Genomic DNA, 421477 nt, shown 5'->3' on the forward strand with positions numbered 1-421477 from the left:
TGTGGTCAAATTGCAGAACTGCAGCTATTCGGACCAAAGTGACCCGGACGCCTCATTCAACCGTGCCATGATGATGATCTTCTTCAGCATCCTGTGTTATACTCTGTTGAAGTAAAGTGACTGAATCATTGTTAAATTACATCATGTAGCATCAGGAACAGTTATGTAGCTGTGAATAAAAATGTCAGAGGGATACCTCTAAACAACAAGCAAATATTTCAATTTCAATTATAAAGTGAGTTTCCTTGATACTACCAACCAGGGCTGCATATATTAGGGGTTTTTTTTGCCATTAATTGATTCATTTTTAGGTCAACAATCGTCTACAGTTTTCACAATTGCTTATTTTGCCCCAAAGATTTTTTTAACAATCACAGTAATCAAAGAAGCGGTAGCAAATATTTTTGCATTTACATTTGAGAAGCTGGAACCAAAGAGTGTTTGTTATTTTTGTTTAAAAAAATGTCAATATTTCTTGATTATCAAAATGGTTGGAGATTCATTTTTATTCAACTGCTTGAGCTCTACTATATTTTTAGATTTTACACAATAAATGCTGCCAATCATATCTTATGCAGACAACAGCTGAGTTACATTGGATTTACCCTGCTCTTAATTAATGCATCATGTCTGTTTCTTCCTTCTCTCTTTCACAGTTTATTAATTTTTGACTATCTTTTACCACCTGGTAAGTATTTATCATGGGATGGTGATGATTTGAAATTAGAATTTACATTGTGCTATCAGATTACTTATTCTAAAAAAAAAAAAACTACTACTAAAATTTATTCAGTTGTCTGTCTTCTTCTCATCCTGCAGATATGAGTTCTGGGGGTTATTTCATTGCTGCACCACAGCAATTTGATCTCAGCAGGAACGGCTAGCTGCTAACTAGCGATGTTTGGTGAGGTCCTGTTTTATGCTGTTTAAACCTGGATTTGTATTTATTCCCTGCCACAAAGTTTTCTTAAACACACGTCAGAGGAGATAGTAACAGTACCACGGCAATGTGGCTGACATCAGTCACACAGATGTAGCCATCCAAGCTGCACAGGGAGTGTTTGATAACCCTGCAGTAGTAATGCAGGATATTGGAGGGGAAGGGGCTCGGGGTCTGTAGCGCTGAGAGATTGGCTTTGCACGGGCGCCTTGTGACTTAAAGATCCTATTTGGTCCACTGGCTTAAAATCTAAAAAATGGAAATCTTGGTACTAAGGTGCTTTTGACCAGATAAGTCAAGCAGGATGTGAATTTGTATTCTGAACCACAGGCTTGCAACATTTTTCACCCTCTCTAAACACCGAAGCGTCCTCTTTTACACCAGACACAACAGAAAAGAACACAATCAGGTTGAGAAGTGGCATCTACACAGATATCATAAATACACTTGTACAGTCTGATCCAGTCCAATACAACAGAACTGCAATGAATTTTACCTGTATACATGTATTCTTATTAAAACCGTGTCAAGCTGATTTTGATTTGAAAACATTTTACAGATGAATTGTTGAATTGGTTTCTATATTTTAACCCTTACATACTGACTCATAATTAGCCTTTATGCCAAACTTCTGAACCACAAATCTATTTTTCATTCATCAATAAATGGGCAGTTAATCCTTAATCAAGCTTTCAGAGAGCAGGGAGAGTGTAGTCTTTAGGTTTTACACTATTTATTCATGGAGGAAAAACATTCACAATCACACTATATGATGGTCCTATATTACCTAAAATAGAACATAACCATTATCATTTAAATGAATGTTACTGAATGTGAAGAATTTTAGATTTTTTTTGAATAAATAAGGGTCAAATTTAACACGGAACACCATCTACAGTATTTAAAAAAAGTTGGAATATTAACATTTTTGTATATTCTGGGTCACTTTAGGAAAAGTCATAAAAGAAAGACTAAAAGAAAGGTGTTTAGGTGCTTTTACTGCTCTCAAGTGTAAAAATGAGTCAAACGTGACCTGAACAGTATGTAAGAATTTAAGTGTTAATGTTATTCTGCCACTCCCTGTACAAAAATAGCGTGAGGCCTCAAAAATTCCCACACCTTTGTTACCTCAGCGAAAACTGAATATTTTAGGTATGTTTTAGTTCACATATAAGTTCAAAAGGTCGTGTTTATTGCAGAGTATTCTTATAGGATTGCATATGATTGTCAGAGAATCTCACCTAGTTTTCTTCTTTGTGTGTCCTGAAGCTGTTGCCGTTGTCGTCGCAATATTTGCGAAGAAGGCGACGAAGAAGAACACCGGTTCAGCACTGCAAAGGGAAGTGGAAGCGCAAACAATCTCAGCCGTCCAGCAGGTTTAATTAAACACTGTGTTACTGTAAATACAAGAGGGTTGTTCTGCCATGACAACAGGACTGGACTCTGGTGCTTTGCAATTAAATGACAGATAAGTGAGCTGGAGATGGATTGTAGCCAAAATTTGTTTACACTTTCATTGTAATATTATAAAATGTGTTTTTTACTGTAAAATATCAAATGATCCATTTGGGATTTTCCTCAGTAACTGACAGGCTCAGGCCTTTTTGTGGCTTTTACAAATGAGCAAATGGATGAAAGAATACTAAAATATTCTCTCTCCTCCACTCCATATTTTAATTTTCTAAAACATTTACAAAGATCCTCCAAAATTTGTGCTTATGTGATATATAGTAACAGTAAAATACACAAGTCAAATCATTACAGGATACAAACACACGTTTGTAAGTCCAAAGCTCAGAGCCAAAACATCCTCCAAATAAATGTAGTAAAATAATCCTTACATGAATGACCATGTAAGATATAAAAGTGAGAGGAAAAGAAACGGTACATCAGAGGAAAATAAATAAATCTTCAGACATTTTGTCATGAATGGCCACAGTTGGTTTGTATTTCTTATTCATTTAAAGTCAGTTATACGAGATATTGTTACTGTGTGTGGACATATTCATATCAAATTATACCCGTATAGGTCAATCACTCTTGCTGTAAATTGAACTACACTCAATATTTTAATTTGAAGTTTACATCTGCTTTTCACTTGTATGTCCTTGTCATCTTTTTTATCTAGATTTATACATCCTTCACTGTTCTGAAAGCACTTCTCAGTGTCATTAAAGTTAATTTTTTAAATAAATAAAGTGGACTTGAATCGAGCTGATGTTACACTGCTTCATATCGCCACACACACACACACACACACACATAGAGAAGAAAGAGACAGAGATGGAGGGAGAGAGAAAGAGACAGCGACCACATACAACACCATTCATTATTAACACACCAATATAGCTGGACTGGACACCTCTCTCTCTTCCACCCACCCGCCTGCCCCCTCCCTTCCTATTAACACACACACACATACACACACATGCACACGGACGAACGAATGAGAGCCCTCTAGGACCCTCCCCATGACCCTGCGACCTAGGCACCATGGCAACCCTCTGACCCATCCCGCTGTTGCTGTGGAAACAACCTTGGAGCATGTCTGACCACTGCCCCCCCCTCAACACACACACACATACACACACACACACTCCCTATAGCCCTACACCCGTCCCCCTCCTCCTGCTCCACGCCAAGCCGAGGCAAACCGATCGATATTCTATCACACAGAACAGTGGAGCGAGGGAGAGGAGGCCACGGGCCAGCCAGATTACTGGGAGGAGGGAGGAGTGAGGTGGGGGGGGGTTAGTGGTTGACAAAAAGAGAGCTTGTGTGTGTGTGTGTGTGTGTGTGTGTCAGAGTCAGAGGAAACGAAAAAGGGTTTTAGGGAAGGTAGGAGATGGAGAGGGTGTGTGTGTGTTGGGGAGGAGGTGTGCAAAAAGGGGTTTTAGCGTGCGGGTGTAATCGGGTAGGAGATTGAGAGATGGTGTGTGTGTGTGTGATTTGGAAGAAAGAAGTAGTAGGAGGGTGCTGAGAGTGTAAGTGGGTAGAAGATTGAGAGAAGGTGTGTGTGTGTGTGTGTGTCAGAGGAAAGGTGTTTTAGTGTGGTTGTTATGGTGGATAAGAAAGGGAGGTGTGTGTGTGTGTGTGTACCATAATGAGTCGAGTGGAGCTGCACCACTATAAGGCATCTTCTCTCTTTTTTTTATTCTTACATGCATGTATGTTTGTTAGTAGATTCCTCATTCTGTGTGTGTGTGTGTGTGTGTGTGACCACATGAATTTAATTGAATACTTTTATTTAAGTGTCAAACACCCGAGGGTGCCCACAACACACTACCTATATAGTGCTGCATACAGAGGCAGGCAAACAAAAAGCAAACACAATACAAGATTATGTGTCAAAAACCTCAGATTTGAACTAGAATTAAACATTAAACATAAACATATAACGTTTTCATAAGCTGATGGTAAGAATTTAACAAAAACTGAGTTAAAATGCCTTGTATGTAAACACTGATTTATATTTATCTGACATTTTCAGGACAAGCTTAAAGGCTGGCAATATTGTATATTTTTTCTTTTTGTCAACAAATCCCATAAAAAGAACAAAACCAACAATAAATTGATGCTAACTAATTTTGTAACTGTTGTTCCTTCATTACCACAAACACACACATTATATTCTATTTGGACACAATCCCACACACACCGTCCTGCTGCAACTGCAAATAGTTCCCAACAAGACAAGTTTATTTATACAGCACATTACATACAAAATGAAATTCAAAGTGCTTTGCATAATGTGAAAGAATATAAGAACAGGGATAAAAGCAATAAAAATAAAAAAAGAGGCAAGCAAAATGAATACTACATACATAAAATTAGACCAAAAAGGATTTTAAAAAAAGAAGTGCAGCTTAAATTTAACAACAAATGCACTATTTGTTCTTGCTTGAGTTCTGCTTGTTGAAAAGTGCCAAGCTGTTTTAGGAAATTACTGAGCCTTATTTTTTTTTATTTCCATATTTTAATATTAATATCTTCAGCAGGAATGAATGTGCTTGAGGTTGAGTGTCACAGAAAAGGTAGGAAAGTCAAAATATTGGGAGACGGACCAACATGTTGGTTTTAGTCTCTTCATGAAATCGATTGACAGCGAGAACAATATGAAGCAACGCCGTCTTTATACTTTAACTCAAAGATCATGATAGAATAGACGCTTGAATATAGAAGAGCATTTTGTTTTCAAGCTGATTCAAATCTCGTTCAGTGTCCAGAGGAAGTCAGCTGAGCTCACATACCTCTGTACTGTGGTCAGGTTCAGGTTGACACATTGCTATTGATGGTGAATGTGCTCAATAAAAAAAATATATTGTGCTTAATATTTCCTCATTTCCACCATTTTTTTCTTCATAATGTTAAAATAACTAACACAATACAACACACTTTATTATATATATATACTGTATATGTAAAGTTTGAAATATCCCTTACAGAGTTGAATAAAAGATGAATTTAGTAAGTCATGATTAATTTATGTGGACATGTTAATTAACCTATTAACCCAACTTAACCATACTGCAAGTTTTTCATATAGATGCTTGGATAACTTAGTAAATAAATAAAGTGTTCTACTATCTCATGGCCCATCTCACCCTGGGATTATAAGACAAAACCTAGATGTTTACCTGTGCATGTATAGTAACCTACATTATCACTGCACATATACTCTCCTCCAAGACTACTCCCTGATGAGCTTTTATTGGTTGCATCTCTTTTATTGTACATAGATAGATTTTTTTCGTTCATGTTTTTGTTTTAAACAATGCTTCATTCATAAGGACGTTTATGGTAATTGTTGCATTATTTGCAGTGAGGAGCAGCTACTATCCAGAGATAACAGCCTGTAGACCAAATTACAGTATTCATGACCTTGTGGTGGTTAAATATAAGAATAATGTGTCTGTGCATAGGAGACAAGTAGTTAACCGTAGTGAATGTAGAATACGAATAAATCATAATAGGCCGCATGAAACTCTAGAGAGAAAGAAACAGAAAACAACTCATAAAAAAGAGGTGACCTATATCCCTGGGTTAGAAGTGTGTGTGTGTGTGTGTGTGTGTGTGTGTGTGTCAAGTGGGCAGAAGCGCTCATTTGCTCTGTGAGCCTTGTAATAGTATTCATGAAACATGGACACCGTTGCACTCAGTCACTGCGTGTGTGCGCAGACACACACACTCATCCGTTCACCAGCGGCAGCATAAAACTATCCAACCCTGCGGATACTGCGGTTTTCAAAAAAGATCATTAATGCAATTAACGTACAAACTGATCTTATTTGAACAGGCTCAAGGTTAAAAAAAAAATCACTAATAAGCTATGTGATGACTTAACATTAATAAGTAAGACAATTGTTTTAATAACTATAATAGTGTAAACAATAAAAAGTGGTATATTTACCCATTGGGAATATGAATCCTGGACGACCAGTATACAAGTTTATTGTATTTGTAATACAGTAGACCACTAGCTTTGTTGTTCCACACTTTTAAAAAATGAATCCACATTTATAGTCTAAACTAAGCAGGTTTCACAACTGAACAGTTAAGTGTAAAAATATAAATATCTTGTCATTATTAAGTTAAACAAGAATGCTGGAAATAAACCCAGTGTGGTTATTTAGGTTCTATTATAATATTATTTTCTAATTTTTAGACAACGTACAGCTTAAGGTGGTGGAAGTGTGAGTGTTCTACTAATAAAGGCTAATTTTCTGGTATGACTTTAGAAGTGTAACTACTACCAGTGCAGCAATGAATGTGACGTTTCTGTCTGTTAGTGTCTGAACTGTAAATGAGCAAATGATTCAGTTTGTGGTGCTGATGTTGGCCAGAGACCTGCAGCATTTTCATTTGGTCTTTTTCTACTGCTTGTCACATGTGATAATAAATACGAGGATACTGATCCTTCTGCTGCTGCATGAGGCATTTTATTTTTCATATCTTGTAAAATAAAAAAGAATTTAAGATGATAAACTGAAGCACGATGCTTCTTGAAATCATTTGTTGTTACATGCTTGGTAGTAAGCTTATTTGTATTTTTTGAATGCATTTCATTATGATGTTTAGAGCTGGTTCAACTTTAACTTGATTTGGTATGTGATGGTTTAATATACTGTATATATTTCAGAACTACAGTTTGATAAAAAGCTACCTTCTTGAAGAATTTTTCAATTTAAATGGGTATTAAAATACAAAATGACAATATAACAGCAACAGTAGGTAAAGCAGATTCACTCTCCAGCCATGTTTGCTAGTTCAATTTTTTTCTTTTTATACTGTATTTATTGGTTGTGTGATCATTTTTACTTGTAGTAGTATCTATAATGCAGAGTGGTGCAACATTATGTCTGTGGTGCTTTATGATGATTACAGCCTGGTTTACATGGATACATCCTCTCTGTGTCTTACCAGTGTTGTGGTCACCCGACCTCATGATAAATGTTGTCCTGGTTCTTCTGTTTGTTCAAGTCGACATAAATCTTCTCCGGGAGGTTGTCGGGTTTAGTTTCACTTCAGATATTACACAAGCTTTGCCCGTAGATGACGCAAGTGTGTGCCAGAAGCTCTCAGGCCAACATAAATAAATAAGAGGAAGTACTTTCTATCATAAAGAGGAGAAAAGCAAACACATTAGCCCCGATCTACTGTTGATACTGAACATACTGTTGACAATAAGACAGTGAACAGTTCATAAATAAGTGTTAACCGGGGCAAAATGTAGTAAAAGCAAGGTTCAAATGGCTGAATGAAATGTCTCTAAAACATCTTCGCTACCAGAGTACAGTCAAGTAGCCAGCTAGTACTTTAACAAACTGCAATACTAATTACTGAGAATGAAAGTTTATTCTTGACTTTGGAAACACAACATCCGTTTAGTAGCTGTTCTGAAACTTTTGACTGCATGTTCTTCCTCAGCAGATGGAGTTGTTTCATTGTCATGGAATTTCCATTTTTCTTAATAATGTTGTGACTCGTCCACATTGGCTTAAAAATGTTGAAAGTTCATTCTTGGGGTTGGAAACCATGACAAAACAATGAAACCACAAGGTCCATTTAGAAGCTGTTCTGGAGCTTTTGATTGTATCACATGACTTTCATCAGCAGATTATTAATAAGAATATATTTTTGTGCCTACATGGTGAGAAAAAAGCTCATAAAAATGGAAATTTGAATTCCACGATAACTTCAAAATAAAGATTGCATGATATGATGAAAAACTCCAGAACAGCTACTAAACAGACCATGTGGTGAGACTGTTTTATCAACAACGATGCTAATGTTTCTGAAATTACTCATATGATACCTGTTAAATCTGTTGAAGTCCTCTTGAACTGCTGGACTCTGTGTCAAATTAACGAGCCTGTTGTCCATTATGAGCTGAAATGTTCCTCTAGAAGAAGGTTTCTTCAATCCTGTTTCGTTTCTTTCCACTGACTTTTCATAAACTCCAGACACAACATTATGTAAACTAAACAGCACATGTTCCATTTACACATGTATGTGTTAACGTTTCCTCTAACTTGGTGAGACTCTTTAGGTAAAAAAACACAGATGACTTGACACTACTGTCATAAGTAAGAGTTGGCCACAGCATTTATTTCCATTTTCTGACAAAACTCCACACAAAAACAAACTCGAGACCAAGCTGAAAAAAGAGAGATCCTTCTATTTTATTTCATTTTCTTTTTTTTTTTTTTTGCTGCTGTTTCGCAAGTTAAGGTACAGTGCCTTATTCCATATTTCCACCGATTTAAACAATGAAATTGGAGAGAAATCTCTTTTTCCGAGGACACAGAAAGATTGTATTTTTTTTTTTTAACAGGGGTGAGATTGGGTGGGTTGGGGGGGAGGTTGCGGGCCGGGCGAGGGTGGGAGGATAGGAGGAGGCAGGTAGTGAAAGTGGGTGTAAGATTTACGAGGACGGAAAGGTTTGCACGGTGTTCACAAACAGACAAACAAACAGGGACAGACAGACAGGCAGGGTGAGGAAGAGGGGGGAGGCAGGTAGGGGAGGGGGGGATAAGGAGGAGTGTGAGAGAGAAAGAGAGAGAGAGAGAGAGAGAGAGAGGAAGAGGAGGGAGAGACAGTGTGCTTTGTCATGTCCGAATGAAAACAAGCAGCTCTCAGACCCACTCCGAACGTAAAATAAAAAAAAGAAAATGTAAAACTTTTACGAACAATTTTGTTTTTTAAAAAACACCCAGTCGTCTATTAGAAAACAACAACAACACAAGCAGAAAAAAAACACGGGGGGAGAGGAGGAGGAGGAAGAGGAGGAGAGAGGCTGAGAAGAAGGGAAGGAGTCAGAGGAAGTTACCTTTTTATTTTTTTTAAACCCTATTGAGGGTGTGAGTGAGTGCTTCAGTTTTATGGTGAGACTGATTCTTTATTGACAGGGGAGGAGGAAGAAGAGGAGGAGGAGAAGGACGAGGAGAGAACATCAGTAGAAGATTGGCAGTGAATAAATAGAAAAAGAGAGAGAGAGAGAGAGAGAGAGAGAGAGAGAGAGAGAGAGAGAGAGAGAGAGAGAGAAGAGGAGGAGAGAAGTTGTAGAAGGCAAATGGCAAGAAATGGCAGTGATAAGGGAGCTGGAGCCAGGTGGCTTTTTTTTTTCTGGAAAAAATACAAAACAAGACAAACTCCCCAAAAAAATGACGCCACCCACCCGCTCAAATCGCCAGTTTGGGAATCTAGACGGGAGCTGCCGTGTTGTTGTTCTGCTTGGCGAGAGCAATCGCAAGTGGAACAGTCAGGTTTTTTTGTCTTTATTCTTATATTCTTTATTCGGTTCCACACAGCGATGTAGTTTGAGCACACATATGAAGAGCGGCTGCATCTAACAGTGTAGTAATAAGCGTCGGCACAACAGTGTTACTGGCAGACTAGTGCTGTATAGACTTTGGATAGAAAAAAAAAGGGGACAGAGGGACGGAGAGGACAGGGAAGATTTACAAACCCACCCCCCCTCCCCCATCCTCTCCTCCTCTGTCGTTGGTCCCCTCGTCGTCTTGGCGTTTGATTTTTAGTTTTTTTTTTCAGGAGATGAGGATGGGAGGATGGAAAGGAGGGGAGGGGAAGGGAGGGGAGGGGGTTAGAGGAGGAGTAAACATAGTCTTCTTGTACAGTTTGAGTATGTTGAGAGGAGAGGAGGGATGGATGGAGGGAAGGGAGGAGGGAAGGAGGAAAGAGAGAGAGAGGGAGATAGAGAAGAAGGGATGAGTTCAGGGGAAGGCGGGATGAGAAGTAAATGATGCTTTGATAATTTAATAGTATGTCTCTTTTTCCACCCAGCCTGCAGAGATGAAGAGAGAAAAAGAAGGAAACAAGACAAAAAGAGAAAGAGAAGTGTTACCTATTAAATCATTTCATTTACAGGTTGACAGTAATGCCAGATGTTGTTGAACACTATCACATCCTAGATATTACGCTGCACAATGTACACGTGTCCCTAAAAAGAAATAACCTCAGATGCACAGTGATGCAGCGCTACAGTACATATAAATGAATTAGTCTTATTTGCAATACATTCATAATTTCTTCTTCTTTTTCCCCTTTAAAGAATCATACTGTCATGTTATTAAAATCTGTGATATTACTCGCATATTTCGTGAATATTTAAAAGCGAGCAACTTAATTTTTATACCAGTAACAAACTGCAGATTCACACAAAAAATGTTTAAAGTTTGAAAAACATCAAATTCGTAGGTTGTTCTGTAGACCTATGAATGAAACTACAGTATACAGTATGTGTGTGTGTGTGTGTGTGTGTGTGTGTGTGATCTTACCGCCGGGGTTTCGGCGAAGGATGAGTTTTCGGATCTCATCGTAAACAAAGATGAGGAAACTGTACGGAAACGCACAGAACCACCAACTGGGCCTGAAAGAGAGTGTGAGGGACATACAGACAGAGTAAGAGCAGCACACAGTACTCATTTCCTTTCTTAAAATAAATATTCATTTTTTAAATAACTGTGAGATATTGGGCTGCACAAATAAACTTTGCAACTTGATTTCAAAACAAGATAGGTAGAAGAGACTGTCATGTTTGTGATGGGATAATATCCACATATTATTTTGTAATGTATTACTCCAGAAAGTAAACATGAAGATGAACATGAACATGTTGAAATGTTGCTTTGCTCTTTACTCTTTCTTTATATGAATGTGTGATGTTACTTACTTGAGTGGGTACATCCGTAGTGCCAGGTCCATACCGGGGCAGTAGGACAGGAAAGCAGCAAGAGCTGTTTCCTCAAACAGGCCAAAGATCAAAATCTTATTTCTGAAAGGAAATTACACATGGTAATTAGGGAGATGTAGACACGGAAATTCAAATATGTGAAGATAGTGAGGGAACCGAGGACTGCATCAGCTACTATCTACACTCTACTTTTGGATCATAAAATGGCTTCTAAGTGAACTTGCAGCAGGTTGAATCTGAGGACACATATAGCAACACCAGTATCTGTGTTTGTGTGCCTGTACTATAAATAATAAAAATATAATACTGCCTGTAGAAGAGAGCAGCACAGGGTGAGGACAACAACCAGACGAGATGGAGGGAAAAAGGGGAGCAAACAAACAGATGCCATAAATTAAAGGTGTTCCAGTAAAATCTGGCTCTTTAGTGACATCTAGTGGCTGCTCTGGGAAACTACAACAACAAAAATGAAAACAAATGCATGGTTTCCACACCACACTTGACTTTTTTTGAGCTTACACCTGTATTAATGCTCACTGTATCTATGATGTCTATGATAATGACATGTAAATTCTGTATCAGTATTGAAGTTTTACAGTCTGAATCTCCTTTCAGCCTTCAAATGCTGCTTGATTCTTCATTTGTTGTAGCATTATTCATAAATTAATAAGAAACTGACTTTTTTCCCCCACTTACCTCATGCCCTGCTGGAACACAGAGTTACGTCTGGTCTTGCAGATGATGACATCTGCCCACTGTACCACCACAATACTGACGAAGAAGGCTGTGTGGCAAGTGAACTCCACAATCTTGCGCTGCTCATAGGTCTGTACAGAGAGGAAGAAGAGAGAGAAACTGAATGTGTGACTTTCAGATCTTCTGTCTCTTTTATGTTGGATTTTGATGTAAGATGTACAACATCAAGTTTGGGGAAGAAGCTGCTGCTCTTTTTCTGTGGGATTCTGTGGGACTGACAGTCCGGCTTTGTCTGGAGTTACTATTGAATGTTATCAATCTTGCAGCAGACTGTGTAATATATACAGTAATGTAGTCATACCCATTGCTGCCCGTAGCTGTCTTCCAGGTCGTTGTTGGAGCGATCATCCCAGTTGAGCCGGATGCCGACAAGCACAGACGGCAGAAAACCATTTTCAGCCATGATGACAAAATAGGCAAAGAAGCCACCAAGAGCTTGGATCATACCTGCAGACACAGAAAGAGAGAGTTTGATCATCCACTGATTAGCTTTTCTCTAATAAAATACAATCCTATACACCCAAAAGCATAAATAATACTGATGATACACTGATGATGTGATGATTCACGCACACACGCACGCACACAGACACACACACAAAGTTCAATCTAACCTCTGTGTAATATTCCAGACCAATGATTGAAACCTTTTGTGCAATAACTGCTGTCTGTATAATAATTTACAATAGGCTTTAAATTCACTGATTCTGTCTTTTTATATATATATTTCTGAAAAATTAACAGAAAATTATATATTTTTTGTATTGTCTTTTTATATATATATATATATTTTACTGTTTTTACTGTAACGGAGCCTCTCAGCCAGAGTATTTCACACGATTGCACTTGTAAAACTGGAGTGACAAAAAACATGTTGAATCTTGAAACACTGTAGGAAAAACCACCAGACTTTGTGGAAAGAGAGAGAGGAAGGGAGCAGAGAATAAGTGAGACAAACAAATAAATGATGTGGGTTCACAGCACTTCCAGTCTCTGTATATTCCCACACAGATCCCAGATGGTGCTGTTGACTGCAGACGCATCATGCTGTTATCAAGCTGCAGGCAGTCATTTCTGGCTGCACACTTGGGATAACAGAACTATTTGACTATTTCACAATTCTTTTCCTAACAAAATTGGCTTTTGAATGATTATATTGTGGTTGTATCAGAGTTTTTTATGACCAGTGTGAGCCAGAAATAAAACCCACTGTGTGAGTGGGACAGATCTGGAGCCAGTAGAGACAGTCAGATCTCTGCGATGGTCTTCCATGTTGACAATAATCGCACCAGTATCTTAAGCAGTAACGATTTATTAGTGATAAAAATGCTACATGTGGCTCCTTTAATACCTTTTATACTACAGTCTGTACTGTATACTGAATAATATAAACATGACACCTACCAATCTGTCCATAGGCGATACTGATAAGTCTCTCATTGACCAGTTTGTCCCTCAGTGGGTTCCTGGGCTGGCGCTTCATGATGTCACTCTCTGCTGCCTCATAAGCGAGAGAGATGGCTGGTACCTGACAGAGGAGAGAACGAGAGAGAGAGGAAAACACATTATTGCTATGATGGAGATTTTCATTTGTGATTTCATGTTTATACTGTATCTGCAGCTGGAATTGGATACAGTGAGAGACTTTATTTCTGAATACATTTTGCTTTGGTTTATTTTATCATGCTGCACTTTTCAAGCATAACAAACTGCTGGCTATTAGATGTCAGAATCCCTGCTGTGGTGGAGCGTCAGACAGACTTGGTATATCATTGAAGATTACCGTTTCGCATTCCCAAAGGAAAATGCTAACAACTTTCACAGACCAGGAGAACTTATATCACATTTAATCAACTTTGCAGAACGAATAGCCAAACATCAACTAAAAGGGAGATTCGCTTTCTTTATCCACAACAAAGACTTTTTTATTTGTCCTTTCTTTCTAGGGTGTCATGGAGTAATGTTTGGCATGGTCATTTGGTGCTTTTAAATAACTCATAAGCTATGTTCTTTGCGCATTTTAATCCATTTATTGAATTCATTTACACTGAAGAAGGGAGGATGACAGGACCGCTTCCAGTCAGTGGTGGTCCCATACTGCCATCTTGTGTCTTCTTTATGTGACACATGGGGGGATTTAACTGGTGACAGAGGATTTGACAATGCAGGTGTTTTTATTCTCTTATAAACACACAGTCGATGCTTCTATGCACGCTGCAGGTGACTGTCTGGTAGATTTTTTGGTTATGTGGGGTGTAAGTGAGTGAGTGTTTGTCTAAAGCACATAGTTTTCAGCTACAGGCAACGATATTCATTAGCAACAAGGTATGACATAAAGTCTACTACTTGTCCTGCAGCATCACTAAACTAACAAAGTCAAAAGTCCTTTGTCTCTGGTAGACCTTGACTCATGCCGTTCTCTATCCCGCCTTGCTGCTTTGCACTTGAAAGGACTTGCTCTAACTCCCAACATTATCTCCTTAAAGTGATGTGATCCCCTCTAGGATGGGTCAGTATGGGATTAATCTTAAGTGTAATCCAATAGCTTATTAGTTGTGTGAGAAAGGCAGTTTGATTTGATAGGACAGGTAGAGATGTAGGATTGCTGAAAAATTTGTAATGATTTTGTTGGTTCAGTCCCGCCCTCTAAGGGCAGCATGAGCTCAGGATGTAGCAGTTTTATACCCATTTTTGGCCTCTTTAAAGTCTGAACTTAACTCTAAATAGTTTACTGGAAACATTTCCGCAGGGCTAAAACCAACAAACAATATGTTCATTTAGGATTGTCCAACGTCAGAGTAAGATATCAGAGCCAGCGTAATTTTGGTGTCTGAGCCCAAACAACCAGAAACCAGCAGAGTTTTCCATCATTACAGCTTGCTCTGTTGATCTTCACTGAGCCTAGCTCCAACAACTTTTTGAGTTTGTCATCAGGAAGTTATCTTTAATCATATTCTGTCTGACTCTTTCACTACAATCTTACTGAACCAAACCCTCCACAATTCCCTTTGATTCTTGCAAATATATTTAATGTTTATCACATATTTGATTCAGTGTCTTGTTCTTTGAGATTCATGTTCTATTGTTATTGTTATTTACATCTTACCTCACAGTCCTGAGCACCTGTGCGTATATCCCTGATGATAATTACTAACCACTACTGTGTATATTTTTCCAGCTGGGTACCAGTCTGACATGGATGTACACAGTTCATGTATTTGTGTGATGTTTAATGTGCATGCACGAGTGTTCAAAGATCAAATGCATGCAAGCATTTCAACAAGCTGTGACTGTGTGGGCACCAGAACATTGAGATCACACATATTGGCTTCTGTTTTTAAAGCCTGACAGGAGACAATAGAGCCGTACGCTATAGTATGTGACTGTGTCTGGTCTGTCATGGTGTCACTGCCTGGCTATGTGTGTGTGTATGTTTTTGTGTTTGTTTCCCTTACCATGTCAGTTCCCAGGTCAATGCAGAGGATGGTGATGGTGCCCAGAGGCAGTGGGATATTGACCAGGATGAAGAACAGGAAGGGGGTGATCTCTGGGATGTTGCTGGTCAGAGTGTAGGCGATGGACTTCTTCAGGTTGTCAAAGATCAGACGGCCTGTAAGGATGAAGGTGGGTAAAGTATGTCGTATAAATAGACTGCTGAACAGGTGAAACCTAAAGACGCAGGGAAGATCATTACTTGATGTGACATAGACCCCAAACCTAGAGTATGTAGTAGGTTTTAAAATACAGAAAACAATGTCATTAACTCATTAATGCAGCAGACATAAATGAGGAAAAGTAATTCCTTCTTGAGAGTCCTGCCTTTCTGTCTGTTCCATCTTTTTTTTTACAGTACCTCCTATTATTTTTGTTAAAAAAGACTAAGAGAAACTAAAAACCTGAGTTGCTCTTTCTAGCACAATTTTAAAATCTATTCCTCTTCTTACAGTCTCCATAAATAGAGTGAACTGTGTATCGTGTGCCACCCAGCTGATTTTCAACTGTAATCCTTATGCATGATGAGAGTGAAGGTTCATTCTTGTTCTTCTTTGGCATGATACTATTAAACACTGTAACTAAACTGACCCTTTCCTCGCATTCCCTCTTCATCCAAACATTCTTTCTATTTTTCTCTCTTCATAGTCCTCTTACTCCCTTCCTCTCCCCCACTTTCTCTTCTTTTGTTTATCCCTCACCTTCCTCTACTCCAGTGACGATGGAGGCAAAGTTGTCGTCCAGCAGGATCATGTCAGCGGCTTGTTTGGACACGTCTGAGCCAGAGATTCCCATGGCAACACCAATGTCAGCCTTCTTCAGGGCTGGAGAGTCATTTACACCATCACCTGTCACAGCCACGATGGCACCCTGACAGAAAAGGAGGCACCACAGTTCTTAAAAACGAGTACATTTACCTGTGTGTACCTTTATGTGAACGTGTGTGTATGTATAATTAATGTACCTGTCTTTGGCAGCCTTCTACAATGATGAGTTTCTGTTGTGGGGAGGTTCTGGCGAAGACGATCTCTGTGTGGTTCCTCAAAATATCGTCCATCTGCTCCTGAGAGAGGTCTTTCAGATCTGTACCATGGATTACGCAGGCCTTGGCATCCCTACACAACACAGACAATGCAAATCCATCAGTTTTGTGCACTAAATTATAGTGTAAACTGTCAAATGGCTGCACTGAGTATCTGCCATATAAAAACATTCTGAAGCACTGTGGCAATGCAAGTGACGCTACATGTATATGTGGTTTAATTTTTGTTTTTCAGTCTTACCTTGGGTTGACCTGGCTGACGGGGATGTTGAGGCGTGCAGCGATATCTTCCACTGTCTCATTGCCCTCGGAGATAATACCCACTCCCTTAGCAATGGCTTTGGCTGTGATTGGGTGATCACCAGTCACCATAATAACCTGGAATATGAGAGGAACCAGAAGATGTATGAGATGAATGCGAAGGAGAATGACACAAAATACCAGAACGTGTGAGAGGAGAGAAGGGCAACAGGTGGAAGAAGAATAGGAGGAATAGGATGAGCAAGAAGAAGTAGAAGGAAAGGAAGAGGAGAAATGGAGGCAGAAGATGAGGATAAAAAGGGGGGGGGAAGTAGAAGAAAAGAGAGTACCAGTAACATCCTATGAATTTATTAAAAATGTGCGTGACAGTCATTCACTACCCTCACAATCAGGTGGCTGCAATGTTTTGCTTTTGCAGTCCTTTAAATGTCAGATTTAAAAGGTGCCCACCTTGATGCCAGCGGAGCGGCATTTGCCCACGGCGTCAGGGACGGCAGCACGGGGAGGGTCAATCATGGACATGAGGCCCACAAAGCAAAGGTTGTCTGTCTGGAAGTTGACGTCATCTGTGTCAAAGGCAAAACCTTTGGGGTACTTGTCTTCTGGCATGAACAGGTGGCAGAAACCTGAGGAGAGAGGAATGGTAAAGATGTCAAAGATGAATTTCTTGAATTGTACATTCCAACTCACCTTTTGTTAAATTATACTATCTTCTATCATCCTTACCCAGTACTCTTTCTCCCAGTCCTCCCAGTTCCAGATAGGCGTTCTGGAAGGCCTCCTTCATCTCATCGTCCATGGGCTGCTCTTTGCCCTGTAGCATGATGGTGGAACAGCGGTCGAGGATCCTCTCCGGAGCTCCCTTCATGACCAGCAGGTAGCGGTTGTCATTTTCATCCTCACTTTCATGAATTGAGAGCTGATGAGAACAGATTTCAGCGTTAGTAAAATGCATGTCCATATAATAGGTATGCAGAGTTTTGTACGTATTAGCCCATTTACCACAAATCATCTGGTTTTAGTTCATGTTAGTATGAACTGGGGAGGTGTATTTGTGATCATATGCATCAGTAAGTGGAAAGCACAGACCTGGTACTTGTTTGTAGAGTTGAAGGGTATCTCAGCCACCTTCTTGTTCTTGTCCCTCATGGTCTTGACGGAACCACAGGACAGCTCAATACACTTCAGCAGGGCTGACTCTGAGGCATCGCCAGCCACATCACGCTTAAGGATGGGTAAAGATTCCTGACCAGCCTTGAACGCAGCACGGTTGCACAGGGCAGCAATGCGGGCCAAAGACACCCATGTTGTGGAGCTCTTGTCGAAGGAGGAGCCTAGAGTGATCAGAGAACAAGGAAAATTGATTGACAGTTTTCCCAGCCTATCACATTCACCGCAGGTGGGAGCTGCCTCACCCAGACACTCTGCTGTTTGCCAAAATTTCTTCTTCAGCTTTACTACAGTCTGTGGTTTCAAATCAGTCATCTGTTAGCTCAGTCATCCACTTACTGGACACATTGTAATGAATTAGGTTCCTACATTTCATGTAACTCAACATGAATTACAACAGAATTTAGTTACATTCCTTAACCATGCACTTAGCCTTACACTTGCAGTGTAATAAACAAGTTTTTTCTTTGATGTGATTGGTGGTCAGAGGGAGTGTATGGTGCATAGCAACGCCAGCCCTCCCATTCATTTGAACGGGGGTAGTGCATTCAGGCTGCAGAGGTTTTGGCCACAGAGATGCCGCACATGCCAACGGCGAGAAAGTTGATCCACAGCTGATAGTCATCGACCACTGAGCCTCTACCATCAAAACACTGTGATTTAAACCCCCCCCAAGTGAAATGCTGTAGATGCTTTCACTGAGCTGAAATAAAATGAGTGCACATAAATAAGGTAAATAACAATAAACAGTGTCTACTGCGTTTTGCTGTCATTTATGGTCGTGTTAAGTTTCTCTCCTCTCCTCTGTTTCGCCATGGGCGGGGCTGAGTGAATGAAGAGAGGGAGCGGTGATAGCGAGAAAGCTGGTGAATCAGATCAATAAAACGTTATTTTCTGATTGTTTCACAGCCGTTATGTTCAAGAGCACAAATAAACACATCCACACCTCCACTCAACCCTGTGGAGGTCATCTGATTTGGTCTGAACATGGCCTAAGACCAACAATTCAATACATCTACAACATATATTTACTAGTATTTGGTATGATGGATTTGGCAGATGTTCATTTTGGATGCTGGCCAGTAATGAATGCTGCCAAAGAGAAAAGAAGGTCAAATTATTCTTCACATCCTGCAGGAGGGCACTGTTTTAATGAAAACAGGACAGTGAAGGAGACATTTCCTGTACACATCTTTGATAAAACCTGTATTTAGCTATTGAAAATGAAATTGTGATAAAACGTATTTAGTGTTTCCAAAAGCTTAACATGGATAAATGTCTTAGATCAATGGTATCTCACCAGACTGGTCCTCAGTGGTGTCGGCCTCATGGATCTGGTTGTCGAACCACATGTGGGCCACGGTCATCCTGTTCTGGGTCAGGGTGCCTGTCTTGTCAGAGCAGATGGTGGAGGTGGAGCCCAGCGTCTCCACAGCCTCCAAATTCTTTACCAGGCAGTTCTTACGTGCCATTCGCTTAGCGGTCAGTGTCAGACACACCTGAGAGAGAGGAGTGATGGAAGAGAAACAAGCAAAGAAAGAAATGGGAGAGAGAGGACATAACAGCAAGGAGAGGAGGAGAGACAGGAGGAAAGGAGTGGTCGCAGTAGAGTATGACAAAAGGAGAGAATACGAACAAACAAATCAAAGGAGAGACACAATAAAAAATATATTAGTATCTGTGGGACTAAAACTAAAAGCACGGATTAACACCTCCAGGCACTGATTGAATTTAGTTCTGCCAATGAGCAGACACATCAGAACCAAACCACCCCAACACCTGGAGATGTTCATCCTGCACAACATAACAAATATGCATCTACAGCAAAATGCACTACAATCAAAAACCTCCTTTCGAAAATAAAGTGAAAAACACAGCAATGCAGAGAGAATATGAGGCAAGAACAAGTGAAGCAGTGAAGCAGAGCAGCGGTGCATTATGTCATCATGCCAACTAAGGCAAGACCCATGGGCCAAAAAAAACTAGCCAAGGCCAAGCAGAGGAGGCCGAATTCAGTTAATGGAGCTGATTAGTCATTAACCTAATGTCATTACATTAGCTAGTTGTTGTCATTGCAGACAGCACCGCGACTGGTCTGGAAAAGAGAGAGAGAGACATACGAAGAAGAAGATGGAGAGAAAGAAGGAGATACACAAACACACATATGGGTTGCCTTGGGAGAGAGAAGGAATGGTAAGAGAGATACACAAACAGAGACAATACACCACCTTCACTACAGGAACAGATACTGACACATAGAGAATGTTAAAGCACAGAAATACAAAGATACAGATGCACACAGATGTACAGCAAAATCACACAGCAGGGAAACAACACAAGCACAAAGAGAAGAAAGCAGAGACAAAAAAAAAAAAAGACGAGACATTTGCCGAAACACTGTACACGACACAAAATACGACGTCTTTACACAGACGCATGTAAGCACACAATGAGACATGGGTGAAGTAGCTGTTACATTCGACAGCTTGGGAAATCTGATTTGTTACTGTTATGTATTACTGTGTTATGTGTTAATGTAATATATTCAGTAATACAAGGTAATTAGAAAAAAATCTAAAGAGTGGCTTGTTTATGGGCTAAAACAAACCATAAATACTGTCTAGTTTTAATGTCAGTGATTGTTGGTTGGGTGATGTTGGGATAGAAAAAGAGACTTTAAGACACTAAAGACATTTTTGTTCATTCAGAGTCAAAAAAGAATGATTTTTTCAATGATTTTGTGTATGTCCTTGGATTTCTCTTCTACAATATTCAAAAGTGTATTTAAAAACACCCAAATCTTGCACAAAAACACCTAGAAACTGAGGGGGAAAAAACACACAAGGACTATACTGAGAAACAAAAACAACAAAAGAAGGAATCACACAACTGGACAACCTTGTACACACAGAGACACACACAACAATCAAATTATTATTAAATTCATTAACATCTGCCATGCCCCCACCTAACCATCTCACACACACACACGCACGCGCACACACATTCACCGGTTTCCTGTTTCTCTACTCACAGTGACTGTAGCCAGCAGTCCCTCAGGAACATTAGCTACAATGATACCGATGAGGAAGATAACAGCCTCCAGCCAGGAATAGCCCAGGATGATTGACAGGATGAAGAAGGTCACGCCGAGGAAAACAGCCACACCCGTGATGATGTGGATGAAGTGCTCGATCTCCTTGGCGATGGGTGTCTGAAGAATTAATATAAAAAAAATGAGCAATTTAATAACCGCACAATTGCATAAAATGTTCAATAAAAGTCTCATTATTCAGCTTGTTTATATTCAGCTGTTTTTAGTTAGTGACCTCCATTATGTGGCTGGTAAACAACACAAAAGAGATATATTATAAGTTACATAAATATAACAATATCTCTAGTGAAGATGGTTCAGTACCTTGCCAGTCTCCAGGCCTGAGGTGAGGGTGGCGATGCGACCCATCACTGTACGATCGCCAGTACATACAACAATACCACGCGCTGTTCCTGGAGACAGAGAGGAGAGGGAGCAGGTTTTGTAAAGTGATATACTTCTCTATTGATTCCAGAAAAGAGAAAGAAAGAGGAAAACAGAGATTGACAGATCCAGAAGAAAATGCTTAGACTGTGAGTTTAGATGAATGTGTGGATATACTTGACTGAACCAAGATGTTTGGAAGGATATCATAGGATCTAAAGCTCTTAATGTAATTTAACCATGTGGCCACAGGAGGGCACCATACGCTATTCTTTTCCCATCCTACCACAGTGAGAAGCATAGTGTAGCAAGTTGTATGGCCTCCCATCAAAACACAACTGGCTGAGCTCGAGTGGAAGAGGTATGACCTTAAATGGGATCACATTCTCAGTCACTAGGCTCCCCTTAATGACCAGTGATGTCATTGACCACTTCTTCTCAGACCCGACAATTTGACTGCAGCTTACAGTAAAAGCTAATGTGGAGTATCTTTGTTTGCAGGACTTTCTGAGCATTGAACCAGAACAATACAAACATATGCACGCATCCACCTGATTGCACACACACACACACAGCTGCACACACGTTTATTCGAGACTAAGAGTGATGGAGGGATGTTGACAGAAATTTACACAGCATAATATGTAAAGTATACGTGATAAATGTGATGGTGATAATTATGGTTATGGCACAGACATGGATAGAAGCGATGTTGACCCTTACCCTCGACACAGTTGGTGGAGAAGAAGGCAATGTTGCGGGTTTCCAGGGGGTTGTCATGGGTACAGTCAGGTGACCTGGTCTGGGGCTCTGATTCACCGGTCAGGGATGAATTGTCCACCTGGACAAAGCAGGGGAAAACCATTTGATTAGTGCGTGAGAGGGGTAGAGAGACAAAGAGGAAGAGAAAGATTTAAGAATGAGTAGCTGGTTATGATAAGACTACTTAGACAGATTTTGATTTTCTGTTTTCCTGCTTGCTGTCCCTCTTTTTGTTTTGCTGTGCATAGGTCTGATGTCACGCTCACTTTGTCCACTATTATTTACACCTTCACTGACTTCTGTGTTGCAACCAGACTTTATCTGTTGGCCATTGAAAGCTGTCAGCTTATGTGTTTACTTGCAACAAATTTAAATGACTATAAATCAATTTCTTTGTGCTGCACTTGGACACTTAATACTTGAGAAATATCCTGCTCAAGCTTTAAGATAGGTGTTATCTTCTTGGGTATGTATAGTGGCAAGAGTGGATTTCTGCCTGTAGCCCACCTTGCAGCCATGGGAGGAAATGATGCGGAGGTCAGCTGGGATCCTGTCTCCACCTTTCACCTCCACCAGGTCTCCTGCCACCACCTGTTCAGCATTGATCTGCATCTTCTCTCCCTCACGGATCACAAGGGCTTGCTGTGAACAGATAAAGAGAGAAAAGAGACAGTGAGAGTGGAGGAAAAGTTTTTTTCAGGCACATGACAGTTGAATAATTATCTTTCCTTTTGTTAAAAGAGAGTAACTGGAAAAATCACAGTCCTCTGATAAAAAGTTAAAGCTTCTAAATGATTAATATCAAAAACAACACCAAAACCTTCAAGATGCTATTTAGAGTAAGGTGAGAGATGAGGTCAAACTAAAGCCATTGAAAGCTACATCGCAGATAAGGAAGAAAGAAGAAGAATGATGTCTAGTTGATCAATACCTGCATAATATGTGAACCTAACATCATGCACTCATTATGACCCGACTTCTTTACAGAGGTTTAGTTTCTCCAGAGAGTAATGTGTGGATTCTTTTGCAACTTATTGCAACTATTCACAAAAAGGAGACATGTGACAATAAACTGACAATTATCACTAAATATCTCGACAATATCCTGGTTGAACTGTTGAGCGTCCAGTACCTGAGGGACCATGTTCTTAAAGGACTCCATGATCTTGGAGCTCTTAGCTTCTTGAAAGTAGGAGAAGCAGCCGGTGATGATGACGACAGCTGACAGCACGATACCCAGGTACAACTACAGAGGCAGAGAGGAAATAAAGATGTGACTTTCATATTTAATGCAGAAATGAATTAAGTGACTTCACCTTTATCTAAAAATGTATCACATAAAAGGAAAAAAGAAGGAAAAAATAGACCACTGTAGAGACATAGACGGAGAGACTAACTCGAAAAGTCATCAGTCAGACATTTTGACATCCCCGTTTAGAGGAGCGCAAGAGGAAAATAAGCTATTTCAGGATGTTGGGGCCTCTGTAAAATTTCAATTTTAGAAATAACACACATCAGCTGACAGCCTTTCATTTCAGTTTTTCACCCTGTGGCTGACAGCATAATGTGATTTCATTTGGACTCAGTGACTCGGAGGCTGTCCATCAGTTTGCTGTCTTCTCTGTTACAGTTTTTGTGATTACGCTACTGTATCTATCGTCTCTTTTCACAGTTTTAATGGATCATAATTAAAAGGTCTTTAATGTTCCCATAAAGCATCCCATCTATGTCTGGTACCAGCTGATGTAGCTGGTTATCAGAGTGTGATTTTATATTTTGGGAGTGTGATATAGTCTTGGTAGCACAGTTTCAGCCCTTCATTTTTTCTCGTCAATGTTGTTTTTTCACCATGGGTCTCCCCCTGTGGTCTGAACCAAGTATTTTGTCCGTTCATGCTGTGTGTCATAGCCATTTAGCCTCTGTACTCAGCTCTACTCTGTGCTCTGACCCGACATAAAACAGTGCTGACCCATGAATGCCCTTCTCTTACTCAGCTATTACCAATGCCAAGAGGAGTCCCACACTCCCTGTGGCCCAAATAGATACTGACAGGATGTTATCTGTCACTCTAAAGATGGGTCAGCTGGCATGATTCAGACAAATAGTTGACACGTTCTTTATCACTGACACAGCCGAATCCCTAAGGAGGATTTCCCTCCTGACTCAGCAAATCGCTTTGAGAGGCGATGTGCTGGATGAAAGGGAGCACACAGTCGTAACAACTCAGTCTTCTCTATATGCATACCACCTAAGATGTTATCTCACGGGTACTCATGGCTTTGAATTCATCCTATAATCCATTCATTTACCCTTCCAATCCTCCACTTACGTTATCCCCAGCAGGCTCATCCTCTGTGGCGGCCTGGATGGCGTAGGCCAGGAAACAGAGGATGGCACCGATCCACAGCAGGATGGAGAAGCCGCCGAACAGCTGGCGACAGAACTTGACCCACTCTGGGGTGGTGGGGGGTGGAGTCAGGGCGTTGAGGCCGTCTCTGGCCAGGTACTCTGCTGCCTTGGCATTGGTCAAACCCTGGAGGAGTAGAGGGAGCAGACAGGAAGACATCAATGATGGATCAAGGGAAAGGAAGATAGAGGAAGAGAGAGAAAAGGGGGGGGTGTAAATAGATGATAGAAACAACCATATGAAGTTGAATATAACACAGAAAAGTGTCATTTTTGAGTGAACAACGCACCTGGACGATATCAGTGTTGTATTTTCGGCAAACCTCCTCAACAGACATTTTGTGTTCCGTCTACAAAGAATACAGATGGAAATTAAATGTGAACAACTGAATTATCACTTATTATTAATAAAGTAAATAATTCATATTATCTAACGATACTATCCAATCACGTAACAATCATAAAATTTTACAGCAAACATGGTGTCATTAGTTGAAAGCAGGAATTAAATGCGAATCACCATTTGGGATCGTTACATACTGTATGTAGCTCCTTTGTTGATAAACATAAGTTTGAAAAAACACTTTTCTTCAGTTCAGATATTTGTTTATCTGACCCAGCTCATACAGTTTTATGTCAAGTGGATATCCTGTGGGTTTGGCATCTTGCCTCACGCAAGAGAAAAAATCTTTCCACAACAGGATTAAATTGTTCTGGCATTTGACCTCAAACCACATCACTACTGTACACCAGCTGCTATGAAATACTATGTCTCTGTTATCTCCTTTTCAAAAATGGAGATTAGATTACAGCTGAATCGTAGCTCTTGGAATGCTGGAGTGAGGCCAGGATGCTCTTTCTATGAAGTCCTCCCTTTCTCACTGCGGACTTCAAATGAAATTTTCGTGCAACCAATACAGATACTCCAAGTAGGTGAATAGATACAACAAATATTATATAAAACCACTATATTATTTGAACCAGCAGCATCTGGAGCAAGTTGTTCAGTTCCAGGAAATGGCAGTGAGGTCACAGGAAATAGGAGGCAGTATACGTACAATGGGAACTTCCTTCTTGAGGTCATCCAAGTCCTTGCCTCCCTTCTTTTTGGGGGATTCCTTCTCATCCTTGTCCTGCGTGGTGGCCACGCGGTAGCTGTCCGACCGTCCATACTGCAATGAGACAACCAGATTACTGAGTTTGGTCCTGTCACATTACATAAACGTTATGAAAATATCAGCAGTTGAGTTGACATTCTTATCCTCACTTTTATTGCAACAAAACCACTACATGCTACTATACATTAATACAATCCAAACCAAGATGCTCTGTTTAATGGAAACAAAACCACCACCTGAGAACAAAGGTAAGAAGGTCGAAGCAAAGACACCCAAAGACTAGAGGTTCAAGACAGGGCTGTTGTCTTTCTCTTACCCTCTTTGCTTTATATGCTGAACCTTTAGCACAAGCAATAATGCAGAGTGAAGACCTGCAGGGCATCAATGAAGGGGGGAAAAAAACATACCATTGGACTTATCGCAGACAATGTCATTATTTTTTCTTGAACAACCACATATGTTTCCCAAACCTAATGAACCTTCTTGAAACATACGGACACTACTCAGGGTATAAATTGAATGTAACAAAAACACAAATTCTTTCATTTAATTATTCTCCATCCCAGCAAATTGGAGATGCACATAATCTGAAATGGAATTCTACAACAATGAAGTATCTTGGTGTAACTATAACCAAAACAACTTTCAACGTGTTTGAAACCAATTAACCAAGTAACAAAATTGATGAACCCATACAAAAGGATGTTGAATGGTGGTCTACTCCCCCTTTAGACTGCAGTGTCAGAATACAAACGGTTAAAATGAATACCCTACCTAAGCTACTGGACTTATTCCAATCTCTCCAAATCATCGTTCCCCATAACAACTTCATAGCGTGGGATAAGATGATCTCTAGATTCATTTGAAACAGCAAAAAGCCAAGAATAAAACTTACAACACTTTAACTGCCTAAAAGTAAGAGGGGAATGGCTTTACCTAATCTTAGAGAGTATTTTTATGCAGCTCAACTCAGACCTCTGGCATGTTGGTGTAGACCTGAGTAAGTCTTGATTTAAAGAAATGGAAAGGGAGATACAGGGTTACCAGACCCAGATCTTGGTGGGACACATATTTTATAGGGGCTCTGAGACATGTCCTGGATCCAATAGTAGCATTTATGCTAGAAATATGGAATGTTATAATAGAAAAATTCAAATTAAAGAGAGGGGTTTGCACACTGATGTGGTCTGCATGTGACTCAAAGTTTAAGCCAGGGGTGTATGATCCAATATTCAAAGAATGGGCACAAAAAGGCATTACGGCAATGTGTACGGTTTCAGAAAATGGTGAATTTTGGAGCAGCTGAGATTGTTGAAGTGAGCCTGGTCGGGTTAGTCCAGGCTCACTTCATTGTTGCTAACTTTGGGGCTAACGCCCTTCACTTTAATCAGCAGGTGGCAAGCAAGACAAGGGAACTTGGCTTTGGTCTTGAGGAGTTGTAGTATTTATTCACTGACAAATTAAATGCACTGCTGTGTTCATGGCTATACTGCTAACTTCATACTCTACTCTGGTCGCCAGCTTCACCTTCACACACATGCTCTCTCTCTCTCTCTCTCAACCGCACACTCGCTACGCAGAGCAGCGGTGAGAAACTAGCGCGACCATAAATGTCAGCAAAACACAGTGGAGACTCTCACACTGAGCTGAAATGAAACTAGTGCACATAAATTAGGTAAATAACATAAATAAATATATTTTGTTTCTTTCAGGGGGTATGGGGGGGGTCCAGTTGAGGGAGCAGGCCGCCCCTCCAAGGCAATGGTAGGGGAAACACTGAAAAAAAACACACTCAAAGACAGCCATGACTCCTATTTGTAGTTTCTGCTCACCCATGTTGCAATACAGTAACTGCTGGTGTGTCTAAAACACTTTATTTCCCTCAGGTTTATCATTGATCAATAACACAGACGAAGTGTAAAATCATGCTTGGCTGCCGTACTCTCATTTTTCTTCCACATTTAGACTCAGTCAAAACATCTAGATTGAGATCCAAACTTAGATGTAATCCCCTGGTGTGAGAGGGGGGAATTTTACCCTTCATGATTAGAGCTGGCATCATTAGGCCTGTCTCAAGAGCTCCACTTAAACTGCAATTTACACCATTGCTATTTAGGTTACGGCTGTTCAGACCACTGACACCACTGCTGTGTCTGAGAGAGGAAAGTGAAAGGCCAGAGGGTAGACAGAGAGCATGAGAAAGAGAGAGACAGGACAATTCAGGAAAGAAGAAATCTGACAGTAAATGTCAGGTGGGTAACGTATTTTAGAGGCATTTTTTGTTATATTTTTGAAATTCTCTGTACACCCTGACAGCAATCAATAAATCAAACGCTCTGACATTAAAAAGAAAAAAATCCAGTATCCGTGTCTGGCGCAGGCCTGTAATAGTGCCTGTGCATTCATTGCCCATGACACAGAAGGTTTGGAGGCCAAGCGAGCAGGGGAATACCGACGGATAGGAGGAGACGGGACTGCATGAATTGCAGAAGGAGAGAAGAGAAAGACGGGAATATCAACAGAAAGCAGAATGAAAAGCAATGTGTGATCATTGGACTATTGTCTGTAGTGTGGGAGAAACTGGACAAATTCTGGCGTTTTTTCTTTTGCCTTTTCCAGAACACTACCTACCCCAGCTTTAATTGCCAGTGTCCTACATCAGAGCGTAAGGATATGTGTGTGTGTTTGTGTGTGTTTGAGCCCTTTCTACCTAATCATGAACATGGGTTAATTATGTATGTGTTAGATACATCCACTTATTTTCAATATAAGTCTGGCAAAACCTGCAACTTAATTTTTTTGCACATTTCCTAATCCATGTACTTAACGTTTTTGTAAATGACTTATTATTAGTTAAAGACAACGATGAATAAATAGTTATGTGAAAACCAACTTTTAAGATTAATGAAAATAATTTCATCGTTCTAGGTTGCAATGTTCTAAGTGTTTCTAAATGCTTCTTTTTCAGCTTCTGAAAATTAAATCTCAAAGGGAAAACATAAAATATTTGTGAGTGTTGACATAAAATAATCAAATTATGACTACAGACTTTTGGCAACTTCAGTTCAAAACATGCAAGAAACTGGGCTTTTGCACAAGTGTTGCACAAGGCAACAAGAAAATCACTGAACATGAATAGAAGCATTTCTACAAGGCTTCAAATCTCTAGAAATATCAGATTGCTGCAATACTTTTTTGCACTGAACATGACTGTGGGGTTTGCAAGTACAGAATAACGACATGGAAATGACTAAAACTCCGACCCACCTACGCCGAGTACTGTACACAAGCGGTAATTACAAAACAGTGATCAACTTCAACAATTCCTGAAATCACGTCTGACAGCTAAATCACTATAATTTCCATTCAACTGACTATTTTTACTTTCTTCAGACAGACAACAAGAAAGCTGTGAGGCAAAAAGAACAAGAAGACGTAGGCAATCAATTGTGTCCCCGCAGGGGAACAAATAGATCTGGCTCATAATTGTCCAGCCAATAAAAACCACTGATGGCCACAGATGGATGTGTTTAGTAGCGAAGACACAATGAGGCAATTTATTATATAGGAATTGGGTTTAGGAAACAGGGGAAATAAAATAAAGTGTAGGTAATTAAATGAATCCATTGCTAAGGGAAATCTCCTTTACTAATTTGAGAATTTAAATAGCTTCCTTAACCTTATGAAGCACAATTTTATTTTACTTTAAGCCTAAACTCAGCTTACATTTCCCGGGAGCGTTTTCATGGTGTGCAGTAAACTGTGTGACTACTCTCTACTAGGAATGCATTGTGACTTGACATTTGTTCATCAGGCAGATGTTCACTACCATCCAACCCTAATACAAATATGACATCATGTAATGTGAAAAAACACATATTGAGATCCAGATTCTGTTTAACCCCGCATGATGAGAGGGAAGAGCAGACTTATTTTGGGAAAGCTCTTATGTGGATTAGTTTAGGCTGAGAGGTTTCACACTGATTTGATGGCTGTTTTATGCTGTTTACCGTCAGTTTTTTCCCTCACTGGATGAAAAGCTGGCAGGATGATGACCTGTTGACAGCTAACCAACACTTTTTTTTTTACATTCTCTTACCTCTACACATCTGTCTATGTAGTTTTGTTTTACTTGTTGTTTTTTGATGAGTGCATTTTTCTTGTGAATGCATTATTTATGTATTATATTAGAAATAGACTCGCCAGTCATTTCATTTTCTTTGAGCAATAAATTCATTGAACTTTTCAGTTGAGTCTTTTTTCTTAATTAACTCTTAATTTGAAGGCGGGGCCTTTTTACCTTTGCCTTGGGAAGCTGCAAACAGTTCCGAATTAAATCAGACAATGTTGTAGTGAAGAGTTTTAAGGTCTGATGATTGTTTGAATGTGGTTTTACAGTACGGAAAAGTGCCATAACTGTCTGAGAGATGAGAGGGTATGTATTTGGGATAGCCTTTTCTGAGAAATATGATTGAAAGAATGCTTTGTAGCACAAGAACTTATAAGCTTTAAAATTACAAAACACCAGTATTGGCATTGACCTACAAAAATTCATATTGGTAGTTGTGTTAACTGTAGTATACAATCCTCTTGCGCATCCGTCCGTTTTTTAGTACTTTTATTCCATCTGTGCAGTTGTGCATATGTTTATATTCTGCTTGACTGCAAAAGTGAGCATTTTTCAGACTTGTGTTTTTTCCTGTGTGTACTGTATGGTTGTTTATGTGTGTGTATGTGTGTGTTGCCATCTGTCAGGGGGTGCAGTGTTCCCCTGCCAGTTGTGTCCAGCAGGCCATCAGATTACTGCTGTTTACTACACGGGCAGATTAACCCAGTGAACAATAATAATCCCTCTCAATCACTCTCTCTCTCTCTTTTTCTCTTGCATCTTTTCAGTCCCAGTCTCTCATTCATCCTTACTCATTCACTCATTTACAATGTTAAAAAATCTTTTGTTTTTTATAGCTTTAAGTTGTAGAATCTTTGGCTTGGATGCACTGAACAGACCTGAATTTGCTTAAATTAATTAGGGCGCTGAACCAGGCAAGGAAAATGATCTTTTTTTTCAATTTACAACAGGCCACAAACTCCCTTTTTGATCTCTTCTCTGCCTCCCGAACTTCTTCTTAACATCTTCATCTGATCTTTTACTCGGAGAGTAAAACCCAATTTCACTATTGAAAACTGTGAAAACACAAACTACAACAAAGACGCAACCATCAACACAATAATGAAGATGCATCAGAAATGCCTCCACAGTTATCTCAGTTTGCTGCAGTGTTGCTGCTCCAACATGAGCATCTCTTTTGTATTTTTAGACATTTGCTATTCCATTTCCTCTTCACCTCAGCACTCGTGCTCTTGTGTGCACATATCCATTCAGGATGATGACTGCTGAGGTGACAAGGCCATCTACTCAAGCACGTAACCCTTCAGTGCTGCAGCATCCTAGGATGTATGAAGTCAAAGAAGCATCTATGAAGCAGCCTAATAGAATTAGACAAACACAGTTAACAGTTACACCCATTTTGTACTTCTCCAGTAATATCTGTTCTTTTTATCGCTGGAAACTGGCAGCGGGCCTCACAGAAGATGCTATTTTACCCTCCCTGTCTTCAAACAGTCCATCCTCCACTTTAATGGCTTGTGTTGATCATCTTTCTGTGTGTGCGCCAACATATTCTACTGCTTCAGGCCACATACATGATTATATCAACCTCCAGAAAAAAAAAAAATCTCCTGGGCTCCATCGAATCACATACTGGCCCACGGGGACACATGCCACATTAACACATAAATATTTGACAACTCGATGAAAGGAATATGAGAAGGGTGACATGAAGAAAATGAACCCCTAATTATCAAGGGCAACATATTCCCCCACCAATTTACCTTTTACAGACATAGTATGACTTTCAAGGGCATCTCTAAACCAAACCAGGGCAAGAATACCACTGTCTAAGTTTCAGAACACACCATTTCATTTCAGCCCTACAATGTGCTGACGGTATACTGCTTTCAACATCACTCATGGTTAAACTGAATAAACAGAGGATATTTTCCTGCACATCGTTTCCTTTGCTCACTGTCTAGTTACAGGCTGTAAAACCTGAGGAGGTTTCAGCAGCATCCAGATGTTCTATACTGAGCTACAGGACAGATTGTAAGCTACATGCTGAACATTTGTAGTCCGCTCTATCTGCTTGTATACTGCATCCAGCCCGGCCTCCGGCTCAGGGCACCACAGGTCTGAGGAAGACTGGATAAGCCATTTTTTAATCTGCTGAAATCGCTGGTCAAATCTCAGACATCCCAGAAAGGGACATTTTGATCAGTGCATCCTAGATCGATGAATGAGTGAATAAATAAAAGGTTTCAAATGTAACCACAATATTAAATGAACCCAACATTAATTAAAATGTATAGATCAGGAAGCAGATAGAGATCTATGGACGTCTCATATCAACTGTTGGGAAGCACCTTCAAATGAGCGTGGATAAGGAAAAGGGGCATTAATTAGATATAGGGCATGATATAGATTTACTAATTAATTTTAGTATGTTATCAGGCACTTACACTAGAGCAGCAGATTGCTATATCTCTGCCTGTTTGCAGTGCTGTTATCTGCCCATTTTATAAGGTTAGGGTTGATTGCAAATGTAAACTCTACCAGAGGCTCCATACTGTAAGGCTTTGGTGAAACATCCACCAGCCAGCACTGAATCATCTGTTATTTAGAAATGCTTATTTTTCAACTAAATCTGATGACATTCTAGTCACCAAAATGTCACATTTGTAGTTCAGATTTTTGAATGGAAGATCTCACTGGTGTACGTTGCCTCTGGCAGGGCTCAGTACTATAGCTCTGGTGGTGCCACGGTTGATAATCGTATCTATACACACAAAGAAATGGATTATAACACAGATCAGCGGACTGGCCGACCTAGAAAATACTGATGGACTGGCAGACACACCCACACACACGCAGAGTAAGAGGGGTCCTCCATCATCTATCCCTCCCTTCACCCTCCCACTTTGTTTACATTCTCCTCCCTCCAGGCTGCCCATCTGTTTCTCTGCTCTCTTCTTCGCTGAACTACTCATCTGCACCAAGGTTTAATCAAGAGGAGACAGTCTGCTGTTGCAGACGGCATGATGACGATGATGATGTGTTTTAATATTGTACATGTGCATCCAGCAACAAACGCAGATAAAAGCCATAGTGGGATAAGAGATCAGTTTGATTTGATTCTGTAAAAATATTTGCACAGTGGAAGTCCTGATGGCTGTCAGAGTACATTTCTAATAAAGCACACCACAGATTTTGTGCTGTTACCCACCATTTAGCAGTGTGTCACCTCATGCTGTGCAGCGTGTCTGAGAGTGTGATAGAAAATGGCAGTTGTTGAGAGAATCAGATTGACAGCGTTTACTTCCAATGGGTTGATAGACGGGGGATGTGAAGTTTCCTAGCAACATCCAATCCACTGGGTCCATTTAAATAATTGAAGTCAGCTGTGGGGGATGATGGGACGGTATTGGAATTTTTTTAACAATGTGAAGGTATGTTATGTAATACTGCTGTAATGTTGATGAAGAGCAACTCTGCTCTGTAGTGTTTTGTTTAAATGTTGTATCTTTAATGTTTTGTGCCCGAGGACCCCCTTGAAAATGAGATGGTGCATCTCAAGGGGTTTATCCTCTTATTCAATATTGAAAGAAATAAATAGTGTTGCAGAAGGCATGGGAAACTACGAGCTACACTCGACACCTAAATCACCTCACTCAAGCGCTGCAAACAGGAAGTGATGTAAGTGACTTTACACTTCCACTTTCCAGGAAAGGCATGCGGTACTGAATTGCATACTGAAGCAGTGGTATTGGAAATCCGTGATCGGTGATTTGCAGTAGTATGGATCCATGCTATTTCACACACACTCACTCACAGATGGAAACTAGAGAGGGACAGGGGCGTTGAGAGTCAGTGCTGATGAAATATTGACAGACTGGAATAATTATGCAACAGACTCAATGACCAAAGAAACACATGTAGTGTAAACGTAATCATATACGTAATAATGAACTGTACGTCACTGTTATGTAGTTATATCGAACATAATATCTGAACATGAGTGATGGACTAAACTCTGTGAAACCACAATATAAGCATGCCGTTTTTCCAGTCTCTGAGGCTCAGCTTCGACCCCATAACAATCAGCCCTACCGCTAGAATCACAAAGCAATAAGATTGCCATGCATTCACCTGCTTTGTGCCTGCATGCATGCATTTAAAAGTTATCTTAATTCATACTTATGTGATACAGTGAAGTGCCTTTATATATAAAAGCTGCCTTACAATTATCTAAAGCTGCATATACATTAACTCTGGAGGATTAAGGGCACTGTGTACTCGAAGCCCCCAGTGATACCATGTTTTTTTTTGTTAGTTAGCTAAAATGTTGTACATAGACTAGAGCAATGGGATGTTTCGCTCTCTTACTGATGTTGTAAATTCAGTGGGCAGTAGAAGATCCCTTAAGTATGCAGAAGTTCACTGTTATGGAGCAAAATGATTGACTGGTCTGTTATGTACAAACTTGCCTCAAGTGCAACACGTAACTGATCTGGATATCACTTTGAATCTAGCTGTTTTAACAAACACTACAAATCATTTTATGTGATTAATGTGACTAATATTTCTCACCATAATTCATCCACGATTCAACAGTATTATTTGAATTCAACATCGGTATCTTCAGTCAAAATAAGGCCTTTACAAGCAACCGATGATGAAACAGATATAAAAAAGACTAGTATCGTTATATGACCTTGAATATGAATTTCCATTATGCATTGAATAAAGTGAAAGCTGACTCATCCCAATGCTGGTACTCTTTAATTTACCTCAGGAAATAAGCACAGCATAAACCCAATGAATGAAGCAACAAATGCTTTAACTAATGTAACTACTTCATGACATAAATCTCAACAATGCCCCTTTTCACAAGTAGAATGTTTCACTTAAAACTATAATATTATCAGTTTAAATCAGTAATGCATCCAGAAATATGTAATTTTCTCCTTTTCACTACCCTGGACAGTACCATGATTCCTTAAGAGATCAGATGAGATCAGACCCAGGGGGAAATTCACATCACAACTGTGCAAAAGAAGTCCAGTAGTGCAAATCCAGCAGCCAATGATGTGTGAGCTTGATGTCATTAGGCTAATGAATGGTTAATACATTTAACTGATAATATGCTGCGGATGGTGACAGCAGTTTGACATATTTTTCATAGGTCAATGTACATGCTGCAAGGCAACCACTCTCTGATGGATGAATTATAATTAAGAGTATTAAGTGTTTCATATTGTAGATGTCTTTATAGAGAAAAAAGGATCGTCTCTCATACTGGTGTATGATTATTTACACTTGTTTTAACAAGCTACAGTACAGGTAATTATTATTTGAAACAACACCACTGCAACGAAGAGATCTCATAATGTCAAAAGCTGCTGCATGAAAGATCAGCGTCATCATATATGGGTTAGACACCATGAATGAAAGTAGGTTTAATACAACGACCTGCCTCGTGCACACACACAGAGCCACATCACACGCCATCCATCCAGCAACTGGCTCTCCTCCTGAGGCTTCCACACCAAGTGCATTATGGGATAACAGCGGATGCATTCATCCTTGTATATCTCTTTTTCTCCTTGTGTATCTCCATGTTCATCTCTCCATTTGTCTCCTCAAGCTCCACCATCGCTCCCTCCTTCGTGTCATCACTGCACATGAGCAGCATCTCTTACTGCGTTCCTGCGCTTCTCCATTCCTTCCTCTTCTCAAGGTGACTCACCACAAAGGCATCTCTGTCTGTCTCTCTCTCTCTGTCTACCTCCCTAATTCTCTGTCAATCACAGGATCTTAGTCAGTTTTCCCCTAAACTCCCTTCCTGCGTGGCCCACAGCACCTGACCTTTGTTTCATCTCTGCCTTCCATCCATTCACAGACCAACCCGATCGTTGCCTTGCGCAGCAACAGCCGCTATCAATTGATTGACCCGGATCAAATGGCCCCAGCTGCCTTGTCAACTGAACCTCCCTCTGGTCTCCCCCCACCCCTATCTCCCATGTCACCCGAATCGCCTCTCTCTCCATCCCTCCTGATGGCAAATCGCAGCCTGAACATGGGAGTTTCCACTCCCCAGTATGCACACACGCCACTCTCCTCCTCCTCCTCCTCCTCCTCCTCTCCTCAACGCAGTCAGAGTTGTGCGCGGTTTTCCCCTTCGGCAATCTAGTGGACAGCATCACAAACCGTGACAGAGTGGCACTATTTCCACGACTTGGCCTGAATGCTCTCTCATCCCAACCCCCCCTAACCCGGATATGGAGTAGAGGAGAAACCACTGCACATCACATTTCATTACCGTTCATGGGCCATGACACCATGGACACCAAAGAAATACACCTACAGTTATAGTATAGTGCATGTCAGTATGATGCTATAGGCTCTACATATCACTGATAAACTTTAACTATCATGCAAATACTCTAAATGAGAATACAACATGATGCAGGAGATTATAAAATTCCACAAAGCAATATATCACTGAGTGTTGACACTCGATAAAGCTTTATCATAATACTACAGGAATGTAGTATTATTTCAGGAATATAACCTGACTTTTTTAGTGGGAATAACATCATGGAGGTCTGTGTCTACCCATATGGAGAGCACCTTCCTTTGGGACATAACCGTCGACATTTTTGGGAGGTTGGGGTGTGGGGTGTGGATGACAAGTTACTGGTGAGGAACCATTTTGACGCACTTGTCTGTGCCCATTTGGTACCCAGACCAGAGCCGCCTCTACATCCTCACCAAGCCCAGCACCGTCAATGACAGCAACACGACGCACCGTCGCATTATGTAATGTCTTAAAGAAAATTCACCAAATGGTCGGTGGAAGAGAAAAAAAGAAAGAAAAAAAAATCACCGCCTTCTTTGGGTTTGATTCCCAGCCCCCACCCTTCGTGGATCTTCTCTCCCTCATAATCCAAATAAAAATGATGAATTCACGACTTTCTGCATCGACACGGGCTCTCGTTTTTTTTAAGAATAACTGAAAAGACACACAGCTGCGGACATGTATGTGATGATGAAGAGTTACTGCAGTCAGACCTGGAGGAATAACATGATATTCCGCAGTCCGGGCTGCGGTTTTCACCACCAGCAGTTCACATATTTCTGTGCATAATTGAGCGTTTCACCTGTATGTCATTCAGAAACGATTTGATATGTGACAGGACTCGCCCGTGTCATTAAAACGGCCTGACTAATCGTTTATTTAGCAGTTGTGAATTTCCTCAATCGCCCACAGCGGCTCCAGAGGCAGGCGCCAGATGTTCGTCGGTGTAATCTCGTTTTTGGAACCTCTGGGCAAAACAGTGAATCTGTTCACCACTCCACACCTATGGCTATTAAAAACCTATTAATGGCTGATTTGTAGATAAAATAAATGGCATGGATCGGTATACCGGGCCCGTTTTCTGATTTGGTTCAACAACTCGTTACAGTGTTTTTGCGTTACAGCGACAAAATCGCCAGAATTACTTCTCTGACAGCTTAAAAATGAAGATAAACGAGAGTGTATTCTGTGAATGATCAGAAAACCAAACGGTGTATATATGTCAAAAGTTCCTTTCATCTGTTGAGATTAAAACTGAGGCTGTGAAAGTACCTCCACCCCATGAAAGTACACTCTACTGTTGCACATCTTCAAAGAAAAACGAATCCAAATTTTCAGGTGCAAAACAGCTGTTTTGATTAACTGATTTCGTGGTAATGTTCACTAACGGTGACAGCAATAGTGACCAGTTTGTTATTAGATCGGGAGCTGCAAAAAAAAAGACTAATGAGAAATACTAATCGAGGATCATGACTGTAACGCGTTACCACCCTGCACCGGTTCTGGCGCACCGGCTGGAGTCTGGATGCGGCGGATTGACTCATAAATCTGGCGCATGTTTTTTTTTTTTTTTTTTTTAAGAAAAAGGCACAGCATTCAGGCAACAAGCCCACCCTCTATTATCCGTTAATGTCAGTCGTTACTATAATTTGCAACACATTGATTTGGTGTGTTAAATGATGTGAGAAAGGGTACCAAATGTGTGACTTTCCGAGAACTATTGGAGCCGTTTGACTGAAAATTAAAATACATACAGCAGTGCGGTTTAAAACAGCTAAATAACGTTCAAAGTCACAGCTAGCTTAGACAAGTCATACATATCCCACCGTGTTCAATGTCATTCTAACATCATGACTGTGCCTCAATGCACTTTAACCCTTTCCTTAACGGACAAACTGACTAACCGTTAACGTTACCAGACTGTGTAACGTCAGCTAACTTTAACATTAACTATACTGACATTTTACTACACGTTTAGCTATGTTATTCACAAGAAACGTCGCTCTTACCCCCATTTCGGCGCAGTCAGTCGGGTCTCCTCAGAAGATGAATCGCTTTTGGGCTTGATATAACCAGAATAGCTGGCTTTAAGGCGGGGAGACGGGGCAGAAAACAGGTTCTCGTCTGGCAATGAGAGGAAAAAAATGTCTCCCTTCAGTTGATAGCTATTGCTCTAACGTTAATGGGGGAAAAAACAATTAACTAGCTAACAAAATATTCTAAAATATCATTTTCTTTAAGAGGAACGGGCATAAGGTAACTTGACAAGGCAACGTTTCATCGAACACCTCGGCAAAGCTGCACCCAGTTAAGATAGAAATCAAAGGGGCTTATTTTTTCGGCATAAAGTGTTAAAATGATACGCAGCCGTTGGTGATGCCTCACCAACCTTCTCTCTGTAAGGCGCAAATGATGCCGGTGGAAAGTAGACCCGGGCAGATGGCGCCTTCTTCGGATGCTGTCTCACTCCGCGGCTGCCGCAGCACTCAGGGTCCCCTTGTTGTCACTCCGCGGATGAAACAAGAACCGTATAAATCCTTAATAGACTGGTGATGCGTTGATATAACACAGGAAAGATTGAGTAAACAATCATAGTCAGCTTTCATAGGATAAATACAGCTTCGAAATAGGGACATAAAATCACATTTTCATATCATCTTAAAACAAGAGAGAAAAAAAGTAAGGAGGAACGTCAAATGCTTTTCATTAACTGAATCCCTAATCAAAAGAGTAAATAATACAATATGGCAGCAATTTAATTTGTAGTCCAAAATGGCTTTCAAGGCATCCATTATAAGCATGATTGGTTTAACCAGTTAATGGATCTGGGGGCGAAAAATTGCTGTTGGGCTTCTACTGACACCCCAACTAATGTGCTCTGTGCAATGTGCATCTATCCGGATGCATCCAAGTTCCCATTAAGTCCAGTGCAAACAGTACTGCAATGTTGAAATGATATTTAATTTGTGTTAGTTTGTGAACACAGTATAAACTAAAATGATAAAGCTCTTAAAACTAGATGTACAGGGCTACAAGACACAGCCACAACATTATGTAATAATATAAGACCTGCCTTAGTTGAAATTGTACTTAATTTGTGTAAATTCCCTAGAAAACTTTGCATATAATCAAATACAAAAACCACAGATACCGCAGTCGACTGCAGCTTTTCTGTTGCTTCAGAAAAACTAACACTTCATGGACAAAGTGCACATCTGCAACATCAGTGGTATCAGGGGAAATGCCTGTTGCATACTGACTATTCTCCAAACACAGCATCTAGCCTGCATTAGTATGGCAGCATATGCTAAACAGATGTGAGCTGCAGTACAGGAAACGCCTAAAACATGTATTTTTTTAAGATCATGCCTGCAATAATGAGTAGCAGACAGAGGAGAGAAGAGCTGAAGAGGAGATTAGACTATGGGGAAATACTCACAGAGAAAACATGGAAACTAAAGGACAAAAAAGAGTGAGGCATAAAAGACAAGGTAATTTACTGACAGACATCAGGCTTAAGCTCCTGCTCTCTCTGGCACCACCCTGGAATAAAAATGGCACACACAGTGCTAATATGGGGATGAAAATCGTGGCCAATGTACACAGTACAAGCAACATAAACTGAAAACAGAGATCACATGGAAACAATGTGATGTTCATGGTCGGTCAGAGCAAAGCTGCGGCTTCGCATGCTTTATTTCTGTATGCAACACCTGCTGTGGAAGATTAGACAATTATACTGCTGTTTTTAGAGCCTTCAAATGGAGCAAGAGGGCATGAATATTGTGCAGCTGCCATATATACACACACATCCATCCTGGCTGAGGTGATTCAACCACGAACGCTGCACAAATGAATGACGGGGAATAACACAAGCAAATGCGACAGTGATCATATGAGTGTGTGTAGCTACATGTCTGGTTGTCGCTGCATAGATATGTGTGTGATGCAATGCAAATATTTGTCTGTGAACGCCTGTGAGACTTTGTGCAGACTTGCCTTGCATGTGTGTGGGTGTATGTGTGTGTGTATGTGTGTGTGTCTGTGCTCTGAGGCAGCCACTGTGTCCAGATGGGATCAATACTCCCCTCTATCATAATTGAAATGTGGCCTGGTTTCTACACTGCTTTGTCATCCCTCCAGCATGCGCCATCAATTAAACCTTTTTTTTTTCCCAAGCAAATTCTAAAACTGAGCTAGAAAAATTGTGTCAATACCCAGATATTGTGCTTCAAAAAGTGATGTTGGACAGATGTGAGAAGTGTAATCTAGGCTACTAGTCACATGGGCCTCTTGTTTAATGGTATGAATTACAGTTAACCATGAAGCAAAAGACTCATATCAAAGCTTTAGTAAGTTCTAATTGAAAATAAACTTGCATACATATATCATACATCATATTTACTATCTTTATGCTGCCAGCTGATACTGTATGTATATTGCTTGCATAAGTTTGTTAAAGAGATTAAAGTATATGCCTAATACAAACAAGCCAGTCAGATTAATATTCAATATTTATTTTCATTTTATTTCATGTTTCCCCACAGCAGCCTTGGTGGGATAAAAGCTATATGATGCCTTCATATCCTGCTGGGAATTTTTCACTTACAAAATTGGATGTTGCATGCAAAAAGAAATGGAAGCTGCAAGGGAATAACTTTATTTACTTTTGATGTTTAACATGTAAGAATGAGAAGCCTTTTTTATGCTACTGGGATTAAATAAAAAAGAGAGCAAGCACATAAGGCGCTTAATTTATGTATCAAGTTAATAATTCAATAGCAGTTGTCAGTGAGGGACTAGGCATAGTTACATCCAGGTTTTATTGTATGTTTATTGTCAGCACAAGTTCCAGTACTCCCACAATGACTTTTTTTATTGAAATGCTCCTAACTAGGAAAGTTGGTGGTAATCGTATATCTTTACTTTCTGGCTAGTAATTTTGACTCTGTTGAGCCATTCTGTCTTGTAATTACAACACTGTATTCCTGACATCACCTCAAAGCAGCTATGTATAGTGTTAAGGGAGCCAAGTTTTTAAAAAAATATCAGTTTACATCACAACTCATGATCTCAGAACTAGCTTTCATCATACAAAGTCGTGAACCATGTCAGTGTGGCATTTAAATGGACTCTCTTTTTACAAACCTTGTAAACACGACTGAGCCTGAAGGCATCGTAAGTGTCCGGACGTAGGGTTGGAGGATGATAGTGTCTTTTGACTTCAACAAGGAGACTGGGGATTGTGTCTTGTCTGCTATACCAACAGCAAAGGTGGGTTTCCTTAAACCATGACGGTGATCTTTTTATCACCTTGAGGTCACATCAGTTCAGAGTTCAGATCTTTATTGTCTCACAAGGGGAAATTCCTTTGCAGCAAAGCAGCATAAAAACACAAAACCATGAAAACATAAACACAATTGAGAACAGAGCAAGACAATAAAAAAACATTAAAAGCTTCTGTGCTCTACATGTAATTCAGACAATAATGATGTTGTTAAAAATAGGGAAAACAGTAACAAGAATTGTAAAAAGCTGTATGAGGAATCAAGAGGCAGTTTATGATGTATTAGAATTAAAAGCGTTTACTGCACATGGGATATATGAGAACTTGAACCTGTTGCACATAGTTTTTGGAAATAATACATCAACTATATAGGCAGCAGTTTAGAAAACATAGTCAACAGTACTCTATGTTATTTCAGAATGCACAAACAAACAACTAATTTAGTTATTTAGGTGTTAAGACTTGTTTAGCTCCTTTGTTCTGGTGGTAAATTTCAGAAATTCTGTGTGAGAAAAATAGAAGAGATTTGTTAATTTCCTGCTTGAAAAACATTTGACACAAATCTTGGCAGTATCCAGGTTAAGAGGTCTTAGTATTCTCCTTTGGATTATTCTTTAGAAACTCATTGCAACATATTTTTTTTACAGAACCACCCACCATTCCCCTTCACCATCAGGCTGGTTGTTCTGGGCAGCTCCCAGATGTGTGTAGCTGAGTTTGAGCAGGATTCTGCAGAAATGCTCAGTACATCTTTTCATAAAGGTTAAACAACAAAGAGTGTATTTTAAGGTCGGAGAGAAAAGCAGAGATACCGGGGGAGAGAGGAAAGAAGAGAACAAAAACATTTTCAGAGACCTGGTCGCCATAGCAACAATGATCAGGTTACCCTGGCTCCCTAATCATCTAGCTGACACAAAACAAATTTAAGGAAATTGGAAACAGGATGAATGGGTGGAGGTGAGAAATGAAACCTAAAGTAAAAGAAATCTGACATTGAAGTAAAAAATAGTCACGTCATTTTGTGTTTTTTGTTAACCTGTGCTGATGTTGATGCTGATTATAGTTTAATTATCTGCAACAGAACGAATCAGACTAATGGATGTGAAAAACATCTTGTGATGGGAAATGCTTTGTCACTGTTCCTATTAGAGACAAATGGGAGCTGCATTTCATTTGTAATCACAGAGGACGTGAGGATTGATTTTTGTAGCAGAGCTGAGTCCAGTCCGTCACACAGCAGGAGACAGCTGCTGTCGAAGAGACACACACAATCACACAAATGAACACACACACACACACTTATCAAACTATCTGTAAGGTTTTCAAACCCTGACACTATGTGAAAAATGGATGTGATGAAGACAAAATTTCATATTTGTCATTTCAAGAGCCATTTTGACTTAGGAACAAAATTCTAGCCTAAACTATTTTTCCACATAAAACAGCACAGAAGGGAAAAAATCTATCATACCAGAAGCAGAGACACCAACAATTTAACCAACAGTAGTCTCAATACACAAAATGAAATGCAGTTACGAGACATGATGCATCACTTCATTTGAACTGAAAAAGTGCTAAAACTCAGTAAGCATCATACACTGCTATATAGGCTATGGATTATTCATTTGCAGCTGTCAGAATTGTGTATTTTTACAATTTGTTGTAACTTATATTCAACAAGCATGAACAGTTGATCAAAGAGTATCTCTTGCAAAATTGATATACAGTACTAGGCCTCCAAATGATGCATTTGTACATGAAAGAACAAGACTAAGAGTCTACAGCCATGCTAGTAACTCCATGAGGCTGAACTTACATAATATGGTGATGTTTTGCTGGTATAATCTACCAGCTTCACTATCTTAATATAGCGTGTTTTGACCTGACGATGGCGCTAAATTAAAAGTTTACTGATCACCAAAGTTAATACAATTCATCCTTAGGGACACATGAAAGTCTGTACCACATTTCATGGGAATCCATCCAACAGTTGTCGAGACATTTAACTCAAAACCACAAATGTTAACTTCATGGTGGCGCTAGAAGAATAGTCAGCGGATCACCAAAAATACATCATCTAGGAACCATGAATATCTCTTCAAAATCTTTTGCAAATCTATCTAGTATATGTTGAGATATTTCACAGGATAAATGACATTTTTGACCTGGTGGTGGCGCTAGATAAAAAGACAGGGGACCATGAATGTCTGCACCAAATTTCACGGGAATTCATCCAATATTTGTTGAGACATTTCAGTCAGAACAAGAGCGGTGGATCGACCAACATTGCCATCCATATAGCCACGCTGAGAGCTGATATATCTTTTCTTATTACAAATTCTATTTACTTAACACTATTTTCTCCCTTATTAACCACTACTTATTATAGTTATGATTTAAGGTTATGGAGTCCCAGACTCTTTCCCTGCACCATATAGTTGTTTCACATTTAGCTGAGCATTCAGATTAGGGAGTTTCTTGCTGGGGCCCAGTGGAGCAGTTCTACTGGAGCAGCTGCTCAGTAGTTAAGTGCCTTGCTCAGGGGATCTCTGCGGTATTCACTGATGCAGTCGAGGGTGTTACTTGCTCATTTCTCTTGCCAAGAATGGTCCATATGTCTTGGGATTCAGGTCACAAGCTGTAACCTTTAGCTCATACACTCTGCAAATGTCACAGTGTGAATTTCCTACTTATAGGTCTAATAGCACTGGTGTTGGATCATCAGTTGGCAATTTTAGTTTAATCATACTATAAGAATTCGATCACCAAGAGAGAAATGGTCCTTAATAAGTTCTCTACTCTTCCCTCTTTGACCCAACTGCAGACAACTGAAATTCTTCACTTGCAGATTTACCCTGACACCAGAAAAGATTTCCAGGACTTATAAAATACATATTTGTCTTTATATTGAATGAAAATAAATTGAGAGAATCCTCCTTTGTGAGGATGTAAATACACTCAAAAATTGCACTCAACAAGACCCACAAACTTTGAGATAAAACATAAATAACAAAACTAAAAAAATAGTATGTTTATTTTTAGGAGAATAATACAAAGATTATAGAGATTATACACAATTCATAACATTATGTTCTGTCCGTATCCATCACTATCACAGTGTCATGGCAAATAACAGGAGTGCTGTATGTGTGTGTGTTTGTTTGTGTGTGAGGAAGTACCTGGAAATGGGCAGGATGCCATCCGTGCTCTGATGAACATTATCAGTGCATCACCGAGCACAGACATGTCCTGCAGATATAAACATGGAGACACACACACACACACACACATCTGAGAGGTAAATGAGCGGACACACAATCATACCAACACGACAGGTGTTTGCATGGCTCATGTGTAATGACTGCACAGCCCGAGACCCACACAGCTACTGGCAGCAGCACACACAGAAACACAAACACGGAAACACACTCACAGATCCTCTGGTGTGTGATGTGTAGCTTGAGGGGCCCTTCTGATCCCCTCAAGCCTGAAGTGGCTGGTGAGTGTTACAATATACACACACACACATAAATACACAAATATCAGACACACATCAGACAACAGAGATAGTGACTCCCTGACATACAGGTTCACTTTGTTGTCAGTCAGTGAGGTAATTGTAATTATAAAGTGGTGTATAATCTGATCTCCACATGATGAAAATCTTAATGAAAACAAAAAGCAAAATGAGAAAAAGAAACAGCATATTTGTTTAGCTTTTATATAGCGATGTACGGTGACCCTGAGCTGTTGTTGTGTTCCTCTGTTTTCCTGTTGTTTCTGTGCAAAATAATTTCATGTTTCCTGAAATGTTGTTGTGTTTTGCACCTCAGGGCCACTGTAAAAATGTGAAGTCTTAATGTAATGTTATGAAAATATAACCATGTGCAGAAAACAAACCTCAAGTATAATAAAGTAAGTATAGTCATTAACTATAACTTTAATTTCAGCTTTATTATTATCCTGAAATGAATTTAGTCTGCAGCAGCAGCTTAAGCAGATCACAGAAATGTGACTCACGAGTCAGCGAACAGGATCTGAAACATACACAGCACAGATGAGACAACAGGTGTAGTAGATGACAAACACATTACTAAAGGCTACATCATTAATATCTTCTGTCCTTCCAGTGTATATATATGTATATATGTATATGTACATATGTATAATGGCATGCGTGCTGGACAGCTCCAGGTTCAGCACTCTGGACAGCGACCGTGACTCATCAGTATTAAAGGGGGTTAAACTATTCTCTCAACTTAATTAAAAAGAAGGCACTTGACTAGAGAAGATGTGTTTGTTTGCACATGTAAACAGATTAAACTTAAATGATAACTTATGATCAGATGTCCCAGAGACATTAAGTTATGACTGTTCTACTTCACTGGCCTCCTTCTCTCAGCTCTCTTTCCTTTCTGCCTTTCTTCTTCCCTGCTCCTGTATCTCATCTGCCTCCCAGCTGTTTAAACTCTCTCGTCACCTTCTCCGCTAATAATCGATCAACTGCGTTTAAACAGTCAGATATTTATAAAAACATTTCTCCCCATTTAGCTTTGGTTGTGTTACTCTTATTGCAGTGGTGTGATATTGTCTCATTTCCAGAGGTCAAACAATCAATACTGTCATCAGCCTCTCTCTCGTCCAATGACGTCACATACTGGACAGATCAGAGCCGCACAGCCAAAAGGAGGACAACATACTGAATATTGCCAGAGTACGTTTACAAATTTTTAACAGTAAATGCTAAAATGTTTTTCAGAAAAATTAGCTTCCATACATAATATTTTACAGCTTTATCATTTCAACATCTTCATGAAATGAGATTTTTGTTTTAATCCCTCAAAACTGGATCCAAACTAATATTTCAGAGAAATGTACCTTCAATTTGTCCTTTTTTCAACATCATTTCTCTTCAAGTTGGTTCCTTTTGTAATTTTCTTTCTCTCGCCCTCAGTCCCTCGCTCCTCATCTCCTGAGGGAGTATTTGGTACAACACTTTTTGGAAGTGCTACATTGCTGAATAAATAATTCACACTAACATATGGAAGTTTCTATTTGTGTATTTGTGTGTGTGTGTGCCACTAGCTCAGCGTCCTTACACTTTCAGTGCACTTTCTGCTCCAGTCATATCTTTGATCTTATAATAGAAACACTGGCTAAAGCTACAACTGGGTTTACAGCACACCAGATTTTTTTTTTTTTCCAGTGAGGATGAAACACATAACATCCACAAATAATTGATGATTGGCTATTTCTGCCACATTCTCTTAATTAAGATTTTTTTCTGTCGATGTAAAAATGAAGTACAAAAAGATATTCTACTTCAAAAGATGAGCAAAACAGACACAACAGAAATAATACAATCAAAAAGCTAAAGAACAAAGTAGCTTCTTGACTATTATGTTTGATTCGTTAGCTGTAACACCTTAAAGTAACCTAATAATTGCATAGTATCTTGCTAAGGAAGACTCCACATTAACCTCCCTTTTAAGTCAGTGTTTTTGCATTTTAGACTCTTTCAACTTCGGCTGCGGTTTTAGTTTATTCTTTTGTGTTTCAAATGCCTTTCAAGTAAGCATGGATCTACTATATCTGCCTGCTTTTCTTTTTTTGCCTTACCAGAGTTGATCTGGTTTTGTGAGCTTCCCCAGCGGCTTTTCTAGCAGTCTCATGGTGTTTGGTCTGCAGAATGAAATGACAGTTTGTCTCCCTAAAATCTGTCATGTATCATTTGAACCTCACTATTTCAGACGCTCCATGTAAAAAACAAAGTGTGCACCAAAATAGAACTGTTGAACTCCTTTAGTGTCCCTTCACAGACACAGACACAGTTTGAAAACCAAATAGAAATTTCCATAAATGCTATTGGGTGTAATTTCAAATGAACTATGTCAGCTGCGCTACACTCAAATTCATGATTTAAAAACACTACTCCATCTAGCTTACGCACCGGGAGTTGTATGTTACAGGGCTGTCGTATCTATAAATACACCATGGTTCAAAACAAGTGATCAATCGTTACTGAAGGGCAGGAAGTCATTCTGACCTTGTACTCTCTTTAGAGGCCCAAACAGAACAAAAATAGCATCCGATACCTGCTCTAATAGCTCACGATAAATATTTTAGGAGGGGTGGGGAAAAAAGGCATTTTGGGAAAATCCGTGAGCGTGAGGCAGGAGTTGTCAAACACAGTCATGCCTCCCCCCAGTCATGCTGTGGCAAAGATGGCTGCAGTCCTCGCCAAAAAAAAAAAAAAAAAAAAAAGAAAAGAAAGGAGCTACTCTGCTGTCTCTTTAAGGCCCGTCTCTGCTGTGACAGCCAATCACTGCCCAGAAAATGTGGCTAGACCGTCCTTGTCGATGACCTTGATGGAGGAGGAGTGAAGGAACGAGGAGAATGTGTGAGAGCGGAAGAGGGAGTGATGAAGGAGGGAGGAAGATGGAGGGAGAGCTTTATAAACAAGGAAAAGTCTTTCCTGCCTTTCTCTCTTTTAGTCTAATCTCTCCTCTTCCTCCATCCATCCAACCCCCCCCCCCCCCCTCAACATACACATAGATACACATAGCCCTCCCTTCACTCCTCGCTCCTGACAGCCCTGCAGAGTGTTGCATAATTCTCAGCGTGGGGGAGGGAGGATGAGATGGAGGGAGGGGGATGGAGGTGAGGAAGGGTGAGAGAGGCAGAAGGGAACATGACTCACGATGCAACATGCACCACAACGCCACACACAGCCGAAGAGCTGAAATAATATAAAAGCTGAACAGTTTATCACCAACAGGCATGAATCTTACACTAATGAACAACCTACTTTCACTAATGATGTCATTGTTTTTGCATTTAGGTGTTTGGATGAATTATTTAGCTTTTTTTTTTTTATTGTGCATCTTTATTTTAACGCAGAAAGACTTCAATTAGACTAATGCTGCTTTGTTCAGTTCTACAAGTGGTGCCAGTATTTCAAAGGAGTGCATGGCTGCTTGGTGAGAAGCATTAAGATGATAAGGAGTGAAAGATAATTTTTAAAAAGGGATAGTATGAACATGGATCATGAATAAGAGATGAGTTGTCTGCAGTCATTGCGGTATGAAATCACATTACCCTTACATTAGAGATATTGTACTTAAGATGACTGAATGAGTGCCCGTCATAACTCCATAGTGTGTAAATATTTCAAAGAAAAGTGAGATGCATGCTATAGTTGGTTTCCCCAATGACTGGATCAGATGACACAGATAGCTGTTCAGGCATTTTAATATGAACGTTTGGGTCATCAGTGTTCAGGCAAGGCTTACAAAGAGAACGACAAAGAAAGGAGTGGCGTGAGTCCATTTTATACAAGCTTCGAATCAACATCTGTTCTTCACTCAATTACTGCTTCAGGGTCCAAACACATATGGTTCCCGTAAACCATTTCAACACAATTGCAGACATTCTGGTGCCGATCCCATTAAAAAAATGAAAGATTCTAAGAAGTACTGTTTTCCACGCTGAGAAAGTCACAAACCTTGTGACCCTTGGGTCGTAACAGTCAACATCTGTGGCTAAGATATATGACAGCTAACATGCTATATCAGCATGTAAGTTCCAGGTGTATACAATACTGATATTATGATGTTAGACAATCATTTTAAATCCATATATTTTAAAATAATGGTTGTACATTGCAAAAAAAAATAAATTAAAATCCTTTTATATGATTCAGAACAAAATGTTAATGTGAAGCCACAGAACAAAAACTGAACCACATTCTTTAGTAGCTTGAATCTATTAGTTATGATTTTTGGAAAGTACCAGAATTTGTTTTCTTCGGGTCATTTCACATCTATCACTTTATAAGAAATGACACTGTTTTAAAGCTTGGTATTACAAGAAACAGTATTAAAAAGGTTAGAAAAAAATGTAATTGATTCCAGATTGTTGAATACAATTGTAAGTAATGTCTTTCCTTTTTTTTCCTTCGTTGATCCGTACCTCAGGTTCAGTTCCTGTGTTTATTTTGGACTATAGTCCCTCAGATCTGTCCAGCTACTCACTTGAGTAATGCAGCCAACTCAGACATCCATCTCTCTCTCCTGCTCCTTATCTTCCATAATGTTGATGTTTCATTTGGCCTGCAAACAAAAACCAGCTTTGTTTTCCTGACACACACTCACACACACACACATGTGCGCACACACACACAAATGTTTAAAGGTGTCAGGATGACCTTGTAGAGGAAATCACTGGCCATTCATCATGTTATGGCTCCAGTGGTGCGAGGAGCAGGAGATTTGATAAGACCTTGAGATAAAATCGCTCGATTTTCCGCTGCAGGGCCACTTGAGGCTTTGCAGGGCCAGGAGGAAACTGGAGACATTAAACAAGTTATAGTTCAGTATCTGTTACATGTTCACGTTCTTAAATATGTTAGTTGGTTTCCTGCATTTTTATTATGTTGGGGGTTATGTGCATTTTGCTTTTCACTGTTGCCATTTGATGTAGCACATGATGATACAAGAAGAGAATATTGATATATTGTGTCTTGCAGAACTGCCATGGAAATATATATTTATATTCACATACAGTAGACATAAAACTGCTGTCCTCTGTGACAGAAAGAGTTCCTAAGTATTACTGAACAATGTTATTATTGAATGGTAGCTTTCTGTAAGAGCATTAAGATTTTATAGTGTTGTGCATTAGGTTTTCGATGGCTTTACATGTGCTGAACCGGCCGGAGCTGAGGACTACATGACATTTATTATTAAATATCACTGAGGGCATACAGGGCTGTGCTTGGTATGACCTACTATATGTAACTTTGTGTTTTCACTTATAACTTGATTGAACACTGGGCGGCATTTTAGTTTTATTTCTATAAAACATACACAGCTTTTCAGGGTGAAACACGCTGAATATATAGTAGCTCTCACCACAGTGATTCTTGGATGGTCAGATATTAGTAAAATCCTACACACAACTGCAGTCTTGATGATTTGTGATTAATTTATGTCTTCAAGGACTCCTGAAACTGGCTGCTGATGGACACATGCTCAATTAGGGATAATAATTACTATGCATTGGTGTTTCTTGCACGTGTGCAGGCCGGAGGAATGACTTAACCTTGATTTAGCTGTTTGGCCCACATTGCAAAACTCACAAGAGCACACTCTGATGAGGTTACTGGACCTTTCCTCCGGAGTAATGGGGGTTAGCAGCACTGGGACGCATTCTGTAATGTCTGCACATTTGTTTTGTGTGACATGTTCTGTAAATATACAGGGAGTGGACACAAAAATGTAATACAGTGAAACAGCATCATAAACTGCTAATTGCTGGACCATTCAGGTGTTGTTATATTGTTTGTTTTAAGCGGTTGAACGGGCCTGACTTTGTCTTATCGTGACAGTGTCAGACTCGGTAAACAGAAAGAAAAGGACATAAAGAGACAACATGAGAAAAAAGCAAACAATGCAGCGTTGTCATTGAAACTCATTTTCATTCAGAAGTAATTTTCAAAATGAGAACGAGCGCTCTGACCCGGCGAAAAGCTTCTCTAATCGTCGTGGAATGAACTCAGCCGTGAATCAATACAAACGAGTCACGACTAAAATTTCTCACCACAAACCTGTGAAGAAAACAACACTTTTCACATGCTTAACAACAGAAAAAACATCTTTACACTACAGTTCATTCACTACAAATATACAAACTGTAGCTCCTCTAAACATCAGTATATTGATGTTAATTGAATGTTAGATACATATAGTATCTGCCTTTACGTGTATCTTTCTCTCCTTGTACATTGTTCTCCATACTATTCTTCTACACACCTATTACTCACTCTCTACTTCTGTGTCTACACATCTTTTATTCCACCCACCACCCCTGTCATCCTGTCATCCTGCAGATCCCATCCATCCATTACAAGGACAGCTGTGGTTACAGTATGATGGGCTCTCCATTTTAACACCAGCTCCTGCACAGCAACATCTAAAATGGTTTCTCTTCACAGGACTTGTGGGATGTGGAAACCGCAGGGTGATTTAACTTTGGGTGAAGGCAGCTGTGACAGGAGTGTTAATGGAGAAAGTCTATGATTTAGTAGTTTATGGTTTATGTTGTAGAGACTTTTGTTGATAGGCAGCAAATCTCTGCTGCTGTGCAACTTATAAATATGTGGATTAGAGTATAAATTACATTTAAATGCAAATGTGTACATATTTTTTATTGCAATGGGTGGACTTGAAGATGTGTCCTGATGATGTATATAATCTTTTATATTTGGATATAATATGAATTTACTGTATTGATTGGACAATGTCTCACAACTAGATCTTCTTGCTTCTTACTCCCACACTCCCACACTCCTTATGCATCCTTGTCATCATATCTCAACTTTCCCCTCGCTGCATCTATGAATGAATCTGCCAGAGAAAGAGAGCGAGCAAAGAAAAAAAAAGCAGAGAGAGAGAGGAAGAGAGCAAGCAAAGAAAAAGAGAGAGAGAGAGAGAGAGTGAGAGAGAGAGAGAGGGAGAGGGAGAGAGGGAGAGAAAGGGAGATGGCAAGTTTAATTTTAGACTCAACACGTAATTCCCCCTCATTTGCCACGGCTTCTATAAATAAACGTCGCTCTCTCTCAACCCCCCCACCACCCTACCCTACCCACCCACCCACGCAATCACTGCTTGATGGACTGAAAGAGGGAGGACGAGAGGGTGTTGCCTAGCAACCGTATCCTGACTTGGCAGTGTCATGTGATCGGGAGATGACTGGCACGGAATGTGGTAGTAACACACTTGTGCCCGGGAGCAGGGGCGACACACACATAGTGACACACACACGCTTGGATAATGAGAGAAACACACACACACACACACACACACAGGTTCATGCACACGTAATGGGAGTCACACATCCATAGGAACACACAATAAGTTTCTCTTTCATAAACACAAATGTACAAATATTTACAGCTTATTAATGTATTGACATTCATACATTTTTTAACTCATCAATAATTCAGTGAGACGCAGCAGCAGTAGCAGCAGCAGCTGAGTGACACATGACCGACAGAGAAAAATCTCCTGTGATGATGCCTGATGCTTTCAAAGCCCAGTTTAACTGCAGTGTTACGTAACACGGGGGGGGACTTAAGGCTTTTAGGAGGAGGGATAATGGGTGTGCTGTTTCCTTAATGGATGACTGAGGGGAACCGCCTGTACAACACCTGAGCCTCTTAACACATATATATTCGCTTAAGCTGACATTTAGAGGAATTCAGTTTGAAAGCAGATTATCCACCTTATCAAAAACATGAAATCTGAAACCAACCAGTGAAAGAATATATGACACCAACTTGTATAAATAATGTGGCGTTAGTAAAACTGGAATAACAGGAGACTTTCAAGTCACATCAATTTAAGTGATGGGTTGTCAGATTTAGATGCATTTCCTATTAAATGTCGATGTGATTTAAGGTTAGATATGTTTATTTATGGTATATAGCTAATTTTATATGCAGAGCCTTTGTTTTAAAGTACTCACAAAGTCAAATAATATTAAAAGACATTTAAAAAACAAAATAGAAGAAAAGAAAATGAATGGACAAAAATAGCCAGTAAAAGCTTTCACTCTAGATTTGGAGATAGCTATGTTATTTTCAGCCAGAGGATGAAATGTAGAGAATTTTCGCTCCTAAACCACTGAGCGACAGATGAAATGCAGTTTAAAATGGGTGCAGAGATCTTACAGTGTTTTCATGTTCACTAGTCCTTGATAAAGCTTATTCTGCTGTGAATAAAAGCATTTATGCGAAGCGCTGAAAAAAAGATTATTACACTGCAAATTTAATTCATATTTGACCAAACACTGACTTAGAATTGTCAACCAAAAGATGTGCTAAGTTACTGTTAAATGTCATGTTTAGCCACAAATCCTGCAATTGCTGCTATATTTCCATGAAGACAACTGGCTGAATTTTGTTGTTCTTGACTGTACACTAAGATTCAGATTTTCTGCTTTGAAAACCTCGTACCATCTTGATTTTAACTGTTTATTTAGTTGCAGAAAATTGGCACATATTAGTTATTAATTTGTGAAATTTGGTTAGATGCAAAAACTCTACAGGATTATAGTATTTTGGTGAAAGAGTAAAGTAAATTTGAGTGTTGGTTGTCTAGTTGTAGGAAGAAAGTTTACTATTTAGCAAAATGTGGAACTAAAGAAGCATGAAAAAGGTTGAACAAAAGATGTCAGAGAATTAAGCCTTGGTTAACTCCACTCCTTTATTTTGCCTGGATTCTCAGTTGCTGGTGTAAACAAGACTGTCTTGTAAATTGGACTTTTGAACCAGCACGGTACTCGATGGTTCAACTCAGCTCCACCTGTCTGGCAGTATTAACAGTCTCAGATGTAGCCTTGGTGCTGACACTCTTTGTATCCTGATTGGTTGTTCAGATTGATCATCTCTATCTACTGATTCCCAAATTGCGACTGATGGTTCATCTATATAATCCAACAGTAGTAGGGGCATGAGTGACAGCTAGTTGGACTCTGGACAAAGTCTTATGTTAATTAGTTGTCAGTTATGCATCTAACATTTCCCTAATTGGCTGCCTTTTGGCCTCTTTGTCTATCGATCCTTGAATTTCACTGTGTGAAATGACTAACTGTCTGCGTAGCTTTTGTTAACTCTGGACGTTTGTGCAAAGCTTTGACAGGTAGACTAGATTTGCTGATCTCTCAAGGAAAGTGCCAAGACAAGGATCAATATGGTGAAAGCACACATTAAAAAAAGAAAAGCAGGAGAGGGGAGTTCAGTTAATTGGAAATGTATTAGAGATAAGTAACAGAAGAAAGACTTTGGTGATTAGACTCTATTAATGTGAAGCCATCATGTAGGTGATGGACACTTCCAGTTGGCATCGGTCACAGTGGTGACGGGGGAGGTGGTGGGTTGTGCGATACCAATGTAGCTCTGAAAGACAGGATTGCAGTGATATTTAAAGAGCAGCATCCAGGGACTGACTAGCTCGATTAAAGCGTGTAGAAAGATCATTGGTCAGACGCGGTGATGTCAGAATTGTGAATGTAGGGACTTTGACAGCGTGGAAAAGTGGAAGTGATGGAGAAAATTAGAAAAAGAGGGAAACAGCCAGCAGTCACTTAACATATTCCTATAATTGATCTTCAAAAATTATGTATGCCCCCCTTTTTTTGATATAGTATTTTTCAGCCTCTCATCTGGAACAAATTGATGGGTTGAATTCTCTGTTCTTAAGTGGTTTGCTACATATCCAATTATGCAAGAATATAGCGTTGTGATAAACTGTAGCTGACAGTATCTGGCTGAACACCCAATGAAACTTTGGCAAATGTTTCCCTCATGTTCTGCCTGTACTCCTCTATGAGGATTTCATATACTGAAGTTAGTTTTTATCTGACAACGGATATGTACTTTGGAACAAAAAATGAGGGGGAGGAAGAGAGAATGAAGAGTTGTTTGAAATGGAAGTTCCTCAAGGCTCTCCCCATCATATTGTCTATAATTTTGTCATCCTGTTTTTTCATGCTCCCTGAGGTTTCTTCCATTTTTTCCCATTAAAGCTTTTTTTGGGGGAGTTTTTCCTTATTAGAATCAAGGGTCTAAGGACAGAGGATGTTGTAAAGCTGCCTGAGGCAAAGTTGTGATTTGTGATATTGGGTTTCAAAAATAAAAATGGACTTGACTTGATAGAAAAGGTTTGTGGGTTTTTACAAGTATAAAGCTACATTATGCAAACTGCATATTAGGAGCTGTATCCAAAGATGGGTCAGTGTTTGCTACATGTCCCATAATCCTTTGTAGAAGGCTTCCCTATTACTTGATCAGAGTCCCAGTTAGATTGAATGGGATTTATTGAAAATTTCAACAGCTCTAATTTTTTATCATCCATCTTGTTTACTGACAGCTGGTGTAACTTTTTTCCCACTACTCTAGAAACTTAATTGTTCAAAAATGACATCAATTTCCTCTCTCACTCTTATAACAGAGAGCTTCGGTTAACCTAAAAACTGTTCTTTAAATAAAAGAAAACCAATCTTTTTCTACATCTTGGCATCTTCTAAGATGTTGACATGCTCAGTCCAACCAGGAAGTAAGTGTTCCTGATCACGCCTCCCTGAGCATTCACCTTGACGGGCCCACAAACCCCCCCTGCACACACCCCCCCTGCCTCTACCATTGGATGAGAGACAGGGCCAGAGCAGGCTCTGATTGGTTGACAGGATCCAGCCTGTTGCTGGGCTGTTTCCATGGAGATCACTATCACAGTTTTCCCTCGCCTCATCCTCAGAGTGTGGGGGGAAAGAAACAGTAGAGAGAGAGAGAGAGAGAGAGAGAGAAGGATGGGAAGGAGAGACAAATGATGACAATGAAAAGAGAGAAAGATCGGTGAATGAGGGTGTCATTTGAGAGATGAGAGTGTGTGTAAGAATGAAGGAGACAGAATGAAGTCACTGAAGCTGTAAGGGGATGTGAAAAATGGAGTAGAGGAGGGGGACATTGAGCAATTATGTGGTGAGGAATTCTGGGATCACTGCAGTTAAGATGGCGCACTTTTCTGAGATGATGCTGCATCCTGCATCCTAATTTTCCCCTCACAGACTCCAGCACACCGAATTTGTACACAGGCAGCAACAGGCATGTTCGCACATATTCATTTTGTGTTTATTAATGCAGGAAATCTGACTACTTTTGCTCTTATGTGAGTAGCAGAACAGAGAGGACAAATTATTAGAACCCAGGAGCCCTGCAGATCTAATCATCTATTCAGAAATATTCTAGATCCTCTGTTGCCTTTTCTACCACCTGCAAGAAACAACACTAAATAGCTGCACAGTGTTAAATCAGGGTCTGTATTTTACCAGGGTGATGAGTTCAACTGTTATACTCACATATATATCAGATTAATAGGCGTCTAATATACTAGTATTAGACAATAGAGGAGCCAAACCCACATATCGATTTGCCAGAACATAAAAATGTCTTCATACAGAAAAATGGTGCCCTAAGAGTCTCTTTCAGTAAGAAATTGTGGGAATTAGAGCTTAAAATGAAGAAATTATAAAGAGTTATTACAGCGAGCATTTCAGTCTATTAAGCAACATCATAATTTGCTGTATTTATCCATCACCATCTTTCCTTTATGAGCACCATTTTCTCCGTGAGAGCTTTTTGCTGTGAGCTCATTAAGCTCCTGTATTGAGGCATTTCAATGGCTACACACGTCTGGTGTGATTCATTTGAACCCACACTGCAGTACAGCCTGAAGAAACCAGCAGCTGTTTTGGCAAGACAAGAACAATATCACATGCAATTATTTAGCCCATTGAAATGCCTGGTCAGGGAAATTTGAAGGATAAAAAGGAGAGGGAGCGATAGGGAGCGACACGGGGATAAATGCATGAGCAGAAGGCAGGAGGCAGTGATCGATGATACACTACGCAAAGGTGAGAGAGAGAGGTGTGACACAGAAGAGGAAGAGTTCCTATTCACTTACTGCCAACAGCAGAATGAAAGTCTCAGCTGAGGTATGATTTAATATCGCTAAAAGACAGACAAATGTACACTTAAGTGTTGTTTATGTGCTACACATATGGCACAAATAAATATGAATCATTTCATGTTGTCCTATTAAAGAGAATATTTGTATTATTTTGCCTGACAGCTTGAAACCTGCAGTTGAAGCATCCATCAGCCATTTGAGTATTGCTTTGTTAGAATAACTCCTGCAGAGCTTTGCACACAGAGGACTTTGTTGGTGATTCTCCTGGAAGATGAGAAGGTTGCTTATTCATTTTTCTCTACCTGGACTTCCCAGCTAATGTGGACATTTGTAACAGAGACAAGATCCAAAGGTCCACAGTGATACTGGTGGGAACGTAAGGCTGTAATGGTACTTGCATGCCAAAAATAGAAGATACAGGGTGAAACTTTGCAGAGATCATTACCACTAGTGGGGATAAAATATAAAGTCTGACTTCCAAAATGGAAGGGCACGTTGTTAATTATCATGCTAAGCTCTACATCACTTCAAAGGATAATTCAACCTTGCATATTTCCCATAAATGTGGCTGCATGGATCATGCTAACTTTGGATTTACCAGCTTCGTTAGAGATTCTGGTAATCGGGCCAAGCTCCATGTGCCTCCTACAGCTTTCCAAATAAAGATCATTTTTACATGAATGATTTTAAATACTTGTCTCTGAGTCAGAGTCAGTCAACTGCATAAGGTTCAACATCCTTTAAGTTGCTCTTTGTCGGCCTCGGTTATGCATAGACTCAACTTTACTTTGAGCTAAGAAGGCTACAGTTAGCATGCAAAACTGAGGCTGCCACCAAAAGTTAAACCAAGATTACTTCCTTTATCTTTGATCTTAAACCTGCAAAAACTGATTTTTTGGCTACATGGAGGCTGTGAACACAACACTGACATCACATTTTAAGTTGATCGAGTTTTTACATGTCCAGCAGACATAGAGCAGCATTAGCATTTATTGGAAGTTGTGATTCTAACCACATATATTCATATTAGCTCTGTTTTTGATCCACACGAACTCTGTCTCTTCCGGCTTTTTAGCTGCTAAATGCCCTACACACTTTTACCAGCTAGTCACACTTTGTCTGACTGCTGTTTGATGTAGCCTTCAGTAGGATTTTAGGGCTTTTTTGCTAAAAACATCTGCCTGCTGTGGCCAAGAACTGAGAGTTAAACAATCAGTTAATAGATGCTATAAAGCTCCATAGAGTTGAGGAGAACTGCAGAGCCACCCAGTTTCACAAGTAATCATGTGATCCATTCTTAATATAAAACACTGGCTATTTCACAACAGTTCAATTAGCAATGGACCTTTCCAAAGAGCCTTAATGGAGACATGGAGAAATGAGTAACTGGAGACAATTAAAGGGTCAACATTCCACTTTTTCAGAAGTATGCAGAGCTGTTATTTGTGATTGTCAATGCAATTATTCTTGTTCTCTAAATTATATATATCAATGATAAAAAAAAAGCGTCTTTAAAGATCAGTTGGAGACCACTGCATCAGAAATAATAAAATGCATCCCTATCAAAATCTTGTGTTATGACACTAAAATCAATTCATAGTTTCCCTCAGTGCACACAAGAGCATGAATTCCCAAATGTGCCATATGCTTGCAACAATGTGAGTTACATGTGTTGCATAATGTCTTACATCACAAGGTGGAGCCATCACTTTGCTGCTGTGCAGAAAGATGTCAGGCTGTAGGAGGGAATTTCACATTTCATGTATGTTAATATATGCTGTGGACGGCTGTAAAATGATGGGCAGTAATGAGAGAGAAGGGAGGACGAGCAGAATCCTCCTTGTCCTTCCTGTTTGCATGTGTCTGTGACCTTCAGCTGTACCTGGAGAGACATTTTCACTCACAGTGTGTGATGAGGCGTGAAGGAGCTCTCACTCATTTCCTCCCCTTCCTCCTGACCTTTATCCTCCACCTCCCCGGTCTCTCTCTCTCTGCCCTTTTCTCTGTGATACTCCCTCTCCATCTGTATCGTTCCTTCTGATTCTCTCTCTTGGCGCTGTCTCCAACTCTGATACAATCTTACTGTGCAGCTAACTGCTCTCTCTGCTGGATGACTGCTGAAACAACACCATGGACCTCTAGAATATGTACAAAGGGAGAAGAATCAAATGGATTTATTAAATATATTACTGGATTTTTTGTGGTTTCTGTTTCTCATTTTAACAGACCTTACTATTCAGTTTCCATACAGTGGTTATATGTTTCTTAGAGGGTAAGGCTGGCATTATCCAATATTTTCTTATTGTCAACAAAATCCATTAGTCCTTGTCTAAATTCTTTCTGACTTCCCTTCCCTGAATCCAAAACTATTCGTCTCTATCGAAGACATCACTCTTGAAAAACAAAACAGTCACAAATATACATATAGCTTCCATTTAGCTTCTGCAGGGCGCTGTATTCTTCAGCAAATTTTACTCAAACAGGAGTAAATGGTGCATTTGTTAAGGGACTCTTTTCAGCTGCGGATTAATACACATTTGGTGCTCTAGTGAGTATTTATAGTGGTAGCATGGCATGGTGAATGCAGGAAATAAATTGCAGTGGTGATGGAATTCTTGGTAATAAAAGAAACATGTCACCCAGTGCAACTGTTCACTGATGTGTTTTTTTTTTTTTATAGATTTTAGACAACAATGGAGCTCTATGGTGCAAAGGAATAAGATATATTAGGCTATGAATACACAGGCAAGACTTGTTGGTCTTTCCATGGAATTTGTTGACAATAATAGTATCATACTCATATATATTAAATACAAACATGAAGAATTAAAAAGTTGTGCAGTGCTATGAAACTTCACATTGAAATCTGACTTTTAACATTTTAAGAACTTCATCAGCCAAATAATATGAGTATAATGACGCCAGTAAACTGCTCGCTCATTCAGTTTCGTTTGCCCTGTTGTAAAGGTCTGGCAGCTGCATCAGGGCTTGATCGGTGCTCTCTTGCAGCAGGAGAATTGGACAAGATAAGTCTGAGACTGACTGATGATCGACAAACTACTGATGACACATCGATCTCACAACAAAATGGTGGTGCAGGTGAAATGTGGTGAGTTTGCTGACAGCAATTTGGTGATTTTGCCACTTCTTTAGAAATTAAACACTATTCTAAACGGAACTAAATCACCAACGGATTTGGTTTTTGCATTACTGCGATCAGCTAATACTGTTAACACCAACCAATCAGCTGCAGCGTGCATCAGTGTTGATCATCTCAGAGAGTGCAGAGCCAGACTCCATGATCACCAAACAAATTGTGCCTCCAGCAGTTGCTGGAATCAGCAAACCAGGACACATATAACTGAGGCAAACATGAGATATTTACAGTCACAAGAGAAATGGCTTGGTCTAACTGCAGGATATGCAGATGGGTGTATATTGAAATAAAAAATCACTGATGTTCAGTGTAGGGAGGCCTGTTAAAAATAGACAACACAACCAACTTTGTCAATGCATCAATATATTAAAGATCCCCTCCAGACATATTTTGGGAACAATAAATTATGTCTGACATGTTTTTCCCCCCCAAAAAGTTCAGCTACCTTGTCAAAAATCCTTAAAATTACATCTCCCTCATTGAAAAATCCATGAACTTTCATTCCCTCCTTTCATCTCCAGTAAAATTAGGTTTTAATTTTTTTTTTTTTTGTATTCTGGCCTTTATTACAAGCAGAGATGCAGACAGGAAATGGTAAAGGAGAGAAAAAGAGAAGTAAAACATGCAACAAAGGTCCTTAGCTGGAGTTGAACAGTGGATTTAGCAATCATAGTATAAGGAACGCACCTCGTTTTAAAATGAACGTAAATTACAGTGTGTGTCATGTCTTACTGTTGCTACTAAGAAACTTCATGAATGCATTATAGCTGCAATCTAAATGACTTTTTCACAATATGATAATTCCATTCAAGGCTGGATTAACCAATATAAATGTTCCTCTAACCTTGACATAGATTGTGAATTATTCCCTCCACAACTCCTTACCCAAGAGAGCCATTAAGGCAACTGTTTCAGGCAGAAAATCTATTTCATGAAATATACAGTCATTTTCTCTCTCATTTGAATACAGCTGACTGATTGGTTTACAGCTGAGTAACGGCTTAAGCAAGCAGAAAGAATGTGAATTACTGTTGCTATGTTAATGACTCAAACTTTGAGCTATGAAGAAGAAGCAGAGAGAGCAATTAACCCGGTGAAATTAGAAAATGTGGAGGCATCAAGACACTGCAATGGTTCTTGGATGGCAGAAATGACTGTGCATTAAAGCCTCGGAGATGCAACACCGATCAGACAACTCCAGCATTCACACCCCTGAGTGTGAGTGTGTGTGTGTGTGTATGAATGCCAGCTGTTTGATGTGCTCAAGCCAACACGCAGCAGCCAGCAAATAAAGAATTACTGTAAAGTTTAATGAGTGAAGTTAATGATGTGATGATAAGCTGTCAGTTATTTTGTTTTTAATGGTTGATGCAGATTTTCAGGAAACAGGATGAGAGCAGAAAAACATTTAGAAAATTCATCAGTGCTTTATTACGGTGGATTCGCATGCTGATGGATCTTCAACATCTGGGACTCAACAAATTTTTGATTCATTAACTTTGTTTTTTTTTTTAAAGTAAAGCCTCAGATTGCACCTGATTGCACACCTGTTATACGTTAAACTGACCAATAAATGTTTCAAGATGTTACTAAGGTAACAGAAGCAAATGGTTTTCCTCAAAGCAATAGATGATATGAGTATATTGTATATAATGTTATATGTGAATGTGTATTTATGATTTTAGGAACATCTCCGTATCCTTCTGCATCTTGTTGACATATGAAAAGATCAGATTGAGTATTAGCAGAGCTAGAGTTTGTCTGAAGAGAGGAATGATGCATATTTATCTTCTAAATCTGAAACTAGAGCTGCAGGTTGCAACAGTCTTAAGAGTCTTAAGAGTCTTAAGAGTGTAAGCATCAATCTTTTAGAGACATATGAAATGAGCTGAGATTTTAAAAGCTCACTAGTATTTGTGACACAGCATTTATGTATGAACTAATGCTGGAGGAACAAGCTTGTGTTTAAACATATTTCTCAACTTATCCTTTAATAAAATCTAATGCATACATTAAAATAAACCTCCAGTGGATGAGTGCACCTGCTGAAAGCCTTTTATATCACAATCCTTTAAGTTTTTTTGCATGATTTAATTCATTTAACACTAAATGCATGTTAAATGAATGGTAAAGTAGATATAATATAGAGATAGATCAACATTTTGTTCATCCTTAAAGCCCCCCTCCTCTCAAAAATGTGTTTTGCTTATTATTCCTTCAGTTGGATGTTTGCACAAACACCATTCTGCACAGTAAGCTCAGAGTTTGACACTGGAAGACTGTTTTCACATTTATCTGCTGAAAGTGGAATTTTTCTCCGTGCTCAACTTATATCTGAGTTTAAAGAATTTAATTAAGAGCATGATTTGTCACATCACAAACATTTTAGAGCCAATTATGGTCCAATATGCAGCTTACAATGGTGTGATGTGGAAGCTTAAAGCCTGCAATGCACAAACACTGAAAATGTACTTTTCAGTGAAGTAGAGGACATCTTATGTTCAGGAGTTCAACCTTTGAAATGAACAATATTTGCATATTCATAGCTTCTGGATTTTTCAATAAGGGAGATGGAGTAGATGTCATTTTAAGGATTTTAATAAGGCAAGTGAACTTGAACTGAAAAAAACAAATCAGACCAGTTATGTCTCAATGGAGAGTATATTTACATTAAAACATGTCTGGAGGAGATCTTTAAGAATGTCTTTGTGCATTAATTTAAACCTCCCACTCCTCAGACCTGGTTTGATCTTGAAAGTGAGTTATTTTGCTCTGGTCTTGGATGAAACGGTGGTCTTGACCCCATTTTGATCTGGTCCAGACTCAAGCCTTTACTTTCATTTTAAGAAAAAAGTTCTAGTATACTCTGCATTATATTGAAAGGTTAAAGCAAAAATTGTTTTTGACAGTCTATAACTCTGACAGTTGTTGCATGATCACAAACACTTAGCATCTTATTGCTGTTCACTGTTTTGATCTGGTTTGCTTCTCAGTCTCCTCATGCTGTTTTTTTTAATTTTTCACTGGAATGATTTATTATCGCCATTATCTTTAATCTCTCTTTTTGTTTTCATTATTGCTCCTAGTGTTTGGACTTTATGACACTTCAGTGTAATATAAACTTTAAACAAATTTGATTCGACAGCATAATTAGATGTGAAGCGCCTCAGGGAGGTGATTGCTCTCAATTGCACTTCTCCAAGTTTGACACCGGGGGGCAGTGTTACTGCAGATGATTGTAAAGGGGATTGTCTGGCAAGTGCACACATGTACACACACAGAAACATGAGCAGCCACATTGACACACACTCTCTCTCTACACAGACACACAGAGTCAATAATGTCTGCTGGGCTTGGGTGCATTATTTTGCCTGACAGCATGTCACCCCTGTCCTCCTTTCTTTGCTCAAATTGCTCCTGCAGGAGAAAAAAACATAACCAGTGGTGTTTATCAACTCTGGGATATGTGTATATTTGTAATGTGTGTGAAAGTGTGTGTGTGTGGGTGTTTTGTGTGAACATGGGACAGTTTCCACATTGTGAATAAGTGTGCTTTACTGTGAATGCGTGACTGCTATATGTGTGGGTAGGTGAAGTGTGCACTTCTGTGTGAGTACGTGCTGTTGAGAGAGTATGAGAGAGTGTGTTAACAACTGTGTGTGGGGGAGTGTGTGTATAAAAGTACGAGTTTCAACAAAATGATTTTAATGTGGGTGTGAAAAAGAATGATTTCTCGTGTGTGTCTGAATGTCAACATGGTGATTTGTATGTGTGTGTGTGTGTGTGTTTGTTATGGCATCTGCATAACAATTTCATGTAATGTTCCTGCTGAGACAGAAAGAACTTATCTACCTGGATCTCAGAGAGAAAAGAACAACAGCAGCAGCAACAGCAACAACACACACACACACACACACACACACACACACACACACACACACACATACACACACACACACACACTTTGAATGCTTGGCACCCATTGAATTAAATTGTAATTTGCAACAGGATGAAAATGTTTAGCACAAAATTCTCTCTCTCACACAGACACACGTAGCTAGTGTTAGTAGTTCTGTATCCAGACAACTGAAAGACAAAAGGCTGTCACACACCTGAGAGAGGAGAGAGGTAGAGACATCAGTACATGTCAGATGTGATGTTTGCTGTGTTCTGACATGTAGATTCACTTCACAAACCTTTGGGACTGACAGCTTTTCCCCTGACAAGAGACTAAACCCACGAATCATGACGAAGGCCACAATCCATCATCGATTTAACCTGTTAAGTCACAAAGGAGTGATGGAAAGACAGGAACAGACAGCTTAGAGGAGGACTTTTAAACTTTCAGTTAAAGACTGTGTCCTCCTTCGCCTGGGGACTTCTCTGATGCAGCCTGCAGCGATAGCATCTCTGCTGAGGAGCAGCTGTTGTTCTGAATCAATCAATCAATTAAATTTTATTTATATAGCACAAGTACATCATCAAATGCAACTCCAAGTGCTGAACATGAAAAGTGGAAGTAAGAGTAAGTTCAAAAGAACATGAGTTTAAATAAGAAAAACATGAAAAGGAATAAATAGAATATACTATAATAAAACTAATAATAAACTAAATAATAACAGTAAAAGAATGAGTCAAAATAAACACACACTAGATAAAAGCCAGGCTAAAAAGGTATGTTTTAAGTTTTTTTAAGATATACACACTTTCTGCCACCCTCAGGTCCTCTGGCTGGGGCCATAGTGGCTAAAAGTGGCCTCGCCGTGGGTCTTAGACCAGACCCTAGGAGCAACCATGAGACAACTATCAGAGGACCTGAGGGATCTACTCGGTACATATCTTAAAACTATGTCAGGCAAGTAGTCGGGAGCAAGACTATTTAGTGATTTGTAGACCAATAAAAGAATCTTAAAATTAATTCTAAAACCAACAGGTAGCCAGTGCAGCAATTTTAAAACAGATGCTCTCCTTCCACATGAGCAAGTGCTGAAGTTGAAGTTGATCTATGACATTTTTGGTAGACCTGAAGGGAGAGCATCACAATAGTCCAGCCTACTAGTGATAAAAGCGTGGACTAGTCTCTAAGTATTAGCCTGGGAGAGAAATGGATGCACTGTGGCAATATTTTTTAAGTGATAAGAGAATCGATGATGACACCTAGGTTTTTTAACATGGTGTCTGGGACTGAGTGACTTCAATTTAGAGGTCAGTTTCTCTCTCTGTGCCTCTGCTCCAATGACCTTTTTTTTTATCCTGGTTGAGCTGAAAGAAGTTCCAATCCAAGCATTAATGTCTAAAATACACTCATGGAGGGCACCAATAGGGCTTGTATTATCAGGAAACACAGCAATGTAGAGTTGAATATCATCAGCATAACTGTGAAAATTAATGCCATGTCACCTGATAACCCTGCCAAGGGGCAGCATATACAGACTGAAAAGGACTGGACCTAGGATCGAGCCTTGCGGTATGCCACAGTTGATGTCATAGTTCTTAGAGGAGTGTTTGTTGAGGGCAACAAAAAATTCTCTCCCCCATTTCTTGCTGACAGACAGACTCTTCCTGACTTTAATTTTATCCATAACAACAGTTAAACACATTTATATTTTACATCATTTATCGTCATTTCCATTCAGTCACTTGTGAACCTGAAAGTTCCTGATGGTTTGATATGAGTTACATAATTTCTATTTTCCCTGAAATATTTAGCCAAATACATATTTTCCAGTGTTCAAAAGACATCCTGATCATATTCTGGGTTATTAAATAATGAATTCATAATCATATTATCAAAATACAGATGCAAATAATCAATAAATAGTATAAACGCATTCTGCGAATAGAAATGGTTGCTGTGCATCTGAGCAGGACACACTACACAGTATAAATACAGAATGCACGTTTTTATTTAGGTGTTTGCAAAACAGGTAACAGGTTGCAGAGAGGAAACAGCTGCTGGCAGTGATAACTTTGCACCTTTATTAATATTATCACAGTGTACATGTGTACAGACACAAACTCCATCAGAAGTTTCTACAGATGTTAAAGCCAACTGACAGATGATCCAGCTGTGATCAGCCTCAGACACTTCAGAGGAAAGGACGTCTCATGTCTTTAAAAACAAATTTCCTCTGTCATCGCTTGGTTTCCTTGTGTCTCTCCATGCATCCACGGTGGGAGGGACTAATACGTGAGGAAAAGACGCAAGTGAGGGAAACGTGGATGCAATTTAAGAGACTTGGGATGCACCCTATGAGAGTATTGTGGTTGACTGCATCAAAAGCTGTGCTCAGGTCAAGGAGAACAAGGACTGAGAGTTTTTTTGTGTCCAAGTTGGTTCTAAGGTCGTTCATAACCTTTACCAAGGCTGTTTCTGTGCTGTGATGGGCCCGAAAACCTGACTGAAATTTATCAAAAATGCAATTCAAGGATCAAGGATCTTTATTATCCCCAAGGGGCAATTTGTTGTGCAGCCAGCAGTAACCACATAACCATCAGACAACAACAATAATAAATAGACAATAAGTACAATATAAAAATCACACTGACATTGGTTTGTTACACAGAACCAATACTTGGCAGGTGATTGGATGAACCATCTGTCTATCACCGTCTTACCTTGCAAGGCAGCTGGATTTGTGAAATCATGTGAGAATCTTCATAGGACGCTGATGGACCTGGACCACCGGTGGTTCAGACTCAAGTATCACTTGAAGCCTGACAAGATGGATTCTTGATCTTGATGATGTTTTGATCTCACGAATCCAGCTGCAAGGTAATCAAAGTCCTAACCTTGTACAGATGAAGAAGGTCATTCAAGGTTGTGCCTGCAATTTTACTACACACTTTGACGATACCCTGCAATCTGTCTCTATTTTTGAGGGTAAGTGACTTGTACCAGCTGACAAAGGAGAATGTGAAGACTTATTCAATAAAACAGGAATAAAACATTTTCATGAAGATATTGTCAACATTAAAACTTCAAAGCTTATGATAAAAGTACATGCGCTGATGGACTTTTCCACACACAGCATCCACGTGAGGCTTGAAGGTCAGCTTGTGATCAATGACAGTGCCAAGAAATTTGTACTGCTGCACAAACTTCACAGCCTGCTAATCGATAATCAGCACAGGAGAGATGACCGTAGAATTGTTCTGAAATCTATTGTCATCGCTTTGGTTTTCAACACATTGATGACCAAGTAGGACGACTTGCACAAATCAAATCAATCAGGGTCATCACTGCTGAGAAGGGACACGATGAGTTTGAGGTAAGAAAATCATTTAACTACTTAAAAACTAATTTCTCTAAAACTTTGCTTAAGAAAGGAAAATTAGAAATTGGTCTAAAAGTGAGCTGATGAGTCAAAGTTGGTTTTCTTCACCATAGCAGTCTTCAGTGTGGTTGGAAAAACACCTGTCTCTAAAGAAGAGTTAATAATAGCTTAGAAGTTGGTGGGGATATGATCAAGAGGGCAAGTGGAGGACTTAAACTATGATACGACCTTCATAGACATTTCACCATTAACCCGGGCAAAAGACTCAAGGGTTACCTAACATAGTGAGTATGGTATCACTCCTTAGCTGAGCAATACCAGACCTGATGGTGGTTATCTTATCCCTGAAGTATGCTGAAAACTCGTCACATCTGTATGTGGTGAACAGCTCATCAGAGTCTACGGGGACAGGGTTAATCAGACAGTCAATTGTTGAGAAGAGGATTTGAATGAATTGTTCTGATTATCACTGATCAGTTCGGAGAAATGAGCTTGTCTAGCATTTGTGATTGCCTTATTATACACACCAAGATGCTCCCGGAAAATGTCATGGTGGACATGTTATTTAGACTTTCTCCATTTTCGTCCTGCTACACGACAATTTCTCTTTAATTTAGTAATTTCGTCATTTTTCCAGGGGGATCTCTGTTAGTGTTGGCTTTTTTTTCGTTTGACAGGGGCAACAGTGTCGATGATTGTCCTTAATTTTTGTAATTAGGTGATTTATCAGATCATCACATGAGGAGGGTAGAATAACTGCTGGTTTACTTTCTAAACAGGTCATGAAATTTGCAGCAACCTCAGGGGTAAGACACCGTTTTTTTTAACAAGGCATTCTGTTTTTTTCTGTGCTGTGCAGGCCATAACTGACAAGAATACATAATAATGATACAATAATACATAGTCATATCGACAATGGAAGATACATCGACAGTAAGTCCATGTATTATCACCAGATCTAAGTTGTGGCTGTGGGTATGGGTGGGTCCAGTGATATGTTTAGTAAAATCCATATAATTCAGTATATTTATAAATTCCATGGCTCTGGAAAGATATGTCCCTGCCAAGAAAGAGCAGCTGAGACTATAGTTGTGGTCCAACCGCCCCTTTTTCCCTTGTCTACAGGAGTGGGAGGAACTATAGTTCGGGGGAGAAGCCTCAATGAGAGCAGCTGGTCCTTCAGTGCTGAGCCAGGTTTTGGTTAAAAGCATACAGTCCAGTTTGCGCTCTGTAATAAGGTCATTAATAAGAAATGTCTTATTAAAAAGTGCAATACTCAATGTCTCTGGGCTATTACATTGAATCGGTCTACTTTTCAGAGAGATTGATATTAAGTTGTTCCTATTAGATGTGATCTCCCTAGATGTGGTCTATTGCTGTCCATTGTATTATTACAGTAGCAGATAATATATTAAGTTTATTTAAACTTGAAAATCATTGAGGGCTGGCCTTCATTTACAATCATGTCAAGTATAATAAAAATAATAATAAAAGATACAAGATAAAAGAAAACGACCAATTAAAACAAGTGTAGGAACAGTTAAGAAAAGATAGAAGATATAAAAACAAATCAATTAAAACAAGCACAAACAGAAGTTATGTGGCTGGTGATCACAAATTTAAAATGTCCAAGAGTTACTAAAGTATCAATTTTAGGGAGAGTTCCAGGCGAGCATAAAAAGAGCATAAAAACAAAATGCAGATCTTTCAAACTCAGTGCAAACTCTTGGGACTTGTAGTAAAACCCAGTCATCCAGAGGAACAATCAAGCATAGTTGTGATATAAGATTGCAGCTTCCCAATAAGGGCCTTGTAGATAAATAAATACATATGCTTATCACGTATCTCAGACAGACAAGACCACCTAACTTTTTCGTACAGAATACAATGATGAGTGCTATAAACACCACCAGTAATAAACCTAAGGGCAGAATAATAAACAGAATCCAAGGGCTTAAGAGTAGAGGTAGAGACATGTCTACAAATCACATTACCATAATCCAAGACAGAGAGAAAAACAGCTTTTTTTTCCTCCAAAACATGGGGAAGTTAATTCGACTGCTATATAAAAAACATTTTTTTTGCTGTAATTTGTTGACAAGATTGTCTATATGAAATCTGAATGTGAATTTGTCATCTCTCCATATACCAAGCTATTTATATTCTGTAACTCTCTCAATAATGATGATGATCGTACCAATAGAATAAACAATAGGAGACAGTAATCCAGAGGAATAGTTTCCTACTGTATAAAAACATAAATGTCTGAGGCAGGTGTTTATGTTGTCTGAGAGCAGCTGGGCCCCCATCCTGTACGGGTGGAGACCATCTCGCTGAGAAGGGAAGGCCTTGCCCAGAACAGGTCAAAGTTGTTGACACAGGGGACCCCGATGGACTTACAGTAGCCCCAAGGAGTTTTCGATCAATGCAGCAATTCATATCTTCGTTGTTGAGAGAGAGAAAATGTAAGCCAGCAAGTGTGAACTTTCCAGCTGATACCATTTCTAATAGGTTATGAAGCCTGTGTGGGCAGAACTTGGCAATTAACTGTTTTTTTTAAGCCATAGAAACAACCTGCAGGGCTTTTAAAGCAGGGCCACGCTCACTTACAGTACAGATGCATCCTCTGCATGGTCAAGCCACATAAGAGCTGCAGCTCATGAATATTATAAACAACTCTAATGACTATTTTTTTGTATTAATCACTTCTTGAATTTAAAATTAAAAATGGGTCACAAATAGGACATATACTGAGAGCTAAACTAACACTATTGTCAAACTATTAAGCATTTCCATATTACAGATTTGAGTTTTAAAGACAAATCTGTGCTCAACATGGTGTTGTCTCTAAATCTTAACCAAACATAGCTGTGGCAGAGTCTGTGATACAAAACATTTGCTTTAAAATTGGGCAAATAAGTGAAGTTGTATCAGATGAGTAAACATGCTGAGTCACCACTGATGAAATCCTGCTGGTGATACAGGAGGAGGCTAAGGGGAGCTGGAGAGATGTGATGATGCTGGCAAATTTGACAGCAGGCAAGATATGGTGTTGTTTATGCCGTACTGTAGACTGTCAGTAATACTGTACTTGCTGCACAGAGGTTGAATGCAAAATTTAATAGTTTACGCTAGAGGGTCCATTTGGCTGTAAGAAATCTAACAATGACATGTACTGTGTTTACAGTTTTTAAAATGTACTTTCCATTACGCTGCCATGAGTCATCCCTCCTCATCTATGTGCGAAGAACAAAATAAAACAGAAAAGAACATGCACTAGCCAGCAAAGTGAAAAAAAAAGGTCAACATCTGTGTTCATTCACTTACATTAACTTCACATTTAACTATGGACTGCCACCTTTTCAAAATATGAAAATGAATGAGATCTAACACGTAATTTGTTTGTAGCCTAACTAAGGCAGCTGACATTGCACACATAACGTCTTAGATGTTCTGGTGTCATAATTATCTGTTAAGCATGGCTCGTTGATTTCACTCCACTTTGCATTAATGAAGAGAACAATTTATAGATAGGGTAACAGGGCATGCAAAAGATGTGATACAGATTTTTACAAACGCTCCCTGCTGGAGTTCAAGGTACAGCCTGTTGTGTTTATACGCCGAACTTTGACTTTGGACAGATCGTTGGTCTAATTTGTTTTTATTCCCATTGAAATGCTAGTTCATATTTCAGAGTTTTCAAACATTTCACCAGCAAACAACTGCCTATCCAGCTGTGAACTAGCAGAAATCCATTATATATGGTATTTAGAAATATTTGTACCTTTGGCACTCATACTTTTTCAAGTAATGAGTGACTCTGACTTGGGTGAGTTTGATCTGTCACCTGAGGCTGGCTCCTATGAAAAAGCATGTTTGGGCATTACAGAACTGCCTTGTGGTACACAGTATTTTTCATTTATGCTTTTGGAAATTTTGATTTTTTACTAGATATTGATAGTTGAATCATTTTAACCTTGAGTATTTCTGAGCTGAGGCAGATTAGTGCAACTGTGAATAATTGCAACAGTGGTTGCTAGATACGTGATCTTGTAAAAATCCCATCTTTTAGAAACATTTCAAAAATCATGCACACAAAACCTGAGCTTTTGAGAGCTCTACTGAATAAAAAGTCTTTCTCGGGTATGTATAATGACTCTCAGCAATTAGTTATTTTTAGCTACGGACTGGAAGTGTACTTTAAAGTCAGTTTCACACTTTTACTCTCTTGATAGTGTTTTTTTGGAATGAGTTTCTTTATAATCATCAGCTGTCAACTGTAATAACGCTTATTGCCTTCGGTGCATCCATCCGTCATATCTATCCAACTGTCTGTCTATCATCTTAACCACAATAATTAAGCTCCCACTGAGATTAAGTATTTATTGGTTGTAGATCTTAATAATTTCTCAAATAACACATGAAACTTCTATTACCTGATTATTTTTCCTGTATATCCCTGGGAGAATAACTGTCACCAAATTATCTTGAATCTGTACCTGTTCCAGATGATAAGCCAAAATAAAACAGGCTTTTTCAATCACTTGTGGAGTGCCTTGGATTCTCATTTTCTCTGGGGCCATTTTTCTCGACGGGGCTCCAACACAACAGGGGGCATTTTCCTCCTCCTACTCCATGCCATTTTTCTCTCTCATCACATCTCTCCCACTCGCTATCGACTAGCTCATTGATTCAGCGGCCTTCTCTCCCTCGGTCTATCTCACTCACTTAATCTCTGAGTCTACCTCTCTACCTGCTTACACTAATCCCTCTATCTTGCAATTTCTTTTCTCTCCCTTTCTCACATCTCTACTCTCAATCACAGACCCATTCCCCCACTCTTCATCTCAGTCATCACACCCCTTCTTCCACCTTCTCTTAAATATACTCCTTACTTATGGCTTTGGGAATCACAGTAATAAGTGATTTCATTAGTGTGAGTAATTGCTGGCTAATGATGGCAGCAAGTAGAGGTTGATTGCTACAAAATACAGGCTGCATTTAGTGCAAATGAATTCACATAAAAGCTGTCCCCATTGAAGTCTCATCACAATTGCAACTTGAATTTTTAAGTACAGCAACTCTATCATGCCAATTAGTTTTTCAAGTCTTTCTTAAAACAACAGTCAGGTGCCCCGTATGAATATTGACACAGGTTTTGCTCACTGAAATCATTCCTCCTGTTCATACTGGCCATTAAGAGATCTTTTCATAATAGGCTGTCAGTATAAGTGATGGGGGACAAAATCTTCAGTCCTCCTTTCTTACAAAAATGTATTTAAAAGTTTATTTGATGCTAATATGAGGCTTCAGCCATCCAAAGTAGTCAAATCAAGTCAATATCTTTCAAAGTTAGTCTTTTTAGTGCAAATTTCCTCTTTTTGTTATGATCCTCCCAGTGCAGCTGAATAAAAAAAAACACTGCCTGTCAAGACACAAAGAGGGAATAACTATGTGAAAAAAAAGTAATTAATTGGAAAGTACTATCTTAATTTCTAGATAGTGCACCATTAAACTTGAGCTGTTACCAACATAAACTTTAGATACCTACAATTGTAACTTGGATTGTTGGGTAAGAGAGAAGGTGTCTCTGTATTTACCTGCTTATTATCAGTGGTAGTTTCCCAACAATATACTATAATTTACCATATATTTATCGGGTAAATACTTAGTAATTAGGGGACTGTAAAAGGAAGGGTCACCAATTACATTTATTTGATCCTAAGAAAAGCAGCATTAAAAAAACTTTGCTCTCTAAGAACAGTTAGTCTACTTTTTAAAGGTTGGGACGGGCTGGGAAGATGGATCATCTTGCAAAGATTTGTCAAAATCAAACCTGAGATACCATCTGAGACTTCAGCTTTGACTGATGCCTGATGTCAGTGGATGGAGAACATACTGTAAATCAGGTAATGTGGAGCCTTTCTACAGTAGCCTATGGTTTCATCATCCACGCTGTTCAACATTTAATATGATCGTCCATCACATGACAGTGAGTGCCTCAGTGTGATTTGAATTAAACCACTCCTGATACCCGACCCGCTTCTCACTCACTTTATATCTTTGTCAAAAGCAAAACCCAGCAGGGACCAGGATGAACTTAACGATACGGTTAATTAGCCACAAAAGTGAACAAATGCTCGCTGACAATGAACGTGTCTCTTGTCATCTGATCTGACAGGACTCAGCTAAAGAGCAGAAGCTACAGTAAGGCTTAAAATAAAGAGCACACCTGGTACCACAGAGAACCAGACAACTAAAAAACTAAGATCTTAGTATTTTAAGACTTTTTATTGTAGAGGACACTTTTGAGTCTAAATAATAAACTAAAGTTGGAACAGAGAACAGGGATCTGACAGAAACCACAGAATCATGCTCAAAATAATCATTATTTTGGGGCTGACACAGTGCACTCAATGGCCCAAAAATCTCCTCCACACAATGATGAAAATATAAAAGTGGATGAGCACTCTGTCCAGATGAAACTGAACTCACCAATAACGGCTGAACCTCTGTACCAGACAGTTTGAACCACATGACATTGGATGATTCTGGGGGACTGTTGTCTGAATTCAAATATAGCTATATTCATGTAGACGCACATTAATTGAGGTTTTAAAAAGCTATGCATCAGCTAGTCATCTTGGGTTTTTTAGGCCCTGTGAGGTGTTTTGGACTGTGAAAGATGACACCATTGTATGTACAAAACCTAAGTTTATACATTATATAGTAAGCATAAGATACTTTTCAACAGCTTTTTATTCTGTCTCACTTTTGCAGAAAGTGCAGCAGACCTTGACCTTGGTCAATGCCAGACTGATTATGGGCAAATGAATTGGACGTGGATGTTCCCGTAAGGTATTGGAGATGTAGCTCATATTGTAAGCAGAAATAGATTAAACAGACTGATAGAAAATGGGCAGCCGTATGGTAAAAAACATTCCTTCAATCATACATACAGTATACCAGTATAACAAATCAAAGGTGCCTCAGTGTGAATGTTACTTTGACATGTTGAAAAACTGACTTGTACTGGTTCCTGCTGAATAGCTCAAAAAATTTGCTAGTTATAGTCTTTAGCTAGTTTACTACCAGAATTAAAATATTACCTTTTTAGATGGAAGATATTGTATTTTGGCATTAATTATGGCAGCAAGATTACAGAGTTATAGAATGTAAAAAACAACAATGTATGTTTTTAGAGGGAGCTACATGGTGTAATTACATGATGGATGACAGTTTATACATTTGACCAACATTTCTGTGCAGCGTATCCAGCTACAGCGATGGCTGCCTGGAAACTTGAAACAGTTTCAAAAGGTGAAGTGCTTTCAGACAGTGAGAATTTGCTGCTGTCTATATTAATGTATAACAATGTAAATGTACCTTGGTCAGAGCAGCAGCATCTTGGAGAGGCTCGCTGCCGCTGCTGTCAGATTTTATGATGGTTCAATTTTTTTCCATTTGCCGCTGAATCTTGCCGTGTGATTTGACATTGGCAACCACAGAAACCAGGGAAACGATACAGGAGCTGACTTTACTGGTATCTGAGTATCTTGATTTGTACAGCTTTTCACCAGCAGAAAACAGAGCAATCAATAAAGAGAAACAGTATTGGAGCAACATCAGTTTCAAAGTCTGAAGCTGATATTATACTGCTAACCATTTTATCTATTTACAGCCCGCTTTATTTAGCTGCGTGATGAGATTATAGTTGGCTCGGTGGGTAGCAGCAGCCTGTGGTGTAGTGTAAAGGCTGGTGGGAACGGAGGTAGCCGGGAGCTGCGGCGGCATTGTGCCCTGCTACTGCCAATGCAAAACACAGACGGAGGCAACTGTTGCTGTCTGAAAGCACCTTAACTCCTTCAAAATCCACAAAATTTGTTTGATTGTGTACAGATTGAACAAACAGGATACAATGATACAGGATACAAGAGCCAGACAAGCTGTGTCCCCCTGCTTCCAGTCTTTATGCTAAGCTAGGATAATCACCTCCTGGATCTAGCTCAATACTTAATGCACACACAAGACTAGTATCAATCTTCTCCTCTAACTCTCTGAAAGAAAGAGAATCCGCATATTTACCCAAATCCTGTCATTATGTGAAGCATAATGTTTACATGCTCTGATGTTTCAAAAGAGGAACTCGATGGCCACAATGGCATTGGTGTGAGCGTCTGCTGAAGTCTCAGTCTGCATTATCAATTAGTTTTGCTTGGCCTTTAAGACTATAACTTTTGATTTGGTTATCTCTGATTGTTATACTGTTAAATCAGTGTTTACAGACCTAATCTCTACAGCAAAAGGTAGCTTTGTGTGTTCATTATTGATCTGACTTGAAATCCTCTTGTCCTTTGCCATGGACCAAGCATCGGTTTCCAACCAAACCATCTGGGACGCCATACAGCAAGTAAAGTCTGATATGCTTTCCCAATTTGACTCAAAAATGGATTATATTCAAGTGAGGTTAAATACCATACACAGATTGCTGTCTACACTTGGAGAGCAAGTTTTGGAGCTTGAACAGAGAGTCAGCTCTAATGAGGACAACATATCAGATTTGGAAAATCTTGTCAAAACACTGGAGTAAGAAAACTCCTACCTGAAGTAAAAGGTTGAAGACGCCGAGAAACGAAGGCAGTCCTCTAATCTTCGCTTCTTACATGTCCCTGAACAAGCTGAGGGCCGGGAGATTCTGGGCTTCATGAAACAGTTGATCCCTCTTCTCCTCGGTAAAGAGAACTTTCCGCTAGTCATTTAGCGGGCTACTGTACGCCAACAGGATTATAAAGCTGGTCCAAGGTCAATCCTGATAAAATTCCTTAATTTCAAGGATAAAATGAGGATCCTTTGACTTGCCCAGGAGTAAAAGGAACTCATGTTCAAAGGTGTGAGTGTCCACATTTATCTGGATTTCAGTGCTGGGTTTCTTCAGGATCCCCCCCCCCCCAAAAAAAACCCCTCTGATATCCCCATGAAATCTCTATAACTCCACAGATGATGAATCCTCTCTCTTTCTCTCCGTCTATGTACTTGTGTCTATCATTAATTTGTTCTGATGGTACAGCATGCCTTTGAGTTGCTGGGACTTATAACTGACTTTTGACAAGAAACTTTGTTGCTACTGCATTGTTAAACCAATCAATACCTTTTTTTTGCCATAAACCATAACCATGTACTAAAATATTATTTCTATTTTCATTGTGGTTTTCCACACTATAGACCTATGATTGATCATAATCTTTGAATGTTGAATATTAGTTGCAACATAACATATAATTCCCAATTATTCAGGGTAATTAAAATTTAACAATGTAATCACACTATCCCCTGTTAAACTTGCAGACTGAGCTCCACTTTGTCTTTATGTTTTTGTTTAGCCAGTTTGTAATAATCTTTGTGTGTGTATGTGTGTTTGTATGAGAATATTTTGTTTCTTTATTGCTATCTCTGCATAATTAATACTGCTAAAGGTCTACACATTATTCATCTGAATATTAGGAGCTTACCTTCTAAAATTGATCTCTTAAGAGCCTTGCTTGTTTATAATAAATCTAGTGTAATTACACTTTCTGAGACATGGTTGAATAGTAATATCTCTGTTAATGAAATTAAACTTGACAACTATATTTTGTACAGAGCTATTGGCTAGATTGGCTAGATTGTTCATCTATCAATAATCGAAACCTATTTGACAGTATAAACCTAATTCAACTCATAAGTGAGACTACCAGAGTTCATTACAGGTCTAAATCCTTGTTAGATTGGATTCTTGTCAACTATCCTGATAGAATTATCAAATCTGGGGTATTATCTGACCATAACCATTCCATTATTTTTTGTGTTTGGAAGATCAAAGTAACTCATCTTCCACCAAGATGCATCAAGGTCAGACAGTGTAAAAATATTAATACTGAGCTTTTTTATTCAAGACTTAACTACCAAAAACTGGGACAGGTTTCAGTTAATACATTTTGTTGAAGACTTCTTTTACACTGAGTTTATTATTATACAAACATGCGCCCTGGATAACAATGAAGGTTAAATGTGGACATTTACCTTGGATTAATGGTGATCCTATAAGTCTCTTTAAACAGAGGGATACGGCCTGAGAAAAATATCACTTGACAAAGGATTCTGCTGACTGGAATGCATATAAAGTTTAAAGAATATTTGTACACCCAAAAACAAGAAATGCTAAATCTAATTATTGTAAAGACTGTTTGGCTAATGAGTTTAATAACCCTCGACAGTTTTGGAACAGAATCAACAGTACAATCAATAAATCCACCAAAAGCTCTACTACTCTTATTAGAGTTAATAATGAAGTTGTTAATGATCTCTCTATAATTGCTAATGCCTTGAGCTAGCATTTTCCCTCTGTCTACAGATCACAATTTTCTGATTTTCCCTGCTCTGACATTTCATTGAATAACTCTATTTATGGTAGCTCCTTCTCCTTTAGAAGAATTGGTCCAACTGATATTCAGCAGTGATCCAAGCTCAGTTAGTGGTGCTGGTTCAGATGGTTTGGAGATTAAGTTCATCAAACTTTCCTCTCATGTTCTGGCACATCCTCTGTGTGATTTATTCAATTTATCTTTATCTACATGTGAAATTCCATTCATTTGGAAATGTGCCAGAGCTACCCCATTGCATAAAGGTGGTGGCCCTCTTGATCTCAATAACTATCGGCTTATTTATATTATTGACAGTATAGCAAAAGTAATGGAAAAGTTCATTTTTAATAATGTATCCTTGTCATTGGACAACAACATGCTTATAGGCGCAGTATTTATAGATCTTACTAATGCTTTTGACGTGGTTGATCATTACCCCCTCCTTGACAAACTTTGCTATTGGTTTTTCAAAACATTCTTTACTCTGGTTCAATTCATATCTTCACCACAGACATCAGGGCAGTCTGTCAGATTTTATGGTTATGGACAAAGGTATACCTCAAGGTTCATCTCTAGGGCTATTGCAGTTCCCCATTTTTATGAATGATCTCCCACAAATCTGTTCGTATTGTGATATTCAATTATATGCAGATGATACTGTGATTTACTCTTCCAAACATGACACACAAATTCAATGTACATTACAGTCTGATTCTGATGCTGCTCAAAAATGTTTTTCTTTTAACACACCTCTACTGAGTAAGAAGAAGTCTTATAGTATGTTGTTTGGCACTAGGCCTAATTCTCTGCATTAAACCAATAATTGGTTGATTCATTACTTAGATGGGACACTGCTTGAGAGATTGGAGGAATTTAAATATTTGGGTCTCTAGCTTGATTCTCAACTTTCATTTAAGCCCCAGATTAACTCAGTGATAAAGAAAATAAATTGCAGCCTGAGAACTTTATATTGTTCTATCAACTGTTTCCCCCTCAGGTCAGAAAAGGATTATTTCAGAGTTGTTATTACCAATACTAGATTATGTAGATATTGTCTATTGGAATACCTCAGAAACAAATCTTTGTCCCCTAAATGTAGTTTATAATACTCTCTGTCTATCTACTCTGTAGATTTGTTTTGAGGTGTCCTTGTAGAACCCATCACTGTTTTATGTATGAGTCGTTAAATTGGTTAACACCTAAATCTAGAAGACATTTCACTTGGTTGCAATTTATTTTCAAATGCAGTTTCTTTAACTATCCTTCTTACGTAAAACAATTCTTAATTCCATACAGGTCATTGTATAGTCTACTATAGTCTACTTATCTTCTAACAACCTACTCTTGCTTCTAATTAAATTTGAGATATGGAAAACATTTCTATCTCTAACATGTAGGTGCATGTAGCCTGTATAGCTTTGTGTGGGTATATGTACATTTATAGTATGTATTTCGGCATTTTTGGGGGAATCAGTGGGTGTTTGTGTGTGGCTAGACCTGGGAGAGATTTTGTCTGTGTATGTGTGATTGTATTTGTGTTGTTTTGCTTTATATACTGTATTTTCTGTATTTTTTGTGTTAAGGACCCCCTTGAAAACGAGGTGGTTCATCTCAAGGGGTTTATACCTGTACTTCTAATAAATGTAGAACTTTTGTGTTGGCAGAGGTAAAGTAATGATCAACCAAGACATCCTGTGATTTGGTTGACATTTTATTTGACAAGACAATGATCTGTAAAACGTGTACAATAGGTTTCCCAAAAAGCATACAAAATGATAATCGATCTGTGATTAAAAAAAAAAAAACAACAATAAACAAAATGAAAGAAAATTGATAAAAACTCACAAAAATATGATTACATCTCCAGTGTGTTTTGTTTTTTAGCATTGCCATCATCAGTGTCAAACCTATCCTGTATTTGTGTGTTTCCCCCTTTCATCATCTGTTCTACTGTCAGACAAGAAATGTGAGAATTGAAAAGCTAAAAATAACATAAAGAAGGCACGTCTGGCTCTGTGATGAAAAGCGGTGATGACAATGGTTGAATGAGAGAGAGAAGGGAGAAGGGGAGAAAAAAAAGAAGGGTGGCAAATGAAGGAGAGGACCAGATTCAGCCCGAACAGCTTTATCGCTGACATTCACAGCTTGTGTTTCTGGCATCAAACCTGTAACAGGGGATACGAGGAGACGGAGGAAAGCACCTTGGCCGAAATGCAACGCTGCATCTCTCACAGAAGGGATGGACTCAGAGCCTTGATCTAACAGCCAGTCCATCTGAAATCACTGTAGTTCCTCCATCATCTTACAGCCTGTAAACTGGGCTTATATTTCAAATTTAGGAGGCAGCTTCATGACTATATTCCTGACAATGTCAAGATTTTAATTCAAGATACCACAGAAGCAGCTCTATTAAACACAAGGCTCTGGGTAAAACTGAATGATCCCTTAAATGAGACGGCAGAGCTGAAACTCAATACCGAATGCTTGCTGAGTCATTGGTCTCTGATATTGTATAATGGGTCCCAATGATTGTCTTTTTCCTTTTGCTCAAGCTATCAACAGCGGCTGCTGGCAAAGACATAAAACACATTACTCCACAGGAAACTAAATATTCATCCATTGTGGGAAATTAATTTACAGACAAAAGAGCAAAACCATCACATTTAATTCCCCTTTATGTTCTGTGGCAGGGCTATAAAATACATTGTACCTGATTGTCTGACACTGCACCATGTAAGTGAGTCCAAAAAGCCAAATACTTGTCATAGTGGTGCAACTCTTCTTGCAAAACAAGGAAATAGCTTTTTCCCCCATAGGTCCATGCATCATGCAGACATTCCCTTTAATAAAAAAAAAACATCTCAGAGACAAAAAGCGGACATACATAAGAAACTTTTACACTGGTAGCTACTATAGAAATCCCTTTTAATCCTGCATCTGTCCTGATTTTATAGTGCAGATTAATTATTCTGTGAACTTTGGATGAGAACCAAATATTACAACCATTAATAATAACTTGGTTATCTTATTTCAATTCTAATAAAGAGTTAAAACATAACTGTGATTTTAAAAATCCCCTTTTAGAGATGGAACAAAGTTGTAGCAGTATTTCAGTTAGCATGCAGCAAAAAGTGGGACTTCTATCATAACTACAACTATATGAACAACAATGAAAAAAAAACCTCTCCACCAAAGCCAGTGATGGTTAAATATTAATATATGATTGTCATACATCAGAAAAAACTAAAATATTGCATTTGGTGCTGACCTTGCAGAAAGCAAAGCTGTGATTATAGACTTATTTGTATTCTTACTGTATCTATTCTTTTAACTCTTGGATATTATTATGTTGTTATTATATCATTCTGGTTTTGTTTTTCCGTTTTTCTCCTCCTGTTTCAATCTCTATCTGCCAGTTAATCATCTTTTTACCTGTTAAACTGAATCTAAAGTATATCTACCACCTGCATATGTGCTTTTGTGGGTGCTATGTGCTTTGTGTAGGTAACTGGGGAAGATTTATGTGACTTAAGGTCTCAAGCAAGAACTCAAGATTAAGCGTGATGAGAGGAAAGATTGCATCTATGAGTATTGCACTCTGTGGCTGCGAGTGATGACTATTCCATGCTGACTGCATTTTCTGATCAGCGCCAAAGACAAAAACAGGCAGCCCACTGAGCTGAAAAGAAAAAAAAAAATCCTGCTCTCTCAACTTAAAATTGGACTTGTACTTGTGGTGTGCATAAATGTGACAGATGCTTTGAGACTGAGATAAAAAACAGCTCTCTTTTTTGACATTCAAAATGCTTTTACAAATGAAAAAGATTATTCCGCAAACAGCCTTGGGAAAGTGTTTCAACAAGCCACCGATCATGCCATGCAGAGTAATATGAACAAGGAGTAAAATCCACACCATTTCATTTTTTATATACTCAAAACATTTTAGTATTAAGTGACAACCTCGATGTACCCGTGAAAAGTAAAATAGTAATATACACTTTGTTTTTTTTTTTTTTGATCATTCAATTTGACACTTAACAAACTTCCATCCCCTGTACAGAGGCACTGATAACACCTACACTTGTTTATTTTTTATGTGTACACAATTCACCAACAATATATTATTCATCAATATTATCAATACTATTTACAGTTTGTTCATCATTTGGTACCATCTGACATCTATGAAAACCAATTTTTGATTCAGCCAGGCATAGTTGTTGTTCACCTGTTTTTCTGTCTTTTTTTTTGTTTTTTTGTTTGCATGGTTTGCTTGCGGACAACCGGCTAAAAAGCTAAATGCATATTTTCTCCATATGTGAAATGTTCTGCATATATTAGTATATGACCATTTTAATCTGTTAAAATGGCTGTAATGGCAGTATTTTTCCAATATATGCGGAACATGTTCATACTCAATACATACTTGTAATGTTTTCTTGATAGTGTTATTTATTAGAGGCCTGAATACAAGCATTGGTATGTGTGTGTGTGTGTGTGTGTGTGTGTGTGCAGATGTAAGAACCCTGCGGTGTGTGTGCTTTGCTGTAAACCGAATTTCACCTCCGCCACTATGCAGCCTTACCAACTCTTGCAATTAACAACAGCAAATATGAATCATGGAATCTTAATCATGTAATGTTGCCAGGTTACAGAGCTTCAAAATGATGTCATTTCCACTTCGTTAGTGCTAACGAGCAGCCAAGAACTCTAACAGATGCTGCGGCCCAGGGACAGATAAGGTCCTTTGACATAAGTGGAATGTTTCTTTTTTGGACCGTAGCCTCGGCTTCGCAAAAGTGGGAAAGGCTGGTCTCAGAGTTATTGTAGGAGTTGATAAATAACTGAAATACTTTCCAACATCTCTTGTGATTAATTGAAGCTGCCTGCAGAGCCAAATGATCAGGCTTTGGACTTCCTGGGACCAAATTCAGCTGTATGTCATTCAAACCAAACCAACCGTGGAAGAAGAATACTTTGAAAGGACTTCAAGGATAGTATTTTTACTTTTTCTGTGGTACGAGGCTGCTAGAGGAGCCTGATGTTTTATCTGTGCTCAGAGAGAGGAAAAAGATGTTTCAATCACTTTCCACGGCTGTAAACAGAAGACCCCAGGACTGGCAGACTCACGTGTAACAATAACTTTGTGATGGGGATGTTGTACTGTATGTTCATGGCACAAAATGTTGCATATAAGATTTCTTACTGAATCCATTGAAGAAGCTGTTTGTTGTCTTGCTGTTTTTTTTGGTGGATATTTAGATTTACAAGCATCACACACGCAGTGTGCTGTGTGTTATTTAAAGTTATTTAGTGTTAATTGTTCCAGTTCACCTACATTGCAACACCTCTCAACCATGTAATTAACACATTGTAAAAGCCCACCTCATCATACGCAATGCACATATGACTTCACTGGCTATCAGGCTTTGCAGATATCATAGGTGTGTGCATCTCAAACTTTGCTCTTAAAACTTTGATATTTTGTATTTTATTTTTGTTTTTCTTCACCAGATATTTGGAATGTAATGCTGATGATAAACAAAAGCTTGTCACCCTTATTAACATGCCTGCTCCTCAATAGTTCCACTTGAAAATTAAAACACCGCTAAAACAGTTTTCATTGGGATATGTGGAAACCTAAAACTCCTAAATGTGCCCGGTAAAGAAAAATAAAATCAAATGCAAAACATCATGGTGCGCAGCTTAAAACTGTTTAAATTTTTCAAAAAGATGAATGTACAATACAATGTTTTTCTCTAATGTGGCAACAAGTGTGCTCGCCTTTGCTTTTCATGCAAATTTAGGTGACCTGGAACTTGCCCATATGCCTGCGATGATCTGCGGTTGCTGTGGCTACACATACATGGCGGGAGATACAAAGCTCTCGCCGCGAGAGATGTTGGCAGCCGGTGGCTCGTGACTGGATGATTCCATGTCGTTGCCGTGGTGACCATCAGTGGCATGTTCTTTGAGCTCATTGATGTTGCCGTATTTGGCCGAGTCATCCAGGACTGGCTGGGCGCCGCCATTCAGGGCTCCAGTGGTCTCGTCATCCAGGTTCTGCGAGGGCGAAGAGGTGTGTTTAATATAGCGTGTCATGGCGAATACACATATTGCAATACATCTAATTAGACAAATCAGATCAGATGAAGACTGCTGAGGTTCTCTCCCCTCACATGCCAGCATCAAATCTGCTGTACATACCCAAGGGATTATAAGATATTACATTTTTTTAACAATAAGACAGTTTGACACATTTTTATAATTAAATACAGCTTAATATTAATAACATTTGATTGATTGGTACACAGTAAAAACACCATGACGTCTCTGCAACACAGTGTGTGGCTGTCCAAACAGATATGGAACCAGCTGTGACTGAATGTGGCTCATGTGTCAGTGAGCAAAACATGCTTATGTATGTATGTGTGTGTGTGTGTGTGTGTGTGTGGGTGTGTGATAGTTACCGTGACAGGCTCTCTCCCGGTGGGCTCGTAGTAAACCTCTCCTGGACTGAGAGGTGCTGTCTCTGTGGCTGTGGGAGGCTCTGATGGCTTGTTCAGCTACATGCACAGAAACCACATGAGCATAGAGAAAAGAATATAAAACAGGAAACAACACAATAAGAGCACAGTCAAGTGGAGGAGAGAAGTGAAGACCTTGGAATAATGTATAAAAGGAAGTTAATATTAACAAGATAATAGAGCTGCAGAGTTGAGACAGACTAAAAGCGAGTCTGTGTAACCTGAAATAACACACTCTTCAATTTATAAGCAATAAAACACACATTTCAATACTCTTTTAACACTACAGCCTTACTTTGTCTGGTATGACCAGTTGCTAGAGTGGTGACTAATGTAAGTAAATACTAGCAAACATAAGCTAACTGTGTAACTGACAATAATGAACTGCTCTTCTCTATTTACGCCTCTGTTACATTTCATTTTAACATGTCAGAAAAGCAGCTGACCAATCAGAATCTTGACAAATGAAGACGAATTCAACGTGCGATACCACTTGTGGCCTCGGTTGCCACAAGTGAGAAAGTGACACAGTCTCGCTTTGAACGAGACCTAGGGTTTAGTACTACTTATTTTCACAGCTCAGGTCATTGACTCTATCAGACATGATTACACTGTACTCATCAAAGTAATTGCTGACATGTGAGAATTTAATCACACCTCTAAAAATAGATCAGACGGGCCGAGAGAGAGGTTGGTGTGAGCGGTCAGACAATTAAACATGATGTAAACAAACTGCTTAGTTAGACAAATTTATTTCAAAGAGAAAACAAAGACAAACAGTGAAATGAATGCCCTTAACATCCTCAGTTCACAGGTTTTTTGTTTTTTTTACATATTCACATTCAAGTTTTTCCTCCAAATAAAGTGGTAGCTAATCTGACTAAATTGTCAGCTTATTTAAAAACAACAACAACAAACTTGAACTTGACTGCTGTGAGAAAATGACAGCAAAAACATTGTTTTGATCTAGTAAAACAACAAACAAATAAGATTTGTTTTCCATACTGCTTTAGTATATTCGATTATGAAGTCCAGGCATTGAAAGGACTTTAAAAGAAAAATGTTCAAATGCTTGTTCAAAGACTTGTGACTCGGCCTGGACTTGCCCTCACAGACTTGAGGTTTGGTTTGGATTTAAAAATAACACTACAGAGATAATTCTTTATTTCTGTCACATTGCTCTGACAGGGTTTTCAAAGACACACTGTCTAATAAACTTTCACTGTTGAACCCTGTGAACTTCCATTTCAGCCCTGGCATTTATAGCCATTTAGACATCTTTTATACATCTAATCAACATAAAATTGCAGAGTTTTAGTCTCATTACCTAATATGGTACAAGCACAACAAAATGTTATAGAATGATGGAATAAAATAAGTGAAGAGAGGAGGAGGAGGAAGAGGAGGACGACGAGAGGAGCACTCTAATGGAGCTCTTTACAAACCAAGCTAATTATTTCGACACACATAAGCCAACTCAGATCTCCAATCAATAGCCATTAGCTCCATTATGACTGCCCAAATGGACTGAGTGTGTGTATTTTGCGTGTGCGTGTGGAATATAATTGCAGTGACAATAAAGATTGATTTGAAGCCATGTCGACCACTCACCATCTCTGTCGAGCTGCCTGCCTTCACTGGGGGAGGGGGCTTGTGCTTGGGTGGGCCCCTGATTGGACGAAAGACAAGAGATAATGCGGTATTGATCGCTGCTATGTTAGGACGTCAGATTTCTTTGTATTAAATAGAAAAACAAGTCAGGCAACTGAGAGTGCACAGAATTAAAAATAAAGTCTTGAAATATTGGGCTCTCGAGATGTCCTATTGTGTTGTAATTCAATCCAGATTATATTCTACACATACAAGCATACAGCAATAAGGGAGATTTCTAAAATGCTGTTTACATTTGACTTCCAGTTGTCAAATGAAGGTGGAGTAGGTCTTCACCAGTTCCTCATTATCTGTTTCATAGCTGCAATTCTAAGTTTCATGTATAGGTATCTGTTTATTTCTAATGTGAGATCAGATGGTGATGTACCTACAATAATACACTTTGGTTCAAGTGCTTGTTTAATTTGGAAAATGTTCATGATAGAAGTTATAAATAGTTGCCAGAACGTTATTAGTAATGGGCAGAAAAAGAACACATGCAAGTGATTTGCATTTTTTTCGCCACAGCTTCTCCAACAGTCTGGTTTAATGGATATTGTAAATTTCGATTGTATTTTTGGCCTGATGAAGAATCTTGTGTATATTTTCCACGAGTACTCCCTCTAATACGTAGAATTTGTTGTTTTATGTATTGCTTCATACATGTTTTTCCAGTCTTCCTGATTGTATCTTGTGTTTCAATATTATCCAATATATTAAGAGTATTATTGGTGTCCATATTTTAGTTTTTAAAAAAATCATAAATCTTGTTGAGGGGTGCTGCTCTTGGTTGCCTTCTCATTTTTGAAAATTGTTGATATAGTTTTTAAGTTGTAAATGTTTATAAAAAATTGACTGGGCTAAATCGAATCAAATCTATTTGATATAGCTTTGAAAGAATTAAAAGCATTCTTGATTAGTATTTGGAATATATTTGCAGTTCTTTTGTTGACCAATCTTTTAACACATTATCCATTTTGTTTGGTTTAAAATGAGATTTGTTGTTTATTTCATGTTTTTGACAATTTGTTTCCAATTATATATAGTGTTATTGGTCCATTTGTTTTGCCCTTTCAATTGTGCAATAATCCTTCTTATCTATAAAGGGTAATGTCTTTATTAAAAGTGGAGCCTGATCTGTTTCTATCATAAACCACTTAGCTTTTTACTGTCAGTAGTCCATTTCATTATGATACTTATTTGAAAATAATAAGTCTGGGAGTGATAATCCATGTTGTTTAGATTTTATTGATGTTTTCCTTTTGTCATTCCAGATAAAATTAATTATCATTTCATTCCATCTGTTAAAACTTTGTGGAGGAATTTTTTAATTGAAATAGGAAGAGGAACTGTATCCACTCTACTAAAAATAAAATCAGGTATTGTTTTCCACCTGGTTAGATCTTGTTTAATTTTTTTCTCTAGATTCTGATAATTAACCTCATAGATTTTGCTTAAATCATTATAAATTATTATTCCTTGTAGTTTGGTTCCACTTAAATCTGAGGTTTTCTTTAGAGTCATCTGTAAGTTGTTTACTTACACATAGACTCACATTTACTGTCATTAACATTAGAAGTGAGAGTTCAGGAGAGGTAAAATATAGAATGACATCGTCTGCATATAATGCTAATTTATTACATTCCTGGCCTATAGTTCGCCTCTTTATTTTATCTTGCTGTCGCTTCAGCATACACAGAGCGAAGATCAGTGCAGACGGTAGGTCCCCTTGTCTGGTCCCCTTATATATATCAAAGTGTCTTGATAGAGTACCATTGACTCTCACTTGAGCGACTGGCTTTTTACACATTCATTTTAACCATGAAACAAATGTAGGGTGAAAAACAAATGCTTTTACTATTGTGAAAATATATGGCCACAAGACTCCTCTCCTGTGAACTTGAACTTACTGTCCACTGAGTTTTACTGAAAAAAACTTTTACTATTCATTTTACTGTTCAGTTTTACTAAAGTTTAAACAGTATTGCAAATTTTCCATGCAGTTAATCTGTCCCGAAGAGTTAGAACAAAACATGTTATAGACAAAGATGTGCAATATAATCATAAACATAAAGTCAACAGTATACTTGGCTTCCTGCTATGCTACCTTAGCATAGTTGATTTTTTTTATCCATGCATATCTTATTGAATGGGTAGTCTGTGTTGATCAGGACAAAAGACATAGAGACACAGATGGACTACCTTGAAAGTAAGTTCAGACAAAATAATATCCACATGTGCAACATCCCAGAGAAAACAGAGGGTAACTACATGATAAGCTAGAATTGACGGAGGATTTTAATATTCTCTGGACACACCGTACCTACAGAGAAAATACAGAACAAACCAGAACTGAACTATGATAAGAAGAAAAGAAAATACCACAGACGGCATGGGCAAAGAAAGTGACTCTGAATGGAATGAGGATCTTGTTCAATCATGACTTTACAACAAAAGTGAAACAACAGAGAGTCATGTACAAACCGACGAGAGACCAGCTGAGGAAGAAAAAATATTAAATCATATGTCATCACCCCAGCAAAGCTGAAAATCTTTTATGGCGATAGATCTTCAAAAACGTATGACAACCCAGAGACAGCATCTAAGGCTCTAAAAGAACTGGATATCACATGCGACAGATCGAGTCATCAAACAAGTCCACAAAAGGAGGATGGATGGAATATACAACGTGGACAGAGGAGAGGGGGAGCAGAGTGCATGCAGGCCCAGGTGACACAGAGAAAAGACTGAATGTAGAGATACGTGAACGACACATTTATTTAGAATGGACTGAAACATGAACAGTATACAGCTGTACAGATAATGGGATAACCTAGTCCACATTGGGTAAATGGAAAAATAACCTCTCTCTGCTTTTTGTTGATGTTGTAGTTGTTTGTTGTTTTTTTTGTCCGTTTGTTTTATTTATTCTAAATTAACTAACCCCTGTGGAAGCCTTTTAGTTTTGCTTATGCTCATATAAAGATTAGGATGATGGTGGAGCAAATATAATTTAGAGGGACAGTGAAAGTTTATAGGAAAGGGAAGAAAGGAGTTTGCTTTCTAAAGGAGTTTCTCTTTATTTTAATTTTTTTTTCTAAAGACTACGTGTTCGCATGTCTAACAAAGATCAGCTGGATTTTTGAGAACTAGACTTTAATTACATTAAAAAAAAAACAATTTCTGGCTTCTACAGGGCAGGAAAGCCTCAATAAAACTTGACATCTCATGAAGTTTTTATGATTAACATCTTAGCGAACAACTCTCACATCAAGCAGATCTGATGCATTATTAGCATTCATCTGAAGTTTCTGACTATGCACCTGATGAATGTAAGGTCTTCTTTCAGCTCTGGTTTGGTCTGCACCACTCTTAAGAAAAATCTCTCTTATTTAGCTGCTATGTGTTTGACTCCACCAGCTACGGTGGGTTTATTCGAGCTTGTTTGCTGGAAATGTTGATGCCCACATGGGGTTGAGAGAACAGTTCAGGCAATGTTTGCAATACAGTAACATGAGGCTGTAAAACCAAAACAAGCCCAAAAAGGGTTAAAAAATTCAGTAGAGCTGCTGAATTGGATGTTCTCTGAGTCAGCTGATTCAATGTTAATAACAAAAATATTGATTACTGCTGGTTTAAGATCTGTCAGCTTACCTTTAAACTACAATCATTTCAAGACAAGTCTGTAAATTCATTTATTTAAGCCCATTTTTAGACAAGACATTTACGATTTATTTTTTCAATCATATAAAGTTTATGCACGTATTTCTCATATCTCATATTTGCCGGCATCTCACCGCCTTGAAAATCTCTTTCAGCCCGATGATTTTTCCCCTCACTGCTCAGTTTTGTGCTTAGAAAGATCCCTAATATCTCTCTCACTGTAGCTCATACAATATAAAGTACTGTATCCTGGGTGTGAATCCTACAACGTGGGCTTCAATTGGAACCAGTTGTGCTGGAAACAAATCATGGATTGAGGCTTTAAGGAATGTAATTTTCCAGTAATTTGAGTTCAAAACAGAGCTCTGCGGTCATGCTTATTTTTATGAAATTTTATGAGACTGGCTCACTAATCGTTCTATTGCAACAGATACAGTTCATATATCTCATGACCCTGACCTTTGCAATCCTTATTTCTGGCTGCTTGTACTGTATTTTGGCAATCTTCATAAATTCCACATCAACCTACTTTAGTGACTGCATAAAAGAGTGTCAGCAACATAAACGGGTCTAATTAACCTCTCTGACTCAGCAAGTAGTTGCAAGACTTGGCTAAACTTCCCCACCGCAGGAAACAATGAATGTACTGTATATTTATTAAATTGTATACCCCGTTGTTCTACAGGAAGCCTCAGTGGGGAAAATCACCTCTTAAAACTGGTATTAAAAGCAGGGAAGGTTTTAATAAATTCCTATGTACAGAAACAACACAGATGAGGAATTGCATGCAGTGAATGGGGAGCAGAGGACTGGGAGTAAAATCTCCAGTCGGCCTCACACTATAAACTTCAGGTCAGGATTTGTCTCCGAGCTATCTCTGGTGGGTCCCCTCATCACAAGTCATATGTTTTAATGAGCCTTAGTTCCAGAGGGGGGAGATTCATTTTGCTCAGGAGGTTAAACACACAACGAGATAGATGCAGAATTGCTAATGAAGACTTACTCTCCGTCCTCCTGGCGTTTGCGGATGAAGAAGATGATGCCGATGATGATGCCGATAAAGGCGAGGGCACCGAGAATACCGCCGATAACAGCACCGGTTGGTGGGCCTGGGGTGATCTGTTGCCTCTCTTCTTTAGTGGGAGACACAGAGAAGCAGAAGAGAGAGCAAGGGAGAGAAAAGAGAGACGAGTTTATTATCAATTAATTTAAATGACATGTGACTGCCTCTGGCACTTTAATGTTGCTCATTTGCAGTATTTGTATTTTTTATGTGTTTTGCTGCTGAGGTCTATGTGAGAGAATAGTCTGTGGTTGTGTGAGTCAGCAGTATTTCATTATTAACTGTAGCTGAGAGAAAAACAGTTTGATTTTAATGATTTTAACATAAAATGAACCATCACAAGAGGACATGTCATGAGTTGGCAAGTCGAGTTTCTATTCATTGTCAACACTGTACACATTATTGTGGTGTGACATTGAGGTCGCAGCCACCTAAATACAAAGAAATTCAATATGATTTCTTTTAAAATGAAAGCAGCTCAGAGCTTTTACGTCATATGCTAACACTCATTGATGCCATAAATCTTTGCAATGCAGCTTCACATCAGCTGAGTCTTACACTGACCTCGACATCTCCCTTCAATTAAGAGCCTGTTTATGATTTCCGGAGGCCGGCAGGGCATCTAAATTGACAGTAAAAGCCTCTCATTACAGTAGGGCTTTTATTTAAAAGAAAAAAAAAAGGCTGACAGCAGCTTCACACTGTACACAACAACCGCTGTAGATGCACCATCATTGACAATAACAGAGACTTTGGTAGAAACAACAAAGAGAGAGTTGAATGGTTTTCACATGTTGTATTGTCCTTTCATATTTAATCTGTGCCACTGAAGTAAGAGCACTCCACTTCATTGACACAGAGATGATAAAAGGATAATTACCCCTATGATTTCCACTCATTTAGCCTCACTACATACATTTAGCTGATGTTTGTATGAGTATTTACCTTAAAATGAAGCCAGTTTTGCTGCTGCTGCAAGAAAAAAAACTGTACTGCAATGGCTCTACAGTAGTTTATATCCTACCTTAAATTACAGCCCTTGAGACATGTTGAAATGCTATTGTACTCGTTTAAAGACATATTTGTGCCAATAAAAAATGTACTTTCTTTTCTTCACTCTCTAAAAGAAGTCTGCATTCTTTACTCTCTGCTCTCAGGCCAAGGATCCATTAGCCTTTAATGGCAATAAGAGCAAACACCTCAGTGTTGAAAAGCCAAATGCAGGTGGTGAAAAATAAATCTCCAGATTCACTATGACAACTATAAAGAGAGACTTTGCATATATAATTTGGAACTGAGAAATGCAAGGCGGTCCTTCTTCTCTGACATCATTGCCAAAAACAATAATAATGCATGGGCCTTGTTTGCTACTGTTGACAGGCTAACTAACCCTCCTTTGTCAGTAGCCTCTGAACCTCTATCCACCAAGGCCTGCAATGAATTTGCCTCCTTCTTCACAGACAAAATTCAAGAAAACTAGACAAGCAGTCAGTGCTTCCATATTAGGAACAGTATATGTTACCCATGTATCCACTTAAAATCAATTCAAATACCATGACACAATTTTATCTGATCAACCACAAAAACCTGGAGGACATTATACAACATCTGAAATCGTCCTCCTGCTGCCTTGATATTCTGCCAACAGGCTTTTCCAAAAATGTTTCAAATTGCATGGCCTCAGATCTTCTACAAATTGTAAACATGTCTCTTCTCTCAGGTGTCTACCCACAGGCCCTGAAAACTGCCATCACTGTCATCAAGCCACTCTTAGAGAATAAGAATCTAGACACATCACTAATGGACAGTTATAGGCCCATATCAAACCTCCCGTTTCTAAGTAAAACCATTGAAAAAGCTGTTTTTCAACAGCTGAACAACTCTGTGGCACTAAACAACTGTTCTGATGTCTTCCAGTCAGGATTTTGACCACACCACAGCACTAAGACAGCTATTGTTAAGGTCTTCAATGACATCCACTTTAACACAGACAGAAGCAGAATTTCAGTCTTAGTATTACTGGATCTCAGCGCTGGATTTGACACAGTTGACCACTACATATTACTACACAGACCGGAAAACTGGGTGGGACTTTCTGGCACAGTACTGAACTGGTTTGAATCCTACGTAAAGGACAGGGACTACTTTGTGTCTATAGGTAATTACAAATCTGAGTGGAAAAAAATGACCTGTGGAGTTCCCCAAGGCTCCATTCTGGGGCCTCTTCTGTTCAACATCTACATGTTTCCATTGGCTCAGATTGTGGAAAACTACAAAATATGTTACCATATTTATGCAAATTCTGCAGCCAGAAATCTTGGTGTAGTCATGGACTCAGACCTGAATTTCAACAGCCACATTAAGACAATTACAAAGTCAGCCTACTATCACCTTAAGAATATATCAAGGATTAAAGGACTTATGTCTCAGCAGAATTTGGAAAAACTTCTCCATGCATTTATCTTCAGTAGACTCAACTACTGTAATGGCGTCTTCATAGGTCTCCCTAAAAAAATCTATCAGATAGCTGCAGCTGATTCAGAACGTTGCTGCTCGAGTCCTCATTAAGACCAAGAAAGTGGATCATATCACTCCAGTTCACAGATCTTTACACTGGCTTCCTGTCTGTCAAAGAATTGGCTTTAAAATACTGCTGTGGGTTTATAAAGTACTACATTGTTTAAGGCCAAAATACATTTCTGATCTGCTACGCTATGAGCCATCCAGACCTCTCAGGTCATCTGGGCAGATCTGCTTTCTGTCCCCAGAGTCAAAACTAAACATGGAGCAGCAGCGTTCAGTTTTTATGCTCCATATATCTGGAACAAACTCCCAGAAAACTGCAGGTCTGATGCAACTCTCAGTTCTTTTAAATCAAGGCTGAAGACTTTTCTGTTTGCAGCTGCCTTTTATTAAATTAAATAATTATTTATTTCTTACACCACACGGTAACTCTTATTCTTGTATTGTATACCTGTCTTATTCTATTTTAGCTTGTTTTCTATTCTCTTGGCTCTTTAATGACTGTTTCTGGTTGTATTTGGGCTTGTGGTGTGTTTCTTTTGCACTTCGTCTCAATGCTTTTAATGTTTCATGTAAAGCACTTTGAATTGCCTTGTTGCTGAAGTGTGCTATATAAATAAACTTGCCTTGCCCTCACTTTTTCAAAACTGTTCACACAGCTCTCTTTACCAAAATGCAGCTCTGCACAACAGTTAATCTTACATCCAAAACACACTATTGCAACCAAAAAACTTCATCAATATTTCAGGATCATCTCTTGTACCAGAACACTGACAATGTTTGACTCCCAACAAGAAAACTTTGTCAGTCATCACAGAATTACCTAAAAAGCACAAACTACATTATGATATGTATCACTCTTGTCTTTGAAGTACCTTATTTATTTATTTTACATAAACCAGGATTCCATAACACCACCACCAACAAAAGAATGACACTTCTTTATTGCATTTCTATTTATTTTTAGATGTAGATGTAGCAGGATGCTGCAAATTGCAGCCTAATTTGCAGTAATTTTATGTTACATGACAATAGTATGTAAACATATGCAAAATGGACTGTTTGAGTTATGAGTTTTGTTAAACAAACAAACATCCATTGCATTGGTGGTAGCATAAGTTCCAGAGGCCAATATCTCAAGAGTCGGGCAAATAAAAATGAAACTATGTGCATGGATGATACCACTAGGGATAAGTGAGAACAATTTTGTGATTATGTGAGCTGACCCTTTAAAAAGAAACCTCCTGATAAGCAAGAAGGAGAGAAATTTATGATAGATCCATAAGTGTAAAATTGAGTCAGATCACATTAAGACTAGATGCAGTTACTCCTGCTCGCCAGCAGGTGGCATTCTGTTCCAAGCTTACTTGGGATAGATAGATAGATAGATAGATAGATAGTTAGATAGATAGATAGATAGATAGATAGATAGATAGATAGATAGATAGATAGAGGTCAGCTTTGCATATTCATGTCTGGGTAAATCCACTGGTAAAGGACTGGCTGCTCTGTGTGTGTGTGTGTGTGTGTGTGTGTGTGTGAGAGAGAGAGAGAGAGAGTTTAGTTACCATGTCTGCCACAACGGTCACAGACAGAAGAGGGAGCAAGTCTCAATTATGCATGATCACAAACACACACAGCGGCGAGGAGGGTGGGAGAGAATGAAGAGTGAAAGGGTGAAAACAAAGGAGAGACAGAGGGGAAAGAAAAAGAAAAAAAAAACAAAGGATGGAGTTGGGAAGAGAGGTTGGAGAGAAGGATGAGGCGGGGAAGAGAGAGGGAAGGAGGTGAGATGAAGGTTAGGAGGTGTGGAGAGAAGACAGGAGGAATACACAATGATGGCAAGAGAGAGACAGATGGAGGGAGAGAGGCAGAGAATGACACCAGCCTTTCCTCACAGCTGGAAATGCACACACACACACACACACACACACACACACACACACACACACACACACAAAGGAAGTGTATTATAGCAATCCCTTCCTCTCTCTTCGTATGTGTGTGTTGAAAGCTCATTAGATGCGTGCCACGCTGTTATCAAAGTTTACACTGGCAATGTTTGGCATTGATATTCGTGGTCGTTAACAAACTGCCTTTTTAATAAACAATGAGTCGTGGTGCTGCATGAAAAATGCCACACAGGCGACCTAGGAAGGGTTGCGGGGAGGAGGAGGAGGAGGAGGGCAGAATTTGGGGCAGGAACAAGTATCTGATTGGTCAGAGAATGGAGGTGAAATGTAGGGTGAGAAGGGAAGAGGAAGAAGTAAGATCCTCTGACTGTAGATGTAAAAATGTTTTTTAATAATCTCTCTGAGAGCACACTGACACCTCTCTCATTACATCTATGAACAGATAGAAAGCATCAGACACAATCTTGCTCAAACACAGCTGTTCTTCCAACTGCAGGCAAACCAAAGGTGTTCAATAGCACATTGCAACAGTGTGTTTCCATCCACCTGTTTGAATTTAGGCTGGAAAACATCACAATAGAAACACCAGAAATTTGAAAAAACAAGTAATAGTAAAAAAAATGCAATATGTGAAAAGAATAATTCAAAAAAATGAATAAATAATATATCACAGGGCCAGTAGCTACTTTTTTTGTTTAATTTTTGACAGCCATCCACCCTCACATGGCTTCCCTACGTGAGGGTGGATGGCCCAAGAAATAATAAAGAATTAAAGGCAGACTGAATTCCAGACGCTACATATGGACAGAAGAGAGCGATCCATTTACATAAATAAGTAAGATTATTAATAAGAAAACTATCGAAGGCAAACAAGCCCGAGCTGTTATCAGTCTACAAACACAGGGTCAGAATATAAAGAGCAGAACGACTTTGAAATCTGCTTTCAGGATTTCATCTGGTTGTTTTGTTGGATTTAAAAAGGGCTCAAGAATTTGAGAGGGCTCTTATCAACAGATTCTGGTTAACAGGTTTCAACAGGCCACAGCCTTATGGGACACACTGGAATATAGCCCCTGATGGTACTTAAAAGGCGGGATTTAACAGGATGAAGCCTCACTTTCAAGTCAAATCCAATAGAGTTTACTCTTTTTTCAGTTGCAGTTTGTATGGGAGGGGTACAAAATCTGCTTAAATGTGTGTGCAAGTCAGGTTGATCTCTCATACGGGAATATAGAAACATTTTTGTCACTTTATCAAGAAACTGATGATGGCCATGATCGCTTGATCTCAACTTATTCTAGACTTCCACACAAATCTATTAAATCTATCTACATATCATCCTTTTGCTATTTTCTGTCATGCATATACTGTTATAATGTCGGATGTCTATTTTAAACATAGTCACAGTTCCAAAACTTGAGGTGAACATATGTAAAAATGCCTCCTTCAGGTCAAAAGTCGGGGCTTCAGCCTGCTCTGAATGTTCTGTTTGTAATTTTACCTCTATTTCCCAATCTAACTGACATCAGATAGTTTTTGCATGCCTACAAACAGCCGTCTGTCCGTGGTCTTTGTTGCTCAGGTTGTTCACGTCGTCAACTCGCATATTTTGGATCAAAATCAGGCTCCAGCAAGCACATATGTATTTGAGAAGTTTAGATTTTGAGTAAAGAACAAGAACAAGAAGCGAAATCTGACCACTACTGTTTGTTTACGTAGCCTCCAGAGGTGGCGGAAGTCTGCAGCATAAAGGACCGGTATAATATAAATCAGGAGTTTTTTGAACTGTAAATCATGCAAAAATATTCCAGTGGAGCCCCAGAAGGAAAGCTGTTGAATCTTAACTCACTGACTAATTATTGCTAAAATCTGCTGCATCCCTTTAGTGGTTTTGCCATTAATGAACTTCAATACAACAATGTCATGCCAGGTGGGAAGCTTTGATGAAATGTTGTTACCAATGTTAACCTAATCTTACAAAACTAGACCAGAATCCCAGGAATTACATCTGTATTTAATGATTCTGCACCAATGGCAACATTCTTCGGCAATGCAGGAAGTAGTGTGTGCTTTATGTCCACAGGTAGATGGCCACGTAGGGAATCTGATTTTCATGCTGGAGTCCTGCAGTTGATGTTTGTCTTGTCATTAACTGTAACAAAGATCTTTCCCTGAGCTTAACCATATCGTAATTGCCATGTGCAGATGTTGTAGCGAGAATATAAAAAGCGTAGCATCGGATGCTTTGAAAATCATCCAAAACTGACACTCTTGTTTGGCGATGAGATTGTCCAGAAGGCTGTGGTGCTCTTTTAGTTATGTTCTCTTGATATGCTCTTTAGAATTTATTTGCAGAGCTGTAGTTGATTGAAATCCACAAACTTTCCCACTTTTGCTAATGTTTTGGAGATTTGCTTAGAAGTTCTGCCACATCTGGATGGAAAATACCTTGAATGACATACTGTAGCTTCTAGCCTCAGCTCAGACTCTGGTTTAAGTGCCATGGGAGAGGAAGCAGAACAACCAAGAATCATCTATCCATGAGCTGCAGTAGTGACCAGTTGATCCCTGTTTGTTGCAACAAAATCTTCCATGTTGCAGGTTGCATTAGTGATGAGTCAACACACGTGCTGACACTTCCTGTCTGTCCGACACATCTGCTCGATGCATCCTCACCTCTCTCATTCACACATGCAGGTATAACTGCCATACACATCTTCACCTCTGAGAGCTACATTTTTCACTTTCGTTCATGCTCCATCTATTAAATTCCATCTTTATCTAACATGCAGCTCGATTTCCTTGTCAGCAAGTCTGTGCTGGTTCCTGCTGGAGTTGTAGAATATTTATATGAATTATCAAACATTTATACTGTTAAATCAATAGCCTGGGCTTCGTACTGTAGCACTGCTTTTTAGATCCAAAAAATGAGTGGTTGGGAATTTGCAGGCGTACACAGGCGCACTACAGCAGACCTTCACTCCTGCTTAGCTTGATCCATTTCTGTCCATTTCTCACTCTATCACCTGGTAGAAAAACACCCAAATCTGCAGATATAACGCTATTATCTAAGTGACACTGAAGTGGTGAGAAATTGCTACTGTATCGCATGCAATTTAAATGAAATTGAAACAACAATTCATGTCTAAAGCGCTCCATTGGTCTCTCATATCAAATGCTCCAGTGTGTGGGCTGTGTTAGCCATCACAGAAACACACTGTGCCCAAGGCCTGCACTTAACTATCTCCCCCTGATACACAACATGGATAAAAACACACATTTGGTAAAAAAAAAATAAATAAATAAAAGAAGAAAAAAAACTACCGCTCACAGACACCGATACTCAGATTCATGCACCGGAACAAAACAAGTACTAAAAAATCTCTGATGTTCAGGAATTCAAGCTCGATGTTATTACTCCCATGTCGATCGTTATAATTTCACATCACATGACATGGATTGGGAAGCATTAACCTTGAAGAATTGGAAGAACAGACGACACACATGAGACCAAACACGGCAATCTAAATGGATGTTCTTCGTGATTTATGTGACTCGTTTGTCTTCGTTTTACTAGAATAAGGAGACAGATGTGTGACACTCATTTCCTGTATTTGAATGATGCGGCTTTTCGTTTTGGATCATATGAACTCTATGAAAAAGGTGGATTTGTTTGATGGGTATCATGCACTTAGAGGCACCAGGCAGTAGACCAGCATCTGGGAAGATTAATGGCAGATATCTATAGATTCCAGTTGTTACATCCAGAGATAATTATATAACCACTTTACAGTATGATCTACTGTAAATTGATACCTAAAGTATCAATATTACCAGCAATAACTCTTGTTTTGAGTAGTGATACTAGCGTTAATAAGAATGAAACAAAAACATTTACCAGTTTCATTAGATTATGTTTCAGGCACATAAACACTCTTCTTAAAGATAGGTTCATAATCTCTCAAGTCTGTCTGAAAACAACAGTCAGGAGTCCAAATGAACATTGACACATGTTTTTCATGCTGTAATCATTCCCCCTTCTCATACTGGACATGATGAGATCCCCTCATAATGAGATTTTCCTTGCAAAAAATGTATTCAAAAGTTTATTTGAAGTTAATATGAGACTTCAGTAAATCAAGTCTTTCAAAGTTACTGTCTTTTTAGTGCAAAATTCCCTCTTTTTGTTACGATCCTTCCACTGCAGCTGAAAAGGAAAACACTGTCTGTCGAGACACAAAGAGGGAATTTTTTACTAAAAAGACTGTAACTCTGGAAGATATCCATATATTTGACTAACTCAGATGACTGAAGCTTCATATTATCTTCAGATAAACTTTTAAACATGCACTTTGTCTTCTACTACCATCTACTACTGGTCAGTATGAACAAGAGGAATGATTACAGCGAGGAAAACCTGTGTCAACGTTCATAGAAGCACCTGACTTAAAACTGTGAACATATCCTTTGATGCGTGTGTTCTCTGCTCTACTTCTCTGCTGCTGTCGAGTGCAGCAATCACCTTCAGTTCAAAGAACTGACACAATAAACATTTAATAAACATTTTTCATTAAAAAACGGACTCGTGTTTTAACATGCGAGTGGTTAAATCATTCACAGAGAACGGTAAAAATTCGACACTATTTGCCAAATCACTCAGTGGTAAAATGTATTCAGAAAAAGCCTCTATTAATGATGCACTCCGTTCAAATCATAACACACTGCTCTCCCCCCACATAATAATACATTAGCTGCTTGTAATGATCAAAAGTAGCTGTATCAACATCAGTGATTCTGGCCCTGGTATTACTTGGTGTCAGATCTAAACCTAATTTTGCGGTATTATTTACAGCTAATCGTCTGCCATGTGAAAAGGGTAAATGTCTCGCACCTTTAATAAGCACTATGTTTTCTATGCTTACAACAAATCTACACACATCTGTTAAAGGAATCTCAACTCCACTTTTTTAATACTTTAAACTCATACTTTTGTAGATCTCCAGTTTGTGAATCTCACAAGAATGTAGAGAACCAGATAAATCATTTAGAAAATGGCAAGGACACAGTGGACCGATGAAATATCAATGCAAGAACTAAAGACTGAGCCTGGTGCTGTTGTTCACTTAATCAATCAATCAACGAGTTGAGTGCCATTTGAGAGGAAGGAAAAACTCACAGCTGACTGAACGGCTGCCTCTGACTTTTTTTTCTCTGAAACTCCGTGAGCTTAAGTAGAAGAAGCTTTTGCTAGAATACCTGAAATGTAACATGACATGAGACTACGAGGCAATACGGCAGGATATGAATGAATGTTGCCATCAGATCCAGCAACTGAAATTTGCTGGTACACACACACACACACACAAAACACTACCTCAGCTTGAGGCTGAAGCCAATACCTTTAAGTGCAATGCCACCGATGGCCACTAGATGCTGACTCAAGTAAAACTCTGGCTCCAATTGACTCCCATTCAAAAAAGCATCAACTTCTCTTTAGAAATACTGAGTCAGTCATTTTTTTCTATAAGGTCTATAACGTCTTAATCGGTAAATTCAGGCCTTCTAATAAGTTTGCTGGTGGTCATTTTGGAAATTGAAAGCATTAAAGGCACTCTTTATTTGGAAGGTCCTGGCTTAACCAATTGGTGATGTCACACCTCGCTACGTCCGCCTTTATATAAGGTCTGCCATTCTGCCTAAGTTCTCCTCTGGAAACGCCATAGTCACGTACAGTTAGTCAATTCATCAATAGCCACTTCAGTGTTGGAAGGAAGGTAGGAAGCAGGAGGGAAGACAAGAGGAGCTGAGAGTCAGTGGGAATGGAAACAAAAGAAAAATAAAGGGATGAGAGGAAAAAAGGAAGGAAGGCAGGTGATTTAAGAGAGCGACGGAGCAGGTTTGAGAATGTATGGATAAGGAGAGATAATAGAGTGAAGGTGGCAGGGATGGAGGAATAAGGAGGAGAGGGTGATAGGAGTGTTAGTGGCCTGCGGAAAGGAGGAGGAGATTTTAAAGGTCTAAACAGTCCCGAGGGGGACCATGAGTGACACTGGAACAACAACCGCCTCTCTTCCTCTTGCTCACAATCCTTCTTTCACCTCCTCTCTTTCTCTTTCCTGATGTGTTTTTTTTTAAACTTCCATTATTCTCCTTCGCTGTGTTTTAACCGCTTCCTCTCTCTTTTCCCTCAGCCTCGTCCCTCAGTCCGTCATCAGACTGCTTCATCCGTACTTCTATAGCCTCCATTTAAGCCACTCTCCCTCAATCACTTCGTCCCATCCCCCCCGAGCGACATTAGTGTGCCCTCTCGCATTTACAGACTCTGAAATTACTGCAATCTGTGAGCAATTATGATGAATAAAAAAAAAGGAATGATTATAATCTTAGAGGCTAAAAGCTTCTTTATTCCTTTCAGCAAGGCACTTCAGAAAAGAGGTAGGGAAGAGAAAGAGAAAAGGTGAGTGGGAGAAAAACCAGAATGAGAGAGCTCTATGAAGATCAGTGTAATTGAATAGTGTGTCACACACTAAAGCTGATTTTATGTAAAATTACATCTGTTTTACATTGCAAAACCTCTCCATTGTGAAGAAATCGTGCCCCCCTGCAGTGCAAATCTTAGTTTCAAAGGTTAAAGATGCAATCTACGCTACAGTCTCAGTCAACAAACACGATGAATTGACCAAAATTGTCGAGCATTTTGTCAGAGGCCCTATTATTTATTTTTTCAATCCATTTTAGAGGATGTATTTTCACTTTTTTAAAAGTCTTAAAGTCAACAATTGCTGATTTCCGTGCCAGCAAATGCAGCTGTCTCTTTCCATACGCCCCTTCACTTACATCACAAAAAAATTTGGCTGTGGAGGTTGTACATTTGGCACCGAAAAAAGAAAATAGAAATTAGTCGTTTTGGTTCCTGCCAAAAAATACGGCTCGATTCGACAGGCGTTGTTGGTTGTGATTCAAAATTATATGTATTTGGGTTTAAAAAGCAATTTAATATTCCCTGAAAATTTTATTTTTGCTGATCTCCAGTGCTTTAACTTCTCACTTAGCTACAGTTCTTTACAGGTGAACTCTCAGGTGTGACACCGTGACATCACTGTTGGGTGTGGTTACAGGTGCAACAGAGCGACAGATAGTTGCACTAATTTCGAGCATGAAAGGCAACACCCCTCTTGAAACAAGGGAATCGGCAACAAGTGCTATTAACACCCTGCTGGCAGCTGGTTTTTTAGAAACAAAAGAAAGGCTGAAAATAAGAAATAAAGGCTCCAAAAGAGAACAATGTAACCTTTTGTTCTGTTAATTGAAATCCTGTAGCTTCAGAGTTTTTTTTTTTCTCTCTCTCTCTATCCCTCGTGATGTGTTCGACATGATCTTTTAAAGAAAATATCCACCGTAAACCGCTTTATCACAGTGTGGAACAGCTACAGGGTGGCTTGAGGGTCCAATTTTTTGTTTGGTGCTGAACTTTTTCCTCTTTCTGTGGAGAAAAGGCGAAATGTGGAGGACGTGAAGTTGCATCGAGCACAGCCACAAAGGGGTTTTATAACAGAAACAGTTTTAATGATCTAAAAACATCAATGGTAAATGTCAGGAATTTGGTATCAGTCCCTTAGTAAAGCTGCATTGATCGACCAGCAGACAAACTCTCCAGGGCTGATTGAGGATACTCTGTGTAACTGTGTACGAGTACTTGCAAGAGAGGGTTGGATTTTCCTTCTATTGTTTGAGGAGCAATTTTAAAACAAAAGAAAATGATGGCGAAGGAAGGATGACGATCAGAAATGATTTGCCAATTGAGGACGCATTGGATGATGACTTGGCTGACGAGAACAATTGGGACAGCAGAAGAATCATAAATAATTTCGAGGCAGCTCCATCACTGTGCACTCAGTGTAATTAGCTTTCCGAGACTAGACAAGAGCCATCCAACCCACACGGCTTTTCAGTTACAGTACATGACGGTTTCGGCAGCCTGCGGAGAAACAAAAGCACACGCAAAAAAAAAAAAAACACACACGTGTGCCTACATGAGTCCCCTAATAAGGAGGCAGGTCAGATGGGATCTTTAAAATCTCATTGCACAGCGCACAGCTCACACACATACATACACAGAAGCCGCACAGTGTGACCTTTTTGAATAAATCTGCCTATCAGTGCTGTCTGTGTTTGTGTGACAGATATCTTTGGATACGCAACACTTCACAACCTTATCTGAATCCAGAGATCCCCTTTCATTTTCTGACAGCTCTCTGTGTGAGCGTTTTTCTGTCCTTTCTGCCCATATGCCTCTGCCCACTTAACAGATTACAGGACACACATATGCACACTAACACACACACACACACACACACACACACACACACACACACTCTTATACACATGCAGACACATTCTGTTGCTTGCTTCCTCAAATAACATTGAGGGTAGAGGGAGTGGGTGGGTGGAGGGAGGGTGGGTGGAGGGGGGGGGGTGGCATTGCTCTCTAAATGATCCAGAGCAAATGAGTTTATCTCAGAGACAGACAGCCCCCAAACCATTCAGGATCAAACTAGGTCATACTCAGAGAGAGAGAGAGAGAGAGAGAGAGAGAAAGAGAGAGACAGATTGAAGGGGAAAAGAGGGAGAAAACAAAACTAGGAGAAAGAAAATGCTGATGCAGAGAAGAAGAAGAAGAAGAAGAAGAAGAAGAGAAAAGGACTCCGGCTGAATTTATCTCCTCTTTTCAATCTCCTTTCCTCCTCCGTCCCCCCTGCCTTCCTTCTCTTCTCTTTGTGTAAACATACTGAAGCTGACATTTTGAGTTGTCCCCTCTCTTAAAAGAGCTGTCACCCAGCTAGTCAAATGACATAAAATCACTAAGAGGACGGGAGGAGAAGAGTAAAGCAAGGTGCATCAAAGGAGGTATTTTCAGCAGGACGCGAGACGTGAGGATGTGCTCAGTCTGGAGTGGAAAATCTGCTGTTTAAACCAACAACAGAGTGAATTGTTTCTTTGTGGTGGCACTTTAGTAGGTTAATGGGATTAGGCCACAGTGTGAGAACACTACAGTATCAAAACTTTGCTGTGCGTGTGTTGGGAATAACAGATTTAAAGTCTTACTGTAAGTGCATATGACTTACAGTGTAGAGTCTTGCAAGGGAGTCCCAAGGCAACAGTGAGCCATGGGCCCCTTGTGCTCCTCCAATCCCAGTGCACTTAGAATAAACATGGCATCTTAATTAGATTTTATCAAGAGACCAACCAGTACCCCTCTGGTGCAATACTACCTGGCCCAGGTTTGCGGTATGTTAATTAAAAGCAGAATCGTTTGGGAATATGTACAGTGTCAAGTAAAATAATAAAGGTCTGACTAGAATTGTTACACAGCTGTACTTTAGTCGCTCTGCAAAGAAAGGCTTCAAAGATTAATGTCAAGATCTTTTTGAGTGTAGAAAGTGTTCGGTTTTTGTGCACAAGTTGTAGGGAAAGACTGTGATCCCAAGAGAAATGACAGCATCAGTCATTTCAGCAAACGTCCCAAATGACATGTTTACATTCAAATAAAAAAAAAGACCTCTGGCAGCTGAAGGAATTATGACAAAGGAAGAAATATTTTGACAAGGGAGACTGCTATACGCTACCTGTTTCCTCCTGACAGTCAACATTTATTTGAACCATGACAATGGATTGTTCCCAAACCTTAACTAAGTGGTTATCTAACCCCAAACTGTAATCTTTCCTTGACCCAAATCAAAGTTTTTATGTGCCTAAACCAAACCAAACAGATCAGAAAACGGTTTCATTTTTGCAACTGTGATAAATGTTTTTGGACGACACTGACAAATGATGTTGCACTGCTGATAGGAGCTTGTTGGGTTCTTATCATTTCAATTTCTTTTGTTTTGAAGCGTAACATATTCCCAAACAAATTTGCAATTAATCAAATTGTCACAAACCAAATGACACAATGATTGTGGCTTTTATTTAAGGCCCCTCAGAGTCTCAGGCCCTGGGCCAGTTCTGACATGTTTTAACTAAATTCCCATCAGTCCAATAGATCCCATTTCATAGTACACTGTCTAGAATTGCACCTTCCTGCTTATGTTGGTAATGTGCGGTGTAACATATCAAAGCAAGGTAGCAAAAAAACAAACCAATAATCTTTGCAAAAATGTTTTTTCAGCTATAGTCTGTTTGCTATAATTGCTCATTTGGCATCAGAAGAAGGAAGAAGCACCACTGCAGCTGACAGTTGTTTCTTTGTTTGATCCTCATGTTTTAGTTGAGTGTGACATTTTTGTGTATATTTGGTTACTTTTGTAATTCAATTAACTTCAAAGTATCCCTGTGGGTCTGACATTCGGTATGAAACATATTAAAGATGACTCCATTCTATCCAAAGTCCCTTTCTCTATATTTTATCCACGATTCCTGCATCATACCCTTCTCCTTACTTATTTTTTAATCTGTAAATAAGTTGAAAGAGCTGCAGTAGCTTATGTCAATAACACCCTAAAGTAAGTTTTAATAGACTGTAGAAGAGAGATGGGCAGTATTGATGGAAAGTTACAAAGGTAACAAGCTGCATGTATTTAAAGAAATGAGATTTAGAGATATTGAATTTCAATCTTAGCTGTTGAAAAGATGCATGATTATTATTATCATCATCAACCGACTCGTCCACGCTCGGCCAGGTATTGAATGATTAATCTATTGCAGAGGGTTTAAACGTGTTAAAAGTTACTTATTTTCACTCCTCAATAAAACTGGTCAACATTTTCAATTTTATTATGGATTCCTATGACTTGTACCCACTTTGTTCATGTTCAGAAGCAGGTTTTTCACAGACAGCACCTATTGTGCCTCGGGCTGTCTGATGAGGGGAGTTCTAGCCTCTGACTTTTCATCCTTTTCTCTCCCTGATGTCCCAAGGATGTTTTTACTTTGTTTTTTACTTTGAGCTCAGACGGAGTCCGGCACTCTTGCTGTTCTGAGCCTGTAAAACCCACTGAGACGCTGTATCTGATACTGGGCTTATAAACTTGAAAAACAGAGTAAAAATCAGATTTTTTTAAAAATGAATAATACAAAAAGACTTTAAAAATACGATTTAAAGTGCAAACTCTTCTTGTTTAATTACTTTATTTTGGATGACCTTACTTTATATAATCCAGAAGCACTTTTTTAAAAAATAAAATGTGCTGAAAACATCTTCTTGTAGCAGGACACCAAACAAATCTGGGGATTTTTCAATGTAAATCAGTACAACCTGCAAACAAAGTAGTAGCTTTTGTATTCTCAGGAGCCCAGATGGAATAATTTCTTTTCCATGTCAAGTTGATAATGAAGAGATCACACCGGAGTCACACTGAATATCTGACTATGCATTTGCCAGCTCCTCATTCATCCACTCCTCTTTAGCTTTTCACCCTGGCAGGAGTGAGAAAGAACTCCGGAGTCAATTTGGCGCTCAATACCAGCTGGCTGAATAGCACAGTTTAGAGGTTAAGCTACTGGGGTAAAACCTGCACAAAAATGTAGGAGAATGCAAAAGTGGATTCTAATATTTGAAGGACTTGGGGAGCACTCAATTTCAGCCTCCACCACAAACTTGGAATGGCCTCAAGAGTGGAGGGGAGATCAGTTATATCAAGCACTCCTGGGGTTATTTCAAGCGTTTGGAATAAATTCAAGTGTTATTTTACCCAGGTCTGGAGCCGAGGGAGCACTTTTAATATTCAACCTACTTCACCGCTCAGTTCACTCACTCCTGCACACACACACACACACACACACACACACACCACATGTCACTTCAAGCCACTTCAAACACACTTCACGCTACAACTTCAAGTCCCTTAGGCCCAAATTGGGGTCATGTTCTTCTGACAGCCAATCAACACACCCCTGAGTGTGAGGATGCAACTGTGTGTGTGTGTGTGTGTGTGACTCCCTATCACTGGGATTTAGATCATGTTTATATGCATCTGTATGTCAGTGTGTGTGCGTGAAAGAGAGAGAGAGCAAAAAAAAAAAGTGAGCCAATCATCAACAGCCAATCATCTGTCATTCAGACAGCTATTTGGACACCTTGGTCCCCTGGCAACACCATGGCAACAGCAGCTGTCTGTTACCAGGTAACTGTGCATAGCGATGAGAGATCAGGTGTAGGCAAGAGCAGAAAGGCATTGTGGGAGAAGCAGAGGTCAAGAAATGCGCACACGCACTAAAACACAGGAGAGGGTGGAAGGTCAAACATGCAGACAGGTGGCAGGTGGAGGTCTGAAGATTCAGAGAGGAGGCTCACAAACACACATTTTTAGTTCATCAACCTAAAAGCTCACAAAAACACACACACATTAATGCAGAAGCCCGGGGATAAATGAAGACAAAACACACACAATGAGCAGGAGAGACACACACGAACTTTGAAAATTATGCAAACAAAACAAAGCATAAAACAAAACCAAAACAATGCCATAAAAAATAAAAATAATCACAAGTACACACAGCTGAGTTGACACACTAAATATACTGTATATACGACCATATGGTGCGCACACACACACACACACACACACACACACACACACACTGACTAATCTCCTCACCCTTTTAGATGGTCTGTTGCATTTAGACTCTCTGGGGACTGGGTATTATACTGATGGCTACAACATAGAGTGTGTTTGTGTGTGTTTGTGTGAACGATACAGTGAGAGAGTGAGTGAGAGTGAGCGAAAGAGAAAGCGTAAGTCAGAAAACTCAGACTTTATTAGCGGGGAAATTATTTTTACGTTGCTGAAGAAATCAAGCTATTAAAGGGGACGTAAGATGCACATTTCCAGGTCTATATTTATATTCTGGGGCTCAACTGGAATATCTTTGCATGATTTACAGTTAAAAAAAAACTCATTTATTTTATACTGGCCCCTTTATGCAGCTCCTCAGTTCAGTCTTTGGCTGAAACAGGCTGTTTTAACCCCCATCTCTTTAAAGCTGCCCTTCAGCGGACTTCTACAGCAAAGGCTACCAACGGTTTGTGGGTATGCACGAACAATTTGATGTCATCACAAAGAGGAAGTTGAGGTAACTTTGCGAACAGAGCGTTTAGAGCAGGTTGAAGCCCTGGCATTTGACTTTCAGGCATTTTTACATACATTCACCTCAAGTTTTGGGCCTTTGACCATGTTTAACATAGACATCCAACATCATAACAGTATATAAATAACAGAAAATCACAAAAAGCATAACATGTTCCCTTTAACACTTAACATGCATGCTAGTATTCCAGGTATGTTAAGTTCTTTATGGAGCATCCTGATTATGTTTTGCACATGTAACCACTGTATTCTAGTCTCAGAAACCTCATTTCCCATCACTGAACATTAAAATGAGAAGCTAAATCCAGCACAGCGCTAAATGCAGCAGATTCCAAGTAGCCAAGAACACACACAGTGTTTTCATCCTTAGCTGTTGAGGTAATTCTGTTCTGTATCTGTATATGACGGATGTGGAGGAGTCAAACCTGCACTCGCTGAGATTATCAGGAACCTGGATAATATAAGACTTATGTAAACAAGGATACAAATAACCAGGATGTGTTCTGTATGATCATGTGATCAAAACCAAGATAAAACTCATTACATGTATGTAAACACTCATTAATGAAAGTTATCACATTGCATATATGTATAGGGTGATAAGAAATGTAATGAGGTAAAACAAACCAGCAATAAAACACATTTACAGTCAAATTAAGGCTTTGCACATGTTTCTTGTACTGTATGTCTGCTTGGTATTGATCAGTGTTTTCTCTCCGAGCATCACATGGCTGGAACACACTTCAATCGCCTTGAAAGACTTAATCGATTTGACCATTTATGTCTTTTGCATCATCCAATCCAATCATGTAATGATTAAGGGCCTGCAGCTGTAAGATGCTGGGTTGAGTGAATCATATCAGGGTTAAGACTTTATATCACACTGAAGGAGGCTGGAGGGTGAATCATTTGAGCTGTCCTTAGCCCGCCCTTGCTAAGTTGAAATGTTTACTGAGTGCTGACCTTTTCTGCTATTTTTGAGACAATTGGTTTTTTTTTGTTGCAGTGCAACTCCTTCTGCCCAGTGTCAAATAAACTCAAAGTGAAAACTCTCCTAGGGCTACGTAAATGATGTGTTCCTACAGTTTGTGTTAATACGTGTTGACAGTGTTTTATTTCTGTGTGTTAATTTATCATATTACTGTGTTAAATGAGCGTTGATATGCATGTGAAAGAAAAATGGCAAGTTTGTTTGTATGACAGACAGGCTGGTGTAAGGTAGGTGTGTTTTTGTTTTGTGTGTCTTTACTTGTGAATGAATGTTTGAGTAATGGTTCACACCTCCGTGTGCATAGGTTAACCTGTGTGTGTGTGTGTTTGAGGCCTTTTCTGTCTGTATGAGTAAAATTTGTGTGTATTTGTGCCTGTGTGTGTGTGTCAGTTTTTAAGCAAGTGTGTTAGCTCCAGTCCCTGTGACACTGTTCTTTGCTTGCGGGGAACCGTATGCTTCCTGCCATCCGCTGCCACACTGAATATCACTCACTCTCACTCTCTCTCTCTCTTACACACACACACGCACACACACACACACATACACAGCCCAAGGGCCCTGTGGCCTCCCTGTCCTTGGAGACCTATCGGTCATCTGTCCCCTCACTGCTGACCTACACGCACAGACACACACACACAAAACAAATTCACAAATGCGTACCGCAACAAGAAGAATGAACACACAGCCACAATCCCAGAAATAGTACAAATCATAATATCATGCACGCACACACACACACACACACAAATGCACACAGAAGGGCACAGAGATAAACAGAAGTATGAAAAGAGACAGAAGCAATGTGTGCACAAACATCAACACACAGGGGAGGCAACATGTGCAGATAAACACACAACAGCCTGTCGTATTGCAGCTTTAAGCCCTACTGTATAATACAAATACAAACTCTGTAAGGTGCTTAATATTAATGAGCCTGATAGTATTAATATACAAGTAACTATCAGGAGCACATTTCCAGTAAGCAGACACACACAAAGTCATCCAGGTATAATATGCAGAGGAAGACTGTCAAAGTTTTGATGACTAAGAGACAGTTTATAGGATGAAGGGCTGAAGGATAAAACCAACTGTATGTCATTTATTAATATAATTATTTATTTATTCATTTAAATTTAGAACATATGCCCCTTTGGATATGTGGCTGAGTACAAGATGTTTGATTTCTCTTGAAACCTTTTCTAGTCTCTGATGTGATGCTGCTCTTTTTTTTTTTTTTTTTTTTTTTAAAGAATAACAGGCGCAGCATACAATCTCTACAGTGGCAGAGTTCATGCTATTGCTCATGCTGAAATAAATATAGTGCCTGTTAAACCTCTATAAAGGCACAGTGAAGCCAAAAGTGGTTCCCTATGAAAAGGCAAGCGCTCCATGCTGTTCTGAAAGACAGGGTTTTACTGTGAAACAGTAAAACATCATTGGTGATGCCTGGTTTGGTTACTAGACAGCTGCAGAGAGCAACAGATTTTAAAGAGACAGTTAAAATAAAAAAATTAAAAAATTAACTGTAAATAACTGGCATAAACAACAAGCACAGACACATTTTTTATTACTATTATAGTATATCATATGAAATACTTGTTACAGACTGGGTGTCCACTTAAATCACAAACAAGACATATCAGCCAAAGTTCTGGTCAACACTTTAACCACTGGTCTAAATCTGTGCAGAAATAAAGTTAACCATGACAACAGTACATTTGCTTCCTGCTGCGCTGCTGGTTAAACGTTTTATTTCTCAGTAAGGTACTTTCCATAATGTTGTCAGACACTTATAATTACAATCTGAGCCTGTCAGTGGCAAAAACAAACACTTTTAGTGGACGTACACTGACGGGGTGCTATCGCCCCGATGGATAACATTGCGACTGCTGGCTGAAGTGCTATCGCTCAATACTGGACCAATTTCAAAAACTGGTGTCCTCATTAGTCATTTAGGCACAAAAAGATGGGAAAATAGGATCCTCCTCCTCCTTTTTCAGGGCTGGAAATATTTATTGCGGGAATCAAGTTGCTATCTGTACTTTCAATTCCATATTTTTCAGGGGCTAAGCACGCTTTTAGTCGTACGATGAGGTAAGCCGTGTTAGAGGGACCTATCCATGAGTCAAGCTGAAGAAAAACATACTTTCAGCAGTGGTTCCCAACTTTTTTGGCTAGACCGCAACAACGAAGCCAGCCCCATAAACATGAATGTCTGTGACTGAAGCTGCGTTCTGTTCCAGTGTACATAAACAGTCCTCCCTGCTTCCTGCTCCCTGTTCAGGGAATGTTGGTTAAGGGAACTTCCCTCAACATTTGGAAAACCCTGCAATGTCACCAACGCAGACACCACTTCCTCCATGTGTTATCCTGGTAAAGTAAACACCTAGGATGCCTGTTGCTGCAACTGTGGAAGTTTTACAATACCGAAATAAAATATTGAATTTTTATTAGAACAAACACTGATACTTATTCTATTGGAATGTATGTAACTTGTGAATAAACGTGATTTGATTAATTTACAAGAAGAACGGTGTCATTCTTGAAGACATGAATATTATGCAGATTATTTACAGATTATTATATAATATTATATATCAATTATTTACAGATTATTATTATGTAATATTAATGTTATCGTCCTTGATCATTATGAATGGTGCATGAAATTAATGCGGGGTCTTGCAAGAGCCTCAACTCCTTCTCATTGCTTTTAGCTTAGCATATCTCTTTATATTACACCAACAGTAAACTTCCCTTTGAGTTGAGCGTTTTTTTGCTTCCTATGATTTGGACTCTTACTTTACATGTCTGAATACTCTGTTCAGTCCACTTCACAGGGAGCTACTAGGTGATCGTAACGCACCCTGAGTGACTCACTGACTGAGTGATGAAGTTACACCATTGGTCAGCTTAATGCCGCCACTTCCTTTATCCATTTTAAAAGTGTTTCATACACAGTCCAGCCATATATTTTAGGTTTTGACCTTGTCTTGTTTGGCTTGTGGCCCTGAAAATTATGCATGACTCATTGTCACTGATTAAACATATTGGAGTGTGAACACACGAAAAAAAAACCTGACTGAAGGAAAATCTGAAAATATAAACATGATTCAGTGCAGCAAAAATATATTTTTTTTAGGATTTTCTATATTTTTCTCATTGTCAACAACTCTCCAGCCAAACCAACAATGAATTGATTCTACTTACAAGTACTGTGTGTGTATCCAGAGCCTGATACCTTATTCCTCTGTGCTGTAGACCTCTGCTGTTGTCCAAAAACTAAACTTTGTACTGAAGTTCTTTGAGAAATTTACAATGTAGTACAAAATAAAGAGGTTGTCATATGCAACGCAACAAGCTAGTGAAGCACTGTAAACAGAAGCACGTTCCCACACATGCTCAGTGGCATCTGCCTTACACAGAACTACTCTCCGGGGATTAAAAACCTGATTGTTGTTATTAGTCTTTGGAGCCATTTCTAAACAAACTACCATGACCATTGACTTCATGGTGAACATGTCCCCCAGTGTGACGGTGTGGCTTTTTAATAGGTTTTGGACAACAACGAGGTCTACAGCACAGAGGAATATGATACATCAGGCTTCGGACACACATACAACCCTTTAGATTTGTCTTGTGACCTCTTGTGGGAGTTTAACCACTGCTTTAAAACATTAATGATGATTGAAACACAGCTGTGTAAAGTAGCACCATAACATTATGAGGAGTACATAGAAAATTAGCTGCTGTAACACAACTCCACTTTCTGGTGTGGAGTTATTTGTTGTGGGCACTAATCTTTCCCTGCAGATTCAACCTTGTCTATTAGTTCTGTATGTAGGGACACCTCACTGTGTATTATTGCTTACATAAAACCTGCCACATGTCCGTGTGTGTTTCATGCCATAGATACCAGGGCTGCAGGTGTTAGAAGTCATGCTGTTTACAATTTGGTTAATGGATTGGATGTTTGTGTGCAGATAATGTTGGCATTTTGGAATTTAAACCTTTTAGGCTCATTGTCAGTCAGTACGGATCAGAGCATCAACAAAAACACACATATGAGTGTTTGTACCTTGTGTTTGTGTTAACTGCATGCTTTAGATTCCACAGCTTGTTACTACCTGACAGATATGCAGGTATTTGCACCCTAAAACAAAATCACACTCTTGCTGTCCTGGGAGATGAGGTTTGGTGGGTGTTGCATGTTTATGTGTTTGTCTGGAAGTGATTTGTTGCAGGCCCAACAGCTAGCAATGAACTTTTTTACCTCAGACAATATCCTCCTTTGACTCAATGCTCCTGGGTGCACACACACACGCACACGCACACATACACATACACACATAGACACACACACACACACACACAGCAGGGCTAACAGCTGATTTTTCTTTTATGGCTTTCTGCTCCAAAGCAACCATTTTCTCATTTTGTACACTTCCTACACACTCATCCATCACCTCACACCTCTGTTAAAGACTCCTCATCTTAAGTCTTTTTCTCCTCCCTCACTCTACCTGACCTAATTTCCTCCCTTGATCCCTTCTTCTCCCCCTCTCCCTCATCTACACCTTCTCTCTTTCCTCTACTTCTTCATGTGCATTTATACTCTGTCTCCTTCTAGCCTCTCCCTCCTTCTTCTCCGCTATTCTTTCCATCCTCTACCTCCTCCTTTCTCTCTCTCCTCGCTCTACTTAACTTCTTCCTCCCCCCTCTGTGTTTCCTCCAACCCCAAAGACCCTCCACTTCATCATCACCCATCTCCAACCTTCTCCATGTGAAACATTTTTATTGTTGATGAAGAAATTATACACTGAACACTGATGAGCGGTAATTTGTTCAATAAATTATAATGCTGGCTTAACATTGTTGGCCTAATGAACGGCTCAGTGTCAGTTGCAGATTGTCTCTGGATGCTGTGAAATGTCATTAGTAAAATAAATGTCCATCACTACCTCTCAGAAATGTCTCCACTTTCAGCCTTACTGTTTTTCAGTGCCAAGCACATTTATTTGTTTTTCTGTTTGATAAAAGCATGAAATATAGCCAACATTAGCCGACATTAAGGAACAATAACAACATGAATACTACTAATCTTCTTGAAAGGGTTCCAGTTTCAAGTGGAAGTGGTTCCTAATTTAAGGTTTGCAAACAGACATTTGCTTGCCAGCAAGCATGGAAACACAGACACTCACCGCAGCTTCTAAAAGAAACACTAATTCCACCGAAAAAGGGAGAGAAGAAGATATAGATAGATAGAAGAAAGAGTTGGAGAAGAATAAAGCAGACGGAGATTACCAAAGAGGGATCAAGAGACAAGACAGAGGAAGAGCAAAGCCTGCACTCTTCAGTACTTGAAAGAAAGTAAAGTATTAAGTGTTAGCTGTAGCAGAAGGAAAGGAAGAGAAGGGGGAATAGAAACAAGTGAACAAGAGAGAGAGAGAGAGAGGAAAAGAAAGAAAGAAAAGAGAGGAGCAGAGGGAGATGAACTCTTCCCTTCGAGCTCTTAAGCTCTGTGTTGTGTACTGTGATGAGCGATAGTGTTTGCAGGGTTAACAGCCCAAAGCCTTGGATGGAAGGAATACACAACACCACAAACACACAAACCTAAAGGGAGGGGGACAAGGGCAGAGTGATTGTACACACACAAAAACAGAGGGATGAGGGCAGCAGATCCCAGAGGATACGACTGAAGACCGGCTAATAGGAGGGAGAGAGAGAGGTGTGCTGTGGGAAAATGGGAAGAGAGTAAGGGAAAAGACAAGGAGAGGGAAGGATGAGAGACAGTATGAGAGAGAACTGGTGACCATGTCTGAAGCCAAGTTACTCAGCCAAGCCTGGTCAGACCAGCGCTTATAAACAACGTCATTTCAGTCTAATTGCTGCCATTAGTGGATTCACACCTGGAAACACAGAAAATCTGCGCAGAGCTTTCATATATCAACTTTGGTAAATGTTGACACCCAAATTGGCGCCACTGACCGACCGCAAACCATCTTGACAGCGCTGACCTTTGAGGGTAAAGAAAGCTGAAAAGTCATATCTGTGTTCCACCGTCCAATTATACTGTATATACAGACTACATCCCTGCTCTGTGAGTTTAAACTGCTCCACATAAGAGCACGCAGCATGGTTGTTAGTCGGTCATGATGGAGAAGTTGAATAAGTGCATGTTTTACAATGGCAATCAATATTTTCATAGTCACACTGGATCACTTTATTACTCATTTAATATTTGGTGATGAACCCACAATTATCACCCAACTTGGCAGTTATTATTGCAGTTTTTGCAGGTTTAAATGATCTGCTAGCAAACAAGCCAGCTAGCCTACTGTTTGGCAGTTAGAAAGCCAGGTGGGCTGTTGTGGGCTTTACTTTAATTTAATTTATTTGACACTATGAGAAGAGGGACATTAAATCAATCACAGCTACTAAATGTCAAAGATGTCATTAAAGCCCATTCGATTCCTTGGTGTAACCAAAGGTTAGCTCACCAGTTAGATCTGACCTTCCATGACCACTTAGTTTTGATTTTCTGTGCCAACACTTACCCTAAATTAAACCAACATCTACTAACTTTTAACCCTCCTCCCCACCCCCCAAAAGTATTATGAACAGAACAAAATGTTCTAATTTTCCAAATATTTTCTCCCTCTCAAAGTTTAAAACTCCTGGTCCTCACAAAGATAGATTTACAAGATGACACACACAGCCGGAGGCCATTTACTTTTTTCCTGCCTATATAATGGATTCCAATATTTTTAAAACATTGACTACATCACTCATGTTGAATTCATGCCAAGAAATCAGAAGAAATTGAAACAGACGAAGCAGTGTGTGTGTGTGTGTGTGTGTGTGTGTGCTTACAGGACTGTGACAGAAAAGCCAACTTTAATTAAACAAAAGCTTTAAAAAGACACACGACTTAGCTGTGAAATGTGTTGAAAGACACATTCACTGAACATGAAAACAAACAAGGAAATTGATTTCAATGAATTGCATGTTCTCAGTCTGTGAGTGCACGGGGGGTGCAGTTATAACCAGAATGACAAACACACTGATGCAAATCCAAAATCAATCCTGAGGCTGAAAACGCTGGCAAGGAAGATCCATTAAGTGCAGCGTCTGATGTTGCTGATCAGAGAATGAAACAGGGAAAAGGAGAAAAGAAAAACAAACAAGAAAATAGCTCACTAGCCATTTTGTTTCTTCCAAAGCCACTTTAAAGTCATGTTGAGTGTTTAATTTGAACTGCAATGAGGCTTGTCTGTAAAAAGCCCTACTTACTTTGAGATTCAGCAAATTCCACCACTGTCTTTAACTGTGTAAAACCATGTTCTCCTTGCAGTAATTGTTTACGTGCAGCAGCCGTGGAATACTAACAACCTGACTGTGTGGAAAGACAGGGTCATAGGCAGGGATGTTATTTACTCATCTTGCAGGGTTTGGCTTTGAGCTCCCGTTTTCTACCATTTTAAGATAATTGACAAGAAAACACGGAAACCAAGAACAGAGACCAAAACACACAATAAACATAAAAGAGGAGAGAGAGAAAGATTGGCAGCGCGTTTTCTTGGCAAAAATATGTTTGCACATACGAGGGATTCATCTCGGTGGTTTTCTTCCCTGTAGGTTTCCACTCCAAAGAAATCAATACAAAATTACACACAACAGCTGGAACCTCAGTAAATGCACTAGTGGGACACTATCAAAGAAAGGAACGGAGAAAATGAGACTGTCCACCCAAGAAAAACAACAGAACAGGAACAGTTGTTCCAATAAGTGCCCCCAAACAACATTACATTACAGTGACAAAGGCCTCTAGCGGCCGTAGTAATTATGACTCTTGTCTGTCAGGAGAAAGGTTGGAGGGTTAGGTGATGTTTTAAGAGTGAAAATGTCTGCATGATGGAGGAAGTCGAGAGGACCAAACTTTGGCTACGGCGTTGTCACTTTGTTTTGGTGAGCACAGACAGATGTCATCTTTTGCCGAAAGGGGCGGCAGATCAGAAAATACTCCTACAGCATGAATCATTCTAAAAGCACAGCAGTAAGATGGAAGTATTGTGTCATTTAACTTGGAGGACTTGTTGGAGAAAATTCATAACACTATGAGCAAGACAGCTGCAAAAACAATGACTAAGAGCAAATTGAATTGAAGAATAAAACAGTAAATGTATTTGTAGGGTCGGCAAAGTATCTAACCATGAACCAAGATATTTTTTTTTGGCATTTTTGCCTTTATTGGATGGTGAGTGGTGAAGAGGCAGACAGGACACAAAGGGAGAAAGAGATGACATGCAACAAGGGTCCCTGGCTAGAATCAAACCGGGGATGTAGTGGTTATGCGGTATTTGCAGTAACCACTCAGCTAGCAGGACACTCCGATATTGCTTTGATTTGAATGGCCACAGAGTTGAATACTGAGAGCTGAGATCCTGGTACTTTACAGGAGATCTATTCAATTTTTATAGAATACTTGTAGGATTTTTAGCATGTGTGTGCTCGTGTGTTCGCCTTCTGAAGATAACTGTGTGTATTGAAGCAATGTTGTCTTCTCCAAATCTTATTAACTCTACTGCACGACTACGGTAGCTAAATACCAAAAAGTCTGACCTTCAAATGCTATTATTACAATTGTATACCTGATTTTATTTTTTTCCAGCAGCAGTGGGTTCTTCCACTTACTTTTCATGCTAAAATGGCAGCTCACAGTTTTAGATGTTTGACAAGATATTTTTCAGAAGTTAGAACAAAGCAGTATGCAAAATCTGTAACAAAAACTCTACAGGCGGTTCAACAAGTGGCTTAAGAAGACCTCACTGCAATGGTAGGAGGAATTGTTCTACTAAAAATATTACCAGTATATCTTATGTACAGTATATGGAAGAATGACATCAGAAAATTGGAATAAACACCATTTTATACATAATTATTAACAGTTCTGTGGTTTTATTTATGGTGAGAAATCCTAGCTTTCCGAGGAAAAGAGTGATGTACAATTCCCGGGTAATGATATCTTTAAAATCACTAGTAGACACTAGCAAAAGAGTCCTTCAGTCCAGGCTATTAAAACAGGATAAAATAGAAGTTTGAGGGTGTGTGTGGTGTGATTTTAAGAGCAGGTGAGATTAAAAACAGCCCTAAGTTACATGATGTTCTTGATATTAACACACACATTTACATACTGTACATAACAAAATTAATAATTGCATTACTAATCCAAACACCTACATCCTTCTTGCATGCACCCAGTGAACCAAACATCACACACACACACACACACACAGACACACACAAAAGAAATGTCTTTAAAATAGAAACTCAACAAAGGCTACACTAATCACTTCCCTGGGGAAAAACATAGAAAGGACTAAACATGTTTCCTCTCTCTTATACACACACACACACATACATACACACACACACATACATACACACAGCTGCATGCAGTCACGTACGCTAACTTATTGACACAACAATGAGCACCCAAACACAACCCCAATCCCAGGCTAATAAACATGTTTCCAAGGAGGAATGCATGAGGAACTGCTAATGAATACCCAAAGAAAAATAAATTTAACGGTTGCCGGGGCCCAGCAAAAAAAAAAAAAAAACTGAAACGTTGGGACTCCGGAAAAATTAACTTTTGTGTAATAGAGATTAAAAATGCTCCATTTTCTCAATTGATGACCATGTAATTATCGCGTTACGACATATTAGCGATGGCTTGGTTTGGTCACGGAACATTTTATCCACATGGGAAATAATTTCGCTTGTTAATTACAGCGAAAAGGAGGTGAAATGAAAAGCTTGAGATACAGCACAGAGTCTCTGCACTGAATTCACAATATATATAAATATATCGACATATATCAACATAAAGAAATGCACTATTATGTTACCTTGTGCAGCAAGGTTTCGGTATGATCCCGGTGCAGATTTCTTGACCTTTTCTCTTAATCTCTGCTGTTTGGAAGCCACTTTGACAAAAGAACACATCCTTTACTTGGTGCTTTGCTGTGTGTTTAACATTGAACTAATGAACATTTATTTAAGACCATCACCTGCCTCGTCCTGTATATAGGCTAATTTCTGAAGCCTTTCAATATCAGCATATCAGCATATTGTAAAGTGATACAGCGACTAATATTTTCCCACAAAATCCAGCAGAACCACTCTGAATGTAACCTTAGAAATGGAGCCTCCATAGCTACGCCACAGTTACAATGTTCCTCCATTAAAATATCACTAAACCTCAAGGTTATAGCAGCTATGGAGATATTGAACAGTAATCTCCTTTTCAGTAACACTAGACATAGGATCATCTGGCAAAGCAGTTCCCACTGCAGACTTTCTCCTTGCCACGATCGTTGCCGACTGTCACAAATAAATAAATGTATTGTAAACACAACTAATTACAGTAGTATTTTAGCCTCACTTACTCAGAAGTGAGACTTCGCAAACTGATCTCTTGTTGCACTATATCATGTAGGAAATGAAAGAATATAAACACAATTATGTTAAATTAAGTTGCCATGGTGATGACAAATTCTTGACCAGACCACTTCCAGTGCAACAATTCAAACATCTTCCTGCATCTTTTTGCAAGAAAGTACAGCATAAAAATAGAACCGATGAGTCCTTAGGTTGTTTTTTCTCGTCATTCCAAATTGACACCACCAAATGTTTGGGTGATCTGACGCCCCCTGTTGGCTGGACAAAGACACAGCGGGAGTACTTTTTTTTTAGGCTAAGCAATTTGGGCAGCAGATGTCACAGCACTAACATATCGTGTTAGCAAACAGTTGTTTTACATATCAAGCAGATACGGAGCGATGATAGCATTTATACAGTATGAAAGTCCAACGTTCACTCTCCTTTTAGCTCTGTTTTGTTCTCCACTCACTCCCGAGGGAAATATCTGGCTGTTTAGTTGCTACTGTAAATGTTTCGCTAGCTGGTGGACAGCTAGTGGTTGTTGCTGGGCAGGTCGTGTACAGTTGAGTTTTTTTTTTAAAGCTCTTTCCCTGAAAGCAGCTGCCTGCCGTGGTTAAAAACTACAGTTCGCTATGCAAGCTTTCCCTCTATAAACAATAGCCCACAGGTTTATACTTAATACGAATCCATCACTGTCTAATTTCCTCTCCAAAATGTTCTCTTTCAAAAAGAAATTCATCACAAAGACATAATGGTATAATTTCATGGGACTTCATGGAAGAAACCGACCATGCGTGCTGGTAAGAGGTAGGATGTGAACCGTGAGCATATTATGAGCCCATCCATCTACTTCCTTCCTGACTTTAAGCAGCATTATAAGAATGTCAGGCTACTCAACGTAAACATGCTGTCATTGTTCGTGAGAGATCAGGAGAGGACCCTTAAGAGGTCCCCTGTCAAGAAAACGTGAACATGGGTCACTTTAGGCTGCAGTGCTGCCGTTTCTCTGGCGATCTGACAATCTCACAGAACACAAGAAGTGCATTTCCACATCAATTCTCAGTCTGGCTCTTGTTCTCTCATTTTCTATCTCTGCATCACAGGCCTATTACCTTTTATCTTCTCTTATCCCCCCCCCTCCGCTCTCTCTCTCTGACTCTAACTAACTATTTATCATGCAGAGAACACAAGCAGAGCTGTTTGGTAATATCTGCATTCCTCCACCTCTGTTTTTCATATCTATTACTCTCTGTCTTTCTCTGCATCACGCTCCCTGCTACTAAGATGCCAGAAGTGGCGCTCACTAATGTCTGTAAATGAGAGGGAGCAACAGGCTTTATTATAGCTGAATGAAAAGCAGCACAGTGGAGCTAAGTGGGCTGCACACACACACACTCTCATATATATAGAACCACACATACACACACACACACACACACACGCTTGTACATACAGAGCGACATGCCTCACGTCTCTCTCTCTCTCTCTCACACACACACACACACGGTGTTTAAAGGTAAACAGAAGCAGTCCATTAGTCATACCCAGAGCACATTAGGAGGAATATTGTAATCAGCTGGGAAGCAGGAACATATACGGACCACACATCTGAAATATTACACAGTGGGACTGAGATCTGTGAGAGGAATATATAGCTGGAATGGGAAACACTGATTATTTGACTGGAAAACAAGACAATACAATGAGGAATACAGTAATACTGAATTGGAATAAGACACTGATTTATGATGTTTTGCCTTAGGGATGCTTCGGGATACTTTTATGGACCGCTAATACGATAAGTTACAACACGAACATGAAACATACAGTATGTGTTAATAGATTAGACTCTTGGCAGACAGCACAACGGACAATTAAAATTAAATATAATGGCTTCCAATTACAGAGCAGTCAGGCACTCGTCCAACAGTGTAACAAATCCATAAAAACTTTAAATTCATCTGCAGTGTCTAACAATCACAAATAGTCCATTTGTATTAACTTAGCAGGACAGCCCCAACAGAAGGGTGAGTGTTAAATAGTCAAAGAGGGGCTGTTGTAGTGAGATTTGGAGAGGATTTAGCAGTTAGGCGATATTTAAAGATCCCCTCCAGACATGTTTTAAGATGTATAAAAATACTCTGCCTGGAATAATAATTTGTGTCTGATATGGTTCGATTTCCATGTTTCCTGAGAAATGATAATAAAGAAATCTATTACTTCTGCTGAAAAGTCCTGAATCTATCAACATGCAAATATTGTTGATTTCAAAAGTTTGACTACTAGACTGAAGATGTCACCTACTGTTGCGTACAGGAACACAATTGACCCTGAACTAGGTGTGATGTCACAAGTCATGCTTGTAGCCTTAAACTGAGATTTTCAGTTAACACAGGGAAACTTTCCACGTTTAACAGATGATGAACATCCTTTTATTCTGCACTTGCATCATTCAGCACAGTGAAGCTCAAACATCGAAGTGAAGTATCAGGAAGAAAAACACATTTTTGAGTGTAAGGGGACGTTAAGTATTCCTACTCGTCACTGTTTTGCCAAAGTTTTGATGTGATAAGACTTGACCATTGTGAACTTCCCAGTTGTGATATTGCAGACAAAAAAGTGGAGAGGTGGGACTATCAGTGCTGCTAGCCAATCACAGTAGTCGTTAAAACCTCTCATGTGTGGGGCTTTAATAATGTTCTCTGTACTGTGGGAGCAGATGGTCTGAATATATGTCTTTTAATAGTATGTGTGTCTGGGGGGTAGTGTTTTTTTTTTTTTTTTTTTTTTTTTTTTTAAACTGGATGTTTGTTCTGTTTCGGTTTCTGTCTTTGTCTTTGTTCAATGTTTGAAATAAAGACAGTTGAAAGTCTGCTGCCAGTGCCTCCGCTTCCTCCTTCATTTTCTTTTCCCTTTCCTCTCTGGAGAATAGTTTAGAGTATACAGTTTGAAATACTGAGCTTCCTAAATCTTCTGAACAGTAAAATAAAGTATATGACGACAGTGACTGCAAGAGGCTTAAAGCTGTTGTTTTTGCGGTTATATCGCATTGAAGATGACAACAATAAACTCAGCCGCTGAGGGTTTGGAGTAAACTAGAGGTGTTACTACTGGGAAACAGGTGTAAATTTATTCTGTGAACTAGAGATCAGGGATTGTGTTTATTTACAAAGCAAAGTGCTAATGAATTCAGAAATGCAACGACCCTGAACAATTCGCTCTGGGATCAAAAAAATATATAAAATAGTTCAACGGGAAACTTGCAGAGAAGACACTGAAAAAGGACTAAAACTGGATGTGAAAGAGCATAAACTGAAAACACCTGGAATACAAAATGGAAAGTGAGCGCAGCGGCACATTTTGCACAACCTGCAGCTCAGCATTACAACACAATACGAGTGGAACCACAGGGAAGGCAAGACAAATGGAGAACTGGACTCTCTCCCAAAACACATTGCCAAAATCCCTCTAAAGCATTTTAACACCCATGAGAAGCTCCTTTTACTTGCTTAGGTAACATCACACAGAGACGGTTCGCCACAGCAGAAGGAGAGCAGGTCCTGCCTCGAGCCCTTGGCAGCTCAAATCTCATGTTGCAGGAGGCAGACAGTAATTAGCTCTTCAACTTCAGAAGACAAACACTTAGCCAGCCAGACGGCCTTAGCCTGCTTAAGAAGCGGAAAAGAGCGGTGCACTGACACGATTTAGATACATTCAGACAACAGGACACAAACACACAAGTACACACACACACAGCTACACAGATTACACACAATGTGCAGGTACTGATGCAGCTGCAAAAACTAGAGAGAGGCTTTAGGGAAATCAAGCTGTGCAGTATGTGTGTGTGTGTGTTCTCTACATGCAGCAGCTTGTTTGATGTTTTTTTTTTTGACCACTTGCATTGCACCAAAGTTGTTATTAATGAGGGGCTTGATGAGCCCTTACCAGCTCAGTCCACAGTGTGTGTGTGTGCGTGTGGGTGTCATCAAGGCCTGTATGATGTTAATGGGAGGTAATGATACGGACTATAATTGTTATGGTGGCTAACCTAGCATGAAGGGAGGCGTCTTTTCTGAAATATACACCCACACAAACACACAAACACACACTGATGAATCCCATACACTGTACACACACACACACACACACACTCAAATCACCCATGCAACCACACTGTCTAGACCCACTGAAGTATTTACAGACTGTGCTCTCTACACTCTCATCCTTGCAGTCATGCTGATTTTTCTTTTTTGTTCCCCTCGGATTCAGTTTGCTGCCATAGAATGATCTAAGTTTCTATCCTGATCCTTATTATATAAAAATATTTATTTGAAAATGAAATCGGTGCACTTAGAATTCAAATTTAATATTAAAATAAAATCATGCATATGAGCAGCAAGATGTTTACTGGCAAGAATCAAACATGGTTTAAACATCTGCAGTAATGCTTGTTTCCAGTTGCAAAGGCTGTGAACCAATCATCAACAATGTGCTACGTACAGTATCAGTTTTTCCAGTGAATGCACGCTATGCAATGCCAATAATATACGGATTCTGTCCTTGCCGTAGAACAGTGGACCAGCTCTTCAGGGGTCATGGGAGTTCGCACATCCAGTCTACATGTGCTTTGTGGACTTCGGTCCCTCGGGGCACCTTGTGGGCGGTGCTGTGGGAGTATGGGGTACCGGGGCTGTTGCTGCGAGCCGCTCGGTCCTTATATAACCGCAGTGAGAGCCGTGTTCGCATTCTCCGCAGTAAGTCAGGCTTGTTCTCAAAGGGTGCTGGGCTCCATTAGGGTGGCCTCTCACACCAATTCTGTCTGTGATTTTCATGGACAGAATCTTAAGGCGCAGCCGGGGGGGAGAGGAACGTCCGGTTTGACCTCAGGATTTTGTTGTTTTCTTCAGAGAAATTAAATAAATGCTGAGACATAAGTAAGAAAAAAAAAGATCACTAAGATAAAACAAAAATATGAGTTGATAATGTTTTCCACAATGTGTAATTTCAAGTTTCCTTTTTTTTTGGTGCCCCACACAGGTAGTATCCAATAACACACTGCGGTAGACAGCCTGCATGCCACATCCCCTTCACTACCCATCTGATTCTGGGAGGTGAAAGGGCTGAAAGCAACAAACTGCACAATCTATCACTGATTTTCTCTTGTTTTTCCTGCAATTTAGGCCATCAGAAGACGGTAGGAGCTTGAAGGATTTTTTAAAATCAGGAATATTTGTAATTCAGAACATTTTCAGTAAGGTTAGGTGTTTCTGAATCGCTGATAAGTGGAAAAATTCAAACTCTTCAGTGGGTGTCTATGCACATAATTTACATTTGTGGTCAAATTACACACTGGGGCAATGAAGCAGCAGCTTTAATGCATCTGCTTCAACCAGCCCTCATTAGACCTGTTAGTGCTTTTAAATGTAGCATTTTAACATCAATAAATCGTTACCTCTTTCACTGAGACATTAGTGTTATTACGATATATATAACCAGCGGCCTCCTTGACTGTGTTTCCCGGCCATATGGAGCCTGTGGCAAAGGGATTTATAGAAAATGTGAGCACAGATAATAGCAGTGCTGAGATAGAGGCGACCAATTTTCTCTGTTGCTGTCTCTTTCATTTTAAATAATTAAACGGAGATATAACAACTAATTTAAAGCTTCTATATGTAAGAATCAGAAACTCCTTCTCATTAGTGACATCGGTGGCTGTTAGATGAGTTGCTTCCTGTTGCTTGCGCTCGCGAGCAGCGGCGCAAGACTGTTGCAGTCTTTTTTCTCACTTACACCTACTCATAATAACATAAAAGATGTCTGACGTTGTGTTTTGCACCATGCTTCAGCAAAGCATCTCTCACTCCCAGTGAGTCAGCACGCTCACACATGAAAACACACACTGTGGCCACTGGCTAGTAGTGATGAGTAGGTCAGGGTTTTTAATACCAGCACGCACGCCACTCGTTATGAGAGCCAATCCACACCGTCCAACCAGCCAGAATATGCATTAATCAACAACCAGAACCTGACCCGCAAACTGACAACTAAACACCGGTAGGCACAGCGAGCAACACACTGTGGTTTTGTTGTGAAATATGTGGTGGTCGACAGAGGCTGCTAGCTGTCTCAACCCCACAAAAACAAAGGTACTGTAGCCAGAAAAGGTGACAGCTGGCATGGTTAGGTGGCTAGCCGCCAGCCAACCTGGTGGGTAACAGAGCTGGAGAGCTAATATCTGCAGGGTGTTTCTAATCGGATAAGTTAGCACACTTTCATGTCATTTGTTGACGTTGGTGGGAGAGAGGCAAGGCACTCGGGAGCGTGCAAAAATGCCACATCCTTTGGTTTTTAGAGGAACTGGCCTGAATCCTTCACATAGAAATCAGTCCACAGGCTGATATAGGCAACTGAGAAAATTGGGGAAGGTCTCATTTTTTAAGTTAGGCTACAACATGTTCACTTATTGGCAATAAAAAAAATTATTAATACATGTAAATTGTTTCACAATTCTCACATATAGCACCATTAACAAGGATATATTGATGTTTGAAATGCTGCATTGAGCACCTTTAATGTGAAGTGGTGAACAGCTGCAGGGGTTAATCGAACCAGGTTTATGTACACATGCATGAAAAAAAAACATGCTCTGCAGATTATGAGCATAATGCAAATAGGATCATGGAGGTTTTAATACTAACAACACAACCGTGAATCTGAGTGGAAGCATACAGAAGTGCGTCTATATGAAAATCAGCAGGTCTGCATTAGCGGAGAGTTTCAGTTGACACAGAAGGACACACAGACGTATACGCTATCCTGCCATGCTAATCAGATGGTCCATTAACATAATAAAAGGGTGTGGTGTCAATTGGACTAATGTATGCTGACTTATCCTCTGGTCACCTTGTCACCTTGCTGACAGAAGGCGTCCGGTAAGGTTGGGGGGGGTCTGTATGTGTGTGTGTGTGTGTGTGTGTGAAGGTGTGTGTGTGTGTGTGAAGGTGTGGTTCAGTGTGAGGAAGATAGAGAAGAATGAATAAGAATTAAAAGAAAGACAATGTCAACCAAATGGTAATTTTTGCCGACTTAACGGCTTGAGGTGTTTTTTAATGGGAGAAAAAGACAAATAGAAACAAGAAAAACAGATACAGAGCCTGGGCACTACTCTGGGCTCAGGTGTTTTCCTTTCCTTTCATTCTTGTAACATTTACTTCCCAGCTGGTGTTTGTGTGCAGTGGTTGGAGCAGATGTGTGTGTGTGTATGTGTGTGTGTGTGTGTGTGTGTGTGCGTTAGTATGCAGGCGTGTGGGCGCAAGTTTTTCCTAGAATTACCCTTAGGGTGAAAGCTGATCAAACTGCCAGCTTGTATAGGCTGTAATCAAAACTCTCAACCTGCGTGAAACATACAGAAAACACACATTTATGATACACACACACACACACATAGCAGGAGATGTCTATATACAGTCATACATACATACTGACACACACAGACAGAAAAGAGGGCACACAAACACAAATGCAGAAGCAAACAGCAAATATGTACAGACTAAATATGCCCACACACACACACACACACACACACACACACACACACACACACACACACACTAATGTGAAGGAATTAGAGGTGCAACGTTGACAAGCCCCTGAGAGTTGCCTGTTTTCTGAAAAGCCTGTCAAACTGTCTTTACCTGTGGTCTCTGCAGGCACAGGGCGTGATAACACAATGTGACACACACACGCACACATGCACGCACGCAGACACGCGCACACGCACGCACACACTACATCCAAAGTCGAGCAGTTTTCCCTCTGACTGGTATAAAAAATGTGAAGCTGAGCGACACACACAAACACACACAAACAGATGGGGACCTCAGGCTTCACAGGTAGCAGCTGCATTTTAAGCAGGTAATGCCGCCACTGACCATCGCAAATAGCAGAGGAGAGGAAAACACAAAATCAGACCACGACTTAAAGTGTCCCACGTTCACGCTATACATCACACGTGATCCTCAGACTCCTCCTCGATTTTTCTTTCCGTTTTACGTTTCCCCCCCTCGCAGAGCTCACACAGTGCCACAGGTGCATTGCATACTCTCAACATACACATGTAAACACAGGCGCACGCACCGCTCACAATTACATCAGGTACATAAACACAACCATCTGTCATATTTACTCTCACGCAGACAAAATTTCAAAACATGCGGTCTCATTTTCCTGGTGGCAAAAGGTTTGATTCATGAGCATAGACGTTTCAGATCCTCCTCTGATTTTTAAAGATGCTGCTCGCGACATCAATAAATCATTATAGCACAAATACTTATATAATTACTGTCAAACAACAAGACTGTCACCAGAAATGATCAGCAGCATCTGTCCGCCCATACAGTTATAGTTTCTATTATTTTGGCATTTTCTGCTTCAAGAAGAACATAACGTGACTCCACTTCCTATTATTTCCTGCTGTTTGACCTTCGCATTAGCTTATCTCATCACAACTCTCTTCTCCGGTACAGTTATCATTTATCATCACTAATTACTCCATTGCTTATTATTATCTGATCTTCTGTCTCCTTTGTCATGATTGTATACGTACTGTAAGATATCTGGGATTTACTGACATATAGCTTAAAGAAATAGTCTGACTTTTTGGGAAATATGCTCATTAATCTCCTGCCGAGTTAGATGAGAAGATCGATACCACTCTCTAGAGATACAGTGGTGTCAATCTTCTCATCTAACGCTTGGTGAGAAAACGAATAAGTGTATAATCTCCCAAAATGTTGAACTGTTTCTTTAAAAGGAAATGATTTTTCCTGGGAGGTCTATCAATACTGGTTAAAAATCATAATTACAATATAATTCATCTGTAATTTAATCACTTCCTGCTTAAATGCGTATTTATCTCTCATCTTTGATGATGACTTCATTATTGTTGACCCAATCTGTGCTTTGTTCATTCATTCACTGACTCTGGGATTTAAACAGAAGCCTATCCCAGCATAAATCAGTCTGAATGTGGCAGAGCATCTTTACAAGTCAATCAAAGCACATTTCGTGCTTAATTTGTGACCTAATAACAAATAAAATGCATCAGCTGAGGTGTTGTGTGCATGAACTGCACCTCCATTGGATAGTGCTCTGATTTTTTCTGAAGTTAACTGCAAACGCCTCGCTTACCGTCACACCGTGCTCAGCATTTAAATTCGGCTTGAGTTTTCTACACGGCAGATGGTCGGTGTGTTATGTGTGCAGCATATGAACTGTTGATTGCAACATTTGCATGAATTATTTGACTTCCCGTTCTGCCTGAAAAAGTGCATTTTTTTTGCAAGACACAATCTGCCGGAGTATAATTCTTCTTGGCAATCGTAATAAAGAAAAAGAAGCATCAGAAAACATCCAAAACCAACTCTGGTACTTTTTCTTTTTTTCAAAGTGGCATAGAAATCAGTATATAGACCGATGCGCCGCTGAACTGAAGGAGGTGCATCTTTCTATCTCAATCAATGCTTCTGTAGCTCGTTACTTCACAAGTCATTTCTCTTAGTTCATTGTGAAAGGGCAAGCTCTTTCAGCAGGATGAAAACACTGCAAGCTCTGTGTGTGTTTTTACAGGCATGCATCTCCGTGTACAGGTTTGTATGTGGGAGTTAGCTCATTGCTATGTGTGTGTGTGTGTGTGTGTTTGCGTGGGTTTCTTTGCCTGTGTGATCACAGTAAGAAGGACTGAAAAAATTTCAGAAGCTTAGTACCTGGATGGTACAAAATGTCAAATACCCACAAAAGAAGGGATGAAATTGAGTGGGAGGTGAGTGGCCCTGCTGAATAGCTAACTATGATTGAAATTCAAGGCTATGTTTAGTTTAGCTAGTGAGCAGTATGTTTGTGCGCGTTCATGTGCATGTGCCCTGGCATATTGCTTAGTGTGTATGTTGAAGCAGAAGAGGTTAAAGGTGAGCAGAAAATGCATACCTGGAATTTTGCGTTGTTTTGAAGTGGCACACACACACACACACACACACACACACACACACACACACAGATACCCAACACTCACTCTCTTTGGATTCACAGCAGGAGGGGTTGCCAGAAGAGCAGTGACGGCCTTAGAAGAGAGAAGAGAAGAAGAGAGTGGAGGTGAGGAGAAGAAAAGAGAAGCGTGAGATGAAGAAAGGTTATAAAGTTTGAGTAGATGAGAGAGGAAGAGAGCAAAGGAGATAAAAGAAGAGAGAAGGGGGAAGGAACAGACGAGGAGAAGAGAGTTGAAAGAGGAAGAGAGGTGATGAACTAAAAGCCGATGAGAGAGGGAAAGGAAAGCAGATGAAAGAAGAGAGCTGAAATAAGAACAGAGAAGAAGAGTGGAGGAGATGAAATGAATAGTAATTACGGTTTTATCACTGCCAAGGTTAGGTCTTCCATCCCCACTCTGGCTGCCTGTGCTAACAATGTACACAGCCCTTGTCCTGTAAAGTGGATAAATGCCTCCACCAAAAACTTAACAAGTCGCAGAAGTGTTAAGATACACAATAAAGAGACGCAGCCCCGACTGTCCTCCCCGACGAATATCTTGTTCATCTCTATCGTATAATGCAGATAAAACAACACAGTGCCGTGACAGCAGGCTGCGGTGATGTCTCTGTGGATGACGGATGTCCTTCTCATACAGTTTCCTTTCTAGGCCACCGTCTTTCAACCTGTTCAATCCTGCTGTTTCACAGTTTCTCCCAACACACCTGTCTGTCCTCTGTTCTTACTCTTAACTCCATAAACTCTCCACAAACAAGAGCTAGATAAAGTTTAGACCCACACAAATATTTTTTATAACCTCAGAATGGATTTCTCAGGCTGGTATCAAAACTGATATGACAAAGCAGTAAAAAGCTGACTTCAGGGGAGCAGCTTTATAACATACAGACATATTTAATCAAAATCCAGTGGGTCGTTCTAGAGAGCAGATACAAACAACCTATGTGGTTGTTTAATTTGGAGGGTTTGTTGGAAAAAAATGCTGCAATGCAAAGCAAAATAAACCAAGGTAAGCTGTGCTCAAATAAAAATTTAATTTTAAAAGTTTGTCAGTTTAAGGCTGCATTCAGACCAAATCAGGCGGCGCGGCGCGGCCCACCGCTGCAGGGTCGAGCGGAGGTGTGCGGGGGTGTGGGTGTGTTTATTTGTGCTCTAGAACTTAACAGCTGTGAAACAATCTGAAAATATACGTTTTATTGATCTGATTCACCGGCTTTCTCGCTACCAGCGCTCCCTCTCTTCATTCATTGTCCAGCTCGCTCGACCACAGCTGATCTCTCTCTCTCTCTCTGACTTAACTTTTAACGTTATCAAACGAAGAGAAATGTCCTCTCCCCTCGTCCTAGTAACACATTTGTTTTCCGTCATGGCAGAGTTTACAAGTCTGATCAGTCTGATCTCTGGCTGTGATTGGTCACCGCAGCCTTCAGCCGCAGTGACGTCGGGTTGCGTTTCTCCAAAAGTTGACTCTGGCCCGTTTAATGCATGGTTAGGTTAGTTTCAGTGGGATATTATCTGGCAACACAGCATCTTGCATAAAGTGTTGTTGCTGCGGTTACCCACAGTTTAAAGCTGCACTTATCAATATTTTTATATCAACAATGAATCAAATTAATATGGCTAATGTAAAAGGAGTCACATGTAGTGATGAACCCAGAGGACATTATCACCTGAGACTGCAGTTCCCCTCAGCTCTACTGAGCATTTTACCATCTTTCAGCTTATTGTTTTGGTTTTTGTGGCCTACAACTGTATTGATTCATTCTCACCGCTCTCATCAACCTCATTTCCAGCAGCAGGAGACAGCTGCTTTCAGGGGAAATACTCTGATAAACCCACCATTTATCAGATGGGCAAAGCTAGCAGCTAGCTTGTGAATGTAATGGAGTATTTTGGTATTTTTCTCTGTGTGGAGTTGGTGTAGACCAAAAAAAAAAGAACTAAAAGGAGAGATTATTTATTATTGTACGTTTACATCTAAATTCTTCATTTACTTTACAACACAAGCAGGGATCTAGTCAGGAGACAACAACACGAGTAAGTGCCATAAAGCTTAAGTTTGGGCCCGATAGGATGTAGATGCCAACAGGCAGTGCAACAAGGCAATGATTAGAGTGCATAGAGTGCATAGAAGCATGTTTTTTGTTTTTCTCTCCCTACAGTTCATCAAGTGCAGATGTGTTCGCTTGGAGGAGTTGCAGTAGTCGATGTGTGATATTACGAGAGCCTGAACCAGGAGTTGTGCTGCATGCTCAGACAGATAGGGTCTGATCTTCCAGATGTTGTACAGGGCGAATCGTCACGATCGAGCGACTGAGGCCACGTGAACCTTAAAGGTTAGTTGGTCATCAATCATGACACCCAAATTTTGGGCAGACTTTGTGGGCATGAGTTGGGTTGATTCGAGCTGGATGCTGATGTTTTGTTGTATGGAAGGACCGGCTGGCATGACAGGGAGCTCGGTCTTTTCTCGGTCTCTCGGTTATTGTGCACTGTCTCTGCTGGATGTGTTTATAGGCAACTGTTTCCAAACACACAACTTTATAGTAAGTGATAATATGTCAGTGTTGTGGTTACAGTTTGTTCCTCTTCTGCCAAATGACCAAAAATCTATTATTGCAGCTCTAATTTACCATGTGCATTAACGTGCCATGTGGGTATTGATCATTGTTTGGGGAGTCCTGTTAATGGTTTTAATGGACACCTACTGACAGAAATTAGTATTTTCTGTGGCCATGGTGCAATACTTTCTCAACACATAAATTTGACCAGCACTCCCATCAGGCCAGCTAGCATTACGTTTTTAACACTACAGCACCAAAATGTATCTACTAACTTTGTTTAGTCATGTCTGGATCTGTGGTAAGATCTCTTTCTTATGCAGAGTTATGGATAAAATGGTGAAAATGGATTCAGTATCCGTAAAGCAACGACTGAAACAGGCGTTTATCACTGAGTGCAGACGGAAGGTTTATACCATGTTTGTCTTTCGGTTCTTGTGGAGTTCCTGTTTCGTATAATTTTCCCGCACTCTGCAGAGAGATGAGTGCAAACCTGCTACTGCTGTGGTAGGAAGATGTGATTTTCAGCAACAGTGACTTGTTTTCCTCTGTGTTCCCTCATTAACATGTAGCATGTATGCGTGTCAGCAGTGAGCTTTATAAATGAATGATGCTTCTTGGGATGCTCTGACGCAGCCAGATTTATGTCCACACATAACTGAGAAGGGATGGGGATTGCGTTTGAGGCATTCTCAATTAATTCCGCAGTTTGACTTCAAATCTCAACATGGCCAATATCTGACTATAAAGATAACTGTCACTTTACCACAGAACCCTGAGCTATTGCCCTACGGTATTAATACCTAGGCTATTGTTCTCTTTGATAATGTAAAATGGAGGAAATTAGCAACCTGTGCTGAACAAATAATCATAATATTATTGTTATTTTTGTTATATATATGTTATATTATAGTATTATTTTTGGTTCTACACCATTTGAGGCAACTTTATTGATAAAGGAAAAGCTGATTTGTTGAGCAAATGGCTTGAAACAACAAATCAAAGGAGTTTATCATCCACAGCGGAGGTCAACTAAGACTACATCTGTATTAAGCCGGTTAAATTGAAAACTTTTCATGCAAATATCGACGTCCACATTAAAACAAGCAAGCCATAGAAAACCAGCGAAGAAGAAACAGTATACTGTTTCCAATTCTGCGACGGTTTGCAAGCAAATTACAGCAATTCAGCAAGAGAAAGGTGGTACAGAAGATAGTTATGATTAACTTTAAACAAGTATGAAGCCGTCCACCGTTGTTATTATTGTTTTTGTGTTTCTTATTCCTCTTCTGGGTTTAGTTCAAGTAAACAATGAAACGCTGCACTACTGGCGGCATCTGTTTTGTCATCGATATGACAGCGTTTCTCTAAAGCTGCGTTTTCCCCGTCAACACAACAATGCCCAGCCGGCATTTTCACATTTACACACTCTGGAGGCTGTTTTGGAAAATCTCCGTTTTCAGGGAGAAAACAGTTGTTCTAGTCTGGATGTTTCAGTCTTAGCTAGCCAAGGGTGAACATGGTCCAAGTTACATGATAATGAATAAGGGGCTGATCCCCATTCATTCACACTTAATTTTCTGAAAGCAGGTGCTCTAGGTTAAAGACTGACACATGCATAGACTGAATTTTAACAAAGAAAACTCTCAAAACAATCAATAAAAACTGGCCCACATACCACCGTGATGAATGAAGCATTCAGGTACTTTTGGCGACCTGTACTTCACACTTTCTCCTATAACCAAATGTGACTCAATGTGGACTTTGATGTCTTGGGAAAGTGGGTAAGACACCATCACCTTGTGGACCCTTGAGTGTCCTGAAGAGCTGAACTGCCTCTGTGTTCCTCACCTCCATCTGGCTCCATCTGCTTTTCTCCTCTCTTCCTCCTCTACCTCGCTGTTCTCTTGCTCATCTACACCATCTGCCATATATACCCTATGTATGTGTGTTTGTCACTCCTCGTTATTATTTATACAGGGTTTGCATGTATTTTGCATTATTAGCATGAATCCGCTGTGTGTTTGCGCCTTTAGGCACGTATGCATGCCATAGGACCACAAATGAAGTGTGTTTGAAATGAAATGTGTTTTGCCCTCATTCTGTCATTTCCTCTCTCCCTCTCTCATATACACATTACTTTTAATGCATAGTCAAGCAACATAACACACAACGTGGGCCTGACTGGGCAGTAATTTGAATGGGAATAGCCGCAGAATGGCACACTCTCTTTAAAAAAAAAATTATAGTTTCTTTATGGTGCCATAGCAAAAAACACACACCTACCTGTATGTGTACACACACACACACACACACACACACACACACACACACACACACACACACCTACCTCATAAGGAATGCAGATCATCAGACTAGGCATAACTCTACAGAGGCATCCTGATTACAGAACAGGAGAGAGGGAGAGAGGGGGATTCATAAAGCGCTCCATAACTTTTTGTTATTTCATACGCAGCCTTGGGTGAATGGATTATTCATGGGTGGGGAAAGAGGGAGCAGGAGATAGAGAGAGAAAAAAAAGGTGGAGAGTTAATGAGAAAGAAAGACAGAGAGAAAGAAAGAAAGAAAGAAAGAGAAAGAAAGAGAGAAAGACAGAAGGGAAGAAAGAAACTAAAGGGGAGAGTAAGGACAAAAAAAAGGAGAAAATGACTGAGTGGAGAAGCTATAATCATTACGCCCTTGATGATTACGCTGCTTCAGCTCTCAATCAATCTCACAAATACACACCTGAATAAACATGATCTACTTTATATTGGATAGATCCATCAAACACACAGGTGCAACTGCATATACATGACACTGCTAAACACACACACACACACACACACACACACACATTTAACTTGAATTAACTAACACTCATTAGTATTCAGCAGATTATATGGATGTTCAGTTTTTTTTTTTTAGTTGAGCACACCGTGGTTGAAGTGTGTGTTGTGTACACACTGATGAATGTTACGCTGATAAGCAAATGCCAAGTGCACACACACACACAAACACACACACACATACACATACACACACACTCTTTCTCACACAAACACACACAACTCCAGTTAGCTTGGACACCGACAGCTCTGCTCCCCGACTGTATAATTCTCACACAGGCTGTAAAATACAGTACATATACACTCATATCTAAACACACACATACCTAAATCAACACACACACACACACACACACACACACACACATAAACGAGGAGAGTTGAGGCAGAGATCGAGGCATAAACCAGTGACATAAACATAAAATGGTGTAAATAATAAATAAAATAAAACTATACCACAATATCTCTTCACACTGCTGCTCATCCTAAAAAGCCTTTCCTCAAGCTCAAGATCTGAATCTGAGTCCGTAAGCATATATACACACACACACAAACACATGCACACACACACACACACACACACACACAGACCAGACAGATTGAAGTAAATAACACAGGGCAGCAACAGTAATAATCTCAGTGTCGCTAGGAGTGCGAGGCCCGGGCAGAATGCCAATGACCTGAAGGTATACGGCTAGAGTGAGACGAGATGGATACAGACAGAAACACACCCACACACACACACACACACACACACACACACACACCCACAAAAATACATCCATGGACACACATGAACATATAAATACAGTACATCCATGAATGCACACACGTATATGGACAAACCCACACAGAAATGAAACAACAGAGAGACACACATATGCTGACAATAGTACGCACACACACACACTTTTGCACTCATACTCTCACACACACAAACACACACACATACACACAAACACAGAAAGGTCAATGGTGTAATTCTTTGCTGACAGAGTCAGTACGACTGTTATGATCGCTGTAGACAGAGGCGAGCTGACCACTTGTAATTTGTAGTGACCTTTACAGCGCCGGATAACCCAATGAAGAGCCTGTAGGCTGGCATCTGCTCTCACTAATGTGTATGTGTGTGTGTGTGTGTGTGTGTGTGTATTGAATGTATGAGGTCTCAACAGCCTATAAGCTGGTGGCAACAAACAATACAACATTTTTGCAAAGTTGCAAAAGTTCCAACACCAAACTGCACAGAGAGCCGAGCAGCATCGACTGATTGAGTCACACTCCAGTTCATTCTCTGGTGCAGATCGATGAGAGGAGCAAGGCACCAGCACTTCTGTGGTTGGAGGTTTCATTTCCACTCGGGTCAGTCATGACTGAAGATGAGTTTGCTCATGATACAGCAAGGCAATGTGGGTAAAAAAAAAAGTCTATATTGAGGCCTATATTTCCTATAGCTCATGTCTGTTTGTTGCTCTTTGGATGACAGTGTAGATCTATTTCAGGATGTCAATATGAAGCGACTGTGATGTCAGAAAAGACATGCATGAGCAGAGAAACAACAACAGGAGATGACATCTTTTTGTTTTTGTGGGGGGGCACTGTCTCCCATGCGACTTGTTGTTCCCATGTTTTAATTAAAAGTGTTCAAGATTACAATGTGTGGAATTTACATGTACTCAGCCATCTGAGCATGATTACAACAAAGCCGATAAGAGGAAGAAAGAGAGGGAAAAAACAACAAACCAAACAAACAATAACAACAACAACAAAAATGCAACTAGGGAAGCAACCAATTTCCCTCCCAATCCTGCAGAGGATGTACATGTTACATTGATTGGATGCGTTTGACAGATAGTCAAACACATCTTTAACCCCAGTTAGTCCTGACTTCCAGGGCTGTTTTGGAAAAACATAGTCTATATTTACTGGCTTTTTTAGTGACGTACAGTATATGTGAGTGAACATGCCACAATTTCTGTGATAAAAGGTTTGATGATCTGGAAGTAGCAGAGCTGTCTATTGGAGTAAGTCCAAGTTAAGTCATAAGTCTACATAAGAAAACTCCAAGTCAATATGCAAGACTTTCATATCTCTGAATGCTGACAAAGTTTAGTGTTTTCTACATAATTAATACAAAGTCCTTTCAGTGCACAAGCCTAATAATTAAACATGTAAGACAGGCTATGCAAGGACAGCCTGGTCTTTTCTTGTTGCATGATTTTTAAAGGTTTAAAACTTCAGATGTTTTTGCTTTCAAGTCCAAGTCAAGTCTTATTTTGTCATTTTTGTGACTTACTGAAAGTTGGACTCAAGTGCAAGAAGTAAAAATTAGCTGAGGAGGAATCACTGAAGGACGTAGGAAGATTGGGCTGACTGTTTGGTACAGATGAGTAGGATATGAGGGGATAAAAGAACCCCTCTGGATGGGGGCTGGAGGAGGATTGGTGGATGATAAGATTGAAAAAATATGCAGAAGGTTGGGAAAGAGGATGGATGAAGAGGTATGAATAATGGAGAGAGGAGAAAGGGTTGTGGAAGCTGAGGGTGAGGATGAGGAATAGGGTGATTAGAAGTGTGGTTGAGGTGTGGGGCCTTACTAAAGAACCTATTAAATTAGCTTTTTCACTCTGGAGTAGTTTCCCCAAACAATCATTGAAATAAAATTATGGCAAAAGGTGTCAAGAGAATTACATTATTTAATAATCTTTTCCATTGCAGTTTAAATGGAAACAATTTCTATTCACACTTTTATAGTTTACTGAGTGTTTTTTTGCTTCTTCATTGATTGAATCCAATTTCAGTTCATTTAATTCATCTTTTTTTCTGACAGTGTAAGCAAAATTCCACCACCACAATCTTTTGTACTATCTTTTTTCATCTTGTTATGTGTGCAAATATATTTGGGGCGACTGTAGCTCATTATAGAGTTGTTGGTTTGATCTCCTGCCCTCCCTGTCTGCATGTAGAAGTTTCCTTGAGCAAGACACTGTAGCGCAAATTGTTCCTGATGAGGATGTGAGATGTGGGGAGAAAATACAGTTTCCTCTTTGCTAAAGCATTTGCAAAATGAATGTAACGCAGTATTAATTACTTAGGTTCACTTATTATCATGACAACACTCTCATTGTCAAGTCTAATTTAAGAAAAAAATGAATTATTATTGCATTATTGTGGAAAGTTTCAGCTGTTAATATTGAAGAGAACACATATGATCTTTGCAACATGTGAGGGGAAAAGCATCAGAAGAAGTCCTCTCCCAGCTCAGTGCACAACTGAGACAGCAGCAAAAATATCACTGCTGAAAGCTCATTAGAGAAATAAAACACATCTGATTGACTAAGTGCCAGTTTGAAAATTAGCATGCAAATTGAGCATCTCCTCCTCTCACAAAAACATCTGATTGGGCTCAGGGTCATTGGTAAAGTGCTTTTAACCGCTTCTATGAGAATTTTTCATGCGAGGGCTTGGCTCAGACGTGGATTGTGCGGTTCAAAATTTAATTGGCATGAATTCTTCATGTAGCTTTTCATGAGCAATTAAAGCCAAAACACTATGTCCATTTTGTGAAATTGTGCTACCAGAAATGTAATATTTGAAAAACAGAGACAATTGTACGCCCAAGGTTATCACCATTTAGTAAACAGAGATTTTTGTAAAGACTCGGAGCCTTAAAAGCGGCCAACGTGATTTATATTCATACCATCAATCACTTTTTAGATGGGGTCATCTCCTTTCAAATGCTCAGTGTCACTCCTGAATGAAAAGGTCTTTGCATGACTCACAGCTTTAAAAACATAACCATGAGAGTCCCTCTCCCCCATGCCACCAATAACTATCTAATAGCAAGAGACATATTCTTTTTAAAGTTGGAGATATCTCATTTAGAATTTAGAAGCTCTGGAGAAAACTCTTCGCTTTAAAAGTCAGAGTGGGTCTTTCTTCTGTGTGTGTTTTCCACTCCGCAGCAGAAAAAAACATAACGCTACTGACAGAATCCAAGCATGTCTCCTACAAAATATCTTTAAATACTACAAATTTGCTTTGCCAAACATGTTTTGGAGGAGACTAAATTGCTGCCTGGCCATTTTTTTTTTCTTGAAGTGTGACATTCTTGTACTGCAGAGAAGTCATAAAAAGAACACAATTTTACACCAGAGTTTCTGTTATGTGTCTCCGGCTTCTAAAACTTTTGGTTAAGGTAAAGGAAAAGCTCATGCGGCTGCACTTATCAATATAATATATCAACTTTGGATAAAATAAGGATGTGTAATGTCTGAAGTATTGGTCGTACTGATGAACCCGCAGAGAATTATCTCCAATCTCTTCAGTTCCCCTCAGCTCTACGGAGCTTTTTAGTGTCTTTTAGCTCATGTTTTGGTTTTACGGCCCGCAACGGTGTTCTTACTAACTTTATTTCCAACCACAGCTGCCAGAACTACTAAATTACAGACAAAGTGAGCAAGTGGCTGGTGAACATGGTGGACATTTAGAAGCTAAAGAGCCAGATATGTCCCTTAAGAGTCGGTGGAGACCAAAACAGAGCTAAAAGAAGAGTGAATATTAGACTAAAATGTGTTGGTTGGATACGAACATGACTCCAAATGAATGCTAATGTTTTCTCTGTGTCTACTGAATGTGTAAATAGTCAATTGACGACAGATTTGCCTTAAAATTGAAACACAATGTTTATCAAACACTAACAAAGTGCTTTCAGTTGATTAAACACAACCGTATCATGCATTATACTCTTTACTCTTATCCAGGCAGCTGACATTTTTCAGACATAACAAATATGGGCTAACAAATACTGATATGACCTTGTGTAAAAATACCACGAGGAACCATCAAAATTTTACAAAATCCATCTGTATTTGTCAGTAGAAGATTTCTATCTAAATAATTTATCTGAATTTTATGGAAAGCTATATTTGTTTGGAGACACGCAAGCTATTTCACAAGCATTGAAAACACAGACGGTGAACGTTGCAGATACCTTCAATATAAACATTTCCTAATGCAAATCTGTGGATTTGAACAGATATTTTTTGAGTTGATTGAAACACACACATTCTCAAGCATGAAGCAGAAAAAAAAAATCCTCCACAGAGGATACGGCCTCAAACATGTACACACACAAAGCTGTGATTTGGTCATTTTCTGTGTGTGTGTGTGTGTGTGTGTGTGTGTAAACGTGTCTCCAATCTATACACAGAGGTGATTTCCCCACAGTCTGCTCTGATTGGATTTGGTTTAATTCAAATAAACTGAGGCCTTGATTTAAATGGAAAGCACTATAGCCTATTATGCGGCACAGTGGAGGACAGTCTCACTATATCAACCCTGAATTGCATTAAAGCTCTCCCTCACGCTCTCTCTCTCTCTCTCTCTCTCCTTCTCTCTGTCTCTCTCTCTCCGTCTTGCTCTCTCTCTCTCAAGGTCGCTGTCTGACTGACAGGCTCGCGTTAACAGGAGAGACTTTTCCAGCATGCAACATACCGTATACCTGTGTGTGAACACACGTACAATGAAATAAGCGCCGGGGCTATGATAGGCTATGATAACGTACACTATTGAGATTGGGAAGGTGACAGAGTAATATAAGAGTTTTATTGCAGGTTGGGGACCTCTGTGTGTGTGTGTGTGTGTCTATGTGTGTGATAGGGAGATCACAACAGGTGGGTAATTGTAGAACAGTACACTGAAATTTGCTGTGCAGCTTCTATAAAGATTCATTTAACATTTCATGCATGTACACACATATAATCACACACATACATACCACACCTGCTCATACAGACAAATAATAATAATAAAAAGATAAATAAAGAAGTAGTAAAAGAGAAGTGGCATATCAGAAGCTACTATTGTATATTGTACCAAATGTTATTGCACCACAGATATATACAGATGTTATTGCATGTTTCCTCATTGAGTGGATCTCTTCCAAGTGTTAGTCCTGTGGTGTGGAGTGTTATGATGATGTTGTGGGAGGGAGGTGGTAGCAGGTGGACAGTGTTTCATGGAGTTCAGTTCAGTGATGGCTCTGGGGTAAAAGCTGTTTTTGAGCCTGGAAGTGCGGGTCTTAAAAGCCCTGTAGCGCCTTTCAGATGGCAGCAGAGAGAAGCGATGATGATAGGGGGTGAGTTGCATCCTTCAGAGTGCTGCTGGCTCTGCGGAGACAGCGTGATATGAAGGTGTCTTCCAGTGAAAGACAGGGGGAGTCCAGTTATTTTCCAGGCTGTGTTTATGACTCTCTGAAGAGCTCTTCTATCTGCTGCTGAACACTTGGAATACCACACTGTAATACAGTATGTTGATACACTCTCTATAGAGCAGCGGTAGAAGGACGCGGGCAGCTTCACAGACAGGTTGGTTTTCCTAAGTGTCCTTAGAAAGTAGAGCCGCTCTTGAGCCTTTTTGACCAGAGCTTTGGAGTTGATTGTCCATGTGAGGTCCTCTGTGATGTGGATTCCTAGAAACTTGAAGCTGGAAACCCTCTTCACTTTTTCTCCTTTGATGTTTAGAGGAGAAAGGTCCTTGCGGTTTCTCCTAAAGTCTAAGATGAGCTCCAGTGTCTTTGATGTTCAGGGATAGATTTCTTTCTGTGCACCATCCTGCCAGTTTGCAGAATTTGTCTCTGTAGGCTGTCTCGTCCCCCCGTTTGAGATCAGTCCCACCACTGTTGTGTCATCTGCAAATGAGTGGTATGTGGGGATGCAGTTGTATGTAGGGGATAGAGGAGGGTCAGGCTTGAGGAGAGGTGGGGACCAGGTCTGACTGTCTGTGGTTGGTTGGATAGGAAGTCAAGGTCAAAGTCAGGTCAAGCAGTTTGGTGACCAGTCTGCTGGAGACTGCTGGTGTCTTCTGTGGATCTATTTGCTCTGTAGGCATACTAGTGTTGATCCAGGGTGGGAGTGATGAGGGTGGATTTGATGTGCTTTAAAACCAATCTTTCAAAGCTCTTTGCTATGATAGGTGTGAGTGCCACTGGTCTATAGTCATTCAGACAGCTGGTGTTGGTCAGTTTGAGCACTGATATGATTATGGCAGATTTCAGGCAGGCATGTGCAGTAGCCTGGGACAGGGACAGGTTGATGATCTCAGCAAACACCTCTGTAAACTGACGGGTGCAGTCTCTAAGCACTCTTCCTGGAATCTCATCAGGCGTCGCAGCCTTCTTTACATTCACAGTGCTGAGAATTCGCCTCACCTCCAGTGTGTGTACAGTAAGTGCGTGATTGGTGGTAGCCGGTGGGGTTGTAGCTACATTGTCTAATCCTTTTGTCTCAAAGCGGGCAAAGAAGTTAAGTTCCTCTGCCAGCAGTAACAGTTAAGTTCCTCTGCCAGCGAGGCATTGTTGCCTGTAAGTGGGTCTTTGTTGCTCCTGTAGTTGGTGATGTGCTGGATGTCCTGCCACAGACGTGTTGGATCCCTGTTAGCGAAATGTTCCTCAATCTTTTTTTTGTGTGCGGCCTTTCTTCAGGTTGTGTCTGGCAGCGCTGTACTGTTCTTTGTCACCAGATCTTAGAACTCTGTCAAAACGAAAAATAGCTCCCTTCGAACTACTTGCTGATATAGTGTGTGTGTGTGTGTGTGTGTGTGTGTGTGTGTGTGTGTGTGTGTGAGTGTGAGTGAATGAGAGACAGAGAGAGAGTGAGAGAGAGAAACAGGAAGAGAGAGGGAATATTAAAGGCGACATATCATGCTTTTTGTGATTTTCTGTTCTGCTCTCTTATACTAATAATGTTGGATATCTACATTAGATATGGTCAAAGTTCCAAAATTTGAAGTGAGCATATGTAAAAATATTCCCTGCAAGTCAAAAGCCAGTTTGCAATCTCTACTTCCTCCTCACATTGGTTGTGCATGCCAACAAATGGCCGTCCACTCTGTAGCCTTTGTTGCTAAGGTTGTTCATGTTGTCAACTTGCATATTTTGGATCGGATTTTGGCTGGAACATGTACAGATGTATTTTAGAAGCTGCTATTTTGAATAAAGAATGAGAAGAAGTGGAATCTGACTACTATTGTTTGATTACATAGCCTCCAGAACCTGTAGAAGTTTCCAGGAGCTCATCGGGAGGGGGGCCTTAAAGGAGCTAAAACGGCCTGTTTCTGACAGAGGCTGAACTGAGGGTCTGTATAAAGGACGAGTATAAGATAAATAAGGAGTTATGAATTGTAAATCATGCAAATATATTCCAGTGGAGCTCCAGGATAAAAATATAGACCTGGAAATGTGCATGATACATCCCCTTTAAATTATGTGAGGCTTAGACGAAAGAGAGGGGGACTAGAAAGCCCAAAGTGAGGGAACAGAGTGAGAGTGAAAGAGAGAGAGAGAGAGAGAGAGAGAGGGGCAAAGTCAGAGTGAATGAAGAGGCCATGAAAGAGAGTTGTTTGATCATCTACACCAGGATCACATTACTGTTGCTCCTAATGGACTGGGATTATCACACACACGTACACACACACACACACACACACACACACACACACACACAGTCATGTTTCCATAACTTCAGAGGACATTACATTGACTTACATTCATTTCGTGGAGACCTATCCTAACATTAACCATAACCCTCACCCTAACCCTAACCTTAACATAACCCTACACTTACCTTAACTTAAACCAAGTCTTCACCCTACAATTAATGATTTACATTAAGGGGCCTTGCTTTTGTCCCCATAAGGGAGTTGAGTCCCCACAATAAGACTGTGTAAATGGATTTACATCCCCACACCATGAGGAATACCTGCACCACACACACATACACATACACGCACACATGCGCACGCACATGCACGCACAGTTTCTCTTCTCTCTAATGGAGTTGGACCCCTGAGAATGACAACCAGGCCGCTACGCATCAGTGGCCATTACCCACAAGGCAGTGCGTCAGGGCCGTAGGGCCGGCCGGCCGCCTACTCTCTTCGCCTTTCACCCCACATCCGTCAAAAACAGGTACACGCTGCTCCCTGTGTTCCTCCACTATCTCTCTCTCTATATATATATCTTTTGTCTCTCCCTCTTCTTTTTCTGCAGGGAAGAAAGTCAAATTTATGACTTTTTTTAAGACCTTGTTAAAGCTACCCAGTCAGGTAAGGAAGTACATTTTCTTCCAGAGGACATTTTTTACCCTCTCAATCTGATTTTAAAGGAACTCGCTCCTCTCTCGGGGGACTTTTGTTGACCTATGAATTAATCGGCTTGTGTATTGGCAAGTAAACACTCTATTTGTAGTCTGTCACTGACATTTGTTTTATTTGAAATCACCATATACCATCGCATAAACAGAGATATGTTCCCCTGCTCGGGGCTGCAAACACAGTTTGTTTTCTACTCAGAAACGATTTCATTTTCACACCCGGAGCGTGCTGGAAAGAATCACCCAGTCATAAGTTATCATGAATCATCTACGGTGGCCCACAGGGGACAGTGGCAGCATTCAGGAGAAAAGGGCAGATTTTAAAAAAAGGATTTCCCTGCATTTTTGTCCTCCTTGTTTTTTAGTCACAATACACTGTGTGAAATTTCAAAGAAACAGAATAATTAAAGGTTTCAAAGCAGCCTTTTTTCTCATCTGATAACAGCTGATTAAAGTCTTGAAACATAATAAGAACTGCAAAAGAACACAAACAGGAAATTAATTGTTAAGGGATGTGAAGTCCAAATGTGTTCCATCGAACAAACTTAATGAAAATGTAAAAATAATAAGTACAATAGAGGGCGAAATATCAGGAGTAATCACACAATATAATGCACTTTCATGTAACAAAACCACAAACCCTTAATGTCTGAGACCAAACCGACTGTACATACTGAGTCAGTTTATTATGTGTTTTTAGAGTTAGTCACTCTAAAATTGTTATGAAGAAGCCCAGCAAAAGCCACAGAAATTTCTGATGGATTCTGTAATATGTTTTTTCTGCCATGGAGGAAATAATTTCCTGACAAAACGAAAACAAGTTGAAAGCCCTCATCTTGTCCTTGAGCTTCAGAGAATTACTGGTATCACAAAACGTTATGATGAAGAGCACAAAAAGATAAACGCTAACAGCCGGAGAAAACGATTCTGACCGCTTCCAAAGACGCGTTGTTACATTACTCCTAATCTGAAGTATTTTACGTTTCACTCTTACGAGAGAAAATGCTTTATTTGTTAGGAAAGGATGAGTCGTCTTACAATCAGGGTCCTTTTATATTCAGGTCAGTTATGTACTTGCATCTGTGGTCAAAAGAAACCAACGTTGACAGATGTGAACTGTGTCTTCTTTTTTGTCACCCATCCATCCCACTCAACCTCTTTTTTGTACCAACCTCAGTCATCATTAAAGGTATTTGAGCTACGCTTGTGTTTTTCTGGTGAGGATAGTCTATAATGCAATATTTTGTAATCCTATTTTTGTCTAACTTTAAGCCTGACAGGTGACCCTTAGTTGCCGTTTTACGGTCAAAATTTTGACAACCATATGTACTTCTTTATGACACATTTCTCTTCCTTTCTCTCTTTCTACCCCTATTTGAACCTCTCCGTTTCTTTTATCACCTTTCTTTTTCTGTTTGTTGCCTCTCTCTGTTTTAAATGCCTTTCAGTCATTCACCAAAGTATCTACCCTGTCTCTCTCTTCCTTCTCCCCCTCTTTCATCGTCTCTCTCTTTTTTCTCTTCTCCTCGCTGTCTCTCCTCGTCATTTCCACTTGTCAGGCTAAAGGGAGCAGACAAATGGATGGACAGATGAATACCCAGATCTGCAGAGGGGCAGAGAGAATGATGGAGCGATGAAATAAAGGAGTGACAGTGCGTGACAGCGCTCAGCTGAGCCCGGTTCAGGGCCTGGGAGGGGATGGAGGAAACAGAGAGGAAGACAAATGCAGGCAAAAAGGAGAAAAATGAAGAAGGAGACAATGAAGGAGGGCGGACCTTAAGTAGATATCTATATATAGATATATGTATTGTACCATATTGAGCAGTAACAGGCAATAATTCATAAAATAATTATGTAAATGAATGTCACTTTTTAGATTGCTGCCTTTCTGTTTTAAGTGGAAACACTTGATAATGATTCATCCCTTTGCCATAAAAGCTCTTACTGTACATCTGCAGTTATAAACACCCACAAATCCTAAGTTAAACATAGGCGACCTGGTAAAATGGAAATATGTTTTCTGTTATGGGGCCTTCACAATGTGCAATTTTGGGCTGCCCAAAATAAAAGTTGACAATCGTGAGAGAAATGTGATTAAATCTTTGGTCGTCGATCCAAAACGTTGGTCCTAGACGGCTCTGAGACTCATCCACCGACGATCAAGGTGCAGCTTTGGCGACAAAAGGTTGCTGTTACGACCCACGTCTACACACCAATTAATTAGAGTACAACATGAAATGACAGAACGCACTGCCTGGTGTCACATTTCATAAGTTTCAGTCGATGTTGTTGCACAGTCTGAAGGTGCCTTTAGACTGGAATCAACAACAGAACTGGACAGCGAGGTTTGGCAGTGAAGAGTAACACCAACACAAAAAATTACCAACAAAATTTGTGTATTTGCATAACCTGCCTGTTTGTGTTTTTGTAGCAACTGAGACACAGATTTGTTTTTTCCTCCTAATAAGTTTCTGTATTCTTTATATCTTTGTATGTTCATGAATAAAAGTCAGACAACTTCAGGGGAAATGTACATTTTGTATGTGTGTTCCCTTCGGTTTGTGCTTTCTCCATTATCTTGGTACCCTTTTAGCACCTTTTACTTAATGGATATGTCATGACAGTTGGTCATATTAGTGGGTGAGTGTGTGTACCCACTCTTACATGGGATTAACTGGACAAGGAAAAGGTTTAACAGTATTCAACACTCAGTCAACAGTCAAATATACAAACAGTCAAGGATACAAGTACAAAACAACCACAAATATCACTGAAAATTGGTGTAAAACTGCTTTAAATTTATCAAGAGAGACCAGAAGTTCTCCTTTAACAGTATTTTTTTTCCTCAATGCCAATATCAGAATTTATGTGTGGAGTATTTAAAACCTTGTGCTGTGATCAGTAATCCCTCATGGTATGGTAATCCCATAATTACTGGATTTAGATACAGAGGTAGCTTCAAAAGCAGAGACTTGTAGCTAGATATGACGCTGTGCATTTCCTTTTCTCATTTAAGGAGTAATGAAACGAGTTGTAGTCTCATGAGGGGTGGGCCACATATGTAACACGGTACAAAGAAATTCCTGGAAAAACAAGCGCATTCGTAATTTATCATGTAAGGCACAAGAGATATAACAGTGATACCCAGGAGAATTATTTACTGGGATTACAGGTAGAAGACTGACACCAAAATGCCCATAATCACAGTAAATAAATTCCTTTAGGGGATTATATAACCATTTGTTCACTGTCTTAAAGGGTTTCCCTAAAGAACTGAACATAAATAAGAACTAAATCTGGGATCAAACAAGAAAGCAACTGTGAGGTTGCTTGGTTGAGACTGCGGTGCAGTCTTTATGGACTGTGACACATTTTTTTGTTGCGTTGGCTGTTTGGCTCTGTACTCCAGCACACTGGATTTGAAATGAAACAATGATTGAGAGCAGCCTTTTCCTAAATACCATCCAAAATTTTAGAGATCATAAAGTAAAAAATCTACATAAACACATATAAAGTCTGAAGCCTACGACCCACAGACATCAGCAGACAGTTTGACTATAAAAACATGAAGCTATAAAAACCTTGTCTGCATGTTCAAGATTTCTTATTTTTCCCTTTAGGTTCATTTGTAAAGACAAAAATAAGAAAACTGTCTGATTCATGAAATGTTTGCAGACCTCTTATTTGTTCTTATCCAAATCCAAACTACAGTAGGATTGTTCTTAAACTGAATTTGTTTTCCAGGCAATCAGTCTTATATAAGGCAGTAATCCTTAAAAGGGATGTATCATGCACATTTCCAGACCTATATTTATATTTTGGGATTTTACTGGTATATCTTTGCATGATTTACAGTTTAAATTCTGAAGAGCCCACTATGTTCTGATTGGCCAGCGTCTGGAAGCTTCCCCTTGGCAGACCTCCAGAGGCTCTAGAGGCTACATAAATAAACACTAGTTGTAGGATTTCACTACTTTTTCTCTTTCTTTACTTGAAATGGAAACTTCTCAAATACATCCCTGTATTTTTGAGCCCAAACCTGATCCGAAATATGAGAGTGGACAATGTGAACACATGGAACAACCTTAGCAACAAAGGTTACGGAACGGATGGCCGTTTGTGGGCATGCACGGACAATCTGATGGACCTTCAGGGAGCATTTTTACATATGTTACATGTGTTTTGACCATATTTAACATGGACAGCCGACATTTTAACAGTATAAAAATAACAGAAAACCATTAAAAGCATATGTCCCCTTTAATGCTGTGTAAAAATCACATAAGTCAATATGTGGAACATTTTTAAATTTTGTTCTAACCTACAAAACATTTTTGAAATAAGAGAAACATGATGAATCACACAAAAGATCTTAGGCTCAAGTTAAGATCAAATCTGTGAATATGAACATTTCATAAATGAGACCTCCTATCTGTGGCATTCTTCTGGAATTGAGAGCACAGTTTTTGAAAATAGCTACACTGTGCTCCCAGTATGCCTGTAAAAGTAAAAAACCCTTAAAGCTGACGTTCAGCACATTCACCTGGTAATTGCTTCAATTCAAATCGTCTGTGCTGGAGCACAGAACCAAAATGAATAGATCACTACCCAAATATCAGCAGACTGCACTCTGCTGCATAATGCTAAATAGTTTGCACATGTCAGAGGTTCTCAGTGAGTTAGTCAAGAGTGAAAAGACCCAGTGATTCACTGTTCATTAAAATTCATGTGGAAGTGACAAAGTTTTAAAAAGCACCACTTTTTTAATGTAATATATTGACACATCAGGTTCTAACTGGTGTAAATCACAAATTTCAGCTACTATACTGGTATAAATCCTCTAGTGTGATAACTACTTCCAGACAGGATAGATATAAACTCAGTTTTGACTTGTGAATGGCTCTAAAAATGTACAACCTAAACTTGTAATGTACATAATAAACAGTTGGATCAAACAATGAAAGTCATACAGGAATATATTTTCATACATATATACATACATCATTGTGCTGCTGTAAATTTTCACCAGTGTTCATAAATCCACAGCTAAAAGTAGTCCCCAACAAATGCACAATTTACTCCTGTGTCAGTTTGCTGAAAACCACAGTGCCCAGCTGTTCTAGGAAATTACTGAAACTATACATTTGTGACTCGTTTTTAAAGATTTTGGCAATGACGGAGAAACCGTTGTAACAAGGATTGTAAATAACTTCCCAACATGTTTATCCTGCTCAGTAAAGAGGAAGCAAGAAAACAGAAGAGCAGCATACAAAGAGGAAGCAAAAGGACTGACGCCTAGGAGAACAGGCGTTACCACCGGTGGTTCGGACCAATCAGCATCCTGTGAGGATTCTCGTGTGATCTTGTGATTTTTGCAAATCCAGCTGCCTCGCAAGGTAAGACGGTGATAGACAGATGATTCATCCAATCACCTGCCAAGTATTTTTTTTGATTTTTTTTTTTTGCCTGCCCTTTTCCAAACACTTGCCAAGGACGACTTCTCAGATGATTTTGTGTAACAAACCATCTGGCACATCAAGTTAGATCAGGTGTACAGCAAGGGTCTGTACAGAGGTCAATGTTGTTTCCAGTAATTGCAATGCTACAAAATCCCTTTTACGGTATGAAGGCCAAACAGCAAACACTAAATCAAAAAATCATTTGCCAGTTTGAGATGGGAAATATGAAGTTAAACATTTCATGTTCCAGGTTCTTTTCTGCATAAATCAATTCTCCTGTTGTTTTATTCTTTTTCATGTGTTAAAATGACCAAAACTAACTTTTTAAGCGTGTTTAAAGCCTTTGTAGTGTTATTGTTTATCAGAAAATATCATCTAATTATGATCACATATGTATACTGTTAACCAGAGCATTACTGAGATACAATCCATAAGGAAAATAACTTTGCATCCACATGTCTGTGTGTTAATGTGATTATCGGTGAATCCATCTGTTCACGTATATCCGTGACTTCACCATGGAAGAATGAGTTGAGTAAAGCGTGAGAGAACAAAGTGAAGTAAAAAAAAAAAAAAAAAAACAGAGTGAAAAATAGACAGATTCCGAGTGTGAAACGTGAAGATAAGCTGCCATTATAGCACATTCTTGTCTTGCGTGCGGAGATGGATGGATAAGAGGCTCAACATATCGGATAGATGGCGGTACGGATGGGTGGATGGATGGATGGATGGACAGGAAATGAAACTTATAACCTGAGTGAAGACGTCTCCCTGCCTGACACAACCAGATATATAATCGAGTCTGCCAGGTGGAGATGGATGAACGGAGACAGAAAGAGTGAGAGAGCAAGTAATATAAAGGAAGACATGACAGCATCCCTGAAGCCAAGATTCTTTAAAATGAAAAGTGTGTGATCGTGCCAAACAGAACAAGGTAGAAAAGAGGGTGCAGGAGTGGGTGTTTACTTTTTTTTTTTTTTTAATGTACTGTAAGTGCATGTGTGTGTGTGTGTGTGTGTATTAGCGTTTGAGCCTGTGTGTGCATGTGAAGTCGTCCAGGTTAAACCGACAGATGGAGACTGATGAAAAGAAGATGATGTGGAGAGTGATAGGTGAAGAGTGGAGAAGAGAGAAGTGATGAGAGAGATGTGGAAAAAAAAGAAGGATAGTTTACTCTTTGTTGGCTTCTCTCTTTTGTCATCCTTTCTTCCCCCCAGTGTGTCTCTCCCTTTTTTCTTTCCTCTAATGAGAACTGATGAATGGGTTGAGTAAACAAACCAGAAGCTGTTTGGTTGCTTGGAAAATGTTTTAAATACCACACACGTATCAAAGACGGCCTATCGATTTCTGAGCAAATGCACACATACCAATGAATTTCTTCAGCCTGCTGCTCAGTGAACAAGGAGGAAAATGATTAAGAAACTCACATCCAATAAAGCTGCAAATACATGTATAGATGTAAACACACACACACACACACACACACACTTTAATTAGCTATTGACAGATAGAATATTTGCTGTCTCTATAGGAACTAGATAATAATAATAATTTTTATGACACAGTACAGACTATAAGTTTATATAGAAATACAAGAGGAGCATATCTGAGATTAATGTCTAAAGATATAAACCTCTGAGATATATTTGGAGTTTTAGGCAACATCAAAAAATCTGACTTGGCTAATATTAAAAAAGACAGCACTCAATAAGATGATTTTCAATATTTTACCAAAACCCACGGTCTTCCCCTTAACATAACCAAGTTTTTCAGTAGCCTAAAGTTCAATCCAGGATTTTTTAAAGTCTGCAATTAGGCTTATAGAGCAGATACGGTTAAAATATACAAATTTATTATTCAACATGTTTTCGTCAGATGCATTTAATATGTGTCAAGACGTCTTCCTGAGGCAAAGTTTGACCTGTAATTGGTCGAAACGTTGCAAAAAAAAAAAATTAAAGGGAGCTTAAAATGAGAGTGTGTGTGTGCTCCTTGTATAGCAGTTGAGTTTTGTATCCAACTGAGGTTTTGTGGATGTCCACATGACTATGTTTTATTTCAAGACAAGATTTTTTTTTAATGTTTTAAGTCTTTTTTTTTTCCTGGCATGCTTGGTCTCCTTCAAATCAGACAAATCTCCTACCACTAAATTGGACTGGTAGGAGATTAGTAACCTGCTTGTTAAAAACGCATACCAGATTAACGCTACCTTTGTGGTTTGATTCCGGCTGCAGACCTTTGTTGCATGTCATATTGCTTTTTCTACCACTGGTTTCCTGTCTCTCTGCACCTCCTGCTATCGAATAAAGGCAAAAATACCCAAAAAACAATCTTAAAAAACCTCCAGGTAACTGTGAGCATCTCTGTTTTGAGTATGGCCATACAGTATAAGGTTTCTGTAGGTGGAATCAATAAATAACAACCTGTTTTCTCCATGTATATTTATTATGTTGCCTTCTACTAAACTATTTTGACAGTGATGGAGATCTCAGGATCGTACTGTGTATGTGCTGCAGACTCAAAACCAGGTCTCCAACCATCTACACAAACCCCCTCCTTACAACCTCCGTGCTGGAGACGGGGTTCAAATACACGCAGATGCACCGCACAGGTATATACGATGTATAAAGTATGCATTCAACTGCAACACAAACACACATATACAAGCGAGAACACAAGCCCGTATCGGTACTATGAAGTACAGTTTAAAGTAAAACTTCACAGCAATAAAAAGGTACAGATACACTACTGTACATTACATTCTAACAAAAACAAGTGTACATGCACACACAAACACACACAAACACACACACACACACAATCATCTTCCAGTCCACCCACGCTCTCCCTGGATCACGCTATTCATTTCATCTTTGATTCCCTTTGCGGAGATGATGAGTTGGAAACATGAAAGGAATCCAGTGAACTGAGGAGAGACCCATTCTATCACTCCGTCTCTCCCTCTGTCCTTCTGTCTCTCTCTCTCTGCTCATTTGTTTGTCTCCCTTTCTTTCCTCGCAACTAAATCGCACTCTCTTGTTCTTCATGTATCAGTGATTATCTCATTTTCCACCTCTCTTTACCTCTTTTACATCCTATGTTCTCTCTTCATCTCAACTATCCTCTCTTGTCCCTTTGTTAATCTTTTTCTCCTCTTCCCCGCTCTCTCTCTCTCGTTCCCCCCCTCTCTCTTTCTTTCTTGTTTTCTCCACCCCTTTCCCTTGGGGTTCTGGTGGATAGTGGATATTGCCACTTGGGAATGATGAGGGCGGCGAAGCGGTGGATTAAACACTGAGTGATCGACGGAGAAACACACACACACACACACACACACACACACACACACACACCACAACATACACCGTCACGTCACAGTTGCCTCTGTCTCCAGGATCTATTCTTAGAAACAAGAATATCCTCTTTCCCTTCCTACTATCTCTCTCTCTCTCTCTCTAACACACACACACACACACACACACACACAGAAAAAGCCAATAACCTGAGAGAACGACCCATAAACCCTCTTCAACATTTGACCCACCACACTTTTTTTCCTCTTCACCCTCGCTCTCTATTTCCCTCCCTTCATCAATCTTCTCTGCTCTTGTCGGAAAACTTCATTAAGGAGCTCCAATTAGGGCCGGCTAGATTGGTGGCAGCCATGGCAATGATACAGCTCATATTATGGTCTGGCCGGGAGAGGAGAGGAGGGAGAAAGGAAAGCTGGACAAATAGAGAAAAGGAGGAAGCGAGTGGAAGCAAGGAAGATGATGAGAGGAAGTCTCCAATTTGGAACCCTCTCTAATTTTTTAAATTCAAATAATTATTATAAATGTTAATGATTATGTACCAAGGGACTGTACACAAATTATTGGAGGGAGAGAGTTTTGTTTTCGGTTGTTGTTGCTGAAGGGAGGGTAGTCTGACTGAAAGAATGGTCTTTTTATTCTCCAAACACCCCAATTTTATATTTCAGTTATATAATAATGAAAAAAGGAATCAAATAGTCACAAATGTTGGCTTTAGTTTAGGTAAAGGTACTATTCACTGTATGCAGAGGACAACAGACCTTTAGTATTTATTTTTCCCATCATATTAAATGTTATCTCTACCATCGTTCACTCCTTCAGTTTCTTCTGCATCACAAATAACAGTTAAAAACAAGTTAAATGTGTCATATATATCAATTGGCCAATATTATAATTAATGTTCAGATTTGGTTATGTTTGCCTTAAATTTGGAAGTTGCTAAAATTCCACTTAAAATTGGTAAAAATTTGTGAGAAAGCCTCTTCCACATCCCAATAGTCCCTCAGTATTCTACGATACATGCTTCATATCAAATACTCTGAAATAATAACTGTTGCTGATATTTATTAACATATGTATTGTCCTTTTTCTTATTTTATCTTTTTCTATACATTTTTATTCTTGTATCGTATTTTTCTCTGTCTGTATTTTGGTAAATTCACATTTTACTGCTTATCATTATTCATGAGAACATATTGAAGCAAACATGTAAGAATGTGAGTCTTGTTGATTGTTTACTTTTCCATTTTACATCACTGTTCACATAAGGGACAAACAGATCTGTAAAAACACAATCACTTCAAGTCCGATACCTTCCCATGAACATCCATATTCTTCCCTTTATCATACATTGTCTGCATTTATTTCACATCTTTCCTCCACCTGGGAGGGCTGGATGTGGCTCTCAGCAGCAGGAGAGATAACTAAAATAGCGGCCGTAAAAGTCGTAGGAGCTAATTTCGGCTGAGCAACGGTGCCTGAACAAATGGAGACTCTCATATCTCTAAAAGGGAGAGATGACATCATTTCAAGAGGACACATAATGATTTTGAGGCGCATGAGGGATATAATTTAAAAAATGTGAGTTAAGAATATGTGATTGAATTGCTAATTTAAATCAATAAATGTATTATTATATTCAACTATGCTTGATCTGATGCAGTTGCTGGATAAAAAATGATTGAATCAGTTCTGTTCTATCAGTCAACCTGTTCAGTGGCCTGTGAGTCAGTAACTCCGACACTTCAGGTTTCTGATTTGACCTTCGGCTGTTCTCCCCGAGGCCCATGCCTTTAAGTCAGACTTGGAGGTTTGAGCCCTTTTGAACTCCAGTTGGCACTCACACAGTGACTTAAGACTTTTTATGTATGTTTATTGAATTTGGAAAAATAAAGCAAATATTTGAATCAAGGGACAATCTTATGTATAAAGTATATATAGATATTACGCAAATACTTAATTCAACATTAATTGCTACTTCAATCTCGTAAGATATAATCATGAGATTGTTAGACGATACCTACAAGACGAGTTATCGTTCTTCGCCGTCTCTTCTCTCTTTCCATCTTTTGTTAAAACGTCTCATTAAAGACAAAAGTTTGCTATGAGAGATAATTAGTTGTCAAACTTGCAAAGTTACTCAATGTTGGGAATATGGCTATTTTAAAATAACACATGGAAAGTATGTCTTATGTTTCAAAGCACAGTAGCATTTTGTTTAGAACAACACAAATAAAAAAATATATATACACATTTTAATTTGACATTCACAGCCTGAATGATTTGGTATCTTAATGAAGAGGACTTAACTTTACCCTTCCACCCAGACTATTTTTGACACAAACATTTCACTTAACCTTTCAAACACGATATAACTGGTTATCTTAAATATTAAAATGTTTGGTGGTATTTCATTAAATATAACCTTTCAGGCAGCTTTGTGAGATGCGTACATATGTAAATACAAATCCTCACTCAGATTTGGTTCATCAGTGAGCTGAGAACACCAAAGTTAGGTTGGAAACCAACAAAGATGATGATTGTATACCCGGAAGGCTTGTTTGTCAACCTTCACTCAGCATTCATTTGTACATGAGGACACACAAGAGAGAAAACTTCTGAAGTGACTATAAAACAAAGCTGTGTGTGAACTTCTCGCTTGTCTGTCACGAAGACAAAATCCACCTTGAAACACATTATTTAAAACAGGAAATTGAGACTCTTTTCTTGAGTTGCCATTTTGTCCCATGTTTCAGCAACCAAGCAAGTAGAAATCTATTATACACAAGAAAAGTCTCAACACCAGTAACCCCATTAAACCCAAATGCAATGCAGTCACAGCTTTCATCTTTATAGATCTGATGTCATAGTGGGTGAAATGCATTGCCCTGTTCGACAGCTTTTATTACAAGCTGACGCCTGGAATGCACTGAGGCTCAGAACTGATGATATCTAATAGCATATCTGAGGGTGGATTTTTTTTTTCTCCTTTAAAAATCACACTTACACTTTGCAGGCATTTCAATCAAGCTATTTCCCATTTTTGCTACAGTGAGCCTCCGCTTGCCTCGAGCAACTCAGAAGCAGCGCTGTGTGGAAACTTGTTCAACTAATGCAGCAACATGCTGATCTGTGGCTCAATCTGCCTTCCCACTGCGCCCTGCAATTTATTTGCCTCTATCTGCTCTGAGGGGAGATGAATCACAGGAAAAAGGGTGCTATCCCACTTTCCGCCTCCCACCCAATCCTGACACACAAAGATGCATACACACATTTAAAGGGGACCTATTATGCTCATTTCCAGCTTTATATTTATTTTTGGACTCCACTAGAGTAGCTTTGCATGATTCACAGTTCAAAAAACTCCTTATTTGTCTTATACTGGCCCTTTATGCAACCCCTCAGTTCAGCCTCTGTCTTTTAACAGGCAGTCTTAACTCCTATTTCTTTACAGCCCCCCGGTCAACGTGCCCACTCTATTCTGATTGGAGTCATGTTAAGTTACCGCTGATGCAAACCCAAGATTTCCTGTTTACTGCTTCAAATCAAAAGCTTTTAAATGACTAAATAATGGGAGAGTTTTATTTTGAAGAATTTACAAGAAATTAAACATGTTCCTCACCAAATAAGCAGACCTCGGTTAGCGGAGCTAAAAACCAGTTGACACAAGAAGATATGGAAATATTCAGAGCTATTTGTTCAGCGGATCAATTAGACATAATTCAGGGAGGAATAGCAAAAGCAGTGATGATGATGTTTGATGAAGAGCTGCAGACAACCAGCACACCTCCAACAGGTAAACAACTTATTTTACTTTGCTCTGCTGTGTAATGGAAAAATATTCAGTGTGCCAGTTCGACTTGAGTTATGGCTCAGCATGACTACCCCTAAAACAATGTGTTAGTATGATTTTTATCTGACCCTATGTACTTCATTGATTTTGGGTGTTGGACATGTGACATAAACATTTCAGAGTCTGCATGTCACCTTAGGTAATATGGTATGGCCCTTCGGGGGGACCTTAGAGATACAAACAATGGATCCATGGTCAAGTTTGGAACTGTTCCAGATGTGGTATGTTGTGACACATAATATGTTGTGAGGCAGCTGTCAATTGCATGATGGATGACTCCCAACTGACCTAGTGCCCATGGAAAACCTATGTTATTCATGTGGTAAGATACAGATGTGTAACCCCATATAAGCTATGCACCGACAGTGGTACGTTGCCCAGACCATCTTTGTACATGGAATGGACCCGATGGCCATCGTCTAATAAACGTCTACAAAATAAGAACTTCGTCAGCTCTTCCTTTGAACGATATCATCACACATCCTTCCTTTCACAGTGGAAAAATGCCGTAATGTTAGTGGAGCGGAGCAGTGACCTATATAAAGAAATCCGTCATGAGCTGACGTCGGCTCGAGCTGAAAGTAGAAAAAACCGTTGGAAACCAAGCGTTCAGGGCAGTCTTAAGCAGGTGCTTTTTGCTCACAGGGATTACTGTTACATATGTACCTCATTATATAACACTTTGTCCACGTTTAATATGAACATCTGACATTTTAACATTATATATATATGACTGAAAATAAGGATAATAGGTCCCCTTTACGTACAGCGGTGGAAGAAGCGTTCAAATCCTTTACTTACAGTAAATAAAAATATCAATCCAAAAATACTTCATTATAATTCATGTCTTCAAATCTTTACTAATGAAGCCTCAACTTTTAATTTTCTGACCACAAAAAATGTGAAGTATATTCGCAGGTGTAATTGTTATTTTATGCCTTTCGGCTGATTATATCTGCAAATGCACTGTAGGCTTGTTTTACTCCTGTGTTTAGATGTAATATTAACAAAAACAAACACACAAGCATCGGAAAACTTTTACTTAGATCTAGTGTTGTCAAGTGTTAATCAGTTTATTGTATGATATTATAGTTTATCTATATTGAATTGTACTTTTCTTGTTATTTGTCTAATATTGTCACTTTTGTCCCAGCTAAGGGTTTATCTGTTTGTGTGGCTCTTCTCACATGTTGGAGAGGTTTTAAGCCCTTGTGATTTTGAGCTCTATAAATACAATTGACATGACCTGACAATTAAGACACCTGCCAATCAATTTGAAATTGATGCAACACACTGATTTTACAGGCCATAACATGACATGTTGGTACACAATTTATAAAATTAACTACATTTTATGAGCTGATCATATTTATTTTAGATGTAAAACCTCATTAATTCTGCAAATCTAAAGTAACTATTTACTGTAATAAATAGTTACTTATTTTCCTCTGAAATATTTTCCTCTGAAATGAAGTGATATGGAGACACAAAGTAGCATAAAATGGAGACACTTTAAGGCACTGTAAATTATGTTAATCATAATTAATCATGTTAATCAAAGGTGTTACTCTGTGAGATAAATGTGCACATCATATCAAAGTTATTGCAATTATGAGACTTATAAATAGTGTTCATGCCAACTTGCAAGCCGTATTTACAACCAGGAAACTCAGACTTGGCAACTCATAATACAGAAATACTTGAAAATGTAGCAAATAGGGACGTCTCACATCAGCCAAAGTCAATTCACAGTCATTAAACCCATATTTAACAGATGTCGTGTTATGTTGTCAGTGCACAGTATTTTCAACCATCACTTGACCAACTCTGTAATCAAACATCCATCTTGAGTTGTCTGATGATGTGAAAGCTCACGAGTCATAATCACAAGAAGCTTTCCCATCTTTACCATCGATCGCATATGACATGAGCACGGTAAAACCCACAGACAGTTATCGCCAAACTCTGCAGTTCCCCTGAGCATTTTCAGTTCATTTATTTTGCTTTTATGGCTCTCTGTTTTGGTTCACTTATCAGAATCTTTTCCAGATGCAGCAGGCAGCTGTTCAGGAAGAAAAACTTCTGATAAACCTACTATACCCCACCTGCCCAGGACCAAACAGCAGACAGATAAAGTTAACGTAGTGGAGCATTTAGCAACTATAAGACGGATATTTTCCAAAGGAGAGCAAAGGAGACCAAAACAACACTAGAAGAGTCAACAATTCATCAAGTGGCCAAACAGCTGCAGATGAATTCTAATGTTGTGTCTCCTCTTTTACCATATCAACTTAAAAGTTGATAATATGTCAGTGTTGTGTTTACAGCTTGTTTCCGCTGCTCCCAAGTGGCCAAAAAAACAGTTAATGCACTTTAAGTATAATAGAAGATAATCAGAATTGCACTAATTGCATAAAGTATTTATTTATCTTTTTTTAAAATTTATTTTCTGCCACTGCTCACAACCATTTTTACACACACTGAAACACAACCTTACATTTCCCCACACACCTCCCACCACACTCGCACTCCAGCTCATGCACAAATTGCCATCCCCAGACTGTAATCCACTATAGCTTAGTGGTGAGTTATAGCCCATTATTCCCCTGCTATACAACAGGCTTCAGACTATGGAGGTGGGAGATAGCGCTCCTCAGGCGCTTAGCACTCACACAAAGCTTATTCTACCTTGTGTATGAGAGGCAGCCAGGGAGGACCTGGGCTGCTTATCAGTATATATACTGGGGCACAAATGGAGGAGTGTTATATGTGTGCATGGAGGAGGCATGTGTGTGTGTGAGAGAGAGCATCCATCCCAGAGGTGTCAGAGTTATCTCCTAAGGCCAGAAAGAAAGAGGAGAGAGCGAGACAGAGATGGATAGAGAGGGGGAGGGAAAAAGAGAGAGAGGAAGGGTGATAGACATAGGAGGTAAAGAGGAAAAAAAGGAAGACAGCGAGAGAGATATGTAGAAAAAGACAGAAAGACAAAGGAAGTGCTGTCAGCGATGTGCAGGGAGGCGTGTAAGACATGGTCAGCGTGTCAGTGGCCCGATCTATCCCGCACTTACATGTGAGCTTGACACACACACGCACATTTGAGGATCCAGCTGATACTCCCCATCACACACCATCTTTCCATGTAATCTCCAGTCAGTTCCCCAGTTCGACTCATGTGAGAACAGTTCAAGTGAACTCACTCGCTGCTAATTGACCGCTGAGGACGGACAGAAAGTGATGTCAGATGAACTAAATGACAGACATGTAGAGTCCTTCACAAACCTTCACTGAGGCTCTTGACAGCTGTGCAGGCTGATCTACAAAGGAGAGTTTCGAACTGTACTACAAGTTTCCCATTAAAGTTAGTTTCAGTACTATTTCGGTTTCAACAAGTCCTCCAAATTAAACGATGAAATGCAGTGTTGGCCCATGCACTCCAGAACGACACAAGCAAGCGTTTTCTGATCTGATGCCCCTATCGGCAGTAATCAGCAGGATGACATCATTTTTCAGTGTCCACAACATTGTAGTCAAGGCCTTGTTAGGTTTAGGCAAAAAAAACAGATTGGTTAGGTTTAGGAAAAGATCATGGTTTGGGTTAAAATAAGTACTTTGTTAAGGTTTAGGAAACATCGTTGTTTGGGTTAAGATGTTACTTCCTGAAGGTTAGGAGATCTATCACATGGTTAAGGTGATGACTCATAGTTGTAAATAAGAACAAACAGCAACTTCCTGTGTTAAAGTCTGATGTTTTGTTGACCCATCCATCCATCCTGACGTCCTGCCTACATGGACTCTGACTTTGCTCCCGTCATAATTACTACATCTGCTACAGGGCTCCTGTCACTTGAATGTAAATATATGTTGGGGGGAACTTGCATAGACAACTTATACTGTCATTCTTCTAGTCTCAGTCTTGTTGGTTATATAGTTGCAGGATACTCAACCCAACAAATACACTACTGTCTGATCAACAAAGTTAGATCAGGAGGTTTCAACAGCTAACAGACCAGATTATTGAAATGACACAACTATGCTGGTTAGCTCTTTTTCCCTGATGTCTGTTACAGATATGTCATTTCATATGAATTGATACAGTTTAGTACAATTTATACAATTTATAAGTTGACCATCAAACTCTATTTACAGTGGGCACAGCACAGATTTGCAAAGATGCTATATCAGCTATTTTGTCTACTTGTTATTAATTTCAGATATGGTATGTTGTTTTTATAGCTTCCTATTACTTCCTATTCTTATCCAAATCCTATTATAACTTAATCTATTTTTTGTTGTTAAGTCATGTTGCTGATGTGTAGTTCATAATGTCTGTCTGTTCATGGACAGTAAAGTTTCTTTGCTCATCTTAAATTACTTTTATTGAGCCCCCAAAGACTCTGAAGATAATATTTCTATTTTGTGTGCACAAATGATTATGGTGCACAATGATTATGGTGTATAATATATAATATATGATCAAGATAATATGTGCACTGAAGATAATAATTTGTATGCACAGTTTATTATGAAAAAACACCCACATCTTTTAGGACTTTGTGGGCTTTTTTCTCTTATCAAGCTGCAGTTTTTTCAAACAAAAAATTCTTCTAACACAGTAACTGTAATTTAGACTGTAGATATGTTTTTCATAATATTTTCTCTATTTTTTATATACTGGAGTGCAGATTGGGGGGGAACTAAAGTAATGTATTCAAATGTTCCAGTTTATAATAATATAAGGATATTTTAGAGAAAAAACCCACTAAGACACACTAATTATGATTGATTTGAGTAGTAATGACAAGGTGAACTGGCGAAGAAGTGTGCCCTTTGCAGACAAATTTTCCTGGCAAGATTCTTTATCTACAAAAAACATGCTTTCCAATTTTAGCACCAATGGTCAGAGGCAGCCGGATATTTCACTGCCCACATCAGGACACTCACACATACACAACTACACAAACACAGGTGCACGCACACTCGCGTGCGCACACATGGGGCTGGCTAGCAGACTTGAGCGGACACCTGCTCCCACGTCTGGAGTTGTTGTGAACCGGTGAGGAAAAGCTCAACCGCTGTGACAAGCTAGCACACAACAACACTATTCCTCAGGGAGAGATAGAGAGAAGAAAGAGAGAAGGGGGAGAAAGAAAAGAAGAAGAGATAGTGGTGGGAGGGAGGGTGGGAGGAGAAGTGAGACGCCAGCTGGGATGCAGGTGGGTTCAGACTCTGTGTATTCTGCCTGATAATGATGGTAGGAGGGGAGTGAGAGAGGGAGACAATGAGAGTCGATAGAGGAAGCAAGGGGAAAAAAAAAGTGAGAGGAGAAACAGATAGGCACACACCCACACACACACACACACACACACAGACTGAATGTGTGTGTATTGCAGTGGAGACAAGACACTGCAGGTTAGAAATTAAAAGGTGAATCCTGGTGGGAATAGAAAAGATTGACACTGGGTTGAGTCCATCTGTGTCAACCTCTGCAGTCTAAACTGACTGAGTGACCTCATGATTGAGTGACTGGCTGGCAGGAATTATTTTCTGATTAGTGACAGACTATTGGCCGACTCACTGACAGACTGGCTGGTTGGTTTTATAAATCACTCAACTCTTTGGCTGTTGGTGTCACAGATCACCTGATTGGATTTACAATGAGTGATTACTGCTACCTGTTGACTGGTGGCAATCAATGAACAAAATGGCTTTTAGGATGATTATATTGGCAACAATGCAGAATTTTCACAATACAGTATGGTCAAAAGTGTGTGGAGGTTTCCATTTAGTAGTCATCTATCATCACGTATGCTCTGATGAAGGTCTGATAGACTGAAAGCTCAAAAATACAGTGAATACCGCAGAGATCTAAGTGTGTGGAAATATCTTTCAATGGGTCACGAGACAAAAACAGTTGAGAACTCCTGAGTTAGATAATAGTGTGCTTCTAGCTTTGTGGCGACAGTTTCTTGTTTCAACATAACAATACCCCCACGCACAAAGCCAGGTCCATAGTCATGGTTTTCCCTGTTTGGTGTGGGAGAACATGACTCACCTGCACAGAGTCGTGTCTAGATGATAACCCTAGATATGCAAAACTCTTGTGAGATTTGTAAGGAAGTAGCAACTTTAACCCAAACCATGATCTTCCTCTGACCCTAACCAAGTGTTTTTTTTTCTCCACATCATAAAACATCGAGACAAGAATATTTTGAAGCAGCTCGCAAGAGTTTTGCAAATCTAAGGTTACCATCTAGACCAAGCGGCAACCTCTGGGGCTGAAAAATGAAGCCAATGCGCAAGTGCCAAAAACCGCAGTTCCTTGGACGGCCACTTGAGGCTCCAAAAGCGTGTCAATTCCCATAGACCACCATGTTAAAATACCCAACTTTACAGCAGAAATAAACGTGTTTACAGCCTGGAACAAAAAATGGTTTTGGTCTCTATAGTTAATTTCCCCTTTCATGACAACTGTACGGGGGGTGAATTTTTTTTTATAACTCACCCGTTTAAATTTTATTAAGCCGTAAAGTTATGCATAATGAAGGACATGGTGGGTTGTTTCAGATATTCGGCCCGCCTCTTTGCCCATTTTTTTTTGGCTGGGAGTTAGGCAGAGTCACGTACTGCCAAGATGGAGACAACAGGTGACGTCATGGTAACTACGTCCATATTTTTATAGGGTCTATGATCTAGACACGACCCCTGCACAGAGCCCTGATCTCAACCCATCCGACACCTTTGAAAATGAACTTGAACGCCAGCTGTGAGCCAGGACAACATCGGTCTCCAACCACACTAACATTCTTATGGCTGAATGGGAGCAAATACCTGCAGCCAGGTTCCAAAATCTGATGTAAAACCTTCCCAGAAAAGTGGAGGCTTTTATAGCAGCTCATCAATGCCCACAGTTCTAAAATAAGATGTTAAGTATGTGCTTTTATGTTACATATGTTTTGTGCTGCTGCTGTTTTTTCCACTTGGAAACTCTGAGTGAGGCACTTAAGTTATTATAAGTACTAATGGGCTAGTTATTGATTTAAACCGCTGCATGAAGAACTGAATTATTTTGATTTTATTGGTTTTTGGCAGTTTCTTGACGTGCTATTCTCAGATTTCAAACAGTTACATGAACTTCTAATTTCTTCTTATTTTATTGGATCACACAATAGATAAAAACAGGGCACAACAATAGATGTGAGGTGCTAAAAATGAGGTAAAAGTCAAAAACACATACAGGTATCATACTGTTAATCCTGGTGTGAAAATTACTTAATTGATCAAGTGTTTCAACCGCATTGTCAAGAAATACTAAATAAAAACAGAGGGGGTATATCTGGGTTAGGGAACAGGTGTTAACAATAACAAAGGGAAGAATTATTCAGTCATTTTTTAACAAATTACACATGAAAAATTGGGCTTTTCTGTCAGAATCACTGCATGAATTATGAACAATATTGTTTGTTTTTAGGTCAAAAATTGAAAATGTTCTCCCTTAATGGCTTATTTCTCCAACAGACTCACCTTAACTGTCACCAGCTCTGCCAACACTGCATCACTACGGCAGCTGTTTGACTTTGACATGCTTTGCATGTATGATTAGCTCACTGACACTGCTTGTTGTTGTTCTGACTGTACTAAGTGTGAAGTCCTGTTACAGTGATGTACCTTGTAATGCATCACTGCCAATTAACCGAGTCAAATTCTGCTTGCACTCGTTGTAGTTGGCACATCAAGACGATACCGCTTCTAATTGTGTTTTTTTTGAAAAAGCGGAGCTGAAAGCGCTTGCATCCGGACTTCTCCTCTCTGATCCTTTTTCAAATGTAAACAAATCTATTAGGCTTCAATCCAGCGTTTCTGGGAGTAGGTGTTCAAAGTGTATAAGTGTCCAAGTTAGAGGAAGTGCTCTGGCAGACGTCCGGACCACCTGCTTCACTGGTCGGCTGGCCGATTGCTACAGTGGATGTGGATGAACAGTTTTTCCCTCTCTTGATTAATCCTGCATTTATCCTCCAATCGTAAACTGTACAGCAAAGCTGTCTCAACTGTCTCTTTTCCAACTCCATACAAGGTCCCTCTCGTAAATGTTTAGTATGAACAAAACAGAGCTCGGAAGTTGTGTTGGCCTCTTTCCAGACAAAAACTGAAATTATTAAAAAAACAGACTAGATGTCTGTGTAGACCTGATACGACGCTGTCAAATGGAGACGCCAACAGCTAAACAAATAAAATAATATTGTGTAATGGCCTTTTCATTTCACTTCATCAATCCTTTAAGTTCCCCATAGACTTATACATTGACCTCTGATAATAAAGTTGGGGAAATTCAGGCTTAAAAGGGCCATTCAATCGATATTACACATCACACAAATTCACTTTACTCATCATTACCAAAGTCCTATACCTCAAATAACCCTGATGATGTCATAGTGATGTCATCAGGGCCATCTTGACCGGCTTGGAGACAATAACAGAAACTCAACATCATCACAAACACGAGATGTGTAGTTTGAAAAACATGGATGTTTACCTGACAGTGAGGGTCTAATTCAAGACACAAGTTGCATTATGGGAAGTGTATTTTTGGATACCGACCTGAGAGTCAAGATATCTCGGCCTCTGATGAATCATTCTTTTATAAATATGTCTCTTATAAGTCTCCAAACTTCGCAGGAGTGTAGCTATAACTTGCTGAAGTTTTCACTCTTTAATACAAGGCTGTTGTGGTTTGTTGTGTGTCTCAAGGAAAAATGCAACAATCTTAAAGTGTCAAACAGGTGGACTGAATCTCATAAGGCCTCAAGAGGATTGCAATGACATTGCACCATTACAAATATAACTGTTAAAATGGCAGGTCACATAGGACCCGGCAAATCTGGAAAAAAAACCAAAAATGTTTGCTAAGGTGCCGTGTTTTGCATTTTTTTCTTCTTTTTTTTGTAATTCTCAGAGAATCTAAAATGCTGAACACATGGTTTCAAAACCAAAAGCCTCATCAAGGCCACCTTCACAAGTTTCTCAGTTTCCTTGAAATATGTGACATTTTTCCACAGACGTTACTTTACGAGGCAGCTGGATTCACGGGATCACACGAGAATCCATCTCATCAGTCTTCCAGTTATGCGTTGTGTTAAAACAAAGCCATCAAACAAAACTTCTGGCTTCACCCTGACCTCTCAGGAAGCTCTTCATTTTCACACCATTTCAGTTTTTAGTTTCATCTTTGCTATTTTTTTCCCCTCACACAGAATGACAAGCACATTTATATGCAGTTTGGTATTAATGAAGGGTGTTTCATTAACTATTTATGGCTAATTGTTGGAGTTAACAAGGTGGGATGCGAGGTGCTCATGTTAAAATTACAACTTGATTGGAGCTGACAAGTGGAAACTTGTGTGATTAAAGTGGTTTTATCAGGTTATGTCTTCTACGTTGCTCGTATTTCCTCTTTTATACTTTTCCTCTTTCCACTTTTTACTGAGGAACACTTGAACATTTCTATATATTTGGCATCTGATCACTCTTGTCTGGCGTATGACATCATTTGTCAAGACGCTTCCTCTGAGACAAAGCAGAGCGATTGCAGCTAAAAATGACTACAGACGCAATATCTGTAGCCGGCTGTTGAGATTTTCAAGAGCATGCGAGGTGACAGAGAATAAGGTATACCAGGAGCTGTCCACACACACACACACACACACACACACACACACACACACACACACACACACACACACCCTGAGGCAATGTGCTCTGTGGTCCATTAAATCAGGGCAAATGTAGCTATCAGGAGAATGTCAATAAGATTAAGAGCAGATCAAAGAGATCACTGAGATCATAATATCAGAGTGGAGACTGACCGACAGGCTAGTCTATCTTCTGCAGCCTGACAGTCAGATCTCATGATTATACAAGACAGATAAACAGACAAACAAACAAACAGGTAGTGATGATGTCCATCAGACAGTCACAGCACAGAATCTTAAAGTTCCACAAATAAAATATCAAAAAAAAGTTTTAGTAGATCACTAATGTAAAAGCCACCTTCACATTATGTGTAAAAGCTGTCCAAAGTGGTCTGAAGATGTTAAAAGCATGAAAAGGAAGGGAGGGTGATTTGGGGGGTGGGGGTGGGGGTTACCTGTGCACCCAATGAAGACAGCTGAAGTGCTTTTTACATGACATAAGCTTTTTACATGACAGTTTAAATGAAAATTTCCCCTCTGGGGTGAGATGCACCTCATCTTTTGAAGTGCAGTGAAAGTCGTTTCTGCTCCGGCTTGATGTGGCCGAGGTGCCCGTCTGAGCTGCCTGTGCCAAAAACAAATTGCTGCCATTGCAGCTTGATGAGGAGGAAGGGTGAGGCCGCAGTTATCGCACCTTTTCATTACTCAACATTTTTGACAGCTTATACCCTGAGTAAAAAAAAAAAAAAAAAAAAAAAAAAATCCTCCCTTCCTTCAAAAGGCTTGAGAGGCTGAGTCAGGGGGGTTTAAAAGTGACAGAGAGAAAGTATGAGAGAGATAAAAAAAGAAGGTGATACAGAGAAAGGTATAGGCAGTAAATGAGACAGGAAGCGAGGAAGAAAGTGCCCATTTAGACTTACTGTGGTCTAAAATTAAGGATCTTTAATGTACATAATAATGAATAATTGGTATTGGGGATTCTGGCCCTGATATTACTTGGTAATTTTGTGGTATTGCCCATCCCTTGTTAATTTTACCTTGTGACTGTCTGAGTAAAATTATTGTGGCCACGATAATTTCCCAGAGTTGTAAAATCCTAAAAACCATTACTCAAACTTAACATCTTGGATTGCATTTCATTCATTTCATTAAAAAAAAAAAATGGAGAAGGGGGTTTAATGTGATAAGAAGGGAGAGAGTGAGGCAGGGAAACTCAGGGTAAAATGTAATTTATTTCTAGATATATCATCTGGATAAGGAAAAGCTCAGGTTATTGCAATGTGGAAAAGGCACACAGGAGAAACTGCCATTGAAAAAAAAAAAAAAAAAATGGTCAGAGCTGCCAGACTGGTCCCCCTGTAGGTGATCACGCCTCAGCAGGTCAGCCGGGCTACACTCAGGGTGTTTGCATTTGTGGGAAAATGTCCCCGAGGGTAAAGAAACATCCGCAGTACTAATAAAAACCATCATAACCGAGTCATCACCTTCGCTACTAAGCAAAGAAGTGGAGAGGACAAGGCCCCTAGAGGTAAAAGCAAAGTAAATCCAGGCTGCACATAGATACCTGCCAAGTTAGTCAATTCCTAAATAGTGGCCAATGCTTCCATTAGAAACTGGTCCATTTCCAGTATCACCTACTTCATAAATACATGGTCTCTAATAAGCTTTATTTTCTATCATCTTCTCTCCTAAATGTTTTTTCCCCTATTTTGCCTTCAAATAAAGCAAGACATAATAAAGCATAGTATACTGGAGAAGGGTTCTGTGACTAGATTGATATTCTACAGTACATATATATGATTGTATTTTATCTACTCAAAGGCGGAGTGAAAAACGAGCTGTCATACAGAGGGAGCACACAAGACATCATTTAAATAACAGGAATAACAGCCCATATCTATAGACAATTATAGTGTGCATGCAGCTTTTCAGGTTAAAAATGACTGAAATGGTCACATCAGGGATGTAAACGGAGAGCCAGAAAGACAAGTTAAAACCCTGACAACTTTCTCACCTTTGCAAAGCTGGTAAATCACCTCTTGAAGTGGTTGTGACTGTCAGATTATCTGTTTCAGAAAGTTACAGATCTACACCATGGATGTATTATAAGAGCTGGATACCAGACTAAAAATGGCGCCCATTCAGTCCTATAGGTATTGCTCACCTGGCGCATACGCCAAAAAAAAGTTTCTAGCTTCCGGGTTTGCTTCCGCGTTGTGCGGCCCACTGAATATGCGCAGTAGTGTTTCCCCCGCTGGCCCCGCCCGCGAGTTCCCGCTTGACCCATAGACTTTACATTGCGATGACGTCACAGATTTTTAAATCGCTTTTCTCGGCTCGAGGAAGGTTTTACAAATATAAAACCTCCATGAATCAAAAGTTCATAATAGAAAGAGTCATAATTGACATTGTTTGCAGTTCGAGGCGTCCTGTCAACAGTTTTACAGGCGTCTCTTTTACAATGGTGGTCTATGGGGAAAATCCTTTTTGGGCTGCAGGGGGATTTTTCGCTGCAATACTGCGAGTGGCCACTGGGGAAAACTGGCTGCAAGGTTGAGCAGTGGCGCCCTATCCAGCTATTATTATACATCCATGCCCTACACAGCCTCCACCCCCTAATCTGACCATGGAAGGATGTCGGGGGAGGGGGTTTCCGCAGCTATTTGACCATCTGACAAGGACATCCGATGGAGCATCCTGACCCCTAAAGTGTTTTCTGATCTGACGCCTCCCTCTCGACAGGACGACATTGTTTGTCAGTGCCTTCCAAAAGTGCTTACCATTTCAAAAATAAAGCTGTTTCCTGATCATACACAGCTATCTTTAAGGTTTAGTTAGTTTTAGCCACAAAAACAACTTGTTTAGGGTTTGGGAAAGATCATGGTTTGGGTTAAAATGACTACTTTGTTAAGGTTAGGTGACCTCAGTCATTGTAACAACCACTTGGTTAAGGGTTGGCAACAACCACAGTCATGGTTAAAAGACACCACACCGCATTGACTAGTGGTGGCAAACAGGAAATGAACTGCACTCTCCCACGTTTATGTCTGACATCCATCCACCACGAACCCCACACTACCACCTCTACCTGTAGAGGGTTTTAGCTCTTGAATGTAAACATATCTTGTTTTTGCTGAAATGACTCTCGTTTTTAATCAGGACAATAGTCTCTTAATGTGCTGTTGTTTCCTGTTAATGTGAACTCAACACTTAATCCATCTGCTTCACATTAAAAAGACTTTCAGTAATTCAGGAGGTGAACTCTCCTCCAATCTCCCTTGAAGCGTTCTGCTGTGAAACACATACAGGAAGTGTTGAGTTTCATTAACAGCCACGCAACACCAAGAAACAAATAGCATAATGAAAGCAGCCTGAATTTAACAGTGAGGGAGGACAAACTAATTCAGAGCAACAGACTGGCGAGTGTAGCATGATAAATGGCGTGCTGATGTAAATAATTCTGTGGAAATGGAGTTAAGTGGGTACAGTCCATGAATATAGTAAGGGGATTTTTCTCACTTTTATCCTCATCCCCAGTGTTGATTTCAGACTGGCTTTTATTTAGTCATACAGACCAGACTGCTGCCTATTATTTGAGCCCCTCGTGAATATCAGATCTTATTTGAGAATTTATAGTATTGTAAAAAAAAACAAGGCAATCTGAGGACAAAGCGCAGAAAATTACATACTGTAAATGCCAAGTGAAAATGAGGTAAGGCAGTGGAAAAGGTAAGCAGTAGAGCCAAAACAGGACAAGACAGGTGGCAAGGTGGAAAACCCATAAGTCAGTGGTGTATCCAGGACATTTTGACTGGGGTAGTAGTAGTAGGGTGGCCATGGCATAGCGAACATTAATGAATGGAAGGTGATCAAAATCCGTCAATACAGATGTTCATTGCATCACATTGCTTCAACCTATGCACAGATAAACTCATGTTAACATCGATTGTAATGTTTATACTCGAACCCAGGTTGATGTTTTTACATTTTATAATACATCATTAATCTAAAAGTACCATGCTGACCAACCACAACAACTAAATTTAATACAACAACCTAGAACAGCACTTACATGCAGCTATTCAGTTCTCTAATCCATTTACATTATATTTTCCATTTCCACTTATCACAGTCTCTGGGTGGCCGTGGTTATTTAAAAATGTCTATTTTCAATCAGTAATTATGTTCAGGATAGGCTTCACATTTTATAACAGCTGTTTCCCTGCAGTGGAGTAAATATGTTATATGTTTTACAGGTTCAGAATGAAGCTCTCGGTCCAAACTGGTGCAACACATTTATTCACAGGGGTTACCTGTGCAAAACATAATGAAAACAGTTGTCAGCAATGTTACTCATATCATCGTGGCTTTAACTATCTCTGAACCATGACCTTCACTGTAATAACTTCAGCTTACAGTTCTCAATGGACTTCACTTACTTTAAACATCCCGTAGACAATGTTACAACTGAACCTGAACATTTCTACACAATAAAGAAACAATATGGAGTATACACAATCATAAACATATTTTCTCACCTGCATGAGACTGCTCTTACTCAATTGAAAAACATCACATTACGTCTTTAACTGTGTTTAATGAATGACCTAGACAGTCTAACAATGTCTGGGAAATACAATAAAACTTGCTTTCTAGCCTTCATCTCTACACACTCACAGGTTTAACTTGGCTGGTTAACTGCCTGTATTCTAGCAATAATCTCATTCTTATACACTCTGAACCTCTGATCCTAACCATTTCATGTGTTTGTCTTGCCTTATTGTGTTGATTAACTTCACCACTGACATATTAGTGACCATAGTGGTGGCCAATGAGATTTCAGGGGTGGTCTAACATCACCATCGCCACAATCCCTTAACAACCCACGACCTATTAACACACCCATATGAAAGAAACCAAACTCCTGCATCCCATCTCTTTGTAATGAGCTCTGGATCAGATAAATGCCTTGAATACAATATAAATGTGTCCACAGAGAGGGAGACCAGATAGAGACACAAACATGTAAAGACTGTGCTTATATAAAATCCTCACAGTGAATTCGGCACTTCACCCTGAAGTTAAAGTTACATGGCAGAGAGCTTCACACTCCTTTCTATCACAGCGGTGAGTGGGTTCAGAGAAAAAAAAAATCCAAATTTCATTTTCTCTCAACCTTGCTGAACCTCTCTTCATTCAGTCAGCGGCTCAGAAGGTGATGCAGCTTGTATGAAAAGTTAATACATACAGGCTGATACACAAACATTAATTTACACACATGCCCTACGCTGAGCTAGCTAGCTAGCTGAGTATAAAGGCAACTGCAAAAGGACCCAACACACTCTATCACTACTCTGAAGCCTCCTATTGTCATTTTAACTTCAGTGTCTCCATGAAAACCAATTCAGACTGGATGAGGATGCAGCTGAGTAAAATGAGCAGAACAATAAATTTACCCTTGAGTGAAAGCCTCAGAGGAAGGCAGTCTAAAAAGCTCTCATGGGTTTAGTCATTTCTCATGCAGATTCTTCCTTTGTTTGTTTTCTCCTATGACTGTAATTGGCCTTTTATTGTACGTGCTGAACTAAAATAAAACTGACAACGGCACAGTTTTGCAAGGGGGGGGGATTGGACTTGTGGCTGGAGACCTTGAGTAACCTCTTCTTTAATTTACGCTACTGCTGTCGGGTAAAAGGAGGGCTTCTGCAATTTTTATATTCCAGGCTGGAAGAAAAGATTGCTTATATTGTATTTTGTTTGTGTTGCCTATTTATTAATTAAATCACAAAGGAGGATTTTAATGAGGGCCGCGGAACTCTGCTAAGTTAAATTTCAGTGTAGATGAAAAAAATAATCAAAACTGCTGTCGAAACATTTTTTATTTTCTTATCCTGTATGTTAAATTAAGAAAGAGCAGCAGCTGTTACGTTTCTCCTCAAATTAAATATCCAACATTTTGATAAGCAAGTGAGTAGTGACGTCAACTCAAAGTGATTGAAAGCACAAAATTAAAACATATCATTGCACATTTTTCATGTGACAGCAGGAATCATTTCTGGATTTAAAATCATTTTATTTCCTTTTTTTTTTTTTTTTTTTTTTTAGAATCGATGCCTACGCACTTTCTAAATGATTGACAGTAGAAAATTAAAACTAATTACTGTGCTTTACATAGTACTTATATTAGCATGTAATTTAGGTCCTCACTTTAAAAAAGAAATTAATGGATCCTCAAATATTAAATAAATATGAACTTCAAGTCTGTTTTTGTGGGTGGAAGTGGAGGTGAGTGAAAATAAGTGTTTTACCTCTATGGTCATCTTATCACAGGCTTGTAATCTTATCATTTACTTTTACACATCAAAGACATGAATTTATTCTAAAATACCATTACCAGTGAATGTAGTGGATGATACAGTACAAAGGGGAATGGTACCCAGTATTTCCTGTGGATTAGGACAGTTATGTTTAGCATTTGTGAAGTAGAGGCACTCTTTTCCAGGGAGAGAAATCAGAGAAAAGTGCTTCAATTAGTGATGTGATGAGGATAAAAACATCTGCCGCTCTACTGCTTTAATGAAAGTTGTTTTTAATGTGACTTTCCAGATTCACAGGGTGTTACTGCGAGCTCTGTAGTCACACCAAATGTTTAAACCATGTCTCAGAGAAATACACGCAATACAAGTGCACATCGGAGTCAAGTGTGTGGTTAGGTTTAGGAAACAAAAACACTTAAGTGAAGGTAGGAAAGATAATAACTTTTGTTTAATGCTAACAAAGAGTTGACTTTTTCAGAATTTAACCATTAACATGATCTTTCCCAAACTGTAACATCAGCTCTGAGAGCCTAATCATAACTGTAAAGACTGTTAATTTTGCTTTAGTGGATACTGTATTGTAACAGCAGATATTGTAAACAAATGAAAACATGTTATGAGTGACTATTTTACTGATTTCTTCAGTATCAACATTTTGTGACATTGCAGAAAAATTCTTTAAAAGTTTCCCTATTATGTCATAATTCAGGAAGCATTACATTTGTCTCGTAACCTATTTGCTGTTGCAAACTGCAGGAGTAGTAAACATAATTTCTAGCAGGATGGATTGAACTTAAGGAACTGTAGTAGGTATACAGTTGAAGATTTTAAATCACAGATTGAAAAGGCAGTGTGTTGCTTTAAGAAAAGCCTTTGCATGTTCAAAAGTATTGACCGTACGTTGGCTTCAATCTCTAGTTTTCTGAAAACCCGTCTGTCCCTTCCCAACATGCTGCTGACCTTCCTCCATGCACTTTTTGCTGCAGCTGAAGACAGAACTGGAAAACTGAGCGCGGCATTCACACCTTCAATATCGCTAACGGCAACGTTCAGATTAAAGATTTGCAGGGTTTGAAATAACTATTTCTGTTCGCAAGGCTAATTTAAAACGCATGTAATTAACTTTGTGTGTTGCATCAGTGACTGTTTGAAACCAAGCAACTACACCAGTAGGACTCTAACATAGTTTATGGTGGACTGAGACAAAACAAGGAAAGGTTTCAGGATATGCAGGGACCAGTTTTTGCTCACATTTGGACATGAAATGAGTTTTGAAAGCCACAAATTTGCTGGTCACATTTGTTCAACAGGACAGTGATCATGTAGTAACAAAGATCTAAACAGCTACACAAGCTGACCTGAAAACAATATCTTTATTTCCTCTTTTAAATATGCAAAAAAAAAACAACAAAAAGTCTAAAAAATAAAACATGACCCAAATCAAGAAATTGAGCAGAAAACAATGTGTGTTAATCATTTTATGCTTGCAGTGATTACTCTGTTTATATCATTATTTTTATTACATAATTATCATTATAAGATTACATTACACTAATTAAGATAATGATTAAACTGTGTTTACTTGATTGGAGCCTCTATAGAAAGATTAGTGAGTCTCTATAGTAAAGATTATTAGTGTGCATGTAAATGTGCCCATTAACTCTATGAGGGTGTTTGCCAGTATGAACTAATATGACTTTCTAGTGTGATTAACCCAAATAACCTGTTGTCATCAGGGCTCTATTTTTTTTTAAGTTTTCAGAAATCCAATCAACTATGTTGCCATGGTAATAAAGTATTACACTTTAAATCTTGTTAGAGCGGTTAAAATAATAAGTCAAACCACACTTACAGCAGTTAATAAGCAGACCTCTCAACACCCACAGCATTTCAGTGAACCGTCCAGATAACCCTCTTTGTCTTTATTTTGTGAAAAACTGACACCTATTGAGTAGCATATGTGTGTGTGGGGGAGTGAATTAAGGGTTTATTCCTGATAAAATCCTTGAAAACAATGAGTGAAATGTTTATCGGTTCTGTCCTGACAAAAACAACAGTTTACAGCACCTTTAATTAACTCAAGAGATCAAATCTTAAACTCTAAACACCTGCAGAGAGACACCAAGAAAACCGCAAATCTCAATCTGCTTTTAAAAGACCAGAACACAAGAGTGGACTGATGCTGACTATTTGACTATTTTCCTCTTTTGCTCCTCATTGGTATTCACACCTGAGAAGAAGAGTACAAACAAGTCATGTTTACTTGCAACAAAAATTTTAGGATATGAGTTTTATAAGAAGGAATAAGCAAGCAGCCGGAGACTCCATGTGCCTTTACAAACTCTTGTAAACTGCTCGAACAGTGTGAATCTAAATATATAATGTTGTTACACTGCGGTTCGCACCACAGAAGACAACCTAAATGTTCTGCCTGAACACCGACAACCTCCTCACTCACGCCAGAATAAATAACAGTTGCTTTCAAACCACAGCAACAGTATTAAATTAAACATTGAGCCCCTGCTGTAAGATGGAGTGAAATTAATCTTCATCTCTACTTCTATGTTGCTTAGATATTTACTTCTCGGATAATTCCTGCGCTAACGTCTCCACTGTCTGCGTGTCAGTCTGTCTTGGCTTGGAGTGTCCACCCACACACATCAATTATGCTTTCTTTGGTCTCTGAGTTTTTCTCAGGTGACGTTGTCATTGCTCATTAATTTCGGTGAGAAAACACAGACACACATATTGAAGTTGTGCTCCTCCTTCTGCGACATTTTTTTGTTTGTTATTCTGTCTCTGTGACACATTGAGGTTATATTAGTTTGATAAGTTTGCTACTGTAATACCAGTGATATTAAAATATATTCTTCTGCATATATAACGTTATTGAAGTTAACTGTGTGTCTGATTTTTCTTTGCTTGCAGTACCTGAATACACTTTAAGATAACAAACATGATATTGATCCTTAAAAGGGAAGTTAATGGAAGCTGGAAGGTATGGCGGTGTTACTGAAAACAGAAAGAAAGTGAAAGGAATCTTAAAAGCACCGACAGACCAATGAATGCAAAAAAAAAAAAAAAAACAGCATCCCATTGTTTGAAAAGATGTCTACAATTCCTTGAAAAAGACATCTTTATCTTCACAAGTTAATGCATATAATCAGAGAAGAAAACACAAGGTGAAGCAAAGTGCAGCTTTAAAGCAAAGGACGGCTTTTAACCGCATGAAAGACAGAAAGTGAGATAAGGCCTTCAAAAAGGTTTTTAAGATAACGACTGCTACTGTAGTTTTAGCAGCGTATGAAGGGACTGTTTTTTGGGTGTAGACAAAACTAACATGCACAACAAAATATGTCAAGACAACAATTGAAAGGATTAAAACTCAAGTGGAAGCTGTATTGAAATAATTTTTCTAAAACTGCAAACAGCACCGAGGATTTCGGCGTACCCTCTGGTGTTTGTCAAGTGTGTATACATTTGGGGAAAAGAGCCAACAGCTTTCATATGTCAAAGCCACGGATGCATCAAAAATCACAGCAGCAACAACATGATCTAAATTGTTAAAATGCCGAGAGAAAATAAAATCCCACAGCACTAAAATAAAATTGAGTAAGAAGGGAAGATCATAGGAAATATTTGGCCGCGTTAACAGTGAGGAATAGAGAGAGATTAGAGGATTATACCTTCCTGGATGTTACTGATAGATCAAAGATGTACACAAAGGTAAGCCTTTCAGAAATGAAGAATGCTTATTATTCCCCACTGATGCACATATATTCATTTTATGGGATTTATGGGGTTTCTACAGCCAACGAGACAGGAAACAGAGTCAGTGCACTGTGTATAGAAGAGAAACCTGCACTACAGCAAAAACTGCAGGTGTGTGGGTCTCAGGAGATCAGGGTGTAATGGATCAGTCAGTTTAGGCTTACAGTGAACATAAACTTCAAGTTGAAGCATTTAGAAAACACTATGTGATATTAATAAACCATTTCTATAATTTCGTTGTCTTGAGCAATGACAATAAAGCCGATTCTGATAAGTTGTGATTCTTGTAGCATTAACACATATAAAACATATACCACAAATGATCAAATAGCATTACAAACTCATGCTGTAAAGCCAAACACTCTCAAAGTTTCCAAAAATACAAATATACAAGCAGAATTTTGGTAGCCTGGTTCTTGACCTCAGGATCGTGGTCAACATCTCAGATTTTTTTTTTTTTTCCAGAGATTCAAATAAGCCTGTTGCTGTGGTCACTAACCAGAGTTTTTTTATTGGGTGGAAAAACAACCAAGCCAATCAGAGCTGGGAGAGTTTTTCCTAAAAATACATTATTGTTGTTTGGAAGGTATTACCAGAATCCTCATCTAACCAGCTGGATGAAAAAAATGAAAAGAAACAAATATTTGATTGTACAAAATGAGCAAAGAGGAGATGTCATTTTCATCTCTCTTTGTATTAGGAGGCACAACATCAGTTAAAAATTTTTTGTATTTGTAGATTTGTTTTTCATCCGGATGGTTAAAATAGTCTTTGAGGATTCTGGAAACACCTTTAAATAAATGAAACAGAAGTAAGTGTTGTAAAACAACCAGGATTTTTTCATATGTCGCCAGACATTTTCAGTAAAATCAGACACCTCGCTCTGTGACTGGAATGTAACGATAATAACATGAGAGGCACAAATTGGGGTTGGTTGTAAATTGACTGAGAGAAATAACAACTCGTAAATCTGCATATTTCTTCAACCGACATTGTTAACTACTCTGAGCAATCGCTACCGTGTCTACTGCAGGAATGATTTCAGACTTAATAATAATGAAATAAAGTGAACGACTGAATAATGAAGTGAAAGGTGAAAATGTCAATTCAGACTAGAATTTGGGGTGAATGTGTATAAAATGAGACACAAGACATTAAGAATAATTCCATTTGATTAAATGGTGCAGCAGTAAAATCATGGAGTTTTTTAATATTTCATCCTTTAGTGACCAGCTGGAACAAGCTGACAAAAAATATATACATAACACTGCCAGATATGTGGAATGAGATGATTTTTCCAACTCTAAAGCAACTCAAAGGAAGTAAAAACTGAAGGTGAAGGGGTTAACCTCATTTCAGATGGACATCGAATCTTCTGGATTACAAGTACAATGAATCCACCGAACAAGAAACACTCCAGGAAGAGAGGATGTAAAGTCTCCGCTGCTTATATTTAGTTATAAATTTTAGTCTTTCCTTCTCTGAAACTACTCTGCTGTTTCCCACCATGCATCAAATCCCCTGGTGTCTTATTTTAAAATCCAATTTCCTATTGTTTACCATCGCATCAGTGCCACTCACACCATCAAAGTCCGTACTATAAACTCAGAACCAATTTCTTTATAAATCCATCCCACTTTCATAATGCCCAAAAAACAAAAATAATGTGACTGGGGCAAAGCGGAAAGATATGAAATCAAGAAAAAAAAAAAAAAAAACACAGTAGAAAAAAGGAAACAGTGGAATCACACACCTCTGCAGTAACTATAATGATTGATAGATGCAGAAAACATTAGTTTTAGCTGTACAGGTGGCAACAGCAGTCGTGGAGGCGTTTGTGGTACCTTGTAAATTTGAATATTTATGTTTACCTGGGTGCATTGCAGGCAGTTATAGCTCATAGAGGCAGGGGCGCCGAGAAGTGCGGGGGCCAAAAAGTGTGTGTGTGTAGCAGTAGATGGACTGGAGACTCTTGCTAAACTTTTGTGGAGTAACTATAGCACAAACCAGCTAACTAGTGATTGTGGGCTTAGATACAAGCTTTTTTTGTTCAGTTACCCAAAACTATAAATTAACAGGAAAGTAACACTTCTACGGCTGAGTAACAGCAACCATACGGTGTCGCCTGTGTTCATGTCGACCACAATTTGGGGGATGCTGATGCTGCCGAATCCCGGAGGACTGTTTACTGCTGTGAGGAGTACCTATTACATGCTCATCAGCAGATGCAGAGTGGGTTGGTTAAACCTGCGAGTCAGCTCAGAGGATGTTGACTACCTCAAAAAACTGGCTCTTGTAGTTGTCCTCTGGATTTTCCCACTGATGAGGTGCATCCCCATCATCTTAATGGCGTGGAGCATGCCGCCTTGGAGGTAAAGCCGGTGCCAGAACCAGGTCGTTAATGGCCGCTGTTTGGGCATCTTCAAAGATGTTGTGGAATACCTCAGTGGACCTCAGGTTTGTGTAGTGTGTCTGTGGACTGAGCCACCTCTTCCGCAGAAGAGAGACACTTTCAATCCAAGAAAAACACTAAATTGTGTCATTAGAGCCTGTAGCGCTGGTGATCTTTTGCATGCTTTTGTGTTTCCCCCATTCTGATTATTTCATCCAAAGTGTCACTGCAATTATCCAGCAAGAGTTTTATTGCACTGGTTCTGGCTGTTCAGCAAGAGGAGCAGAGGTGTTTGAGGCCACTGGGTGTGACAGGAGAGGCCGCACTGATGGTGTTAAAGATGGCAAGTTGTTTTGGTGAGTTATTGATTATTTCATGTATGTTGTGAACTAAACTGAAGGCACCACGTACAATGTTGCACTTTGAAGCAGCTTCTTGAGGTATTAGATTTAAACTGTGATTGGTGCAATGCATTGAGACTGCTTTTGGATTAATGTCTTTTAATACATTTAGCCACACCTGACATTTGTCCCTGCAGAACGGGGGTTTGCCCTCTCGTGTCACCAATGTCAAGGCTGCATTCGAGTAATATGTCTTTGATCATAAGGGTTATTGATTCTGCGTCAGTATTAGGTAAGTCATACATTACTTACCCATCAGACCCCCAGTACTTTCTATATATGTTTGTTGAATGTCTCGAGTGTGATGTGTATTTCCCGGGGAGCATAAAGCTTTTCAGAGTGTGGTTTTTCTCAACTATGAGTTCGACTAGCTTTCGAAAATTGCTTTCTTTATCAGTATGCCCCCTGATCATGAGCCCCTGTTGGATTAATGCACTTTTGTTTGACGAGCTGAATGCTGACTGGTGTTTGACTGAAGTAAGGACATACTCTTTGTGAAAGTGAGACTTTTCATTCAGGCTTGGTCACTTTTTCCAGTTATTAATTCCAGACTTTACAGAGCCGTCATCTCCACATTAAGAGAAAGTTACAAGCTGTTTGACTGCAGCAAATCTGCATATTTCACTGAGGGCTAGTTTACTGGTTTTGCAAAGAATTAACCACTCTCTATTTTTGTACTATTCTGCATAGAAGTACCTTTCTCTTTGGCCAAACAATCAAGCGGTCTGCTTTTTGTCTATAATTAGTTGTGCAGCTTTACCCGTCTCTATGTCCTGACAACAACCCTCCATGCAGTCAGAGCCAGTGTTAGCCTGTTTCAGTTCAATGCCGGCGGTTTCGACAGTCTCAGCGGGCACAGAGCTGCTGCTGCTTTGAGGGGTTCTTCTGGCTGTGCTACTTCTAGAGTTGAAGGGCCAGGCTTCTTGCATAGAAGTCATTTCACCCTAAACTGAGTCAATTACCCAACAAACATCTTTGATTAAGAGTGAGTTGTTGCTTTGGTTATACAGTATTCACAGTCGGACTCCATCAGAAGTTCCAGGGAAGATCAGACATAGAAAATGACTCAAGTTGGGGATGATTGGGATGATTGTCAGGTCTGCAGGGGCTTCTCTTAATATATTTCACCTAGACCTCTTCAAATGGTTCATATTAAAGCTCCATTAGTTGATTTGTTTTTGATTCTGTACAGAGTTATGACTCTTCATAAGGTGAAATGGTTACTAAGAATGTCTTTTATGTCAAGATTTGACACCCCAGCTTGCTACTTTCAGCTTATTGTTTTGGTTATCAGGTACACTGAGTCCCTCTGGTTCTCATAAGTCTACCTGACACAAAATGACACTTTAGTGTTATCAGTCGTAATATAATTATAACTACAATCAACTAATGTTTAAGCCTTAAACAAGAGATCAAAACAGGGTCAAAACATGAGCAAAAGATTGAAAGAAAGATGGGATGTCCTGTTTCCAACAGTTAAGAAAGCAGTTATTTGCTAATATATCATATGTTAATATATGTATTTATAATAAATTGCTTAATGCAGACTAAAAGTTAGTCTTTATAATCTTACTGTGTGTTCAGACAGATGACAAAGTGAATTTTAGATGTGACGCCATTGCATACAAAGTCAATGGAAATGCACCTTTAGATGTCACCAGGGGTAGTGCAAATTGATGTGAAGATGCATCTGTGCGTTGAGTTGAAAATGTTTCAACTTGACTGAAAAATTTGCCTGTATCCCAGAGCTTTATGAATCTACTTCATAAATGTACAGAGACAGAGAGGGAAAAAGGACAGCCTGGAGGGAAATAACAGCAAGAACTGGAGTCTTTGCTGAGATCTGAGTCAGAGGCTGAGCTGGAGACAAACACACAAGCACACTCTGATAGACAGTCTTGCTAGTGGGCTTACAGCTAATGTACAGCTGATATTTTGGCAGTTTGGGGAAAATAAACACAAATGGCCCAGCTGTCAAATATGCACAAACATTGGCTTCACGTTCTGTCTGAATGAAGAAAGAGAATATTATTTCTTAAAGTTGCATTCATAAGCAATATAACGTACTAGACAGTTCAGACACTGCAGTCTTACTTGCTCAGATATGATTAACAGTTAATATTAAGTAAATTGGCTTCCTTATCTTATGTTAGCTAACCACAGCTACTGCAGATATTGCTGAATAAATCATGTCAGTTCACTTCTTGTACTTCCTGCCTACATTTTAGCAAGTCATCGCCTACATTTCATAGATACATTTCAATCATTTTACCATGAGTAGGAGCTAAAACAAAAAGGTAAGAAAATGCAGCAGACTTTCTCTCTAAAGTGCGACTGACATACAAGAAATGGCAAGCAGGAAATTAAGAACAAAAAAAAAAACTGGAGAGAAGGTGTGAAATGAACAGTGATTACCCTTTGGGGCAGGAAATGTAAATCAGTGCACTCACATATTCCAGACAGTTAAATACAGTTGCAGTTTGTGAGAGCAAGTCCATTTTATCTTTAATGGTCTTGTTTTTCTTCACAAGAGAAAGAGAATGCCTCTTATTGGAAAAACAAATCCAAATTGTGGTTTTTTACCAGTATAATGAATTCTTTACAGGTACTGTATTAACAACATGGGAGGACAAATCATGTCATAAAGTACAAAGACATGCTCAGGTTAGATTTGTTTTGATTTTGTTTTGAAGTGCTTACGATGGTACTGCTGTGGATGCTACCAATATCATCTTTTCTCTTACAATCGTACCTCTCGGATGACAACCTCACCTTCACAATCTCTAATAAGATGAACTGTCACTTACCCTACCCACTTTATGTAGAACTGACTTCTTCTTTTCTGTTGTATCGTCAGATTAAAACTCATTATTTGCAGGTCCAAAGTTGTGTAACTTTGCTGAAAACACCAGTCAAGGGAAGAGGGGACAGTAGTTACAACACTGTCTGCAGTGTCCCTACCTGCACCTGCAGATGTCCAGAGCAGGTGGACCATGTGACTATTTATTCATAAAATATGAAGGAGTAAAGTGGGAATAGGATGATTTTAAGGCTTTATTTGGTTGGATTAAGAAACAACCCTACTACTGACTTTAAAATAACCACAACTCATACACACCTAGTGGTCAACGCACATAATAATTGTCGAACACGTCTGCCATTTATTTCTCTCTTCTGATACCATCTTGCTACAGCAGTTCCACAAGATAGCAGCTGTCTGACCGCTTCTTAGGAAATATTTTCTTTTTTGAACCCAAAATCAAAAAGGATCTTTAAACCCCTGCAGACAGAGACCAGAGCTTCCTTTCATCTGTAAAACAGATGGAGAGAGGGAACAAGTGATAAAAAAAAACTAAGAGAAGAAGAAAGAAAGCGATTGCTCAGGAATCTTGTTCTTGTTAATGCGAGAGAGGAGGTGTGGTGGGTGGGATAAAAGATAACGAGTTCTGGTTTGTGTGTTTGAAAGCGAGGGAGAGAGAGAGGTATGAAAGACGGAATAATGAGGAGGGGAGAGACAGTAAGAGGTGGCTTGAGAGAGACAAGCAGAGGAGACGGAGGAGAAACATCTTTAATGCAGATTGCGATGCAGAGCTCAGCTTTGAGGTGTGAACCTGTGTGATGATAAGGAGAGCATCTCACAGCACGGCCCCCTTTAACCTGGAGTGCCCTAAAATAAGAAGTTTAATGCATCCGTGAATACAACGCAGCAAGGTCAAACTATATCTCAAGCATTTTGTATTGACATCCCTGGAGGATGAAGCTTATACTGACTTTGATGATCCACAGACTTAAACCGGCTACAGTTGATATTTTTTTATAATAACAATATATCAAATGTCAATGTGTAATGTGAGAGAATTATCACCCGACTCTGCAGCTCCCCTTGACTTTACGGAGCTTTACAGAGAGTTTCAGCTCATTGTTCAGCTGTTTACATGAATTGTTTCATAAGTTTGTTTGAGTCTGAATGAAAGTAAAGACAAGAACTAGCTTCATACATCCACGCTCTACACAGCTTGCTCCGACTGTAGCGCTCTTCACGGCGATTTTATATTTCGCCGCCTATTGAAGAGTTACAGCAATTATTTCAGCTATGCACTGGTATGACGATTAATATGAAAAATTCATATCGTATGGGTAATTAAAACCAGTATGCTGCCCAGCACTATCTCATTACATTGTCTTCAGCCACAGAAGGCCACCCTCCCCTTCCAAGCGTGTAGGAGAACCTACGGTGGCCGTGAAAATCGCAAAAAACGCGGAAGGCCCTTTCTAAAGCCAGTGTTTGTTTGTCCATTCTGGGCTACTGTGGAAACATGGCGGTGCAACATGGCTGCCTCCATGGAAGGGGACCCACTCCCTCTGTAGATATAAAGGGCTAATTTTAAGCTAACGAAAACACAATGATTCATATTTTCATGGGATTACACACCAATGAAAACATACTTATGAATATTATATTCTATATCTGCCAAGTCCGTTCCGCCAGATGCCACTAAATTCTACATCAGTTTAAAAAATTCTGTTTAATTTTTCTATTTATGACCATTATTGGTTCCAAGTATTAATTTGTGACTGAAAACTACTGATATTCCCATCAGCCTAAGCTATACTTTCTGTTTAGTGCTAATTAGCAATTGTTAGCATGCTAACACGCTAAATTAAGCTGGTGAACATAGTCAAAACTGCTGCTAAATATCAGTCTGTTAGCAGTGTTAATGTGAGCCCGTTTATGTGCCAATTTTAACATTTAGCTCAAAGCACCGCTGTCACTAAGTACAGCCTCATAAGCCTGCATTTCTGTGATTGACACACAAAGTGAAATGGGCTGATGCAGTAATTCACATCCTTATAGCATGCCAACCAATTCCAAAAGAGGGTTATATATGTCTGACTATATTATATAGGGTTATATGCAAAGATTAAGAGAGGACAATGCCAGGTTCTATTTCCAGAGGAGCAGCAGTGCTCTGTTTATTTTTGCCAGTCTGTTTACATGGAACATCTTCATGTGTTAAACACCAAATAAACCCACCTGAAGAGATATTTTGCTGCCTGAAATTTATTAGTCAATATTTCCAAAGAGAAGATTAGTCTCTCCACACGAACATTTTTAAGGTGACTCATAACTTCAGTATAATATTCTTCCCTTGCATGCCATCAATCATTCTGTCAGAGAGGGCATCATTATTTTTCTATAATAATTTAACTTCCATGATCATTGTAAGTATATTTGCTTTCTCTTCTTTCTTTCTTGTATTTTTCAAGGTGAGGATTTTGTTTGAACTGAATCTCTTCTGCAAAGAATAAAAGGTGAATACGCTTCAGCAAGGATTCAGCAGTAATGAGTGGGGGTCAAAGGCATTATGGTTGTGTAGAAGTGCAAAATATTAGAAATATAAACACAGATAACCTCAATACAGAGGGGGAGAGAGTGACTGTTTTTGGCAGTAGATAAGAGAATATGTGAGTGAGTAGGAGAGGGTAACAAGGTTGTTTTTTGAGATAAGTTTTGAGCCTTTTGTAGATGAAAATGACTCAGCTTTTCTGACTGAAGTAAAAAAAGTCAGCGTGTCCAGAGAGAGAAGAGTCAACACCTGGCGGGACAGAAGAATTCAAACGACTCACCTCTGAACATTTACTGATAGGATGATGTGTGGGCTGCTGCTGCTGCTGCTGGTTGCACCAGATGTTCTTAAAGTTCAAAAATTAATGTAGTTATGTAACTTAAAAGTTTCAACATGGCATGGCTGAAATCACACTGCAATTATAATGTTAGACTAAATGGTTTAATTCATTTCCAAATATGAGTGGGCACCTGCACATACATTATCGCAGGTGCTGGGTAACAAAAGAGTACCCACAGTGGTCGAAATGGTGTCATGTCCATGTGGAATTAAAGATGACTCTTGTTCTTTTCCAATTTATTGCCACCAATACAATTAGAAAAATGTTCAGTTTCTTGTTATAATGTGGACGTTTTCTTATTATAATGAAATCCATTTTTACAAGAAACCTTTGATATAACAAAATAAAGTGATATTTTGTTATATCAAAGAAAAACTTTTCACACAAGAAGCATTTTTCTTTAGAAACAACACACTGACTTAACATGGCAAACAATAAGAATAAGTGTGTTGTTGCTACTTCACCAGCCAAAAAGGTGCTTAAGTAACAAAAGATCAAATGTGACAAAGGCCCTGAGACACTGTTGCCTGGAGCGATCATATAACATGATTGATCTAGACATTCTGCAAAACTGAGCAAGTAATTTTTGTCACGGCGGCAGAAACACGATGCCATACCAATAAGCTTCATCACGTTGTGCGATTAGATAATTCCCTCTCACTCTGAACTGTATGAATTCATTCTATTCTGAATCATATTTCCCCATGCATGCATACATTTTTTTATTGTTGCTAGGCAACCATTGAATCACCTGTCCTTAGCCTAACCGTTATTTTTGCTGTGAAGTATAAACTCACTCCAGGCCTGTGGTTTTCTGTTCAGATCATGGTAACTACGGCTGGTAAAGTCATATAGCTCCGGGTGTCCAGCAACAGCCACCACTAGTTTGTCCCGGACGGGTCGGGTTATCGCCACTTGTTGTTATCACCATCACAGAAGGCCTGCCTCTCAGTTCATCTGATTTGACAATGGGAAAAAAAACTCAAAATGGCATTGGGCGCTGTTCCACTCTGAGGCATTCAGGGTGCTCCTGTAAAAACGCAAGCTGCAAAAACACAGCTATAGCGGAAAAAAAAAAAAACACAAAGCACTCAGCAACACAAAAGCAGCGAGCAAAAAGCTTCACTCTCATTGAAAACAAACAAAAAGCCGCTCCCTGGCTGCTAAAAAGCACCCTGTCTGATCAAGGGCTTAATAGGTGATTTTGGGGGGATTGCAGAGAGGAAACAACACAGCACTGATGTTTCAGAAAAACATCATAAAATTAGTATCTCATGGGTTACCACTGTATAAATAATCTCATGTTAGTAATTGTTTGGTGAGCAGCTCTGGATTTGTCTGTGTAGACTTCACCAAGAGACCTTCAGCATCCCCCCCCCCCCCCCCCCCCCCCGAGGGACTTGATCATGTTGGCAAATTAAAACTGTGTGAGAATATGACTAACATAATGAATTAAGGGAATAGGTCTTATAGAGGGTATTATTCCTCCGAGAACTTTCACCAAGACAAATTTCTGTACATTTATTGTACTTGGTGAACAAAGTGCCTGTGATTCTGATTGTAATTACTCAATCAGCAGCAATTACACTATATGTCATGCTGCTAGAATACACAAAGATCTTGAATGCAGAATGGACAGAGCAAAGTAAAGACCCTTGTCAATATAATTGTCCATTTTCCTTCATCATAATACAATTGTGATGAATCTGTATATCATCAAAGTTTTACCACTGACTCATCCAAACATTATCTGGTCTTTACAGTAGCTCAGCTTTATTCCCTCAACTCCGGGAGTGATGTCCAAATAAGGAAATGTGCGTCATGTAGCGGGTGGATGTGACTCCCCTCGTTGAGACCTGCTGATTAACGTAATAGCGGGGCAGAGGAGAGACACTGAGATGGCGATGTAACTGACCTGCGCTCTGGTATTTAACAAATAATTTAAAAAATATTTGTACGAAATAAATGTTTGTGCACTATTTGTGCTTCGCCAAATAACGGATTTTTATTCAGGCCCACCCCAACATACACATAGTGCATGCATGCAAATATTCCTCCTCCCTTATATGTGGAGTAAAAATAATAAATAAATACATACATAAATAAAGTAAAGCACTAATAAGCAATTAAATCAGTCGATTCATTCAGACTCAAGTTGTTAAACTGTAGGTATAAATGATGAATATACTAATATCAGAAACTGATATCACCATAATGAAGATATGCAAACACAGTCAACTCCCTTCAGACCAGGGAGGCAAAACACTTGATTTAGTTAGAAAGATGAAAAAAAATAGAGGCAATGAAAGAAGTAGGACAGACCTTCTCACACAGTAACCACCAGGAGAGGAGTTGATGAAATGTAAAATGGTGGCAGTTATGTTTAATGTATATCATCTTTTTTCCCTTCTGTTCCTTCATTTCCCTTTGTTTTTTTTCTTCCCTTTCTCTTAACGGAGCCGAACAGAATACAGGAGGGACCTGCGAAGAATGAAACAGCTGGCAGTGAAATAAAAAAGTGCAATTTGAGCCGATGGATTCAGCAGAGGCGCAGAATGTGTAACCATGAGACGGCAATGAAGGCCTCGGCTGCAGGATCGGGGGTGCATTTATTAATTGAAAACTTTTTCAATTATCTGTAAGCGCTTGCTTCAGTCTGGCTGGAGAGAAGGAGAGACATGGCCGAGGGCTTTAGAGCAATCCACTTGGCTTCATCATTCTTCAGAGCAACACGATGCATCAAAAGCAGGAAATAATTGAATCCATTCTAAATAGCAAAACTGACCCTCGTCTCAAAATGTGTTACTTTTGTTGTGGTGGTTGCATCTAACTGTGTGCGTATGAAGTTAGCAGTATTGCTCTAAACATAGCAGTGCAATGTGTGTACAGTTTAGGCTATTAGTCAGTGAATAAACGCTACAACTCCTAAAGACCCGAGCCAAGTTCTTATGTCTTGCTTGCCACCCAGTTGAAGTGAAGGGGGTTAGCCCTGAAGTTAGCGACATCTTCGGCCCAGGCTCACTTAAGGTGGACCGCCCATTAAGGTGATCCAGCTATTCTCATTTTAGTTACAACGTAAGCTGCTCCTCCGAGTTTTGCTCAGCAACCTTCACCTTCACCGTTATCATCCCGACTAAATCCAAAATCCTCCCAAACAGGGGCAGAGGCATATGTCTTTTTTATTAGTCCTGTAACGTTATCCCCACTACTCGCAGTCCCTATCTTTCTACGCTCAGCTGCCTGTTCCACCAGTAGAGACCATTATACATCACCTCAATACAGTATCTCTGTATCAGTTTAATAAAAAGAGGAGCGTCTGTATTTTTAACGGGATTGAAAATCATATCTTCAGGATTTCTAAATACTCTCGTGTACTGTAATACCTTGATCCTGCCCAGGTGTGTTGGCTGGACTGTTAACTACCCGGGGCTGAACCCATCAAGACACTTTTAAAAAGATAAAATATAAAACTTTTTGGCTATCTAACACAAGACTGGGCTAGTTTGGTGTCACTAGCCAAGGGATTGCACAACTAAGCTATCATTGCTAACAGCTTAGCTGGATACAGTCCAATGCAAAGTATGTTAGCTGTATATATCTTATGCTCTGCTCATATCATGTTCATGTAACTTGGAACTCATACAGACATTTAACCACCTTGTTTTGCTGGCTAAGCATGAGAGGATGTTTGTGCCAGTGCTTCAGCTTCAACCCCTTTACTTGTGTATCCATTTTTTCCTCACACTGACTGACTGTGTGAGCTAGCCTTTTTCATAGTAATCCCATCAATTGAAGAACTGACATAGACAGACAGCCAATAAGACACAAGTATTTACACATATTTTCCGGTAAACCCTCTCTGATTGGTCTTGCCTTCATGCCGTTCACTGAAGATGCAAAATTACAACACTGCTGTCTTCTTTAGTGACAAACCACTTCTGGTGGAGAATTATTTGGGGCTAAAAAAATTTTTTTTGACACTACAGCCCCGAATGCCCCAGCCAGGAAACACCCATGATATCGCCCCGGCCTAGTCGGAGTGTAAAATATTTATTACTGCTTTAAAGTGCTTTCTCTTAGTATGTACTACATGTGGATTCTTTATTTTTCAAGCGGACTTTACCCTTAAAGCTGCACTTAAAAGTATAAAAGCTGCTAACCATAATTGTGTTTAGTATTCCAAGAATTGTCCCCATTTAACTGCATCCACGACAAAGTACACACAGTACACTTTATCTTATTTTGTCTCTATCAGTGAGTCTGATGACGAGTCTTCTGGTGAGCTTGCAAATTATTTTTAAAGCTGTAGTCTGTGGTCGGTTTACAGAGCCTGAGCTTCCCGGCAGTTTCCAGTGTCTCCAGTCTAAAGTGAACATAAAACATCATGAGGTGATAGAAGCTGTTAGAGGATACAAACCCAAAGTGCAGAGCTTGGCCTTCTTAAATTATTTCTATCATTGCAATTATTTAACTTTAATTGTTCCTTACAAAGTAAACAGCAGCCTGTAAAAGACAGAAATGTATAAATCGCACTTTTACGATATAAGTACAGTAAGCTTGCTAACATGTCTAGTAAACATGCTGCATTCATAACTTATAATAAATTGTAATTTGCAATTTTTTCTATGTTCATTCTGTTAATGTTATTTTTATTAGTTGATATTTTTTTCTTGCAAATGTTTGCTGATTTATTTTATGTTTGTATGTTGAACTCGTTAGAAAGCGAAGCCATCCTATATTTCAAAATGTGAAAGACATAAAAGTGAAGCAATTACAGCATCAGAACTATTGATCGATAACTCCTGTAGATATGTTATACTCCTATTGATGTACAGCTCTTTAGCAATTCTCAAATAACTAAACTTAAAAAGGAGGAGAGATTAAAAGACAAGAACCAAATATCCTCTTCTTTTTGGCCACAGGCAGAAAAAAAAAACAAGATCTGAATGGAATTCAAAAATCCTGAAAAATAACAGCACTATTCTGATCTTTAACTGCATCTTGAAGAAGATCAACATTGACAGATAAGAGCCACGTAAAGAAATCTGAGCCAGTGAGAAAAAGTGGCTGCATCCTGCAGCAAATTTTTGTGTGTGTGTGAATGTGTGAATTTGTGTTTATTTGTAGCGTTTCCCTCTCTAGTCGTCTGTCTTCGACTCCTTTTAAATTGTCATGGGGTCACGGTACATAAAATTACTGGAGGAGTGATGATACAGATACAAATCATGATATATATGTGCATGAAATTATGCTAATTGTCGCCGCATAATGTCATCGCTAATGCTCTGAGAAGTGACGTGTGGGCCTGAGGTGTAAATACACACAAGCGTATACACGACTGACACATAATATACACAATAAAAACTCACTCAGCTGTCAAGTTTGTTCCCTAAAGTAAAGTATATACGTTTGTGTGCTTATACGAAACAAACACACAACTCAAATCTCCTCAGCTGTCAAACCTGTGCCCTGCAGTTAAGTTGTAGACAAGTTTGCATTTTCATACAAAACACACACTGTCTCTCACAAACAATTACACTAACATAAATATGGGCAGGACAGATATTCTTATAAAACTCTCTCACTCACACTCACACAGCCATCGGGAACTGTAGAGTAAGCTTTTCTAATCCTGCAGTAGAGAACAGTGAAGTCAATTTTACCTCCTAAACTTGGGAGTTAATTAACGCCTCTAACTTCCTGAAGATTTCACACAAACACAGAACACACACTAAAGACAACTTGAAGCAGGGGTCACAAACCTGTCTGTCTTTGTATCCTGATAGATTGCAAAACATTTTTAAGACTCTGTCTATCGAAAGGAGTAATTTTGTTAATTTTCAGCGATTACAATTAGTTCAACATTTTAGGAAATACAGTTATTTGCTTGTTTGCCTTGTGTTAAGATTGATGCCACTCATATCCACTATATATAGAAACAGCTAGCCTGGCTTTGTACGAAGGTAAAGTCCATCTAACTCTTCCATATTTCCCCAAAAGGTCAAACTATTCCTTAAAATGTTAAATATATTTTGTTGATGGAACCAATCAAGATATGCTAGCTTTCCTGCTAGCCTTGTGTTGGCATGGCAACAGCATGATTAGCTAGTAAACTGGGATGAAAGAGAATTTAAGAAAAAAAAATGGGAACATGATGTTTTGTTCATCAAGCATCAAGCATTTGCAGTGTCACTGCACCAAAAAACGCCTCAAAATTCAAAGAGGACTACACTTCACAGTTTAGTTGAAGTTTGCATTAAAGGCTCAACATCCTTATAAGCCTCACAGCTTATGGACTTAACTCAGTAACTCAAAAAAAAAACATATTTTCTCCCTCTGGACAAACAGTTTAGCTAAACACAACCTCCGTCCGTCTCACTTTTCCCCGGGAGGAAAATACCACGGCAACCAAATATCTGGCCGGTCATCGGCGCTGACCTGACAGATGGGACTGGAGGTTTCTCGCTGCGATATGTACACTTCTGATAAGGAGAGAGAAAACATGAGCAAAAAAAAAAAAGTGACACCTACATAAGGATTCAGCTTATCTGAGGGGGGGACAGGAAATGAATGTCAGGTAGTACTTTGGGAGTTTCAGCCCAAAATGACATAGCTATCATTACACATGATTTCCTAGGAAACTTTCTTATAATATATACATATGTATAAAAGAAATAGCAGGTAATTTAGGTGTTGGCCATGAAAAATGATATCATATGCTGCAGTTTATAGGCACTGAAGTACAATTTTCTGTTCTTTTCCACAAAAAAACTAAAATTTAAAATGACACAGAGCCTGAACACTGACTCGCAATTTATTGAAAACAATTTCAAAGACTTGAGCTTTTGGATTGGTTATTTTGTTGTTAATTTCAGTCAAGCATGAAGCATCAAGTGAGGTGGGCATATTCTCTGATGTTGTCATGCAGCAGCTTGGGGAATTAATCCTTCATTTTACCCCCTTGATCAATATGAATCTTTTTGAATCAACACTTGACATCTTCTTCTATCTTCTGTCAAAGAGGTAGGGGGATTCTTTGACAGATCTCAGTATCACATCCGTCACACGGCGAGCTTTCACTTCTTCTCTTGAGGTTTTCAGTCTCGAAAGAAGCAAAGATGGAAGCTCGGCTGCTATCCAACAAGACGGGGCCTTACACAATAATAAAAAAAAAAAAACATCTGTGTTTATAAGTTCTGTAATGTTGTATTCAGTCACAAAGCTTGATTTGGATTGGAAGAAGAGAGAAAAACAAACTTATTTCCATTCAGTTTCACTTTGTTTAAAGAATTTTCAATTTCCCTGAAATAAGTCACAGTCTGTCAAAACCAGGCAAATCATCCATCTTGTTTCACCACAATGCTGATTGATGAGACATCTGTAAAATATGTTGTTTGGCAGCCCACTGAATATGTTGTTTGGCTGAGAAAAAAAGTAATCATCGAAATCATTAACATTTAAGAGCTTTCTACCTATTTTAAGAAAAACAAGATTTAATAGCAAAAACAAGACTACATGCCTGGTGGATGCCAAGATAAATGTTCCTCTAGTCTCAAGTCTCATAATGGTCAAAGTGTGAACATCAAGAACATATTAACATTGTTAATATTGTGTATCTTGATCTTCCATCATATTTAAGAACTACTATAGGACATTTCAAGGACTCAAAAATTTCAAGCCGTATGGATAAAACATGATATTCTGCACTAAATTAGACATTATAGAGGCTCCAGTATTTACTCCTGTGCAGAAACACCGGTGAAATCATCGTAAACCTCTGATATATGAAAACAAATCTATATCACAGCGTTCTTCCAGGTCTGGCTGTTGATCGCAGACTGACGTCTGAAAGGAGCTGAGGCATCTTCTTGGACTGGGCTGATATATTTTATTTATTATAAACTAGATATATCGCCTCACGGTTGTATGCCTCTGCCAACCAGTCTAGTTGCGGTTTACATCCATGTCTGTCCAGACTCATAATATTTGTAATGGAGACTTTAAAGGAATTTAATAAAAGGTAGTAAGTGTATTTTCTGGCAAAATAGAAGTTATCACTAGACTGACATATGATTCCAGTGAGAAACATGCTGTCTTTACTTAGTTACGGCAAAAAAAACGTGTTTTGTGAGGTCACAGTGACCTTGACCTTTGACCATCTAATTCTAATCGGCTCATCCTTGAGTCCAAGATTATTGGACTCAATATATTGAATATTTTTTTCAAATCCAGATACTTTAAAGGATTTTCAAGGCCAGTGAGTAAGTGTAAGTTTGCATACTTTGATTTCACTTTCTACATCTCTTCAACGTGACTGTTGCAAGGTGAGAAGTTAAACAACTGGAGGCTGCAAGGGAGTGTTAAGTTTGTTGAACAATTGTGCATTTCTAGTATTTTTGGTAGACTTAAGGCTTGACTTGGACTTGCCCTTAAAGACTTAGGACTTTAGTTGGACTTGATCCAAAAGACTGAACAGCAGCTGTGCAATTTTGACAAACAAAAGCAACAGAAAATAGAGAAAGTAGGGAGGAATTTACCACCAAACCAGGATAATCAAACAAGTTAAGCTGAAGCTCCCACTATTGAGACATAGTTTTACCCTCATTGTAGACAAAAGGAAGCTGTAAGCTGTATTCACAAATGCAACACCTTCTCTCTTTGTTTTTCTTCAGCATCACAGACTGATTGAGCTGATAAACGTGTGTGTGTGCTTTGTTCAGTTTGATCAAATCACATGATTTTGTAGATGTTGTGGTTAAATGTCTTCAAAGTTACTTTGCTCTGCCTTGTGCAGTAGACAACATGCAAAGTTGTCTCCTGTAGCTTTAAAAAAAACACTGACTGGGCCACTCAAGGTCTCGTCCTTTAGTGTTCATTTAACATTTAGGATTAATTAGATATCAACATTGCTCCTAGAACCAGTAAAGTGATGCAGTTTCCTCTGCTGGCAACACGTAAAACATAACTGTTTACTGACTTTTGATTTAGATGGGCATCTAGGCAGGAGGAAATAAGCCTCAATGACTTTTCCCAAAAAGCAGACCGGTTAAAATTGAATTTATTGGAGAAATGAGCAAAACAGGCATACATAAGTGCCTTTGTCTGAACATCAATGTTAAGGTTACCATCAAAGATGAGGTCTAGCGTCTCCGGCTGGCAGCATTAAATCAGCTGATACAGTGCCACATTCATTTACTCAGCAGACACAACAGCATTTTGATATTGAGAACTCTTTAGATGCAGTTCATTAAAGAAATGTTCCAGTATTTGTAAGCGACTTGAAATTTCTGTTTTAGTTTGAAATAAGTGAGTAGAAGATGACTCTATAAGCTGATAAGAGGAAGGAAAGCTGAGCACCACTCACACTGGAGAGCTTTGTACACACAAGAGGCCTGGAAATTACAGCAGGATGAAACAAGGATGAATAATAGATAAAATCCAGTTTCATTGACAGAGGAAGTTAGAAGTACTGAAACTGAAATTCCTCTTTAAAAAAAACCCAAAACTTTATTTAGTAAATACACAAACAGAAAGAGACTAAAGAAAAGTGTAAAACACTTTTCCGTTGCTAGGAGTCCATGTCAATCTGCTAAATTCTTACCTCTCAGCTGTTTTCAACAAAATAGTCCCAAAATGGACAGTTAGCTAATAGAGCTGGTGAATATTGGAGAACAGTGGAGCACTTAGCAGCTAAAGAATCAGTGGAGACCATGATCAGATGTAAAAAGGAGAGTGAATATTGGACTTTCGTTCACCAGGAGGACAGACACATGAAATAAATGCTGATGTAACTTCATGTCTGCTGGATGAGTTAACAGGCAACTGTTTACTAACAACTTGAAGAACTCACTTGAAAGATGATAATATGTCAACATTAGGTTCACAAATTTGTTTTGTTATTGTAGATTTGAATTACTTCTGCAGTTGTCAGGTGGTACATGGAAAGATTTCAAGATTTAAAGTTATAATTTGAACAAAACACAAAAACTTTATCAACATACGGTGCGAGTCAAAAGTACTTTCTTACTCAAGAGAATGGGAGGACGTGTCCAAACTTTTGACTGGTACTGTAATCTGTGTTTAAGTGGAAAATAAGCAAACAAATTGGCCGAGCAATTGGTATGAGACTATTTTTTTTCCCTTTCAGATTATTTTTGTGGCATGTTCCTTTAATTTGACAGATGACAGTGTAGAGAGAGACAGGAAACATGATGATAAATAGACGACTGTGACAAACCATTGACGTTGCAGTTATGTAGCATGCGCTTTAACAATTAGGCTTGGGGCGCTCTGTAAGGGTAATCTTAAGCATTTATTTGCACAATAACCAATAAACTACCAGATAAAACAGACTGGCTCCAAAGAACACGCCTCCAACTGACCTGAGTCATCATGAAAACTGGTTATCAATCAATCTATTTATCTATTACCACTTGTAATAGATAGATAGATTGACAGAAATGTGGTTCAAACTTCAAGCTTTCACCACATGTAGAGATTTCCAGGATCACTGTCTTGTATGAAAATGCAGAAACATGTTGGGTGGTGTCGATGAAGGGGCGCTTGAGCTCAGCTGGTGGAGCTGTGGGGGTCAAATAAGGTTGGGAACCACAGGGGTACAGCTAGGACTGCGAAAAATCTGAAAAAGAACAGAATTAACCTCAAACTGTTTGTTTTTCCTCCATCCTGAACCTTCTCACCATCAAAAAAACAAAATAAAAAAACCCCAAACAAAACAGCTGGGACTGGCTCCAGCCCTCCATGACCCTCTAAAGGATAAGTGGGTATAGCTAATGGGTGGATGGAAAAAAAAAAAAAAAAGCAGACATTTGAAACGAACGGGCATTCATATGGACATGCATACCCAAAACCTGAAATAACCTGGACCAAAACAAACACAAAAAAAAACAGCCATGACGAATTACATCCCTATATATAGCACAGAACATTGCAAGAGCAGCACAGTGGGAGACGTGGAAGGTATCCTGAAAAGCAGGAAAGCAGGACAGCGCTGCGTTATGTAAATTGGTTACAGACTACAATGAGAGCTCTTCTAACCAGCGTTGGAAGAAGGAAACTTCAGCCACATCTGCTGGAGTCTCAGCTGGCCTGGCAGAGGCTCGGCTTTAACTGGATTAACAACAAAAGCCGAGCTCAATAACTAATAGGCCGCTTCTTCCTCCTCTCTGTTCCTCCTCTCTCTTCACTCTCCGTTCCCCTCTATCCCCCTTTCTCTCTCTCTCCCTCTCTCTTTCTCTATCTCGCCGTCAACCTCCTCCTTCAGAGTGAAGCAGAGAGATAATGCGGAACACTTTCATGCCTTCTGCTGAATTAAACATGGAGGGAACAGCTTGTACTGGGTGCTAAAGCTGAAGCAAAGAGAGAGGGAATTTGAAAAAAAGGAGGATATATACAATTCCGCCCCTGCACAGGGGTCCCTGGAGTACTGCTGAACATTTCTTTACAATTAAAAAGATCTGTCGCTGATAGGCTGCGCCGAGGAAAGCTAAACAGGACAGTCTTTTTTTTCACTAATTGGCTGGGTTGAAAAGGACTGTCAATTGTTGTTTGGTAGAAGCGGCCAATCGCCGAGCAGAGATGTGGCACAGCAATCAAAAAAAATACTCCTCTGAGGCTTCCTTCTTCCCACCTCCAGCTTTCATTGTCGGAGCTGTAAATCCCATCTTGCCAATCTCTTATTCCTTTCACATACTCTCTGTCATCTTTACGCTGGAGCCAACCAATTGGACCCACAAGTAACAAATCTGCCCATCTCTAACTCCAGACTCGATGGTGAATAATTGACAGTGTTTCAAATGTTCTAGGTCTCAGGTGGTTTACAAAAGAACAAAAAAAAAAAAAAAAAAAAAAAAAAAAACCCTCGGTGATGTCTTCTCAACTTCTCGGCGGGAGCTTGAGGTTTCAGTTTTTCTGTTCTACCTCTCTTCTTCGTTAACTCCAGATTTCTGAGATCTAAGAAGAAAAAGTCCCCCTCTCCCTCTCTCTCTCCCTCTCCCTCTCTCTCTCTCTCTATCTCTCTCTCTCCCCCGGCCTATTTGATATTCCCCAGATGGAGCATCAAGCTACCACCCTCGTCCTCGGTCCTCCTCCCCCTCCCTCTGTTCCACTCTCTTTCCCCTCTGACAGAACCAAGTGACCTGTTACAGTGTCCTCTGCTTAGCATGGGCGCTACACTCACAGCAGCAAGGACAAGACTTTTACAGGGGTTGCTTACAGGATTGCAATCTCCCAGAGCGTACGACATGTGAGGCAGGCCGGCGGGCTAAAGATCAGAGAGGGACATTTGTAACTAGCATAACCCTGTTTTTGACTCACCGGACAGGCTACTGGGACAGTCACTGCAGAACAGCTCTATTCAAGAGAGTGATATCTTATTTTTCATATTTTTGTTATAACTCTGTTGAGCATTTGAATATCATTAGATTTGTTTCAAGGTTGCATTTTAACCTTCGTCTTTAGTTCCTAGACACAAACAAGCATTCATGACTTATTTGGAGGTTTTAAGATCTCTCTGTAGGCCTTTTTTTTATCCTTTATTTATCCAGGGAAGTTTAACTGGGAGGCAGCCTGTCTTTCAAAGCTCTAATAAGATATGAACTCCAAAAATGGAGCTAAATAAAAAGATCAAAAAAATTCTGAAGTTTCATTGCTGATGTTACATCTTTACTAGCTTTAAGATTCAGAGTGTGTGGCCTGATTTTTATCATTTTTGCTGACTCCATTCACAGATTTTTTTATCTGACATTACATTTCTCACGATTACAGAACTTTTGACTTGTTTATCGAAGTCAATTTTTTGCGAGTGAACTCTTCAATGGTACTGCACAGTGGGCAAAAGTGTTCTGTAGCTTCCAGGTGTGATTGTGTGCAATAAACGCGAAGCAGGTTGTTGATGTGAAAAAGTGAGTGCACTTCTTTCCTAAGTTAGCAAAACTTAAAAACACTTCCTGCAGCAGATCTGTGTAATATCCCAGAGCAGGTGAATTATACTGTGTTGTGCTGTAAAATGTGCTGAGGAGAGAATGAGATGTGGGTGTCTGATATTTATAGGCTGATAACATGGCTGAGCTTAATTAATTACAAGTTTTTCCACAGAGAATAGTTTCAGAATTTTTTTTTTTTTTATTGAAAATGGGTTGTGCAAAACAAAAGTTATGACTGATGATGAGTTTTCTCACTAAGAGTACATGCATGCTACAAGACTCTGGAACTAATTAGGTGCCAAAGTTGCAATCACAGTAGACTGTTAAGAATTATGGCACTGCAAAAAAAAAAAAAACCCCTGGAGAAAAGATGTGCTGAGGCATTCAGTGGCCAAATGGAGGGTAAATGTGCTGGAGAGGGATGAAAGTCAGGGATTTTATGTTTTTTTGGGTGAAAATCATTAACATTTAAAGCTCCAATAAGAAAATGAACTATTTTTCATTTGGAGAAATAAAGGATCCAGTATTTCTAACATAAAAAATTACTGTAAACAAAATCAAAGTTTCAATTTCTAGATTGGACACCTTAAACCAGAGGTCGGCAACCTTTTTTAATGTTTTTAAAAAAAAAAAAAAAAAATCACAGACCCGAGTGCCAGTCCATTTTCATAATGAGCATTTGTCTATTTATTTATTGTTGCTTGTGTCCGTGTCTAGATTCTGCATGCCAAACGACCTGCGCTCTACACACACACACACACACACACAAACACATAAACTTTATAGCTGCCCTCTGTAGCTTGGTTTTTGGCGGCACACAGAGTTGTAAACACATTGCTTTGCTTCCCGTAGTGGGCCACTACCCTCTTGATTAATTCAGCTTTATCAGCCGTAACTTTGATATTTTTCTTGTGCCTTTTTGTTTCAACATTATGTTTTACACTTGAAATTCCACACACAACATTTTCACAACAGAGTGCACGCAGCTCGGTCCTTTTGTGAAAAAAATCCAAAGAAAGCTAGCTAGCTATCGTATGTTTTCACTACCGCTGTGATGCTCTGCTCATCTGCAGGTCAGTCGGGCTATGATAGTATTATTATGACAGTATTATTTTAAATCAAACTGTTCATTTAGTTCACCATTGGGCTATATTTTTTATTTAAAATGTTATTTTAATTTAAAAAATGTATATTAGAGAAATACTTTTTATTGAATTGCATTGAGTTAATGGCCTTGTGTGTCACCGGGGGCGTGCGTGTCGTAGGTTGCCGACCCCCGCCTTAAAGCTGGAGTGCGGGACTTTTACATATAAATGAGCGTCTGTTACATTCAAGCCCTTGACAAAGAGTTCACACAACGCTGATTATGCCGCCAGATAAATCTCTTTGTATTTCACAGTATACTGGAGTTTTAAAATCTGGTGTCTGTGGTGACTTTCCCTCACTGGCGCACCACTGGTGATGTGTTTTACATCAACCAGCAGTGATCGGTTGGCGACTGTTGACCAGGGTGGACTGTCCTCGGTGCCCCCCCAACTACATCGCGTTGCCAGGGCAGGGATTGGCTCACATAAAAAGCGTGAGGGGTCTACGGCGATGATGTCGACAGTGTTTTTGTAATTACTCTCACTGCCAGAAGGGGGAGACAAAAGTGCCGCACTGCAGGTTTAAACCATATATTTCAGTCTAAATGGGTCCTTTTTTTGTTCATTTGTGAGTTTTAAAAGTCTGAATCGTGGAGCATGCATGAACCCTATGGAATAAATACACTTTGATACTTAAATCCAAACTGTACTGTAGTGATACAATAAACAAGTCCTACTACATGTGACACGTGTGGCAACAGAAGTTACATTATGGCTGTTTCTCAGTCGTTTTGAGATTAATTGGCAACCTGTCCAAACGCACTGTGAGTTATGAAATGTCTCCACTGAAATGCATTGGTAACATAGCAGATATAACTGTCTCTTTTACAGAATAACAGATTGCACAGTGTATAATGTTCAACAACAATCAACAACAAGGGATCTGCTCAGGACTCAAGGGGGGGGGACGAAGAGCTGGAACCGGACTCTTTAGCACACACACACACACACACACACAAAGAAAAATAAAAAATCAACTGACTGAGCTTTCAATTTATGGACAAGTATGCGTTCAGACCTTCAACCCACAGAACACAAGTTACAGTAAATGTTGGGTAATAATATTTCGATTATTATCACAATACAACGACACATGAGTCAATGAAATGGGACTTATAATGTGAAAGCGTTTTCTGCAAACATCCTGACCTTTCCGGTGCCAAAGATGATATAATCCATAAAGATTCCCTTAACAGATCCTTTCTCATAAATATTAGTTGTGTAGACATTTACAACACCCCCAAAATAATGTATGTAATTATGCAAATTATGCTAAACTGTTAATATCACACGGTTTTATTTGACTCAAAGTACTCTTGACTTCAAAATGACTCCAGCTACCGACGTTAAACACACATCACACAATTGAACACAGTTTGTCTACTTAGTAAGTAAGTCTGTGGTTGTAATGTGATAATAGTGAGCTCTAAAGCAGAGGATGTGCTCAGTTCAGCCGCTGAAGCATGTAGCACCGGTCTTCTTTTATTTCTCTTCAAGTGTGGCCTTGCTCATCATGTCTTTTGTTCTAGCTTTGGCCGGCTATCTCTTCATCTACAAGGAGGTTTGAGATTTCACTGCCAAAAGCCTCCCTCTGTCACCTCACAGCCACACTGACATAAAAAAAGACAATTCAACACTTAAAAGACTAGTGCGTAGGATTTAGGAGGATCTACTGGGCTCAGATGGAATGTAATATTTCGATTTATGTTTTCATTATTGGATAATCTCCTGAAAATAAGAATCGTTGTTTTTTTGTTACCTCAGAATGAGCCCTTTATATCTACATAGGGAGCTGGTCCTCTACCATGGAGCCTGCCATGTTGCACTGCCATGTTTCTACAGTAGCCCAGAACGGACAAACTAAACACTGGCTCTAGAGAGGGCCTTTCGCAGCCACTGTAGGTTCTCCTACATGCTTGGAAGGGGAGGGGAAGGGGCTATCAGTTGGTTGCAATTTGCAACCTCACCGCTAGATGCCGCTAAATCCTTCACACTGGTCCTTTAATTTAAAAAATTGCCCGTTTGTTGCTAAAGAAAGAAATGAAGGGTAGGAAAAAACCTGAAAAAAATCAGTAAGGCAAATGTGTAGATTTTTAAAAGTCAACTTTTGAATCAATGAAGTCTTTGTGAATGTGACATTATTTTAATGTTTAGAAAGAGATCTCATTAAATACAAGTGAAACTATCCAACCCACTCTGCAGATGCCTCACTTATTTAAAAAAAAAAGTGTAGTATGACTTGTAGTTCTGCAGTGTACAAGGAACAATGGTTTGGGATTTCATTTAGACCCTTTTCACATCCTCTCTTGAAATGTGGCTTGGACCGTGTTCTTTCTGTCCAATCAGCATACAGAACACGGAATAATCCGGCACATAGCCTAAGAACATTCTGCGGGACATGGAAAATGAATACATGAAATACAGCGGCCTCAAACAAAGCCGGTGAATATTTTGCCTCGTTGAATGCGACCCAGATAAGAATATAAATACGAGTTATCCTCTTCTCCCTGCACACAGTCATCGCAGCACTCGTCTAAGCCGCCCATTATGTAAATAAAGAAAGAGCAGAATGAGAAAGAGATGTAATGTGTGTGGGACAGAGTGGCAGCAAAGCATAGAAATAGTGCAGGATGCACGTGGTACAGAAAGAAATGAGACAGAAAGAGAGAGAAAGGAAGTGAGGAGAGACTTGAAGAAGAAAGGATAAAAAAAAAAAATAGAGTTGGAAACAAAGAAAAGCACATCTTTTTTTTTTTTTTTACCCATTATATGAGTCATTACCGACCCAATGCGGAACTGTGTGAAACCCCCAAGGCTCCCGGTGCATCTTTTCCTTTGCGAGATCAACACTATTACACAACAGTAACAACAACAACAACATCTACAATAACAACAATAACAACAACTGTGCTATAGTGAGACGGCGCCCAATATATAGATGATGCACATCATTAACACCACAGTCAGCCACATATTAGCACACACTGTTAAGTCTGTTATGTTACGCAGTTTAGTGGCCCTCGCTTCAGCAGCACCCATCAGGAAACCAGTTGGTGTCACAGGATGGGGTGGGAACCCCCACCCCCCCCCGAGTGACTGTAAGCCCAAAAAAAAAATCACTGTGATGAACAGAAACTCCATCATCAACATCCATCATCACGATGAAGAGTTTGGCCTTTTTCAAGTTTTAAAACGATCTGGGTGAAGTGTCAGGCATGTCAGAGGAGCTAAAGTCTGCAGCACAACATCCACAGAAGCTGTTTGGACAGTTTTATGTAGAGTTGATGTTGAAGTATTTTCTTTTTTTTTTTTTTATTATTATTTCGACACAGGAAGGCAATTTTTGTGTAGTGGTGGTTTTTTGGAATAGTGGTTACGGTGCTTCCGGCTTTGCAGATTATGTTTTTTTCATAAGATATATAAAATACAAACAATGTAGTCACTCAGCACATAATAACACACTTGCAAAGCTGAAGAAACAAGAACGTAGCAATAAGCAGCGCCGCATCAAAGTTGCCGTGGTTTTTGTTCTCTTTGCAAAAAAAATCCCCCCCCCCCCTCCTCCCAGTTTCTTCATGTTCGGCTGACACTGAGGATAACCTGTTTCCATTATACAGTTAAACACAGTCACATATTCAGCCACAGTTTACTACTGCCACAGGTTTCCCTTCATGAGCTTCAAACCAAACCTTTGTTCTGGCTTTCCTCTCCGTTCTTTTTCTTTTAATCCTCTTTTTATTAAATTATACAGTCAGTGTCAAGCAGAGAGGATATAATAGATGGCATCTCTTCAATCAGGTTGAATGTTAAGCAGGTAGGTGTTTAGCTGATGGACGCGATGTTGATTTATTTGGTGGTGAAAGGGGTAGGCTCGGACTCCCCTCTTCCACCACTGCATCTCCTTTCACTATTATCAACCCTTCGCCTTTTCTTTTCCTGATCTCCCTACTCAGACGTAGATGGCAGTCCGGGAAATAACCGAGCCGTCTCTCTGAGACTCCATGTCGTCGTCGAGGTACACGTCCATTTCTTCCTCGTCGCCATGGCCTCTGCGGACGTGATACGTTGGTGGTAGCACGTCCCCGCCTCCCCCGACGCCTCCGAACCTATCATACCGCTCTTCGTCTTCCTCCATGCTGTCATCCAGGTCGAACTTCCTCCTCTCACCCTCGTCGATCTCGCCGCTAAGGAGGATATCGTGCGCAGAGGGGGCGTTGACGGTTGAGGTGTGGTGGAGGTGATGATGGTGGTAGTCGTTGGCCTTTTCCGTTAGAGTCCCCGCGGTGTCGCATCCCTCCCGATACGTGTACATTGGCCCGTTGTTGTTTGCGCCGGTCCCGTTCTTGCTGTTGTTGCCGGAGCCGCTGAAGAGCAGGCGGGCTTTGTTACCATAGTCTGTGCCATTGCTGCCGCCGCTTCCCGTCGCTATGGAGTCCCCGCTGCTCGGGTAGCCACGCCTCTGTTGCCGGCGGCTGCGGGTCAGGAGAACGGCAATGAGCGCAACAACCAATAGCAGGGCCAGAAGGGAGCCGATCACGGCGCCCGCCACAACGCCGGCACTGGACGGGTCCTCCAAGGCTTCTGCAGAGGGGATGGAGGGGTTGGAAGGAGGGATGGAAAAATGGGTGGAGGAAAAGAAAAAGGAAGGAATTGATGGCTGTTTTTAAGGAAGTCTTGCTCAGTTTTGGAGGAGGCAGAGGTATTCACAGTTCTTCTTGTAGTGTAAGTGTGCTGTGGTGATAGTCTTCTTCTATATGTGTTACAATCCTCTTACAAGTGTGTAGTAATGTTCTTCTCAGTGTAATCCCTTGGTAAGGGTGCAGTCAGTCATTGCTGGGATCAGGCTGAATGGGACTCATTCACTCTCCCCAAATGGCTCGATGCGCTGCATTTTGCAGACATTTTGCTCTATACACATGTCTGTCCAGCTGCTGGCACTTCAGTTTTTGTCACCCTGCCCCCCTTTGACAGCTGGGTGAAAGCCTTTACTACTGTAATGATCCTTTGTTCTATACTTCATGTTGGTGTGAGCCAAGTTTGCCTCGCCACTCTTGTTTCAGTCGAAGATTGAAACAAAAAAAAGAAGAGTCGGGTTTACAGCAAAGAGCAAAAAAGCTGTTTGTCTTGTGCCTCGTGCTTTCTTTGCCATGGGTTATAGGTATCAGCCCAGCAGAGACACACAGACAGACACACACACACACACACAGACGTACAGGACAGACAGTTAGAGAGGTTATTTGAAGAGGGTCAGTGGAAACTAGCACACAGTCGCGTCTGGAAAGTGCCACAATGTTCAGCATCCCTCAAGCCCTCCCATTTTTACCCTTCTGCTTCTTTCCCAACCTCCTAATTACTCACTCCTCATCCCTTCTCATCCTCCCATCCTCTGCTTCCACTGCTTCCTCCCCATGCCTCTCTTATCGGTCAGCTAGTCAAGCCACAGGGCAAAGTGATCGCCTGCTGTCAACTCAGGACCGAGTCCAGATCTCACTGATCAGAAGTGCACAAAGATAAAAGGTTCACACTGCGGAGCAAGACTCATGCCAGGACATTTTTAAGAGGATTCTCTGCAGGAATATGAGAGAGAAAAGAATCCTGGCTCAGATAGTGTAGGATTTGTACAAGTGGATTCACGCTGGGCTAAAAAGAGGAGAAAAGAAAGTGTCAAACCAGGCAAGGAGAAGTGTTGAGCCTATAGTGCAGAACTTCACAAAGCCAGCTAATGTTTTTTTTTTTTTTTTTTCCTGTGAATTGGAAGCTGATTTTTCTTTGGGGTGCAGCAAGGGCAGCGGAACGCAGAACAGCAGGGAAATCTGAACCCTTCCTGTTTTATGCAAATAACAGCGAGGATCTGCCAGCACTCCTGGCAAACACAGCAGTGAATGCCAATCAAACAATCTGAGCCTGGCTGAAATGAACACTTTGTGGGGGTTACGTGCCAGGGCAATATCAGTGAGGGAATGACATTTTTTTTCCTCAGTGAAATCACATTGGACATCAAATAATGATCTGTATGGCGCTGACAAGTTATGCTAACAAAACCAGTGGGGGGATGTCGCTATAAGTAAGCCTGGATTGAGAGTCTCTGATTCATACAAATAGTTCATTCTGAGGGTGTAGGAAGAAGAAAAAGAGAGGAGATGAAAGAGGATGAGAATTGACCAAGAGGAGAGAAAATGAGGAAGGGTTTTTTTTGGTAGAGAGAGGAGAGCAGCGGAGTCAAAGAGAGGCGAGTGAAGAGGAGAGGTCTCGGTTTGATTTCAAACACTCGCTTGCTCTGGTTTCACATGGGGATGCAGGAGGGTTATGCCAGGGTGAGACAGACGGATTGGGGGAATGAGGCGGGGCTCTTGGGACAGGATATGATGTCTAAATTAGAGGACAGTGTCTGGTGATATCTAACTGAAGTGACAGAAGGCATTAAGGATGATGAATCCAACTTTCCATGTCCTAGTTTTCACTCTCTGCAAACTTACAGACATGGAAACACATCGTGTGGGCCAGAATGTTATTTATATTTATTGTGTCATTTATATTTTAAGCATTAGTGGCATTTATCAAGTGCCTGAGTGAGAGACAGCTGGATAATGGCGTTTTATGGAAGGTCTTTGGTGGCTGTCGTCCTGTTAATCAAGTGCTTAAAAATCTATTATTCTGTATAGGCTATAAAGAACAATGCTCTTACAATGGCCCATTAGAGCTGGCATGGCCATTTTTCAATAAGTCTTCAGTCACATGCAGGAGCAGCCTGATTTTCCTCTCCAATTTGCCCTCAAAGTGCAAAGCTGAGTGATGATGACTGACATTTAAGAAGAAATTATCTTGCGTAAGGAACTTTGTTGCCTGTGTGGCGACAGGAAGGCAACAGCCTCCTCTTTGTGTTAGTGAATGGGGTCAATGTGATAAATGAAGCTAGAATTGGCTGCTGACCATTAAACGTGGACACTGGATGTCCTGGTGACTCATTTGGCAAAGGTCTATGTTATGTAACCATTTTTTTTTTTTTACCAAACCCAACCACTCCCCACAACATTTTTTTGTCTTTCTCCAAAGTTAACTCTCAAATGAAAGCCTAGTTAGCTGCCACCTGTTCAATAAGTAGCGGCTAACAATTAACTATTTCAGATTCAGAAACACTTAATTGTCAATCACAAAGCAGTACACTTCAAAATTCATGGCAATCCATCCAATAGTTGTCGAGACATCTCATACAAAACCATAAATGTCAACCTCATGATGGCAGAAGTATGTTATCACTTTATCTATAATTTTGTCATGCTGGTTTTTGACATCTGTAATTTTGCTATCTTGGTTTATTCTGTACATGTATTACAAATCTGTCCGTCCTGGAAGACGGATCCCTCCTCTGTTAATCTTCCTGAGGTTTCTTTCATTTTTTTCCCCTGTTAAAAGGTTTATTGGGGGGAGCTTCTATGCTTGAATGCTGTACAGATTGTAAAGCCTCCTGAGGCAAATTTGTGATTTGTGATATTGGGTTGTATAAATAAAAATTGACTTGACTTGGCTAGAGGAAAAGTCAGGGGATCGCAAAAGTCAATAGCATTCATCCTCAAGGGACCATGAATGACTGAACAAAATGCTATGGCAATTCATCAAACAGTTGTTGAGATATTTCAGTCTGGACCAAAGTGGTGGACCGACTAACTGGCATTGCCATCTGTAGGGCTAACCTGTCCAGATACAGCAATACAACAAAACATCCATGTAACCTTAAAGGTAGAGTCAGTGATTCTGGAGAAAGATTGTTTTATACACTTTTTGTCAAATTCAGTTCATATCTCACCCGGGTCTGTTAGCTGTCTGTTCTGTGTGTGTGCTGAAAAAAAATCTGGTGTTCATACACAACCCTGGCTCCGTAAACGGGAAACAAACGAAGTGGCTTGGACTGAGCCACACGACACTTCACCAGCCAATCACCAGGGAGAACTCATCAGAGCAGCTGTCTGTATGAGGACATGACAGTGTCCTGTCTCCGGCACCCATTTTGGTGGGGGAGGGCCAATTCACACTGAAAGTGTTCTCTCATGGAACAGATACACTTACATTTTATTAAATGTATCAATCCACACTGAATCTGAGACAGTCTCATGGAGACCCCCCGCGTGTTTTTACGCTCCAAATCTATTTCTTTCGCATTTAGTGAAGCATAATCTTAGAAAGCACCTGTTTAAATCACACAAATATCCCCCTGGATGTGTGTTTTGAACTTATTAACCGTATCACTGAATCAATAAACACTGTCAATTTCTTCCCGTGGAGCTGGCATGCAAACAATTTTGGTTCAGTAAATTTCTGCTGTCAGTCAGCCTGGTGATGACAGTTTGGCCGGCCGCTGTCCTCTCAGCTACCCAGGAGCTGCAGCTGACAGACAGCCAGTGGTGGAAATTAACAAAGTACATTTACTCAAGTACTGTATTTAAGTACAGTTTTGAATTACTTGTACTTTACTTGAGTATTTCCATGTGATGCTACTTTATATTTCAACTCCACTACATTTCAGAGGGGAATATTGTACTTTCTACTCCACTACATTTATTTGACAGCTTTAGTTACTTTTCAGATGAAGATTTGACACAATGGTAATATAACAAGCTTTTAAAATACAACACATTGTTAAAGATGAAACCAGTGGTTTCCAACCTTTTGACGTCTTACAAAAAGCAGTGTGTAGTAGGGGTCACATTTCAGATGTCTATGAGTTGTTAACAGCTCCACCAAATAGTGATTTTTCCCCCTAAACTTCTCACATGGTTTCATTTCAATAAATGTTCAAATGATCCTCTCCCATTAATCATCTCACGACCCCCCAGATTTATCTGGTGACCCTTTGGAGGGGCCCCGACCCCTAGGTTGGGAACCACTGGACTAAACTAGCTAACTGTATATAAAGTAGTTGAAACTAGCTCCACCTCCAGCAGCTACAACAGTAACATGCTGCTCTAACACTGATGCTTCACTATTAATGATCTAATGATGTCATATATAATAATATATCAGTCAGAGGGACCAAACCACTACTTTTACTGCAACACTTTAACTACATCAAGCTCATAATACTTACATACTTTTGCTTTTACTTGTAATGGAGTATGTTTACATTGCTGTTTTGGTACTTTTACTGAAGTAAAGGATCTGAGTACTTCTTCCACCACTGCAGATGGCTGATTCTGTGAACAGAGACGCTGAATGCAGGTCGAGTGAGAACTGGGGAGGCTGTAGAGCGGCGAAGAGTGTGGATGGACTGTTGTGGTCACGAGATGGAAATTTTTTCCGCTGATGATAATGTGTGAGAGGAGCAGACTCTACAGCTGAAGGATTCCGCCATATTTCTCTTTTGGTCGTTGCCTTGGCAACGCACATCCACTAATTTGCGGGGTGGAGCTTCTGAAATAGCACAAAGGGAGGGGTGTATTTGTTTGGATGTTCAGGTCAAATATCAACAATCTTTCTCCAGAATGACTGATTCTACCTTTAACCAAGGAGCACCCTGTAATGGGGTTTGTATTTGGCAGGATGTTAAGTGAGATGGACCCTAAGCCTTGGCGGAGACAGTCGGGGTTAAGTTAAAACCCTGGGTGGGAATATCCATCAGCCTGAGAGAAGAGGCGGTGGATGCGCTTCCTCAATCAGAGCCAATTTAAAGCATGACAATGTCTTGAGTGGCAAGTTAAAGGTAGGTCAAGTTTTAATATGATGTCAGACCAAAACTAACTTTGACACAGATTTCATTTTTTATTACAGTCCTCATTCGAAATAAGCATATTATATAGAGTATAGTTAAGCCCCCATGTAGATCAATGGGCTCGGCATGTCATGGCACATATACTCATCATGACACCACATGATGTTTAGTGCCTTTTCAGTGAAAATCTAAAAAGGCATCTATGTATAAAAAATAGAATTTTTGAAGGTTTCTGCAGGCGCTCTCTGACATTATTCATTACAATCTAAAGTGATAATGGATCCTAGATGAGCTGTGACAAAAATGTGCCAAATGTATGATCAATGTCAGTGTCAAAACCTTGTCAAATGCCCTATGAGATGCTTTAGTAAACACTCTTCTGTGAACATATTTTGCCAAAAAAGTAAAAAAAAAAAAAAAAAATGAAGAAAAAAGCAGAGAGACTATCGTTAGCAAGAAAATAGGCCATGCTTGTCATCCTTATTTCTCATCAACAGCAGCAGCCTGCCTGCATTAAGAAGCACGGTGATAAATGTCATAGAGAGAGGCAGGGGAGCTTATATCAGTCTCTGTATTAGTGTCATGTACATGGAGGAGATTAGGGGGGAGAGAGAGAGAGATAGAGATAGAGAGAGAGAGAGAAGCAGTAGAGACACATGGAAACTATCCATTTCTACTCCGTTACATTCACTGCGGTAGGGATAATCTAAATGAGAAGATTTGGGATGTGGGGAGGCAAGGTAGAAAAAAAAAAAAGAGTTAGAAGGGGTGAAGTAAGATAGAAAAACAGAGTGAGGAAAAGAGGGGGGGTAGAAAATAGTGGAATCTAAATAATCTCTAGTTGATCTCCTTGGTCACTTTTCTCATTCCTTTTTCATTGCTTCTCAGAACCGAAATCAGGCCCGAAAACACAGCGAGCTGCTTCTAAAGTCATATAATAAGCCAGAGGCAGTGGCTGCAAAAGATCCAATAGGAATTCTCATTAAAAGCAGCTTTTGGTCACGGACAAGACGTTAAAAAAAAAAACATACCCATGAATATATTCTAAACATCAAAACGCCTGAGTTGAAGACAAAATACAAAAAGGACCAGACGTTTCCATGACAAAGACCACCCACTTAGACAGATGAGCTGACTCCTAACACAAAAGTATTAATAAAATATGCCTTCATTCTTTTTATTGTATTGGATTTCACTTAGCTAAGCACCTGTGACAGGGGGTGTATAAACTGTTTTTTATGTGTTATTGAACAACATTTCAACACTGAGCTTCTGGATCCCCATTGCTGAGTGCATAAAATGTCAGGAAAGTTGCTTGAATAATCCAGTAAATACTACGGATTACACACAAATATCAGAAATAGCATTTTAAATTTTGTTTTCAGTCGCTCACTAACCTGTAGAGCAAAGTGTTTCTAGGAAATCCAACTCCTACACGTAACAAAATCAATTTTACAAGTTGAGCAGGATTCTCAAAACGCAAGTAACTGTAATATTAAGGTAAAGGTCAGCAAGAAGCTGGACGATCTTCTAGTAGAAGAAAAATGGCAACAGCAGCAAGTTTTCTTCCAGTAAGGTTACACTGAAGCTTGGTAATAAAAACATATATGGATATCTGTATGGATATGGTGCTGCTGAAAACTGAAAAATCAAATCCAGCAGTACAAAAAGTTAAATTAAGCTTAATAAAGTTAGCCAAGTTCCATTTTACCAACTAGCTATTGAGGTTATAGCGAGCTTTATTTAGCGAGGCTGCTGACCTTCCAGGAGAATGAACACCATGATCATGAAGAGTGAAGAACAGACAGAAAATAGCTCGCACTCAGAAACTCAATAAATACTTTTTTTCTCCATCTGGCAAACGACACGCAGCTAGGAGTGCCCCATCGCCATTACCCCATCATCGATGCTAAAAGAGCTTTTTATGTTTTCGAGTGCAAGCTTCTCTATCCTTAATGCCAGTTTTGTTACCTTCAAACCAGTGCCAATGTCACAGATGTGGAATCTCCATAGCTTTTACACAAACTAATTAAGAGTGATTGCCTTTTATTATTATGCTGTTTTGCTTATTTGTGCTTTGAACCCTTGGTCTGCACCCATTTTCACAAAGCTCTGTATCCATGATACAGTGTAAATTTCAATTCTGCTCTTTGGATATAAATGACATAATATAAGCTTCAAACTGTGTTGGTGTTATGTTTTGTAATAGAAAGCCATAAACAAACTACCGTTAAAAAAAGAATGAAGTCATGATTTACCCAAAATGTACAAAGCTGTGTTTTCTGTGAGGAACAGGCTCATAATCATATGTAGCAGATGTGAGCGGAGGTGGGGGGAGGTGAGGATGAGGCTAAATAATATCATGGTGGGTTAATGGGACCCGGAGGCAACACATGCTGGAAATCACAGATGTACAGTAGGAAGAGGAGCTGAGGGTAACATCTTCACTGACACAGCAAGCCAAAGCTGAATATTTTACTATAGATTTTTGACAAGGTGCATTTTTAAGGAACTTGGATATGATTTTAAGAAATAAATGTGCTTTTTCCCTGAGCAGGCAGCTGGAAACAGAGAGTCAGCAAGATTAAAAAAAGACCCACGAGGTCCAACGGAAGGACATGCATCAATATGGCCAGTAATGAGTTACAATTTTACAGTTGTTGATAACACACAGGAAAGGTGCTTGTAGCATCTAGCACAGGGTACTACTTATGCAGCATCTGACTGGATCCAATTAGCATTTATTCATGAATGGCGAAGCACACTGTGCCGTTTTCCAGGAACACGTAGTCTTCTTCTAAATCAGACTATGGCAAAGTACATTAAGGCCATTACAGGTATTTATACACCTAACTCAATAGGTGCACTCTGAGTAAAAGCCCTTTACACACAGAAGGAGCAATTGAAACACATAAACAGGGTTACATGTACAATTTCCATCCTTGTTACTACATGAGGCAAAGAACCATAGTAGTACAGGTCCGGTTAATAATAAAAATAATTACCTGGAACAGGTTATGATTGTCATTTTTAACCCCTTTTTCTCCTTCCAGTTACCTGCAGATTTAGTTGGACACACCCTTGCATTTATATATACACAACACTGAATATGAAAAGTAGTTCTTATATTAAAATACACAACCATATCCTTTCTGTTTCACTCCTTAAACATACTTGTATCACTGAAATTGGCTTTTTTACATATTTTTTTTAAAGACCTCACAAAACGGACACCCTCACTTCCTGGAAATCATTTTCTGGAAGAAAATGCTATAATGTTGGATGTCTATATCAAACATGGTCAAAGTTCCAAAACTTGAGCCAATCTAAAGTTTGGACACACTTTCTCATTTAAAGAATTGGGAAGGTGTGTCCAAATTTTTGACTGGAGCTGTATGTAAAAATGCTGCACCCAGCCTGCTCTGAACGCTTCGTTCGCTATGTGACCTCTACTTCCTCCTCGCGATAACGTCAGATTTTTCGTGCATGTGGGTGACTGGCTGTGGTGATTTCTGTTGCACTTGTAACCACACCCCACAAGGGATGTCACATTGTTCTGACACACCCTGGAGTACACTACTGCATCACAGAAGACAGGAAACAACATTTTCAGGTGTCAATGGTAAATTTACTTTTAACTCCCGTGCATGTAGTAGAACTTTGTGCTCTTGCATTTATAACTTGTGCATGAACTAATACATGGTCCCCTAAAGTAAATCATTACTGTGCATTAATTTACAGCACATAACAGTAAACAATGCCGTTATCATTTTAATTTACATTTAAAGGTTGATTTCGAAGGAGAAATTAGATGTATTACACTAAAACTCTGGCTGCCGGAGTGGCCACAACCACCTGTAACTTTAATTTCACATGATTTACAGTAACTTCACATTGATTTGATAGTTTGATAGTTATTTTTGTGAACAAGAACAAATTACCCAGCATGCACTGGCTCCATATATTGATTTACAGCTGAATTCAAACATTACTGTGCATGACGGAAGTAATGACGCTACAATTAATGGGGCTTTAAGTTAGCTTTTATGTCACTGTTTGTGCAATAATTATTGCACTAATAAGAAAGTTGATTCAGTATGCAAGTTCTATTTATATCTCCCCCAACACTCACAGAAACCGCTGCAGACACACACACACACACACACACACCCCCATGCATCCAAACATCATCAGTCACACTCACATTACACGCACACACACTCGACACACAAACAGTTACGCATACACACACACACGCGCGTACTGTATAAATGATTAATGCTCTTCATTTCTCTCCATTCACACACATTCACACAGATAAGCAGTTTTGCACGTGCACACACACACGTGCACACACACACATGCACACACACACACGCACGCGCAAACCTCAAAAAACATCTGTTAGCCACTAGACACTAAAAGCCTTCAGTGTGTATCTGTGTCACATCTCTACCCCCGTCACAGTGTTGTTAATCACACACATACACACACTCTGCTTAATTACCCTTGATGATACACACACACACACACACACACACACACACACACACACACACACGCACACCAAGAGCCACACTGTCTATTCAGTTACCTCTGATTATCCCTGACCTTCAGACGCACACACTTCATTCACCCCACAACCAAAATCTTACACAACCTCCCCCACCCCCCCTTTGGATCCAACCACCGGTGTTTCCATGACGATCTCAATCATTTCCTCATGCATCCCCTCGATGCCACAGTAAGGGAGGAAATTTCCTGCCTAAATCATCTTCAATTCTGTCTCTTCATCACTGATTCTAGCTGGTGCTTTTCATCTCCAGCTCTCTCCCCTCACTTTTCATCAGCGAGGACATAATCAGAGGGTGGGGTAAAGCAAAAAAAAAAAAGAGAAAGAAAATGGAAAGAAAAAGGAAAGAAAAGAAAGAAAAAACTTGACTGTAAACCACACAAAAAGAAACAGAGAAATGGAGGGGAGGGGGGGGCGGGGGGGTTAAGCATCTTTAAGCATCTTGTTTTTGGTGTTTCTCTTGGCCCATTGAGCCTCGCTGTGCTCTCTCCTCTGGGACTCTCAGGATTTTAAATGGATGCTTTCTGACACAGAGCAAGCAGATGGGATGAAAACTAAAGAGCACTGACAGACGGGAAGGAGACGGAGAGAGAGAGAGAGAGAGGGTGGATGTAGGGGGTGTGCATAAAGGAATGGATGCATAGATGATGGATAGACGGATGGATGGAAGTGCAGATAAATGGGTGGATTCATCTCTTCTGAGCTCATTACCCCCCTTTTCACCTTGAAAGCTCATCAGTGTTGCTTTTTTTTTCTGCTGAAAACACACATTCAAACTTACAAAAGGCACACGTGGGAGTCGCATCTGCATGCGTGAGCGCACACACACTTCGATGCAATCTTTATACACACACACATGCACATACTCGGTCTTTCCCGTTCTGCGGCCCCCCTGCAGGGGTTATGAACTTCAGGAGGTTCCCCAAGTGACTCCCCACCTTCCTCTTCGAGCTCTACACGTATTTCGCATCCAGCTGTTACACACACACACACAGTCACTCATACAAACATTCAACAAATGACTCAAACACACACATGCACACACACACCGCAGACGATTTCCCCCCACTCCTGGCTCCATTCAGCTTAATAACTACCCTCAGTCTAAATGCACAAAAAAATTACAGCCACACACACACATTTGCGCAAGTCCGTACTCATGTAGGCTCACAAAACACCCGAGGGTGTACGAACATACAAAAGCACCTTAACTCATATTTGACAGACTTGTAGCGGCATTAAATGTGTATTAGCACACGGCAAGAGCATTGGTCACTGTCTCTCTTTTTCTTACGAGCACACACACACACACACACACACACATCCCACTCTGACACAACACCACAGGAATGTAAGGCTTCGGAGGGACTAAACTCCTGCCAGGAGTTTCACTGAGTGCAGATTAACTGTATAGTTGTAAAACGCAGCCATAAAAACACACTGCGAAGCAACAAAAAACAGGAGCAACCGGGCTGGGTATTGATTTGGAGTACATGTACATCCACTAACTCCAGTTAAGATGAGTCCGATATTAGCCACCTGCTGGGTATATTGTAGAAACAGCACTTTAGCTGTGCAGTGATGGGTTCGTGATAAAAAACTAGGAATTTATTTCAGAGATAAGCAAGGTCAGTCCAAGATTTTCAATCAGCTCGTATAATATCTATCTTAACAAGCCAGGAGAGGAATTTAGTCCTTAACTACAGTAGCAGGGTCTTCCTATTTCGCTACTGTCTTTCAATGATTACAATGTGAAATAAAAACTGCACTTCTGACTATTTTTCCTCCTTCCATCAAACGTAGCTTCTTGTATTGAAAAGGGTTTCAAGACCTTTGAGCCTTGAAACCAATTATGAAGTTTATACACGAGGGTCCGTCAGGAAATAACATTTTAACTTTAAATTTAGAACCTACTTTCACAGACGCATGGTTTTCATCTGACACGAGCGCCATGGTTACAACCCCCCTGAGCACACACACACACACAAACACACACACACACACACACATATCTCAAGGTGTAATGGAAACGTCTTCTCAGCCTGCAGATCTGAACATTTTTCTACCTTTTCTTGCACGATTACAGAGACTCGTGCGACATCCTCGAGCAGTGGATAATTAGGTACACCTTGGAAACGTGTGTGTCTCCTGTAAGAAGAGGGCTGTGACCTTAAAAAGAGGTCGAGAGCCTCTGGATCACCGAATGTCTCGTAACATCGTCACGCTCGCCGGAACTGTCTGCAAGGCACATTTCTACAATTAGCCTTTAAATCTTATTACAGGTAGAAGACTGTACTCAAGTGGTGCATGCTTTTTTTTTTTTTTTTAAGTAAGATTTAATCAAACCCAGATTGCTACTTGCAAAATGAGCACTTACTACCCACTGGGCCAGCAGGGTTGCCTGTGATTACAGAGACAAACCCGTAATATAAAGATGGCAGGTTTGATACCGGATTTCTGCCGAAGGATGCAATAATACCCACAGTTTGTTTTCTTGAGTTTGAGCCGAGTTTACTTTGTTACAGTTTATTTATATGGTTCATTTATTTTCTCACTGCCTGATTACAGGAGAACCACAGCTTGTAAACAAAATTCATAAGGCTCAACTAGCTTGTTTACTGGACAGTTCTGGGAAGCTATCATCCTGCCAGGTTAGAGAATTACTGGAAGAAAAAAGTGATTTCTTTTTTTGCATACAAGTATTCTTGTTGTTCGTTAAAGGTGAGGGCACATGACGGAACGGCGGAGTAGCAGTCAAGGCTGCAGTTTCCCATGGGTTCAATTTGTTAATGCTCAGCTTTCCAGAGATGGGAAACTGCCGGGTATCAGGTATCAACATCAGTGTATAAATAACACATACAACCTTGAAGTCCTGAAATTGGATTACACTATGTTCTCTTAACAAGCTGCACCACATGGTTCTTGGAAGAAGAGCGAGACTCTTATGTTTTTTTAGGGGTTTGGATTGCCAACGGAGTTTTAATGGCGCTGTCTTCACCCATGTAGCCAAAGCAACTGAACTAACAGAGTAAACATGCTACGGTTCAGATGAAAAGCCGACCCGTGTGTGGTGCAAGTGTTTATATCTCTGTAGTCAAATTACCTTGTGCTAACTTAAACAACCCTGACACGTAATGTAAGTTATTTGACTTATGCCAAGTCGTGTCTGAGATGATGTTTTATATCTTTTGCTGCTTGAAACTTTGAACCAGCAAAAGATAATAAAAAAATAGCTTTTGTCAGCCAGCTGTGTCCATAGAAAGAAGCATTTAATGTAAATTTGCAGCGATCCATCATCCATCCGTGGTGCTTACTCACTGCTTGTGCGGACACGTCGCTTTCACACATATACGCGCGCGCGCTCGCTCACCACACACTCGTACGCGGAGCCGTCGACTCGAGTGGGTTCAGTAGTTTAATGAACATTATTGATGGCGAGGCTACGGCACTGCTGGTGTAATTAGTGTGATGTCTCACACCTACATGTCTGTGGCTTCATTAATTCAGTGCAGATTCTAGCTAATATGCACGGGCATGTGCATGAACAGGCACACGCGTGTGTGTGTACGAGCACAAGCACACTCATGTGTCATAATCCAAAACCCTGGTAAGTGCTCCAGCTTCTACACCCTGCCTGTGCTGAAATATGCACTGAATTTGCATTGCTGTTGCTGTGTGTGTGTGTGTGTGTGTGTGTGTATGACTGTGTGTGTGTGTGTGCTCTGATAATGTATTGCTGTATGTGTGTGAGTGCACGCCAGTGTTGTGCACTGTCAAATATATTTTTAGTCTTATTCTGCTTGGCTGAATGCAGGGAGCTGACTGGATCCAGACCTTGGCTGTTGATACTGATCAACAAAACCAGCTGAGTGAAAAACAGCCATCAGCCTCCCGCTCCCCTTTTGCTCTCCATCCCTCTCGCCCACTCTCACTCAATCCATCTCCCTCTCTAAGTCACCCTCCGCCCCTCCATCTCCCTCCCCCTCCCTCCCCACTGCTTCCTCCATCCTCTTAAAATGGGGCGGTTTGTGGTTGGGTGACTCATTTCGAAGCAAATCTGGACCATGGAAGAGAGAAGAGAGAGAAAGGAAAAGAAGGGAGAGAGGGGAGTGGGGGGGGGGGGGGGGGGGGGGGGTTAAAGGGGCCCGAGAGAGTAGAAAGAAATAGGGGGGAAAGGAGAAGAGAGGGGGTACAGACAGAGAGGGAGGGAAATGAAAATGTGCTTGCATGCCTGCTCATTTCAGATGGATCACTTGCATCCTTTCAAAACAGTAAAAAAAGAGAGAGAGAGGGGGAGGAAGAGGGAGGAAGAGGGAGGGAGGGAGGGGAAAAAACAGCAAACCCAGTGTGGACAGGATTAAGGCCGCTCTCCAAAGCCACTGCTCTTTTTGCTCCTTTATCCACCTCTCACTCCCCCCTTCCCCTCTCCTCTTGCCCTGTTCATGAATATGATCAAGAAAATGAAAAGCGAACATAAAGAAAACAATAATGTCCTCCGCACTAGATTTGCCTTATTGCTTATATCATGTGTTGTTAAGGGGGAACTGTTGATGTTTCTGCACAATGACACCAAGACAAAGTCCTGCATGTTCAATACTTTAGGAATATGGTGCTGGATATGGCCTTGTGGTAATGTAGTATTCAGTCTTGGTGCTCTGCTGTATGATAGGTTTATAGTATATTCTCTCCAGGGCAGAGGTTTTCAAACTGTGAGACATGCCTCCCCGAGGGGGTTCAGCAGAGTCGAAGGGGGACGAGAGCCGGGAGAGACGTGATTTGAAGTCACTGCATGAAGTGACAGGGACAGGTGCACGCGGGTGCTCTGAAAACAACGGGAGGTCATACGTCGTCGTTTGGCTCGCTCACCAACGCGGTCAGCAGTTCCAGCGGCGGCGGCAGAGGCTGTGACACACAGCTCGTTGAAGCAATTAAGGTACTTTAAAAAACTCTCACTGCACAATTGCTGCAATTTGCATCAAAAATCTTTCTTCTCAGAGTAATAACCCAGTCAAATCTGAGCTCACAGACGTACTACATACATTTTTAGATTCAGTATGATTTAGACTTTCTAAAGATGATATTATCTCTGATGTGAATGAAAATCCAAAAAAAAAAGACGCTTCTTTCAACTCCAGAACCTGCCTGAGAATCATCACATTTTTAAGTTTTCCTTTGTATCAAAGCAATCTAGTGATAACTGTCTGTACATCCATCATTATATTGCAAACAGGGACTGCTAACAGCTAATTCAGCCTACTTTTAATGGTGCCAATTTGCCAGTAAACTGATCGCAGAAAACTAAATTAACAAATCACAAAACAACTACGATAAAAAGAGTAGAAGTAAGAGTAAGAGGAGGGTAGTCTTGAGGAGTATATAACAGATGCCAATATGAAACCAACTGCTGACGCCCATAAACTAACTGCTACCTCCAGTTTATCAGAGATCTCAATTTACTACTCACTATAGAGGAGTGTTTATCATGTAGGGGGTCGTGAATTAAACATTGAATGAAGGAGCGATTACATTCACAGCATGCAAGACATTTTTATAATTTATATAAATACAAGACCATCACTGAGAAATTCCTTTAGAAATCTACTGAATTACTTTACACAACCAGGAAGTGCTCTATCGAAGAAAACAGAGTGATGGTTGAAAATGTTACTGGATGTTACTGACAGTGTTACTGACAGGGATTCCAGTAGAGGACATGAGAAAACTAAACTTTTGGATTTGCATGATGTAAACAAACATGGCGACACTGGAGGAGGTTAATATTTTGTTAATTCTTCTTTTTCTGAGGTCATGGCAGAAAAAGCGACAGTGGTGTCACCGTTGATGGTATGTAAGCAAATGGCGAGTAGGAGACACGAGGATACACGAGAGCAGCCTTCACTGAAGTCTTTTACCAGCTGACACGCCCCCTTATTGGATATCAGTTGATTGATTGGACGCCGCAGCTGATCGGACTGCTCTGATACATCACAACATCACGACAGTTTCATACCGAAGCGGAGACAGATTACAGATTAAACTCGAGTGTATCACTCCCAAGCTTCATATGTTATTTGTTTTCAGACCAATCATCTAATTAAAAATCTGTTAATTGTCAGTCTGATCAACAAAAGAACCGTAAACAGCTTTTTTTTCATTTATTAGAGAGATTTTTCTTTTCATGATCTGTTATTTCTCCCTTTTAACTGTTATTACAGACAGAAAAGAACACAGTTTAAACACATTTATATTTTACATAATTTGTCGTCATTTCCATTCAGTCACATGTGAGGCTGAAAATTCCCGAGCGTCGGGTTTGATATGAGATACATCATTTCAATTTTCCCTGAAATATTTAGCCAAGTAAACAATTTCCAGTGTTCAAAACACACTCTAATCATATTCTGAGTTATTAATGAATTCACAATCAGAATATCAATTAATACAGACTCAAATAATTAATAATTAATGTAAACACATTCTGCCAGTAGAAATGGTTCCTGTGCCTCTGAGCAGGACACAGCACACAGTATGAATACAGAATGCAGGTTTTTATTCATGTGCAGGTGTTTGTTGAACAGGTAACAAGCTGAAAGAGAAAACACTGCTGCTCTGGCAGTGATAACTGTGCACCTTAATTAGTATCAGCACAGCGCACGTGTGTGGAGACACAAACTCTATCAAAAGTCTCTACAGCTGTTAAAGCCGACCGACAGCTGATCCAGCTGTGATCAGCTGCCGCCAACGGACGTTGCTTCACGTGACGTTACTTTACGAGATGTTTCAGAGGAAAGGACGTCTCATGTCTCTAAAAACAAATTTCCTCATTTTCCTCTCTCCTCATTTGGTTTCCTTGTGTCTCTCCATGCATCCATGGTGGGAGGGACTACGGCAGGGAAAGACACAAGTGAGGGACACGTGGAGGCAATTTAAGAGACTTGGTATGTATCCACAGTGTTCATTTCTAAAGACATGCACAACCAACGCTCCAAACAGATGCAGGATACACAAGGCAGCCATCATGTATGAGTATATCTCCAGCCTTAGTATGGAGAGGTGTTGTCAAAGACTTCTGTGACCCAGGCTCATGGAACAGCCTGGCAGCCCGCCCCTTCTAACCAATCAGTGAAGGCCAAAGTCAGGGGTTGGAGCACATGGCTGTCAATCAATGTGTGAACAAACGCCTGTACTACTCCTCTCGTACTGAGGCTCCAAGCTATCATTAGCCGCTGGAAGATGTCGTTATGGCTTACTCACTGGCTAGCAAGCTCCCAATACCTGTAATCTAAGAGCTCCGTTACTTCTAGTCCCCGGGGAGAAATCAATACGTTGGGGTGCACATGATCACTAGAATGCAGGTGAAGGGCTGAGCAGAATACAACAGGGAGACAGGGAGAGTGTAGTGCTTCACTTCTGAGTCTCATGCTAGCGCTAGCGTGATTCCCAGAACTTGCATATTGTAGCTTTAAAGGCAAAATAAGTTATTTCTCTCTGCATCATTTGTATCCATGCTTGTTGCTATTTTCTTGACACTACTTCTCATGGCTGTAGTGAGGTAGGTAGCTAACTATGCAGGGAGATGACATTGACATTTAATTGGTCAACTGTTCCTCCCACCGGTGGAAACAGAAGTCAATGGACACAACGCAGACCTTTATAAATCGTTGAACAAATCTGAGACGTGATCAGCATCTCTTTCTTTCTGTCTCCTAACCTTACATACCTACAGGTCTTTATGCATCTAACCGCTCCCCTCTTCCTCCGTCAAACATCTAACCTTCCACCCCTCCACCCCTCCTCCTCCTCCTCCTCCTCCCCCTCTGCCTCTTTCTCCTCATTGATCAGTCCGTAGTGGATTAGCTGCAGATTGTGATAGCAGTCTGACCCCGGCTGGCCCCGAACAAGCCCTGCTGGCTAATTGAAAGATGGCACACTGGTCTGCAGGATTAGAGACTCTGCTCTGCCTGGCTCATTATTACACACATGCACACAGACAAATAACAAACAGACACACATACAGAGCAAGATGGGCGGTTTATCAAGGTTTTTGGATGTGTCAGGCCAGAAGGGAATAGCCTGCAGTTACAACACTGAAAGAAATGAGAAATATGACTAAGCCCTTCACACAAATTGTATATTCTTTGTGTGTGTGTGTGTGCATGTATGCATGTGTGTATGTCTCTAGAGTTCAAATCTATGTGTCTATGCACATGCACTGTATCTGCAAGTACTTGCATGAGTGAGCGTGTGTGTGTGTATATTTGCACTCGTGTGCGGGAATGAACTGCATTAAAGAAAAAGCAAAAGAGAGACTGAGCAGTGGCCCAGGGTCTTTAACATTGAAATGGAAAGTAGTAGCAGAAGCGCGGAGGTAATCATGGACCGCTCCCTCGCCTAGCTTCGGCTGCAGGTAACACAACTAACATCTGACCCTGCGAGTCCAGTGAAGAATGAGCCTGTGCATGGGCCAATACCGAATGGGCTTATAACAGAATAAATCTGTGTGCAGAAGCGAATATGAGACATAAGTACGGTGTGTGTTTGTGCATGTAAATTGCTAAATGACTATATATGCGACGGTACCACGCATTGAATGCATTTGCACATGAGACAAACCATATTATATCATATATATGTTTCTGTATATGTGTAGTGAACTATTACATGTAATTCTGCCTGCAGCCAGACAGCTGAAGAACTTGAGCAGCAGATTCAGACTTGGATAGCGGATTCAGAAAACCGCAACTACTGAAAAGAGAGAAATGAAGAACTGGAAAGAAGCCCAGGGGAGGTTGATGCAGAATATGACGGGTCCGCGTGTAAGCACGTGCACGTTCATACATTCACGGGTCACCCACACGCTGCTTCTCCCTGATTGAAACCAGCAGTGCCTTGGCTCAGCTCAAGCTCCATCAATGAGCTCACCCTTTTCTTTTGACTGGAGCAGTGAAAAGGGGAAAGTCTTGAAATCTTGACTGCATCAACCCACACCAGCCCCAGACGTAAAATATTTAGGTAAGGAACGTAGAAAAACAAGTACCTCTCTTTAAAATATTTAGACAATATACCACGCAACGCTCAACCTCTTCTACCCCTCTGCTCCTATTCCCAACTCTGCTGGTAGCGTATCAATAATGCACGCTGTTTCGACAGGATGGATACATTTCAAAGTAGAGGCCAGGTTTGGTTGATGGGAAGTTGAATATGCAACAAACCACTTTGGGAAGTTTTAGGTGGGAATTCCCAGCGGGTGAACCTTCGGTGTGTCCTCTACATGCCACTACATATGAGGTTGGACACAGGGGATGAGGACATTTTACTAATCATTTCCAGACTGAAAATGCACATATTTTAACCGACAAAGGCCTCCCTGCGGTCAATTCAGTGCTCAGATTGAAATAACGGCAAGAAAACTCTTATCAGTATCTCACCCTGACCTTCAAAACTGTCCATTAACTGCCAGCAGAATCAAGTAATATCAATTTAATCAAACAAAAGAATATAAAAAAAACTCCAGAAACAAGAGACGGTAATTTGAGATAATGCAGACATCTTGCATCAGACAAATCTTTCATATCTCTTGTGCAACACATGAAATTAATTATGTCACCAGAACAGGGTTATTTATGTGTCTTATTATGAGACAGATGTTTAGATTAATCTTTACTAACTTAGTAGGATGGCTGTTTGTCTTTATCTGATCTAGATCTTTACTTGATAATCACCCGGTGGATGAACAAAAAACGAGTGTCACCAGTAAACACTTCAAGAGAAGAGGTGTTGTGTCTTTGTCTTTGTAATAATAATAAAAAAAGCCTTCTGTTCTTGAGGGTTCACTACATTTTTGTTTAATTCTTTGTCTCTGGTGCTGCGACTGTCTTGAAGGACAAAAAAGGGACCGCCGGCGGCTGAGAATGTAACACCAACTTTTGGCTCATTTCCCAGAAAATAATCTAGCATTGAGACTTTATAGAAATAACCAAGACTTTATTCTGCACAGCCAGCACCCTCCCCATTCCTCCATTTTCACCTCTTGAACCCTATTTTTGTTCATTTTCTGTTAATCAAAGGCCTAATCCCCTCTGTTAATTCTGCTAATTTGTTCATGTACCACACAGCCACTTTTCTAAATTCAGAGCTATTATGCTCTATGGAGGTATTTTGTATTTTAAGCTAATTATGGGCCTAATCCTAATTAGGTGTCATTTATGTACCTACCACATAGAATAGAAAATTTCACCAAATATCCACCTACTTCACTCTACTTCAATTTCCTTTAATTATAGTCTGACTCCAATGGCAGCGTTCTTTAGATCCGAATCAGCCCCTCAAACATTTGGAAGCGGTCGCCATTTGTGTTGCACGTGGACAAAACTGGCAGCATCCGTATTAGTGGCGTGAATCTCGGGTACATTTGAGCAACTTATACCAAGCTGTTCATTTTAATTTAACGGCTAAAAGGAAAAAAAAAACAAACCAGCAGTGAATCTTATATGTAAAAAAAACTATGAGGGTGTTTTCACCCTTTAGCGCTGACAACAGAAATACTGAGGTAGTGGAGATGCAGCGTCTTGGACAGGCCACACTGCTGCTGGTACACTCACTGACGCTGGGACTGAACCGCTGACCTTTCAATAATGAGACTTCTCACCATGCCACCTTGCTCTTCCACACACACATATTATACTATACTTCCCCTGCTGGTGTCTTGCGTTGCATATTGAAGATACTGAACAACATACTGTGCATCATCTAATGTTAAAGAAATGTCAAACACACAGTATTACACAGAGGGTTTACTCTTTAAGGTGTTCTGCACTGATACAGTTACACCTTTAAAATGTATTATCAATCTCTTTAAAGCAATCTGTCGCTATTTTGTGATTAACGCATGACAAAAAAGAGTTATATATTTTCAGAAAAACCACACAGCTCTAACGTAGTGTCCTCATCACGGTTCAAAACTTCTTATTCACATCTGGAAGGCGACGACTTTCAGCTGCTACTTGTGTGTAGCTTCGCCTTGTTGGAACAGTTAAGTAATGTTTATTCACATTTTGATTAAAATAAACAAAAAGGTTTACATCTAAAGACCATACTGCCCCCAAAATTAGAATAAACACTTATATTTTAAGAGCTGGCACACGTGGGACAACGCACTCCCACCTATTTGTATAAAAAGCAACACTCCGCTGAGCCAAAGCGGCTTCTGCTTTGCATTAGGGGAGTAATTAGTTTCTGTATTACATGGTATTTTTTGGTAACTGCAAGGGAGAAGAAACTGTATATTTAAGTGTTATGATTTACCACCTTGGATTTTTTTCAATAGCCCACAGACACAAGGCATTCATTCGTTGCATTCAGCACGAGGTTCTACTGTAAGTATTTACTACAAGTGCACATTAGGGAAATTAACTTAACGTTCCTTCATTGGTCATTGTGAAGCTCGTTAACAATCAAACATAAACAGAAGGATACTAGTTGCTTTTCTCTGCTGCCTTCCTGTTTTCTGTTTTGTTTGTCTCTATTGATCCTTTGCTATTCTTTTCCTTTTTTAACTTTAGTATGTATTGTTTCTAACCACTCTGTATTGTGTTGTGACTAGGGGTGAACCCGAATACAAATACATTATTCGGCAAAGCACAAATAGTGGGTTATATATGAGTATTTGTTTCATACAAATATTTAAAAAACTATTTGTTGAGGGTGTTCACCAGAGATAGCAAAGTGCTTACAAGGGACTCTCCATAACCTGTTTTCCCCTGCTCCTTTCCACAAAGTTAGGTTGTAAAAAATAGGCAATAAATGAAAAGTGCAAAGCAATAATTGCCTTTGAAGTTCCTCCCTGCACATTACACGGTGTGCTGTCTCTGTGTTATGGGTGTATAAATAGGTAGAGGTCCGCCTGCGTGAGGTGAAGAGTAAAGTTTTAACTCAGTAATCAGCGCAGTCGTCTATGATCTGGGAGACTGCGGTTCAAGACCCGACGTGAGGATCTCCTTTATAATATTCATGAACACTTATTGTAACACTTTAATTTTCTAAAATTAAAAGTGTCATAAAAACAAAAACAGGATTTTTAAGCCTCTTTCCACTTTTATTCAAATACAGATACAAATACAAATATTGGGATCTCTGCACATCCCTAGTTGTGACATTGGCCCCTTTTATAAAGCCTGTTTAAGGCGGGAATGTTGCACCATTATTCTGCCTCGCCGCTCTGCATAAAACGTACAAACATGGAACGGGCGGGGCCGTTAAGCCAGGAGCGGAGGTAGTCAAAGAGCCGAATCGACATGTGTGTAAAAGGGAGAGCTGGCATGGTGGGACAGGGGTGTGACGATTTGATGACGTGTTATGTATGTGATTCACCACCGGAGGGTTTAACAATCTCTGAAGAAACAGTTAGCAGCTAACCTGTGCAGCAACTTTGTGTTTGAAGAGTGATATAAATGTGCACGGCTAGCAAAGCACCTCAACAACCTGCCATTATTGTTTAGAAAACAATGTCACTGCCTGACACGTATGTTATATGTCACACTAGACGCTGACGCTGTTGTGTTACACGTCATGCCTCTGGAATATCTGCATGCTATCTGAAATCACACACTTGGGCAGCAACATGCCGGCTTTGTTTGGTTCATTGTAAAAAAAGCAAAGCCGGCGTAATGAGGGGTATTGCTGGATCTCTGTTTAAAACGAGCTATTGTTTGATTGCTACATGTGTTAGTCTGTGAGTATTAATTATGGTGTGTGATGTGAATGTTATAAGATGTGTAATTTTAATATAATTAATATATAATTTCTGTTTCCCAGCTTTTCTGGTAATTAGTGAGCATTGTCCCTGTCGAATAAACACAAAAATAAAATGAAAAAAGTTAAATTAAGAGCAAGAGAGTGACTATGTGAATATGAACATGAGAAAAAGCAATAGCTGCCCAGTATTCAAAACACAACACATCCTGTGGTTATACTGCATTAATGTCTAGCTAAGCTACTATTAGTGAAGAACAATTGGTGATCTGTGGGTTTTCTATTACAGATGACCTCTGTATGTTTATCAAATGTTGCACAGAAACATAGCCGGTCTATAATTCTGAGCAACTGACACCAGCTGATGATGCTGTGGTTGAAAACTGATCGTTTGGTCAGTTATTAATACTGTTTATGTACAGATATGTCTCGATGGTAGTTTGTGTTCAGACATTAAAACAACAGTCAGGTACCCAAATGAACACTGAAACAGGTTTTCCTTGCTGTAATCTTTCCTGCTGTTCATACTGACCATTAGAAGATTCTCTCCAAATGTACTTACGATGAAGCACTAGTTTTGAAAACTTGAAAATGTATTTAAAAGTTTATCTGATGATAATACAAGGCTTCAGCTGTCTGAGTTAGTCAAATGAAGTGGATATCTTCCACAGTTACAGTCTTTTTAGTAAAAAAAAAAAACTCTTTGTGTCTCGACAGACAGAGTTTTCCTGATAAGCTGCAGTGGAAGGATCATAACAAAAAGAAGGAATTCGGCACTAAAAAGATAATAACTTTGAAAGATATTGACTTGATTTGACTAATTTGGACAGCTGAAGCGTCATATCAGCTTCAAATAAACTTTTTTAATACTTTTTTGCGTGGAACAAAGGCTACCCCCACCACTTACACTGTACGTGCATAATGAAGGGATCTCTTAATGACTTGTATGGACACAAGGAATGATTATAGCAAGAAAAAAGTGTCATTTGGGCTCCTGACTATTGTTTTAAGACACACTTGAAAAATGATGAACCTGTCCTTTAAGGTCCTTTAAGGAAAATAATCAAGACTGCCTGACAAGCTGCCTGAAAAAGTTGCTGAGATGACAAAACATGCCTGATATTTTACCCATAATGCCACTAGAGCGGACAGCTGGTGAGTACTGAGCTCATCTCTACAGCATGAAGCTGCGTCTCGAGTCATCGAGTGGGGAAAAAAAAAAAAAAAAAAAATCACACGACTGGAGATGGTGGCGATTATTTTCTACCGCTGCTCGATTAATACAAACACCACAGAGCGCGTTTCCTATGATTGCTCCGGGTCAGTCCCTTTCTGAGACACTGAACGAGCTCTAATCATAAACTACAAATACACGCCAGTGGAAATGTCACATACAGGGAAGCTTTCTTTCTTTCTCTCTGAACCCCACACTGGTGGCGGTAATCTGTTGACTGGAAGGTCATCCTGCTGTGAGACAGATAGAGAAATAGACTGAAGTTACTGCTGCCGGGCACCTGGTGATACTGACGTGAGATATAAGCCTCCCCCCACCTCAAATCTCTCTTCGTGGAAGGCTTCACATCCCCCCCACCCACCCACCCCATGTGTGTATATGTGTGTTTGTGTATTCCCTCCAGGTCTGTGTGTGTGATAAGCCGTAGCCTGGAGGCTCTCTCCTCAGCTCTTATCTCCCTGACAGACGTTACCCCTGCGTGGTCGCTGCCCCGACAGTCACACCGAGGGGGCAACAGCGGAGCTCTTTCTAGAAGTTTCCATCAGATTCCCTCCGCTTTGTTTCTGACTGTACGTTTTTTTTTTCCTACACAGATAGAGCGCCCCCCCCCCCACCCCCTCCTTCTTGATTCTCATTTTTGGGGGATAAACTTCACTGGGAAATCACCTCACTGTGGAAATGAAACTTATCTGTATGAAATGATTGTCTGTCGCTGCTTCTGCCAAGATTCACCACAGCTGTCACCACGGAGTAACGCAGCTGATAGGAGATCAGTAATTATGCAGACTGAAAGTCACAATGAAATTAAAAAGGATTTCCACACCATGGAAATTACATTTGTTATTATTAAAAGTATTTAACATTCAGCCCAGCAGTTGATCTTTACTTTCTCCTGTTTCTCTGTTAAAATAGGTTGTTTTTTTCACCTCATAGTGTACAAGTAGACAGATATAAAGTCATAATTGACGATTAATTGATCTGCTCCTCAACCCCTCCTATCATGTGACAAAATAACAGAAAGTATGATGGTTTGTTCACCTATAAAAACACTGGTTCTTCTCCTACACACCCTGTGCTGTACCCTGCTGGTTTTGATATATGTATTTTGAAGAATCAGTCACAGTTTAAGATTATTCATAAAGCATTTGACACTTTTGAGCTGCCTTTCCCTCTCTCTGTGTGTGTGTCATCCCATCACAACATCCCATTTTAGCAAAAAAAAAATTGTGAAAACAAGACACCACTGAAAACCCATTTCCAGGACGCCCCGATGGCCTAATGGTTCAAGCATATACCACATAACCGCGACGTCACGCTTGGATTCCTACCCGGGGGGGACCTATGTTGCATGTCATACCCTCGTCTCTCGTCGTGTTTCCTGTCTCCTTAAACTTACTTTCAAATAAAAAGTAAAAAAAAAGAATCTTAATAAAAAAAAACATTTCCTCATGACTTGTGAAGTCTAATATCATTTTCAGCCGTTCTTGTATGGAACAACACGTTTGTTAATAACCACATACGGATACAACACGCTGTGCTGCAGTGGAGTTCAGACAACACTGTTTGTTACAGCAGCTTTGGAGGAACCAATGAAAGCCAAACAGCTTTGATAAATCACAGCTGTATGAGTGCTGCCGGTGGAAACACTGGTGGAAATAATAATAAGGTAACAACAAAGAAACAGCACGGCTTCCAAATTTTGCCAAAGTATTTGAATAAACAAATATTATAGCACTGTGGAGGAAATCCCTCTGCACAGTATTCTCTATCCAAAATATTTGTTATAATTCAATTAAGGCATACCAGAACAGTTAGTCATCTTGTGGATTTCAATATTTGTGTTAATAAACAGAGTTATTTTAGTTAGACATCTGCTCTTTTGCATTTTTTTTTTGGCAGCGTGAAGATATTAATATCCAAATAAAAAGAACCATCAAACTGATCCCAGATTTAACACAAAGAATAAACCAGAAACGCCCACATCTCCCACATATACAACATGAAATATTCAGCATGTTTTTTTTCTACGTTTTTGCGCAATCAGATGCTACAGTTCTGTAGCCCGGGGCCCAAACTAGAGGAAAACTAAATTGGCTCCATCAAGACGTGAAAATCAGATGAGATCTGAGCGGTAGTCTAAACAGGCGTCCGTTTCCTGTCTGTTAGCGTAGCAACACATCATATATACACAGAAAGCCCCGAAAAACTGCAGCTGCGTGGTAGTTAGCTATCGGTTTATATGTGTGTGTGTGTGTATGAAGGAGAGTCAGTAGGTGAAACAGACAGGGAGAGTTAATGAGTGTGGATGTCACAACCTTTATGTACTCACAGAATTTGGCAGGTTTCCATAACAGGAAGCTAGATAACAGCCATGTAAACCAGGGAATTAAACAAATTCTGTTTTTTTGATTATTTTGGATGTTTGCGGTCTGGAAGTATGCGTACTAAAGGATGGAAAAACACTGATAAAGGACGTTTCTATCAACATTTTTCTGTGTACACATACTGTACATCACATGATAACACATGTATGTATGTAGAAGGTATCCTGATATACAAATATAACAGACGTGGAGGAGCCAAAGAAAACGAGAAGTACAGGAAAAGACATTCTGCTTTGCATCATTGTGCCTTACATTCATTATATTGTACAGGACACATCAGAGTGGGTTTATGTCGGGGTCTCTGACCAAAGGATGTGTCACAATACATGTATTTTTTAGTTTTTAAATGATTATTTGCAAAATCAGCGACTTATATTCTAAAAGAAAAACCTCTACTTTTTCTCACCTTTTATCAAGATATTTTACATTGTATTTATTTTTCAATTATAATACACTGTTACAACTCTTCCGCTACTCTTCATCCCTGTCTGTGTGTATCTGCATACTGTATTTGTGTTTCATTAAGCCTGTAGAGAGGTTCGCCTGAGGTTTATGTCCGAGGGACTCAGTGCCAGCGTGTTCCCCCATGGCTAGATCATCTGATTATTTTATGCACAGAGCTACATGGTCCAATTTGTCTGTGTGTGCATGTGTGAAATGTTGTATGTGTGTATGTGTGTGTGTGTGTGTGTGTGTGTGTGTGTCTACAAAGTGAGTATGAGTCTTTCCAGTGGACAGCTATCTCGCTTGCCGCAGGCAATCCAGGAAATGCTTCTCCACTGGTCCCCTCAGATGTGACTTTGTGTATGAGTGAGTGTGTGTGTGTGTGTGTGTGTGTGTGTGTGTGTGTGTTTGAACGGCAACAACAGCCCCCAGCCCAGTGCCAGCTGGACTCCCCATGAAAGGACTGGATGTATGGGAAGGGGGTGGAGTGATGGGCAGAGGGGTAGAGGACAGAGGGGGTCACAGCCTTCTGCCAGCTCGGTCTTTCAAATGGGACTCGAAGTCATCAGACTTTTTAGAGGACTTTCCTGTCGCTCTCCCCCCGCTGTTACCGCTGTTTGTGCCTCTCCATCGCTCTCAGATTTTTTTTTCGCCCTCTCTCCATCCCCGATGCTCTCTTTTATCTCGGTTTTCAGTCCTTCTGCAATCTCTTTGCGGTCTTTTTTTTTTTCCCGCTGCCCACCCCACCTCATATCCACTCCCATCCTCCACTCCAATCATTTTTTTTCTGCCAACATCCTCTCCCTCCATCTCTGTGTGTGTGTGTGCACGGTGCGCTGGGCAGATCCAGCTGGCGCCGTGGCAACCAAGCAAGCCATGCATAGTTGGCATCATGTGCGTGTTAACGGATGGGGTTTTCAGGGTGGGGTTGCGGAGATGTGTGTATGTGTGTTTTATGCGGTGATGTTTCGTTTAAAAAGTTTCACTCTCGTCAGCAAAACGCTTAAGAAAAAAAAAAAATCTCTGGCTGTCTTAAAGTAGAGTTTACTCCGGAGAGATTGAGGTGCATCAGAAAAAGATAGACCCCGTGTATGTGTGTGTGTGCGCTTATTAGGTGAAAGTGCAGAAAGTGCCATCCTAGCTCATCTGTCTCCAACTCTTCCTCATCCTCCTTCACTACTTCCTTCCTCTCCTCATCCTCCTCTTCTTTCTTCCTCTTCCCCATTAAGCCTCTTTTTCCTCCTCGTCCTGCCTCACGCCTCTCTTCCTCAATCTCTTTCTCTGCAACCACGCACCTCCTCCTCCTCCTCCTCCTCCTCCTCCTCCTCCACCTCCATCTCCTCTAAGTCATAGCCCCGGTGGAGGCTGGGGCGAGGGGAGGGAAGGTGAGGGGAGGGGGGGAAACACGACACGTGACGGGGCTGCTTGACGGCAGCAGAAAAGCCAGACAGCACGGTGCTTTCATCTACCATTTAACAGAACAGAGAAGAGCTGTTAACAGTTCTCAGCAGGGAAATTAGCGGGGTGTGTTGGGCCTGTGTACACAAAGTGCCGGGGTATTAACTGTTACATTATTGAGAGCCAGGGCCTTTCGCGCTTGACAGTTTAGATCTCACGCTGAGAGGAACTGGCTTCTATCACTACAGTTAGTGGCAAGTGGTTTACTCATAATGGTTTTTTCTTCAGGACACACAAATGTTTTCTGCACAAAAGCCAGATCACTCCAATTCAAAGAAATGATATATTTTGGTTTTACTGAAAAGGCACCGCGTTACGGTAAGACAGAAAGCCTTTTCTGAGTAAGTGAAAAACCCTGAGAGGAGGGCTCTCAATGATGATGACTTCCATGCTAGCTGCACCCTAAAATAAGCCATAATCAACTACACTTAAGCTGCAAATTGAGAGAGAAGAAGAGATAGCACCTTTGGGGAAATCTGCCAGTACTAAAAACGTTCTACTGTCGATTGCTGGGATGCTTTTATTGTGAGCTGGTGGCTGCAAAAAGCCATGCATATATATCACCAAGTTTGGCAGTGTTTAGTTGAGTAAAATTGGGATATACCACAAAGATATTACGTTTTAAGTTCAGCATTGACTGGATCAGTTTTAAAAGTTGCAGGGAGGGATGGTAGAAGAAGAGAGAACATGCACCTATTGTCATGTGTGTAAACCAGCACACCTCCAACACATCATGACGGTAAACTTGTAGCGTGCAGTGCTGTCCTATGAAAAACCATTCAAGCATTGCAAGCATCAGAAGTTCCAGTTGCATGACTCAGCACGGGTTTCCTAGCTGTATGGAAAAATACCATAAGCCATCTATTGCATGGTACAAAATGTCACATACCAGATCTGAGCTGAGTTGTAATATAATTAAAAAGGCTTGGTTTGATACATACATGTTTCACTCAGTGTAAACAGTCTTTTAAAAGTCTATTCAGCTATTTGATTACTAGTGTTTAGGTTGGCAGCTTGTTTCCTGAATTGACTGTTTTGACTGATAGAACTGTTTAAACTGGGGAGGTGGTATCATGTTTTAGCACAGAGGGTACATGACAAATTCTTCCTGTGTGTTCAGTGGTTTAACTGCTGGTGTGTGTGCTTTAATTTGTAACTAACCTACTGTATCAGACCGAATGAGTTCAGCCATGTATGTGATCACTTCCACAAAAGTGTTGTGATTCACTACCAACAGCAGACTGGCCATCTGGAGTACGGAGAGTTTTCCCAGTACGCCGCTTCAGTATCAGAACGATGCAAAATAAAAAAAGAATCTAAATAGCGGCCCAGTGGAGCGAGTTCATGGCCCAGTTAGTGTTGCAGGAGGCTATCGTTGTAGGTCACGATTCACCTGCTTTCACTACAGTAAGGTGTTTATTTAAAAAATGTTGGGCCATTCCCATTCTCTCTATCTCATATTTTGTTAATAGTTATGTTTTGCTGTGTTAGTATAGTAGGCTGAAGTTTGTTATGCTGAAGAGACTCGTGCCAGCTAGCATAGCATTTATACTTATGTAGAGCTGCAAAGATCAGCAACTATTTAGATAATCGGAGAGTCGTTTAAGTCATTTTGTTTAAGCAAAAATGCAAAAGATTGGATGGTTCCAAGTTAAATGTGAGAATTTGCTGCTTTTCTTGGTCTAAATTATATCTACTTGAATGGGTTTGTTTGTTTTTGAATGCATGTTGAACATAATAAGATATAAGGACATCACCTTGTGCGCTAGAATATTGTGACAGACATTTCTCACTGTTTTGTGATGTCTTAGAGACTTGAGAAAAAAAACAATCAATAGTTGCAGCCCTGGTAAGATGAATGTCGGCTTAATGTTGACTCTGTGGCTTTTGTTAAATAAAATAGATATAATTTATATATTCCTCTTCCTGTTTTCTTTCACGGTGTGTATCTGTTCACAATCGTCCAACAGCCTTCAAGGAGAGCTGGCCTTCGCACGTTGACACCAACTTGAATGACACTTGTAAAATGAATAATTGAATACCTGGTCGGTCAAAGCTCGGATTCTGTACAGCTGATATTGTGTAGAATAATCTGAAATGATACAATTAGATGTAGTGAGGATATTTTTGTGAGATATAACAAGGTGGCGCATGTACAGCCAGAGTCACTTGACTTCCTTGAGCAATACATCACTCACTCCCTTATCTGCTCATAGGAAGTCGCTTTGGATGAGTGTGTCGGTTAAAATGCCAAACAAAACAGTAGAAACATCTGCCACCATCTTTGTTCACTGAGCAAAGTGCTCTGTCAACCCACACCTCGCCTTACTTTATACCCAACTAGTCACTTTACCGAGATGGAACACAAGCGAACCATCAAACGCCAAGGACACATTTAACACAGAGGAAGATGAATCACAAAGTCTGGGCTTGATCTCAGGTACTTGGAAAGATAAAACGTGTGTGTATATGCGTGTGTGTGTGTGTCCTCAAAGTGCTTGTATGTGTGTGTGTGTGTGAGTGTGTGAGCCATGTGAGGACGTTGAGGGATTTTACATGTGTCTGTAAGGGATTTCAGTGTGTTAAGCTTACAGTATGCGTGTGTTTGTGTGTGCTAGAAGGGGGGAAAGAGTACCCTCCCTGATACTTTGAGTCAGTCACAATGCTATGCTTCCAACAAGAACAGTAGCAGCTTAGCCTCTTCTGAACCTCCCACACATCCCTCCCAACACACCGCCTGGCTACAAAGCATCTTTGTTCTCAGAGGAGACAATTCAAATCTCCAGCTCTGATTTCCCACGGATCTTCTAAATGTAGCTTTTTCACTGTCTTTTGGCAAAAGAATAGAATTTTTTTTGTTGTTGTTGTGTTTTTTTTTGTTTTTGTGAAGCTCAACACGGTGATTATTCAAACTAATTCATCACAAAAAAAAAGAATTGTAGAAGAAGGAAGGGAAGCATTTTGACCAGTCAAGCAGGCAGTGTGGAGTTCAACACTGCGGGAACACACACTGATTGATAAAAAAAAAAAAAAAAAAAAAGACACAGGTTTCAAGGCCTGCCTGCTGATGCGTAGTGAAGCATTTCAGCAAGCGGACACGTTCTTGGGTTTGTGTGTGTGTGTGTGTGTGTGTGTGTGTGCTTGAGTGTAGAGGTATGTGTGTGTCGGATCAATGTGTGAAAGTGTCAGAGGGCAGAGGATAGGAAAAAAAACCACCCCGACTGAACACCGTGGTAACAGCAGCTGAATCACCGGACTAGCAAACGTCATAAATCAAGACCCAGCAGAAAGATCAAGAGTGCATGCAGACATAACCGTCATAATCTTACCAGACAGAAGGAGGAAATCAAAAGATAAAAGAAAAAGAAGAGAGATAGAGCACTTACGCTTAAGGATGTGTTAGTTCATGTTAAAGAATATTGGGTACAAAATAAAAGAATTGGTATTAAAAAAGGAAAGAAAGAAAACAAATCTGGGCAAACTGGCTCACACCAACCCCATGGAAGAATTTAGAAACCCTCAAACAATACCAACACTGTCGCGTTCACTGCAGGGCCAAAACACTCTAACGAGGGCCTACTCCCAGACTCATAAACCACTATTCACATTTAATTTACGTCCAGCAGGGCTACAGTTTCCTGCTCGCAGTCCGGCCGTATAGACTCCGGTTTCAAGAGAGTGGTTTCGATCTGAAGTTATAAACATTCGGAGTTGGCCCTTGTCCTGCAATTTGGCCCTGCTGTGGTGAAAGGGTCAATCAAAAGCCTCCGCCGCGCCTCACTGAAAGCCGGCCAGCAAGGAGGAAAACATGAAAAATAAAATCCAATGTGGAGATTGAGAGAAACCAGAATCCCTGCAGCTCTTAGATCAGCCCTGATCCCAGCATGTGTGTGTGTGTGTGTGTGAGTGCGAGAGATTTGTGTTTCTGTGCATGCATGTGTGCAAGTGCATGTTTGAGGAGAGATGGTGGACTGTATTGTGCATGCAAATGGCTGCGTGTGTGTCTGAGTGTGTCCAGGTACACACAACACGCTGTACATTTGCACCGTACACCTGTTCACGGGATAATGTGTGGAGTAAAATGAGCTAACTACCATCGCTAACAGTGTGTGTGTGTGTATGCAGGCGGTAATTACATGCTGTTTGAGAAAATGATCCTGTTGTGTTTGATGGGATGTTGTATCACCTGTGTGTGATCATCATGTTTGCGAGTAAATATACATGTATCTCTATGTTGTGCGCATCTGTGCACGCTTCCGCACGTGTGCAGCATCTACGCGTGTGGGTGTGTGTCGCCTGCGGGGTCGACGGACTCACCGTTGACGATGGTGGTGATCTGGTGCTTGCTGGTCCCGTGCTTGTTCTCGACCTCGCAGATGAAGGTGGTGTTGACGGCGTCGTCCACCTTCCTCACCGTCAGCTTGTTGCCGTCCACCACCACTGTGTCTGGCAAAGGACCGGACACCCTGGAGAGAAGAAAGAAGGAGGAGAAAGGAATAAAAAAGGTGGGAAGGAAAGAGGAAAGGAATAAAGAGGGAGTGAGGTGGTGAAGAGGGTATCAGGTAGGGTGGAGGGAGGAAAAGAGAACATAGGATGCAGGAGAAAAGGACAGAGGAAATGAGGGATATCAGAAGAAAAAAGAAGAATGAGGAAAGAGTAAGGGAGAAAAGTAAAGAAGAGTGAGGAGAGCATATGTTTTGAGGTATAGGATTAAATAAGATGAAGCAAAACAAATTAAAAAAAGACAAATCAGTGGGAGAGGGGGAGAGAAAAGATGAAAGAGAGAAAGATTGGAAGAGATATATAGGAAGAAAAAAAAGCAAAAGAGAGAAAGAATTTGTGACTGTGATATTCAAAGACGGCATTAATGTGAGGAAAATCACAGACATGTGAACAGCCGTTCTGTTTCCCTGCTCAATATTCATCAAGAAAACCACACACACACACACACACAGCACAGCACGCCATCTGTCTATCAGGACGAGATGTTAAGAGCATTTGTTTTTATCAAAAAATTACTAAGAAATGATCATTAAAGAGGAGCGATTGTTGTGCGCACTTATGTTGTGATTATAGCAATAATTAGAGAATCTGTCACTCTCTCTGAGGGAGGCGAGGCGAGACGGTTCGACTGCACAGATGGACGGATTCTTACGCGGTCCAGGTGACGGTGGTGGGCGCGGGGTTGGCGTTGGCCGTGCAGAGGAGCACGGCGTCGGAGCGGCCGACGTACCAGTTGTGGTCGTATCCCTCTATGGTCACAGATGGGGGGTCTGAAAGTGAGAAAGAGAGAGACAGTTGATACAGGATGTGGGTTTTTTTTATTTCATATCATGTCAGGAAAATAAAGACAGGAAAGAGGTAATGGAATTGAGGTTCATAAAGACAGTTTAACATTTCCATGCACTGTCTTGTGTGGTGGCTCTGGGGATTCTGAGAAAACCAGATTATGTCATTGTCCGGTCTTGCCAATCCAGAAAGAATGGCGGCCTATGCTTCTGTAGCTAGCGACTGTAGCTAATTATAGGGTTGTAAAGTAGGAGTAGGACTGTACATTCCCTAGTGTTCCTCAACATACTGCATGAACTCAGGAGTCTCTAGGATAATATAATGATTTATGGTTTAGGTTTATGTTGTGGCAATCAATTTTAATAACTTCTTTGGGAAATTATATTTTTTTGAGCCTTAGGTTAGGCTATTGCCATCAAGGAGAAGCCTGTCAGTGGAGCAAGTCAGAGCTGTAAATGCTTCATTGCTGCAGTTGGGAACAAAACACAAAGTTGCCAAATGAATCCAAAATTGACCTCGAATCTAAAAGTGAATTTCACCTCCTTCTTTCACCTTCAATAGTAACACACACACACAACAGAATTTTAAGCAAAGGTTCTTTAGTAATCGTACTTTTCTCTGCTTACATTTTTATATATTCAGACTTGTACCTTTGACTTTTTAAATCAAAGAACCGGATTTTTTAATTTTTCTGCAGTTGCCCTTTTGTACTGATGATTCGCATACTTTAAAACTCTATAGTGCGCCCTTGTGAGCGAGCTAACAAGCTGTGCTAGATCCTCTCTCTCTTTTCACCTGGAATATGTGGTTCATGACATCTGTAAACTGAGGGAGGCTAACGTATGGAACGACTTGATAGAAAGCAGGTCACAGTCTGGTCACAGGCAACATGCGTATTTTAGTAACATGAGGGAGATGTGTGACAGTATGTTGGATGACAAACTGTCTATAAAAATCTTGGCCGTTCGAAGATGTTTTACTAATCTGTCTCAGCATGTTGCAAAACCTCAACGTGTCTGGTAGGCCCTGCGTGTACGTGTTTAAGCTCAGCTCTACCTTAAAGAGCTTTTCCTCCCAAAAATCAAGCCACGTTTATACAAGGAGGAAGAGAAAATCAGTTATTGTTACTCTCCTAAGAGCCTTATGTTCAAGTAAAGTCAAACCAAAGCGACGTGTGGGAAGCTAAAACCGGTAGAACAGAAAAGCTTAGTGGCTCTCTTTCCCTTCACCCTTTTCATGTGGAAAAAAAAAATCAAAAGACAGAGAGAGATTGAGAAGGAAACGGGGAGAGAGAAACAGAGAGAGGAGTGTGAGGACCGTGTGTCAAAGCAAAAGCAGGGAGAGAAAGATGAAGCAGGACAGGAGGGTAAGTGTATGATACTTGTATGTGTCTGTGTGTGTGTGTGTGTGTGTGTGTGTGTGTATATATGTGTGTGTGTGTTCCTCCCAGAGAGCGTTGACCTATAAAAGCTGATCTGAGTTATACAGCTGACAGGAGACATGATCCCTCACACCATCACTAAACTAACACATACACAGTGAGGAGTCACAGTGAGCGTGTGTTTGTATATGTGCGTGTTATGGTACTTCTATCATTTTGAGGATCAATTTGAGTTACACCTTAAACGATACGGCTGCTCATTTTCTATATTTTTCTTATTTTGAACAAATCTCATGTGCAGAGCTGAATTGATCTATTTACAAGTATTGTTATTGCGTATCTAAAAGCTGATATATCTTATTCCTCTGTCCCGTAGACCTCCCTTGTTGTCCAAAAACTATTAAAAACACATCACTGAGCCACACTGTTGCACTGGATGACATGTTCTCCTTTGCCCCAAAGAGTTTGGGCACATTAGTTTGTTCAGAAACAGCTCCAAAGATCACATTTTCAGTCTCTGGAGAGTAGTTCCTTGTAACAGAGCTTATTAGCTTGTTGTGCTACATATCACAACCTTTATACTATATTCTACATTTTAAATAACTAGTTTAAAGTCAAGACATAATGATATGTGGTGTTTTTAATAGATTTTGGACAACAAAGGATGTCTAAGGCACAAAGGAGCATGATATACCAGGCTTTGGATACCCAGACAATACTCGTAAGTAGAGTGAGTTCATTGTTGGTTTGGCTCTGCACATGAGATTTTTTGACAATGAGAAAAATATAGAAAATCGCTAGTCATATCTTTTAAGAGTGAAGACATTTTGGACCATCTTAACTGCAATCAAGGGTGATTGGTTTTAGGGTAAACAGGTCCAAAGACTAATACAAGCGATCACATTTTCAGTCTCTGGAGAGTAGTTCCTTGTAACAGAGCTTATTAGCTTGTTGTGCTAGATATCACAACCTTTACACTATATTCTACATTTTAAATAACTAGTTTAAAGTCAAGACATTATGACGTGGTGTTTTTAATATATTTTGGACAACAAAGGATGTCTAAGGCACAAAGGAGCATGATATACCAGGCTTTGGATGCCCACGCAATACTCGTAAGTAGAATGAGTTCATTGTTAGTTGCACATGAGATTTTTTGAGAGTGAAGACATTTTGGACCATCTTAACTTCAATCAAGGGTAATTGGTTTTAGGGTAATTAGGTTACAATTAGGTTTAAGTTAAGGGTTAAGAAATGCATTGTGTCAGTGGGTGTTGTCACAAGTTCACAGGTACAAACAAGTCTGTGCTTGTGTGTTTGTATGTGTCATACAAGCCACACCAGACACCTGACAGCTTGACAGGTGAGAATTCTCAGGTTTGTTTGTTTTCACATGTGAGTGCATGTGTGGTTGTCTGCCTGTACGTAATGTACATTCATGTGCATATACGCTCCCACACACATATACATACATATAGATAGTACATGTTGTTTATGTTGATACAAAGATGCACACTTTGTGGATGATAATTGGGCAGCTTGATGGACAGCCATGGAGGTGTGTATGTTAATGTGTGTGTGTGTAGCTAGGGGTCTTGTCTTCAGGAAGTTTTAGGAATTTCCTATCTATATTCCACTTTATTTCTCATAACAGCTTGACAGGCAGTTTGATTGTAAATTTATGTGTGTGTGAGTATGCCGTGTAAAAATTGCAGATTTAAAAAAAAGAGGCTGAACAAAGACAATCTGTTCCATCTTTGCGGTAAACGGCGGCGAGGTCACACAGTTAAGACGATGCTGTCAGCATCCCTAAATCTCTGTAAAGCTACCCTGAACCTGTGTAATATTTTAATCCCATGTAAATTAGAATGGAATTTAATGGATTAAATGAATGCGTATGTGTGTGTGTGTGCACATTTGTGTGTAAACTTGTGTCGTCTTCTTTTTCTATACTAATGAGGGCCAAAAGTCCTAAAAGTACAGAAAGGTGAAAGTGCCATCATTTTATTCTCTTTACTTTTTGAGGGCTGTTCTTGAAGATTGGGAGTTACCACAGTCATCAGTCATTATCTTGGATATAATTTAAGAATTCTGGATGGATGCATTTGTTACAATCTGCTACGAAATTAACAATTTAGGAGAAAAGGTGACAAACACAGCGATCTTGAATCAATTAATGCATCGCCCTGCCGTTATATGGCGACTCAGCAAAGGATCACAATAAGAGTGATCCTTTGCTGACTGTACTGCAAGTTTGCATTATCATATTGGTTATAATGTATTGGTAAAACAAATGGATACCATGGATAATGCGGGCAACATATCTTAGTTGATAAAAGGTTTACGAGAACAGCACTTCAGCCGAGGCAGAGGTGGTTTAAGCTCTCGTTCCCTCAAACAATTCACCTAGAAGGAAGTCTCATCGGCTGATTGCATAATGACAGACTCCACACTGAATCAGACGCTAAGTATATAAAGACTGTGTCCTGAATTTTCATGTAGTGTGCATTCACTTGGCAACCTGTCACTCAGCTCTCATTGTTTACATCGTGATCCCAAATTTGTTAAAAGCCTGTCACAAATCTGCTTCTTATACTTCTATACTGTAAGCCATTCATAATAGAAACTTATGCAATAAAAGAAGAATAGGTTTTATTTGTATTCATGTGTTACACCCACAATTTTGAAACAATGCAGAAGTGAAAATGTGTTTTCAGATGTTAAAGCAAGTAGACCAGATGTTGTTTTTATTATTTAGGTCATTAGAGAAGCGGATTAGAAGTGATTTGGGAGGAGAGTGTGTGGAGGAGGTGTTCCACACTACAGTTTTAAAAGTATCAGTTTGTCATCATCGTGTTTCCACAGCTTGAGATATAAATATGGACTGTTCTAACTTATAATTAGCAATCTGTGAAACGTCCATCAATAAGCAGTGAGGGGGCTTGAGATGATAGAGAGTATCCTGAAGTACTGGCGTTATGTGGATATAAATAAAAGTGTGTGTGTTTGTGTGTGTGTGTGTGTGTGTGTCTTCCTTACACTCCACAGAGAGCTTGACAGGGTGGACCCACGGCCGGTCCTGTGTCCTCTGCTCCACCATGCATGTCACTTCCCTGCCGTTGTCCGCCGGTGTGGGAACCAACCGATACTCACTGCGTACCGTTACTGTGCCGTCCGGCCCGTTCGTGGTGCTGGTCGAGTGGTTTCCCCCGACCGACGCCAGCCACTTGATGGTGGCTGCCGGTTTGCCGTCCGCCGCCTCGCACTGGGCCACCACCACTGACTTGGTGCCGGCCTGGACGGTCACCACGTTGGCTGAGTTCTTGGGTTTGGCTGTGGTGGGGAGGGAGGGGGGTAAGTGGGAGGAACAGAGAGGGACATTATAGGGAGAGGGTGGGAGGGAGGAGATGATAGGAATCGAGACACAAGGGGTGAAGAGGAGAAGAGAGAAAAAAATTAAAAATGGCAGAGGAGGGAGAGAGATGAAAAATAAGTGTGGCAAAAGTAAGACATCAAACGTGAGGCAGAGGAGGAGAAGAGGGAGGAGGGTGAGGAGAGAGCAGAGGAAGAGGAGGTTCAATCAGTTTGTTGTGTATATATCCTACTGTGGCTGTAATGAAACTCGGGGAGGAGGGGAAGGCCCTCTGGTGTGACCCTAGGCCACTCAACATCAGAAGAGACAGAAAGAAAAAGTACAGATAGTTCCTTTAAAAGTCTTACAAACTAAATTCAGTTTTTAGAAGTTTTTTTTTTGTCTTTTTAATCATTTAAGGACAGCCTGTATGCTTTTTGTAGAATCTACAACAGCGCTTGTTCCTTCCATACTTGTAAAAACCTTGCATTTCCTAAACTATCAACTACCTGGAGGGAAAAGTAACAAAAAAACAGTCACCAACAGACACCAACTAATTGGCTTTGACGGAGTTATATCACCAGGAGCAGGTAATCTCTCCACTGAAGTGAAACATCAAACACACACAACATTTCAGGAGAGCTTTGACATTGCAGCAGCGATATGCAAAACATTGTTTTCGCTCCCCCCCCCCCCCGTCACATTAGCTTTGTGAAATCAAACTGGACTTGTTCTATAAAGTGGCAATGTTCCATGAAAATGTCCTTCCCTTCTTAAAAGAAAAACCCAACCTCGACACACTATCAATCAATCTCTAAATGTCAGTGAATTCCATTATTTTGTGTTGTCAAGTGTTGCCGTTTACTTTGTTTTGTTGTACCAAGTCTTTTTTAAAGCCTGCGCCATCTTGTACTGTAGGATGTGATTTAGTAAATTCCCCCTAAATGCCTTTCAATCTGTCATATCCGTTGTATCAGAATTGAAAGATTTTACTTATCAACAAAAAGTCAGGCAATTATTGAAAACAAATTTCCTGTCGGAGCTTTGCCTGCTGCTTTATTGAGGCTACTGTCAGTGGAAAAAATTGCTCTCTGTGTGTTCTTTGGTGGATTTCTTTCCACTACATGAGTCAAAGAAGAAGTCCTTGCTTTTTGTATTTAAGGGACTGACACCAAAATCTATATTGATCTTTAAATATGGTCACATTAATTCAAATAATAAAAAATACATATCACCAACGATTTAAATAGACACATAAATGATAGGTATATTAGTCTTTTCAATAATGTTAAATGCTTTCAATGAATTCTTTAATAAAGCACAGAAATAACTGTAATATATGCATTAAAGGTCATATTTGTAACCTATAATATGAAGTGCCAAACGCATAAATCAGAGGTTGAGATCATTACAGTACCTTGCTACAATGGCTTTGTGGCAAGAGTCATGCATCAGTCGCATGCTAGCTCTTGATTCATCATGCAATGGTATGCCTCTTAGTCTTCTGAGGTTCTTATGTGATAGAAATTAGGACAGGGTCCATTGGATCTGTTTCATTGGACTTAATTTCCTTTCTTTTAATTTCCTATCATTGTTTCTTTTGCTATTTGTGGATGGCAGATGATTTTGCCAGCTTTGTCACCTTGATTGTCTTCAAAGTTGGTCTTAAATCCAAATCCAAGCAGCAGTACAAAAGGTCTTAAAAAGTCTTACATATTGTCTTCTAAAAACCTAAAGATATCCTTGGATGGGAGATGAAACAAAGAGCGGGAACAAGCATCGAGAGCTGAGACGAAACGAGAGAGAAGTGAGCTCAGACATGAAGGAGAGAAGCAAAAGAGCATAGACGAGATGCAGACAGAGGGGATGACAGAGGAGATGAAACAGACATAAACAGACAGAGACTGACCATGCAGGGAGTAAAGCAGAGTGGTGGAAAGGGGTTTGGATTGATCTGGGGGCTTTAACAAGTGGGGAGTATCCGTCCCTGATGTGTTTCGTGACACTGCATCCAATTGAGCCTGCTGCTACTCCTCACATCCGTCTGAGGCATTCTGAGTACAGAGTAATTAGAAGGCAAATGGGAAGCCATGCCAAAGGAACTGAATAAACATTGCGCCAACCCCCCCCCCCCCCCTCCCCAAACCCTCACCCCTGTGTAAATATCAACAGGCTAAATGCCAGAGACTGACGGGGAGACAGGAAAAATGCATTACAGTAATGTTTTCAAACACAATAACTACATGAGGTATGTTTGCTTTAGGAAGCCATGCACTTAGAAAGCTTAAAAGTTATATTCACCACATGCTTTTGTTTTGAGTATTCAGATCACATTTTGATGAGTGTTTACCCAAAGATTGTGGTTTTTATAACAGAGGTACTGCAGTAAAAACTTTTCCAAACTCCCAACTCGCATTTGTAGGTTACAATATGGAGATACAATGTGCAGTCTAGAAATAATTAGACTTCAAAGTTCTAAATTTCCATTACAGGCAATCTGCTGTAGGGGAAATTTGCCCATTTGCTTTCATTCCTTTAAAGATACATTTGCTGTAAAGTGTCCTTGTATTTGGTGGAGACCTTTAAAGCAAGGAAGATGCTTGCCCTAAGTTGAAACTAAAAGTCTCTAAGACTCTTATAACCTTGGCAGTACAGAACAAGGCCGGTACCTGGAAGTAGAGCCCGACCGAACACTGGATTTTTGGGGCCGATACCAAATATTATAAAAAAATTCAGATGAATATATTGGCTGATATTCCTTATAAATATAAAATATATAACTTTATAACTTTAAGAAATAAAAAAATATCAGCAGATATCATACAACATATAAGCTGATACTGATATGATACCGATATATCTGCGATAGGCCAATATTGGCCGATTAAAATTGGCTGGGCTCTGTCTGGAAGATTGCCAGTTTGAATCCAAAACAAGGTGGGAATATCTGCCAAGCGCAATGATTTCTTACTGAGTGTGAAGCTGGCTGGAGACGAGCCATTTTTAGACCAAAACCCCACTCGCTGTTGTCATTACTGACCCATTTATTGCCTAAACTCAACCAAATTTGACAGAATCATCAGCTATCTGGCTTGCATTCCCATCAAGTTCAGCTGTACTTTGTGTTTATAGCTATTTATTAGCAAATTTTAGCATGCTAACAGATAAACTAAGATGATGAACATGGTAAACACCAAGTTATACCTGCTATTATTGTTATTGTGAGCATGTTAGCATGTTGATGTTAGTATTTAGCTCAAAGTACCACTGTAGAGTTGCTGTAGACTCTTGGTCTTCTTCTTTGATTAATCAAAAGTCCAACTTTTGAGTGATCAACATGCTACTTATTGACAAATCTGTTAGGATTTGTCACGCTCTCAAGCACCACCGCTATTACCGCAGTGGCAGAGTGGAACTGAATACATTTACACTGACAATGAAAGCAGAGTTTGGGTTAATCATGGAGTTGGCAGTCGCTCCCTCTGGCATTAAGGTAGTCGGTGTGAGAGTGGAAGTTATTCAGTCTCTATCAAATAGTCAGAAATGAATTATGACGCAGACTCTGAGAAAAAATAACATTGACAAATCGCTTCTGTCTAACCTCCACAGTCTGGATGTTAAAAGTTCTGTGTGGAGTAGCTTACTTTCAGCAACTGCTTTTACTGGACACCATATTTCTTGGCAAAAACGTCCAAACATTGAGATACTTTTATATAAATTACAGTGTTATATGCCGGTTTACAAGTGAGGTGCCACCACAGTAACGCCGACTGGGCTACTTCCATCTGCAGCCAAGATTTGTCTATTGACATTTTCATACATTGCCCCCATCCGTCAGTGTCATCCATCAACAAACCTCCCTGCAGTTTTGAATTCATCTCCAGCAAGCTTTCCTATTAAAAAAGGGTCAAACAACGAGATGAGAATAGCAAATTTCTGACAACCTTAATGTGAACCCTAGAGCCATTGAGCCTGCGTTTTAACTCCACTGAATCAAGTGCATAATGGAAACAAACTGCATCCTCCATATCGCATCAATTACAGTATGTCAGAAGTGATGAGCTGGGTTTTTAACATGATGTAGGATCACCAAACAATGTCTGGTAACACTGAAACAGAGCTTTGAAGAGCAGGCAGATTTGGATTTAGCAGCATTGGCTGGTGGCACATATCAATGTTACCTCCTTCTCTCCCTCTCTAAACATAGATTTATTCACTGCTGTACCCTGAAGAAGGCAGCCAAGTGATGTATTTTTTTTTTTTTTATTTTCTACTTTGCAGCATACATTCGCCAAAAAATCAATAAAGGCTTCTGGATCTTGTTAAATTCTTTGGAATCCATGTCTCACCAGCTGCCCAGGTTTGTAAACATCTTCTCTCAGCTTGACACACTGCTGCTGAATATTTCCAGACATTGTTGGGAAAAACATCTGTTTGGCTCTCTACATCTCCTCAACTGTTAACATTACATGAGTATTCAAGGAACACGGGAATAGTTTATACTGCAATTATTCTGCTGTTTGTGTGTGGTTTTGACAACTCATTATTGGCTGCTAGAAATGGTGACAAAATGCATTAATTAAAGTTTGAGACTAATTTAGTTAATTTAAGCTTGAGAGCACTAGCTAAGAGCTTAAAATGTAAAAAAAAAAGAAGAAGAAGAAGAAGAAAAAGAAGAAGAAGACAGAAATAATTCCCAATGTTACTGCTCTTATGCAAAAACTAAAAATTGTGCACACATCATTTTGATTTCTAAACCCAGCTCAGCTTTTCCTCTGAACACAAATACAAAAAGTGCCTTGAGGCCGTGTATTTGAAGACCCTTTGTGCTGCTGCATTTACCTGCATTTTGACTGATTCAGTGCTCCTATTTGAGGGCAAATGTACACTCACAGGCATTTTTCTCTTTTTTTACCTTCCCATGTCTGTTATCAACAACTCAGCAATATAAAAAGGATGGTGGATGCTGTTCCAATTCACAAAGGATGTCGGTACACAGCACAATTTATTATTGTAGTTTTGGTGTATCCGCTGACTGACAGATTTTCAGTGCATGGAAACTAGCTTGTTTTGTGCAGGTTATCTTCATCTGCCATAAAGGTTCTCCTTTGCCAAGGTTGTCAAAAACTCTGGAAGTCAAGGTATTTCTATTCAATTAATATTTGGTTTTAGAAAACACACCAATATCTATACTGAACTGAAGCACTGGCTGTGGTTTGTTATCAGGGCTGGAACCTAAAATGCACCGAGTGCTATCCTGGTAGGCCAAACGGATTACTTCTAAAATTTCTGTTTAACCTTTCTTCACCTGTAGAAGATTCACTTCGCACTTTTCTTCAGGGCAAGACCCAATTTCTTGCACATTTTCTAACCTGGGAGCTGCCCGGTAGGACCACATTCTTCTTCTGCTGCCCACTGAGCAGCTGACTGGAGCTGTTAAGGTCACAATGCTGTACTAAAGAATGCCTGAACAACAGATGTTGAGGAAGAGATGGACATTTATTCCTGTGTTTGGTGGCTGGAATCAATGGACCACCACTGCATAAGTAAATATTGAAGTATTAGTCATCATTTCTGAGAAACAGAGCTGCCCTGGAGGTATAAAAAGTTTCATCAGCTGAGTTAGACTCCAGTAAAAGCCTTGAAAACCAAAATCAAATAGAAAATCAAGTTATGTTTATTTATTAAGACAATTAGATAATTAATCTAAAAGGTTCACTTTGCTAACAATACATTTATGGGCTGCAGTGTGTCCTAATTCCATACTTGCATTATTCCACATGATATACACTATGCAGGGCTGCAACTAATGGTTATTTTCATTATTGATGAATCTGTTGATTAGATTGCAAGTTTTGTCTGACCAACAGTCCAAAACCCAGAAATATTACATTTAAATAGCTGAAACCAGCCAATGTCTGGTATTCTTTTGTAAATAAATCACTTTAATGATTTGTTGATCATTAAAATTGTTGCTTTTCTGTAAATTTTCAGGGTAAGTATCGGGGGAACGGTTGCAACACAGAAGTCAGGGACATGCTGTGAAGTCTACATGAGGTACACCTCACCCTTCAGTCAACATCCGCAAATCAGCCCGATCCAATCAGTTTTGCCAGAGTTAAAATTCACTTGGTAAGTAAAAAATACTATACGGAAATATTTATTTGTTGATGATTGTAAATTTATATCATCTATTGATGTTTCCCTTTTCTTATTTCCATTACCATTTTCAATTTCATCTCAATTTAAACGTTCAGTTTGAGCATTTCCACTTAAGCTTTTTTATTTTAAATTTCACTTTACATTTTTAAATGATCATTTTACATTTTAAATTTGCTTTTTCAATTTACTTTTTCTTTTTAAATTTAATTATAGCCTGATTATTCCTAGCAGTGTAGTAAAATAATAATTGTTATAATTTTATCTCTTCTAATTTTCTATTCTGACTTTTAATTTCAATTATGACCAAAAATATCCTCCATATGTGTCTATACAACTGACATAAATAGGTTAATGGTAAAAAAAAAAAAGTTAACTTGCCTTGAGTGAAGCCTTACTGGTCCATTTATTTAATTGATTATCTTTGCTTCAACTGTCCTTGCTGTTTATGAAACAGAGAGGAACACGATGATGATTTGGAGATGGATTGCACATGATGGGGAAGGACTTGTGATGGTTTCAACATTTTAAATTCCAACCCAATGATATTCATAAGAGAAAATGGTGATTATTCATTAAGGAGTTTTAGAGACGCATTGGACCAATTTCATACAATTGCAACATTTCACAGGATAAATTGGTTTAAAGAGTTATTTTCTTGGAGGACAAAGTGAAACATTAAGGAGCATTATTTGCCAGAAATATTAAGTACCTACTTGTTTTGAGGTTGTTTTATCCAACTTTTGTCCCGCACCTATGTTTCTTTCGTCTCAACAGAGCAGTGAAAGTAACAATGTGCAACGTCAATTTCAGGCCTGATTGTGTCCAACACATTTATCCCAAACTTTTAAAAAATGGTTGGTAATGGTAGAGGACATGTGTATGTTGCTCACATTAAATTATGGTTACTCTAAATAAATGCATCTCTCTGCAAAGAGGGAAAGTTATACAGTACTTTCTAACCAGCTCTTTCCAACCTACTGATCTACTACAGTCTCCCTCACCGGTAATTGTATTTATGTCCTGCTGGCCACACTATATTCAAGTATAATTGGCCACCATTGATTTTGTATGGTCCCCATCCAAGACAATATGATATCATTCACTGACAAGTGAGTGATTCTTTATTCACACCCCAATATTGGCTGGCAGTGGTGCTGTATCCAATAAGTTATAATACGATTGGCTGTCAGGATTATGCATTCATACTTAAATAAAATGTGATAAGATTGGGGTGCTGGTGGTTCTATATTAAATAAGATGTAATATGATTGGCTGCCAGCAGTCGTGGATTCAATAAGATCTAATGTGATTGGCTAATATGGCTTCTATATAAAATAAGGTAAAATATGAGTTTTCAATTGACTTTGGGACACTTGGTTCTTCAAGTGCATTTACATGAACCAGAGTCTGTCCCAGAGAGCTTGGCACTGTTGTAACTCCAGACAAAAGGCAAGCCAGTGAGCTTTCCAGCAGGTATTTCCCAGTCTACCTCTGCTTTGTGCCAACAGCAGCAGTTTAGGAGGCTTAGCCCACATCGATCTGCAAGCCCACCAGAATATCTCCCCGTGTTTTTCTCGGCAAGATAGCCAAGTTTCTGCATCTTCTATGTGCTCTGGTCTCTGTGAGAGAAGCTTCCAGCGTGGATTCTGAATTGTTTTGTGAAGATTCACTTTGAAAAACTACTGGGGAAAATATTACTGGCCCAGCTGGGGGAACACATGAAAGGAATTTGAAAACATTTTACTGGCTGAAACAACTGGGTATACTGTAATGAATTTATTTTAATTATTGCATTTTAAAAATTGTTTATCGTACAGTGTCTCCACAGTGCGGAGTCTATGTGTACTATTTTAGAGAAGCAGATAAGGAATCCCCAGACCCACATTTCAAGCACCAACAAATTAACTACAATTTCTTTCAGAAATGCAGCTTTCTTTCAGTTATTACTTTGATTGTATTGTACTGTGACAAAAATAAATGAAATGTTGTGAAGTTGCACCCAATTTGTGCAAGGTAAAGAAAAAAAAGAAAGGGCTAAAACATCCTCCATATCTCACACTGACAAACAAAAACAATTATGATTAAAAAAAGTAAAAAGTACCAGGCCTAAACCGCACAGAATATGAATTCAGTAAATGCAGCGTTTCAGTTCAAAGGCATCTTCCCAGGACATCCCTTGAGCCTGCCATTATGATAGGAGTGCATAATGTGCGAGCTCTTAAACACAGAAGCACTGATGCTAGGGGCCACGTACTGTAAGCACATCACTTCCATATAACAAGCAAGGGAACTGGTGTTATTCACATGGAAGCATGAAGACTCCTCAGTGTTGTTAACTGCTGAAAAAAGACACCAGGCATCGGATTCCTTTGTAAGCAGAGTGCAAACGGGAGGACATGTGGGTGGATGAATAACACCAGCTGTCTCCGATTACAAACAGGATGCGTCCCCTGCTAACAACAACTTAACATCCACTCAGTTTCAAAAATCAAGACGTTTAGGTAAGTTTAAGCATTTCTCCAGATTTCACATTGTGGGCTGTGCTCTGCTAAATGTTTGCGGTTGTGCAGCCTTTTTCATAGGTGGTTATTAAACTGTGCAGAGAATAAAAGCAATCAGGTGCATCAAGGAGGTTTAGTATCTTATCTTGGCAATATAGCTGCCATTACATAACTACAATTGTTTCCATGTATGACCTGTTTTCTTGCTTATTACATATCACACTACTTTAATGCAACTTTTCTTAGTGTATAACGTATACAATTAAATATCTACTTCTTTCGGCTGTTCCCATTAGGAGTCGCCACAAGTGTTTCCATCTCTTCCTGTCCTCCTGTCAACCAACTGCATGTCTTCCCTCACCATATCCATGGCCTTCCTGTTTTCCTCTTGCCTGGCAGCTCCATCGTCAACATCCTTCTCCCAACATAACCAGCATCTCTCCTCCACACGTGTCTGAACCATCTCACTTTGTCTCCGAACCGCCCAACATGAGCTGTCCCTCTGATATACTCATTCCTAATCCTGTCTATCCTCGTCACTCCCAACGAAAATCTTAGCATCTTCAACTCTGCCACCTCCAGCTTCTTATCTTTTCGAATACACATGTATTCCATCTTGCTCCTACTGGCTTTCATTCCCTTTTCTCTCCAGCGCATACCTCCATCTCTCCAGGTTCTCCTCAATCTGCTCCCAACTCTCACTGGAGATCACAAAGTCATCCATGAACATAATCTTGTCTGTCAATCTGTCCGTCTTCATTGCAAACAAGAAAGGGCTCAGAGCTGATCCATAATATAATCCCACCTCTTGAACCCGTCTGTCACTCAAACCGCACACCTCACCACTGTCACACTGCCCTCATACATATCCTGCACCGCTCTTACATACTTCGCCGCCAATACTGATTTCCTCATACAATACCACACCTCCTCTCACAATGCAACTCCTTCTGACCCTCTCTATACTTCTCCATCAACATTCTCAAAGCAAACATTGCATCTGTAGTGCTCTTTCCTGGCATGAAACCATACTGCTGCTAACTAATCATCACATCTCCTCTCAACCTAGCTTCCACTACTCTTTCCCATGACTTCATGCTGTGGCTGATCAACTTTATACCTCTGTAGTGACTACAGCTCTGTACATCACCCTTATTCTTGAAAATCCAGTTAAGAACTCCACTGCCATCTCTCCTGAACATCTCCATGCCTTAACAAGTATGTCATCTGGACCAACCACCACCATCTGTCCTTCCACATTCCCCTTCCTTGATACCAAACCTGCCCATCACCTCCTTCATCACCTCTGTTCCCTTCGCCAACATGCCCATTGAAGTCTGCTCCAATCACCACTCTCTCCTCCTTGGGTACACTGTCCACCACTCCAGAGTTCTTTTTTCTCTTCCATCTCACATCCAACCCGCAGGGCATATGTGCTGACAACATTCATCATCACACCTTCAGTTTCCAGCTTCATACTCATCACTCTGTCTGACACTCTCTTCACCTTCAATACGCTCTTGACATACTCCTTCAGGATTACCCCCCTACCCCATTTCTCTTCCCATTCACACCATGGTAGAACAGTTTGGCCTTACTTCCCCTTCTACCTGGCCTCTTGCACAAACAGTATATCTGCCTTCCTTTTCTCCATCATATCAGCCAATTCTCTCCCTTTATCAGTCATGGTGCTGACATTCAAAGTTGGAAGTCTCACCTCCACACTCCTACCCTTCATCCTCTTCCACTATCTCCTGACATGCCTTCCCCCTCACCTTCACCAAACAGTAGCATAGTTTCCACCGGCACCCTGCTGGTCAACAGTGCCTGTGGCGGCAATTGGTAATTTAAGCATATAAACGCACACACATATAGGTGACAAAGGAAAAACCAACATAAAGTGTCATAGTAAGGTGTTGGTCCACCATGTGCAGCCAGAACAGTTTCAGTGTGCCTTAGCATTGGTTCCACAAGTCTCTGAACTGTACTAGAGGGATGAACATCATTCTTCCAAAAGATATTCCCTCATTTGGTGTTTTGTTGATGGTGGTGGAGAGCGCTGTCTAACACATCGGTCCAAAATCTCCCATAGGTGTTCAGTTGGGTTGAGATCTGGTGACTGCCAAGGCCATAGCATATGATTCACATCATTTTCATACTTATCAAACTAGTCAGTGACCCCTTGGGCCCTGTGGATGGGGACACTGTCATCCTGGAAGAGACCACTCCCATCAGGATAGAAATATATCATCATAGGATAATGACTCAGCACAACTTTGTATTGATTTGCAGTGACCCTTCCCTCTAAGGGGACAAGTGGACCCAAACCATGCCAGCAAAATGCCTCCCAAAGCATAACAGAGCCACCAGATCCCCTTACTCCAGGGGTCAAACAGTCAGACCTACCTGTTTTTCCTTTAATTTGTCACCAGTCTGTATGTTATTTATTTAAATTTCCTCTTTTTGTGATCCAGACATGCAGTGGTAGTCTGTGTTGGCATCTCTGTTAGTATAATTAGACAGCTGTATTTGATATGATGCAAGATTTTACAGCTGTGTGCTCCCTGTGCTGTTTGTCTTTAAAACATAATTTGTAACATAAGATGTGATATCTTACTAAAGTCAAAAGCTGAATTCCTGAGAGAGAAATGTTTGTGAATGTTTGCCACTGCTAGATACATGTATATACAAGAATAGTCTGATGTTTGGAATATAAGGCTGTGGTGGGATAACTGCCTTGTTATGATTAATTTATCACAATAAGAGTCATCAACGAGTAATGTAATCACTCATTTGACCAAAACATGTTTAAACCTAATTAAACTGAAATGTAGAAGTGTTCAAATATGTCAACAAGGTCACAGGAAGTTGACCCTGATGATGTGTTTATGTGAAAAAAAAAGACAACATGATGACAAATGATTGTAGAGCATCTGTAGAGCATCTACCAGACTCTTTGCAGGCTGATATACTTAGCAGGATGATACCCTACATCCAATGCTCTGTGAGCAAGTCAAAAAAAACAACAAAAAGACAAAACAGCAAAAGAGATGCTCATTTATTAGCTCTTGATCACATTGTTCTGAACTAACTATCAAATAAACCCACCCAACCTCCAGTTATTGTTGGAAAATACAATAATGTCAGCCATTTAAATGACCTTAATCTGCTTTTTCATTAATACTAGAGTACTTTACGCTATACATCCGTTACCTAAATATGTATGACTCAACACAGAAGTTACAGTCACACCCACAAAATAAACAACAACACTGCCTAAAAGATTACCTGCTACTCAAATCACATTTAAATTAACAGTGTGTCTATACGTAAAAGGCTGACAGTATATAAGTAGTGCCATGTCTGAATCTTTCAGACCCATATTTCTTGTTTTTCATTCTGCATCTAACAGGATATACCCTGAGAATTCTCGTCAAATGCTTTAAATTGCTTCTTCTTAGGCTTTGTTCCAAAGGGAACGTCTTTTATAGAAAGCAGTGATAAGCAGATGGCTGGGGAGGCACTTGTCAAGGGTGATGTAGCAGAACAGCTTTTGAAAGCCTGCTTGAAGCACAGTCCTCTTTTGCTGAAAAGTTGAAATACTTTTGACCTTTTGATGCTCTAATCCTTAAGTGTCCTTGTTACATAAAAAAAAAAACACACAAAAGTCTCAGCTATGTCTGCAATAGAAAGCAACTTTTCTTTTTACATTCGGTGTAGCAAGGGTTACATAATGTTATATGGATACATTGCATCTTACTACTCACCAAGCATGATAAGGGTGGTGGTCCCTTGTTCATTTCCAGAAGGGTAGGTGGCATACTCGCAAGTATAGCGGCCGGCATCAGACATTCTGAGGTCAGAAATCCTAATGGACGGGTTCTCCAGGGTGTTGTGGAGGAAGACAACTCGGTCTTTGAAGGACAAGTTGGGGAAACTCTGTCCATAGACGGGGTGGAATACAGCGATGTTGTCCCTCTGACCATCAATGGGTTCCCATATCCAAGACACCTGGAAAGAATAGAGTTTGTAAAGGAAATCAGTGATTGTTTTTCAGGGGTTTCTGAATTACAATTTTATGCCAAAAATAATTTCAATCATTCATGTGTTCTCTGAAAGCTCTCCAACACTCAAAACAAAACATTCAAACCCAGACTAAAAACATCTCTGAACAGTAAGCAGCTCATTATCTACTGCATCTATTTAATAACTGTATGAATAAACAAGAACATCCAATAATTATCTACAACAACTCAAAAAAAGCCTGTGTTCATGTTTAAATTTCAGCAACGGTATATTTAACTGCATGACTATTAAAATCCGCACTATTCTTTCTACTTTGAAACTTGGAATAATTTCATTTACGGTAGGAAAATGTCAAACTCAATTAAAGCTGTCTGAGTAAAGGAGCCAAGAGAATCTATTACAAGATTAAATTGAAGGTCTCTTAGACTTGCAAACACTCTCTCAAGGACCCCCGATGCCTTTTTAAAGAAAGTCATCTAACGCACCTTTCTGTCTTTAGATTTCTGATGTGAGAGAGATATTGATATCTGTTATGGCTATATGAGACTCCACCGCCAGGGAAAATACTGTGATGTTATACCAAATTGATTTTCTTTTCTCTGCAGTTTTCAAAGTGACAGTTTCAAATACAAATTGCTGTCTAGTGGTGGACCAGGAAGTAGAGGGAATAAAGTTCATCAATACACATTTAGCAAACATCTATTAAATTTACAACATCTAGAGGTATGCCAGAGACGGTTGAAGGGTGCGAGGAGGAAGACGGATCGTAACCCAGATGTCAGCACAAATTAGTGGATGAGACTTCCCTCCTTTGCTTTGGATTGTAAAGAAAATATAACATAGGGCAATTTCGCCTGTCTGCAATTTCGTTTTTTTGTATATGAACAAATTGCCTATTGATTCCATCCACAACTCTGAGAGGGACAGATCACACCAGGAGCAAATTGAACTAGTAAACAGCTCATAACGCTTTTGCTTTAGTCTACTTGGAGCATCAGTTCAGGTGGTGTCAGATAAGTTGTCATCTGGGATTTGATAAAATAAATTGACTTTCAGATAGTCCAGAGGTTCCCATTCTGGTGTAGTGTTTGCTCGGCCCTTCCCATTGGATAAGATCCAGTTAAAATGGAACGAGCTGTGAGTGATAATTGCTCTAGAAATGAAAGGAAACAGTAACAACATATTTACATACTGGTCAGAAAGACTTTTAAGATGATTTTAATTGCATATTTCCTTAAGTAATGTAATCCCCATGACTACATATTGATTGCTGTGGACACACTGCTGATGACTGTAACAGGCAGGAGAGCTAATTATTATTTTATTATCAATTAATCTGTCAGTTATCGATTTGTCTATAAATTCAGGAAATTGGGAAAAATTAATCAACAGTCAATATATATTTCTGTGTCGTATATATCATATACGACACAGAAATGCTTCAAATCATCACGTTTGAGAAGCTGCAAACAGCTAATGTTTGGCGTTTTCGCTTTAGAAATGATTAAAACGATTAGTCTATTACCAAAATAGTTGTGGATGAATGTTCTGTCACTATGTAGGCTGTGTGTAAACTGCCTCAGATGAGAAGTTTATGCCAATTTCATAAGCAAACATAGTGGCTCAGGATGTGTTTAGTTTACTTTAGAACAAACATCGGAGGAGGAGAAAACAGCAAGCCGGCACTTTAAGAGAAAAAAAAATATGCCTTCCAGCAGTTCCAAAATATTGTTGTTCACATGCTGAATTTTTTTTTTGGTTTGCTAGACTGCTGCAAATACCTCCAGGAAACTAATAGGTTTTCTTCAGACTTGCAAAGGTGTGTGAGATGGCAGTGTCACCATGAGTGCAAGACTTACTTGTTTGCCACCAAGTCCAGCTGTTGTCAGTGAGAGAATAACTCAAACATGTACAATGACTGTTTGTTAAACCGCAGTGCATGATTTTCTCTGACTGCATGTGATAAATACACACGTGTACACGTTTACAACATGTAAATAAGACAACCTACAGCTGTTTCCACGTACATCAAGCTCTCTTTTTCCCCCCATTCTTTAAACAACTACGTCTATTTTTTGCGCATTCGAACAAATGAAGACTTTCCTTCAAATGGAGACTGTCCAAAAGCGTGTGCCGTTATCCCCATTTGAAGGATTATCACGTCAGTAACAGCTATAAACACTTTTCCCTCTAGACGTGTTCAAACAACCCGTCAGATAAACTAGTTCATTTTAAGCATACTCTGGTCTTAACTGTTTGCTTTTGTGCTAAGCTAAAGCCAAACATTTCCTGGAGCTGCCTCCGCTGCGTGCCATCACCGAGCAAAGATACTGCTGGTCAGTAAATAAATCTAATATGTACATTAACTGCCTGTAAAGCCATGCTAAAATAAGCATACAGAGCGTGAATAAGAGCCTTAGTTTGGACCTAGTGGAGCTGTTTTGCTGTGCTTCAAACGTTCAGTATTCCTTTCACAAAGCAGAATTTTGTATCATGAATTTCTTTGCTGGCGTGTCTGTTTTTTTTCTGCACGAGGGACTGGACTCATGGGAGGGAGATTTACCTTTTTGCCCTCCAGATAAACCTCCTCAAATCTCTTTCAATGAATTCACTCCATTAGGCATAAACACCAAGTCAGTCTAAGACATTCTGAGCTTCAGTGCTTCTGCTAAAAACACAGTGTTGTCTTTTCATCTGCCTTACCTGTGTGAGTTTGGTCCGGCCTCCTCCGTCGATGAATTGGCAGCGGAGCTCAACTGACTCTGTAGGATACGCCTCCAGCTCCTCCTCGACTCGCACTTTCTGAGCTCTGTTACCTGGAGGCAGGAGACAAAAAAGGAGACAAAGAGGGAGATTAGTCAGTCATCCACAAACCCAATATTATTTGAATAATTAAACATTTGTTTGTTTATACCGAAATCGAACCAGAAAGTTGAACAAACAGAGACTAAAAGGCAGAGGATGGAAAGAGGGAGAGCGGTAACAGTGGAGTATTTAGAAGTATTTCATTATGAATCTGGTGAGGATGAAATCGCAGTGATTGATGTTTTTCCCTCCCACTTGTTTTGTTTTTTTGTCAGGAGGGAGGATCGAGCCCCTTGAAGTGTTCTCGATGAGGTTACGGAGAAGCATGATGGGAACAGAGAGAGAAAGACAATGAGGGGGGAATTAAGAAGGAGCCAGACAGAGAAAACCGAGACAAGTTCATTAAAGCGACGAGAAAAAAAAAAAAAAAAAAAAAAAAACGGAATCATGAGGCTTTGATAACAAGCCTCAGGCGGAGTCTTAGCCAACTTCCTTCAGCTAAGGCCTTCCTCATTACAGTAAATCTCATCTACCAGGAGGCATCGCTAGGGGGCGAGCCTCTAGGAACACCACAGCAGCCGGGGTAGCGTTTCTCTAATCTGTTTGAAATTCAGTGGAAGACACCTGTAACTTCCTCGCTCGAGCGTGCACAGAGTGAGCAGAGCCAGTCATCCAGGCCGGCTCAGTGTCACGGAAACAAGCCAGGAGAGCTGCCCTGTTCATTCAAACTTTAACTGAGATGAAAGCGGGTTGGTTGGAGCCAAGCAGTGTCTCAACAACACCCGTGCAGTATCCTCTAACCTGCAGGCTGTTTCACAATCCTGAGCTTAAATTGGATGAGCGGAATGAGTTTTCTTAACATTCGCCCCCTTATTCTGTGATCGACTGACTACACTAGGCTGAAGCGGTCTGCTGCTGAGGCCCAAATCATGTGCTGCAAGACTTCTTTTTTTAAAACCTGTGCTTTCTCCTTTTTTACCTTTTGTGGAAAAAATGTCACCGTATTCCGAACAAGAATCGGTATTACTGATTCTGTCAGGTCTCCGCGTTCAAAGGCACTCCACAGGAGAGCCTGGCTTCTGCTGAATTTTAGATGGATTTGACAAATAAAACTTATAAAGCAGAAAATACATTTGAGGCAAAAAAAAAAAAAAAACTTCAAATAGTTTGCATGCTAAAGCAGCAGGAAAACCTGTGCAGGGCAAATTCTACTAAACAACAGGATCTTAAAAGTACTCCTTGATACAGTCTGGTTTTCAAATGCATATAAGTCTTGTTGTGTGAGGAACGTGTTGATTAAAAGCACTTCAGCGCCTTATATGAACCGTCCCTGCCTCTTAGCGATAGGCCCTTTTTATTTGGATTAGTCCTCTGCAAGAAGCTCTCGACTAGCGAGACAAATCGCCGCAGTTGTGCCTCTTAAAAATTATATATACACACATAACCAACAAATTGCATTTTGCAGTATTACATTTCTGGAAATTAATGAACTTTAATGAACTTGTAATCCTTGTAATCATGGGGGGGGGGGGGGGGGGGGGCAGAAAATGACTCAAAGAAAATAAGAAAGAAAAACAAAAAGAGAAGGATCAAAGAGAGCAACTTGTAATCCTCCATTAATACAATCTAGTCCGAGTCCAGCAGCTCAATGTGTTTGGCAGCTACCAAATACAAATCATACGAGGCTTCAAGTGACATTTTTAAAGAGTCTTTGAGTGAGTCAGTGAGCCTCATCATCAAACCCCCTGATGCCCACTTTAGTTACTGTAACACATAATGACGCTTTCTTTTTTCCCCTTTTCTTCCTGCACTCGTTCTGTTCCTTTAACCGTTCTCCGCCTGGCACTCATGCAATGATCCAGACCCCTGCCACGAACACCCCCCCCCCCCCGGATCAAATCCTACCAAGGTCTTTTCTCCTCCACCTCCCCTTGCCTCCTGCCCTCTCAGTCAGTCCCTGCGCCTGTAAAGATAAAATTCTTGCGGGGAGCCGGCCTCTCACTCTCTCTTCACAAAAAAAAGGGGATAAGCACTCGATAACCGCTGGCCAGCCCCGGGTGGTTCCGCAGAAAAAAGCCTCTTAGTGTGTGAGGGATTGATTAGGACAATATGTTAGCATGGAGGTGAATGGACTGGCTGGGGTATAGCCTGCAAAATCAGCTGTAAAACAGTCACACTAACAATGAGTGTGAAAAGTGTGTGTGTGTGCTGCAGGGGGTGTTGCATCCACGTGTCCGCCCATGTGTGCGGGGAGGAATTCTGTGTGTAAAGGCATATGCTTGATGGTGTGTGTGTGTGTGTGTGTGTGATTACAGTACATCTGAGTGTGTGTGTGTGTGTGTGTGCATAAATCAGAGCATCTCGTCGTAATGTGAGCGCATACGCGACTGACTCAGTCATTGAACCACAGTCTCTACCCTGAGGGAGACAATGGGCTGTCAAACCAGTTATCCATTACCGTTTTAAGACAGTCATACGCACACACACACACACACACACACACACACACATAAACACACATATGCGAAAGCCATAAATGCAAACTACTTGCTGTCAGATGAGTTTTTTCCACGGCACAAATAAACAAAAAAATAGCAGCAATGAACCGAGAGTTCAACTCTTGGCTCCGTTGTGTTTCTCCTTCCATCACATTCCTCTGCTCTCTTTCCTTTCTTTATTCTCTTATGCACAAGCACGCAGATTAGTTTCCCCTAATTAAACACATCAACCCACAATTCCCTCTATTCATAAAGAATCTGTAAAATTCCACTTCACACCAGATAATCCATGAATCACATAAACTTTCCGGTTATACGTAGCGGTCAACGAAATCTCTTCTGTGACGCAGGGAAGTTAATCATATTTTTTATTATTATTATTGTTTTTTATATTTATATTCTTTCTCTCTCAACCTAACCAGTCAAGGCAGATGGTCGCCCACCCAGCGCCCGGTTCTGTTCAAGGTTTCTTCCCATTAAAAGAGGAGTTTTTTCCTTGCCGCTGTAGCCAAGTGCTTGCTCACGGGGGAATAGTTGGGTCTCTGTAAATTAAAGAGTACAGTCTAAACTCGCTCTATGTGAAAAGTGCCCTGAGATAATTTCTGTTGTGATTTGGCGTAACATAAATAAAATTGACTTGACTTGATTTGACTTAACAGACTGAAAGAGCTAAATACTAAAAGAGAAAAAGTCAGAGAGGGTGTGAAAGGAGTCGGAGAAAAAAAAATCATGAGGACGGATTCATGTAGCTGAATGAAATAGTAACAGAAAAGAAATAGTGAATTGACTAAAGGAACGACTGCAGAGAGAGAGTAAAGGTGATGGAGCTGCAGGGGGAGACAGCAGGAGAAAATAAAGAAGAATGACTAAAAAAACCAGAAAGAAGAATAAGAAGCCACAGAGGGAGAAACTTTGAAGATGAGGAGAAAAGTAAAACATTGAAAGAGTGAGAGGAACAGAGAGCAGAGAGCACGAGATCGCATCACAAATGATTCATTTCCCTCAGAGGTTTGACTCCAAAAAGCCCTGCGGAGAGCGAGCAGACAGGCTCAGAGAGAGAGACGAGACGAGCTCCAGGATGAAGAAAGTTTCTCTTTCTACGGTGCGTACATGACGACCTCGCTCTCACAAAAGTGACCACTTGTAGGCGTTTCGCTGGGCGGTTTCTGGGTGTCACATATCGCTGTTGCTAACATGTTTTAAACTTTGGCACCTGGATCATCTGATTTTGCACAAATGTTTTAACATTTTGCATGTCTAGAAAGAAATATCCTTGATTTTATATTTTACTTGAGCTGAGGGAGTTTGCTACTTATCCCTCTTTCGCTAGTTGGCCAGCAAACTAGCACGACTTTTGTCTATGATAGCTAAAGGCAGCAGCTAAAATACTTGTAAGACCATGACTTATTGAAACTTGGCCAATTGGTCTATCAGAGAGGTGAGAGGTCCAAACTGTATGTTGTAAACCATCACATACCAACTTCCTGGTTCAACTTTGTCCTACTGTACTTACAGCACATTCATGGTTTTCCTAGCAACATTACAGGTACACTCACTTTCCCCTCAATAAAGTGGTGACTAATCTGGCTTGTTGTTAATGATGGCTTGTTGGAAACCTGTCTGACTGCTCATGTTTCTTACACCGCCCTGATCCTTGGATTTGATCCTCTACAGACACGTATTAAGACATCTAAAATTACTCTGCTTGGAATAGTAATGTGTGTTTGATATGGTTTTTCAACAAAATAAGTATAATTACCACATTAAAATACTTGAAATGGCATCTACTCCATCTCCCTCATTAAAAAAAATCCAGAATCTATGAATATGTAAATATCGTTCCTTTCAAAAGTTTAACTAGAGGACACAAGATGTCTCTGACTTCACCCCTGAAATCCATCCTCAGTGTTTGTGCACCGGAGGCGTCAGGCTGCCACGTAACACTTGGTGTAAGTTGAACATTGGACCACTTCCAAACTAGTTGTGATGTCACTACTCATACTCATAGATGCATAAAGTCAGATTTTCAGCAGAAAGTGTCAAACTTTTGCACCATGAAGTTCAAATATCCAACTTTAGGAACAAGAAGAAAAACTTTTTTTAAGCATAAGAGGAACTTTCCAATATAAGCCTTAAAATATATCATTTAAGTTAAACAATTTCTACTTAGATTTCCAATTTGCTCTATAGGTATAGTTTCCATGTATTAAAAAGTTTCCTTGAATAAGAGGACACTGCTCAACAGCTCAGAATCACCTTTTCATTAGAACTTTAAAGAGATAAATGGGAGAAGGTGCAAAATAACTGCCTTTTTATGCTTCGTATAAGCCAGATATTTTACTTTATGTGCATACTGAGATCAGAGATACAATGTAGTATTGTCTGAAATACTGGGCAGAGGCCATAGCATTGATCTACAACGACCCCACCCATCCTCTGCCATCAGGCTGCAGACTGAAACTTCCAAATAACCAGGAAGATGACAAGAAATCCTTTATTCCATCGGCTGTGACCATCCTCAATAAGAGCCTGTTTAAAAAGGCCCATTGGAACTCGTCTGCCCCCCTTCAACCCCTCCACCCTCCACCCACACACTCATACACTCCTGTATTTCATTATTATTATTATAATAATAAGGCTGATCTTTAGGACATTCTACAACTACCACCATAACTTTGTTTTAATGTGCATTTACCTATTTATTGTTAAGTACTGCTGTGTAATATGCATTGCTGTGATGGTGGAAAAATCCACTCATCATGTTTATTGCTGCCACTTAGTCACTTTAAGACTTTATCCTACCTTTAATGTATAAATATTGTTTATTGTTGTGTATGACGTGCATTGTCTGTGCTAAACAGGAATTTCCATTTCATGTAGATGTTATGGACAATAAAGTAGTCTGAATCTGAATCTTCCATTCAGAGATCATGAAAAAACAACATAAGTTCAATGACAACAATTGTTTAATACCTGGAATTTTTGCACTGCTTGTTGATCAACAGCTAAGTCCAATTATATATTTCCCCCATAACTTTAACTGAAGCACACACTTTCTCAATTGTTATAGACAATTATTGGAGACACGCTTTGTGCCCTGTGAAATCACATGTAATTGCTGAGTATGGTTATGCTCTTTTATTTTTTTCCCTGCGAGCGCATGACACATACGCCTGTCCTACTATGAGGAAAATTGGTGTCAATACACAGCTATGACCCCAATCTTTTCAACCCTTTCCATTATTTGCTCGCAACCACAATGATCCCACAATTTGCTGCTTATTCTAATGTTGCTCTCAGTGGAAGTCACTGTGGATCGGAGCGACGGCTAAACGTAAATGGAAAGTCAAGCAGGGGAGGCGGTTAAATGAATGGCCACACTCTGCTTCCCTCCCAATGCACCAGAGAGATGAATCACAGTTAATTGACATTTAGAGGCTTGTGGCATTTGCCTGTTTATGTGGAGCTTCCCGACGTAGACAGGCACGCAGGGTTAAGCGTGAGGAATATGCTGATGGGGGTGCACACTCATCCATATTAACATCCAAATCACATACTTATAGAAGGCAGTGAACCACATCTGTTTTGTTTTGGGGGTTTTCATCAGCCTGTCATGATGTCAGTTATGTCAGCTTTTATCTGGGTGATTGCCAACAGCCGTCAAACCCTAAAATGGAAAGAATTAACGCATTTGAAAAGCTGCTGCATGTATATTTTTTATGATAAAACAAATTCTTTTCTCCCTTGTTCGCCGTATCAGTATCAATCATTAAATTATTTCAGACACTCTAATTAATGTGAACAAACGAGACTATTAGATGATTAAGACAGGTAGCCTCTGTCTCATGACAGTGTTATTATTAGTGCTTCTGTTTGTCAATGGTAAAGCCCTTAATTGGATATAATTCTTGTTGAACAAGATAACAGATAATAGAGAGGTTATTTACATCCAATGGGTTGTCATGAGCTATTCATTAATGAAAGACAGTTTTCCAGAAAGGTAAAATTAGATTTGTCTCTCTTAAACTTAATTACAGTGCGGTCACTCTTCATACTCTCTCGAAAGAAATAAGCGACGGAAACAAGCGTTGAGGGCCAGACTGTTTCTTTTGAATTGTGGGATTTTGACACAAAAAATGATGGTTTCTTTAATTGTGACCAAAGAACCAAACAAAATATAGGAAGTCTGACCAAACTGACCAACACAGGTAGGTTTCATACACATTATAGATAGTTGTAATGCTGATCGGAGCTCTGGCTTTTCTGCACTTCACTTCCTTGGAAGTTCTCTCCGCTAACGAGTTGGGAAAAAAAATGGGAACATGATGTCAGGTTACGACGACCCGCCTATTTATAGACTTGAGTTTAACAATGTCCAAATCAAGACACACTAAGTGTTCACACTCCGGAGCCTTGAAATACAAAACTCTCTTCTTACATTATTCATCCATGTAGATATAAAATTTGACATTTAACTTTCTATTCATTTCTGTGCTCATCCATGAGTGAAGCAACATCTGTCTTAGCACAACCTGCAGTTACACGGGGTTAACTGTGTCATCATTCCACTTAATAATTTCTCTGTCCTCAAGCTTTTGCCATCTTTTGTCAAGAGACAGCTGTTGAGAGTGTTGGGCAACCAAGCATAAATTAAGCTTAAGGCCGCCGATATAACGGTGCTGCTAACAAGGGAATGGAAGAGATTTTGAAAGATTCATGCGGTAAAACTAATTTTTAATCACTGTTACTTGGGACTTTGTACCTTGTGGCGATGTTGTAATTTTTATGTGAAGCATTTTAATATGAGGATAAATACTTTTTCACATGAAACAGGAAGGAAGAGAAGGATGGATGGGAGGAGACTGGTGACAGATATCAGTCTAATGAAAGATGTCAGAAAACAGATATGTGATCAAAATTTCGATATGCAGCCAAGCGTCTATCTACAAAATCCATGTTGTTTCTTCCTGTTTCTTCCTTTCTGTGTCTGTGGCTGATTTTAAGTGCATTTCCAAGATCACCTGTAAAACAGTGTCAGCAGTCCTGAGATGTCTTGCATATTTTTTTGGCCACTTGGGGCTATATTATCACCTTTAAGTTGATATGGTGAACTTGTTAGCAAACAAACAGTTGCCTATTTACACATCCAGCAGATTTGGAGCCACATTAGCATTGATTTGAAGTTTCTGGCAACCTGTCCAACATCCAGCCTCTGTGTAGCTCTGTTTTTGGTTTCCACCAATTTCTTAAAAATATATTTGTTTCTTTAGCTGGTATATGCTCTGCTGTGTCTGGTGCTGGGCAGTTAGTGTACATATTTTTTATGAGCTTTTTTTTTTATTAACTGAAAACAACTGTCTTCTGTGGCTGAAAATGAAGCTGATAAGACCGGTAAGAGTAAACCAAAACCATAAAGTTGTGGGCTGCAAAACCAAAACAATGAGCTGAAAAACACTAAAAATGCTCCATACACCAGTGGGGAACTGCAGAATTGGGTGACATTTCTCTCTGGGTTTATCACTACAAGCAAATCCTTTCAAATACAAGTAGTCATGTGATCTATTGTTAATATAAAAATATAGATTTTAGCTCCTTTAAGCTTATGGAGGTGGCGCTCTTGTTTGGCCATTCATTGTTATTCCTTGTGTTTAATACTTCATGAGTAATTAACTGCTACCGAATGTGATATCAATCACCATAGGCTTTGATAGATTTCACGCACAGCATAGGTCAACACCTATCAAAATCTGATGGCTCATAACATTCACACGTGAAAAAAAAATAAAAAAAGCCCAGATATAATTCCTCAAATGTGACATGAAAGAAAGCGAAGAGGCAGAGGAGGGCTGGCAATGAGTGACTGTCTCATCCACCATACACTGGGAAGCTGAATTACCGGTAATTGGCATTTGACAGCTCATAATCATGGCATTTTGTGTTGGCTTTTTAGCAACAGGACACTGATCAACAATGCAGTAGAGGGAAAGGAAAGAGGAGATTAGTTGTCATGAGGACAGCTTTGGTCTCACACACGCAGTTACTGTTAGCTGGCAGTCAAAAGCTCCTGGCATCCGTGTGTGCACGAGGGTTTTTTTTTAAACCAGAAAGGTGCTAATACAACTGAAATTAATTCCAATATGAAATATCCACCATTCAAAAAAATTCAAAACCAATCAACAGAGATTGATGAAAAGCACAAAATTGCAGAATAATTCTCATTCATTCAGTTCCAAAAACACCTATTATTTCCCATCTCTTGATATATTGGATCTCAATTCATCAATTCATCATCCATATTTTCTGTCACAAAATAATGCAAGCTAATTATGTTCATAGTTGAGGAATAGATAATCCTTTAGTTGTGTCTGCTCTGTTATATTAAAAGATTTTGAATGATGAGTTTAAGCAGAGAAAGAAAGTGGTTTTACCCAATAAATGTAAGCTAAATAAAAACAGTAATAAGATGTGATTAAAGAGCAGAGCTGGCATTTAAGTTTGATCTGTACTGAAATGTTCACCATCAGAGTAAAAAAAATGGCTTATCCTGTACAAAAAAATGACTGTTGGGATCAAATTAAAGCAAAATAATATTTAAACAGATTAGAAAGTTTAGTTATTCTCTTTTGAAAAGTTTAAAGACTGGATCATCCATATGTATGAGATATTGAGCTAAATCAAAATAACATAGTAACCGTGTTACCACACATCAGTGACTTGAATCAACTCTAATTGTCACTGAAAGCTCATGGTCTTCACCTGATTAGATATAGCTCTTACAGTATATGTGTTGAAAGTGTACGGTGTCATTTAGAGAGATTTAAATGGAAAATTGGAAAAGGTTGTCACAGTCGGAAGCATCCTCAACAATCTCGGCAAATGTGTCACCGTTGCTTTGTTGATAAATGATCTGTGTGATTAGCTCCCTGATGTGATTTCAAAAACACTTTTTTTCTCCGCTACCTTCGCCTTTCACGAGCAGAAAGAGTTTTCAGAAATGTTACGACGATGACAAGATAAAAACACACCATCTTAAAACATCCCAAGTGATAATGAATGATCTGAGAAATCTATTCGTGAACACAAAAGTGACATCTTGACTCTCATAGTAAGATGCTTTGTGAAAACATTACAGTGTTGTAGAGAGGGAGAGTGTTTTCCCTCCCTTAGAGTGTTTTATTTCCTGAGGTGGGACAAAACAGCAAGGGATTACTCCGAAATGTAAACTAATGGGATATGAGTTCGCAAGACAAAGTCAGTTTAATGTGAACAGAATAAAGCTTTTTCCCTACAATCTATAATGGTTTTACAGTTACTTACTAGAGAAAAATGAAGCCACCAGCATAGATTTTCCAATGTCAAATAATAATTTCTAATTCCCAGTAAAGTAAATGTAATAACATTTAAATAATTTTCAACCAGAACTCATTATTTGTCAGATAGGTGTGTGGTGTGATAGACTAAAAAAGTAACTTTTAATTTCAGTTTAACATTAATGGGCAGCTGACAGCACAGATAATTGGCATGTTTACACTGTGGGTGGCTTTTCAGAATGTAACAATGTCAGCTGACAACCCATTAACTCCAGTTATGGTGATTTCATGTTTTTTTTTTTTTTTTAACTGGAATTGAAGGGCTGCATAATCCTCTGTGGGCTGAGAAAATGATATGGCCTGTGGGCTTAAGAAACCCTTTTCAGAATCCTTCTGCATTATTTCCAAAATGCACAGTGGATTATCTCACAAGGAGTCTGCTCTTATTTATTTTCTGAAAAGTTGGCCATTTGCAGAAGCAAGGCTTTCACTCACCCGCTTGATTAGGGCATTAATACAATTCTACGATTGCGATGTGTGACGGTTTCACGTGTGTGTGTGTGTGTGAGTGAGAGACACTTATAAAGAGCTCGAGAGCTGACTCATCAGTAATTGGTATTTGACAGTAAATGACTTCTACTGTATATACTCATCTTTATAATCACGTTTCCATTGTCCTCTTTATGATAGATGTAGCAGGGATTTCCTATCCACACCTGCTCTTTGCACCGTCAAGAGGCTGATAATGTTCATGATACCGTAACACAAAAGCCTGCGTTATCATAATGTACAAGTGCTAGATATGCAATTTAGTTACACTGTACAAATTGTAGTGGTCAACTCCCATCTTTTTATACATGATATCCATGCATCTCCGATAAAAATGATCACCTGCAGTAGAGCTGCAACAATTAGTTGACTGATCAATTAGTTGATCAACAGAAAAATTGCTAACTATTTTGATAGTCCAAGTTCTCTGATTCCAGTGTCTTTAATGGGAATATTTTTTTTGGTTTCTTTAGTCTTCTATGACACTAAATTTAGTATCTTGGGTTGTGGACTGTTGGTCGGGACAAAAGAAGACATTTGAGGACATCACCTTGGGCTTTGGGAAAACAGTGATCGACATTTTTCACCATTTTACAGACCAAACAATTAATCGATTAATCGAGAAAACAACAAATTAATTGATAATGATCATTAGCTCTAGCCCTAACAGACAGGTGGCCGTCTAAATGTCAGATCTGCAGCGTGCATAAGCTCAGCAGTGGCATAAAGGTCAGTGTCCACATGCATCTACTTAACAGGCCACCACAGTTCACACTATTGTTCTATTTACAGCAATGTGTTTTCACAGGAAAAAATGAACTGTTGGGTCTGTGGTACAACAGAGGCCCTACATCAATATTTTTTTTATATTTGTCTGCCACTTATCCATTATCGAAGAGAAGTCCTATTCTATAAATATCCCAATATGTTACGATTACTAAATTTGAAAAGCTCTGAAGTCTCTTTATCATTTTGACTTCCCGTATTTTTCTACTACTGATTGCTATTACCATCTCCATACAGTATACACAGATTAGCAGTAAAGTCTTTTGAGGCATAGTTTGTAGGCACTAAAACTGAATTTCGCAAGCAATAAAACAATCTCTGCACGCTGACATCATTGTATTTTCAGTGCTGTGTGTTTTATACAGTAGCGGGGCAAAAAATCAGAGAAAATCTGAATAACAGAAGCCAACACCGGCTGCTTCCTACTGAGGTTAGGCAACTCACATGACACATGACGTTCTATGAAATTTTCTGATGTCTTTTGGCCTTAAAGTCAACAGAATGGAGGACAGAGGAGTGAGCTTCTGACTGAATGTTTTTCTGATTTGACTCCAGGGGCCTTTTTCACAAAGCAGGATTACCGAGTTAACTGGATATCTTTGATGAGTCAAACCTGGAACCTTCTTCAAAGCTGGAACATGGCAAAAAGTAGAAAGAGCTGTTCTGGATGTTACATGGTGTCAAAATAACATTGCAAACCTGCTCTGTGAGAAAGATCCCTGCACAGACTGGAAAAGTCTGGGGAAAGTTAATAGGAAATGTTCTTTCTCAGTATATACTGTGGAAGTGCGCTTGAGCAAGGTGTTCAACCCTTAAAGCTGCTCAGTGGACACTGGTTTAAGACTGTTGTTCCCAAGAGTGAATGTATGGGACTATAAATGTGGATGCATAATGGTGCTGAGAAAGAATATTCAAGCTCCGCATAACCAAAATTAAAGACAAAAGTTCAGTTCTGTGTGTTTACATAGGTTTTCTCAAGTGTTCTTCCAGTGTAATGCACCAAGAGACATGCCTTAGTGTATAATCTACAAATGAAAAACCTTCCCCCTGCAGGCTACGTTTACACATTAAATAATAAGAGCACCAACAGCGGTGTTCAGGTAGAGAACAGCAGGTTCAATAACTCCGGTCTCTATTTTCAAAAGCCCACCTTTGCCACTCAGGCTCTGAGCACCTTCTGTGCAGCATACAAACAAAAACAAAGACAAGAACTTTTGAAAAGCTCCCAGTATCAACAGGATGGGAGATAAACATATTTATGAGCAAATGAATTGAGCAATCATACAATGAGTTCACTTAAGGAAGATTGACTTCAGGGAGTACAAAGGGGTTGAAGATGCCGAACGTGACGCTGCCCATATGTCTTAAATGATACATCTCTGTCATATCTTTATAAAAACAAAGGATTCACAGCGCTCATGTCAATGGCTTTTGTTCCATGCTTCGTTTCATGTGCAGGCATTCCTTTTCATGCCCCTGCCTTGTTGTTCAAGGCTTCACGGCTCTCCTCAGAGTTTCTATCTGATGTGCTTCCACTGCTCAATACACTTGCATTCTGCTGCACAGATCAAAGGCCAGCGAGGAATTCATCAAAAGGAATTATTCAAAAAAGAAAGAGGGGAAGATATAAGAGATGTAGTTCTGAACAAATTAGATGGTTATCCAATATTGGTAGAAAGGACGAGCAAAGGCAAAAGGGGCACAACGAGCGTAAAATTGGGAGAGAATATTCAGAATTCAAAAAAAGCAATTGGTATAATATGCATCTTATTTCATTTGTGATTGTTTGTTGAAACAAGGAGTAGCGGTGACGTTATGGGATAGTGTTGTATATATTACATGGTGCCATATGATATCTACAGACTGACCCAAAAACCCCTGAAACTACCATCTTGCTTCCCACAAAGCATAACATGTTCTACGCTTGTGCAATCTTGGAAATTAAGGTAATTGAGGGATTGAAGTAAATTGACAGCAACAACAACAACCATCATCTTGAGGCTGGAGCAGATTGACATTGCAAACCAAAAGCTAAATTATAGCCCAGATTGAAAGATATTGTGGATGACAATCAAATCCACTTGTATTCTTTTGGAATTTATTATTAAGAAAAGCATAGAAAAGTATTCTACTTTCCTGTCCTCATATTATCAACTGACCCTTTACTGAACCCTGCCGCCCCCTAATTACTGTTGCCGGTCAAGCTTTTCCTTCGAGCACAGCATTTATTTTACAATTATAACAGTGGAAGCTAAAACTTCTTGGCACTGTCAATTTAGACGGCTAAAAGTTGAGGTGATGCATAAACACATCTGACAGACTCATTTTAAGAACAAAAACCCTGTAACAGGCTTTTAAATATGCACTTGATGCTAAAAGACAGAGGCTGAAGTTACACGTCCCCAGCATTCTCACCAGTTGATGGCCTATTTAATATGGAAATCAAGGAGCAGCACAACACCACACTGGATATTCCAGTCCTCAATGAGGCTTTTCTAATGTAACGTTTAACCCCACAAAAATAATAGCTAGTAGTTAGCTAATGAAATGCTCCTTAGCTTTAGAAGTAACACTGGGTGACTGCTGTACAGTAAGTAGGTCAGACTCGTTAAGCTAGTTAGCTAGGCATGCTAACATTTTAAACTTATGTTAAAGGACTAATGTGTAAGATTTAGTGGCATCTAGCAATGAGGTTGCAGATTGAAACCAAATGAATACCCCTCCCCTTTCAAGCTTGTAGGAGAACCTACAGTGGCTCCGAAAAACAAAAGACTCTTCTCTAGCCAGTGTTTGGTTTGTCTGTTCTGGGCTTTTGTAGGAACCTGGCGGTGCAACATGACAGGCTCTGAGGAAGAGAACCTGCTCCTTATGTAGATATAAAGGGCTCATTCTAGGGTAACGAAAACATAACAATTCTTGCTTTCAGGTGATTATACACTAATTAAAATATACTTATAAATATCATATTCCATTCCTGCCAAGTCTGTTCCACTAGATTCCACTAAATTCTACACACTACACCTTTAAAAGTAGACAAACAAACTGTTCAATCCATTCACTACACTTTTACACTTCTGTTTTTGATGTTCTGTTCTTTGGAAAGACAAAAAAAAAAAAACAATCACACAACCAAGAATAGCTTTTACTACAACCCCATGCACACCTCTGTGCTAGGTTATGGCTGCTAAGCTGATTGGACAAATGCTCGAGGGGGTTAATTAAGGCACACTTTTATTCATTAAGCTTATTCTACTTGGCTTATTACTACTATTATGTCGAAACTTCTCCCCAGCCACCTCCTGCTCCTGGCGCAGGGCCCTCATACTTCTACCAGCAATCACCAGGATATTTTCTGGTCCCTATTTTTGGTCAGGCCTCTAATCGGCTTCTTGCCCAGCTCTGCCTGCGAGAATGCTTTCCAACTATGAACGGTGCCAGTCTCTATGCTGTTATGTCCACCTACACCACAATCAGGTGTGTTAAGCAGCCCTGTTAGAAGCCCATTAGAAGCCATTACTTACATGCAAGGGCCTCCTCTCCTGCTTTTTAATTCTCACCGGGCACACTTAAAGGGTTTATTACACACAATATACATACTCGTGGGTGTGTATATGATACATGATCATATTCTCTCGACCTAAGAGAGTACATGCCCAAGTCGGGAACTGTTTAATTATGTTATGTGGAGTTTTCAAACCCTTTCCATATCATAAAAGGTCCTCTGGTCAAACTGGCCAGTGTGTAATCCACCAACTAACATGTATCTCCATAAAAAATTCAGACCTCCAGGAGGTAACATTAAAGTGGATTACTCTCAGCGTTTTTAGTTTGAAAATGAAACCATGTGACTGCCAACTGAGGCCATAAATATGCATTATGTTTAACAGCAAAGGAAATTTTAATGATCAATTAAAGGAGGAAGCCAAAGAGCTGAGAACATTTAACATTTCACAAGAAAAACAAATGTATCACAAAGTCTGAAGCATATTTTATCTGGTTGTGCATATTAGATTTTGGGGGGTTTTTCTCTACTAAAATCAACTTGTGACTCATCACTCTTGGGATGGCTGAGACAGTGAATCACTGACGGGAGGAATCCAACAATGGGGGTGGATTTAGCTCATTTCATTTCAAAGCGACACGAGTCCATTTTAACAAGCGCTCTTCAGTAAAACACTAAGACGAGAGAAATGTGGCCAGCCAAGCACTGAGCCCTAATTACTGATATTTTCTGCCAGAACAAGAAGCAAGTGGCAAATAACCAGATTACAAAGCTGAACACAAATTAATAAGGCAAGATCAGGAGATGAACACCAAATATTAACACTTTTGTTTTCTGAGAACGACAGGGATCTGGGATGGGATGGGATAGGGGGATTGGGATTTTATGTGTACCAAAAAACAACCAGCAAGACATCAACAGAAATTATATTAGTGCTTCTAAAATAGGGTTCAGAGATCACCAGATGCTCTTGGAGGTGTTCCAGTGAATCCCCAGCTATGTGAGAATGTTTGAGAATGACTAACTCCAATAGTTTCTGTCACTTGAACACCTGTAGAGACATAATACAATTTTAAATCAGCAGCAAAGTCCCATATTGGAACCAAATTGGACTCCATGTGTTAATGTGTGAACCGCACTTTCACTGGTAAAGACCTAAAAGTTAGATGATTTAAAATTATGTTTCTATTACTTAGATTATTGGGAGTTTTCATCAAAAAAAAGGGAACTTTTGCCTCTAGGCTTGTTCAATAATTAATCTAGTACTAAAAGGTAAAAAACCATTTGTAGTTAAAATCATCGTTCTGTGAAGGCACACCAAAAGATCATCACTCAGAGGCGGGAATCCTGTTGAGTTGGAACGCACGCTAATCACTAATAAAGCAGGCGATTCTGCTGAATATAGCATATGTATGCACCCACCTCTTCGCTGTGAGTCCTCATTACACCTTCAGTCAGTTGTCATAACACTCAAACACAAAGCGTTCAATTCATACACTACAGGGAAAGAGCCTCCAGCTCTCTGAAGCCGTGCCCAGGTATTGAAACAATTAGCTGACAAATATTATCAACTAACATATTCATTACTCTTACATCCACTCTCAAAAGTAAGTCTCCTCACAAATATAACATTAAGCTCTCTGATCACCAGACATGACACTAAATATTGTTCCACATCTGTAAAATCAAGCCCGGTGTCTCTGACAATTATGTTCATGTTGGGGACTATTCCACAGCACATGATTTACAGTACTGTGAAGGAGGTTTAGGCTCCCGCAGAGTCCCTGATCTCAACTTCACTGAGTCAGTCTGGGATTACATGTGGAAACAGAAGCCATTGAGACAGACTAAATCCACGGGAGGACTGTGGCAAGTTCTCCAAGATGTTTGGCACAACCCACCTGCCAAGCATCTTGAAAAACTGTATACCGAAGCAAAGCAATGGTCACACCAAATATTGATTTGTTTCTTCTATTTACTGCACTTTGTATGAAGTTAATTGATTCATGGGATTATTTTTGAAAGCATCCTCACTTTACTTTTATCGCCTAAAACTTTTGCACAGTAATATACGTACAATGGCGAGGTTTGGTAGTCAGCAAAACACAACACTGAGTACTAAACCGCTCTTTCAAAGGGAAAACTTAATTGCTGATCTATTACTTTATGATAGAAAATTAGATTCTGGCGTTACATGTATCGCAAATGCAAACAAAATGTCTTTTCACAAAATTTGTGATGCAATATTCCACAAGCTGATGATCCAGCGCTAGGCTAGGCGGCCCTTGGGACACATTAAGTGACCTCAAAACAAAAGAGCAGCACAGACAGAAACACTTGCGGAGGGAGATAAAAGCTACTGTGTGCCGAACAAAACAGAAACAACAAGAACAGAGTGTAAAGTACAGCGGCGGCGAGCAGAACACAGAGCTGAATAAAACAGAAGCGCGAGAAAGAACAGGATGGGAAAAAAAATACCTCTGCACAAGACAACAAAACGGCAATACAGGCACCAAAACAGAAGAAGAGAGCAAAACAGTAGAACAGAGAAGTGTGAGAGGAGGGGAGTGTTGGAAATGCAAACGAGAGAGAGACACACAGACAGCGAGTCGGGGGGGGGGGGGGGCGGGCGGAGGGGGGCAGTTGGTGCTCTTTGTGTTCTGAAATGAAGAGAAATGAGAAGAAATGGATGCAGGCCTAGAGGGAGAGAGGGCAGAACACTGTGTACCAGGACATTATAGTCTGAAATTACATAGGACACAATCTCTTCTCGCTCCCTGCTACAATTCAATTCATACCCTGGATTCCTATTTGTCTCTCGCTCGCCCCGCTACAACTGAATTCATATCCAAGAACCTATTTTCTCTTTCTCTCTCTCTCTCTTTCTCTCTCTTGGTGCAGTGATGACAGCTCTACCATATTAAGAGTGTGAGAACTGCTGTGACTGGGCATCTGCAGGTGGTGTGTGTGTGTGTGTGTGTGTGTGTGTGTGTGTGTGTGTGTGTGTGACCTCTCCGAATCTATTATCTCTGCAGGTATCGAGATCACATCCAACAGTCGTGCAGGCTGACCAATCACTGCCAACACAGCCTGGTTTATGTGTGTGTGTGTGTGTGTGTGTGCGCTTGTATGTGGGTGTGTCTTTGATCTCTGGCTGTCCTTGCCATGCCCCCCCCCCCCCCATCTCTCCCTCTCTCTCTCTCTCTCTCTCTCTCTCCCATGTAAACACATATACACCACACCACACACACACAGGGCGGCCTGTGTTGGCAGTAACACACACACACACACGCAGTGAGAGCCTCCAGCTGTTTTCAGTCTCTCTCCTGTCGAACTGACAGACACTAAGCAGACTGATCTCCTCAACTTGAGACGTCAGCCTCTCCTCCCTCCTGCCCTCTGACTGACTCCCTCCCCCTCTCTCTCTCTCTCTCTCTCTCTCTCTCTCGCTTTCTCTCTCACTCTCTCTTTACTTCTTTCCGCGTATTGCTTTCTTGTCGTCCTCTGCCCTCCTGTTCTCCTGTTTTGTGTCTTTCTCACCCTCTCCATCTTCCTCCCCCTCCCCTCTCAGAGTCCACATGTCTCTTCTCGCCTCCCCCAGACCATCTGACACTCTCTCAATTATGTCTTTGGCTCAGTTTGTGATCAAGTGTACATAACAAAAGCATGCAGTTATTTACAATAGACGTAATATGGCTTGAACATTGAGGATTCCCAGTCGCATCTTGAGACTACAGATATGTCAGGTGACTCGCTGCATAATAAATATTTATGCAAGTAAAACCTACTAGAGCTAAACAAAAAAGTTACAGTAACTTAGTGACGTGGGAGGGTGTAGCTGCTGGTCTAATTAGTAATATTTTAACTCTGGTTGTCATCATACATGTCCTAGCCAAATATAGGTGGGCCTCTCCAGAAATCCATTAATGTCAGATGTCCAGGGAGATGAGAACTATGTTAATGGGATATTCTGAGCCTTAGTAATCTCAAACAATAATATTGATAGTGCAACACTTAAAAAGTGGAGGGTGGGGATGGGAGGGGGTGTGAGGCATGTGTGAGTTCCTTAGTGGCATCCCCTGGCCAGAGAAAAAATATTATTAATAAATGACGACATTTAAACAAACCAGAAGTCATATTTAAATAAACCTTTCTGTGTTTATCTTGGTTTATTTTCACATGAAGACAGCAGCTAACAACAGCCCCAAAAACAACAAAAAAATCCTCTTTGTATTTCGGAGCAGAGCTGCAGACAGGTTGAGTAACAATGGTGCTCCGTTTACACTAGGATTTAACATTTTAAAACAAGATTTTACCAGCTGCTAACTGAAGGAACAGACAGCCAGAGAGTTAAAGAGCTACAGGACAAAATGCAAAGAGGATTTCTGTTGTTTTTTTGTGGCTGCCAGCAGCATTTCCTCCCAGTCACAGATGGAGAGATTTCCCCCAGCAGGTCAGTGCTGCTCCTGAAGCTAAAACTATCTCAATCAGCATATATATATGAAAATGAGCACAGGCGGTTTCACAGACTCTCACTCAAGGGTGCGGACTGGGGGGGAGGTGGGTGTTCACATTCTACCATTTATATAAATTTCATGATGTAGAGAGCATCGGCCACGCCTTTTCAGGGCTTATTTTAAACAGCAGATGACATCTTGAGCCATTTTCAATGCATAAAGTGCAGGTTTTTAATAAACTTGGCATTAATGTCAATATTAACACCAGCGTTGATGTGTTGCATCACAGTACAGTCATATAATATAGTTTAGGTGTGTTTAAGTGTGCAGTACCTCTTAAATTTTTAATTAACTACACACTGTGTTTGGTACATTCCTAAACTCTACCAGAACCTTTTTAAATCTCTGTTGAAGGCTAAATATCATTGAGGTGCTACATTCTAACAAGAAATGTGGGCGGAAAGTAATGAAAGGAAGAATCTTTCAGATTTTAAATTGACATGTAACAAACATGGACCAGCCGGTGTATCCGAGAGTTTCTGGTCAAGTCCCCACCTCCAGCTGTAACACTGCTTCTACTTTACTTTGGCCCTTTGCTTGCATAATGCATCATGCCTCTTATTATCTGTCTACTGGCCTCTTGACTTCAGCAATATGTCGCCACATTCTGCTTCGAGTTTGACATTCTTATCAGCCTCGGGGTAGACAAGCTAAACTGATGTAGTGGGCGGTGAAGCTTTTGTCCTATTTATGTTTTTGTACGGAATGAAATAAGAATCCACATAAAAAAAATGTGCAATAAGTGCAATGCCCGGAAGGATAATGGGAAGAAGAAAAGGGCAGATCCTTTAAATACTCCTGGACAAATCTTTGTTCATCCACTTAAGGGATCAGTTCACCTTTGAGATTTCTGCCTCCACACCAATACGATGAAGGTGAGAGGAATACTGTTTTGTGGTGCCGGAAGCATTGAAAAATTAGAAAACTGTTTTATTTGGACTATTTCTTTGGTAGAAAGTAGTTCCAATGAAAACATGTTCATGGTGAGGTCTGTGGATTATCCAGACTGACTCTGTAACACCTTGTTTCCTTTTCTTTTTCTTTGAGTAAGAACATGCTTTTACCTGAAGACATTAGAGGAATGATTTGGTAACTGTAAGTAAGTGGCTATTGGACTTCGCCATACATAACCCAATCCTTGATGGGTTAGACAGAGACAGATGTCCACATTACATAAGCAATTGTTCAAAGTTACAGCATCCCTAACATGGTACAGTGGTGGCTAGCTGAACACTTGTAGCCAGATACAGTTAAATCATATTCTAGACTACACCTTAAGCACCTTAAGAAGTATGTGGACACTCCCGACCTCATACTTTTGTGTACTGGAGCTTGGTCCCTTAGTTTTAATAAATGGAATTCTTTGGCTATGCATAGACTGTATATAAAAATGGATGTAGCGAGGTGTGACGTCACCCATTGGTTTGCCATAAAGCTGGTTTGAAGTCGCAGCTTATGGTGAGCACTATATTTTCCATTATTTTATTTTTACTATTATTTTTCAAGCTAGGACCTTCCAAACGAGGAGTGCCTCAGAGCAAAACGAATGCTAGCTTACTAGGAACACCAAGTGCTGATCACTTGGGCTAACATTAGCTACTTTAGCTAAATTGTGCTAACAGGGCAGGTATCATAAACAAGTAACATTAAAGTTACTGAAATATTGTGACAAAAGTCCGACTCAGTGCGAGTCCCGGAGCCAGGGAGACCAGCAGGTGAGTGAACTGTCATTCACAGCTGTCAATCAACGCCCACTCCGCAGACATCAAAGCTACTATAAGTCTTCAAATCTTAACATAATGACTCGTTGAAAAAAATGACTGGGTGCTACAGCATACAGGGGTATTTTAGTGTGCTCTGTGGCAACAGTTTGAGGAAGGCCCTCTCCAGTTTCAACAATGCCCCTGTGCACAAAGCCATGTCCATAAAGAAACGATTTTCCCAGTTTGATGAAGAACATCTTGAATGGGCTGCAACAAAGCCCTGACATCAACCCCTCTCTTAACACCTTTGGGATGAAGTGGAACACCGAGTGAGAGCCAGACCCTATCGCTCATCTTCACTGGTTGACCTCACTAGTGGCTCTTGTGGCTGCAATGGGAGCAAATCCCTGCAGCAGATTAATGCCCATAGTTTTTGGAAACACATTATGGGTGTAATGTCATCCATGTGGTCTGGACTTTCAAAGTGTCAAAAGCTCATTTTAGATGAATACAAAATCAATATTTACTTATTTGAACTTAAAACTTTACTTTAAAAAAGACAATCAAACAAATACAGTAGTAACCCCTGGACAAAAACTGATGATATGCATTTAATCAAACTCTCTCTCTCTCTCTCTCTCTCTCTCTACATTTCTCCTGTTTATAAGACTGTTGTTCACCCTCACCTTCCCTCAGGCTCATCCGACTCTCTAGACTCTACTGTCCCTGTCCTCCTTTCTTCTGTACCCATCCACTGTCCATGTTTCTCTCTCCTTCTTCTCCCTTTGTCTCTGTTGTCCCCTCCCTCAACCACATTTTCTCAAGGTCAGACTCATGCTCTCCCCCGTCTCTACTGTCCCTCTATCCCTCTCTTTTCTCCCCCTTTCTCTTTCATCTCCATAATTTTGTGTGCTCCTCTTTATCTCTCGCCCTCCATGCCACTTTTCTCTGCTTTCATCTGCTCCTGGCCTTGAGTCTGTCCGTCCAGTGGCCTATTACATATCTCAATTTTCCTCAAAGCTCTGCTCCTTGTATCTCCTTGTCTCTTTCAGTCTGTATTCTTCTTTCTTTCAGTGTCTATTCTTCTATCTCCCTCTTCCAATACTCTTTGCTTTTTACAACAAAAAAAAAATTCCAGAAAAGCATGCTTTTATGTTGCTAAGAGACAGTACAATCTTCATTAGGTCCTTCAAGAAAGGTACTTATCTAAAGAGCTTGAGGGTCATGACCTGCGTAGGCTAGCTCATGGCCCAGAAATGTATTGTGATTCAAGTCCATATGTTTTTCCAGTGCTGTTACTTTATCTTCACTGTCTGCAGACTTTCTATGTTACTCTAGTTTCACCTTGCACTTCCTCCAAATAACAGTATTTTTCATTCAGATATCAATGTGGTTACATAAATGTGTTATGTAAATGTGTGGGGAATTTAAAATGTCAATATCATTTCGGAATAAACTTCTGAGGTACTTTTACATACAAGTCATACATACAAAGTAACATTTTTGTAACATGGTGCAAGCCTGAATAAAATGCCGTCAGATTGACATAAAAGCAGCAGCAGTACAAGGTTAAATAGACAGAGAAGGTATCTTATTCCACCTAAATGTTGTAAAGTAAAATATCACAATTATTTACACTGTAAATAAGCCCATTTGAAGTTAAGGATATTCTCAGATCAGTCTTTAAAGTGGATATATTCAATAAAGTCTAAGTATCTCGAATAAAGTCTCAACTAACAAGCTAACATGCTGATGTTTAGCAGGTATAATGCTTACCATATTCACAAACTTAGTTAGCATGCTAACATTTGGTAATTGGTCTGATAATGGCACTAGACAAAAAGTCAGACAGATCATCAAAGTCAGAAGGATCATCCCCTGGAAACCATGAATATCTGTACCAAATTTCATGGCAGTCCATCCAATAGTTGTTGAGATATTTCAGTCTGGACCAAAGTGGTGGACCAACCAACTAACATTGCCATCCATAGAGCCACGATGCTACCATGGCTAAAAATCTATATTTCTATATCACAATGGATCACAAGACTACTTCTAAGTGACACCGATTGTTCATAGTGAAGAACTCACAAAAAATTATCACCCAACTGTTTTTTCTCTCAGATCTATGGAGCTTTGTAGCATCTTTCAGCTCAGTGTTTTATGTTTTATGGCTAGGGGTGTGCCCGAAAACAAATACATTATTCGGCAAAGCACAAATAGTGGGTTTTATACGAATATTTGTTTCATACAAATATAATAAAAGCTGAGCTACTGACACAAGCAAAGTAAAAAGACTCTCCATAAACTGTTGTTCCCCTTCTCCTTTCCACAAAGTTAGGTTGTAAAAAATAGTCAATAAATGAAAAGTGCAAAGCAATAATTGCCTTTGAAGTTCCTCCCTACATGTTACATGGTGTGCTGTCTCTGTGTTATGGGTGTATAAATATGTAGAGGTCTGGCTGCAATGAGGCAATGAGTAAAGTTTTAGCTGAGTAATCATAATAATTTTCTAAAATTAAAAGTGTAATAAAAACAAAAACAGGATTTTTAAGCCTCTTTCCACTTTTATTCAAATTCAAATACAGATACAAATAATTTTGCTGCCTCAACAAATACAGATACAAATACTGGGATCTCTGCACATCCCTATTTATGGCCCACAACTTCACTGTTTTGGTTCACTCTTATTGCTTTCATAGTATTGTTTTTTGGCCTCAGCAGGCAGCTGTTCTCAGTGAACAATCTCACTATGCACTTATCTGTCCAGCACCAAACAGAAGACTGATAAAGTTAGCAACTAGCTGGTGAAAAAACATCCAGCAGCTACTGGAACAAGATATTTCCCTTAAAAAAAAACAGAGCTAAAAGGAGAGTGAACATATTCATCAGGGGGACACAAACACTGCTCTGTCTCTGCTGGATGCGTAAACATACTTTTTTGCTAACAAGTTTGCTATATCAACTGTATGTCAGTATAGCCCAAACAATGTGTTGCAGGTTTTAAAATGATTTTTCTCCACACAGTGAAATGTGCCTGTACAGTTTACCTTTGTGTTCCTGTTAGGAACTAAGTCATACATTCAGAAGTTATCAGACAAGTAATCAGAGGTTCTAAGGTTACAGCAAAGCCCAATTTAGAATATCATCAATATTAACCATAGCATTTACTTATAATCAACTGAGGTATTGCTATGCCAGACCTTTAGAAATGTTGTCAAGCTTTAGGAAAACATTTAACAAGCAACATCATTGTTAACACAAAAAAAAAACTAGTTTGACCTTTTCAGTTTTTCCGCCAAACAGTCCAGCGGTGGCTTCATCAGGCTATCACCAGCAAGTTTAAGATACTGCATAAAGCAGTTTACTGGAACGAGTTAAAACAAGTTGCTGACTTTCAAAGAGGAAAAGTAAAAACTTTGGAGTTAATGGGCTCGAACATGCAAATGCATGATGGTGGTCCTGAAAGTGAAAAGTTATTATCGGTGTTTTATCAGTTATGCTTCTGTGGTTAGATATTTAGTTATATATTTAAATATGGTTGTTCTTCCATCATCCACGGCTCTTTCACCACGTTACTGTCTGCTCTTTTATAATCTGTCTCTGTTAAAGCTTTTTAACTATTTCTGTCTCTTTTCCAGTTTCTCTTTAATTCTTTCTGATACACTACTGTCGCTCTCATTTTTCCCCCTCTGTCATTCTACATCCTTGCCAGTTTTATTTTTTTATTATTATCCATCTGTCCATAAGTCTCTTTGAATCCTTTCTTTCAACAGCTATCACTTTCTTTTCCTCTTTGATGCTCATGTTTTTTTTTTTTTGCAGTTTCTCACTGTCTTTCAGTCCTTTTTATCGTGTCATTCTCTCTCTCCCTCTGTCTCTCCTTGTTGGTTTGTCGCTGTCTGGCTCTCTCTTTCCCCGATTTATTATCTCTCCCTTTATGCCACTTCATTCCCATCATTTGTCTCCTTTGAGGCCTGCACCACTGGTGTGTGTGTGTGTGTGTGTGTGTGTGTGTGTGTGTGTGTGTATCTGCGTGCGCATGTGATTGGTTGTGAGCATCAGCTATATAAGAGCAGCATACTGAGAAAATTAAAAAGAGATTTAACGGTTTTTGTGTGACAGATGGAAAATGAAGTGTATGTTGGTGTGTAAAAACAAACTCTGAGTATTATTTGTGTGTATTATGTGTTTGTGTGTCAGTAGCAGAGACCAGCGGTGGAATATCCAGGTCATGTTGACTGGGGTGGCCGAGACGGGACGCAGAGCCAGTGTAGGGTGGCCATGGCATAGTGAACATTTATGAATGGCAGGTAATCAAAACGTGTAAATAGAGATGTTCAATGCATCAAACTGCTTCAACAAACTGCTTGAGTACAGTTTGTACTCAAGGCCAGGTTGATGTTTTACATTATATAATATAGTATTAATCTAAAGGTGCCATGCTGACCAACTACAACAGCTAAATTTAATATTACAACCTAGAACAGCTGCTATCATTCTATTAATTTTTCTATGCCATGTACATTACATTTTCAATTTCCTGGGAAGCCGTGGTTATTTAAACATGTCTATTTTCAACCAGTAATTATGTTCAGGATAGGCTTCACATTTTCTAAGAGCCGTTTCCCTGTAGTGGAGTAAATATGTTATATGTTACAGGTTCAGAATGAAGCTCTCGGTCTAAACTGGTGCAACACATTTATTCACAGGGGTTACCTGAGCAAAACATATTGAAAACAGTTGTCAGTGATGTTATTCATATCACTGTGGTATTAACTCAGCTTGCATCAGCTCTACTATCCCTGAACTGTGAACTTCACTGTAATAACTTAAGCTTACAGCCCTGCTTTAAAGTTCTCAATGGATTTCACTTACTTTAAACATCCCATAGACAATGTGGAGCATACACAATCATAAACATATTTTTTTTTATCTGCATGAATAAAACTCTTTTAGTTCCATAGACTGCTCTCACTCAGTTTAACTAATTGAAAACATCACATTACACCTTTAACTGTGTTTAATGAATGACCTAGACAGTCTAACAACGGCTGGGAAATACAATAAACTTTGCTTTCCAGCTCACAGGTTTAACTTGGCTGGTTAACTGCCTGTATTCTGGCAATGATCTCATTCTTATACACTCTGAACACAAACAACATTACCTACATGACACAGTGAAATGCTATTAAACAAAACTGTGGTGGTTTTACATAAACTAAACATTTTATGGGCTTTGTTGTATCAAAATTGCTGTTAATGCTATCTATTAACACAAGTTAGACTGTGAATTAGATATGCTAATCGCTAATGCTAATGCTTCAAGCACATACACACATCCCGGCCCCACTTGTAGATTGAAATTCTCATTGAACGCGACCCCAAACCGATGTCCACAACACTTACAGGAGTCGACTCTATTTTGTAACCTTACATTACCTGTGCAAAACATATTTAAAACAGTTGTCAGCAATGTTATTCATATCACTGTGGCGTTAGCTCAGCTTGTGGTCACTGTGACCGGAGTCAGGAGTCCTGACAGCCGGCACGTACTCCTGACTCCAGACCTGCTTTTTTCTGACTCACGGTCAAAAGTACACTGACTAGAGATCAGCTCTCACGGCCAGAAAGGGCAAACTATATCAGCTGATCAGCATCATCATTGATTGACCAGCATTTGCCCCACCTTATTGTTTTGATGAACTTAACCAATCAGATCTGAGGTGGCTACAGGGGCTGCCAATGAGATTTCAGGAGTGGCCGTGACCACCCCAGGCCACCCCCCTAAAATCCCCATTGGAGACCAGTAGCATGGGCGAGAGAGCAATACATTGACCATGACAAAGAGAGAGAGAGTACTATCATGTAGGGATTTGAGCATGATAGAGTGTAAAGCACTTACGCCGACCTGCGTGAGTGCAGGCATGCATGCATGTATTAGAGTGACATACATGTGTGCTTGCATGTAGGTTACTGTATAATATGCATCTGTGCCTGGGTGTATGTGTATGTATATATATGTATGTATGTATGCATGTTGTGTATCATGTGATTTGACAGTTGTCATGCTGAGTTAGCCCACCACCCCCCACCGCCATACAACCACACACATACAGCCACACAGAAGCCCTCAAAGCCTGTTGGAGAGGAACATTAGTGTCTGAGAGTGTAAAGACTCTTCAGCGACTATCTCTCACAACCTCTTACCACAGTGCTTCTCTCCCACAACAACGCATGCTGGGAAAAAACTGCAATATATAGTATAGATAATTTCAATAATCTCTCTGGTTTTTTGAATTTCATGCCATTTCAATTGGCTTTTCACACAACACTGCAAATTCTCCAATAAAAGTATTCAAATACTGCCCAGTTGCAAACAATGGCTGGGTATAAAAAGAGGCAAATTACCCGTATCTTGATGGCTCACACGGTTAATTCAGCTTAATGTATATTTCCACGACGTAAATTCCATCAGAGCGACGGCAAAGTCGTGCCACACACTCGCCACTTTGCCTGTGCGTTGAATTTCCCTTTTTAATTGAAATATTGTGAATACTTTAAAGCGAAACGCATGACAATAGCTCAACGTCGAACAAAAGAGCGGCAAAGTAGACGCAGCAGCTGCAATTAATCAGTGAGTGAAAGCAGTATTTCTGTTAAAGAGAGAAACTCAGAGCAGCGGACCGGTGAGTTTGACGTGCACTGATGGAATTATTGCTGTGGAAATGTTTTACTAAAATAGAGTAATATATATTATTAAAAACGGGTAACTATCTTGTCTCTAATATCAGTCAGTTCATGGAGAGAATTTACAATACCTTGGGTTAACGTTTTGTTTTTTTTGAAGTATTCCTCTGAGGCAGGGGGATTACCTACCGTCCTGCTCAAGGACATTTTAACATCTACAGCGGTTGTTGTGTCCGTTTCTCATGGTCGTCTAATCACCGGGCCAGCCAGGAAATGCAGCTTCACTTTGAGAAAGTGAGTGTAATAATAGCACCCGATCTTTAAACCTTCACCCGCTGATTACAGCAATATTCAGAGCTCTCAGATAACAGCGAACACATCAAAAGAATGGAGAGCAGGTTTCACACTCTCTGGGCAATTTGTCCACATTTAACAAGACAGGTAAAATCACTGTATTCCTTTCAAGTTCTTCACCAAATATAGAATTAACATCTTTGATGCATGTGATAAATTATCTAGGCAAGAGCAAAGAATGCCCGCCTCCCCCACCTCCCCCGTCTTCCAGCTACCTCTACATTCAACTTGTCAAGTCTCCCGGAGCACTAAAACCTAACACTAATTAGCTTCCACAACAAAGTCCCAAGACCTCAAAGGTAAAGCGAACAAGCTAACACTTCCTTGAGCATGATGGCATTTAATTCTCAGCAGCTCATGGTAGACAGCATGTTAAATTTTACGTCTTTGTCTTAGGAGACGGCGTGTACATTCATCATCGCTGACAGCTTAAATCTTCAGAGGTTGTCATCGAAAAACGGCTGAGCCGCACCCCCAAAATGTCCAATTAATAACTCTGGATTGTTAAATTTTGGACCAAAGCAACCAACAGCAAACGCTTCAAAGGCGAGCCAGTCGTTGGGGCTAACTAGGCAGCGATCTGTTATGCAGCGCTGCATCGTGTTGACTCCGAGAGCACGAGCCCGCCTTGCTTTCAAAAGGTGAGGAACTAATAAGTCATTTTTTTCCCCCCACCCGAACTGCAGCACTGACATTCTGCATCACCTCTGAGAAATCCTACAGATGCATCCAATTAAAATTCACAGCGAGGCAGGGTGTGTGTGCGGTCATGCAAGATGTGAACGAGTTGCCGGACAAATTTCTTTGTTGTGTCTGGGAGAATTGTCAAGCTATGATGCATAATCAATCACTGCACTCCAAAGGAAAAGGAAAAAGATCTGGAGGGTTTTTAAAAAGGCTTCAGTTGCTGCACTAGTGAGAAGTTGGAGCAGAGAAATAATCTGTCAGCTTACTTATGATCATGGAAGTGTCATAATTAGAACTACAAACCAATACTCCAACCAAAATGACAAGTAATATCACTAATACGGATGTGCACATGTTCAATATCACCGTTTTCCTGCACACGGTTACAATGATTTGCAGTGTAGAAGTAAATCTCTGCACAGACTGTTTACATGTGCTGCTCTCACCTACAGCACACAATTAAATACATAAATAAGTAAACACCTTACATCCATTTCGGTAACCATAAACAACATCCATCTGCCCGACTGAGCTCTGTCTAACCCACTAAGGCCTCCTCCAGCTCTTTCAGCACAGCTCCGTGATGGATGCTGCACCTTTCATTGAGATGTATGTAGCCACTGGCCTCGAGTGCAGGAACTCACACACACACACACACACACACGCACACTCCCACGCTTCTGCCACAGTAAGCAAAGAGAAAGAGACAAACACGCAACGCTACACACACAGACGCGCTAACTTAGAAGCCACGGGCTTCTGAGTTAGCGCGGCTTAGGAGGCTGCATGTTCACACATCAACATTAATAACCAATGTTACACCTACAGTCACTTAAACTCTGTGGCGACAAATAAAACTGCATAAAGCTCCGTGTCTCAGCTCTTGAGGAGGTGCACGACAAAACAGCCTAGTCTCACATAAAAAGGCACAAAGATGACCATACACTACACACAGTGGTACACACACACACACACATCCACACACTCAAGACAAGACAAATGAAGACTGCATCTCGTTTACTAGGCGGTGCAGACAGGCCCTTATAAAACATGCATGGCATGTATTCCCCCAGCTATCTACCTACACATACACACTCGCACACTCAAAACAATCCAAACACAGGCTAGGAGAAAGTACCGATTTGTGCTTGGCTGGCATGCTCCATCATCTTTTGACAGGCAATTATTTTATCACGCTTCACACACACACACAAACAGCAGTGGCCAAAAACATACACACAGGCTAATGGACAATCACATCTGATGAGAACGGAGGTGTGCGCGCCGAAACGTACAGTTCACGCGGACGCGCGGGTTAATAATTCAAAGCCCTGGTTAAGAGGGGAGCGCTCTCTCCTTATTAAATTATTGACAAGCAACATCTAGACTCTCTGCAGCTGACCTGAGGGACGGCCGGCAGGGAGGGAGGAGAGACGGGAGAGAGGAAGGAGGAGGACAAGAAGCATATGCAAGGAAAAGGGGGAAGGAGGTGGAAGAGGACGGTCGTGGCAGGAGGAAGGCAGAAATGAATGTTAAGCAAGAGACAATGGGTTCATGATATAATAGAGAGCAGGAGAACAGAAGTGAACCCTAAATAAATCCAGAAAGCCTTTAAATTGGAATTTAAATCGAATTGGAGACAGAGAGACAGAGAGATGGAGTGAGGTAAAAGCTGCTGCAGCTCTGTACAGTATTTCTGTTTTATTTACCAGCCTGCCTGCCTGCCTGCCTGCCTGCCTGCCTCTTTGTTGCTATGGGCTGCAGAGCTGCTGGTTCACACAGTATTCATTTCAGAGCAATTACTGCTTGTTGCTGCCCTGGTTCCCTGTCTGGATGTACCGAATTGCAGCCTGTCACCTTACCTGCATATCTGTCACTCCAGAACATAGACGTGAAAAAAAAAAGATACTAAGAAACAAGCTACAAACTTCCTTTTTTAGTCAAGTCCCAGAAAACCCTGTTCATAATGTGTAGATACAAGTACTTATATCACTATGTTTGATTTAAATGTATATGTACAGTTCACAGATTTTATAGACTACTGTAATTCAACACGACAAAAATGAGCAGTATTCATGAATGTTTAAATTCAACATTTTTCACATAACTTTAATGTTCATGCTCTCAGCATGAGCAACATATCACATATAATATACATGACATGGCGTTCAAAAACAAACATACAACCGTTTTAAACGTTTCAGAAAGTTTATTTATGCTTGATGCAACCAAAATGTTCTTTCATTCCTTGTACTGACATACTGGAGATGATTTAGAGAGCAGACTGCATCCATCTCACCACAGATGAACGATAAAATAAATATCCTTACCAGTCATTATCAGGACTGAAACAAGCATAACACATCACATTACAACTTGTTAATACTAATACTGTACATACATAGTGTGATTTTTTAAAGAGAAGACTGTTGTGTGAAGTTTCATATGATAAACATACTATTTTAGCAGCACAGAGTATTAACAAGTAATTTTGCAAAGTCAGCAGAGTTTCACCTCATATATACCCACACATACACATCTTCTGAGTACCTGAAAAGTGCTGCTGCAGTTGTTTTATTGATCCCCTTTACTTCACACGTTTCCTGTGAAGCCATTAAGCCGATCTGTGACGACGTCATTCTCCACAACTGGATTATTCTGGCGTTTTTCCACTATTCCCCCCCCCCCCCCTACTGTCCCTGTCCCACACTGACCATGCTCCGATACTTCTGCAGATGCTGCATTTACATTCTCCCCAGAGACCTTTCACTCGCAGTTAGCCGATGTTTACATCAAAGTCAGGGGAAATGCTTCAAAATAGATGACTTATGGTTTCAGGCCACCGCTGCTTAAGGACTGGATTTGAATGTTTCCTACCACACTGTGCTGAAATTATGCATTTCTGAGCAGTTTTTGATTTTTGCTTCTGGCTTGACACAGTTACAAACACACTACTCATGACACTCTAAAAAGGGATAGCAGGCAGCTTGAGTGCTAGGTTGTCAAATTAACACTTTCAACAGGACGGATCCTAAATAATCTTTTTAAATATGTCATGCACCGATGCAACCTGTTTAGATTAGATTTACTGTGAGTCCCTAAATTTGACAGCACGGGTCTAACTCAGTTGGAAAACTGAAGGTGAAGGAAACTCAATCTATTCCAAGCTTGGTTTATTTTATCTCACTTAGGTGTCAGGCACATGTTCAGACAATTACTGTACAGGACAGCATTTGAAATTCTGTTTAGTTTACTTGTCTATTTTGTGACAGTGCTGTAATGATGATGTAGTAGACCCCAGCTATCTGGCACTGACAATATTTGCAAGCTCGAATGAACACAGATCTGCAAAAGCAAGAAAGCGATCTTTGATTAAGCATGAACTAAACTTTGAAGGTGAAATTATTCAATATCTCTTTCAATATCTGAAGCGAAAAACTAAAATTATACACCCGCCACAGTGAAATAACAGACCACTCCACCAAGCCTTTCAAGATCTTTCTGGGCCATCTGGCAAAAGACAGCCTTCACACCTCCCTGCAACAAGTCTAACAAGAGAAGAGAACATCCAGGCAGATGAGAAGGATGTCAGAAAGCAAGAGAGAGATAGATTATCATGTAGAGATTTGTTGTGTTACAAAGCAGGAAAAAAAAAGGGGTTGGAAAGCAAAATAGAGCAAGACAGGAATTGTAGAAGGAGAGAAAGAAACCTAGTTTTTTCCCCCCATTTCCACATGTCAGCGCCACAACCAGCCGCCACACCACCACAATTACAATCCAGCATCCACAGAGCCTCCCATTGTAGTGGATACAACACATGTAGCCCAGCAGAGAAACATTCCCTCACATAAACACACACACACAAACACAGCGGCTACAGAGCTGCGACCGCAGACCAATTAGAGCCTGTCCTCCCGAGAAAAATGGCCCTCTAAGACGTAAATTCAGTCGCCAAAAAAATGACCTACAGTTACGTTTCAGTGACAGACGCCATCTAGTGGCCGTAGTGATTATGACCCGGTGAAGTGACGCAGTTCAGATGACATCAACATATAGTGACGTAGGTTGGGTGGATGACTAGATAGTTAGTTAGACAACAAAAAGCCGACTTAGCTGCAGGAGACCAGTTTGCTCCCCATTTTAACCGCTGTTCACTTCACGTTTCCAACCGCGAGTGTCACATCAGGATATTTTTTAAAAAACGTAATGTGGTGTTTACTGTTGCCAAGACGATGAAAGTTGCCTAACTTTAATGAAGTAGTAACCACGTTTCAAGTGATCCTTTTAACCCAAACCCATGATCTGTCCCTAACTCTAACCATATGGTTTTTGTACCTAAACGTTACCAGATCTTAACCACCGCGTTGTCACATCATAAAAGATACTTATTTTTTAAGAGTGATTTGTAACAGTTTTGGAAAGTGGTATATTACTTGTTCCAATCAATGGGTCGCTCTGGAGTGAAGACACAAACGACCTGTGTGGTCATTTAATTTGGATGACTTGCTGGGTGATGATTCACAGGTTTCTTCATAAGTTGTATTTAATTCATGTCCTAACCTTTACAGCTAAACTTCCACATCATAGCCAAAAATACAAACTGTTCTCATAATATGAATTGCACTGATGAGGTCATTTCAAAATAGATTATGATTGAAGTTTTTTTATGGCTGTGAATAAAAAAAAAACTTGAAAATTGGATAAAAGTGTAATTTTGTTCCTAAAAATCATAGATAACGACGATCAATCATGAGAAGCGCTGGTTTAATTTATAACCATGCAACTCAAAGTGAAACCCACACGAAATTAAACTGCTTTTGGTGACAAAATAATGAGAGAAAAAGAAGTGTTGGAATAAGACAAATATTTGATTGAATTCCCACCAGATGATGCAGAAGAACACAATGTCGTCTAGAAAATGTTCATGTTTAACTTGTTAGCCTGAACTACATTCAAAAATCATAGTGTGAAATTATTCTTTGTAATCCTGAAACTGATGGGTTCATGATGGTTTCCTGCTGTGCTGATGCACCTCCACAAGCTCATAGATGAGATGAGATGTACAGTTCTTTGCAACATTCACAACCTGGAACTAAACTCTGCCTCGGAGGACAGCTAGAGGGATGCAAAGTCCCAAATACAAGAACATTCAGTATCTGCAAGTAAGTTGGATTGTTGACAATGGTTGGCCTGAGCATAATAGTGATTTTGTTATGCGGAAATGGTGGTGTTTGGAATAATTTAAAAGAAATCTTCTTTTTTTTCCTATCCAACAAGTCTTCTAAATTAAACAACAAAACTCATCAGTGGTTTATGCTCAACAGAACGATACAGAACCATTTTCTGATCTAATGCTCCTATTGATTGGATGCTATTTGTTCCTTCCAAAAGCAAACCACAGTTAAGAAATTAAAGTATTTTAGGATGTGACAATGCTTTAGTTAGGTTAAAGCACAAAAACAGCGTTAGGTAGGGAAGGAAAGGTCATGGTTTGGTTTTAAATGACTACTTCATCATCAGGGAGGACCTAAGGTTAAGGGACAATCATGGTCTCGCAGTTGGAAACAGGAAACGATCAATGGTCTTTGTTAAAGTCTGATGATTTGTTGACCCATCAGTCCACCCCAACCTCTTTTATACTCAGACTTTGTCTCTCTATAACAACATCACCTGATTTCCTTCTCTGCTCACATCAGAATTACTACAGCCACTAACAGACTTTGTCACTTGAATGTAATCACAGTATTTTAGGGGCACTTCCTGAAACGACTGATTTGTTGTTGCCGGACAGTCTCTCTTTTTTTTTTTTTGTGGAATCATTGCAGAGTTTCGGGCAGAACTGCAAACTCTCACAAATATTTCCTGGATTTGGTGAGTTTGCTTCATTTCTCATGATCACCAGATGGCAGATTCCTGGAAGGACAAAGCTGAAGAATAAATCCTGCAGTTCACCACCACTTAGAGGTTGATGAAAAAAATGAAATGTTCCCATTTCACAGGTCGCATTATCATCGCGTCTTTCATGACCTCGTATGACACTGATTTCACAAAACTTCCTGAAAATAACACTTAAACCCAAAGAAAGCATTGTTTAGCATGACCATCTAGCTCTACTGACTGTTGGCTGTTTAATAATGTGCTCAGAATAAATAGCTCCGACACTCCTCTGTCCACCACCACACTCTGATGTAGATCAACTAGATTCCAAACCCCACGATTCCCCGCTGAGCTCCACACAACACAACCCATAATTACAGAAAGGACACACTAAGTCAGATCACCAAATCCCTGTGTGGATTTCGAAAAACATTCGGGATAGGCATGAAAGCCTGTGTTTCCGCTAATCCTATGTTTTTACATCCACCGTGGGAGGTTTAGAGAGTTGTATGTATACTGTGGACCACAAAGAGCGCGCCACTTCAGGGGACAAGATGAGCAGAGAACAGGGCAGAGAGCCAGACATCCCAAAAACTCATTTTCGCACAGTCCCCTCTAGCAGAACATTACTTTTGTGAATGGCTTGTTTGTGTACTTGTTTGTGAATTTTATGTGTGTGTGTGTTTGTTAAAGTCACTGACTATCCTTATTATTTATGTATGTGTACATATGTACTATATGCATGTGTTTCCAATCTCGGCTTTCCCGTACAGCCAGGTTGTCATGTGCCACAGCTGAAGAGAGCAAAGCAGGGTAAGAGAGAGTCTGACAGAGAGAGAGAGAGAGAGAGAGAGAGAGACATAAATCTTATGTGCAGAGGATTAATGTCGCGGTCTTAGCAAAGGCTATTTTCCCTTTCCTGAATCAGGAGGTTAATCGTATTACCTATGAAAGCAATGGGTAATAGCGCACAACGGTACCTCCGAAAAACAGGACAAGACACAAATACAACAGGAGGGGTGGAGGGGGGTAGGGGGGGTTGAAGGCAGACAGGGGGGAGAATAAGAGAGAAACACTGAAGGGCGGGACGTGAATGTTCTGGACTGACATGCACCCTTGGGCGCTGGCATGTACATGTAGGTCAAAACAATAAAAAATTTTTAAAAAAAACAATAAAAAAAAAAAAGTTTGCATGGATGTCTGTGGGCTGTCCGTTCCCTTATCTGTGACTATGACACACTAGAAGTTGGTCCAGGGTGGGCTGACCCGTTGTGGGCAGTTACGCATAATTTAACAACAAAATTATTTAGCCCTCTGTACACATATTATAGCCTGCAATTTGCAATTTACTATTGAGCAACAATTTGTGAATCCCAGTTGGCTTCTTTTTCACACTGCAAGCGTTTATGGGAACCTGCTACAGAAACTATTATTCGAGACTCGAAAAACCTTTGGGAACAGGATAGATTGTGGGAGCTGTAGTGTTTAATATTTTTTGCAGAATATTTGTCTGAATTCTTTCTTTGTGGCTGCTGAGACTGTAGACAACCATATGGCAAAAAACGCCAGATCTGCTCCATTAATCAATTGGAAGAGTATATAATCCCTCAATGGCTTCCCACCAATAAATACAAGATTACATCACCCTCTGTTCATATTTTGTAGTATGACACAAAAACACCTGCTATTTGTCAGTTTGTAAATCACAGTTGACCTCACTGTCACACTGAAAACATTTTTAAGGGAATCTTTAACTGAAATTATTAATACAGAATCAAAAACCTTTGCTAAGATGATAAACTTTGAAAGAGGGCATGTGCAGAGCTGTAGGTGAATTGAGTACTCATAACTTTGGTTTTTCTACACTGAACTCCTGAGATCAACAGTCAGAAAGTGTGGGCCGTGCTTCGAAGCCTTTTAACTTTTCTTTTGATTCAGGTGGTAAAAAAAAGTTATTTTCTACTACAAAATGAGAGTAAATTTGTCTTTGACCAGGTTCAGAAATAAGTACAAACACACAAATGTTGACATTTCTGCAGGTGATGTCTTTTTGTTCATGTGTTCAACCTTGGAAGCTGTTGCTACTAATGTTGTATTCATTGAACTACAGTCACAGCTCAAAAACCTTTATCTCTTCTTCTATTCCAGACAAATAGCTCAATCTGATGCCAGAAAATAACATGAATCACTTCCTTAGCTCAGGAAATTTCTCAATCTTTCCGGAAAAGACCTTCAACATACCAGATGTTTAGTTTGGATTTTTAAAAGATACAGTCATTTAAAAGATACAGTCATTTAAAAGACACAGTCATTTAAAAGATACAGTCATTTAAAAGACACAGTCATTTATTTCTTTGTCTTAAACCGAGGACCAACGCTGAACCTGCCACATGAAGAAATGACCTGATTTCACAAAAAATCCTCAGTCTGACTGTTCTCAGGAGGAAAAGAGAAGTTACTATGATTCACATATCCATAAAAAATACATGAAGAAGAAGAGAGAGATGTTGGATTCTCTTACATTTAGCATTAACATAAGAGTTGGATTCCAGAGGATTGTGCCTAGACCTGATTTACTCAATCGTGGCAGGCATCTTGAGTTTTTCTCTTCCCTCTTGCCAAAACATCCTAAAATAACCGTCACACTCTTTATCTACTTATTACTTTGTCCGCTGATATCTTGACAATCTATTTTTGATCAGTATGTCACTACTTGGTTGACACCTGGTTGTTGCGTGCACGCTGTGGTTTGATTTTGTATTTCTGCTCAAATAACTACAAATGTTTCGATTGTGATCAAACATACATCTGTCCACCTTTGGATGACAGAAGTTCAGTGCATTCTGCATACATTTACGCATGGATTTATGCTTCTTTGTGCTGCCTCATTACAATCCATCCATCCAGGATGCATGTTAATGTAACATGAGAGAGAGAGAGAGAGAGGGAGGGAGGGTCATTGACAGAAACAATAGATAAAAGGAAGCGAAGACAGACGGAGACGGCGGAAATGACAGAAAAAATGAGATAAAGAAGCAGATAGCAACAGCACAGGGGAGAGACCGATTTAATTTTCTTGAGCACCTCTTTCCTTTTTTTTCCCAATCTCTACTTTAAACACTGTTTGACAAGGTGTGGTGTGGTGCTATGTCATTATGAGTATAGCCTGATACTGGTCGTTGGGGATTCACAGTGTAATTAGCTAGCGTGGCGGCTGAGACACTATCATGAAGCCTGATCTGCATTTGAGACACTGTAGGGAGGGTTTAAAGGGCCCGGCTTCCCGCTTCAATTACCTGCTCTGCCGCTGCCTGGAACGCAGTCAGCTGAAAGAAATGACATTATCTGCTCCAAAGTAGTATTATTTCATGCCGTTTCTTTATGTCAGTGTCATCTTTTATCTCTTTGAGGCCGGACCCTTCTTTGTAAATATTAGACAGAGGTTAAGGGCTGATGAACGGATAGATAGATAGAGAGAAAGAGACACAATAGGTACTCAGAGTGCCGGGAGCATGGTTGAGAGAGCACTGGAAATCCATCAGTTCATTGGCTGGATGGGAGCTCAAATACATTCCAGTATCATGCGTACATGAATGAAATGCCTGAGTTCTGGCATTTCATATAAATGTGCTTATCGGCAAACATTCACACGTAACATTACTTTAAGTTGCTGCACTGTGGACCACTTTATCTACCATCTACTTCGCATGGAAGAAAAAGTTGTCGTTTTTCACCAAGGAAAAGACGGGAACACCAGATTTACCAAATCAACGTTTGGGCAACGACAACTCTTCCTTCTTGTCTACTCCTCATCAAAGATTTTCATTTAAATAAATGTCTGTTAAGTCGCTATCTATCGCTGAATGAGGTAACACAATGGCGATTGAGCCTATGGTCCACTGGTGAAATTCCTTGCATTTGCATTGTTATGAACTGGGTGTCGGTGGCGACGTTCCCGGGATAAAATCACAAGCGGCGCACAGTTAGTGACACATATTCCATCACCCAGCAGTGGTTGATCCACCAGAGAGGGTATGTAGAGCTAATGCAACAGATATGCTCTTCCACTACCAACTGACTGACATCATACAGGCAACACAGTTTGGATCTCTGGGAAGTGAGGTCCAAAAACACACCTGCAATTACCACCTATCGCCACAGTTGCCACCAGAGAGCATGAAACAGAAGATCTTCAAGATTGTTACTTTAACAGTTTCATTCTGGTGTTTCTAATGTCTAATCCTATTTACTATATTAAGTTTGAGCTCTGTCAGTGTGCAGGTGAAACATGTTGCACTGTGGTGAGTTCAAGTACCATGGAAACCACTAGCGTACATCAAATTCACATCATCATTTTCATGACATCTGTGTTTATTTACTGTTTGCTTTCCTGCTTTGATTTTCTGACATACAGCAGCTCATGGGTGAAATTATGTTCGACAGTAGACGCTGACATTTTTGTCAGAGTAGCATATCATGAAACAGAGAAACACAGAAGCTTTTTTTTTTAAATTCCCTGACTAAACATGATCATGGCTCATCAGAGCATGGTCCTGAATCCAAGTATGACATATTGGTTCAGTTAAATTGTTTTACCGTGTAACTTGATATTAGTCAACTGCAAACATTGTTCTTGTGTTTTTATTACAGGGAACAAAATGCACAAAAATATCCAATGTTGATGAGTCCAACTTTTTGGATTTTCTCTGTATTTTTGTGGGTAGAGATGTTTTCCAACAAGCAACCATGCTTGACACCAGAATTACATTTGGGAAAATAGGATGACTCCCTTCCTGCATCATTTCGCAGTGGTCTGACAAGACAGTTCGATTCTTCCATTAAAATGTTATCTGCAGAGTGCAGCTTTAAGATTTTCCTGAATCACTAGGGTCAACCACTGTATTCAGCACACATGTAGTATGATAAAAACGTCATCTTCTAAAGCCAAGTCACCCTGCTTGCTGCCTCTAAGAGTCTTTACAGACAGCTGTAAATACGACAGGCAAAGCTAAATTTATGGAAATCAATGCTGCTTATTAAATCTCTTTTTGCTAAACTCAACAGTTGACACAAACAATTCAGAAAATTGCCTTGTTGTCTGTGGGGCATCCTTATTTGCTGATATGCAAGATTACACTTAATTGTCAACATTACGATGGAGTTTGATGTGGAAAATAAACAGAAAAACATGAAAAGTGATGAGGTGATTATACATATATTTTCTTCATCATTAATGAGAAATTAAGAGTGATGAGTTATCATTACACATTTGAGGTTAGTTAGGAACAACATATGTAAAGGTTTTGAAATTAATCTGTTAATAGACATTTTATTAAACTTAATTAATCAGATGAGGAATGCAGAAATGCAGAAATGGACTGTGCAGTAGATGTGAGAGGCACGGAGAGCAGCACAACAGCGGAACAAAGACAGCGTTTCCAAAAGGGCTTGACCGCCAAATTGACCTCAAACACAGCAGATGGTTTTCATCACTGCTGCTGATTTTATGTTACAGTGAAGCCAGTGAAAAAGCACAGATAGCCAACTGCTCTGAAGATTACATAATGCCAGCTTTCTGTCTTTAAAAAACACACACGGGGCCAAGGTTGCAAACAGTCTGTTTACAGTATGTATGTGTTGTGTGGGTGGGAGCACCCTGCGTGTGTGTGCGTGTACCTGTTTGTACATGATGTGCGTGCGTGTGTGTGTGTGCACGCGAGTATGTCGGAGATGAGTCAGACAGCAGGTGAATCACTCTTCAAGTCCACACAAACACATACTCACACACACACACACACACACACACACGTGCTCATGCACAGCAGGGTGTCAAGGCTAGCCTGCAGAGAAGATAGCACATAACTCCTCCACCCGATTTAGTCCAGTTAACCCTCCACTGACACACACAGACTAACACACACACACACACACACTCATCCAAATACAAGTCTGCTAAGTACTCGCTAACTTGGGCCCTAAGAAATAGTCAAGTTTAACTTTCTGTGTGATCAGAGGAGTGGCGAACCTCTGGCATAATTGACTGTATATAAAGATGGACGTCATGACAGTTCCCCAAAAGTGAAGCCTAAACATCTCGATCGCCCCCTGGTGGTTGGCTGCATTATAAGTCATAAATCCCTCATGTTAGCGGCCGGGACACTAGCCAAACAAAAAAATCAAAGTAGATATCAAATACATTTTTTCCAAAGATGGTTTCTGTCATTTTCAGGTAGTTCTTATCACGTTAATGTTTGTCCAAGTGCTCATTTTTCTGATGATTACAGCCTATTGAAGGAAGGCTTACCAGAATGGATATGAGTGTGTTAGTTGGTGCATTTGTATGTGTGTGTATGTGAGTGTATGTGTGTGTGTGTGTGTGTGTGTGTGTGTGTGTGTATGTTTTATGCAGATTATAGGTCAGCCATGTGTCAGCGTCTGTGTGTGTCCGTGAGTGTCCTGAGTTTGTTCAAATGCCATAAAAGGTCAGCTGTAGCCCAGGCTCAAGTTTGTGCTCAGACAGCAAACCATGACATGCATACACACACACACACACACACACACATATACACACACATTGTAAGTGTATGATATGCAGACTACACACAGACAGCAGACTTCTGATTTGCATACATATATGCGCGACAAAGACATCAATATGCCAGAATTATTCGATATCAGTGACATCACACTTGTCACTCGAGCACCAAGGACACACTGCTCTCCGCTTGCTTATGACACGCTGATAAACTGAAGCACAATGAAGAACTGATGGAAGTATAGTAAATACCACAAGGAACATGCAACCTTAAAGCTTCGTCCAGGATGTCTTCGGATGAAGGAATATTGCTAAAGGCTGCAGAAAAGTTGGGAGCTTAAGTGGAAAATATTCTCACATCAGTGCAGAGTTTAGCACAGAGTGTCAGCTTGATTCCTTAAATCAAGTGCACGCTTTTTTATATGGTGACAGCCTGTGAAAATATAGTGGTTTTGTTCTTTTATTTTTATGTTTGAACCGCGGTCGCAAGATTACACTATGCTTACATTATATTTTTCTGTGTTTTCCCTCTTTTCTTAAGCCTCAGAGTTGTCAGTTCCACTCACATTCCAGTCCTTGCAGCTGTGACGCCCACCGTTGAGCCCGGGGAGGCTGTAAACAGCAACGTGCCACCTCTAAAACACAGCTTTACTGGAAGGGTTAAACACACAGAGGTTCATACTTTCTCCACCAGAAGCACCTCTCTGCTCGACCAATCAGTTGTTAATGGATCCAATAGAGCATGATCCCTCAACTGCTTCCCACTCACTGCTATTTGTATTAAATAGCTATTAAGATTTAGTGCACATGTACATTTGAGGCCGCAATTGTTTTGTTTACAGCAGTAATGCCCTCAAATATCGGCGCTGAAAATAATTTTACTGTTTGTAAGTTGCAAAAGGCATCCATCAATGGAACATGAAATTGCATACATACATGTATACAAATAGCTATTTATATTAAATAGCTATTTGCCGTTATATTTTTATTAAAAAGCTATTTGTATAAATTCTATTTCATGTTCCATTGATGGTTGCTTACTCCAATTTACAAACAGTACTTTTTTTTTTTTTTTTGCACCAATATTTGAGGGCATTACTGATGTAAACATACCAGTTACGACCTCAGATGTAAATGTGTACTCAATCTTAAGTTTCTCTGTCATAAGCATTCAATCCTGTAATGCCCCAAGGGCTCCCTCAATCATTCGGAAAGTGAATAAAATGTTTTCAACAAAATAAATCAGAGCACAGCTGCCAGTGGGGCGACAGTGTTTCAGCATGCAGGCGCCTCGGTGCAATTATGGTGTAGACCTTTGACTGAGGACCTTGTCTGGAAGAATAATGTAACAACGCTGAATGAGAGAAAGATGGAGAGACAGATACCGCAGGGTGTGGTCACGGCAGAGCGATCCGGGATGGGAAGGGAAGGTGATATTCACATTATGCAGGGAGACAAGAGATTAAAAGCAGAGTAAGGTGCACGTAGAGCTGTTTTGGATATAAAATATTCAAGATACGCCTAAATGATTGAGCGATGGGAAGAGGACTTCGCATTACCACCTGATCATCTGTATTCCCCTTCAGTGTCCAAGGATAAGATTGTGAGACGGATGGGCGAGACGGACAAAGAGGTGGGGGGGGGGGGTCAAATTTTAACTCCTCGTCATTCTGCATCTAACTGACACTACATGTGAAGGGTCCTTCTCAACAAGCCTCCTTTGAACTGATTCCATGCTGCCATGATTGGACGCCCTCTCCGACCAGAAGAGTGTTACACAGCTGAATAGTCACATAGTTGAGGAGGTAATAATAACAGTATATATAAAAATGCAGTAGGGGTCCTTTAAACTGGAATTGAATCGCTGTCGGGAAGAAAATCTCAGCGTAAAATCTTTCCGATGACAATCAGCGCGCCGGTTTACCAACAAGTGCACGATTTGACTTACATTAAGATAATTTCAGCAGTTCAACATCCTCAGCTGCCCGATTCTCGCTTTTATCAACTGCCAGGAATAAAATTCTACTTTTAATCTTCCGTATCAGATAATTGCACTGGTCTCCTGAATTTATTTTAATCTGTAACTGTTGCCTCTGCAGTAGCGCCGCTTGAAAACTCTGCACAGCGATATTAGGTGCGGGCTTATCCAATTCATTGTTTCTGTAACAACGCTGATTGAAAAGAATCAAATTTAATGCAATCAATCCCCTTGAGAAATCAGTAGGAACAAACTGTGAATTTTAAGTGTGATGAGAGAGCCCGGTCGAGGTACAGGAGAGGATAATTTGGGAAAGCGGCGGAGATGAGGAGAGGTATGGGGCACTTTGTGGATGAGCTCAGCGAAGTGACTGCCAAAATACTCATGGTGGATCTTATTCATAAAGAGCTTTTAAACGAAAAAAAGGTTTATCATAAAGTGCTTTAGAAAGAAACAGTAGACATGAATACATAATGACAGATGAAATATCAGCGACAAAAAAAACAAAGAAAGATGTGAGAAGTGTGTGTTGTTGATTAATGATACTTATCACCAACTGTCTCTCGGTCTCTGCACTGTTACAATAAACTGCTTTAGACAAAAATCAAACATGCAAACAAACATCTTACAAAGAGCGGGGAGTGGGAGTTTACAGCTGGGAGTCCTAACCGTGTTGTGAGGCAGCGATGTGTAATGTGCAACAAACTCAGGGGACACAAAATATGCATGCAGGCACATCCCGACCCATAGACAAAGAGACAAACAGGCACACACACAGGGGGACAGAGTGAAATCAGAGTGGAATCACAGCCAACCTGAGCCTACAGGCTTATCTTCACCATGTGTCGGTAAGTCACAGACACACACACACACACACCGACACACACACACACACCGACACACACACACACACACGCACAGATTTGCCGGCTGGTGAAATCAAGCTGGCTTTGTGACTATAAGTCCTGAAAATTAGATAGCTTGCCGCTATTGCGCCCTATTGAGGGATCACACACAAAAACACATTTTTACACACACACACACACACACACACATCATCATCATTATCTTTCACTCTGTGTCTCTTTCTCTTGTCCCTGGCTCACCACACTCCTGGCATGTGCTACTGCAGACTTGATTACATTCATATGGCTCTCTCTCTCTCTCTGTGTGTGTGTGTGTGTGTGTGTGTGTGTGTGTGTGTGTGTGTGTGTGTGTGTGTGTGTGTATGTGTGTGGCCTGATCCTCCGGATTTCCAGAATCACCGTTGCAATCTGTTGCATGGATGGATGGATGGAGGAAAGGAGGGAGGGAGGGAGGGATGGAAAACATACCACAGGAAAAACTAATTACAGAACAGAAGGTCCCTGGGCTAAGAAACACACACACACACACTCTCTCTCTCTCTCACACACACACACACAAACTAACTCTGCCACTGTCTCTGTTTCTTCCCCTCTCTCTCTCTCTCTCAGACAGACACTCACACTCGTTATTGCACACATGCAATGAAGGATGGGTTACCCCTGTCCTCCGCAACCTCTCTCCCTCCATAAAAAACAACCGCTGTGCGATCGGAGGATCATCACGATGCAGTCACCTCTACTGTCGTTAAGGTGAAATACAATCGGTCACTTCATAAAAACCAAGGATTCTCCCTGAAAACCAGACAACAGGCGATCTGGAGATCCAGAATATACGCACTCACGCACCCGAGATAGAAACACACAGTAGTCTGTGCAGACTACAACTGTCCAATAAATCTGATTTGATCTAATTTGACCTTATCTTTTTACTGCAGAGACGTTTTGTGCCACAGACATTTCCTGGGGGCTTTTTTTTTTCCCAGTTATAACAAAGAGAGACAGAAGGTTGGTGGCAAATAAACAGTACAATAAACAAGACAGCCTGACACTCCCTCTGAATTTACATCTCGGTCGGATTCATCATCAGCCGGGCACGGCAAGTTGACTCCCTAGATAGTTCCAGGCTGTAAAGCAATATTAATAAGATGCCTTTTGTTTTATGTGTTTGTCAAACGTGTATCTTCGCCATGTGATAACCACGGGCAGCGATCAGATCTGTACAAGGCAACATGAAATAATAATGTGAAAATACCTACATCATGGAGATGTGTTGCAGTCCCCATGACTCCTAAATAGGCGTCGGCTACAGTTCCAGGGTTTAAGCAAGCCAAACAAATTCATCCACCCATGAATTCCAAATAATGAAAATAAGTGTGATTTAGAACAGATGGTGATGAGCAGTCTGATACCTATTAGGAACAAGAGATGTGTTTTGTTTTTTTGTTTTTTTTTTTTTTAGTCGTGAGAAATCAAACTAATTACATAATGCATATCGGTGTTTCGAGGCAGCAGCTAGAGGCTTAAATGGGACTCGGTTTCCTCCAGACAAAACAAAACAGAATTTAATTATGAGAAAGGCAAATTAAATGTGTCAAGACAGTTTACGCTATGCTGTCAGTAAATTATGGTTTTTGCACACATCTGATTAGTATTTTACACACAAGGTGGTACAGTATGTAGACGGTGAGCTATAAGTGGCTTACAGTTTGGCTGTAACTGTGGAGAAGGGTGTGATAAAGTGTGTGTATTGCATTAAAGAACTATAATTCAGTAAAAAAAAGTCAAGGTCAACATGTCCTGCTTCACTCCAGAAAATAGTGAGAAATGCCCTTAAAAAAAAAGATGGAGAGCCTGAGATCTTCAAATGAAAGTCTTCACATTTTAGAAGCTCTAATCAGAGAATGTTTGGTATTATTTGCTTGATGAATGACTGAATGACAATTAATCAGATATCTAAATTGTAAGTGATTGATTGTCATTTAATCGCCTGACTTGGTAGAACAACTTAGCAGAGCGTGATGCTGAACTTTCACTGTGTTAGCAGCAAAGTTTCAGGCTTATAGTATAAAATATATAACTGTATGATGCAGAATACAGTGCAGGTACAGTTAAACATTCCCATTTGTCTCTTTGTTTTTGAAGGTCATTTTCCATTTCATCTTTTAAGTCCCTTTGCATTCTGTGTTTCATGTTTGTGTTTCACCTTGTATTAAAGGTGCCATGTAAATAAAGTTGAATTACAGATGTATAACAGATGCTTGCTGTAGCGGTTGCCAAATGCATGTCAGGTGTGTGTCTAGACTGTGGCCTTCCCTGTGTGTAAAAGCAAAAATTCCTAAAGAGGACTGGTGTGAAACTCCTCCTGGCTGCTTCAGATGCATCTAACTTGCATCTTTCTAAAGCTGGGAGTGTATATTTTGACATCCACAGATACAGACAGGAAAGGATTGGAATCCAATTTCACTTAATACTCCACCTTTAGGAGTAGTCCTGGGAAATCAGCTTTTAATCCCTTCTGGTTGTGTGTTATGGCTTAGAGCCCCACAAAGTCCAGATCTAATCTGGAGTTTGTCTGTGTGTTTGCTCTGGAGCTTTCACACCCAGTGTAACCGGAGCCTTCAGGACACAAAACCATCACCTATTTCCAAATATGACGTGATATTCTACTATCAGAAGCGTACTGTATATGTTGACATCACAGCATCCTCATTAGTTGTCAGATTTTATTTATTATCAGCCTCTCAGAGTTGAGGATTTGTTGCTCTTTTCTGTTTGATTTAATTGTAAATTAAACATCTTTTGGTTTTACTGTTGGTTGGACAAAGTCAGCAAAGCAAAGACATCCCTGACACTTTAAAGTGTAACCGACGTTGAACTGGGATAATTTACATATTAATTAGCGATGAGAATAATCCTTAGTTGCAGCTTTAATCTGACAGCTCTAAAGACAAACCTCTCCTGTTTATGTACATTCGGTAATTTGCTGTGCTCTCTCTCTCCCTCGGATGCTTGATTTACAGGGTTGGAGTGTTCCTGTATCCCTGTTGAGAATACGTGATGTGCTGTGCTGTGTGTTTCTCTTGTTCTCTTTCTTCAGCGCCTCCTCTATCCCCCCCCTATCTCAATTTGCCTAAACCTGGCCTATCACAGACACACCTTGTAGAAGAATGCATTACCTTCCAATCACAACAATATGTACCCAATCTGCCTGTTGTGAGTGTTTGAGTGTGTCTGTGTGTGTGTGTGTGTGTGTGTGTTCTAGCGTTTTGCTTCCAGGTGCATCACTGAGGTGTGTGTTTGCTCGTGAGCACAAAAGTGAGTGTTTGTATTGCCGTTTCCCAGCATGCCTTCAGCATTGTGTGAACAATCGTTGCGGGGCACGCTCCCCCTCTTTGTGTGTGTGAGTTCTGTGATGCATGTTGGGGAGATGGGACACCGTTCAATCACAACATCATTGTGCTGATCTGCTGGGCAGCAGCAGCATGTCCCGAGGAATTAAACTGAACCGCAGACAATCGCACACACACACACACGCCACGTTCATACCGTCTCATTCTGACCTCTTTCTTTATTTTTTGCTCTGCTCTTCTGTTTTCTTTGTTTCTCTTTCTCTGGGTGCATATTATTTCTGTATTTCCTCAGTCTGCATCATCTTGTGTGTCTGAGCCAGTACATCAGCCAATCATTCAGTCAGTAAAGTAAGTCTGCCGCCCTCGCCACTATGTCCATTATTTCATTTCTTCCTCTTTCTCTCTCTCTCTCTCTCACGACGCTGCTGCTGCCTTCCCCTCCATCCATTTATAATACTTCCAATTTCACACTTTCACTGTCAGAACGTGCACTTAATTACAACGCCGGAAAGTGCACACACACACACACACGCACGCAACACACGACATGACCAGCATTTATAATCCCAGCACTCGCCAATCAAATCAAACAGGCTCCCCGAGGAACCGACATGCGGAGGCGGGACTCGAAACCAAAATTGAACCTAGCTAGAATTTTTTTTCCCCCGAATGTAAAACGTATGTTTCGCGAAAGTTCTGGTCACCGAGGCAACAACATGGGTGTCGTTGCAACAAGATAGGCAGCTGTAGAGCTGAGTAACAGCTGTTCATTTGCAGCCACATCTGGCGGTAGCTCATCTCAGTCCACACACATGCATACAGCACAGAAAGGGTCTCGGGAGAAGGGAAGGGTGTTGGAGTGTGTGTGTGTGTGTTCTTTCATGTGAGGAAGCATGGGACATGAGTCACATGGCACCATATGTGTAGTTATTCGCCCTCCTGGAAAACTTGATGTCACATTTACTGTACGGGGAGCATCGGAAATATATCTCCTGTTTTATTGTTTTACCCTGCTTCCACCTAAATGAAAAGAACAATATGTAAAAAAAAAATCCATTTACACAAAAAAAAGTTTGTTAATAAGATAACGGGAGTTCAGCATCACATGACTTTTTGTTGCAGAAAGCCGGAGAAACGATGAGGAGATGTTTGCATTGGGAGAGCAGCAGCTGAGAGATAAGTGTGTCTGTGCAAACCAACTCTAGTCAAACACTGTGCACAAGGACCTGCTGCCAAACTTAAGCACTAGAATCAATAGTCCACAGCTGCAAGGTGCACTGCGATACAAAAACACACCCCGTAATATCTCGAGGCAGAGAGAACACCTGCTTGCCGGACAGGCCTATACTCTTTATGTAAACAACGTGTTGATTCTCATCTTCACTCGGGATTACTTTTTCACATCTACTTGTATCCTCATCGTAGATCTTTTCTATCTTTTTTATTTACTTACTCCGGCCAACTGTTTTAATTTCCTCATTTTCCCTCTAATTTACTTCACCTAATGTCCTCCCTCTTATCTCTCATCCCTCCCGTTTTCATCCGGCTTCTTTATCCTCGTCTTCATTTTCTCATCCTCTCTCTCACAACTCCTCCTAATCGCACCCTAACAAGTTTTTCAAGTCTTGTTAATTTTTCTCATCCTTAACAACTTTTTATCTATAGCACAATTAACCACACGCTAAACCCCGCCGACGCACTTCCTGTTGCTGCACCTGCAAAAACACTCAACCCCGTCTCCTAGGATCATATACGACTAAATCGCAACAGATAGAAATCAAATGCTGGCAGACTTTTCTCTCGACATAATGAGAAAATGTTGTTGGTTTACTTGTTTAAATTCTTAAGTGATATTTCACACAACGGCTCCTTGTTTTCAGGCAGAGGCGGACGAAAGCAGGCCGCTCATTTCAAGCCAGCTGTAGATGGCTATCTAATTAAGATAGTTAGCTCCATGCTAATGATTACAGCTAACATTAGAGCAGACAAACACACTGACTGATCCGTCTCTTATACTTTCGCTCTTGCTTATATTATTGAACTTAAATATTTTCATTTCCTCTCTGATTTTGCATCATGTCACTTCCCTGTCCTCCTACATCTCTTACCTTTCTCATATTTAGATTATCTCATCCTTCCATTTTTTTCATTATCTATTTAATTCCTATACGTCTATCTATAATTCCCATTTTTTTTCATCATCTCATAACATCTAATCCTCACCGATCTATCGCTCGCTGCACATGTTTTCATCATTTCTCACTCACAGGCTTCTCAATCTGTCATGTTTTCATGTCATTCCATCATTTCTGAATTTTCATCCCATCTCCTATTTCCCCACTATCATCATCATCATCATCTTCTCTCTCACACATCCCCCCCCCCCCCCCCCATCCTGGTTTCCTTCCCTCTCTCTCTCATCTTTCTGTCATCTCCACCTTCTCTCCTGTCCCTCCGCCATCTTTCACTTCCTCCCTTCTGTTCGTCAACCTCATCATCTCCCGCTGCTTCAGTCTCTCATTTTTTTTGGTCTTTCATCTCCCTTTCCCTCTCCTCAGTACGTCACTCTACTCCTCCAAGACAAAAGAGTGAAAGATGATCTGAGCATGTGTGTGTGTGTGTGTGTGTGTGTGTGTGTGTGTGTCCATTTCCATATCACTCATCTTCATTCAAGTTTTTTTTCAAAAGCGAGAATTAAAAGAAGTGTTTCCAAAAATGGGATATTCGCCTCTTTTCAAGTGCCTACCCTCAAAACATGATGAATAGTGCAAAAAATGGAGCAAATTAAATGTGTTTTCAGGATAGTAGGTCATGTGAGTTCTTTAGCTCATCACTTTATGACAGTGTTTAAGTCTACATGCTTTGTACTGAATGATAATGGGATTTTTTTTCCCTCTTCAGTATTGGTTTAACTAAATGATGTGCATGTTTATGTGTGTGTGTGGGAGTCATGTGATAGCACCTCTAGGTGTCAACCAAAAGGTTGTGTGCAGTAAAGTAATGATGGAGTCAAACGACTACATTGTTAGATATTTGTAATAAGTTCTATATATTATATAACGGTTGCCTGAGGGGGTGGTGCATAACATCAGCTTAAATTGTCAAACATTATTATCTAAAGACACGCTGAGAAGCTGACAACCAAACACACATACACGCATTTGAAAAACACTGCATGAATTGGAAGACTTCCAAATTGAACTACAAGGTCACAGCCACGGCCAACAAATATCAAGCCGACCCACTCGCTCGAATATCAAGAGCTGAGGGGATTTTTGTTATAAAGCTCAGGATGTTTAGTAGATTGGGTGCATACCATACACTCAGTCCTACTCATGACATTTGCTCCCTTCATGTAAAAATGTTTCATGTCAGTCTTAAAAGGAAAAAAATCTATGATGGTATGAGAGAGAGAGAGAGAGAGAGAGAGAGAGAGAGAGAGGAAAAACAGCATTTGATGATGTTGCGCTGCACTTGTGGATCAATTTTGTTGTCTCTTCGCACGGATAAACGGCACAACGCACACAATGCGAACCAGATCATGAAGCCTAATGGGAGGATTTTTTCGCTTATCTTCAACATCGGCGGTAAACATCAGGTCTCGGTCTCAGCCCCTCTAAAGCCAAGAGCAAGCACTCTATTCTCGTAGCTGGCTGTTAGTACAAGCAATCAACAACTACACAGAAAGAGAAATCCATCACAAGAAGAGGGAAAGATACCAATTTCTCTACTGACAGCGGCCTCGATAGACCAGAAGGCAATCCAGGAAGAAATTGTGATATGTTTTAAGTGATGGAAACAACTCTTTTTTGCTATTTGAACTCTCTTACTACTTGATTTATTCTTGAAAAAGACTGCTATTATGAGAAGGTTTCTGGCACGTTCTCAAAAGTAATTCCAGGAAATGTAGGTAGTCGATAATTACAGTACATGAGGTAGGCGGAGGGAAAGAGAGTACAAGTAAATCTCTGTACTTGATCATTACAGTTTTATGAAACATAAGAGCATAAACCCCTTCCGAGCTGAAATCTTCTACAAACTGTGCTACATAATGATGCAGAAGGGGCTAAAAATAAGAAAAGAGCTTACTTGCTGGAACCACATCACATCCTACACTTGGCTGGTGTGCCGTTGGCTGCTGGCAGGTTGTGGTTTGTGTCAAAGGGAAACCTGATTAAGATTTTAACAGCTTCCTCTTTTTACCCTGGAACTGTCAGAATCTGTGGTCAGCGTTCCTAACGGCAAAACGATGAAGAGGACGAAAAGGAACGATTACGGAAGTCATTTTTGCGGTTGTGAAGTCTAGACCTGTGCTGTGGTTTCCCATAAAACAAATGGTTTTACTTTTAACATTTCTCCTGTGTTACAACAGCGTAAAATGACAGTGGCACTTCCCAGTATCCCTGTTAGTATTCATGCATACCAGTGGTTTCCAACATGAGGGTCAGAACCTCCCCAAGCGGTCGCAACACTAATCTGAGGATTAACAGGAGAGGAAAGCAGAAAAAAAACATTTCTGCTACAAAAAAATACCTATATATGTCTCCTATGTGTCTCTTTGCTTTTTCTCTAGTGAATTATTGGAACATTTCACATCTACAGCTCCCTAAAATGTGCTCAAACAATCTGAACTTGCTGTGAACCATAGACATACAGTATGCAACCTGTGAAAATGTTGACCTGCCGGTGATACTAGATGAAATGTCAGCGGTTTATCAAACTCATTAAGAAACATCCTTTGGGCAACACGCATAATCATATCAAATTCCATGGCGACACATCCAACGGTTATTGAGATATTTCAGTATGGGGGGAAAAAGTAGAGCACCGACCTATTGACCGATCAACAGTGTGCACCTGAGCCTATTCCCAAGTGTGCACAGATGTCCGCATAGTCGTGTATGTGTGCATGTATATATGTGTTTGTGTGTGTTGTTCACCACCACCTTCATCAATCCCGTCTCCTAGAGAATTACATTTATATTTGTTTTCCCAATTACATCGGGTTGGCAAGAGTAATCACTGCACAGGCAACATTTTTATTAACAACTTGAGCGTTACATTTATATATATGGCGCTGAAGTCAGAGGGAGGAGTTCGGGGTGGATGGTAGGCGTACAAGATGCAGGACTCACCAGAAACCAGGGTTCACATTCTTGGTCCTGCGTGTGGTTAAGTTTAGGCAACAAAAGCACTTTGGTTAAAGTTAGTAAAAGATTGTGCACTTAAATGTGTTTCTCAAGTCATTGCAGACATTTTTCTGTATTTAACCGAGACGATTATCTTTTCCTAATCTTAACAAAGTGCTGCCAGTGTTTAAACATAATTATAAGTTTAATATTGCAGTAGTTACCAGCTCACAAAGAAGTTTTTGTGTGTGAGAGTGTGTGTGTGTGTGTGTGTGTTTGTATCTTTGCCTGGTTTGTCTCACACAAATTGGTCCTGACCTGCTGCAGAGTGTGTATGTTTTTGCACATATACAGGTCTGACATGTAAGTCCGGTACAATTTAAAAGCTGCCACCACTGAGCCGAACAGCTCTCCTCTTCTCCCCTCCGTCACCCCCCCTTTAAATACCATCAGCCGAAGACTAACCAATCGGCTGTGGCGTGTGATTCTATCAGGGTGTGTGTTTGTTTAATGCCCCACTTTAGCTCCTGTCCAGTGGAAACAACCGAGGTCATCCATCCTGGATACAACATGATTTCCTTTTACACATTTGCACACACACACACACACACACACACACACACACACACACACACACACACAGCTGTAGTGCAGGAGCATGAGAGAGAAACATTCACACACATTTAATGTCCCACACCCACTCCAAGTGATGTCATCCGTATCATATTAAACAGAATTTGAAGAGGAAGGTCACGTCTTCACGTACAGTAAATGTTTATGAGGATGATTGTTTCTCAGTTAACAGGAGTTTCAAACCGGTTGGTCAAAGCTATCAACCCTCCATAGGTCTGGTTTATTAGTTGCTATGCCAACTCTTTAGGAAACCAAGGAGACAGCTACGTTTATTGTTTTCTCCTTTAGTGCTGTTCATCTCGAACCCGTAACCACGGAGAAGAATTCACCCATTATATTTTATTCAATCTCAAATAATATAGCCCACCTTTACACAAATTCTGACTGTTGCATATTTGCAGGGTGAGATTTGCCGGGGGCACTGTCAGCACTCATGTGACAATAGTGATGACAGTGCGTCTAGGCTACGTGATAACTCGGTAAACGGACCAGGGGTTTCCTCCTTCCTTGCTCAGAGAGTTGGGTAAAAGAGGGGGCGACACGCTACGGATGACCCCTCCACAGGAAAGCATAAGAAGAAGACGAGCCCGTCAGTTTTCTTAATCTAACAAGTAGGAATATACTGTAGCCTATTTATTTTTATGATGACAGCACATTGTGATATTGCATGATGTGATTATTTTCTATTCAGTACTGAAGTTTGCTGCGTGCTGCACATAGAACTGAATTAAACAGCGATTTACACAAACGACATTAGATTAGATTAGATTCAACTTTATTGTCATTGCACGGAGTACAAGCACTGAGACGACAAAACACAGTTTAGCATCTAACCAGAAGTGCAAAACAAGCAGTAAGTGCAGTGTAATGTACATACAGGCACTAACAGTAAAGTGAGAATGCTTACAAAAATATTGCTATAAATTTATCAATTTACTTCTTACAAAGTTGAGTAAACAGCAGAAACCTAAATGAAATCAATATTTACTGTGAGCAGCTTCGCCCTTAAAACAGCAGCAGTTCTCCTCGGTTCACCTGCTCACAGTTTTCCAGCTACTCGGCAGGTCGGTTGTTCCTGCATCTTGGAGAAGTTGCCACAGTTCTTCTGAGGATTCAGGCATCTCACCTGCTTCTGTCTCTTCATGTAAACCCCAGACTGACTCAATGATGTTGAGATGAGATCGGATCAGATCGGGGCCAAACCGTCTGTTGCAGGACTCGTTTTTCTTGTTGTCGCTAAAAATAGTTCTTTATGACTCTGGCTGTATATTCGGGGTCATTGTCATGCCGCAGAATAAGTTTGGGACTGATCAGACGCCTCCCTGATGGTACTGCATTATAGACAAGAATCTTAACATCTAGAGTGCCTAAAACTTTTGCACAGTACTGTATGTATAATATATAATATAATATATATAGGTATGAAGACGCTAAGATATATACAATGTGAACACTAGTAACAGTATGAGCTGTATGAAATGTAAACACTAGGAAATGCAGAGTAAACAGCTTGAGGTATCATAAGAATACAATGTACACACTATAGATCAGATATAAACACTATAGACAGTAGTATAACATGAATACACTATAGGTCAGTTATAAGCAGAATGAATATGAATAAATATGAATACAGGGTCAATATGGGGTCAGATACAAGCAGTATAGACAGTAGTATAAATATGAATAGTAATAGTAAATAGTGGTAAGTAGTAGATAGTTGCATTAGATACATTAAGTGTATTGAGACATCTGGCCGAGTGGAGCTATCCACAGTGCTGAAAGGAGCGTTGGGGGATTTAATTCTGCCATGTTAAATGAGCATTTTATCTCTTGCTTTGTTATATATGATCACATCTATGTGTCCGCATGAGGAAACAACAAAGCATGAACTTGACATCACATCGCTGAGAGTGAAAGTATATCGCGCTACCTGATGAATTAACTTTTTAAAAATGGACTCAAACGTTCCTGCAAATGCAGCGGTCAAGTTCAAGTTCCGTAATTGTTTTTTTAAAGTTCTATTAAAAACATCACAAACAACCCACCCCCGCACCCCCCCTCCCCACCCCATACCCTCTGATTTTTTCACAAATTGCAGCCTGCATATTTGATTTTCAAATAGCTCGACTGTCAATCCAGCAGCAGTGCACAGACTTTTAAATCATCTGGAGTGACTTTTGGCCAAATAGAGTGCGACTGAGGCTGGAGCCCATCCGTTTTCAGCGGCACAAGATTAAAGATCGGCATGGATACGGCGTGATTCATGTCTCGCTGATGAGGGGTTAGGGATGAGGCCTTGCGTGTTGTGCTCTGACTGATAAGGAAAGTAGGGAAGTTTGGTGATTTGAGTCCCGTCCCTCCCGTTGTTAGATCAAAGCCGTAAATCCACTGGAACACCAGTAACATTTTGTCTTTTGTGTGTGGAGTTCTTTTCTTTAACATGGATGGTTTCTTAACAATTGACATCTTGGCTTGATCACGCAACGCTTGATCAAGCAACAGACGCTTTACATATTCAGAAAATGTATTTTAATCCAGAACCCAACTGCTGACACATCCTCCCCCCTCACAGCTCTGACAGCATCCCTCCATCTTCGTCTATCTAGCCTGAACGTCATTCAGTCAGGTTTTTCACTCATTAGTCTCATGCACATGTAACTGAGCAGATAACCTTTGTTTTAGTAAATGACCTCTAAATAAAAAAATGCAATTTATCTATCAATACACACAGTGAAATGTGCCGAGATCAGGGTGAGTGTTCTTACGGAAGCCCGGTTCTATTGTGGTATTTTCACCATTCATTAGGTCCCACAGTGGATATCAGCCTGTGGCTTCATAAATGTATCAAGTTCTGCCCAGCGACAATATCTCAAACCCTGACCTTGCACATCTATTTTGCTTAGAAACAGCTCCAAAGACTAATAACAGCGATCACGTTTTCAGCCGCGTTCCATGCACATGTTCAGCGGTAACTGCCTTGAATAGAACTACTCTCCAGAGACTGAAAATTTGATAGTTTTTGGAGACATTTCTAAACAAACTACCATGACTGTAATCTTTGTGGTGAAGGAACATGTCGACCAGTGCAGCAGTGTGGCTCAGTGATGTGTTTTTAATAGTTTTGGACAATAACGGAGGTCTAACTGCAGAGGAATAAGATATATCAGGGTTTTGGTTACACACACAATACTTTTATGTAAATCCATTCATCGTTGGTTTGGCTCTGCACATGAGATTTGTTGATAATAGGAAGAAAAATTGAAAATCTCCAGCCATGTCATTTAATCTGCTTAGGTTACACTACACTGGCTAGCCCCCATTGGCTTGAACGCTAAGGGTTTCCAGATTAGTTCAAGAACACAGTCTAAGTTTGTGTTGCAGAGAGCACACATCTCCTTCAAATTAAACTCGTCGTGTTTTTTGGACAAATGTGCACTGTCCAGGTTTAACACGCCTGATATTTTACACTGCATTACATCAATATGAAAAATAGCTGCGAGCAATGTTTCCCAGGAGTTTTCCCCAACATCATCTGATGTAATGCTCTTTGCACCCTTTGAGTTTTTCCTCTATGTTGCTCACACATTTTGGCTTTGCATTCGAGTAAGAGAGAAACACATTCCCTGTGATCCCAGCCTATGATGTGTTGAGTTCTGGGTTATATTTTAGTTGCAGAACACAGTGGCCTGGGCATGAAACAGCCCCCCAGGCCACATCTGGACAGAGAGCCGATTCTATCTGGCCGACAAGGTCAAAACAAATCAAAACCAAATTTCAGCACTGATTATCTTTACAGTCAGCACACCAAAAAAGTCTTCAGAAATTCTCAAATACCTGCTTGTGTTGAAATCAAATCTGACTTTTTTTCTGAGAGTGGAGCAAATATTAAGCAGTTTGATGCTGAATATATAGGACATTTAACAACTGACTTGTTCTTTTCTGCTTTAAAAGAAAAAACAAACAATAAAAAAGACAATTTCTTCACTTGAAACTGGCTTCTTAATTTCCGTGGAACATCTTTCTGTTATTTACAAAAGAATGTAGTTCTATTACAGAGAAGTCAAGATAAAGTAACCTAAATTAACCCAGAACAGAAATGTTTTCGCTTTGTATTAGTCATATGAGGTGATTTGTCTGTGCTGAAAATTAAATTACCCATGTGGTTGATATTATGAAAGTAAATTTCATTAGAGGAGGGGGAGAGCAGTGTTGCATTATTAAAGGACGACGATGCTGAACATGCAGGCCTGGCTCATCGCGCTGCTACAAAGAATCAGGGAGGTGAAAAACTAAATTGAAGAGTTTTTGCGAGATGAAAGGAGAGAGCATCCCTGAACTAAGCAATGTCGACTTGAGCATTTGTTGATACTCATGAATGAACTCAGCTGTACATTACAAACTCAGGGCCTCTTTTTTTTTTTTACATGCAGCCCAGAAAGCTGCAGCCTCTCTGTTGAGAGAAACGGTCAGACATCTCCTAATGCAGCAAACAGATAAACATCCATGCTGCAGGCCTCACATGGGAAATTTTCCATGCTGAATTGAGGATTTTAAAACCCCCGGAAACTAACATGTTTTTGGATCTTATTTCCTTTTACTTGTGATACGGCAAGGCTCAGAGTGATGTGCAACTTGAACTTATTGATTGGCAATTTGATACACTGCTGGCAGAGTGCATTAGATCTGTATCTCCCCTGAAATTCTATTAATATTCTTCCAGTGTAAGAACCGTCCACATTTGAAGAGGAAGGCGCTCAGAGGACGCTTCACTGAAGCTGTCTTCTAATTCATATTATACACTCATAGGCATGTAGGCATGGTGAAGACGATCTGCTGAAGTTCAAACCAAGCATCAGAATGAGGAAGAAAGGTGATTAAAGTGACTTTTAATGTGGGATGGTTGTCGGTGCCAGACGGTTTTGAGCTGATAGAAAGGCAACAGTAACTCAAATAACCACTCGTTACAACTGAGGTATGCAGAAGAGCATCTCTGAACATACAACATGTTGAAACTTGAAGCAGATGGGCTACAGCAGCAGAAGACCACACCGGGTGCTACTACTCACAGCTAAGAACAGGAAACTGAGGCAAACTGAGCCAAAATTGGACAATGGAAGATTGAAAAATAGTTGCCTGGTCTGATGAGTCTCAATTTCCGCTGTGACATTCAGATGGTAGGGTCAGAATTCAGTGTGAGCAACATGAAAGAGCATCATGGATGTGCAGCAGACTAATCTGCAGCAACTGCGTGATGCTATCATGTCAATATGGACCAAAATCTCTGTCTGAATGTTTCCAGCACCTTGTTGAATCTATGCCACAAAGAATTAAGGCAGTTCTGAAGGCAAAACAGGGTTCACCCTGGTGCTAGCAAGGTGTACTTAATAAAGTGGTCAGTGAGTGTATATATATATATATATATATATATAAGATGACAGCTTTGGTGAAGAAGGCATGACTGCGGCTCAAGAGGTGGAGCAGGTCGTCCACCAATCAGAAGGTCCGTGGTTTGAGTCTGCATGGCAAAAGGTCATTGTGTGAGTGTGTGTGTGTGTGTGAGAACAGGTGAATGTTGACATGTATTGCAAAGCGCTTTGAGTGGTTGATAAGACTAGAAAAGTGTTATATAGGTGCGGTCCATTTACCATTGAAGAGGATGTTTTTCAGATAAACATCTGTCAGCGGTGCATATAGACACATCAGCAATTACATCCGACCTGAGTGCACTTTTACGTTTAATTTCTCCTTTAAAGTAAGAAAGACCAATCTGTTTACAGCTTGTAGTATCATGAAAAGTCTTTGTAATTTATGCATCTCTTCTGAAGTGCTGACTTGTATACGTTCGAGCCCAATAACTAAAAACTGTAAGCGCCTAATTGAAAGCCTACAGCTGAATACAGAATTCATTTCCTCCCATGCATGAGTTGACAAAACATGGATTCGTCTAAACACAAAGAGTAATTGCATTATATGAGCCTGTCACCTTAAGTTGTGAAGCAATAAACTGAGTAAACAGATCTGAAGTGACATGTTTTTTTAAGGAGGTGCAATATTGTATAGCATGTAAATCCTGTAACAGTTTCTAGAGCAGAATTAAGATACATTTACCCTATTTTTTAAAAAAGGTGCAAATGAAGGTGTTACTTGGCATGTTGACTACTACTCAGCCTGTGAAAACAGTTATATCTTCTGCAGGAAGCTTTATAACATCCGTAAAAGACAAACCTCGTGATGTCATCAAGGTTTTGTCAGCTTGGGGACTTTCATTTTTTTTCCAGAAATCATGTGCTACAAACTGGCAGCATGGAGATCGAAAGATTTAGGTTTTTACCAGAAAGGGAGGGTCTAAAAAAAATAAGCAGGACATTTAGGGGGTTTTGGGGCATGACTCATACTAGGTACTAATTGTCAGAATATCTCAACGACTGCTACTATTGTTCTGACTGCTCTTTTTTCAAATATGTCTCTCACAAGACACCCCCAGCTTTCAGGAAGTGCAATCTAGAACAGCTGGAGTTCCCCTTTAAGCATTAAGTAGGTCTAGTTCACAGTTATTCCACACAACCTATATATTTACAGGTTACAAAACAATCTCACCACAAGCTCCATTAAGTAGCCGGTCTGCAGCTATTGATCGTATCACATGGTTTTCTCTGAAGATGGGAGTTTACCCAGCTGTCATGAAATTGTAGATGTTCAAAGATCCATTTTTTCCGAGCACTTTACAAGACTTCTAGTCCACGTCGGCTATAAAAAAATTTTAAAAAAGAGCTTGAAAGTTCATTCTTGACCTTGCAGCAGCTGACAAAGACAATCTCACCGCAATATATATTCATAGATAATATGTGAATACATCTCACAACTTTTCAACATCACTCTAATGGGAGCACACAGCCCAGGAATGATCCATCCAATTGATTTCAATCAGTTAATAACGGAGGAGTTGTTCTCAAACGTTTTCTTTATTTATATTTTTTTTTTTTTGAGGGGTTTCATTGAAAAAACACACGCTTGAATTGGATCGTTGGAATTGAGTGAGAAAACAATCCCAAAACCCTGTGCAGCTCACTCAGGCTGACTTCATCAGAGACCTCCCCAAACAATACAATCCCAATATTGTATCACAATGCTTTAGCTGACAAACAATAATGGTGCATATTTTCTGTTTGAGCGAGTTCAGTGGCTCGATATCACCGACTTTACTCCACGTTTCTTCTGATTATATCAGGACGGTTAAAAGCTGAGGCAATATCTCTTCAACGCAGGGATCAATCATGCATATAAATAAAACTAATCTTCAAGGTTTTTCAGAGAGTACATTTTTAAGGGATCTTTCTAGATCATGTTTTTGAGCTGATGGATTGAGTCATCATGCTTGCTGTTGCCCGGTTAGCCAAAATCTTGAAGAAACTTTTACAGAAGAACACAGCTGGAGCAGAGATGAACGGGGAAATAAAAATCAATATATAAGAGTCAATCAAAATCCAATCCTTGTGTAGGGTCAAGGTCCAATCGGTGATTTCTGATCGTCCCCGCTGCCTCAAAAAGCAACATGGTCACTCTCGCTCTCATACTTCCTGTATACGCCGAGCCTGTGAGACACAGTGGGGTGCTTTGTAGAGCGAGGTAAAAGCCGGCAAGCTGACAGCATAATAACTACTTTTACTGTACGACTGCTGACAAGAAAGTGAAACCTATTAGGCTATATTATTGAAATTGATGCTATTAGCTGTCGTCGGGCCTTTTTTTTTTTTTTTTTTGCTGCAGAAATAGCCGCCACGTTTTCAAGGACACACACATCCACCTGTATTCAAGAAATATTTAGCGACGAATATAAAAGATATGATTTCAGTGCACAAATTGAGAGCTAATAATGTGAATGAGATCTGACATGTTACTGTACTCTTTGCTCCTACAGCAGGAAACCACAAACGGTAACTGCTGAATTTTTATTGTCGTCTTTTTCCTTCCTTCCTTCCTGCCTCCACCCGCCAGTGAACACATTCACATGCACACAAACCTGGGAATCTCTAACCTCATCAAAAAGCCCCTCCACCTTCCACCATCTTTTTTTTTTTCTTCTTCTTCTCCTCGTTTAATCCTCAGCTTCTTGAGTCTTTTCTCTCGCATCCCTTCAGCTTTCTCTCTCTCTCTCTATGGAATTTCATCACTTTGGCTCATTAAGAGACATTGTTGACACCTCTCCCATAACTTTCTCTCTCTTTTCTTCTCTCGCCACCCCCTACCGCCCGCCACCCGCCGCCACCGCCGCCGCCCGCCCCTCTCGTTATCGCCATCAACGACTGACCTCCTAACCAGACTCCCTCTGTTTATCCATTCTCTTCCTATAATAAGGCGACAGCGCATGCATCCACTTTGTTACATCCTGCCTCTCTTCCTCTCTCTTTATTCTTTATTCCATCCACCTCGTCTCTCCACTTGTCAAAGCTTCTTTCTCTTTCTTACCTGCACTCACTCACTATATTTTTTCCCCCCCTCTACACCTCAGCGATGGGCTCGGTTTTCTTTAAGTCGCTCTGAAATGTCATTTCAACAATGTTTGACTTGCAGGTTTGACATACTGTATTCGCTATTTCACTATTTTTTTGGGCGAGACAGACTTTACAGAGTTCAGAAATAGTTTGCATATTATCCTGAGCTAGAATTTTATGGAATCTATGTCATCTGAGTCCTTTCAAATCCCTCACCGAATCTACCACAGAACCACGGGATAAGAAAAGTGATTGGTTCCCACATAATTGGGTTCAACTCCCAGCACTCTGCCCTTGTATATATGACTGAACTGAACTGAACACTCTGAAGAAGGCTCTGTGCCGAAACAAGCGTTTTTATATTATGACGTGAGCCAAATAAACAAGGCCTCCTTGACTTGGAAATTGGAGATGTGCAACCATTTCATACTTTTGGAACATGCTAACTAGATCTTGGGTTTAACACTCCGTTAAGAATCCCATCGTTAAACCTCCTTCTCCAATCCCCTTATTAAATCTATTCAGACTCAGCTTTGTGCATTTAGAAGAAATGGAAGTTTAACTAAAACTGGAAGGTCCAACTTGTTGTTGGCGCTACAGTTTTTAGCAGTAGCTTGATTAACGTTCACAACCTCAAATCCTACTCGAGTAATTATAAGTTCCGTATCCTTTTTAATTACAGCTGACAGAAAGCAAAGAGGATATCTTGGGAGAATTTTCCAAAATATTATATTAAATATGAGGTCCCTTTATCCACACATTCTGGTTTGTCATTAAGCAGTCAGTAAAAATCAGCGGTCCGTGGTATTTCATTACAAGCAAGGCATGTATTATTAGAGGGTGTACACTGTGACACGGAGAACTGGCTAACAAGGTGAAAAGGACAGTCATTTTTCATTTCATTGAGACTCCAGCATGCCTCTCTTCCTCTTTCTGTCACTTCACGTCTCTCTCATTTTGTCTCCGCGGGCTACACAGATTCCCCTCATTCCTCAACATCCTCACACTTTCCCCACACACCGACCCCGTTTGCCTTCTCTTTCTCTCCCTCCCTCCCTCCCTCCCTCCGTCCGTCTCGGCGACAGCTCGTCTCTTTCGTTAAAGAGTGAACTCTACTGAATCTTCTCTTCGGCTGCTGTAACCTTCAGCTCCATGGATTTATTTCTCCGTGACTCTCCCGTCCCGTTAATCTCTCGGTTTCGGTTCATGTTTTAAGTTGCTGCTTTGCTGGCATGATACTTCATACTTCCTGCTTGGTTGGTAGCGTCTACAGAGTTCATTGTGTATAGCGTTCTGCCAGTGGTCAAATATTCTGCTGCTGGCGACTTTAAGGTCCAATCAAGTCCGATCAAGTCTTGTTCAACTTGGTAGTCTCAGAAAACGTCAAACGATGGAGTCAAATCCTCCATCTATCACAGTAAAAGTGAGTGTTTTTATATCAGCGCTGCTGCGTGTTACTCTCTGCTTAGTGTCAGTCACATGACAACCACAGTAAAAAAGAAATAAATCACTTCCCCCCTAGGATAATCTCCAAAAACACCCCACCTGAAAAACCCCTCACATCCACTTCTCTTTATTCAGAGCGTTCCTGTTAGCTGACACGGCGGTAAACGTCGTAAAATCTGTACTTTCAAAGCACAGATTGAATGAAATATCTGATTGCATACGTCACCCGCTGTAAAATGAGTAGAGGGATAAAAAAAAAAATTGGCTGTGGGGAAGCAAGTAAATTGGCTGCAACTCTAAATCACGTCAAAATTCTCCTGTAAAGTCTGCTGTTTGAAACCTCGGCGGTGATATCTGAGACAAATCTCTGCTTTGATGATCAAGTAGTTGCGCTGCCATGTGATGAAACCCTCCTATCCTTGGCTGACCTTGTAAAAAAAGTGATTCATGCCTTTGTAGCATCTTGTTTAGCATGTTATTCTCTTTATGTCTCAGTCAGTCAGATTCATCTTTCTTGTCAGCGGCGGCGGCGGCGTGACGATGCTGCACAAAGAGTCTTAACCAAAAGTAAAAGAGATATTGCAATGATTCTGGCTTCAGTGCTCTGGTTGTTTGTGTATTTTGAAGATGCCCAATCTGTGTTTCCAATTATACATAATGTTTTATTGAAATTTCTGAGGGAGAATGTCACATTACTGGATGAGCATGCAGTGACCAAGGCTCCTGAGATGGTATTCATCACCTTCACCTTGTTTAGCAGCTACATCACAGCCATTTAGAGTCATGAGCAGTCGTTTCTAAAAAAAATCCATGCAGAACGGTGACGAGTCCTCTCAGGAGGAAGACAAACATTATTGACCCAGCTGCTTAATGAGATCAAGCTTCTTCACTTCAGTCTTTTAAAATCAGTCCTAAAGTAAGAACCTCGCGAGGGCTCGATTTAAGTATCGGATTGAAATTTTGATATTCACATCCAGGCCAGCTCACAGGCTTGATCAAATCTTTCTCTCTCTTGGCGTTATTAGGGATTGTACTAATAAGGTTGGACTGGATTGTTCTTGCAATTCTAAATAAAAATGGATAATGCCTGAAATCTACCCTGCAATGCCCAAAGGTCCCCTTACTAGCTCCTCAAAAAAAGATTAAACCACATCTCTTCAGCAGACGGCGCTGGCTCAGGTGTCAGCACATGACATAGAGCGTGATATGAAGCGGTCGTGTACGATTGTAACCCCTGTCTCGGTCCGAGGATTGAACGTGGATGTTTTTTCCTTGAACTTAGATGGTTATAAAGGTCAATCCTCACTGGCTATGAACTATATTCTTACTAAGTTTCAACATTTCTTTGACAGTATGTCTTACAGGGTCCAGTCCTGAACTCTGACCTCTCACTCCTGTCTAAAACAGGAAACTTGTGATGTTTTGGGATGGTGAAAAGAAAAAAAACACAGATTTGATAACTTGAGAAAAAATGGCAATGCATTTTCAAGTATTAACTGCATGTTTGGTTGCAGGGTTGAGTTACTAATGTAGCTTGAAATCCACTAAAAAATGTGTTTTTCATATCGTTACCTGTGATATTTGAATGATGCACGTGCAGAGTTCGACACTAGAAGACGGTTTTCTCTGTGCTCACTCTGGTGTGTATCTACAAGCGTGATTTCAAATCGTGGTCCAGTATTACACAGTGTGATGTAGAAACTTGTCTTGCCTCCGGTGCACATACACTGAGAACTGACTTTTCAGTGAAGTAGGAGCAGGTAAGAAGCAGTTAAAACTTTTGAAACTAAAAATATTTTAATGAGGAAGAAGGTGTCAAGGTAATTGTAAGAGAATTTTAGCTAGGTAAAAAAAAAAAAACATATCAGACACCAATTATTACTTCAGGCAGAGTACTTTTATAGTTATCTTAAAACATGTCAAGAGGGGATCTTTAGATAACAGGATTGATGTGTCTTGGTGTAACAGGAAGCAGCACGACAACTGTTCAGTCTTGGCAGCGCTCTTCAACTGTGTTGGTCTCCATTTGGAATCTGTTTAAGTTGACTCTCCATCTCTGTCCATGTCTTCGTGTGGGTCTGTCTTTATATCTCTTTCAATAAATAGAATTCAATTCATTTAAAAAAGCTTGAAATAAAGAATAAGCACACACACACCAGCAGCTGATCAGAGCTTTTATACAATCTGACAATAATGAAGTCCTGGAAAGTTAAGATTCAGTATTTAGAGCAGTGGACTAAGCAATGAATAATTAATTCTGACCCGGCTGTCGCACCATTTAAAATGCAACAAAGAAGCTGTGAGGACATTCAGCAGCTGTCTTATACCTTCATAGTTTTACTGCAATGTCTGTTAATGACTCCGGTATTGATTTCTTAATGTTAAAATGGAAATAACCCCCCCCCCCCCCCCCCCCTTGAGAGAGACGATCCAATAAACCATCATGTTCAAACAAATAAAAGTGATGATAACTACTAGTGGTGGTTTAACAAACAATAGTTTTGATCACAGCAAAAAAAATAAAGTTGGTTAATTTTAGCTCATAAACATGATGCTTACTGCCCCAACCCTCCCTCCAAGGAAAAAAAAAAACACTCACACCTCATTAGAATAAGCACCTGAGTGTCATTATCACAGCTGAAACCAAGTGACAGGCATCTTTAAACAGTTCGAGCATCAGCCAAACATGATCACAATCACCATCATTGCCTACACGCAGCACGTGTGTGTGTGTGTTTCTGTGTGTGTGTGTGTGTTTCTGTGTGTGTGTGTGTGTGTGAGACAGAAAGACAGAGTGTCAATGTGAAACAAAGATCTCTTTTCCAGCCCAGGCATCTTGTTCTGATTGCTAATTAGCTACTTGTCACAGTCATTCCTGTGTGCTCTCCTGTTACTGCTGCGGCACACAAACACAGTCGCAGGATTTGACACACATATTTCCGCGTCCGCATGCGTACGCACGAAGGAGCGGGCGCTCAGTACAGGTGTAAACACGCACGCACGGAGGAAAAACTGCTGCGACTGCTCGTTATTTTCATCATCGATAAATCGGCTGATTATATTTTGGCTTTTTCGGATTAATGGATTCATGTTTTAGCCTATATCATATAAGAAAATCCTGAAAATATAAATTATATCTTGTCAGTGCCCAAGGTAACATCTTCAAACTGCATATGTTATTTGACCAAAAGTCTCAAACCTACAGATATCTGATTTAAAATGATATAAAACAGAAAATCCTCACATTAGATAAAGTTGGAATCAGCAAATATGTGGCATATTTGCATGATGCATGACTAATATGATTAATCAATTGTCAGAATTACTGTCAATCTCCTCTTGATCAACTAATTGATTAATCTACAAATTATTTCAGCAAATTGGAAAAAAAAACCACACAGACATCCATCTTTCTCTCACTCTTATATAGCCATGCTTATTCTCATTTCCCAGATTCTCATTTTCTTTTCCTCTCTCACTCACACACACACACACACACACACTCACACACACACACACACACACACACACACACACACACACACACACTCACACACTCACACACACACACACACACACACACTCACACACACACACACACTCACACAGCAGCCTCCAGTCGGCACGTACAGTGTGTCTAATGAGGTGCGGTATAGTCACCAGGCCTAATAGAACAGTCACAGTGTGTTATTCCTCTGCCGTCTGAGGTCTGCTGGAGCTTCCTCACTCACTAAACACTTTGCTCTGCTGTCAACTGCAGGGCGTCAAATCACCCAGCAGACATTGCACACGTGCTGATGTATTTTCACCGCAGCTGCCTGCGCTTCATTGCATTTAAAACAAAAAGATTCCCAGCTGGTATGTCGGAATTATTATACTGGTCCAGCTTGGAAAAAAAAATCAACAAGGGAACATAGTCGGCCAAAAGACTTAAAAGTCTTTAACTTTACATATTAAATCTTACACCTACTGCAATATGTTTCTCCTGATATCAGTAGACAACCTGCATTCAACCCTTACAGAAGGTTGTACTGGCTTTCGGGATGCTGCCATTCAAGGATTTATTGGAATATTCTCTACTTCTTTAGGGGATTTAGAAATAACTAACCCCAAAGTTCAATAAGTCCTCGTACCTAAACAACGATGAAAAATGCCATTCGTCAGGGTCCAAAACCACTTGTTAACTGCTGCAAAATGGTTCAGTAACATTTTCTGATGTGCCTCTCCAATCGTTAGGGTATAGTTAACTTAATGTTAAAGGAAAAGTTAGGGAAAATCCACTTGGCAGCTAGCAGTAGGAGATGGGACGCATACAATGGTCATGTCTAAAGTTACATGCCTTTTACACCCAGTCACCCACCAAATGACCAATGTCATTTATTCTGAGGATGATATTTCAAAAAAATCCATATATTTTGTAAGGTTGCTCCTAGCATGTTTGGTTCTAAGCGTGCTCATAACTCTGTAGATGACTTCTAACCCTTACAGGCTATATTTTTTTATGTCTAAAGAGAGTTTTATTTCCATTTCCAATATCCGACCGGACTGATGAAACGGTGAAGAAAGTTGGGGGAATTTAATTTGGCATCTACCTGCAAAAACTGTAATTTTACATGCTCTGAGCTTCGAGCGAATCCCACTGAGTGTCTGCCTCCCACTCACATTTGCTGCTGTCATGCTCACCGGAACGGAAAAATACCAGCGTGCAAATAGACTGACCATTCTTTGAATGTAAAAAAGGTAAAGAAAGGTAAACTAACACCTTCAGCCAGGTAAAAAAAAAAATGTAGCCGTCTACACGCTTCTCTCTGGCAGCTAATTAACCATCACTTGCCATCACTTCAAACTTCAGATGTTCCACCTCTGTGGATGGTGGATTAAGTTAAATTAAAGCACCTGAGGGGCCTGTGCCCCATTTAAATAACTCCTGTGGTTTTGTTGTAACTTCATTTTTACGGCATCTTTGCTTTACCCAATGGTGGACCATAAAGACTCGCACTTAAAATGTCACAAAGGTTCAGGTCTCAATAATATTCAGCCAAAGGGGTCAGGTCTCTAGACAGGTACTGAGTTGTAATGCAGTACTTCAAGTCTGGTCGAGTCACCAGCGGAAAGCAAATCAATACTTGTAAAATCCTGCTGCTAAATTATTAGCAGTAAAACGCTTTCATTTTTTTATTTTTTAACTTGTCCTCCTCAGTAGAACTGAATAAATGAAGGGCACACCTGCATAATGCCGCCCATTTGAAAATCATTGAAATGGAACAAAATATTCAAATTGAATTTATATTTCAATTTTCTTCACCTGAATTTATACCGAACTGAAATTTACGAGTCAGTGCTCTTTAAAAAACGGACACATGTGTTTCTATTTTGTCAAAGTATAGGTTATTCACCGGTTTAAAAGTAGCTGATGACTCATTTTGTAATGAAACTCTACAAATGAAACAGAGCATTCCTACTTTTCAATGGTGATTTAATGAAATACTTCTGTGGAAAAAGCTTTAAATATCTCACTTGATACTCAGAACAACTGACATGATACTTAAACCTGATAAACACGGTGTTAACTTAAGATACAACATGACCTAAGACACCTGAAAACAGCTTGGTAGTGGGTACAGAACATATTGTTTAGGTCTTTATAGATGCACCCTTTCATCCTTTATTATTGCTGGATACAGATGTCCTTGAGTATAACACAGCTGAAGCAAAGTGGTTGAATCTAAGGCAGCAGACATCTGAATGTCTCTAAACCAGACAGTTTTTCAGTCCATTTCTTTTTCTTTTTGATGGATGAAAACTGAGAAAACATTGATTCTTCAAAACTATCTATGGAATACAAAGGCACCAAGCATCAGTTTTGTCAAATTCTTTACCTTTTATTGAACATATTATTTGCAGGCCTCTTTAACTTCTTTAGGAAAGTGATCACAATAACAAAAAATACTGGAAACTTGAAAAAAATGATAATTTCTCTCATCCTGCCCAGTCGACTTTTACCGCAGTTAGTTAATTCCAACATTTTTCATAAATGAGAGAATTTGAATTTGAGCCTCGGCTGTAGCAGAGTTACAGTTCATTCACATTCACTCCAAATCGCTGAATATCTTTTAAATGGTAAATGGACCGTACTTGTATAGCGCCTTTCTAGTCTTCCGACCACTCAAAGCGCTTTATACACTACGAATCACATTCACCCATTCACACACATTCATACGTTGAATGGTACAGGGTCCCAACCTGCCCATCAGAGGAAAATCTAATCATTCATACACTGGTGGCAGCCACCAGGAGCAATTCAGGGTTAAGTGTCTTGCCCAAGGACACATCGACATGTGGACTGGAGGAGCTGGGAATCAAACCGCTGATCTTCCGACCCGCTCTACCTCCTGAGCCACAGCTTTCTAACTTCATTATGGCTGTTGAAAATATGTTTTGATGTCACTTCCTCTATGGTTTTGCTTTTATAGGAATCTGTGGAGGTTGGATCAATTATTATTATTACTATTAATTAAATAAATGTATTTTTTTTGCATCTGTAGTTGGGTAAACATGCTGAGAATCAGTGCCTTATAAAAACACAGATTTCTATATGTATTAATCAGCTGCTGCTATTAAAAATAAAAGAGAAAATTTGTGAAAAAGATTATTCTACTATGTGGAAATGAGAAAAATCTACCCTAACACAAAATGGAATCATAAATCTAGGATTTTTTCCGCCTGTCAAAGGAAAATTACAGTTTATTATGATGTGGGTCTTATTTCCATAGTTTTTTCCACCATTTCTGGGTGAAATGAAACCACAATTCCCCTTTAAATTCTGAATAAACCTACAAATATCTACCCAGTATGAGGAGTCTGACTGGTCCCGAGGCCACCGATGTTAAAAATGCATACATCCCAGCCACACAAAGCCTCCACCGCATTGGCATATGGTACAATGAGGGCAGTTTAAACATTTAAATATGCTTCCTACTTTCTTGTGTCAAACAGTACATGACTTCAGTTCAGTTTGTTTAGAAACCCCAACAGAACCTGTGAAGCATAAAGTCTGGATATAACCCTCCACTTGGCTGGATGATACAATCAGCAGGAACAAGCCTCGGTTTGTGTGCGTTTGTCACTAGTGTGCGAGTGTGTAGAAGCACCAATGAGTGTCAGAGTCATTGGCGGCGGTGTCACTGGAGTGCAGTGTGTGGTGAGATGACACATTTAGACCACATTTGTTCATGTCGGAGCTCTTTCAGTCAAACAGACCAAACAATTGTCCTGTAGTCCGCAGCCAGAGACTCTTACTTACAAGTTCACGAGGGGTATTGTGAGGGTCATGGCAAATTTAAAATCAAGAGTCTCGATAAAAACGTGTGATGTCTGGCGTTTAGAAAGCCAACTAACGCTTGCAAAACGCTCTAACTGAAGAGGCGAAAGCAGTAAAATGAAGGGGTACTGGCACGGAAAGTTAAGATCTTCTGCTTAAGAGAAAGAAGTTACATGTTCAAGTTTGAATCCAGCACTTATTATCATTCACATACTGTTCGAGGCAGATACTTGCCAGGTAGGAGAGTAAAGATTAACCAAACAATCCTCTAGCTCACGGATCACATACCTCCTTCAGGGCATTTACAACATTCCCCACACAAAAAAGAAATATCAGACCGCCATACCACTGCATGAAAGCTTTACATAACATTTGCAGCCTTCAGAACACACAGCGGTATGATAAAATATGCCAGTGGTACATTTAAAAAAAGACCACATGTTATGCTGACAGTAGAAGTTAGAGGGACAAGCTAGCGTTAGCAGCTAATGCTACTTCCAGAGCATACTGGGCCCAAACTCCTCCAGGTTGAAGGCAAAACTGTAACTAAACTTCTGTTTACAGTATTTTAAAAAAGGACATGTCCTCAGCTGAAAATACTACACTCAAAAAAGTAGGACACCGGTTCAGGAACAGCAGCGTTTTAGTAAATAATTAATCCTCCTTTGGGACTGGCCAGAAACTTTTCCAGTATATCACTGCTTGTATTTACTATTGCTGCTCTGGTAGAAGACTTCATTCTCTTGGGCATTTTTATTAAGTATTTGAAATTAAGTAAATACTTGATTTATTTTAATCACACTTTTATTATTAAAAGTAAAAATTGCGAATCTTCATCATAGCTGCATTGAATCATATGGTTACAAATGTATCTGTATTGCATTTTGTATGAGATTATAAACTGTGTATCTAGATACAAATGTACATAAAGTTAAAAATGAATGGTTATTTTCAGGGAGGTTCAGAGCTAAACTTTAATGAATGAATCATCACCTTTGAGGAAGTCATTATTCATTCATTAGTTAACCAGCAGCACATGGAAAAATGTACTCATCCAAGTCAGAGAAGTACAAAGAAATGGTTAAAGCGCGCCCACCTTTTAGTCCTAAAAGGTTTTACTCTTGAGCTTGAATACCAACAAGCAAGACCTCGAGCTTCGAGTCAGTGTTTATAGCTTTATACCTACCCGCTCTCTGACCCGCTTTCTGTAAAATGCATGGATCATTGCAGAATAAAAGCTTCCGTGTCTGCTATTTATTCAGAACGTCACTCGAGAGGATTAATGATCAATGTAGAGGAAAGGACGCAGACAAATTCCCAGAAATTATATTTGAGGAAAGGTTCAGCGGTGAGTAAGCCTGAGCTCACCCTGTTTAGCTCTATGACCATGAAAGGATAATAACCTGTAACTGAGATAAAACTGAGCTGTGTGTTTCTGTTTCTGTTAACACACACACACACACACACACACACACACACACACACACACTGGATAGTCAACAGAGGACCAGTATGGGCTTAAATTAGATTAAGCATTGTTTTTCAGTTTTCAGAAAGCTGCGACTAATGATCATCATCATTACAGAATAATCTATATTTTGCATTTTGTCTAATTAATTGATGGTTCTGTAGTTAATAAACAACCAGAAAATAATCCAATAATAATAATAATCCAAAATCAAACAGTATTCAATTTACAATCATATAAAGAAAAGCAGAAAATCCTCAAATTTGAGACGGTAGATTCAGCAAATGTTTGACATTTTTGCTTGATAAACGACTTCAAAGATTAATCAGAATTGCTGTTGATTATTGTCTGTCGACTAATCGTTTCAACACTATTCTTCAGATCCCCCATGAAGAAAGAAAAGTTTCTGGGAAGTTTTTTATATTTCTATTTGTATGTGTGCAACAGAACCAAAATTTAAAAAAAAAAAAAAAAGAAGACTTTTTCTCAATTTAATGGAGAGCAAACCGAAAGAAAAACAAAACAATCCCTGAGCCAGGCATGCAGATTTTATCATTTGTGATCTGGGTTTCTGTGGGCCCTGAGGGGAAAAAAATGTTTGGAGCCACTGGTTTAGTGTTATCTTTAAGCCCTCCAGCCAGCTCACAAACAATTTGAGCATTTCGAGACGAGCCTCGCATGCAAAAATATTTGTAGCGGTATAACATGCAAGGTTGTACGCTCTCGGTTAACTGAATCAGGAGAGGTGGAGATAATCAGACATCACTTTTTACAAATGGACACTTTTGAGTGAAGCTTTGAAATATTAATGGGGTGATGAGGCCGCTGGAGGCAGCCTTTAATCCGTGCCAATGCAAATGGACCCCAAGGTCACTAACATAACATTGCAGAAGCCTCTGGCCATGATAGATTGACTAGGAAAAAGCCTGTGAAATGGGGTCTTTCATAGTCTGGCAGAGTACAGGGCACACTGTATAATACAATGGCCTCGAGCCCACGGCAGGTTCAGGGGGGAATTAGCTGGAGCCTAGGACACATCAAAGTGTTTGGAGCACAATGTGTGTTTTTTAAAACCATCACCCCACTGACCCACCATTTTCTCTGGCAATAGGATTCACAAAATAACCACAGGAATGTTGTTACAGCGGACAAGAGCGATAATGAGTGCGGGCTGTGTGTTTAGGAACTCCTCTTTACAAACGCTGCCTCTATTTTCCTTCCTTCCTGTTTTTTTTCGAAGGACGTGATGAGGACGGCCTTCACAGCTAAGCTTTTTAAGGCTTTAAGTGGAAGAAGTTAAAACAAATTTTAACTTTAACTAAAAGAGCCCTGCACTTCAAACAAGAACAGTTGCATAGCAACAGCAGTCACCTACATTTCGTAGGTGATGCAAGCGGAGCGGTCCATCGGACACAAGAGCTCCTCAGTGCTAATAATTAAGCTCTGGTTGGCCCTGCAATGGAGCCCAGACAATTAGTGGGACTGAAATGGTTTGCTACATCTCAGCTGGAGTACTCTGCCAATGCAACAATGCCAAATGATTACTGCCATGGCCTGCCACATAATTTGAATAACACACTCAAAGGAAAAGCATTTGAGTTGAAAGTTCTGAAACGCCTTTTGAATTTCCTGACAAGAACAAATCCACTTTAACCAGAGCAGCCTCCGACTCGGTGCCGCACCCTCCTCCCTGCAGTCTACAAATCTAAAGAGACTGAGAGAAATGCACACTACTCTCAAAACACCAGAGGGTCTTTCCATCACATCTGTTGCAGAATCGAAAGCAACCATCAGAACTCAAAGTTTGGTTTCATTTCCACAGAGAGCCTGATATTTGCTACTCAAAGTGCTCTTGTAGCTCAAAAAGAACTAAAATCTGCAGAGGCGAGCTTTGTACTTTCAGATAAAAAAAAAAGATCATTGGTCAGGGTGGGTGGGGTTTTTTTTTTAAACACTTTTTACAAATTTTTTTACTCTGCCGTGCAGTCTTATGGTTGCAGCTGGAGTTCGTCACAATTTTAAGTTCAGGTAATGGTTTTGCTCCCAGTTAGTAGCAGGTTATGAAAAAAAAAAAAGCACTAATTGTACACAGCAGACTTCCATTATCCTCTACGGTTTTTGTTTCACTCCCTCTCCCTGAACATTTTCCTGCTGAGGTGGCCTCTCACTGCTGAATGAACACAATCCTTGCATAGTGCTCTATAGCTAATACCTACAATAATCTGTTTAACTCTTTGTAGTCCTGGGGTTGAGAGTGCGCTGACTGTTCCAATCATTAATGGCATGACAGAACTGTTCGCCTTCATCGCCTTCAGAAAGCATCTCCCTCTCTGCCAATCTGCCAAATCACTCTCTCTCTCTCTCTCATCTCATGAACTCACTCCCATCATCTGTCATTCTTTCAAACCTTCCTCTTCTCTATTTAACTAACTGGCTCCATTTTTAACACTGTCTCACTGTCTTATGCTTTCACTATTTGAATCTGCAGCTCCCCAATTAGTGGAAATGGGATGCTCCTCTCTGTCATGGCCCCAATTTGGGATTTAGACTGATAAGCAGAATGCTTCTTTACATAAAAACCCTGGTGCAGCGTTAATGAATTACCCTCCAACCTCTGTGTTTCATTAAACATGCTCACGCAGGATAATGAAATGCACTGAAATCACAGGTGCCCCAGATACTGTACAGTTGTGTGAGGTTAAGGTTTTACATCGCTAACTACTAATGTGCTGCAGGAAGCTCTGTAGTTTGATAACTACATAATTCAATCTCCTCGTGTTCTGAGATTTTGCTCTGATCTAGCAGCTCGACTGGAAGTCTGCACCTTAAACGCATTCAAAACCGTTCTGGTAGGACGAAAGAGGTCACATACGAGGGGGGACCCAAAAATACCAGATTGCACGGGAGTAGGGTGTAATTATCGGATTTGCAGCTAGTTAGCGTAAAGCTTGGTGAAACTAAAATTGGGATTCGCCACCATGGAAGAAATCCAGGAAGGAGACTCTGGACAACAGTGACAAAAGATGACAACAGGATGTGTTTCCAGGAACGGGAGAAGTGCTGGGACAAGTGTATCGCATCTCAAGGAGAGCGGAGAGAGGATTAGAAAGATTTATAATTACAGTTTTTTTTAACAATTCTGGGAATCATAACAAGAAGTTCTGACTTCATAAAACTTCTGTAGGAAACTCAGTTTCATAAAAAAGGCAGATTCATATGCATCAATCCCACTTTTTCTCTCCCAATATCATTTCCAAAACCTCCTCTCATGCTCTTGTTTTCCTTTTTCCAATTAAATATTCATATCCCTCACCGGAACCGAACCGAACCGGTACTGGTGATCAAATTTAGGTTTGTGCACTTTTTTTAAAATTGTATTTCCCTAGAAGGTTATAAAATAGCATCAGTATACCTTTGTGTCGGTCACATCTGGACAAACCACAATCTGTTTAATAAGGTCAGTATCTGCACCAATCTGACCCAGAGTATCTGACAGATGCATCTTTGAATTCATACAAATCCAAAGCAATTACAACAATTTGTATAAATTACCACATAATGAGTCAAATATAGGGTATAACTCATTTACCTCCTGCTTGATTTCTGTCTGCAGGTAACTTATGAACACAACACAGAAAAATATGTTGAATCAAATGTGTAATCATGCTTTATCAAGTATCTCATACATATTTGATTCAACATATTTGAGATGGAAACCCCTGCTTAAAAAAAATCTTATTCCAGAAAAGTGTACTGTTAAAATGACTATGATTTGGGAGGGGAGACAATCTTGCACCATTACAGTAAATGCATATAAGCAGCCATAAAAGTCAACCAACCAACAAAAGTCATGCATCACCTAAACAGTCTACAACACCATGAAATGACAAACCTACTCTATACTGTGCACGCTCTGTACTTCTATAGTGGGTGATTTTTGTTCACTCTGGCAAAAATAAATGAGAAAACTACCTCAAACTAATCAGAAAAGTACTGCTGAGAGTTTTATATGCTGCTATTTTTAACATATTAAATTAACTACTTCTGGTGTGCTAGTCCATGACCTTAAAAAAAAAATACCTTGACATTTTGGGAACTGGACTATTTCTTGGCCAGGATGTAGTGACTTACTGGATTTATTTGACCTTTTTCTTTGTCTTTTACCTTTCTTTATGCTAGGCTAAGCTACCTGTATCATTGCTTTATATTTAATGGATAGATATGAGAGTGGTATTGATCTTCTCATCCAGCCTTTAGTAAGAAAGTGAAGAAGGGTATTTTCCAAAATGTCAAACCAATCCTTTACCTTTTCTTTCAGTACTGTTGGTTATATTCCAGAAATTGGACAGATAAAACATCTTCTACAGTCAGTGTGAGGTATAACTGACCGCACAGTGGACAACAGAGGCCTACTTTGTGGAGCTCAGCAGTGCTGCTGCTTGGTCACAGATGAAAACTACCAATCCTCTTTCAGCAGGCGACAAGGCATATTGACAGAAACTCAATTTTTAGTCCTTTTAAGACTATTTTCCCTCCCCTTATCCTCTTATTTGTTTTACTTTCGGACCTCCTCCTCCTGCTTGACCCTTCTCTGGTTTTCTATCTCATCCACTCTCCTTCCTTGTATGCCCATCTGAATAAATAAATGCAGAGATGGGCACAGGAAGAAAGGACAAGAGAGAGAGAGAGAGAGAGAGAGGAGAGAGTAGAAACTAGGGCACTCCAACCTGGATGCATCATCCAAAGCAATTTGCTCAGATGGAGAGCGAGGGAGAGAGGAGGAGGAAAACAAGGAGCTTAAGAGCATCTCTGCTAAAGAGGGGATGGCTTAGAAAAAAAAAAAACAAGCAAAATGGACTGACAAACCGAGCCACTGAGAGAGATGGAGAGAGGCGAGGAAAGAGAGAAAGTGTTGGTAAAATGACAAAATGGACAGGGCAAGCTGGGAGCGAGAGAGAGAGGCAGCGGTGGAAGATTGGACTAGCGTGAGAAAGAGAGAGAGAGAGAGAGAGAGAGAGAGAGAGAGACCACAACCTCTAATTTACCTCTTTACTGAAAAAGTAAATTATGGTTTAACAGAGAAGTACTCACAGTAAATCAAGGACAAATACCTTTTTTGGACACTAGAATTGATGCTTTCACTCACTTGTTATTTCACAGAGTTTTGCATTCTAATATCTCTGTCCTCTGGTTTACTTACTGATAGACGAGATAAATAAACGACAAAGAAGAAAAGAAGGACTGAAATAATTAGATGTTTGAAAGAAAAAGAATCAAATAAACATTTAAATAACTCATCGAGCTAAAATGCTAAATGTTTGACGGCTCCGGCTTCTCGATTGTGAGGTTTTTTCCTTCCTTTTCTCTGATTCACATCCTTGTAAATTGAATATCTGTTTTGGATTGGCTTTTGGATTGTTGGTAAGACAAAGCAAGCAATTTGACAACATCACCTGGGGCTCCGAGATATTGTGAAATCATTTTACACGTTTTCTAAAATGTTATCGACTTAAAGGACCAGTGTGTAGGATTTAGTGGCATCTATCTAGCAGTGAGGTTGCAGATTGAAACCAACTGAATACCCACCTCTCCTCCCCCCTCTGGGAGAACCTACGCTGGCCGCCAAACTCCTGAAAAATGCAGAAGGCCCTCTCCAGAGTCAGCTATGAACACAATCTGGCAGTCGGTTTTTTAACCAACATGAGATGACTAATACCATGATCAGATTACACAATATTTATGTCCTTTGAGACGACCTCTGATCATGGTGATGAGCGACCAGTCACACTATTCACTGAACCCCTGACCAATGACGGCTCGCAGTCTTTCACAACCTGCAGCCAATTTTGGGTTGATATTATGTAGTCTGATCACATCATGACACAGCTCTGTGGAGGCCATACTGACCACTAATATAATATGTTAAAAAGAACATTGTTGAGGATCACAATAACAGACAAACTGCAATGTCAAAGAGAAAGAAGGGGTCATAAGTTGAAACTACCTGACAAGGACTTGACAAACACTAAAGGCCAATCCAAACTGAAAGCATTTTTGACTCTGAGACACACACACGTCACCCAAGCAGCAACTACCACGGCTTTAGGCTGAAGCAGAAGTAGCTTAAAGTGCAACGCCACCGACAACCTCTTAATGCTGGCTTCCATTCAAGAAGCATTAACTTCTCTCTAGAAATACTCTAAAAAAATCATCTCAATCTCTAAATCCAGGTCCTCTAATCAATGTGCTGGTGGTCGTTTTGGAAACTACTGCTCCGTTAATAAGATTTGAAGACTTATAGTAGCTTTGATGTCTGCTGCGTGGGCGTTGATTGACAGCTGTGATTGACAGCTAGCTCACCTGCTGCTCTCCCCGGTCCAACTCTCACACTGAGTTGGACTATTGTCACAATATTTTGATAAGTTTGATGTTACTTGATTGTGATACCTGCCCCAATTTAGCTAAATTAGCTATGCCTCGCTACGTCCATCTGATCTCCACAGACAACTGTTTAAAAAAAAAAAATCCCTCGTTCTTTACACTATATGTTGTGAACTGCTGGTTTCTGCTGCAGACAGACAGCTGGTTCTGAGGGCAGCGACTTCAACGGTGCTCATGTGCCGCTAACGTCTCACTTTCAATGTGGATTCCTAGTAACGGTCTAGTATGTCGAAAGACTCTGCTAACTGGCTTCCAACCTAATTATGACTTATGTGTCAGCTCACCAGTGCTTTAGCAGCATCAAGGTTAAAATGGTTTTCATTAACAATTAATTAACATGGCTTCCAAGAGCGCTATAACGGCTGTATACCAACACAAAGGAGAGAGAGAGAGGGAGGTAAACAGAGGAGCATTGAGAGGAAAAGAAGTCTCCTATTACAAAAAGAGGTTGAAAAATGGAGGGAGGGGGGTTTAGGGGAGAATCAGTGGACACGCCCATATCACCCGCAGATGGTGCCATGAGGCGGCGGCGGATAAAGAGTGATGCCACTATAAGCTCGGTTTCAAAATGTCAACTGGTTTGAACCTGGATTTGCAGCTTGAACCTTACAGGCCGACCGTATTGATTTCTTAAAGGTACTTTATTTAACTAGAGTTTCCTCCAAATCCATTAGGAATGTGACAGATGAACAAACGCACAAAAGGAGGACCAAAATGTAGTCCGGCGACAATGAAATGAGGGGTGAAGGGGGGAGGTATAAAGAAGAAGTGGAGGATAAAAGAGAGAGAGAGAGAGAGAATAAGGAGCCGGGGAGGAAGATGAGATGGAAGCAGGTATTGAAAAGATGATATGAAGAGAAAAGATAAAAAAAGATGAACTAAGGCTGCGATGAACTCAAGTCGGAGAAGATGAGGACGAGATGGGGAAGTAAGAGATTGAAAAGAGGGGAATAAGTGAAAAACAGATGAACGCAGGAGGCAGCGGAGATTGAGATGAGGGGATGGAGTGTAAAAAGGCAAAAAAAATGAACTTGGGAGAGACGGCAGTAGAAAGTGAGACAATGAGAGGAGGAGATGAGATGGATGAAAACACACAGTGGAGGGAAGAGAATTAAGTGCGGAGGAAGAGGAAAAAGGGAGCACGGTGACATGAGGAGAAAGAGGAGGACGAAGGGGAGGAGGGGGAGGGGGGGGGGGTGGTGGCTCCTCAGAGATAGGTCATTAATAATCCATGGAGCTTTAAGTACTCCTATTGAGGGAGAAAATCGCTCCTGTGAGTCTGAAAGCAGCCACCATGCTCATCTGCTCATCCCTCCCTCCTCTCTCTCTCTCTTCTTCCTCTTTCCAACCCTCGTTCTCTCAGCGTATCTTAAATGCAACGTTCTTTGTTTGATGTGTATCGTGGCATCATGAGTTTTTATCCTCTCTCTCTCTCTCTCTCTCTCAAGGCCTCCTTGACGACGAGATAACAGCAAACTTGCAAGTTCGTCGTCGCATGTCACACTTCGCCTGATTGGTCTAATAAAATCTTTGGCACAATTCGTGTCAATTTTGAGTCGCGTCACACGGAACACAACACTCGAGCACAAACGTGTCGTCAAGTCACGTCATCCGTCTCCTTTTTTTGAAGATGCAGCAAAGCACAAAGAGCTTCGGCAAATATTACGGGTACTTCTATGTCCCACAAGGTTTTTTTTTTCTTCCTCTTTTTATTCTGCCTCCTTTGAGCACTTTCTCATATTGTATTCCACTTGACAAAAAAAAGAAAATCTCACCACAAGGTCGATTATAAGCTGTTCTGGAGTCATGTTGGCTTAAAAAGTTTATTTATGAGTTCTTGATCTTGGAATCAGCAGTCGGCGAAACAACCTCCCGACTGTGAATAGCTTTTTTCGGAGCTACTGTGTTTTTTTCATAGATGTGGGTCATAGCAGCCGTCACATTGAGCTGAAGACGGAGCTTTAAATCAGACATCGTCAGGAGACGTGTGAGACTGATCTGGGACCACCGTTCTGGACAAACAACCAAAGATTTTCATCCTCAACTTCCATCTAGGACTCCCAAAACTTTCTCTCGCCTCCCTCTTCTTCTTCTTCTTCTCTTTTTTTCCTGCCCTCCCCTCCCTCTCTTCTTTCTTTATGTATCAGTGTTCCTGCCCCTGCTCCTCCTCCTCCTCCTCCTCCTCCCGTCCTTCCTCCTCAGGCAACGTCTATTTAAATGTGCATTAAAATCAAGGGACGAGTCAGAGCTCGAGCCACGTGTCGCACCTCGCGTTTCATTCCAATTTGTGCCGCTTGTTTTCTCTCTCTCTCTCTCAAATTTAGCCCATATCTCTCTCTCTCTCTTTTCCTTCCTCTCTTCCTCACCCTCTGACGAGCTCTCTCTGACTCTCCCTTTCTTTTTTTTTCCCCCATTCCTCTCACGCTGTGGTCTCTCGCTCATTGTCTCCGTCTATTAATGTTTTCCTCCCTACTCTGTTTCATCACACAGACAGACAGAGAAAACAGAGGGAGGTGGCGAAGAAAGAACAATAGATACAGAAGAAGATAAATGAGTGAAACAAATACTGAAAATAGGTGTGAGAGAGGAAGAGATGGATAGAGGGAGGGGAAGACAATAAATCTGAGGGGTATTAAGAGGCACAGGACTATTTTCCCCCCCTTCCAGGTGACAAGTAAATATTAAGAAACCTTTCAAAATGTTCCCAAAAAAATGCAAATTAGACGCATCAATTTCCTGGATGCCAGAAAATAGACTTGAGCAGTGTCAGACTAGTTGTTATTGTTCTTTAATGTCAGCCATATTTCATGCTTTCACCTAGAGATGAAAAAAATATCCGCTCGGCAACGTCGCAATGCCTAAACAGAGGCGGATTATGAATGTAATGACATTTCTGAGAGGTTAAGGTGGATGTTTCGGATATGCAAAGCCATTTTTGAGTTGTCGTACGCGCCCATAAGTCTGTAGGTATCCGGGGAATGACACGTTTCAGGTTTGTTTGGAATAAAGAAACTTGTCGGCATGATCATCACAGACATGAACAAAGAAAAAGAGCTCCGCCCACAGAAACTTCAACAACAAAACAAAATCTGGAGGATTAAGACGCCACGGTAACCCGCCCACAGTTTGACTGACAGGTGAAGTGCTGTGCAGGAATATCTGGTGTCTTGATTTCGTCATATTTCACATAAAGGCCGAGAGATAAAAGAAAAGACAGAGAAAACGGAAGAGAGATTCATGTTAAGTCACCGCTCTTTAAGTCTCTCACCGGTGACGATGATGAATTAATGAAATCACTGACGAACCGCAGCAACGGTGAGCCGGCATGAGCAGAGGCCGAGACAGACAGAGACAGAGGAGAGAGAGAGAAAGTTAGACGGGGGGGGGAGAGAGACTAAAAAAGATGAGAAAATTAATGAGTGAGATGACAGGAGGAGGGAGGGTGAGGGACAGAATGAGAATAAGGTAGAGGAAGAAAGAGAGGAGGGGTGAAAATGAAAAGAAAGTATGTGAATGAAGGGGAGGAGGAAGGAAGAAAGGGACACATGGAGATAAAACAGAAGGGATGGGAAAATTAATGAGGGGAATCAAAAAAAAAAAAAAAGGAGAGAGACTCAGAATAAGGTGGATTAAGAGAGTGAATCGGTGAATGAAAAAAGGGAGAAAAGGAAGGTAAACGGGGTCAAAAGGTAGACAGAGACTACAAGAAAGTGAGATAGAGATGGAGGGGGAGGAAAAGACAAAGCGGATGTGACAGGTGGAAAGGAAAAAAAAAAGAAAACCAGCATATAAAATGAGGAAGAACAGAGTCGGGGGGCCTAAGCCAGTCAGGCGTTGCCCGGGGCGATGCCATCATCTGTGTGAGTGCATATGTAATAATAATAAAAAATAATAATACATTTAATTTGTGGCACACTTTTCATTCATAGCGAAACTCAAAGGACTACAGTATTAATAATAACATAAAACACACATCATAGAGAAAATAGTGATGGGAGTTGTGTATGTATATGTGTGTGTACGTGGTGTGTTTAAGCTCAGGGGGAAAAAGTATGTGCGGTGCCAGAAAATGTAGTCGGTGGATGGATGCCCGGAGTTATCCCCCCCCTCCCTCCCTTTGCTTCCATCCCTCTGTCAGTCTGCCCCTCGACGCCTCGCCTCCCTCTTTATTATGACATCTACGTTCGGTAAGTGTAATCCTGTTTAGGTAAGCTGACTACAAAGCATGTTGAAACGCCATCTAAGAAGAGGAGACGTCTCTTTACGTTCAACAGCGACGTCTCTGATTTACTGGAGAATTTTAAACACATCTAGTCTGCGAGTTTTTTCTCGTTTAGTGGATGCTTTTATAGAGATCTATGTATCTTTACTGTGCATAGAGTTTTAGTGAGGAAATGAAAATCCAGCAATGTTATGGTGCGTTCAAGTGCTGACAAATGTACTGAATATAAGATTTACACTTAAATGTCCATCCAAAATAGCCACTTTTGGATTTGAAATGGTTTTACGGCTGCAATTATTGCCATCGATCATTTTTGTTTGGTTCATAAAATGTCTAAAAAATAGTGAAAAATGTTGATCACTGTTTGCCAAAACCCAAGGTGACATCCTCAAATGTCTGGTTTTGTCTCACCCAACAGTCCACAACTCAAAAATATTCAATTTACTGTCATAGAGGACTAAAGAAACCAGAAAATTTCACATTTGAGAAGCTGGAATCAGAGAATTTGTACATTTTCTTCTTTAAAAAATGACTCAAAAAGATTAATCAGTTATTAAAATAGTTGGTGATTTATTTAATAGTGGGCGACTGAATGATTTATCATGTTGTGGCATCTGGTCTTTATGAGCAAAATGATTTTTTTCCGTTTTCCTTCCAAAGCTGTTAATAATGTTCTTTTACATAAAAAACAAAACCAAGGTTTGTATTAAAGGACTTCATTCTTTCAAGTCTTATCTTTTATTGTTTCAGGATTTTACCAGGACAAAACTCTCAAAATCTCACTGCAGTCAAGTCCGTGTCAAACACTCGTGATGTACGACTGAGTCAAGTGTTCAGTTCTGGTAATTGTTGCCATGGTCGACACGGTTGACAGGATGCAGTAGTAACCAAGACAACTGTTTGCAGAAACATTATTACTTTAAGTGTTTGCTTTCCACCATGTTTTCTTTCCTGTAGTTGTACATTGCTTTCATTATTGCTTTAGTTTCTGACCTGGAGAAAAGCAAACTAAACACGCACATAAATTCAACATTACTCTTCTACTTCTTCCCCCAGTGGGCAGAGTACATATGTTCCCAAACCGCACCAATCATCGCCGGGTTTTTCTAATCTCCCTCATTCTGCATCAACTATTGGCCGAGTTGTGAGTCGTCAGTTGCTTTAAGTCGGGAACAAAGTGGAAACTAACCAACTGTGAAATGACTTATCACATATTTTAAACCACTTTTTGTAGATTGCGGTCTCCTCCGATCATATTTTTTTACTCTTAGTCATGCAGCTCGAAGTAGCAGATCACACTTAAGACATGTTTGATATCATTGTTAACCATCTCAAACACTACATTATAATGTATGCAATGTTTTAATTGGCTTTTATACTGTGTCTGTTCCCAATTTTAGCCAACATGGCTGCTAATATGCAGTTTAGCAGCCTAAATATCCATACGCACTAAACTAAACTGTAATAACATATCAAGCTTGGTCTCTTCATGGGGTTGCTTCAAATAGAAACAGGAGATCTCTAACTGATAGATGATATTTGTTTTGGTTTTTAAGTAGTAAGAAACGTATCAGAATATCAAGTGTATAATCCAGATCCTAAATCTCAATACTCTAGTGTGCCTGAGTACTTTCAGAGAGCTCATTAAGGGCATGATTAATATTAGTTGCATATGCTTTAGCAGTTTTGCTCTTGAATAATACATTGATGTTTCAATTAATACTTAAATCTGATGTATCTGATGTATATTTTTGAGATGTTTTATCTATATCCATGTATGTTGTGAGAATTTAGGGATGTGAGGACAGAATAACAGAGGAGAGGAAGTTGGTAAACAGCTTTTTTTTTTCTCCACTGTATGTGTTCCCTGAAAACTTGATGCTTCATCACTTTCCAATAAAGCACATGAATGTCAAGTCGGGCGTCCAATTTCACAGTCCGGAGAGACGTACAGTACATCCAATGAGCGCTCGAATGTCACGTTTCCACCTAGCTGCCTTCACTCAGCCGTTCACATGAAATAAAACCTCAAATCCTGGCAGCGAATCGCCCGCTGAGCGTCAAACTTCCATGTTCACGGTAAGAATTACAAATCCCAAAACGGCCACACGGTTTATGAAATAACACTAATCTGCTAATGCTATCATACCGTGTTGCCAATACTTGTAATACTATTGTTGCCTGTGGCCTGAGCATTGTGGTACACACTGTGTCCTGAGGTCTTTCTTCTACCCAGCTTCCCTCCCCCCCCCCCCCCCCCCCTCCCCTTGCAGCTTCCAAAAAAAGAAAAACAACACTGGCACGCGTTGCTGCCAAGCTCACATCCAGCCATGACAAACACAGCTAGCTGCAATACACGGCATGCCAGGCGGGCATACAGACAGACAAGAGAGAGAGAGAGAGGGGAGGAGAGAGGCAACTGTGGGAAAATAAAAATGGAGGAGTGGAGCCTGTGGGCTGTTGGTAAATGGAGGGGTTCAGAGGGAGGAGGGGAGGGTCTCTCTCTCTCTCTCTCTTTCCTCCCCACCATCACTACTCCCCTCTGTCGTCTCTAAAAACACGCACCGATGCTCCCCACGCACGGCAGCAATGTGCAGCCGCACGATAAACCGGCCGGGGCAGGGACGAACAAGCTGCACACACAAAAAGCCACACTCGCACACATTCACTGATACATATCTGTGTATCTTTTCCACGCTATTTCCATTCTGCTTCTTCTCTCCATCCATCCATCCTTCTACTCCTTCTACTCCTTTCCCCCCCCCTCTCGGTCTGCTCTGACTGAGCTGCTATTTCTGAGTTTTCCTCCGCTGTGCGTCAGAGCTGTAGAGATTCTCAAACATGCTCCGAGTGAACTCACGGGCATGATCGGTGAGTCCCGGTTGAGCTCTCGGCACGCCGAGCCGCCTGTGATATCATTGCGGGTTCGAATGCGGGTCACGACCCGTGGCGCCCCTCATCCATTTCCTCTCCCCATCTCTCTATCGCTCTCTCTTTTTCTTTTTTTTTTTTATCTGTCACCGCTGCTGAATTTTTTTTTCCACCTTCGATTTAAGCAAAAAAAAAATGTGCATAAAAAATACATCAGCTCCTTTTCACATATGCCTACAAGCTCACACAGTCACACACAAATTACCCCTGCGCCCACACACACACACATACACACACACTCTTTAATCCACTTCACACACACGCCTGACCCATTTTTGACCTGCCCTGACCCCTATTTGTTTTATATCGTTGCCTCCCTGTTTTAAATCTTCCAGACCGACTCCGAACAGCAGACCCCCCTCCCATAAATCCTCTTCGAAAAGGACCAAATGTCAATGAAGCTCCACTTGAAAGTGTATTAAAAGGGCACCGGCACCGAATCCCTCACCTAAATAGCGACAGAGAAACCGAACTCCATCACAGCCCTCGACCGACACTACTGATGAACTGCGAGTTACGTCGTACCCGTCCGACGCCGCCGAGGTGAGGCCGGCAGATAAAGCGGCAGGAAAATGGCAGCGGAAGAACAGGGTATGAAGTGTGTGTTAGCGTCTGACGGCATTTTTCACACAAGTGACACACAAGCTCAACACGGGCAGCCGAGAAAAAATTCTCCCACTTTGATATAGTGCACCCACCACAGCCTCACACACACACACACACACACACACACACACACGCTACTCGGCGGTCGATGGGTTCATCTATCATTCCTTAAAACAGTGAAAAACACCATGGTGGAGCAGCCTGAGGTGCCACAGTCGCAGCCAGGTAACATTTTTCAAGTACCAGTTGGTGGACTCGGATGACAGAAACTGTCATTTCATATCTACCGTTGTAACAGCTACATTTTTTTGCAAATACTCAAAATCTGTATTCACTAAAAATGCCAGATTCCACCTTCTTGTCAGGACACATGCTGCATTCTTGAAAAGCCGACGCGGAGGTCACATCTTTCCACATGTGACGGCACGCCGACTGCATGTCTCATTATCATCTCCCCGGAAATGTCACAGCAGGCTGTGTGATCACAACTGTGAATATATATATATATATATATATATATATATATATATATATATATATGGAGCTAATGGCCAAGCAACACATTAAGTTCACTATGAGGAGGAAGAAAAACAAAAAGTGCTGTAGGGGATTAAAGATTGGCTTTAAAAGAATGAACCTCATGTAAATATTGACCTTCATAGTATTGATAACGCACTAGAGTGGTTATTGTTCAAACAGCAATCGAAGAACCAAATATGTTTGGTCAGTGAAAGCTGCAGGAGGGAATTTCACACAATGACTGAGCCCAAAATCACTCATGTGAATAAACACATTTTCTTCCTAAAAGATAGGTAAGGATAAAGGTGTTTCCTCAGTTTTTTATTAAGAATGATTTTTAATCTATTTCTGTTGGCATTTCTTTCATTTTAGTAGGTAAGAACATGAACCAAACAGCAAGTGACGAAGCGAACAAATGAGTAACTAATTAAATCTCGACAAGGGGAAAAAAAAACATGACTACAAGTGCTCCGATTGGTTAAATACCAACCATTGTTCATTCGCCTTGGAGGCTGATTCTTTTCCCTCTTAGTATCTTGATGTGCCACCGGTTCCTCTATAAAGATTAAGGTTATGACTCATAATCATATTTGTCCTTCATTGTGGCACTGGCAGGAAAAAAATCCTGTTTACTACGCAAGCAGATTCTATTCAGTGTTTATAATAAGCTATCTGGAGGAAAAAGGTCAGGAAATCTACAGCTACCCCCCCCCCCAAAAAAAAACAAAATGTAAAGCAAAAGAAAAAGAAAAAACTAAAGAGATTCCTTTCTTGTTTCTTTGTCGTCACAAAGCCGCTGAAAGAGAAAGAGAGAGAGAGTGTGCGTGTGCTCTCCTGGGAATCTTGCTGTTTAGCCTTGACTACTGTACAACCATCGGCAAAGCATCGCCATCATTACCTTATTTTCATTCATTACCGAGGCATTTTAAATATGTTGTTACACTTATCTCCCCTCACTCCCTGTCCTTTTTTTTTTTCTCTCTCCTGACTGTTATCTGGTGATTTTCTCTTTCTCTGCTCCCCAGTGAACACACAGAGAAAAAAGTAGTTCAGCTTCTTGGCCGAGAGGACTAGCCTTGGCCTGAACAATGAACTGTTGTAGTGGCAAAGTAGGAGGAATCATAATTTCCCTGTTATATGATGCGGCCTTATCTACGCTAACACTACAAAGCACCAATAATAGCGCACAAGCAGGACTAGGGGCTGTTGTTTGTGTGTGTGTGTGTGCAAACTTCTTTATGTACTATATTAAGTTCTCCTATTGACAGCATTGTGTAGAAATGTCCCTCACACTAAAGTGAGACAACACAAGCAGGCTTTTTAGCTGTCAGACTGTGTGTGTGTGTGTGTGTGTGTGTGTGTGTGTGTGTGTGTGTCTTCCAGTGTTTGCAGTGACTCACACTGCCTATTTCTGGTTAAAGCTTTTTCACCCTCTGCTGCCGTTCCCCTCTCCTTATTGTGTCCGACGTCTTTCTTTACCTCCCGACGTTGTTATCTTCCCTCAGCAAACATCTCCTCTGCCTCTCATTTTTATCTCTACACCTCCATCTCCCTTTCGTTCCGTCCCTTCCCGGCGCGGCATCTTTCTTTCTTTCCCCCCATTACTCCTCTCTCTCTCTCTCATCATAGCTCGTGATGAATGGCTCTTCTGTGACCTGTCGCCACCTCCTCGCAGCCGCCGAGTGTGCGTCCATATCTCTCTCTCTGTGTGTGTGTGTGTGTGTGTCTGTTTTGCACCAGTTGCATGTGCAGGTTTCTGCGCTCACATGCGTCTCCGCGCCGACCTCATCGACCCACATGACCATCCGCTATCTCAATTGGAGCCGACTCCGGGTTCCAGGCGACAATTAAATCTCCGCCCCAGAGGGCAGTCATCTGGCAGGAAAACAAACGCACCTGCGACAGCCGGGGCGCTGCGGAGGAATGACATATGCGCCCACCTGTCAGACGGGTCTGGCGGGTTTTTGATAGCCTGGGTTGCATTGCTGCGCCACCTGTCCATTATGTCCTGGCACGCCTTGTACTTCTTAGCTACAGTGAGTTTTGGCTTCTCTTCCAGGTTTTAACAGGCAGGGGGATTTGCTCAAATGAAGAGTAAATCAACGTCTCAATTATGTATCTTTAATTATTTATCTTTTATCACTCCAGTAAAGACCTGAGCTGCATCTTTTGTCCAAGTTTTCTTAATGTAACCTAATGCAAACATCCCATTCAGACCTGGAAGCTGCCCATACAGCTTCCTTTCACCCCGCTCCAGAGGGTTGAGTACTTTGCTAAAAAGGTAATTTGATGGTAAGTGTGCAGGGCAGACTTTTGTCAAAGTGCCAGTGCCTTTTAAACATTCGAGTCAATTAAGAGTGGCCACGAGGCGGACGGCGAGCCCCCGGCTTTAGCCAGACAAAGAGCCGGGAGCTTTTTAATGCAAGGAAAAGCACTTCTGACAAGCAGACTTGACAACAGTTGAACTTTTTTTTTTTTTTTTTTTACACCACACAGTTGTCAGCTGTCTTTTATTGTAGGATGACCAGTCATAACAAGTCAGAGGGAGTGTTTCAGGCTTTATAGACAGCTGACATATTACGTCAAAAAAAACCACAATGAAAAACGGAGCCAGCAGGGAGTTAGTGATAGCTGTTAATACATCGTCATAAGCCAGTTAAAGGGTCAGTTTGCCAAATTACAACAACATTTTTTACCAGTAAAGTAAGATTTTGTGCACATTTACCCCAAAACAGTCAGGCTGAATATCATTTTGTTTAAAACATTGACAGAGACATGTCTTTCAGAATCAATACCTCCTATTACTCTGGATAATCCACAAAACATCATCACGCTCGTAGGGACTGTTCACGTTAGGGGGACATTATTCCTGGCGAGATAAATTGCTGTTGATTGTTTTTAATGTCATTTTTCACCGCTGTGGCCGCACAAATCTCAGAGGTGAATTTCTCATATCTCCGGTTATGATGCAGGACTTTCTGGTCACAAGTAGTCCGTTGTTTTAGAATAACACGCCTGTCACATGTACTGTTGTTCATAGTCTAAGCATTTTAAAATAAATCATTCATGTCCGGTGACAAGCACGCCTTTCCAACCTTTAGGCTGTGAGCAGCAGCATTGTCCATTATGTTCTGATACACTACATGACAATCATGTGATATTTCTGTTTCACATTGACTACTAGTGAAGCTGGGTAATGTAATGTACACATTTTTAGCTCGTGACGCCCCTTAAAACAAATGAATGTCTACTTGTGAGTGTTTTTTTCCTGAATGAGGCCTGAATTCTCCAATAATTTACAATACAAATACCAAAAATAAGGGGAATGTCTGATAAAATGTGGGTAATATGGTAAGTTTGGGTCAACACTGGGATCTGGATGAGCTATAAACAACAAATGTGACAATTCTTTATGTTCTAAGTCCTGCGATTTTCCAATTCATTCATACTGGGAACAGTTGATACCAGTAATTACAATGATGCTATCACTGCGTATGAGCAGCTTGCAGGTGTGAAGGTGTTAAATGTGTTTTCAGCGTCGGTGAAAACCACACATGTTCAATCACCTTTTGCTGAATAAATAAAAGGTCAGAATGGATTTTATATGATAATTTGTCCATTTAAAAGCCCCACCACTTAATTACCACACAGCACCTTCAGAGCCGCTACGATTCGCTCTTTAAAGGATGGCAGCTTTAAAATTTCGCTCATGCTCTCGTATGAACAAACAAGCATTTGTGTGACATTTTCCCAGCATTCGATAATTAGGTTTATTGTGATATTTTGGGCTCGTATAGGCACGCTGCTGCATTCAAAGTAATGAGAATCTCTGCCTTAACACACAACCTTCGCTGCACTTAGAGCTCCGGCGGCCCTGTCTCGCCTCTATGGAAATCAATTGAGCATGGCCTGATACTATTTAGAAAAAGCAGATGGCATGTCTAAATGCTAAGCAGGAACTAATTTGTTCATTTCATACCAACAATGTCAACAGCATATTACCCTTAATGTCATTCATATTCACACAGCCGCTGCACACAGGCGTACGGGCGAACATTGTCTGCCCATCCCTGAGCTATGCACATGAGTAATTATACCTGTTTTAGGAAGAAAGACTAATTGAAACGTGGGTAACAAGCTGAGGTATAAAGATGAATGGTATGTTGAAGAATATTAGAGACGGTGCTTGCTCTGGTGGTCAAAGTAGAAGACGTGTGACCATTTCCAGTAAGCAATGGCTTGTTGATTATGGGCTAAAAAAAAAAAACGTGTTGAATTCTGGGTGAAAACCAGGTTTTATTTGGTTGAAAAGTGATTTATGTGAAATTTAGACAACCAAGTGTTTACTTAAGAGCAAATTAACTTACCTGAGGCCACATCCACACTAATCTGTTTTCATTTTAAAACAGTGCTTTAAAACAAAAACCGTCCAACATGAGTGTTTTAGCACCACACCATCCATACCAACATGACTGAAAACATATATCACATGACCGTTCACTGGACACGTGCATGCCAGTTGATTTTTTGCATCTTCATGGGATGCGAGCGCCGCCCTCGCTAACATTCAGCAGGGATAACTTATGAAGTGACCAGTGTTCGCACCTCACCTGGGGAGCGAACGGTTCCATGTTTGGCTTCAGGAACTGGACTCAGTTTGAAGGTAAACAGCTTCTCACACCGGCTGACAGTCACTGAACACCCCCTCCTGTCAGCGTCTTGTTCACAGATGCTTGGGTGTCTCAAACTAAATCGGGGTCAGCGGCCTTATCAAAAGTCTCAGTTTTTTGGGGGGGTTCTGAAAAGGCCGTGTGGTCGTGTGGACTCTCGGAGTAAACGTAGCTAAAAAAAGTTATGTTAGTTTTAAAAATGAAAATGTATTACTGCGGATGTGGCGTGAGAGACTCTCGAGAGCTTTTCATCTATAAATTACCAAAACCCTGCTCACTGAGCTGTGAAATCCAGGACCGGCTGCTGCAGAGACGGTGAAACAGTAATGATCTCTTTTCTCTCAAAAGCTAACATCAAGGTTCCATTTGCCACCGTTAACAACTTGATGCATTTGTCACTATTTTGTACCTTTTTTTTTTTTTTCTTTTTAAATGTCTTTGCTGTTAAAGCGTTGGGTATGCCTGACATTTGCATTACTTTGTTTGTCTAATCTGGAAAAAAAGGTTTTAGTGATCACAGCTTCACAAACGGTGAAGAGTAGTTCTAAATGAGGAGCAGTCACCCTGGTAAAGAGCACTATAGCGTGCTGGAGGTGTTGCTCTGGACAAGTCTATTTAACGGTGAAAAAAACTGCTCCTGGACAGTTTGTAAAGATCTGAAAACTAATGAACCTTACAAAGACTAAATACCCCAAAAAGAACACAACTGATTTCCACCAACACAGACAGAAGACACATACTAAAAGCCAAAAGGTAAGACTTTGATTAGAGGTGTGTTTCCAGGCAAAACCTTAAATTTCTCCCAACAATACCAAGCCTCATGTGGCCCGGGTCAAATTTGATTCGCCTTGCTTATTCATGCTACAATTTGCATGTAAAAAAGGCAAAGAAAGGGTTGAAAATGCTTACATCTGATGAAACAGTGGACAAAAAAGGACAATGAAGGACTATAAACTGTGAATAAAGACGTGGCTTTGAGTGAACTTGTTAAAGAGAGACAGATGTGTCTTCATGCTGAAATCTTGATAAAACTGAATTATGAAACAGGACTCTCACAGCACACAGCACACCGCTCTTCTATTTATTCACCATTTTTCAGATTTTCCACTCACAGCTGCGACGACCGCGGTCCGGATTCCTGTTGGGAAAAATCATGTTTGAAATCATCTAAATGGGAAGAAGGAGCAGTGACGAGACCTAGAGACGAATGACTCCCCTGACCAAAACAGACTTGGTCCAACTTAGTGCTTGTATGCAAAGTCATAACTATAATCACATCATAATCAGCCCAACAACCATAATGTGCCCATTAAGTGGTCACTCTTCTCTGAATGGATAACAGCTAAATGCTAACAGAGCCAGCACTGCTAGCCTGATCTGGATACAGCTTCCATCCTTCTTTTTCTGTCTCTGGTTGATCTATGATTAAAGCCTTTCAGTGGAACAAACCAAACATGTTCTTGTTGTAGATTTGAATGATTCACAAGCACGGTATTTAAATATAGAACAAACAAACGTTACTTTCATTTACAACACATGCCGACCTGAACTCCTATAGCACTGGAATTAACTCAGAAGAGTCGGTAGAAGATTTAATAACTTTGATGCGTTTCAGTAGTGCTGACTACGGACAACTGTGATGAAACAGAATCAGCAACTATGAATGTGTAACCGTACAGACAAGCTTATTATTGCAGCTCAAAAGTTGGCTCCCGCGGCGTTGAAGGAGTGACACGCGACGCTGCGGAACATCGGCATAACTTTAGAAGTAAGTAAAACTTCCCCTTTCTCGGAGCGAGTTTTTCTGTTTTTGATCACTGATTCCGTTTCTTTGGACTTTGGTCTTCTTCTTAAGCCGACATGAAGAAGAACAATGGCGGGTCTTTTTCTTGTGCAGAATGCTAGCGTGTGATGTATGTATGAGCCTGTGGATGCATTCGACCCACAGAAACTGAATACATCATCATACAAGTTTTTCTTTTTTTTTTTACATTGGTCCATTAAATTAAAGTGAACAGTTAAGTGATAAAAAATCACCCTGGTAGATCATTTGCTGATGTAAAAATAATAAGACTGACCTTTCAGAGAATGGAGTCTCAAAATGACACTTAACTGTACTGATTTAACTCGCCGAGCCTTTTTGTAAAGTGCAAAGTTAACGATGAGCAACGTTACAAGAGATGTAATTGGCTTTACATTTGGATCTGTTACCACACATCCATCCACCACGCAGCGAGTTTCAGCTCTTAACAACCTACCACCACCTACCACCCTCCTCGCTCTCTCTCAGAACAGAGAACATTCTTATTTCTGTATCATATTTAATGTAAACTATGGCTGCAATGATATAATATGACATAAAATAGGGCTGTTATAAATTCTGTCCAGACATTAATGACGTCTTCAAATGTCTTGATTTGTTAGATCAACAGTCAAAAATTTAAAGATATTCAGTGTATGACAAAGAAAATCTTCAAATCCCCACATTTGAGAAGCTGCAACCTGCACATTTATCGAGCTATATTGAGCTTTATCAGTGTCCTGTTGATCAACTCGTCGATTAATCGACTAATCGTTGCGGTTCTAATGTAAACTTTGCCAATCTCCAACACAATAGAGACCCAGATGGTCACATACATGTAAATCACATATACAGTTAAGCTTTAAAGCTGCTCTGAGCTTACTTGCTCACTTCAGGTAATCCTGGTGTCCTACTATCAATTAACATAGTGAGTTCACCAACAGACCAATCTTCAGAAAATTTGTATTTTTACAAACGTGTGCTAAAGAAAAGCTAAATTACAATGTATCTACTTTGTCAAAAAAGCAGATTTGGTGTGTGCGTGTAATTTTGCGTGAAAATGAACAGCGATACCTGAGAATTATAAAAGGTGCGGTTAATGTTTCAGCCTAAAAAATAACAGTTATTATCTTGTTTTGTTAATTAGACACTGCGCTAAAATAAAAACAAATGAAATAGAGAAATTGGTTGTTAACTGGGATCAAGTGTCTCAGTCTCTCCTTTGACTTAGACTTTGCCTCTCGATGATGAAAACCGCTCGTTATCCATTCAGTGTTTGTACAGATGAAGCAAACCGCAAACACATGCTTTATTTTGCCAACCAACGATTCAAAAGAATACCGTTTTCATTCTGTACCATCTCTTGTAGTCTCTTTGTTCCATGTATAGTGGCGAATCTAATCATTGGGGTGAAAAACTCCTTATCTGCTAATGAGGAACACACACACAAACACGCAAATACATACGTGGTGTTTGACAGTGTGTACCGAAGGCTCGGAGATGGCAGCAGCAGGGGTTGGTGACTAAGCTGCTGCTGTTTTCTTCATAAATCATCATACAACACTGTAATTAGTACACGCTGCGTTGGCCCTGATTGATAGCAGACAGGAAGAACACACACATACACACACACACACACACACACAAGAGCATATAGATACAGATATAGATGGAGGGGAAGAAAACGTGGTCCTTTATTTCAAATTTTCACCAATAACAAATGTGTGCGTGTCCTGGGGTGAAGTCTCCTAATTGAAAAACTAAGAAAACAAACAAAAACAGGCGCTTGCTTAACAGACGAGCCTGATTAAAACAAATGGGAGGTTCTGCTCGTCTACGAAACATGTTTGTGATTAGCATGACAACAAACCTGGCGAGCAGGGACACGCGTAACGGCTTGTAACCGAGTTATTGACACACGAACACACACACATACACACACACTCAGCAGGTTATTGATCACAGCCAGAACTGAACTACAGAGAGAGAGAGAGGAGGTCAGGGGAGATACATTATCTTAATGTACTCCTCTCTCTTAATGGCAAACGCATCACACACACACCAACACACACAGGGATATATTGGCATGCAGTTACACACATACAGATGCCAGCATGGGAGCGAGTGAATACACTGCATGTTAATATACAGTATGTGCTCTAATAGTGCTGTTCACAGACATTTTCAACTACGATCAGAGCATATTACTCACAGGTTTTGTTAACATATATGTGGGTTTTTTTTATAAATATGTGTAAATTTGGTGAAAGATGTGAATAAAATCTGATTTTAAAAACAGCATTTCCAGCACAGATGTTCTGCAGTTTGCTGTTACTGTGAGTGACTTTGGTGGAACAACCATTTCACCCTTTACTTCCCATTACCAGCAGCATTGAGGTGATGGAAGTAAGCATTAAAACTATAATCAGTATCATCTAAGAATTAGAAATAAGAAAAAAAGAAAGAAAAGAAAATGTCTTTTGGATATAGGAAATAAAATCCAGAACATTTTGGGGAATCCGCTTTACAGCCAGCAGCCAATTAGCTTAGCTTAGCATAAAGACTGAAAACGAGGGGGAACAGCTAGCCTGGCTCTGTCCGAAGGTAACAAATCCACCTGCCAATGCTTTTAAAGTTGACAATTCAATCACTAAATGTATGTTCACACACAAACAACATGTCAATAGACATCCACTATATTACTGATCTTTACCTCACAGAAACACACACATTTCAGGCACCTGTGTATATGCACAACTCATCTAAAAACAGTAACAAGATACAGCACTAAAGAAATTCACATGCTCACAACTGACATCAAGTTTTGCACAACTGAGAAACACACACACACACACACACACACACACACACACACACACACACACACACACACAGCGGTGCACATTCACAGTTTGCTGAAACATCATGTACAGAGAAACAGAAACATCACAGATTGAGGGATGCCCTCAGGGTGGGAAAAAAAATAAAACGAAAAGGAAGGAGAGAGAGAATGCAAAAATCCAAAATTAGAAGTGGGAGAACCTACAGGTGCCTTCAGCTGGGTGCTGACATGTCTGCTCCCACCCGGCTGGCACCCAGATGAGGAGGAGGAGGAGGAGGAGAGAGGAGGGGGGGGGGTGGGGGGGGTATACCTCGTCAGTGTGATAGATTATACGTCAGCCTGTATGACAGATCGGCGGGAGAAACGGCAGCAAGAGATTCGCCAGGGAACGGCATCTCATCTCAGATTCAACAATAATATTTACATAGCCGGCCTGAAATGAGGGCATCAGCGGGGCTGACAGGATGGTAAATCGAACCAAATTGAGTGAGCGAGCAAGAAAGAGAGCGAGAAAGAGAGAGAGAGAGAGAGAGAGAGAGAGAGAGAGAGAGAAAATGAGGCGAGGAAACAGATTGTCAAGCTATTCTCCTCTGTGCGTGTCTATCTGTGTGCAAATGTTATTGGTTGTCTGTTTTTCTGTGTTTGGTTATGTTTCCGCTTTCTCACTGCAGTTATGTTTACGTTTCCCACTTTGTGTGCACGTGTGGCAAAAATGTGACAGTTCATGTCTGAGTTTTTCTTTTTTTTTTTTAACCCGACTATTTCTTTGTCTGTGTGTGTGCGTATGTACGTGCGGTTGAGCGGGTTCGTGTGTGTGTGTGAAGTCGCGGCTCGATGACTGAGGAGAATAAAAGAGAAGCTGATAGAGGAGCAGACTTACAAAGCAAAGCAGGAGACGGTGAGCGAGGAACAGAGATGAAATCAGAGAGACTTCAGGAGAAATGAGAGCGAGAGAACGGGAACTTAATCAAGCTAACGGAGAGGGAGAGAGGGAGAGAGAGGGAGAGAGTTCAGACCGAGAGATGATAAGTGAGAAGGAGAGAGGCGGAAGAGAAGGTAAAATAAGTGATAGGGGAAGCTTTGGTTTGTGATGTTCTCTAATGAAACACATCACGTCACAGTTTGCACATCAAAATACAGGAAAATGTGACTGAAAACCATCTTAACTACTTCCAAAGACACACACACAGAACAATGTAAAGCTGTAAAGCCAAACTCAGGACAAATGTTGAAAATAAGCAGTGCAAACATTCATCCAACTTGACCCCCCCCCCCAAACCTAAATTTGATCCTTTTTAAAGCTACTCAGAACTAAATTAAAAATGCTTCTAATCAACAAAACCCATGAACTGCTATCTGAACTCGCACTATGACAGCTCTGAAACCGTTTATTAAGAAAAATGCCAAACATTTCTTCTCTCTGTTTTTTATCACTGTGAACTGAGTATCTTTTGGTCGCGGACCGTCGAGCCATAACAATCGCTTTGAAGACCTCACCTTGGACTGGAGGACGTTTTACTGACTAAACAATAAATGGACTACTCAGAAATTAAACAGACGATTAAAAAGAGACTGAAAAGGAAGGACAGCTGAGAATAGACCGTTAGAAGTACAAATTCAACTTTGTTTGATTACACGGACGAAAAGAATAGCACGTTCAGCATATCGTCCTGATCCTGCACCACAGAATTCATCACTATAGGGTTGTTGTATGTGGAAAGTAAGGACCAGGAGCTACAACAGGGAAGCAGCTACAGTGTCTGAGGCTTCTTCTTCAGGTGCTGAGAAATAATCTGTAATTTTCCTTCATGCATTATTCCATTTTTAGGTATCCACATGGGCAGACAGAGATGAGTTATATAATGTGGGAAAGTGAAAACCTGACATCTTCAGCCAAAAAAAGAAGTGAGGACCATGTCATGCTGTCTAAAAATTTACACGTCGACCTTGAATGCAACCTTTTCCCCTAATGATGCAATGACGCCTTAGATCTTTTTAGAAACAGTCTTGATATTACAATCTGATCACTCAGAGAGAGAAAGACTGGAGATTAACCAGAACCAGGAGCTGCATGAGTGTCAAGCTAAAGGAGAAAGAGAGAAAAAGAGGGGAGGGGAGGACGTCTGTAACAAAAATCAGCAGTGAGAGACCAGCAACCGTATCAGACACATAAGTAGAAGGAGAAAATGGAATGAAGAGAGACAGGTGTGAGGTAAACAGTGAAAGGTCTCAGCTACAGACAACCGCCGAAATAGACATGACCCAACCCGCCCCGCGCCGCAGGAGGAGTAAGGTCAGCTGGAGACGGGGCTGAGTTCACAGAGAAACGATGAAAAGAAAACAGGATACAAAATAGAGAGCAGGGGTAAAGATGGAAGAGAGAAAAGAGAGGGATCCAGAGCGTGGCGAAGGATTAGTCTCAGGGAGAGGTTGAAGTGTGAGAGGGACGGCGAGAGAGAGAGTGAAAGAGAGGAAATGAAACAGGGAGAAAGGAAAGAGAGCAAGAGAGGGGAAAAAAAAGGCTGATGATGTCATCGGGATTATATCTTCCCTCTAGACTTGAAATTTTTAACAGAAAGCATGTGTTACGAACTGGAGGTGTGGGGGTTTGTGGGCACTTAACAGGCTGGGGGGGGGGGGGGGGGGGGGGGGGGGGTGTTTTTGAGTTCACACTGCTGCTTCATTTCAGCTCATTGTGTTATTTTTATCCGTCTCTTGTGAGTCTCAACTCTAAATCGCTGGAATCACCCCCTTTGAACTGACGATTGATTTTCGATTAATATGCAGATTAATTTCTCAATTGATTGATTAATTGTTTGGTCTATAAATCATCAGAGAACAATGAAAAATGCTCATCACAATATGCGAGAGACCAAGGTGAGGTCATTAAATGTGCTGTTTTCTCTGAAACCCAAAAAAATTACATTTACTACAATGGAATAAGAATAAGAAAAACGGCAAATTTTCACATTTTAGAGCCTTGAACCATCACCTGTATGGCATTTGTGCTGATAAATTACTTATACAATTAATCAAATTAATTCTCTGTCAATCGACTAATCAATTAAGCAACTGACATTAAATATTTTCCTGTTTTTGCATCTTCAGCGCGGCTCATAACTGCTACAGTACCAGTTAAGCTGGCGAACAGTAACTCCCGCACTGCTGTGCACTGAGACAGCAATCAAATCAAAATTTTTACAGTTACAAACTCGTCTGACTGATTACACATAAATACAGGTGTGTGTGTGTGGTGATGTGTGATTAGCTATGCTGTCATTTAAAATGAGTGGCAACAGAAAGTCGCCCCTGACAGAGCTTACATCACCACAAACACAACGCCAACGCCAACCAACACTTCCTGATTTCTCTACTCTGAAAACCTGAAAAGTAAGAGGAGACGAAGACGTGTTCGATGTGTATTCGGCCTAGTGTGGACATACTCTGAGGGGGAAACGAGGAAATAAGAACTAAAAGAGCAAAAAGAGTGGCGAGAGGCCAACCAGAGGAAGAGAGCGACAGAATAGAAAGTGAAAGAGGAAAAGAGGATGAAGAGATAAAGACAGAGTAAAAGAGAGGAGGTGAAACAGAGAGGCAGAGTGATGGAGAGAGGTAGATTGAGACAATGGAGGAGAGAGAGAGAGAAGCGACAGGAGAAAAGAGGACTGAGTATGAAAACCGGATCAACAGAAAGACAAGAAAGGGCAGATTGCCAATTTGGCTTTCACCGGTAATCATTCCTACTAAGCCTTTCTAGCAGCAGAGCAGGAGAAACATTCTCCCTCCATTTATATCGCTCTTATTTTTCCTCTAACTTCTTTCGGCCTGGGTCATTCTCGCCATGTTTCGCAGCCAGCCTGCCATCCCCCCCCCCCATCCCCCCACCTCCCCGCCAATAAGCTACAGCGACTATATCGAGGCTGCTGGTGTGGTGTTGAATATCAACAACGCCACCGATCAATGGCGTCCAAACCCCTGCAGAGTAACAAGTGTGTGTGTGTCTCTATGTGTCTAAACAGGTGGACGTTTAATCCATGTTGGTAAATTAAAAACAAGAAAACGATTCACAATCTGAAAAGAAATGAAGAGATATGAGGAGTTTTATATATTAAAACCCCACTTCGGTCAAAAATGTGTTTCCCGTCCTTCAGTTGGATGTTTGAGCTTCAAATCAGCAGAGTTTGACACCAGAAGGCTGTTTTTTAACATTTATCTGCAGAAAGAGCAAAAGTTTCTCTGAACTCACCTTATATCTGAGTTCAAGGTCTGTACCTTTGAGTGTGATTTGTGCTATCACGACTAGTCTGGAGCCATTCAAGGGCCAGTGAACAACTTACATAAGTGTGATGTGGAAAATTGAAGTCTCCGGTGCACAAAACCGAGTACTGGACTGAAGAGACATCTCGTATCCAGCAGTGAAACTCTTGAAATGAAACATATTTGCATATTCATAGATTTCTGGATTTATGGGAGAAGGGAGTGATTATCATTATTTTTAGGATTTTTTTAACAAGGTAACTGAACATTTCTGTGGAAAAAAGAATATTTTTACATCCTAAAATCTTGTCAGGAGGAGATCTTAAGGTGTTAGCGATGACCGTGCATGTAACAACTTCCCAGAAAACTTATTTGTGACCTCATATTGCGCTAGTAAACATACATCCAGTATAATATTCAACATATACAGCCTTCACAGACGTTTAAAAAGTAACTGCACCCAGTCTAATAAACCTGCTCACCACGCCAACGACAGGATGAAAGCATACGACGCCTTTTTCCCGCAACCTCTGCAGCTGCGGCGTGGCGAGATAGCACGACGCAACATCACAGATGTGTGCGGTCGCAAGTACAACAGAAGACACCTGACCGGACCCAGCTGTGATGTCGGCTGTGATCAGAGGTTCAAGAGACGTATACCTTTCAACCCGCGGCGGCCGGTGGAGCTGTATTTCGTCCTTGGAAAGTCTAGTACTCCGTGTGTGATCCTTTAGTATCACATCGAATCAGCCTTTCACTCCTTAGCTGATATTCCACTGACAGGTGTTCACCTCAGACGCATCCCCAACATCCGCTCTAAATAGTTCAGTAGTAAGTGCATCATATTACGAGGGATGCTCCCGATTCAACTTTTTCCTCTCCTGATACCTCCCTGCATGGAACTAATTGGAATCATTTTTATTTAAGGTAACATGAGGCCAGGGATTGGCTTCATGTTGGCAGCCTTGACTTATTTGTTGTGGGAGATTTTAGAGCAAAGACAAGTGTATCAAAGGACTCAGAGGGGAGGATGGATGTGTAAAGTTCGAGTGAGAGCGGTAAGGAAAGCCGATATGATGAATTGATTGAACAGAAGGAGGAGGAAGCGGAGTCGGACAGGAAGGGGAAGGACATGAATGTCAGTGCGAGTGAGGAGAAGTGGGATGACAGGAGGAGGAAGAAGAAAGAGAGTGATTGGCGAAGAGGGGAGGAGAATATCAGGAAGAGGAGAGAAGAGCACATGAATGGCAAATAAAAGGAGAGGAGGGCAATGATGAGGAGAAAAGGTGAGAGGAAAGGAGAAGAATAACAAAGAGGAAGGGGAGAGAAGAGATGCATGCCAAGTGGGAGAGAAGAGAAGAGAAGAAGAAGAGGAGAGAAGAGAGGAGTGGAGAAGAATGGCATATTGAGTGAAGGGGGACGATGATGAGGAGCTAAGGTGAGGGAGAAAAAGAGAGAAGTGATATGAGGAGGAGGAGGACAGAAATAACAAATGGCATATAAAATGAGGGGGGAAAAAAAGAGCAAGGAAAAAAAAAAGAGGAATTGAAATGACAAAACGACAAGGAGAGGAGAGCAGAGGGCGAGTCGGAGAGGAGAGCAGGGAAGAGTTTACAAGGAGAGGAATGACGGAGAGGGGTGATTACACTAAACAAGCCTGCGGCCTGACAGTAATTTGCGTCGTGCTCTGCTGCCCGTATATGGTGATGGAATGTGTGAACGCAGCTACTGTGGTAACCTGCATTGATCTGAGATCAGAACACTGCAGTTGGCAGACAAACAACACACACACACACACACACACACACACACAAAAAAAACACACACACACACAAATAAGCCTCTGCAGTGTCTGAGACCCGGACAGAAAGACACAGAAAGCCGTGGTAAAAAAAGAAAATCAAGGACGGGAAAGAGAATAAAATAAGCAAATGAGCACACGCGGTGAAATCAAGGACGGAGATGCACAAACAATCAAACAAAAAAATGCAACACAATGAGGCGTGGAGCGACTTAGTTGAGAGGCTAGATATATATATATATATATATATATATATATATATATATATATATATATATATTTTATTCAGAGCTTTTCAATCAAACTGCAGAAAAAACACAAAGTGAAGCCGTCACATTCACACCGACTCATCCACAACCCCATCTACTATAAGAGAAGAAAAACATGCAAAAAGTAAAGCTACTGTAAATATAAAATATTAATGTAAAGCCAACCAGGAAACATTTCAAATCTCAGGTGGCGAGCAGATTACCTCCCGTCGACAGAGCCAGAGATGACCCACTTTCACACACACACACACACACACACACACACACACACCACAGGAAACAACAGTCATAGATATTACACTCATGCATAAACATACAGGGGAATCTTCTCTGTATTTAAAATAAAACACAAGCCAGGTAGTGAATTTGTGCTTGTGTGTGTGTGTGTGTGTGTGTGTGTGTGTGTGTGGCATGTATATACACTTGTCTGTCCAAGTGTTCACATCTGTTCCTGTGTATGTTTCGCAGAGACAGACTTGATTAATAACGCCTCTCATTAATCAAAACTGACTCGTTGGCGGCTCTGACTTTAATCTCACTGCTGGTGTGAGCTTTTTTTTTTTTTTTTTTTTTAATAACATACAATCATTTATTGGATTAACTACCAGCCCGCTGTCTGTCCCATTCTTGTTAAATTCTTCCTCTTTGTCCCGCCTTGTTCCAAATATGGCACCGCGCTAATTAATTCTGAATGCAAATTCCATTCCCAGCGTTACCTCTTTTTCATTTCCTCCGACCTGTTTAGTGTCGCTCCCGGGCAAACTGTGGCTCCTTCTCCTCTGCCTCTGCGCGTGTGTGTGCGTGTGTGTGTGCGTGTGTCTCGCATGAAACAGATGGAGCTTAAATCATTTTTGATCAATACAATTTTGCCATGCCAGTCCAGTTTGTATCATGATTGGCAGAGCAGTCTCCCGGAGGTCACGCGATTTTTGTTGCCAAAAATTAGAAAAGCTGACATGTACAATTTCATCTCACTTAATTAGCAATCTGTGGTGACAAATGTGAGCAGCTATCACTTATGTGTGTGTGTGTGTGTGAAATCTGGACAGCAGCGCGTCCTCACTTGTCTGTATTATGTCGGGTGATAACAGACTGATTAAAGCTCATAATTAATCCATCTGTGACTGTATATTAGAAAATGATACCCTTCCTCCTCGGGTGTGTTAAACTAAAGCAGATGATACCAGAGGTGGGGAGAGAGGCTGCCACATCTGTGCCACAATCATCTTTTCCGATGGTGGTAGTTGTGCTAATCTAATAACCAGCCGTCAAGCTGCCTGAGACAAAGAGGAGGAAGAGGAGGAGGAGGACTCTATGACATCATGCACCCCAACTGTTTTGCCCGACAACAAGTCAGCTGTGGCTGTGTTTTTGCAGTTTAATGGACAATATACAGCAGAAAAGAGAGAGACAGGAAAGGGCTATAGAGACATCACAGTTCTCACTTTACCAACCAGTAGCCACAACCCATGATACTTGTGTGTGTGTGTGTATGTGTGTGTGCATGTGTTTGAGGTTTTAAATCTTAACACCTCAAGTGTCAAACAAAATGTTCCACTAGCACCGAGCGCCAGACGTTCTCACTCACCACAAGAGTTCAGTCTTGTTTGCTTTTTCACCGATGAGATATTTAGTGATTTAATTTGTCACTTTTTGCAATTTTTAGACCAAACTTTAGTGAGACGACGTTCTTGTACAGCCGCTCGTGTTAAAACCCATGAAAATCTTGAATACTGTGTAAGGAAACACATTGTCTAAGACAAACACAGTTATAGTTAGCAATGCATCCTTAGTTATTATACTTTATGAACTCATAACTGACTAAATGCTTTATAGGGATTGTGTGGGTGTGTTTTGATCAGATTTGATTTGACATTAGCAAACAGCCCCACAGCTCTCATATTTTGATTCAAATGTTCTGATTGGTGCTTGTTTTTTTGGTTAGGTGAAAGGTTCTTGTGGAAAAATGGGGGTATCATATCGGTACCAGCATTGGAAGTAGTTAGAATAGTGTAGGCCTATATTTGTGTGGACAATAATCGTGCATCCAGCTATTTTGGCTTACTACTGCAGCTCACGACTTCAGCAAGCACACAGACAATAGTTCAGTCAGTAGTCGTCTACGTCGCTCCGTCTCACTCTATTATACACACGTCTGCACAAACGCGAAGTGATGATCCCCCGCACGCATGCAAACACGTATAGTGACATACACACATTCACACTGACACTGAGACACATACATCCTGCCGACGCCCACACCTCACTGCCAGCAGAGAGAGAGAGAGAGAGAGAGGGAGGGAGAAAAAAAGACAGGAGCTGAGAGAGAGATGACATGGGAAAAGACTTTAAGAAACAGCTTTTATCTGTTTTCTGCAAGAAGAGACAGTGACTGGATAGCTGTCAGGGGGGCCGCCATTGAGTGGTTCCACCAGGCTGAGAGTGACTGTGTGTGTGTGTGTGTGTCTGTGCGTGTGTGTGTATAGCAATTACTTCATGCGGGTGGAGTTAGAAATCAGTGTGTGGGGGGGGGCAGCACAGGGAAGTGTGCACTTGAATGTGTGCAAGCGTGTGTGTGTAGGAAAATCCACATGTATGACCGTCTTCCATCAGTCACTCTAAGCGCTCCGGCGGTCACGGTCTGGGAATAAAACATGAGCGCAAAAGCGAAGAAGAAGAGCGAGAATAAGGAGGAGAGGAGGAGAGCACAGGGTGGAGAAGAAGAAGGTTAGGACCCTCACAGTCCTCTCTTCAACACGTTCAAAATCCCCCCCCTCCCTGTCCTCGCTCCTTTTCATCATTTCAGGAAGAAAAGGGGCCAAAGCACTGACACTCAACAGAGAGTTTGAGAGTTGTCAGAGCGCACTAACCTCAGCATCCCGGTGAAATAGAAAGAAAAAAAGAAGAAGTAGGGATAGCAGCAGCAAGATGACGGCTCAGCCAGACCTGTCAAATCAAACAAAGAGTGAACCCAGAGCCCTGAACTGTTTCAGGTTAGCAAATAGTTCTCCATCGTCTGGATGCGCCGCCGGGGCTGCATCCAGACCCACACACACACACACACGCACATACTGTGCTAATTGGCATTTAACCCATCATGCCCATCGCTTATTTAGTTCTAACAAGCAATTACATAATGCTCACTATCATTTCAAACCGACTGAGTTGTAATGGAGCAATGATAAGCTGTGCTGTGATTGCCTTCTGCGCAATCCGGTTCAACCGCACTGTGGGATCAACTGGAAAGTTCAAAGCCAATGCATTTTAATTTCCAGAGAAAAAAAAAAAAATTCAGAATAAAAATTCATGGTGATAGTAGTTAGTTCATGACTACATGGCGAGTCTCTAAAATGTTCATCCATGACTGCAAATGAATCACAGTTTATGTTCATAGTTACTTTTTAAGACTCAGGAACTAGTTCCTATAGATAGATAGATAGATAGATAGCTAAATCTACCTGGAAGGACACAAAGACAATCTGACTGCTACAGTTCTGGAGCAGAATCCAGGACTGGAGCCACGGTACACAATCCTGTGTCAAACACATCTCTCATGGAACCTGATGGGAACTGTGCCAGGACCGCCAACTATACAAACAATAACTGAAGATTCTAAAAAGAACAATACCTGTGGTTAAGCATGTTGTACCTTATGTTATGTGAAGGTATTTTGTGGTTTTCTATCTTATAAAGGAGTCATTTACTTTCCATTCATGTTAGTTTAGTATAAAATGATTTCAGACTTGAAACTTGCAGGAGATAATTAACCTCCAAATTCTTTGAGTTGGCTGCAGAAAGCACTGGATTCACAAGCTGTCCCAAAAATCTAATCCAGATAAACAAACAAACAAGATGCTGTGAAAATGATAGTTTAGATGTTTTTTTAGCGTCCTGCGATAGAAAAGTTGCAGCGAAATCTCAAATCTCAGAAACAAGGAAAATAACTTCCAAGCGGGTGACTGGTACAAAAATAATGTTGAATGTGGTGCCACAGTTATCTCTGGCCAGTTTCACGCTTCTGCACGTTGATTTTTTTATACTGTGCCAAAATTAAAAGAAATTAACGGCTCTCTGGAAGATAGAAAATCGATTAAAAAAAACTTTAAAAAGTCCATAAAACATACAAAACCACCAGTATGTTCCTTTAAAGTCATTACTTGATTGGGCCTCAGTCCACTAAGAATATTTGCACACATCGACTTCAATGAGGTTCAACTGTCTGATCATGTGTCTCATATGATATCAAAACACCAGTGTTGTTAATTATGATATGTTGTAAGACATTATGTATGTACTGTATACAGTATGAACTTCACATGAACCTTAAAACATCATGAAAGGTAAAATGAGATGATGGCGTTTTTGTTTGAGGTGGTGTGAAAGAAGACATTTGGAGAGACATCTGGAGATTAATTAGACTACTGGTGTCATCAATCAATTCGGCCGTTTGTTGATTTTGTTTATTTAAGCATCATTTTTCTCTTCCTTTCCCTCGTTCCATCCTCCGTCCCTTTGGCCAGAGATTAGTGACTGTGTTGACGACTGCGTGGACGAACCGGCTCATTAACACGCTCCCCTTCACACCGCCTGTCATTCCCGAAAAAACGCCTGATTCGATTCCAAAACCTCTTTAACTTTTCAGTTCAGACGCGGTCACTTTGTACATTAGCAGTCAGAAACCTAGATGCTTATAGCTTAAGACACCCACAGAGTCAAGAGAAACAGCATGCTGGGATGAGGAGAGAGACACACATGAAAGTATACGGCGCACATCTCATTAGCACCCTTTTCTCTCCATCCAACCAGCTAACCGGGCGTCCGGGCTGCCACCCGTCAGGAGGCTCACGCGGTGTGAAACGAGAACAGTCGAAGTATTTCCAGCTTCCATCCTCACATGCATCCCTGGAGGATTAAGAAATCATCCTCACATTTCGAAAAACCTAACGCCTGGAAATAGACTCTAGGATGGGGGGGCGGGGGGGCGGATAGGTCAGAGGACCGGGCGCACAAGTGATTTTCTATTTTCCAATCCTAACTCCTTAGTTAATGGAGTTTTTTTTGAGGTAAGCACAAACACTGAGGGAGGGAGGGAGGGAGGGGGAGGGGGGGGGGCAAGCTGCTGGCTCAGTGTAATTCTTAGCTGTGAACTTTGGGGCCAAATGACATGCAGCGGTAATACACACTTTACATAACATTACATTTTAACAATTTAAATTCCTGCAGTACAAACTTGTATTAATTAGCAAACTAAGTAAAGTTAGCAAACAGCCCAAAACAAAACTCATGATTGGTCAGAGGGTCACAAGTTCAGCCTCTTCACCATTTTATTGAAATGCTTCTCTGTTTGAGTAAAATTCACACTTTTAAATTCAATTATTTGGTAGACAAATGATATGTAAACTCAAGATGAGGAAGTTAAGAGCACACTGATGCAAATGCTGTGGATTTAGCCGTCCCTTGTTTTAAAAAAAAAAGGTACCCTGAGGACTGCTGGTAGCGCGAGGAGAAATGTTTTTTTAAGTGGGTCCCTGTTTGGTTTACATTGTGCATCCACACACACAGACGACATGATTAACATCCCGCCGCCACTGACTGCCAGGCGGTGGAGATAACCTGCAAAGAAACATAACAAGGCAACTCCAAAGCCAACGAAGAAGACGGCAAACATGGAGGTAAACACTGCACTATGTAAAACATTAGACTGGCTTTGTTAATGTTTTATGAGAAAGGAAATTACACACTATTGGTTTTGGTGACAAACACAATGTAAAGGAACCTTTAATCAACATATAGTCAGGCACATGTTTAACCTCTGTTTTGAGTTTTATACAGCACTGAAAAAGTACAAAAGATAAAACATTGTATGCCTGCAATTTGGAAATACTGCTGCTTTTTTCATTTTTAAACTTTATATTCCAATTTCAAGCCCTTTGATAGACACAGCATGCACCCCGGGGACCTGTTTTAGGTTGCGCGCTGCCTCTCGCAGCTCGGTGCTTTGCTAGGATAGGCTCCAGCCCCCCCGCAGCCCTGAACAGGATAAGCGGTTTAAAAAATGGGATGGATGGATGGATATTCCAATTTCAATGTGGCAAGCAGATTAGCAGATTATTGCCATAATTGACGAGCTCATAACAGCATAGTTACTCCCTTTGTTAGCCGGCTAAACTTTCCTTCATTGTTTCCAAGCTAATTTAATATTATTTGTCAACCATAGGATTGCTTTTGGATTCTGTTCTTCAGTTTAAGCCCTTTAGTTCGTTAGTGTTCTTTTTCTATAATAACGACTTGACAAAGTGAAGTAGGGTTTCCGCACCGGTGAATGTGATTAAGTCCTCGATCAGGTTGGAGGAAACGCTGAGGTAGTGAAACCACGCCGTTCCTTGTCATTTTAAAACTGGGAAAGCCTGTAAAATATCATCTTTTCAAACATTTTCTCTTCAGGATTTATGGTGGTATGATGGTTATCATCTGTAAATGAATTTTTGAGCCACTGAAGAGAACTTTGTGTCATTAATGATTCCTTGGGGTTTTGACATGTGAGCTGTTTAATCCCTGTGCCATTTGGCTTTGATCCATTTCCAATATTTCAGTGTGTGAAGAGGAGAGGAGAGGAAGAGGAGAGGAGAGGAAGAGGAGAGAGGAGAGGAGAGGAGACTTAAAGGGAATAGATGTCACAGAGATGGTTCGGTGTGTGTGTGCATGTGCACTGACAAGCTCCCTCTGTTAGTGACAAAGCCACGATGGACTGTGTGATGGGGGAGGATATGAGTCACTGTGACAGACAGAAACAGATCTACACACACACACACACACACACACACACACACACACACACACAGTCCAACTGAATGCTGATCAGTACTACTTTTTTTCCAGTAAAATGCTGCAATCTGGACCTCCTTATTATTCAGAAATTAATCATAATTACACTACTGAGGCTCATTCCGAGAAATGTGAATCATTTTAATCACCATACACAAAACACAATAAATACAGGTCTTTTGTTTTGGGAAATCTGACCACACATTTACCCTGAACCACACGGTGCAGACAATGACACACAGCAGTTACAAGGATGACAGATGTTCAGCTGTAGATATTTACAAGCAGAAGCCTCGCTAATCTGTTTCGCACATTCACTGGGTCTGACTGAGGAGGACTTGGACTCAATTCTCTTGTATATAAAAAAAAAAAAAAAAAAGGGAAACCAAGCCAAAGATACTTCTGGATGACTGACAGGTAAGTGTTCGCATCAAAAGCAGCAGGGAGGAGAAATAATGAAATGAGCGGAGCAGTGAGAAGAAAGCCCACAGGGCCTATAGAAAAGCACCAGGCAATATCTCAAGTCATTTGACAATGATATACTATTAAAAAGGAAGAAAATAGAAAATCCCGCGTTTAGAAAGAATTATGTATTTCTATCATGCAAATGAAAACGTCCGTCGCCGTTTGCCAAAAGACCAGGTGTCTGCATCTGTCTGGCATAATGAATAGTTTAATGTCAAAAAGAACATCAACCTTTTGTGTCTGAAAAACTCAATTTCGGATTCACGAGAGAAAATCCACTCCACGCGTCGCATGAGTAAAGAGGTGACCCCTCGCTTTAGATTAGAGACGGGAGAGTCAGGAGTTAAAGAGAAGGGGGTGTTTTTCGGGGGGGGTGAAGAGCGGTGGTTGCGGTGCGGTGTCGAGATAGAGAAGAAAGAGATAAAAGACAAAAGCATTGTGCTGCAGATGTCGCGGTGAATCACTAAATCAACAGCTGAATTAGCGAGGGATACGAAAGCAATTAATCAGGTTTAGCGGCGGTCGGCGGGATGAGGTGAGGGATGGGGGGGGGGGGGGGGGCAACCTGTCTGTACATCTGTGTCTGTGTACGGTTCGGATGTGTGCTGACTTTGTGGTTAAACTATGAGTAAATGAAGACAGAATGAGTCACTTGACGACTAGAGTATTTCCATGTGAGGTTGTAGGCACTTGGGGACATCTTGGGTTTGAGTAGCCTGGCATAACCCTGGTCTAAGCAACATAACACCGCTTTATTCCAGGGCAACTTACATTTTTACATTCATGTCCAAGTCCAGTAATGTACAACCAGCCTGGTGTACATCAGCTACTGTCCAGTAGGTAGAAGAACAGGTGTTGACATCAACTTTATGCAGCCCCATAGTTCAGCCTCTGTCTGAAAAAGGCTGTTTTAGCTTCTGTCTCTTTAAGACCACCCCCTCCCCGATGTGAACAAACAAACAAACAAATAAACAAACAATAGCTGTAGAATTCTTCTTCTTGTTCTTTACCTGAAATATAAACTTCTCAAATACGTCAGTACATGTTCAAGCACAAATCTGCTCTGAAATATGAGAGTGGACAAAGCAAACAATGGCTGAAACCCTGGCTTTTGTCTTGCAGGCATTTTTATATACATTCACTTCAAGTTTTGGAACTTTGACCATGTTTGACATGGACACCAAGCGTCATAATGGTATATAAACAACAGACATAGTACGTCCCCTGTAAGGCTAGTTACCATTAGAGGTATGCGCACAAAACGTCTAAGCTTAATTTTTAAAAGATAAAATTGTTTTTCTTTATATTAGAGAATATATTTCTGTAAATGCATATTATTAGGGGTGTAATGGTACACAAAATTCATGGTTCGGTATGAACCTCGGTTTTGGGGTCATGGTTTGGTACAATTTCAGTACATCAAGGACAAAAATAAAGGTAGAAAATAATATTTTAGTCTTTTACTTTGAAAAATGTGAACATTCAACAATAACTCACTGCCCAAAACTGTTACTGAAACTGTTCAGTTGTATAACAGTGGAGGCTGTTACTGAAACTGTTCAGTTATGCCGAACTGGAAACTGTTACTGAAACTGTTGAGTTGTCCTGCAGTGGAAAAGGAAAACAAGCTTTCTGTTTATAGCAAGGAGTCAGGACACCTGCTGACAGCTGTTTTATGCTGATTTACAGTCTAACTGTATATAAAGTAGCTCAATACTAGCTCCACCACCAGCAGCTACAACAGTAACATGCTACTTACACACTTATGCTTCAGTGTTAATGATCTAATGATGTCATATATAATAATATATCAGTCAGAGGTAGTGTAGTAGTGGTGCAGACTGCAGGTAGACCCCTCTCCATGCTACAGCTGAGTGGTGCGCCGCCAAAACATCTGAGGTACAACTCTATATATTGTTAGGGTTACAGAGCGTATTCTTCGTGCTGCATGCACCGGTTTGGGATGAGGGTACATGTACCATTACACCTCTATATATTATATATCCTCTTATTAAAAAAATGTTGTCTAAATTCAGAAATACAGTGTGGAAAGATTAAGAGACTTTTTTTTTAGAAAATCAGGGCTAAAACATCAAGAAGTTCGGTTTGTGCCATAGGCCTGTGTTGTTCTTTTCTATTTCCTGTCTATGTTGGTGCCTGCAAACACAATCCTGTATTTGCTTCCATTCATTCTTCTCCATTTTCAAAAGCTATTTAATAGCTTCCTGTGTCAAAGTTTGTCTGTTTTATTTGTGAATTGTTTAAATCTCTCAGAATGGACAGTTTTCATATCAGTGCACTCATTCAGTGACTTCTCACTGAACTTTCAGTTCCTTTAAATGAAGGCCGACAGGAACCATTGTTACTATAATAGTGGACAATTTTTTTTTTTTGGTTCTTTTTTTACAAATCTCTTTTCTGTCAGTCACGACAGGAAATAATCCCTGAAAACACGCGGTCTGACAAACTTGATTGTGACATCCATGTCTTTTTTTACATTTGGCTGCTTTGTTTGCCAGGACAGCCGTTCATTTCAAGACAGGTTTGAAATAACCACAGCTTGTATATTGAAAATGACAAAAAATGATCTAATTACATATGGCATGCATTCCTGAATGATTGGGGGGAAACGTACACTAGACGGAGGCGGTAGTAAATGGGCTGTAACTCTAAATGACACCGGTATTCTCTTTTTAATGTGCATGTGACTTGCATAGAAATGTGCTGCTGTGTGAACAGTAGTCACTTGTGAACAGGGTGAGGGGGGGGAGAGATGTTAGCTTGCGTTATGCAAATGAGAAACAACACTGTCAAAGCGAACACAGTCGATCAAGACGCTTGCCATCGACACACACACACGTGCACGGAGAGGCGATGCAGTCAATTTCGGTGATATTGAAGCAGCCAAGGATGCTAACGGAGGTGAGAGAAGAGCCAGACTGTTAGCTGCACACAAATCCTAATCTTTAGGCCTGTTTCGTTTTAACTCCCTCTCTGTGAGCCGGCTATATGCTGACCTCCACAACTTGTTGCTAACAGTCTCCAGGCTACACAGAGCAGGACGGTTATTTATGGACGGGGGAAGCAGAGATAAATCAATGCTCTCTCTCTATTCTTTCCCAATTTCATTTGCATTACTACAGTGAGGTGTTGAGTTTCTTCATTCATTCCAAAAAAAAAAAACATTAAGATTCTCCACTTTCCATGCTTTGTTTCTTTGAGTGTTTTGAATTTCACATAATGTAGAGCAGGTTCGCATTTTGCAGCAGAATATTAGAAAGCGTAATAGTTCTTGGGAGTCAAAGATGAAGGCCAAAAAGCTGTCAGAACAGGAGGGGGTTATAGAAGTTATACTATAAATAACTTATTTCCTGGCATGATTATTAATATCTGTTACGAAAGGTTTGTAAAGAAAGGGGTTCTGGGAATAGTCCCAGGCACATTTGAAAACAATTGACAATGGCCTGGCCTTTCAAGTGTTAGCACTTGAACCAGGGCAGGAAATTGACTTTTTTATCTTATTGGCCTTCAGTGACTTGTACATCCCCAGGAATGAAAAAGCCTTCACTATTCAACCAATCACCCAGAACAGAACAGGATATGACCAATTCAAACTGACAAAAAGCCACCGAAACGATGGCAGTTGATGATACTTAGCAGTGGGTTTAAAAACGTACAGTGTCTCCTACCTGACGTTTGTGTGTGTGTGTGTGTGTGTGTGTGTGTGTGGGGCCAATAGCATACATATAAACTTGTGCAGGGATTTTCCAGGCTCAAACTGAGGTAAATCTGCTGCCTCAAACCTACTGAACCTTGGTTTATTTCGCTAAATGGGAAAAACACATGTAAACATGTTTGTGTAGATGCGTGAAGTGGCCCCATCTGAGTACTCTGCCTACACAAAGCACCGACAATGACTCTTATGACGCTTTCATCTCATCTGTTACACAAATTCAACGAAAAAAACGACATCCTTTTGACAGAATGGTACTTCAAAATGTTTTTTTCAAATACAGGAAAAAAAAAATCAACACCTCTACAGTCTAATGCAATCCAATACAACAGCACTGCATTAAATGCTACTTGCTCAGGTTGAGACTGTGCCAGATAAGTGTTAATTGCCATTCTGGAGGATGTACCTGATTATGATGTGGTACTAGATTGTATTAAACTGAATATTTTCTCCATTTTTGTCAACAAAAACATGAACTCAAAAAGAATCTGTTGCAATCGGATGGATGAAGTAGTCCTAAATGGACCTGGCTGTATTGTTAACAGTATATAAATCAAGTAGCCATAAGAGCCTAAAATGAAAATTGGCACTTAGGGTCTGCATCTTATTAGCAATGCCAATGACACTTTTTATTGGCAGTACCTTGCATCCTGCTCTCATGTCTTTGGGAACCTGCTATAGTTAGCATTGATGTATTTCACACTTTTTTAAAAGAATTTCTGCCAAGCATGGTCAGGTTTCAGTAAATGCAGCACATAATTTGAGCAAGGCTGTCAACTTCAATTCTCTCTGTAGGAATAAAAACCCTGCCTAAAGGCTCCATAATGATACAAGCGAAGCAAACAATGTTACTGCGGTTATTAATTGCCCACATGGGTACCACGGGAAATGTCACCAAGTCACATCACAGCCTGACCTATCCCTGCACTCCCACACACAAGACAGTAAAAGCAATTTTCATTTTCCTACCTCACCGACCTGCTGCTCCGCCACCACATTCCTTCCCGCAGCCTCCGCTCCTCTGATGCCAACCTCATGTCTCCACCGCTCGGGGTAAGGTAACTAATGTTTTTAGTGTGTATAATGTTTAGGAGGGGAGGATGGACACCACTGGCTATGGTCAGTGGCACAGGAATGAGTGGGGGGACATCCGGCTTTGGTTGACGTATAAGCTAGTGAACTTTTTCACATCGACTTCCTTTCAATCTCAGCCTAGCCGACCGTTTTTGTGCATCTAAAATATGGTAAGAAATGCATTCCCTCTTCTCATCAGGGTACTTACAGATCAAAATGGTAGCAGCTTTTTTTAGCGCAGTGGGCTGCCAATGAGTGACTAAAAATGTTTGACTCAAGGGAGCATCCTGGCTCCTGTTGATACAGACCCTTATGTGTTTCACTCTGAGAATAACCTATCAACCAAGGACACTGTAGGCTTAGCCGATGGCTCATTCACTTTGTTAGCTAGCTAGCCTAGCCTGGTACCTCCGTAACGTACAGTAAGCCAGCAAAGACAGCAGTTGGGACGTGCAGTTAGGCAAACAAACACACACAATTCATAATCAGATTTTATTGGATGTCAGATCACTTTGATTTCATTTGAATTACACAACGGTTGATTTTGATTGGATTTAAAAGGTCCAACATGTTAGAGAAGGCTTAGACATCATCACTATGACTGTAATACCCATGGCTACCACTTTATTACCATAACACCTGAAAGAAGGGGGACAAAAAGTCTCATGTGGCTGTGGTCTGTGGGACGGGTGAGCTCAGGACAGACTAGGAGACATAGCAGGGTTGGTTGTCTAAACATTTTCACACTTTTGAATTTCCCCCCTCTCTCCCTTTTACCCCCCTCTCCCTCCCTCTCTTTTCTAAACAATGAGGCCTAGATGAACTCAGAGCAGCAGAGTGGACGGAGAGAGGAGGGAGAAGGGAGGGACACAGGGGAGGAGGGAGGGGGGGATGTACTGGCACCCTTTTTAATTCCACCAAAAGCTGTTTCAACAAAAGGGCCCCCACTTGGGAGCCGCCACAAAACGGCAGCCAGCCAGGGCGGCTGAAAATAGGGTCGTGAGCAAAAGAATGACAGCGAAAGAGAGTGCGGAAGAATAAGACTGAGCAAGAAAGAAAAGGGGTGAATAAAAGAATGGGGGAAAATGAGAAATGGAGCCGGGCATGAAAGGCTGGCTGGAAGTTTTCTTTACTCTGCATGGTGGTAAAAGTCAAACCAGGGAGGGTGGCCACATTGACAGTGTTTGTATGTTTGAGATAGAGTGCTCAGGCGTGAATTTAAGAGCGATCTGCAAAGCCATTCATGACACAGTGAAAGCTGAATGGACCCTGAAAGCTGAAAGTTAAAAAAAAAACCTTCCTCTGACCATCCTTGGATCAGCTTCATTGTGATTCATGGCCCCGTTCCTGTTGCTACTCTCAGTAATCCCTCTTCCCACTGACACCTGTTTGCTAAAGAATCACTAAGGAATGCCAAGGTGTTATCCATGATACGGTTTATTCCTAGAAATGTGATCTGGAATTTGCTTAGTAACCCATTTCTTTAGGAGTGGAATGAAAAGAAAAAAAACGCTGACCAAGTGCAGACACATGCTTGCTGGCTCTTGGCAGACAGAGTGATGAATTAAAACCTGCTTCCTGGACACTCAGCAAGCCGGACTGATGGAGCTTATTACAGCAACCCGGAGTCCAACCTCTTCCCCCTAATTAAAGCTAGCTTCTTTAAAAAAAAAAAAAAAAAAAGGTCCACACAAAGAAATACACACACCGCACATGGTTGCACAACAAAGGGATGTGAAATTGTCTCATCCACAAAAGCAGTATCCATGACAACCAGTTCAAAATCTCTGAAACTGCCCTACCAACCCAACCTCTACCTCTGGCCGCAAGGGCTGAAGTGGAGATTTTAGAAATAAGAGCATTAAGAATCTATTTTGATTGTAAAGAAACAAGCAAACAGCATTATGCAAGACCCTGCAATATAAAAGTTAGCAGTCCATCGCTCATCGGCCCTCAAAGAATTGTGGGAAGTCATTAACATTTTATTCCATGATCAATAAAAAAAACCCCACGGGCGAAAATAAAAAAAAAAAGACAAACTTAAATTTAATGCAGGCAAACAAATCACAGTGCACAATGTGATGCAACAACATGAGCGAGTTGGTCAATTAATCGGAGAAAAGGCTGTAATTAAGAGGAAAAGCTATTCTCTCAGCAGCAGCAGGGCTTGATAGCGGGCTTTTCTGGGTGAGAGTCACCAAAAATCGCCGCTCTCGAGAGAGAGAGACACACGACAACCCAAACAATGAAAAACAGATTGGCTCCGACACTAGCAGTAGCCAAGCATTACTATGCAGTTTGTGTTGGTGTGAGTCATTAATAAGCTCTCAATAAGCATCAGCGGGCCTGCTCTCGAGGGGATGATTATCACCCCATGTCTCACCAGGAAGAGTCATTGACATTTGAGTCTGGGGCCAAAGCGCCTTTAACTGCCGTTCAGAACCCAAAACAGCTTATTTTTGGTTCACACAGCAGCTTGGTGTTTTTTTGTTGTTTTTTTTTTAATGTGGTGGCTCTTGGATTAAGAGGCGAAATCATTATTTCATGATGCCATTGAATAAACATCATTATATTCAGCATGGATGACTTGGACCCTTGCTTTTTCATATTTTATTGCATTTTTTGTTGTGATTATAGTACTGTGTTTCCAAGATATTTTGTGTCTTCAAGAGGGGTCATATCATGTTTTTTGGTGATTTTCTGTCATTTCATTACTGTTATAATGTCAGATGTCTATGTTAAACATAGTCAAAGTTCCAAAACATATGTAAAAACCCTACATGAAAGACAAAAGCCAGGACTTCAGCCTGTTCTGCTTCTATTTTCCCATTTAACTGACATCAGATCGTATGTGCATGCCCACGTATGGCTGCAGTCTTTGATGCAAAGGTTAACTTCATGGGTTATTTATGTTGTTCGCTTATATATTCCGGATTGGATTTCCGCTCAAACCTGTATAGATGTACTTGAGGAGTTGACATTTTGAGCAAAGAATGAGAAAAAGAAATCCTACTACTATATCATCAGGAGGAGAGTCTTAAAGAGACAGGAGCTAAAACAACCTGTTTCACACAGAGGGTCTGCATAAAGGACCGGTATATGATAAATAAGAGTTTTCAAACTGTAAATCATGCAAAGATATACCAGTAAAGCCCCAGAAATATGCATATGTCCCCTCTAAAACACTCAAACCTTTCAGGAAAGTGCAATTTAAAAGCAGTTTGCAAAAGTTTCTTATAAACAAGCCTTCAAAAAAAGACACTATATACACTAAAACATATCATTAAGCCCCTACAAATAGATTCTTGCAAGCATCCAGCTGCTTCACACTGTCATTGACATTTCAATTCAATGATGATACCTATGATCAACTCTCAAGGCAACAATGACAACCACTCCTCCTGCAACCCTCTCCACACACACACACACACACATACACACAAAGATCACTTCTCCAGAGACACACTCCTTGACATTTAGTCTATCTGCCATCAGCCACAATGGGGGCTGGAACATCTGTGCCACAGACTGGTTTTTAAAGGTGGCGGAGGCTCCAAATCATTTCCAACCTCGGGGTTCAGGTAGACTGTGTGGGGGTTGAAATAGGATTTATGCAAAATGAAAAAAATCCGTTAGTTAAACTGAGAAAATGACTGGCATTTTTATTTAAACTGCCCTTTGCTTTTGAAATAATGGTCGATTTTCAGCCTCTAGGCTTGTTCCAATAATTAATCAACTAAAACATTCTGCACAGAGAAAAATTAAAATAATTGTGCTCCAGCCCAAAGGCCAAAAAGCACACAACTGGCTTTACCGGGCAGCTCACGGATGAATGTGTTGAATTCTATGCTAGTTTAAAAGTTATTTATGCTTCATAATTACAACAGTAAAACTGATATTTTAAATTAAGCAGATACTACACCAGTGTATATTTTATTAATATAAAATGTGCCTGCTTCCCCCCTCATGGAAGGCTAAAGCAGTTAGTTATTTGGGGTTTAAAAAGATACTAACTCAGGTTAATTATTGCTTCCAAGGCTTCTTCATCATCACAGCCTTCTCAAGTGGTTTCCTAAATGGGAAGAAACCAAACACTAATCTATACCAGAGCCACTGCACTGGCTACCCAAATATGCAAACAACAAAACAGCAATATGGCGTAATGCAAGGGCAGAAAATGAGTCATTAATAAAAGCTCTCGATAATCAGGCTGCGCTGCTCTCAGGATGATAATCATTGGCCACCTGCTCTCCAAGTGATAAGCTAATCAGCCCTTCGTCTCCACCAAGCCGTCAAGAGGAGCTCATCATCACTGACATTTCAGCACAGGGTCGGGCCTCGGATGCACCAGTCCGAAACTGATATCAGATATCGGTCCGATACCGACTCAAATAGCTGGATTGGGTATAATTGGCTTTAATTCAATTCTATGTTTACGTCTACGTGTGCGTACTACGTCATAAGAAGGAGGGAGCTAACAACAAAGTGTCCGCTGTTTGCAGGTATTTCACGCTTGCTACGCAAATGAGTTCACGGCTACTTGCAATATCTGCAAAGCTAATGTGTCAAGGGTTGGCGGCGGCACTGCAAAATATAACACAACCAACTTAATTACGTTTAAAAAGAATTTGGATTCCTGTTTCTTTTGGATGTTTTGTTTTTACAAAGTTGCTTGTGTGTACTAATTGTGTGAATCTGCACTAGTTTGTGACTTAATTGTGGTTTGATATTTACATTTTGTTCTCATTTGCTGCAGCTGTATCGTTTTTATACTGGAATTTTAATTTCCTGACCAATTTGTAGCTGCATTTAAAAAGGTTCACCCTTGAATTGTAATTCCTGTTAATTATGAATATCTTTTACCAAATCGCTGGTTGCTTCTTATTTTAATCACAAATAACATTTCAGGAAATTTATATCTATGTATTTATTTGTTCCGTTTTGTTTTACAAAGTTAGAGAAGTAATGTTTAAGTCAAGCCTGATGTTGCCTTACACATAAAAGAATGATCCTCTTCCTCTTCCACACAGTGAGGCATACAGCTTATTAATTAAACGCTGGTATCGGATTAATACTCGGTATCGGCCGATGCCCAAAGCCCAGGTATCAGTATCAGTATCAAGACTAAAATAGTGGAGTCGGTGCATCTCTAGAGACGAGCACTGGGAGGGGGGAGGACACTTGAAGTGACTTATTATCATAGCTGCACATTGATATTAGCTTGGTTGTTTATACATCATGGTTAAAGTTTCACCACTGCAGTTGACTCTTTTGTTCATGAACACTCATTTATTAAAAAAAAAAAAAAATCAGAGCTCATCAATCTTCTCACACACACACACACAACCCCGCCTTCAACCGTTCCCTGAAAAGTGTTATACATGCCAGGACGATCTTGTATGATCAAGCACATTTTACCTTTCGGTGCCAGGAAATCACCGTTTAAGTAGCTGAAATGTGACTGTGGAAGGTTTTTCCTCTGACAAGACAGTTGTGTTGCTGCGTGTTCAAATTAATTCATAACCTGTGGGGATACTGTCATGACAATCTGACAGCTTTTCAACAATACAGGCCTAATGTAGCAGAGTCTCAGCTGAGTATCTGTCATCCTCACGCCAACCTGTGCTATATGCCTTACAGCGCCGGGGTCTCCAGCACCGTGCTCTTCATTTCTGTGTTATTACACTGGAGTTTTCCTGTTCTCTTGGCTTACATTGCTCGGTTAATTCATGGACATAAAGAATGTCATTACAAAGCGAATTCCAATCAAGATTAAATCTTCCCCTCGCCTTGTACAGTCAGTAAAAATAACAGTTCACATTGTCGCCTACTGTATTATGCAACAGATGCTACGGCAAAATGCAACGGAGGGCTCTGCGGCTCATGGCCTTGAAATAACTTGCCCTCCCATTTGCTTTGATCTCTCAGGCATGTCTCCAAGGCGTGTCAACACACAAGACGACGACATATCTCCCGGCTCCATAATGACCCATCTTCTTATTCCTTGGTGACAATTTTGGGGACAGCTCTGACAGATGATACTAGTTACACTCAGGTGAAAACAACAGGCTGACAGATTCATGCTGACAGAGCAGGCTCATAGATTTTTATGCCGATCACTGTTGCCTGACTGCTCGCTGTTATGAATTTTGTAGTTGGTCCCAGTTGAAAGGGGGGGGGGGGGGAATTCAGAAAATTGTTTCTGTTGGGAGTTGAAGCACGTCTGCGTTACTCAGCAGTGCATTTTAGTGATGTTATCATAGCTTGTGGTTATGATTATCTCCCTATCTATCACTCTAATGTTCTTATTAAGGACGTAAAGTGTTGCTATGGTAATCACTAGCAAGTTTATTTATATCTTTTCGTTTGTCATCTCTGTAATATTTCCTCAATATCGCCCTTAAGAGTCTGCGTCACTTAATCATGAGTTCACAGTAACCTTATCTATGGCATTTATGGTCATTTACTGCACAATGGTGCTTATCTGTCACCATTTAAACTTTATGATGTATTACAATCCCCACCTAAACTACTAGGCTAGACTGCTGCAACAGGGTTTTGGGTACATTTTGCATTCTGTGTTGCTCAAAAAAAAGCAAGTAACTGACATAAACGTAGGTGCTTTCATCTCCTAAGCTATTACCATATATATTCATACGGAGTCTTGCATTTTAATTGCATCATTTGACAGCAACTTTACCTTAAAGCTCGACTGGAATATCATCAGGACGATAACATCAGCCAATATTGGCTTATCACAGATCTATCTGTGTCTGCGTATACTGGCAGATATGCAAATAGAAATGGTTATAAGTTGTTTTTGAACCTTCTTTTGCTTAATTCAAGTTTTAAATGTTTGTTTAATTCTTATCTACAATGCGTAAATGTCAACAAGTCATCTAAAATGTTAATGTTACCAAAAAAAGGAGGGGGAGTGGTATGATGTTGGCCCAATATCATTTTTGATTCTAAAATTCAGATATCAGTCTTGCTCTGTAACCTTGATCATTTATGGTATTTGTGTGTATGTATGTATATATATATATATATGTATGTATGTATATGTATGTGTGTGTGTGTGTGTATGTGTGTGTGTGTGTGTGTGTGTGTGTGTATGTGTGTGTGTATTGAAAGAACAGATGTTAAATTGTCTCCTCCAGTAGGGATTTATTATTCCCTACTGAGTATAAGTACTGCCATATTTCCCTGCATTTTATTATAGGATTACTGTGCATATTCATCAAGGGCTTTTGATAAGGGCCACCTGAAGAGTAGGGGTCGAGCAATTCACAATTTCCTGCCGACAACGTGTTTCCACTTTAAAATCAAGGATATGGTCTTAACTGTCAAGATATACAGACAATAAGCGACGTACGACAGTTTCCCCATCACCACCCTGTTGCACTGGAGAATGAGGAGCAATTTCTGCCATTATACTGATGGTTAGTAATCAGACCTGCGGTTGTGATTGCGCCCCCCCCATTTCCCTACGTTACACTTTTCCAACAGGTAAACACAGATTACAGGTCAACTGTGTTGGAAGGGTTTGTAGAGGCTCAGAGAGGATTAGGTTCCCTGCGCAGTCACCTGCCGTCTGAAGCTGCGAGGAATTAGGACAAAAACCACAAACCAGGAGAGCCACACCTTGCGTGTCATGGCGTACTGAAACTCCAAACACAGTTCTGGAAGAGTGCTTCGATAATAAACTTTTACAACAGGTCTGACTGTCCACCGACCACCAGCCAGAGAGAGAGGAGGGGACGTGACACAGTGAAACAAGCAGCGCTCCCAGGACGCCAGCGACGCGGCTTGGAAGTGTCCCCCGATCAGGGCGCGCGAGGGGCGGTAAACTGAACAAGCTTCAGAGGTTATCAAACACAGCTCGAGTCGTTTAGTCTTACCTTGAGCCGCGAGGAGGATCGCTGCCGCCACCAGCCAAGTGTTTCTCACCGGAGAGACCGGGCAGCGCGCTGCGTAATCTCTCGCCATTCTTCTAAACAGGAGAGAAAGGTGGACGTAAATATCCACAACAGCGCTATGTGGGGTAACCGGGCTCCAAATTATTCCTTCTCCCGATCAGCCGAGAAACTTCCGAGTTCAGTTCACGCGAGCCGGGTTGAAACGAGCCAAGTTGCGGCTTTTCTTTCCCCCTTCTGTGTCTGCGTGTTTGTCCCTCTCTTCAGTCTGGACAGTTTCTCTCAGTCCTCCTCTGAACGTGTTAATGACTGGAAGAGTCAAACCCCTCCCAGTGTGGGCCGGCCGCAGTGCGCACAGGTAGCCCGCAGCTGGCTTCTGTGTGTGTGATGGTGCGTGTTGGTCAAGACGAGCGGAGCTACAGGGAAACAAAGTGTGGACGGAGAGTGTGTGTGTGTGTGAGAGGGAGAGAGAGAGAGAGAGAGTCGGCGGAGCTCCGTGTGTCTGATGCGAGGAGCTGAGTGGGGAATATCAGTGATGTCAGCAGAGCGTCACCAAGAGGACTTGAGCCGTAATACTGAGCCCTCTCAGCTACAGCTATACAGTCCGAGTGTGGCACAGTTCAACATGCGAAGTACTGTAGAAACACACCTGCATACCTGCGCTGAAGTCTCAGGGTGTGTTCAGTTGACACCTGCCGCTCGTGTCGTGTATATTCATGTGTGTGTGCGTGTGGGTAAGGGTGTGATCGGATGAGTAAAGCACAAAACTGGACAGACAGGAGAAGGACCACATGCCAATCAGAGTCTATAACCTTTAGTCTACACTACAGCTACATCATTGGATTCATTGGAAATTGTTGGAATCAGAAGAAGAAAAGCTAAAGTAATGTCTTAAAATGACTTTTTTTTTTTGACTGACCAGCAGACAAAAAAAACTTCTTGATGTTATTGATAAAAATCAGAAACATGCTGTGGCAGCAAATGGTTTCTCCACTGAACAGAAACTATTCATCATTTATCAAAATAATAAATTGATTTCTAGCAAACGACTAAGCGATGAATCAAGTGACTATGTCAGCACTCTTCTTATTTGAAATAACAACAAAAGTGCAAGACGTGGAAACCTGTTATTACAGATTCTCTGTGTGCATGTGTGTGCGCGTGTGTGTGCCTGTGTGTGTGTGTGTGTGTGTGTGTGTGTGTTTGGGGAGGGTGGGGGGGTTAATCACACACGTCACATGCAATGTCTCAATGGAGCTTTACAGGCACATAACATAACCGTTCCCTAGCCTAGCCTAAGCTCTCTCTCTAAGAAAACAAAGAAAAAGCTCCTTGAAAAGACATTTAACACATTAGGGGAAGAAATTAAAAAAAAAAAACCTTGGGAGAGGCAATTCAAAGAGTTCTGCACTTGCAAAGAGACAATTAGCCTACTAAAAATGAATATGTTTTACAGTTAGTAAGAATTCAAAAGGCAAGTATAATTCAGCAGTGAGGTTATTATAAGAGCAAGAAATCTAATAAAAGAAGTCCAATAAATAACTCCAAGAATAAGCATGAGATGGCAAATGTTTAGAAGAACTTAATCCCTACTGTTAAATTAGATAATCTATAATCCTATTGTACACTTCAAAAGGATACTGTGCATATATTTCAAGAGAAGTAGGAGTCCCTGTAGGAGTGTTGTTGAGACAGAGAGATAAAGTCTAATCAAAGTCATCATAAACACAAATGAATAGTTTATCTGTTATTTTACAGAAGTTCTTTCTTGGAAATTCATAGTATTGTTCACAGTACGTTATGTAAAATACATGAATATGGTATTAAGTTGACGAGACACGCCTGCTTCAGACCCCCTAAATGATAAATAAGCGGTGCAATCTGTGTATTTTCTGTAAGATTTTAAAATATCTTTTCACCCACAGTACTGACTTAAAAATCGTTTTCATTCTCAGGTCCATGTGATGATGTATTTCATCTATTACACCAAAAAACAAAAGTACAAGAGAGAAAAAAAGTACACAAGAAATTGCACACATAAATTGAGGTTTGCAGCATACAAGAAAAAGCCTTTAGGGACCGGGGGGGGGGGGGGGGGGGGCAATGGAAAGGGGTTTAAAGTTTCTCAGATGGATGCTGTCATTTACTTTGTTCCACAGAAACAGTGATGCTGAGAGGTTGTTTTTTTTTAAAAAAAAAAAAAAGGCAGAGAAATTTCAAACATGGATAAGTTGGAGGGAAATAAACAGACCCCCGTCTCCTATCCCGCACAGAGGACGTTCTTCGGTCTGTTTAGGACGATAAGAGAGCATCTTTGAAGTTGACTGCGGCGGAAGTCGAACGGAGGAAGATTGACTAAGAAAACACTTAATTTTTTTCACACCGACACGTTGTAAAGCCAAGGCTCAATTAATGGTGTGACTGAGCCATCGTTTCGGGACTGTAACCGTAATTAACAGTGTGGGAGATATTGACCCTCAGTCTACAGTAATATGTCAATAATTATGTTATTGTCCTGCAGCTACCTAACATGAACCACCATCTCAAATATTATTTATCCTCAAATTAAATGAGATGTGCGCAGGAGGTGGGATATCTAATTGGTAGTTTGCTTTGGATTAGACTTTATTAAAGGGTACATTTACAAAAATTACAAAAAACAACTTACCTTTGTTTGTGTCGAAGCAGCCATCATATCATTCTGGTTTGTGTATTTTTTAAATGTCCATGTGATCTACTTTTATGTTGGCCGGACAAAATGCAATCTAAAAGCTCAAATTTGTTAACATAATGATCCGACCCGTAGGACTCGTGATGATGAGACGTCTCCTGTTGCCAGACATTTCAGTGCTTACAATCATAAAGTTAATGACCTTTGCTTTTATGGGCACTGAGGTTGTTTAACTTCCCTGTCAGGGGGGGGCAGGAGGGGGTGATCAGGAAAAGAAGTTATTACAAAGACAGTTTTTGGATTCATTATCTGGCTAATGTTGTCTTGAATAAAGATTTCTCATCGTCCTGCCTTTTGTAATATCATTTTTTGTAATAGGATTCATGTTTTGTTTTGCTGTTGCGAGCACCGTCTCGGTATGAGTGTTGTTTGGAATACAAGTCCTCCTATTGGCCACGTTGTTGCATTTGATTATGTTATACAGCTCACTTGTGTTTAGTTATAACACTGGTGCCAGGTTGTATTCTGAGGAAGGGCAGCTGCCCGAAACATCTGCGCAATGCATGAACAAACAATTTAATTTAGGTTTTTGATTTTTGCCTTTAAGGATTCAGCACCCATCTATACAAACTCGGTTTGAGCGCTTTGTTTCAGTATCTATTTTTCAGATATCCATCTCTGATTTCTGTGCCAACACACAGTTGAGGCAAGTCTGTAGTAAAGATGGTGGGTAAACATTTCCTTACCTCAGCCGCTCTATCGCTGGCCCATAAAAGGCCATGCTGGATGGAAGGATGGATCCATCAGTCTCTGTCTCAAAAACTGATCTATAATCAAACTCAGTCTATAAGATTTAAGATAAAACTAACTGACAAACTCACTGATGTGGAATCACTAAGTTTAAACATTTCTTTAAACTTATTATTGAATCATTTGTTTTCACTGCTGTTTGAATGATGTAAACAACCTTTAAGCAGCATAAGATAACCATAAATGAATGTAGTTGTTGTGCAGTGTTAATCTCTTTATAGCTCTTTATAGAACAGTCGTTTTATAGCAGGCTTCAATCTTCTGTTTTGAATTTAGTTTTGATGATTTTTTGCTTTGAGGCAAACCCAAACAACCACCTATTTTATTGTGGGGATCGATGTAAGCGGCCCCACACCTCCCTCCACCGTTTCAATTCAAAACATTTCACTGAGAAATAGCACACGGCTGCCCTCTGGAAAGCCTGCCTGCCTGCCTGCCTGCGTGCCTCTGAAACCTTCCCATGATGCTTACACCATTTTTTTTGCTGGGTGGCGGACCCAGCCGCCCACCTCTCCATTATCACCTCATTAGTGGGCTGCAAACTGGCCCACCCTCCATTTTGGCTCCAGCCTCAATCAGCACATTAATCACAGAAGAGCAGAGAAACCTTCTGTCCTCTGAAGGCTCTCGATGTATTCTGCTAGCCCCTGCTGTGTGTTTCTGTGTGTGTTTGATTGTGTGTGTGTGTGTGTGTTTCTGTGTGTGTGTGTGTACAGGCATGTGCTGCATACAAATGATCCAGCTACAGCCTGCCATCTGTTGACTGCTGAATGTAACTGCCTCTACACTGACACTAGGTCATGATGCTGCCTGTCTGACTGATCTTCATCTGTATCCAGGAGTATAATTATATAATTCAAGGTTTGTCTCGGTAATAAGAACAGATGGAGCTAAGGGAGCAATCACCGCAACATATTCTCATAATTAAAAAAACAAAGGAGGTTGCCGGTGCATTCAAAGATCAACTCATATGGTTTTTTTCTAAGGTTGGGGAACGATCAGTATGATGGTCTAAAGAGACTTCCTATGTCGGTAGTCGGAGTCAAGACACTGTGTACGGCAATCTGTTCGCTCTGACCTCTTCTCTATGATGATTTGTAGCTGGGTAACGATGTTGCGCTACCTGTAAACAAAAGTCTTCTGTCCAATTGTCTGTTTTTCTGGAGGGTACATTCACACGGCCTCCAGAGGTTGCTGGTCAGGAAACATAAACGTGGGTCATTTCAAGGTGATGGAAGTTGTGGGGGGTTTTTGTTGTTTTTTCTGATGAGGAAACTTTCAGTCACACTCACAGTTTGTTGTCTTCGGTCCAAAATATTTCATCTGTGTTAAGATTATGTTGACACCGGCCGATTACAGATCAACTGGCACTTGTAAACAAAAACAGTCAGACAATGCTGATAACCAGGGGTTCAAAAGTCTAAAAATTGTACTGGTTTTGCCATGTATACAACAAAAAAACTTGCTTGCTTGCATTTAATTTGTCAAACATACACTTGTTATGACATTGTGGGTGTGTGTGATGTCCTATTGTGTGTAACTTTGTATTATGTGTGTTTTTTTATTATGTTTAGGGCTGTTCTGTTACCGTGAATATGTTTTAATTGTGACTTGCCGGGGGAATGCAGATGAAAATTAGCTTTAAGCTAACTCTGGCACATGTTTAATATTGTACATGGTCCCTTACAAATAAATAGATAAATATAATTTTAAAAAAAACAAATCTGATTCCAGTCCCCTTTCATTTCGCTATAATTTACTTTCTGTGTTAATATCAATAAATGTAGTGTGATCATTATTCAGTGAGTGACTTGCCTTATTATGCTCAGCTGTCAAGCATGACAAACTGCTGGTTATTGGCTATCAATATCTTTCCCTTACATGTTTAAAGCCTTGCATCTAAATGGTTTGTGTCACCGGCTGACATTATATTCTCATACGGTACCTAACAGTATCACAGTGTGAGACTTGAGACTATTCATCAGTCACACTAGTCCAATAAGGATTACCTGGAATTGCTCAGCGTCACCGATAGCTCAGGCCTTTCTTGTAAAAATGGTTAATTTTCCCAGTGGCTGATATGCTTTTTTCACATTTTGTAATTTTCTGTGGTTTGGTTCAGTCAGATATTCATAGAACATCACAGACCAGCTATGCAGTTGATACATGAGAATTTGACTCCTGCTCCGTCCTGACATTTTTATTATACATACTGAACCCTTTTATAAAAAAAAATAAATAAAAAAATTGCTCTTTATATATTTGAAACCATCACACAGCTGGCAGATAATCTATTTTGGCAGTGAAATGCAAAAAGGCCACATAAATGCAATTTGAGAGGAATTTGTGTGACATAAATAATGAGTAAGCCCTGGCTCCGGGCCTGTTTGGCCCAGAAGAGGAAACTGAGTAAATTAATTCCTCGTGTTGTAATGATGTTGTAAACAAAATCAGAATCACTTTATATCACTTCATATGTGAAGTACTGTGTATGTAAAGGACATTATCCTGGTTACATCAGTGCAGAGATTCACACTGTGAACATAATTACAGCAGATATGCAGTCTACTTACATACTTTAGCACAAGGACAATTGGTTATTTCCAACACAAAACAAACATAATGAGTCCATAATAGACTCACTATACTAGTTTTATCTATCTACTTAGAGGAAACCAGGCGGAATAAAATGTTATTTTCCTTTACATTTCCCTTAAAATCTCAAGTCATCAGGCTTTGGAAAGGCTCTGAATAATTCAAGCGATGATTCATGTCTTACCACTTTATGCTTCCTCGCTCCCGGGGGCCGCTGGAGTTTAAACCAGTGGTTCACAACCTGGGAGACCCCCTCAAGATCAATCTGAGAGGTTGCAGAATGATTACCGAGATAGAAAGGATGAAAAAACATGTTTCAATAAACACAAAATGATAACTTTTTTTTTTAAAAAAAGCCTTTTCTTTTAATCTTTCTTTCTTCTGAAATAGGTCAGTTTCACCTCATGAGGCCTTTAAAATGTATTTAAATGAATCAGTCACTGAAGGGGAAATTCACCGGTTAAACTGCTCACATCTCAAAGAAGAGGGGTTACAAGTGCACATTCCTTTTTAAGTAAATGCTCATAAGCTAAAATAGTTGCCAACTACTGGTGTAAATATAAGATAAGTGGGCACCTGACTGGAAAAATTACTCTTTTGAGAATCTGGAAAGGGGAAGTAAAGAAGTCAAAGTTTCTTATCTGCCATAAATTAGAAGAGTGGTGAACCCCCTAATCATAATATACTGCAGCTGCACTGCAGGTGTGAGTGTGTTTAACTTCTTGTCTGTCAAGGAAGACTTTCTGTCAGCTGTCTACAAGTTGGTTTACTGAGTCGCTTCCTTCCCGTCAAACACACACAAATCTTCCGATCATCCATCTCTCGATATTCGTGCTTTTGCCTCGTGTACAGATTGGGCTGAGCCGTCCGTCTGGCCTTGGCTCTTCAATCACCTCTTCTTTCCTCCTGCCTTCACCTCTCCCCTCCAACCCTCCATCTACCCATTCTTTGATCTCTCCCTCCATCCCTCTTGCCTCTCCGTCCCTCCCTCTGTCATTCCAGAGAGCAATATAAATCAACTCGTACCTCGGTGACAGCCGGCCAGCCTGAACACCTACTGAGTTATTTACCTCAGCGTGCCTCTGATCTACCGTTGGAGCCAAATGAACCTGCATTAGCGCTAACACTCTCGACTCTAAATGCCCACACACATGTCTCCACAGAACACTTATGAGCAAACGCACAAGCATGCAATCTGTTTAGCTGCATTAGAAGAGCTGGAAGCAAGTCTGTGAGAGCTTTCTCCCTTATTATTTTCTTCACAACCAGCCAATGAATTTTATATGCAGCACTTCCATTGCTCTCTTATCCTCACGCATTCTTGAAGCAATAAGCCAACAAGGACATGCACACACACACACACACACACACACCATATGTACACATGTGGCTGCGCGCACACACAGTTGTGGTATGTTTGATTTGTGTTGATATAGATTGGTATGTTTTTATAGTGGATGAGAAGTTGGTGGGGGAGGGGATGGATGGATAGGGCATGGTCCTCTGAAATGACAGAGCGGGGGGGGAAGGGGAGGGGGGGCTGCCGCTTGCTAGATAATCTGTCAGTCTCTAAACAGAGGTGCAAGAGGTGCCTGTCAATCACTGTATGGAGTCCCCACTGAGATAACCTAGGTTATATGTTTGTTGAAGGAAGGGGGGGTTGTTACACGAAGGGGTCAACGGAGACCAACACACTGAGGGAGGCCTTCTCTCTCAGGGGAATAGCTTACCCCTAAATGAAAATTTAGCCAATAACTTCTTACCCCACCAGTGATGTGCACTCAATCGTTTTAGGGGCAGGGGCCCAAAAAGAAAAAGGGGGCACCTGTACCACGCACAGGGTTAGGGATATATTTAGGGTTCATTTTTGCTTTAAGATTACAACAAAGAGGCACTTCTCAATTGCTCATTTGGTGTGACTGTAAAATAAAATAACATAGATATATTCTGGTTTCAAATAAACAAATGTCGCTTTAACACTACAAGGCCATAGCTAGAAAAAATTGTCTGAATAATGTCTAAAAATAGTATCAAAGTCTTTGTATCATTTGGATTTTTAGCCATGCTAGCTGCAGTAATGTCAGTGGATCCACCACTTTAATCCAGACTGAAATATCTCTAACACTTCTGGATGGGTTGGCATGAAATTTGGTGCAGATATTTGTGATGCTCAGAGGAAGAATCCTACTGACTTTGGAGATCCCCTGACTTGACCTGTCAAGATGTTCTTTTAAGTAAAATACCCCACCTACTACTGGGTAGATTGCCACGAAATCTGTTGCAGGCATTCATGTCTCCCTCAAGATGAATTCTATTAACTTCGGTAAACTCTTAACTTTTCATGTAGCACCATCATAATTTCAATTTGACTAATATGTTAGTTTTTGACAAAATACCCGAAAAACATGCTAAACTAATAGTAGAGCGTGTTGGCGTGTAAACTTCCCCAAAGGTTGCAAAATCCCCCATCAATCCCGGAATAAATACAGACGATATAACCTCAGCCTCCTCCATGGTAGTTTCAGCACCGCTTCCCTCCACCATGCACATCCCTGTAACACACTCGAAGCCAAGCTGAATAACCTTTGTGCGAAACCCAAACACAGCGTGACTTGGGCCCTGTAGTTGCATCTCAGCTATTTTTCAAACTAGCCATCTTTCTGCAGCTCCAAAAAGGACAAGTCTGAACACATCCAACACAGCTCTCCAAACAGCTTGTACAGCATGTTTCCACTGTTTTATAGCAATGTAGCACGCAGATTGACTGACTTCCACCAGTGAAATATGGAGCGATTTAATGGATATTTTCTGTGTTGTTTAGAGCTGTATGAAGCCAAAAGCCAACTCCACTGTGTTCAATGATCCTTCAAAATTCAGGGGTTGTTTTAATTAACACACAAGGGTGGACAGTGACTCTATTTTTATTTCAAGGAAAAAGAATTTCTCATTTTTGAGGTGTCTCAGTTTGACTATGCAGATCAGCAGAGGAGACCGTGGTTTAGCATATGACAAATGGTATATTTAAAATCCACAGCCCTGAGTAAGAGAAATGTGCTGCGCCAAGTTTTTGTGGTAGTTTTTGTAGTGTTTTTTTTTTTTTCAGAGTTGATCTCTTTCATGTTGCCTGGTTTAATGCTGCCTTCAAGTCATCCTGGTAAGCTCCCAGTTGAGACTTCTGAAGTGGTAAATACGACGTGTCACGCATTCAAGTGCATTTAGTGGGAAGGACAGCTTCCCAAGCAACAGTCATAAATTGGAGACTAGGAGTCTCTTATCAACAGCAAGAGGGTGACATCAATGCCCCAAAAATAGTAAGTAAAGTGAAATCTAAATATATCAATACAAAATATTTAGTGAAATTCTGAATACTAACTAAAAAGAATGAAATGTATAAACAGGATACCGCTCTGAAAAGCATCTCTGTAGAGAAGATAATAAATGCTATTTGCAAATAAGTCTTTTGGTTCATTTTAAACTGGTTTGAGTGATGGCTGACATTTTCCACAAAGCGTCGCAGTGTCAGGAGAGCTTCTACTCTGTTGCCCAAAATTAGAGAGACTTGTCAACTTGTTACACTCTGTTTCCATCTTCAGTCTGGCGTTGCTTCCACCCTTACCTAACGTCATTTTAAGCTGACACTGATGCGTAACGATGCCAACGTACTGTTTTTACAGGGGTTTTAAGAGTGGAACGGAGCGAAGAAAAAACAAACCACGATGTTGGGCAATATTGTGAAGACATGCCGTCTGCGTAAAATAAATGTGTTAATCAAGGAGGTCATATCAAATTCAGGAATATTGTGCAGCAGCCCAAACACAAAAGAGAGGATGTCGGGGTAATTCTCCCGTATAGACCTGGTGTCTATTCTGGGAAGTATCACTATTTGCCTCTTCTGACCCATTTCCTCTTGCCTGATATCAGACAGAATTGTCCTCCGTTTCAGTCTCCAGTCTGACATTGCCTCCACTCTTACCAATTTCCGTGGCGGAGGAGGATATGATTCGATCATCACTAAATGCATTGGCTGTTGGTGACGTGATGGGTGATGTACTGGGAGTTAGGCAGTGCTTGGTTTTGGCTCATCCATTTTCAACATGGTGGCCGGGTCATAATGTTCCTTATATTACAGCTAAACGGTGCATTAAATATGTTTCTGAACACATTTGAGGTGAGAAATAAGCAATGAAGTAACAGAATCTTGATTCATATTTGATCAGCACTGCCTCGTTTTACTCCTCCTTGGTTCCGACGCACAGCTTGACAACTCTTGACAACAGTTTGATTATGGCCTTAATCCCACCCGTGGTGCTGATTGACTGATTGTTAGTCGTTGGATTGATCATTTTTTCAACCGAGAAACCACTGTTTCATGTCATGATGCGAGACCAACAGTCAACTCGACTCAGTGGATTCAATGATTTGGACCCAGGCAACATTTCCTCAAGTACCAGAGGGGCAAGTTGGTAGACTCTTCCCAAATCCAGTGGGGAGAATCAACATCTCCCCTTTGAATAAATGCCCTCAAAGCAGCGGACTTCAAAGTAATTGGTTTTAATTAATTTAAAACAGCCTCAATAGCAGTGTCTATCTTGTCTATAGTGGTCACCATTGTTGTTATTACTCCTCCTTGGTTCCGACACACAGCTTGACAAAGCTTGACAACAACTTGACAATGGCGTTAGTCCCGCCCATGGCGCTGACGGGCTAATCATTAGTCCCTCTGTGGCACTCGCTGGATAATCGTTTTATCAACCAAGAAACCGTCGTTTCATGTCATAACGCCAGACCAGAATAAGTCAATTCCGTGGAGTGGGTGGATTCAAAGGTCTGGATCCAGGCAAGCAATAGCCAAGGGATACAATAATGGACTTTCAAATACCTTCCTGCAGTGGCCACATCCTTTTGTTTGTGTTAATGAATAGAATTCCTGTCAACCATGTCGCTCAGTTGAAGAGGTTGAGCAGGGAGGGAGAGGGGTTTTTTTTTCTCTTGGTAATGATTAAGAAGAAGAAAGAGAAACAAATGGGAGAAAGGAAAGATAGAAATGCAGAGGGGAAGCACGATAATCCGTGAGAAATGTGGAAACTCTCAATTCTCTAAAGGAGAGTGGGCTCGGCTATGTGGTGAGGAGAAACCTTTCAGGCAGTATTTGAAAAAGTTTTAGAGTGGAATGTCTCACTTTAAAAACTTTTTCCCTTCCCAAAAAAAGAGAAAGTTTCATCTGAAATGGGCAAGTGCTTACCTTCCCTGCAGGATTTTTCTGTTACTAAAAGCTGTACCTTCGCAGCAGCTGGTTGAGCACGAACCCTTCATTCACTCAGGGAACGATACTATACAAGGAAACTCAACATCAGAGAGAGAGAGAATATACTGCACAGGCCTGCAAACAAGCAAATAAAAGCAACATGTTTGTTTGTGCTGGTGTGGGGCGTCATTAAGATCTAGAATAACTGATAAAGCCTACTGTACATATTGTTCAAGTAAGCCTAAAAGACACTAAAGAAAGATCCCAGTCATGCAGAAGATATCTTCGTCCTCAGAGCGAAACCGCATCAGAGTGAACACAATGACGACTGCGGTTGCCATCAGTCAAACTCAACCAAGGGTGAAGTGCAGGGCCATTCTTATCAGAGGCCCGGCATCTTGCCCGGTGGGATGAGGGTTAAAAGGAAACTCGTTCTAAAATTATGTTTTACCTCAGCCTTGGGGTAGGGTCAAGCTGCTTAGATTAAGGTGAATGTGTGTAGCTCATGTGTGTGAAGGAGGGGAGAGGATAGTGGGTCCTTTGGCGAGCAAATGAGTGAGTAAGGCACCAGAAACAAGTGATTACCTACCTCCAGGCCCTGTTGTAAAATGTCATCCCTCTGAGAAATGGGTCTGTGTAAGGTGACCTGTAAACTCTGACATCATATGCTGTTCTGGTGGTTGGGCAATGTTTATTTTTTTTTCTCTAAAATGAGAAAATCTCTATTTCCCTCTTTAGTTTTTTTTCTCCCCCATTCTCTAAACCCTCCTGTGTCTCGAAAATGGGGGGGGGGGGGGGAATAAAGCTTATGTGCTTAACTGCAGCCTCACTCTTACACTATCACCTACATATTCTCAACATTTCAGATTTACAGTTTAGAAAATTTGGGTAATAAGAATTTAACTGTAATCCAAAGGGCCTCTTTTTTGAGTGCAAGTCTGCATTCCTAAATCACTAACATTGCTATCAATGAATAATGTACTTACCATACCCGTGAAATGAAAACATAAAATGGGAAAAGTGCTAAAATATAAGACATGAAAGAAAGGAACATAGAAAAGTAAGACTGAGGGAAATTTCTACAGAGATGTGGCTACAAGCAGGGACATTTTGGTCTCAAAAAAATGAAAAATATTCTTTCTTCCTTTTGTTTTGTTTTGTTTTTTTCGAGAAGCATGAGCTTACGTCCCCAGTGTACCGCCTCAAACACACTCAAAAGAATAGTTTTTGTCCCTAAAGTCTGCCACAGTCACAAAGTCTTCGGGTCGTCACAGGTTAGTCGTATCTTGTTCAAATGGGATCAAGTTGAATTATTTGAAAAGACATATTGGCAGGGCCTGGTTGCTACAGGAAGTCAGTCCTCTCAGTTTAAGAGAGCTACAGTCACCTGTTGCATATTAAACAGCTAAGATTAAGGTGTAAATAACATTCAGGAAATTGGATATGATTAAAGTCTCCTTGTCAGCATGAGCCACTACGTTGAGTTTAACTGTCCTTTAGGTGTCAAATGTCTAAAAGTAAAGAATCCATTGGTCAAAAGTATTAATTTACCTGCTTTAAATTGCTACTAATCAGTGATGATGGATTTCACAACAATGAAAAAGTAAAATGGGAAGGTGTTAGGTAAGGAGGCAAAGTTTGTTCATGTTTTTTACTGATGTTTTGAAGAATAAATCAAGTGCAAGTAGAGAAATTCTAGGAAAGATGTGTCTATTGGGACATTTTGGACTCTAAATTTAAAAATATCCTTCCTTCCTTGTATTTTGTTCTTCTGTTCGGAGAAGCACACTTCCCCAGAGCTTGATGTTTCAGTCTCTAAATTCTGTCACAGCCATCAGCTCTTCAGGTGGGAGATGACATCAAGTCGAATTACAATACAAATGTTGGAAGGGCCTCGATGCCACCCTGCAGTGAGAAGGTGGAGCCCACCCCTGCTGTTCCTGAGTGCTGCAACCACATCTTGAGAAAATCTCATCTGTGCCCAAACGTGCTTGAAAATCTGCGACGCGTTGCCAATGTACAAATTCGACACAGTCGGCGCGGCATTGGGAATAAATGGGATCCGGGTTTAACCTCTCTTTAGGTGTCGCGCGTCTAAAAGTAACGGTGGTCAAAAGCATACAAAAATTAAAGTAACTGTCAGAAAAACATAACAAGAGTAGGAGTTCATTGTTTCCTGACCCCTACTCCAGGCTTTCAAAGATAAATATAGACCTCCTGATATGAAAATTATGTCCCTTGATAATTTCCTAATCAAGCCAAAGTAATTAGAATAATATCTGACTGATTTTGAAGAGGTAATAATCACCTTTGTAAATATAGACCAAGCCTCATGCACATAAACAGTTTTTGATTGACCAACTCAGAAGCGCTGCTTGATTTTTAATCCACTGAGGAAACATCTAATGTTGCTGCCCTCTGTGAGTAATTGGTGATTAAAGTGATACGAACACACATTTACATGGTTAAACCCCGGGGTCAGAATCATTCTCTGATCTCAATGTGAAAAAGGCTACAAATCACCTTTTTTTTTTTCGCTTCTCCAAACCAATACCACAAAGATGTCTGCTTCCTCTGATCTCCCCAAACTTCAGCTTTTGACTTTTTGGCCTGAGCTCCACATACACATGATGTATTTTGTCCCTTTGACACTACACACAAAATCAACTCATCCTAAAACTTTCTCTAGCCTTTTGTCTCTTCCTCAGGATGCAGCTTTAGTCTGTCAAAGCTTAAGTCTGTCTCGCTGCAGGTAAGGTAGAGAGTCTACCATGAATTTAAACTACTCTTCTTCTCTTCAAGCTGAGATGGCTCCCCAGTATGCAAGGTTACTATATTCTAGGAGCTTCTGCTTGAATTCTGGTCACCATCATCCCAGTCTAAACACTCCATTTGTTTAGATGGAGATTTACCATCTTTGCTTTTGAAAACCTGAAGGAACTGCCAGTTTTAAGTGTGTCTCACTGAAGGCTTTGAAATACTGCAGCTTTTTATATTTTGCGCTAATGGGAGAAGTTGCCTCAGGCCGTCTTTTAAAGGGTAGCGGTGTTATGCCCGGTGCATTATTTCATGTGTAACCTGCGCTATCTTATAGATGACCTGGAACACCTTCAGCAGTTAACAGCTGATGGCTGGCTTCAGCTGGAAATCCTTTTAAACCCCTCTAACACCCACTCACACATTCTCCATCTTTTTTGCAGCAGCTGCGTTCTCAGCTTCCGCCAGCTTTTCCTTTATCTCACCTCCTGTATTTCTGTTATGATAGAAAATTTAATTCAGTTACACATTGTTTATGTGCTATATCCCTCTAACCTTGGTTGCAACACCTCCACATCCTTACATCTCCCCGAGCAAACATTTTGATGGTGAACAGGTGTTGCTATTTAAATATAGCACCAGAATTCAAGTTTAGACAACGTGCGAACAGAGCCGCTACCTACATCGTTTAGTGTAATTAGGAACTAAAAGTCTTCCAATCAAGGTGTTTTCTAAAGCTTAATGTCAGTATGATATTTAAACTCATATTGCCTGAGTTTTCTGTTTTTGCTATGTTGTTTTCTTAAACCTGCACATCAATAAAAACCTAAAATATATATATATGTGTGTTGTTTTCTGTCTCATCTTGATTCTCACAATGTAAAACTTTCAAACCTGATGTAAGCAGCCTGATGCAACTTTGGAAAATAACTTTGCAACTTTGCAAAAACAACACTAGAGTGTCAGATTTGCTTTTTCTAATAAGTTAGACATCTAGAAATCTAGTTAGTTGCATAACAATCACAGGAGGTAAATGTCCCTCTTTGTTGTAACTGCTCACATCTCATAATGCACATTTACATCCACCTGTTTTTAGTCACATTTACAGTTTGCAAGAAATTAGCAAAAACCTGGAATATTGCAAAATGTTTACAATCAGCTGAGGTGGAAAAAGTTCAGTGGCATATTGAAAAAGAGAGGATTTTCCATATACACCTTAATGCTGCGATACCTGTTTCTTCTTCTTCTACTGTAGACAAAACATTCATGTCATGCTGCTATTGTTATATGCCTCCATCAGAAAAGCAAAAAAACTAGGGATGTGTCCCAAATCACTACCTTTGGTGAACATATGTAAAAATCCTCCTCGAGCTGATGTCACATTGTTCACACATGCCCACAATCGGCCATCTGTTCCATAGCCTTTTATCCTAAGGTTGTTCCATGGGTTGTTCAAGTTGTCCACTCATACATTTCTGATCAGATTTCGGCTAAAAACATACAGATGTATTTGAGAAGCTGAAAGAACAAAACAAAGAGGTGAAATCCTACTACTACTGTTTGTTTACGTAGCCTCCAGATCTAGCAGAAGCTTCAGGAAGCTGGCCAATCAGGACACAGTGGGCTCATTGGGAAGGGGGCCTTTAAGAGACAGGAGCTAAAATGGCCTGTTCCAGACAGAGGATGAGCTGAGGGACTGAATAAAGGACCAGTGCAAGATAATTAGGAAGTTTTGTAACTGTTAATTATGCAATATTATAGTACAGTTGAGCCCCAGAATAAAAATATAAACCTGCAGGATAGGGCCACTTCAAAAAACACAAATGCCATCATAGTAAGCTGAGGTGGGGCAGGTGAGCAGTTTTAAGTTCCTGGGTATCAGTATCACAGAGAACCTGTCATGGACATCACACATCTCCACCCTAGTAAGAAAAAAGCCCATCTCAAGTTCTTGTTAACTTTTACAGAGGAGTAATAGAGAGCGTCTTGACTGGAAATATAACAAACTGGTGTGGGATGTGCACGGCCCAAGACAGGAAGGCTCTGCAGAGGGTGATTAAAACCGCCCAGAACATCATCACTACCCATCTACCGAGCATCAGTGATATTGGTGAGGTGTGGAGCCTGCATAGAGCCCAAAGGATGTTAACAATGAGAATACCCACCCCAACCATAGCCTGTTGACCCCGCCGCCATACAGCAGGGTGCCATACAGAAGTATCCGCTGTCGAACCACTAGACTACAGAGCAGCTTCTCTCCTCAGGCTGTGAGACTCCTCGATTCATCCCCTGCACTACAACATAAAAAATAGTTTTCGTGACTTGTTGTTTGTTGGTTCATTTCTGAAGTTTTGGTTTTTGTGTGTGGCATTGGGAAGCTACAGAATATATTTCATTGTGCAACCTTGTGTTGTAAAATGATAATAAAAAAGATCTTGAATCTTGAAAAAACAAAACAACAAATATACATATATATATATATATATATATATATATATATATATATCTCAGTGGCGGCTAGTGACTCAAAAAATTGGGGAGGACAGGAGGAAAACCAACATGGAATCTTACAACAAACCACATCAAACTATATCATTGTCCCCAACCTGATGAAATTGGAAAATTTTATATGCCAATAAAACAATTTGCTTGAGTGGTGAAAAGGCTGCTTCTTTAAAGGCATTTAGCATATACATAATGTCTCTAAACAAAGAAGTGCTCATTTTAGCCATGGAGTGGATCAAATGTGTCATTTTACCAACAAAGTGAAATTCAAATTTATAGTACTGTTCTATTGTGACAACAGATTTATGTTCTCATCAAAAACAGACAACATATCACATGATTTACATGTGTTTCCTATATATTTTCTTAGGATACAGAAATATATAAACTAGCACAAAGCTTATAATGTGATACAAGTTCAGATCAGTGCTGAATACTAGAAAGATTGAACACTAAAAACATTCACAGATCTAAAAGTGTAGGTTCATATCAGAAAGTATTAATGCATGTATCAAATACATGACTTACACATTCTGATCTATATGCACAACATACAAAAAATAGTCTACAAAGCTGACATGTTAACACTAGGGGTGTTAACATGAACACAAAACTCATGGTTCGGATCATATCACGGATTTGAGTCACGGATCAGATCATTATTAGAATCAGCGGGAAAAAAAGGGGGGAGACACATAAAACTTACAGCACTTACAGCCAGAAACAGCAAGGAACTTTTGCCCATGGTCTTAAATGAAAACATTTAAGATGTCCAATGTTTAAATAAAATAAAAAATATATAAAATATTCAATGCTCAGTTATTCCAATATGAGGCATGAAGCCTTCCTCTTTTAAACAGTGAATGAAACAGCCTCTGTCCACATCATCAAAACTTGATGATAACTAACATTCACCGCTAACGTCAGTTAGCAGCTAGATGCTAATTAGCTGCTCAGCTGCAGCACATTAAACAGCAGGTAAACATAACTCAAATGTCATATCGGACCCTTTAGATGCTGGTTTGATCGTTGATCTTCAAAATGCCTGTTCTGTCCATGACTTGTACTTACAGCAGTTTGTTTACTTTGTCTTAAATGAGACATTAAATTTTGCAATTAATCTGCAGTTCATATACCTGCCGAACCGTGGGGGGCGATCCCTACGGATCACGGATCAACTACAATCTGTTACACCGCTAGTTAACACTTGTTATTCTAGTTACTTTAAGCTTATTACTCAATATACAACTCAGCTTAAAAACGAACTAAAGAAACTGTCAGGAGCAAGCAGCCAGACCTCCTGCACTCATTCACTAATCACACATCAACAGGTGACTGAACAATCACTCAATTAAAAACGAATGAATGAGTCCAGACAGCTTACTGTGATTTTAACAAGCAAACTAACGTTACCCACAACACATTATCTCTGCTGCATTCTTGTTAAGGAGATAAAAAAACACAAAAAAAGTCACACAGACACATTTAACCATCAGAGATGAAATTAGCGACCAAAGAGACAGAGAGAGAGAAGCTGTATCTGACTCCCGTTATCTGACGTCTTCTTCTTTCTATCATAGAGATGCAGTATTCATGTCATAACGTCCATTTGTGACCGTTGGTCATCTTGTATGTTAGTTAACAGAACTTTATGGCTGCTGCTTAACCAGTCTGATATCATTAGCAACAATGACAAACAAGCTAACTCTCCTGGTTGTTTCTCTGGTTGCTTCTCTCTCCAGCCTCCCCGGCAGCGTCCTGCTGCTGCTGCGCTGCACAATCCAGATAATTTCTCCCATTATCTTAACAACAGTCCTTAACAGTCCTTCCATGAATGTATTAAGAGTCCTTCAGGCTGCTACAACAAGCTAACTGTCGCGTTGGCTAACGCAAGGAGCTATCAACTGCTGCTACTCTGCCTTACAGTGGAGAGAACTGAAGATGAAATCTGGAAAATATCATTGGACCAACTCGATGTCAATATTGCATTCTGGTTGTTGATTGGTTAGAGAGGACGTCCTCCCTTGGAGCGTCATTTTACATGTCATAGCCAATCACAGATTAGCATGAAAAAAAATGAAATGCATTGAGTTTAATGTAAGAGATCCCGCCCTGCGGAGGTCAGCAGGCACCCGTCCTCCTCTGTCCCCCACTCCACCTCCACCAATTGCCCCCCCCCAAACCACTTCACACACTGCTCTTTCTCCTCCCGCCTTGTAGGTGTCACTGTTGAAGCATTTAAAACAGAATTTCAGTAATGAATTTTTCCAAAGAAGAGAGAAAAAATACTTTATAAATAATACTTAGATTTGGTAATTGTTTATTTCAACCAAATATTCTTTTTTATATTTTGATCTCCCTTTTGCCTCTCAAAAAAAAGAGAAGAATCAATCTCCTCTGCCTCTATGGACCAGCCTCCACTGATATATAAATATATATATATATATATATATATATATACACAACAGTAACTGATGGGAACACACACTATTCTGTGTTCTATTATTGTCACACTTCAGAAATTTGTAACTTGTGCAGCAATTCAATGGAAACAGCTACAGACAAACGCCACCTCTGACAAATCTGAGGGGACACTGCTTCGTCCTTACTTGTCACAAACAAACACTCCACACACGCTGTCCCTCTTTTCCAGCCCAATGCCCAAGCTACAGTTGCCATGCCTCCCCCTCTCTGTTGCAGGGCCATGTGAGAGACCGTCCCTGTGGCCAGGGACCGGGGAAGTCAGACTGATTAAACAAGCTGGCGGCATAATGTGATCATGTATCAGTCAGCCCACACGTTTAGCTCCATAATTCTTTCTCCACGGCAGCCTGTCTCCTCTCCAGCTTTGGCCTTTTGAAGTTGAGATCTCACAAATCCCCTCCCCTCCCTCCCCTCCCTCCCCTCCCTCCTCATCCGTCCGCCCATTCTTCCGGCTCCATCATCCTCATCCCATGTGTCCCTCTGTCCATCCCGGCCCCCAGCGCTCCTTCACCCTTAATAACTCCTCTTGCGCTGTCTGTCCTGACCTCCAGTGTTCCTTCACCCTCAATAACTCACCCCATCTGTCCATCCCTCTCACACTGCTTCTTCCCATGATTAGGGGTTTTACCGCGCTCCCTTCCCCTCCTCTATTAGCAGGCTATGTAGCTGAGTGTTGCTTTGCTAATGGCACTCCAAGGGAGTGCGGAGATAATACTGTTGGCTTTAATTAAAGACATTAAAGGGCTGGAAAGACACAGAGCCCCTGGGATGATGTGTTCTCTTCTCACACCTCCCGAAATACCTCTTTCTCATCTCTTCCCTCTTCATCACTTTTCCTTCTCTTCCTCTTCCCTGCTGCTCATTTCATTCCTTTCTTCTTGCCTCCTCCTCCTCCTCCTCTCTCTCTCTCTCTCTCCCCATACGCCTACTCTCACTCTCACTTCCTTCCTGTTTTCCTGTTTCCTCTGATGTATATTTTTTTTCTCTTATCCTCCCCTCCCTGTAGTTTTTTTTTTTTATTTCTCTTCCATTACCTCTTTTTTTCCTTCTCCATCTTTACCTCCCTCTCTCCCTGCATCTCTTTCTTCCCCTCTCTACCCCAGAACATGTTGGCACCCGACGACTTGTGAACATCTTCATTAGTTTTGATGCCTGGAACTTAGTTTACCATTAATTAATGTTTTCCTTGTGAGTTTGATTTACATCACAGACCGTTGCTGATTTGCAGAAGCTTGCATGGAGTCTGTGTTTTCTTTGCTGGCAGACGGCGAGCAGTGATAATTTAAATTTAGATACTGTAGGTAGATAGGTGCACAGATTTCAACACTGATTATGTATGAGCGTGTGTGCATTTCCACTATCTACTAATGAGCCAAATAAAATGCCACCTGTGAAAGTTATTTCAGTGTGTGTAGCCAGTAATATACTACAAAAAGAGCTTTTAGTTAAGTTAGGGTATTTTAGAGGCTAGTCCACAGTTTGTTTACATATGGAACAGTTGACGCAGGTGCTACATATTTTGACAAAACATGTACAAGTGACAATCAGAATCAGAGGTAACAAACTGAGGAAGATGAGAGAAACAGCATGATGTAATGTTAGGAAGGAGTAAGTGAGCTAGGGTTAAGATTGTTAAACAGCAGTCTTTTTTAATTTATGTTTTTTATTTAATTAATTTTCACCCATGGCTCGCGGGTCTGATGGACCCATAACATTATTGAGTTTTTAAAAACAATACAGCCATAACAATTTATGAACAAATACTTACCAGATGTTGATTTTATCTCAAATACAAGCAATATAGTGACATACATGGTTAATATTTGCCATTTACCTCAGCTAGATCACATTTGTCAATAAAAGCGTATTCATTTTTTGTGATAAAATGTGATTTTTGTAAAAAAAAAAAAAAAAAATCAATTATAATCAAGATATTGGTGGAATAAATTGCGTTTATCTTGAGCAAATATAAATGAAACAAGGTTTTCATCACTATTGATGTTTATTGCTTTGAACTGAACAAATTGGAAAGAAAGTTTACATAGTGCAGTATTTCATGGAAATGATAAATGAGCCCCGTTGAACACGTATTCATGCCAGTCTACACAACACACGAGGGACAGAGTTTTACTGTGTGTGTGTTGCAAATGTATTTCTTGCATTTGATGCATGTATACTGTGTCTTCCTGTCCTTGTTGGGTCCCCAAAAACTCCCAACTACTCTGAACTACCTCTTTAACCAAATCACACACATTTAGGTTATTCTACATGATATCCTTTTGATAACTAATGTAATAGGTAAAGTGATATTTCTTCACTTCCATTCACTGAACCACCCTGAAACTGTCCCACCCACCTGCCACTATGAAAACTTCTGTTGTTTAGAACATCTTGAAATAACATTGTGCAGGTTCCTGCAAGACATTTTGTGGTTTCACACACTACAGAGAGTAAAGCAAACAGGTTCTTGGTGCTTGAAATGTAACAATGTTGTAACCTTGCCTGTGTGAGTGTGTGTGTTCACACCTTAGAGAGTGTGCGGAGATAGCGGGAGTGGAAAGGGTCTTGGTGCTATGATGAAATCTTGTATGTATGTGTGTGTGTGCATGGTGTCCACAGAGAAACTGGGAGGTGATTTCTGATTGTGATAAGAAAATAAATAAGGATCCTGATGGACTGGGAGTGTGTGTGTGTGTGTGTGTGTGTGTGTGTGTGTGTGTGTGTGTGTTTGTGGGAGGTTGGGGATGATGGGACTAAGCTTAGGACATTTGGCAATAATGCTTATAAAATGGTGCAGAGAGTCGTGTTCAATCTATGAAACATGCTGCAAATCTTAAGTAGGCCCCCCACACATACACACACACACACACACACACACACACACACACACACACACACACTGAAGGTTTCACAGCAGGCCCAGGTAGGAGTAAGACAAAGTGAAGGTGCACAACAAACCTTTTTCTTTCATTTTTACCATGTTTACTTGTTTTCATCTATAATTCCCAGACTTTTATTACCCTCGGGTTCAATGGACCCAAATACCACATACAGTATGTAAATGAATGGGGGGGGGGGGTGCACAGCGCGCACTCAATGAAAATGTTTTTTTACATGTTCCTCACAGAAAATGAGCCAAGGCCAATGAGTCTCAGGTTGAAAAAAATAATTCATGCTTTTAGTAAATATTGAAAACTGGTCCCACAGACCCGAACACCACACAAGGGTTAAGAACTAGAAAATGCAATTTTCGGAAGAAATTGCGTGTGATTGCTGAAAGATGAAATTGATTGCGTTACAGAGATCTTCTCTATTGAACTTACGCTAAAGCATCATTTCAATAAGGCGAGATCAATTGAAAGTGAATAACAATGTTTATTGTGATAGGCATCACAGAGATTTTGGCGATTAGACTCAGTCGATGAGAGGCATCTTTCTGAGCCCGTATGAAGATAGAAGATAGGACAGGATCCCCCAAAATAAATGAAAGCATTCTCACCACGCAGAGAATGATTCCAGTCTGAGAGGAGATAAGGAGAATATCATGAAACAACATACCAGACGATTACTCAGTAAACATAATTAGCGATAGGAGTGATTCACCTATGTGAACAACTGCTAGGAATTAAGATATGGGAAAAAAGGGGAGAGATGGAAATTCTGTGAAGGAGGCTAAAGGCTGTCGGAGGCCAGACATGGATGAGGAATAAATTAATGTTATGAAATTGCAAATGAGCAACCACCACCAGCTGTATGCACGACTTACCCCATGAGTCACAGGGCTTGAGGGATTTTTTTTTGAGCCGAGAGGATGAAGTCAGAGTCAGGTAGAAAGTATGTGGAATATGCTGAAGATGACCAGCGGTCCGTTTGCTGGAGAGGAGAGGATGAAATTCCCTGCATGACCAGGGAAAGTAGCAGTGCCTATACTGAGGGAGTGGTCTGTGTACTGCAGAGGGCTTAGACCACATTTAAGAAGCACTCGCCTTAAGTTATAAATAAACCAGGATTTAGTCATGGGATAACTATCATGCGTTAAAAAGAGAGCAGATGGGTCAGAATTTTCTGAACTTTGAAAAATGTTAACATGGAAATATAAGGACAGAAAGGGGAGTCAGTGTGGAGTAATAATACGGGAACAAGCACTCTCTGTTTGGAATGCTTAAGAAATAAACGGCAGAATTTGGGATGAAAGGTAAAATCAGATTAGATTAGAGTCAGTGACATCACCACACTGTAGAAACCCATAACGGCCAACAAAAATACTGTTGAGAAGCTACGTAGGTAGTGAAAAGCCATGGCAGAGAATAGAAAGCACTCTGTGGAGAATGATGAGTGTAATAGGCTGACGACTACAGAGACTGAAGGGGAGACTTTAGCTACGCCAAACCTTGTGATTGATATTACTCATTGAAAGTATTTATAACAGTGAATAAACAACCATTTGGCTAAAAATGTTAAGACAAACTTCAACGTGTTTCTTCCAAACCATGTCTCACTTTATGAACATTTTAAATGAAGATGCTAAACATTAGAAAGTAATAGAAAAAACAAAGCACGGAGCTCATTCCAACATTATAAAAATATTAACATGCTCCTCTAATACCAGGTGTAACCAGACTGTCCAAGTTAAGTGAGTCAGTCAGTCAGTCAATGAATGACCAAGAATAACTCAATGAGTAACTGAAAAATGTGGCTGAGAGACTGATTGTGTGGGTGAGAGGGTTCACTAATGTTATCTTTTCCTGGGAGACTTTCTCCTGTGACAAGACTCCATGTCCCATCTTGCAGGGAGTGTGAAAAAATGTCTTATTTTTTAAGATGATAATAAGAATAATAATAAGAAGAAGAATAAAAAGAAGAAGAAGACTTAATTTATATAGCACATCCATTCCTCAGTATTGCATCCATCCAGGGATTGTTTTTGCAGGCTTAATAGCTAATATCTATGATTGGCTGCTTCAATCATATTGTGCTGGACTGGAGCTGCTGAGCCATCAAGTCTGCAAAATAAGAGGAAGAGACCTAAGGGAAACAGGATGGGAAAACTGTGTGAAAAATAATAGACTGTTGCATTCCTGCTCTTTAGTCTTGTGTTGCTAAGCAGAGAGCTCCACTAAATTAACTATCTGGCGCTTCTCCTCAACTTTAGTATGTATGTTTGACACAAAACAAGGACTGTGAAGTTTGTCCTCTAATCCGGGGAGACCCTGCACATAAAGATAGCAAAGCAGGCGCTTCTCACATACTCGGCGGACACAAACACACCAGCTAAAATGTCAGCGGATCACCTCCGGCAGCCGCAACATAGCTAGAACGCGACTCCAGATGCTGTGGACATACATACATATTGGCATGGAAGTGTTGTTTCAAGACAGACAAGAAAAAGTACAAGTCTGTCCTTTAAGTGTGGGGAGCACAGATAAGCGTAGTGAGTGACTTGCAACCTTGCCTCTGGAACTATCCTCATAATTTCATTGTTTGTATTTTGCAGCAGGAAGCCAGATATGGCTGACAGTCCTGTTGCTCTCCTCACTGTGGTCACTGACAACACTACTCGTACGGTCCACTTCAGCCTTGAGAGCATCTCTATTGTAGTCAAAGATGAAATAGTTGTGAACGGTCTCCCCAGGTTGGCTGATGCGTTTGTACTGTTTGTTTGGCTTCATGTATTCATTGCATTTAGACTATCCTAAGAAAATCATTCACATTATCACCTTTATCCCAAAAATACTGATGTGTCTTTATAATAGTAATAATAGTAAACCACAATGCGCACATGTACTATAACGGTACATATATACATCTGCAGTCTGTTAGTAATTAAGTTCTTTTCTTGACTAAGACACATTACAATAATTTAAAGGAATACTCTGCAGTATGTTTTGTTATTTAAGACCTTGTAAGCTTGAAAGGTAGCTTGGAAATGTTTGTAACTTGCTTCTACATAATGGATTTTTCCATCACAACAGATGCCAGTGGTTGTCCAATTTCCAGAGAAACTTCGAAAAACATGACCCACCTCTGAATCGTCCATCCAAACATCCACCATGTTTCCTACAAGCTCACAGTGGGTGAATAATATTCAAAACAGGTTTTTATTGAGCATTCCCTTTTATATTGTTTCACTGTCTCATTTACCTCATCTAACAATTTGCACTGTTTGTGATTGTTTCATTTAAACACATTATGATCAGGGATTTTTATGTACTTTTGATTCCTTAAACTTTTCTTTTGTGTCTTTATTTTTTACTTATTGATTTTTTTCTTGTATTTATTGAAAGTAATTATGCTGCTAATGGAGTTATGTGGTTACTTTTTCCATAAACACACAGTGCTGGTGGTAAGAGGCGAGTAATAAGTGTTGTTGTTCAGCTTTATGGGCGTAGCTGTTTACTAGAGTTTTTAGTGTCCGGGGTTCTTTGATAATTGTTTCCTCTAAAATAAATCAGGCCAATCCATTTTAGTTTTCATTTCTCATTTTAGTAGCACTACTCATGTGAGATTAGGGCTGCAACTAACACTTGTTTTTAGTATTGATTAATCTGCAGATTATTTTCTCTGATTAATCAATTAATTATTTTATCTATAAAACTGTCCCAAAGAGAGTGGAGCAGGTGGGCCCAAATGCAAAGACCAGAAGCAAGGACGAAGAAAACTTTCTTTATTTCTGTGACTGGCAAGCAAATAAACAAAAGCTGGCTGAGCTGAACAGGACTGAATACAAGGAACGACTTAACAGGCCGAGTGAAACTGAGCAAACACAACACAACTTAAATACAAACTGAACTAATCAGACAACAAGGAACAGGTGGCACAACACAAGGGCAGGCTGGGAGCTGATAGGCTGGGAAAGACACTCGGAGCAGAGCTAACGAGGGTAATGTAGGGCAGGTGAGAGGAAGAGCACATGAACACAGGAAGAGTGAAGGAACACAAGAGGGAAACACAACACTCAAACTACAACCCAGCATAAATCAAACTGCTTAAACTAACTAATAATCTAATACAGTCTTTCAAAGATACATTTCAAATAACATGAATGAGGAAAATGACCAAAAAGAATGGACAACAGAAGTGTAACACCATGTTAGAAAGTCTCTCGGAAAATCCAACTTAAAACAAGCCTCACACAGTCCAATCTTCACAAAACAGAAAAGGTTAGAGGGCATCTGGGGGACAACTAAGGAATACAGAGACAGAACCATAACAAAATGTCAGAATTGCAAGTGCCCCTTTGGATCTAAAAGAGGTAACATCTTTAACCACTGGACTACTTAGATATATTATTACCTGAAGCCAAAAGATGATGCGATTTTAATGTGTATTAATCTATTTTCATTATGGCTTGCATTGTTTTAATGTTGATCAGGGAGAAAACCAGCTGACTCCTCTGAGACACATTTTCCAGACCTATGGTTTACTGGACAATTTTACCTCACTGCAATGCATGCTGGGAGGTTTATTCAAATAAGCTAACACAGCAAACAACTTAATTTGAAAAGATGAGGAAACAAGGTGATGAGGAAGTGTATGTGTGTGTTTGTTACCTCTGGGACCTTGTCAGGACCAGTACTCCCCATGAGGACCAAAGCCCAGTCCTAATGAGGACAAACATCATTTCTGAGGGGTTAAGGTATGTATTGAGGTTAAGTTAAGGTTAGGCTGTCCACAGTGACAATGAATGGAAGTCAATGCAATGTCCTAACAAGGATATCTGCACAAACTTGTGTGTGTGACTGAAGCACTTTTGAATGGTGAGTGAAACCCAAAGCCACTGAGGGTTTGAATGTATTAACAGTCAAAGGGAGAGATAGAGATACTGTAGGTCTTAATCAACTCATTTCAGTCTTGCCGAGAGCAGGGATTGAACCTACAACCTTGTAATCTTATAGCGCTGATGACCATGAGACCAGTGCTTAAACCACTGAGCCAGCAATGACACAATATCAAAGAGTGAGAGAAGAACAAAGAATTAGTCGTATCTGCTGACAGGATAAATGTAGCCACTCGGGGGGGGGGGGGGGCTGAGGCTCAGGAGGTAGAGCGAGTCGTCGTCCACTAATCGGAAAAGATCGGCGGTTTGATCCCCACCGGCTCCTCCAGTCAGCATGTCGAAGTATCCTTAGCGTCCTTGTCCTTAGATACCCCCAGATTACTCCCGATAGCTGTGCCATCAGTGTGTGAATGTGTTAGATTCTCCTCCTGATGGGCGCTTTGCATGGTAGGCCATCAGTGTATGAATGTGTGTGTGTGTGAATGGGTGAATGCAGTGTAAAGTGCCATGTAAGTGCCGTCCATTCCTTCCAGGGTCAGTTTATGGGAAGGTGGAATAACAGAGATTCACTGTGACTGGCTATTATTTAGTTTTTAAGTATTTTTTTGCATTGCATTATTATTTTAAATCCTGTATTCTCTCCTTTAGGCCCCATGTCAGGGAAAGGAGGGAGGGTGTGACAAAACATCGGTGTTCCAATTAAAATGTGTGTGTTTGCCTTCTTTCATGAATTCAAGCTAAATCATAAGTTCAATCATTGAAAAAAAAATAATCATTTTCTGTTGCAACAGACATGAAATAACTTTCACAAGTAGTGGACAAGTAATTCAGCTTTATCTTTGTAAGGAAAAAGCCTTGAAACTAGATATTCCCACTTTTGATGTTTACTTGGATGTTCACTATGAATCCACATGAGCGAGATTTAATAGACCGACCGACTGTGAGAAAACGGCACAGGACAGATAAGTACTGTATGGCCAATTAGTGCATCGTGACTTTAAGTGTTGATACATTCTGAAGGACTGTACTCACTATAATGATGATAATTGTGCTTTTTTTTTGCATTTTGCCTTTATTAGAGATCATACAGTAGAGTCGCAGATGGAAATAGAGAGAGAGAGAGAGAGAGAGAGAGAGAGAGAGAGAGAGAGAGAGAGAGAGAGAGGTCCGAGCTGATGAAACAGTCTGGCTGACGATCTGAGAGCAGCTGAGAGTGAAATTTAAAACCCTCCTCTACAGCCTGGCTCCTGATTAGAATGTATTATGGACATTGTTTATTTAATATAATCATTTAATTTGATTGTAGTCATGTTTTAAAACGTTTTGTTCCCTTTTATCTATTTGATTTGTCATTGTCTTTTATCTGTTCTGTCTAGTTTTTATTTGCATTTTTTAAAATTTCCATCTATTTTATTAGTTATATTATAACACTTTCATCATTGTTATTTCCCGTGTGCATTAGTCTCATTGTTTCACTGTTTACATTTGTGCTTTCTTATCCTCGGCTTGTCAGTCATGTGTAAAGCACCTTGAATCGCACTAATCTGTGCGAAAGGCGCTGTGCAAATAAAGCTCGAGTGATTGAAAGAGAGAGAGTGTAAAAACATGCAGCAATGATCCTCGGCTGGAGTCGAACCGAAGACATAGCAGCTATCTGGTAAACAAATTAAACCGTCAGGCCGCCATGACACACCCATGTGTCTTTGCTTACTGGCAACAATGATAATAGGAAGGGAAATGTGTTGACCACTTGTTTTGAGGGTGTAATCCAAGTTCCACAAAGCAATCAAAGCTAAATGTATTTCCTTTTTGGTTGCAAAATGTGCCATTTTTTGTGGGAACACAGCAGATTTGATTTGATTTTGAGTGTATCGCCAGCTTTAGTGCATGTAAATGGACCAAATAATGGAGCCCCACAGAAGTTAAGTATATTTGTGTGTGTGTGTCTGTTCAGCAGTGCACCGGATTTGTGTACCGCACTGTCACAAACTCTTTTGCCAGGAAAGTTGTGTACTTCAAGGCGTTGATTATACTGGCTGGTGGTGCTTCCCTGCATCTCCATTTAGTCATTATTGAAAGCACATCTGCTCTCTATGAGCTGGCTCCTGTTTATATCGCCCCAGCATCCACAATGCAAGTACACACACACACATACTGACACACACACACACACACACACACGGGGCTACACAAACACCTTGACAAGCCTGAAAGCAAGCACGTACGCAGGTCCGCACACGGAGACAAGCAACCTCTTACATGCCGACATCCACAAAGAGACACATGCACACATACATGCGCTTGCACACACCTCAAGGAGAATCACAATGTGAGCGAGGCACTTTCCGATCATCTCACATCAGCTCAACACCCCTCCATAAATAGAAAAACCGGCTCAGCACCGCAGGGAAGGAAACAACATTTGGAGAGCAGATTAAAGTGGGGGGTTCTGAGGCAGAGGTGTGTGTGTTTATGTGTGTGTGTGTGTGTGTGGTATTGTCTCTGCGTTATGAATGTTCATCAAGGAGGTTCTTGGGTCAAAGAGAGATGAAACAGCGAGTCACTTTCATTTCCTAACACACTACATACTGTGTGCGGGTCTGCAAAGGCATGTCCGGATGTGTCAAACTACTTGTATCAGTGCAATCTCCAGTATGTGTGTGTGCATGTGTATGTGTGTGTGTGTGCTCATGTGCATGCGTGAAGGAATGAGGAAGACTGAGTCACCCTCTGGCTAGCCATCCTTATCCCTGGCACCCCGTTCCATGTTTAGCCCCGCAGCAGTGACGATGAGAAGTCCTCTCGATTCAATCAGACGACATGAAGGGAAAACATAAAAAAAAAAAAACACAGAAAACAATTAACTTTGACAGAGAAAGGAGCAGCGGGGGGAGGAACCGGAGAGTTTAGGTGGAATTGGAGAGGGGACTGAGGGAGTAAATAAGACAAAAAGGGAGAGAGAGAGAGAGAGAGGGGGAGATAAAGGAGATGAATTGAGAGGGGAAATGAGACAATATAAGCAGGACCGATATATCTTATAAAGACAATAACCCCTTTTTTTCAAGAACTTTTTGTTCTATGAGAGATGATGATGTGGTTTTTGTGTTTTACATCTACTGAGGAAGAAGGTTTTTGTAACTACATTAATCATACTTATCCTACACTGAGATTTACCAAGAGAAAATTCACTTCCTGGATTTATCGATATCTGTGAATGAGAGTGGAGAACTTGATATCTATATTTCAAAGAGATACTGACAGAAACATTATCTTACAGGCCCAAAATCACTATCCTGAGGAAATGTTAGCCAACATCCCCTATGTTTTAGTTAAGGCTACAACATATATGTAATAAAAAGAGGGATTTTGATGTCAAAGCAAGATAAATGAAGGCAACATGTTATGGGTCTGTTGCCCTAAATAGAAAACCATTATTTTTCTCATCTCATAGACCGAAAGACAACAAGAGTTTCTTTTGTGTCTGAAGTCTGAATACAATACTATCTCTGGAAGGGTTAAGAATATTAACAACATTGGGGTTTCCTAAAATGTGACCCTTCTTTGCAGCATATTTCTGCCTCTATGCCAAGGTTTTGTTATAAAAGGGGTAAGAAAATATGGGACTTTAATGTGACATCTATGTATAGAGAACCAATTAAAACTAACTGTCTCTCTAAGGAAGTTAGAAAAAAAGTTTTGCCATCCTCACACAGGTGAAAAGTATAAAATTGGAGAGTTCATTAATTGTACAGTATGTCTACACATGTCATCTATATGCTGAAGTGTCCGTGTAGCTTTATATATGTAGACCTAATCGTAGTTTGGCCTTCATATATAAGTAAAGAAACCAATTCAGGGATTGAGAGAGTCACTACTAACCGTAGAAGTGGCGATATCATAAATCAGTTATTGAAAAGGGAAACATATTTGATATATACTCTCAGCTCCTTGGAGCCACATGGGTTGAATGAAGCATTAGACTTGAGTCCATGTTTGTAACTTGTGCTTGTATGTTTAACCTACATTGTTCCTTTGTGCCTACAGGTGACCTCATATGTGGGTAAAGTTGAGCCACTAAACTCCTCCTGGAACAAACCCCTTTCCCTCCCTTATTAAGACAGGTTGATTTAATATCTACTCTGTAATAGTGTTCACCTCCTCCAACTTTTGTAATGTACCATGGTGGAATGTATTATGTATTTTGTATAGCAAATCTTTTGAATCTATGTATGTTGTTATAAGGAAATGCATGTAGTACTAGAGATGGAATAGCCAGACTGTGTATTTTGTACTCTCATTATCTTATGGAGATGTAATATTTATATCTAATTTTGTACAGTAGAATTACATTTGCTATCGCCAGTTGTTGTTGACTTTTTGTTCTGCTAATTAGCGCCTGATTATTTAAAGACACACCTGGTGGCAATCAAGCACAGAGCAAATCTGATGAAGCGACATGCGAAACACATATTTCACTCCTTGTCAATCCTCGTATCCTGGTGTGTGATGAAATATAGATTTTTTCTTGGTATCCTGTAATGATATTCAAAAATTTCTTTGGTAATGTAAACCAAAAGCAAAGGTAATTTATCCTGATTAGCTGGTTACGGTATATGTTAGGAATAAGGTGCTCATGGGGAAAAAGTGAAGAAATTACTAAAATCATTTAAATGATTTGTATGTAAACACAAGTTTTCCTCTGAGCCTCGTTTTATAAAGAACACCTGCAACTCTTTAAATGGCGTCTATTTTCATTTGTGTCTGTATGCAGAATGCACGTCAGAGGTAACATGATGAAGTGCAGTTTCTTTTTTACCTTTTTTTTTTTGCATTTTGCATTTTTATTCATTTTTTATTCACTTTTACATTTTTCTTCAATGTATTATACAGGTTGTTCATATCAAGCATATCTGCAAATCGTACACTGTTAGTTTTCCAGATCCACAGCTCCAAACCACAGATGGGAGACTCTGATTTTATACTATTTTACTTTACTTTAGCCCGGCTCTTGGGTGGTAACTAGCCTTTAACAGTCCGAACCATCTCTGCTGTGAAGAATGGCAGCGAGGCACTGCAGTAACATTTCTCTCCTGTGGCAGAGTACTATTATGAAATCACTATTATGCTGCACCCTGAGCTTATCTTGACACTTTATGGCTGACTACAGTAACTTAACCACCCCTAACAGCATGTACTTTTCTGTAGCTGTGGCTACGTGCTGGTATACTTCTCACACCCACCAGAGAGACTCACAACAAAGCCAGAGAGACCACGTCACACACACACAGGTTACCCCTCAAGGTTACGTTCCTAAAAAAGGGACCAACAACTGCCAATATGAGTGTGTGGCCACCAGAGGCAGGAAGACACTGAAACCACTTAGTTTATGTTAGGGAAAGATTTTAGTCATTGCAAAATGAGCATAAACAAAATGTTAGTGCTGACTGCTAATAATGTATGAACCAGGTTGCTAAACATTTACATGTCTATCTATCACCCTGACTTTGTTTTTTCCTTCATTATATGAACATCAGCTGGAATATCACACTACTAAGCTTTGTTAATAAACCTGATTTCCTTATTTGAAATAGTTGTATATAAAGTCAGAGGACATATGTCTATATCCCATATGCCTTACATCAGTGTGATTCAACTCTGAATGACATATAACATAATTTTGTCAAGGTTTAAAAGACAGATTCACAATTTTTATGTCTTAAAAAAATAGGACAAAATCCAAAGACCCTGTTTTGAGTAAAAATGTATTTAAAAGTTTATCTGAAGCCGTCTGTTAGTCAAATAAAGGATATATCTTCCACAGTTATGGTCTTTTAACTAAAACTTTTGCTCTTCGAGTCTCGCTAGACAGTGTTTTCCTGCCGTATAGTATAATATAGTAAGTATAGTAACAAAAAAAGGGAATTTGGCACTAAAAAGATTGTAACTTTGAAAGATATTGACTTGATTTGACTACTTTGCCTTATATTAGCTTCAAAAAAACTTTTTTCACACACTTATGCACGGAAGGAAAGCTGTGGATCACTTACATTGAAAGTGCATTGAGAAGGAATCTCTTCATGGTGAGTGTGAACAGAAGGAATGATTACAGCAAGAAAAACAAGTGTCAGTGTTCAATATGGGCACCAGACTGTTGTTTTAAGACAGACTTGAAAAATCATGAACTTATCCTTTACGTTTAAAACGGAACTGAAGCACTCCTTGTATTAGTAAAACCAACATTTTGCCAATGCATGCTGATCATTTCAGTCATTAATTCAGACAATGAAATTATTTTCTGGGGGGGTTGATGTAATCAACAGACCTGCCACAGGTAAAAACAATCTCTCCTCAAGTGGTCCCTTCCCCCCGAGGCTTCTCCCTGATTTTAAATGCACAAATAACATGCAAATATAAATGCACCTTATTTGTTTAAATTATTTTATGTTATCAATTTCCCTCTTTTACCCGTGAAATTGTTTGTCTCTTGCCGCAGCAATAACATAATTCCCCTGCAGGGATCTTGAGTGATGCTGGGCTTCCCTGCCCCCCCCCCCCCCCCCCCACTGTATTGTGCCACATAGCTTTTTATGATTGAAATGTCAGAAACTGTGTGACACATCGGATGCAGATCAGGGCAGGATCGTTCTCTCTCCTGAGCTTCAAAGTAGAAGTAAATTCAACAGACATTTGCCAGCATGTTAGAGGGGGAAAGTCGCTGATATCTTCATTCTGCAGTAGATCAAAATTCCTGAGGTAAAAAATAAAAAAAGACCAAATCACCAGACCTCTTCTGGTAATGCTAATGCTGTCCTGAGAGGGATTAAAAGAAAAATGCAGGGCGGGAAAGACAGAAGATGGAGGAGGGACGACAAGCTGAAGGTGCCTAATTTAACACAAGAAGCTGCATACAATATTCATAAGTGATTGTTTTTCTGTATGTTGGGGTGTAGGCGAATATTTATTTCATACAAATATTTTCATTCAGGAAGGAAAAAAAAAGAAACATGTTGGGACTCGTAACGTAACAAGGTTACATCGCTGTCTCCGTCTCTTCCCTCCGCTCCACTCTGCTGTCTGTCTCTGTGTCACAGATGTATAAATAGCTGCAGGTCTGTGTGTCTGGCAGAGCCGAGCCCTTTGGCTGAGTGGTCAGCGCAGTCATCCGTGATCTGAGAGACTGTGTGGGAACCTTCCCTCGCCACAATAGTTTATTGAAGAACACATATTTTAACAGTTTAATATCCTAAAATTAGAAGCAAGAAGAAAACCAGGATTGCTGTGCCTGTTTCCACTTTTTATTAAAATACAAATACAAATAATTTCGCTGCCTCAACAAATACAGAGACAAATACAAATACTGAGTTCTTTGCACATCCCTATCTGAATGCTGCTATTAGTTTGACAGCAATTTATCTACACCGACAAGGACAAGTAGGTATTCCTTTACAGTCTTTCAAGGCGATGTCACCTGTCGCTGTATTCGGTTATACTGAGTGATTCAGAGCTTTTTATCTGCAGCAAATTACCATCCGAGTGTGACCAAGTCATTTTTAAGAACAGCGGTTACATGTTGCTCGAGTACAGCGTGTCAGAAGGACCTTTTCAAAGATCATCTCCACAAGACAGCTTAATTATTTCCAGTCATCAAAACACTTTAACAACAGTGTCATTTCTTGAGAATAACATTCAGAATCTTGTGTGCCGTGTCCATACGTGCACAGGAAGATGTCTGGGTAGCAGTGGTATATATCTTGCCACAGTGTGCTGTCACAAGATTCGAGAGCAACAGGACTTACGGTGCAAAGAAAGGTGAACACCTCGCTACTGAAAACTTCACAAAGGAACGCGGAGGACGGCGAGAGTTCATTTACGGTACAATTGTTTTCCCCTTTGGAAGTTACAGCCAAAGTTATAATACAAAGAGACTCTTAAGGCAGTGCTTCAGTGGCACCTCAGCCCCAGCTCTTTCATCTTTGAACATTCAGCTGCCTACTGACACAACCTAAGAGGAATATACAGTATAAAAAAGAGTGTTGATGAGGTTCAGGTTGCTGTTTGTTGTCTCATTAGGCTGCTTTTTAGGTGTTTCTGTCTCCCAACCAGAGCTATGCTTTGGCACAACAGACTCTACCTCTCAGTCTACATCATACAACATCCAAGATCTGTGATATGTGTGCCTTAATGATTAAATTGTGCTTTTTTTCGCTTTCTTATCAGAGTCATAAGCATCCTTTTTAATGCCTTATAGACTGTAATATCACTGCAGGGTGTTGCTGTGATTGTTGATCATTATCAATGACTTAATTCATTGCATGCTGGCATTTCTCACTTCCAAAGCTCACTGTCCACATCAAACTGTACTCAAGAATAGAAATCTATCAAATCTGATGAATTCGTAACCCAAACCAGTAGATTTTTGCCAAACTGGGCCCTGACTGATCAGGATAAGACAACATTAATTGTTTATACACAACAAATCTTTATCTTTAGGTTACGTTTCCATGAACCTGTTTCTATGCACATTTTTAATCTGTGCATTATAAACATTCAAGGAGAAACACCCAAACAAGTTTCAACAATGCACATGTGTTTTTATGCTTGGCTGAGGTGCAAAATTGGTTTATTATAAAAGAAAAAGAGGCTGATGGAAACAGATTTTTCTTCTTGACTTTATGGAGCCGGTTTCTTCTTCTACTATAGACAAAGCAATCATGTCTTCTCTCCATTACACGGCTTTACTCCGTCAGAAAGCTCAAAAAATAAAGAAGTACAAGATTCAAGTCGAGACATACTGTATAGTGGCTCTTGTTCCATGTCAGCCCCTTCTGTATCACCATAGCAGCTGATAAAAACACCACGGGGTACGTGTGGATTAAAAGGAGAAAAAAGAATTCATTAAAAACACAAATGCTATCTTAGGGAAGCAGCCGAGGGTTACTTTTGCTTGAATAATGATTTAATCTTGTCACATCCTCTACGTATTTGCATAAAGATTGCTGATGGAAACACAAAATTTCAGCATTTGCTCAGAAATATTGATGGAAACATAACTACAGAGTACAGTGAGTCAGTAATCCATTACACATGGTTTTATAATATGTTAAGTGCTCGGGTTAAAAAAAAAATTAATCTGTTCCTTTATGTTGTGGTTTCAATTCAAGGCTCAGCAGAACAAAGATGAATTTGGTCTGAGGACGTTTCTCTGAAGCCCCTCCCTGCTATTACGAGCTTTTATGATGAACATTGATTATGAGGCATGATGCTTCCTCTCTGCTTACCGTAACAATTTCAAAAGACGGTTAACGACTTACAGTATCTGCACTCTACCAATACCACACACTGCAACCCATAATTACCAATCTTTCAAGTAAGCAGATCTACACTGTGCTTCATAATCAGCTCTGCACTGTAAAGATCTGTGATAATATGTGGATGGCAGTGCGACGGAGGAATTTCACAGGAGCCGGGGTATTGATTTCATTTATCTCCGCCAGTGCTGGGACTTGTAAACAGGTGTCTGCTGATTCTGTTGTAGAGTAATTCCACGCTTTGCTGGTAATGCAGAGGAAGAGTAATGCAAGGAGACATATCAAGGTCATCCTCTCCCTCACGAGCTAACACAGAGGTGCATCTTAACCGCCTCACTGTCCCAGCGGCCAGCCGTGCAGAGCCGGTTGTATAGGCCAGGTGTGAATGAAAGTGACGTTGCCGTATGAATGTGAAACAGGCCGTGGCTGATAAAGAGAATTTGTGCCTTGAAAAACTTCCCCCGGTGAATAAAATGTTAAAGGTGCATTTTAAACATCAATATATCATTGTCAAGGTAATTATGAACACTCGGTGTAATTACCATCAACAAATGAGACCACAATGGAGACAACTGCCTGCAGCGGACTGCCAGCAGTGGTTTTGCTGATGCTGGTGTTGAGGGGGAAAAAAAAGACATTTAATCAGATTTGTCAATTATCTTTATAATTGATCAATTTATTGTTCAGAAAAGATTGAAACACATCACATCACAGCTTCCCAGAGCTCAAGAAGACATCTTTAAATTTCTTGTTTAGTCCAAAGTTCACAATGATATAAAACAAAGAAAAGCAGTAAAACATCAAATTGGAAAAAAAAAACAAAAAAACCCGGAAACAGCAAATGTTATGAATTTGGCATTCGATAATTCCATGGTTTGATAAATATTGTTTTAGCACAAATTTTAAAGCGGTCAGACACATTAAAGGTGATTTTTCTTCAGCTCATAAGCTTTTTGCTCTTTTCAAATACCAAACTTTCTTACAGTAAATGATACGATAAAGTAAAATGTTGCACCTGCCAGCCTTGTCCATTTAATTATATATGAATCATCTATCAAAGTTTGTTTATTAAATTGATTATTGTAAAATTTGAATGTCAAAAAAAATGAATGATGTCAGATTATACTGCTGCAATGTTTATGCATCTTATCCTGAATGTCAATTCATTTTACTATGTGTAATTCATGCGTGTTTGTTCCATTGTGTTGCTATTTGTCTTGTTTTGATATTCAGTGCAGATTTGTCCTCTTATTCACCTGCTCATATATTTTTATCTCCTCCTTCCATGCCTCCTCATATTTATATGAATGAACTCTGCAGAAGTGGAGAACAATAGAAGACTGCAGGCACAGAACTATGTACTGTAGTATATGAAACCAGTATCCATAATTAATATTACCTGAAGAAAGCAGTGCAGCCATGCATTTCATAATCTGTTCTACATTGTTAAGTCGAGAGTTAATAAAGACTAGTGAATGGCGCTGCTGCAAAGAAACTGCAAAAAAAACCAAGGTATTGATTTCACTTCATCACCGGCTGATATGAGTCATAAACAGGTGTCGAATAAAAATGTTGCTTCTTTATTAGGCCTCCTTTGTTGTCAGCGCCAGGGAAGAAAAATAGGAGGTGACACATTAGTGTCATTGACTGTCATCTCCAACTGAGTCATAAACAAAAACATATTTTGATATTCTTTAATTTGGTAACACAGGATCTGGAGCAGGAGCCTGTGAGTCAATCATACTTACGCAAATTCTGGGCAAAAATAGTCTTTCATCATTAGTGGAAACAAAAGTAATGGTCAACAAATAAAAAAGAGACTTTTTTCTGATAAAAAATGTCCTGTTGTTATGAATAATAAGACATCCAACCCAGTATGTGGCATGTAACTATACCTGAGAGACTACAAAAGCAGAAGTTACTGTCAGAGCGATTTGCATTCTTGTGTTCTCAACCATATGTGATGTTACAAAACAGAGGGCTGATGAAACTTTATGTGCCAACTGTAGCAACTTGGCCAAGTAGAACAGATGACAAACTTTAACAAAGCTGTGCCCAAATATCATCTATAATTTATGATACAGAGCCAGAACTGCAGGTGAAATGAACAGATGTGTGTTTTTTGATGATTGGAAGCAAAATCAAAACCCTCATCTGTAGCTGCAGAGGAAAAGAGTTCTTCTGTGGTGGCATTTTTGACAAGTTGAGAACCTGGAAAGGGCATTCTCTGTAAGGATACAAGTACTGTTTTGGTGTTCTTTGATTTGATAATCACCACCCTTTCCTTTTCAAAGTATGCACTATATTCATACCTACAATTTCATGGTTGTGTATATCCCTGGGGAGGCTGCGATATGCAAAGCAGTGACCTGAGTTAAATGGGAAAGTAACCATGCTTAACAGGAACAAGAGGCTGACAGTAAGCTTGGATAGGGGGGCATTTCAACGAGTTAAAGCACCAATAACTGTCTGCTCAAGTATTTCACTTCTGTCTTTTTAGGGGCACAGCTGCAAAAAGGCTGTAAAGAACAAAATCTTGAAGCAATGCTTCACTGTCTTTTGAGTATATCAAACACTCACTCCCTGCAGGTTTGAAAGGTGACTTTAAAAAGTCTTTAGATCGCTCCTTCACAGCGGGAAGTTATAGTGGTCAGTGTGGGTGCAATGGATTCCAATAGTGTCCCAGTTCAATCACAGTTTCATCAAACTTCACAAAATAAGTATGAAAATGTCTATAGAAACTTTTCAAACAGCTGAAGCATGGACCACTTCTCCATATTGTCTATCTGTGTGCTCATTATAGTGTCACTAAATGTGGCTAAATAGACTCCATTTCATTCCTAAATCATAACTGTCTGAAAGAAGACTAAGAGTCCACAGTGATGCTAGCATCTATATGATGCTGTAGTTGGTGAGAATGATTCTTTCAGTTAAATGCTAATGCAACAATGCTCACAATAACAATATTAACATGCTGATGCTAAGCAGGTGTGATGTTTACCATGTTAGTTTAGTGTGTCTCAACCATCTTTCATGGCAATCTATTTGTTGTTCCAAACCACAAATGTCAACCCAGTGCTTGAGGAAAAGTCAGAGGAATCACCAAAGTCAGTAGGATACATCATCTGGGAACCTTGGATGTCTGAATCAAATCTCCCCCTCCAAATCTCCTGTAAATCCATCCAATAGTAGCTGAGATATTTCAGTAAAAAAAATAAAAATGTCAATGTCATGGTGGATCATCAAAGTCAGTAGGATTAATTCTCTAGGAAACTTGAATGTCAGTACAAAATTTCATGGCAATCCATCCAATAGTTCTTGAGATATTTCAGTCTGGACCAAAGTGGTGGACCAACCAACAGACCGACATTGCCATCCCTAGAGCCATGCCGCTAGCATGACTAAAATAGAAACCCAATCTGAAAGCAGCCCAAGAACAGTCAGACCTGCTCTGAAAAACATCCAAGGGTAATTAGACCCAAACACACCCACACCCGAATAGAGAGAACACACTAAAAGTGGCAGCAGCATAATGTGCCACCAATTAACGAGCATTTTTTCTGCACCCTACAGTTCACACTCGCCGTCTCGCCTCCAAAACATTATGATGCACCACAATATCATAACAAGTCAGCAAGTCCACTCAGATCCATTCAATTACACAATGACCCGTGACCCACAGCAGAAGAAATGACACGATTATCATATATAATTTGGATGTAGTCTGACATGGAACCTTGTCAAATCCAATTTACAAGGCTCTTCTTTGGTGAGCTCTACCTTGTATTGAACACACAGGGATGAAATTGATATTGATCATCTCATATAAGACAGTTAATAAGCAAAACATGATGTCACAGTAGTACCTTACCCAAAAATTAAACCGTGTCCTTTCAAAATTGTTATTTGAACTGCAGGTTGCTCAGATCCAAGGACTTAGAAACAAGCAGTAACTACCATGACTTGAGGCACAAGCTAATGTGGAAATATCTTAAAGTGACTGACAGTCACTAGCAGCTGGCCCCAATTGACTCCCATTCAAAAAGAGTCAACTTCTCTCTATGAATACTAAGTCAATCATTTTTTCTAACAAGTCATTATGATCTCAATTGCTAAATTCAGGCCCTCTGATAAGTGTGCTATAGAAATTTTTGCTCTGTTAATAAGATTTGAAGACTTTACTTTGATGTCTGCCATGTGGGCATTGATTGACAGCTGTAATTGACAGTCCGCTCACCTGCTGCTCTCCCCGACTCCAGGATTCACACAGAGTCAGACTATTGTCGCAATGTTTCAGTAAGTTGAATGTTACTTGATTATGACACCTGCCATGTTAGAGAGACAATACTAAAAGCTCAAGTTGCTAACATTAGCCCAGTGTTATGTTATGCCCAGGGGCATGTTTTCAGAGTGTGAAAGGCGACACCACCAGCACACTTTATTTGAAAGATCCTGGCTCCAAACAGAAAAGATGGTGCCGACCATAAGCTGTAATTCTAGGCTTTAAACCGGCTCCCATGCAAAGCAATGGGTGATGTCACACATCACTACATCCGTCTTTATATATACCCTATATTTAGAACGTGAAACTAGACTCTGCTGCTGTTGCCTTAAACATGAATACTGAGGAGCTGTGCACTTTTGGAAAAGAGCAATTCAAATATTATGTTGTATTTTACAGAATATTTTGCTTTTTGTAGTAGGGGGCTTTCTTGCATTCTGCCTCAACTTGTTGTCAAGATTTGACATCTGAATCCACAGACTGTAACAAAGAAATGCAAGTTGAGTAATTAATGTCATCGGATTTCATTACCATACAATGATTTGTTATCAGCCTTGGCACTGACGTAGGAGTAACAGCAAAACATATTTGTCTTGTATTGATGGTGTGCACATACGCAAACACACGAAAAGAAAAGACAGAGGGAAAGGAAGATGAAGAGAAAATAAGTCGTTGGTTGTCAGTACACTTTCATGTATACTTGGAAACACAACTACACTCTCACCCACACACCAAACAAAACCACTAAGAGGTAAAAATAGCCTTTGCAACAGTGAAAGAGCACACAAGCCAATTAACTGGTATTGTGTTTAGAGGCTTCCAGCACTCCAGGGGCAACACAATCCACCACTGAGAATACAGAGTCGTTAGCTAAAACAGACATCAGCTTTTGATGCAGAAAAGAGATAAAGGAGAAATCCCCCCTTGGATACTCGAAACTGTTAAGCCGGTGTTACACTTTCCGTGTCTGTGAGTACGCGAGGGTTCGCTAGGGTCCGTGTGACCTAAATTTCGTCATCAGAGGGTGTACGCTTAGGCTCTGTACAGACATCCACGTACCTCCAATTTGTTGTGTCCGCTTGACAGGAGTCCACTTGGATGTGCCGTCCAAGCGGACTCCAGAAAGTAGGTTAAACAGAACTTCTACGTGTCTGTGTTGTCCGCAGCTGTTTGTGTACAAGTGCGCTTGGAAGTATAAATTAGGCTTTATGTTGAGCATAATCAATCTGGAACATTCAGTGCAGTCCAGCAGACTTTTAGTGTTGTAATATGTCTTTGTGGTCTACCCACTTGCCACCAACCTACCTTATGTGCTGCTGCTTGTACCTAAAAATCCCATCCGACAACCCCCTGAGGATAGACATGAACTTTTCATTCAACTATGGGTTTTTCTTGTAGGCAAACAGAGTGATAAAAGTACACAGACAAGAGAGGCCCTGTACCAATTACTACACTTGTCCTAATGTACACCACAGAGTACTTACAATGTCTGAAACATGCACATGGGACAAATTTTATTTTAATTTTATTACTGTATTGTGTAATTCTGAATATAGAAAAAACAATCACTGTGCAAGAACAGGTTGGTGTGGGCATGTTGCTTCAGGTCCCCATGAGAAGAAGAAGAAAAAGTCCAGTTTGAGTAACAGATCCATGAGGCTTATAAGATTAGAAAAAAACAGTAGAAAACAGTAGAAGGCAATCTAGTAAAAGGTAGTCTGATTGT

The 421477-nt window shown here is 40.2% G+C and overlaps 2 protein-coding genes across 6 annotated transcripts; both read right to left on the reverse strand.

The window, feature by feature from the left end:
- Positions 1-9701: 9701 nt before the first annotated feature.
- On the reverse strand, positions 9702-38530 carry atp1a3a (ATPase Na+/K+ transporting subunit alpha 3a). Of its 3 annotated transcripts, XM_044335516.1 has the most exons (24): positions 38123-38286; positions 25955-26009; positions 25579-25692; positions 24811-24870; positions 24444-24647; positions 23247-23360; positions 22622-22756; positions 22076-22193; positions 21293-21381; positions 20909-21088; positions 19175-19373; positions 17794-18038; positions 17431-17623; positions 17155-17330; positions 16685-16821; positions 16366-16516; positions 16103-16271; positions 15365-15519; positions 13314-13437; positions 12211-12356; positions 11850-11980; positions 11133-11234; positions 10738-10829; positions 9702-10244 (listed from the first exon to the last, which is right to left on the reverse strand). In XM_044335516.1, exons 4-24 carry the CDS (start codon positions 24856-24858, stop codon positions 10216-10218), a joined length of 2937 nt encoding a protein of 978 aa, XP_044191451.1. In that variant the 5' UTR covers positions 24859-24870; positions 25579-25692; positions 25955-26009; positions 38123-38286; the 3' UTR covers positions 9702-10215. The 3 variants fall into 3 exon arrangements, with proteins under 3 accessions (XP_044191451.1, XP_044191449.1, XP_044191450.1); XM_044335514.1 differs by lacking the exon at positions 25955-26009 and having other exon boundaries at positions 38123-38530; XM_044335515.1 differs by lacking the exons at positions 9702-10244; positions 10738-10829; positions 11133-11234; positions 25955-26009 and having other exon boundaries at positions 11846-11980; positions 38123-38530.
- Positions 38531-83081: 44551 nt separating this feature from the next.
- Positions 83082-380310, reverse strand: pvrl2l (PVR cell adhesion molecule related 2 like). Of its 3 annotated transcripts, none has more exons than XM_044334965.1 (10): positions 379303-380298; positions 257150-257262; positions 254188-254431; positions 241445-241738; positions 236891-237008; positions 236053-236201; positions 90605-90731; positions 85900-85957; positions 84232-84327; positions 83082-83824 (listed from the first exon to the last, which is right to left on the reverse strand). In XM_044334965.1, the coding sequence occupies exons 1-10, from the start codon at positions 379388-379390 to the stop codon at positions 83618-83620; spliced, it is 1494 nt and encodes a 497-aa protein (XP_044190900.1). In that variant the 5' UTR covers positions 379391-380298; the 3' UTR covers positions 83082-83617. The 3 variants fall into 3 exon arrangements, with proteins under 3 accessions (XP_044190900.1, XP_044190899.1, XP_044190898.1); XM_044334964.1 differs by having other exon boundaries at positions 90605-90734; positions 379303-380296; XM_044334963.1 differs by lacking the exons at positions 83082-83824; positions 84232-84327; positions 85900-85957; positions 90605-90731 and adding an exon at positions 201958-203770 and having other exon boundaries at positions 379303-380310.
- Between the last annotated feature and the right edge of the window lie 41167 nt (positions 380311-421477).

Source organism: Thunnus albacares, chromosome 19, assembly GCF_914725855.1.
Source record: "Thunnus albacares chromosome 19, fThuAlb1.1, whole genome shotgun sequence".
Lineage (NCBI taxonomy): Eukaryota > Metazoa > Chordata > Actinopteri > Scombriformes > Scombridae > Thunnus > Thunnus albacares.

Excerpts from the sequence above, each read along its gene's own strand:
- atp1a3a (XM_044335514.1), bottom strand. Across the intron at positions 18,039-19,174 it reads CACCACTGAGGACCAGTCTG|GCTCCTCCTTCGACAAGAGC; the intron begins GTGAGATACCAT and ends TGATCACTCTAG. Across the intron at positions 17,331-17,430 it reads ACTGGGAGAAAGAGTACTGG|GTTTCTGCCACCTGTTCATG; the intron begins GTAAGGATGATA and ends CTCTCTCCTCAG.
- pvrl2l (XM_044334963.1), bottom strand. The coding sequence starts at position 379,390 with ATGGCGAGAGATTACGCAGCGCGCTGCCCGGTCTCTCCGGTGAGAAAC. Across the intron at positions 257,263-379,302 it reads GATCCTCCTCGCGGCTCAAG|GTAACAGAGCTCAGAAAGTG; the intron begins GTAAGACTAAAC and ends TCCTGCCTCCAG. Across the intron at positions 241,739-254,187 it reads CACCACCCTTATCATGCTTG|CCAAACCCAAGAACTCAGCC; the intron begins GTGAGTAGTAAG and ends TCCCCACCACAG.